This window comes from Prionailurus viverrinus, chromosome D4, assembly GCF_022837055.1.
Source record: "Prionailurus viverrinus isolate Anna chromosome D4, UM_Priviv_1.0, whole genome shotgun sequence".
Lineage (NCBI taxonomy): Eukaryota > Metazoa > Chordata > Mammalia > Carnivora > Felidae > Prionailurus > Prionailurus viverrinus.
In genome coordinates, this window is record NC_062573.1 from 28,031,376 (window position 1) to 28,608,091 (window position 576,716).

At 45.9% G+C, this 576,716-nt stretch overlaps 5 protein-coding genes, 1 long non-coding RNA gene and 1 pseudogene across 19 annotated transcripts; 5 read left to right on the top strand and 2 right to left on the bottom strand.

Annotated features, from left to right (window-relative positions):
• Nucleotides 1-9,368: 9,368 nt before the first annotated feature.
• ALDH1B1 (aldehyde dehydrogenase 1 family member B1) lies at nucleotides 9,369-340,904 on the bottom strand. Of its 8 annotated transcripts, XM_047831281.1 has the most exons (21): nucleotides 340,169-340,904; nucleotides 245,302-245,564; nucleotides 65,928-66,088; nucleotides 60,208-60,344; nucleotides 48,570-48,645; nucleotides 46,786-46,886; nucleotides 43,969-44,099; nucleotides 39,172-39,292; nucleotides 37,561-37,606; nucleotides 34,002-34,130; nucleotides 33,593-33,663; nucleotides 32,067-32,178; nucleotides 26,820-26,973; nucleotides 19,696-19,771; nucleotides 16,087-16,168; nucleotides 15,704-15,752; nucleotides 15,133-15,250; nucleotides 14,057-14,176; nucleotides 12,625-12,788; nucleotides 11,491-11,637; nucleotides 9,369-10,779 (listed from the first exon to the last, which is right to left on the bottom strand). In XM_047831281.1, exons 5-21 carry the CDS (start codon nucleotides 48,603-48,605, stop codon nucleotides 10,631-10,633), a joined length of 1,806 nt encoding a protein of 601 aa, XP_047687237.1. In that variant the 5' UTR covers nucleotides 48,606-48,645; nucleotides 60,208-60,344; nucleotides 65,928-66,088; nucleotides 245,302-245,564; nucleotides 340,169-340,904; the 3' UTR covers nucleotides 9,369-10,630. The 8 variants fall into 8 exon arrangements, with proteins under 8 accessions (XP_047687237.1, XP_047687235.1, XP_047687236.1 ...); XM_047831279.1 differs by lacking the exon at nucleotides 60,208-60,344; XM_047831280.1 differs by lacking the exons at nucleotides 60,208-60,344; nucleotides 245,302-245,564; nucleotides 340,169-340,904 and adding an exon at nucleotides 82,222-82,268.
• IGFBPL1 (insulin like growth factor binding protein like 1) lies at nucleotides 76,190-91,767 on the top strand. The gene is made up of 5 exons (XM_047831288.1): nucleotides 76,190-76,637; nucleotides 86,032-86,141; nucleotides 86,859-86,975; nucleotides 88,793-88,951; nucleotides 90,808-91,767. Exons 1-4 carry the CDS (start codon nucleotides 76,190-76,192, stop codon nucleotides 88,940-88,942), a joined length of 825 nt encoding a protein of 274 aa, XP_047687244.1. The 3' UTR covers nucleotides 88,943-88,951; nucleotides 90,808-91,767.
• LOC125150859 (60S ribosomal protein L12-like) lies at nucleotides 252,532-253,341 on the top strand (annotated as a pseudogene).
• Nucleotides 340,905-341,109: 205 nt separating the features above from the next.
• On the top strand, nucleotides 341,110-477,222 carry SHB (SH2 domain containing adaptor protein B). The gene is made up of 6 exons (XM_047831086.1): nucleotides 341,110-342,424; nucleotides 391,733-391,853; nucleotides 429,648-429,863; nucleotides 446,225-446,396; nucleotides 451,586-451,705; nucleotides 476,767-477,222. Exons 1-6 carry the CDS (start codon nucleotides 341,711-341,713, stop codon nucleotides 476,948-476,950), a joined length of 1,527 nt encoding a protein of 508 aa, XP_047687042.1. The 5' UTR covers nucleotides 341,110-341,710; the 3' UTR covers nucleotides 476,951-477,222.
• A 14,566-nt stretch (nucleotides 477,223-491,788) lies between these two features.
• On the top strand, nucleotides 491,789-508,168 carry SLC25A51 (solute carrier family 25 member 51). Of its 6 annotated transcripts, none has more exons than XM_047830711.1 (5): nucleotides 491,789-491,910; nucleotides 495,362-495,445; nucleotides 495,990-496,110; nucleotides 499,521-499,565; nucleotides 503,925-508,168. In XM_047830711.1, exon 5 carries the CDS (start codon nucleotides 503,966-503,968, stop codon nucleotides 504,857-504,859), a length of 894 nt encoding a protein of 297 aa, XP_047686667.1. In that variant the 5' UTR covers nucleotides 491,789-491,910; nucleotides 495,362-495,445; nucleotides 495,990-496,110; nucleotides 499,521-499,565; nucleotides 503,925-503,965; the 3' UTR covers nucleotides 504,860-508,168. The 6 variants fall into 6 exon arrangements, with proteins under 6 accessions (XP_047686667.1, XP_047686663.1, XP_047686662.1 ...); XM_047830707.1 differs by having other exon boundaries at nucleotides 499,524-499,565; XM_047830706.1 differs by lacking the exon at nucleotides 499,521-499,565.
• Nucleotides 508,169-517,167: 8,999 nt separating this feature from the next.
• On the bottom strand, nucleotides 517,168-561,055 carry DCAF10 (DDB1 and CUL4 associated factor 10). Of its 2 annotated transcripts, XM_047829296.1 has the most exons (7): nucleotides 560,460-561,055; nucleotides 549,227-549,340; nucleotides 537,163-537,360; nucleotides 528,598-528,800; nucleotides 526,253-526,363; nucleotides 523,213-523,358; nucleotides 517,168-522,435 (listed from the first exon to the last, which is right to left on the bottom strand). In XM_047829296.1, the coding sequence occupies exons 1-7, from the start codon at nucleotides 560,987-560,989 to the stop codon at nucleotides 522,067-522,069; spliced, it is 1,671 nt and encodes a 556-aa protein (XP_047685252.1). In that variant the 5' UTR covers nucleotides 560,990-561,055; the 3' UTR covers nucleotides 517,168-522,066. The 2 variants fall into 2 exon arrangements, with proteins under 2 accessions (XP_047685252.1, XP_047685253.1); XM_047829297.1 differs by lacking the exon at nucleotides 526,253-526,363.
• A 131-nt stretch (nucleotides 561,056-561,186) lies between these two features.
• Nucleotides 561,187-563,748, top strand: LOC125150020 (uncharacterized). The gene is made up of 3 exons (XR_007146146.1): nucleotides 561,187-561,466; nucleotides 561,624-561,871; nucleotides 563,688-563,748. It is a non-coding gene; the product is annotated as an uncharacterized LOC125150020 (long non-coding RNA).
• Nucleotides 563,749-576,716: the final 12,968 nt, after the last annotated feature.

A 576,716-nucleotide genomic window follows, 5' to 3' on the forward strand; every position in this document is an offset into this window, starting at 1 on the left:
GAGCTAATATTTATTGAGAGGATTTAATCCCTTCATAACTATGCTCAGGGTAGCATAATAGGCCTATTTTCCACATGAAGGAACTGAAGCTCAGAGAGTTAGTAACTTGGCCAAGATCTCCAAGATAGGAAGGGGTTAGATCCAGGATATGAATCGAGTTCATGTAATTCCAAAATCTTGAACCAAACGCTATGCCATCTGGCCTTGCTACCAAATGGGAAAAAAATTCTGGATCAAACTGATTGGATCTGTGTGTTGAAGCATAGCATACATACCGAAGAGTATGGAAATCATAAGTGTATACAGCTTAATAAATGACCCAAAGGGAACACACTTGGTAACCAGTACCCCCAAGGAATAGAACATTACCAACTCTCCAGGAGCCTCCCTCATGTACTCACCCCAAGTCACTGCCCTCTTTTCCCCAAGGATAACACATATTTTAACTTCTGAATTAGTTTTGCTTGTTTTTGAACTTTATCTAAATGGAATCATACAGAATATACTCCTTTATGTCAGACTTCTTTCATTATGTTTGTAAAGTTCCAAACATTTTTTAATGTGGCTGTGAGTTCATTTTGATCTCTGTATAGCATCCCATTATTTTAAAATGCCCCATTTTATTTATCCTTTCTATTATAGATGCACATTTGGGTTGTTTCCAGTTAGAAAATTACCAAATAATGCTGCTCTGACCATTCTTTTGTATGGTGAACATATGCAGGCATTTCTACTGGGTATTTACCTAAGAGTGGAAATTTAGGGTCATATAGAGTATGCATAAGTCCGTCTTTTTTTATTAAGTTTATTTATTTTGAGAGAGAAAGAGAGAGAAAGCACAAGTGGGGGAGAGGCAGAGAGAGATGAGACAGTGAGAATCCCAAGCAGGTTCTGCACCAGCCCAATGCAGAGCCCAATGCAGCACAGAGCCCAATGCAGGGCTTGAGCCCACGAACTGTGAGATCATGACCTGAGCTGAAGGCAGGCACTTAACCAACTGAGCCACCCAGGCGTCCTTGTGTAAGTCCATCTTTAGCAGATACTACAAAAGAGTTTTTGAAAGTGGTTGTATGCGTTTACACCATGGCAACGTATGAGAGTTCCAGTTGTTCACGTCCTCATCAACATTTGGCGTTGTTAGCCTACCTGGGGGGCTCAGTCAGTCAAGCGTCCGACTTCAGCTCAGGTCATGTTCTCATGGTTCGTGGGTTTGAGCCCCACATGGGGCTCTGTGCTGACAGCTCAGAGCCTGGAGCCTGCTTCGGATTCTGTGTCTCCCTCTCTGTCTACCCCTTCCCCCCCCTCAGAAATAAATACACATTAAAGAAAACATTGGCCATTTTTTTTTTTTTTTTTTTAGAAAGTTTGTAGCCTAGGAACCACAGTTTTCTTTTTTTTTTTTTTTTTTAATTTTTTTTTCAACGTTTATTTATTTTTGGGACAGAGAGAGACAGAGCATGAACAGGGGAGGGGCAGAGAGAGAGGGAGACACAGAATCGGAAACAGGCTCCAGGCTCTGAGCCATCAGCCCAGAGCCCGACGCGGGGCTCGAACTCACGGACCGCGAGATCGTGACCTGGCTGAAGTCGGTCGCTTAACCGACTGCGCCACCCAGGCGCCCCTGGCCATTTTTTATTGTAGCCATTTTGGTGTATGTGTAGTGGTGTTTCATTGTGGTTTTTAATTTGCATTTTCCTGATGAGTAATGAGGTTGTGTAATCTTTTATATACTTTTTGGCCATTCGGTTATCTTTCTGTGAAATATCTGGTCAAATCTTTTGTCCATTTTTTTTTCCTGTGGATTGTCTCTCTTATTAATTGATGTGAGTTAGTTACATATCTTATCTGATGCTTTTTTCCAGATAAACATATGACAAGTGTTTATTCCCATTCTGTTCTTGCCTTCTTTTTTATTTTATTTTATTTTATTTTATTTTATTTTTTATTTAAAAAAAAAATTTTTTTTCAACGTTTATTTATTTTTGGGACAGAGAGAGAGCATGAACAGGGGAGGGGCAGAGAGAGAGGGAGACACAGAATCTGAAACAGGCTCCAGGCTCTGAGCCATCAGCCCAGAGCCCGACGCGGGGCTCGAACTCACTGACCGCGAGATCGTGACCTGGCTGAAGTCGGACGCTTAACCAACTGCGCCACCCAGGCGCCCCGCAAACATTTAAATTAAAAAAAAAAATAAACTTACACATTTAGATTTAAAACCCACCTGGAATTGATTTTGTTTATGATGGAAGGTAAGAATCTAGATTCATTGTGTTCCCATATGGGTAACCAGTGACCCTGGGCCATTTACTGAGAAGGCTATCTTCCGCCCATTGTTCTGTGTGCCTCTTTTGTTATATACAAAGTGTTCATATGTATGGGTCTCAGTTGGACTCTGTCTATTGCTCCTTCTGTCTGTCCTCGCACTATTATAGCTCACTGCCCTGATTACTGTTGCTTTATCCTAAGGCTTACCATCTGGTAGCATAAGCCCTCCAAGTTTGTTCTTCTTTACGATTGTCTTGACTATTCTTGGCCACTTTTATTTCTATGGAAATTTTGAAATCATGTAGTTAATGTCCACCAGATATCTGCTGACATACTTTATTGTGATTGTATGAATCCATAGATCAGTTTGGGGAGTAGCGACATCTTAACAACACATAGAAAAACAAGCAAACAAACACACCAGGCCAAAAACACCACCAAACCAACCAAAAAAAAAAAAAAAAAAATCCTAACAAAAGAAGAGAGAAATGATAAACTGGGAATAACTATCTGCAATTCGTATTACAAAGGGGCTCACATCCCTAATACCTAAAGAGTTCCTAGAAATTGATAAGAGAAATAACAGACACACAGTGGAAAATGTGGCAAAAGACATGAAGCCACAGTTTATAGAAAAAGAAACATAAATAGCCTTCACTATATGAAAATGAGCTCAGGCTCAGTCATAATGTGACAAAATTGTGAAAAAGTTGACAAATACATTCTAAAGCTGAAGGGGAAAAAATAGAAAAGGAATTCTTGCCTCTCCAGGCTCTTCAGGCCCACCAGGTCCAACACCCTGTGGACCGACCTGACTGTACTGGGATCACCCACAGGGCTCCAGAGGACTCAGGGTGCTCAGAGGTGGCAGGCAGGTGTACAAAGAACTCACCTGAGCAGAGCCGTGGGTCCAGTGAGCATGGTGTGCAGGGAGGCGGGAATGCCAGATCCTCAGGAGCTTCTGCTCACTGTATGCCATTTGCCCGCTGAAGAAGACGTGGGGAGAAGTTTCCAGGCGGGTAGTCCTCTCTCCATAGGAGCAGGGTGGGTGAGGAATCTCCCAGAGGACTGGCATTGCCCCCTCTTTCAGCTGGGACCTTTTGGGAGGCAGCAAACCTCAGGGACAGGGATTGAGCTGGGGGTGGGGCCTCTAAGCCTCCCTAGAACTTAGGCCACCAGTTCTGCTTTGGGTCTCTTCAATGTCAGAGATTGGGTTGAGCCAAATTGGAGATTTTTGAGTGCTTACTTTGTAGCAACAAATTGTATGTCCAGTTGGAACCCAAACTGGTCAAAATAATGCTGCTTAGAAGAACTGAGAATGGAGACCCCAGGTGACCACCATGAAGGCTCCCCTCCCCAGGCCCATGGAGCCCTTTGAGCTCAGAGGAGCCCAGTGGAAATGCTCATGCAGACAGTTTTGATCTTCTGGGTTCTCAAATAAAAAGTATTTATGCTCACACCCTTCCCATCAATCCCTCAAATTTTCCTTCCTTCTTTTCCTTCTCCTCCCCTCAGGAAGAGCTCCTGAAAATTTCAAAAACTTTGTAGCAAGACAACTCATTGAGCAGGGAGGCTACTTATCAAGGTAGAGTGGAGGCTGGAAGTCTGGAAAGAAGGAAGGGGTGAGTGGGGGGAGGGCTACCGGACAGGGTGTGGTTTTATTTCTCACTTAAAATCTTTGAAAAATTCCAGTCTTGTTTACATTAACAGAAAGAAGGATCTGTTTGGTCCATGAGCAGGTGAGGAACACTTTGCAGGGCAGATGGCCCTGGTCATAGGATACAGTGGTGGCAGCTGGGCTGTTCCACGAGGGGGTGCTGAGCTGGCAGAATTAGCAGGTGTCTGGCTTCCATGGGGTCCATCCTGCTGGCACTTGGCTTCCTCCAGGCTGTTGGGGATCAGTGGGGGTTTCTTTCTTCCCTAAATAAGCCCGGCCTGTCCTCAGGAAGCCAGGGCCCTGCTGCTCCTCCAGTACTCACTCCATCTCCAAGAGGAGGGCACCCTGCCTGCACCAGGGTGGGTGCTGCAGGGGAATCCCATGGGCCAGGTGGACAAATAGACGCCTAGCCTTGGGTGCAAACGGCTGGGCCAGGGACAGATATGTGTGCCTTCTGTGACTTCCTACTTTGCCCCTCAGGCATCAGTGCTAATCAGTCACAGTCAGGAGACTCATCTGGGTGTCGAGTTGGCCGTGACATATGTCCCAGATACCTTGTAAGAGTTTGGGGGAACTAATGGATTCTTAGAGGATCCTTCCTGAATGGAAGTCAGAAGCTTCAAAAAGAGGAAACAAGGTGTTACCACCCCGTGCCCCGATTGCTCCCTACTCTGTCAGTCAGAGATGGTACCTCAGCAGTCCCCTTCTGAGTGGATGAAGAACACTGCTGTGGAGAGGAATGTCCTGAGGGGTAACTTGGGGGAGGTGAAGCCTTTGGCCTGGCCTTGGGCCCAGCCTGGGTGGTAGAGACTCCAGTGGGCTGGAGCAGGCAGGGGCTACTCAGCCAAGTCCCCAAGACCCCTGTCCTTCTTCATCCATGGCTTGGCTGGGCTGGGGGCCTGGACACACATTGAGAGCCCAGAGGACAGGACTTGGTCAGCAGTGGGGCTGGGTTGGGGTAAAGGCAGCTCTAGGGCAGGACCTCTGGCTGGAAATGGGAGCTGCCTCTCTGTAGGCCTCTGAGAAAATCACTGCCCCTCTTCGGGCCTCTGTCTCCTCATCTGGAAAATGGAGGGTGATGATCCCGTGGTGCAGGCCTCACAGGGTGGTGATAAGGTTGAAGGGAGGAAAGGAATGTGTTGGAGGTGTGAGAGGAGAATAATAATGATGATAGTAACATGATATTGAGTCCTCTGGAGACCCTGTGAGGTAGGTGGAGTTCTCGCATTCTTCAGATGAGGAAACAGACTCAGGGAGGCCAGGCCACAGGCCCAAGGCCACATATCGGGCGAGTACTGGAGCTAGGATTGTTCTACAATCAGAACACACTAGAGGACAGAGTAGCACTGGTAGCCATTGACTTAGGTCAGTTGTCCAGGGTGTGAGGTTAGGGGATCTTGGAAGAAATGGGGTGAGGAGACAATGGCCTCATTGACCTTGTCCTTGACCCTGGCAGGAGGCATCTCCAAGTTTGCCACCCTGGAGATGATCCCCCAGAGAGTCAAGAACAGACAGCAGCAGAAGGCAAGTATGCCTGTGGAGAAGGGGCTCTAAGGTCAGAGGAGAGGGGGCTCTTCCCTCCCAAACAGAGCTCTCCACACCCAGAGGAGGGGCCTTCCCCCTCCAGCTTTGCCTCCTGTGGTCAGTGCCAAAAATCCCCCATTAGAAGTGACCAGGACCCAGGACCACACACCGTGTGATTGCGAAAAGCAGACCCTGAGAGGTGATTAGTAGGAGTCTGGTGTTCTTGGAGGGCGGGGGGAGGAGAACTGAGGAACCCTGGGGTGGAAGCTTGAAGGTGAGGAGTTTTCAGAGTAGGGTTCCAGGGGACCCTGAGAGCCAATGCTCATCCCCACTCCCACCCTGATGGCACAGGGTGTGTTCCCCTTCCTTGGCACGTTTCTCGCTGACCTGGGAATGCTGGACACTGCGATGCAGGATTGTCTGGAGGTGAGAGAACCCGGGGCGGGGCAGCATGGCCAGGAGGCCAGGATCCGGGTGGGGGTGGGGCGTGGGTGGGTGTTGGGGGGAGAGAGCCCCCTGCTGAGTCCAGAGGTCACAGCGCCTGGCAAACCTCTCTGGCACTGGAGCATCCTGCTGCTCTTAGGGATGACCAGGCCGAAGAAGTTGCCTGTCCCGGTCACCCAGGCTGGAGGAGCAGCAGAGCTTCCCCACTGCAAAGCTGAGGGAGGTTTCGTGGGAGTGGGACCTCTCCTTCACGAGGTGCCCACAGAGGGGAGGGAGATGTAGGGTTCCTCCAAGTCACTTCCTGCCTGAGGCCTTAGTCTGCCTGTCTGTCGTCAGAGTGGGTTGGGCTAGAGGGTCCCTGAGCTTCAGCTCTCTTGCGCCCCTTTCTCCCAGCCCAGAGCCTGGCCTAGGTCCCACGCCTGTTTTCTGTGCATGCCCTGCCCTCTGGAGGACCTCAGCGGTAGTGCAGCGTGAGATGGGGCGGGGAAGGGAGGCTAGTTGTGGGCTTGAGGGCCCCCTTTTTTAAATTAAATTTATTTTTTATTTATATTTATATTTATTTTATTTATTATTTTTCTTTTTCTTTATTATTTATTATTTTGTTTATTTTTTAAATTAAATTTAAATTAAATTTATTGTCAAATTGGTTTCCATACAATGCCCAGTGCTCATCCCATTGAGGGCTCTTTCTGATGGCTCCTGGCTGTCTGCCTCTCAGAGGAATCTGATCAACTTCCATAAAAACAATGAGGTGAGCAGCTGTGGGAAGGGGGGAGGGAGGGGCATCAGAGCTCCTCCCCCCGCAGGAGGGAGAGTTTGATAACAGACCAGTGGGAGACCCATTAAATTGGTGAGTGGGGTAAGTCCAACTTTGTGAGGAGGGGCTACTTATGCCCATCTCAGAGAATAGATAGGACCTGGATGGAATTGGAGGGTTTCCCTGTGTACAAAGACCCGGGAACCAGCCTCCTGCCTCTCTCCTCGACCACGCATTGTCCAGGAAGCACCGCCCTGCCCTGGCCCTGTCTGCATCTGTCCTTCCCTCTGGCCCCAGGAATGCAAAGTAATGCAGCTGCTCCCTGTGGCTGCAAATCATTACAGCCTTGAGCCTGAGGGGCAGTTTGAGGTGAGACCAGGCAGGAGTGAGCAAGAGCAGGTACAGACTCTCCCTGGTCTCTCTCTTGTGGCTGGCTCTAGAGAGCCTTTGGCCGTGACTCCCTTGCTGACCACAGGCCCTGTTGCCTGGGGACTAATGGGGCGCCTGGACTACACCTGCCGGGTGGGCACTGGAAGGGACATCTGACCGTGGCTCCTGGTAGGCTCACGGGTGAGCCTGTCCTGTAGCTACAACTTGTCCTGCTGGGGGAGCTCCTGTCCTATTTGGCCAGCAGAAAATTCAAGGCCAAAAAGAACTGGTCATCAATATGCTCAAGGATGAGTGAGCACCCAGGCTTGGCAGTAACTTAATCCTGGGGGCTTAAGGCCAAACTTCAGACTAAGCGTGGTCTTGGGGAGTGAAATTCCAGCTCCACTATTGACCAGCCCTGTGCCTGGGACAATTCACCTTAGGTTTCCGAGACTTAGTTTCCTCATCTGTGAGATGGGTGATGCTGATTGATCACTCGCGTGGCAGGGACAAATAGGGTACTGTTGACTAAGCATTTTGCGCAGTGCCCAGAGCACAGTGCAGTGAGGGCAGGGTGGGGAGGGTGGGCCATGACCATGGGGGACGTCCCTCTCTTCCAGTCAGCCACCAAGCCCCCAACAGAGCCCAGTACCAGCAGCAGATCACACCCCAGAGGCCAGCTCAAGTGAGACCTCTTCCTCAACACCTGGGACCCTCGGAGTGCATTAGGTCAGCTATCCCATCTGAGGTGCAGAACATTGTGAGCCCTTTCTGGGGCTCCCCGGAGGACCAGAATAAGAAGAGGTGACCCTGCTTCATCTCCCTCTTTGTTCTTCCCCAAAGCCTATTTCCCTGTTATGGAGGGGTGTATCTATTTGTAGCAAACAGTAAATGCTGGATTTGAATATTATCTTAAAATCCTCTTTTTTTTACAGCCTGAGAATTAAGGTTTGGGTCTTTCACTTCCCATGCTAATATAAATGAGATACTGACTTTCACATTCCTCCATGAACTAAGAAATCCTGCAGGGTCACCAGCTTATTGTATGCAGGAGAAGGGAGATGGGCCAGGCCCCTTCCCTCACTACTGAAGGAGGCCCCAAATCCCACTTCTGCAGAGGACATGTCATTTCAGTATCCCTAACCTGGGCCAGGAGCAGAGACAGCCCCTCAGAACTCTTGGGAGTCCAGCGGTTGAAGGTACCTCCATAGGCATTAGCAACAACCACGGAAGCTGGGTGTCTAGAAATAACACTTACCAGGCCCCTTTCTGCCCCAGAACAGTGGCTGCCTTCCTACAGCTTTGAAGGAAGAGGAAACATTCTCTGCTTTTCCTGTTGACGTTTCTTTTGGCCACATATTAGGAACTGTCGTTTTCTAGTTCCGTCTCTGGAACTAGAGTGTGGAAAGGACAAGACCAGAGAAAGAAAATTTGCCAGTGGATGAGGTCCCAGGACTTTCCATCCTCTGTCTCCCTCTAGGGGCTCTGTGTTTCCTCTTTACCTACATGAGAATCCTCCTGGGATCCTTGTCCGTGACCTCCACACTCTTCCTGCTTGCTTCGTGTCCAGGGGCAAGATTTGTGAGGCACCTTTCAAGGCCACAGCTGGGCCTCATTCCATCAACATTTATGCTACCTATAAAGTAGGATTTCCAGCGTTCCTGTACCTCTTTATACAATTCTTTTAAAGACATACATTCCCTAGAGGCCCCAGCCTGTCAGGTACATTGTGGCCACTCCTCCCTGGTGGGGACCTGATGGGTCATGGATGACTTCTGACTTTCCAGGCGTAGGGTCCATATATGTGGCCACGGGACGATCCCCACACTCTCCCTTGCTAGCCAAGATGCCTTCTGAGGCCAAGTCTACTAGTAGGTCTAGAAGCAAACAGGGCCGATGAGTGTAGATCCTGGGGAAAATCAGCACTAATTTGCAAGGCAACTACCTCAGGGGAGACCATCACAGGCTCCTTTCTTCATGCAGCTGAGAGCATAGTGAGGTGAACAGACATTAATCACATCATCACGAAGTGAAACAATGAAAATGACAATAACTGATATTTATTCAGTTTAGGATGTATCAGGCACTAACTTAGGAGTGTTTGCATGTATTAACTCATTTTATCCTCAAAATAATTTTGGGTGTTGCAGGCATTGGTTGTTTTTTTTGTTTTGTTTTGTTTTGTTTTGTTTTGTTTTTTGTTTTTTTTGAGAGAGAGAGAGCAAGCAGGGGAGGGGGGCAAAGGGAGAGGGAGAGAGAATCCCAGGCAGGCTCCATGCTCAGTGCAGAGTCTGATGCAGGGCTCCATCCCACGACCCTGGGACCATGACCTCAGCCGACGCTCAGGTTGGACGCACAACCAACTGACCCACCCAGGTGCCCAGGTATTGCCCTTTTTATTTGTAAGGAAAAAGCAGCACAGAAAGGCAAAGGAGTTTAGCTGGTGTTACACAGCTGGAAGTGGACATGTGGGGATCCTGACACGCCAGTCACAGTTTTCTCAGTTTCTGAAAGCAGAGTGACAAAGTCTAGTGGCAAAGGTTAAATTAAAAGAGATGAGTCTGGCAGACACGTCTAGTAACAGGACTAGGTTTACAGTAGATGCTTAATGTGATTACTGAACTTCAATGGCTCTGGGACTCATGAGGTAGATGGGGGACTTCCCTCACCCTGTTGGTATGTCCTCCTGGCACTTGCACAAGCTGCATGACTTTGGTCACTTTGTACAAGCCCTGAACCATCAGAGACCTTACACGAGGGTATGAAGACTCAGGGTAAGGACTGGGCCCTCTGCACACAGAGAAATGTCCAGGCCTCCCAGCCTGGCGTCTGAGCCTCCCTAGGTGGTCTAACCCACCCCTGATTCCCTGTACTGCAAACACCAGAGGCCTCCCCTCCTCCAACATGCCTGGGGCTCTCCTGCTCCCACTCCTTTGCTCTGTTGTCCTCCAAGGAGAATGCCTGCACACCCCCATCTCTGCCTCCGCAGATAGGCAGCTTTCCTGGGGGATCCCCTCCTCGTCAGATGTGCATATCTTCTTTGTGCCCAAGACCCAGGCCAGTTCTGATCTGTTCCTCATCCCAGTGGCCATGGCAGGAAGAGCCCAATGTGTGCCTGCTCACACTACCAGATTAGAGGCTGGGGTCTCTCCCACCACCAGGAGGCCTGGAAAGTGGGGGAGCAATGAGGATCCTATTGGATTAAGGCCACATTGTCTCCCAGAGAACAACTGTGTCCAATAGTTAAACTCTCCTGGTATAGATAGCCATTTTACCACATTCTTCATTGACACAAAGTTCTGCCCTGTGGTCAAACTGTTTGTCCATATGGAACTCCCCAAGGCTGCCTCCTAACCATCTATAGTGGAAATCATTGAGAAAAGATTGTTCAACAGAAATTCTCTTTAGTTCTTGAGCTTTTTACCAGGGGAGTGAATTATTGGGGCTGAGACTTCATGGTTCAGCCCAGGTGCCATCCACGAGTATCTGGTGCTGTATGCAGTGGACAGTGACTGTGCATCCTGTCACAATGCAGGGGACAGCAGCTGGGTAGCCCGGGTCCTCTCTGGAGCAGTCATCCTGGAATGGCCTTATAGCAAGGTCGGAGGTCACTGTCAGCTCTCTGAGCCCATCAAAAGAATCTGGGTAAACTCCCGGCAGCTATGACCTGGTCTTGATTTTCTGAGCATGACTAGTTTGGGATTGTTGACCAGGGTCTGCAGCAGAAGCCACCGCGTCCTGGACCTGGCTGAGACTCGGGGACCTGGGAGAGAATCAGAGCAGACAGACCTGGAGGACAGGGCTTGTCTCTGTCCTTCTCAGAGGCTATTGGAGAAGCTGACTGGTAGGTGTGAGGTGTGGGAGAAGGAGCTGGACCAGGACCCCTGGGGACACGAGGGTGGCAGAAGGGACATGAGTTTGTCCCAGAGCCGGATATCCGTTGGATATAGCTGGATATAGTTGGGAACAGTGATGAACTTGATCCAGACTGGTGCCCACAAAACATGACTAATTGGTGGGCTTCCCAGCAGAAGGTAGAGCAGAGTAGTAGGGGTGGAGGGGTGGAGTAGATGGTTATAGAGCCTTGAGGAGGCAGGTGTTGGGGGCCAGAAGCACTTGTGGTAAGCAAAACTGAGCCCCATCTTGGAGAGCATCTGTTCTGAACTCTGGGATATGGGCGGGGTCTCAAACAAATGGAATAGTGAACTCAGACAGTGGAACTAGAGCTCATTTCTGGGAACAAGGGAGGAGCCCACTTAGAAGGACAAGGACACCAGACCTCAGGGGTCCCATGGCCAGGCTGGCTGAAGACTAAGCCTCCTGTTCTCTCAGGTCAAAGGTCTCCCAGGGCAGGGAGTATGGAGGAAGGGGGGCAGGGAAAGGGGAAGCTGGAACATCTCAGGGACCCCAGAGAAGCCTTACGGTACTCGTTCCCTATTGTCCAACCCCAGCATGGGTTCAGACAGAGCCTTACCTGCTGACTGATTTAGGCACCAGTATTTGATGGCCTGCTGCAGCCTCCGCTCCCTGTGCCCTGTGATCAGGATGTTACAAAAGCTGACGAGCACAGGGTTGGTATGATAATGATCCACATAGAGCATGCCAATCCAGGCGCTGAACCCTGAAACCCAGAAGGCAAGTCAGGCCATGCAGTATGCCCTGTGTCCCAGGATGCCCGAGCTTGTGCTCTTGATGATGTGGCTGCAATGCCACTTTGTTCCTATATGGTGCCCATGTTCTCACTGAGAACCTAGAAAACTAGGTCAGAAGAGCAGGAAGGGTTCTTAAGATAGCATTCTAATCCAACCATGTTATGGAGAATGTGAAGCTCAAAGCAGAAGGAGAGCTGTGGCTGATACGGAGAGGCTGTCAGTCCTACAATGAACGGACGAGTGAATGACTGGACACAGGTCAGAAATAAGACAAAAGCTACTTTCGCTCTATAGAAATGGCTCGATTTTAGACTATTTCAACTGAACAGACCGTTTTCTTAACTAAGTTAGGTTTCCAACTAATGACACACCAGTCATTCCGAGAGGTGTTCTTTCTCAAAATTTTCAGAGCTGTGCATTCATATTTACATTCTGACTGTTCAGATGGAATTTCTAGTACTTCTTACTGCTCTCCATGATATCTTGAAGGTCTGTCAAATATGCAGCAATTTACTTGCCTGAATTCTCTTCTGACCATTAGGCTGAATGTGTTTTTCTTTTTCTTTTTTTTTTTAAGTTTATTTATTTATTTTGAGAGAGAGAGAGAGAGAGAGAGAGAGAGAGAGAGAGAGAGAGAGGAAGCTAGGGAGAGGGGTAGAGAATCCCAAGCAGGCCCCGCACTGTCAGCATGGAGCCCGATGCAAGGCTCAATCTTATGAACCATGAGATCATGACCTGAGCCGAAATCAAGAGTTGGATGCTTAACCGACTGAGCCACCCTGGAGCCCCCTGAATGTTTTTTGCTACTCAGCTTTATAGCCTCCATGAGAAGCTGAGCTCTGAGGCAAAGAGTGTGAAGTCCAGGCCTCTGGTACCCAGCCTGCAGGCACCACAAAGGTACAAGACTAGTCCCCTCCACCTGACTCAATGCGTGGCCTCAGGGACCGGCCACTTACCCATGTCTGCACCCTCATAGCCATTCTGCATGATGGTCCTGTCGATGCGGGCAATCAGCCACGTGCCCAGGATGCAGCTGATGAGCAGCCTGGAGAGGCAGGCGCCCAGGCCCAGGAGCACGTTGTAGAAGAACAGAAAGTAGTTGAAGTTGTGGAAGGCTTTCCTGCAAACGGAAGCAGGCAGACAGGCAGCACCGTTTCAGCATGAGGAAGTGGCTAGCAGGCTGGTTCAGCGCCCCATGCCTGTGATCAAATCCTGCTGCTCCCATCTCCCAGCTGTGTGACCTTGTGCTGTAACTGGGAGCTGACTGTCCCCACCACACAGCACTGCTGTGGGGACTGGCTCAGACACCACATAGAAGGCGCTGAGCCCAGTGCAGGACAAGGGGAGACTGTGATGTTTCATGGGATCCTTGGGTTTTGAGGTTTCCTGTATGGGAAGGAATCTCATGTGGCTACAGCTGGCTTTGTGGTTACAGCAGAGGTTGTGGCTTTCCCAGTGTCTGTTGTAACAGTGACCTGCCCCCAGCTGGAACTGTTACAAGTCCTCCAGAGGAAACTTTTCAAGTGACCACTTGACCATGCAGTTTCCTGTTGCCTATGGGATAAAGCCCCAACTCTGCATGCTGGATTTCTGGGCCATCTCTGAGAAGGGCCTTTCCGGGATCATCACTTTGTGCCTCCTCTCTGCCCCTCACCACCTATGGTGACCACTGCATGGTCACCATATTGGATTCTCATGGTTCTCTCAGCACATCTTGCCCTTTTATGGCTTCCTACCTTCATCTGTGCAGTGAGGGCTGCTGGCCATGCCCTCTCCTCAGCTCTCCCCATAGGAATCCCACCACCCTACTGACCTCAGCTCAAACTCCCCACCTGCAGCTGAATGAACCACCCCATCTCTCTTTCTCCATTCCCTGTGCTGCTCTTATGAGCCTTTCACACCGTCTGGAGTGTACTGGGGCCACGTGACTGTGTCTGCTGGCTCCTGTGGACCGTGAGCTTCTGCAGGCAGGTCACGTAGGAATATCTCTTTATCTCCAGTGGCCCTGTTGTTTCCTCCCCGAGTGAATGGCTTCAAATGAATGAGTTCCAAAGGATCACCATGGGCCAGGTACTGTTGTTCTAAGTTCATATTTTAACACATCTCATTCTCAGAATACCTCTGTGAGGAGTGTGCAATTATTTGTAAAATGACGAAACTGAGGTTCGTAGGTATTCAGTAAGGTCACATAAGGTCACACAGTTCATAAGGGGTGGAGCCAGGATTTGGACCCAGGCGGTTTGGTTCCAGAGCCCACTCCTGAGCCACGGCCCCTCACCCTCTCAGAGAGGGCACTGTCCCCCCAGGAACCTGCCATGGGTGAAGAGGAAGGAAGGAGAGACTGCTGAAGCCAAGGCCCCCAAGCCCCATTTCCTTCTTTGCCCTCACCTGTTGTTGAGAGCCAAGGGCTTCTGCTTGTCAGCCGTGCTCATCTTTGGCTGCAGGAAGAAGCTGGTGGCGATCCATACCTGCAGGCTCATGAGACCCAGGACGATGGATATGGTGAGGCTGAAACACAGGGCGAGACTGTTGCGGCACCTGCTCTGTGCTTGATGCACACCCGCTGTCCGTTGAGAAAACGGAGGCTCACAAAGGGGAGGTGACTTTCTCAAAGTCACACAGTCAGGTCGTTTGGCTCCATACTAGAACTCCAGGATTTAATTACATCCCTTTGTCCACGAGTGGCAGCTGGGATGCGTGTTTAACAGCATGGGAATCAAAGAAAAGCATGAAGTTTTTAAAGCGCTCATGAAGGTCCTGAAAGTGGACGGGCAGGCTCTGCCCAGCCTCCCACATAGCTCTGGGGGAGTGTGGAACCAAGGAGCTCAGAGCAGGGAGGTCCCCGGAGAGTGCCACACCCTGTGTTTGCATCGCCTGAGCAGCAGTGTGGGTGGCAGTTAAATGGGGCCTCAGCTTCAGATCACTAGCTCCCAACCCTGCCTCTTCCCCTCCTTGGACAAATCGCTTAGCCTTCTGTGCCTCTGTTTCCTTGTCTGACAAATGGGTGTTAATATGAGGCCCAGCCTTTAAAGGGTTCTTAAGAGAAAAGATGCACAGTGAATTATCAATTACGTCAGCCTTCACTCTTATCTTCCATATGGGATAAACTGAGGCTCAGAGAAGTAATTCACCCAAGGTCACACAGCTGATCTCAAACCTGAACTCAGATTCCCTCTATAGTGTCTGAACTCCCTTGTCACCTCCCTGAACTTTAACCTTCCCAGCTATACAATGGATATGTGTGTGTCCCCTCCAGACACAACTGTGAGCACCCCACTGAACAGTGAGAATGGAAATGTCTTATGAACTGTAAGGATCCCATTGTGATGAGTTGCTATTGTGGCCCATCCTTGGGTCTGAGCTGAGAGTGTCGGTCCAGGAATGGGTGAGAGCCCAACAGCAGCTTCGAGGCTACACCAGTGCCTAGGCCCTGGGCAATGACAGAGAGCCCACCCTGCACTTACATCCCGATGCCCAGTCCTTGGAGCATCTCCAGGCCCTGGTTGTGGACGACAGGCAACACCAGGCTGTACATGATCATCAGGCCACACAGGCTCTGTACCACGTGGATGATGAGGTAGCCTGTGGACCAAGGGAACCCACGGTCACTCAAGGCCCTTCGCGACCCAGTCATGACTTCCTGCAGAGCCCCTCTATCTTCCTCCCACCAAAGGTCCTGGCATTTTTGCTTATGCAGCTTCTGTTGCCTGGCACGACCTCCCTTTTCCTCCCGCTCACCTGTGGCTCACCCTGCAGTTCAAATGTCAACTCCACTAGAAAGCATTTGTGTCCTGCCTGGGAGAGTCACTTGCTCCTCTAAGTCACCACCACCTTTATCATTTCTGCCCCATGGGCTTCGGGCAGGTAGTAATGATAGCTTTGTGAGTGTGGGATTCTCCCTCCTTCCTGAAGGAAGGTGGATGATTCCCTTTACCCATACCTACCGCCCACCTCCTTCTTCCTCACCTCTCTTCTCTCTCCTCACAGCCAGGACCCCATAGGTGCCCAGGGAATGGGTCACATGATGACACTTACCCCACAGAATATAGGCTATTTGCCAGCCAGAGTACCTTGCAATGGCCACCTGAGATTTAAAAAGGAAAAGGGGTCTCATAGGGGTGAAAACACTGATTACCTCCAATATACGGGTCCAGAATCTCTGCCTCATTTGAGGTTCACCCACCAACATACCAGGGCAGATGCCATGACTGTCATTATTTTACAGATGAAGAAACCAAGGGCCAGATGGGGATAGTGACTACCCTGGGTCACCCAGCAGCAGAGTATACCAGAATTGAGGACTCTGGATGCCCAGTGCAGGGCTGTCCCTCCCCCCAGATGCTGCCCCTGCCTAAGAGGCAGGAGAGCAGGACTTGGCCACTTAGTCTCAGAGCAGAGACAGGCCTCTATAGACTTACCACACTCTTCGACGAGGAAGGATGATGGAACTTCAAAGGGAGAAAGTGTTTATTTCCTGCCCACAGCCTCTTCATGTGCTTTCTAGAGAAAAAGTGGGGAATCAGTGATGCTCACAACCACAGCTCCTTATGTCCTTAGGGCTCAACAGATGTCAACAGAAAAGCCTGCAGAGGGAGATAGAAGCCAGCTCAGCTTCCTTGTATTGACCGCGGCTCGTGGGACAGTTCTCACTAGCCTTAAAAATATTTTTAAAATCTGTTTTGGGCACCTGGGTGGCTCAGTTGGTTGAGAGTCCGACTCTTGAATTTGGCTCAGGTCATGATCCCACGGTTCTGGGATCGAGCCCTATGTCAGGCTCTGCACTGAACGTGGAGCCCGTTCAAGATTCTTTCCCTCCCTCTGCTCCTCCCGTTTGTGTGCGTGTGTGCGCTTTCTCTCTTAAAGTATACAAAAATAAAATAAAATAAAATACATTTTAAACTGAGATATAACTGACATATAACACTCCATTAGTTTCAGGTGTACAACATAATGATCCCATATTTGTGCATGTTGAAAAATGGTCACCACAGGAGTCTAGTTAACATCCATCACCTCACATAGTTACAAGTTTTTTTCTTGTGATTAGAACTTTTAAGATCTACTCTTAGCAACTATCAAATATGCAATATGGTGCTGTTAACTATAGTCATCATGCTGTAGAGTACCTCCCCGTGACATTTATTTTATAACCGGAAGCTTGTACCTTTTGATTCCCTTCACCCACACCCACCCCCTATCCCCACCTCTGAAAACCTCAAATCTGTTCTTTGTATCTATAGCTTAGGTTTTTGTTTTGTTTTGTTTCAGATTCCACATATAAGTGAGATCATACCGCATTTATCTTTCTCTGACTTCACTAAGCATAATGCTTTCAAGTTCCAACCGTGTTACTGCAAATGGCAAGATTGCACTCATTTTTCTGGCTGAATAGTATACCAGTGTGTGTGTGTGTGTGTGTGTGTGTGTGTGTGTGTGTGTGTGTGAGATACGTCTTCTTTGTCCATTCATCCATCAAAGGACACTTAGGTTGTTTCTATATCTTGAATATTGAAAATAATGTTGCAATAAACGTGGGTGCAAATATCTTTTCTAAATACTGTTTTTGTTTTCTTCAGATAAATACCCAGAAATGGAGTTGCTAGATCATATGTAGTTCTATTTTTACTTTTTTGAAGAACTTCATACTGTTTTCCACAGTGGCTGCACCAACTTCCATTCCTACCAATAGTGCACGAGAGTTCCTTTTTTTCCACATCCTCGCCAACACTTGTTATTTCTTGTCTTTTAGGTACTATCCATTCCAACAGGTGTGAAGTGATACCTCACCATGGTCTTGACATGATTTCCCTGACGATTTAAAAATCTTAATATTAGGGGCGCCTGGGTGGCGCAGTCGGTTAAGCGTCCGACTTCAGCCAGGTCACGATCTCGCGGTCCGTGAGTTCGAGCCCCGCGTCGGGCTCTGGGCTGATGGCTCAGAGCCTGGAGCCTGTTTCGGATTCTGTGTCTCCCTCTCTCTCTGACCCTCCCCCGTTCATGCTCTGTCTCTCTCTGTCCCAAAAATAAATAAACGTTGAAAAAAAAATTTAAAAAAAATAAATAAAAATAAAAATCTTAATATTATATAGTTCCCAGATCTCAATGGTGACTGAATGTGATAGTTGAGTCTCTGTGTGGCTTTTATTTTCTTCAATTTGCTCTATTACTTTTTCTGTGATGTGTATGTACTACTCATGTAATAATATTTCAAAATAGGTAAAAATGGAAAACTGTTTTTAATGATAGACCCACCTTATAGCAACATCAAGGAAACGGAGAAGCCCAGCCCCCCAGCAAACCTCTGCATGCTTTCCCCACGTGCTGGTCTCAGCCTGGCCCTCGGCACGAAGATTAGGTTGGCAGTGGTTATGTTCACAACCCCCATTTACATCTGTGTCCCACTTTTCCTCTAACATTCTATATCCAGGGTTTTCCAGGAGGTTTTGCAACATTATAATCACTAAATTGGCAAGACTTAGTATGAAATAAAGAATGTAAATATCTCATTAATAGTTTGTATATTTATTACACAATGAAATGATGGCTGGGGGCTATGTTGGGTTAAATAAAATATGTTATTAAATTATTTTCATCTCCTTTTTTACTTTTTACTCATGTCTATTAGAAAATTCAAAATTGCATCTGTGGTTTTTATTATGTTTCGGCTCGGCAACACTGGAGTAGAGTATGCCATCAGGAATACAAACACACAGATATATTTGCATGGTGCATAGGCAATTTCTGGGGGGAAACAGAAAATGAATAACGTTTAGCTCTGGGGCAACAAACTTGAGTCTGAATGACTTCAGACTTCCTTTACACTAAATATTTTTTATAACATTTTTTAAAAGAGGCTGTATATAGGTTGTAATAATTCTAAGAAAAATAAAAATACTGGCACAGTGCTAGTGCTGTCCACTTGAAGGACTTTCTTATCCACTATCTCCTTTGCCCCATGGTCCTGTAAAGCAGACAGGGCAGGGATCATCATTCCTCTGTGACAGGTGTGGGAAAGAGGGGCCAGCCTGGACACCAGAGAAGCCTCCCCACCACAGAAGCCATCTCTTCCCTGGGCCCTCTACCATGTCAGTGCATCCAGCTCTAAAAGGTGTCTGTGACTGGCTGTGGTCCAATGTCTCACTAATCATCTCCTAGGCACTTGCAGGTCAATGAAGGGAGGAGCAGACATATCCTTGCATCAGGCAGGGAAGGGGAGAGCAGCAGTGTCCAGCCCACCCATGGGGTCTGGGGAGAAGAAAGCAGAGAGAGGGAGCAAGCTAGGGCTGTGATGGAGAGCTGGGGCCTCTTTGTGCCAAGATGCAATCTGCCAGAGACCCACCCTTGGTGCAGCAAGATGGGGAGGATGTAAAGGCAGGATGCTTTGGAGGGGTAGGAGTTGGCCCTGGGCCTCCTGTGACTGCATATGAGTTACAGCCTGAGGTGGAGGGAAGAAGGAACTGAGAGACAGAGAGGAGGGATGGCAGATACTGCTGTCTGCAGCGGAGTGCTCACTACATACTGAAGGCCATCCCCTCCTCCTGCTCTGCTCTTCTAGAGACTGATGCACCTGGTGCCCTTGACCCGATCTCCTTTGATGTATCCTTGAGCCAGATGCACCTGCTGGGAACCCAGTGTGTTTAGTCCTGGAGAGCGGGGCAGGCCTGACACCCAATAGGGATGCTGAGTGTAGCAGAAGTGACAAGACCTCTCAGGACATGGCCAGCTGCTAACGGCTTGGGTGAGTTATTTTGTTGAGTCTCAGCCTTCTCAGCTGTAAAAACAGAGCTGAAACTACCTCTCACGGTTGTAGTGAAAATCAAAAGATTCTAAGCACAATATCAAGCTTATGGTAGAAGCTCAAATCAATAGTGTTTTCGTTTTGGGTTTTGTTTTATTACCGATCAATGAGGCTGTTCCTGGACCATGTACACCTTCCTGGTTCCAATTTGGGTACTGCTGTCACTGCTCCGGAATTTTTAGAAAAGTACTGGCTGAAGACACACAAATGACTCCCAGAGCCCTCTTACCTGTAACAGGCCAGTATGTGGAACAGATAGCTCACACACGTGAGGGAGGCGGGCAAGATGGTCACCAGCCAGACTCCTGAAGTAGAAAAAGAGACAAGAGAGGCCTGAGAAGATGAACCAGAAACAGTATTTTCAAAATGCGGAAGCTCACACAGAAAGGGTTGTGTAAATAAAGTTTGTTTATATTTCTGGTTCATTTCAGACACACACACCCTTGATATCCTTTACTTCCCGCACAAGCCTCTCCTTGGGTATTAGTATTTTCCATCTACAGTGAGTACGGGGAAGAGAAAATTAGGGAGTATACACATCGTAGTTCCCTTCCATTCTTGTAAAACCATTGATAGTTGATTTCGATTGGCCACCTCTAGTAAAGAGCAACCATGTACAAGGATAACTGGAATCAAGAGGTCTTGAATGTTCTTTCATCCCATCCATCCTGTGGAGAATCTCCACGGACATTACTCACAGTTTTTAATAGGTTGTATCTAATGTGCTTTCATTGTGATCCTGTGTGCTTATGAGAAAGGGATGGAGAAACAGGAAAGAGAGATGATTTGAAGGTATGAAAGCTTCTGGACAAGCTGTTTCTCAGTCAGTCCAATCAAAGCATTTTAAAAAATCCAACACCCCTTTTATCCTTAACCTGATAAAAAGCATCTGCAAAAAAACCCACAGCTAACATCATACTTAACAGCGAAAGACTGACTGCTTTCCCCCTAAGTTCAGGAATAAGAAAATCAACGTCCACTTTTGCCAATTCTATCTACATTATACTGGAGGGTCTAGCCGAGGCAATTAGGCAAGAAAATGCAGCCAGACTGCAAAGGAAGAAATAAAACTATCTCTATTTACCGGTGACTTTTTCTTATATTTAAGAATCCTAAGCAGTAAACAAACAACCAAAAATATTCAAACCCATTAATAAATGAGTTCAGTAAGGCTTCAGGACGCAAGACAAATATATAAAAATCAATTGTATTTCTGTACCCTAACAATGCACAATGTGAAAATGAAGAAAACAACTGCATTTGCACTAGTATCAGAGGATAAAATACTTAAGAATAAGTTTAGCAGAAGTATATAACTCATACACTGAAAGCTACAAAAGACTGTTGAAAGAAATTAAAGAAGACTTAGATTAATGGAAAGACACACCACTTTCATGTATTGGATCTTCTTTGGTAACATGGCAATGCTCCCTAAATCGATCTGAAGATTCAACCCAACCCCTGTTAAAATTCCAATGAAATTTTTGCAAAAATTGATAAGCTAATCCTATAATTCATATAAAAATGAAGGGACCGAGAATAGGCAATACCATCTTGAAAAAGAAGAAGGAAATTTCGAGACTCACACTTCTTGATTTCAAACTCACTACAAAGCTACAGTAATGAAGTGTGGTATTGCCATACAGATAGACAAACAGATCAATGTAATACACTGATAATCCAGAAGTAAACCTTCATTGTCAATGCATTTTCAAGAAGGATGAAGAGGCAATTCAGTGGGGGAAAAGAATATGCTTTTCAACAAATGGCACAGGGGTAACTGATATTCACATGCAAAACAATGAAGCTAGAACCTTACCTCACAGCATAGACAAAAATTAACTCAAAATAGATCACAGGCTTAAACGTAAAAGCTAAAATTATACAAGTCTCAGAAGAAAATATGAGAATAAATCTTTGTAGACTTCAAGTTAGGTAATGTTGTCTTAGATACATACAAGTGATAAAAGAAAAATGAATATGTTGGACTCCATCAAAGTTAAAAACCTTTGTGTTTCAAAAGACACCGTCAAGAAAATGAAAAAGCAACTCGCAGAATGGGAAAAAATATTTTCAAATTGTATCTCTCTTATGGGATTTATGTATAATATAAAGAACCCTTACAGATCAATAATCAATAAATAATTCAATTTAAAAGTAGGCAATGGGGGTGCCCGGGTGGCTCAGTCAACTGAGTGTTCAACTTCGGCTCAGGTCATGATCTCATGGTTTGTGAGTTCGAGCCCCACGTCAGGTTCTGTGCTGACAGCTCAGAGCCTGCAGCCTACTTCCAATTCTGTGCCTTCTCTCTCTCTGCCCTTCCCATGCTCATGCTTTATCTCTCTGTCTTTCTCTGTTTCTGTCTCTCTCAAAAATAAATAAACATTAAAAAAATTAAAAGTAGGCAACAAATCTCCATGGACATTACTCACAGAAGATGTATAAATGGCCAATAAATACATGAAAGGATTCTCAATATCATTAGCTATCAGGGAAATGAAAACCTAAACCACAAAAAGATGCCATTTCAGACTTATTAGATGGCTGTAATAAAAAAGACATATAGCTTAGCGCCTGGATGGCTCAATCGGTTAAGCACCCAACTCTTGATTTTGACTCAGGTCATGATTTCACTGTTTATGAGATTGAGTCCTGCATAGGACTCTGTGCTGACAGTGAGGAGCCTGCTTGGGATTCTCTCTCTCTCTCTCTCTCTCTCTCTCTCTCGCTCGCTCTCTGCCCCACCCCTGCTTGTGCTCTCTCTCTCTCTCAAAATAAATAAAAACTTAAAAAGAAAGACACATACCAACAAGTGTTGGTGAAGATATGGAGGGAATTGGATCCCTGATGGTGGTGGGAATACACAGTGATGCAGCTGCTTTTGAAAACAGTCTGGCAATTCCTTGATAGGTTAAACATAGTTACCATATAACCCAGAATTCCACTCTTAGGTACACACCCAAGATATATGAAAATATATGAAAAACTTGGAGATGAATGTTCATAGCAATATTACTCATGATAACCAGAAAGTTGAAACAACCCAAATTTCCATCAACTAATGAATGAATAAGTACAATGTGGTATATTCATACAACAGAATAAAATTCAGCAATAAAGAATAGGGGCACCTAGGTGGCTCAGTCAGTTGAGCATCTGACTTTTGATTTCGGCTCAGTTATGATCTTGCCATTCGTGAGTTAGAGCCCTACATCAGGCTCTGGGCTGACAGCACAGAGCCTGCTTAGGATTCTCTTTCCCCCTCTCTCTCTCTGCCCTCCTCTCTCTCTCTCTCTTTCTCAAAATAAATAAATAAACTTAAATATTATTTTTAAAGTCCAGCAAGAAAGAATAATGAAATTGGGACACATGCTATGACATAGATAAACTTTATAAACATTGGCTATGTGAGAGAAATCAATGAAGAAAGACCACATATTATATGATTCCATTTATATAAGAAGTCCAGAATAGCCAAATCCACAGAACCAGAGAACAGTGGTAATCTAGGGCTGGGAGAGTTAAAGGGAAATGGGGAGTGATTACAAATGGTCATGATTTCTTTTTAGGGTGATGGAAATATTCTAAATTTGATGTGGTGATGGTTGTGCAATGGTGATGGCTGAGAATATACTAAACCCACTGAATTGTACTTTCTTTTCTTTTTGTTTTTTTAATGCTTATTTTGTTTTTGAGAAAGAGGGAGAAAGAGAGACCGAGCGTGAGTGGGGAGGGGCAGAGAGAGAAGAGACACAGAATGAGAAGCAGGCTCCAGACCCTGAACTGTCAGCAGAGTCCCGAATTCACAGACTGCAAGGTCATGACCTGAGCCAAAGTCAGATGCTTAACTGACTGAGCCATCCAGGTGCCTTAAAAAAATTTTTTTTAATGTTTATTTTATTTTATTTTATTTTATTTTTTTAACGTTTATTTATTTATTTTTTTTATTTTTGGGACAGAGAGACACAGAGCATGAACGGGGGAGGGGCAGAGAGAGAGGGAGACACAGAACTGGAAACAGGCTCCAGGCTCTGAGCCATCAGCCCAGAGCCTGACGCGGGGCTCGAACTCCCGGACCGCGAGATCGTGACCTGGCTGAAGTCGGACGCTTAACCGACTGCGCCACCCAGGCGCCCCAATGTTTATTTTATTTTTGAGAGAGAGAGAGACAGACAGACAGAGCATGAGCAGGGGAGGGGCAGAGAGAGAGGGAGACACAGAATCTGAAGCAGGCTCCAGGTTCTGAGCTGTCAGCACAGAGCCTGACACAGTGCTCGAACTCGAGAACTGTGAGACCATGACCTGAGCTGAAGTCGGACACTTAACCAACTGAGTCACCTAGATTTCCCTGAATTGTATTTTAAATGGATGAATTGTACGGTGTGTTAACTGAATCTTCAAAAAGTTATCTTAAAAAGAAGGAAAAGAAACTGATTTTCATTCCTTTCAAGTTTCAAATATGTCTCCGTCCCAGAAATCACTAGGATTAGGCACAGCTATATCCCAAACCTCAAGCAATACAAAGGAAGCTGGTAAACCACCAAGTGCCACCCCTGGGGGGTGCAGGGATCCTTGAAGGAAAGGATTAGAGGAGTGTGGCCACAAGCAGAGTGAGTGCAGACTCCCTCCAGCCAGCAGCAAGAACATGACTGCACACCTTTAATTTAATGCCTTTATCTTCCCAAAGATAAAGCATGTTCAGCTTGAAGTCTCTCTTGGCCAGAGGGCAGCTGTTTTAAAGCTGGAAAAAATCAAGACAGAGTGATTTTTATATTTTGATTCTCAAAGTATCTAAACATGTCAGCAAATCCATGAAAGAGCGGGTAAACCATGAATGAATAAGATGATACAGTTACTACAGTTCACCCAGAGCAAGTAACTGAAGTTGGCATTAGAAACTTGCTCAGGGGTGCCTGGATGGCTCAGTCAGCGGAGTGTGAGACTCCTCATCTCGGGGTCGTGAGTTCAAGCTTCACACTGGGTGTAGAGATGACTTAAAAATAAAATCTTTTAAAAAATAAAAAATAAATAAAAACTTGCCCAGAAGAGGGGTGGAAATGTAAACTTAAAAAAAGTATGACTTAAAATTAGTATCGCTGAATTTAAAGATTAGAGTATGTTTGCTGAGTGCTGTACTCAGGGACTCATAAGGCGGAGCATAAATCAACATTAAAGGTGAATACAGATGTTTAAGGGCAACAATAAAATGTGGTGATAGGGAAGAAGCAGTATCTGCCCCAGTGTTCACATAAAAGGTAACTTTCCAACTACCCTATGACACAGCAATTACACTACTCAGTATATATCCAAAGGATACAAAAATGCAGATTTGAAGGGGCATATGCACCCCAATGTTTATAGCGGTACTACCAATAATAGCCAAATTATGGAAAGAGCCCAAGTGTCCATAGACTGATGAATGGATTAAGAAGATGTGGTGTGTGTGTGTGTATATATATATATATATATATATATATATATATATATATGTGTGTGTGTGTGTGTGTGTGTATGTGTGTGTGTGTATACACACACACACACACACATATATACACATATATATACATATATATATACACATATATATACATATATATATACACACACACATACGCATATACATACAATGGAATACTACTCAGCAATAAAAAAGAATGAAATCTTGCCATTTGCAACAATGTGCATGGAACTAAAGGGTATTATGCTAAGTGAAATAAGTCAGAGAAAAACAGATATGATTTCACTCATATGTGGTATTTAAGAAACACAACAGATGAACATAGGGGAAGGGAAGGAAAAATAAGATAAAAACAGAGAGGAAGGCAAACCATAAGAGACTTTTAAATAGAACAAACTGAGGGTTGCTGGAGGGTTGGTAGGTGGGCGGATGGATTAAATAGGTAATGGGCATTAAGAAGGGTACTTTTTGGGAGGAGCACTGAGTGTCATATGTAAGAGATGAATCACCGGGTTCTACTCCTGAAGCCAAGACTAGACTGTATGTTAACTAACTTGAATTTTTAAAAAAAGGTAACTTCCCATGTCACATGTATGAAAGGGAATTTTCTTCAAATAATCCACACTAGATCTATTTCTACTAGTTTACGAGTCTTAAGTAAATGCATCATTGGCAACGCCTATTTCATGGCTTAAGGAGCATTTTGTATTTTATGGCCACTAAAAGTCAGTGCCACAAAGGCTTCTGGAAACCTTAGCACCCGTATCCAAGCCCCATTAAATTTTTTTTTTAACATTTATTCATTTTTTTTGAAAGTGAGAGAGGCCGAGCATAAGTGGGGGAGGGGCAGAGAGAGTGGGCAACACAGAATCTGAAGCAGGCTCCAGGATCCGAGCTGTCAGCACAGGGCCCGACACGGGGCTCGAACTCACAGACTGTGAGATCATGACCTGAGCCGAAGTTGGACGCTCAACCAACTGAGCCACCCAGGTGCCCCTCCAAGCCCCATTTTAAAGATGAGGAAACCAAGGTGCAAGAGAGAGGACCCAACTTGTCTGATGACACAGAGTTTACCTGACATCTTATCCAGGGCCTTTCTCAGCAGGCAAGAGGGAAGAACTCTCCTCCCTCTGTGGGCAATGGGCACAGAATTAGAATGTTTTCAAAGAAAGCTGCTTTTTTAAGGTAAAGTGGCTGCTATGGGCAGATTCACATGTTGAAGCCCTAACCCTCAGTATGATGGTGTTTAGAGATGTGGCTTTTGGGATTAGTGCCCTTATAAGAGACAGGAGAGGGCCTGCTTCCTCTCCCTGCTCTCCAGCATCTGAGGATGCAAAGAGACGGCCGTCTGGAAATCAGGAAGCAAGGCTTCATGAGACACCAGATCTTCTGGCACCTTGAACTTCCCAGACCCCCGAACGGGGGAACAAGTGTGTGTTGTCTCTGCTACCCAGTCTACAGTAACTTGGTATAGCAGCCTGAACTAAGCAGAAATTAAATCTGAACAACATAAATACGTTTTTCATATAATCCTAAAGAAAAGCCAAGGCTTGCTGTTTTCTTTTTTCCAAAGTGAAAAATATATGATGATTTTAGTTGTTCCCACTGGCACCAGAACAAAACAGGCTATTTAAAATGAGAAAATTCTCAGGGATGTTCAACTCAGCCCCAAAGAGTTTTTAACAAAGTGGCCTGGGTCCTGACCCCACTGGCCTTCTAGTCATCCAAGGAGGTACAGATCCGTTGTAACCCACTTTTCCTCCCAAACCAGTCACCTCATGCAGGTAGTAGCAATACTACAGCGATCATTATTCCAGGTGTGCACCCGCCGCCGGTTGTAAGTCTTTTTCTCTGTTTCCCACACTTTCCCAACAAAGGGAGCGGGATGGTTTTACCTTTGCTGACGTTCATCAGCTCTTTCACCTGCAGGATGACAGGGGTCAGGGTCCCCGTCTGGTTCATGGAGGCGATGTAGTTCTCCAGCTCCCCTTCAAACACATCCAGCTCGTCTCTCACATACATGAACACGCAGAACTCAATGACAATGAACTGGTGCAAAGAGCAAACATTTCAAAGTCTCACCTGAGTCCAGCCTACTATGTAAATAACATATGGACCTCTCTTTGGTTTTGAGGTCAAACTCTTTGAAGTTCAAAACGCATATGAAATAGATTCTGACCACTGGCTATACCAAGATGAGTTGGATTGTGACTTCTCCGAAGACATCTTTGGAGCCACCCCAAACTCTTTTCTGCACCCCATAGCATATAAGACTAAGTCCTACAACGGCTCAAGTCACTCCTCAAACATTAACTACCTCAAAGTGAAATGAATGTCTAACTCTGAATAAGAAGTGACCTTGGCGACAATTCCAGCCATATCTCTCCCCACTCTTCTTCTTGCATCTTGGTGGTAACCACGTTGGAGAAAGTACTGTTTGCTGTATACACGCCACATTTTCTCACTCCCATAATCCTGTCATCATGCCTTTATACCATCTACCACCATGCCAAAGCTTCTACAGTTCCTACTGCCATTTTACTTCATTAACCAAATTTTGTTTGTCTTTGTGCAGCTCAAATGCCACCATCTTCAGGCAGCTTCTCAATCTCGAATAATGCCCTAAACTTTCAGAGCACTTTCACCTCATCTTTGTCTCTCTTTACATGGCACATACTTCATACCACGTCATATCCCCTTCTCTTAGACCATGGGTCTCTCCCAGGCCAAGACTCTGCTGAATCAGCTCTCTTCTCTCTTCCAGGTCTTAGCATGGTGCTTGGCATACAGTAGATAACCACTAAAGACTAAAGGAACACAATGATTCCAAGTCAATTACTCACGTTGCAGAGAACTCCACTTGTCAGTTAAAATCCATTCTCCCCTTCTTTGGGCACAAAGCTGGACTACATTTCCCAGCCTCCCTTGAGGGATGTGGCCATGTGACAAGGTTCTTGCCCATGGAAGATGAGTGGAAGGAATGTGTGCTATTCTACAAGGGCACTTTGAAAACCTCCCACATGCATTTCTCCATGCACTTTCCCCTTCTGTTGACTGGATACAGAGGGTGAAGGTTCTCGGGATAATGAAGCACATGATGGAAGAATCTCAGTTACAGAATAACACATGGAGGACTGTTGCCCCCCAAACCTGAACACTTACTCAACATTGTTACATAGGCAAACGTATTTATAGTGTTAAGTTACTAAAATTTAGGGGTTTATGTGGTACTCCAGCATTACCTAACTCATATATTCATTTAAAACTTAATCATAGGAGGGGCGCCTGGATGGCTCAGTCAGTTAAGTGTCTGACTTCAGCTCAGGTCATGATCTCAAGGTTTGTGGGTTCAAGCTCCACATCAGGCCCTGTGCTGACAGCTCAGAACCTGGAGCCTGCTTCGGATTTTGTGTCTCCCTCTCTCTTTGCCCCTCCCCTGTTCATGCTCTGTCTCTCTCTCTCAAAAATAAACAAACATTAAAAACTTTTTAAAACTTAATCACAGGATTAATTTATATAGGTATCATCCAGAAGACAATATGGTCTTCCACTTCTATCTCTCCATTTTGACTCTCCTTTTGACTCAGACGTTTTACCTCAGATAACTTTGACCAATGTGAAATGTTTTGGCTCTGTGCTTAATAAAATATGAAAGTCAGAATTATGGCAACATTAAAAATTTTTTTGTTGAGAAAGCAAACTTAAATAACGCACCTATACAAAAAAACATGATGATCACCCAAAGTCCATAGTTTACGTTAGGGTTCGCTCTTGGTGTTGCACATTCTGTGGGTTTGGACAAATGTCTAATGACATGTATCTACCATATAGTATCATACAAAGTCTTTTCACTGTTCTAAAATCCTCTGTGTTCTGTCTATTCATCCCTCCCTCTCCCCAATCCTTGGCAACCACTGATCTTTTATTGTCTACATAATTTTGCCTTTCAAAATGTCAACATGTGATCTTTTCAAATAGGAATCTTTCACTTATTAATATGTATCTAAGTTTCTTCCAGGTCTTTTCATGGCTTGGTAGTTCCTTTCATTTTAGTGCTGAATTGTAGCCCATTGTCTGGATGTATTTTAAAAAAAAATTTTTTTTCAACGTTTTTTATTTATTTTTGGGACAGAGAGAGACAGAGCATGAACAGGGGAGGGGCAGAGAGAGAGGGAGACACAGCATCGGAAACAGGCTCCAGGCTCCGAGCCATCAGCCCAGAGCCTGACGCCCATCAGCCCAGAGCCTGACGCGGGGCTCGAACTCACGGACCGCGAGATCGTGACCTGGCTGAAGTCGGACGCTTAACTGACTGCGCCACCCAGGCGCCCCTGTCTGGATGTATTAAAGATTATTTATCCATTCACCTACTGAAGAGCTCTTGGTCACTTCTATATTTTGGCAATTATGTATAAAGCTGCTATAAACATCCATGTGCACGTTTTTGTGTGCACATAAGTTTTCAGTGCATGTGGGTAAATACCAAGCAGGGTGACTGCTGGATCATATGGTAAGAGTACCATTTGTATTCCCACCAGCAGTGAATGAGAGTTCCTGCCAGTTCACACCCTTGTCGGCATTTGGTATTGTCAGCATTCTGAATTTTGGCCATTCTAATATTTTAACGTACAGTAGTTGTTTTGATCGTTGTTTTAATGTGCATTTTCCTGATGACATATACTATAGAGCATGTTTTCATTTGCTTATTTGCCATTTGTATATCTTCTCTGTGAGATGCCTATTAAGGTCTTTGGTTCATTTTTAAATCGGATTATTTGTTTTCTCATTGTTGAATTTTAAGAGTTCTTTGTATACTTTGAATAACAGTCTGTTTCAGATGTGTCTTTTGCAAATATTTTCTCCTAGTGTGTGGCTTGTCTTTTCACTCTCTTGACAGAGTCTTTTGCAGATTAAAACGTTTTAATTTTAATGAAGTCCAGCTTATCAATCTTTCCTTCATGGTTCGTGTCTTTGGTGTCATGTCTAAAAAAATCTTCACCACTTAACTATAGAAAACCAACTAGTGGTTATCAGAGGGGAAGTGGGTAGGGGGATGGGTGAAACAGATGAAGGAGATTAAGAGTACACTTTTCATGATGAGCACTGAGTAATGTATAGAATTGTTCAATCACTATACTGTATACTTGAAATAATATAACACTATGTTGCCCACACTGAAATTAAAATAAATATATATACATACCTACATACAAACATACATTCATGCATAAATTCACTGCCAGTCTCAAATAATTGGTAATGCCAAATAATAACAATAACTAATTTAATTCAAAAAATAAAAAGTCATCACCAAACCCAAGTTAATCTAAATTTTCTCTGATTTCACCTTCTAGGAATTTCATAGTTTTGCATTTGACATTTAGGTCTGTGATTCATTTTAAGTTAATATTTAGGAAAGTCTGTGTCTAGACTCATTTTTTTTTTTTTGCATGTGGATGTCCAGTTGTTCCAGCACCATTTGTTAAAAAGAAAGTATTTGCTCCATTGTATTGCCTTTGCCCCTCTGTCAAAGATAAGCTGACTCTATTTATGTTGGTCTATTTCTTAGCTCTCTATCCTGTCCATTGATTCACTTGTCTATATTGGCAACATCACACCATCATGATTAGGGTAGCTTTGTAGTAAGTTGAAATCGAGTAGTGTCAGTCCTCCAACTTTCTTCTTTTCCTTTAATATATTGTTGGCTATTATGAGTCTTTTGCTCTCCCTATAAACTCTAGAATCAGTTTGTCAGTATCCACAAAATAACCCCCTAGTTTTGATTGAGATGCACTGAATTCCAATATAGATCAATCCCAATATATGTAGATCAAGTTGGGAAGTACTGATATCTTGACAATACTGAATCTTTCCATCCACACATATGGAATATCTCTCCACGTATTTAGTTCTTCTTTGATTTCTTTTAACACAGGTTTGTAGTTTTCCTCATATAGATCTTTGTGCATATTTTATTAGATTTACATTTAAGTATTCCTTTTGGGGGGTTGCTATTGTAAATGATAGTTTCTTTAATTTCAAATTCCTCTTGTTCAATGCTGATACATAGAAAAGCAATTGACTTTTGTAGGTTAACCTTGTACCTTGCAAACTTGCTATAACTGCTTATTAGTTCCAGGAGTTGGGTTATTTTCAAGATTTTATTTTTAAGTAATCTCTGCACCCAACATGGGCCTCGAACTTAAAACTTTGACATTAAGAGTCACACACGCTATCAACTGAACCAGCCAGATGCCCCTTCAGGAGTTTTCTGCTGATTCTTTTGGATTTCCCACATACGCAATCATGTCATCTGTGAACAAAGACATTTTTACTTCTTCTTTCCCTATCAGTATACCTTTTATTTGCTTTTCTTGTCTTATTACCTAGCTAGGATTTCCTAAGTAAATGCTGAGTGATGAGGGGAAACAGTCTTGCCTTTTTCCTGAATTTAGTAGGAAAGTTTCTAATATCTCACCATAAAGTATGATGCTAGCTGTAGATTTTTTTGTTCATATTTTTTTATCAGATTGAGAAAGTTCCCCTGTATGCCTAGGTTATTGAAAAAAATTATCATGAACTGGTGTTGAATTTTGTTAAATGTTTTTCCTGCATCTCTTGATACGATCATGGGATTTTTCTTCTTTCGGCTGTTGATGTGATTGATTACGTTAATTGCTTTTTTAATATTGTACCAGGTTTGCATACCTGAGATAAATCCAACTCAGTTGTGGTGTATAATTCTTTTTATACATTGCTGGATTTGATTTGCTCCATTCCATTGTAATTCTTTAGATCCACCTGTCTCCAATTTCAGGGACAATGGTTTGTGCCATGACTTCTCTTATGGATCTAAGAACTGTTGAGTTTCAGTTTGTTCAGATTTTTACTTGTTAGGATGGACTGGCATCTTGCAAGCTCTTTACATGGAACTGACAACCGGAAGTCTCCATAAATAATTCAATTATATTTATTAGTCATTCACCATGTGGGTAAAAGTGTCCTTGGAGTAAAAATGGTGGTCAAAAAAATGTACTTCTTTTATTTACAGACTCAATTTTGACCCAGCTTTTAAAGAATAAGCCCTGCCCTAACCCCATCCCACTTATAAAATAGGAAAGGGTTTGCTTGGCTCTACTTACAAGGTACAGGCATATGAAAGCCAACACAGTGGTTCCAATCATTCTGCTTGGGAACTGAAAGCAGGGGTCCCACTCATACACCCTGGTTTGGAACCAGGACTTTTTAGTCTCCCTGTGAATGAATAAATAACAGAAAAGAGAGGCTGTGGTTGGTAAACAAATGCCAGATTCTTCTGAAAATAACCTCTGCTTCATCTTAGAATTTAGTGAAGAAAAAGAACATCCTGGTAGATTCCAGTTTTCATTCTCCCTTTATTCTTAAGAACAGAGACTCAGTTTTATTCAGTACAGCAATTCACCAAACTAAAGGGCTATGGTTCCTGATCTCTCTTACAGCTAGAGTGACTAAGATTAAGCACAGGCCAATCAGATGTCACCAGATGTGGCAGTTTGGGGGAGGGTGCTGAGGTATAATTCACGCAGCTGGGAGGGACCCCGCTGCCCTCTTTCTTTTCTCCTGCCTGCTGTCTGAAACGCAGACATGGTGGCTGATCCAAGCTGGAGCCCACCCCAGCATCCATCTTGGACCGTGGACAGCCTTCATGATGACAGTTACTAAGAGCTGGAGCAGAAAGACAGATGACCAGTAAGTTCCCGTGGTGGGCAGTTCAGGGTCAGTATGAACTACCTGCCTCCAGAATTCTTTTATATGAGAAAGAAGTAAATCTCCCTCTTTGTGTCCCACTGTTATTTTGCATTTTCTGCTACATGTAACTCAATCTACTTCTAACCAAAGTACTAGCTTTGCCACTGTATGACCCTGGATTAGACACATCCCTTTTGTGGGGCTTATCCCCTTGTACACAGTGGCAGTGGCAGGGATAGGGTTGATCACTGCTTTTGCTTGGCCACGAGCTATGTCCCCTGGTATTGGTAACAGCCCCTGCACTGTTTCTCTGGGAACCTGCTCCCTCCCCTCAGTCCTACTGCTTGAGGCTGAACAACTTCCTAGTTCCAAAGATGAACATATGACAGGCTTAATGATCCATTTACTCTAATCACCTAGCCACAGTAATTGGTTCTGGGAATGCATGTGGTCTGATGCGACTCCATGAAACCCACTCATAGGAGTTTGGTTTGAATTACTAGAAAGGAAAGTTTCTCTTTCCTGTGATCTTAAACCAGGAGGGTACAAGCTTAGAGATTCTGAGGGCCACCACGGGGAGGAAGCCCACCTAACTACGGGTCTAACACAGATCAAAGCAGAGCTAAGAGAAAATGAGGAAACCAGCCCTGGTTCTGATATCAGTGAAGCCACTGGATCCGTCTGCATCGGAACCGACCACTTCTAGAGTTTTTAATTATGAAAGGCCACACGTTTGCTTTTTCTCTTTAATCTAGTTTGAGTTGAGTTTCTGTCATCAGCAAACAAGAGTCCTGACTAATGTGCCCATCCAGTCATCTCAGGGTCTCCCGCACTGTCCGGGCTCATCAACACTGGCACAAATACCTGGGGGGGGGGGGGGGGGGGAGGAGGAAGGAGGGAGGGGGCCGGGGAGGGGGGAATGAAGCACACGGGGGCTTACTGCAGGGGGGCCTTCCTCAGGAGCCGCTTGACATGCTCTGCCTGGTGAACTTCCAGGAAAGGCTTTTCTTCCTGTGAGAAAACAGAGAGGTGTATGCTGGGGCTCACAGATCCTTGTTAGGGTTTCGGTCACTTTGACGGGTTATCGTCACAGAGGGCAGGAATCTGGGTAAAGCTGCTTTTTTAGATTGAGCACAGTGGTTAAGAGAGAGCCTCGACAACCAAACTCTCTGGCTCCAGGTCTGGCTCTGCTCCAGACTGGCGACATGACCTCAGGCGACACAACTCACCTTTCTCGGTCCACGTCTCTTTATGCAGAATGGGAGAAGTAAAAATAGCGCCTGCCTCACGCGGCTGCTGTGAAGACTAGACCTGCCAGTGCACATACGGTGCTCATACTCAGTACTCACCATCTGCAGCTCCCAGCCCAGGTGGACCCTCAGCGACTTGACAAACATGTGAAGGAAGCGGCCCAGCAGGAAGGCCAGGCACAGCAGTGAGGGCCAGTAGAACATGACGGTCTCGTACTTCCCCAAAAACTGCAACAGAAGCAGAGCATGGAGCCCGGGCTCTAGGCGGGGCAGGGCCAGGCTGCCCGGGAAGCTGTGGACAGGAATCTGCCTGCTGGGCCCGCTCTCACCAAGCCCACCTTCCCAGGGCTTGGCGGTCAATGATCGATGTTCTGCTCCCCCAGCCCCACACCCCCGCCTGAGCAGTGGGCCTAGAGTCCAGCAGCCTTGGGTGTGAATCCCAGTGCCCCCATTTTTTAAAAATTTATTTATTGTTTAATTTACATCCAAGTTAGCATATGGTGCAAGAATGATTTCAGGAGTAGATTCCGTAATGCCCCTTACCCATTTAGACGATCACCCCGCCCACAACCCCTCTAGCAACCCATTTTGTTTTATAAGAAGGGCTTTCACAGCTTTTTCTGATTAGTTATTAAATGATGCTTTTGGAAAATATATACGACAGAGAGAAGGAGAGAAAGAGGGGTGAGGAGGGGAGACAGAGCAGAGGGTTGCAGATGAGAGAGAGGGAGAGACACGTGGAGAGAAGGAGAAACAGAGAGGAAGGAAGGGAGGAAGGAAGGAAGGAAGGGAGGAAGGAAGGGAGGGAGGGAGGAAAGAAGGAAGGGAGGAAGGAAGGGAGGGAGGAAGGGAGGAAAGAAGGGAGGAAGGAAGGGAGGGAGGGAGGGAAGAAAGAAGGGAGGGAGGGAGGAAAGAAGGGAGGAAGGAAGGAAGGAAGGGAGGGAGGAAGGGAAGGAGGGAGGAAAGAAGGGAGGAAGGAAGGGAGGAAGGAAGGGAGGGAGGGAGGAAATAAGGGAGGAAGGAAGGGAGGGAGGAAGGGAGGAAAGAAGGGAGGAAGGAAGGAAGGAAGGAAGGAAGGGAGGGAGGGAAGGAGGAAAGAAGGGAGGAAGGAAGGGAGGGAGGAAAGAAGGGATGAAGGAAGGGAGGGAGGAAGGGAGGGAGGGAGGAAAGAAGGGAGGAAGGAAGGGAGGAAGGAAGGAAGGAAGGAAGGGAGGGAGGAAAGAAGGGAGGAAGGAAGGGAGGAAGGAAGGAAGGAAGGGAGGGAGGAAAGAAGGGAGGAAGGAAGGGAGGGAGGAAAGAAGGAAGGAAGGAAGGAAGGAAGGAAGGAAGGAAGGAAGGAAAGAAGGAAGGAAGGAAGGAAGGAAGGAAGGAAGGGAGGGAGGAAGGAAGGGAGGGAGGAAGGAAGGAAGGGAGGGAGGAAAGAGGGGAGGGAGGAAGGAAGGAAGGAAAGAAGGAAGGGAGGAAAGAAGGGAGGAAGGAAGGGAGGGAGGGAGGAAAGAAGTGGGAAGGTGGTCCCATAACTGCCATCATGTTGGCAGCAACACAAGTTCCTGGGAATACAGGTCTCTCAAAATGGTGCTCATAGTTTTTCTACAATTTTAGTTCCATTTTAATGAAAAAAAAAAGTGGGTTTTTCACTGTTTTAAGACAAACAATATTGTAACTTATTTTTCACAATTTACTAGTTGGGTTCATGTTTTTTATGTTTCCAGAGTACTTGCCCCCATGGGGTGTAGGGTTTTGATGTTGTGATGTTTGGGTGTGGGACACAGACATGCTGAGATGTGGGGGCTCATATCTCCCCTTCATCTTCCTCTCCAATATATGTTCACCACTTAAACATCAGATATCGCCACTGCCAATATTCCATTGTCTTTCCTCTGTATCTACCCTTACATCTCTATCTGTTATAAATTGATATTATACCAAATACATAGGTCTGTCTAGATCATAATCATCTCCCCATGTGGTTATGAATTATTCGCAAACATCACTTTTAATGCTGCATAACAGTACACTCTTTAGATGAATCAACTTTAAAGTCTCTGCTAATATTAGGACATTTTACCCTGTTCAACATCTCATTTTTATATCTAATGTTTCCATGAACATTCTTCATTTGAGAACATGAAGTGAAATCTTTATCATTACCTTAGTCTGGGTTCCAGTTCCATGATTTTTAATTAGTAAGTCCCGTTAGCCCCTGAGTCTCACTTTCTTACCAGTGAACTGTGGAGGTACTAACACCCTTCAAAGTGCCTTGAAGCACCTTGAACTATGCAGTAGTTAATTTGGGGGACTGAGCCTAGAACACCCAGCACACTGCGGTTCTTAACATTAGTGATTCTGAGCACAGAAGCGAGGCCCTGCCCTCTCTTTCAATTAACCATGAATGTTCTGAAGTTCAAAAGAACCCCAGGAAGATTGGAAGCTCTCCAAGACACCAAAGAAAATGCCTGTGATCTGGAATTTCGGGCACTGTGAGCAAAGTGAAGGAGGGCATCTTTTTGGGCAGAGGTATGCCAGAATGTTCTTAATCCCAGCCCAGAGATGCAGAGAGAAGTCCCAGCCCCCAAGTTCATTTTCCAGTCCAGCTCCCCCACTCTCCATCACGCCCTGTAATCCTCCAAGGTTACTCAAGTCTGGGAGAGGTTTTGGCAAGACTCCTGGCCCAGGTGACCTCCTGGTGCTCCCCCTACCTGCCAAGTAACCCTTATAGATGCAGTGTGACTCAGTCTTTCATCTTTTTCCTTTTTCTGGTGTACAAGGTTAAACGGATGAAATAGTTTCCCCTAATTCTGAGGACAATGCATGATAAAGCTGGAATGTTCATCCAGTCTGAGACTTCCATTTTATAGACAGAGAAACTTAAGCTACATGAAGGAGTAGAAAGAAATGAGCTTTGGAGGGGTGTCTGGGTGCCTCAGTTGGTTAAGTGTCCAACTTCAGTTAGGTCACGATCTCATGGTTTGTGAGTTCAAGCCCCGTGTTGGGCTCTGTGCTGACAGCTGGCAGCCTGGAACCTGCTTCAGATTCTGTGTCTCCCTCTCTCTATGCCCCTCATTAAACATTAAAGAAAACATTAAAGAAAATTAGGGGTGCCTGCATGGCTCAGTCAGCTAGACATGTGACTCTTGATTTCGGCTCAGGTCATGATCTCACAGTTCATGAGTTCAAGCCCGACATAGCACTCTGCACTGACAGTGTGGAGCCTGCTTGGGATTCTCTCTCTGCCCCTCCCTCCCTCTCTCTCTCTCTCAAAATAAATGAACAAACTTAAAAAAATTAAAAAAAAAAAAAGAAATGAACTTTGTAGTCAACCAGACCTGGTATCAACTCTCAAATCTATTATTTCTTAAGAGTTACTTAATAAACTTGGGCCTCAGTTTCCTCACCTGTAGAATAGGTCTGCTGAGAGGTTCCCTACCTCGAGGGGCTGCTGTGAACATCAACTGAGAGAACATCTGTCTGTGAATGAGCATCCTGATGAACATAAGATGCTATGCAAATGGAAGCATCATGAATGGCTCCAGCTCTCCTTTCGATCATACGAAGGAGCTGAGGCCCAGAGAGTGGCAGAGGCTTGTCCAATGTCACACAGCAAACTGGCCGTGGTGATAGGACTGAATGCTCTAAACATAGTTCAGCAGGGACTCACCTGCCCATGGGGACACTGTATGATGTAAAGGATGGTGACAGCAAACCTGTAGGACAAAAACAAGGCTTGGAGCACTGTGGTCCCTCCCAGCACAACCCCTGGGAAGAAGCCCAGATCCCATCAGCCTGCAGCTACCTCCTCTTTCCTTACTCCTTGGGAGGGCTGGTTGCCAGGCCTCTGTGTACACTCCACCCAGACTGAGCACCCTATTTGTGCCGAAGTGCACGCACCAAATACACTTAACATGTCCTTGTATAGGACACAATGCTGGAATCCATACAGCGGAGCACAAAGACCCTGAGTGATCTCCTCCTCCCTGCCCTCATGGGACCCCAGAGAGGGAAAGGAATTTGTCCAGAGTCACACCCAGAGCCAGGACCAAGGCTCAGGTCTCCTGACTGGTGTTGACGCTCCTTCTGGTGGGACTGGCCTTGTCTGGAAACACTGCCCTGAGGAATGAGCCTCAAGGCTTTAGTCCCGTGAGACACACACTCCTGGCCATAGTCAAGCTTGATTCATCTCCCAAGATGCACAAGCTGCTGAGTGATTCCCACCACCCATTCCTCCCCAGGTCAAAGGTTTGTCAGAGGCCGGAAGATGGTATTACCCCAGGTCTAACCCCGGATACCCTCTCTTTTAATTTTATAAAGCAAGCTGTTTACAAACTTAAGAATGGTAGCCATGGTGTGTCAGGTGCTGGTGAGCCCCCTCCAGTGGCCCACACACTGGGCAGGAGGACCCCTGCCTCACACAAAGTGCTGTAGCAGGAGAACCAGCTCAGTAAGGGGGACAGGGGCTAGAAAGCAGAGTGCTCGTGGGAGGGCTCAGTCAGCAAGGATTCCTGGGACCGGCTCCATGCTGGATCTGGGGCCAGTGCTGAGAGCACAGAAATCAACAGGAGGGTCAAGAAGTTCTCCATCTGTGGGGTTGGTGATCCATGAAGGATGAGCATGGATCTATCAATGGACCAAGTCAGGGAAGATAACCCACAGGGGAGAATAACAACATATAGGCAAAGAGGCCAGAATGCATGATCCACAAGAGTCCATCTTGTTCTCCAGTGTACTCCCTGGCCCATAGCAGGGATATAACAGCATGTTTGCTGAGTGAATAAGCAGGTGGATGAAGGAACGCAGGAGTCTGGTGTGACTGGAGGTGTGTGCTAGAGACTGTTAGGGATGGACAGACAGGGGAGGCCAGACTGCAGTGGCCCCAAATGCCAAGTTAAGGCACATGGACTTTCTCCTGGGCTCCCAGGGGAGACATGACAGCACAGAGAAGAAGCGTCCACATGGGTCTCCTACATTCCCCAGTGGGACCATTGGCAGTTGACAGAAAAGAAGTTTTCTACATCCCCGACTTCTGGAATATTCTAACCGCGAGTGGCCTGTGAAGCAGAAAGAATGCCTGACCTCCTGCAGCCTTACATGCAGTCCCAGGGAGAGGCCACTGTGGGACCTGGGACCAGTCACTCCACCTGCCCATCCTGGGCCTCAGTTCTGGGCAAAGTCGCCCTCCAAGGGAAGCTCTCGGGTCACCTCCAGCCCTTTGTCCAGAGTGCAGCCACGGCAAAGGAGTCACAGGAGGGCAGACACGCAGGGTCCGTCTTACCAGATCAGAGAGTAGCTGAAGCCAAGGATGGAGCTGACCAGCCGGAACTCCGACGAGAGGCAGGCAAAGAAGGGGAAGTGAGACAGGCCGACTTCCATGCCTCCAATCAGAAGCACAAAGGCTGGGGGAGACAGGGCCAGAGATCCTGTGAGCTCTCTTCTCACAGGCTCGGGGGTGTTGCAACAAAGATACAGGGCTTTACGCCCACTTCCTGTCACAGGTCTCAGGTCCCAAGGAGGTGAGTGGACAAGCCCCAGCTCGGTAAAGAGGAATGGACGAATGTCTTTCATTCTTGCAACAGACCCTTCCTGGGACCTGTTCCACACCAGGCCCTGGCTAACTATTGAGATGAAGAAGATTTGGTCCCTGCCCTTGGCTAGCTCATACTGTGATGTGCAGAGACAGGCCCCATAAGTGGACAAACAGCAATCACTGAGACTAAGGCCACCATAGCAACATGAAGAGTGGTGATGTGTGTGTGTGTGTGTGTGTGTGTGTGTGTGTGTGTGTACAAAACTTATAACTATCACATACTCTCTAAACAAGGCAGTGATAAGATTCATTCTGCCACTGACTAGCTCTCAGAGGATCTAATAAGATCCAGGAAAACCTACTCATGCAAGAGGATCTTTACAAAGTGCCTGCTTTGAGCTGGGTCTGGGGCCAGGCACTAAGGCTGCAGTTGGAATGAAGAAGTCTCTTGCTTTCTGAGGTGTTTACCGTCCAGTAGAGAAGACAGGGAGGAAGGTGAGTGCTGTGTTAACAGAGGCCTATTCAATCTGCTGTGGGGACAAGGAGAGGAAGCCACTGACTTCACCTGGGGCCTGGGTCAGGGAAGGGAAGTGGTGACATACAACAAGGCCAGGAAGTATAAGCAGGAGTTTGTAAGATGGAGAGAAGAAGGGAAGGGAGGGCGTTCCTCACTCAGAGGATGGGAAATGGCTGGTTGGGGCTGGTGAGTATTTATGTGACCGTGAGGGGTGGGAGGCTGGCAGGGAAGGACGACATGGAAGGAATACTTTCTGTGAGGATGGAAGCCATGACAGTATCATTTTGTAATCTGCCAGAAGCGCCTCTGCCCTAGAAGCAGACAGCAACTAGAATGGCACAACCCACACCTGCAGACAGCATCTACAACAAAGTCAGGTCTCGAGGCCATTTGGTATCAACACCTGAAGTAGGAGGAAGCGGAGGAAGGCCCAAGAACAGAAGAACCCCAAACTGCCAGGAGATACAAGAGACCAAAGCTGCAATACCGGGACAGAGCCCCCCGTGGAGGCAGACAGGAAGACTCCAAGATGACAAGGACAGGAACACTAGGAGCTAGGAAACAGGGGTCCAGACAAAAAGCAGAGGCAAGAGGCAGACACGGAAAGTATGAGGATGTTAGGAGGATACATCTATATAATCCCTTCGTGAAAACGAAAGAGAGGAATCTAGAGCCACGAACCAAGAAATGATATTCTGACCCAGCCAGATGCTCAATAGCATCAGTCTTTAGGGAAATGCAAATCAAGACAGTAATTAGATACTACTTCACCTGTACTAAGATGGCTATAACTGTTTTCAAAATAGAAAATAGTGTGTGAGGATGTGCAGAAATTAGAACCCTCACACACTGCAGATCAGGGTCCAGAACAGAGTCCAGAAACAGACTCATACTTATGGAGCCAATCGACGCTGACAAGGGTCCAAAGGCAATGTTGTGGGCAAAGGACAAGTTTCTGAAATAACCAGTGCTAGAAAAAATGGAAAACCAAAGGTAAAAAACAAACAAACAAACAAAAAAACACTTCAATCGATACCTCACACTATATGCAAAAAATTAACTCAAAATGTATCACAGACTTAAAAGCAAAATATCGTTAAGACTATAAAACTTCTAGAAAAAACATAGGAGAAAATCTAAGTGATCTTGTATTAGGCAAAGATTTCTTCTATGACACCATAAGCATGAGCCATAAAATAAAATGAATAAATTAGATTTCATCAAAATTTTAAGGCAACTTTTCAAAAGAAATTGTTGGTAGAATGAAAAAACAAGCTACAGACTAGGAGCAAATGCAATTCTCACGTCTGATAAAGGACTCGTGTACAGATTAAAGAACTATCAAAACTCAGAAGAAAATAAAAAACCCAATTTTTATAAATAAGGAAAGTGATTTGGACATGTCACCAAAGAGCTATAGGGATAGCAAAAAGCACATCAAAATATGATCAGCATTACCAGTCATGAAAATGCAAATTAAAACCACGATAAGACATCACTACATACCTCTTAAAATGGCTAAGATTAAAAAGACTTTGTCTACTCATTTGGTATTTAGATTCTACATATGGGTGAAATGATATGGTGTTTGTCTTCCTCTGACCTATTTCGCTTAACATAATAAATACCCTCTAGATCCATCCATGTTGTTGCAAATGGCAAGATTTCATTCTTTTTATGGCTGAGTAATATTCCAGTGTGTGTGTGTGTGTGTGTGTGTGTGTGTGTGTGTGTGTATATAACATCTTCTTTATCCATTCCTCTATCAATGAACACTTAGGTTGCTTATATTTTTGGCTACTGTAAATAATATTGCAATAAACATAGAGTGCTTACATTTTTTCAAATTAGTGTTTAGATTTTTTTGTTTTATTTTAGAGAGAGAAAATGTGAGCAGGGAAGAGGGGCTGAGGGGGGTGAGAGAGACTCTCAAGCAGGCTCCACGCTCCATGCAGAGCCTGATGCAGGGCTTGATATCACAACTCTGGGGTCACAACCTGGGCCAAAATCAAGAGTCAGATGCTCAACTCACCAACCCAGGCGCCCCAACGTTTTCATTTTCTTTGGGTAAATACCTAGTAATGGGATTACTGGGTCATATGGTAGTTCTATTTTTAATTTTTTAGGAACCTCTATACCGTTTTCCACAGTTGCTATACCAGTTTGTATTCCTATCAACAGTGAATGAGAGTCCTTTTTTCTCTACATCCTCACCAACATGTATTATTTCTTCAACAAACAGCATCAGACCTATATTTACAGAGAACAAACTGATGGCTGCCAGAGGGGGGTGGGGTAGAGGGATGGACAAAATGGGTAAAGGGGACTTCCAGGCTGTCAGTTTGGGAATGAATATGTCATAGGAACAAAAAGGCACAGCATAGCGAATATAGTCAGTGATATTATAATAGTGTTGTACAGTGACAAATTACGCCTCCACATTTGCGGTGAGCAGAGCATAACAGAGAGATGTTGAATCACTGTCTTGAACACCTCAAGCTAATTTAACATTGCATGTTAACTCTACTCAAACTAAAAAAAATGTTAGAGAGACTGACAACAACAAAAATGTAAGTAAAAAATAAAAAGACTGACCACGTGTTGCTAAGGAGAGAGAAAAACGGGAAGTCTCACATAAGTGATGGTGGTAATCTAAAATGGAACCATTACTTTGGAAAACAGTTTGACAATTTCTTTAAAAAGTATGATCTAGGGGGCGCCTGGGTGGCTTAGTCGGTTAAGTGTCCAACTTCCGTTCAGGTTGTGATCTCACAGTTCTGAGTTTGAGCCCCGCATAGGGCTCTGTGCTGACAGCTCAGAGCCTGGAGCCTGCTTTGGGTTCTGTGTCTCCCTCTCTCTCTGCCCTTCTCCCGCTCGTGCTCTGTCTCTGTCTCTCTCTCAAAATATAAATAAACATTAAAAAAATTTTTTTAAGTATGATCTACTACATGATGTGTACGATCCAGCCATTCCACTCATAGGCACTTACCCAGGAAAAATGGAAGCACAGCTACATACAAAGATTTGTACACAAATGTTCATAGCAGCTTTATTTGCAGTAGCCAAAATCTGCAAATAAATCAAATGTCCATCAAGAGATGAATGCGTACACAAATTCTGATTTCTCCATATAGTGGAGTGCCATGCAGAAGCAAAAAAGAATGAATTTCTGGCACACATTAAATGTGTATGAATCTCAAAATAACTACGCTGTGTGAAAGAAGGTCACACCCATACACACACACACACACACACACACACACACACACACACAAGTACATTCTGTATGATCCCATTTATATAAAATTCTGGAAAAAGATCAGTGATGAGGGTAGCGAGGGTAGTGGGAAGGAGAGATTACAAAAGGGGACAAGGAGACTTAAGGGGCTCCTTATCTTGATTGTGGTAATGATTTCATGGATATAAACATTTGTCAAAATTTATCAAATTGTATACATTAAAGAGGTATGTGGTGGTATATCATTTCAGTTTTAATTTGCATTTCCCTAAAGACTAATGAGGCATTGGTAGGTATTTGATTATATAGCTCTGGAGGCCCTGAGAGAGAGCTGGGCTGGACTCATTTGGAGTCATTGTATTAGGATGGCTGAATCTGTAAATTAGAGTTGATCCTTCAGGGAGAACATGAGTCATGGGGAATGACGAGACCTCAGGCCAAGGGACAAAGAAGTAAGCATTGTTCTGCGAGGAGGAATCCTAGGGCTTGTTGATATCAAGAAGGCAGCAATGGCTAAGACTTAGGAGAGATTTTTGGGGTAGGTGATGGTGAACCTACTTTCTGAGCCTTTGTTCTAAGTCTAAAGGAGCTCTGAATCTCACTGGGGGAAAGCCCCATAAATAAGCTTTGAGACCTGGTGGGCTAGGCATTTTCCTGGGGCAAGTAACAGGTGGGGAACACTGACTGCTCACAAAGTTTATTTCCTGATCCCAGGGAACCCCGGCCAGGCAGTCTCTGAAAGCAAGACTTGCCATGACAAAATTCCTAGCAGGGATGAGGCAGCCCTTACCTTGTGCCCACTGAGGGATATGTAAGGGCTGGTACCCTTCTGAGAACAAGAACATGACTTTATTGGCTGTGGCCCCAAAGGCGATTCCATAAGACCATCGGTTACTAAAGGTGCCCACAAAGTCCAGAGGTCTGTGAACAAGAGAAACAGCTTATGAGGCCAGAGAGTGGCTCATTCCCACCAATAGCCTCCAAAATAGCAACCCCACCCTGAGGTGGGATTATCGGGTAGCAAATTGTTCATTTCAGCTGACATTGTCTGAGGCCCTCGGTGCCAATTCTAGGGGTAGGCATGGATTCAGGGTACTGAGGTGAGGAAGACAAAAAATATTTGCCCTTGAGGAGCCTTGGGGGAAAGGGTTTGGGGAGGGGGACACAAGCAAGGACACCAATAGCCATGACAACAAACAAAATGGGATGGGGTTTCATTTATGAGAGACACAAGCAGTATGTCTCGAGAGATCAAAATGAGGAGTATGTCCTAGACAGGCTTGGGGAGCTTGCCCCATACCCAGCCCCTGTGAGAGTTCCAGTATCCCTGGGAAGGTCTGGGACTCATTGGCTGTGCTGGTTCCAAGCAAGCATCCCTTCCTGGCCACAGCTGATTGGACCAGGGGTGACCACCTGACTTTGGATGGGCCAATCAGATGCCCAGTCTTGTATAAGAGGACATGAGCCAGTTAGCTGTTAAAATTCTGTTCTGGAAAATCATGGCAAGTTGGAATCAGAGTCAGCGCTAGAGGCAAGTGGAGATTTTAGGGAAGCAGAAATCCTAAGTCATATTATAAAGTCAGACAGCAGAGAGGACAATAGTAAAGTGGTGCTGAGGGGCTCCTGTGACACAAGGAGGCACAAATAAAATCAGTCTCCCAGAGATGCCCATCTCAAAGTTCCAGTTACCATGAGGCTGGCCTTGCCAGTTTCTGTGAAATCTCTGTAACTTTACAAAAATCCTTTCTTTTCCTTTTACATAAACAAACTTTACAGGATAGCTGTTTCTTCTTCTGACCAAAATACTTTGTCTACATCAAAGTAAGCAATCACATTTGGAAAGAAGAGAATACTTTCCCATTGAAATGCCATCTGATGTGGCTTTGACGAAAACTCAGGATGGCACTGGGGAGCTACACGTGGAGGTAGGGATCTGGAGGCAGGATCTGGATCTCACCTCATACCCCCTTAGTCTTGCTCATCTTCACTTTCAAGGCTCAGCTTAAGGAGCACCTCTTCCAGGAAGTCCCCGCCCCTGCCATTACTCTGACCACTTCCAGCAGGCCCACCTAGCTCCTGCCTTGCTGTGTCCCCCAAGCACTAAGTGGGCATGTCCGTGTTTTAGCATGCCCCTCTGCATTGTTGCTTGTCTAGGAAACTACAAGCTTCAAGGGGTGGGGACCTAGCACAGAGCCTTGAAAAGAGTAGGTGCTCACTGCATGTTCATGGACACCCATTTTGTTGAAGTGACCTGCATTCAATCAGTCCTCCCTGTAGTGCCTCAGCAATAAGTGAGACTGTTTACGTATCTTTAAACAGATGGCAAGCCCTGCTCTGCACATGTCACAGAGACACCATGGGCGGCAAATGAAGGGCTGCTTGACAAACGGTGGTATGCCACACACATGTGAGGGGCTTTTAATGAGTGAGGGGGGTGGGCTGGAACTACTCAGAAAAGCAGGGGTTTTGATGGGAAGGTGGCCAGGGAGCAAGCGAGTGGTGCCATTGTCAACTGAATTCAAAGCAGTTTGACATGACCCATACAGAGCTCCCACTTCTTAAGAAGCCCTGCACCAGGCCCTGCAAGTCAAATGCCCAGGGCAGAGTCTGCCTCTGTGTCCCAACCAGTGTGGCTCAGACCTGGCAGTTTGGGAGAGGCTGACCCCTCCAACAGGTAATATCCAGGATGAGTCTGCTACTCAGAACTGGTACAGGCAGTCCCTGGACATTGCAGGTGGATTTGTCACCCTGAAGCCCTAGGTCACTGCTAGCCTTGGTCCTGACACCGTGGTTTCCTCTCCCTTCTCCAGAGCCCAAGGCTGAGACTTGAACAGGTTTACACACATGAGCCTGCTTAGGCTATTGTGCAGGGGAAATGAGAGTAAATAGGAACCAGACCTCAGTTAAAGCTCTTGTCACCTATTAGCTGTGTGGACTTGGGCACGTCACTCAACCTCTCTGGGCCTGAGTTTGTTCATCCATTACATGAGGATAACAACCTCCAGCATTCTACGCTGGCAAGAGTGTTCATCCAAGTAATGCAGGCAAAGCAAATGGTCCAGTGCCTGGGTCACAGTCACCATGTGATAACTGCTATATGCGTTATGACCATGATTATCATCAATCATTGAAAGTGAGGGGGCAGAGATACAAGCAATTAGAGCTTAAGAAAAAATGTGAGAAGGGGTGCAGAGACTCAGAATGGCAGAGCCAGAAACCAGCCCTGAAGGCACCTGGTCCAGCGGGACCTCCTGGTGCCACGCCAGCATGAACATTTGCTGCTGCCAGTGGCTGACCGAGAACTCTCTTCCTCCTGCTTCCTAAGGCAGCCATAGTGCTGCCTTTGGGAAGGCCTTTTCCATAGTGAGCTGAACCTCCTTGAGACGTTTTAATCATATTTGGGCAGCCGTGGGTGCTGAGGCTGCAATGGCTTGGATGTCAATTCTGAACCCCCAGAGCTTGGTTGGGGTGAGGCAGGGAGGGGAAGGAGCGGTGGAGATGAGGCAAGGCTGGGGAGGTAATGGGGTGTTATCCTGGCCTTATAATAGGTGTTGGCCCCAAATACAGGGTGCCCCAAGCTGTAGAGATCAGCCTTAGCTCAACTCACATGATGATTCCAAAGCGGTTCCCCAGGAGGTGAGAAGTATCATCTCTCTGCTTACGGTGCTCTCGTCTTTGGAGAAAGGACAAGACCAAAATGATGAAAAGCTACAGGAAGAGAAGATGAGAACGTCAGTGGGCCCTCCCTGAAGGAGGATGTGTGGGTTAGCAGAGGGCTCAGAGTGTCTGTGGCTCCTCAGAGCCCAGAGTCAGGGAGCTAGCTGCACATGCCCTTGAGCTTCTAGAATGCTTTGTACTGAGCTTTTCTCTGTGTTGCCCTGAACAGGTTCAAATTTAGTCTCTCTCACATATTGACTAGAAGAGAGACCCAGCTTCTCCAAGCCTCAGTTTCCTCACCTGTGAAAAGGAGATAACTGTCACACTGCGAATCCTTCTTTCCTTTTTGCTTTTTGAGAATTCAATCATATTCTCAGTCACTTGATGCCCTTTTTCTCTTCCTTTTACTAGAAACTTCCTGAGAACTGTCTACACTTGCTGCCTCTATTTCCTCACCTCTCATTGCTCTTCAACCCCCTAACCTGGCTTCTCCTTCCCATCCATGGAAAGAGCTATGGCCAAAGTCAAAAACTACCATGAATCCACTGGAAACTTCAAGCCCAAATCTGGCTTGATCTCTCAGCCACATTCCAGTGTTGACCACTTCCTCCTCTGAGAAACACCCTGTTCCCTAGGCTTCCATCAACAGTGCTTTTCTGGGTTTTCTCTATTACCTCTCAGTCTCCTCTGCTGGATTATTCTTTATTCCACCACTAAAGTCAGGATTTCCTCATCATTCAGTCCAAGGATCACTCCTCTTATTAGCAGATCCTCTCACCCATGTCCATGCTTTCAATGGCCACCAATGCCCACAAGACTCACCTTGACTCTTCAGCCCAGACCTTGTCCATGAGCTCCCCAACTATTCATCTAACTATAGAGTTGGCACTTCTTAAATTCAGTATGTCTTAAATGGAACGCATGATTTGCCTCCCTGCCCTGTCTTCATCCACCCCAAACCCAGATCTCTTCTGATTCTCCTTAACTAGTGAATGACAGACACCGCCATCCTTCTGGCCATGCAAGTTAGAAACCCACATTGTCCTCAACCCCTCCTCTCCCTAACGACTCTATCCAATGCATTAGCTAGTCCTACTGTCTTACTCCCAAACATCTTGAGCTGACCACCACCCATCCAGGATGAGCTAAAATCTGAACCATCTCCTCTCTGGCCCACCTCCACCTTGATCCCCACAATGCAACAAGAGTGATCATTTCAAAACAGAATACTGATCACATAAGCTCCACGCTGGAAAACTCCAGTTACTTCCCACTGCACTTAGAATGCAGACACCACTCCTTCACACAGAGCCCCAGAGGGCTCCACCTGGCCCAGGCCCACTCTCCTCCCAGAAAACTCTACCTCAGCTTTCCACTCCAGCCATGCCAGCCCTCTCGGCTCCTCACACTCTCTGTTCCCCTCCTCCACAGGGCCTTTGCACATGCTCTCCTCTCTGCTTGAAAGGCTCTTGACTACATCTTCCAACAGACCTCAGCTGTCATTGCTTCCTTAGAAGAGCCTTTTTTGAATCCCTAAAAAACCAGTGTCCTTGACTCTTCAGCCATTAAAAGCCTTCCTCTGCCTGTTTTTTGGTGCATAATATAAGAAAGCAAGTCAAGGAAATTCAGTTGATGTCTCTCTGCTGACCTATTCAGGCCCTTTGGGGAGCCTGTGTATGGGAGGGACCCAATTCCCCTCCTCTCTGCTCCTTGCTCTCCTCTGCCTTTACTTACTGATGGGATGAGGGAGTAATGGAGGAAGAGCTCCATGTCCACTGAGCTGACACAGGTGCCATTTAGCTGCCTGGTTCTGAAAAACAGCCAAAAAACACATTCACATCATCAGTCACTGCTGCAGGCATTGACCCATCAGCACTGAGCATCACTGTCAGGAGTTCAGCTTATTCACCACTAAGATCATCTTATCTTGTTTTTTGAAAGAGAGAGAGACAGAGACAGAGAGAGAGAGAGGCGAAGGGAGAAGGGGGAGGGCCAGACAGAGAGGGAGAGAGAGAATCCTGACACAGGGCTCGATCTCACAACCCTGGGATCACAACCTGAGCTGAAATCAAGAGTCAGATGCTCAACTGACTGAGCTACCCAGGCACCCCAATCATCTAATCTTTTTATTTGTTATTTTATTTTTTAATTTTTATTTATTTTCGAGAGACAGAGAGAGAGAGGAGACAACAAGTGGGTGAGGGGCAGGGAGAGAGGGAGACACAGAATCCGAAGCAGGCTTCAAAGTTGGACACTCAACTGACTGAGCCACCCAGGCACCAGGAACAAAAAGGCTTCTATTTTATTCAGAAGTACTTTGATCAATTACATGACCATGCACTATGCAACCAGTATCAGTTTGAGAAGAACATTGACTCAGTGCCTAGTAAACTCTGTTCTTGCTGCTCAGACTCCAATACACCCTGTCTACATGCTCACCGGGACCTGCAGACCTGTGCTGACTCTGTCTCCCACCCCTGCAGCACATCGGCCATCTCCCAGGCCCCATTCCCCTGCCAGCTCCTGCCTTTCCCTCAGAAGTCTCAGGGAAGACCACTCCTCTGGGGAACCCGTGAGCAGGGCACACCCCCACGCCGGAGTTCTTTTAAAACCCCAGTATTCCCCAGTTATGTCTAACCATAGGTCTGAAAGACCCTAGAAGCGGTGGAGAAGGTGCAGGAACTCAGGCCATCAGAAATGTGATAGAACTGTAAAGCTCACACTTCTGCTTTTAGGAAGGTACACTGAGAACATGCATCAGTCTCCCCATCCTATATGAAACCCTCAAAATGATAAAGATGTTATTTTTTAATTTTTTTAAGTTTATTTTGAGAGAGAGAGAGAGAAAACACATGAGTGGGGAGAGGCAGAGAGAGAGGGAGAGAGAGAATCCCAAGCAGGCTCCATACTGCCAGCACAGAGCCTGATGCAGGGCTCGAACCCATGAACCATGAGATCATGATCTCAGCTGAAATCGATAGTCAGAAGCCCAAATGACTGGACCACCCAGGTGCCCCAAGATGTTATTTTTTTTAAAAAAGAAAGAAAACAGAGATTTTGAAAGCAAGAAGGGTATCTATTGGGGACACAGAAACTATGGGAAGACCCCGAATGATGGAGAGCAACTGGGACTAAAACAAAGAGAAAAAGAGTGAGTCAATGAGGCCACAGACTGTGGGGCCACACAACGAAAGGTTCTACACTCACAGTGTAACAGGACAGGGTTGTCAGCAGCCCACGGAATGATGAACTGGGGTCTCACAGAGACCCAACTGTCTTCCCACCCCTGCTGACCAGTCAGAGGCAATGGGTGTTGTCCCCAAGAGTAGTGTATATGGGTCAGAGGTGGGGGGGCAGTGCTCTGGATCACAGATGGTCCTGCAAGGGACCAGAAGCTTCAGCTTCCAGACAGCCCCTGAGGCACCCCACCTAGCTGTACCACCTCCATCCCACTGCCCTGACAGCAGCCTTAGGACTAGCCACCCTCCACAAAGTGGGTACCCCAGTGGCCAGCTCAGTCACAAAGATGAGCACACAATCAAGAGCCATCAGACATTTGAGGAAAGATAACACCACAAAAGGGAGTCAAAAATTCAAGAAAGAGGAACTTATCCCTGAGGAGATGAAGTTAATATGGAACCTCTCTGAGGTAATTGCTACAGGAAATCCTGTAGAAGCATAAATCTAGGAGTGCCTGGGTGGCTCAGTTGGTTAAGATGGGACCCTTGATTTCGGCTCAGGTCATGATTCCAATATCATGGGATCGAGCCCTGTATTGGGCTCTGCGTTGAGTGTGGAGCCTGCTTGAGATTCTCTCTCTCTCTCTCTCTCTCTCTCTCTCTCTCTCTCTCTCTCTCTCCGTTTGCCCCTCTCTCCCACTTGCGCTCTCTCTCTCTCTCTCTCTCTCAAAATTAATTAAAATTAAAAAAAATTTTTAAAAGAAGCATAAATCTAGGAGGAAATAGAGGGGTGCAAAAAGCAATAGCAGGCAAAAAAAAAAAAATCCCTGAGCACAGGATTCTAAGTAAATATACATTTAAATAAATATATATCTTTACACATAGATAACATTCTTAGACACACAAGGACTCAAAAGACCTTCCCTGGAAAAAAACAATGGAGGAAATTCTCAAGAAATAAGAAAGAGGACTCTACAACCGAAGCTGGAGTCATCGCAATCCCAGACTTCAAGATGTATTACAAAGCTGTAATCATCAAGACAGTATGGTACTGGCACAAAAAGAGACACTTAGATCAATGGAACAGAATAGAGATCCCAGAATGGACCCACAAACGTATGGCCAACTAATCTTTAACAAAGCAGGAAAGAATATACAATGGAACAAAGACAGTCTCTTCAGCAAATGGTGCTGGAAAAACTGGACAGCGACATGCATAAGAATGAATCTGAACCACTTTCTTACACCATACACAAAAATAAACTCAAAATGGATGAAAGACCTCAATGTAAGACAGGAAGCCATCAAAATCCTCAAAGAGAAAGCAGGCAAAAAACCTCTTTGACCTCAGCCAAAGCAACTTCTTACTCAACACGTCTCTGGAGGCAAGGGAAAAAAAAGCAAAAATGAACTACTGGGACCTCATCAAAATAAAAACCTTCTGATGGGCAGAAAACATGAATAGACACTTCTCTAAAGAAGACATCCGGGGGCGCCTGGGTGGCACAGTCGGTTAAGCGTCCGACTTCAGCCAGGTCACGATCTTGCGCTCCGTGAGTTCGAGCCCCGCGTCAGGCTCTGGGCTGATGGCTCAGAGCCTGGAGCCTGTTTCCGATTCTGTGTCTCCCTCTCTCTCTGCCCATCCCCTGTTCATGCTCTGTCTCTCTCTGTCCCAAAAATAAATAAACGTTGAAAAAAAAAATTAAAAAATAAATAAATAAATAAATAAAGAAGACATCCGGATGGCCAACAGGCACATGAAAAGATGTTCAACATCGCTCCTTATCAGGGAAATACAAATCAAAACCACACTCAGGTATCACCTCACGCCAGTCAGAGTGGCCAAAATGAACAAATCAGGAGACTATAGATGCTGGAGAGGATGTGGAGAAACGGGAACCCTCTTGCACTGTTGGTGGGAATGCAAATTGGTGCAGCCGCTCTGGAAAGCAGTGTGGAGGTTCCTCAGAAAATTAAAAATAGACCTACCCTATGACCCAGCAATAGCACTGCTAGGAATTTATCCAAGGGATACAGGAGTACTGATGCATAGGGCCACTTGTACCCCAATGTTCATAGCAGCACTCTCAACAATAGCCAAATTATGGAAAGAGCCTAAATGTCCATCAACTGATGAATGGATAAAGAAATTGTGGTTTATATACACAATGGAATATTACGTGGCAATGAGAAAAAATGAAATATGGCCTTTTGTAGCAACGTGGATGGAACTGGAGAGTGTGATGCTAAGTGAAATAAGCCATACAGAGAAAGACAGATACCATATGTTTTCACTCTTATGTGGATCCTGAGAAACTTAACAGGAACCCATGGGGGAGGGGAAGGAAAAAAAAAAAAGAGGTTAGAGTGGGAGAGAGCCAAAGCATAAGAGACTGTTAAAAACTGAGAACAAACTGAGGGTTGATGGGGGGTGGGAGGGAGGAGAGGGTGGGTGATGGGTATTGAGGAGGGCACCTTTTGGGATGAGCACTGGGTGTTGTATGGAAACCAATTTGTCAATAAATTTCATTAAAAAAAATTAAAAAATAAATAATAAATAAAAAAATAAAAATAAAATAAAATAAATAAAAATTAAAAAAAAAAACCTTCTGCACAGCAAAGAAAACAATCAGCAAAACTAAAAGGCAACTGACAGAATGGGAGAAGATATTTGCAAATGACATATAAGATAACGGGCTAGTATCCAAAAGCTATAAAGAACTTACCAAACTCAACACCCAAAAAAAAATAATCCAGTGAAGAAATGGGCAAAAGACATGAATAGACACTTTTGCAAAGAAGACATTCAGATGGCAAGCCAACACATGAAAAAATGCTCAACATCACTCATCATCACGGAAATACAGATCAAAACCACAATGAGATACCACCTCACACCTGTCAGAATGGCTAACATTAACAACTCAGGCAACAACAGATGTTGGTGAGGATGAGGAGAAAGAGGATCTCTTTTGCATTGCTGGTGGGAATGCAAACTGGTACAGCCACTCTGGAAAACAGTATGGCAGTTCATCAAAAAACTAAAAATAGAACTACCCTATGACCCAGCAATTGCACTATGAGGTATTTATCCAAGAGATACAGGTGTGCTGTATCGAAGGGACACATGCACCCCATGTTTATAGCAGCACTATCAACAATAGCCAAATTATGGAAAGAGCCCAAATGTCCATCGACAGATGAATGAATAAAGAAGATGTGGTATATATTACTCAGCAATCAAAAAGAATGAAATCTTACCATTTGCAACTATGTGGATGGAACTGGAGGGTATTATGCTAAATAAAATTAGTCAGAAAAAGACAAATGTCATACGACCTCACTCATATGAGGAATTTAAGATACAAAACAGATGAACATAAGGGAAGGGAAGCAAATATAATATAAAAACGGGGGGGGGGACAAAACATAAGAGACTCTTAAATATAGAGAACAAACAGAGGGTTGCTAGAGGGGCTGTGGGAGGGGGGGATGGACTAAATGGGTAAGGGGCTTAAGGAATCTACTCCTGAAATCACTGTTGCACCATATGCTAACTAACTTGGATGTAAGTTTAAAAAATTAATTAATTAATTAATTAATTTTTTAAAAAGAAAGAAAGAAAGGAGTCTAGGAAGAAGAAGGATGTAAAGGCAACAGCCAACACAGAAATGAGTAAAATATCTTGTTAAATATCTAGGTAAGTAGTTATTGTGAAACAAAACGTGTGAATTGCCAATTTGGAGGTAAAATCCCATGGGGGAAGGGGCGAGCTGAGGCCAGGTGTGGATGCAGAGAGAACAGCAGGATCACATTCTCCTGTTTAGCAGGATGATGGAGAAACCTGTTTTCTCTTTCTGGGCTTTATAAGAAAAATGCAGTTCTAGGTAAGTATGTTAAAAGTACACAGGGAATTGCCGGAGGAATACAAATACATTGTAAAACGTACATTAAAGAGTATCTATGAAAAAAAGAAAATTCAATCGCTCCAACAAACTACAGGAAGAGAAAAAAATAAAATTGAGACTAGAAGAGAAACACCACAAGAACAAAAATGTCCAAAGAATAGTAAGCCACTAACAAAGAAGAGATACAAATGCGTGATAAGTTCTTGGGGCGCCAGGGAGTGCTTAATCAGTCAGTTAAGCAGCCGACTTCAGCTCAGGTCACGATCTCGCGGTCCGTGGGTTCAAGCCCCGAGTCGGGCTCTGGGCTGATGGCTCAGAGCCTGGAGCCTGTTTCCGATTCTGTGTCTCCCTCTCTCTCTGCCCCTCCCCCGTTCATGCTCTGTCTCTCTCTGTCTCAAAAATAAATAAAACGTTAAAAAAATTTAAAAAAAAAGAACAAATGCGTGGTAAGTTCTTAAAATTGCAACTAGTAATAACAGTAGAAATTAAGATAAAGTGTTGTCTTATCTATTAAATTGAGAATTATTGAAAATACTACCTAGCATTACTGAAGATTAAAACAAGTTAGTATCCATTTCCTGGTAGTAAGAGTATAAACTGGTATAAACATTCTGAGGATTAATTTTGCAACATATACATGAAGAACTTTTCAAAATATGGCAATTCCACATTAAGGAATCCTACTTCTGAAAAATATAAGCTAGGGAAATACTCAGAGAGGTGCCTAAAGATATGTACTAGAATGCCCAGATTCTTGCTCTCTTTCTCTCTCTCTATCCCTCACTCTGTCAATCTCTCTCTCGTGTGTGTATAATGTTTGAAATGTACTATACGCTCATTGTAAAACACTCAAAATGTCTACCAATGTATAAAGTAGTAAATAAAAGTCCCTTCTCCTTCCATAACTATGCGTGTTTATAACCTCTATAATTTTAAGCAAAAATGGGATCTGACTAAACTTGATTTCTTCATTCAATCAAGGAAAGAAAATGCGTTTACTAAAGAAAGGAAATCTCTGTGTGGGTATAACAGGTCCGTCAGACTCCTCTGGATGGGTGACTGCCTGTACAGAGTCACCGCCTGGTCTGCGTCCTGCTGGCAGGGGTAGAGAGTGGGCAGCAGCTGGGAACAGGTGAGCTCCAGGAGGGTGGACAGTGCTGCCCTCTAAGGGGCCCCAGCTGCATAGTCTGAAACCCCTGGGCTGCACTTCCTCTCCAGCAGCCACTGCAGTGAGCATATGAAACATACTGCAATCAACCCAAGTTCAAAAGCCACTGAGGCCCCTTCCCTGGCCTTTACTACTCATGCTGCTTGCTGGTGGGTCCAGGGCTGGTGGGGCAGGAATGCTGAAGGGTGGACAACACCTACAGGGCAGCCCCGAGACAAAACCCCCAAACGCAGAAGATCTGCTTTCCACGGATGATGCCTTGGAAATGTGTTTATGATATACCGTAAAGTGAAAGAAAATTCTTTCTTGATCCCAAGTTGTGAAGAGTGGTCATCTCTGGGTAGTGGCATTTGAGGTCATTCGACTGACTTTTTATGATTTTTTCTGAATTGCAGTACACAGAGATATGCGGCTTGACAGCTGTGTCCGTCTATTGGGAGAGCTTAGAACAGTGCCTGGCGCAAAGTAGAGGCAATAAACACGTGCTGAATGAATGAACAGGTCGCTCTGTAATCAGGGAAAGACTAAAGGTAGTTCCTAAGCCATAAAACACCATTCTGAGGTAAAGAAGGGTGTGAAACCAGCATAAAGTGAAAACATGTATGGTTTGGGGTGGTACAAATTATAAATCTTTCATTAGTTAAAACATTCCTTTTTTTTTTTAAATTTTTTTTTCAACGTTTATTTATTTTTGGGACAGAGAGAGACAGAGCATGAACGGGGGAGGGGCAGAGAGAGAGGGAGACACAGAATCGGAAACAGGCTCCAGGCTCTGAGCCATCAGCCCAGAGCCTGACACGGGGCTCGAACTCACGAACCGCGAGATCGTGACCTGGCTGAAGTCGGACGCTTAACCGACTGCGCCACCCAGGCGCCCCAAAACATTCCTTTTTGAAAAATGTGTATTTTTGAGAGAGAGAGAGAGGGCGCACAAGCTAGTGGGGGAGGGGCAGAGAGAGAAGAAGACAGAGAATCCGAAGCAGGCTCTGTCTGTGCTGATAGCAGAGAGCCTGACATGAGGCTCCAACTCACGAGCTGCGAGATTATGACCTGAGCCAAAGTCAGACGTTTAACCAACTGAGACACCCAGATGCCCTTCATTAATTAAAATACTACTTAATTAATAAAATGCCGTGATGGCCAATCTGAGGTGTGCTATACAGCTGGTGCATCTAGATGACGGGTCGTCTGAATTCCCAGCTCCTGTCTCCAACACCCCCTTACTGATCCCCTGCCTGTGGCGGGGGGGTCTCTGCCCCACAATCCTTTTGCTTCCTTTGGCCCCAATATTATCCTTCCATAGTAGTAAGTTAAACATATGATAACAGCTTTCCTTAATGGATGTCACTTTAATATGTGTCACTATGGCCTAGGAATTCTGCCATTTTAGATTATCTAATTCTTGCACGAATCTCGTGAGGCAGGTTGTGTTATCTCCTTTGTAAAACAAGGAACTGAAGCCAGGAGAGGTTTCACACCCCACAGACTCATCTCTGATTCCTAAGGTCAGCCCAGCGCCTGGCACGGAGAGGCTCAGGAATGTCTGCTGAGAGGCAGGCAAACCCTAAGAGACTCTTAAATACAGGGAACAAACTGAGGGTTGATGGAGGGAGGTGGGTGGGGGATGGGCTAACTGGGTGACGGGCATTAAGGAAGACACTTACTGGGATGAGCACTGGGTGTTATATGTAAGTGTTGAATCACTAAATTCTACTTCTGAAGCCAATACTACACTATAAGTTAACTAACTTGAACTTAAATTTAAAAAAAAAACCACACATTCAGGGGCACCTGGGTGGCTCAGTCAGTTGAGTGCCCGACTTCAGCTCAGGTCATGATCTCACTATTCGTGAGTTCGAGCCCCACATTGGGCTCTGTGCTGACAGCTCAGAGCCTGGAGCCTGCTTCAGATTCTGTGTCTCCCTCTCTCTCGGCCCCTCCCCAGCTCATGCTCTATCTCTCTCTGTCTCTCAATAATAAATAAACATTAAAAAAAATTAAAAAAAAAAAAACATTCCAAGGGAACTTCCCTGAGGAAACTGAGGCCCAGAGAGGGCCAGTGAGCGGAAAAAGTCAGGACGCCCAGGACTATTTCAGGTGAAACTCAGTGAGTTCAGGCACCTTGTGGGCAGGCAGCTGCAGGACCTTGGTGCTCAGCACAGAGAAGGATTAGGGAAGGAGGAAGAGGTGTGTGTGCATGTATGTTGCATGTGTTTATGTGTGTGTGGGTGCCTGCCTGTCCTTGTGACACCTCCAGCAATGCAGTAGTCTGTGTGTTGGGCTGTCCGCTCCTGGGCCACCCTGACCCACCTCTGGGAATCCCATCAATCCCCTCGTGCATAGCCTCCTTGCCATCCTGCCTGAGAGTTCCAGGCAGATGTAATAGTGTGCTCAGGCTGGCTTGAATCACCTTATCAGGAATTTTGCAGGCCCATTGTGAAACACCAGCATTGTTAAAAACTAAATTATATAAACTTATAATTAAATAAGTTATACTAAAAAGAAAGGTAGCAAAGATTCAAAACCCATCACTTTCTTTTTTTTTTATTTTGGTGATGTCATTATTTTTTTTCAATATATGAAATTTATTGTCAAATTGGTTTCCATACAACACCCAGTGCTCATCCCAAAAGGTGCCCTCCTCAATACCCATCACCCACCCTCCCCTCCCTCCCACCCCCCATCAACCCTCACTTCGTTCTCAATTTTTAAGAGTCTCTTATGCTTTGGCTCTCTCCCACTCTAACCTCTTTTTTTTTTTTCCTTCCCCTCCCCCATGGGTTTCTGTTAAGTTTCTCAGGATCCACATAAGAATGAAAACATATGCTATCTGTCTTTCTCTGTATGGCTTATTTCACTTAGCATCACACTCTCCAGTTCCATCCACGTTGCTACAAAGGGCCATATTTCGTTCTTTCTCATTGCCCGGTAGTACTCCATTGTGTATATAAACCACAATTTCTTTATCCATTCATCAGTTGATGGACATTTAGGCTCTTTCCATAATCTGGATATTGTTGAGAGTGCTGCTATAAACATTGGGGTACAAGTGCCCCTATGCATCAGTACTCCTGTATCCCTTGAAAACCCATCACTTTCTAATCATTATACTATTATCTATGCTCCTGAAGTTATTTACATCTCTTGCATGTGTGTGATGGAAACTATGTTATGGCGTGCTACGGAGTTATCTCTTTCCACACCCATATTCAGCGACTTCATGTATGCACCTTGAAACTGGCCACAGCGGGAATATTTACACCATGCAAATAGGCCAGACACTACAAATCAGGGCTTGCTTTATTGTTTTGTAGATTGTCTATAAAGTGACAGAGAAGGGGCACCTGAGTGGCTCAGTCGGTTAAGCGTCTGACTCTTGGTTTCCACACAGGTCGTGATCTCACAGTTCGTGAATTCGAGCCCCGCATCAGGCTCCACGCTGACAGTGCAGATCTTGCTTGGGATTCTCTCTCTCCCTCTCTGTCTCTGCCCCCCACCCTGCGTGCACTCTCCCTCTCTCTCAAAAATAAATAAACATTTTAAAAAAGTGACAGAGAAAATGTTAATAATGCAGATTACATTTAAACCTATGTTTGTAGCTATTACACTGTGAATAACAGGGAAAAAAAATTGAAGAAGTATTCTCCCAGAATTCAAAAACTCTTATCCTATCTAGGAAATAGTTTCTGTCGATTGATGAATGAGGGAAGTTTTGACCTAACCCTTGCCTTCATTGTTTCACATTTGTCTTACTCATTAGTGTAAATAAAAATATCAAATAACGTTCATGTTGAAACTATGCTCATTCATCAACTACAGGTTGGCTATAGATAAAAGAGTTGAGTAAAAATCGATGAAAGCATTCCGCAAGAATTAATTGATTCTATGGAACCTGTAATAAAGAGCATTGTATATTTCATTACCTGTGAGCTGTGTGATACATCCATTATATCAGTATAATTTATATTAAATATATGTATGTATTTTTCTCAGCCAGTTGTTACACATTCCCTGGCACACCGCTGGGGAGATGTGGCCCTGGCTCTGGGCACAGACAAAAATACGGAGGCTGTTCAAGTTTGTAAACTGGTCTGAATATAAACTAAGCTTTGGGAGAAAGGTAAGTTTAGAGGAAAAAACACAGGACAGAGCCAGTGCTCCAACCAACCCTCTTCTCCCATGCTCTGCAAAATGAGGAGTTTGGCCCCGTTCAGTGTTTTTAAGTTTTCTGACTACGAGTCATAGCTGTGGTCAAGTACACACTATAGCCATGACCCAGTTCATGTGTGTGCGTGTACACACAGCCGTGCACAAACATGCAGAACAAATTTTCGTAACACAATATCCTTCATATCCTCTACTATTTTTAATCTGATTCAATTCTATTCATGTTGTTCTGGTCCATTCCATTTTGTAAAGTGCTGGTCATAACCGTTAAATTAATTTTACAGCCCACTAATGGTTGTCCATCAGCCGTTTGAAACCCTGACCATGAGGTGATTGCTCTGACTCACTGCACCTTCTGCAAGTATTTGTCCTTGTACGGAGGGGTTCCCAAACACTAGGCCTTGCTCTGACGTGTAACAGCAGGTGAGGTCATCTGGAAACTCTTTAGCCCTTATCACCTGCCCTTCGGGGTGTTGCACCAGCCTCCTGCCCTGGCTGGTCTCCCTGGTGCCAGAGTCCGTCCCTCCAGCCTCTTTGGGAAGGACCCCCCACCCCCACTCCTTAGCCTCATCGCTCTCTGGCACTCATCACTTCCTGCTGCGGGGGCCTTCTTCAGGCCTCGGCTTTCACTTTTAGCCTGGGCTGTTCCAAAGCAAGGAGCATTTCACTCAGCTTTAAACTCCAACCATCTTCCACTCCAGCCCTACCCCCAGCTTCTGACTTGGGACAGGTACATACATAGCAAATCCAAGTAGGTGCCGAATGAATGAATGAATGAATGAAAAGAAGGAAAGAAGGAAGGAAGGAAGGAAGGAAGGAAGGGGGAGGAGGGGAGGGAGACTGAGAAACCAGCAGTGCTGGGTGCGGTGGACATGCGTATGGCACAGCTGCCTCCTGTCCACCCCTGAGATAGAACATTCATCCACTCAGTCAGGATCACAGACACCCACCTGGTCACCTAGAAGCTCTGGAATCCAGCCCCTTCAGATGCTTGAATGCCTTTTAGGACGTTCCCCAGCCCCACACCCACACTCGGCCAGCACTTCCAGGGGTAGGAATCCTCTCCAACCCTTTCATCTCACAGGGCCTAGAGGAAAAGCACAGGGAGCCAGGCAGACCTGAGAGCGAGCCCAGCCCCCTCCCCCCACCCCCCAGCAGCCGTGTGATGGTGGGTGAGCCATGCCTTCTCCGGGCCTTACTCTCCTCCTCCTGAAAGTGGATCTAATGCCTCCTTTCCAGGCTGCCTGATGATCAGACACAGTGAGAGTCAAATGCTCGCCTCATGCTCAATGAGAACTGATCTTCTTTTCCATCCCCTTCCCACTTCTGCACAGCTCTGACCAAAGATAAGGGATTTGCCTTATGTTGGGCTGAAAAGGAACTCTCCCAGGCTCCATTTCTACCTCCTCAGACCCCAGACCCTGTCTGCTCCTCTGTCCCTGGAGAGTCTGCTGCCAGCCCTTCCCAATCCAGTGCATGGCACGGACAGCCAGCCTGGCCCCCCGCGAGTTGGGGACTCTTCTGCCCTTGGCCCCTGACCCTGCAGTCAGCTGAATCAAAGTCCTTCACCTGGTTAACCAGTAGCCATGGCAGCTGCCCACGCCTGACCCCATGACCCGTCTCCCATTTCCATGCTGCTGGCAGGGTGACCCAAAGCACAGCACCTTTGCCCAGAATAGCCCCGCCGCCCTCTAGACCCACCCGCTTCTGAGACCCTCATGTAAGAGGGCTGGCCGCGAACAACTGCCTCCAGGCCACCTGGCTCTGCTGCTGAGCGCCTTGGCTCCTTAGGCTCAGAGGGCCTGTGGGTCTCAGTCTGGCCACTTGTGAATGGAGAAGGCTGAACTGCTTGGGACACAGCCCACTGTCATAGCAGCCAGGCCACTGCTTAGAAGTGTCTTTTCCTGGGTCTGTGTCCCCACTGGATGGGGGGCTCCCTGGGGATGGACACCCTTCTCATGCATCTCCGCATGCCCAGCTCCTGGCCCAGCATGTGGCACCAGTAGGTGCTCACTAACGTTCCCTAAGTGGGTAGAGGGACAGATAACGTTTCTCAAGGGCCCACTGTGCCCCAAGCTATGCTTTAGGGGCTACACATTTATTAACTAACTTCATCCTCCTGACAGTCCTGTGACAGAGGTACTATTATCAGCCCATTTCACAGATAAGAAAAATGAGGCACTGAATGATCAGGAAGCTCATCCAAGCCTACTCAGCTAATAAGTGGAGGAGCCAGCAGGACTTGAACCCTAGCAATGTGGACCCTCACATAGGTACTTTCTGACTCACATTCTAGGACCTTTCAATGTAATTTTCCACTCCTGTGGCCAGGGTAATGTGGATTCTGTCAGATGAAGACAAGAGGCTCATGGGGGCTTGTGAAGAGTTGACTTTGTGTGCGGGTCATTTGTGCACAGCTTCTAGAATTCCATGGGGGAAAGCAAACTTCCTTTCAAAACTGAAATCCATGATGAGATGCTGGGTTGCCTGGAAGAGGGGGTGCCCCTGAAACAAGACTGGCCATGGAATTTGGCAATGGGAATACGTACATGGGTTTAATATACTAGTCCCTCTTCTTTTGTATAAATATACATACTTCCAATTTTAAAACTTTAAATTGTTTAAATAAGATAAAATTAAGCCCATGACTATCATAAAACCCACAGAGGCAGCCACCTTGCCGACAGATCTCTTGTTTTCTTCCCAGCCCCACAACCCCACTTCAGGCCTGCCTCTGACAGCCTTTCCAGAAAGTCCTATGTGTCTTCTGTGTGATTCCCTCTTACTCCTTGATGCTTTGCCTCTGTCAATTTCTGTGGCTCTCTGGGAATCAGGAGAAATACATACACATCCTGTTTTTATTCCATTTTTTTCCCCAGAGCTATCTCCTCTGTGTGTCCAAATCCATTTCCTTCTCTTTGGCCTTGACTGTGCCCATTCATTTTGACCTTGTTGTACCACTAGATGTGGTCAGCCCTAGGTCAGTAACCTCCTTTTGAGGGCATGTATGGGGTGTTTTCATGCTCAAGTGAGACCTCAGATCTGTCTGGAAGGAAGAGCCTGGGATTTGGAATCAAAGACCTTGCAACCTGGGGTGAATCATTTGTCCTTCTGAAGCCTCAGTTGCTTGTCTGTGGAATGGGTGGAATTCCATCACTTCCCTGTATTATTTAAAGAATGGGTATGGGGGTGCCTGGGTGGCTCAGTCAGTTAAGCGTCCGACTCTTGATTTCGGCTCAGGTCATGATCTCATGGTTCATGGGATCGAGCCCTGCCATAGGGTTCTCACTGACAGTGCAGAGCCTGCTTGGGATTTTCTCTCCTTCTATCTCTCTCTGCCCCTCTCCCACTCATGTGCACACACAAGCACTCCCTCTCTCTCTCTCAAGATAAATAAACTTTAAAGAAAAATTTTTTAAAAGAATGGGTATGAAAGGTGCCTTGTTAACTGAGGCCTGCATTCCCCTTCCCTGCAGCTGCTTCTCCCAGATGCTGTTCCACAAGCTAGAGGTAGATTTCAAGCAGCAGCCTGGCCCCCAGGGGAGCCCGGGGGCACTCTCCTAGGGTAGCACCAGCATTATTGAGAGACACAGAAGCCATTGTACAAAAAAGCTGGACACCCTGGCTGGGTGCCCCGGGTCCACCAGTGTTTCAGAGAGACAGAATCAGCTTGGCCAGGTTGGGAACAGAGCTCTCTACTGGGGCATGAGCCATGGGATGGTCCCCTGTGCCAAGCTACGGGCACCATGGAGAAGATTGGGGCTTTACGGTCCACACAGCGTTCTCATCCCCGAGGTCTTGCTGGATCCTTAGAGAGCGAGGTTCAGAAACAGGCTGTCACTTGTCCATAGGGGGACTCAAACACAGATACTAACGTGAAGCTGTGAGGATCAGAGATGAGGTATTAATTGGCCTTTTGGGTCTTTATTCCACTTTCTCCCATGACCCCCCTGTTTGTCCCTCTGTGTCCAGGTCTCTGCTTCCTCTCCTCTGCTTTCACCTCGCCCGTTCATTTTGAGCTTACTGCAAAGCTAGGAATGGTCAGCCTGGCTGGGCACCCTGCTTCAGACGGTGAGTATGGAGGGGGGGGGTGTTGCACCCATGTCTGAGAAGTTCAGAGAGAGTTGCCACAAAAAAATGTATGACTGAGGAAGATAAAAGCCCCTTTTTGTACTCCCTACTCTATTAAACGTCCAATAAAGCAACGTTCATTTTCATTTCTTCTCCCTTAATAAAATAACAGTAATATTAGGTACCGTTTATTGAAGGTTCATCCCATGCTAGGCATGGGGCTACGGTTTTATAGTTATTATCTCACTTAATCCTTTCACAGCCTGTGCAGCAAGGACTATTATTCCCACTTCATGGATGGGAAAACTGAGGCTTTGGAGAGGTGAAGTAAATACCCATAGTCACTCAGCTTGCAAGTGGCAGAGCTGGAATTTGAAACCTTCGTATATTTTCTAAACAGGAAACAGACTCACACATTAAAATTACATGAAGACATTGATAAAGGTTCTGTGTCTGGGGTCCTCAGAGAAGACAGTGACCCCCTACTCTTTACTGGGCAGACAAATCTGGACGATGTGCTCAGGCCTGAGCCCTGCCCTATAAGAAGAGCCGGACAAGCCAGCCTGGGATCCGGGGAGATGACCATGATAAAGAGGCGGTCCTGGGAGGAGTGCATGGAGGCTGTGGAGGGCATGGGGCTGATTTTGAAAGAATGTCCGGGGCCCAGAGGGTACCAGGCCCATGGGGTGGGCCACATTCTCGGGGTCCAGCTCAGACTTTTATTCTGAGTCCAGACCATATAGCCAATTGCCTGCCTCCTGGTCATCTTGTTTGGGATGTCCCGTGGCACTCCAGTCTAACATGTCCCAACTGAACAGTCCTGCCAATCTGTTCCTCCTTGGGGAACCTCATGTCAGGAATGGCACCACTGTCCATCCATTAGGCCAAGCCAGAGATGCAGAGGCACGCTCTCCAACACGCCCCCAGATCAAGCCCTGTCAGGTAGACCCTCCAGTCCCTGCTGAATCCAGACATGTCTCCGTCCCCAAAGCCACCACCACAGTCTAGGCTCCCCTCACCCTCACCTGGACTTCAGGGTCAAATCCCTGCCACGTCCCATACCTCCCGCACTGCCCCCTCATCCCTCCTCCACCCCGTGACCAGAGGGACCTTCCTGAAGTCCACATCCAGCCACACACCCCTGCTCCCTCTTAGCCCTTCCCTCCCAGCCCAAGGAACCCAGCTGGAATGAGGGGAGAAAAAGACCAGTGCCCTCAGGCTTCCTAATTCGTGTCCCCCAGCACCTAGCTGACTCTCCTTTCCGTCCACCTGTCCTTCAGGCCACCCTCTGGTCTATTTCCTGTCCCATGTCCTTCTCCACCCACTGCCCTCACGCTTCGTCCCTCCTTCCCTGTGCCCAGGACTCCAGGTACAGGTATGCCCCACTTTTCAAAAGTTTACATTATGCCACTTTGCTTTTATAAATGACCTACACTACTACTTGTTTTCACTAACCGAAAGAAATCCAAAGAGGATTTTCCCCTTTATGAGAAAAGGCCAAAAGCAAAAATAGTGTTCGGTGTTTGTTTTACAACGAGCCATTATAGAAGCAGCAGGCACCCCAGTAGGGAGATGGGTCCCACCAAGCTCCTTCCCCAGGGAGCACACTCAGCATCTCCATCAAGCCGCCAGAGCTTTGAACTGTCTGTGAGCATTGGTACTTCATCTCCATCTATTTTTGTGCACCTGTTGGCAAGATGTGTCCGAAGGCAACAGAAAAGCCTAAGAGAGGTTATTTTGGGGGTCTGGGAATGCTCAAAAATGTTTCCACGTAATGGCTTGATAGCATTCTGGCTCATGAAAGGTTTCATAGGAAGGAAGCTCTACCCGCAGACAGTGGGGAAACCCTCATCTGCTTTCCCAAGGGACTCCCATTAGACAGTCTAGACTCCGTCTGTCTTTCCACGATGCCTCTTCTGTCTCTCACCCTCCATGGCATCCCTAGACGATCTAACCAGACACACGACGACACCAGAAAGTGACAGTTCTACTTTCTGTCATATTTTGGGCTAGTCTTTTCAGGTCTTTTAAGACTTAAGTAAGATTAAAAAAATTTTTTTTAATTAAATATTTAAGTTTCAATGTTTGGCTGGAGACAAGTTTCAATGTGAGAATTCTTAATTCCTGGCATTTGTACAGGACTTCACAGACCTCAAATCCTTTCACATTCTTTTTTCACATGATCTTCACAAAGCTGGGGATATTACACTTGACTTATAGGTGAGGAAACTGAGGTTTTCAGATTTCCCAGAAACTACAGAGCCAGGATTCCAACTCAGGTCTTTCAACACCATATCTGGGCTCTTCCCATTCTACTCTGGCTCCAAACTGAAGATAAACAGAAACCTGTTCATTGACCCAGGAACCCATCCATGGTTTCTTCCCGCATATATAAACCTAACTAAACCTATAAACCAACAATAACCACATACATATAACCCACATATATAAACCTAACTAAACCTATAAACCAACTAAACCTATGCCTTTCTCCCAGCTTCCATGAATCACCGACATCAAAGAAGACAGTTGCCATGAACATGTGGTTGCCCTGTGTGACTTGTGTGTCCTGTGTGTCCTGTGTGACCTGATAACTCACCTGGAGTTTGCAGAAATCATCTTGGTGGGAAAGCACTGCCTGTGGTCCCAGTGAGCGATCTCCTTCTCTGGATTGTTCTTTGAGCTTCTCTGGCCTCTGGGTTATTGACTGCTTCTGATATTCTGGTGTTCTGCCCAGTTCTCTTCACAGCACCCAAAAACCTCAGAGAAAAGGCAAACATCCAGTCAAATATTTACCAGAGAAATGGAAGCAGGCAGGCAGCCTTCTTCCTTGTTTCAGAACATAACTGGTTATTTTTCTGCCCTTCCTCCTCTTCTCCTGCAAAGCAGGAACATCCCTCCTATTTCCTCTCTCCTGGACACTTGCTATCTCTTTTAGCCCCCTCGTGTGGGCAGTGGGCCCCCTGAGCTATCAGAACTTTGCCCAGCAGCAAAGGCCTCTTTGGCTAGCTATAAAAATTATGACAGGTAATAAAGTAGGACTCTGCCTCAAGGCAATAAAGTGGGAAACTAGGACCACGGGCTTCAAGATTCTCCTTGGAAACAAGGTCACCCATTGCTGGGAGAAGAGGCTGGAGACAAGTTCAAAACTGAACCCCATCCATGCAACAGAACCAGCTAGCTGTCCACCAGGATTCCTGTTCCCTTTTCATAAAGTGAGGCTGCTGCTTGGAAGCATCTGTCCAGCCAGGGCCACACTCCCCAGGCCCCGGCATCTAGGAACAGACATGGACTAAGGCTCACCAATGGAATGTGAGCAGAGATGACAGGAGTTACTTCTGGGCCAAAGCAAGTGTGTCTTTACTACCTTCTTCTCCATCTGCTGGTTTTGGACTCAAACACCCTAAAGCAATGGGATGGAAGGAGCCTGGGTTCCTGAGTCACTATGTAGAGGAATCTGTCCTCTGCACCAACTGTCCTCTCACACACTGGTCCGTGAGCAAGAAATGAAGTTCTACTGCAATAAGCCAGCAAGCGTGGGCTTATTCATTATAGCAAATGTTGCCCTAGCTGATGCGGCACAGAATATGGAAGGCTTGTAAGCATCATGGGGTCCAAGTCCTTTATTTGAAGGGCAAGCAAACTAAGGCTTAGGAGGGGAAGTGTACTCACGGGATTGGCCAAGCCTCGGAAAGCCTGCCATGCCCGCAGAGCTGTGCCAAGGGCATGAGCAGACGCCCTGGTGTCACAGGACTCTGCCCCAGGGCACTGCCCACCGGACCAGGTGCCGGGCCCAAGAGCAGCCTGTCATAAACTATGTCAACCTATTATCTGTGATGGACACTCTGCCCAGCAGACCATCTGTCTTGGGAGGCTGACCTTGAGACACAGAGCAAGAGTTAAGCACTTGTCAGCGGGACCAAGAACCAAATAACACACACAGAGATGCAGGAATATAAGGCGTGGCTGCATCCTGATCGGGGCACAGCATGCCTCTTGCTGCTGAGGATGAATTAAGATTTCCCAGTTACCACAATGGCCATGGATTCTCAATGGCCACACTGTTCCCAAATGGTCTTCCAGGCCAAATGGGAACTAGACCCCAGATGTCCCCGTCTGTCAGTTCACCACATCCATCAGCTCCTAGGCCAGGTAATGGCCCCACCACGCTCTCATCCCCCATAAGTTTTCTGTGGCTCCTCCCCTGGTCTCGCTCCATTCATTCTGCCTCCCAGTGGTTCTCACCCATCCCTTCACCTCTGTGTGGGAGGGCTGGCTTCCTCCTTTCCCTTCCGCCTGCTCGGAGGAGGTGGTGTTCGGAATGGTGCAGCCACAATGCAGAAGGAGCCTGGGGCCCTGCATCAACACTAGGAGACAAGGACCTTCCTCACCCTTGCCAAGCGCCCTCCCATGGCCTGCACTCCTGCCCCTGGCATTCCAAACCTTCCAAGGAGTTGCTTCAACCTGCTTTTCCAGCCTGATCTCCACTAGTTTCCTGCACACATTACACTTTTTGTGAGTTGCCAATCTGTCACTAAACACAGCCTTTCACACTTCTCTGGATCTTTCAGAAGGAACAGAGTCCACTCAAGTTGCCTTTAGCCAGCTGGGTTTCCTAATACTCCCCCACAGGGGTTTGGGACCCAACCTGGGAATGAGCTAGAAACTGAAGCCACTCGTGGGAACGGTCCCTCCACGCCCATGGCTGAGGGGTCTTTCTCGTCTCTCTCTCTCTCTTCCTTTTGGCATTTTTGCTTCAATCTCTTTTATGGTTCAGCACATTGGCTTTTTTATGGTTTCTGCTCTCTTGTGGCTTCACCTCACCACTGCTGACTACCCCCCTCCTTTGCAGGGTACCCCAGTTCTAACCAATAACAGAAAAGCTCTGCCCCAGTTTCTCTTTATCCCCAAGTAGGTCACAGGCCAGTCTATGTTCTTCTGTCTTTGGTTCAGTCTTACAGCCCTTTCTTACTTTGCTAAGGGCTGCCATAAAAAATACCACCACACAGTGGGGCTTACCCAATATAAATTTATTCTTTCACAATTCTGGAAGCTAGGTGTCCAAGATCAAGGTATCAGCAAGTTTGGTTTCTGTTGAGGCCTCTCAGTTTGGCTTGCAGAGTGCTGCCTTCTCACTGTCCTCACGTGGCCTCTCCCCTGTACCTGTGTGTCCCTGGTGTCTTAATTTCCTCTTCTTAGGAGGACACAAATCAGATTGGATTTGGCCCATCCTAATGGCCTCATTTTAATTTTAACTACTTCTTTAGAAGTTCCAATCTTCAAACACACCCTAAAATACTGGGGTTAGGGCTTCAACATGTGAATTGGAGGGGCGGACATAATTCAGTCCATAACACCCCTGGTCTGATCACCTATGGTAGAGTGGGAGAGGATCATGCAGGGAGCAAACAGACACCACAACTGACAAGTTCAGGCCATATGTGTTTGATCTCTTCACTCCTACGTGGACCACCTTCTCCCCCTCCTGCTTATCACCAGCGTTTTTGTTCAGTAAGTCCTAGTTCAAGCATAATATCTATCACCAAGTGTCTCCTGGTCACTATGGTGTAATCTTCCTTTTCTTGATGTGGTCCACATCTCTTTTATGGCACATACGGAGGCCTTCTTTATTTGCTATGTAACACATATTTATGGAGAAGCACTCAGCTGCAGGGATTTTGAGTGCAAACTTTGGGGCCAGCTCCGTTGTGTCCTAGCTGGATAATTCTGACCAAGTTACTGTTAACCTCTCTGATTTTCAGTTTAATCTGAGATAAGGTATTCATGCTGCATGGTCATATGAAGTTGAAATGGGTTAATTCACATAAAGCATTTAGGAGGGTGCGTGACACATATTAAGCACTCAATGAACCTCAGCCACCTGGGGACACCTACTCTCTGCTGGGTACTGACTGGGACACAGAGTATACAGTCACATCACAGGTCACTGTGTCTGAGTCTCAGCTCCCCTCATAGATCATAGTGGCTTTAAAGCCATGACTAGATCTGGTTCAATGCATCTGGGATACAGGGGAGGCCTTGTAAATGCTTATTCTCAAAATTGAAAAAAATGAAAGGAAAATGAAAAAGTCAGAGACATATGAGGATCGGGTCCAATATAACTCTGTTATTGGATGTCCAGAAACAAAGAAACACTGGAAATGTGTTTCCTCGAAAACAAGGCCCTCTCCTTCCCTGGAAGAAGCAGTTCTTGGTGCATTCATGCCACATGGTTCAGAGAAAAGAATTGCAAAGTGAGCTCCTTCCAGACACAAGGAGATGCTATCTCTTCCGGGAGAGCCCATCTTCCAGGTGCTTTCTCACTCCAGTGTCTGGGCTTCAAATGAGTATTTTAAATTCTTGGATTATAATAGTGGTTTCCCTCAATTCTACAATCCTCTCTTTACACTATTAAGGAAGGGTCATTACTGAATTGCCACCAACTGCCCTGGGGAGGCTGGGAAGGCAGCCACTTTAAAGTGGGAGAAAGACTAAAACAGTTGTTTTAAAATGCTCAAGTTCAGCAAAATTTCATCCATAATAATAGGGACCTGTTTCTAAGGAATTACGATGCTCCAGACATGACCCCTTTGAACCTGGACACAACCCTGTATGATAGATTTAATTTACCCTCCCTCACGTTTTTTCATTTTAGTGTTGAATCTAAATAAAGAACTTGACGTCTATTTGTACAACATTTCAACATCTGATTTCCCTCTACCGTTCTAACTTACGCAACCTTTCTGAATATTGCTTCTTCTATCCAATGCACATCAACACACATCTATCCCTTTTGAAGTTTGAGGGCATTTGGATACTTCTGCTGAGTTCATCCAAGTTATCGATAAAAACCCTGAATAGAATAGAGCCCTATAGCACTCCACTAGAGACCTCTTCCCGGGAGCTACGTAATGGTGCTGCGGTTGGCAGAGAGAGAGGAAAGAACCCAGGTTAGACAGACTTACTATCTTGCAACCATGTATTTAGCAGGGTTCAGAGTTCTGGTGACATTACAGAAGGGAATCCAGCAGCACCTCACAAAGGCCATGCTTATTTCCTGAGCATTGGGAGCTTATCACAGAACAGCCTCTATTTATTCCAAAGACATATGGCCAACTTAATTATTAAATTTAGAAACAGAAGAACCCAGATGATCTAGGATCAGATGATCTAGTGCAATTTCTTCATTAAGTAACAATGATGACTTTGGGGAGCGGGTATGACCCCCGACTAGGGACAATTTTTCTCACTTTGAAAAAGAATGAAATGAAATTTATAGTCTGATCCTGTCTCTTCTCTGTCACAAATAAGCCTGGCTCCCCCTGCTGGTAGAATAAAGACAAACTCCTTAACTGGGCATTCAGTGACCTTTGTGACTTTGGCCTGTATCTTCCTGGACTAGACTCAACTCTCGATAAGTCCACAGGATATCTGGACTGACCACACAGGTACCATCCGCCAACCCTGCCCTCACCCATTCATTCATGTCACAATATTTACGAAGTACCTGTGTGCCAAGAAGTGTGCCAGTCTCTGAGGATAGGTGCTCTAGGGACATACCTTGGGCCCTCTTCCCATGTTGGCCAAGATCTGGGCTCAAGAACAGTGTCCTCCCTGAGGAAGGTTTTGGTGCTTTGCAACTGATCACAGATGGAATGCAGACAATGAAATTATTGCACAAGAAGGCAGACTGGGTCAAGGTGCTGGGCTGGAGCTGTGCAGGAACAGCCCGGAGCAGCAGACCGACCCTGCAAAGGCTATTTCCATAGCACCAGGAGAGGGACCCATTTAAACTGAAGGCAAACCACGTACTGGAAAAGGAGTTCTGGGCCAGGACACCCAAAGACCTGGGTCCTCGCCCCAGCTCTGCTCTGGTTCTGCAGGGTTCTGTAACTTTGAGTAAGTTTCTTCCCATCCTGTGCTTCAGTAACACCCCTCTGTAAAGTGAGGATGTCAGAGGTGGTCTCTAAAGACCCTTTCTCCCTACTTGACCCAGCTCAGATATCACCTCTGTGAAGCCTTCCCTGATCTCCCTCAAGAACCCCATTGCTTCAGGGAGGGAGACTCATACCTCTGAGCACACAGTGATTATCTGCATCCATTTCTGGTCTCTCCTCCTAACCGAGAGTGCTTTATCTCAGCACGTTGGTTCATTTGACTTATTAGGAAGTATAGAGGGGGAACTAATGAATGAGGAATGTTATTGCTAGGTCTGTAATCCCTGCATTGTCCACCAGGTGGCAATGTGCACAGGTGGCCACAACACAAACCTTGCGTTTGGTAGAAGCTCTGGGAAAAGATGCTGAAGAGAACAGAGAACCAGGAAGGACTCTCCTCAAAGACTTATCCTCTGATTGTTCAGTGCGTATTTCCTATCCCTTTTCACCCCACACCTTTAAAGTGTCAGTCTGTCAGACAGCCACACAGGCCTGAGCTACTGGCCTGGATTCCATGTTTCCAAGCTTCTCAGCTGGCTGAGACAGGACAGTGATCTGGCCCTCACTGACCTTCCTGGCCTCTGCACTCTCCACAGCACCGCAGCTGGGCTGAGACTTCTCCTCGTTCCTGGCTGTGCCATGTTCTCTCTGGTCTTCATGCTTTCAGCCACACAGCTTTCCCTCTCTCTAGACAACGTTTTACTGGCTCCTCAAGGACCAGTTTAGGGAACATGTTTTTCAGAAAGTGGACTCTTTTCCCCAAGCACTTTTCTGAACTAGCGTTTATTTATTGCCTCCAATCTGCCTTCCTGAGGCCACCTTCTTGAGCACACAGCACCTGGCTTACTCATCTTCCCCGCCCCCCACCCCGGTACCCCGCACAGGCCTGGCAAGCAGTAGCAGGCCCTCTGAGAGATTGTTGAATGAAAATGAATCAGTGAATCTACAAATTAGGGATGTGATGCAGCAGGATGAACAGAGAACCATCTCCCCTGCAACCGGGAGACATCTGAGAAGAGAATAAGAAAAAAACAACTACAGTTGACCCTTGAACAGCGTGGAGGGGTTAGGGGCACTGACCATCTGCAGAGTTGAAAACCTGCATAGTTTGGGAGTTTGACTCCCTGAAACTTAACTGCTAATAGCCTACTGTTGATCAGAAGCCTTACCAATAACATGGTCAACTAACACATATTCTATATGCCATGAATTGACATAAAAATTATATGTCATTGAATACTGTATTCTTACAATAAAGTAAGCTAGAGAAAAGAAAATGTTATTAAGAAAACCACAAGGAAAACACATTTACAGCACTATACTATAAAAAATCTGCATACAAGTGGATCTGCACAGTTCAAATCCATGTTGCTCAAGGGTCAACTGTACATTTCTATATTGACACTGGCTCCAGAAGAGACCAAATGCTCCTTAGCACAATAATGACATACTATTACTTTGAAAGGAGCAGAGCTAAGGGCATGTTAAAAGGAGACAAATGCTTTCCTCAAGTGAGACTAGACTGTGCTGTCTTCTAAGAAAATGAATCCTCCCCGTGGCAAGGTGACTCCTCCTTCAATTATTTATGAGGAAGCTGATGGCAGCTGCTAACTCTCCAGGTGAAAAGGTAAAGTTCAAGCGGCTTTCACCCGGCCCTGCCTCTTATAATAGCCCTGACTCCACGTGTCACAGAACTCATGTGGAGATTCTGCCAGTTGCCAATGCGTCTCTTCTATGCAGGACCTGGGAAGTAACCACAGGGGGGTTCACTGTGATTTGAATGTGGGCCCTGAGTGAGGCAATGCCCCTTCCTTTCACTACGGGCTACAGGGAGCCACTCTAGTAAATGGACAGATATCCTTCTAGTTAGGCCTTAGGGAGGATTTATAGAATTTGAATAGCATCCTTCTGCAAGGGGACCTGACCTCTTCTACATTAGGTCTGAAAACTGGATAAGACACCCTGGTGATTCAAATCAGCTTTTGGACACCAGTTTTCCTATTGTGTGCAGCAAGTAACATTTTAGGAGGATGTCCACTCTTTCTTTCCTAGGGACACTGTGACAACCAGACACTGCCAAAGATCCCTGTGAGTCAAAACAAGGATGTCACCTCATCCTACTGGCCATCATGGTAGCTGCACCCTGCTATGTCTTTGGCAGTTAAGTGCTGCCACTTGGCTTCTGCTCCTCTGCAATCCCACCATCCCTAGGGGACATCTCAAGGGTGGCATCTCTCAATCATATATGCCAACAGAGGAGAGAGCACACACCGAGCTTTTCAAGGATACCAGAACTCCCCTTGTTAATGAACTTCCCAATGTCATAGGGGAGATGTCCTCTGGAGTCCCTTGGGGAATGTAGTGGGTGGTTGTGCAGGGTGTCCGTAATTCATTTATTTCAAGATCTTCCCTAAGCCTTTTTTATTTCTTCCTTTACAACACACTAGGGAAGTACTGGTATCTCAACTTAACTGATTACAGATCATCATTAAGCCTGAGTTTCATTTAAGCAGCTAAGTAAACTATACAGTCACCCCCAGCTACACCAACCAAAACACTGAACCCAGAACACCTGCATCAACTCAATCAAGAGTTATACTCTGTCCTCTTTGGTCTTTCACCCTTAGAATCCATTCCTGCACATACTCCCCAACTTGCTGCAATGTAATTTAGCAAAATCCTGACATTTTTGTGGTATAAACGCTCTATCTTTTCAGATTAGACTTTGTATTTGCCCTGCTCAAGCATGTGGAACTCCGATGCCAGTTGAGAGTCTAGTGGCCACAAGAGGCAGGTGGGGTAAGTCTTTTGTGTGTGTGTGTGTGTGTGTGTGTGTGTGTGTGTGTGTGTGTTTATTTTTGAGACAGAGAGAGAGAGAGAGAGAAAGAGAGTGCATGAGTGGGGAAGGGACAGAGAGAGAAGACACAGAACTAGAAGCAGGTTCCAGGTTCCGCACTGTCAGCACAGAGCCCAATGCAGGGCTAGAACTCACAAACTGTGAGATCCTGACCTGAGCTAAAGTCGACGCTTAACCAACTGAGCCACCCGAGCACCCCAGGTGGGGTAGGCCTTGAAGAGAAAGGGTATGCCTTGCAAGGTAACAGCCCTGGGTAACTTCATCACAGGGTCCTTAACCAAGAGAAAGTGAATCTTCTCAGACACAATTGGCAAACTGCTTCCACTGGCAGAAAAAAAAAAGGGGGGGGTGCTTAGAATAACTCAAAGGCTCAAGATTCTCAACTTCATCTGCTTCATTTGAATCCACCCAGCTATCCCCATTCAAGGCCAGTACCTGCAAACAGTTGTTGTATTAATTTTTCTAGGTGTTATAGTTATGTACAGCAGGAGGGCAAATCCTCTATCATATCTTGGCTGCTCAGCGTGTAAATTTCCATCTTTAAAGAGCTCCACATCTGGCTATGCTCCCTCTTACACAGTATCAAATTGAAATCTGTCCCTCTATAACCCCCTCTTCCAGCATGAAAACCCACCCCTCTCTCTGCTCTGGAATGGCCCACCAGGGGCTTGGAGGCAGGGATTTTGTTTTCTCTCAGCCTGGAAGAGGGCCTTCTATGAATGGCTTGACTGTTACACTTGAGATTCAAGTCTATGGCCCATTTATGGAGAAATCTCTGCTGACCCTAACTCCTCTCCTTAGCTCCTCAGACTGGGACATTCACACCCACTTCAGCAGCTTCTGAGGATGCGTGCATCCCCCCTAAGTGCAGTATGAGCTAGCCTCCCCTGTGTGCCAGCTGTGAGCAGAGAAGGTAGAAATTCACACCACAGGAACTCACTACCTGCCAGACAACAGAGGGGCCTCAACCCCCTTCCCTGCCAGGAGAACTCATCTCTTCTTTTTCCCATAATCTCATGGGGCCCACAGATGTTGCCCACAGTGTTAATTGGCACTCTGGGACCCAGAGTTCACTGGGCTATGGGCTTGCAGACAGTTTTATAGGAAAATGGACAACAATCCAAAAGGCCCCTCCATCTCTAAGAGTTCAGAAAAAGGAAAAACTGCACAGGGCAAATGAGGATTAAGGTGTAAAGACAGGAAGAGCCATCCATACAGCTTGGTCAGCAAGTCCCTCCCTCCATCCAATGTCTTCACTTGGCCACACATCAAACTCCAGCAATCAGGACTCCCTAGGGTGTCCTGTTTGGGTCCCCTGCCAGAACTGGGCCAGGGATAGAATACACAGAGCCTGGCTTCAAGCAGAGGCCACATGAATAAATATCTGACTACAAAAACCTGGGCTACCATATCTTTCCAACATGCACTGCCCACGAACCACAGATATGCTGACGCTTGTGAGCCAGGACATTCATCATAGCATCATTTGTAGTAACAAAAGGATTGAAAACTGGCTAAATAACTGCAGGTTTTGTGCAGTTAAACGCTGTGCAAAGTTTGAAAGTCCGAGGTCAACCCAAAATAGATGACCATATCTCATCACAACCAAAGTCATTTTTAACTGTGAAGTATACCGTGACTTTAGTAGCATGCGGGGGGGTGGGGGTGGGGGACAATTAAACAATGCTCCATTGTCTGTACAAGCCTGATCCTCTTAGGAGGATTAAGGGTCATGATAGTTGGAGCTAGCTTTGGATCTGGAGACCGTACATCCAATCCGGGCGCTACCACAGCGTGCTCGGGCAAGTTCCCGCCTGGAGTGGTCTGTTTCCCCCAAGAACCCACCAGGTCTGGGAGAGTAGGTCTCAGGACATCACTCCAGCTCGGAATTGGGGCGGCCGGGAGCCCATCCCTCCGCTCCGGTCCCAGGCCCGGCAGCCGGCTGAGGCGCCCCGCGGTGGAGCCCCGGCCAATCAGCGGCCGCGGGGCGGGCCGGGTGGCGGCGCGGCGCGCACGAAGCCCAGCGCAGCGCGAAGAAGAGGCGCCAGTGCCGTCCCGAAGCAGACCATGCCGCGCTCCACCTCGCTCTTCCTGCTGCTGCTTCTGCTGCTGCCGCCGCTGGCCTCGGGCCTCGGACTCCGCGCCGCCGGCGGCCGGCGCCCCGAGTGCGGTCCGTGCCGGCCCGAGCACTGTCCGGCGCCCGCGCGCTGCCCCGCGCCCGCGATTGCGGCGCGCGACGAGTGCGGATGCTGCGCGCGCTGCCTGGGCGCGGAGGGCGCAAGCTGCGGGGGGCGGGCCGGCGCGCGCTGTGCCCCGGGCCTGGTGTGCGCCAGCCGCGCCGCGGGGGCGGCGCCCGAGGGCACCGGGGTCTGCGTGTGCGCGCAGCGCGGCGCCGTCTGCGGCTCCGACGGCCGCTCCTACCCCAGCGTATGCGCGCTGCGCCTGCGCGCCCGGTACACGCCCCGCGCGCACCCGGGCCACCTGCACAAGGCGCGCGATGGCCCCTGCGAATTTGGTGAGTATGGCTTTTGCCCCGCGGTGCTGGGGTATGAAGAGAAAGAGGGACCCCTCCCCCCAACCCTCAGGAGTGTGGGGCTAAGGATCCCTCAAAGCACAGTGATTGACAGCCTAAGGTTTCCCTTCGTAAGCAGTTTTTATTACCTGGCCAGGTACTCAAGAAGACTGGGACAGGAATGCACATCCTGCACCCTTGCTTACCAAGCTCATGGAGATACAAGTCCCTGAGCTGGTCAGAATTTTGGTGAGCCTGTTGTCCCTTTTGGTATAGTACCAAAAAGGCCTGCAGTTATGGGCAGGCCTGACATGTTTACCTCCACGAGCCTGGGAGTTAGGGGAGGAGGTGTCTTACTGGGTGCAAGTCCCCCTGGGTCCGGCACCGAGCCAGGCCAGGGTGGGGTTTTTGAAGGGAGAGGCAGAGAAAGTGAAGATTCTGGATGAGGAGGAGCTGAAGACAGGGGACTCAGGAATCACTGGGCCAGAACACCAGGGTTGGGGCCCTGCTGGGAGGACCTGAGGGCTCTCCCACCCAGGACAGGTAAGACCTTTGGAGACCTAAGCTCTGAAAAGATGGTGCCATCAGGGAGAGAGCTGGGTTTTGTGGGTGTAAGGCTTATATGATTCGGAGGGTGAAGAAATAGAAATTTATTCATTGCTGAGTACCTAGAAACTTAAAGTTCATTAACTTCACAGTAAAGTCATCTAAAGTTGCCCACCTCTATATGTAATTTTTAAAACCCAAACAAAAATAAATGAAAAACATCAGTATAGGTATGCCCAGTGAAGCACCCTCCTGCCCCATTAGGTTTTGGAGAACTGCCCCTGTCTACACTGCCTGGAGGGGGCAGTGAAGAGTTGAGGTGAGTGAGCTTGTGGCCAGGATGTTCCAAGGAGCCTGGCTTGGAGCTCTGGCCTGGGCCTGGAGACCCAAGTCTGGACCTAAATGCCTAAGTTGGGGTGATGAGTTTAGCTCCAACAGGGAAACCTTGGCAGTGGGGGATGACCTTTTCCAGACCTTGGGAAATTTCTAGTATTATTTCCCTCCAAGCATTCCTGGTAGATGCACTCAAGTGCAGGAGACCCAGGGGGTTGTTCGGGATGAGACAGGAGGGCTTCTGTCCCAGAAAACAAAAACAATGTGCTGCCCTTTGAGGGGTCTGAGGCAGCCCTGGAGCACAATAAAGTCATGGGTAGCTGTTCCTGGTTGGGGCACCCAGTGGAGGAAAGAGCTGGCTGGCGCTTCTGTGATGCTGCTGGTTCCCTGAGTGACCTTGGGCTGTTACCTACCCCTCTCTGGGCCGAGTCAGCCCTGTGGAACCACTGTTGAGGCCCCCTTCCACTTTGAACCTTTGTTTCTGCTGTGTGGCATTAAACAGTCCTGTCTCCTCCCTTCTAGTTCCTATTCCTCCTTTTTACAATCTGCTTTCCTTAGCAGTTAATTCACAGGCAGTTCTCTTTGTCTCCAGACAAGTAACTCCACATGCAGGAGACACAAGAAATGCTGACCAGGTCCCCAGAATCCAACCGGTGCTGATAGTCTCAGATAATTTCTCCTTGGAGTGATAGTCTGTTCCTAAGAGAGAGCCACCTTGAAGACACATAAACCAATTCTGCTATTATGCAGAGGAGACTGAGACCCAGGGGGGCAGGGGACACATCCAGAGTGACCAGTAAAGCCTGACCAGCATCCAGGACCCCGACACCTTGTGCAGTTGCTCTTTCAGGACAGGAGTTGATAGTGTTAAGTCAGGCAGGTGGTGGTTGCCATGGTTACCAGAGTGCGGCCAGATGGCAGATGGAAACCCCATACCCCTAATTCATTGAAAATTACCAAATGACAAGTAAATGTGACAGCCCCTCCAGTCTGATCTAGGGGGCTCTGAGGCCCACCCCAGGCACAAGCCCCAGGAGTAAAGATGTTCAAGGGGCCAAAAGGAAGGGAATTCAGAAGCTGCTTTTAATGATCCCATTAGTGACAGGCATCAGGCCTCCCCGGAATTTAGCTCTCCTTCCCCACCAGCAGTTGTATCATTTGCCACAGACCTGGGCACTGTTCCCTATCTCTTTTTGTCCTGAAGTGTTTGTGACACTGAAGTGTTTGTGACCCCTGCCCATGTGAAGCATGAAGGTGTAGACAGGGGGATCTTTCCTGGCCAGTGAAGGTGGCACCTCATGCTGTGCTGCCCTAAAGCCATCCTTTATTCAGAGGACATAGCAGGGGCACTTTTTAACAATGCCCCTAGGGACCCTGGTGGAAGGGAAACAGGCTAAGTCACAACAGCAGCTGTTCTCCTTCAATACTGTTAATAAAATCACCCTCCTTGGCCCTCACCTATCCTTCAATAAACTGACACCTGACTTTCACTGAATGATACCAACGTAAATATTTATTAGGTTCCGCCCAGTGTGGGAAGTGTTCTTACACATAACTCTGAGGGGCATTTGGAAACCATGTACAGGCTTAAACTCTGACCTTTCCTCCCATGCTCTGAAACTCCCCCAAAAGCCTAAGAGCGAGAGCAATCCTTTGATTAACACATTTAATGAAGATTCCTCCTGTTCCCACATATGAATAGTTCTTTACTGTTCAAAATTGTTCTTGCATTCCATCTTCTTACTCAATTCTCACAGCTACCCTGGCCAGATCTCACTCCTATTTAATAGAAAGGAAAACTGAGGCTCACGGAGGGGAGCTCCCTGGCTAGCTCCTAGCTGATGTAGGGCTCCAGCCTGGGGTTTCCTGGCTTTTTTTTTTCTTTAATGTTTATTTACTTAAGTGGGGGGGGGGGGGAAGGGCAGAGAGAGAGGGAGACACAGAATCGGAAGCAGGTTCCAGGCTCTGAGCTGTCAACACAGAACCCTACACGGGGCTCGAACTCACGAACTGTGAGATCATGACCTGAGCTAAAGTCAGACGCTCAACAGACCGAGCCACCCAGGCACCCCTCCTGGCTCTTTTCAGACGGAGCCATGCACCTCTAACCTGCTGGCCACCTGATTAGAAAGCGGCTACAAAGCAGCTACAGTTGAATCTTGAGGGTTTCTCAGTCTGGATCCACTGTCCTGTTTTCCCTCCAAGGCTTGCTGCTGGTTCCTCTATTGAGCACTGGGTGATGGCTCCAGAGAAGAACAGGGGTAGCTTTATAGAAGCGAAAATACCTGAGAGGAACCCTGAAGGACTGGCAGAAAATTCTTGGGCAGAGAAAAGGGGATAGGAAGGCTCAGCATGAACTAGGCATGGAGGTAAGAGCAGGTAGGAGGAGGTAGGGGGCCCATGAAGGGTGTGAACAGTGACCTGCTGACAGGTACCCAGGGGGATAATGGGGGAAGGGGGTGAGACCCAGAGAGGTTGGGAGGGGGGGCATTGCCAGCCTTGAGTGCCGGACTGAGGGATGAAGCTTTGTTCTGTACGAAGTTACTGTTTTCGCTCCTCTGTTGTAAGGTGCTGTGGCATTGTTTTTGTTGTTAAAAGGCTGTGTTGTTCCATGTGTGCTCCCTGACCATTTGCTAACATTGGGAGGGGGTGGGGATCCTGCAGACAGCAGGTTGATAGCATGTTTTGAATGCTAAATTAGATAGGAACAGGGCCCCGTGCCAATACCCAACAGGGCACCGAGCCCCTGAGCTTCAGTGAGCTCTTGAGATCCTGAATCTTAGAAAATTCACCTCAGCTGAAATTCCAGTCCACTTAGAAATCTCAGTCTGTGCGAGGTGCGTGTTACCAGGTAACCAGGAGAGGCTGCGAATGCCACTTTGTGAGAGGGACAAAGAAGGGGGGCCTCGTGCTCAAAAGCCTTTCATGCCGAGGGAGGGGGTCTGAGGCACAGGCTGCAGGGAGCCGGATTAAGCTGTTTCTCCTTCCACATCCTAACATGACTATTAGCATAAATTATCAGGGCTGTTCAGTGCGTTGATGATTAAACTCTTTGGCTGTGCACTTCTTTGTACAAGCAGATGGGGTCCTGGGGGATGACTCTTGATACTCCTTCTTTCCTTGGCACTGTTAACTTTAAATAAACCTGGGAGGCATTTGAGAAGATCGTCCATTCTAGCCATCCAGGACATATTTAGTTGACCAGGTGGGGGGACAGATCAGCACACACTATAACAATAATATCGATCCTTTTCATTTGTACAGATCCACATGGTTAATAATTCATTAACATCCATTCTGTCCCTTCACCCCAGAGGATGTGGGGTAGCAGTCATTGTCTTTGTTTGCAGACAAGGAGGAAATGGTTAGCAACTTGCCCAAGCTCCATTGGTTGGCACCTGGACCCCCAGGCATTTGAGTTTCCCTTGGTGCTATTTTGCCCACCCCCAGTGGGTGTACAGGTGGGTGACTATTCTGTTACCTGATGGATGCATCTGTGTGTGCCATCCCAGCATTTCTAGGGCTGTTGTTGGCACAGACAGAAAGAAACAAGTATTGAGCAAGAAAGATCTAGAGAAATGAAGCTGGCACATTCAGACTGGACCCACGAGGCACCATCCTCCCTCTTGAAACCCACATTACTCTTGTCAAATTCAGGTAGAAAGCCCTGGCTCTTCCAGGAGTGTGGCAACTCTGGCAACAGTGAGGTGAGAGGCTATGCCCCAGGTTTGCCAGGATGAGGGCTATGGGCATGGCCTCTGGATCAAGGTAGATAGAGCCCACCCATAGGCCTGCTCCCCCAGAGGCCAATAGGGGCTTTGGAGCAGGCAAGGCACTTTGAGATTACCCTTGGGGTAGCACAGTCTGCCAGATCCTTGGGTCTCTCTGTGGAAGCCTTTTAGTTTGCAAGGGGTCTTGTAACTGTTCCTCCCAATAGCTGAGGGGGAGGTGTTGGGGTGGGGAACAGACTCCTGTGCCCATTTGAAAGAAGACACTGAGACCAAGTCACAGCATTGGGGTGTAGCAGAGACAGGATTTGAACCTGGGTTCATCCTGCCTGTGGTCATGACGTTGAGCACCCCAGCACGGCACTCGAATGAGCCCTTGGGGACAGTAGGATTGGGAATGTCCTGCTAGTGTAAAGGACGTACCAGCCATTTAATAGTATCTCTACATCAATCCCAGGGGTGATGTTTGGAGGGTTTTATTCCTGTGCAGAAGAGAGTAAATGGAGCAGCCCAGAGACCGTATCCTTAGAAAGACCTGCTGGTGAGATTGACCCTTGGCTAGTGTCTGGGAACTTGGATTTCAGGAGGGTTCCTGCCATTTTCGGAACTGCTGAGGGTGGCTTACTGTGCCTAAACTATACCAACACTGTGGTTCGTGGTGCACACCTGCTTTCCTTCTGGGACCCTGGAATTTTGGTACATAATAAGCAGAGGGTGCCCAGGTGACCTACCGCCAATAAAAATCCTAGGCAAGGGGTGAGCCTCCCTGGGAGATGGCATTTCACACATGTTCTCACCATTCATTGCTGGGGTATTAAGCGTGTCCTGTGTGATCCACTGGGAGAGGTTCTTGAAAACTTGTGCCTGGTTTCCCGTGTCTTCACCCCGTGAACCTCTTTTCCCTTTGCTGTTTTGCTTTGTCTCCTTTCACTGTAATAAATCATAGCTGTGTGTAAAACTGTGCTGGGTTCTGGGGGCACCTTGGTGGCTCAGTCGGTTAAGCATCCTACTTGAGCTCAGGTCATGATCTCATGGTTGGTGGGTTTGAACCCTGCATCAGGCTCTCTGCTGTCAGTGTGGAGCCTGCTTTGGATCCTCTGTCCCATCTCTGCCCATCCTCCACTTGCATGTGCATGCGCTTTCTCTCTCTCTCAAAAATAAATAAACATTAAAAAAACAAACAAACAAACAAAACACCTGTGCTGAGTTCTGTGTGTCCTCCCAGCAAACACTGAACCTGGGGATTGTCTTGAGGATCCTCAACACAATCCCTAAGGAACCCTTTCTTATTCTGGAATGGAAACAGGCAACAAATGTTTTACTTTAAAAATGAGTGTGGTGGGGCGGCTGAGTGGCTCAGTCAGGTAAGCATCCGACTTCAGCTCAGGTCATGATCTCATGGTTTGTGGGTTCCAGCCCTGCACCAGGCTCTGTGCTAATAACTCAATAACTCAGAGCTTTTAGCCGGCTTCCGATTCTGTGTCTCCCTCTCTCTCTGCCCCTCCTTACTCATGCTTTCTCTCTCCAAAATAAAATAAACATTAAAAAATTTAAAAAGTAAAAATCAGCGTGGAGTTGATGGAATCAGGGTGAGTTTGAGTCTCCACTCCTCCAGGCACTTCATCTTTCTGAGGTTTGGTTTTCTGATCTGTAAAATGGGGGTAAAAGCACGTGCTTAGCAGGGTAGGTATAAGGATGAAAGGAGTAGTGTATGTGGAAGTGTCATCTAAGTAGAAGGCAAGACACTGTGGGACAGAGCTCAGAGCCCAAGTCCTGGGCTCAAAGCCTTGCCTATCATTTAAGCCTGGGTAACTCTGGCTAGCTCTGCAGCTGGTGAAATTGCTGGAAAGATCGAACGGGTTAATCCTCTGTAAACAGAATAGAGTGCCTAGCACACTGCAAGCTATCAGAGTCAGATGGTGGCATTATTACCATTGTTACTATTATGACGTCGATAGCTGATTAGAAAGAGCTATTATGGATAAAAATGTTTTAAATTTACAATCAGATATGTTAATATTAAAATGAGATTACTATGACAAAAGGCAGCATGAGGAAATTTTTTGAGATAACTGGACTCTTCTATATCTTGGTTATGGTGGTGGTTATGTGACCGTAGGCATTTGTCAAAACTTACAGCTGCACTCTGCAAGGAATAACATGCTGTACGTAAACTTAAAAATAAACAAAAATTTGAATGTCACTTTATCAATGAAAGCTGGGACTCTTTTGTAAAAGAGGTGGTATTTTCTGCCACAAGATCAGTAGCCAAGACAGTATTTCCAAGACAGTCTTTCTTAATTGCAGTTACTCAAAAGAGGGAGAGGGAAATTCGAGGAGAGAGAACGTTGAAATGTGATTTACCAGTTTATTCATTTAGGACTGAAAGGGATTGATGAAACCTCATTTAAAATTGATGACTTTACATGAATGAAAGTAAAACATGTTGATTGAGTGTCCCTCTGGAATCCATTGAGGGCTCTGGAATAAGATGCGGTTGTGATTGTTCCCCCAGCGAGCCATTTGAGGACGGCTGGGCTCCGGGGAGGTGGTGTTGGCAGGAGGGGGTGGATAAATTAGACTCTCTTTGTCATGTTGCAGATGGGGCCCCTGCTGGAGAGGCGGGGGTGGGGGTGTCCTTTGTAGCAGTTTGCAGGTGGCTGGGATGCATAGGGCAATGTTAGAAGCCTAAGACCTTGGTTTACTGGGGGGCCTTTGGTTATACTCAGTGTTGTGGCTAGAGGTGTGGTGCTTGGGGGGCAATCATACAGGCACAACTGAAGGAGTGGGCTGATCAGGCTGAGAGGGAAGAAAGCAGCCTGGGCCTGGGGAGGAGGACAGTGTGGCACTTCAGCTAGGAACTTCTCAGATACCTGCATGGTCTCCACCCCAGCCAGCCTACCCACACCCTCCCTCCCCTTTCCGGGGTGGAGAAGGTAGTGTCTGTATTCATTGGAGACCATTGGGGCACTCTCTGGGGGCTGTAGGACTCCAGGAGGCATCAACGTGTGGGAGTTATAGGGAGGTGGGTTTTAGCTCCAAGTGAAAACAAGCTTTCTTAGGAACAGAGCCTTCCAAAGATGGAGAGGCCTGGCTCCATAGGTAGTGAGCTCTCTATCACTGGAGGCATGTAAGTAGATGCTAGATGAGCATACCACAGATGATCAGGCACAGGAACTTGGGGAGTTGGGCCCCTCTGGTCTGAGACTCTGGTTCTAAGACAACTTTCCAGAGACTTTTTTTTTCTTTGGTACCAGCTTGACAAAGTCTGTCTGGAGAGGCCAGAGCAGTCTCATTTCTGTGCCCTTTCACTCCTGAACTTCCCTGCTCTTCCTGTGGCCTTCCGTCTCCCTCCTTTGCTCTCCTTTTTATTGCAGCCTCACCCAGGCAGGCGAGGGCCCTTTCCTTCATGCTTCAGCAGAGCCCTAGGAGCATAGACCCTGCAGTTTGATGGCCAGACAATGAATGTGTTTGCTCTTTATTTGCCATTTCCTTCTTCATCCAGTCACCTGCTTACCAAACCTGCTCCTGACCTCCACTTACGTGTCTTGTTAACTTAAACCATTACTCTAGCACTCATCACCTAGTAAGATGAGCTCAACAGCCCTGTGAGCAGGGGGTATTATCCCCATCTTAAAGATGAGCAGACCCAAGCAGAGAGCATTTTCCTCCCCATGCCTCCCCATTGCATCTTGCCCAAGAAACCGAGGGCCAGATGCAGGGATGGGCCCAGCTGCCGTCTAGTTCAAGTGAGGCGGGATGGAAGCACCTGGACGCCAGCAGGCTGTGCTCCAGCAGGTCAGAGAGGTACAGACACCTGGTCCTGGACTAGGACACATACCTTCTAGGCCCTGTGGAGTTGAGGGCTATATTCCATGCAGAGTGGGGGAGGCAGTGTGGGCAGGTCCATTGAGAGGCTGGGTGGAAGGCCAGAGCCGAGGTGGCTGCACTTGATTCTTTTAGCACCAGTGTGAGCAGAGGAGGCAGTGGGCCCAGGGAGGAGGACAGTGTGGCACGTCAGCTAGGAACTTCTCAGATGCCTGCATGGTCTCTATCCCAGCCAGCCTGCCCACACCCTCCCTCCCCTTTCGGTAATGTTCTGGCAGCCTTGAGCTGCACTGTCTGGGTACCGTGATCCCGGCAGCTCTCTCTCTCTGGGCGTCCTCTGTCCCAGTGCCGGCTTCCGTGCCTGCAGCTCTGCCCACCGGGAGGGGGCTGTCGGGGCAGGGAGGCCTCCTGTGGAGTCTGAGAGTCTGAGATATGCAAACGAGCGTCTGGACCGGCCCCGCAGGGGGTCTCAGCTCGGTGTGTGCAGCTGTTCCGCAAGGCCTGTTCTTTGAACCGCCCTCCACGTGGAAGGAGAAAAGCCCATCTGTTAGAAGACTTGGCATTAGTGAGGTGGCACCAGCCCCTCCTCACGCACGCTCAGTGTCTCACAGAGTTGAGCTGTAAGCAGATGGCAGCCGGAGTCCTGGAAGGGGCCCTGGGTGGGAGTGTGATGAGACCAAGCCCTGCCACAGACAAGGCGGGCGATTTGGGAAGTCGCCTCTCCTCCCCAGATCCCTGTTTTCCTGTTGATAGAACAAAGGCAAGGATGAGGAAACATGTAGGCATGCCTCCAAGTCTGAGGGAAACACAAGTGCGTTCTTTATGTGTGTAGAGCTTTCTTCTGCTGCTGCCCCCTCACGTCGGACTATCCCAGCTGGCTCTCTGCAGGTAGGGAGTTCTAGTGGTGGGGTGCTGGGAACCTGGCAGGGTAAAGCTTGTGATCCCTTGTGTTCTTCCTCCAGCCCCCATGGTTGTCATTCCACCCCGGAGTGTCCACAACGTCACTGGTGCACAGGTGTACCTGTCCTGTGAGGTGAGGGCTGTGCCCACCCCTGTCATCACGTGGAGGAAGGTACTTATGTCCAAGAATTGTGTGTGTGTGTGTGTGTGTGTGTGTGTGTGTGTGTGTGTGTGAGAGAGAGAGAGAGAGAGAGAGAGAATATGAGAGAAAGAGAGGTGTTTCTCATGTGTATGTCTTTATATGTGAAGCCGACTATTTAAAAAAGATATCTTACATATTCACTCCTCTACCTCCAGGTTTATGCCTCAAAACTTTCACCCCAAAGCTGCCCCCAGAGAAGGAGAGTGCCATCCTTCCTTGTGCCATTTGCTTCTTTGGCCACTTAGTGGTCGGAAAGTTCATCTACTTATCTAGCCTAGTTCCACTGGAATGAAGTTAGAGCCTGCTTCACTGGATCTGGGTTTTAGAAAGACTATCCAAGTCTTATTCAAAAACTAGATCTTCCTGCAGATCAATTTTTGAGAGACTGGTGTGGATCACAGCATTTCTTGTCCCCCTATCTCGACCGACAGCCCAGAGAAGGGCCATGAAATTCTGAGCTGCTTCTGTGAGATAGTGATGGCGTCCGCATCGTTGCTGTCCAGCAGGGGGTGCTGTCTGCACATACATTTAGGTTTAAAAAGCCACTGACCTTTGAATAGGAGTAAGAGGTGCTAGGGTTTGGCCTTTGAGTCAGTAGGAAGATGTAGACAGCAAGGATGTCTGTGGTGCAGTTCTTAGCCAGAAATGCTCTTTCTAAATCACTCCTGGCTTTCCTGTCCTCTGTAGGTCACACAGTCTCCTGAGGGCACTCAGGTGCTAGAGGACCTTCCTGGGGACCACGTCAATATAGCTGTCCAGGTGCGAGGGGGCCCTTCTGACCACGAGGCCACAGCCTGGATTTTGGTGGGTATCTCATTTGTTTAGGATTACTTGGCTATTGTTCACTGGCCCTTATAAAGCACCCTTTATATTTCTATACCACATTACACATTTCAAAGCTGTTCTTATCCCTTTCTTGTGGGACCCTACCATAACTGTGAGGAAAGCTTAACCCCGGAGAGCGTAAGTGGTCTTCACTGGTGGTCACAATTGTGGCCCCAAAAAGATGTCCATGTCCTAATCCCTGGAATCTGTGGGTATGTTATATGCGTGAGGGGATTAAGGTTGCAGGTGGAATAAAGTCAGCTAATCAGCTGACTTTGAAGATGGAGGAAGAGAGCCACAAGCCAAGGAACACAGGCAGCCTATCTAGAATGGGTTTTCCCCTAGAATTCCTAGGAAGAAGGCAGCTCTGCTAATACCTTCTTCTTAGCCCCCTTTCTCATTCAAGAACTAATAAATACAGGCACGCCTGGCTGGCTCTGTCGGGAGAGCATGCAACTCTTGATCTCAGAGTTGTGAGTTTGAGCCCCACGTTGGACACAGAGGTTGCTTAAAAATAAAATCTTTTTTTATATAATTTTAATTTTTTTATCTTTTAAATAAAGTCTATTTATTTTGAGAGAGAGAGAGCAGGGGAGGGGCAGAGAGAGAGAGAGAGAGAGAGAGAGAGAAACCCAAGCAGGCTCTGCACTGTCAGCACAGCCCAACACGGGGCTCAAACTCATGAACCATGAGATGAAGACCTGAGCCAGAGTCAGACACTTAACTGACTGAGCCACCCAAGCACCCCAAAAATAAAGTCTTTAATGAAAAATTTTAAAAACCTAAATATAATAAATTTGTGTTGTTTTAAGCCATTAAGTGTGTGGAAATTAGTTCCAGCAGCCACAGGAAACTAATACACTTGCCCAAGACCATGTGGCCAGTAGAGGGAAGACCGCACATTGGCGCCCCCTCCAGGGCTCCTCTAGGCCACTTGGAGTAGTTTAAGTTGCTAGAACAGTGTGGTCTGAAAGAGTGAGGGAGTGGGAATGGGGGTCCGTGTTGGGCTAGTCAGTCTACCTCTTGAGCTTCAGTGTCCACAACTGTAAGAGGAGGGCCCTGTGACCCAACAGTCTGTGACTTACCTGCCAGCCTCCTGTAATGTCAGGATAACAATGCTCCCCCTTTCCCTCACAATCAGCATGAGTTTAAAATGAGATGGTGTACGTAACTCCCCCGCCAGTCTGCCGAGTGACTCACGATTGACAGAGACAGCAAGAGAGGAGAGAGCCAGTGTGGGTCTGCTCTGCAGGGGCATGAGAACGGGCTGCTCTCTGAGGGTGTCTGTTTCCTTTCACTCCCATCTCTGCAAGGTTTGGTGACTTCTCCATCCAGCTCAGGGACTCAGAATGCAGCTGGGTCCGTGGCTTTTTCAAATCAAGCACATCCCCGTCTTTGTTACAAGAAAGGGTAGGGGGAGATGTTCTCTCTTGTGTTACTTTGTAAAGGCTGCCTCCGTTGGGAGCACTTGTGGGCCATTCCCCAGTCAGTAAACTTTCATTTTTTTAATTTGCAGTATTTTCTTGTGATGTATACTTATCACCTTCAATAAGAGGACCAGGTAAGCTCACAGTAAAAGGCAGGGATGCAGAGGAAGCCTTAAAATGAGAGCTGCAATAGAGAGGGTACAGAGTATAAAATTTAACTTTCTTGGCAGCTAAGGCAAGAAGAGAAATAATGTGCTCTATCTTATTTTGAAAAAGAATAAGTGCTCAGACATATCATTAGGGACTAAATAAGGAAGTGATTTTGCTGTGCCATATATGACCATATAAACTTGCCTGTTTTATTTCTAGATCAACCCTCTGAGAAAGGAAGATGAGGGAGTGTACCTGTGCCATTCAGCAAATGCGGTTGGGGAGGCCGAGTCCCACGGCACGGTGACAGTTATGGATCTGAGTAAATACAAAGTCCCCCGCTTCCCAGCTCCAGACGACCGCATGTGATGGAGCAATGTACATGTTCTAAGTCATTTTCGGTATTTATACACCTGTGTCACAAGAGATTGAGATGCCTTATAAGATGTATGATAAGAAAGAAGAAAAATACATAAATCGAGGAAAGCAGAGGAATACCCAACAGTGGGAACATATTACAGTAGCAGGTAGAATCTCTAGGATGGTCAACACCCATACCGCTCTGGGCTTCCCACCTAGCATGCAAAGTCGGGAACTGTGAACGTTGTGGGTGTCAGTAGGTGGGAAAGACCAGTTGCTTGTTTTCTGTTTCTGAAGTGGAACAGAATATTTCCTTCAAGTCCTGGAGAGGGCACAGAGAGAGCAGACATTGTCATTGTGACAGCACCCGTAGGAAAATGTGCCCACAGAGGAGGCCGTCTGTCTGTCCCCGGGTTCTTCCTGGGGAAGAACAGCAGGTCGTGCTTAGCAGTGTGTCTCCAGGAGAATCTGCGTCTCCCCTGGCCCCGTGGCTTTGTCCTCATAGTCAGCCGGGTGAGAGCTGGGGTTGCTTTAGTCCCTAGGAAACAAGCCCCCTAATTAGCCAGCTTTTGCTGCTAAACAGCCCCAGGGCCTGCTGGTGCACAGCCATCAACGTTTATGTCTTGCTCACGTTCCTTGTTGTGGCTGTGGGTTGGTTGGCTGTGGCTCTGCTCCGAACGTCATATGGGGACCCAGCTGGAGGAGCAGCCCCAGCATGGACTGGGTCCATTCTTTGTGGCAGAGGGGATGAACAAGAGATTGAGCCAGGTACACAGTCCCTTTTAAAGCTTCTGTTCAGATGTGGCAGATGTCACATCTGCTTAAGTGCAGCCATGCCTGGCATCAGTGGGGTAGGGGACGTCTGCTGCCATCACAGGAGGCCAGGGGCCGGGATGCAGGATTTTGCTGTGGCTGTAATCCATAGTCTTTCCTATTGAGCCACTACTGTTGTGTAGCTTCTGTGTACAAGGCCTTACGTCAGGTCTGTACGGATGCACAGAAAACCAAAACAGAGAACGCCATTAAGCGAGAATGGGGTACAGTGTTAAGGAAGTGAGGGGCGTGCATGAGTTTGAGGAGAGGGAAGCTGCTTAGAACTGGGGAAAAACGAAGATGTTGCTGAGAAAATGGCATTGGGGTTGAAGGATGGTGGATGAAGTAGTTTGAGCTCTTGGAAACAGGGAGGAAGACAGAAGGTAGGAAATGGTCAGATAGGAATTCAGGTAGGAGATGGCTCTTAAAGTTGCCCTCCTGATACTCTGGTTTTTCTGTGTATGTATTGTTCTATGTTGTCATATACATATCACGTATCAGGACTTTTTTCCTGTACACGTGTACACATATACATGTATATACATATGTATGTGTGTGTGTGTATATATATATTTCATGTTTCAAATGTGTACGCAATTTTTAAGTATATACGTATTTAAAAAATACAATGAACTCAGGCTATGAACGCAGTCTATTATAGATGAGTTTTCAAAAGAGAGCCACAAAGAACCATGGAATTTTAAGAACATGCCACCACCCAGTTCTTCAGTCCCCCCTACAACATGCAGTACTGTCCAGCTCTTGTTTGCATACCTTCAGTGGTGTGGAGCTCACTACCATCAGACATCTATCTTTGGATTTCCCAGTATTTGAAAGTCCTTCCTTGTATTAAGCTGCATTCTGCCTCCCTGAAATGTCCACCCAGTGGTCCCACTTGTACTTCTTGGACACCCACAAGGCCCCTCTGCTCTCCACCAGCACCACTCCTTGCCAGGAAGATTTAAGATTAAGGATCGTTGCCCCCATCTTCCATTTACCACATAGTTGATTGTGACAGAGTAGATTTCTTTTCTCTTATCCTTTTCTCTTTTTCCTTTTAGGGTCTTAGAAACCTGATGACAAGATGTTGGAAAAGTCAAGTCATGGATCATTTTTTTTTTTTTGTGAAGAGTTGGAGAAACTGTTTGTAGATGACCCCTTTTGTATGTTTTTACAGATTAGATGCAAACTAGATTCGTATGCAGATGTAGTTTTTAGCAGGGCAAGCATTGGGAAACCAGACTGCATGTGGCTTTTTTATACTTTTGAAATGAACTGCTCCGTAAGAATTCTTTTTTAACTACTCCCTCCCAGGGAAGGTCACCTGGTGGTATATTTGTAATTCTAAAGGGCTGGAACAAGGCCTGTTTCAGCCTTGTGTCTTTACCTCATCTGTCTGTGACTGATTAGCAAAGCTCTGTGACTTAGCGTGTGTTGTAGAAGGAGGGAGAGAGTCCCACCTTCATCCTCTGCCCGCTCTCTGACTCGCTGTGTGACCTGGATAGGCCCCTCCCCATTCTGGACCTTTGTCTCTAGCTGTTTGGACTAGCTGTTACCCGGGTCCCTTGGAGCCCTGCCATCCCAGGTTAAGATGGCCCTGTGGAAAAAATACAGGAAGTGTAGTCTTAGCATTCGTTTTCAAGACTGCTCAAAACAGCTGCCACCGCTTCATACCAGAGTGGGTGTGGAGCTGGCCAAAGCTCTTCTGTTCCTGCCATTTTCCCACCTTAAAGAGATGGAGTTCTAGATGGGACACTTTACCAGACTCCGGAGCCCCTTGGCTGGGTGCTTGGGGACCAAGGTGTCCCTTTGTCAACAAGCCCAGCATCCTCTAACCAGGTAAGCAGTAGACACCTGGCTTCTGGACATCAAACTGAAGAAATGGGGTCAGATGCTTCTTCCTCTGAGCTGTGGGATTAGAGTATTAGTAGAATACATTTTACTTAGAGACGTTTTGACCTCACCCAGAAATTAGGCTTGCTTTCTTTCTGTTCTTTCTTTTCTTTCTTTCTTGTTTCTTTCCTTTTCTTCTTTTCTTTTCTCTCTTTTTTAAAAATATTTTTAATGTTTATTTACTTTTGAGAGAGAGAGAGAGAGAACAAGCGCATGTGCGCAAGTTGGGGAGGGGCAGAGAGAGAGGGGGAGACACAGAATCCAAAGCTGTCAGCACACAGCCCGACACCAGGCTCAAATAAATTCACGAACCGTGAGATCATGACCTGAGCTGAAGTCAGAAGCTAAACCGACTGAGCCACCTAGGTGCCCCTCTTTTCTTTTCTTTCTTTCAGTGAGACGAGTATTTACTATCTGACTGAAAAAATAGACTCCCTTGGGTGATTAAAAATTTTTTTAAGTCAGAATTGGGATCTCACTTGTGTCTTGTCCTTAAAGTTCATGAAGTGCTTTTCTGTCTGTGGCCTCTTCACAACTCCAGCACGGCAGGCAGGGTGAACACGGATGTCCCAACCCCCTTTGCAGATGAAGAAACCAGGCTCCGAGAGGGAGGCGCTTGCCCAAGGTCCGAGGGCCTCCGAGAAGGACCAGAACTTGGGGCACCCTTTCCATGCCATGGTGCTGCTTCTCGGGATAATCTCATGGCTATGGAAAGGAAGGGGCTTCGGGGACTCTCCTCCTGGTCCCTCTCAGCTTTTACAGCATACTCCCATGCCCCTCCCCCCTAGGTATCACATTCTGGTATCCTTTTTGGAATTGCATTTTCTCCCTTTGAGCCTGGCCATTCCGTATCTGAAATATTGGGGTGGCATCACCCTGATGTACTACATGGCAGGAGCAGAGCCTGAAAATCCAGAAACATGAGGTCCATTTGGGGATTCATCCCTGGCTTGCTGCCTGACTCCAAGCAAGTCCCCTCACCTTCTGGACCTCCGTTTCCTCATTTGAGTAAGAAGGCAACGAAACTAGATGGGTAGTTTGCAAACTTTAAAACACTGGAACCCCTTTCTTTGAATAAAATCAGAGTTGAAACTGATTAACTGGAAGCTGTGCCTGTGTGTTGGAAGTTGGGGCTGCGGAGGGTCCGCTCACATCCCTCCCTACTCAGCGCCCCTACCCCCCTCCCCGTACTGCAGGGTTTTTGTACCCAAGGTCTGTGGCTGAGTCTCTGTGTGATTTGCATAGTTGGGAAAAGACTTGGTAAGGCACAGTGAAACTGTCAGAAGTAGGGATGCTGTGGCCCTGGAGAAGGTACTAGAACAACATCATGCATGTGCTGATAAGCACATCCAGCAGAATCCATTGACTCACCTTACATTTGCCCAAAACAGTTGGAGAGCTGGGTCTAGATGCAGAGAGCAGGGCAGATGGAGCGCTTGGGTGACAGAGCTGAACATCAAAACCACAGGGGGCTGGGTTAGCATCGTAATGATGTGCAAAATAATAATATTGCACTCTCTGAAATTTTCACCAAAACCAAAAAGGCAGATTAAGAGGATTGTTCCAACCTAACGACTTTTTCACACTAGGAGAGCCCCCAGCCCCTCCCAGGGCTGAAAGAAAGGGTGCTGTTGCCATTTAGAAACATGGTGCCCCGAGGAACTGGGTTTTCTGCCCTATTTTCATAGATGTGCTGATGTCACATGACCCATGCACCTGAAAATAAATGTTTTTAAGGACAGTCTTTGTGGTCTGTTTGTCCTGGGAACACTGCTGTGGGTGGGCACAGGTCCCACTGATAGATCTCCACTACCGCTGACCATCTTGTCCTTTCCTCATCCACATCAGCTACTTTAGTCCTAATCCTCCTTCCTCTCACACCTGAGTTCTCGTCACAGCTCCACCTGGACAGCTTGTGCGAAATTTTTAACCAGTCCTAATCACCTCCTACCAGCCTGATCCTTCTAACTCCCCTGGAACTCATGTCTCCTACTGGATACGCATCCCAGTATTTCATTCATTCAGCTTAGCTGTGCCCTCTGTCATCTCCCGCATGCACACGGAGTGGCGTTTTCCAGAGGCCAGAAGGGTGCAGACACCGGCAGGATGAAGGTGGGTGGGAACTGGGCCGTCAGGCGAGACTCCAGTGGGGAAGATGAGGTTGCTGTCCTGCCAGGCAGCACAACGTGTCTGCTTGGTGATCAGAGCAGGGGGAGATCAGAGAAGACTTCCCGGAAGAGGAGGCATCTATGCTGCGGACTGGAGTGGGTATGGGGGATTCTGAGCCAGGGAAACAGCATGAGAAAGGAGCGGGGACGCAGAAGTGCAGGGTGGCTTGTGAAGGCGAGTAGTGAGCTGTGACCGGTTGCCTGGAGCTGTGGTGGCAGGTGGGGGGAGCAGTCTTAGGCCACACCCCTAAATGCCACCTGGCATTTGGGAGGAGGAGGTTGGACCTGATGCTCCAAGCGGTGGGCAGCCTGACTCACAGTCTCCTGTTTATAACTGGGCTTAAGGGAGACCGTTCAAAAGCCAATGTTCAATCCCAAAACCTAACCACTTCCCACCATACACAAAAAAGTCCAATTTTTAGTCAAAATGGACTTTTTCTTCAGATTTTATGGTAAAAATTAATCCTATGTCTTTAAAAAAACATTGCCCTCCCCACTCCCCCAGGATGGATGACACAAGAAAAATTAATAAGAACGAGCAAATCAATCGACGGTGAACAGTCCCCTCTAATGAATTTCCTCATTCCCAGCCTTTGCCAGGGCCTCCTGAACGTTAAATCAGAGAATGATTATTATATGATATTTTAATTAATTAAAGGAAGTGAAAGTGGTCTGGCGTCTGTAGCTGAATAACGGATTCAGAACGTGGGAGCCTGTCACCCAGGACAGAGCAGATAGCAGTGATTGCCCATGCTTGGCTTGGTGGGACTGACTTGTCTCCTGGAGTGTGGACTTTACAGTCAGGGCTCCCTCTGAGTCCAGGTGCAAGTACATCAGGGGCAGCCAGGAGGCAGAGCAATCTGTCTTCTTTCACTATGGCTGTCTTCCTCATGCCTAAATCTCCCTCAGGGCAGTGGCTGGTTGTCGAGGGAAGAGGAAAAATCACTGGGGGGGGGGGGGGGGGGGGGATGGTGTGCAGAAGCTTCTCTTCCCTCCACTCATAAACCCACCCACCACACACATTTGCAGACCACCAACCTTGCTCGGTGCTGAGGGTGTGCTGCCACTCACAGCCCCCCCGAGTCGCTGGTGGCACCAAGCCACCAGCTGCTGGAGGTGCCATAGTTGTCCCTCAGGCAGAATGGGCATTAGCTTTGGAGTTGAAGACTCAGAAGCAAGGTCAAGCTGCACCACAGTCTGTAGGTCTGGGTCACTTCCTCCGCTTTCAGAGCCTGTAATTCCTGGTCGGTCCTGCTGCCCCAAGCCTGTGTGAGTGAGTGGACATGCTCGGTCCACTCTGGAGGGGATGCTGAGGGCTGGGTGCCAGGTGGCAGGGGCTCAGGGAGACAGGTCAGACATGCTGGGGGGGGGGGGGGCTTGTGGAAGACACCATCCAGTGGGACAAAAAGTGAGACCCATTTCATTATATGCTGACAAAAAAGAGCTGGCACAGAACAAAACTAAATGAAGGGTGGGCCTTATGAGCTCAAAGGGGCCAGAGATGGCTGATTAAGATGGTCAGAGAAAGCATCCTGGAGGAGATGGGCCCTCAGTAGGGGTCTGAGAAAATGGGCTGGGTTTGGATAGGAAAGAAGAAAGGAGGAAGGAATAACATAAGCAAAGCTGGAAGGTGGGGCGCAAATGGCCCATGAGAGGGTTAAACTCTAAAAATATCTCTGTGAGGAACATCACGCACACCCGCATGGAGGTGTCATGTGTGTTAGAGCTGGGATGAGCTATCTGCTGAAAACTGGGGACCTCTCCCCAGTGTCAAAATGTCCTTGTAACTACATTTCCCAGCCTCCTCCAGCACCTTGGTTGGGTCAGGTCATTTGGGCCAGTGGACTGAATGGAAGCGATGTGTTCCATGCCGAGTCCAGGGCTTTAAAGAAATAGGTGGGCCCTCTCCACACTTTTGTCCCCATTTACCAGCTGACACGGAGGTCTCTGAGGCCCCACGCGGGGGTTTTCATTTGGGTCTGTAGACCCCTAGGGATTCTGTAGATGGATTCATGGGCCTGTGAGCCCCGTGAAAGTGTGCAGAAGTTTAAAAACAATGTTTTTAATGTTTATTTATTTTTGAGAGAGAGGGAGGGACAGAGAGAGAGAGAGAGAGAGCGTGAGTACGGGAGGGGCAGAGAGAGAGGGAGACAGAGAATCCAAAGCAGGCTTGGCGTGTCAGCACAAAGCCTGACGTGGGGCTCAAACTCATGAATCGGGAGATTGTGACCTGAGTCGAAGTTAGGCACTCAACTGACTGAGCCACCCAGGCGCCCCAAAAGTGTTCAGAATTTTATGTGGATGGGCATGGGTGCAGTTTTTTCTAGTAGCTTTCATTGTCTTTTCAGAAGAATACATAACATAAATGGTTAAGAACCATTGCTGACAGTGGAGCCACAAGATGGAAGGAATCTGTGCCTCTGAATCTCCATGTGGGAGATAAGTGCCAATTAACTGGACACCTGCATTAGATTATTACAAGAAATTAACCATCGTTATTCATTAACCACTCGTTAACCACTGGTTAATTGCTTAACCAAGATTAAGTAAGAAATAAACGGTTGTTGCGTTGACCCCCTCAAACTTGGCGTTTATTGTGGTACTAAAGTTAGGCTGGGACACGTGGGAAGAGTATGTGGCTGGGGGCCAGGAATCTGTACTTCAGGCCACGCTCTGGCACCACGGAGCCCCATGGCCTTGGACGGGTTACTTGGTCCACCCCTCTACCTAAGTGAGTGGGGAATCCGGGGCCTCTCCAAGGCCCTCATAATGTGCCTCCTTGCTTTCCTCCCAAGGTCCTCCAATTCTAGGATTAATGTATAGATCCCGGGGGTTTGAGGGGATTAAGTGGTGCTCCCAATCTACAGTAGTCTGGCTTTGACCCCTACCCTTCTGCACAAACTGCTCTTACCAAGTCTCGAGGGAACCCTGAGGCTTCAGCCAGGGCACACTTCTCTGTCCTCTTAACTGACCTCTTGGAAGCACTTGACTCTGCCGAGGGCTCCCTCCCTTTGCAAACTGGCTCCTTCCTTGGCTTCTTGACTCCTGCCTCTCAGGTCTTTTCCTCATGGTTCTCAGCTGCTTCTCCTTAGTGCCCTTTATGGAATTCTCATTCTTCACTCACCGATGTTGGCATTATCAGGATCAAGCTATCCTTCTTCTCCCAGCAATCTGTTGTCAACATGGCAGCTCCCATGATCCTTTTAAAACATGTCAGATCATGTCCCTGCTCTGTTCAAAAACCTCTGATGGCTCCTTCATCATGCAGAGTAAAGGCCCCAATTGGCACAGTGACCTTCAAGGCTCTAATTGCCCTTACCCCAAGACCCTCTACTTCTCTATCTCCATCTCTAGCCTTTGCTTGCTCCACTCTGGCTCCTTGCTTCCAGCCTTTGTGTTCTCTGACCCCCAAGATGTGCTCCATCCAGGCTCAGGGCCTTTGCACCTGCCATTTCCATAACTCTTGTAGTCCTTTGTCATCTCTTCAGTGAAACCATCTCTGAGCACCTTATTGAAAACTATAATTCCAACCCCACCCTACCCACGTTCCCTATTCTCCTTCCCAGCTAGACTTTTCTCTTATCCATCTGACAGAGTGTTTCACTTATTTTACTTGTGGTCAGCCTCCCCCATCAGGGAAAAGGTCCAGGACTGGTATTTAGCTCCCTACTGTATCCCCAGCACCTGGAATAATAGTTCCTAGCACATGGTCAGCACTGAATACAATGTGTTGAATAAACGAGCAAATAAATGAACTCAGCACCTTGTCCCCAAATCTGCTCCTCCAGCTAGGTTCCCTTTCATAATGCTAGCACTACTGCCACTTGGTCCCCAGCCGGGAGAATGGGTCACCGTAACTTCACTCTCCTTTTGCCGCAATCTGTCACCACACCTGGAAGCCCACCTGTGGGCTGCCAGGATCTGCCACCCGTCCTCACACCTGGCTCAGGTCAGCATCACTTTGGCAGTGGCATCAGCTCAAGGCCGACCCCACAACCCATCCTCCCACTGAAGCATAACCAGCTTTAGAAACTATAATATGATCCTATCACTTTCCTTGGGAAGCCCTCGTGGGTTCTCACTGCTGGACAGCATGTGAACTTCCTTGTCGGGCCTATAGCCCTTCATAATCCAGCCCCTGCCTCCTCTCAGGCCTTTCTTCCCAGGCTTGTCCTTTCCACACACCATTCTTCACACCCTCCATACTGTCTCACAAACCCCAGGCCCTTCTCCCAGAAACATGCTTCCTGTGTCTGCCTGGTTACCTCCTTTTCATCCAACAGATCCCCTGCCCCTCCCTTGGGCCTCTCCCCTGGGCTGAGTGGGGTGCAGTAGAGTCAGGACACCTGAGTTTGAATCCTGGCTCCACTTAATAGCTGAACACAGGGGCGCCTGGGTGGCTCAGTCGGTTGAGCGGCCAACTTCGGCCCAGGTCATGATCTCACAGTCTGTGAGTTCGAGCCCCGCATCGGGCTCTGTGCTGACAGCTCAGAGCCTGAAGCCTGTTTCAGATTCTGTGTCTCCCTCTCTCTGACCCTCCCCCGTTCATGCTTTGTCTCTGTCTCAAAAATAAATAAACATTAAAAAAAAAATTTAAAAAAAATAGCTGAACACCTCTGGGCCTCCACATTTATTTAGCAAGTGGAATGCTAATAATAAGTACCTTGTGGGTGGTTAGAAGCATTCCATGAGTCCATGTATGTTACTATAGGTGCCTTATAAATATTGTGTCGGCCTAATGTTCTTTCTTTCCGTGACCTCATGGCCTCTGTGCTTCTACTTACCACAGAACTTTCATCTCATTTGGGAATAGTCTCCCTGCCACACTGTGAGCTCCTGCAGGGTCAGGACTGCCTCATTCAACTCTCTTTCCCCACAACCTGCCTAGAACTGGCACCTGAGCCTGTTCCCCCCCCCCCCCCCCCCCCACCAATGAATGAATGATCCAAGCAAATTAACTAACAAGGTGACCACCAGAGGTCAGCCTCACACCCAGAATAGAGTCAACTCAAACTATACTTCTTTAAAAGGCCTGGGATCTGGGATCCGGGATCTGATCAAGGGTAGCCTTGGTGGATCCAGCAGAGAAGCAGGGTGTTTGATCTTGTTCAACAGCATTGCTATGGGCTCTTGAGGTTTCAAGGTATGGTTAGACACTGGCCCCCTTTCTGGCCCCTAGTGTATGCCTGAGAAAATGAGTCCAAATGAGCTTCAGGCTAAACCTCTCAGTTCCCACTTCCTCATCTAAAAGGGATCAGCCCACTGCCTACTTTACGAGATTGTGAGGCTTTGCTGGCATGTGAAGACGACTGGCAGAGATCGTGCTCCACAGAGGAGGTGCTTGGTGCAAATTTGTTGAATGGGTGGTGGCCCAGAATTGCAACATCTAGGACCAAGTGAAATCCTGCCCTTAACGCTGTCCAGGTCAGGCTCCTGCTCACACCTCCCACAACCAGAGCAATGACAGAGGACAGAGGGGCCTTGGTGGCTCGGCTGACTAGGAATCTGACCTGACGCCTCAGTCTCAGAATTTCAGGGATCGGAAGTGAGACCTATTAGATTGTCTTTCCGCAGTCCCACCCACACTGGGACACCTTCTGACAGTCCCTCTTGGTTTAGAAGTAGAGAACAAATGAGGAACCAGGCTGAAAACATTAGGATGCTACTTGTTAGTCAGTAGAGACCCCCACCCACCCAGCCACCCGCTCCCTCCCACCTCCCCCCACCAATGGCCTCCAGGAGAAATAGGTAAAAGGTGAGCATTGCAAGGGCAGTCAGGGTCACCCCAGCCTTAGACAAATGGTGCAGAAAGTAGGCCCTAGGAAGGGGAGAAGAGGGGTCTGTTTGGGCCTCAGGAAGCAGTTTCTGGCCCACTCCCGAAGACACGTGACAAAATCACCTCGATGCCTCGGTGAGATAACAGGACATTAGAGATGACAACCAACGCTGTGCATTTCCAAGACTGAGTGGACCGGGAAGTATGGGGACTCGTGAGGTCTAGAAAGATGGAAGACGAGGAGAGAGAGGATCAGCATTGTTTCTGTACCGTGGTCTGGCTGACTTGGAATTTCTCCCTTCAGATGAGGAATGAGGTCAGAAGACTAACAATAAATACATTGAACTCTGAGGTGTGAAAGTCTGGAAACCCCTAGTATGTCAGAATGGCCCTGATGCTGGGCTTTGCTGGAGGGGCAGTGTGTTTGGGTAGAGGCTGGGTGACAATGTGGAAGCCCTGAAATGGGAACCTAAATGAACTTGCTCTAGGCAGGAGGCAGGGCTTTTCTCTATGGGCCTTCAAGTTGCACTTTGTCACTCAGCCAAGAGAAAACAAAAATGCAACTAGAAATATTGGGGAGGGGACTTTTGTACCTGGCTGGGGGTTGACTGGATGCCCACCTGGGTCCCTTCCATCCCCACGACTCTAAAATTTTCAGTTGTAACAGAATATTGACCCAAAGTTCATTTGCAAATGGAATTATGAGTATTTTTTTATTTAATTTTTAATTGAAATTAATTCACATATCATAAAATTCACCCTTTTATGTGAATCGCTGTGCAATTCAGCACTTTTTAGTATGTTCACAAAGCTGTACAACTCTCACTACTATCCAACTTCAGAACCCTTCAAAACTTCCCAAAAAGAAATCCTATACCCATTGGCAGTTACTCCCCCTTCTCTCCTCCCCCAATACCTGGCAACCACGGATGTACTTTGGGTCTCTGGATTTGCCTATTCTGGACATCTCCTATAAATGGAATCATACAATATGTGGCCTTGTATGTCTGGCTTCTTCCACTCAGCCTAATGTTTTCAAGGTCCATCCATGTAGAATGTGTCAGTACTTCATTCCTTTTATGGCTGAGTAGTGCAAGGAATATTCCATGGAAACATTTCACTTATCCACTCACTCACTAACTGATGGACACTTGGGTTGTTTACTTTAAAGGAATGGTTATATAAATGCATTCTTTGCCCACTCCTTCCCTCAAATGAAGGAAAATCAGTAACAAAATGTAGGGTAAACAAGCGAAACAGCCTGATAACTGGTAATTTAAAAAGGAAAAGCATCCTTAATTTTTAGGTTAAGTCACTGAAAAATGGGGCCAAGATTTGGCATCCACCCAGTTCGAAATTCCTAACGCCTTCCCATCCTATGTCTAAGCCATCAGGTTAATCCACTGGGAAGTTCTTGGATCAGAAGGAAGAACTGAAAGCCACTGTCCAGGTGGTTTTCAATGTATTTTCTAGACTCCCAAGATTTCATGGAAGTAACTCAGGGCCACCAAGGGGGCTGGGACCAAAGGGCAGGTGGGTAGAACTTTGAGCCCAGTCCCCAACCCTGCTTTAACTAGAGCTGCTCTCATTTCAATTGCTTTATTTGGTGAGCTTCCCTCAAAGAGTTCATTTGGGACAAATAAAGTGGGGGCTGGGGCTAAAAAATGATTTGGCAACCGCTGGTCTAGGTGATTATGGAATTCCTGGACTGGAGGAGGGTCTCTGTGGTGGCCATTCTTATGAGTTCTTCTGAGGAATCTTGATAGTAACTGTCTTCACCTCGGTGTAGGCCTTTAGCCCATCCTCCCCCAGCTCCCTCCCATTGCCAGATTCCTTAAACCCTCCAAATGGCGTGTGGCAGGTGACAATGTTGTAGGTGTTTACCCACACTGTGCCAGCCTGGAGTGCCTGTGTGAAGTACATGGCTTTGTCCAGGTCCCGAGTGAACACGGCGGCAGCCAAGCCATATCTGGTATTGTTGGCCCTCTCAATCACCTCCTCCATCTTCTTGAATTTAAACAGGGGCTGCACAGGCCCAAAGATCTCCTCTCTGGCGATCCTCATGTCATCCTGCACACCACCAAAGACCGTGGGCTTGATGAAGAAACCACGCTCCCCCAAACGCTCCCCACCGCAGAGAAGTTTTGCCCCCTCCTTCTGGCCAAGCCGGATATAGCTCAAGATTCGTTCGAATTGCTCCTTGTCCACCTGGGGCCCCTGCTGAGTGTCCAGCTCAAAGGGGTTCCCGACTCTTCTCTGCTTAGCCTTCTCCACGGTTCTCTCGAGAAACTCATCGTAGATGGATTCTTCGACGAAGGTCCGGGAGCCTGCACAGCAGCACTGGCCCATGTTGAAGAATAGGGCTTCATGGCACTGCTCCACAGCATGGCCCAGGTCAGCGTCGGCCAACACTATGCTGGGGCTCTTCCCGCCCAGCTCCAGGGTGACTCTCTTCAGGTTGGAATCACCAGCCGCCTTCTGGATCAGGTGGCCCACCTCAGTGGAGCCGGTGAAGGCAACTTTGTCAATATCCATGTGCTGGGCGATGGCCGCTCCTGCCGTCGGGCCATAGCCAGTGATGATGTTCACCACCCCAGGGGGAAAGCCCGCCTCTTTAATGAGGGAGGCCAAGTACAGGGCAGAAAGGGGGGTCTGCTCTGCCACCTTCATGACCACAGTGTTGCCTGTGGCAAGTGCTGGGGCGAGCTTCCAGCCCTGCATGACCAAGGGGAAGTTCCATGGGATTATCTGGCCACAGACACCAACAGGCTCGTGCCGGGTGAAGCAGAAATGCTCGCCATCCATAGGGATGGTCTTGCCGTGCCACTTGTCGGCCCAGCCGGCAAAGTACCGGTATACTTTGATGACCTCATCCAGGTCCAAGACATAAGACTCCTGGAAAGGCTTCCCGTTGTCCAAGGTCTCCAGTGAGGCCAGGTAGACACGATCCCTCTCCACAAGGTCAGCCAGGCGGTTCAGCAGCCGGCCCCGCTCTGAAGCATCCATCCGACGCCACGGAGACCCCAGGCGGAAGGCCTCACGGGCTGCTTTCACAGCCCGATCCACATCAGCTCGGTCCCCTTCAGCCACGTGGCCAATGACCTCTCCCGTGGTGGGGTTCACTGTTGGGAAGGTCTTCTTGCTGGCTGCATCTTGCCACTCATTGTTGATGAACAGCTGGTTGTAGCGGATGTCTGGATTCAGGATGGGGCTGGGGAGGGCAGCTGCCGAAGAGTATGGGGCAGTCCTGCCATAGAGGCAGAGCAGTCGGGGCACAGGCACCAGGAAGCGTAGCATGCTCACGACTCTGGAGGGGGACAGGGGGAACCAGAGTGAACGGGTGACAGGGGACAAAGTGGTCCCCCAAAGGCCCACCAGCTAAGATGTTCCAAGATGCTAGCATAAAGGGGTGTCACTTCTAAAAACATGGATTGTAAGGGGTACAAAGGCCCTAAAGAACTCTGGCCCATCTCCTTCATGTCCCATCTTTCCCCCAGCTCACTCCCTCACCTCTTCTGGGTCTTGGGTCAAATGTCACCTGCTCAGCAAAGCCTCCCCTGACTGCCCTTTGTAAAATTTACAAAAGTGCAACTTTTCTCACCTCCAGCACTCTGTCCCCTACCCCGTGCCTTATTTCTCCCCATCTGACACACCAAATAGTATATTTACACACTCACATGTTTATTGTCTGCCTCTCCCCAATAAAACATCAGCTCCGAGAGGGCCGACATTTTTTTCCCCTGCTTTGCTGTGTCCCTGATACCTCGAAGAATGCCTGCTACAGAGTAGCTGCCCAACAGCTAGTTATTCAGTGATATACATCAAAATTTCCACAAAGACTGTTCGCGATTTGACCTAATAATGGGTAGAAACCAAGGGACTGACAGACAGAGTTACCTCTGAAACAGGGGCTTGCTTCACTTTACCTCTGTGCCTCAGTTTCCTCTTATGTGAAAGGCCTCACGGGGCTACACTGAACAGAGCTGTGCACATAAAAAGCATGGTAAGCCTCCACCCCAGTATATCAGAGCTGGCCTCAGACACTGGCCCAGCCGGACCCAGGGCAAAGGTCTCAATTTCCCAGGAGTGCAGCAAGTCTGGTAGCAGCTGGGAAGAAGGGCCTGTTTATTCTTGCCTACAACTCTGAAAACAGGGCAGACTTTATTAAAACAACTAAAGGGGCACTTGGGTGGCTCCATCGGTTAAGCATCGACTCTTGATTTCGGTTCAGGCCATGATCTCACAGTTCGTGAGTTCGAGCCCCTCATGGGGCTCTGCACTGACAGCACGGAGCCTGCTTGGGATTCCCTCTCTGCCCCTCCCTCTTCCAGCTTGCTCTCACTCTCTCTCTCTCTCTCTCAAAATAAATAAATAAATGTAAAAAAAACACTTTTTAAACCAACTATAAAATTAAGACAGTATATAAAATTTATTCAATGACATTTAAATGGGGTATAAAACTTACAGATTCATTGAAACAGTTACTCTTTAGCCAGGACATCAATCCCTTCACCTTCTCTGTTTCACTTGAGCCTTGACCCACCCAGCAGCCAAAAGGAATTGCACCTGCCTTCTCCACCCCCACTCCCCACCGCTGTATGGCTCACCCTCTGCCACTGGGAATCCTGGAAAGCAAAGCCCCAGCCAGGTCCCCCAGCTTCATATAAATCATATAAAGGAATTGCACCTGCCTTCTCCACCCCCACTCCCCACCGCTGTATGGCTCACCCTCTGCCACTGGGAATCCTGGAAAGCAAAGCCCCAGCCAGGTCCCCCAGCTTCATATAAATCAGAGCCCTCCCTTGGAGGGTGGTAGAGCCAGCAGACCTATAAGGGATACACTCAGGTTCCAACCTGTTCAGAGCTCTGTGCCGTGTTGAGACACAAGAAACTTTGGGTCCAAAGACCTGGGTCTGAGAAGGGAGGGATCCCAGGGGAGGGGTAACAACCCAGGAGTGGGGGAGTGGAGGGGCTAACCAGGTGAGAGAGATAGTCATAGGCCAAGGCTGGCAAGTCTTTCATGCTAAGCCAAGGCTGTTCCTCCTCTAGGGGCTTAAATAAATAGGGTCTGTGCTTAGAGCTTCCACTTGCATATAGTAAGATCACTGCTCACAGCACAGCACACTTTACAGTTTGCAGGTCATTTTCTTAGCAGTAAGTCACTGAGACTCCCAGCAACCCCCGGAGTGATCTGGGCAGATGATGACCCCCGTTCTGGAAGACGGCTGGGGATCAGAGAGGCTAAGGGACTCACCAAGGGCACACAGCAAGTAAGAGTAGGAGTCTCAGCCAGGATTCCCATAGTCTCAGCTTTGTGTTTCCTCCGACTGTGGGCAATTTCTTACAGTTCCTGGTATTAGTGCCCACTGTGCCAAGGGCCAGCCGCCCTTCTGGATCACCCAGCACGTGGCACCAACTTCACCTTCTGCGGGCAGGGGTGGCGCGTGTCACAGCCTCTTGGCTCCGGTCAGGGGCTCTAGGCTGGAGTGCGCTGGATGGGCGTGAGCTATGATTTCTAGCTAAGGTGGGCAAGGTTTGCTGGGATCTAAGTCCTCCGGGCCCCAATAGGAATCACTCCGTGCCCCGGGTGCAGGCACAAGCTTGGAAGCTGCAGCCTGCCCTCGGGATCGAGGGAGAAGGGCGCTAATTACCTGCGGCAGGCTCGGGTCCAGGTGCAGCTTCAAGCTCTCCCAGGTCTAGCCCAGCCTCCCGCCGCTAGCTCAACGCCGGTCCCGCTTCTGCGCAGCGGCTCAGCCTCTACTCCAAGCCGCGAGGCTCCGCCTGCGTCCCAGGGGGCGCCTATCTGCGGCCCGGGGCCAAGGCCGTTCCTCCCTCTAGGCGTGGGCGGGTCGGGGCTGGAAAGGCCGGGGATAGGGGAGGGCAGCGCTCCCCACTTCCGGGGTAACCCAGTCACCGCCTTCCCCCCCCCCCCCCCCCCCCCGAGTCTCGCGGCAAGCAAGAACGCCTTCGTCGCTTAGCGGCTCAATACTGCGGTCCTAAAGGCTCCTTTAGAAGCGGAAACAAAGACCCAGAATGGGGCAGGCCTTTCCCAAATCACAGTGATCACTCCGGTTACATTTTGCATATTCTCCCGCAAGGTGCACCTAGTTAGGTCCTCATCCTCGAGCCTCTGCTTAACCTCTTCTGTGCCTCCCTTGTCTTCCACCTTCGCCGCTCTTCTTCCCTGTACCTTTAAGATTTTATTTGGGTGCACTTTAAAAATGCATCTTTTTTTGTTTGTTTGTTTGTTTGTGTTTTTTGCCCTAGGACAAAAAGAATATAGGCACAATGTAGAAAAGCTTGGAAAACACAGAAAAGGATGAAAGAATTTTTAAAATACCTTCAATGCAGTTTTTCTATCAATTTCTGAGAAAAATGTTAAAATCTGTGACGATTGTGGATCTATTTCTTCTTTTAATTCCATCAGTCTCTGCTTCATATATTAGGTACATATATATTTATGATTATTTTGACTTATGTATTGAGCTTACATCATTATGAAGTTCTAGTTTTGATCTCTAGGAAAAAAAAATACCTTCAATCCTTTCACCCAGAAGTTGCCATTTATCTTGTCCATATTTTTTCCTCCGTATTTTTCAAAAATCCACTTAATAAAAAGGAAATCTTATGGTGACCTCTATTTTGCTGCCTGCTTTTTTCTCTTTTTCTTTCTTTTCTTTTTTTTTTTTCACTTAGTGATTTATTATGAACCTTTTCCATGTCACATTAATTAAAAAGCAACATCACCCTGTCCAAAGTGGGCATCTAATTCCATGGTAGGGTAGACTGCTGATGGACACTTAGATTGTGTCCATTTTGTTGTTGTCTTAAAGCGTGCTAAGCACACATCTCTGACTCGCTCCACCTCCACTGTGCCTTCCTTCTGGTTGGAGAGAGTGGGAAGCTACAAGCTCTTGTAGCCTTGTTTGCAGCTAGAGTTCTGGAGTGAACTGGCTGCTTCCAAATAGCAGTACCCCTGCCAGCTGTGGAAGGTGGAGGTTATTTTCCTGCCCCTTTGGAGGCAGGAGATTGTGAAGGCAGGTTGTGAAGATTCTGCATTGGTGTTCCTCCTGGGTATGGGGTGGGGGCTGTGGCTGTGGCTTCTAGACTCCTACTACCTGCTCTTTGAATCAGGGCTGCAGGGGTGTGTCTGGACCTAATAGCACCCGAGGTGGCCTCAGACAGTAAAGAGACTGGTGAGCCATGTCTTTCTTTGTTCTGGGAATCTGTCCTGAAGGACTAGTTCTCCCTGCTTCTCCCTCCAGCCCTTCCAACAATTCTATCAGCACCTGATTCTCCATATTAAATCCCTACCTCTGCACATATTTAGCACTCACATTTTCCTGTTCGACCCTGACTGATTCATATAATTTTTTCTTAAGCTACATCTCTATGGAATCTTCGGTTACCATGTCATTCTTAGGATGTTTACAGCCCTTGCTGCAAAATGTAGTTCTTCACTAAAGCAGTGAATCTTGTGTCTTGCCACAGCTCTGTTCATGTCCTGCTTTGGTTCTCCCCAGAAGTGTGGAGCCCCTGCCTAAGCCCCTTCTGCTCTCCCACAGCACATGGCCAACCTAGCACGTCTTGGGTGCTTGGCACTCCATGATGGGCTGATTCAATGATTATTTGGTCAGTTAACAGCCTCATTGGTAGAGGTAGAGAGTCCATAACAAAGGGAGTATCAGTTTTCATGACAGTTTGGAAAGCTGTGGCCAGAGGCCAGCTGGCAGATAGGAAGTGGCCCCACAGAGACAGGTTGAAGTCTGTGTCCTGTGAGGAACAGCTAAAAAACTGGGGTATCCACCCCTTGGAACTCACAGGACAAGTTTTTGCCCTCCAAATTTCCAAAGGACACAAGCAGACATCTGCAGGGTCCTAGAAGGCAGAGCCAGATCAGTGAGGGGAAGTTATAGGGGGCAGAGGAAGTACTTCCTCACAAATCAGTGCTGGCTAAGGAGGGATAGGAGGGTCTGCTTTGAAAGCCAGTGAACCCCCCCGCCCCATCACTGGAGGAGTACAAGGAGGGATAGACAACCATTTGGCAAAATCCTGTGGAGAGGAGTACCAAATAAGGACTAAATAAGACAACTGGCTTCCAAACTTAGCTGTGCATCAGAATTGCCTGAAAAGTGTCAAAAACAAAACAAAACAAAACACCACAATCTCCTGGATTTTACCTTCAGAGATTCTAAATTATTAGATGTTGACTGAGACCTAGGAATTTTTTTTTTAAGTTCTCCATATGCTCCTGATATGCAACTCTATCTGGGAAGCACCGATCTAAGTGGTCTTTGGGGATTCTACGACTCTACCATGGATGGTTTTCAGAAAGGGACTAATCCAGTGAATGCTTTGTTTGGATCTAGATTCCATTCAGCTTGCCCCCCGCCCCCCTTGACATTTCATAAGCTGTGGCTTTCACCAGAACTCACAAAAGTAGTCCTATTGCAAGTTATTTGTAAATGCAGCCAAAAAATTAAAAAATAAAAACCTTCCACAATGTCTGACATTTACAGTTTGGAGAAAAGGATAAATGTGTCATGGCTCAGGGTAAAGTGCATAAATTATTCTTGCAGAGAGTTGACTATTGTTCAAGAATGTTTTGGATTCAGCTTTTTAATTGGCAAAAAAGATCTAGGCCTCTATAACGGATGTTGGGCCTGGAGCCACTGTGAGTGTTTGTACTAAAAGGATTGAAGGAGAAATAGTGAGATAACACAAGCCACAGCCAGGTCATTGTCAGCAAGGAATGTCACTCAGGGATGTGTTTACACTGGCCTGGTGGGGGAAGAGAAGCTATTTCTATCCTTTGGTGTTTTGGAGCCTTATATGTCTAGGAAGTTACTAGAGAAGATTCCTGGCTCTGAGACAGTGAACAGATCAGATAGATTCCAAACAAAAGGACATGCGAGCTGCACTGGGCATTTATTCTGCACCGAGCATAACAGGTGCCTCCATTCTCTTCATTTGAACCGGAGATGGAAGACTGGGTCAAGACAGTGAGGGAGTTGTAGGGAATGAAAATTTAAAAATAAAAATGCATGTAAAAGCAAACCAGAATAGGGGCGCATGGGTGGCTCAGTCGGTTAAGCGGCCGATTTCGGCTCAGGTCATGATCTCGCAGTCCGTGAGTTCGAGCCCCGCGTCGGGCTCTGTGCTGACAGCTCAGAGCCTGGAGCCTGTTTCGGATTCTGTGTCTCCTCTCTCTGACCCTCCCCCATTCATGCTCTGTCTCTCTCTGTCTCAAAAATAAACAAAAACGTTAAAAAAAATTTTAAAAAAAGCAAACCAAAATATACCCTTCCCCCCCCCTTTTCCCCTGAGTAAATCTCTACACTCTGTGAAGTTTACTCTGTGTGAACATGACCGAAGTCTCAATGTTGTCAAACCAAACGTGCCCTGAGTATTGACCATAAACTCTGTTTCCCTTCCACCTGCCTGACTTCCTTCCTCTTTCCCTCCCTCTGCACCTCAGTTTATAGTTGAGCAAACTGAGACCCAGAAAGGGAAAGGGACTTGCCCAAGGACACACAGGAGATGCGTGACCTGAGTTCGCGCTAAATGCCGGCTCTCACACAAGCACACAAATAATACTGACAGGGAAGCAAAGCACGCCGCAGCGCATGGCACCTGCAGTTAAGGGTCTTGACGGAGAGAGATTATCCCAGATGAGATGGGTGGGTGCAATGTCATCACAAGGGTCCTTATCAGTGGGGTATGGGAATGTCAACAACACCACAGGAGATGTGATGACAGAGGCAGAGGAAGGAGTCAGGCAGCCATAAGCCAAAGAACGCAAGTAGCTGGAAAAGGCAAGGGAACAATTTTCCCCCAGTGTCTCCAGAAGGAACACAGCTCTGCCGACACCTCAATTTTAGCCCAGTGGCACCCATTTCTGACTTCTGAGCTCCCAGAACTGTAAGATAGTAAGTTTCTGTTGTTTTAAGACACGAGGTTTGTGAGGGAAACGAATATGTTGACTCACTCATTTATAGCCCTTGTAGGCATTTGAGCTCATGGCCTCTGACCCGAGCATGAGCAGGCCTGGTGGTCAACATCTTCCACTATGCAGATGCCATAATTACGAGCAAGGGACATTGTTTCTTTCATTCACCCAGCATTCCTTTGTTCCAAAAAGGGACCCTCTCCTGCCTCCACCCCAATCATGTTTTGGAGTCAGAACCGCCCATCAATGCATTCTCCGTAATTCTCTGTATTCTGGGGACCTTGCTAATCCTGTTAACTATAAATGCCTTATATTTTGCATTTCTAACAAGTTGCCTGGTGATACCAATGCTGCTAGTGCCAAGACCGGGCTTCAAATAGAGGGTGGAAGGTGAGATCTGAAGGACAAGCAGGGGCAGACTAAATGAAGAGGCAGGTGAAAGGGGCAGGCTTATGCACGGGCCTTGAGATGGGAGGGGTCAAGTGCACTTAAGGAACTGGGAGAAGACAAGCGGGAGGAGGGAAGGAGTAAATAGCTCTGGAAGAGGCTGGAGGTGTGGGCAGGGGCCAGACCCCACAGGGTTCTGGAGGCCCAGGTAAGAACTCTAACCCCTGGGCCAGGCACTGTGGATAAATCTAACGTGGTCCCACCCTGGAGGAGCTCAGAGGACAGTGGGAGGAGCCTGACCCAACAACACTAATGCAATACACTACCACCTGCCTCCAGCAGAGAGTAGCACCTAGCTCTGTGAAAGCAGAAGAGGGAGCCCTGAGATCCCCCTGCCTGGGACTTCTCGGGAGATGACTTCTGAGCTGAGCCCCATGTTAGTTAGAACTAGTTCAGACACGTATCATTAAACAAGTGGTTCTCAACCTGTGGCTGCGTGGTAGCATCACGGACAGCTTTTTACAACACCGATGCCTGAGCAACACTTCTGATTCCCAGTCAGAATCCCTTGGTGTGGTACCGGGTTGTCTGATTTTCATTGTTGCTTTGGTCTGTTTTGTTTTTAAGCTCCTCTACTGATTCCAATATGAAGTTACATTTGTGAACTCCTGATGTAAGAGAAAACCCAAAATAAAAGTGGCTTTGGGGCACCTGCGTGGCTCAGTCGGTTAAGCGGCTGACTCTTGATTTCAACTCAGGTCATGATCTCATGGTTCGTAGGTTTGAGACCTGCATCAGGCTCTGAGCTGACAGTGTGGAGCCTGCTTGGGATTCTCTCTATCTCTCTCTCTCTCTCTCTCTCTCTCTCTCTCTGCCCCTCCCCTGCTCTCCCTTTCTCTCTCTCAAAATAAATAAATAAACTTAAAATAAAGTGCAGAGATAGGGTGTCCATGGTGGAGTGGAGCTTGGTTTTGTTTTCATTTCTAGGGCAGAGAATTCTATTAGAGTTTGGAGGAAGAAGGAGGCGAGTAGACACGATCCAGTTTGCAATTTGAGAAGATTATTCTGGTTGTAGTGTGTGCCTCCTCCAGTTTCCTAGGGGGAGAGATAATTCCAAGTTATGTTACCCCAAACAGCAGGTGTTGATAACTCCTTAAGCTAGCTGCTAGTGGACACAGGGGGGTCATTATACTCTATTTCTGTGTAGACTTAAACTGGTTCATAATAAAAAGTAAAAAAAAGTACCAAAAGATTATGTTACCAAGTCAACAGAAGGTGTTCTCTTGGTTCAAAGGCTCTGTAATATATCTGTCCCTTTGTGACCCTCATAATTGGGCTCAGTGGGTCCATATCTTTATCTCAATGCACAATTACGGGACAGCAATCACAGGATGGGGCATGAGTGGCACAAAGGGCATGGGTCTGAGTGTCAGAGCTTGCGCCCCAGTCTCTGCTCCAGCCTCTGTGTGACCTTGAGCAACTTCTTTCTCTTGGCCTCAGTTTTCCCCGTTGTTGAAGGAGGAACCATGAGATACACGAAATGGCCATTACAGGATCAGGCCCCCAGAAAGTTACGATAAGGCTGTTAAATAATGTTCATTGTTAGCAGAGTCCTTGGACCACAAACTTTGGCCCCGCACACGTTATTTGTGCAACTGTCAGTTGCCTTTCCCGTTCTGTTATCGTTACTGGTTATGGGCAGTGATGAGGCAATGACTGAAGTACAAAGTCTTGGCAGAGGCCAAGTGTATCTTTACACATGTGCTGACTGAGAAAGCCTGAGATACTGCCCCACCGTTTGACACTGGTGCGGATTTGCCGATGAATGCATGAGGGCCGCTTGGATCCAGGAATATCTGACTACAGCAGGGGAGCAGGGATGAGCCTCTGCTCAGTATGACCTTGCCTTTCACTTCTGTCTCCAGTCATCAGTTCTTCCTGCTTCTAAGACTATTTCCACACTAATAAGCATCTGCCTTCCATCTTTCCTCCCTTCACCCAGCTCCTATTATGGATGACCCTGTTGCAGAGGCCCTGGCGTGCACAGATGAACCAGGCACTATCCCTGTCTTGAGGCCTCAGACTGGGGAGGCAGACAGACATGGACACTGGTGTGTTTCTCTCACACAGTATGAGGAAGTTCCATGGTGCCAACACAGCAAAAAGAAATGAAATGGAACACCATAAATCCTGTGAAGGACCTGGGAGTCTTCCTGGAGGAAATAATACCTGATCTGAATACTGAAAGCTGAAAAGGGCCAGGGAAGAGATGGCATTTCTGGAGAACAGAGTTGCATGTGCAAAAGACCAGAAATGAGAGGTGCCTGGGTGGCATGGGGAATTATGAGTAGCTTCTGCTGGCTAGCGCCTGGGCTGTGATGGGTAAAGTGGGGTACAGTGAGAGAGCCAAGGCTGGAGTGGTAAGGGGGACATATCATGAAGGGCCTTAAGTGCCATGCTAAGGAGTTTCAATGTCATCCTGAACAGTCACAGAAGGGCCTTAAAGCAGGAGGGTGACTTGGTTAGATGAGAACCATTCAATTTCATCAGATCCCATGGCAGTGAGTAAGGGTTAGGTTTAACTCTGAGAAACAGAGACTCTAATACCAGTGGCTTACACAAAATGGGAGTTGATTTCTCTAAATAAGTAAAATAAGCCTGGAGGTGAGCAGTGCAGGGAGGTGACAAATGATCCTCAAGGACACACATCCCTTCCAATTCACCATTTGGTCATCCTTAGCAGCAAGCATTATCTTTGTGGTTCAAAATAGCAGCTTCCACATCCATATTTCAGGTGGCATGATGGAGGGAGGGATGTGGACAAAAAGGCAAATCATGTGTGTCCGCTGCTTTTGAAGCAGGGTCCCCAAAGCTACCCCAAACCGTTCCTCTTGCATCCCATTGGCCAGAACGTAGTCACATGGTACAACCAGGTAGGCTGGGAAATGTAGTCTTTATATTGGGTGGTCATTTGGGGAGATTCCATTTCTGTGATTCTGTGGGAAGACAGACACTGGAGAATAACTGAGGCTCTGCCACAGACCCTCCTAACTCTGTGAAGACAAGCGTTATCAGCTTCGGTTGACAGATAAGGACCCTGAATCGGTGCACCTGAATTGCAAAGCTTGACTTTGAATGCTGCCCTCTTAAGCACTAGGCAAGCTACTGGAGGTGACTGACCTGGGTTGAACCTCCCCTCTCTGGTTCCAAAGATCCTGCCATGACTGCCTCAGTGGGTCATCTGGGAGGAGAAGCTCCCCACCTGGAGGATTCCCATGATGGCTGATCTGGCCCCTGGCCTTACAGAATCAGGGACAGAGCAGGGAGCAAGGGGCGCCCTTAGAGCTTCTCTAATGTTGCCATTGCACAGATGGGGAGTCTGAAGCCCAGAGAGGCAAAAGGACTTCTCCAGATCCTTCAGGGAGTCCATGGAGGTTGGAGGGGAGAGGGGCTTGGACTATCACCTGTAACAAGAACCCACACATGTCACAGTCTTATTTACTATTCACCTGGTATCTAGAGTGGTTTTTAAACAACCTTCTCATATAGGCTGCATCCTGGTTAAGGTGGCAGCTACAGGTTGATGAAATTGCCCCAGGATTTGAATAAGAAGGGTGTTTCCCATAGCACATCCATTCCATAAGGACTATGGACCATGGGACATTCCTTCCCCAGGACAGAATAATGTGTCTGCAGTGATGGGAAGGATGGAATCACAGAGGAGAGAGGACATGAGATGTAGTGGGTAGAGCCCCAGGCTGGGGGCCAGAGGCCTGGATCCCAGGCTGCCTGCCTCATTGTGTGCCCTCTGGGCCTCGTTGTCCATACAGTGAGGGGACTGGGCTAGATCACACACCCAAATGAAATCTCACACAGAAGGCCAATGTCAATCCATGTGAAAATGAGCTGTTTGCTGGACACCCCCACCCTCCAGGACCCCCGAGGCAGCTCTAGGGGTCTCTGTGGCTCAGTCGTCTTTCCCAGCTTTGCCTCTGGGCTGAGGTGTCTAGGAATGCACATGAGAAGGGGCATGAAGTGACTCAGGGACAGGAACCAGGGAGTGTGGCCCCCACCTGGTCTGGTGAGAGTCCTTCACAGGGTCTGGAGGGCAGCTGGCCAGGTCTGTCCTCCCAGGGCCAACTTTTTGGACCAAATGACCTCCTAAGAAAGGAGGGTGGATGGACAGATCAGGGGTCCTTCGCTGGGCAATGGCTTCCCAGCAGTCTGAGTTTGTCCACAAGCTAGACCCCACTCTGGTGTGTAAAGGTGGGTAGAGGCTCCTCAGAGAGACAGTATCAAGACTGAAGAGTTCTGAGCCAATGGAGGAGCCTAGGCGTGATATTCAAGGCCTTGAATGCCAGAAAGTTGCACTGACGAGTGAACATAGAGCCTGCTATAATTCTTCTATGCCTGGTCCTTGTGTCCCCCTCCCTGGGCCAGGCATGTCTCCTTTGGATGCTGAGTCACGAGAAGGTTTTGGGGGTCCTCGAGCAACAGCTAGGAGGCCAGAGTAGACACAGGTGGGCACCTGAGGGCTCAGACATTGGCCGCTTACAAACTGGTAGGTGATCATTTCATATTCAAGCACCTAGATGGCAGTACTAACGCTTTTCAACTGAAAATGAGTCCTGCACTGTCATTTAGGACTTGAGCCAAAGGGGTTTATCACCATGATGAGACGAATATGAACTAAGAGCATCGTTACCCTGATTGTACAGGACAGGAGACTGAATTCTGAGCAGGGACAGCAACTTGCCCTAGACCAGGCAGAGAGACCCTGGCAGGGCAGGGCATGGTGAAATAGACCTGAAGTCTCTGCCTCACACCCTGAAGCCACTACATTGGTGGCCTTGGAAGTACAATTACTGCCTGCTGGGGACAGATCCATGCCTTTAATAGGCGTGTTTATTTAAAGGGCTTCCCAACTCTCAACACCCAGAAGGAAAGAAGAGAAGATTCAATCTTGTTTTCAAACAAAAAGAAAACCAAAGAGGAAGGGTAATGAGGGGGCAGAATCATCCTCTAGTTCATGAGCCCTGAATCTCAGATTGTATTCCACCAAAGCCATCTCTTTTGCTGGGGACAAAGGAGCTGCTGTACTGAGTGGGGTTGTTTGTTCACCGAGCCACGTTTGCAAATTTGTTTAATCATTCTCTTCTAGTGTGTGTCACCATTTCTCTGCTTCACAGAGCAGCAAGGTGTGGCTAAGAGTGCCCTCCTGCCCTAGATGTATGGACTTCAGGCCCCACCCAACCTGGGTGTGCCACTGCTTGTGGCCTTGATTCCAGCTCCCAGGGCTTGTTGCCTTGAGTTCCATTCCAAAGCTCTCTTGGGCTAGGAAACTGTTTCTGCCTCCATCTGAAGAGCACTGAGGAGCACAGAAGAGGAAAAGCGATTATTTTTGAAAACTCAAGGTCACCCCTTCAGGGAGCCCTCGAGTCCATAGTGAACCAAACTCCTGGTCTTAAAACTTGAAGGATTTAAAAAATCCTGGTCTGTTGGTCAGGCTCTTCCCTTCCTGAATATGTGTAAATGGGTAATTGCTTGCAACCTTAAGGTATGCTGGAGCAAGACACTCACCTAGGTGACACTGAACCAGGTGCTTACCCTCTGCTTTGAGAGGCACAGGAATCCCATGAAGCTGGAGAGATGTCTGATTAGACCCTGTCTTGTGTCTCCCTGGAGTTTCAAATGCTTGATTTAAGTGTACCTGAAAATGTCACCATGTTAGTGATCTACTGAACCTTCCTATTTACCCTGAACATTTTAAAAGTGGATAGAGTAGGGGCACTGAAAGATGACTTCTCTGCCTGGATTGCAGTATAATACTCATTAATAGTCCTTGAGGGCTTACTCTGTGCTGAGCACTTTACATGGATTACCTCGCTCAAGCTTTATCACACCCATGTGATAGATAGGTGACCAAACTCTGATTTCTATCTCCAAGGAGGAACAGATTTAGAGACATGCTGATCAGCCTGGCTGCACATCAGAATCACCAGGGAGCTTAATAAAAACACTGATGCCCAAGCCCCCTCCCAAAGGAACTAGGTAGGGTTCCCTCCCAAAGGAACTAGGTAGGACTTAGGTGTGAAGTTCCTTCTCCCCTTAACAAAGGCATGTGTGAGCCGGAAACCTCTAGCACTTGCAGCTCTGGAACCAGAGGTGTTTATTTCCTGCTCTGCATTTTCCTGATTGTACCACATGGATGTGACACAGTGTATTTGTTTGCTATTGCCCCAGTAAAAATGACCACAAACATATGGTTTGAACTCATGCATGCTTATTCTCTTACAGATCTGGAAGTCAGAAGTCCAAAGTCAGTTTCAGTGTGTCAGGGCCGGCACAACTCCCTCTGTTCTCCCTCTAAGGGAGAATCTACTTCCTTGCCATTTTCAGTTTCTGAAACTGTGTTTCTTGCATTTCTTATCTCATGGCCCCTTCCTCCATCTCCAAAGCCAAAGCCAGTAGCATGGTATCTGCGTCTCTTCAATAAGGACCCTTGTGATGGCATTTAGGGTGTAACTGGATAATCCAAAAAATCTCCCCATTTTAGGATCTTTAACTTCATCACATCTGCAAAGACCCTTGTCCACATTTCAGTCAGCCCCAGGGGCATGGTGTAGGACTTTAGTATCTGTCCTCCCCCCATGGTTAATCAGCCCATTGCTTGAGAAAGAATGAAATCTGGCCATCTGCAGCAACATGGATGGAACCGGAGGGTATTATGCTAAGTGAACTAAGTCAGTCAAAGAAAGACAGAAGCCATATGTTTTCACTCATATGTGGATCTTGAGAAACTTAACAGAAGACCATGGGGAGGGAAAGGGGAAAAAAGTTACAAACAGAGGGGGAGGGAGGCAAACCGTAAGAGACTCTTAAATACAGAGAACAAACTGAGGTTTTACTGGGGGTGAGGGAAAGGGGAAAGTGGGTGATGGGCATTGAGGAGGGCACTTGTTGGGATGAGCACTGGGTGTTGTATGGAAGCCAATTTGACAATAAATTATATTTTAAAAAATCAGCCCATTGCTACAGTAGCCACTCTAGTGGCTTTACTTAAGTGAAATGGAAAGAATCTATTTTAAGGGAAAGAGGTGGGTTGAAAAGCAGGAAAAAACAAAGCATCCTGCTGACAATAAAAAGGCAGAAAGGGGGCCCATCAAAGTCTCTCACAAACAACTGTGGCAAGATCTCATATTATCTGGGACCTTGAGAGAAAACATACACAAGCTCCAGAGTTGGGTCTTGCTAAGCCTAATGAAGGTGCTGCCTTTACTCCCATGAAGGAAGGCTCAGAAAAGCCCAGTGTGTTGGCAAGTGCCCTTCTGCTAACAGAGGAACTTCAGGGGTGGATTGCCCCCCATCCCTAGAGACCAGGGGTTAGGCTAACGTTGCCCTCTAGAGTGTATGATAGGGGGTGACCAGAGGCCCTATGTTGAACGAATCATTTTTGGTCTCTCACTAACAAACAGACTATATGAGCTCTAACAGACACTGGAGAGGAATGCACACTTATCTATAGAAACCTCTTGAGATTTTGGAGAGAAATAAAGGCTATTAATGGCAAATTTCAGGCAAAGACCCTTTTCCATCTAAGGTAATCCTTATCGGTTTCAGGGGTTAGGACCTGAATCTCTCTGGGAACCATTACTCAGTTTACTACAAACAGGAAACAGGGAGATACCCTCATTTGTACTTCCATTCAGGTTCAAGGGAGCCATCGGTGATCTGGCCGAAGGCAACTGGAGTGGAATCGTGTTGGTGGATATTAGTGTGGTCCAAGTGAAAATTTGGTTAAGAAAAAAAAAAAAATGCTAAAGCTAGCATCCAAGATAGCCTCCAAGGACCCCTGACTTCTGGCACTCACACCCTGCCTGCATTGTGCAGACTCCTCCCACACTGCCCTTGGAGGGCTGGTATACGTGACCAATAGTGTATGATAGAAGTTGACGGTGGTATGTTACATCCAAGATTAGATCATGAAAGACTGAGGCCCCCATCTTGGGCTTTTTCTTTCTGATCTCTCACTCTGAGGAAGCAAGCTGCCATGTGAGTTTGGAGACACCCACCTCAGAGGAACTGTGGCCTCCTTTCAGGCGGCCAACAACCCATAAGTGCACTTGGAAGTGGACCCACCAGGCAGGTCATCAGGGAGCTGCCCATGGCTTACTCACAACCCCATGAAAGACCTGGAGCCAGAACCAGCCAGCCAAACCATTCTTGGATTCCTGCCCCTCAGAAAGCTGCCCCTCAGTGCTAAGATTGGGGGCAATCTGTTTTGCAGCAATAGATAACAACTACAGCGACTGTTCTGTCTCTGTTCCAGTACTGGTAACTTTTAGTTTCTCCAATGGGGCATTTTGCAAACTTTCAGGTAACCTGAAGCACTTTTGTCCATTTTCCAGGAGTGTGCAGTAATTGAATTTTCTATTTTGGAAATGTTCAGCCATTGATCTCTGTGTTCTCATGTTTTAATATGAAAAAAAGGCAAAGAGAAGATGACTTAGAATGATCTAATATCCAAAAATGGAGATTGGCTGGGACAAGGCACACAGTTCATCACTGGAGCTTCCCTGACACAGGCTGTGGGAAGTGGCTGGGACCTCCTTTATCAGGACCGACCATTATATCCCAGGGGGCCCATGGCCCCTTTCAAAACCACCGTCTGGTTCTTAAAACCTCCATCTTCCCCTCTACCCGCTCCCTCCCCCCTAACCTCCCCTTCCCCTTTCCCTTCACCAGGGAACTTTAGTGAGAAAAACTTCCTGCAGTGTTGGGAATCACCTTTTCCGTTCCTGAACTGGGTCTCGCTTTATCTGCTTTCCTAATCTGGCTTCTGGGAATTTCTCTTCCCTACTCTTGACCTTGTTTTTCTCAACCTGCACACTTACTATAGTGAAATGACCCTGACTCTCTTTCCTTAACAACATTTCCACCTGCTCCATGCAAGGGAGCCCCAGCTGAAGGTCAGAATCAGAAGGAAAGCATGGGGTGCCTGGGTGGCCTCTGACTTCGGCTCAGGTCATGATCTCACGGTTCGTGAGTTTGAGCCCCGCGTTGGGCTCTCTGCTGACAGCTCAGAGCCTGGAGGCTGCTTCAGACTCTGTGTCTCCCTCTCTGTCTCTCTCCCCTTCTCTCTCTCAAAAATAAATACACATTAAAAAAAACTGAGAAAAAAAATCAGAAGGAAAGCAAAGGGATTGGAATAATTTACACCAGGGGATGAATGGCTGATAGCTCCAAAACTATACCCACGCCTATTACTTATATCAGCCTTAAAAACAAAAACAAACAAACAAATGAGTAAGAGTGAATTATCCTGGTGGTGTTTCAGGGGGACTGAAGAAGAACAGGGAACCACTCTGGTAGGTGAGAAAGATACAGAGAATGGAAACCTCCACAGCCTGAGGCCAGGCTTCAGGCTCTGGGATCACAAAGCTGAGGCTGAATCAGCTCTGCCACTGAGGGCTTTGTGGCCTTGGCAAGTTAGCAACCTCTCTGAGCCTCAGTTTCCACATCTGTAAAAGGCTGTCATGACCTCTGCCTCTGACTTGTGAATAAGCTACAAGCAAGTTAAGCACAGGTGAAGTGCCCAGCACCTAGCAGAGAGCCAAGAGGGTGTCCCGGTGCGGGATTTCCTTTCTTCTTTCTCTCTTTCCACAGCTGAATGTGAACCTCCTGCCCGCAGCCCCAGGATCTGGTTGTGTTGGCCTTGAGCAGGGTAGACTGGGGGAAGGGAGCCAGGTCTGCCCTGGCCATCCAGGATGGGAGGATGGTGGGTGACCTCCCTCCCAGAAGCCCCTAGTCCCACATTCGCTGACTGGGTGCAGATGGTGGAAGCTGAGGGTTGGCTGTAGGACAGGCCTGGAAGCAGGCTCCCAGGTGCCAGGTGGGGTGGAGCTGGAAACAGCTTTCCTTCAAGGCAAGTTGGCTCAGCCCATTGCTTTGTTTAGCTTCAAACATTCAGCTTCGCTTCTGTTTGAAAACCTGCATCTGATGTGATGGCCTGGCAGCTGGTGAGAAATGTGCGGAGCTGCATCTGTGTGTATCTGACAGCCCAGGCTTCTCTGTGTCTGGGATCTCATTCATTCATTCATTCATTCATTCATTCATCAAATATCCAGTAGGTGCTTACAATCTGTGCTAAATACTGGGATCCAACTGTGAGCAAGACAGACATGGTCCTTGCCGTCAGAGTGTAGTTTCATGTAGAGGATGGGCTGTCAAACAAGGCACACAGATTGGTGTAAAGTTAAGGCCCATAAGTGTTCTCAGGGGCCGGAATATGCTACCATCAAGGTGGGTAATGGGCCTTAACCAAGTAGAAGGGGCTGGTGAATTTAAGTGTTTCTGCTAATCCATTCATCCAACAATTATTTACATCTACTCTGCCCTGGGCATGTATTAATCATCCCTCAATGGAACTGTCAGAACTGTCAACTGTCGCCTTGCCTGCCAGGAGCTTCTTGAGGGACATGCAGATATGTGTTCATTCTCCTCTGGGCCCTCCATGCTAGACCCAGGCTTGATTATGCAATAGAGACTCAGATTCTGACACTGGAATGGAAAACCATGCAGAAAAGCAGAGAATCTTTCCTGGCTGAACAGGGATTTGAGGAACCAGGGTGTGTGTGTGTGTGTGTGTGGGTGTGGGTGTGGGTGTGGGTGTGGGTGGGTGTCCCAGATTATCACTAGCATTACTGTGAACACCGGGGACCAGACAGACTCAGGTTCTGGCCCTGGTTCTCTTACTCAAGAACTGTGTGCCTTCAGGCAAGCCCTCTCCCTCTCTGGTCTTCAGTTTCTCCTACTGTAGAAGAAAGGAATTGGAACAGAGCAATGCCAGGGTCCAAGCCCCAGAACAACATCTGGAACAGAGCAGGAACAACTGTGTCATTTGTCAGAGGAACCAGATGCAGTCAGGGTTGGAGACACGAGTCGTGGTAATGACAAGCAGTCCTAAGTAGTGCCATAATACTCTCCTTCTCTCTGTTCATAAGCAGGGTTGTTTTGTAAGCTGAGGAACGCAGCATAGTATGTTTATTGTAATTCTCAGATCACTGGGTCTGACAGGTAAATTTCCTTTTAAAGCTGGATGTTAAATGTATTTTAAAATGATCATAGTTCATCAACTTTTTTTAAAGAACAGTTATAATACGGTGATAGATTCTGGGATCCATAAAATAGGATTCTAGATCCTAGCTTTGCTTCCAAAGAAGAGAACATGGAAAGGAAAAAATAGTAACTTTCCAGCAGAGACACCTGGCAGACAGCACCTCAACTGAGTGATGAAGGACAACCTCACGAGTGATGTCAGGTGTCACCGAGTATGACGTGATGAGAAGAACATTTCACCTCTGTGGTATCCTTTCCATAAATCTATAACCTCAGTCTAAGCATGAGAGTAACACGAGCCAAGCCCAGAGTAGAGGACACTATCTAGGATATGGAACCAGAACTTCCTGAGACTGTCAGGCTCATGAAAAACAAAGGAAGACAGAGGAACTGTCATAGCCCAGCGGGGACCATAGGAGGCATGACAGCTAAGTGTAACACGGTGCCCCATGTTGGGTCATGTTGCAGAAAGAGGACATTCACGGGAAAACTGGTGAAATCCAAATAAAGTCTGGAGTTTACTTCCTAGTACTGTACCAATGCCAAATTTCCTTGTTTTGACACATGTACCTTGGTAACCTGAGATGTTCGCAATGGGGAAAACTAGACGAGGGATATTTATGAACTCTCTGTACCGTTTACACAATTTATTTTTTCTGTGGAACTAAATTTATTCCTAAATAAAAAGTTTATTTTAAAAAAAGGAAGTAGAAACATTTTAAGACTAAAATAAAAGCATTTGGCAAAAAAAAAAAAAAAAGGAGGAAAGGATGATTAAGAGACAAAATAGTTTCCTTCTTAGAAAATGGCATAGAATAATTTGTTTTGTCCTGGTTGATGGGGTTAAGATTTTTGATAGTTAACAAAATTCCTAAGGAAACTAAACCAAACTATGAGGATTTAGGTAAGGTGCTGCCTTATAACCTCATGCTTCAGCTTGGTGCTAACATCGAGGGCTGCACAAGATATACTAAAAGCACAGGAGGAATCACTAACTCTGGAAGGGTTGCAGAAGACTTCCTGGAGGAGGGGGCATTTTGAAGAGGAGCTGAAAGGGTGTATAGGAGTTACGGAGCTAATGAGAAAGAGTAAGGGTAGGAATCTCTATAACTATATTTAATAAACATTTGGCAGCCACTAGGCTAGGCTCTGGGGATGTAGCTGTAAAGAAACCAAGAAGTGTTCTCTGTTCTCATGGTGTTTTGTTTCCTGTTACCTTCCAGAACCTATGTAACTACATAGCTATAATTATGGAGTGGCTGTGGATATTCAGGTGTGTGTATTCTAGAAATATCAACTACAGGTCTGCCCTGTCACCACCCCGACTGCTCAGGGACACCCTCCATGCTAGGCTTCTGCTGTCCAGGCCACCATGTGTTTATCAGACTGGTGTGACAGATAGGTGGTCTGCACAATTGTACAGGACTCTTGGTTTTTTGTGTGTTTTTTTTTTAAATGTTTATTTTTGAGAGACAGAGACAGAGACAGAGTGTAAGCAGGGGAGGGGCACAGAGAGAGGGAGACAGAATCTGAAGCAGGCTCCAGGCTCTGAACTGTCAACACAGAAACCAACGTGGGGCTCAAATTCACAAATCGTGATGTCATGACCTGAGCTGAAGTCAGACGGTCGGTCAACCAACTGCCTGAGCCACCCAGGCACCCCAGGACTCTTAGGTTTTATTTTCTGCTTTCATCATCTTGAAATGCTGAATAACTTTACCTTTGAACTTGAGTTTGGTAAGTGAAGTCTGATGAGACAGTGGAGCACGCAGTGAGCAGAAGAGATATGCTGGTGGCAGGGCCCGGCCCCAAGGGGACTGTGGGTGGTGCACAGCAAACAGCCTGGACACTGGGTGTGCATACACAATACACCTGGGGGCAGTTTTGGGTGCTGTGGGACCCCAAGGGGGCAGCCAGGGCTGGGACGTGAGCTCAGATCGATGGCAGTGATGGCAGCAACAGCCAAAGTAGCAGCGCTGGTGACAGCCAAGGCCTCAGGAGAGAGATGCCTTCAAATCTGAGATATTGGTCCTTTACTTGATTGGTCCTTGCAGTTATGAAGGGGTTACTAAGTGTCAGGTCCTGTGTTTGATAGGAACTCTAGTTATGCCCCGCGAGAGGTGGGAGGAAATGCCAGGTTTTTCCTTAAGTTTTTTGTCCGCCTAAAAAAATATTATATAGCAAATTTGGAAGAAATAAAAAAGAATGGAAAAAAACTCCAGAGACTCAAAACCTTGACAAACAACTATTACCATTTTGGTCCGATGTTTTCTAGACTTTGCTATGAACATTTTTACAGTGTTTAAATGATATATATAATATATATTTTATCAAGTGAATACACCACATTAATTTTCTTTGACACTTACGTGGTTTCCAATTTTTTGATAAGACTTTGCTTTACATCTTTGTACATAATTGTACTTTTCAATAAACTCACTCGGTTAAAAAAAGCATGAAGTTCTTCATGAATTTCAGATTATTTCCTAGCCCAGAATTTCTGTTCTTTGTTGGCTATGGGCTTTTTAGGTGAGTCATTCACTTGTGTGTTTGGTTATTTCAGCACTGATTTATCCCTAGCTTTATAACAATACATTTCATAACTCAAATGAAATGGACAAATCCCTTGGAAGACACAACTACCAAAGCTTCGCTCAGGAAGAAATAGGGAACAAGAATTGAATTGAATTCATAATTGAAAACCTTCCAACAAAGGAAACTCCAGACTCAGATGGCTTCGCTGGTGAACTCAAATACCAACTTATTTAAGGAAGGAAGAATACCAATTCTACACAAATTCTTACAGAAACTAGAAGAGGAGGAAACACTTCCCAATAATTTTATAAGGCCAACATCTCCCTGTTACCAAAAGCAGACAAAAGATATCCCCCTCCCCTGCTGCAAAAAAAAAAAAAAAAAAAAAAAAGAAGAAAAAGAAAAAACCATAGTCCGATATTCCTTATGAATATAAATGCAAACAGCTTCAACAAAATGTTATCAAAGCAAATTCAGCAGAACATACAAAGAATAATTCATAATCACCACATTGGGAAATAACCTAAATGTCTTTCAACTGGTGAATGGGTAAACACACTGTGTTTATCGTACATTCATATGATAGAATTCTGCTTGGCAATTAAAGAAATGAACTATGGATACACACAACATGGATAAATCTCAAATGCATTACAGTTAGTGAGAGAAGATGCACTCAGAAGCCATATACAGTAGGATTCTATTTATATGACTTTCTGGAAAAGACAAAATTATAGGAACAGAAAACAGATCATTAATTGCCAGGATGGGGAGAAAGGGTGACCACAGAAGGACAGCACAGGGGAATTTTGGGGGTGAGAGAATAACTCTGTGTCTTGATTGTGGTGGTGGTTACAGAACCATGTGGGTTTTATCAAAACTCATGGAATTCTATGCCGAAAAGCATACGTTTTACTCCATGGAAATAATACCTCATTTATAGAAGAAGAAAAAAAAAGCCCCTCTATGCTTCCATTTATCACATTCTGGAAAAGGTAAACTACAGGAACATGAAATAGATCAGTGGTTGCAAGGCTGGGATGGAAGGAGGGATTTGAGTACACAGGGGCATATGTGTACGTTAAAATATCTCTATGCCCTGGTGCCCGTGATTGCTTGGTTCATATGGTAGCAGTCGTTAAAAGGACATGTGTATATATTTTCCTTTTAAAAAGTGTCTCTAAAATGTTTGTTTATTTTCAAGAGAGAGACAGACAGACAGACAGACAGACCGCGAGTGGGGGAGGGACAGAGAGAGAGGGAGAGACAGAATCCAAAGCAGGCTCCAGGCTGTGAGCTGTCAGCCCAGAGCCCGATGCGGGGCTTGAACCCATGAACTGTGAGATCATGACCTGAGCCAAAGTTGGATGCTTAACCAACTGAGCCACCCAGGCACCCCTATATATTTTTCTTAAGGCATTGATTTAAGTCAAATTATCAAATACCCTGCTTCCAGATTTCAGCTGTCTCATCTGTAACATGGCATTTCGACCCTTGTCATGTCTTAGAATGGTAAAGAATGTGGTTTTGAAGTTGAATAATTCTGGGAACAAAATCTGTCTCCACTTCCCAGCTGTGTGACTTTGGGCAAGTTGTTTTAGCCTTGCTAGGCCTCAGTTATAGTTACAATAACAGCACTTGCCTCATAGGAATCTTGGAAGGATCAAATGAGATGGTCCATCAAGAGCATATATAGTGCAATGTCAGACACAGGGCAAACATTCCACAAATGGTACCTGTACGCTCCAGTCCTACCTGTCCTGACCTGTGCAGAAATGTAGAGGGAGATGAAGGGTTTTGGGGTGGGCATCTGTAGCAGGCCGAATAATGGGCCCCCAAAGATGTCCACATCCTAATACCCAGAACCTGTGTTTGTTACCTTCTATGGCCAAATGGACCTTGCATATGTGATGGGATCTTGAGATGGAAAGATTATCCTGGAATATCTGGGTGGGCCCAAAGTATTCACCGGAGTCCAGAAAAGAGGGAGGCAGGAAAGTCAGAGTGAGAGACAGAGATGTGACAACAGATGCAGACGTTGGAGAGACGTGGGGCTGCGAGCCAAGGAATGCAGGCAGCCTCAAGAAGCTAGAAAATGCAAGGACACAGATTCTCCCCTAGAGCCTCCAGAAGGAAGGTAGTCCTGCCCTCCCATTTAGATGTCTGATTTCCTGAGCTCTAAGAATAAATTTTTGTTTTTTTAAGCCACTAAGTTTGAAGTAATTTGTTACAACAGCAAGAGGAAACTCATATAGCGTCTCAGGGAAAGGGGTCCTCTTTCCCAGACTATTGGGATTTAGCATAGTACATGAAGGGCATGTTGCTGAACATGTTCTTATAATTGGGCCTGGCAGAGCAACAGAGAATGCAGAACCCCAGCAAATGTGGAAGCTTGGAGAAAGGTCTCTCCCCACCATAATCTGATTATGCACAGCCTGCCTCTGTCCTGGCCCATGAAGCCACCAAGTAGAAGCTCAGTGACCTTGCCTCCATACCAGAGGATGAGTCCTTTCACCCGACACTATGAAGTCGCTGCCTGTGGGCTGGACCCTGCACAGAGTACCCTGCTAAGTGGGTGCCTGACCCCTCCCGCCCCCTCAAAGACCAGCCTGGAAACTTTGCTATGTGTGTCGTCATGGGACCAGTCTGGAAATTGGAGGTGATCCAGATCCTGCTTTCTCTGAGGGAGTCTTAGGGTGCTTTCTTTTGATGTCCACCAGAGGGCACTGTGTACATGTGTATAGGAGGCTCTGAACACAAATTTGGGCGTTCTTCCCTGCAAACATTCAAGTAGAGAAACTCGGACAAAGACATCCCCACACATGTGCCTACAATCAGACACATGGACACATACAAATCCACAAATCATCACACCCACAGCACCCACTCACTCACACTGATAGATATGTATATACACACCAGCATATGTGCACGAAAATCTATCCTTATGAACAGAGCCACGTGGCCATTCAACACAGAGACACACAACGTACACATCTACTTACATTCAGATTCATACAGATTCCTCGATACACACACACACACCATCAACCTAGACATCCACGTAGCCAAGTATACACTTGGAGACAACGCACAGTCAACACACAGTACATGGTGTCATAAACACATATTCAGACACACAGACATAAGCACAAAAACACAGGCATGCACACACATCTCAACACCAACACATGTGTACCTATGTGCACACCTGGTCTGGGGCTTTGTTATCCTACTTTTGTGGAAAATCAAGTCCCTTGAGGGATGATTAATGTTGTGGTGTTTTCTAAGGAAAACAGTGAAAATGTCAACTTCATAGTCCCCCCCGGAACTGTTTTATTTGTTAAATGTTAATGAAAGGCAGTTCAGACAATACACTCAGTTTTTAAACTGAGACATCCTAAAACAGATACTGATTTTTTAAAATGCCAAAGAAATTCCAATAGACAAATCAAGATAAACCAAAATATCATGTTAAGATAAATAATAAGTCGAAGCAAGTCCTTCCTTCCCAGAAAGGGTACTAAAGAGGCATGGAGCCTTTGCAAATGATTATCAGATGGCCAGGCCTGGAAATTTGCCTTCAATAAAACAAAGGCATTAAAATAAAGGAAAACATAAAAGAAGGAGAAAGGGAAAAAAGCCTATAAAAATAGCTGATTCGATAACAACATTGTATAGTTGAAAGAAGTCAGCTGTCAGAAATGCAGGCGGCTCTGGCCGCCAAGCCTTGGCATGAAACAGGTGAATGTTCTCCGGGCAATGGGCAGAGGATCAAGCAGAGGCATGAACGGCTTTGCACAGACATACATTGTCCATTGCTGTGTCTTTTTCCACAGAAGCCTTAGAGGCAGGGGAGAGAGGCTCAGCTTCTAGGCCGGGACACCTAGGGCCAAGTCCTGTTCTGCCCCTTCCCTCCCTGTTGTATGACACTGGCAGGTCCGGCCTATGCCTCGGCCTTGGTCTCCCCAGGTATACAGGGAAGTTCCTAATCTCTGAAGTTCCTTCCTTCTCCGACGCCTTATCATTACAAGTCCCCAACGCTATCTTTCTGAGACCCCACTGCAGCCCATGGCAAGAACCTTTGCGAGTAGCTCGATTTGTGCATTTAACAAAGTGCCCGTTCCAGCCCATCAGTGTGATCCCAGTGAACAATAGCTCAGGAATAGATAAAAGGCATTCATCAGGCAGCCAGGCCCAATTATCATGTCACATTGAATGAATGTATTTTAAAATCTTTTCTGACAAGAAAATGTTCCAAGTAGATACCTTCAAATTAGCTGGAAAATCCAGAAAATTTGCTATTAGGCCTTCTTTGAAGAATCTTTATTCCCCCCTACTGTTCCAGAGGAATTCCTTGGATATTATTAATTCCCTCTAAGAGTATGACCTTGTGCCCCCTGCTGGGACTGAAACACTTTGTCTGTCTGCCCTACTCCCCCGGAGCCATGGCAGAGATGATACACGCCACAGTCCTAACAGGGGATCACCTGTCCATCAATCTCAAGTGTCAGGTGGTCTCTAGTACAAATTCAGTTCCACTCAATTCAATTCCACCAACATTTACCAAGCATCTTTTCTGTGTCTGCGAACACCGTGATAAGAGCTGAGTCCACCCAGCTCTTGTCCTTGAAGGGACACTCCACTAACAGAGACATGCTTATAAACAGACCGGTGTCAGGAAGAGGGAGGTCCTGTAGCACAGGGGAAAGCCAGACAGACTACATTTTGAAGCTTGATTTGGCTACTGACTGTGATCCTGGGCACAAGGTGTGACCTCACCTCTCTGAGCCTTGCTTTCCTCACCTCTAAAAATGGTGGAAATGGTATCTCCGGTGAGGAGGGTCAGTTTCATGGAACATAGATTGTCCCTCCCTCTGACCTAACTGTGGTCAAGACCCGGTGTTCCAATGTCATCTCTGCCTCCCAGGGTTGAGGGGTCCCCTGACCTCTCCTCCACCCACAACAACACAGCAATCTTCCTGCTGCTTTATTTTCCACTTCCTTTTGTAGATGGCTCCGTTTGGCTGTGGGCTGGGAGAAGAGAGTTCTCTAGTCTAATGAGAAATTGCATCAAATGCAGCAATGCCTGGAACTTATGGCTCTGATGTGGAGCTCTGGAAACGCAACAGCAGCATTTAGAGAAGAGACTGATTCAGGGAATTCATTTCCAAACAAATATAGAACAATATGCTTTAGCTTCTTCATATCATGGGTTTGTGCAGGAGCAGATTGTTAACGAGGAGAGATTTCTTATTGACCTTCACAATTTTAGGACTAGAGGGAGACTAAAGACCACCTAGTTCTTATTTTACAAGTGAAGAAACTGAGGCCGAGAGAGGGGAAGGGACTTGCCCAAAAGCACACAGTAAGCCTAGATCCCAGATGCCCTATGTCTTGGCTGCTGTCTTTCCTTCATCTCACTGTGTCAGATTGCTACCCAGAGGACTGGGAATGGGCCCCTCTCTCCAGCTTCCCTTCCTTGCTTCCTTGCTTCTAGAGCCCCAGGCCCTGTCCCCCAACCCCCGCCTTGCCTCAAGCCTACAGACCTGGGGGGCGTCCCAGTATCCTGAGTGCATTAGATCCTGCCTCCAGCAGACCTGTGGACCTCAAGGCTGAGGGAGGAGTTCAACTGCCCTCTCTTCAGTGGGATTATGCCTGATGACTACAAGTAAGGCCTAGTGGGGTGAGAAGTCTCACTGTGGAAGCCTATTCAGGTGATAATTTTTGTCTAGGGGAATAGAACTCAGATGCCACCAGATACCTGGGAACTTCTACTCGGCTTAATTAACTTCACAGTCTACAAAGCACTTCCACATCCATGAACAGGGTGGGTTCATCCATCCCATTTTATAGATGAGGCTTCTAGAGTGCAAGGGTGTCCCCCTAAGGCCACACAATGACAGAACAGTGGAGTTAAGATTTGACCCCAAGTAAGCCCTCTAGGGAAGAGAGGAGCTTAGCGTCAACAGCAGAGAGGTTGTTTGTATTGACTTCTATATTCTCCCTAGTCTGAGGCTTGATGCAGCTGTTGTGCCTCAGGAAAACAAGACACCTACCTACATTCTTGCTAGTTACTTACTGGACAGTATGTTGCCTGATACTTTCCCCGAATACCTCTGGTTCATTTTACTTTGACCAGGGATGTGCAGAAGAAACTTTCAAACATGCTGCCTCCAGGACTGCCTCAACTTGACCCAGAAAAGTGGAGAATGCTCTAAGAGGTGATGTGCATCCATTCCTCTGGCAGGGAGGAGGAGGAAACTTCAAAGACAGGCAGCAAAGGGGTGGGAAAGGGAATGCCAGCCAGAGAGGACACACAGGCAAAGGCCTGGAGGAAAGAAGGCACATGTTTGGGAACAAGAACTTTGATCTGGGTTCAGTGTGGAATGTGTGAGGGTCTGGGGAAGAGAGACGAGGTCAGCACAGGGGACTGTAGTGAGGGGTCTTGATCATGAGCATAAGGAACTTAATAAGATCTAGGAGACAGGGAGCAGCAGGATTAAGAAATGTTCTGATCTCTACGTGAGCGGACGGATGGATGGACAAGGGCAGAGATGAGATAAAATCCACCCATCAAATGACCACTCAGTGGGCAGCAAGTCCGGACCTGGTCCCGTGCTAGGGTCTGCCAAATCGGCCCAGATGGAAGGCCTTATGGAAGAAACCCACACCCATAGCTCCAGGCCAGGCTCAGGTTGCCCACCTCTGGATGCATCCACCTCAGACTATATCTTTTGAGGCAACACCTTCATAAGGCAGCCTCAGAGGCCCACAGCTGCCAGATTCCTCCTTATCTCTCTTGTAAACACAGATGTTTTACTACCTTGTCAAAGGACTGCTCTTACAGCCTGCCTTGGGGAAAACAGAAATTTCAACCCCTTCAGCTTCCTGGAAAAAAAAAAAAAAAAAAGCCATTGTGAGGTCTCTGGCTCACATGCAAAATTGTGCAAATCTCTTCTTTCAAAGCAGTGGAGGGCCTCCCCCTCTCCAGGTCTCAGCTCCTTCATGTGGTAAAGGAGTTGGCAGAGAAAGCCTCCTCTTTATATTTGCTGGTCTATCTCCCCCTAGCTTGAAGCCCCTGAGGGGGAGGGCATGGCTCACCCAAGTGGGAATGCCTGGCACCTGCCTGCTGTGGCGTAGCTGCTCAAGGAATGTTTGTGGAGTGAATGAATGAATGAACGAGCAGATAACAGAGGGTGCCTTCTTGATGTGTGGTCCTTGGATATCCAGGAGGTCTGTGGAACACAACTTGCCCCGCAGCACCCCGCAGCCAGTCTGCCTCGGGCAAGCCCTCAACTCCACTAGAGCTAGAATCTGCTGGCTGCTCCAGGGTTTAAGGCTCATCTCTTTGCCACCAGGCTCAGAGTTGGACATGGATTTCCCATTAGTCACCTCAGATCATGGGACTGAAAGGCTGGGAGTCACTCCCAGAGGACTCTCATTTCTCAAGGACAATTGAGTCACTCAATTCACATGACAGCCATTGCCTGGTTAAATGCCCACTTCCCATCACATTCCAGATAATGATCCAAAAGACCCTGTTCCCGGGACCCCACAATGAATGACTGTCAAGGTCAGAGGGTAACTTCCACTTTGCCTCTTTACAGCCGCCTCAGAAAGGCAGTGGGGGTGTGGGAGAGAGAATTGGACATCGTGCCAGATGCATTTGGGTCTCTCAAGCCCCACCACTCTGTAGCTTTGTGATACAGGCAAGTTCCTTGATCCCCTGTGCCTCAGCTTCCTCTTTTGTACGAAAGGAGAAATAATATCTGGGATCTTGGGAACTGTGGGCCCAGGTGGCAAGACATGCTCAGGTAAGTTGGTTCCTGTCCTGGGTTCCAGCTTTGCCTCCAGCTTCTGAGTTCCTTCAGTTGAGCCTCCCACACTCGTCACCTGTAGAACAGGCATTATAGCCACCTCAGGAAGCCGGCGAGGGTTAAATGAGATAATTTACAGGAAAAGATTTCTAAACAGAGAAGGGGTGGGCACTGCAATGGAGCTAGGATTCTATTGTTTCAAACTGCTTAAACCAGATGCTCTGCCAAACGTGAAGCATGTGGACCTCAGTGCTGGGGTTCGAGCCCAGCCATGGCTTGTGTCACCTTCTCTGAGCAGGTCAATGGCCGCACATTGAGGGTGTGTGACAGTGGTAGAAATCTCACGTGGTGACGATTATGGGTGTGGCAATAGGAGCTGATGCTAGAAAAACGATGCATGAAAATGACTGATTTGAGGCTTTACCCAGTAGGCAATGGGAAGCACAGAAGGTCTTTAAGCAGGAATAAGGCAGGATCATATCTGTAAATGAGAAAGAACATTCTGACAGCCTGTGTGGCTTGGGGAGGCTGAACTTGGAGCAGGGAAACTAGCTAGGCCTCAGCTAGCAATGCACAGTTGTCCTGAGACCCAGGTGAGGGATGGCAAGGCCAGACAAGGGCTGTGTGACTCCAAGGTCGAGGTCCACCGCCATAGCACTTTGGTGGCTCACTCATTAATTAGAAATATGAGGGAGGACCTTTTGCTAAGAGCACGGCTGAAGATAAGAGCATTAACCTTTCATAGGAGGGGTTAAACATCACAAGCAGGAGGCAAGAAGTGGTTGAGCACAGCCTCACCCCCAGCCTCCCAAATGGCCCATCTTTGGCTTGGTAACGATTTCTTTGAAGTCATTGAACAGACGGGGGGGGAAAAAAAGTCCCATGAACAAATGTGTACTTTGCTATACTTGTGTGAGTGGAGGCTTACGGAGGCTTTTATTTTTAAGGCCACTGTCTTCCATTTAAGGGAAACAACTATCCAGGTAACCGAGTGGTACTTGCCCACACAAAAATCCTGCAGCCCCCTGGCGTATGGCCGGGTCTCCCCCTGGGATGGTTTGGGTAAAGCAGCAGCAAGATGACGCCCATGGAGGCCAAGATTGACCCCAGCCTCACTTCCGTCAATATATTCCCCCTGGCGTCCTCAGCCTTGGTGCTACGACTGGAGTCGATATCTGCTATAATGTGTTTTGGTCTCATTAACATGGACTGGATTAAGCAGCCGCAAGGGCTTTTCAATTAGGAAGACAAGTTTCTGACAGTGTTTACAAAGGGATTAGATCCCTGCTTAGCAGGTGGCAATCCTTGCCTCTCCTTCCCCCTTTCCTTCCTTCCTTCCTTCCTTCCTTCCTTCCTTCCTTCCTTCCTTCCTTCCTTCTCTCCCTTGCTCCTTCCCTCCCAACCTCCTCTTCTTGCTTTCTCTTCCTGTTTCCTTCCCTGTGTTCCTTGAACAAATGGGTTTGCCCTGTTTCTGTTTTGGGGATATTTAGCCAGATGTGCTTGTAAGAGTGGGCGTATGATTAGTATCACTTAACCATCCTAGGTGACATCTAATCCAGCTGCCCACCCACACTTGGCTCTATTCCCGCCTTGGCTTACATACCTCCCACCCCTGGGAGCTCACTACCTCAGGAGCCAGCCCAAGTCACTGTTAGAAGGCTCTGACCATAAGAAGAGTCTTCCCAGAGCTGAGCTGTCAGCAGCCCCCAGAAACAGTTTCCCCTCACACTCCAGGCCTGCTTTTCAGGTCCATGAAATCCCTGCAGCTCCTGCTGCTAATCCGGAGTGACCTTTTGTGACTGAGATTCAGAAATCTCATGTAGCAGGGTAGTGTTCCTCTGTGCAAACACCCCACTTCTCTCAATGGCTCCTCCTTTGCCTGAAGGCAGTCCCTGTCTCACACAGGCACATGTGCATATAGTTTCAATCATACTGTAAATAGCCTTTTGTTCTCTTTTTTAAAATTAAAAATATACCATAAACATCATTCCACATGGTAGGCTCACTCTTCAAAACGTAACTACCCTTTTAGGCATTTCAGAGTATTTCATGTGGAAACGTTATGGCTTGATTCACCATCTACCATTAATGGATGCGTACTCTCTGTTTTAACATTTTTTCACAGCATCTTTGTTCATTTGTCTTTTTCCTTCTGCTGAATGATTTCCTCAGGAGAAATATTAGTGAGATTCCTGGATCATTTGTCTTGATTTGATTTTTGGTACATGTGGTTAGATTGCCTTATAAAACATCCATGCCAGTGCAGGTTGCCACCCCAGCGGCTGGTGGGGTTTTGTTTTGCTTTTGCTAGAAACTTCACCTGGATCAGGTATCCTCTTTTTAATATTTTTCCTATTTTATGGAAATAAAGCCATCCTGGGGTTGTTTTAACTTGATGTCTTTTACTACCGATTAAAGAAGAAAAGAGAGGAAAAGACCTTTTTTCCTTGGGTTTGATTGCTATTTGTCTGTCTCTGGAGAGACCGGTCTATTTGTACCCTTTGCTCATTTACATATTGGGGTATTGATATTTTTCTTAGAAATTCTAATGAGCGCTTAGATTGTAAGGATATTAACCCTTAGTCTGTCCTCCTTAGACTTCCCCACAGCATGTTCACGTTCATTTTAATAACGCTAGTCTTGTTTTCTGCCTGGAGGAGCTCACTGCTGGGGACTGGGCACTGACTGCCCAATCCCCACAAACAGCACCTTTGAGACCAAAAAGATAATATTAACCAAAGCACCATACTAGGTGTTCTGAATGTATCTTCTCTGATCCTCAAAGTGATGCTGGCAGACATTATGCCTCTTTTACAGGTGAGGCAACTGAGGCTCAGAGAGGTAAAGTGCCCCACTCCAGGTCACACAGCATGGACACACGTCAGAGCTAGTGAAGGTAAGCTTTGTCTCCGGGTCTGCCTGCCCTTTTCTATAATACCAGCAGCCTGCAAGAGAAGTAAGAAAACATCTGCTGCCAACATCTCCAGGTTTGTGACTTCAAACTCCCCTGGCAGAGGAGAGAATTACCATATTTGGGGGCAATTTACATCAAATTACCATGCACCAGCCAACAGCTGCCGCCTGGAGCAGGAGGCTGGCTGCACGGATACGATCACATTTGTACACACGATAATGAAAACCCACGCTTGGGCCTCCACATTCTCCCATAAATATGGTCATTATGATCTTGTTGGCATTGCTTGTTGAATTCCATCTTGCAAATTGTTTCCTGGTTGCCTGGGGGAGCTGACTCGGGCTCTTCTCATTCTCCTTTTCTCTAAGATGTGACAGTGCTTGGGCTCACCCGCTCTCCTCAAACTGTCCTCTGCCACAAGCCTGACGATTCTCAGGATGGCTTCTACCCAGTCCTATGAACGTTCATCAAGTGCCTGCCGTGTGCATGGTATGTGTGTGTGCGCGGGTGACAGTGCTTTGGGGGCTGGCCGTCTCTTTCGCTGCACTTGCAGATAAGGGCTGCCCAGAGAGGGTGAGAGGCAGGAGTGGGGTTAAATCCAAGATAAAAAGGATGCTTTGTGTTCCCTGCACTGGATCTCCCCATAGCAGCTGAATAGGGACAGGTGGGCTATGGGGCTGCGTGCTGGTGCGCCCTATTTTCAATAGTTAGGGCTTCCTAATTGCAGATAATAGAAATCTTCTGAGCTGAAGGATAAGAAGGATAAGAAGAATCCTCTAGCTGAAGGATAGGGGGTAGGAGGGAGAAGATTCTGTACAAGGACACAGGAATCTCATAAAATCCAAGGGCTAAATCAGGTCATGCCCCAGGGGGACTAGAAACAGGAAATGGAGAGCTAATAGGAACCCAGGCTGCCCTTTTTCCTCAGCTCTTGTCTGCTTTTCTCTGCAGAGGATCTGATCTTCTCAGCCTGCAAATGCTCACCCTCTGCTCCTCCATCCATGGGGTGGAACATGACACCCAAAGTGCACTGTTGAAATGTTACAAGTCCAGCCATCCGACGGGTAACTCTCTCTGGTGTCTCAGTTCTAAACTGTCCCAAAGAACTGAGGAGTGCCTGTGATTTTCTCAGCGTGGATCAGATGCCCACTCCTGGCTCAGTTACATGCAGCTAGGAGGGTGAGCTCACTTCATAATACATGACTCCTGAGAGCCCACTCTGTGGGCAGAGTTGGGAGTTTCTGGGGAAGAGGCACTGAGAAGAAAACCACACTGGCTCTGCCCTACCCTCAGTCTAGCACTTTGTAGTTAACTAAAATTTGTATTTGGGGTGCCTGTGTGGCTTAGTCGGTTAAGCATCCAACTTCAGCTCGGGTCATGATCTCGCGGTTCGTGGGTTCGAGCTCCATGTTGGGCTCTGTGCTGACAGCTTGGAGCCTGCAGCCTGCTGCAGATTCTGTGTCTCCCTCTCTCTCTGCCCCTCCCCCACTCGCACTCTGTCTCTTAAAAATAAATGTTAAAAAATTTTTTTAAAAAAAGAAAGAATTGTAGATTCACATGCAGTTGTAAGAAATAATGCAGAAGGAGCTCTTGTGCACTTTACCCTGTTTGAAAACTATAGTATATTAGCACTACCAGAATATTGACATTGATTCAACCTACCAATCTTATTCAGACTTCACCAGTTTATGCTTCTACTCAATTGTGTTTGCATGTGTTAGGTTCTATACAATTTTATCCCACGTAGGTCCACATATCCAACACCACCAGGATCCCTTGTGTTGTCCTTTGAGGTAGGCTAACTAATGTCATCACCACCTCTCTCCTGCAAAGACACCTACACCTAATTCCTGGAAACTGTGAATGTCACCTTCTATGGCAAAAGGGACTTTGCAGGCATGATTAAGATCTCGAGATGGGGCATTATCTTGGATTATCCAGGTGGGCCCTAAATGTGATCACAAGAGTTCTTGTAAGACACAGGCAAGAAGGTCAAAGGAAGAAGCAGAAAACATGACGATGGATATGAGAATTTGGAGTGATGCTTGGGAGGGGTCACATGTCAAAGCATGACCTCCTGAAGCCTAAGAGAAGGGAAGGAATGCAGTGTTCTCTCAAGCCTCCAGAAGGAATAATAGCCCTGTCACCACCATGACTTTAGCTCAGTGAGGCTGATTTTGGACTTCTGGTCTCTAGAACTGTGGGACAATAAACTTGTGTTGTTTTAAGCCACTACATTTCGGGCAATGTATTACAGCAGCAATAGGAAACTAATATACTCTTTTACAACTACACCCACCTCTGTGCCAGCACCTGGTGTCCACCAGCAGCCACTCATCTGTCCTCCACTTCTAAACTTCTGTCATTTCAATAACATTATATAAATTGAATCATACAGTATTTTGGAATCGGTTCCCCTACCCCCATCCCCTCTGCTCAGCGGAATTCCTTGGAGATGCATCCAAGTTGTTGAATGTGTCAACAAAAAAGTTCACTCTTTTTTATTGCTGACTGGTATTCCACGGTATGGATGTAAGTCTAGCCCTCTTTAATGCCTGTATATCTTATCTTTATCAGAAGGTCTAATTAGGGATATGTAACAATTTTTTTTCAATGTTTATTTATTTTTGAGACACAGAGACAAGCCTGAGCACGAGTTGGGGAGGGGCAGAGAGAGAGAGGGAGACACAGAATCTGAAGCAGGCTGCAGGCTCCGAGTTGTCAGCACAGAGCCCAACGTGGGGCTCGAACCCATGAACCGTGAGATCATGACCTGAGCTGAAGTTGGATGCTTAACTGACTAAGCCACCCAGGGGCCCCAGTCTAACTAGGGATATTTTTAGAATAGCCTCTTGAAGCAGGATGTAGGAAGGAAAGTTAAAAATCATTCCATCTTCGGGCACCTGGGTGGCTCAGTTGGTCAAACATCTGAATTTGGCTTAGGTCATGATCTGGCGGTTTGTGAGTTCGAGCCCGTATCAGGCTCTGTGTTGTTGGCTCAGAGCCTGCTTCAGATCCTCCGTACCCCCTTCTCTCTGCCCCTCTCCAGCTCACACTCATGTGCACTCTCTGAAAAATAAACGTTAAAAAAAATAATAAAATCATTCCACCCTCCCCATTATCATATCAGGCACCCGAGTCCCCTCTAGAGCCTGCCTAGTGCCACCAGCTTCTGCTTGCATACCTTCTCTGACCTGGATGAAGTGACCTTCTCACTACCTGGATGACAATACCTATTACATAGTTGTACAGCCGTACCAGAAGTTCTGGTCTTGAGTTCAGCCAAGTACCTCTCTTAAGAGGGGTATGGGGTCAGACCCAGAGAACCTCTTCGAAGGAGAGCAACTTCAGCTGGAAAGGGAGCTGAAAGGGAGTCATCTGGGCACTGACGTGAGCCCTATTCACAAATCCTGGACACCTCCACATCCCGTTCCAGCTCTTCCCTAGGAGCCTCGTGCCTAGTGGCCCACAGCCAGGATCCCTACTCCGTGAATCCTCCTCCTCCCCATTTGGCTGCATATTCCTCTGTCTTCTTTCCCCTCCTCCATGAGGAAAGAAACACCATCCTGCCAGCTACTTGAAGAAAAGGAGCCAGCCCAAGTGGGAAAGTCCAAAGACTCAGGACAGAAAGACTGGGCAGATCTGGAGGAGCAGGAATCAGAACCTGCCCTGCGCTCCAGGCGGTGCACTTTAACAAAAGGGCTCTTTCTAGGCTCCTCCCTTCTCTCCCCTGGAAGAAGGGAAGCTGGCTCCTCCCAGGCCCATGCTTCCACCCTGAACTCTCCCCACCCCCACCCCCTTGCCTGGAGAGAAGCACCCTGGGGATTCTGAACAAAGACATCAGGGAACTAGAACAAGAGCAGGTCGTAAACCACCCTTTGCCTGCCAAGCCCCCCCTCCCATCCACACACCCCTGGGCTCCCGCAAACACTCTCTGGCTCAGGCCCAGCTCTGGGCCTTCTGGCGAGAACCCCTCCCTGGGAGTGCCGCCTTCTGGGCAGCTTTTCTCCGGGACTGAGCTGTCAGGAGCCTCCGAGAGATTTCAAGACAGCTCCCCTCCCCCAAGGGATGCCTTTGTCTTTGTCTCCACAGAGGAGGCAGAAGCAGGGGTTTGGAAGAAAGGGGAATATGAGGCTGGTCTTTCTTTTACCCTAAGGTGCTCAGGATTGGGTGTGAGGGGTGGCAAGGCAAGGATGCCTTTTATCCTTTAAATTTTGGGGAGCTCAGAGGACTGAGAGTTCACTGACTTCTGAAAGGTGGTCAGGGAAGGCTTCATGGAGGAGGCAGACTTTCAGCTGTCCTGGAAGGACAGTGGGTTCGATGGGCAGAGATGAAGAGGAAGAGTGTTCCAAGAAGAGCTGTGAAAGCACCAGGAGTACTGGGGAACAGGAAGTGGTCCAGGGTGCAGGCCCTCAAGGGGGAGTGTGCTGGCACATGAGGCTGGAGAAGCCCCTTGGGCAGCCAGATTGTGGAGTGCCTGGATGCTGGAGAGGTGAGGGCTATTGCTCAGGCAATGGGGAGCCACTGAAGTTTTTTGAGTAAGGGAGCGACTTGACAGGAATGATGGCTTTGGTCACCTGAGTGAAAGATAGGTGAGGTGGAGGCAGGGAGAGCTTCCTTGGTGGCCTGGGCAGGGCAGAGGCAGTTGAGGTGAAGAGAAAGGTGCACATGTGATGAACATTTTGAACAGAAGGTAGAACTTATGGAACATGAGACTGATTGAACGAAGGCTGAGGAAGAAGAAGCAGTCAGGGCTGACTCCCTTGTAGAAGCAACAGGTTGAGTCAAGAATGGGAGGGGGTGGAGTGGCATCCTCTGAGCACAAATGTCTGCGCCCCTCAGGATGTCTGTGGCCCCATTTTTGTGTGTTTGCCCTGGGCAAGACTTTGTTGCCTTGGGCTCCCAGCTGTGGAAGCTAGAATAGGTGCTTGGAGCATATGGCAAGAGGCAGGGCTGGTGTGCTGTACCCAGGCAGGCCTGAGTACCCAGCAGAGGCTTGGGAAAAAGGGAAGGAGCAGGTGGCTGGCCAGCCATTAGACCACACATGGAATGTGTGAGCGAGAACACTATTTTTCTCTCCACTTAAAGTTGATGCCGACTTCGACTTTTCCATCATTCTAACATTGACTGAGCACCTTTGTGTGCTAGATAGTGGTAGGACCATGGTGGGTTCCAGCCCAGGCCCCTACCCTCAAGGAAGTCTCAGTCAAAGCAGGGAGGCTGGTGTGGACATAACGGACTCCATTACTAAGGCCTACAGTGCTCAGTGCCATTAGCAAGAGACAGAGAGTGACAGGTCAGGGAAGGAGTCCTTAAGGGGGCTTTATCGCAGGGGTGTGGGGCAAAGGGCAATTCCAGGAGAGGACATAGCTTGAACAAAGACATGGAGATAGGAGTCTGCCAGCATGTACTGGAACCCAGAAGGATTTGAGTGGGAGACCAGAGACAGGAGGACAGTGGAAGCCATTCTGGAAAGGCATGTTGAGGCAGATGCAGGGGACCTGGGTGCTGGCTGGGGGTTGGAGGCTGCAGTGCAGGCAGTGGAAAGGGGCAGTGGGGGTAGGCAACGGGAAGGATGATGGAAGAGTTTCATAAAGGCGGAGGCCGTGATGGTTGCCGGGCCTGAGAGGCCACTGAGCCCTGGCCACCCCCGCCTGCCTCTCCAGGACCTCTCAGTTTACATTACTGTCTGGGTCCTGACTCCTTTATGTTACATTTTTGGATCACCCACTCATAAATCCTCATCTTGCCTGGGGCTGGGAGCCCTTGAACAGAGAGCAGCTTTGATTTAGAGACAGAAATGGCAGTAAAGGGGGAGCAAAACTATCTAGAGAAGAGCACAGGCTTCCCCTGGGGGCAACAATGTAATTAAAATGGGGCCAGCTCTCTTTCTGGGGTGGGGAAGTCTGGCCCAAGCTCTGTGTGGCCCTGAGAACCTCCCTAGAGCGCTGATAAGGGAAGATCTCCATGTGCCACCTCTGTCCATTGTGCCAGTAGACTTCCAGATCCAGGAAGAAGGGCCAAACTCAGAGCAGCCCAGCTCCCTGCTGTGGTAAGCAGACTTACAGCCCTCTATACTCGCCCCATGCTAGTAGTCATGTTTTTGTGTATTTCCCTCCCCTAGGGTGGGAGTCTGGAGTGACCTAATGACTTTTTCTGATGGATGGAATGCAGCAAAGGTGTGGGTTGTCACTTCTATGATCAGGGTACAAGACCATGACTGTATTGCCTTCTTGCACACTTCAGTAAAGCGAGTTGCCACATTGAAGAGGCTCTCATAACAAAGAACTGAAGGTTGTCCTCTATCCATAGCTAGTGAGAAAATTAAGTCCTCCGTCCAAAAGCACACAAAGAATTGAAGCCTGCCAACAACTATGTAAATGAGATTGAAAGAAGATCCTTCTTCCCCAGTTTAGGGGCTCCTGGGTGGCTCAGTTGGTTAAGCGTCTGACTCTTGATTTCAGCTCAGGTCATGATCTCATGGTTTGTGAGATCAAGTCCCGCATCGGGCTCTGTGCTAACAGTGCTGAGCTTGCTTGGGATTCTCTCTTTTCCTCTCTCTCTGCTCCTCTCTCTCTCTCAAAAATAAATAAATAAACTTTGAAAAAGAAAAAGATCCTTCTTCCCCAGTTGAGCCTCAGATGAGACCACAGATTCTGGGATGACATCTTGATTATAGCCTCTTGAGGGACCATGAAGCAAAAGATACAGCTAAGTTGTGCCTGGATACCTGACCCACAGAAACTATGAGATAATACTGTGTACTCTTTCAAGCTGACAAATTCATTCATAGCAGTAGGTAAATTATATACCCACTGATTTAAGCCAGTCAATTCCTTACTCTAAATCTCAATGTTCTATCTGAATAAATGGGTTGATGATACTCAAGCCAATGTGTTGTTGTAGAGATCAGAGACATTGGCAGATGGGAAACAGGTCTGTAGACTGTGAAATGCTGTGTACATGGAATGCATTTTTGTGAATTTGATTATCTCAGTGAAGGGTTAGGGAGAGCATGTTCTTGTCTCAGCTTCTCAACTTACATGCCAGGTGACCTTGTATAAGCCAGCTAACCTCTCTGTCCTCAGTGTCCTCATCTGTAAAATGGACTTGCTGGGAGGATGTTGCTGTCCCAAGGATGCAGGATACTAATGGGAGATAAAGGGGAGGGGGGAGTCCTGGGGACAACATGCATCTTGGTTAATCTTTTCTTATCTCTATTGGGTATTGGATTCTCACTGGCTGGTCCTTGCCCTTCTCATGACCCACAAGTAAGGGGTTCTCTATACCCTCCTGGGTCATAATCAGCTGGGCAAAGCCATTGGCCCAGAGAGACAGTGACTTACTTGCTCAGGACCATGAAGCCAGTTGATGGAGGAGTAGGGAGCAGGAAATGTGTCTTCTTGACCTCAAAGCCCATGAAAAAAAATTAGCTTGCCAAAGTTGAGGTTCTAAGTTTAGACTCATTACTGTTCCTTGCAAAGAGAGGATAAAATTTCAGAGTTTAGATTAAAATCTAGATTTTAGTCCAAAGGATGACCTTCCTGCAACGTCAGAGCCTGAGTATATTCTGTCCTATATGATCACAGAGATGATGACATAGTTGCTAAAGAAAAGAGTTAGCTTCTGAGAGAGACAATGATATGGGAGGCCTCATTGGGATAGGTGAGAGGTATAAAGAGAAGACTTTTCTGAAAGCAGCTGAGATCTAAAGGAGAGTAGGAATCACCCAGGGAAGAGTGAAAAAAGAGAGTCACAGGAGGAGGAAATAGCATGTGCGAAGGCCCTGAGGCAGGAAGGCACATAGTGTGTTCAGGTGATGGAAAGGACACCAGTCTTCTTGGAGCTTAGTGAACAATGGGATAGTAACTTGAGGCCAAAGTGTATAGTATCTTAGAAGACTTGATAAGAAGTTTGGACTTTATTCTGAGTGATCCAATTGTCATTATAAACAGGCAAGACCTCTGGGCATGAGGTGGTGGGGTGGTGAGGCGTGGTAGGTGGCAGGAGTTTGGTTGGAGGTGGTGCTGTGTCCTGAGATTAGATGAGCAGTAGGTCTGGAAAGCAGATGAAGAGATGAGTAAGATGAGGAAGCACCAAATCCCTTTGAACAAATAGCCTTGGATTTCCTGGGCAGCCTGGCACTGGGGAGCTTTGCACCAGCCTTGGATTTCCTGGGCAGCCTGATGCCAGGAGCTTGCTCTGGGTTGTCAGGCTGAACTGTCAGAAGCCGTGGCCCCATCCATGAGCTCTCCAAGGTCCTGTGGGACTGTGTCCCAAGACAGAGACTGCTGAAGCCTTGGCACATCTGGTCCAGGCCTGACACACCTACTGCCAAGTGACTGGCTGATGGTTTCTGGGGGCAGGAATCTTCTTTTTGTCCCTGTAACAGGCAAAATAACGTCCCTCTAAGAGGTCTGTGTCCTAATCTCTGTAGCCTATGAATATGTTAGCTTACATGGCAAAGGGGAATTAAGATTGCCGATGGAATTCAGGTTGATAATCAGCTGCTCTTAAAAGATGGTGAGGATTCTGGACTACTAAACTGGGCCAATGAAGTCACAAGGGTCCTTAAGAATGGAAGGGGGGTGGGCAGGAGACAGGTCAGAGAGATGCGATGTGAGAAGAACTTGACTGGCCTTCTTTGCTGGTGTTAAAGATGTAGGAAGAACTCATGAGCCAAGGAACACAGGTGGCCTTTAGAAGCTGGAAAAGACAAAGAATGGACTGTGCCCTAGAGCCTCTAGACAGGAGCGTAGCCCTGCTGATAGCTTGCTTTAGCCTGGTGATACCTGTGTCACAACTTTATCCTACAGGACTGTGTGGTAATTTTACATTTGTGTTGTTTGAACCACTAAGTGTGTAGTAATTTGTTATGCCAGCAATAGGAAACTAATACAGTCCCCTTTCTCCCCAAGGGCAACTCTGAGGCATGCGGGCACCACCTCTGTGCCGATGGCCAGCTTATTCTCAAACAAATAAACACTATCCCCTGAATGGGGCACAATGGTAAAAGCACTAGGTCTGGAGTCTGGGAGCTTGGGCTGTCACTGTGGCTTTGCCAACTAGGTGTGAGAACATAGGCCGGTCCCTTTCCTTCTCTGGCCTCAGTCTGGACTGGGGCTAAACCCTGGCTGGCCCCTTCTGTCACCTTGCAGGGGGGACAGCACTCTGTGAACCATAAGGTGGTACACTTGTGCAAAGGATGCAGGGGGTGAGAGCTGAGGAGAGGGAATTCATAGTCCTAGAAGAGCAGACATTTCAGCAAAGAGAGAAAAGACATGGGCACAAGTCAAGATAAAGTAGTAAAGCCGCAGGGACCTGTGACTGGAAGGCACCAAAGCCAGTACTGGAGGCCAGGCAGCCCTGAGTGTGTTCAGGGAATGGTGAGTTGCCTGATTGCACTCAAGTCTGGGGCATGTAGGGGAGGGATGGACACAAGGCTAGAGCCTGGCCTTACAGCGCCTTGAATGCCAGGAAGAGCAGCCCAGACTTCAACTTAAAGACTGACCCTGGAGAGCCCTTGTGGGGACCCGGTAACTTACTGGAAGGCCACACAGGGGCTGAATCACAAGACCACCTAGGAGACTGATACCAGAATCCTGGCTTTGGGTGCCCCTAGATGTGTAGATGCCCTAGTTTGCTTTTTCTCGCTCATGACTCTGCTCTCACCAGCTGGGAGACCTTGACAAATCTTTGCCCTCTATAATCTCAGTCTTCCCTCTTGTAAAATGGGGCTGACAATGCTAACCCCGTTAAAGCATTGTGAGGATCACATAAGAAAACATGTAAAATACTGGTGGTGAACTCCCTAAATGCTACCCAAACCACCAGGATCCCTTCTCACAATACAGCGACTTCCACCTTGCTCAAATGGACATTTTATACCTTTTCCTTCCCCCAACAAAAGCAACTTTTCTTTTCTGTTATCTGTATACTCTTTCCCAGCAAGAATTGTGGATATCTGCACGGAGCATCCCCACATTCTTCAAAAGACGTGTTTGGAAACAAGAAATTGCTAGAGAGATGATTCAGTCTTTGGCCTCAGATTGTGTGTGGACATAAGCAGGCCCATCTGCAGAGCCTACACTGCCAAATTCTGTCACTCTTGCTCCATATGGTCTGTGCCCCCCCACCCCCCCATCTTGCCTCCCAGAAGCTGCAGCCTGTGCCTGTCTCTCACTCCACTTTGGTTGCTACACAGAAAATTCAGTGAAGGGTGTCTTGACTCCAGTGGGTGGGGCATTTCTGCTCCTCTGCCGTTATGCCTACGGCTGTTAAGGGACCAAAAGCCAGTCGACAGTGGGGGTGGGTATTGCTGGACTTCTTTGGGCCCCCTCACTTTTTGTCCGTGTAGGGCCACAGTGTGGAGTCCGAGAGCTGAGAGGGACCAAGGGGGGCTGTTGGTTCCTGCTTCAGAGGCAGAGATCTCTCCTGTAATGAAGTAAACTCCTAAAATGTTGTTCACCAGTCCAATCGCCTTGTCCCAAAGCAGAGTGATGTTCCACGGCCTCTTTCAACCACATCCTTGCCTCGCAGGCAGCTTGACATGGCATTGGAAGACCCCAGTTCAAGTCAAGCTGTGTGACCTTAGTCATTGGCTAGCCTTTTTGAGTCCTCCTTTCCTCATTTGAGACCTGTGAGTAGTGATTCCTGCCCTGTTCATATGGTAGGTTGGTTGTGGGGGTCTAATAAGATAACAGTTGGGAAAGAGCTTTGTAAATTGTAGAGCAGCGGACTCAAAGTGTAGCCCCAGGGCCATCAGCCGCAACATACAAATTCTTGGCCCCTCGGCCAAGCTACTGACCCAGAAGCTCTGGAGGTGAGCCCAGCAGTGTGGGCTTCCACAAGCTCTCCCAGTGACAAGTTTGGGGATCACCACCGTGGGAAGATGGGCACAGGGATGAGGCTGTCTCCACCCCATTGTCAGTTTAGCTCAGGGAGTCGCCTCAAGTGTACCAGAGCCTGTCCCACGTTGGGCTGTATAGATCTTTCATCACAAATGGTTTAAGGTTTCAAGATCTGCATGAGAAATCATGCAGGCAAATCCATTTCAAAATAAATTCATGATGTTCACGGTCAGATTGAAAAGCAACTTCCCAGGGAGATTTAAACCTTGGATGGAAAACTCAAAGCCTTCAGGAGCTAAGCAGGGGATGTGAATGAGGCAGAAGCTGGGTGGGATAGGAAGGGGGAGAACCGAGCTGTGATGCAGAGTTGAGACCCTACCTAAAGCCATTAAAAAAGTAAACCCGTATACTGGGCCAAACAAAACACATATGTTAGACAGATCTGGTTCAATGCCTGCCAGTTTGTATGTAACTGGTGCAAATGTTGAAAAAAAGAAAAAAAAAAAAAGATTTGTTCTTCACCAAGCTATGCATTGGCCACAGGCTTGATTGCCCCGGAAAAGAGTGTTTGGCACACAGTTATAATTTCCAGGTTCAGCCTGGACTAAACATGGTATGATTTCATTAATTCACTCATGTATTCATTATCAAAACACTATCTTCTAGGTCCTGTGCTGAGGTTTGTCAACCCAAAGCTGAATCAGACACTGTCTCTATCCTCCAGGGAAGCAGGGCATGGCTGTGAATGGCACCATGGCATTGTTTTCCAGCATTCTGTGGTATGCTGCTCAGTGAGATAATGAGTGTTCCATGAGAAAAGTGGTGCAGGGTTAAACATGGAAAGCACCAAGTTAAACAAAATTGAACCTATTACTTCACTACAGGACTTCTCAGAGCCTTTACTATGCCCATGTGCTTCACCTATTACATGACCTCCAGGTATCTGGGCCTGTTTGGGGGGTCCATGATGGGCCTAGATGTCCTGACCTCTATTGGGGGCTGGAGAGTGAGCAGATGTGGGGCTCCCTTCCCCAAGATGTGGCTGAGTCAGGGACCTGGTTGCACTTAAGCCTGGGCCTCCTGATGAGTGGGCTGAGGCCCTCCCTTCAGGGTTCTGCAGTGCAATGCTGAGGGGCAGTCCTCAGGGGTAGATTTCACTTTCTGTGGCAGCAGGAAAACCTCAAAGGGTTGAATCTCAGGGCCCCTGGTCCCGCTGCATTTGAGAAATATGACTGCCCTATGCTGGGGAGGAGGCATCCACACCCGGGAATGGAGAGCAGTCAGTGTCCCATGCAACAGAAATGTTAAAGCCTGCTCCCATAGCAGTTTCCAGGTGTTATTACCAAGAAAGGGGGACAAAGCAATTCCGTGTGTACAAACAGGGTTTGATCTCCCTCCCATAGCATAGGCTGCTGCTCTGCCCAGGACAATAAGGAATCCTCTGACAGAGCCTACAGTTACATTAACTGCTGCTTTCCCACCAAGGCTGGCTCTGACTTTTATGAATAAAATTGCAAGGTTCAGGACAGATCTGAAAACCAATCTGCCCCTTTCTCTTCTTAACCCTCCCCACTCATTGTCTGCAGTGCTCACTCTCACTTGCTCTCTCTCTCTCTCTTTCTCTCTCTCTCTCTCCCTCTCTCTGCAATATATGAAGTCATTCCAGTTTGGGACTCAATACCACTTTTGTTCTGAAAATCCCCACAGTGAAGGCAGAATTGCGACTTGGTCAGGAATAATCTTTCACAGAATTGGGATGGAAACACATTCATTGAAAAACACAAAACACAACAACAAAAACCCCAGACTCCCTTGAAAACATAATTCATGGAGATCTCCAAGACGTAACTTCTCAAACCAAGAGAGACTGATTCTAAAAGTGTCTGTTGTGACTCCCTTTATGTTCAGTTTCAGGTACCCAAAGTACTTGTGCCTAAAGTAGAAAGGGTAGGAAAATCCCACTTTCTTGATAAGTCCTATTTAAGGATCAGGGTAGGAAAGTTTACTCTGGCAGAATCAGAAAAAGCTGGAAGCCAGGAAAAGGAGACATTTAAATCAATCAATCAATTAATTTAGTTACTTAATTATCTGTTTATTTATTTAGTTATATCGCCCAGGGTGTGCTCAACGCTCTTCTGAGACATTTCTATGTATTTCTCCCACTCACACTATCTTCTAAATGCCCCATGTTCTTTGTGCTCAAGAGAGTTGAAGGGACTTCCCGAGGCCAGATGAGCAATAAAGGGCAGCTTTCAGAGTTCAGTCTATTGGTTTTAAGGCCTGTCTGTTCTGTGTCTGGGATGGACCTCAAAAGATCTAGATATTTGGGGGGGGGGGTGGCAAGAGAGAGAAGTTTCCACTTGAAGAAACAGCAGGAAGTGCCTGAAGCTGCTTGTCTTTGTGACAGAAGGGAGATGGATTCTCCCCACAGACGAGCCTGGGGATTTCTTTCCCTCACTTTGTCCTCAGTCCCTCTTGTTGGCAGCCTCTGGTCTGTCAGTTTGTGGGGGATACACCAGCCAGCAATCCAGAGTTCTGCTCCCAGACCAAGAAAAACTGAACTAGAACCTTCCTCCCAAACAGTGTGCAGGACACATAGCCCAGACTTCATGGGAATCTGCTTATGTGCAGCCCCTCATCAGCCGGGAAAGACTGCTCAGCGGCATGATTTAAGAGCAGGTCTCACATTTCTCACACAGTTGGAGGAGGTTATAACCCACAGAGGGCTCTGGCTTCAATCTGGCCAAGACTACAGAGAACATCTCTTTCCCAGCTAACGTGGACGTTTCTTGCTTTAATTCTTGTCCTGTCATTGGTCTGTGTGCTGAAAGCAGGTCTGAACTTGTGGGAGCATCCAACAGGCAGACAAAGGAAATGAATTATTTCTGTAGACACCAGAACATTGGGTCTAGAATGAGGGAGGTCACAGTCCCACCTTGGCCGCAGCTAGGACATCAGGATCCAAGTACAAACAGCACCAAGCAAGTCCTCATGGCTGGTGGGTGACTGTTTGTATAAATAGGAGTGATGCTGCCAAAATACCTGTCCACCTGAGCAGTTTCCAAGATCACAGCTTCTATTTTTGCCATTGTGAAGCTAATCAAACACTTCCCAAAGCATCTTTCCTTATGGCATGTTAACAGGTGCTATATGGGGGTGGTCAAATAAGTTTGGAGGGAAAGCCGAAGTCAAGAAGATTAATTCAATTTATTTAACTGAAAGACTTCTCAGAGGTGTTAGCATGCTAACATGCTTTATGAATCTCTGAGAGGGAAGTAGTTGGTAGCATTCCCCAAATTTATTGATCATAGATTCATTTTTCCCTCCAGAGCACCTCAGGGGATGAATGTTCCATGGAGCACATTGTTGGAAAGGTGGGTTTCATGTTACACTTTTCTTACTTTTGTAAGGATTGACATTAACCAAGGCATGGAAAAGGAGGATGTCACAGAAGGAGATGAAAGGGAGCATGGAGTGTGGCTACCCCCAGCTGTTGAGAGATTCCTAATGGCCAAGGCAAAAAGAGAGACACTCGGCTACTCTAACAACTATTGTTTCATGTTCCCTGGGATGTTTTCTTTCCAGCCCCTTCTGTCCATTAATGTTTTCCCTCCAACCTGAGTTATGCGTCATTTAGGATTAGATTTGGTTACAAATAATAAAGACTCCACAATAGTGGCTTAAGCAAGACAGAAGTACACCTTTCTCTCACATAAAAACAAAGAGAGGAGGCAATTCAAGGCTGGTAGGGCACAGACATGGCATCAGGGATCCAAGCTCCCTTCTTCTTGCTCCTCTGCCACATGTAGCTTCCATTCCATTCCTCATGATGCACAATGGCTGCTGGAGCTCTAGCCATTGCACCTACATTCCAGGCAATAGAAAGGAGAAAAGGGAGGAGAAAAGGACAGCCTTTCCCTTTTAAGAACTTCCAGAAATACCTCAGAGCACTTCTGCTTATATCTCACTGATCAGAAGTTGGACACATGGCCATACCTAATAGCAAGGGAGCCTGGGAAATGTCTTAACTGGACAGCAATATGCCCAGCTCAGAAATGGAGGTTCCAGCACAAGGGGGGAATGGATATTGGGAGAAAGCACTCTACCACACATCAAATATCACTCCCCTGACTAGAAAATTTTGGTCAAGCTGACCAGTCTGAGTTTTGCCCCTTTAGTTTGAAGCTAAAGGGGAAGAGTCTTTTTCTTCTATGGCTACTGAGCTGAAGAGAGTCTGAAGGTTTGAAGCGCTTCTCCCCAGTGGAGAAAGCAGGTTTAGATGGAGAGGACAAAGCCAACATGCAGAGAGACTGGGCAGGAGACTGGAAGAGGTGTGAGCTGACTGATGGATCCCCAGGTCCAGCCATCCCAGAGGCCAGCCGCTCCCCCAGCCCCTTCCTAGTTACATGATCCAATAAATCCCCCTTTTGACTTAAAGTGTTTCAATTTGGGTTTCCATCATTTGCAATAAAAGAGCGCTGGCTGTTCCTTTCATTGCTGAGAGCAGATACCACATGGATCACTCTTTTGACAGGGAAAGCTTTTTCCTGGAACTAAATCACAGAAGGACTTTATTGCCTGATTTCGTATTGAAGGACACTGGGTAATATAATTACACTCTCACACATCTGTGCAGCTCTTCACAGTTTACAAATTCCTTTTACGTCCATTGGCTCACCCGGGTTTCACAGTCTCTCTGAGATGCAGGTTTTATTTCCCCCTATACGCAAGATGAGGACCCTGAAGCTCAGTGAGATAACCTAGTTCATCTACATGGCTGGTCAGCAGTGGCACCACTTGCCGTTCAAGTAGTGCTTTGTGGGCAGCCTCTGTAAAGATGAGGATGCTATGACTCTGTCACAACATGGAGAGGAACACAGTGTGTAGGGTGGACGAGCTGAGAAAACCCGGCCCACATATCTTAGTTCAGGGCCAGACCTCAGCGAACGATTGGAGAGAGGGCATGACCACGGGACTGTCTCAAGTACTGGTTGAGATAAAATCGTTTTCAGATAAATACTGAGGTTTGCCACCAACAGACCCTTTCTGAGAGAATTATGCTAGGATATATACTTTAGGAAGAAGAAATTCAAACTCAGACAGGAGAAGTAGAATGTAAGAAGGTATGTGGAGGAAAGACATAGTTAACATGGGGTTAAATCTAAATGTGCATGGAATGTATAAAATACTTACAATCTGGAAGATATGAAAATAAAGTGCGAGTAAAATACTGTACAACAATAAGACATAAGGGGTATGGTGAAATTCAGGGTGTGCTAAGGTCCTTGTATTGTCTGGGAAGAAGGTATAGACAGTGATTAACATGCATGTACTATGCATATTAAAAAATCAAGGGCAACCAATAAAAGAAGAAATCATATATATCGTCTCTTAAAGATTGAAGGGGAAGCATGTGATAAAAGAAGATTCAATCATACTGACAGAAGGCAAATAAAAAAGCATGGTAAATCTAAAACATTAAATAAGATGGTAGAAATAAATTTAAGAAAATTGATAGTAACCACATATGTAAATAGACCGAAGTCTCTGATGAAAGAATAGAAATTCTCAGATCAAAATTCTTTTAAAAAAAAATTTGTTAATGTTTATTTATTTTTGAGAGAGAGAGAGAAAGAGAGGCAGAGTGCGAGTGGGGGAGGGGCAGAGAGAGAGACACACACAGAATCCGAAGCAGGCTCCAGGCTCTGAGCTGTCAGCACAGAGCCTGACGTGGGGCTCGAACTGTGAGATCATGACCCGAGCCAAAGTCGGTTGCTTAACTGACTGAGCTACCCAGGTGCCCCCCAATCAAAATTCTTATAAAAAGCCATATGCTATGTATTCTGGGCAAATATTGACCAAAGTAAAGGTGGCACAGATATTTGGATAAAATAGACATTAGCGTCAAGAGTATTATTAGGGATAAAGATGGTTATTACAAAATAATAAAAGGAACAATTGATAAGAAACATATAAATTTTCAAATCACATAAAAATTCTAAGGCAGGGACAAGTTTGGTGAATTGAAGGGACAGAAAGATGACCAAGGTGGCTCTAAACTGTCCCCATCTTCTCTCTATATCCTTTCTCAGTGTCATCTATCCAGTTTGACCTCTGTAATCACCTATAAAGAAGTAGTTCCCAGAGCTCTTCCCCAGGATTTCCGACTGTCTGCTGGCCATTTCCATCAGTGTCCCCAGGCAGCTCACACCCAACATGCCCAAAGCCACACTCCTCACCCACACGTCTTCCACAAATATACTTTTCTTCCCCTAGTCCCCCATCTTTGTGAGGCCTTCATAACCAACTCATCACCCAAGCTAGAAAACCAGGAGTCTTCAAGTGGCCCGTAGTCCAATGTCCACAGGCCTTTGCGTGGTAAATCAACATGGCAAGACAAGTGGAATTTGGGAAAAGGTTTGGAGGACAGGAACCAGCAGAAGACTTAGATCATATTCCTTTCCATTTTTGTTAACTGTTTCTAGTAACAAGTAATCCAAACAAAAAGAAGTAGATATTAAAAGTCATTCAACATTCCAGTTCCTCAGTCATTCTAATAGCATACATCCTGTCAGATCTTTAAAATCCATATATATTTATAGGTGTATGTATATTTTAGATTGTTGCACAATTGTGAATACATTAACAGTCCAGTTTCTTGCTTCTTTCATTTAATATACTTCGATGTCTTTTTATATCAGTTCTTTTATTTATTTATTTATTTATTTATTTATTTATTTATTTATTTATTTTGAGAGAGAGAGCACGAGCAGGGGAGGAGGAGCAGAGAGACAGGGGGAGAGGAGATCCCAAGTAGGCTTCCTGCTGTCAGCGCAGAGCCAGGTGCCCCTCAAATCTTTTAAAACATTTTTAATGTTTATTTTATTTATTTTGAGAGGAAGAGAGGTGGGGGAGGGGCAGAGAGAGAATCCCAAGCAGGTTCTGGGCTGTCAGCACGGAGCCTGACACGGGCGATCTCACAAACCATGAGGTCATGACCTGAGCCAAAATCAAGAGTTGGATACTTAACGGACTGAGCCCCCCCAGGCACCTCTCATATCACTTCTTTTTTTTAACATGTGCATAATAATGCATTATATGACTATGTCCTAGTTCACTTAACAAATCTCCTAATGGACATAAAAATGTTTCAAACTTGCCACTTGTACAAGCAGATGCAGCGAACCACCTTGGGTGTGTATATGTGCATTTGAGTGAGGAAATGTGCAGAATAAATTTGTGGAAATGGAATGTCTGGGTCAATAGATATCCACATTTTAATCTTTGATGGATTCTGCCAAATTGCCTTTAAGATGTTCTTTCAATTTACCCCCTTCCCAACTGGGAACATATTTCCCTACCATCTCACTAATGCCAAGCATTATCCATCTTTAAAAGTGTTTTGCCAATCTGATAGGTGAAAATATATTTTTGTTGTTTTAGTCCATATTTCTTTGTTAGTTTAAGCACTGTGTATTTCTATTTCTTTTCAAGAGACTTTCTAATTCAAATCTTCTGCATATTTATTACTCAGTTGTTTTTCTTTTTTTTTTTTTTTACTGAGTTGTAGAAAGTTCTTTATATATTAACACTATTAACCTTTAGTGTGTAATAAATGTTGAACATGTTTTTCCTCAACTTGCCATCTGTACTTTTGTTTCCTTTATGGTATCAGTTGCCTTACAGAAATTTTAAATATTTATGTAGTTAAATGTTTTCTGTCACGATTTCTGGCCTTATTTTCATTTTACCTCCTTGTTTTCAATGATCTGTTAATGATTTTACTCTCTAGTTAATCATGAGGTCTTTGAAGGCAGAGGCTACCTCTTACTCATGTTGGTAGATCCTACTATAGAAATCACTCACCCCTCAGCCTTGGCTCTGATATATGCTCAATAAATAAACACATTTTAAATTTTTATTGAATTGACAGAGTTCTGTGTGCTATAAAATAAGCAAGCATGGAAAATTTAATTCCGAGATTGAAGTTGAGGGAAAAGCCAAAATGCACGGTGAGGTAGAAAGTGTAATTTCTATCAATATGTGGAATAAGATCTGGGTTAAATTCAGCTGGTAACAGAAAATTATTAAAAGGATCACAAGAAGTGTGTTCTATGTTTCATTTTAAAAGCTTGTTTTTGTCACTGAATTATCTGCTTTTAGAATCAGAATTTAATAGGAGTCATAGTTTAATATAAAAATAGTCACAGCTTAATACAAAAAGCCAAAATTTAACATAAAAATCATAAAGCGGGGAGTTCAAATGCTAATCTGGACCTCAAGCAAATCTTGTGCTTGATGCACCACTTTAACCATGCAAACGACCCTATGTCTACCCCCAGCTGGTGGCAGCGTGCACCAACCCCAGGGTATGTAGGGAAGAGAGCAAAAGGCAGAGTTTTAAGTGCAAGGACTGCAAATCTCAAGCTATAAAATGCTGTGACTTACATTCTTAATGCTGCTTCATCAAAACTTGGGAAAGCCATACAACTTTGGGGAAATCCCTTGGCCTCAGTTTGGCTATTTTAAAAACAAAGAGGTCACTGGGTGATCTTGGCAGCTCTTTCCAAAGCTGAGGTCCCAGGAGCCTATGAACATCGTTCTGTAAAATGGTTTCCAGGGCCCTGCCTTCGTGGGGATTCCCTTGCGATTTAATCAGAGGTGTGAAGGCAAACCCATCGCAGCTGTTACCAGCTGTTCTGTGAGGCTGCTCCGGGAGCTCCCGAGAGTGTCAACACTGATGTCTGTACGAGTTAAATTAAATTCCAGGGTCTGGTGTGAAGCTGGAACAGGCCTTGATGTTTTTATCTATCTGCTGGTGGGTCCCTGCAGGGCCCATTGCTTCAGCTGAGATAGCATGAGGGAAGGGGAATGGAGTGGAATGGGCAGTCTTCTCTCTTTTTCATTTGTGCATGGTTCATAAGCATTTTATTATATAAATTATACCCCGGTCACTTCCTAAAAAGACTCAAGATGATTCATTAATTCACTTGAATAGCAGGGAGTCTATGCCTGCTCTATGCCAGGTGCAATGCTAGGGGCTGGAGGAGACAGAAACATATGAAAAAAACTAATACTGTCTCCTCCATGGTATTACAGAGGCACTGGATATACAAAGGCTGTGAGGACACAGGAAGTAGTAAACAATTTTGATAGTCTAGGCGTGAACATGGTGAGGAACAGAGAGGGGAAAGGGGATGACAATTTCTTGAGTACCTTCTAGGAGGCAATATGGCATAATAATCAAGAGCCTGAGCTCTGGAGTCAGGGTTCAACCTCTCTAACCTCAGTTTCCTTATCTGCAAAAGAAAATAGTAGAACTTCCTTTACTGAGTTGTTAGGAGATTAAATGAAAAATGCACGTAAAGCACTTAGCGCTGCATCCCGCACATGGCAACCCTGAGATACATAATCGCTATTCTATTATTATTCTGTGATTAGTCACCAAGATAGGCTTTATCATTAAATATTGCATTGTAGGGGCGCCTGGGTGGCTCAGTCGGTTAAGTGGCCGACTTCGGCTCAGGTCATGATCTCGCGGTCCGTGAGTTCGAGCCCCGCGCCAGGCTCTGTGCTGACAGCTCAGAGCCTGGAGCCTGTTTTGGATTCTGTGTCTCCCTCTCTCTGACCCTCCCCTGTTCATGCTCTATCTCTCCCTGCCTCAAAAATAAATAAAACGTTAAAAAAAATTTAAAAAAATAAACATTGCATTATACTCATTTTACAGGTGAGACAGGGGTTCAGAGAGCTTATGTAACTTTCCCAAGCCCACGCAGCTTGGAAGCAAAATTCTAACTAATTTCCAGGCCCATTTTCTTTGCACTGCTGTGATGCCTCGAGGTTTCCCAGAAGACTTGATATTTGAGTTGAATGTTAAAGAACAAAAAGAAGTCCTTTTGTGGAGGTTAGGAAGGAGGAAGCACAGGCAAAGTGTGTGCCTCTAGAGCCCAGAGGCCAAGATGGAATGGGCTGTCTGGGAGTGGGGTGGCGGGGAGGAGCTGGTGGAGCTCTGGGTTTCTGAAGTTTCCTTCAGTAGAGGAGGATGGGGTGCAGGACACGGAGACAGACCAGATGGAACACTCAGTGATTCTGTCTAGTTCTCTGCCTGCCTTGAAGTTGAACCTTCCCAGCAAATGGGAATCAGAACCACTCCCGACCCATCTTCTGACCCTCAGGATACATGTCTGATGGCCCTTGTGAGTCCCTGGTTCCCATTTAACCAACACTATGGTCATTGCTGGAGTCTCTAGGCATCCCTTTCTCCACTGTACTTTATCCCAGGCCCAAGAAGTGTTTGTATGTTAGTGGGTGTTCTGTTTTTAAACCAGCAAACGGGAGAATCAAGATAGGGAGGAAAACCTCTTATACTCTGACACCAAATCACTCACTAGGACTTACTTTATGGGCAGCAGATTAGGTAAGACCTGAGTAGGACTAGGTTCTGGTTTTGGAGGAGTTCCTGGTCTGGTTGGGGAGACAGATAGCCAAACTCAACATTACTGACGCGCTGGCTTCAAAGTGGGTCAGGGCTTAGGTCAGTGGCAATACCAAACAATGGTCTGTAGAGGAGAGTTTTGGCATCCTCATAATCTTTAACCAGCCCCTTCCCATTCTTTGATGGTCTCTCAGTTTTCGTAAGTTATGTTAAAGCATTTTTTTGTTAGGTAAAATCATCTGTGACAGCCAGAATTCCAAGATGACCCTCAGTCACCCTCACTCTTGTATAATCCCCTCCCCTTTGAGTGTGGGTGGAAACTTTACATATGATATCACTCCTGTGATCACGTAATGTTATGCGGCAAAAGGGAGCTCATTCTGGGTGGTCCTGACTTCCATCAGGAGATCTCTTTAAAAGCAGAGCATTTTCTCTGGGTGGTCGTAGAGAAACAACCCAGAGAGACACGCTCCTGCCGGCCCGGAAGAAAGCACACTGCTATGTTGTGAATTGCCAGTAAGAGACGTGGTCTCCAGTTGCTGACAGCAGTCCCCAGGTGATAGCTAGAGAGAAAACAGGGAGGTGAAGTTGGCCAACAACCTGAATGAGCTCGGAAGTGATTCGTTTCCCAGAGCCTCCAGAAAGGAATGCAGCCTGTCTGATACCTTGATTCCAGGAGACCCAGAGCAGAGAGTCTAGCCCTTCTCTGTACAGAAGTCCGACCTACAGAACTGTGAGCCCAATAGCTGTGGGAATTTGTTACACAGCAACAGGAAACTAATACAATGATTCTCATACAGATATGAAAGGAACATGTGTCAAATACTGTATTTCACTCACTAGTTCATGAAGTACTCTGTACACTGTTACAACCCGTTCAAAGGAAGAGTCACAGAATTGCACGTGTGGAATGTTAAAATAGCTACAAAAGTAGTCAATATCCACAGAGCAATAATCATTGTAACTCCAATGGACAAAATTCATTTGCATTTCTATGGGCAGGAATCACCACATTGCTATCCATTTTCTACAATTTATAAAGTCGCAAAACAGCTTGAAAACAATGACAGGAGCAGATTAACTGAAAGAAAAGGTCATCTAGAAGGACTGGATAAGAATTATCTAGAAGTTTCTACAAGGACATCCAGTATTCTTTATTGCCCAGTTTAAAAGACTTTCACGATGCTTCCTAATAAGTGGTATGCAAATGCAGCTTCGAGATAGGCTACCACTGCCACACACACCCCTCCCCAAGTATTGCCACCATGGAATCTTGTCACAGAGATTGTGGCCTGGCCTTGGACTGGATTCAGTGAGGCCAAGGGCTGGATGAGTCTTTTCATATCTATTATCTGGCTCATGATTCTGTCTTCTCATAAGACTTCAGTGGGTAAGGTAGAACTGGTAACAGTTACCCCATCACATTTCTTTGGAGAGTGGGGCCCAGAGAGGAGGGGTCACTCAGGGAGTCAGTGGCAGGTGTGACCCTTGATCCTCTCCCTTCCCATTCAGGGCTTGTCTTCTCCATGCATCACCCTCCTTGTCCTCAGGTGGGTGAGCTTTCTGTCTCCCATCCCCTCCCCTCCTTTGTGCTGGGCCAGCCTCCCCTCCACACTACAGGGCTCGGCACCTGACTTGGGGATTGGCTAAGGCCTCGGACGCTCCGTGTCCAGTCTGCAGGCAGCAATCCCAGGCCTCTGCAGAGCCTGTCTGATCCAACATCCCCAGACCCCCAACTACCCTTTGTGCACTGAGCACATCCATGCCTGTGTTCCCCTCTTTTGCTCTAGCAGCCTGACAGTCCCCAGTCAGGCATGACTTGCCCAAACCTGCTGTGCCAGGGCCACCTGCTCTGCCTTTTGGGCTGCCCACCCCAGCCACCCGCCTCTGTTGGCTTCCCACTGGGACTCGGGCTGGGAAGTCATCTGGGAGGCCAGGCATGCCAGTCTGCCGGAGCCTCTTCCCAAACCCTCCTGACCGGTGCCAAGCACTAGTGCGGGACAAGCCACTCACTGATGCCAGGTCGGGCAGCTGGCTGGCAAACCGGCCACCTGCTCAGCCCACAGAGCATAAAGTTTTTGTTTTGCTTGCCTTTTGAATCCTGGAGCCGAGACTCAGAGCTGAGAGGGTTTGGAGAGAGGCTAGTCCAGCCCTACACCATTCAGACATGATCACTGCAGCCCAGAGAGGAGATGGGCTCTGTGAAGGCTGTTCTCACCAGCTGGGAGCTGGGGGTGGGGGAGGGGGGGGGTTAATACTGCTGCCCTAACTTTCTGCTTCTTGGGGACCCCTGTGGGTGCAGATCACAGGGGAGAGGGGTGTAGCTTGATCAGGACTTTTGGATTTTTAAAGAGGCAGACAAGCTGGAGAGTCTGAGTTCTGGACTCCAGTATCGGCTAAGTTGTGCAACAATAGTGTCTCAGTTTCCTTGCTCCTCATTCCTCGTCCCCTTCCCTGCCTCTCTCTCTCTGCCTCATGCTCCAGTCCCGTGAAGGAACCACATGCTGTTTCCCAGACATACGGCATTCTTCAACACCACTAGGCCTTCCATCGTGCTCCTGCTGCCCAAGCTGCCCTCTCCTGACTCCTGTCTGTTTCAAGATTCAGGCCAAGCTCCATGTGGATCTCTGCCCCTTTCTTCCTGCTGCACTCCTGCTCCCTGCCAGAGGAATTCACCTGCCTGTTTGCTCCCCTGTGCCCTCTTTGCAGCACCTGCCATACCTGGTTCCTCCTTTTTTTTTCACCTGTCTGTACCCCCTTTAGCTAGTGAGCCTCTCAGAGGTGTCATCCAAGCTTTATTTGCCTCCATAAATGTACACACAGTCTTTGCCAGATGTTTGCTGGATATACGCTACACTTAGAAAACAAAAAGGGGCAAGTATCTTCAGAGATATTTACTAAGGCTTTCGAAAGCATCAAGTGTATTTAATTATGGAGAATCATATGGAAATGATTACAACTAAACTTAGAAATTTACCTTGGCTAAAAATATCATAATATAGAAATGATCTTAAAGACGACTTAATGAATTACTGATCTTAAAATGGAATCTCATTTTAAATATTTTAAATACATCCCATTTATTGAAATGGTAATAACTTTTTAAAAGGTCCAGATGTCTTGGGCAATTCTTGAGAACGAATATTTTTGAAATGTGTTTTTAAACTTTTTTTTTTTTAATGAGAGAGAAAGAAGGAAAGAAACAGAACAAAGAAGGAGGGGAAGAAGAAAGAAAAAGTTGTCAGAAAGAGCCCTTTGGTTTCCTTTACGAGGCTCATCATATTCATGACATCGTCGGGACAAATGATGCTACCTTCCTGGGTTTTACCTCCTTTATCAAAAGCCAGAGCTGGGTGCTGTAATGAGAGAGGTGCTGGCTGTTGGCAGAGGGCCACTGCATTGTCTTTCGATGACCCTGGACCTGGCAGTGTGAGAGAGAGTTTTCTCTTTTAGGGAGGAGCACAAAGTTACTACCAAGGAGAGAAATGTAGGACAAGGAGCATGTTCTAGGAGGGCTTTGGTGTCAAGCTGGTCTGAAGTTGGGAAGCCTTTGCATACTGACACTCGAAGCCAAGTTTCTTTCTTCTCTGCACCTCAGTTTCTAAAATGAGTAAGTTGGACCCAATGACTCTAAGCTCATTCCCCATTCCCACAGTATGTGAACCCGCCTCTGGCAGGCTGATCATGAAAAAGCAAAATGATCCTGTCAGGGCTGGAGAAATTTCCAATGCCCAGGCTTTATAGGAGACACCTCCCTTTTTCTTACAATGTCCCCCAAACTACAGAGCCAGATGACATGGCCAGCTTCTGGGGACCTCTGATCACCCCCTCCACATTTTGCATCCTTTTTGTCCTCTGTGCTTGAAAACCTTTCAGCTTAGCTTTGACCTGCCGGAAAGTTCCTCATACATCAAAGCAGCTGTTGGAAAGTAAAATGGTTGCATCAAAGCAACAGGGAAAGAGTTGTTTGTTTTAAGGCTGGAGACCCACGAAATGCACATGGCTCCTTTTGTGGGTTACATTACAGTGCCTCTATAGGTCTTTGTTATTTCTAATTATAAAGTAATTTCATAGCTTAATAGTGTCTCTTGAGCTAATAAGGTAGGTAGGGACGGTCAGAAGTCCTGAATTCACATTGTAGCATGGCTGGAAAAGGCAGGATGGTTCTGCATGAGCATGTAAATGTCCACACTGATGGCCAGGGGAGCCAGGATTTAGAGACCCGAGCTTTGAGGATGTTGTGAGTGGCACCACTCTCACTGAACCCACACCCATAGTCAAGTCACATACCTCAGTCTTTTCACATGGGTTTCTGCTCCACTACACCTCCTTGTCCTGGGAATTAGGTTTTCATGAGGCAGTTTGGACCAAGCATGCTAAGTGGGACTGTGACAAATGGAGGGACAGTGAAGCAAAGGCCATGCTAACAGGAGCTGTCACAAGACTGATATTTCGATAACTTTGGTGTATAAATATAAGCAGGACTCCTGAGGACCCAGGTGAGTTTTCTCTATTTGTGTCCAGGAGGCAAGGGGGCCAAATACCCCATAGGCTGGTATTTGAGACCTATAACTTTTCCAGTGGCAGACGGGAAACTGAGGCATGAGCTGTGACTTGCCTCAGGTCCCACATCTGGTCAGAGGCAAAGTGAGACAGCAGCTTTGGGTCTGGCCTGACCTGCTCCTCTCCTTGCCCCACCATGTGGCCTCTTGGGGCTTCCTCGTCAAGCCTCAAGGCAGAGCAGGACTGTCAGGAGCACAGAGCTCAGGAAGCACAGGGAATGTACTATTATCTGCAGAGGCCTCGAATCCAGGCCATTTAGGAGGAGCTAAGGAATAAGGAGACTCCGTGGGCCAAGAAACAGACCAAGAAGATGCTTGCCCATGGGTGGGTGGGGAATATCTTGGATCAGCACACATTTGATGTGATGTCTGCTGTCTACCATTTGGTAAATGATGCTGACATTGGCAAGGCACACAGGGCCAGGCAGAGGAATGAGCTCTGGCCTGGGCATGGGGGACCTGGGTGCCTGGTGTGGTTCTCTCTGCCTCACAGCCTTTTCCGACTTACTACATGCCAAGTGGTTGCTATATGCGTTGTCTCATTACATCTGGTGCTGTGTGCTTCTGTGGGTCCAGGGTGTGGACATGTACAATGGAGTCCTCCTTTTTTTTTTTTAAATGTTTATTTATTTTTGAGAGAGAGAAAGAGAGCATGAGTGGGGTAGGGACAGAGAGAGAGGGGAACAGAGGATCCGAAGCAGGCCCCATGCTGACAGCAGAGAGCCAGACGAGGGGCTCGATCTCACAAACTGAAATCATGACCTGAGCCGAAGTGGGACGCTTAACTGACCGAGCCACCTGGGCGCCCCACAATGGAGTCTTCCTTAAAGCCCCTCCCATTATATCCACAAAACTGCCCTATCATGTGGGAGTTGGCTACCTACTTTGAGATCAGGCAGCTGAGGCCCAGGCAGAAGAGTGTAACCACACGATTCCAAGTGCTGCAGCCAGGATTCAAACCCAGGTCTGCTGGACTCTCGACCTGTGCCCTTTCACCCCAGCACTCTGCCTCTCAAGGAGAAAGTACCAGAAGGCCAGTCCTCTTCTTACCATCCATTCTGTCTCTGAGAGCACTCAACATTTATGGCTTTGATGGTCAGAGGCTGAGTGAAGTCAGACATCAGATAGGAGTTGGTCCCTGTGGACTATAAGACAGATGGTGGGGGTGGGGGGGTGGTGTCAGTAGCAGGAGGACACTTAGAGAAACCCCCCGAGGTGCTGGGGGTAACAGCGGGGTCCTTCCTACTTTGAGGGTGCCTGTGTCGAGGACACTGCACGAAGTGCAGCAGGCGTGGGCAAGGTCAGACTCCACTGCGCACATCCACCGGCAGTGTCGGCTACTGAACCCCAATTGTAAGTCAACATACTACCATGACAGCTGTCAGGACTGGAATGCTGAGATGCAAGAAGAGAGTGTGTACAGGATGTCAGAGAGTGGAGTGGAGTGCACAGAGCAGCGCTCTGCCTGCTCGCCACTCTGCTGGCACAACCTGCTGGCACTCTGGCCCTCCGCCCCACAGGACCTCCCCTGGAGTTGCGTCCTACAGACAACTCAACTACCTGATTACTCCCTCGCTCCCAGCCGGGACATGAGCCACCCACATTCCTGCCCAGCCCTGCAAAGGAGGAAGAAACTTGGGCAGATGGGAGCCGGAGGGGGCCTGCCAGGGGGCCGTCCTGAGGGTGGTGGAGCAGAGGCTGCTGGTCGGGCTGCCCAGAGTGGGGGCTGCTGGAGCCCCCCAAAAAGCTCAGGCTGTATGTAGGAGCAAGGGGCTCTCACAGGACACTGGCGGGGGGAGGGAGGCAGGGAGGTGTTAGAGGACTTTAGAGGACTCCAGAATGAGCAGTGGGAGCCCAGGTGGCATGTGTTGGAAGGCTTTGGGGGATAGGATTCCCCATCTTGAAGTCAGTCTCTGGCATTCAAGGTTCCAGAGCCTGGAGAGCAACAAAGTCCTGTGTCAGGTTCCCCTGAAAGGCCCCAGGGTCCACTGAATACACCCAGTATTCTGCTGCAGGAGCAGGGGTGGCAGAAGCACAGAGGACAGCTGTGACTCATTAGGAGCCCTCAGCTCAAAGAAACCCCATGCAACCAGGACTCGTGTCTCTGGACAGCATGAGCCATGGTGTGGATGCTGCCAGCCAGGGAAAGCAGGGCCCAAAGTGGGCAACAGTGCTCATGGGGAAGCTGGTGGAGTAGGAGGAGAGGGAAAGGAAAAGAAAGAGAGCGGGAAGGGAGGGTAGCTGACTCAAGGGTTTGTGGTTGTGGGTAGGAAGGTTCCTTGGCAGACCTTGGTGGTGGAGAAGCTGTGATAAGACGGGAGAGAGAGGTAGAAATGAGCAGTTCTGGGGCAGGAAAACTCAGCCAGCTTTGGCATTCCCTCCTCCGGAGGGAGAGAGGAGAGAGGCCAGGAAGGCTCCAGAGGGCGGGTCAGTGCTGCCCATGCTTTGTACCCACCCAGTGTGCTCTGGACAGGCTTTAGGAGGACTCCTCTGTGCATATCCATGCCCTGGACCCCAGACAGGACTGGGGGTGGGGCAGGCGGAAGGGTGGGCCAATAGCAGCAGCAGAGGTCACCCTCTCTCACTGGGCTAGACCCAGGAAGGACTTAGATCAGAGATGAACCAGAGGCAGCGAGGAGCACAGGCAAGGACCCCATTCTTCTTGTTGGGTCACAAAAGCCCCAGCACAGGGCTACTCTTCAGCCACAGAGGACCTGACGGAGATGCCCAGATTATCTGGGCTGAGCTCAGCCCGACACAGGATCCCTCTCCCGATGAGCCAGACAAGGTGAAGGGGACCCAAACTTGTGCCCCTGTGTCACTGATACCTTATAAGTCCCCTAGTGTGTCAGGGAGTCTGTGCTAGGTAGCTAGGTATCACTTGGTGTGTATATTTATAACCAGCTGGAGCAGGATCCAATATCAGAACTATATATTGTGCTTTTGCTTCCTCCTAACCACACTTTAAGAAAGAGATTGTGAACAAAAACTTTTCTAGAGATTTTGGAAAGAAAACAGAAAAAAAAAAAAGCACAAATATAAGAGAATAAATCCCAGTGTTGGCTTTGGCCAAAATGAGCAGAGACAGTCTAAAACATTGCTTTCTGCTTCTTGAGGCTGTAGGTAGTGGAGGGAAGCATAGGTATTCTGAGCTTGGGCATGCCTGAGATGGTGGAATTATGAAGGAAACTGGTAATTACAGAGATTATGTCCATTTTTGTATTCCTAAATTGTTACTAGGTGTCCTACTAAGTAGATTCCTCTTGCCTAGGGGACATGGTACTAAGTTTTTGGCTTATGAAAAGTAAAGCCCAGAGCATTATCCAAAATGAAAAAGTTGAGACTAAGGGAACAAAATTTCTCTATACTAGAAAGCAATAGGAATTTCTAATTTATTGAGGGTGTGGAGAGGAGGGAAGGACTAAGTCGGGAGAAGTGGGTCTCATCAATAAGACAGTGGGTACAAGTCAAGGAGAGAGATGGCTTGAAAGGGCCTCTCTGTGGCAAGGATGGTCAATGAACTTGAGCATCAGTAACATCTGGCAGGTAATTTTAAGTTGTTTCTTGTTCTGTGATGGCATTTCAATTTTTATGTTAGTGGTACTTTGGGGAATGATAGAGATGGGGTACAGGAGACTGGAGTTGTCCAAAGAGTGCTGGAAAGACATGGTGTGATGGTTGACTTTATGTGTCAACTTGGGTGAGCCACAGTACTTAGATCAAACATGTTGCCATGAAGTATTTTGTAGATGAGGCTAACATTTAAATCACTAGACTTTGAGTGGAACAGATTACCTTCCATAATATGGGTGGGCCTCATCCAATCAGTTGAAGATCTTAAGAAGAAAACTGACTTCCCCTGAGAGAAGAGGGAATTCTGCCAGCAGACTACCTCCAGATTCAAATTACAACTCATCCCTGGATCTTCAGCCTGCCAGTTTACGTTACAGATTTTGAAATCTCTCTCTCTCTCTCTCCCTCTCTCTCTCTCTGTCTCTACACACACACACACACACACACACACACACACACACACACACACACCCTGATGGTTCTAACATAGTGAAGAAGTAACCAGAGGTGGGCAAGTGAAAGCTATTATCTAAGTTTGGAACCAGAGATGGCAGGCAAAAGCACGGACATGTGAATTCCCCATCCCTCACATAAAAATCTTGAGAAATATTCAGGAGGGGACCAAATTTCCTATCAAAACCAGGTTAGAGGTATGTGAAACAGGTTCAGTGCAGGAGACATGACCACTCCAGGCACTCCTGAAGGGAAGGGATTTGCCCCAGAGCACAGGGTGGTTACCGCGTCATTGGCATGACTGCAGGAGTAGGCTCCAAGCTGGTCTCCAGGAAGAACCCTCAGGACAACACAGAAGACAACACAGAACTGAATCCCAGGGGTTATAAATGCCTCTGAGAACACCAGTGGGGCTCTGCTTGCATAAAAAAGCTAAAACTACCACTGTTCCTGCAAAGGCTCTAGAGACCAGACAACAGGAGAATAATAGACAGGGAACATGGCTGCAGGGAGACTGTGTGTTTCCAGCAAGCAGCAGGTAGCAAAATGGATCTTCCTCCCTCTGGCTTCCAAACCTCACATGAGTGCACCGAAAGGATGGCACCTACTTCACATCCACAAGTCTCACCATGACAGGTGTAGGAAATGCGGCCTTGAGCTGTCCAAGCTCTTCAGGTAGGAGGGTGGAATAGAGGTTGAGCGATCCCCTCCACAGAATGTTCCCGGGAGATGTTCTGGGGCAGGTGGGAGGCTCTGGAAGCACACGCATGGAGGAGTAAGGCCCACACTGACAAGTGTCTTATCGACAAGCACATGGCAATCAGAGACAGGGTGATAAGCCATGACTCAACTATGCCTGCCTTCCTAGGTGCAGGGCATGAAAAAGCACAGCTGCTGGCAGCTAGAAAATATTTTTTGCTCTCCTGCGGAAGACGGAGAGCATTAGTGGGAGATGGGGCATTGCACTCCAAATGCAGTTGAGATCATATCTTGGCTTTGTTCCCTGAATCCGCACAGTTATTTGTATTTCAGCATAAAATTCCAACTCCCAGGACCTGGTTAACAAAGGCAACGCGCGACGCATGCCCCCAGAGGCCAGCCAGATGGAAAGCCCAACGGAATTTCACTTTGAAGTGTTCTGTGTTATCGGACTCATTTGCAAAAGAAATGAGCTTTATGGGGTGTTCAAATGTTTCCAGACATAACCAGTTGCCCCCAAGCGAGAATAAAGTTATAATCTCTCCTTCACCTTGTGCACATGCAGACGGACGTGGGCACGAATGTACACAGGCTGTTAGAATCGAATTTTGTCTCCTCCCCAGGCTCTGCAGGGGGTGAGCAGGAGGGGGAATCAAAATAAAAACACCTCACATCAAGAAATGATGGATTTGTTTTTCCCCCACTTTGACAGTAGAATCAGAATGACTGTAAGGCTGGTCTAATGAATTACATACTCATTTGTCATCAGGATAATGCAAAATAGGTGACTAAATATGCTCAGTCATACGGCCTCAAAGGCTCTGTGGTTTTGGGTTTAAATCTCAGCCCTGCTGATTTCCAGCTGTGTGACCCTAGAGAAGTAGCTTCTGCCCTTTCAGCCTCAGTTTCCTTTCCTGTAAAATAAGCATAAAATGTTGATCTCACACCATGGTTAAGAGGAGGGTGTGAAAAGGCTTCAGAAACCTCAAAGTACTGCTCACACATTAAGATCTCTCCCTCTACATACCTAATGATCCTATTACCCCAAACCATCTTGCCTTGCCTGAATATAAGGAGTAATTTCCCCCATTATGTCTTTGTTCCTGCTCTTCCCTCTGCTTAAAAAGCCTTCTCCTGCCTATTTCTCCACATCCTTGCCAACATCCACTGTTATCTGTTTTTTTTTTGGGGTGGGGGGGCTGCCCATTGCTGATCTGGTAGGTGGGAAATGGTGTGAGGCATGGTTCTCCTCACTTCTCAGTGACTTGGCATCCCGGAGCCCCCAGAATGTTAGAATCAAAGAGCCTCACGGATCATCCAGTCCAACTCCTCATTGATGACATAGGGAAATAGAGGCCCTGAGAGGCCAAGATGGATACTCCTCCCGTGCCAGGCACCTCAAGGAGCCCTGTAGCATCTAGGTCACTTGGCAGTGCCTACATTGGCAAGCTCTTGGGTCTCTTCTATTCTCCTCTTTGTAGTAGTTAGGGTTCCCCAGAGAAACAGAACCAGTAGGATGGATATGATGGAGACTGCCAAGTCTAAAATCTGCAGAGCTGATGTCCCGGTTTGAATTCCAAGGCCAGCTCACTGCTCTAGAACCAGGATGAGCTGACGTTCCAGTTCAAAGGCCCTATGGCAGGAAAATTCTCTCTTGTGCAGGGGAAGGTCAACTTTTTATTCTATCCAGGCCTTCAACTGATTGGATGAGGCCCACCACAATAGGGAGAGCAATTTGCTTTACTCAGTCCAGTGATTTATTTATTTATTTTTCTGCATCTTTATTTATTTACTTTTCAGCAAGTTTAAATCCTTGAGAAGTACAGCGTCATATGGATTCTGTGGCCAATGGATTTAGCAGGAAAGTTGCTTTTGAATTTGGCATGAACCATGACACTGTTTCCATGAGCAGGAGTTATTTTTCCCCAGCTTACTCTGGTTTTGTTCAGTCTGCCACCAGGAGTCACTGTGTTGTTTTTTGCTTTGTACCCATAAGCACATCTCTTGCCTAGACAGAGTTCAATGTCATCTCAAGTATAAACACCTTCAATTTTAAGAAAAGTTATGTGCTCCCTCTGGTTCCAGAGACCCTGCTTATAGCCAGAAAAAATGGTCTCAGACTACAGCCTTCCAGACATATTTGTTGTTTTAAGAGTCCTGTTCCCAGGAGGCCTCCACAGGCTCCAAGATGGCAGAAGGAAAAAGGCCAGTATAGTGATTTAAATGTTAATTTCATCCAAAAACACCATCTCAGAAACACCCAGAATAACGTTTGACCAAATACCTGGGCACCTCATGGCCCAGTCATGTTGATACATAAAATTAACGATCATACTCATGAAAGTCAAAAACCTCTCAGGAGTTAAGCAAGCAGGGGTGGGTCTATGAGGTGGATACTTGGAACACAAAGGAATTTGGAGAGAGGTGATTTGAACTTTTTAAAAAAATTTAAATATTTCTGGGGTGCCTGGGTGGTACAGTCGGTTGAGCTTCTGACTCTTGATTTTAGTGCAGGTCATGATCCCAGGGTCATGGGATCAAGCCCCTCATGGGCTCTGCACTGAGCAGGGAGCCTGCTTGGATTCTCTTTCTCCCTCTCTCTGCCCCTCCTCTACTGCATGCATGCATGCTCTCTCTCTCTTTCAAAATAAATAAACTTAATAAAATAATAAAAATAAATATTTCTAAGTGAGATTTTCCATTTAAAATGGAACTTGGTTAGTACTTCCCTTTCCCACCCACCTCCAAATTGTTGATAATACAATGATGAAAACAAACACACAAAGACTAAGGTAGGCAGAAACTTATTCTCCAAATCTGAGAGGGCACTCAATGAATGATAAGACAAGTAAAGTAAAAAAAAACCTTCTCAGGTTCATCTCAGGAAACACAGAGTTACTGAAAACAGACAAGAAGTTCCTTCAAACTTCCCCCATCATCCGATCCTTGAAAAACCTATAGTCACATGAGAATAGTGAGGGTTGCTTTTGGGGGTGGCCACAATTTCAGCATCAACCCTACAGGATACCATCTTCCTACTTAATTCATGCCTGGAGTCTCAAAGAAAACAGCCTTGTAAATCTCAAGGGAGAGTAAAGCAAAGTGAGATATGATTTACACCCACCAGATTATGGGAAAAAGCTTGACAGTACTAGGTACTGGGGGAGGATACGACCTCACTAATAACTTCCACACCTCAAAGGTTAATAGTGAATTCTCTGTCATCTTCCAGACTTACCAATAGCTTTTGGATGTTTCCTCCTCTTGGAAAGACTTTCTTCATCTGACTTCTAGGAAACCACACACCCAGGTTTCCCCTGCTGGAGGCTGCTTCTCAGTCTTCTTTTCTGACTCATCTCCCCTGACTTATTACCACCGACATGCCCCAGGGTCCACTCCTTGGACCTTTTTCCCTCACTCTCCACACTGAGTTGATCTCTTTGGTCTCAATTTAGAGTTAACACCGTCTAGCTGCTAATAGCTCCCAAGTTTATATCCACACCCAAACTTATCCCTAGACCCTCCAGCTTGGATTTCCAATGGCCAACTCAACATCTCTACCTGGATATCTAAGAGTAGTCTCCAACTTCTAAAGTCCAAAACGGACATGCCAATCATCCCCCAGACTGTGCTACCCTCCCTTTCTCAGTAAATGGCAACTCCATCTTCTGGTGACTTGGGCCAGAGACCTCAGACTCAATTTGGACTTCTTATAACAGATCATGTTGGCTCTCCTTCCCACAATATTCCAGATCTGATTTCTTCTCTCCACCTTCATTGAGACCACCCAGGTCCAAGCTGCCATCTTCTCTTGCTTGGAACATAGACACAACCTATGATTTAGCCTCCTTCCTTCTACCCTGGTCTCCCTAGAACCTGTCAGCCACACACTCCTTGAGTGGTCCTCCTAAAACGGAAGTCAGATCATGGCACTGTTTTGCTCAAAGCCCACCATGCTTGTCATTTTTCACTCAAAGCAAAAGTCAAGGTCTTTATAATCACTTACAAGGTCACTGCAACTGGCTCTCTTACCTCTTTAACCTTACCTCCTACTTCTCCCCCTCACTCACTCACTTATCACATGGGTGCCTCTGCTGTACTCTGAAGCCTCCAGGCACTCCTATCCTAGGATCTTTACTCTTGCAGGCCCCCAGATACCCATGTGGGTACACTATCTCACCTCCTTCAAGTCTTTGCTCAGTATCACCTTCTCAATGGGGCCCTGACCACCCTACCTCACCTCCTCACCCCCCCTACTCTGCCTTGTTTCTCTTTACAGCATTTGTCACTTTCAAATGTAATATGTAATGTCTTTATTTATCATGTTGATTGTCTCTCTCCCCCACTCACATTGTCAGGAAGAATTTCAGTTAGGACTGGAACATAGGCATGGAAAAGGAAGACAAAGCAGAAGCCAGGATTTCAGCTGTAAGACCAGCCCTGTGAAGTCCCCACAGCTACCACCACTGAGTCCCGAATGTGCCATTTGTGCAGCTGGCAATAGGCCTTGGCCACTGCTGCTGGCCCTACTCAGCCTGGAAACTCAGTATGGCCACCATCAATGGCCAGAAGTAGATTTTTTAAGGTTCTTCCTTCTTTACCTCAATAGACCCTATCCAAGGCAGCTCTGTTGACTTGGCTGAATCTAGGCCCTAGCAGCAAGGGAGGTCAGGAAAGCAAGCATTAGCACACTCAATGCCAAACATGGAAAGGGGGTTCAGACACTGAGCAGCCAAGAAAAATGTCTACCACATGGGGGTATACCAGGCCATGAAGGAAGCCCAAAGGTTTCCAGAAAGTTGGAATTGTACAATCTTCTCTTATCATAATCTAATAAACCATAGCTGTCTGGTTGAACAGACCAAATTCAAGAGTATGGAATTGTTTTCTGAAAAGAAGTTGATTCTTTCTCCCTGCTGTCCCTTCAAATTGGTTCTGTATAGATTATTTCTTCTCCAATCCTTGGATGAAATCTCTGGTGTTCCCACAATGTTTCCAGTCATCCTCGGATAAAACAAACAAGCCAAGAAAAGCCTCACCTTTAGTCACAAAAACTGTCTTATCTTTTTCAGTAAGGAAAATGTGCCCTATCTTCAGTTAAAGCTTCTCCCCTTCCTTGCTCTGGCCAGTCATGGCTGGGACACCTCTGGTAGGGGAGGTGGCATAGAGCACCTCTGTCATATTTCCCCTCCTCTAGCCTCCCCCAGCCCCAGCCTCTCGGCCCAGGGCTACTGACCCCTTCAGGTGGGTCCCGGAGGCAGCCAGTGTCAGGGGCAATTGCACAATCTGATGTGGCTGATGCTGCTAGGGTCAGTGTTGGTGTTCCCTGGCACTTTTGTGGGTTTCACAGAAATCTCCCCACCTGGGACCCTGCAGTTACAATCTCCAGGACAGATAAAATTTGTCTCTGTCTGGTAACTTAGATCTCCAACTAATTCCAACTGACCCCAACCCCGATCCCTGGGCTGTCTAGAGGTCCCTTTCCCTCACATTATCTTTGTTGGGTTCATCAACCCTCCAAGTGGACTTCTGGGGCAAAGTCCTTATCAAGAGGGCCCAGGTCCAGCCTCCCCGTGTGACCCACTGTAGGTCCATGAGAAAATGTATTCATCTTTGATCCCTTGGCAGAAGTGTGACTCATTCTCTATGCAGTCTTCTTTCTTTCTGCCCCCTCAAATGGATGGCCTTGGCCTCAGGCCTTTGAATTTTCCAGTAGTCAGTCATTCCTAGACCACTGTTCCCAGACTCTACGAGACACATATGGAGATGAGAGGGAAGCATTCCCAGCCTCTCCCAGGTGAGGGAAGGGTAAAGGCCTCCAACAACTTTCTCAGAAAAATGTTCTCCCACAGACTCTTCACTGTCAACCCTTTTATAAACTTGAGGTGGATATGGGGTTAAGATGGTAAAACTCGGTTTCCAGATTCTTCCTTAGCAAGACCTATAGAGATGGTCTGGCTTTTCACTTCAGAATGTGGGGTTTCATTCCCAGGTTTGGGGGCTTCAGCCAAATTGATAGGGAGTCCCTATTACTATTTATTTATTTATTTATTTATTTATTTATTTAAGAGAGAAGAAGAGAGAAAGAGAATCTTAAGCAGGCTCCATGCCCAGTGTGGAGCCCAGTGCAGGGCTCGATTTCAAGACCATGAGATTATGACCTGAGCCGAAATCAAGAGTCTGACATTCAACTAACTGAGGCACCCAGGCACCCCGCAAAGGATTTAATAATTTCAAATTAGAAATTTTGAATAGCAAAAAAATTAGAAATAAGGTATATTCCATATAAGGAAATAAGAAAAATGAAAATATATATTAAAAATTACAGTTAATTATGTTGTCCTCAGAGAAAATTTAATTATATATTTTAAAAAGAAACAATAAAAATTAGCCATCTAAGCATTTAACTCAAGAAGTCAGGGAAAAAAAGCAGCAAAATAAATGTGAAAAATAAGAAGAAGAAAGCAATAAAGATTAAAATAAAACTGAACACATTCAGGAACAAGAACCCAATAGAGGGATTAATAAAACCAAGAGCGGTTTCTTCTAAAAGTCCAGTAAATTATACATACTTCAGGAAAAAGTAATCAAGATAAAAAAGGGAAAACAGAAAATGTGGCATTAAAGTTTGGAAGGGTGACAGAACCAGATACTTACGAGATTTTGCAGTTATAAGAGGACATTATGCTATGCTATGTATGTGTGATATGTATTTATCTATGCTAAATATCTTTAAAACTGGGAGAAATTGATAATTTTGTAAGAAAATATAAGTTCACAAAGTTAACTGAAGAAAGAAAATAAAAAACTATGGAAAGAGACAACACAATTATTAAGGAACCATTACCAAATAAGGTCAAGAGCTCACACTGTTTTATGAGCAAATTTCTTTAAACCTTTGAGAAACAAATAATTCCCATGCTATTTAAACAGTTCCAGACCAAAGATAAATATGGAAATCTTCCCAACCCTTTGTACAAACCCAGCATATCCCTGAGTCCCAAGCCTAATGGAAGTGTCACAATACAGCATGCTTGCCCACAGATTTTTTAAAATCCTAAATAAGGCTATAGCAAATAAAATTCAGAAGTATATTAAAATGATAATGGGGCACCTGGGTGGCTCAGTTGGTTAGGCGTCCTACTTCGGCTCAGGTCATGATCTCGCGGTTTGTGAGTTTGAGCCCCTCGTTGGGCTCTGTGCTGACAGCTCAGAGCCTGGAGCCTCCTTCAGATTCTGTGTCTCCTTCTCTCTCTCTGCCCGTCTCCTGCTCACACTCTGTCTCTCTCTCCTTCAAAAATAAATGAACATTAAAAAAATGATAATACACCTTATCAAATAAGGTTTATTTCAAGAAGTTAAGAATGGTTCGATATAAATCTATTTATATGATTCCTTACATTAATAGGCCAAATGAGACATATCATATGATTATCTTGAAAATGAAACAACAACAACAACAAAAAACCACAATCCAACCTTAATTCCAAATTCTGAATAAACTTGGAATAGAAAGACATTGCCTTAACTGAGTATCTCCTATCAAAAGCCAGTAACACACCCAAAGTGAAAGACAAATACCCGTTGTGGGCAGGAACAAGACATGAATGCCTGTGATTACCACTCTCATTTGACAGAGAATAGCTGAGTGATTCTTAAACAAAGGGTATGAATAGCACAAAAAAGGAATCAAAGATAATATTTGCACGTGATATAATTTTCTAGCTTGAAAATCCAAAGGCATCAACTAGAATATTCAGTAAGGTGATCAGTTACAAAATAAAAAAACAAGAATCAGTCACTCAATACATTAGCAATAAAATGGGAGAAAACCCAGAGGATAAAAAGAGTCCATTCACAATAGTAGCAAAAATATAAATGACCTAGAAATTAATGTAACAAGAAATTTATGTGACAAAGACGACAATGCTTTACTGAGACATGTAAAGACAACCTGAATAAATGGAAGGGTAAATCTACAGCCCTTTGTCTACGGCCACACAGGCTGAACATTCACAACTCCAACGTTAATGGTGCCCTGTGGGGTTGTGCAGTTTGGTGGCCTTGGACATCTCATATTCCTGAGTGGAAGGATTCAGTAATGTGAAGTTATCAGTTTTCCCCAAATGGATTTGTAAATTTAATAAGATGCCAGTTAAAATCCAGCAGGACATTTGAAAACTTGGCAAAATGATTTTGAAGTTCATAAAAATGCAAGGATAGTTACGAATGTTTTGAAGAAATAGTAAATGAGGAGACTTTTACTACCAGGCATTAAAACATATTCCAAAGTCACAATAAAGAAAACAGGGAGGTACTGGTAAAGAAATTTGATACGTTCACCTCAATAGAATGGAGTAGAGAGTGTACAAACATGTCAATTTTAGGTGACAATTTAGTATATGATAAAGGTAACCATTTAAACACGTATGTTGGGAGTTGGAGAAAATGGATCACACTAAAGTGGTGTGAGGACTACCAGCTAACCATTTAGAAAAATAGAGACTTTTTTTGTAATAACAGAGACCAAAATAAATTTCATCGGTAGACTAAATCTAAAGGGAAAACATGAAATGACAAGAAAATATAGGTGGGCATTTACATTTTCCTAGCAGTAGTTTAGGATTCTTATTCAAGACAATATCTTTATTAGTTTAGCGATGAATAAATCATCAATTATTTTTGTGGTGTGTTAGGAAAAAACATACAGAACTCCTAAATATTCCTAATTTATAGTTTTCTATACAAATAGAGCAAAAGTCCTGTTGAAGCTCTCATGAAAGAGCAGGTTATAAAGAGAAATGTAATTTTATTTTATTTATTTATAAATGTTTATTTATTTATTTTCAGAAAGAAAGTGAGGGAGAGAGGGTCAGAGAGAGAGGGAGAGAGAATCTTAAGCAGGCTCCACGCTGTAAGCACAGAGCCCAACATGGGGTTCAGTCCCATGAACCATGAGATCATGACCTGAGCCCAAATCAAGAGTCAGACACTTAACAGACTGAGCCACCCAGGTTCCCAGTGTAACTTTATTTTAGAGAACCATACAGAACTTTTAAAATATCAGCTTCACTGAGGAATAATTTACACATGATCAAATTTAGCAATTTTATTTGTATGAGTTTTTAATTGAAATTTTTATTGAGATAATTGTACATTCACATGTAGTTGTAACAAACATTACAGAGAGATCCCATGTAAACTTTACCCAGCTCCCCCCAATGATAACACTGCATACAGTATCACAACCTAGATATTTACATTGATAACATCCACTGATCTTATTTATATCTCCCATTTTAGTTGTACTCATTTGTAGGTGTGTATTTAGTTCTATATAATGTTATCCCATGAGTAGGGTGGTGTATCCACCACCACAGTCAAGATACCGAACAGTTGCATTACCACAAAGACCCCCCCCATGGTGCTCTTGTATAACTACACCCTATCTCCCCCCACACATACAATTTAATAAGTTTTGACAAACACATGCAGTTGTGCGATCATCTCCACAATTAGAACAGAAAACATTTCCATCACCCCAAAATGTTCTCCCTTGACTTTTTTCAGTCAATTCCTTCCCCTCATACCTCACCCTAGTCAAACATTGATCTGTTTTCTATTCCTGTAGTTTTACCTTTTCTAGAATTTCATAGAAATTCAATCAGCATAAGGTTTTTGAGAGCTATCCATGTTGTTGAAACTATCAGTAGTTCATTCCTTTTATTGCTGCATAGTATCCCATCGTAGGGATACGTCACATTTTGTTTATCCCTTCATCCGTCTATAGACATTTGGATTGTTTCCAGTTCTTTATTATTATGGACAAAGCTGTGAATATTCAAGTCTTCATCTGAGTGTTTTCATTTCTCCTGGGTGGATACCTAAGAGTGGGATTGCCGGATCATATGGCAAGCATATGTTTTATTTTGGATAGTTGCTAAAGTTTTAGTTTCTCTTCTTCAAAGTTCAATCTGGTATTAATACCATCACATGTGTTTTTTTCATTTCAGATACTATATTTCACATTTCCAGAAATTCCACTTGCGTCTAAAATTTTTTAAACTTCCATTTCTTTCCTCATCATGGTCACATTTTCCTCTACCTTCTGAACCCTGTGGATTGTGATAGCTATTTAGTGTTCTTTGCTAAATATACCATTCTCTATCATTTCTCGGTTTGTTTCTAGTGATTAGTTTTCCATCTGGTAATGAGTCACATTTTCCTACTTCTTTGCCTATTTGGTAATTTTTTATTGGATGTTGGACATTATAAATTTTACATTGTTGATTGCTGGATTTTGTTGTATTCCTTTAAATACCATTGGATTTTGTTCTGTAGCACACATTGGTTAGATCCTTTTGAGATTTACAGAGCACCCCCTGATCTAGGGTTAATTTTGCTTCACTGTTAAATCATTACCTTTCTGAAGACCCTATTCAATGCCTCATGTTTTAAGAATGTCTATCCACTCTGGCTGGTGGGAACATGAAGAACGCCCAGCCCCATGTGAGCTCCAGGAAGTATTCTGGAACCATTCCCTTGCCTGGAAACAGCCATCTTTGCTTAGGACTTTAAAGCATAACATGAAAGGCAGAAACTGTTAAGGAAAAGAGTTATAGATCTGATAACATAAAAATTTGAAGCCTCTCTCTTTGGTTTCCTCTTGAATTCACTTCAATTCAGCTGTGTTTCTCATTAATTTGAATGCCAGTTGGTAGAGGGAGAATATCGATGGGCTCTGGGTCTGGAGCCAGCCCTGCCGCTCACCATGCAACCAGAGGGGAAATTCTCCTTCCTGGGCATCAGCCTTCTGATCTGGAGAAAGGAGGGGTGCTCCCTGAGGCACTTTCAGCCTCAATACAATGCCCTCTAGGCAGGCAGTACCAGTTTTCTTGCTCACCTCTCTGCCTCCAGCTCAGGGACTCCAGCTCCACCTCAAAGCAGCCTTCTTATTCCTATTTCCCTTTTTAAATATAATTTAGTTTTTATTTGATTTATGGACTTGGTCCCAGTCACTGAACTTCATTTGGCTTAGACGGCTTATTGATTTTCAATAACAGTGGAGCAGAAGAATAAAGAGATGACAGCAGCACTTGGCTGCAGACCCAGGGCTGGCCGAGAGAGGCAGGAATTAATCATCTCCAGGGTGATCACTCAGGCTGTCCCTGGCAGGACAGCGACCTAGGAAGCTCGGCCAGCCTAGGACAGCCCAGCAAGCCACACAGTGATTGTCTGCCTCTGATAACATGAGCTCACCAGACTTCTCTGCCTGAGTTCTAATTCTAGCACCCCCTGATGTAAATCAGTTACACATCCAGCGTCCTCATCTCCACTGAGCGGATGCTGAAAGAGTTCCTGAGGCTAGCTAGAGAAAGGCTGTATCATTTGGATCAACAGGGAGGAGAAGATGATTATGTACAAACGTGCCAACATGAAACAAATGGATGGAAAGATAAATAGATGATGAAAGGTGAGGGGATGCAGATGTGCTGGGTATGCTTGTTGATTTTGGCGTGGCTTCTCTTGGCTGCCTGCAGCAGCTGAAAACAGCAAGTCTGATCTATTTCTACCTCCCTAAAGAAATGAAAAAAAAAAAAAGCTTTCTTTTGTCTCTGTCTCTGGTCCTTTGCATAGGCTGTTTTCTGCACCATGTTCCAGCCCTCTCTTTGTGTGGCCAACTCCTGCTTCTTCCTCATGTCTCAGCTTAGTTGCTACCTCCTCCAGGAAGTCTTTCCTGATTCCCCCCACCCCTATGCTACCCAGGTTCTGTGTTGACCCTGCTAGGACATTCATCACACTGTACTACAACAGTTATTTGGACAATGTCAGAGTTCATTGTTATAGCAATAGCAATGGTCTGTTTTCTTGATCTCCTACTTAATTCCCAGCTCCATGAGGGCAGTTACTGCGCCTATTTACTCATCAAATGTCCTGGTATATAAAGGATAATAAAGATTTGCTGAATTGATGAAAGCTAAAAAGAATGATTTTCAAAGTTACACAGTGATTCACAGAATACTTATTGACAATTAATTACATATTAACATTGTGGGTAGGTGTTGAAGTCTGTTAATTCCTTTATTTAATCCTCTCTACAACTCTTTATTTTTGTAATGTTTATTTATGTATTTTGAGAGAGAGAGAAGGGGACAGTGGCGGAGAAAGAAGGAGAGAGAGAATCCCAAGCAGGCTCCATGCTGTCAGCACAGAACCTGATGAGGGGCTCAATCTAACGAATTGTGAGATCATGACCTGAGTGGAAATCAAGAGATGCCCAACCAACTGAGCCATCCAGGTGCCCCTCTACAACTCTTTAACTGTATGCATAATAAAACAGATGACTAAAATTAACATCTCAGGATACTACAGATGCTGGCAAGGATGTGGAGAAACGGGAACCCTCTTGCACTGTTGGTGGGAATGCAAACTGGAGCAGCCGCTCTGGAAAACAGTGTGGAGGTTCTCAAAAAATTAAAAATAGATCTACCCTATTACCCAGCAATAGCACTGCTAGGAATTTACCCAAGGGATACAGGAGTGCTTATGCATAGGGGCACTTGTACCCCAATGTTTATAGCAACACTTTCAACAATAGCCAAATTATGGAAAGAGCCTAAATGTCCATCAACTGATGAATGGATAAAGATGTGGTTTATATATACAATGGAATACTACTTGGCAAAGAGAAAGAATGAAATCATGCCATTTGCAGCAATGTGGATGGAACTGGAAGGTATTATACTGAGTGAAATAAGTCAGTCAGACAAAGACAGGTATCATATGTTTTCAATCACATATGGATTTTGAGAAACTTAACAGAAGACCATGGGGGAAGGTAAGGGGAAAAAAATAGTTACAAACAGAGAGGGAGGGAGGCAAAACATAAGACTCTTAAATACAGAGAACAAACTGAGGGTTGATGGGGGGAGGGGGGAGGGGAGAGAGGGGAAAATGGGTGATGGGCATTGAGGAGGGCACTTGTTGGGGTGAGCACTGGCTGTTGTATGTAAGCGATGAACCATGGGAATCTACCCTCAAAACCAAGAGCACACTTTACACACTGTATGTTAGCCAATTTGACAATAAATTAAATGAAAAAAAAAATAAAAATAAAAAAAATAATAAAACACTCAGAGAGGTAAGGTGACCAGCCCAAGGTCACACAGCCAGAATCTGGCTAGGCCAGTTTAGAACCTGGGTCTCTTGATTCTTAATTCCAGTTCTGCCCCTTTCCCACTAAGGGAACTCAACTGGTCCCTTCTCTTCCAAGGACCCCATAGTATGCTCCTCTGTGTGATGAGTGGATTGAACCAGACCAGTAGTTCTTAACCTTTGAGAACTGACGAAAGCTATGAATTGTAACCCCAGGGAAGGCACATATGCCCTGAAAAAATTACACGCAATTTCATGGGTTCATAGACCCCCATAAAACCTAGCTTCATCTTCAGATTAAGAACCCGGAGCTCACCGATCACGAAGACCTTGCCAGCCCTTTCAGCCTGCACTGCCGATGGTTCACCCACTGACATTGGTTTTATGAAGTGGCAAAATTCTTTCATTCGTTTTTCAATGAAAAACCCCACCTCTCCTCCCAAGCCGGCTGGCAGCAGTTCCTCCCTGCCGTGAGACCCCATTAGCCCCCAAACCCCAGGGTCCTGCCAGACTGCAGCTGTCACACTGAGTTCTAGTCCTGATTTATTCTCCATGGTGTCTCTCTGGATGAGAAGTTGTGCATAACAGTAGGACTCAGCCCCCGGTAGAAGAAATGGCCAAGTTCAACCCTTAACAAATAAAACCACTGCTGTTCAGTAATTCCCATGGTTCATGAAAAATGTGATTTCCTTGCTGCAGCAAATGTGGAGGGCGGGAGATGTAAAGACGCTCCCACTTCGGTCTAAGGAAGGAACCAGAACCGTAACAGTATAAATCAGTGAGATAGATAACCTTCTCCTCTATTCATTATCTGGGCAGGCCAGAGCTAATGTGTTTGTTTTTTAAATCCCCTGTTATCAGCCCTTCCCCCTCAAGGATGGCTGTACTATCTTTGTCTGAAATCCACCAGGAACACTACAGCAGAGAAACAACTTTCAGTTTCTGAAGATTATACCAATTCTCCAGGATCTCACATGTCAAGCCAAGAATTTTGCCTACAGGCCAGTGAGTCTGTAGGGGCATCCAGGGTGGGGCAGACCCCTGCTGAAGGCGCTGGTGAGGGTAATGGCACCAGTCTTTCGTGTTAGAAACATCATTTTGGGTGTGCATGGGGATCCTTTGGAGGGGCTGGTACAGATGAGGGGTTGTGGGGAGAAGCCTGGTGCAGTCAGGAGAGAGGTCTCCTGTTATTCCTTTTCCTCCTCTTCTTCCCACATGGGGATGACACAATGTCCATTAAAACTATATGCAGATAGGATGGTCTGCCACCCTGAAGAGGGAGTGTCCAGGAGATGTAAATGGAAGCTGTTGGGTGGGGCTTATTGGAAGACTCTTCTTGGGGCCCTTTGGCCCTTCTTCACATCTTTCTTTCTGTCTAGAATGCAGATGGATGGCTGGCACTACAGCTGCCTTCATGCAAGCATGAGGGAAAGGCCAAGAGAAGCACAGAGACGTCAGCTCTGACATGCTGGAGCTGCTGAGTCAAGTCAGATGCTGCCTGCTCCTGGACTCATCATGTGAGAAAAATCCCTGCAGGGCATCAAATGGAGAAGTTAAATAGGTAGATGGATAAGTCTGGAGCTGAAGTGTCAAGGGTGCATTACATGGGAGTGGGTGAGATAGTTCAGGGAGTAGATAGATAAATGCTTGCTTGCTTGCTTGCTTGCTTGATTGATTGACTGATAAGAAAGATGGTCCCGGAGAACACCAACCTTCAAGGAAGAGGCTGGAGAAAAGGAACAGCCAGAGAGAGAAGGCACTTGGAACCTGTAGAGTCTTGGGAACCAAGGGAGGTCAGAGACGTTGGAAGTGATGAGTGGTCAACAGTACATGTGACAGAGAGGGCCAGTGGCCGACAGCAGAGAAGGGGACGTGGTGGCCATTGTGACAAGAGCTGAAGAGACAACATTGATTACTCCATCCTGAAAATTCCATCTGGCATCCAGAATGCCCATCTGCCCAAGAGGTCCTACAGACCCTCGCTGTAGGACTGTTGGCACCTTGCAGGCTTGCAGCTCCCAGGAGTCCACACAGACAACAAGACAATGGACAGAGAATACTCCCTTCCCTGACACGGTGGCCAGGAGATACTGTGGACATGATTACTGTACATGTGGTTTCTCCCTGTTCCCAGCCTGTGCTCAGATGCGCTTGATCTTGTTAGATTTGATTTTTCTTTGCTCAAAGGGCATGCAGATAGGTGTTCAATACCAGCTCTGCCTCGTGCCCTGTAGGCCCCAGGCAATTCACTCGACAAGTTGAAGGCAGAACAGAGGCTAGAGCTCAGGTCTTCCGATTACAAATCCATCAGGCCTCTAAACCCACGCGTGGAACATTTCCTAGGTGTGGCTTTTAACAAATGTATTGGAGGGTTGGCATGCTGCCAATGTTTTGCTGGCTAGGGGTAGGTACTGGGATATTTTTTGCAAATTGGGTACTCCGTCATGTAGAAAAACATCTTTTTAGGGGGTAAAACATCTGGAGTTATATTGCATGAAAAGAAACTGAAGGCCAGGTTACACACTTAGTACACAGCTCTCTGGGTTTTAATGATGCTCAAAGATTCAGAATGTTCAGCAAATCTGTTTGTTGTTGCTCTGACTTTCAATGTTTCCCTGGGGAGGTGCTGCTAGTTTTTTCTGTCTTGTTTAACCCAGTAGGATTCTTAGGGAAGGATGTGTCTCCCCGAGCTTGAACAATATCCCCATGAAAGTTCCAGATCTCAGAAATTCTAAGTCACAAAAATAAGCTTCTAAAAATAGAGATTCCCTGGCAAGAACACAGGTCTTGTCATACTCAACCCAGCCCCACAGGCAGATACCAGGCTTGAAGGTGTTAGTATATGGGGCTTCTGCTCAAGGGCATAACTGTAATCAGAAAATCTAGCAATGAGTAGAAGACTGGACACAGAATAAGGATGTGATAAAAGGTGGAGCTTTGTAAGGCTATGAAAGATTGGGCAGAGTGCCCAGAGACTTACAAAGTGCTGGTCTTGGAGTTGGAAACCCAAATTCTAGTTCTGACTTGCCACTGATTGTCTGTATGCGTTTAGTGAGCCCTTTCCCCTCTCTGGGCTTTAGTTTATGCATCTATAAAATAAGGATGGTAAATTCCAAAGCCTAACTACTTCAGAGTTGCTGTTGAAAACCGTATAGATGTGAAGCATCAGCCCATATAAAAGGACTGTCCTCTGGTGATGGGGCTCTGCTTAAGCACGTCCAGACAGCCTGGCGTGCTCTATGAGCAGCTGTGGAAGATTCTTCCAAGCAGAAGCATGTGTTTTCCTCTGAAAAGGGCTCTTATTGAGGCCATTTATGTGAGTGCTTACAAGGATTGTATGGGTCACTCACTAGCACCTGAAGTTAAGCTGGGAACCAGCCCCTTCCCTTGTCTCATCGACATAAGACTGAATCTCAGAAACCCAAGTGTGCAAGACAGATACTTTAGCTGCAAGTGCTACAACTGATGGCCTCTGTTTGGTGGGATTAAATCTACCAAAGCAAGACAACAGATCTGGTGGTGGGCTTGTGTCCAGAGAAATTGACCTCATCTTCACTATCACCCAGTCAGTGATTGCAGATGCTTCTGTGAGCAGGGGGACAAGCCAGTCTCCTGTGTTTAGAAAACATCTTGCCCCTTGGGAACTTCTGAATCTTGTGTGTGCATGTATATGTATGTGCATGTGCATGAGTGTGCATCTGTGGGGTGTGCATTTTGTGTCTATGTGCATGTTCATGAAGGCATGTGTGCGTGCTTATATGGGTGTGTATGTGTAAATGTTTGCATCCATGTGTATTTATGTCCATGCACATACATGAACTTGTGTTTGCGTGTATATGCATGTGAGTGTGTGTTTGCCCAAGTGTATGTACTTACTGTCAAAAGGAGGGAGGTTTGTTCAATTGCACCAGGACCAGGGGGATGATTTAATAAGCCCTGGGTCTCCTTGTCCAACATGCTGAGCTATGGAAATGGCAAAGCCTTTCCAAACCTGAAAGACAGATTAGTTCATTTTCAGGTTTTGCCGTGAATTGGTGGTTCCTGGGATGGCTAATGGCTCAGAGCGGCAGCATTTGCATCCAGCAGTGTCAGAGTGGCTGTGGGATTAGTGGCTAGGGGGTGATTTAGGATAGCTATTTGGAAACATCTACCATTTTCCAATAATGCTTGAGAAATTGCCTCTCCTGAGAAATTTCACGAGGGCCTCGAACAGTGATGAAGGAGGCCAGGGAAAATGCAGATTCCTCTTGTCTGAGCAGCACAGCTGCAGGCATCGAGAAAGCCTGATATCCCAGATACCTCTAGGCAGATCGGCTGCATCGATTGCACTGTTGCCCGTCTGGGCCTGCACACGTGCTCGTCTCCCTGCACCTCCCCGGGGTCACCCCCCGACATCTATCTGATGAAATTAGTATTTGAAATACAATAAAGTGATTAGTTCACTTGACTGTGACAAACATATTTAATCTTCGCCGATCGATAGTGTCAGAAAACCAGCACCATTAGTTAAATTATCCCCTGGACTCAGAGAAGCAAACAGCCTAATTGAAGAAGGCAAACACCCAAGGCCTCCTTTTAGCCCAGGCACTTCCCACCTTGCGAGTATGGAGGGCTCTGATTTGAACCATAGCCATAACCTGATTTCTCTTCAGTATCACTGTCTGGACCCATCTGGGCCTCAGTTTCCCCATCTGTCAGCATAGTGCAGAGATGGGGAAAGGAGAGACTCTGGAGCAATGATCTGTTCAAATCAGCACCACTAACTAGCTGACCATGGACAAGTGCCTTAACTTCTCTGTGCCTCAGTTTCTTCACTGTAAAATGGGGATGTTGATACTAGCATCTGGGTCTTGGGGAGGGGCAGGTGAAAGAGGCCTGGCCTGTGTCCTACCCATGGTGCTACACTGCCACAGTTTGACCACGTTGGCTCCTTCCCTCTCTCAGCCTCAGTCTCTCCATCTGTAAATGATAGGAAGTGAGATTGCAGAGGTTCCTGTAGTCCTAATGTTCCATAAACCTTGGAGCCTAACTTTCTTGTGGATGTACATTGGAGTTACTAGAAGTTAGCCAGGGCTGGAAGGCTAAGTGATCTCATAGCCAAGGGAGGATGCCTTTGAAGCAACATAATTGTTTTTGGATGTGGCAGGATAGAGGTTAGGGTTAGTAACACAAGGAACTATGCTTTCTGGGTGTGAAATGCAATCAATTCCATTTCATTTCAGCCCAAGAAGTCTCAAAGGCCTGGTGTCCACAGTGGGTCTGCTGGTGCCAGGGGGAGGAAATGTTTTACTTACTCACTCACTCATCCAGTATTTGTGAAGCATCATCTTTATGGAAGACCTTGTATTGGGAGCTAGAGACATAGGGGAGGACCAGTCCCAGCCTTTGTGCTTTGTCTCCAGGGACTCAGACACATGAATAACCACCTCCAATATGATGTTGTATTAATTTCCAATGGCTGCTGTAACAAATGACCACAAACTTAGTGACTTAGAGCAATACAAATGTATTATGTTGCGGTTCTGGAGGTCAAAAGTCTAACACCAGTCTCATTGGGCTAAAATCATGGTCTTAGGAGGACTATGTTCCTTTCTGGAGGTTGTAGGGGAAAATTCAATTATTTGCCTTTTCCAGATTCTAGAGGCTGCCTGCATTCTTAGCCCCATCATCACTTGACCTCTGCATCCACTGTCACATACCTTTTCTGTACCTCACACTCCTGTCCCCTTCTTATATGGATATATAATGAATATATGGATATATATGGATATATACCTTATATGGCTATATAATGGTCTTAATTGGACCCACCTGGATAATCCAGGCTATTCTCCCCATCTCAATATCCTTAATCACATCTGCAAAGTCCCTTTTGCCATGTAAGGTAATATATTCAAAGGTTTCAGGTTTATTCTACCTACCACAGACATAAAAGTTCCAAAGCTGGAATAAGAAGACTAGGGGTCACTCTTCCCCAGAAGGCTTAAAGGTACCATCAAAAGTGGTCCTTGAAGCATAAGTAGGATCTGGGTTTCTGGAGCAGGAGGAAGAATGTTCTAGGCAATAGGAACAATAGTAGCAAATGCTTGGAGGTGGGAAATGATGTAGTATGTTTACAGAAAACCATGGCTGGAAATGAGCAGTGAGGCAGGAGAGAGAGGCAGAGGCCAGCATTTGGAAGGCCTTGCATGCCATGCTTTGATGATGCAGAACCACAGAAAGGTTTTAGATAAGGGAGCAGTCAGATCAGACTTGAATTTCATGAAGATTATTCTGGCTAGAAAGGGACTATTGATAGGAGGGGGGAAACTGAGGTCAGAAACACCAGCAAGAAGGCTGCTATGGAGATCTGAAATGATTAAGATATTGATGGGGACAAGAACTCTCAGAGGCCGCAGGTGGGGTGCTGGTACCTGGCACTGATTGGGAAGAGGATGTGAAGGAAAGAAGGCTTAGACGACCCCAGGACTCTGGCTTTGGTGATGGTGGAGAGCAGAGCCAGAGCCCCTAACTAAGAGAAGCCTCTTGTGTCTAAGTCCTTCCTTCAGGATGGCCACAGCCTCGGGCCACTGTGAGCTGCGCATACACAGGCATATTTGTATACCCACCTATTGCAGGCCCCGGGGTGACTGAAGCAGGGCCCGCTGCCCCACTCCAGACCTGGCTGGTGCTCCCCCTGCAGAATGGAACACCAACGCTCAGCTGCTGCTGGAACACTGCCTGGGCATTTTCACATGCTGCAGACCCAGGCCGCCGCACCCTCTGACGGGTATATAATCTATTTTCTCTAGCACTGATTGTTGGAGAGAAATCCTCCTGTTTCCAATTACTCTGTGGGTCAGGCTGATAAAATGTTGGACTGAAGGTAATTTTCAATGAATAAAATGTGTTGGGTGTGGAGTATCATTAAGAGAGAACAATGCCCTGAACAAACACTTCCTGCAAGAAAGCCCACTGTGAAAGAGACTCAGCCCCCAGTCCTGCTCCAGTTCCCCAGGCTGGCAGATTTGTAGACCTCAACTGGAAAGGACTGTGAGAGTCACCTGAGCTACATCCCTCCCTTCGATCCACTCAGCAAGAAACAGGACAGCAGGGTGGTCAAGCCACAAGCTGTGGAGTCTCACAGCCCTGGCTTCTCTCTCCCTCTCACCAGCTCTCCCTCTCACCAGCTAGAGACCTCAGCAAGTTCTTCAGGAATGCCTGTCAGCCTTATTCGATTTATGGTGTCCTGGGGAGCACTAAACCTTTGCCCTTGGCATCCCTGGGGCCTCTCCTGGACATCACTTTGACTTAAGGCTCCCTCCTTAGTAGGGATGCACCTGAGGAAGGGGAAGAGCAATTAACACCTTTCCAATCCCTGGGGGACGGGCCCTGCCCCCTGCCAATTACTGCATCTGGACCCACCTGCTCTTGAAAGGGGTGACCAATTATCAGAAATAAGTGTGAAGGCGAGGCTGCTTCCCAGAGTCTCATTACCTGCCTCTTCAACAGCCTGTAGAGGAGGGAGAGCCCTATCTCTGCTCCCCCTAGAACAGGAGGATCAAGGAAAGATGAGGATTTTCTGAGTATTAACCCACCTGCAAGAAGGAAGAAAGCTCTCTCTGCACTGTCAATGGAATTGAGTCAGAGGCTTCTGGGTGTTTATATATATATATATATATATATATATATATATATATATATATATATAAATTATATGTGCATGTTTCTGGAAGATAATGCATTTAGATATTTGCCTGTGTTTCTTCTGTCTTTTCCCTCCTGGTTCCAAGAAGGAATCTGGCCTTTGCTCTCCATTGACTCTGGAGGAGCTGCTTACGGGCATCAGTTCCCACTTGGCCTTTGTTTTCCAAAACCCTGAGCTACTGGAGGGCTTCACCAAGGGAGGCAGGGAGAGAGGAGCTGGCTGTGAGAGGGGAGATGCTCCAGCAGGGTTGTGAGGGGCTGAGGCCCAGACCCACTTTCCTGAAGTGCCATAGGAGGTGGCAGTCCTCAGAGGGAAATGGCTGAGTGCCCTCAAGGAGGCTGGACTCTGCCTGCACAGTGCCCAGGCTCAGAGACCACAGGGCAGCTGGCAGTGACCACATGCAGGCCAGGAAGGGAGCCATTATCCCCTTCTCCCTGCAGGGAGGGTGAGGTGATCACTCAATTTCCTAAGTGCCTGAGTCCGAATGTCCCCTGCATCCTGGCAGGGGTAGGGAAGAGGTGGAGGCTGGGAGTGTGAGCTAGAAAAAGTGAAGCAACATGATTTGTCATACTGATTCAGGAGTTTGAAAGAAGATACAGGTTATGAGGGATAGTAAATGGATAAGCCATACTAGGCTCCAGCTTGTGGGATTGGGTGCCTATATGTAAATAACTAGAAGGAAATTCACTAAATGTTCACAGTTTTCCCTGGGTGAAAGAGATAAGAGGGATTGGTATTCTGTTCTTTTGGTAATGGATCTCTCAAAAATGCTCTCTAGTAGGATGTTTTACTTCAATAGTAAGAAAAATAACTAGAAATGATGTACCACGCCTTTAGTGGCCTCTCATTACCTGCAAGCTAAAAGTGAAAAACTACGTGGCATAGTTTTCAAGTGTTTCCTGCTTCCCAAATCTCCCCTCCCTCTACACCATTGTGTCTTCCTGTGCTCTGCCTCCCATCCTGGCCATTCATCCTTCAAGATTCAAACTCAGAAATGCCCACTGTGGGAGAGCCAACTCCTCCTCACCTACTTCTGCTATGGCCCTCATGATCCTGCACTGCAGTGCTCATGTCCATGTTCTCTCTCCCCAGCCAGCCTAAGATTGCCACAATCCAGGGACCAGGTCTAATTAATTCCTACCCCCAGCCTCTGGCTCAGGCCTGGGCACATAGTCAGTGCTGATTAAATGCTTGCTGAGTGAGCTGTGGAGAACTGGGGTCATTTCCTCTTCGTACACAGTGCTCCTTCTCTCTCTGAGGGGGATGAGGTAGGCAGTGCTCCTCCTCCAACACATGCCTACAGATGGTAAGACCGGAGTGGGGACACATGACAGGCCTGCTTATCTCTGGGGTATTATCATCCCTGTTGCTCCCTGTGCTGATGGGCAGATAACAATGGGGACTTTCATGAATCAGGCTGCAATGGCCTTCAAGCAGATTCTTCAGGTTCCTCCGAGATGGCCACTGCCATGCACCAACCCCTTAGCAGGCAATTTGGTTCCAAAGCACTCTGCTTCCCATCCCAGCTTTCCTTCCATTTGAACCCTCCTGCACCTAGCAATCCAGAAGGTGTGTTTACCCAAGGAGGGTGAGGTGGGGAGTGAGGAGGCCTGCAATGTATGCCATACAGGCTCACTCAAAACAACATGGAAAGAACTAGAAATGCAAGAGCCTCTGCTACCCAGTGTACATCTCTTCTCCACAACTGCCCACTCCCGTAGATCTCTTCTGTATATGGCCTTACTGGAGACAATTTTCCACAGTTCTCATGTTTCTGCATGTCTTACAAACAGAAACACTGTCAGCTTTCACTCCAATCTCTCTTTTCATGGATATTTGTATAGGGAACAGCCTTGGAAAATAGAGATCATTTCTCCCTCTAAGGCAGAGGACAGGTATTATTTGCTGTCCAGTGAAATAAAGGTAATATCTTTCTCTGGGGTGAAGTAGATTTGTGTATGAGCTATTGTAAAATATTTGGGCTATCTACACTTGGGCATCCTCGGATTTGGCACACATCCATTATGCATGTAATAACTACTGAGGCTGCTCTGATCCCCCTGTAGGACTTGGGGAGGAAGAGAACTGGTGTGAGCAAGAAATGCATGCTGGTTGCTCTCCAAGGGGTAATAAAGTCGTTTGTCTCTGACCCAGGAGTCTCATGTCTTCTGCCACCCTCCATGTAACTGTGGCAGGCTTGTTTGCTGGCTTTCAGGGAGGAGAAAATTTCAGACCTTCACAGTCCTTGAGAGGTTTACATTCAAAGGAAATATTGAATTTTATAAAATCAGCTTCCAGTTTTCCTGTAGTTTTATAAAACCAGGAGTGGGTCTGGAATTTGTTGAACTGGGTGCTAGTCCTTTATATACATCATCTCACTGAAGTGTGTATGATAAACCCCATCTTACAGATGAAGAAACTGAGGCTCAGGCAGGTGAGGGGACTCACCTAGAATGGACTGAATTAGAGGACCAATCTATTCTCAGTCAGCCCTGGTGCATCTATCTCAGATCCCAGCAGTGCAGAGAGCTCAGAGCAGACTTGGAGCCCACTTTGTGGCAAGAATCTTGGAAACAATAGGTGTTTCTATAGCAACCAGCTTCCCAAGGTCCACATCAATGCAGCAAGCCTCAACACTGAACCTGACCTGAGGGTCCCTGGGCTGCATCCTTAGGGGTTATTCCCAGGGAAATATTCTTTTGGCCTCTCCTTGGTAGAATCAATTCAGAGAGAGGGGAGACCTCAACCCTGGTAACCACTGGAGTTGAGAAGTGCTGGAATGTGTATATCCTCCTGAAGTGGCTAGACATTGCCATGATGGGAGTCAAGCAGTAAATACAAACTGAAGACCTAGCATGTGCCAGACATTGTTCTAGGTAGTAGGCATAGAGCAGTAAAGGGGACAGAAAACCTCTCTGCTTTCATTTTAAAAGGTAAACATATGATTAAGTAGGGGGTAGTCATAAAAGTGTTACCAGCAATAACAAACAAAAACAAAAATAACAATAAAAACAAAACAGGATGAGGGCATAGATGGCGAATGAAGAAGGGCTGATGGTGGAGGTCAAGAAAAGTTTCTCTGACCAGAAGAGGTTTGAACTGACATCTGATGGAAAGAGGAAGTGAGCCAGATAAATACATAGGGGGAGAGCACCTCAGTGAGGACAGCAAGTGCAAAGGCCCTGGGGAGCAGTGAGCTGGCTAAGTGGTTGAAAAGGAGTGATCAAAGGTGAGCCCAGTAGGAGATGGGGTTGGACCTGAGGAAATGAGGATGGCCACCCACTGAGGCCAGGCAGAGTGGTGTTTATATCCTGAGGGCTTTCATTTTCCATTTTTGAGCTTGAATTTCCTTACCTGCTCCATGAAGCCAGTGACATCTTCCCTGATGAGATAATGTATCTAAAGCATGATGTCCTGGCTACTGTAATTATCATGGGTTTATTATTGCTTAACTTCAGTGTCTTCTCCTCACTGTGTTCCTATTCTTGCACCACTAGAATTGGATGCTGTCACTGCAGTGACTTTGGGCCCGTGAGCTGGGGCACCGGTGGGGTGGAGGGTTGAGCCTTTACCAGTAATTACTGCTCCTGGGAAGCCCTCTTGGCTCAGCTCCACACTCAGCATGGCGAGGAAGACAGCCACTTGTCAGAAGCCTCCCAGAGAGACCACCTGGAAATGAGAGCAGCCCTGACCGGGGGAGCCTAGCTGAGGTGGGGGGAAGGGCGTGTGGGCCCCTTTGTCATTAGGCAGCCAGAGCTGGAGGGATCGCTCCGGTTTAAATTAAGGATTTAATGAGATGAGGCCAAATTAGATGCAATTAAAAAGACACTTTAGAGCTGGCAGACGACCAAGAGAGGCAGTAATGACTTTCCTAGAAGGGAATCCCACAGGCTGGGGGTGGGGAGGACCAGGAGGGCTTGGTTTTCTACTCCTGGAAACATTGGAGGTTGGGGGATGGGAGGATAAAATAGTGCTTAGTGAGGCCCTGCGCCTCAGAGTGCTCACAGTGCTGGACGGCGCTCGATGTTGGCCCAGGAAGGGCCTTTGAGAGACTGCCAAGGCTTATGGTTTCCAAACTGGGATTTTTAATGCCTGCAAGGATCCAAAGAAGACCATTACTAACTTTACCAAGCACTCTCTAAATATATATCTTAAACTATTTTAAATCTTGAAACAAAAATGCCGTGCATGCTTTCAAATTTTAGTCCATGGGGGCTAGCCAACATGCGCAGTGAGATTCTCTGTTACCCTCAGGATAAAGCTTGCATGGTGAGCCTGGGCTTCTGGTGGATTCTAAGCAGATGGCACCATGGCTTGGGAAGGTTGCTCACCTCCCTCACTGTACTGCACCCCTTGGGTAATTCAGGCCTGGACCTAAGTTCACATGGCACATTGTCATGTGAGTCCACTCCTAGGTGATTAATGTCCAGCACAGTTAGAGGTCTGCTCTGGGCACCACAGATGGGCTGAGGAGTCCCAGGGGAGTGGGTAAAAGTGCCAGAAGTCTTGATACTATCATACTGGACTATTGCTTGGTGTCAGTTTGGGCACTTCTTGTTTAATCTGTTAACTCCAATGAGCTCAGTATGGTCCCATGGTTCCTCTGCTTACTATTCTAGATAATGTGTTTTAGATAAAACTGAATCCTAAAGCATGGATTTAACATGCAAAACAAAATCAATTTGACTGTCAGGAAAGTTTGGGTGAAGAGCTGTCAGAGATGGGCACTGAGGCATGAGATTTTCTTAAATGACAACCCTGAACATCCTTCAAACTGCATTTGAAAAGTATTTTTCTACCAAACAATGAATATTTAAACTAAGAAACCTATTCATCATCTCTCTCCAAATTTAACACTTACTGTTTAAGGAATGAGAGCAGGGCTTAGGTATTATTAATAATTCAACCCTGAAACAAAATAATTGCCTATTATTCCTCTTGAAGTTCCTGGATCAATTTAATTGGAGAATATTCTGGGATTGGAAGGTAGAGTGTTTTGAAAATCTGTTACCATTTGCAACTACTTTTCTGGGTGGAACAGGATTTTAATAATACAGTGAAACCAAATCTAAATACTGAAATAAATTGGATATCGATACGGATACTGGATTGCAACTATTATTTATAATGCCTGATTTCAAATTATTTGGGTTATTATTGAAATAGCCTTATTATTCTCATTGGTTGACTTTATAATAAGTAGTGCTTATACATTTGAAATGAAACATAAATTTATAATAATGTCACTCTTGTCAGTTTATCTAATGGACTTCCACTGACAAACGTGTTTGACTATCACTGCTGAAATGGTTGGAAACTGTTGACTTAGTCCAACCCCGTGGTGGTACAATCAAGAAACAGACCCCAGAGAGAAGCAGAGGCTTGTTCGTTCAGGACCACAGAGTCTGCAGCAGGGCTAGGCTTAGAAGTGAGATCCCCTGACTTCCAGCTATAAAGAGACCCAGCTCTGCCTCCTGCCTCCACCTGGTCCACACTCTCTGCTCTCAGTGAGACCCTCTCCCTTCTTCTCCCATCCATCCCTTTCCACGCAGTGCTAAGCTGTGACTAAGTTCCCTCTTTCAAACTCTGGGGTGGATTAGAACGGCAGTTTCAAACCCTTCTCCCTGGAGCCGCCATGTCATATGGGGGAGTCTGGTGGCCCACTATCCGAGAAAGGGGAGACTGAGCAAGCAAAGTGCTAGCCTCCAACCCCACTGCAAACAAAGACGGTGAGTGGGACATAGCACAGTGCTTGAGCATAGAGATGCCTGGTTCAAAGCCCACCTGCCCCCTTTTACCAAAGTAAACTGGGTATGGTAAATACTGCCTGCCGAGTAGGGATGTTATGAGAACTTAGGGAATTAATCCACGTAAGTCACATATAAACTAGTTGATAACTCTTAGCCATTATTACGATTTTTTTTTTAATGTTTATTTATTTCAAGAGAGAGAATGAGCAGGAGAAGAGCAGAGAGAGAGGAAGAGAGAGAAAATTCCAAGCGTGGGACTCGGGGCTCCATCTCACGAGCATAAGATCATGATGAACCGAAATCAAGAGTCAGACACTTAACCGACTGAGCCACCCAGGTGCCCTCAATATCTGTTTTATAATAAGGGATTGAAATAAGATGTTCTGTTTTCTAAAGGATTTGGCTGCTAAGGAATGTAGGGCAAAAAACTGGCTTAGAACATAAATCTAAAATATTTCACCCTGGCATCTGAAGTCTTCAGCCTTTTCCATCCCTCTACACCTGCCTTCCTATGTCTTCTCACTGCCCACAAGCTGTACCCCGCCCACCGAGGCCTCCATGCCTTTGCACATGCCACTCCTTTTGCTCATGCCTCATCTTACAAGGCCTCCCTTTTACACCACCTCTTCCCAGAAGCCATCTGTGGTAGTGCACCTCGATAGTGGCAACTCCAGAATTTCTATAGGAAAGGTCAACGGCAGCACTGTATTCAGGCATGGGGACTGATTTCTATGCCACAGAGAGGAGCTTGGACCTGATCCTACAGGGTGCTCTGGAATGTAAGTCACGCCACTGGGTTGTCCTGTCCCAAGACCAAGGAGCTGGGCACCTGCCAGTCATTAGCTAAGGGAAAGCTAAATTCCCAGACACTTCAGTCTGTCTGAACTTTTGGGAAGGATTTCCAGTAGCCTGGGGCAGGCTACTGAAGGGGAGTCACAGGTGTAGACACTGGAAGCAAAAGCACATGTAGGGCAGGGGAGGACAGCAGTGCACAGACCGGTAAAAGGCCTTTGAGGGGCACTGGGTGGAGTCCCTCCAGCCTCCACCTCAGAGACTACAACATCCCTGTGTTCAAGGAGTTCACAGAGGGAAAAATATATATGCCAACAGGTGATCTGGGGTGATTAATTGTCTCCACTTCTCCGCAGATCACCTGCAAAGTGGGGAGTTACAAGCTGGGAACTGAAGTGTGCTTTGTACTGGGAGGGAGTGAGCTTGCCTTATCAAGCCTGATTTGCATCTCTCACTCCCCACCCCCGAGTTGGGGTGGCTGTAAGACAAGGCAGGAATCACAGGGCTCTGGCTCCCCACAGACTAATTGCAAGCCCAGGATATCAAAATGGACTGATTTCCCCATGGACACGGACATGTTTTCATGATTCTAACATCCTCCTTTCATCCTACATCTCTGACAGAGCCAGGATGTTAATCAAGTCATTTCCTGTGCAAATCCACACCCCCACCTTTGGTTTTCAGGGCAATGAAGATGGGCAAAGGGGAGGAATGGGGCTAGGAATGTGAGAGGGCTGCCTCTAAGTGATAAAACTGAGGATCTCTGGGGCGCCTGGGTGGCTCAGTCGGTTAAGCGTCCGACTTCAGCTCAGGTCACGATCTCACTGTCCGTGAATTCAAGCCCCGCGTCGGGCTCTGTGCTGACTGCTCAGAGCCTGGAGCCTGTTTCACATTCTGTGTCTCCCTCTCTCTCTCTGACCCTCCCCCGTTCATGCTCTGTCTCTCTCTGTCTCAAAAATAAATAAACGTTAAAAAACAAACAAACAAACAAACAAACAAACAAACAAACAAACAAAAAAACTGAGGATCTCTGAAGACGGGGTTCTGTCTTCCCACTTGATTCTCGAACCCAATGCTAATCCTATTAAAAACTCATGGACTTCCAGAGCTGAAGGGCCCTTGGTCTCCAAGCCATGGCTTCCAAACAGTGTTCCTCCAACCCAACATTGCAAGAAGGGACCACCAAGGTCCCCAGGAGGGAAAGGGCAAGTAACTCTGCCCCAGTCATGAGTATGGCCTTCCACATTACAGGCCACCTGCAAAGGCATCTGCAACTGGAAAGGAGTCCCAGATGCCCTGGCCCAGCAAAGCCACTCCTCTTAGGCTGCAAAACCCAGTGGGGAAGGGGGACAGAGGGCAGGGAAGGGTCCAGCAAGCTGGGGAAGAGCCTGGCCTGGACCCAGAGCTCCTGGTTCCTGGTTTAACTTCCTCTCCTTCACTGCCCCCACTCTCCCCACCTCCAACTACTTCTGACCAAATCTGAAATTCAGAGCATGAGGCCTTAGAAGGGACCCTGTAGGTGATTCACTGCATAGCTTCTCCTGCCATCAGATGCCTCAGTGCTCTCAGAGCAAATGCTCAGCCAACCTTAGCTTGGACCTTCGTAGTCACAGAGGAGCCATTGCCTTTTGTGCTGGTCCTTCCTGTCTTTGCATAGCTCTGTTACCAAAGTCTTCCTCCTGTTGTTCTCCAAACTGCCTGCCACTCAACTTCCTCAGTCTGCCTCTGGGGCCCCATGAGGCACAACTGTTCCCCTCTCCTGGAAAAGAGCCCTTTAGATGGCAATAATAGCAACACAACCTTACTCCTCAAGAAAGATTTCTACTAGCCCTCCCCACTCAACTGCCACCTTATGGGCCCTTCGTAGTAAGAGCCAAAATTCTTCACTGGTTTCCTATTCACATGATATTTTCACCTTCATTATGGCTCTTGTTTCTCATGAGAACACAGTCCAGTATGCACGGTAAGGAGCCTATAAGTCCATTGAATGGCAGCAGCCAACACAAGGGCCGGGATTTGCTTGAGATCCCAATTCACAGCTGGACTCCAAAGTTTCCCATTTTCCTTAGAACACTTGGGTGCTGGGTCTCTGTGACTGTGGGGCTTTCATTCTCTCATCTAGCAGGCGTCCCTAGTGCTTCCCTTAAGGGCCCATCCAACCTTGCAAGCCCCCTAATTGGGGTGACATTGAAAAGTGTGTCTGGTTCCTGTGGCTGTGATATTTAAATCATCAGAGCCCTATGTGGGAGGGTAGGGAGATGGCTACATGGCTCTGATCGCCTGGGAACAAGAGTCTGTGAATATCCATTCCCTTCCTTAATCATGTGGGCCCCAGTGGTTAAATTCCACGTGGAGAGCTGGGCCTCTGATGTCTGACCTTCAAATATAGGGCAGTTCTGGCTGGCGGGAGGCAGCTGGAGCCGCTTACTCATAATGCCAGCTGACTCACTTTTTTTGGTGGGTGAATTAATTAAGTGATGCAGCCAGAATGAACAGCTACAGGCTTCACTCTGCTACCCTTAGCATCCTCTTGTTTCAAACTTCTTTAGATGGATGCGAGGAATGGGGGAGTACTGGGTTGGGACTTAGGAAGAACTGAGTTTGAATCCCAGTCCTGCTATGACAGCTTGGTTGTATTGCTCTGGATAAGTTCCTTCCCTGACACGAGCTTCAGTTTGCTGGTCTTTACAGTGAAAGGACTGGATTCAGGGAGTATAAGGGGGCACTTTTCAGGATGTTGCTTTTCACAGCCTTGTGCACGAATGAGCTAGATAAATGATAAACACAGATGCATCTGTTGCAAGCTGATGGCCTGAGAGGTGCATCTGCCTCATGGATGGCTTTTATTTAACAAGCATACTACTATGTAGGGATATATTTATGCTTTGAATGTGCTGAAATGGAAGTACATGTTTCAGTTTGGCCCAGTCCCCATCATTCCCTATTTTCTTATACCTAGTCTCTTTTAGGACCAGTCTGGCCTCTGAAGACAACTGAGTGTGCAGCTCATTTTCTACAGACAGGATAGTGACAGTGAAGACAGTAATAGCCACACTTGTGGGGCACCTGGGTGACTCAGTCAGTTAAGCATCTCTTGATTTTGGCTCAGGTCATGATCTCACAGTTTGTGGGATCAAGCCATGCTTTGGGGTCTGTGCTGACAGTGTGGACCCTGCTTGGGATTCTATCCCTCCCTGTCTTTCTACCCCTCCCCCTCTCATGCGCATGCACTCTCTCTCTCTCTCTCAAAAATAAACATTTAAAAAAATAATAGTCACACTTGTTTTATGCTTCTGTTTTTTTCCATTCATTGAAGTGTTTAGCGTGATGCTAGAGTTCCTAAGCAATTTTACAAAGTCTCAAGTTCCTTATTCTCCATCCACATAGAATTGTGATGAGGCTCAAGTTGGCCATGTGTGGTAGGGATTAAATATATTATTCTAAAAGCTGCTTGCCAGAATGATTGCATTTTAGAGATGAAAGCTAAATTCACCTTAGTGGATGATTGCTTTGTTTGGGGAAACACACTATTGGATCTTTGTTATCAAAAGCAAGGCCCAGGGCTTAGTTTTGGGGAGTGGGGGACGGTGGTAAAGGTTGTGATGGATGAATGGAAACAAAGCTGCTCCATGTAATAAAGTAAAATTAGGTCATACTTTGGTAGAGAGTTTATAAAGTTAACTGGTTCCAGGTTTCTTGAAAGCTCAAAAACAAGATTGGGTGGGTGGGGGTGGGGGGGCGAATTTAAGACATGGGAGAGAAGACATAAGAAAATATTTTTGTCTCCAAAGAAGAACAAACCTGAGCAGCATGGGCCAAGGGAGATATAGTCAGCTGGAGACTCTTAAAGATGTCAAGTGGACAAATGTTAACACACTAGATCAGGAGTCATCAATTTATGGGCTGTGGGTCACTGCTCATTTTAGTACCGGCTGCAAGGTTTTTATGTTTTTAAGTGCTTGGAAAAAAATCAGAATAATATTTTGTGGCATGTGAAAATGATATAAAATTTGATTTTCAGTGTCCATAAAGTTTTCTTGGAACCCAGCCACACTTATTTGTTTGCGTATTGCTTACGGCTGATTTTGCACTACAATCACAGACTCAAGTAACATCGACAAAGACTGTGCGGTACTGCCCCAGGGTACAGTCACCTCGGTAAATGTGCTTAGACCCCTTGGAAGAGGAATGGGGACTCATCACCCTATAAACTTGCTGTGGTGTTTTGGGATCATTCCTCCTAAGGATTAGCCTCCTCTTCCGTCAATGGGTTCAAGGTATGAGAACTGGCTCAGGTCTATGAACTGAGAAATACGAATGCCTTTTTATTGGGGCAGCCATCCACCCTCAGCCTTGTCTTCCCTTTAGACTTGTCTTCCAATTGTAGATGTCAAGAGTGCCCTGGCTGGCTGACTCTATTTTGCCCCTAGGAATGCCAACTTAGCTCAAGCTGCTATAACAAGATGCTGTAGACTGGGAGGCTTAAACAATAGACATTTATTTCTCACAGTTCTGGGGTGTAAAGTCCAAAATCAAGGTGCCAGCTGCTTGGTTCCTGATGAGAACCCCCTTCCTGTCTCACAGATAGCTGTATTCTTATTATATTGCCACACAGTTGGGGGCCAGGGGTGGGGGAGGAAGTCTGTTCTACTCTCTTCCTCTTCTCATGAGGATACAGATCCCACCATGGGGGCTTCACCCTCTTGACCTTATCTAAACCTCATTACCTCCCAAAGGTCCCACCTCCTAGTACCATCCCATTGGGAGTTCAGATTTCAACATTTGAATTTGGGGAGCAAACATACAGCCCATAAGAGATGCACTGCTCTATTTACATCTCCAGAGGGTCAATACCACTTAGCTGCTACTTCAACTTGACCAATTGTTACCATATTGGATCCCCTTCTCCTGCAGGGGAATAGTGCTGCCACCTGGCCTCTATTACTTCAGGGCCCATGCTCCCCATGGCTGTTTACAAACCCAGCCCTGTGACCATCTTTTGTACTGCCAGCTCTGGCTGGCAGAGGAGAGCCACCACCTAGGGATGCAGGGGCCCTGCTTACCAGCACAAACCTCATGGTTGGTAAATGGCAAGTCGTCAGGGCCTCCCATGGAATGTAATCCTTTAGTGGGTCTTCCAGTCTCACATGAGATATCCATTCCAGCATCCCCACCTCCCTGACCCCTTCTATCCCTCTTCTACCATCTCCCAGGGAGGTATAGGCATGTCCACCCTGCTCAGAGTGGCCATCACTATTGCCAGGCTTTTAAGAGCTGTCCCAAACTCTGGAGTCCTTGCCAGAGTGTGAAATGTTAGTGTCCTGAAAAAGTGCCCCCAAGTCAATAAATTCCCTCTTATTCAGTCTCCTGTTCCAGCCTCCTTGTCAAGCATGCTCAAAATCCAATCCTAGGGCTACTCCCATGGCTTCCCCTGGAATGTGCTGGCTAATTTTTCACCTCATCCTTGGGACTCACCATGGTTATGCTGGGATTTAACTCCAGTTATCAACCTGGTGGCCCGCTGAGGAAGAGGGGGCAGCTCCTGAGGACAGGGTTCCCGTTTCTTTAGGGGCCGGGGGTAGAGAGTGAAAGGTTTCCTGAAAGGAAAAAGAGCTAGCTTCTACTACCAGAGGAGTCAGCTACCTCTGTAAGCTCTGGCAGTTCAGGTATGTCAACAGTCAGAATTCTCAGGGACAGCACCCAGAAGTCTCCACCCATGTTTCAAAGTCTGAGGTTTTCCTAGCCAGGATCTTTAGCACAACAGATCAAGCTTAACTAAGCATGTAAACATCCATGGCCCTCCACAACTCTAGCAAGTCCTGACTCTGCTTTCATTGCAATGATACCAATTTCTTTGTAATTTACCAAGGAGAACTCTGGCTTTCACACTTAACCTTTTTTTCTTTTTAAATATTTATTTATTTTTGAGAGAGAGAGAGACAGAGCGTGAGTGGGGCAGGGGCAGAGAGAGACACACACACACAGAATCCAAAGTAGGCTCTGGGCTCCGAGCCGTCAGCACAGAGCCTGATGCAGGGCTCGAACTCACAGACAGTGAGATCATGACTTGAGCCAAAATCGGACGCCTAACCGACTAAGCCACTCAGGCACCCTAATCTCACACTTAACCTTTAACTGTTTGATAACTGCCCTCAGTTTCTTATTATCCCTATGCAGGCCCCCACATCACCTCTTGTGAAATCTTTAGAGGTTGGGTTACCACCATGTGGGACTATCGGTGTCCCACATGCCATTTGGGATGGGTCCTCCTTGACATAGCCAGCCAGTGAGTAAGCCAGGCCCCCATATCCCACCATCGTACTACCTGTTTTCTCATATCATACCTCTGTTAGAGGCCTCTGAGAAATAGACACCAACAAAGGGTTCAATGTGCAAGGGAATTATTAGGAGAAATACCTGAGAAGGGCAAAAGGGGATGGAGTAGAGAATAGGCAATGGTGTAGGTCTGCCATCTGTGGAAGGAGAGAGAGAGGGAGGATTGTCAGGAAGGAAAAGTGTCAGCCTCCAATGCAGTACTAAAATGGTTTTGGCCAGCACCATGGGGAGTTCCCAAGCAAAGGTTTGAGGTGTTGCATGATTGGGAAAAAAGGGGCCAATACCAGTATCCCAGCTGTGTTCGATCTGTGGCTAGAAGGAGCCCTGGGGCAGTGTGGCCTCAGAATGATTGCCATGATGGATTCAAAGGTGGGCAATGGAGACTGACAGCCAACTGTGCCCTCCCGAAAAGTTCTCTTAAAGGAACCTCCATTGCCACCATTACATCTCCATTGGTTTGTCCCACCTTCAATACAATGCTCCCAAAATTAATTTAGTTTACTAACCATAGAGTCAGGCAAAGGCATGAAGTCACACAGAATCCAGTTGGGCATTATTTTAAATTTTAATATAAATGGTATTGCTGTCAGAAAGGAAAAATAGAAAAAATAGGGAATTCAATTAGGTATTGAACAAAGTAATTCACTGGATGCAAGTAGATGCAATAGGCTTGGGGTGGGGTAGGGTGGGTGTTGCAGACTCAAATCAGATAAATCATTTAGGTAATGGTATAACTTGCACCTAGGGGAGCTGGGTTATAAGTATAACTCAATTTGGACACTATAGACTTGGAATCCTTTGGTGTCACATTAAAAAGTACATGAGAGGTATCACCCAGGATGATTATGGTTCTAAGTCTCCAGGGACAGCCACAACCTCTGGACAACAAGCAATGGCTTCCCTTTTAGGTAATAACCAGAGCATGGCCATGAATGAGTGGCCCGAGACCTCAGCTCAACTGAAATAAGTGTTCCTGGAGAGGAGACTTCCAATTCTCTTGGGACGAGAAAGCAGTCCCCTTTGCGAAGAGGAATCTTTTTAACCTCTGGAAGGTATAAATTAAATACAGAAATAATGAAGTCCATTAAACAAAAGTATGAATACTTTTGTATTTAAATTTAGGAATGATCTGCACATGTTTGGTGTTTGCAGAGTTTGTGATTTCTTAAGAGAATTTGGCATATCTGAGATTACTCTGTAATATGTAACTGAGTAATTGATTTTAGACTTGTGATTTTAAATTAAAAGTTGTAAGAGAATTTGATTAGTTTTGTAAACAGTATTGAATGTTTATGAGAAGTTGAGATTTGCCATATTTATGATTTTGATTTATTAAATTCATAAGAGTAATTTAGGTGCTTGGAAAGGTTTTGCTTGTTAGATCAAGCACACAAAGTGCTCTGAGCCAAAATAGGATGCATCAAATTTATAAACACACTTAAAATTTTTTTTAATGTTTATTTACTTTTGAGACAGAGACAGAGTGTGAGCAAGGGAGGGGCAGAGAGAGAGGGAGACACAGAATCTGAAACAGGCTCCAGGCTCTGAGCTGTCAGCACAGAGCCCCATGCGGGCCTTGAACCCACAAACTGTGAGATCATGACCTGAGCCGAAGTCAGACACTTAATCAACTGAGCCACCCAAGTGCCCCTAAACACACTTTAAAAAGCTTAAGGGAATCAAATAAAATAAATTATAAATAAGACTGTTTAAGGGAATTTGGATTTACAATGAGGATAACAAAATTTGAAATTAAACATTTAGGTTTTAAAATTTGTTATTTTTCTGCATCAAAAAAAAATTTATCCTAGTCATCAGGAACTCCCTCTGACACTGTCTAAAAAGGACTCCTTCATTGTTCTCCACCCCAAACTGGTTCTTGAGTGGTGAACAGCACTCAGATGTCCAGATGAGGGTCCTGGGGGCACTTTGCCCTCCCTTCCTTCCTCTGCACATCTAAATAGCTCCCTGTTACTTAGATCCCCTTCATGGCATGGGATCTGCCCTCCTCCTGTCTACCCCTAACCCCCGGGCCTCACTCCCCCAGGTTACTCATCCACCTCATGGGGGCCTCCTTGCCTCAGGTCTCTGCTCCTCTTTCTTTTCATTTATTATAAGAATTACAAAGACATTGCTAAGAGCGGTGGGGAGCCCCAGCCTGCCTGCCCCTGGCTGCCTTTACAAATGCTGCCCCCCTGGCAGCCCCAGAAGTCTGTGGAGAGTCTCTGAGCACCTTGCCTCTGGATAGCAGATGGCCCTTCCAGGTCTGAGTCATAGCTTCCTATCTAAAATGGCAATATATTTCCATGAGCCCAGTTATTGAAGACTTACTCTTGGTGGTTACTGGCAAGAATGTGTGTTAGGAGACGTGCAGCCTCCTCTATGCTCTTCTGCTTCTGCTGTACCTCTGAGTTGGGGTAGAAGCCCTGGAGAGGTTGAGGGTGACAGCAGCCACCTTCTCTGTGGGTCTTCCCCCTGCTGATCACTTTCCTCTAAGGACCCTATCACTGACCTAACTCTGAACTCTTGGAGGACAGACCCCTATTCCTATCTCCCTTAAGGCAGAGATGGGCATCGACTGGAGGCCAAAGAAGCAAGGAGAGGACTCTACCTTTTGTAGCAAAAACATGGGAGCAGGAGCCCAGATCCAGCTCCACTGTGGGCTTCCTATGTGAACCTGAATAAACTATCTCCCTCTCCAGACCCAGTTTCCCCTGCCCCCCTCTATAAAGTGTAGGAGAGCCTTTTACCCAGCAAAGCCACTTTTTGGTGCTTGTCTGAGAAAACACTCTCACATGTGCACAGAGAGATCCAAATAATGGCAACCTTGCTAGCAACAGTGAACAATGTCCGTCTCAATGTCAATCAACAGAAGCATCCTTGAATAAATCATAGTACCTGAGTAGACTGTGCCTGTCAGGGTACAGTCAAAAAAGAGAATTTGCACCAGTTATTTTCCCCCCACAACATTCTGCTGTGAACATTTTCAAACATACAGGAAAATTGAAAAAAAAATGTAAAATGAATACCCATAAACCCACTAAAGTGAACATTTGGCCTTCTTTGCTTTCTCATGCATCTATCCCTCTATCCATCTGTCTATCTATCTTATTTTTTGATGTATTTCAAAATAAGGTGCAGACAGCAATATGCTTCACCCAGACACGTTTCAACATGTATATCATTAACTAAAGTTCCATATTTGTTTACAGACTTTTTTTGAAAGGTAAATTTTCATGTAATCAAATACACAAACCTTAAGTCTACTATTCAACGACTTTTGCCAAATTCGTCCACCTGTGTAATCCAAACCACCATCAAGATATAGAACATTAACATAATGGATAAACTTTGCTCCACAAACTTCCTTTTCCAGTCAGTCTACACTGCCTTCACCTCCCCCTGGAAAACATTGTACTGATTTTTTTCCAGTAGAACATAGTGTTTCTGTTCTAAAACATTATATAAATTGAGTCCTGCTATGCAGGTCTCTTTCAGTCTGATGTTTTCAAGACCCACCCATATTATGCATTGTGGTTTGTTTCTTCTTTTTGCTGAGTAGCATTCTATTCATGATATGGATATTCCACCGTTTGTCCATTCTCCTGTTGATGGATATTTGGGATATTTCTAGTTTTTGTCCATTTGTGAATAAAGCTGCTATGAATTTTTTTAAACAAGTCTTTTTGAAGTCATGTTTTCATTTGTCTTGGGTAAATACCTAAGACTGGACTTGATAGTTTATAGGGTAGGTTAATGGTCAGATTTATAAGAAAGACCCAGCAGTGCTCATTCCCAGACCCTACCATGATCAGGTCTATGTCCCCTCCCATCCTTTGTCCCAGTGTAGATACCAGCCTGCTGATGTCATCACCCTCCCTTCATGGTGAATTTTCTCTTGGGAGACCTCCTCCCCATTCATCCTTACCATGTGGCCTTGGTCTGGATCCCTCCAAGTATGCTTCAGTGATTGTAAGTAACACTCAAGGGGAAGGGCTAGTCTCTATCCCTTTTGTTCCAGGAGCCCCTGCCTCCTTATAAATGTCCCTATCACTCTTCCAGGGACCTCCAGGCTCCTCATGCAAACTGACAGGACCAAAATCAAGCACTAACATTGGTCTCTAAGCTGTAGGCCCTGAATGAACCCAAATGTTCCACCAGCAGGGCTGACCACCCATGGCCACCAGATTGCATTCTTCTCAGACCCACTCAGCTTAGCAGGGGCAAGGGTAAAAAACTGAACTTCCTGGGGCCTGGCCCAGAACCAACCCCCTGGCCTATCCAGGCTTTACACCCCTGTCTCCCCATGATGACTGTGAGGCATCACCAAGAGATCACCAGCACTCTCCGGCTTGATGAGGGTCAGCCTTCACCTGAGCATATTATCGCATAGGAGTTTAGAGTGCAGACATCAAACATGGACACCCAGACTCCAGTCCTGACTAAGTCCTCTAGGCATTTCTTATTGCATCTATAATTATTCTACTATTGAGAAATTTCAAGCATATTGTAAAACAGAGAGAGGAGTCTCTGCTGAGCTCTTTCTCTTCCAGACAACCTGAGCTTGGTGCCCTGGATGAGATACTTAACATCTGAGCATTAGGTTTCTTATCTGCAAAGAGCTGCAGGCAAGCTACTGGGAGTGGGGGAGCCCAGGTGAAAAGAAGCCCCTCCTGTCACCTAGGGCCACCCCCTCACCCTTGAATTTGGATTAAATTCAGTCATCATCTATAATCCTCCCCTTGGCTTTGGGAGGAGGGTGGCTACTTAGGAATTATTAACCTTTACAGAGGAGGAAACTGAGACTGAAAGCAGGGGATCTATCTGTCACATCCCTAGGCAGGGACCCTTTATGTGCTTGTCCAGCTGTTGAACATAGTAATTCATGGTGAACTCTCACCTGTGGAGGGGGGTGAGGCCTGATGGCTAAAAGCCTGGGTTCAGGAGCCAGACTGCCCGGGTTCCCATCCTGATTCCATACCTAATATTAGGCAAGTTACCTAACCTCTTTGTGCTTTGGTTTCTTCATCTATAAATGAATATTCTGAGAGGTCTTATATTGTTAATAATGAAGCATTAGTACTATAAGGCACTGTGAGAATTAAAGGTACACGGGTAAACACAGGTAAAACACAATACCTGCTGACATATGTTCCATAAACATTGGCTATCATGAGGTCTCCCTCTTAGTCTAGGGCACAGGGCCTGTGTCCCTGTGTCCAGCTTCTGTCTGTACTTCCCCCTTTCCCCTCCCCACCCCTCACACACAGCTGGTCCAAGGATGCAAGGTGCCCAGGGACTGTTTGCTGAATGACTGAATGCATTCAGATCACTGGAAGCCTTGCCTTCTATGGATGCAAAACTTGAGAAGAGGGGAGCCTGGCTGGTCTAGGTGAAGCATTCTGGAGTTACCCTGCCTGCGGCCACATAAACATGTATTTCCCAAACCCCTTCCCGGTTGCCCTGACCCTGGCAGGGTGAGCTGCAGGCATCTGTGGAGCTGTTCCTCCATAGCTCACGGCGCCTCTCTTGCTGCCAGCCACAGGAATCCCTCTCTTTGTTAAGACTCTGTTTCCCAAGTCAGACCTTCTCGGCCAGGACACTTTTCAGGTAATGATGTCCATGGAGACAGTGGAGGCTGTAATGCACAGCCTCGCCCCAGGAGTTGTTCCGGGGAGAGCAGTTTGCCAGGGGCACTGCATCATGGAGTGGAGCAAGGTTGGCAAGCACATCCCAAATCCTGAGTCAGGGCTGGAGGAGCCTTTGCAAATGTCTCCCTCATCGACCTCCTTATCTGGAGAGGGGGACACTGGCCCAGAGGCCCTGGTCATGGGGAATAAGGACTCAGCCAATCCCAGAATCTGTTGACAACCCCCCCCCCCAACACACACACAGTGGGTCTCACACTTGAGGGGGCATTACAGTTACCTGGAGTGCTTGTTTAATCAGCAATTGACAGACCCCACTCCAAGTCTGGAGTAAGGCCTGAGCATTTACATTTGAACAAGTTCCCAGACATACTAATGATGCTCCTTAGGGACCACACTTTGAAAACCATTGTTTTAGGAAACAGCCTTGTGCTTAGGAAGGGGGAGTGGAGCCTAAGAATATGGTGTTGAGGAGACAGAGAGCAACTGCCTTCTGGAAGGAAACAGAACAGAATGTAAACAACTTGAAGGTTCTATGATGGCAAGCCTCAGGGGAGGGCAGCATGGGGGAGGGGAAAGAAGACAGGGTCCTGGGCAGGTTCAGAGTGGAGCAAGGCAAGACTAGGGAGCAAAACTTAAAGAGACACTCTCTCTCAGGTTCGTGCAGGTGCAGGATCGGCAGTTTGCGAGGGAGTCTCTTTAAATGCGCCCTAGGGCCTGGCTTGCTTCTTCCCAGTCCCAGCCCTGCTCCTGTGGTCCTAACAACAGCCCAACAGTGCCATTGTTAGCTAGCCTTCTGAGAAGCAGGGCATTTAAAACCCTAGGCCAGGAAGCTGTGTGTGTGTGTGTGTGTGTGTGTGTGTGTGTGTGTGTGTGTGTGTTGAGAGAGAAATAAGACAGAAAGGTGGCAGAGAAAGGGCTCTGTAGGAGTACACAGCGCTGCACAGACCCCTTGCTAATTAAAGGATGACTTCTGGACCAGCAGCATTACCTTTAAAAATTTCTGAAGTTCAGGCCACAGTCTAGAAACTGCATTTTAACAAGATCCCCAAATGACACAGCATAGGAACACTGGGCTCACTTGGGTTTTTTTTTTTTTTAATACTGATGGTGGGTCCTGCTACCAGAGACTTGGATATAATTCTCCTGGGTTCTGTATGGGCAATGGATTCTTGAAACCGACCCAGGTGGTTTTAATAGGCTGCAAAGTCTGAGGGCTGCTGGTGGAGACAGCTTCAGAGGTCTTTATGACGTGTGTTGAAGGCAACATACGTAGTAGAACTCACATGGCATTTTAGTATCTGGGGCATGAATTCTAATCCTGCCTCCACCACTAACTAGCTATAGGGCATTGGTCCAGTCACTTGTTCTTTCAATTCCCTCAAAGTAAATGGGAATATGAACAACCTCTTGGGACCAAAATACTTGTGATTATTAGAGTTCAAAGGGTCTTGGTTAATATTTAGGTCACGTAACATCAATTTTACCATTGAGAATGCTTAAGACCTCTTCGGGCCTCAGTTTCTCTGCTTATTACATTGGAGATTGGTAGGGGCGCCTGGATGGCTCAGTTGGTTAAGCATCCCACTTCAGCTTAGGTCATGATCTCACAGTTCATGAGTTCAAGCCCTGCATCAGGTTCTGTGTTGACAGCTCAGAGCCTGGAGCCTGCTTCTGATTCTGTGTCTCCCTCTATCTCTGCCTCTCCCCCGCTCATGCTTTCTCTCTTTCTCAATCTCTCTCTCTCTCCGTCCCTCCCTCTCAAAAATAAATAAATATTTAAAAAATTTAATGGGAGATTGGTCACATTCTCCAATTCACATTGGAGATTGTATTGTCTAATACACATACATGTTTTTACCTTTGCACAATAGTTCCTTTGGGCAGCAATACCTGCTCTTCCTTTCTCAGTTCAGCACTTCCAGCTCCTCCTCCAAGCATGGCTCATGGTGGTCTCTCCCCCTGCACCCTTCACTCTCACCTACTCAGAGTTTAAGCTTCAACTCAGAGTTTACTTCCTATAGGGAGCCTTCCCCGACCACCCCCTCCCAAGCCCAGGTTAAGAGCCCGACAGTACCTGACTGTCCCCACCGCCTCCTGCCCTTCATCATGGGATATTCTAATTGTCTAAATAATTGTCTGATTCCCAACTAGACTGTGATGGTCCTATAGGCACCCTCCACATCCACCTTGTATCCCCAGTAGGTGTCCACCAAATATGTGCAGAATATTGAATGAGTGACAGCAGGAGATTGTGCTCAACAGACCTATAGCTAATTCTTGCTCCAAACTTGTGGCCTTTACCAATTTAATTCAAACTCAAGTTTAGAAGGGAACTGAAGCATGAGGAAGAACCTCATTAATTTAGGTCTCTTCCCTCCTGACATTATCCTCAATTATCTAACTGCTGGAGGAACATAGTTTTCTGGATGGCTAGAGACCAACTGAGTTACGGGCCCAGGCAGAGCTCAACCACAGCCTCTCACAGGTGCCCCACAGTTTACAAAGCTTTCCCATCTGCCGTCTCCTCACTGAGAGGATGGTGGGGCAGGAATTATGGCCATCACATTTGAACCTGAACTGACTAAGGGCAGGCATCCCATGTATTTTATTTACTGAGGTTTCCTCAGCACATGGTAGTTGCTCAATAAGTATTTGTTCCATGAAGGAATCTCTTGTCTCACAGAGAAAGGAAAGGGAGACTCAGGAAGGCCACATAGTTTCTCTCATGTTTACAAAGCTGGGGCTTCAGAACTGAGGGATCCCTTCAGCATGCAATGTCTGACCTTGTGCAGAATTTATGCCCCAAAATATGCCAACCACTTTTATGCTCCTCTGCTTACTTACTACATCTTGTCAAGGGCTGGGGTGATGGTGTCCAGCATCCAAGGCTTGCATAAGTCCTGGGGGCACATTTCCGGCCACCCAGCATCTTCTCTGTCTTTGGCTCCTGTGGGTTTGCTGGTTTACAGGCCTGACTGAGTGTGTCTGGTGCCAGTTTACTCTCCTCTACCTCTGAACAGAGTCCTCATTGCCCATCCCACTATAGTCACAAGGCAAAAGGATCTCCCCTCACTCTATCCCTCAGCTCAGGACCTGACAGGGTTACTTAGGACTCAAAGAAAAGAGGCTAAACCAGACATTTCACACCTGCTTCTAAGTTGGGCAGGGAAGATGATGGCTGCAATGTGGCAATGGCTGGGGGGGAAGCTCAGTCAGAGTGAGAACCATGCCTCTCTTATCCCCCAGCAGCAAATGAACCACAACATCTGCACAGAGAAGTCAATGATGATCTCCTGACTGCAATTTCTAGTTTCTTTCAACACATTGTAACAGGGCAGTGAAAGGCCTATAAATACAGAAGGATTAGATTTCAGTCTTAGCTCCACCACTGACTCAGAATGTGACCTTAACTGAATCAGTCCACACCACCCAGAACATTTAGAAAGAACTGCCTTAAAGGAATGGACATGAGTGACAGCAGAATTATCATTTATTTAGCACTTCACAGTTTCCAAAGAACTTCCACACACATCATCTTGCTTCCACACACATCAGAGCAGGTCTGTGTGCCCATTTTATAGATGGATAAGTAGACAAATGGGTTTAAGACTTGTCCACAGTTGGTCACACTGGCATTATGAGGCAGGGCAGGGACATGAATCCATATTTTCCGACTATAGCCCTCATTTTTTCTCTTCCTTTCCTGCCAGTTGATTCCAACAAGCATTTTTCTGACCCTATAATATACACAGGGCTCAATGGACAAGCCAACAAATGAATATGCCATGCTGTCCACCCTCTAGAAGCCCAGAATCCAGTGGCAGAGTCAGACACATACTTTATAAACAACCCCTTTGGAAGAAGAGGTGGGAGGGCTTTGTGAAGGAGTTAGCATTGTCTCACCCTAGAAGGATGAGTAGGAGCTTAGTAGGAAAGGGAAATGGGAGAAGAGGCAGACATATGTCACCACCAAACATCCAGAAAGTGCAGAGGGGACAGAGGTTCCCAAGTGCCCTGACAGAGATGAAGAGAAAACGAGGCTGGAGAGTTGTGACCCAGGGCAGAAAGGGCCGGGCCAGCAGACTGAGAGCCAATGCCTCTTCTCATATGTGGCTGGGAAACTTTGTCTTTAAACACCATCGACTAGCTCAGACCTACTTTAAAAATAAATTCAGAAAATAATTATCTTCATATATATTTTTTTTCTTTGTAAAAAATGGAGACAAACAAAGGAAAGAAAATTAACCATTTAAATTTAATCACCTTTAATCACATTACCCAGAAGTAACTAAGGTTTCTATGAATATATATGTTTTTCTAAAATGTCTTCATATAATTATTCCTTTGTACCTTTTTCCCTACTCATTCTTTTGTTTATAATTTCCATGTCATTCAATATTCTTCCTCAACTGTGGCTCTAATTTTTGGAGGGACCATGGACCCCCTCAGAGATCCAATGGAAACACAGACCCTGTCCCCAGAAAATGCACATTCCCCAATACACACCAGTCATACTACCAGGCAGGACAGGCCTAAGGTTGCCAGTTCTTTGGATGTTTCTAGCAAGTTGGAAACCCATTTCTCATGTGAAAGTTGCTGGTTTACAAAGTTGGTCACATATATGAAATATTAAAAATAAAAACAAAACAAAAATACAAACAAGCTCATCAGAGGCCTCGGTCTGTTCTGAGGCAGCTTGTTTATAACCTCTGGGCAAGGCCAAGGTCACAGATACTTAGGGCTTATGGTCAGACCCAATTCGTGTTTCCAGCCTTGGCTTGCCTTCTTACACAGCCAAATCCCTCTCTTCAATTCCCACTTCCACACCTCACCTTGTGCCACTTTGTACATGAAAACACCCGCCCCAAGCCCCACCCCTGCCACCAGCATTGTCCACATGCCACTGGAGTCTACATAGGGCTTTAAGGGTCTGCACCTCAACACCTGCCATACCCCCTCTGCTCCTAGCTACTCGTGGTGCCATCTCCAGTCCTCTGCTGTGCTGGGAACTACTAGGGATGGCATTGTTTGAGTCCTCTCTGTGCCCCACAATGCAGGGCCCCCAAAAAGACAGGCCAGAGCACATGCTCAAGAAACACTAGCATGGGTGAGGGCTCAGGCAGCATTCATCCCTGTGCAAGTAAATTCCTCCTTTGGAGCAGAAGGATGGATAATTACAGCCTGGCTTTAGCAATCTGCTATGCATTCATCCCTCAGGGTGTGTGAATTGCTGTGAAATTCTTATCAAGGGGAAAGTGGAAAGTGACTCTTAAAGGGAAAGTTAAAGGAAGGACCAGAAAGGAAGAAAAGCCCTCATAACTCTGGAGCCAGACCTTTGTTGACCTTTGAGTCATAGAAAAAAGGAGACAGAGCCAGGCTGGTCCAGGATTGCCCTGATGTGACGTGGGGTAGGTGCCTTTTCCCTCTCTGAACAGTAAGGGGCAGAACCAGATCACTTCCTAGGGCCCTTCCTTCTGCATTAGCTCAGATAATAAGATCTGTGTTGGCAGTCAAGGGGATTTATAGTGTTAATGAAATCTGCAGGTTTCAGGGACTGACTTTTCTGGTGGTCTCTCTCTGATGGGGCTCCAGCAGGGAAAGGGTAAGGCCAGGAGCTGTTGCCCAGAGCCCACTAACACAGCTGCCCCCACTTTCCCTGGAGGTGATCTCTTGGTGAAGTTCTCTGAGCCTCAAAATGCGTCTGGGCCAATAGAAATCAGGCACTGTGCAGACCCTGAGACTCTTCTTGGGGCCATGAGAAGCAGGGCTGAGATAGTACCTGCAGGACCTTTAACTTTCCACCAAAACTCCTTGAGCCTCAGTTTCTTCATGAGCAAGATGTGAATAATAAATCTAATTCTGGGTAGCTGAAATGATGACATTTAAAAATCCAGCACAAACTCTGACACATGGCAGGTCCCTAATAACTGAGGTCTTTGTCTCATGAGCCTCACTTTGATATAAATAGGTCAACCTTTGTACACAGGCCCAGGCAGTTCTGCAGACTCCAGGAACCTGGTTTGAACTTCAACAGAAAGACCTCAGCCCCATTCTGATACAGCCTTAGGGGAAATCATCCTAGCAGGACAAGTGGGCATAGGATGGTGAATGCAGGAGGGAGAATTTAAGAGAAGTTGGGTCAGGTGCTGGAGAACCTGAAATCCCTCACTGAATGTGAGATTGTGAGTCCCAGTGGGCTCTCTTCCAAGGAACTGTCTCAATTATCTGGATCCATCCCTAAGTGGGCAGGTCCTAGGTTACAGGGGTCAAAGATGAATGGGCAGAGCCCCAGACTGAGCAGGGTCAAGCTGACACTTCCCAATGGCAAGGACTAGTGACCCCATGAGGAGGGGCACTGGATAGAGTGAAACTACAAATGGAGAAACTGAGGGTCACAGCCAGTGGGAGGAAAGCACTCAGGGGCAGGGTCAGAACCAGAGCTTCCTGAGTCCTACCACTGCCTTCCAGGGGAGGAAACCAAGAGGAAGGATGGAATAACAGCTCCAGGCACACAGACCCAAGAGCTGAGAAAGAATAAACGATTGCAAGTATGGGGTCAAACATCACCTCACCAGGCACTCTGCTCACCTGTGGCAGGTGCTCCTTGCCTTCCAAACAAGCCCTTAGTGTAGCAGCACTGGCTTCAGTCTTAAAAATTAATTACTAAATTCCCGCCTACTTTCTGGGTTTGTATGTTCAACATGCTTGTTTCCTTTTAGCCTCTCCTCATTCTCCCCCTGCACTGCTTGCTCAGCAGCTGCACCCTCAGGTTGTAACGTGGTGCCTGGGTCGTAGTAAAGTTTCAATAAATGCTTGTTAACAAGAGGATAGGTCCCTTTGTTTATGAGTATGTTTTCTGGCCAGGCCCTGTGTTGGGGGTACAGAGACACATCTGAGGGGCTCCCTCACCCTGGATCACTACCTCCATTGCCCAGCACCCTCAGCCTCCATGCCTGGCTCCCTTGAGGGCAGACCCCCTGTATTACTCCACTCCCCATGGCACAGGGTCCAGCTCAGAGCAGGATCTCAGAGACCATGGGATTAGGTGAGCAGAGAAGATGTTTTGACCCCGATGAAAAGTCAAAAGCAGACAGCCAATAGCTAGAAGTGCTACAACCTCTTGGTGTCTGTCTCCATTTCTCTGTGTCTCCCTCTCTGGGTCTATCACTCTCCTTCCTCCACTTTTCTCTTCTCCCCTCTCCCCCAATGTCTGCCTCTAGGTCACAAACATGCTCATGTTTTCCCCCCTATTGGTTAGCTTAAAATAAAGATAAGTCCTCAGTCATTCATCTAATGTATGACTAAGATGATTTGTAACAATAATCAGCATGAAATACATTTGACAAGGGCTAAAACCCCACATAGTGGAAATTCTCATTGACTAAAAATTGACTGAAAAATCAAATCTTCTTGACATTGACTTGCTAAATATGGCCCAGGAAACTCATGCTTGGTCTAAATAGTGGCCAATATAAGAAAAACCACAATGGCAGATGTTATCATGAGTCAAGTTAAAAAAAAAAAAAAAAAACAAAACCTGATTGACACACAAGTCTTGGTGAACAACAGCCTTGATTGAAATAATGTCAGTAAGAGTGAGATCAACTATATTGAAGAGAAAAATGACCAAAGGAATCAATGAACTTTATGGTGTTTGTCTTGAAAAATATTCTTTTCTATAAAAATGAATCATGTTGATATAATTATTATGAAAATATTGGTAACAGCAGAGTCACATGTACAGGCCTGGGGTGCAGTGGGGATATGGGTGAGTGTGCTTGGTTCACCTGTCTGCTTTCTCTTACCACTCACTCTGCACCCCCCGCTGCCTGCCCTGAGCTGACCCTCTTCTTCCTGATTTGTAATCAACGTGGTCTTACCAGTGGTTTTTGTACTTCCAAAGGAGTTGAGTTTTTACACTAATCGCTGCCTCCTTAATCAATTAATGAGACTTAAAAGGCCATTTATCATTGGAAATTGCAACTGGAATCACCGGAACACTACATTGGTCCACAGATGCTAAGGAATTGCACCGTACATTGATAATTGTACTCTGGTTTTAATGAGATTCTTATTAACATATACATTATTAATTAGACCATTAATGCAGATGTCATTTTGAGTCACACCAGGATTCCCGATGGCTCACATGGTTATAAACCTCACTAATTTGCAGGAGGAATTAATATTATATTAAAGGTTCTCTCCACTGTGTATTTTAAATTAAACGCTTGCTTTTGAATCTTACCCACAGCATCCACCTCCTACTTGTTAAAGAGAGGAATAAGAGGGAAGCATTTAATTCTAAGACCTGAGAGCTTCCTATTTTGCAAATAACTTTGGTGTCTCTAAGTATATAGGGAAGGAAAGGCAGAGAGAATGAGGAGGAGAGAGGAAGGCCCTCCCTCACCTTGGGAGGAGCGTACTGTTCTCTAATTTCCATTATTTAATTTGTAAATAATTCAGGAAATACACAAAGCAAAAAGGAGAATATTCTCAGCACCCATTCTCTCTGCACTCGGTAATTACCACTCTGAACATTCTCATATGCTATTTTAGTCTATTTTCTCTATGCTTAAATAGACATCTTCTACACAAAGAGAATAATGCTCTGTATATTGTTTTAAAACCTTCCTTTTCAACCTAATACTTTGTGAACACTCTTCTGTATCAATAAATGTTCTTCTACAGCATCATTATCACATTATACATATCAATCTACTTCATTCTTTTGTTTTAAGTTTATTTACTGAGAGAGAGAGAGAGAGAGAGAGAGAGAGAGAGAGAGAGAGAGAGAGAATCCCAAGCAGGCTCCACACTGTCAGAGTGGAGCCTGATATGGGGCTTGAACTCAGAAGTGTGAGATCATGACTTGGGCCAAAATCTAACATCAGGCACTTAACCAACTGAGCCATCCAGGCTCCCCAGCTACTTCATTCTTTTAAACACCATGGAATGGTCAGCTTGATGCATCAGCGTGGTTGGGTTATAGCCCCCAGTTATTCAGGCAAACTTCCATCTAACTATTGCCGTGAAGGTATTCTGTAGATATAATTAAAGTCCATAATCAGTTGACTGTAAGGGAGATCATCCTAGATAATCTACGTGGGCCTGATTCAGCCAATTGGAAACCTGAAGGGCAGAGTTGAAGCTTCCCTGGAGAAGAAACTCCCTGTGGACATGCCCCAGTTCCAGCCTGCCTTTCCGGACAGCCTGCCCTACGAATTTCACTTACCTAACCAGCCCCCATAGTTATGTAAACCAATTCCTCGGATTAATCTCCTAATACGTGTATCTCTTACTGGTGCTATTTCTCTGGCAGAACCCTGATACAGGCTACATAGGATTTTTTCATATGGCTACACCATAATTTATGTAACCAATCCTCTACTCTTGGACAGTGCTGGATTGTCTTGCTGTCAACTTGGCACTATCCCTCCTGTTTCAAGCTGGAGCTATACTTCCCAGTATACAGTTTCTGGAATGGTTCCAGAATAGTGGAAACTGCTGATGAGTGGGACCCATGCAAATTTTGAAAAGAAGAAGCTAAAGGGAAGCCATTGTTCCTGGGAAGGCATGGCTGTCAGCCATGGTGATGGCGTCACCAGGCAGTTTGGACACATGCAGATCTTCCCATGGGCTCCTACTCCACGGCCTCACTTTGCTAGCCAGATGCATGCAGCTTCTCGGACTTTCCCACAAGCTCATCTTTCCCACCTGTGCCACCTGCACCACCTGTACCATCTGTGCTTCAGGTGTAATGGTTAGCAACTGCTTCTTGAACCCTTCAACTTCTCCCTCTAGAACCTGGCTCCCACTGCTACCCCCAGATATGCATAAGCCCTAACTCCTATATTAAACCCTTCATTCCTGTAATACTTGTAAACACTCTGTGTTCCTGACTAAAGTCACTAGTAGTTCATGGGAACATATCCTTAAATGGGAATGTGAAATTCTTTCACTAATATTAGAATTAAGAATGTTAAGGACTGGGGCACCTGGGTGGCTCAGTCAGTTGAGCGTCCGACTTCGGCTCAGGTCATGATCTCGTGGTTTGTGAGTTCGGGCCCGGCGACTGGCTCTGTGCTGACAGCTCAGAGCCTGCAGCCTGCTTCGAATTCTGTGTCTCCCTCTCTCTCTGCCCCTCCCTTGCTCATACTCTGCCTCTCTCTGTCTCTCAAAAATAAATAAATGTTAAAAAAAATTTTAAAAAAAGAATGTTAATTATACCACTGCTGAATCATGATAGTCCATGGCAAAACATCTAAATTATGTTAAATTATTATTACTTGTAGTAATCTGAAGTTAGGTATCTGTAAAAAGAAAGGTCATCAAATAGCTGCAATAGAACATTATATTGGAAGTAAAGATCATAAGGACAGTGGGAGTTAGGAAGTAAAGATCATAAGGACTACTTCTAATTGTGCTAAAGAATCTGAAAAAAGAAATAAAGAAAATGGTGAGGCCAGGCTTTAAGCTCCCAATTCATGGTCTGAGTAAGAAAAGGTAAAGCTTTGGTGACTGCCCTGGAAATTCTCCAAGCTCACAGAATTTGCTGATCTGACCATGTTCCAATCAGTCTGAAATAGTGGACCTGACAGAACAGTGGAGTGGCCTTGTGAATACTAATTTTTGGCACCAGCTGGATAACAAACCTTTTCAGGACTGGGGTAATGTCCTACAGAATGGGGTATTGGGATATATTCTCTAACTCAGTAACCAATGTGTGGTACTGTTTCTCCCACGGCTAGGATTCCAGGGTCCAAGAATCAAAGGGAGGAAATAGAAGTGGCTCATATCACTATTACCCTTAATGCTATACTAGCAACATTTTTGTTTCCGTCCCCGTGGCTTCAGGCTTTCTGACATAGAAGTCTTTGTTGCTGAGGGAAAACTACTTCCATCAATGGACACACAGTGCTCCATTCAGTACTCACCGGAGTGATTACTATACAGTGGGGGCTGCTATAGATTAAGTGTTTGTGTCCCCCCCTTCTCTGAATTCATATGTTGAAAGTAATCATCCAAAGTGATGGTATTAGGAGATGGGACTGTTGGGAGGTGATTAGGTCCTAAGGGCAGAGCCCTCATGAATGGGATTAGTGCCCTTATAAAAGAGACTCCACAGAGTTCCCTGGGCTTTTCCACTATCAATGTGTAAGCAAGCTCTCACCAGACACCAATCTGCTGATAGTGTGATCTTGAACTTCCCAGCCTTTAGAATTGTGAGATGTACATGTTGTTTATAAGCCACCCACCCAGTTTCTGAAATTTTGTTACAACAACCTCAACGGACTAAGGGGCAAAAAGGAGTCTTTCTAGGACCCAGGAGACTTTCCGGATGTTTCCTAATGCTCCCATGTCCCATGGTAAAAGTTCATGAAAAATATCAGCACAATCTAATGACATAGACTCTTCAAGAATGAAGTTGTGAGTTATTCCACCAGACAGGGAAACATAACTAGCCAAGTGCATGCTAAAAGCAAAGAAGATTAAGGAATGGGTAGTAGAAGAAAGAAGTCAAAATTCCAGCTACAACCACACCACCAGTTGCCAAAATGAGAGCCATTTGTTTTCTTGTTTCCTTGCTTTTTCAACATGTGTTAACTTTTCTGTTCCCCCCACTCCCATTCTTTTGCTGGTTAATATGAAGTACATATATTAATAGTGGTTAATCCTACATATCTGTATTTAAGATACAGGGTGCAAAAAGGGAAAGTGACCCAGCCAGATGAGTTAATATTCAGAGACAGATAAAGTGACCTATGAGATGTCATGTTTCCTCTTTTGGGGGGGCAGTGGGGAGTGGGGAGTTAACACGTTTTTAGATGTACTAAGAAGAGTTGCATTATTTTAGGTGAGAGTGTGTCATTATTATTATCTTCATTCAGAATTCAGTCTTAGTGGAAGGGGTTTGCATGAATGCCAAGTTAACAAAGGGGTGGACTCTTCTGGGATCTTGGCACCACTGCTCCTGTATAAGGCTGAGAACTGCATTTCCCAGAATCCCCTTCCCTATTTGGTTTGCAGGATTAGAGTTTGTCAGAGGAGAAGTCACATAAGATCTGGAAGGCAGAAGTGAAGCAGAAGCCATTTTTCTCAGGACATCATGGAAGTGGCTATGGTGGCAGTTAGATGTGGTAGCTTCACAGAGGGTCCCCACGAACGCTGACATCATGGCTGCCCTCTGATGTCGACACACTGGGCACCACAGACCTCCCCTTTACCATCTTCAGGGTGAAGTTGCCAGTCACTGAATCTCCTGACTCCCCTCCCAGACCTCCACTCACCAGCTCTCAGACACTGGCATGGCTGCCTTGTCACACAGGCTCCTGAGTTGTGATTTTCACTGAATCCTCCCTACTGGGGAAGTATTATACCATCTGATTTTTTTTTTTTTAAAGAAAAGTATTGGAAACACGCAGAGATTATGGAAAGAAATATTGGAGAGAAGTAATTAGTTGTGCAAATGGATCCTTCACCCTCTAAAGTAGTGGTTTTCAAATGGGGGCTATTTTGCCCCCTAGGAACATCTGGCAATGTTTGGAGACATTTTTGGTCGTTATATAGGGTGGGCGTTGGGGTGAGCCAGTTGCTATTGGCATTTAGTGGGTAGAGGCAAGTAAAGCTGCTAAACTTTTTGCAATGCACAGGACAGCTCTCCTAACCACCCCCCAACAAAGGATTATTTGGCCTCAAATTTCAATCATATCTAGGTTGAGAAGCCCTGCTTTTCCATGCTTTGGTATTAGTCTAGATTATCCGATTCCAAATGTTCTCTAGTGGGAACACCTTCAAGGTGGTCAAGGAGGAAGGAAGGAATTTGTTCCCAAAACTAAACATGCAGCCTTTCCTGCTCTAAAGGGGTCTCCTTCATTGTTGCTTTTTAAATTTTTTAATGTTTATTTATTTTTGAGAGAGAGGGAGAGCACACAGGGGAAGGGCAGAGAAAGAAAGGGAGACACAGAATCCGAAGCAGGCTCCAGGCTCTGAGCTGTCAGTCCACAGCCTGACACGGGGCTCGAACCCCCAATCCATGAAATCATGATCAGAGCCAAAGTCGGAAGCCTCACTGACTGAGCCACCCAGGCGCCCCTAAAGAGGTCCCCTTCTTATTGTAAGGACCTTTAAAATGGCACATTCTCCTAGGTAAGGTTTGAAAACAATATTCAGGTTACATACAGTCAGTTTAGCTACAACTTTTCCAAGCCTCACCCAACTAGGTAAAGCAGTGCCTGACTCTGCCCTGCAAGGACACACCGCACTATTGTTCCGAGGCGCAAGTGCTAGTCCACAGGGCATCTTAATACAAATTAGAACAAACCTCCCCCTACCAAGTAAAGTTTTAAAGTTCTTAATAATAATAATTACAACGAAGTCACTTTGTATAAAATAAATCAACTGTAGAATATAAAAGAACACTTGAAATGAGCTGTACAAGTAAGATGTGTGTACCATACGTTCATTAAAACCAAAATAAAATGTTTGCAATAAAATAGAAATTCTGAGCTTTTACTCACTAGAATTAGCACTGGAATATAATTATTTGTTTTTAAGTCGTTGTATGTTGTATCAGATACCTCTTGTGTGTCCCCCTCATATTCTCTTGGCCACCGTTTTACTCCAGCTGTTTCTAAAGCAACCAGCTGTGGTGCAAGGGTAACCTGAGAACATCTCACCTCAGCTGCCTCCCGTATCTCCTGCTCTCTTCCCTGGGGCTTTTCTACTGTGGTCCCATAGCACATTCTGACAAATGTGCAAACTTGGAAGTACAAGGGGGTTAATTCCTCAGAGAACAGCAACCCCTGAGCCATGGGGGATGGGCTCCAGTGGAGAAATGCTCCATTCTTCTGCCCCATAGGGTGCATTCCACATGGCTCCTCAGTGTCCCAGCCAGATGGAGCCCAGGTGCTCACAGCACAGCCAGCTGCACGACAGGGACATGGATTGACTTTCCTCCCTGTTGCATTTTTCCCAGTTCCTTGGCGCTAGTTTCCCAAAATGAACCACCTTCACAAAAACCCTTGTCTCAGCCTTTACCTTTTAGGGGAACCTAGACTAAGACATGCCTCTTGCTTTCATGGAAACAAAATGTTGATGATCATTTTAACGCTTACTTGCTCCAATATCTTGTTTTCTCTAGAAAAGATCGCTAGATTTGACAGGTTATAAATCTTAAGCAATTTTAAATACATTTTAATTTCAAGAAGCTATGTTCTCCATTGGCAACCAATGTTGTCAAAGTTAAATATATTCTGAGAGCTACAGAAATATTCAGAAAGGCGTCCAGTAAATTATTGAGGCAAGTGTATTGCTAAATGTCAAGAGGAGAGTTTAGAAAACAGTTTAAGGTTTTATTTGCTCACAGATCAATGCCTTGTCAATAGCACAGAGGTCAATTTCAGTTGTAAATTTTCACATAGTTACAGTTGTTCAAGTTCATCCCAATTCTTCAAATTATGTATGTCAGTTAGAAGAGTGAAAGACCAGGACAGTTTTCAGCACTACAAACCTTTCTTATAAAAATAATATTGTTGTATCCAATATTTTTAAATAGAAATTGATTTTGAAATTTTATGTACGTCACAAATGGGCTAATCACAGAGTCACAGAAGTAAAATGACTTTTCTTCTGAATTTTTGTCTTACATTTCCTTCTTAAGAGAAGCTGGCATCAGGGCGCTTGGGTGGCTCAGTTGGTTAAGCGTCTGATTTTGGCTCGGGCCATAATCTCATGGTTTGCCAGTTTGAGCCCTGAATCGGGCTCTGCACTGACAGCGTGAAGCCTGTTTGGGATTCTCTCTGTCTCTGCCCCTCCCCCAGAACGTGTGTTTGCAAGCACTCTTTCTGTCTCTCTCAAAAATAAAGAAATAAATAAAACTTAAAAAGAGAGAGAGAGAAGCTAGTATCAATGATTTCCAATTTGTTTAGCATTAAGAATAATTATTTGTAAACACTAGCATTTAATTTCTCTTTAGAGAACGTTTTAATTCCTTTGATGCTTTCAAAGCATTTTGTATACTGGTTTTGTTTCCTGCTTATACTTACATTACTAATTCTGCATAAAACATTGTATCAAATTGGTACTAAGGAAATTAATTTAAAAGTGAATTATTTTTGAGAGTATGTCTCAGATTGCATTCTAGAGTCTACTTTTTCACTAGGTCTTTCAGTTATAAAACATATTCCTTCTTCAAAAGTAGAAATAGGATAATAGGTACCACTCTGGTGATATATATTACTTCCATCCACCAGAAAATTGTCATGATAAATGTGTATGTTACCCATCTTTAGAGTGAAAACATTTACAATAAAAATATTTTCTAATTTTCTTTTTAAAAAAACCACATTGACTTACTTTTTAAAATTTATTTGTTTGTTTGTTTGTTTATTTTGAGAGAGAGCACAAGTGAGGGAGAGGGGCAGAGGGAGAGAGAATCCAAGCAGGTTCCATGCTCAGTGCAGAGCCCAACATGGGGCTTGATCCCACAACCCTGGGATCTTGACCTGAGCCAAAATCAAGATTTGGACATTCAACCGACTGAGCCATCCAGGCAGCCTTTTTTTTTTTTTTTTTAATTCATTTATTTATTTTGAGAGACAGGGAGAGAGGGAGAGGCAGAGACAGAGAGGAAGAGAGAGAATTCCAAGCAGGCTCCACGCTGTTGGTGCAGACCCCAACATAGGCAGGGCTCAATCTCACAAACTGTGAGATCATGACCTCAGCCAAAATAAAGAGTCAGATGCTTAACCAACTGAGCTACCCAGGCACCCAATATTTTCTAATTTTCAAAACAATGAGGTTGCTTGCAAAACAAATGGTATTCTGAGACATGAAAACTTTGGGCAGTGCACAACATGAACAGCCACACATGGGAGGCCTGTGAGCAATGTTATCTTCTTAGCATTTTAGACCCCTCCTCCTGTAACCTGGCCGCAACCTACCTTAGCAGCCTCCCGCTTCACATGCCTCTGCTTTAGCCAATAACCACTCCCTATACCACGTCTTTGCTTTTGTTGTTCTCTCTGCTTTGGATGCCATCCTTGCCCTGCCCCTGCCTAGTGACATCCTACCCAGTGGGGGCACTCCCTCCCACAAACCTCCAGAGCACTGTTTGGAAGTCATTTGGGCCTGACTCCTGACCAAACCATATACTCTCCAAGATACAGAATAGATCTGTTCCATCTCAGCTTCCCAGGAGTCAAGCCCAGCCCACAATGGGCTCAGAAAAGTGGAACGAATTGAGATAGGCCTAAGATCCAGGAAACTCTCTGAGGACCATGGCATTTCTTGGTGGTGGCACTGACTGCTCTTTAACTTAGCAGTGTTGGAATGATAAGGGGCTCATTCTCTGAGGACCTTCATGGACAGAGAGGGCCCCCGTGCTGGGAAGCAGGGAGGCAAATAACCATGAGGCATAAACTTTCTACATAAGCCTTCCCTTCCACCTGGGCTCTCCTGTGGACATTGGGGCTTTTGTGAACTGCCTCAGCAATTTAGCCTTTATTGAGCACCAACTGTGTGCTAGGCCCTGAGATACACCAGACACAGACTCTGCCCCAAGAAAACCACAGTCTGGTGAGGAGGACACATGTGGATGAGTGATAATAGCTAGTGTATTTGTAGGAAGTGCTTACTAGAGGGAAGGGCCAGATCTGATGCAGGCACAAATCAGGCAGCAACTAGAGGAAGTAATACTGAGGCTGAGATGAAGGCTGAGGAGAAGCTTCTGAGGTGGGAAGTCTAGGGACGGAATTTCAGGCAGAGGAAACCGTATATAGAAAGGTATGGAGGTGTGAAACAGTGTGGCCTTTCTAGGGAAATACGGGTCAGCTGGTGTGACTGGGCATTCAGTTATGAGTAGGGCAGTAGACTCTAGAGACTGGTACAAGCCAGATTATGAGGCCTGAGAAGTTAGACTTTGTCCTGAAGGCAACAGGGATCCTTTGAAAGGAGTAAGCAGCACAGTGACATGGCCAGATTGGAGTTTTAGGAAGGTCATCCTGGCATGATCCAAGGGTCTTGGAGGCTGAGCCAAGCAACTTGAGTAAGGGTTCATAAAAGGCAAATAAAGGACACATGGGTCCAAAGCTCTTTTTAAAACACAGCTTCAGATTCAGTAGGTCTGGAATGGGGCCTGTGACTGTGCACATCCCCAAAAGCTCCCACTTAATGCTGACACTGCAGGTCCATGGACCATACCTTGAGTAGCAAGGGAATGAAGCTGATTTTCTAGCCCAGTCACTAATGAGTGCTATGAATTCATAGAACACCTTCTTTATTCTCAGGTTTTCACTTACAAAGGATTAAAACCATTTGCCCTGGGCCCCACTGATCGTACCACAGCCTCACGTACACAGATGAATCAAAAGGTGCCTATGTCTTTAAGTGGAAGCAAGGGGTCACTGGTAGATGGACAGTGGGTCACAAGGTCATGTGTCTCAGGTTGATATACATGCAGCTCCTGGTCCTGCAATAAGCATTCAAAGGACACATTCATCACAGGATATGTCCAGCCCACACTTCTGGAGTGCTGCGCTCAGCTCTGTGAGAGGGCAATGGTCAGCCACAGTATGTCAGGAGTAAGAGGAACAGATGCGGAGAGGACCCAGTGGCTGAGGGATCTGGGGCACTCAACCTGGAGAAGACAGGCTCAATGGGATATGGTCACCTCCAAGTCTCTAAGGGGCTGTCACAGGACAAAGGGAGCAGACATGATCTGTGGTACCCAGGAATTGAGCTACAACTAATCAATGGATTGGAACCATAGCAAGAGAGATCTCCTTTCACTATAAACAGACACATTTCCAACGATCAGAGCTGTCTGAATAAGGGAAGAGCTATCTTGGATGGCAGTGAACTCCTCATCACTGGAGATGTGCAAGACTGTTTTAAATAGTACAAGATCCAGTGGGATGACCCCTAAGTCCTGAGATTCTCTTCACCCACTTAGCCAGCTCAAGAGACAGTAATCACTGCAGTGATCCCAGAAACTGTGCTGCTGCCTTCAACAGGATTCAACTTAGTTGTCCATACACTGTGCAAATAATAAAATACTGGGGCGCCTGCGTGGCTCAGTTGGTTAAGCATCTGACTCTTGATCTTGCCTCAGGTCATGATCTCACAGTTCATGGAATTGAGCCCCACATCAGACTCTGTGCTGACAACACGGAATCTGTTTAGGATTCTCTCTCTCCCTCTCTCTCTGCTCCTCCCCAGCTCACTCCCTCTATCCCCCTCTAAATAAATAAATTTTTAAAAATAAATTAAATGCTAATCACATTTTCACACTGTCCTTTCATACCCTACCACCTTTTCCTGACTATACCATGCCTCAAAGAAATCCCTCGTTCTGCTGGAAGTCAGGAATTGTGGTTTGGGCCCCTCTGACCATCTTGCTCTATGGCCTTGGGAATGTTTTCCCCTCTCTGTGGAATTCAGTCCTGACCTTTAAACATCACACCCTGACTCACTGCCAAATATGACAAGTGGGAAGTCCACTCCAGATGAGGACCATCTGAGGGTTTACTGGTGGGCCCCAGGCCCTAAACATAGTAGGTGTTCAAAAAATAGTTGATTAATTGAATTGTGCTCAGTACAGTGACTGGGACAGTTGAATGGAACTGAATTGAGTTGAGATAAATTGAATTGAATTCACAAATGTTTATCGCACAGAGCAACAGAATGTTGTGCTAGACTTATAAACAGTTTAGCTCCAGCCCCCCTCGTCACTCACTCTTCCTTCCATACCCTACCCCCATTTTCTACTGAAGGACAAAGGGGTTGATGTGGTCTGTTACTCCTCACAGAAAACACTATCCCTCAACTACCTTATTTGTGCTAAAATGTTCTAATTTTTTGCTTGCAAACTAGACCTTTCCTCTAAGCTCCCGATCTGTTTGGCCTTTGCTCACCAATATTCCTATGATGATTCCACATGCACCACAAATCAATATGTCCTACTTCTCCCAAACCTGCCCCTCTGCTGAGTTCCCACCTCATCCCCACAGTCCCTTAGTCAAGAAACCCAGGGTCATCCTGGACTTCTCTGATTTTTTTTTTTTAAACTCAGCTGACTCCTGAGGGAGGAAAATAATGAATGATTCCTGAGTTTATTATTTTTACATCAGTAATAAACTCAATTTTGCAAGCTTAGAATAATAATTTGAAAAAGACGCAGTGCAGAATTGATCTGAAAGTGCACCTTTCAGCAAAGCACGCAAATATTTGCTGAAATAGCCGGATTATAAATTCCATACTCATCACGGTTTTTTTCCAGAAGCAACATCCCCTCCCCATCAGGTTGGCCTTGTTGGCAGTCAACCTGGATCATGCTCTCTTTCCTAGAAGGAGAACATCTACTTGAAGTGCTACCAAGGGGCTATTAAGTGCCTGAGGGTCAGGAAACCTGGGGTCTTCTTTCCCCATCTGTGTAATGGGGCCAGGGAGTCAGGCAGAGCATCAAAATGCAGCCCCTTGGACCTCACTGATTTAGTAGGTGGGTCCCTGGAGCATGCACTTTCAACAAACTTCCAATCCTGAAGCAGTTGGTTTGCCAGCACCATTTTGAAAAGTACCCAACGAGAACATCTCAAGATGTCCTTCTGGGAGAGACACCTATGAAATGACAGACACCCGCTCCTCTCCAATGCTCGGATTGGAGCTGGTTCTTCTCTGTGACTGGGACCACAACTATGCGGTGCCCTGAAATGCCTTCCTCCTGAGGATGGGGTCAGCTGTGCTTGGAACCAGCTTAAGGGACAGACCAGCAGGACTGCTCTCTGGAGTGGTGATTTATAAGGAGAACTAAAATATTCCAGGAGATAAGACAAAACGCATTTCCCAGAACACTCCTCAGAGATGGAACCACGCATGCCTGGAAAACATCCCTTAACATCCTGCTTTGTCCAGGACCAAGATGCTAACTTGCCTTCTCAGGAGGGAGGGTGTGGTATTAGCTTCAGGGCTCCTGCTGGGAAGCAACAGAAAAAGGCTCTAGCTGATAATAAGCAGAAAGTCAATTTAGCGAAAGCACAGGGAGCAACTCCCAGAACGGCTGGGACAGATACAGAACTAGTAGTAGAAAATGGGCTGGGGCCAGGACCGCAGCCACTGCACAAGCAGAGTATCAAGGAACCCACGCCCGGCCCCAGATCCCATGGGCAACGACTCACATGGCAGTTGGTACTGGGCACTAGGTGCCACCACCTGCCCCACTGCTGCTGTGGCCCCTGCAGGCTGGGTAGTACTGCTGCATCCGGATGGAGTCCCCACTGTCTCTCTGTGTCACTGGAGCAGGTGGGTCTGAGTAACTGCAGCCTACTATTGCAAGGGAGGCCTAGAAAGGGAGATTCCAGCTTTTTCTGCTTCTCCGAGAGTCCGGCCCCAACGTAGGAAGGATGTTCAGATGCTAAGATACTTCCCAACAGACAAATGGCCACTCCAGGAAGACCTGGCTGCCTCCAGGGCTCTGGTCTTTAGAATGGAATAGAATGGAAAAGAACAGAATAGCCATGTTTGGGGCCAGAAGTAAATATCGCAGGAGAATAGAAATAGGATTTGGGTTGCCGTTGCTACTTCCTCTCTCTAAATAAACGTCAAGGATTTCATTTTGAAGCTGAATTAAAGTACCCACCTGCCTGGGGCTTCTCCATGACTCAGTTAGAGCCTGGTCATTCCCTGATCATGAGTTCTGTTGTGTTAGGCCAGGAAGGAGCAACTTAGACTCTCATATGTGGGGAGGTCTAAGCTCAAATCCTCCGAATGAGTCGTAGAGGTCTCTCTCAAATTGTGTGGTCCCAGCATGGGAGGAGGTGGGCCTGCACCCACCCCACCCCAGTCACGGCTGTGTAATCTGGAAGAAGATAGGAAAGCCGTGTGGCTGACAGCGGGAACAGGGTGTGACAACTGTGCCACACACCTGCCTACCTTCTCATGGTGCCCCACCTGGGTCCTAGGGTTGAGGATGCCATGGTTGTATGGTCCCCACCCTCCTCCTCCTTACTGACTTTCATGTGTCCACAACCCAATCATTCTGCAGACAAAATTACTAAGGCCCAGAGAGGGTCATAGAAGGCACCTTGTCTGGCAAAACCCAGAAATTGCAGGGGTCCGGGAAGGAAGGAGCAGCTGCATCCCTTTTCCGAGATTCAGGTGGGAACCAGCTTGGAGTCGAAGGGGCCTGAATCAGCCAGCGTTTGCTAACAGCCCTAAAACGTCAATGACTCAAAATGAACACTTATTCCTGGCTCACACCCATATCCACCATGGGTCAGCTTTGGCTCTGTTCCACTTCATCTTCATTTCAAGACCCAGACTAGATGAGAACACTGTATTTCAGTCCCTTGGAAGAAGGGAAAGAGCAATCATGGAAGTGTGGGCTGGCTCTTAATGCCTCTGTTCAGAATAGGCTCATGGCACTTTCTTGCACTTTCATGGGCTGAAACAGGTTATGTGGCTAAATCTGACATCAGTAAGGTGGGGCAATTATAATCTTCTCACAAGGAGGGCAGAAAACAAGGGAAACTAACACAATGCAGCATGGAGCAACCCCACAGGGAAGCCACAGAGGCAGCTCCCTTCTGGGTCTCCTGCTCCCGTGACCTACACACCTCCAGGCTCACCCGCCATCTGGTTCATCCCATTCCTTCTGCTCCTTCCACAATGTCCCTAGGGTTTCCACAGTTCTAGTCCCATTTTAGAGATGCAGAGACTGAGGCTCACCAAGGAGACCCAGGTCGCAAACTCCTTCCTGACGGCCTTCCCTGGACAAGGGGCTCCCTGCCCACCCCATCTTCTTCCTTCTCTACTCTGACTGCCTCATAAATAACTGTTGTCTACATTGCCCCTGCTGCACATCTGTTATCAGTCTATATGTTCCTCACATAGTCGCTCAACCACTCTGTGAGGTCAGTAACACTGCTTATGCATATCCTTTCACAGATGAGGAAACCAACGCTTACAGAGTCAATGACTTGTCCAAGGTCACACACAGAGAAGGCAGCAAACCAGCTCTGCCCAACTCCCAAGCTGCCACTGCCACTCATGCTGGCTCAAATCCCTTCCTCCTCAGCCCCGGCCCACATTCACTACCACCTGTGCTAATGTCCAGTGTCAGGATGCCACAGCTATGGGACTGTTCACCCTCTCACCAGCACTAACTAATCTTTAATTCAGACCCACGAAGCCAACCCTTCAGCTCCTGTTGCCAGCCACAGAAATGAGGATAAATGCGGCTGTCAGCGGCTTCCTGCCTCTTTGTTTTTTAATTTACTTAGAGTGGGGCAGCAGAGATGGCAGGAGAGGAAGCAGATGGCTCAGCGTGACAGATGGGCTCCTATCCAGTGACACAAGGACAAGGTGAGAGAAAGCGTGATCAGGAGAAAATGCAGGCTCTGTGTGAGAGCGTGTGCACATAGGCTCCTGTGTTAGGGTCTCTGGGCTCCAGCCAGCTAGCCAGGCCCCTGGGCGCTGGGCTGGAAACTCTCAGGGCCGGGGCTCTAGTTTGCTCAGCCCCACACTTTCACCTGACAGTGAGGACACCAAGGCTCAGACTGGGGCTGCAGCCTGCCCAGGGTCACCCGGTCAGCCACTCAAAGGATGCCTGACTCCACAAGGTCCCGGCTACACTCTGTTGTCAGTGTGGGGTGTGATGTCTGTGGATGGGCTCCCTGGGGAATGTCCCACCCTCACGATCCCCACCATACGTTTTTACAGAATTCTACCTTCAGCCTCGCATACCTGTGCTAAAAACTCAAGGCAGGCTTTCAGGCCTGTTCCAGGCCTAGAACATCCCAAGGTCTCTAGCACGTAAGTGGCAGCATCAGGGCTCTGACCCAACTCTGGAGACTTGGAGAGGGCAGCTCCCATTCCACCTCTGCTCTGAGTCCATGAGAAGGAACATGGGCGGAGGAAAGAAATAGGACACTGGCGGCAGAGCTCTGGGACTTCCTATGGCGCCCACCCTGGCTGTGTCATGGAGAGAAAACAGTTCTGTTTACATGGACGTGGGCGGCTGCCTTCAAAGGGGCGAGGAGTGGGCGAGGAAAGGCCCTTTCATCTCCAGGCACACTTGAGGGATTCAGGCCAGCACAGGTGTCCTGCAGCAGAACTGGGGAGCAGGGTGGGACCAGGCTGCAGCGCTCAGCACAGCAGAGCAAGAGAATCTGGAGTTTGGAGGGCAATCAGCAGGAGGGAGTGAGAGAGGGGATGGAATGGGGAGAGGAAGCCTAGAGCCTGCAGTGGCAAAGTGTTCAGTTTTGTTCTAATCTGGGGAGGTTTGTTTTGTTTTCATAAAATGGGCTGCATTTATATGTCTTTTTAATTTAGGAAAGAAACAACATTAGTGAGATAAAAAGATGATTCAGAACTAGAATGAACTTGGAGGCAAAGGTGACCATGGGAAAAGACCTCCCCTCGGAAGTTACAGAAATCTTGGGGAGCACTGCATTTTTCTCAGACGGGGATTGGGGGTTTAAGTCTATTGTAACATAAGAGACTGCATTTGGGATACTGTATTATGAAGGTGATTTCATAGGAGAGAGAGAGAAAGGTGAGGATGGGGGACCTGCCATCTCCACAAGCACCCTCCTCAGGAGTGGGGAGCGTCAGAGGATGAGCACAGGGGTGGCCATATCCAGCTCTTCCCGCCCATACCACAGGCACTCCTCAGAGACCATCATCACTCCTGTGTTAGATGTAGGAACAGGGACTCAGAGATTAAGTGACTTGCCGTGGCCCCTTGTCTGGGGCACTTGGGTGGCTCAGTCAGTTAAGTGTACAACTTCAGCTCAGGTCATGATCTCACAGTTTGTGAGTTCGAGCCCCACATCAGGCTCTGTGCTGACAGCTCAGAGCCTGGAGCCTACTTCAGATTCTGTGTCTCCCTCTCTCTCTTTCTCTGCCCCTCCTCCACTCATTCATTCTCTCTCTCTCTCTCAAAAATGAATAAACATTAAAAAAAATAAAAGTGCCACTTGCACATGCTGTTTTTTTTTAATTTTAAATATGAAATTTATTGTCAAATTGGTTTCCATACAACACCCAGTGCTCATCCCAACAGGTTGCACATGCTAAGTTTGAAGGGAAGGGAAGGTCTTTCTCCTCCCTGACCATAGCTTTCTTCACCTGCCCCCACATGAGCCACGCAGTATACTTGTCATTTCTAGAAACTCTAGGGCTGGGCTCCTGGCGGGGAAATACAGAGGCACAGCATCCTCAGACCAGCAACCAAGACCATGGATGTGTGAGCATTTCATATCCTGAGGGGCCCAGGCTCCCTGTGACAGAGAAGCCCAGGAGGAGAGCCATCCTAACAGGCTGAGAGATGAGTGAGAAGGGGGAGTGGGGAGGATTCCCTCAAACTGTGTGGATTCCTGGAGGATGAGACTTCTGTACCTGTTTACTGAGGGTTCTAAAGCCAGGCTTTGCAATCAGACCAGGGGTGTCCAGAGGTGAACAAGGCAGGAACCTGATTCCAGCCTCAAATCTCTCTGTCAGCATCTTGGCAGACCCACTCAATGAAGTGCAAACACACTCAATGAAGGGACCACTTGCAGAGATGTGAGCAGGATGACGAGGCACCCAGAGACTAGCCACAGTGGGACTCATTCCACTTGCAGGCCTGAGAGGGCAAGGGGAAGACATCACGTTCTAAGAGCTTCGTGAGGGCTGAAGCTGTGGCGTGAGCTGCCTCGCTCACTGTGGTCACAGACGATGCAGGCCCTGCCATAAACACGATGCCAGAGCGGAAGGGGAGCCTGGAAGAAGTACCCTGGCCTCTCCCTCCTACCGCCCTCCAGTCTCCAGTGGTGCCTCCCCGGGGCTGAACTTAACCAGATGTCCAAGGGCAAAGGAGGCAGTGCAATCCCTGAGGCGCAGGGCAGTGCAGCGAAAGTCAAAGACTGGAATGGAAGTGAATCACGATGGAGAAGAACCAGCCAGCTCTGGAATGTGACCATCCAATTTCTCCAATAAACTCCTCCTGACCAGGGCTTAACACATCCAGTTATTTTTAGGTCACATGTTGGAAATGAGAATTCTACTGTTAGGGACAGGCAGATTTTCTTCACTGTTTCCACCCTTTTATGAAATTACTGACTTTCACCTTGACCCTGATCAGACCCAGGCCACTGTCTGAGACCTCAATATTTGAAGATTACAGTTCAAGCTGGAGGTGAAGCCATGTTCCAGCTCAGGGAGGGTGGCTGAGAGGACTCTTCCCAGATAGAGCCAGACAGTCTGCTGTGACACTAGACCTTCCCTTCAGACTGGAACCTTCCTAAAAGTGTTTCTGGGGACTCAAAGCAGAGTCAGCATGAAGAGCCATCTTCATAGATTTTCACTGCACACTGAAAATTACACGAGTCTCCAGTTAAACACAGACCTTGACCTTCCCCACTGAATTTTCTCATCTCCCCTGAGTCCTGCTCCAATCTGGGACTGGCCACTAGAATTCAAATATCATTCTTGGGAGAGAAACTAACTCAGAACCTCTAAGTTGCTGGAAGAAGCACATACGGTCCTCAAAGCAATGCTCCTGGTGACTTTGAGAGAAAAGAGATGTGCATGAAGGAGAGACCTGTTACCCTCCATGAGATAATGCTGCAAAGATTTGTTGGATTTTAATAGATTAGCAAAACCACATTGTTAACATCAGCCAGAGCTGCAATTTTGATATCTTACGATTTGCATGTTCTATTCTCCTGGTCAATATATTCCTGACACACTTGCTTTCCCCCAAATTCCCAAAACACTTTACATCCTTCAAGGTCTATCTCATCATTCATTTATTTATTCAACAGATATTTTTGAAACATGCTTTTCGCAGAGTATATTGCTGGGCACTGGAGCTACAACAGTGATGAAGACAGACTTGACCCCTGTCCCTGGAGGCTTTCTTCATTATGCAGTCTCTTCCATCTTTGACCTCGCCCTGAGCACCCTCTCTGATGATCTGATCACATTTGACCTTCAGTGACAATCTTTCCTGTGTCTAGTCCTGCACACCAGAACACGAGCTCCTAAAAGCCTATGCCTTCCTCTACATTAGCCAGGGTACCGCCAAACACATGAAATCAGAATCCAACAACAATCTTTCAAACAGATGAGGCTGATCACTTAACCTCAGCATCTTTATCTGTGTAATGGGAGACATTATCTCAGGGTTTCCTGAGTCCAGTTTTCTGACTTGATGCTTGTGAACATACTTTGCAAACTGCACACCTCTAAGCATCAGTGGGGAATGTGGCTTTATTTACCACGATGACCACCCAAAGCAGTTTACCAAAAAGGAACTCCATTCAGCTCTTCTGCAGATCAGGGGTTACTGTGTGCTCCTGGGTGAACCTCAGCCGAATGGGAGAGACAATGCATGTACTGATCAATCTGCCACCAACCACTCCCCGCCCCCCACCTCCCCTTGCATCTGTCCCTACAGTTAAAAGGCGGATCAATTACCATAGGCTCATTTATAATCATTACAGTTGTTGTCTCGAGTTTTCTCTGCTGATTGCCTGGGTTAAGAAGCCCCTAACCCATGGAAGGGGTACAGGGGCTTGAGAACACCTTTTGTCTCTGAGCCCCAGCCAGTCCTGCTCAAAGCTGGAGGAAAGGGTATCAGGAATGGGGTGCCAGTGTCTTCTACCTTCCATATCCAGAGGCTTTATGGAGCCTCAGAGGCTTTTCTGGGCTGACCTCTGATGGAGGCGCTCAGGAGGTAATCCCATTATGGAAAGGCACCCCTGGAAAGTTTCATTACACTGATGCATACTGTCCATATTTCATCGTCATCAAGGCAGGTTTTCTCACTCTTCTGACAAGAAAACAGACAGGTGGAGGCATTTTGATTTGGGCTGCCTAGTTTCTTCCTCAGGGAAGCTGCTTCCTCTGGCTTGCATGATAATTGAATTTCACGGATGGAATCTTCCACATACTTCTCAATTAGGGCTGTGTACAGGCAGCGAGATTTTTCAGGTGTTGATCTATGATTGTCACTCTTTTTTTAGCTTTAAATTAATCTTCTTAATTTCTGCCAGCTCCAAATCCGGCTTTGCTAAATAGCATTATTCTGACTTAAATGGTCTAATCTGTTTGTCGTAAACTGGGTACAGCTGAAAATCGTGTATGCAGGAGCCTTCCTCATTAATCACAGCTGACAAGAAGTCAGAAATCAAGAAGCAAAATTGTCTCTGAAGGCAAAGTGGGGAAGGATTGAAAAAATTAGCCAACTAGGTGTGATGGTAGAGCTGGGAGTAAGTCCCTGCCCTCTCTGGGCTTGTTCCTGTGTGCATGTGCGTGTGTGTTTGTGTGTGTGTCTGGGTGCTCGGTCGGTTAAGCATCTGACTTCTGCTCAGGTCATGATCTCATGGTTCGTGAGTTCAAGCCCTGCATCAGGCTCTCAGGGCAGAGCCTGCTTGGGATTCTCTCTCTCTCCCCTCTCTCTCTCTGGCCCTCCCCCACTTGCTTGCACACACACTCTCTCTCTATCTCTCAAAATAAATTAATAAACTTAAAAAAAGTGAAGGAAGCAGGAAGGATGGGGGATTAGATCAGAGGTCCTCAGGGACCTTTTCAGCTGTAAGGTTCCCTGAGCCTATATATGACATCTCAGAAAAATGCCACAAAAATGACATATTGGTATTTAAATGCACACTGTTATTGACTCTTGAGAACACTGAGAGCCTACAGTCTTAATACTTTACTGCAGCATTTCCAAAATGAGGAAGGCAAAGTGATTTTAGGTAGTAAAGGAACACAGAATTAGTGACACGGGAAAGCTGTGTCCGCTTTCCAGTCTCCATCCCCCTGAGCAGCTGCACAAGGACTGTTTGGTGGCACACATTTTAAGTGCCTCTCTAACTCTGGCCCCTCTCCCAGGTTAACAAAGAAGGAGCAGCCTCAGTCTCGGCTCCTTTGTCAGGCAGCATACCCAGTTAAAATCCAGTATCTGGTGCGGGTGTGTGTGGTTTCTTTGTTTTTCTCCATATAGGGTAGAGACTGTTTCCTTTTAAGCCATCTTTATTAAGGAGCTGATTTGAAAGAACATTAAGTTAATGCAGAAGCTGTATGGCTATGGCAAAAATTAAAAGTGGCATGTAAATGTCCAGTTACTCAGGCTCCGGAGAAATATTTAGTGCCTCAGTAGACGGCCATCCATTATTCAGGCACTGGGGAGATAGGTGTGTAACACCTTGAGGTCCTTACCACTACCCCTCAACTCCTTTACTCCCATATCCTGAGTGTCCAGGCCACCCTCATGCCCTTTGCATGCTGCCCCCATCTTGTCGCCGCTCATGGGAACCAGCATTCTCATAGCCCTTGGATCCCCATGTTGTTACTACTGTTGGGTGGGTAACTGACGGTCCTGAGGGAATAGGTAGACATGGGACTTTCGGCTTTAAAATCAGGACAGTCCCAGGCAAACAGAGACAAATTGGTTCTAATGGCGAGCTGGCCCAATCCTGAAGCAATGCTACCCTTCACTTACTTGCACGACCTCTGTGGCTGCAGGTACAGGTGAATCAACCCCCACCCCGGCAGACTGGCACACTTCCAAATTCTAATCTCTTTTAGCACAGCCTGCAGTCTTTCATAGCTTCCCCCCACTCCCTGGCAAGAGCTATTTCACACTTCTCCACCCTCCCTAACACTCCTCTTCCACACATCACCCTCTCTCCCCAAAGAAGGGCTTGCTCCACTGAGAGCCTAGAGGGCAGTGATGATGAAGCTGCTCCCTCCCTGGTGGACCACTCCCCACTGTACCTGCCTGCATGCATCCCTCTCCCTCCCTCTGGACTTCCATCCTCCTGGCTCTCTCCCTTATCTGCAGTCACTCCCACCCTACAGGCACCTTCCTGTAACACAGGTCTCTTAGAACCCCTGAACACCTCCACTTGGAGCAGTCACCCTGTTCTCACCCAAATAGCTCCGAGGCGCTGTCTCCACTTCCCTTTCTCAGCTTTCCTGGACACTCACTCCTCTATCCCTGCACTATGGCATCTGCCTCCTCTAAAGCAGTTCTCGCTACATCTCTGATAGCCCGCTAATTGCCAAATCCAGTGGATAGTCAGTGTCCTTTGTTTTGACTGTTTCACGGATATCAGCTCATTTGAACAAAACTATGTATGTGTTGTTAAAGTAAAATAAAATGATACATCAGCCTACTAAGATAGGTATTCTATTATCCCCATTTTAAGCTTGAGGAAACTGAGGAACAGAGAGGTTAAGTAAATTGCCCAAGGTCACACAGCTGTATATGATAGAGCAGATGGCTCAGAAGTCTGTGCTCTTCACACTCCCCTCTGGTACCTCTCTGTTGCTCTCATCTCTGATATCCATTCCCTTCCTCTTAATCTTTCTGTTCCCAGCCCCTGGGATAGGAGCTGATACCCAAAGGGTACTCAACAACTGTTTGTGGCTGAACTAACTGAATTTCTGTGGCACGCTCAGGGAAACCAATCTAGGGGAAGATCAAACAGTAGCCACCAGTGTGTTAGATGGTATGCCAGATGCTCACAGGGCTCTGAAGACAGTGATGAGAAATAATAACAATAACAGCCACAACAGTGGCCACCATTTGTTGAATTCTAATATGCACTAAGAACTGTACTACATTATCTTGTTATCTCACTGAGTCTTCAAAACATTCCTCTGAGGTATCATTCTTAACTTCATTTTACAGGTCAGGAAACCAAAGTCCAGGGAGCTTTTGTTCCAGGGAACAAAAGCATATGCAGGGGAGCCTCGGAGAGCAGGGAACCTGGAAGGCTTCCCAGAGGAGGTGCCACCTAAGCAGGGTTTTGAAGAACCAGTATATTTAGTCAACTGAAGGAGAGCACAAAGGTGTTCCAGGGAAAAGGCACAATGCCTACAAAGGCTCAGGGTCAAAAGAGCATGTACCATTAGGGACCTTCAGATGGCCTGGGCTGGCTAGAGGTCAGAGAATGAAATGGGGAGTGGGTAAGGAGAATTTCAAGGGAAGTGAGAACAGGAGTCTCACAGGCCACAGGAAGGAATTTCAACATCACTGGGGCCATGGGACCATGGCTCTCAAGCTGAGCGCATAAGAATTACAAAACTGATCCTAGACTTCCTTACATAATCTGAATCAGTAGATTTATGATAGGGCTCAGGAATGGTGTGTGTGTGTGTGTGTGTGTGTGTGTGTGTGTGTGTGTGTACCTTATTAAAGCTCAAATACACTCAGATTTATGAAATATAATTGATACACAATAAATTATACATATTTAAAGTATACAACTTTATAAGGTTTGGTTATATGTATATAGTCACAAAACCATCACCACAATCAGGAGAGTGAGCGTATCCATCACCCCACAAAGGTTTCCTCTGTTCTTCGTAATCTTTCCCTCCCACCCCCATCCCCACTAATCTGCTATTATTATAAATCAGCTTACGTTTTCTAGAACTTTATAAATAGAATCATACTATATATACTCTTTTTTTGTTTGGCTTCTTTCACTTATTTTAAGATTCATTTTGAGATAGACATGTAGTTTGTATTAGCAATCTGTTCCTTTTTATTATAGAATAGTATTCCATTGTCTGGATATACAGTATTTTGTTTATTCACCTGTTGATGGACAAATAATGCTGCTGTGAACATTTGTGTGCCAGTCTTATAATGGGCATATGCCTTCATTTGTCTTGGGTAAGTACCTAGGAGTAGGATGGCTGGATCATATGATACACCTTTTAAAGAAATGCCAAATTATTTTCCAAAATACCATTTTATATTCAAACCAGCAGGTATTATATTCAATAGCAACTAGTGGTATATCTTACTGTGGTTTTTAATTTGCATTCCTCTGATAACTAATGATGATGAACATCTTTTTATATTCATATTTGCCATTCTTATTCCTTCTTGGATGAAGTATCTGTTCAACTCATCAATTTTTCAATTGGATTCTTTATTTTCCTATTGTTGAATTTTGAGAGTTCTCTATATATTCTGGATACAAGTCCTCTACCAAATGTATGAATTGCAAATATTTTTCCCTAGTCTGTTACATATCTTTCTGTTCTCTTAATAATGTCTTTTGAAGAGAAGTTTTTAACTTGATTAAGTCCAATTTATCAAATTTGCTTTTGTGAATTGTGCTTTTGGTGACATATCTAAGAAACCTTTGGATAATCCAAGGTCACAAAGATTTTCTCTTATGCTTCCTTGTAAAAAAGTTATAGTTTTAGGTTTTACATTTATGTCTATGATCCAATTGAGTTAATTTTTATACATAGTGCAAGGTATGGGTCCAAGTTTTTGGTGCTTTCAGTTTTTTGGCTTTTCTTTTTCTTCTTTTTCATTTCTTTATCTTCTTCCTTTCTTTCTTTCTTTTTTCTTCCTTTTTTTTTTTTTTGCATTTCTATTGTTCCATCCCTTCCTAAAAAGTTATCTTTTCTCCAGTGCATTGCCTTTGCACTTCTGTAAAACGTCAGTTGTTCATATATGTGTGGGTATATTTCTGGACTCTATTCTGTTTATTTGTCCTTATGCCAATATTACACTTTTTATGACTACATCTCTTATTACTATATTTTGTTACTTTATGTCTTGCAATCAGGTAGTGTAAGTCCTTTAATTTTGTTCTGCCTTTTCAAAATTGTTTTGGCTTATCTAGACTCTGTACATTTTAGTATGAATATCAGAATTAACATATCAATTTCTACCAAAAAGTCCTATTGGGAATTTGATTGGGATTGGGTTGCACCTATAGATCAATCTGGCAAGAACTGACCTCTTACAATGTTGATTCTTGCAACTTCATTTCTTTTTAGGGTTTTCTCTAATTTCCCTCAGCAGTACTTTACAGTTATAGGGTACTGGTCTCTCACAACTTTCCTCAGATTTATCCCCAAGTATTTTATATCTTTTGATACTATAATAAGTGGTAATTTTTATTTTTTTCAACGTTTATTTATTTTTGGGACAGAGAGAGACAGAGCATGAACGGGGGAGGGGCAGAGAGAGAGGGAGACACAGAATCGGAAACAGGCTCCAGGCTCTGAGCCATCGGCCCAGAGCCCGACGCGGGGCTCGAACTCCCGGACCGCGAGATCGTGACCTGGCTGAAGTTGGACGCGTAACCGACTGCGCCACCCAGGCGCCCCAATAAGTGGTAATTTTTAAATTTCTGTTTGTGTTTGTTGCCAGTATGTGAAATATATTGAGTTTTTATAAATGGATCTTGTATCCTGCAACTTGGTAAAACTTATTTATTCTGGTAGCTTTTTTGTAGATTCTATTAGATTCTCTATGCAGATGATCATGTTGAATGTGAACAAAAACAGTTTGACTTTTTACTTACCAATATGCGTGTCTCATTTATTTTTCTTCCCTGATTGCACTGGCTAAGACCTCCAGTACAGTATTGAATAGAAATGGCAAGAATGGATATCTCTGTCTCATTCTTGATCTCAGTAGGAAAGCATTTAGTCTTTCATAATTAAATATGATGCTAGCTATCAAGATTTTGTAGATGTCCTTAATCAGGATGAGTAATTTCCTTTCATTACTGGTTTGCTGACAGTTTTTATCAGGAATGATTGTTGAATTTTGTCAAATATGTTTTCTATTTAATTGAGATGATCATGTTTGTTTCTTTTTTAGTTTGCTAATATGGTGAATCACATTAATTGATTTTTGAATGTTAAACCAACCCTGCATTTCTGGAGAAAGTCTACCAGTCATGATGTATTATCATTGTAGTCCATTGTTGAACTCAATCTGTTCTCTTAAAGACTTATTGAACTATAGTTCTCTTTTTTTGTAATGACTTTGTCTGCTTTGAGTATCAAGTTAATGCTGACCTCCTAGAATGAAAGGAAATATTCCCTCCCCTGTCCCCTACTCCTTAAAACTTTTTGGAGGAATTTGTGTTGAACTGGTATTATGTCTTACCTAAACGTTTTGTAGAATTCATCAGTATGGGAAGGTTTACATATTATATACATATATATCTTACAAATTCAATTTCTTTAACAGATAAAGGGCTATTCAGGTTATTCAGCTTAACTCTTTCTCCTTGAGTAAGCTTTGGTAATTCGTGTCCTTCAAAAGACTTGTCTAATTCATCTAAGTTGTTGGATTTATGGGCATAAAGTTGTTCACAATGTTCTCTTATTATCCACTTATTATCTGGAGAATCTATAATGATACTACTTCTGTTATTCCTGATATCAAAACTGTGTCTTCAGAGGTGCCTGGGTGGCTCAGTTGGTTAAGCATCCGACTTTGGCTCAGGTCATGATCTCACACTCCACGAGTTCGAGCCCCGCGTTGGGCTCTGTGCTGACAGCTCGGAGCCTGGAGCCTGCTTCAGATTCTGTGTCTCCCTCTCTCTGACCCTCCCCCGTTCACACTGTCTTTCTCTGTCTCAAAAATAAATAAACATTAAAAAAAAAATTTTTTTAACTGTGTCTTCTCTTTTCTATCCCTGGTCAGTCTAACTAAAGGCTTATCATTCTTATTGATCTTCTTTAAAAAAAACAGCTTTTGGGGCGCCTGGGTGGCTCGGTCGGTTAAGCGTCCGACTTCGGCTCAGGTCATGATCTCGCGGTCCGTGAGTTCGAGCCCCGTGTCGGGCTCTGTGCTGACAGCTCAGAGCCTGGAGCCTGTTTCAGATTCTGTGTCTCCCTCTCTCTGACCCTCCCCCGTTCATGCTCTGTCTCTCTCTGTCTCAAAAATAAAACGTTAAAAAAAAAATTAAAAAAAAAAAAAAACAGCTTTTGGTTTCATTGATTATCTCTACTGTTTTCTATATTCTATTTCATTGATCTTCATCTTGATCTTTACTATCTCCTTTCTTCAATTTACTTGGGCTTCATTTGCTCTCCCCTTTCTACATTCTTAAGGTAAGAGTTGAGGTCATTGATTTGAGACTTTTCTTTTTCTCTAATATAGCCATTTAGTACTATAAATTTCCCCATAAGTACTGCTTTAGTAGCATCCCACAAAATCTGATGTTGCATTTTCATTTCATTCTATTCTAAATATTTTCTAATTTCATTTTTCAATTTTTCTTTAATCCATGGGTTCCTTAGAAGTGCTATTTAGTTCCCAATCATTTGAGGATTTTACAGAGAACTTTCTGTCATTGATTCAGAATTTAAGTCCAATGTGAGCTAAGAAAAAACTTTCTATGAAGTGAATTGTTTGAAATTTTGGAGACTCATTTGTAGCCCCAAATATAATCTATCTTGGTAAATGTGCCATATCCACTTGTTAAGAATGCATATTTTGCTTAGGCGTCTGACTCTTGATTTTGGCTCAGGTCATGATCTCACGGTTCGTGAGTTCAAGCCCCACATTGGACTCTGTGCTGACAGCATGGAGCCTGCTTGGAATTCTCTGTCTCCCTCTCTCTCTGCCCCTCCCCTGCTCACACACAGACACACATACACACTCTCTCTCAAAAATAAATAAACATTAATTTAAAAAGAATGCATATCTTGCCAGTGTTAGGAAGAGTATTCAATAAATGCCAATTGGGACAAGTCACTTGATAGTATTGTTCAAGTCTCCTATATTTTTCACCAGTTTTCTGTCTACTTATTCTATCATTTTTTTGAGAGATGGTTACTAAAGTCCCTAATGATAATTGTGTATTTTTCTATTTCTCCTTTTAGTTCTATGATTTCTGCTTCATGTATTTTCAAGCTTTATTATTAGGCACATAACATTTAGGATTATGTTATCTTGACTACTCAACCCTGCCCCCTTATCACATCATGAAATGACCTTCTTTATCCCTGGTATTCTTTTTTTTAATGTTTATTTATTTTTGAGAGACAGAGACAGAACACAAGATGGGGAGGAGCAGAGAGAGATGGAGACAGAATCCTAAGCAGGCTCCATGCTCTGAGCTGTCAGCACAGAGCTCAACACAGGGCTCAAACTCATGAACTGCAAGATCATAACCTCCGCCGAAGTTGGACACCTAACCAACTGAGCCATCCAGGTGCCCCTCTGGTAATATTCTTCACTATGAAATATACTTTGATATTAATATAGCATTCCACCTTTTGACTAGTGTTTGCATGGTATATTTCTTCCCATCCATCCACTATAACCTATCTATGTCTTTATATTTAAAATGTGTTGTTTTTTTTTTATAGGCAGCATATAGTTGGGACTTGCTTTTTTATACAATCTGGCAATCTCTGCCTTGTAATTTGGGCATTTAGACTCTGTACACTTATTGTGCTTGTAGATGTGATTAGGTTTAAATCTATCATCTAGATACCTGTTTTCTATACTTTGTTCCCCTTTTCCTTTGTCCTTTATTTCTTTATTATTATTATTATTTTAAATAAACCCTGTGTCCAACATGGGGCTCAAACTTATGATCCTGAGATCAAGAGTCGCATACTCTACTGACTGAACCAGCCAGGCACCCCTCCCTTACTTCTTTTGATTATGATTCTATTTCTTACCTTTGTTGATTTATTAGTTATCACTGCTTTCCCTTTGTTTTGTTATTTCAGTAGTTAGAGTTTATAGAATACATATTTAATTTATCATAGTCTACCTTCAAGTGATATTGTGCCATTACATGGGGCGCCTGGGTGGCTCAGTCAATTAGGTGTTCGACTGCAGCTCAGGTCATGGTCTCACACTTCATAAGTTTGAGCTCCACATTGGGCTCTGTGCTGACAGCTCAGAGCCTGGAGCCTGCTTTGGATTTTGCATCTTCTTCTCTGCCCCTACCCTGCTCATGCTTGCTTTCTCTCTCAAAAATAAATAAACATTAAAAAAAAAAAGAACTTTACAATAGTACATACCCATTTTTCCACTGTCAACATTTGTGATGTTGTTGTTACACATTTTTATTGAGCCTTGTGTTGGGCTCCATCTTGTATGTGGAGCTCGCTTGGGATTCTCTCTCTCCCTCTCTGTGTCTCTTCCCAGGTCATGCGTTCTCTCTCTCTCAAAATAAACAAACATTAAATATATATGTAAATATATTTACCATTTCTAATACTTTTCATTATTTCCTGTGGAATTAAAATTTCATTTGGTGGCATTTTCCTTTTGTCTGATCAACTTCCTTTAGCATTTCTTTTTGTATGGATGTGTTAACAATGAATTCCTTCTGTTTTTATATCTAAAAAAGTCTCTTTTGTCTTTGGTCTTAAACAATATTTTTGCTGAATATACAATTCTAGGTTGACAGATTTTTTTTATTTTTCAGTACATCAAAGGTATGGCTTCACAATCTTCTTGCTTGCAGTGTTTCTTTTTTTGTTTATTTATTTATTTTGGGAGAGAGAGAGAGAGAGAGAGAGAGAGAGTGCGCACGCACATGCACAAATGCAAACAGGGCAGGGGCAGAGAGAGAATGAGAGAATCCCAAGCAGGCTCCACACTCAGTGCAGAGCCTAATGCAGGGCTCAATCTCCTCACTGTGAGATCATGACCTGACCTGAAATCAAGAGTCAGACGTTAAACCAACTGAGCCACCCAGGTGCCCCTTGCTTGCACTGTTTCTGATGAGAAACCTGCTATTATCTTCATCCTTCTTCCTCTATATGTGTGTGTGTGTGTGTGTGCGCTTGCTTCTTGCAGCTTCTTGAAGTTTCTCTTTATCAATGCTTTTGAGCAATTACATTACCATATGCCTTGATATCCTTTCCTTCAGGTTTCTTGTTCTTGGGACTCATTGAACTTAAATCTATAGCTTTATATTCATCATTAATTGTCATCAAAGGACATACTCTGCATGTTTTCAACTTTTAAACTTCATTAACATTTGTTTTATTTTCTACCCAGCATATAGTCTATCCTGGTGAACTTGAAAAACCTAAGTATTCTGTAGTTACTCAGTGTCAAAGTGCACGATAATGTTGTTGAGCTCTTTAATGTCCTTACTATTTTTGTGAGAATAATTTTACCAACTACCAAGAGAGTAAAGATATGGTTATAAATTTATCTATGTCCTCATTTAGTGCTGTCAGTTTTCACTTCATGTATTTTGAAACTCTGCTTTTGTACACATTCACATTTATAACTGTTTTGTCCTCTTGAAGAATGGACCCAGTTTTCATTATGGAGCTTACTTCTTTGCCTCTGATAATACTTCTTGTCTTAAAGTATGATATCTGATATTAATATAGCCAGCCACTTTAGCTTTCTTATAATTAGTGCTTCTGCATAGTGTATACAGCAGTGTCTACAGAAAATAGACAGTTGTAGACAGAAGGTAATTAGCTCTTGCTGTTTTAACCAGCCCAAAAGTTTCTGTCTTTAACTGAAATGTTTAGTTCATTTACATTTGATATTACTCTTGATATGGCTGCCTTTAGGATGGTCATTTGGTTATTTGTTTTCTATTCATCCTGTTTTCCTTTTCTCTTTCTTCTTTTGTCTTCTTTGGAGTTAACAAAAATTTTTTAGTATTCCATTTTAATTACTCTATTGGGTTTTTTCCTCTTTCCAACATTTTTATTATGAAACATTTCAAACATACCAAATTTTTCAAAATGTTTTTCAGTGAACACCCATATACCCACTATCAACAGTTTCTGTAGAAAAGGAAAGACTTCATTTGTTCTAACCACCTTCCACATTGGATATGTGCCAAGTCTCTTAATTTAGAGTAGCGGTAAGTGCATTGAAAGAATTGTATTAATACAAACGTAAGTCCCAAAACGTGGGGAATGAGAGTCCCATCTTCACATATATAGCAGGCCTTTACTGTGAGAGGGAACTAGACAATCTGGACTATTCCACAGAGGGTGACCAGGATCAGGCAGTGACTGGATGCTAGGTCATTATGAGGAAGGATCTGGATGTGCTGTACCCAGGAAAATATAGAGGGAGTTAAGAAGAGACATTTATAGGTCATAGCCTTCCAGCCTCTGGGGAGGAGGAGAAGTTGTCTTTGGGAGAGACCAGTAGTCAGGACTAGATGAACACTCCATGGAAACAAATGTAGCATCAACAGAAGGAACAGCTAACAGGAAAAGGTGCTAAAAATGAGCAAGACTTCCTCATGAGATAGTGAGCTCCCCATCACTGAAGGTATGCAAGCATTCACTCATTCAACAAGTATTTATCAAGCCTTTATATACCAGACACTGAGCTAGGCACTGTGGATAGTACAGTGATTAAAACAGATTTCTTATCCTCATATGGTGGTCAATATTAAATAATCCCACAAATAAATCTATAACTATCAGTAATGATTCATACAGGACATCTGCTCTGGCAGGAATTGGAGAAGAGGATTACATGTTTTCTAACGTTAAGACCAAACAGCATAGAATCACAGGAAGCCCTATATAAGTGATGACTTCTGTAATTATATTATTAACATTATTATTATTACTACTTGTTCTATTACTCCTTTGTTTCACATTTCCTGGGTGCTCACTTTGAGCTCTGCAAGAAGGCCAAGCTGCATGAGATGGGTCCTTGTCCTCCAAGTAGAAGGGCAGCCCAGTTAACAGACCATCCAATGCAGTGTGGGAAGTGCCGTAATTAGAAACCAGGATCCCAGGGAGGCACTAGCTTTCCAGGAAGCAGTTAGAGAGATCCTGGGATGGGAGTGGGGCTGAGGGAAGCTTTAGAATAAGAGGAGATGAGCTGGATCTTGAAGGGCTCATGGGAGGACACTGGGTAAAGTCGGCAAAACTGCTCTTGATCTCCTCTTGCCCTCTGCAGACCTACAGGAAACTGACCACGGGAAGTACCCCCTCCTCTCTAAACACCTTCCCCATCTCCCAGCCCCATCCCCACCCCCTACCCACTTGGAGATGGCGGGTAAGCTCAGCTGGGCCCCTTAGCCAATTAACACTCTTTGCATCTGAAAAGCTCAAATCAGCTCCTCAGAGGTGTTAGAGATCAGAGTAATTAAGGTCTCTTTCTCATGCAAATCTAAACCAAAAATTGAGTGTTTGTCTCCTTGGAAAATTAGGGCCCTAAATTCTTGGAGGTGGTATTGAAATTCAGCATGGGGAGTTGATGGCTTCAAGAACTAGAAGGCAGTTTGTTGGGACGCTCTCCAGAAATATTTGATTCAATTAAATAAAAATGGCGGCGGAAGTGATATTCTTTAAGCGCCGATCAGATCCCATCTCTCCCTGGTCTCCAATGCACTCACGATAAGATCCAAAGCACTTACAACAGCCTCAAGGCCCCTGCCTTCCTCCCAATTTCATCTCAGGTCCCTTCATAATGTGCTTGTCACACTTTGTAATTATTTATTTACTGGTTGGCCTCCCCCATATCATTAATTAAATACATTTCTGTTACTGCTCACCCTGGAGCACGATATATAAAGTTGCCCAACTGAAAAATAGCTCAATTGCAAATCAGTGCTTGCGATTTGGGATGTGCCCTAGAGCTAGTGGGAATAGGGCTCATTTAAAATGCTCCTGCCTACCCACAGAGTACCCCTGGCTGGTGTCAGGTGTAGGGTCTGCTGTCACTAACTTCTAGTTGTGTCTCAGCATTCACTCTTCTGGAGAACAACTAACTGCTCTCTTTGAGATCCCCTACCTTCCTGAACACCCTTCACAAATGGCTAATTTTTAATTTGGGCACTCATAGACATAACTTCCAGTGCAAAGAGAATTCCTCCAGCCGTGGGAAGAAACAGGAATGACATTTTCCTTAACGGAGTTGTTTACTGTCTTTCCTGTCTCCCCAGCTGGAGTGCATGTTTTGGGAGGGCAGGGACCCATGTCTATCTGGTCACCACCTATTCGCAGCACCTAGAACAGTGCCTGGCACTTGATGGATGTTCCAGAAATATAAATATTTTGAATTTTATGGATTTTCTGAGACTGCTCATGTACAGGCTTGGTGCCAGCCCCAGGGGCATAGAGGTGAAGAAACCCAGATTCAGCCTTGGAGGGGCTCATAGCCCAGTGGGGGCATGCATAGGACCCAGGATTCATTTTTTCACAAAGCTCTGAGTGTCCCCTACAGTGGAATCAGACCATAAGTGCAAGGATACAAAGTAAGCAAATCTACTACATGAGCTTAGGAGGAAGAAAGGGAGCAAGAAATGACCATCTTCCCATTGTGGACAATTTCCCCAGCAAGAAAGGATCCCAACATTCCACTTAGTCATCAAACATTGTTGGAACCAGGCACTAAGAATACATTGATGAATTAAAGCTGTCCTTGTCCTCAAGCAAAGATGGGAAAAAACCAAAATAAAAAGAACGCACGCCATAATACCATGTCACATGGTAACAATAGATATATACATGAATCCAGAGCTTTCACAGAAATGAGAATGATTTACACAAGGGAGAGGAGAATACAGTGAATTTTCTTGAAAGAGACAATGCCTGAGCTGGGTTTAGACAGATGAATAGGAGTTTTCTGGACAAAGGAGAAGAGAATGGCATTCTAGGCAGAGGGCACAACCAGTGCAGAGGCATAGAAATGTGAGCCAGGATGATGCATTTGAGGAACTGCAAGTCATTTGGGGTCATTGCTGAAGTGTAAAGTGAAAAGGGAAATCTGGAGGCACCAAGACAGGAAAAGTAGCTGGGCCCAGATGCTGGAAGGTTTTGTCTGGATGTTATGCCTCAAGGCACAGGAGACCAGCACTGGGATTACACACAAGCATGATGAATCAGCTTTTGCCACATAATAAACCACTCCAAATCTCAATGGTTTAAAACAACAGTGTTGGGGTGCTTGGCTGGCTCAGTCAGTGGAGGAAGTAACTCTTGATTATTAAGTTCGAGTCCCACATTGGGTGTAGAGATTACCTAAAAATAAAATCTTTATTTTTTTATTTTTTTAATGTTTATTTATTTTTGAGAGAGAGAGAGAGCACACAAGTTGGGGGGAGGGGCACAGAGAGAGAGATACACACACACACACAGAATCCGAAGCAGGCTACAGGCTCTGAGCTGTCTACACAGAGCCTGACATGGGGATTGAACTCATGAACTGTGAGATCGTGACCTGAGCTGAAGTCAGACACTTAACTGACTGAGCGACCCAGGCACCCCTAAAAATAAAATCCTTAAAAAGTAATAAAAAATAAAATAATAGTGTTAATGACTTACCCATCTGAGTTCAGCTGCGGGATGGTTTTGGTGGACCTTTGCTGAGGCAATCTGGCTCTTCATGAGTCTCTTTTCTTCCTCCTGGGACCACTGGGCCAACATGGGTGGTGTCTTGATCATGGCAATGGCAGAAGCACGGGGTACAAAAGGAGACATGCAAGGTGTCAGGAAGCCTGAGCTTGGAAATGGCACATGGTCGCTTCCACCTCATTCTGTTGGTAAAGGGAAGTCACATGGCCTGGTCCAGATTCAAAGGCATGCACCTGCAAAGTCATATGACACAGATCATGGGTAAAAAGAGAACTGGAGAACTGGGTCCATCAATGCACTCTAACCCAAGTAATGTGATCAGATCTCTGCATTAGGTCTCTTGGCCGCAATGCGGAGGGTGGATTCAAGGGGATAAGGCAGTTTCCAAGATTCAGGCATGAACTAAACGAATGCCCCTAGGACCCCACAATTTGTTCTTTCTTCTATTCCACGTGCTGGGCTTTAGCCAGATGGGGCAAAGGGGGGCTTATCTTTAGTCTTTTGTTCGATTCTAAGAGCTCAGCCTGAGCACTTTGGTGCTTTCAGCAGTGAATGAGACTTTGAAATAAGCAGATAAAGGCTAATATTCAATAAACTAGTGAACAAGGGTTTTCTTTAACTCTCTTGGAAAAGACATCTCTGAGACAAAAACAGAACTGAGCTGCAATATTGGATAAGCCCCACTGATCACAAGAAAACCTAACATAGGTAATTGACTATTGGCAAACGCAACAGAACCAAATAAAGCAAGTAATTAACAATTATTGTGCTCGGAGGTAATGGAACTACAAATCTAGGCCGCCTAGGTGTTTGTCCCAGGCATTGATAAGAACAGAGTGTTTGTTAGTGGGTGAGTAACCCAGGTGTGAAATTCATTTTATTAGACTACATCTAAAAATAGACTTGAACCAGACAGTGGAAAAGAACAGAATTCATCCCCACTTGCTCACTGGGGCACATAGGTAATAAACTCAAGGCTCTGATTTTTGTTTAAAACAAGGTAATTGTGGTAGATTGTTTGCAAAAATGGCCCCGATTTTTTCCCTTCCTGTATCTATGCTGTTTTGCATATGTGCTTTTGCAGCTCTTCCTAAGATGGGGGGCCTATTTTCCCACCTCTGGAGACTGTGGCTAATTCTGACCAATAGACTATAGTAAAGGTGATATTATGTTACTTCTGAGTGTAAGCCTCAAGAGGCCTTGTACCCTGCCACATGCTCTCTTGGGACCCTTGTCCCCACCATGTGGACAAGGGCAGGCAAGGCTATTGGAGGGTGAGGTAATGAGTCAGCCCAGTTGTCCCAGCAAAGGCCCCAAGCATGTGACAGCTTAGCCAAAATCAGCAAAGAGGAATGATTGAGGAGACCTAGAATGGCTGGTGTGACCTTCAGTCTTGGCATCTAGAGCCATCAGGGCCCCTCAAGACCACCTAGAGCAGGATGACAAATACATAATACGTAAGCCCCCTCCTCCTGTCTGGTGCCCAGGGCAGACATTGCTAATCTATTACCATACACTCTTCAACTTAGCCCAGAAGCAACTTCTGAATCCTTCTGGACATAGCACTGTAGGAAGCTCTACCCATCAGCTGTTCATTCCTGATGACTTCCATTACTCCCATTTCACAGAAGATAACACAGAGGCACAGGGAGAATAAGGGACTTGTCCATGGAGAGCTTTCCCTATGCCACATGGCCTCCACATGGTTATAGAGAACAAACACTTTTATGCCTCAACTGTAATTCAGGGAATGATTCCAGCATGTGGGAGCGGGTTTTATAAGCAACATCTTTTTTTTTTTTTTTTTTTCTGCTTCAGCTCAAGTTGTTATTTGGCCATGTTTTAAAAAGTAGATTTGGGACGCCTGTGTGGCTCAGTTGGTTAGGCATACAACTCTTGATTTCAGCTTAGGTCATGATCTCACAGTTTGTGGGATCGAGCCCTGTATCAGGTTCTGCACTGACAGCATGGAGCCTGCTTGGGATTCTCTCTCTCACCCTGTCTCTCTGCCCCTCCCCTGCTCATGCTTCTCTCTCTCTCTCTTTCTCAAAAATAAATAAATAAACTTTTTTTAAAAGTAGGTTTTTTATTATCATAATAAAAGAATACAAACAATAGATTGTACCCACTGCACTTAATAAAACCCTAAGGAATTCATTCATTCATACATGGGCCAGGCAAGATGCTAGGTAGTGAGTTTATGGGGACACAATGGACATCCCAGGTGCCCAGGGAGCTAAAATGCCCAACTCTGACATTCCATTTAGTTGGGGGATGGTGAGACGGGCTCACAAGCAGGTTCAGTTCAACTCCTCCATCCCAGGGCCAGGAGGGACCCAGAGATTCCACACTACCACCCCTCACTCCATCTTTTGTGCAGTTCTCTCTAGAGCCCTCTGACAGGCCCCCTTCACACACCTCCAGCGACAGAGAGATCATTACATCCCAAGGCGGCCACAATTGCATCTTCAGATGGTTCTGCCTGCTACAGATTCTTCCTTTTGCCAAAAGTAAATGAGATTCTCCAGAACTCCTTGCCCTTGTACTGTGGGAAACTAATTTGGGGGAACCTAGGAGAAAACATTGAGGGGGAGATGTGTTCAGGGAAAGAGAGACAAGAAAAGGAGAGGAAAGACACTAAAACTGTCCTTCCATATTTACAGTGTGGTGAGACCATTACATATCCTTGCTCATAATTCTTACTCCTATTAGTTGAACATCATCTTGCCCATTGTGCCCTGGTATACTCTGAGATCCTTACAAATCCAGTGCCTTCAGAAGACCCCAAATGCATTTTCTGTGGTATTCTGTGCAAGAGAGCTGGTTGCTATGGTAACAATTGGATATAAATTTCCCAGAACCCCCAAATAACTATTAATCAGAAAGATGAGGAAAGGGCCAGGGAAGTAAGTAAATCAATTAAGAAATCGGCTCCTACCAGGAAGGGCAAGACCACCCAACCCTGCTGAGGCAATAACTCATCCCTCCCTTTGATATTTTGATGGGGAAGGAGGGGCAGTTGTAGCCTGAGGGGGGCACTACTCACTCCCCTTTCCAGCTGTTTTATCCCTCATTCTTGCAGTCACAGAAGCTTGATGGTAGAAGCCAGGCATCTCATCTATGGAGAGTGAGGAGAAGGGCCCTGTCAGCAGGAATATCAAGGGTAAAATGCTGGACCCTGAAAACAGTGTTTTGGCCAGCTTGAAAGAAGCGTTCTACTGAAGTGTGGTGATAAGAGCAGGAGTAGAGTCAGCACAGATGGATACTAGATGGATTAGAGTGATGGGAGCAACATTTTAACTAGAAGTTTATAGGATTTGTTTGGTTCGGTTTTTTCCAAAGATTTTATCATACTTGGTTTAATGTTTGCATTTGGGTTTTAATTTAATAAGGAGTGACATGGGAAGGCTTGCTAGGCCTCCTTGAAGTAAAGTAGACCCACCTGGAAACTGGTGGGTCCCACCACAATGCCTCCTGATGCTGGGGGGTGGGAGTGGGTGTTTGCTTTGATTATAGGAAACAAGGGAGGAAAGTTTCTTTCCTGGAAGGGAAGAAACAGAGGATGCTCTCCTGGTACATACAGAATCCCGCAAAAAGAACATCCACGTGACCAAAAAGGGATCTGAGGCCTCAGCCTGGGAATGTGGGCACCACTTCAGACCAGACTGTGTCCCCTGCTGACCAGGCCTGGTGGCAGCCCCACCCCTGGCTTAGGCTGGCAGGGCTAAGGCAAGTGAGCCAAGGGGAGGAGTGACTGAAGAAGACCAGCCCTGGCTTTGCTGTAAACTCATATTGGGATCTTGGGCAAAGCTCTTGCCATGTGTGGACCTCAGTTTTACAAACTGTACAAGGAAGAGCCTGGGCCAACTAAGGTCAAAGTCACTGTGTAACTAGCAGTAACGGGACTTGATGCAAAGTCTAACACAGGACCCTTCCCTTTAACCCTTGTTTCTCCTTAAGGGGAAAAGTGGAATACATCAAGGATGTAGAAATAGGGGCAAGGGAGAGGAATCCCACCTCAAAAGCCACCCTGTAAGAGATCTTACCAGAGAATACAGAGGGATGCCTCCAAGACTCCAACAGAGGGGTCCCCAATGCCTTTTTGGTGCTCTCTGACTCTAAATTTAAGACTCTAAAATGAGAAAAAAGGTTGAGAGAATGGAAGGGGCTTTCCAACCCGAAGGCAGAGGTTGCATTAAAACCTCAAAGAGAAAATGGAATGGCACCCACCTCTCTCCCCCACGGAGTAAGTCCTTCCTCCAGGGAAAGCACTGGCTATACAAGCCTCTTTGCCCACTGCCTCCTGTAAGCATCCTCAAAAGCTAACTTAGGCTTGTCAGGGTGGAAAGGCCTTGAAGGGAGCACTGAGACCCAGAGTGGGGAATGACAGACCTGAGGCCTCACAGTTAGAGGTGGGAGAAGCAGGGATTGCAGACAGGTCCCCTGCCCTCAGACCTATGCAGTTTCCACTGCCCTGGCTGAGTATCCTTACATTGTCTTCCTTGGACTCTTGCTATAATGCATGCACATTCTGCAGTGAAAATGGCAGGGAGAGATCCTGCAGGGATTGGTAATTTTTCACCATGGGTGGCACTGAGGCTTCCCTGTTCCCTGGAGGAGGGAAATGAAGGGTTGATTAAGTACTCGAAACATCCCTGCTTGTGGACTGTTTAATAAGTGCCTCGTCCATCTCTCAGGCATTAAAACCGACATTTGGTTTGCTAATCCAATTTGGCAATCCTCTCCAAGGCTGCGATCGCTGGGCGCCATTTTGTTTGATGTGTTAGGAATCAATGCAAGCTGCCTGTACTTGTTCTCACTACTGCTTGATTAATTACAAATGAGACCTTTCCCTTTGCATTAATGTTCCAATAGAGAGAGAGCAACCCCCAATGGTCCAAGCAGCTTTGAGAATCCGATGATGACCCAGCCATTCACCTGATTCTCTCAGCCTAAATTCCTGGATCTAAATAAATCAGCAGAAAGCAGGTATGGGGTCTGCAAAACCCCCCTGATCTTTGGCCTATGCTATGCTGTCCACTTAGCAAGAGGAAATGTATAAGGGGAGCCACAGAAGAACATTCAGCATCTTACATAAAAATTAACAAGGTATGGGTGCACCTGGGTGGCTCAGTCATTTAAACATCCGACTTCAGCTCAGATCATGATCTCATGGTTTGTGAGTTCGAGCCCTGCATTGGGCTCTCTGCTGTCAGCACAAAGCCTGCTTCGGATACTCTGTCTCCCTCTCTCTCTCTGCCCCTCCCCTGCTTGCTCTCTCTCAAAAATAAATAAACATTAAATAAATTAACAAGGTATGCTGTGATTTTGTTATGTAACGTCCCTTATTTGGGTGCAGCATTAGTGCTCAGTGCATCTATTTCTCTCAGCCAAAAAGATCTCTGTGAGTTATTGGGGTTTCTTTTGCTTTGCCACCAGGAAGCTCAAAGCTAAATACAGTTCTGTGGTTCTAGATGCAGGTGTTTTCCTGCACACTCTCGCCTCCTTTTATATAAATATTTTTAACTATTATATCATGTCTGTTCCTTATTTAAAAAAATAACTATGAAACTATCATTTTGCCCTGCAAACTTGCTTATGCTGCTGGAAATTTTCCTTCTTTCTTTCTTATAGGAGAACTCTCTTGGGAAAGGAAGATGGAGTGGACATTTATTTTTGCTTCCACAATATTCTTTCTTCATAAGGTACAACCCATGAGCCCCCACTCTTAGTCCAGGTTGTCTGGGTAGACCTCTACCCTCTGGCCAGTGATGGGCATCACATTCCTTGGACCACAGTGATTGGGTTGGAGTGCTGTTAACCTAAGGCGGTCCAATTAGAATGAACATCATAACTTCTGCTAGGGATGCTGAGCAAAGATTCTTGTCCCTTTCTGCTTTGCTTGTGAGAGGTTATAGGCCCAAGCATTGCAAAAAGTCATCTTGAGAACCAAAGGGCAAAGCCTGTTTGAAAACGAGTCAATCTTGAAGAGGAAGAAATGAGAGAGAGAGAGAGAGAGAGAGGGAGAGAGAGAGAAGAGAAAGAAAGAGAGAAAGAGAAAGAGAGAGAGGAAGGAAGGAAGGAAGGAAGGAAGGAAGGAAGGAAGGAAGGAAGGAAGATACGCATCCTGACAACATTATTTGAGCCCTATATCCAGCTACAGGAGCCAATACATTCACTTTGGGTGGGTTTTCAGTGGCTTGTAGCCAAAAGAGCCCTGATGGTTTCTGGGGCAGGGGGAGGCTATTAACTGCACCTGTGCCTCCAAGTCACCCTCTCTCAAGCCCCCTCAAGAGATCACAAGTGCCCCTCTGTGACCAGTCTGGTATCCTCCCCAGGGAGGTGAGGGTTGTCTTTGTGGCACTAGAGGCCTCTTTAGTGCCCTAATACAAGAGAGGTCAGGTTTTGCTGATGACCTCCCAGGCCCTCATTTCTGAGCACCTGTCTGTGCAGACTAAAGGACGGTCTTCTCCTTTGCTCTCTCAGGGTCTTCCTCACCCTCTCTCCTTTCATGTTATCATCCCTCCTTTGGTCATCTACCTGCTGATGGCTTCCAAATATATCCCCCAACTGGGCCACTCTGGGGCTCCTCACCTGGGTGCCTCCCAACCCCTATTCTGGGCACCTCAGCCTCAACATCTCCTACCTTTGTGAGGGCACCTTCCTTGGTCATGGCGGCTTAAAGACTTAGGGCATCTCTTGCTCACTCACACTGTGCCTCCATGCAATTGCTCACCAAGTCCTGGCAGACATCTGCCTAATATCCCTGGAATCCACTTCTACATCCAGTTCCACTGTTTCTGCTTCAAATCAGGTCAAACACAGGTCTCCATGCTGATATTCTCCCCTTCTCCAACTTACTCCCCATACTTCCATCTGAAGTTCCTCCTAAAATACTGCTCTTACTTGCAGCTTCCCTTCTCATTACCTTCGAGGACTTCCTGTCACCAAAGTCTCACCTGAATGATCTGGCACTACACTGAAGATACTCCAGCATAAAGTACAACTTTCCCCACAAATGCCTCACACTTATCTTCCTCTACATCTTTGCTCATATGTCCTATCCCCCTCAGTCTCTACCTGCTGAACTCCTACTCATCCATCAAAGCCCAGCTCCAATTCTACTTTCCTCTAAGAAACCTTTTACCTACGCCCACCTTAAGAGTGGAATCATACTTTTGGCTTTTGGCTTGGAGGAGGCAAAGGTGCAACTGTCTTCAGTCATCCCAAATCTGGGTTCATCTGACACCAGTTGCCTCCACCATTCTGCCTAAGTTTAACACCAAGGAGATCAAAGTCATGTACCCGAGGTGCACTGGTGGGGAAGTCGGTGCCATGTCTGCCTTGCCCCTGAAGATTGGCCCCCTGGGTCTGTCTCCAAAAACAGCTGGTGATGACATTGCCGAGGCAACCAGTGATTATAAGGGTCTGAGGATTACAGTGAAACTGACAATTCAGGACAGGCCCAATTGAAGTGGTATTTTCTGCATCTGCCCTGATTATCAAAGCCCTCAAGGAACTGCCAGGAGACAGAAAGAAGCAGAAAAACATTAATAACAGTGGAAATATCACTTTTTAAAAAAATGTTTTATGTATGTATGTATGTATGTATGTATGTATGTATGTATTTAGAAAGAGAGAGGGAGTGTGTGTGTGCATGAGTTGGGGAGGGGCAGAGAGAGAGGAAGACAGAACTCCAAGCAGGCACCATGTTGTCAGCACAGAGCCCCACACAGGGCTCAATTCCAAACTGTGAGATCATGACCTGAGCTCAAATCAAAAGTCAGATGCTTAACTGACTGAGCCACCCAGGAGCTCCAGAAATATCACTTTTGATAAGGTTGTCAACATGGCCTGACAGATGCAGCACCTATCTTTAGCCAGAGAACTCTCTGGAACCATTAAGGAAATCCTGAGATCTGCCCAATCTGCTGTGTTGATGGCCACCACCCTTATGACATCATAGATGATGACATCAACAGTGGTGCAATGGAATTCCCAACTAGTTAAAAATTACAGAGAAAGGATGCCTGAATGGCTCAGTTGGTTGAGTGTCCAAACTCTTGGTTTTGGCTCAGGTCATAATCTCATGGTGATGGGATCGAGCCCTGTGTTGGGCTCTGTGTTGGGCATGGAGCTTCCTTGGAATTCTCTCTCACCCTCTCTCTCTGCCCTTCCCCCGTTCATAATAAATAAATAAATAAATAAATAAATAAATAAATAAATAGATGTTTTTTTAAAAAATCTACAAAGGAAAATATTTCTTTTTTTTTTTTTTTTAATTTTTTTTTTCAACGTTTATTTATTTTTGGGACAGAGAGAGACAGAGCATGAACGGGGGAGGGGCAGAGAGAGAGGGAGACACAGAATCGGAAACAGGCTCCAGGCTCTGAGCCATCAGCCCAGAGCCTGATGCAGGGCTCGAACTCGCGGACCGTGAGATCGTGACCTGGCTGAAGTCGGACGCTTAACCGACTGCGCCACCCAGGCGCCCCCAAAGGAAAATATTTCAATAAAGGATCATTTAATAACAAAAAAAAAGGGGGCGATGGAATCATAGACTGCCATAGATATCTACCCAACCTATAATTAGAAACATTATTTCATAAAAATCACACAGGCCTATCTCTGACAACTGAAGGACCCAGGACAAGTAAAAGGGGAGTCTTGTAGCCCACAGCACCTGCTCCCTTTCCTTCCACCTCTCCTGCCCTGACTCCATCCTGCACCGTGAGGGTCTTGTGCACTCAAGTGTAGACTTTCAAGCCCCCATGCCCAAGGCCTACTTCACTCCAGTAGCTCCTTGGCAACTCTTACAGTCACTCTTTGATCACTCCTTTTGGCCAGAGGTGCAACAGCCTTGCAGAAGAGGCCAATACAGGTTCTGGAAGTAGGCTTGGTCCATTTGGGCAGGAAATCTCCAAATGGCAAATGCCAGAGGGAAATCCAGAAGTAGTCAGACTCTAGGTGGGTCCTCAGCCCTGTGGGGAGGAACTATGGGCTCTGCAGTGGAACTTCTCACACTTGAGTGTGCACATGAATCAGCAGACTCTACACTTATAATGAGCTCCCAGGGGATGCCGAGACTACCAGGCCACAGACCACAGTAGGGGTAGCAAGGGACTAAAGCACGAGGCTCAGGTCTGGGTACATGGAAGCTACAGTAGCCATTGGGAGTCTTCTTTGCCACTTGAGTAAAATACAATAGGACCTTCGATTTTCCCAGAAGCCCAGAGAGGCAGTGACTAGGCAGTTTGGTAGATTTGGAACTCCTGACATTAAGTTCAGGCCTTTTGTCTGCCTACTGCTGTGAGGAACCCACCAGCCCACTGGGAGTAGGTATTAGAAGGAAATCAGGTTGTTTCCTGGGTACATATGACTACCAGTGAAAACCAACCTTGCCATCAAAATTTCACAGCTAGAACAATCCCAGGTGGCATCTCAGGGATGTTGGAAGTGGGAAGACACTTACCCCGGGGGTCTTCCCTTCCCCTGCACTCTCTCATGCTCTAATTTCACATCCTAGCTAACTACTAGACTCTCTTCTCCCCTCAGCATTGCTGACAAAGTTGGGCCTCCCTCCAGCCTGTTTGGCCCCAGGCAAAATGTAGACTTAAAGGCGGGAAGTAGGGGCAAGGGGTGGGGAAGAGTGGTGCCTCCTGCCTTCTTGATTGTTCCTGAAGTCTTAGTAAACCACTGAGCTTAAACTCTGGTTTGCCAGCATAATTTGTTCCTGAAACATGCTTGTAATCCAAAGCACTCGTATATCAAAGCAAATTTCAAGAACCATTGGCTCAGTTGTGATCATGTGACATTCAGTGTCACCTATTACTTGTATTGCAAGACATCGCTCATTTATCAAGTTAAAATTTATTAGAAATGTTTGCTCATCTTGCGGAACACTCACAGAACAAGTTACTCACAGTCCAGGGTTTTACTGTGTGTGTGTGTACATATATATATACACACATATATATGTACATACATGTGTGTGTGTGTATACACACACACACACACACACACACACACACACACACTTGCCTGGAGTCATGGAACATCAGGACTGAAAATACTCTCCTACAATTCTTTCATGTAACTATGTGGAAACTGAGGCCCAGAGAGGTGTGGTGACTTGCCTGAAGTCTTACAACAAGTTTGTATGGAACCATGGCTAAACACAGGTCTCCCCATACCCAGTGCAATTCTGTCCCCTGCTCCACACCGGCTCTTTGCTAAATCCATCTCTCACCCATCTTGAACATATAAAGGGCCTCTCCCACTTAACATCTGAATGAGTTCCAGCAAACCATTTCATCCATCTGAGCCCTGGTTTCCTTACTGCTTAGAGCAGAGGAGCATGTCCTACCTCCGGAGTCATGGTAAGGACTAGGGGAGCACAGGCCTGGAAGCCTGAGGTAACACATGAGTGAGTCCTTGCATCAGTAATCAGGAAGGACTGAATGGCAGAAGAGCTCAGGTGATATAAAAAGCAAGTTACCTTGTTAATTCCTTCCCAGCACATAGAATGAATGTTAGATTCTTACACAACAAAATATCATTTCCCTGTTGAGCCAAGCATCCATTTTCTTGCTTCTCTCCCAGCTCCAGTCCCCTTCCTGGAAGTACTCACTATTAGCAGGGCATTCACAACGGTTGTACATGGTAGCTGAAGAACATGTTGCCATCCTCAACACTTCACATTACTCTCAAATCTGCATACATGCAGGTCTAGACAGAATGTGCACAAAGCATGATATAAAGCATGTGCCTTGGCAATCATGTGGATGATGTTGAATGATAGCATGCCAAGTTTTATTTTCAGAGAAACATTTAATAGGATTTAATTAAATTTTCCAAAATAAATGTATTTAAATGGTGTTACTTTTCATGAGTTATAATTTGTACTTTATCTTTCAATTTGTTAGATAATTATGGCTTCTTTAGAAGACAAATAACTTTTCTAGAAAATGTATATGAAAAATGGTTGGTTTTCACGTTCACTTTAACTTATGCTAATTTTTAACTTACACTTATAGATGGAAATATGCTCAAATCCTGTATACTTTCACTATAATTACATTTCATGTTTTAATCCCTTAGATCAGTGTTGGTAAACTTTTACTTAAAGAGACAGAGAGTAAATATTTTAGTCTTGTGGGCCATTCAGTTTCTGTCACAACTTCTCAGCCCTGGTGCTCTAACATGAAAACAGCCATGGACAATATGTAAAAGAATGTGCATAGCTGTGTGCCAATAAAACTTTATTTACAAAAACAGGCAGTGGGCCTGCAGTTTGCCAAACTCTGCTTTAGACCTTTATTGTCAATAGAATCCAAATTTGTGAAACTCTTGATAATATAATTATTGAATTTTGTTGAGATGAAAGAAAAATAAATTTTATGAAATAAATATATAATAACTTATGAATTATGTGTACCTTGATTTTATTATTCATTCAGACTTTTTCAGCTCATCAGCAGTATACCCAGATATGTTCAGTCATAATTAAATGCAATTGTCTTTGGTGATTTGTTGAGTTTCAGCCATATAAAAATTATAGCTTGACATATATTCTTGATTTTTGTCATTTTGAATGTGTATTTGTCAAGGCAGGAAGACGAATATATGTTATTTAATAGTACGTTGGGTTGAATTACAGCTTTTAAATAGATAAACACATGGCAGCTGGGTCTCCTTTTGTACTCTTGTCCTGGGGCCCTGCAATTATTGGGAGCAGCCTGAGCCCTTTAGGAGGGCACAAGCTTGGCTGGCTTTCCCTTTCACCATTTTGACCTTCCTGCTTCCCTGAAACATGGATATGATAGTTCGAGTTTGGCTACCATCTTGTGACCAAGAGAAAGAGGCTAAGTAATGGTAGAAACTTAGGTCTGACACCACTGAACCCCCAAACCCAGTTCAGAAACCACCTACCCCCAGACCTTCACCACATGAAGAAAACCAATCACTATGTTGTTACTTAGGTTTTCTGTGAACACAACAAATTCCCAAGACATAAATCCAAACTGGGAGGCAGCTCTCCCTCCATAGCTCTTCTGATCCATGTATCACAGCTCCCACCACAGGCTGGTTTACATCACAGCACATTCATTCATTCATTCACTCATACAATAAATATTCACAAGCACCAATTCTGTGTCAGGGCCCAGGGTAGTGGTGGGGTTACCGTGAGGAACTGGAGGGAAACACAGGGAGAGATCATCAGAAGGAACTCACAGCCTGGTGATGGAGCTGAGCATGGAAAGAGTTACAATGAATCCTTGACTTACCTACAGTATTAGTTAAGACATAGATCCACATCCATGCGTTAGAAGTTCAGACTAACAATGGCTTAAACAAAAGAAAAGTTTATTTCTCTTGTGTATAAAAGTCCAGGCTGGGGATGCCTGAGTGGCTCAGTTGGTTAAGTGTCCGACTCATGATCTCAGTTCAGGTCACGATCTCATGAGGTGGTGATCTCACAGTTTGTGAGTTCAAGCCCCATATCAGGCGCTGTGCTGATGGTGTGGCGCCTACTTGGGATTCTGTCTCTCCCTCTCTCTGAACCTCCATCCCCCCACCTGGCTCACATTCTCTCTCTCTCTTTCTCTCTCTCTCTCTCTCTCTCTCTCTCTCAAAATAAATGAACTTAAGAAACAAAAAGTCTGGGCTGGTATGGCAGCTCTGGCTGTCACATTATCAGAGGCACAGTCTTCTTTCTTATTGCTCTGCCATCGTGGGGCTCCCTTGTACGCCTGGCCCAAGATGCCTAACCACATGTCCATATCCTAGCCCAGGTGGAAGGGGCAGGGGAGAACATGCCCTTTCCCTTTTAGGGTACAACCTCCAAGTTGCACACATCGCTTATACCCCATTGGGAAAAACTTTATTACACAGCCATAACTAGTTGCAAGGAAGTCTGGGAAATAAAGTCTTTCTTCTGGACAGCCATGTGCTCAGAAAAAACTCAGGAAAGAAGAAAGGGAAATCAGCTATTCTTGCCATACTTTCCCAAACATTGCTGAACCACCAAAATAATGAACTCAAACAGGTAGGCTTGTGACTTCTGGAATCACATTCCCAACAGGACACTAGTATTTCCTCTGCTCACTCCCACCACTACAATTTAACTGTCTTTTGAAGATTTCCTTAAAGTTTTGTTAATCTCTATTTATTGCACCAAGAGTGCACACACATACACCCACAACAAACAAAACATAAAAACAGTTTTAATCACTTAGGCAGAGTCATTCCCTAAGTGATGAATTGAGAACCCCCAACCTCAGTGAGAGCTGGATGCCAGGCAGACTGCTAGGTTCACTCACTAGCTCAGGATCTTGGCTCAGCATGTTGGCCTCACAACTCAGGATTCTAATCCATGGCTTTTAGGGTCTTCAGAAGAAGCCAACACAGGCAGAATTATGCCTGTGAGTGCTACAAATCCTGTGAACTGAAGTGAATGTTGTGATAAGTGTATGGGTGAAGCAGTCCGTTTTGGTGCCGCTATTTTCATTCAAAGGACCTTTTAATGTGGTATTTTCACAGCTCATTCTGAGCTGTATCAAAATAGAAGAGCTATTTGTTTTCTGTGCAAGCCCACCTTTAATCTCACCCTGTTTCTCAGGCTCCAGCCACTTCTTGCTTCACTCCTTCCTTACTCATCATTCAACCACAAAATTTATGACCATAGCAAATGGCCCGTAATAAATGGGCCGTAGTAAAATATCTGTAAATCCACCATTCCTCTCCCAAGAGAGATTTAATAAAAAGAAACTCAGATAAAAATACTCATTAAGAATTGAAACAGACTGATAGACAGTGCTTAATTTATAATTAATACATGAGAAAATTATGGTCTTTCTCAGGGGTATTTGAAAATATTTTAGTCTCATAATTTTTGGCCAGTATCAAAATTGTTTCATTAGTTCTCATATTTTAATAATGCCTGTGGTAGGTTTTTTCTTTATACACAGAGATCATATTCTAGGTCTCTTTGGGGTTGGGCCTTGCACTGGCAAATTTTCAGATGGCTTTGACTGGGTTGACATTTTTAGTCATTACTTTTCATTTTCCTTTCATGACCTGAACTAAGATGGGTAGAAATAATGAGGTTTAGTGGAGTGTATTTTTGACAACTTTGGTGGCTTTAAATAAGTGTCTTTGACCCAATTTAAAATGGTTGGAGATTTTAAGGTGCATTATCTACTAAAGCATCAGATGGAACCTCTGGGTCATTAGTTGCCACAAACAGAATTAAAAAAAAAAAATCCAAACCACTTTTGTTGACTGCCTTTAACTCTTCCTTGGCTAATGTCTTTTACAGGTTTTTATTTTTTATTTTTTATATTTTTCAGTAACTGTAAAAGATTTTAAGTATTCAAGAAGGTGGATCTGAATAGGTGGGTCTAATGTGTCCTGCTCCAAAACTATTACCACAAATACTGTTTCCTCGTCTGTAAAAGGGAATAATTAATGGTACCTAATGCATAGCATTTGAAAATTATGTTAAGATATGTAAAATGCTTAGCATGTGCCTGGCATGTAAATGCTCATTAGCTATTATTATATTGTTGTTATTCTTTAGGGCAAAGGGCCTGAATCTGGACACAAGTAGAATCAGACCATCCCAGATTAAGGAACCCACCCCAGAATGAAAGGCCTGTCCCCTCTAAAACTGTCAGAGAATTGCATGAATAGGAAAGACGGGGGGCATTGGGGGGGGGGGTGGGAACTGCTCTAGATTGAAGGAGACTAAAGAACCATGTTGGCCTGGATTGGTCCTGGACCAGAGACAGAACAGAGACTTTGCTGGGGCAGTTAACAACAATGGGAGCTCTTTGTACAACTGGTCTTGTAACTTTTCACTGAATCTGAAATTATTTCAAACTGAATTACTATCATTAAAAGGTGTTCATATATTTCTTCATGCCTTGAGAAAGCAATGGGTTACTGTACATGTCCCTCAAGGGAGTGGCCACCAGCCTCCATGTACCTGAAGCGTTTTCTTCTGGGGACTCCAGGTAACATGAGATCATCAGGCAAATAGCAAACATGAGTGAGAACACTTCCATTTCTGTTCATAAGGGTTAACTTCCATAGAGGTTCCTGGGTGGCTCAGTTGGCTGAGTATCTGACTCTTGATTTCAGCTTAGGTCATGATCCGAGGGTCATGGGAACAAGCCCTGAGTTGGCTCCACGCTGAACATGGAGCCTGCCTAAGATTCTCTCTCTCCCTCTCCCTCTGCCCCTCCACCTCTCTCTCTCTCTCTCTCTCTCTCTCTCTCTCTCTCTCTTTCTTTCTCTCTCAAAAAAAGGATTAACTGCTACAGAAACTGCCCTCCTAGCCTAAGCAAATAAAAACCACCAAAATGAATAAAGCATCATTTACAGATATTGAACTCAGGAAAATCAGAACTGTGATTACAGGAAAAACCAGAAGTGATCTATGGCTGTCCTACCTGACTGCCTAGAGGGAGTTCCCAGGCCACATCACAGGGAGAAGGACCCACACTGAGCGCAGCAGACCTATTGAGTTGAGGGACAGATTAGAGTTCAAGGAGGCAAAGCCAACTAGAATCTGTAGTATTAGAAAGCCAAAGATGAGGGAGCCACACAGAGGGAGCTCCAGAGACCCACAGTAAACACATCTAGAAGACAAATCAGCAGCTGCCTATGACAGAGTGTGTGTAAAGGGAACTGGCTGCAAAGAAACACAAGGAAACTTCTAGGCAATGGAAAAGTTCTATTATCTTGATTGTGGTGGTGGTGGTTGCACAGCTGAAGACATTTGTCAAACCCATTAAATTGTATGCTTCAAATTGGTGATATTATATATAAATTCTATCTCAATAGGACTGTTTAAAAAAAATACATGACTGAGAGCCATCTTGAAGAATCAAACAGCAAAATCACTTGTGGTCCTGAGATGTTTAGAAGCCGAGCCCAATGTTTGCCCTGATGCCCTGAGAATGTCTGGTCTTATTTTCATTGAACTACATTTTTTTGCTGCTCCAATTTTTAGCGATTTCCCTTTCCAGGTGTTAGCAGCACCTTGATAGACCCCATTGAGAATTACAGATGGAGCCTGAAGAGTTTCTTAAATGGAAGTCTTGTTACCTTGAACTTCAGCACTCTCTGACACACTCAAGAAATTTTTCCCTCAGGGCTGAACTTCCTCTGCTGTTACAGAATGAAGCAATGTGGCTTTTTAGTTCCATGAAGCACACTTGTCACCATCCCAAAACCAAATGTCTTCTTTGAGCATAATTCTCTCAAAGTAGCATCAATAGCCATCCCAAACAGACATTGCCCTTGTCCTATCGACTTCTGTTTGGCACCTGGGTTAGGGGAGTAAAAATGCCTTGTGTGAATGGGTACCTGAACTCTTGCCAAAATCTTTATTTTGACCTGTTGCTGTGATATATTATATTAATGAATTTACTAATCTGAGCCATTTTTACATTCCTGAAATAAAACCAACTTGGTCATAATGTATTGCTCTTTTAACATACTACTGGATTGAACACTATTTTATGTGGGAATTTGCCTCTATGTTCTTCCCTTTTTTTTTTTTTTTTGATGTTTATTTTTGACAGAGAGAGAGAGAGAGAACGTGTACACACATGAACACAAGTGGGGGAGGGGCAGGGAGAGAGGGGGACAAAGGATCCAAAGCAGGCTCCACACTGACAGCAGAGAGCCCGATGCAGGACTCAGACTCACAGCCTGTGAGATCATGACCTGAGCCAAAGTCAAGTGCTTAACCAACTGAGCTACCCAGGTGCCCTGCCTCTACGTTCTTAAGTGTGTAACCAGTTTACTGAACAGTCTAATGTCAGCAGGGTATAAACATAAAATGGTTTTATGTTTTGGTCCAGTTGCTTACCTTCAAATAAATTCTATTAAATCTTTCCTTCCCACCCCATAATGACATTGGAACACACTACAAAGCTTTCCAGTCACTTTCAGTTACTAAAAAGTCCAGGCCAATCTATCACTGGTTTAAAACTCCAGTTACAGCATGGACACATGTGCAGGTTCAAGCATGTCTAGAACATTTCCTTACCTAAGAGTGCTAAAGAAAAATGTAGAACTCAGATAGAACCTCACAGAAAAGCTTCTGAAATGTGCAGACACTACAAATAGCTTTAGATCCTCTCCACAGGCAGCATGAATGACAGCAGGCTAAGGGCATCCAGAAAGCCTGGAAACAGCCGATGTCCCATGTCAAGAACAAAGTGGTAACTGTGGCCTTGAGCAGGTGCTTATCTACATAATACAAAGACAATCCACAACAGGCCAGCAAGAATTTACCAGAAATTACAGGTCTCTAGTCCACCCACCACTTAAAGAGGAAACAAGTGAAATGCTCTGGAATAAGCCATGCCCTAGCTGGAAACAAAGCAACAACATTCACCAGGAGCCTGAACTTGGAGGTCTCCACTCCATGGAGCCACATGTGGTCTGCTCACCGTGCTCCAGAGAAGTAACAAAGAAAGGAAGTACTGCTACATGCTTGCAACAAGGACAATCCTTGAAAACATTATACTAAGTGAAAGAAACCAGTCACAAAAGACCACATACTATATAATTCCATTCATATGAAAGTCCAGAATAGGGAAATCTATAGCACCAATTGTAGGTTAGTGGTAGTTTAGGGCTAGAGGACAGACCGATGGGGGAAAAAGGAATGATAGCTAAAGGATACAGAGTCTCTTCTTTTGAGGTGATAAAAATATTCTAATATTGCCTATCGTGATGGTTACACATAAAACCATTGGATTGTACACACTTTAAGTGGATAACTTGGATGATATGTGGATTATATGTCAATAAACCTATTGAGAGAAAGAGGGAAAGAGAGAGAGAGAGAGAGAGAGAGAGAGAGAGAGAGAGAGACTGCCAACTACATAATATGCAAGAAAGGCAATGCATTAAGGTGCAATAGGTCCCTATCTGCAGTTCCTTAGGTGAGATGTCTGAATTCAAAATGGCCATCGGATCCATGCAGCAGGCACAGATGGGAAAGTTTGAATCAATGGTGTATCAGCTCCTCAGAAGTATGGGAGAAGGAGATAACTACCAGAGTACTCAGGCATGAAGACAGACCTCTCCCCCAGGTCACAGCCTTCCTCTTCCTGTCCTCCTCTCTCTGGGAAGAACTTACTTTGTTCTGGTCTGGGGACAAGGAAGGGAGACAAAGGACAGACTGTTTCTTTAAAAAAACAATAACATTGTCTGCAGGTAAATCCCTATGGTAGCAAAAGGGCCCTTTCTTAGAAAAGTTATGCTTCTTTTGGAATTTTCAATACAGAGCTTCTTCCAGGTCCTGGTTGTGCTGTAGGCCCCCAGATCCCAACAGCTTCCCTGAAATGGGAATGAGCACCAGAAACCTCAGAGCTGGAATTTCTTTCTTTTCTTTGTTCCTGGTTGGAATGGACACTTGCTGAGGAACATGAGCTCCCTGATGGGAGCACCCTTGCCTTTGCCCCACTTCCCTATGCCCACTGGGAGGAAGCCTGCCATCCTTTAGTCCTATGAATGGCAACTACAAGAGAAAAGAGTTTATCTAACACAAGATATTCGGCCACTGCTGGATGAGTAAATAAGGTGAGTAGAATTAGTCAAATGGCATTTTTAATAGCCAGTGGTGACCTAGGAGGTTTTTGTCTTCTCCTTAGTGGTGACTCAAATGGAGGTTTCTGTCTAAATTGTTCCATTCATAGGGTAAAAAGGGACTGAGAAAAAAGCTCCTTCAGTGCATGTTCTTCCATTTCTATCACATTCAGCCCCATTGCAGACCCTACTGTTGAGAGGCCAGGCTAATTCCCTAATTCCTGAAAGGGCCTGGGAACAGCAATACCCCAATAGCAATGAGGACACTTAATGCCCAGATCTTGGTTTCTAAATACCATTCTCTACTGAAAGAAATAAGAGTCCTTAAAGAAATAGCTGACTACAGTTTTATAAAGGGAAAGTACGGGACCGCCTGGGTGGCTCAGTCGGTTGAGCATCCAACTCTGGATTTTGCCTCAGGTCTTGATCCCTGTAGGATTGAGCCCTGCATTGGGCTTTATGCTGAGTATGGAGCCTGCTTAAGGTTCTCTCTCTCTCTCTCTCTCTCTCTCTCTCTCTCTCTCTGCTCCTCTCCCCTGCTCATGCTCTTTCTCTCTAAAATAAAATTAAAAAGAGAACGTGCAAGATGAGCCTAGAACACGTTGTCATGCTAGAAAGCAAGGAAGTACCCAAAGAATTATGGAGACATGTCAAAAAGGACACAGGAACCGGCATAAAAGGGCTACTGAACACCAAATCTGAGACAATTTAGGCACCAAAATAAACAGTAGTAAACTATAACTTACTGAATAAAACAGGAAAGCATGAGTCTGACATAAATTAAGAAATGAATAAATTGAAAGTTTAATGAGGAATGAGATATTTACACACTCTCAAAATATTTCCCCACAAAATACTTATTAATCACAAATTACAATGAAAAACCTTGGCAAACACCACCTTAATCACGTGATCAACATGAACCTCATGAACAATGGGTCAGATCAGAATCCCAAGCCACCTGAAAGATAGCAATGAGAAGATCATCACAGCATTGTTCCTGTGAATCGCTACCTAAAAGGCATAACCTGAATCTAAATATGAGGAAACATCAGACGGCCCCCAAGATATTCTACAAAATAACTGACCCATAATCATCAAAAATGTCAGTTATAAAAGTCAAGGAAAGACTAAGAAACTGTTCCAAAATGAAGGAGACTAAAAGACAAGAAACTCATCACTAAAAGTAACACATGATGCTGAACTGATTCTTTTTGCTAAAAGGGACATTCTGTGAAATGTGAGTAGGATCTGATGATTAGATGGTAATAATGTACTGATGCTAATATCCTGATTTTGGTAAATGTGGAGGGATGGTAGTAAGGGTTTGCTCCTCACATACCCCATTCTTCTATTCTGTTTTCTCTCTTGGGTTGGGGCAAAGACAGGGGAGATGGGAAAAGGCAGCTGTTTCTTAATTAGGAAACCCTATTATCTTTTCCCTGGTTAATAATAACTAATGTGTGTGTGTGTGTGTGTGTGTGTGTGTGTGTGTGTGCACATTTGCTTTATATATTTTGATGCTGTGTTTTTTATTACACAAAGATTTATGATAGCTATATATTCAAGGAAACTGTACCTTTTATCAAAGTTAAACCTCTTTGTCACATTTAACCTGTTTGGCCTGGAATCCTGTTTAGCCTGAAATTAGTATTTGGGATCCTACTTTCTTATATTTGTGTGTGCTTGATATGATCTTGCCCATCCATTTGCTTTCTTGTATTTTTTATTGTAAAATATGCCATTTTCACCATTAAAAAAAAACTTTTAATGTTTATTTTTGAAAGAAAGAGAGAGACAGAGCATGAGTGGGGGAGGGGCAGAGAGAGAGAGGAAGACATAGAATCTGAAGCAGGCTCCAAGGTCTGAGCTGTCAGCACAGAGCCCAACATGGGGCTCAAACTCATGAACTGTGAGATCATGACCTGAGCCGAAGTCGTATGCTTAAACGACTGAGCCAGCCAGGTGCCCCAATTTTCACCATTTTTAAGCATATAATTCAATGGCATTAATTACATTCATAGGGTTGTGCAACCAGTATCATTATTTCCAAAATGTTTAAAAAAAATTTTTTTTAATGTTTATTCATTCTTGAGAAACAGAGCACAAGTCAGGGAGGGGCAGAGAGGGAGGGAGACACAGAATCTGAAGCAGGCTCCAGGCTCTGAACTGTCAACACAGAGCCTGATGTGAGGCTCGAACCCATGAATTGTGAGATGATGACCTGAGCTGAAGTCCAACACTTAACCAACTGAGTCACCCAGTTTCCAAAGCGTTTTAATTATCCCAAACAGAAACTCTGTTTACCTCCAGCCCCTGATAACCTCTAACTGACTTTTTATTTCTATGAATTTGCTTATTCTAGGTACCTCATATAAGTAGAATCATAGAATATTTATTCTTTTGTGTCTGGCTTCTTTCACTTAGCATAAGGTCTTCAAGGTTCATCCATGTTGTAGCATGTGCTAGAACTTCATTTCTTTTTATGACTAAATAATATTCCATCATATGTATATCCTACATTTTGTTTATTCATTCATGTGTTGATGGACACTGGTATTTTTTTCCACCTTCTGACTCTTATGAATAATGCAGCTATGAACATTGGTGTATAAATATCTGCGTTAGTCCCTGCTTTCAATTCCTTTAGGTAAAAACTAGAAATAGAATTGCTGGATCTTATTTTACATTCCCTTTTTACTTTGTTTTGAAAGTTTCTCTTGTAGACAGCACACAATCTAAGAATTTTTGTCTTAAAGAAATGTAACCCATTTGCAGGGCACCTGGGTGGCTCAGTCGGTTAAGCATCCTACTTTGGCCCCAGTCATGATCTCACAGTTTGTGAGTCTGAGCCCCACGTCGGGCTCTGTGCTGACAGCTCAGACCTTGGAGCCTACTTTAGATTCTGTGTCTCCCTCTCTCTCTGACCCTCCCTAGCTCACACTCGCACTCTCTCTCTAAAATAAATAAACTAAAAAAAAAAAAAGAAATGTAACCCATTTACAATAATTGTTACAATATATATTTAGCATTCTATCACCTACAGATAATTTTAATTCTTTCTTGCTCTTTTTAGGGTTTGCTGTATGATGTGTTGACCATGTTTTCTTTGCTTTTTATCTTATCTAGAGAGAGAATATATGTTTGTGTATATATACATACATATTACGTTACATACAATGTAACTATGTATTATATATTATAATGTACTTGTATTACATATATTAGTATATATGTTCTGCCTATAATTCAACAAATAGCTATATTTCATTTTTTTAAAGTATGTTTTAACTCACATTTTTTCCTACTAGTCAAGAGTAAATCAGTACTTCCTGAGTTCTCTTTGCCTCTTCTTTGAGAATATTTTTAAACTTTTCATTATTTTGGACCAGTTCTACAACTTCTAAGATTCTTCTCCGTTTAACAGGCATGTGCCCCCTGTCCTTTGGTACCAGGGCTTCCTCACTCAGTTCCTAAATTTGCTTCATCTTGTGACGATCTTGAATACTTCTCCAAGTTCCTTATTTAGAAAGGTACATGGTGGTATGTTTTTAAACTCTTGCATATTTGAAGGGATCTTTCTTGAGACTTCAAACATTAAATGTACCTTTGTGGGGCATCGAGTTATTGGCTCACAATCTTTTTCTTTATTCTTCTGAAAACTCTGTAGACATTCTCCGTTGAAATCAAGGGCAACAAGAGTTTGAAGCCGGTCTGATTTCTCTTCCTTTGTAGATTTCCTGTGTAGTCTGCATGCATACTTGCAAAATTTTAAGACTCCCAATTCTTCAAACATTTTTGTGAGGTGTCAGGTATAGGTCTGATTTTTGCCTGGCACATAATGATCTCTTCCAAGTGGCACTCCCTGGACTGTGTGGTGTTCTCTCATCTATTGGACGACGGCTGTATCTGGTGTCACCCTCAGACTCAAGGAGTGTCTGCACAACGTTGCTTTACTCTCTGGTACTTACATACTTTCCTCTTGTCATTTTAATTTCCCCTTCTCCCTGAATTTTTGATGAGATGTTTTGACCTTGACCTCTACAGCACTGATTTAATATTTTACAGCACTGATTCTATTCTTTAATCTCACCAAGGGATTAATGGTGAGTTTTAATTCTGTGATTACATTTTTAGTTTCTCTTACCGTGTTGCCTGTTCTCATTAATTCTTTTTTCATTTAATCTTTTTTTTTTTTAAGTCTCATTCTGTGGCTTTTTAAACAATGTCTGTCCCTCTACTCCTTATGGCTTTCTGCCTTTATTTCATAGGGGCTGTATATTCTGACATATGTAATACAATGTTGAGTAGGATTTCCCCTGTTGATCCAGAGTTCATGTGAAGACCCATATTAGGACAAAGGGCTCGGTGCCCACCTTCTAGCTCAAGGGATGCAGCCCACATAGACCCAACGACTTGATCCTGTGAATTCAACAATTTGGGGGCTGCAGGCCACCCTTAGGATTCCTGAGCAGACATGAGAGTGCTCCCACAGAGCAAGAGGAATCCCACAGAGGAATGACAAAGCCCCAACTCCCAGCTTCCCCTCTCTTCCCTTGAAGCTGGCAAAGGCAGATCTTCCAGAGCCCAGAAGGCTCCGTTTTACAGGAAAAAGCTCCAGGGCTTCACCTAGTCAACATTGTCCCTGGAGGAGAACTCAGCCTGTTCCCCAGCTTTAAACTCCTCCCGTTTCCTCTTCCTCCCCAGCAGGTCCTCCTAGCCTCAGCCTAGGAACAAAGACATTTGAACAAATCCACAGGAACATGCTAATTGACAGACAGGCCGGGATCCTGTTGCCCTGAGGGGGTCATAAGCTTGTTGAGCACTGCCAGGGGAAGAGGAGAAATGAACAACTTAGCAATAGCACCAGCTCCTGTATTTTAATGTATTCAAATATGTCCCCTCAAGGAGTTTGCAGGCCCTCCGGGGTACAGGGAGTCTGAGCTGAAACAATTTCTCCTAATTGCTGAAGCAGACACCCAAACAGAATCCTGGATTTGAGACTCCCATATGGAGATTGGCTCACTCTGGTTACAGGGTTGACGAAGACCCCATCGTAAATCAGGGGCTGCCAAAGTGGGTTTCTCAGAACACTATTTCTGCAGAATGTTAATAGGTATTTCTGAAAATAGGGTTCCAGTGAAAATAAATTTGAGATATGAATAGTAAACAGTAGCAGTTTCCTTTCTGCAGGACTTCTTGGCATCTTGCATACTAAATGATTATTATTCAGTCACTCAGCCTGCATACACTGAGCATCTATTGTGTACAAAGTGTTTTGGAAACAGGTGAAATTTCCACATGGTCCATGCCTGCAAGAAGCTCACAGCTGAGCATTTCAACACCTTAGTACTCAAATCATGGTTTAGGCCAGTCGCTGCAATACCAACCGAAAACTGTTAGACATGCAGACTCTCCAGCCCCATTGCCAGACCTACAGAATCAGACTCTGCATTTTCACAAGCTCCCCAGTGATGTGTATGTAAATTAAAGTATGAGAAGCCCTGGAATAATTCATTGTTAGAAGAGAAAAAAAAAAAAACACAAGGAGAAAGAAAGCTGGAGACCTTTTGCTGTGGATCCCAAGCAAAATAGTGGCAGCAGAATTAGAGAGGAGCACATTGTCCTCACTTCAGAATAGACACAGCAAGGCTCTGGACAGGAAAACTGAGGAGGACACAATTCTATTTTGGCATCACTATTGGTTGAGGTAGGGTTCACTTTGAGGAAAAGAAAAACCCTAAGTAATAGGGACTTAAATAAGATAAAAATTTATTCTCTTACTTTAGACAAGTCCAACAATAGGAAATACTGGGCTGGTATGGCATACCACAAAATCACAGACCCATGTTCCCTCTATCTTACTACTCTACCATCCATTCCAACAGTCAACTTATGGCCCAACATGGCTGCAAGGCCTCCAGCCATTACAGCTGCTTTCCAGCAAGCAGGATGTGAGGAAAAGGGGCATTTTTTCCTACTTACAAAGTCACTTCCTTAAGGTTTATACACCATCTCTATTTACATCCCATTGTGTGAACACATGTGGGACACTCTCGAGGAACAACCTGGAGAGAATATGAAAGGGGGCTGAAGACCTAGCAGAATTTAAGCTATTATTGTTAATATAGCCTCCTTTGCACCAGCAATGAGTGAGAACCAGGAAATTTGGGTCACATTTGTTGCTAGAATCAGAGAGAATGAGACAGTTGGAGAATTCTCCAACCCTAGTGCTTGCAACTACTTTTCTACTTTTTCAAAATAAGTGAATAAATGGCAAATGGTGAAATGAATATTAATAAGAAAGAGAATAAAACTGCAAGTTCAACAACTTTTCCACAAGCATATGGTTTTCACTATATTTTGCACACAGAAAAGAGCCATGTTTCCCTCAGGTAAATTATTTCTGGTTCTCATTTGCATGATGAACTTGAATGTATTGAGATTTCCCAGAGAACTACAAAAGGTACAATGACGTCCAGACACTCCATCCCTGAATGAAGCTAAAGTCCAGTGCTCCAGGAGAAGGCCAAAGATAATCTGTGAAACCTGAAAGGCCAAATCAAATGACCCCACTGTCATCTGTGGCTCAAATCCGACCCTTGAATTCATATCAGAGTTGCCTTTGGTTCCTACCCTAGACATGCTGAATCAGAATCTGCATTTTAGCGAGGTTCCCACATGGTTCTTATGGACACTAAAATTTGAGAAGCACCGTCCAAGGAAAGGGGTTTAGGAAAGGGAATGTTTCTTAAAGCTGACTCCTTGAAGCTCTTGTGTGTGTGTGTGTGTGTGTGTGTGTGTGTGTGTGTGTGTGTGTGTTAGTGCACTTATGTGTGCCTGCACACAGGCATGTGAATATAAACAAAGAAACAAGGTCCTGGTTTGCCTGAAATAGCCAAGCTAAACAAAATGCTTTGTCTTCAATACACATGTGTATACTTTCTCATTCATTCATCCACCCATTCACATATCCCATACACTCTCACATGCACGCAGTGACATGCATTCATATGCAGTCACACATTCATAGGCACACCTGCCCACTCACCTGCATGTACATCTTCACACGTATTCATGCACACATGCAGGCCTGGGGTGACAATGACGGTGCCCTCTTAGCAGCACACAAAGGTCCATTTCCCTGGGGTGGTGATGTGCCATGTGTTGCTATCCTGGCCAGTATGTGGCAACCTCCAGATCCTTCTGTCCAGATTGCTGGAATTATGCTGAACTCTGCCCCTATCTGTGACAACCCATTTCCAGAACAGCTGCAGAATGAGTGAATCACCACAGTGTTTGTAATTTTGCCATGGGATGGTTTCTGTCTCTACCCCATCTCCCTACATGTGAGTCATAGGACCTCCTTTTTCAGTTGAAAAGTGTTTTAAAGATCATCCCTTCTGACTTCCTTAATGTACAGGGGACTGAGGCCCAGAGAGGAACAGGGATTTGCTCAAGACCATCCAACAAATCAGAGGCAGAGATGAACTTGAACCAGAATCTAGGGCCAGGGCCCCTTCTACCCTATGTCCCTCCAAAAGAAGCCTCCCTCTCCTCAAGCCCTGATCCTACTGCTAGGCCTTCCTGGCAAAGCAAGGGTGGGAACGGCACAAGATAGTGGCAACAAGTGGCCAGGAGTACCCAGTGACACATTGGCCACATAGTTAAGCAGGGCAAGATGTGCTGCTGTCCAGCCTGTGATATATGACCCCACCCCACTGCCCCCACTCCTTCATGAAGGCCCTTCGAATGACTCAACATTCCTAGACCTCCTGGAGCTCAGGGAAACAGAACCAAGAGAAGTAAGGGAACAGGGAGAGGGGCAGGCAGGGGAGGCAGTCAGAGTCCCAGCACCTCCTTTTTCCAGAAAACAAAATATGGCTCCATCATTCCATAAAAGTCTTCTTCTCTACCCGTGCCTGCTCTGCTTCCTGCCAGTCCTGCTCATTTTCTTTGCCTAGTGTTCAGATCCATGACAGGTACAGGGGTACCAAGAGGAATCAGAGCTAAGGCAACCATGTCCCTCCTCAAATCCACCACTGCAACCCAGCATGGGAAAAGCAGAGGGAACGCATTGGAGGGGCACTTTCTGGAGTAGTGGATACTCAAGCAAGGGTGGCAGACTTAGCTGCATGAAGTGGGGAGGAGGGGCATCTTAGATAGAGGGAGGGTAGGCATGAAGGCTTGGAGGGGAGAGTGCTTTGATTGATCATTTAGTGTAAATGGGGAAGAAATGCAGAGAGGAGTCAGAAGAAAAGACCAGAGGGACCTTCCAGGCAGGACGAGGGCAGCACAGGTCCCAGGAACACTCTGAAGGTACTCAGGCTGCCAGAAACAAAACACACTAAGGAACATGTATGACCAGTCCTCTCTTAGTACCAAAGGGAAAACTGAGGCCCAAAGAGAGGTGGAATACCCAAGATCACATCGTATGCAGAAGCAGTATGAACGCCAGAAACTCAGCCCCATAACTATCTGATTATCAAGTCAAATCATTCCTTGTTCCTTGCAAGTCCTACCCATGCCAAGCTTGAGTATCAAAACATTCCTGGAGAGAATAGTAAAAACACAAGGTTAGAGGGGGAACTTTTCTTGCTGGAACAGCCTGACAAAAGCAGAGATGGGGGACCCAGAGGTCCCCACAGCTGAGCAGATGTTGCATAATCAAGTGGGGGCTGGATGCCTTGAATGCCCAGGCATCAACAAGGAGCCCTGTGGCCGTGGGGTAACATGTCACCAGGGGCAGCTTCAGTAGGACAATCTCTGGCCTGCCTCCCTTTGCACAGTAAGAGGAGGACAGGGGATAACCCCACAGCCCCTCCAGCTCTGAGGCTGGGTGAAACCCTGAGCTACAGGAAGCCTCTGGAGACAGAACAAGCAGCTTCAGGTCCTGCTGAGTGTGTACTTGTCAGGAGAGTTATTTCGAGAGAGAGAAGAAGCAATTATATTTAGTATTTTCTGCCCCATACGTGACTCAGTTGAATAAAGAATGTCACCTTTGCTGTAAAAATCAATTCTAATAAGGAAAACACTTCTACACTCAACAAAATCCTGGGGATGCACAAGCATTAATTAATAATGTCGCTGCTCCATCTTTTCTATCACCACTAATCCCTATTCAACAGGACATAGGTTTAAAGAATTCCCAAGGTAGGAGAAACAGGAAATACCCCTTAGAGAGGAAGCCTTGTGATCTGGTTTCAGACCCAGCAGTAGCAAAAGCAGGAGGAAGACAGCAGATTATCCTAGAACACAGGCAGAAGGGACCATGTGTCAAGGTCCAGGCGAAGCCCTCAGCTGCCCAGCTCAGCACAGGTGTCAGGAAGGGGATCCAACACACAGCTCTGCCCTTTGGGACTCAGTTCCTCCATCTGTATAATAATGAGGGAGTTGGTCCTTCCAGCTAACATGTTCTGTGACTCCAGGGTTGACAAACTACAGTCTATACACCGAATCAGGCCCACAGCTGTTTCTGCATAGCCAGTGAGCTGAGAATTGGTTTTACATTATTAAAAGGCTGTAGGAAGAATAGAAAATTGCAAGGAAGCTCTGTGACAAACTGCATATGGCCCAAAAGGCCTAAAATACTTATTATCTAGCCTATTCTAGAAAGTATGCCAATTCCTGATCTAGATAATTTTGGATCTATGCTTCTGCCCCATTAGAGTTCATAGAGCTGTCTGGAACTCTTTGGGATAAGCGGGATTTCTCACTGGCTATGCAATCATTGTTTGTTTCTCTTTCCTCCACTGTCCTGTTGCTTCAGGAAGGCTTGTTCTGGGGTACTCCTAGACCCTAGCATGTAACAGATCTTCAGTCGGAATGAAGTTTGTGCTTCTCACATCCCTGATGCCTGTACCCAGCACTATTTGGGCTGCACAATTACTTCTGCATAATGTAGACTGTAACCATATGCTTATTTTATCCAATTAACCATCACTGAGGGCTTTATTAGGACAAGGTTCCATGCTAGGCTGGTAGCCAGGCCTGGCTCCTTCCACCTGGAGCTTACAATATAATAAGAAAAATCAGAGGTGGACTCAAATAACTTTAATACAAGCTAGACCATGATTCATGCCCCAAAAGAAACTCAAAGAAAGTGAAATGCACACACAAAAGGGAAAGGCAATTATAGCTGAACAGGAATTAGCACTCCACTAGATAAATTGGCAAAACCAGGAAAAGACAATTCACAAAAGGGAATAAATTCTAATAAAACAAATATATGGGAAAATCTTAGCTTCACTAGTAACCAGAAAAATACTAATAAAAAGTACAATGAGATATCTTTTTATGATTATTAAAATAGTAAAATATCTATTTCAAGTCATAATACCCAGTGCTCTCAATGGTACAATGAAATGACTCTCATACACTGATATTAGGTGAGAGGGTAAAATTGAACAACTCTTTGAAATCAATTTGGTAATAATATAAAATATAAAAATGTATAAACTTTATGATCCAGACATCCCACTTCTAACAATTGGACCAAAGAAAATAATTCAAAATAGGGAAAAGTTTATATGCTAATATACAAGACTACTACCTTAGCAGTTATTTGGAAGCAATATAAAATCTCACTGTGGAATTTTCTTCTCTGGATCCCTTTTCTACACCAGCTACCTGACTATTTAAGGATGACTCACATTAGTAGAATAGAACCCTGTCCCTAGAAACACAAGAGGAGTTTCCTCCTGAGAAAGAGTCTCTGTTGGGTGGCTGAATTGTCACATGTAAAGTTTGGCCATGGTCAGTGGGTGTTTTCTGCCACATGGACAGGAAAAGCAGAGGAAGTTGTTCACCTGAGGGAGGAAGGAAAGAATGAAGTTTACACAGACATAAGATACACCTCATGGCATTTGCATCCCTGTTCCAGGGGTCCCCAAAGCCCTGCCACATGCCTATACTTGGCTACTATGAGATGCCCTGATATCCTCTGTACAAAGATCCTTTTTCTGCTTCAGCTGATTTAAGTTTCTGTGTGTAACTATTAAAAATTGCGAAGAAGACTGTAGACGCAACATGGGGAAAAGGCCTTTTGACCCAATAAGGGTTGAAAAATAAACCATTTACAACATTACAAATGTACTACAAATTCAAAATTTGTGGACAGAAAAGGTAGAAAAGAGTACATTAACATGTTAAAAGTTTGCCAGCAGTGGGATAGAAGTAATTATTTTCTCTATTCTCGTACTGCTGTGTTGCTTTTCCTGAACTTAAAAAAAATTCTGAGTGAGGAGATGAATCATAGACCAACACAACTGTGATGTGGAGTGAACAGTGACTGTTGCCCAAACAGAGGGCAGATATGGGGCCATGGAACCCAAGGGAAGGATATTTTTATTACCTCCACCTGAGAGATCAGAGTAAACACCACGAGGGAAGCAGAATCTGAAATGGGCTTTTAGATAAGGAGGGATATTGTGATGGAGAGAAAGGAGAAATGAAAACTTGGGGGTGGAAGAGAATCTAGTTTGGGCCATTCACCGTGGTAAGAGCAAATCAAAGGAAGATCAGTAGGAAATCAAGCTACACTGTAGACGTTTTAAACGGTTGATGGGTGGCTCAGTCGGTTGAGCCTCCAACTTGGATTCAGGTCAAGGTCTAACAGTTCGTGAGTTCAAGACCCCATTGTTCTCACTGTTGTCAGCACAGAGCCCACTTCTGATCCTCTGCCCCCTCTCTTTCTGCCCCTCCCCCACTCTCTCTCTCAAAAATGAATAAACATTTAAAAATAAAAAATAAACAGATGACCTTCAGCCCACACTAGCCCAGTTGCTTTTTATTTGGTCAACACAGTGATCACATATTTCTAAATTAGTTGATAGGCCTCTCATCTCTAACCCTACTCCTCTAAATTCTGTTTTTTGATTCGGGACCTGGGACTCTGTCCACTTGATGCCTTCTTAGCCTGTGCCGATAGGGGGCGCTAGAGGGAGACCACAAGATCAAGGAGTAAGGGAAGCACCACAGGTGGAGCAGTCACTGATTTGGCTTTAACTTACAAGGTTGACTGTTCACACACCATGTGATCCACCACTCCCACTCCGAGGTATGTCTGAGAAACCCTGTGCACTGGGAGACATGCCTGAGAATGTTGGTAGCAGCATTATTCATGATAGCAAAATGTCCTTCCCATAGTAGAGGACAGGGAAGGGGGAACAGGACAGACAATGTGACCTGGGGTTGAACACTCCCTTCTTCAACCCCCAGAGCACAAAGCCTCATGCCCTCCCCTCTGGCCACCCAGGATAACCATCTCTGCTTAAAGTGGGCCTCAGTTTACCAGCCAGAGGATGCCAGAAAATCTGCTTACTTTCCTTAATGAAAAATTAAACAAAACAAAAGACCCAAACCTTTAGAAACACAGGCAGTTTCCTCCCTGGGTAGGGAGCTATGGTGAAGCCTGGGGAGAAAGTATTTTTGTTCCTTCTGGAAAGCCCACAGGAGCCAACAAAACAAGATACCAGTTAATGTTTCAATAATATAGTCTGTTAGCTAATCAGTGTTGGCCAAAATCCAATCTAGCCTGCTTTAAAAGAATAAGTCTTATCTCCCCATTGCTTAAATGCAAACTAAAAGGATAGAAATCTGTACGCAGTGGGTAACTAATGATCTTCAGGGTGGTAGGAAGAAGTCTGTCTCATCAGGAAAAGGAGAGCTGTTGAAATGTGTCGTGGGGTTTTGTTTAGTTTTGAGCCCTATGGTTGGCTCAGGAATGGCCCCAATGATATCCAGGTCCTAAGCCCTGGAACCTGAGACATAACTGATACCTGTGACATACCTGTGACATACCTGTGACATACCTGATAGGGCAAAAGGGGCTTTACAGATATGATGAAGTCAAGGGCATGGAGATGAGGAGGCTATCCTGGATTATCTGCATGGGCCCTCAAAGTGATCACAAGTGTCCTTATAAGAGGGAGGCAGAGGGAGACATTATGCAGAAGAGGGGAAGGCAATGTGACTGGGGAGGAAGAGGTTGCAGAGATGGAGCCGCAAGCCAACAGATGCCCACAGCCACCGCAAGTTAAAAGAGGCAGGGAGCTGGGGCCTCCCCCAAACCATTCCGGGGAATGTGACTTAGCCCTCTAAGACTCAGCTTGAATTTCTGACTTCCAGAGCTGTAAGAGAGTAAATTTGTTGTCTTAAGCTGCTAAGTTTGAGGCGATTTGTTAGAGCAGCCATAGGAAACTAATACGAGCCCTGACCACCAGGACCCTGTGACTTCAATGGCACCAACCTTCTTTTCCTAAGAGACTTGAATAATTGGGTTCCCCCTGATTTCTCTGTAGGGTATAAATAATTTGCACCTTGGAAGAAGGAAGGAAGTGAAACTGCATAGGTAAACTGAGGTCAGATCATGAAAGACCTTTTTTTTTTTTTAAAGATTTTTATTTTTAAGTAATCTCTATACCCAACTTAGGGTTCAAACTCACAACCCTGAGATCAAGAGTCACATGCTCTACTACTGACTGAGCCATCCAGGTGCTCCTGAAAGATCTTAAATGACAAGCTAAGGACCTTGACTCTTACCCCTAAATTCTGGGAATTCAGAGACGGTCTGGAGTAGGGAAAAGGTGTGAGCAGATTTTTTTTTAATACACCTTAGCTCTGTAAAGAAAGAAATGGGAAGAAGCAAAATTATAAGCCGAGACACAGAGAAGAGGTTGTTTCTATCATACAGGAAAGAGATGAGGACAGGTCAGGTGAAAGGACACTCATGAAGGCCTTGGATCCTGGCAGAGAAGGGAAGAGTGGCTTTTTAAGAAGGGAAGTGGAGGAGATGAGATAATTTTCAAAAAGGACAATCCAGGTTCTGTCTTGTTTGGATACATATACAAGAAAAGGAAGGCATTTGTTCAAACCTCCCTGCATATATTTCTAAATGGGGAAAAAAACAGACAAATTATTCACTTAAAAAGAAATAGCCTTTTAAATTCTAAAAAGACCAGTGCAACTCTCATTGGTGCCATGATCAGTGAAAGCCGGCTTGCACACTCCCTTTGAGCCAAATTTTGTAAAGCATTTCACATGGGGCCTTTGAGTGATCAATGCAAGAGGGATGCAGAAGTGGGGCTTTTACAAGGCAGGTGGCCTGGTAAGGACAAAGATGCTTCAGGCTGGGAGGCAGGAGCTCTTGGGTTCAGTCCTGGCTTTTCCACTAGTTGTGTGGCCTCAGATAAGTTCTTGCCCCTCCCTCTCTCTGAGTGTGTCTCCCCCTAGATCAGCAGTGTTCAAACTGGGTAGCAGAGCTCTGGAATTCTGAAGAGGTGCCCAGGGGCCACAAAGACCTGAGAGTGAGTAGAGGGTTCCTCTCCTGCCTCCTGGAGGGGCTGGTAAAACATGAAAATTGTTCATTTTCTTCCTTCAGCTGACATTTACAGACTCCTCACTATCTGCCAGACACTGTTCTAAGTTCCTACCTGCATTACTTATTTTACAGACGAGGGAACTGAGTCACAAAGAGATAAAATGGCTTGTTTGAGGTTGCAGAGCTCATAGAGGACAGAGCTGGGATTTGAACATGACACAATGTGGCTCCAGGGCCTGTGGTTTCAGAAGCTTGCTTCATGTCCCTAGGTGTTCTCTCCCTCTTCTGTGCTCCCACAGCCCCCCAGTTTCTCCTCCACTGCCTCTGTAGTACACTGTCCACTCTAGCTCTAGGCTGACCTGTCAGACTCTTCCAGGTTGCACTGGGAGCAAGCTGAGGTTGAGGACTGAGTCAGGTTTATCTCTGTCCCTGGATAGCACACCCTGGCCCCATAGACGTGGCTCTAGGTGACCATTACTGAGGGGCTGTCCAAATGAAGGTTTAAATGGGGGAGGAGGGAGCCCAGCAATGAGGTGACTCTTCTCTCCATTCACTGGGCACAGACACTGTGCCAGACCCTACACTGGCACTGTGACCACAGAGAGGAATCTAACTAGGCCCCTGACTTCCGGAAACCTAGCCTGGCCAAGCAGACAGATCCAGAAGCTGATAACAGAAGCCCTGTATACTATTGTCTACATCATCCAGACAAACCCTGCATTACACTGGCGAAAATAATAACGAGATCACAGGAAACCTGCCTCTGCCCCTGGCAGCCAGCCTTCTCCCCAGACTTGGAGCCTGGCTAGTTGTGGGGGAGGAGGGCAGGCAGATGGAGACCCTGGCTAGCCAACCCCCACCCAGAAGGCCCTTCATTCCCTCATTCAGCTGAGCAGTGCCAGGGCTGGCCCTGGAGGGTGCAGATGAGATAGATCAGACACGGTCCCTGACCTTGAGGATTTCATGGGCCAGTGGGCATGGTGAGCTGCAGACACAAAACCATCCCGCTAACACACAGGACTCAGACATGAGCAAAGCATCTCCAGGTGCCAGGTGGGGGGGGCACGGATTCACAGATCACAACTGCTAAGCATGCACTGAACCAAACTTTGATTTTACAGATAGAAACTGAAGGCCAAAACTGGGCTAGGGGCTTGCCCACAGCCACAAAGTGGTCAGTAACAGAAGCAGGACAGGAGCCCATGCATTCTCTCTCTCTTCACACCCCACCCTTTCCCCAAGTTTGGAAGGTAGAATTCTCCATAACTGAATACCAGCTTTCCCCAGCAGTTGCTAACATTTGGGGAACAATAGACAAAAGAATTCAATGCTCCCGTTCCCCATGCCCAACCCCTCGGCCTACAGGGACAGTGGACACACTTCTGGTGTATTGCTGCTCTCATACCCAGCTTAGACCAGGGTCTGCCTAGAGATCAGATCCCTGATCTTCACACCTGCTTCCAAAGCCCCAAGGCCTTGCCATCTGCTTGGGTGCTGGCTGGCCTCAACAAGCACTGCTTGCCCAAGCCTCTGAGCTGCAGTTCAAATCTCTGAGGTGGACCCAGAGAGGCTGGAATTGTGAGGCACTTTTGTCCAGAGCAGGAGGGGAGAGGGGAGGAGGATGGAGAGGGGAGGAGAGGGGAGGAAGAGGAGAAGGGGACTCCTACTTGCTGAGTACCTACAGGGTACCAGAGGTAGCACTAACACCTTCATCCTTACAACCCCTGTCTGGGAGGGTAGGATGACTTATCTTTCTGACAAGGAAATTTAGGTCAAAAAGGGCTGCAAGAGTCACTGCTGGACAATCACCAAGCTCTGGAAGCCAGAAGGGCATTTGGTGTCACCAGTAGGGCCTGAAGGACTCACAGTCCATTTGTGAATACCATTTCCTGTAGCTATGTTCCATAAATCACAGCCAGGCTTCCTTCTCCAAGTAAATGACAGCTGCTGGTAGTAGTAATAGCAGCATGAGCATGTAAACAATGGAATGGACAGAGGCTTCAGGTTTCAGACTGAATCTGAAAGCCCTGGGGCTCTGAGGAGCTACCTCAGGGCTCAGGAACTACTAAACATGATAAATCAGGCAGGGAGGAAGCAAAGCCTAAAGCAATTCCACTAATGCAGGGACCACCCTATCAAGTATATACTCAGAGGTGTCATAAAAAGGTGGGCCCTTGATTGTGTCAATATCAATTCAGTCAGCAGTCCCCCATGGTATCCCATGCAAGGGGCCCAAAGGGTCTGCATGTAGGGAAGTGCCAAATATGTTTGCTCATACTCTATACCCAGTACCTAGCACAGAGCCAGACATATAATAGGCCATCAATAATTTTGTTGGATGGAAAAAGTTCAATCAGGCAGGGCTCAAACCCCCAAGGGAGCTCCTCTCTTTTTCTGTTCTACATAACTGACTTCTATGTAGTTTTTCCTTTGAACAAAAGTTTTTTTAAAGACAGAATTGAAATCCAGTGACCTAGTTCATGCTCCTTCCTTTACAGAAGGGGAAATTGAGGCACAGAAAGGGAGAGGGCCTTGCCCAAAGGCAGAGAGCTCAGCAGTACAGTCAGTGAGTTTCCACAGACTTGGGCTTTTTACTCCACCCTGTTAGATCATCTTCCAGGACGCCGAGACGGTAGAGCCAAGAGGGGGGCTGGGCTGGGCACTGCTGGAGCTGCAGCTTCCAGGCGCCTGGTGCCAGAAATGCAGGGAGGGTGAGGCTTCTCCTATCGCTCCCACTGCTGGGAACAGACCTCAGACACAGTCAGAGGGGTCGCCCAAGATTTATGCACCAAGATGTTTATCATTGTGTTATTTATAATATTGAAAAATTGGAAATGACCTAGAAACGGGTTAATAAATTATGCCACAGCCTTTTAATGAAATATAATGCAGCTAAATTCATCTCTTTGAAGTCTGTTGAATGGCAAGTTAGAATCCGGGCAAGTACAATCCTCTAAATAGAACCGACACCAATTTTTAAAAATATTTAAATTTAGGGGGGAAAAAGGGCTTGTCAGTATATATCCTGATATTAAGAATGGTTATTTCTAGGAAAGTTGAAGGGGTAGTTAAAGGGTGATTTTTTTTCCTTCTCCATATTTTCTGTACTTTCCAAATTTTCTACAATAAACACATATTACCCTTAAAATCTGAAAGGAAAAAAAAAAATTAAGATTCCCTGACCAGGGACACGTCCCTCTGATAGGGCCAGACTCATTCATCCTTTGTCCAGCAAACATTCATTCAACATTTTGTTTCAGACCCTTGTGTTTCCAGTCACTGGAAATGTCTCAGCTTAAAAGCACACAGATACTATTTTTAATCCATTTCATGAGGCAGTCACCATGTATTAATAGGATCCCTCTTAATTGATGAACGAATCATTAGAGATTCTGAAAATGTTGTAATACATATCGTGTATTTAGAAAAGCAATTTAACATTCAAGTTTTAAAACCCCAAAAGATACTGTGGCACCTGGGTAGCTTAGCCAATTAAGCATCTGACTCTTGATCTTGATGAAGGTCATGATCTCATGGTTCATGAGTTTGAGCCCCACGTTGGGCTCTGTGCTGACAATATGAGGCCTGTTTGGGATGCTCTGTCTCCTCTCTCTGTTCCTCCCCTGCTCTCTCTTTCTCTCTCAAAAGTGAATAAAAACAAAACAAAACATTTTTTTAAAGCCCAAAAGATACTATTTATGTCTGTTGCACCCTGTGAATTGCCCATTGCCTTCTAAGAAGAAATCATGCCAGTTCTGACGCTTGCATAGACTTAATGGTTCTTTTTTTCTCCCAGCTGACCTTATCATTGGTGCTAATGGTCCCTGGTACACTGTGTGACTTTGAACAAGTCACTTGACCTCTCTGGGCTTCAGCTTCTCCCTCTGTGAGAGCTTTTCCAGCTTGAGATTCTTAGCTTCTTTCAGTTCCTTGGCAGTAGTTAGGGGACTGTCTCAAGATAAAGAGTTCTTCAGCCTCCAGACGGACTCCTTGGCCAGGTCCTTACATGGTATCTTTCAAATGAAGAGTCATTGATTTCTGTATCCAGACTTCCAAGCATTTCAGAGAAGCGGCATCCTTCGGGGCGGTGCTAAGATAGATTAGGCATCCTAAATGGGCAAATCATTCTGATCTAAATCTTTATGGGCTCCCAGTGCCTCATTAAACGTCCAAGCCCTGGAGGCTCTGAACCACAGCTCCTCCTTCCTCAAAGCCCTTCAGGAGGAGTTCTGATTACCCCATAAATTACATGGTGTCGGAGGGTATCTGCAGGCCCTTCATCTTGCAATCTAGCCACTGTTTTTATGGGATATGGATCCTGCCAGGCTTGGGCTCTCCATCCCCATGGTTACGAGGGAGGGCCCAATGGAACGTCTTCCTTCGAGCACTAGCTCAATCTCCACTGATGTTTCTTCCCTCCCAGGAACACATTAAATTCTCCTGAATGGAGAGTTCTTTCTACCAGAAGCCTTTGTTGTCAGTTCTGCTGCCAAAATGAAGTCTAGGTGGCTTGCGGATTCTGTTGCCTCAATGAAACTGAACAAGCCACTTTCCAGACACATGAAGAACCGCACTTTTGATCCTCTCAGGATCTCAAAGGGGCTTGCCCAGTGGGCAGAATCACTATTAGGACCCCAGTTTCAGAGCCAGACCCCAACCAGCCAAGCACCATACTAGTGGAGCCATAAACATATAAAGTAGAAAGAAGGCCAAAATCTTCTCAGCCCATGGCCCAATCAGGCTCAGAAATCTTTGTCTTTCAGCTCAGCAGGGCCTGCTGTTGATCTCCATGCCTGGAATGCCTCCATCTCACACTTCTGGACATTCAGGTCCATTGCCTGCTGTCTTATTTGGGTTTTTCCAGATGTTGACGATGAGGCAAGGATTCAAGCATAAATATATATTTGGGAGGTAACCCCAGAAAACACCTGTTGATGAGCAGGAGGTGAGGCAGGGAAGGAAGGCAGCCAATAAGCATATGTGGTCAGGGGTGCCTGGGTAGCTCAGTCAGTTAAGAGTCTGACTTCGGCTCCAGTCATGATCTCGTGGTTTGTGAGTTCGAGTCCCATGCCTGGAGCCTGCTTCGAATTCTCTGTCTCCTGCTCTCTCTCTCTGCCTCTCCCCTGCTAGAACTCTGTCTTTCTGTTTCTCTCTCTCTCTCTCTCTCAAAAATAAACATTTAATAAATAAATATTTAAAAAGTTTTTTTTAAAAAGGGTGTGTGGTCAAGCTTCAACCCACTGGGGAATTCTAGCGATAACAGTTGTCCATCCTCCTCCCAGGGCAAGGTTGCTGGGGTATGCACACACTACTGGTCATGGGTTGGAGGCTGCTGGGGAAGACACTTTTAGCTCTGTGGCAGCTCTGATCTGCATGGGCACTGGCCAACAGGATAAACCTTTGGGCAAAGAGATGCAGGTGCTGACACTTGGAAACCAGGTGTTCATCACAATGGGAAGGGTGAAGAGACCATCTGCTATAGCTACTCGGACACTTGGCAGGCAGCTCACCTCCTCTAGGAAGCTGTTCTGAACACCACATCCTATGCAGAGTTAGGCCAGCTGTGTCCCCTTTTGTAATCTTGCCTTCCTGTGAAGAGGCAGGGAGAGTGTGGACATTGGGCCCCAGGGAGGGAAGGCTGTAGACACAGGATATGCCTGCTGATGACACCAGGTCTGATGGCCTTTCTCCACCCGGATGCCCCTTCATTCCCAATGCTGATGTGATACATTTGCTCCCTCAAGAAGATTTGGGGGAACCCAGGAGTGCATGCTTGTTGATACCTTCCCTTCCCTGTCTCAATTTCTCACTCTGCTATATATGTTTCCCGGGGTCACCTTCCAAATAAACTACTTGCAATCAAACCCTTGCCTCAGGTCTATCTCTGGAGACCCCAAACTAAGCAGGCAATGGGCAGAAATGGTCGGAGAGGTGAGGGGGGCGTTTTTCTGGAGCAGTCTAGATCGCAAGACTGAATAGTATAAAAATGCCAGTTCTTCCCAAATTAAATGCTCTGCTTAATACAATCCAATAAAAAACACAGTGGGACAACATTTAGAACTCAGTTTTAAAAAGGAATTTTTAAGTCAGTATATCAGTTTCCTATTGATGCTGTAACAAATTACCACAAACTTAGTGGCTTAAAACAGCACAAATGAATTCTCCTCCAGTTCTAGAAGGTCAGAAACTGGAGCTCAATCTTGATTGAGCTAAAATCAAGGTACTGACAGGGCCTGTCCCTTCTGAAAGCTCTAGGAGATAATTTGCTCTTTGCCTCTTCCAGCTTCTAGACATTGCCTATATTCCTTGACTTGTGGCCCCATGAGACCAACCTCTGCCCCCCCACCATCTTCTCTGTTACTCCTGCATCCCTCTAATAGGGATCTTTGTAATTACATTGGGCCCATCTGGATAATCCAGGATAATCTGCCCATCTCAAAATCCTTCACCTAATCACATCTGCAAAATTGTTTTGCCAGGCAAGGTAACATTCATGGGTTCCAGGGACTAGGACATGGACTTCGTGGGAGGTGGGGCAGGGGGGCATTATTCAGCCTACTACTGTTATATTAGACAAACAGATGAATCAGAATTGCTAAGAAACTTTTGAAGAAATAACAAGTAATGAAGGTTACTTGCTTACTTGATAAACTCTAAAACTCTAATAATCAAAACAATATACTATTAGTAGAAAAATCAATAGTAACACAGTCATATAGAAATAGATCCAAATATGTTAAAGATTGGTTTAAGATAAATATGGTAAATCAAATAAATGGAAAAAGAAAGAAGTGATTATTAACTATATAGTTCAACTGGTTAATTTCATGAGGACAAATAGTTTCCTTACAACTTCAAACAAAATAAACTGTGGGTAGATTAAAGATATAATGTTTAAGAGTTCAACCAATAAAGTAGTAGAAGGAAATATAAATAAAAGATATTTACTAGCTTTTGGCATTAAGAAGGATTTCTCGGGGCACCTGGGTGGCTCAGTCGGTTAAGCATCTGACTCTTGATTTCGGCTCAGGTCATGATCTCATTGTAAGATTGAGCTTTGTGCTGTGTGTGGAGCTTGCTTAAGAGTTTCTCTCTCCCTCTCCCTTTGCTCTTCCTGCAAGAGCTCTCGCTCTCTCTCTCAAAAATAAAAAATAAAAAAGCAGTAAAATTCCTAAAAGAAAAAATTTATGAATTTGACTACATAAAATTTATTTATTTTATTTATTTATTTTGAGACAGAGAGAAAGCATCAGTGAGGAAGGGGCAGAGAGAGAGAGCGCGGGAGAAAGAGAATCTCAAGCAGGCTCTACACTGTCAGAGCAGAGCCTGATGCAGGGCTTGAACCCATGAACCTTGGGATCATGACCTGAGCTGAAGTCAAATGCTTAACCGACTGAGCCACCCAGGCGCCCCTGACTACATAAAATTTAAAGTCTCTAAGTCAAATATACTATTCTATGAATAGCCAATAAACACATGAAAAAGTGTTGGATATCCTAAGTCATCAAGGAAATGAAAATCATTATTATAATGATATACCACTGCAAGCCCCTAGAATGACTAACATTTGTAAAATTTACAACAGCACATGTTGGCAAGGATATGGGGAAACTGGAACCTCATATACTGCTGGTGGGAACGTAAAATTATATAATCCCTTTAAAAAATTGTTTGACCGTTTCTAAAATAATTAAACATATACTTACTATATAATCTAGCAATTCCATTCTTAGATATTTATCCAAGAAAAATAAAAACATATCTACAAAAAGACTCATACAAGAATATTCATCAGAGCATTATTCACAATAGCTAAATACTAGATAGATACAACCCCAATGTCAATGGACAGGAGAATAAATCAACAAACTGTGCTATATTCATACAAAAGAATACTACTAGATAATAAAAAGGAACAAAGTGTATCAAAAGTAACAACATGGCTAAATCTCAAACACAATAGGTTGAGTGAAAGAAGCCAGACACAGAAAAGTGTGTAGATCGTAATTCCATTTGCATAACACGCTAGAACAAGCAAGACTGATCTGTGATGAGAGAAATCAGAGCGGTGGTTGCCTGTGGCAGAGCAGGTGGGGGCTGAGGATTGACTAAGGACACAAGAAAACCTTATCAGGTAATAGAAATATTCTATATTTTGATAGAAATGTGGGTCACATAGGAATATGCATTTGTCAAAATTCATCAAACTTAACACACTTGGTGCATCTCAGTAACAAAAAGTGAAAAGATAAGCAACAAATTAGAAATAATATTTTGGGGGGGGGGGGCACCTGGCTGGCTCAGTCAGTCGATCTTGCAACTCTCGAACTCGGGGTTGTGAGTTTAAGTCCCACATTGGTTGTAGAGACTACTTAAAAAATAAAATCTTAAAAGCAAAAAAATAATACTTGTGAAAAATATGTATGACAAAGTCTTATAACTTTAACATATAAAGTTATTTGTTAATAAATGAAAATGAACATCCCAAAGGAAAAAAAAGTGATCACAACAGTCAATTCCTTCCAAAAGAGGAAACACACACACACAGATATAAGTAGTAATAAAATGGTATAGGTATATACCATACACGTACACATATGTATATAAATACATACCTATATATAAAATATAATAGTAGAACTCTCTCTATATGAAAAATAGTAATAAAGGAAGTACTAATTAAAACAATAATTCTAGATAACAACTTGATTAATAAAAATTGTTCATTACAATGCTGAAACTAAGTGACTATCTGGATAAAGAAAGGGGAGAGTGCTCAATAACTGATAACAGTGAAAATAATCCTCCCTCATCCCAACCTTTTTTCTACTCTGCAGCACTGGCCTTGGAAGAGGGCCTCCGCAAGGAGCAGTGTCTACACCCGGGTTGGAATTCTGAAATGCAGCCATGATTGCACAGGTCACCCAGAGTTCCTTTGGAAGCTCAGAGACGGAGAACTCTGAGCCCAGCATGTCTTCTGTACTACCATGAATTTTTATCCTGACACAATTTCCTTTTCACCTCTCTCATCTCTGCCACCAACCGTCATTACCTAGAGTCCTATTGATTCAGTTCTCCCATCTCCACTACTCTCTCACTGCCACCCCCACGTTCTCATGTAAGAGACTCACTTGATAATCTGGTACCAGTCAGTAACCTCCCTGATGTTCCCAGTGCCTTAGAAAATAGGGTTTTTTCTGATAAAGCACATCTTATTTTCTTTGTATAAGAATGTGCTGTCAAATGAGCAGAGAAGAGGAACAGGCAGTTCAGAAAGGCAGAAATGCAGTTAATTAACAAACATATATTAAAACACTCAACCTCACTGCTAATAACAAATACAAATAAATTAAGGCCCTATTTTTTTAACCTATAAAATTAGCAAAAATTAATTTTTATTAACAATACCCAGTGTAGATCAGAGTATAATGAAATTGAGGATACTATATATTGTACTGTCCTTTGAGAAAGCAATTTGACAGTATGTATTGAGTCATAAAAATGTCCACACTATTGACCTAGCAATTCATCTTCTGAAATGGTACATTAAAAAAAAAAGTCTAAAAGAAGAAGAGAAAAAGCCTTACGTACAAAGATGTTCACAGTCATTTAGAAACAGCATGAATAATCCACAAGAATAAAGTTAAGTAAATTAAGGCACATACATAAAATGAAATATCCTGTAGGCTTTAAAGAAATGTGACTCAGGGGCGCCTGGGTGGCTTGGTCGGTTAAGCGTCCGACTTCGGCTCAGGTCATGATCTCGCGGTCTGTGAGTTCGAGCCCCGTGTCGGGCTCTGTGCTGACAGCTCAGAGCCTGGAGCCTGTTTCAGACTCTGTGTCTCCCTCTCTCTCTGCCCCTCCCCTGTTCATGCTCTGTTTCTCTCTGTCTCAAAAATAAATAAACGTTAAAAAAATTTTTTTAAAAAAATGTGACTCAATCAAAATGAAAAAGCAATTTACCAAAAAAAAAAAAAAATCAGCTACCCTCATGATTAAATAAATGCAATTAAAGCAATAGAGATACACAGTTTTTACCATCTGGATTGACAAAGATTTAAAATTGGGTTAATGTCCTGTTGGAATGGGGCATGCTATTTACTGTTCATGGGAGTATAAACATTGTAACTTCTTGTGCATGTGTGTTAAATATCCAAGCATACAGAAAAATATGGGCAAAAAATGATCCTATCCAAGTTTTGAAATATTAACATTTATGGGACTTCTTTGAAGAGCAACTTGTCTTTATCACATTTTATAATGCACATACTCTTATATTCTGCAACAATTTGATTTAATACTATGTATCCTCTTTAAATGTATATGCTATGATATACTCCAAGAATTCCACTGCTAGGAATTGAATGTACAAAAATAGTTCCACCTATGCACAAAGATGAATGTGCTAAAAGGCACAATGAAGTATTGTTTCTATTGACAATAAATTGGAAGTAAGTAGTAAGTCCATGCCACAGGAAACTGGTTGAACAAGCCTCACTCCAGCTCCCCTATAGAACACCATCCCACTCTTGAAACAGAATGAGCAATCTCTATATATTAATAAAAAAGTATCTCCACGATACAGCATCAAGTGAAAAAAGCAAGGTACAGAACAATATGCATTGTACCATCCCACTTGTCTATTTAAAAATATATGCATATACACAATTATATATGCATTAAAAGTTTTTGGAAGAATTCCCAAGAAAACTGTAAAAAGCAGTTACCTTGAAGAAGGCAGCCTGGGGGAAGATGGAGACTCACTTTTCATCTTTTATTCCTTTTTGAATTGTTTGCATTTTGTTTAAACATATATATGTGTCACTTTTATAATTTAAAATCTAATTTTTTTAATTTATTTTTTGAGAGACAGAGAAAGATGGATTGTGAGTGGGGGAGAAGCAGAGAAAGAAGGAGACACAGAATCTGAAGCAAGCTCCAGGCTCTGAGCTGTCAGCACAGAGCTCAACATGGGGCTCAACTGATGAACCGGGAGATCATGACATGAATCGAAGTCTGATGCTTAACCAACTGAGCCACCCAGGTACCCCTAAAAACTACTTTTAAAAGACAAATATAAATATTATAGCAAATGAGAAATGTATATAATATGATGTGACCAAAACAAAAAACCAGGATACAATGTGCCCTCTGAGACTCCAGAACCTTGTTCTTATGGCTTACCACCTGCTACTTGCCTCATGTACTAGATGTTCACACACAGTTCCCTCTAAGCTTTTGTGCATTCTGTTCTCTCCAGCTGATCATTAAACAAGTCACATCCCAGAGCACCATCTCTCTCTTTTAGGCCTAGAACTCTTCTGCCTTGTGCTTTGTTCTCCTGTTCAACCGTGATTGCCCCAAGTCCCAGGCTGCTCACAGCTCAGCCCCGACAGGACAGGGCATGCAGGAGACATCAATGAGCATTCTAAAAAAGTCCCTGGCTCACTGTTTTCTGGAGATAGTTCCTGACCCTGTAATCTGGGCTATGGATGGGCACCTGACCCAACTCAGGTTGGGTGGAATCCTTTTAGGGATTTCTCCAACTGAACCTGGAGAAAAGGGAACCATCCATCTCTTGGGGCAAAGCTCTGAACTGTGGGACACTGGGCAGTGGTCAGCACTGTGTCCCCTAAGATGAAAGAAGCCATTAGAAAGTGGGGCTGACACACAGATGAGCAGAGAATGAAAGATGGGAGAAGGGTCTTGGCTGCATGCAAATTCCCATGTCCCTGAAGTCAGTAGGTACATGATTTGTTAACGTGAGAAAAGCTTCTCCACAATTCAGTGACAGGGAAGGCCCAGTGTCTTTCCAATAACCTCCTTTCTCTCTTGGCCTTGTGGGAAGTAAGGGAGATATTCATTTTTAGAAATACCAAATAAAAGCTGTGTTGTCTAACATTAGGTTTACAACCTGTTAGAAATATATACAACACCCCCCCCCCCACACACACACACACACAAACACACACAATGGCATCTCAAACCCTTAGACACTTCACTTCCTGGTTCTTCTCCTCTCCATTTCGAGGGCTTATTTTCTTGGGCTTTGCAATGAGCATGAGCCAAAGAACAAACTGAGGATGGACTGAAAGTCTCTGCATCACCTCAGGGGATGTATATTTGTTCCAATCTGACTACTTTTGCCTTACATGGGCATAAGCAACTTCCAGGTAAGGCTATAACCTCTGGATTCAGCCAATGAGGAACCAGGGGAGGGACTTGCACGCTAGGAGATAAATTGTCTGCTGTAACTGCCTCAAGTGTGCTTGTCCATCAGATATCCACTCTTCCAAGAACATTGATTAAAGCCTCGCCTCACTGTGCTCCTAGTGTCTGCGTCCCTCCTTTGATGGGGTCAATGGGCATATTACTAACTGCCTAAGCTTGTTTGAGTTGAGTTTCTATGACAAACAAAAGCATTCTTATTGAATGAACCAAATGCAATCTGAGAATTGCCTCGGCTGTAAGGAATCCAAGCTTGGAAGACTCCCTGTAGGATGAGGCCCCATTATACTCCCTCATCCCCCTGGGGCAACAAGAGGCCTCAGCCATTGCCCTTGTTCCAATCTCCCTCCACCTTCCCTTCTAGAGAATTCCATGAAATCCCAAAGGACCCATCCTGTCCATCTTCTTTGGTTCCAGGAACACAAGCTCAGAGGAGTACAGCTCAGCTGTACCCACTATTACTCACTCCTTCCCTGCCCAGACTTTGTCTGAGGACCCCACACAGGCAGCCTGACCAGCAGAGGGGTACCTGGGAGGGAGGCAGGCCTGGGGTGGTTTCCACACCTGGGCTTGGGTGAGGGTCATGGGAATAGGGAAGGGTCTATTTCAGAAGATATACTGTACAAGTCAAGAACTTCTCTAAAGTTGATTTGAAGATCCCATCTCAGGACTGCCTCTTCAGTCCCTTATTCTTAATGAGATGAGACAAGATAAGACAAGATAAGATAATGGCCAGGAGATAACCTGAAGCCCTGGAAAACCCCTGGCTGTTTCAGAAGCCTCAGCCTCTAGTCCCAGTTCTGCACTGACTGGCTGACTGGCTGTGTGGCCAGGCTCCTTCCCTTCCCTGGGCCTCTCTCTCCAGGCTGTAAAATGAGGGGGTTGGGCAATTTCTAAGGACACTTCCAACTCTGATGTTGGTGGACCCCCCTGTTAGATGGAAAGGGAGAGTGTACAGAGAATCCCCAGGGATGGCAGAAGAGAGTGCAGTACGTACATCAGGCGTGTGTAGACTAATGGCACCCAGAGACCCCCATCCTAGGCACAGCCTGAGACCAACACCTGCCACCCTGCCCAAGCCCCTTAGCTCAGACCGCAGAGTGACATGGGATGAGATCACACCAGAGATGAGGACCTCATGGACAAGTTGTCTAGCTCCAGCCCCAAAATGCAGGTCCCTGCAGCCTAAAAAGGCATCTCTTCACATCCCACCATCTGACCTCCTTCCACTTCACCTTGGCACTTTTGATGGTAGAGAAAAGGGCAGGAGGACCGGGAACAAGTCCAAAGAACCAGCACTTTCAAGGGAGGTTTGGGAATGGGGGGTTCCAGGGGCTCAAGGGGGTTCAAGGCCAAGTTCTGCTACTGTTTTCTGTGCCCCAGGCAGTCCCTTCATCTCCAAGCCCAGGTCTGTACTCTGCACAACTAGTGGTGAGACCATGTGACTGCTGAAAATCCTTAGTAACTGACATTTTGTCTTTCTGGGAGATACTACCCTAGTAATGACCCTGGGTCCTCATCCTCCCAAGGATGGTGTGCCTCAAAAACCTAATAATCTCATTTACTGAGAGCATTCGATGACCAGCCTGAGGAGAGACAGAAACAGTCCTTTTTGCTCAACTTATAATCTTCAGCCATCCATGGGCAGCCAAGAAGCCTTACAGATGAAACCCTGGCCTCTTCCCAATGCCAGCCCTGCCACCATTTCCATCCTTAGGAGACAGGTCACATCTTTTATGTGTCCTAGAAAAGTGGGGTCAGAGGCCTTTGGGCAGAAATACCTACCTCCCTGCCCCAGGGAAGTTGTGGGCCAAAAGAATAGGCACCTGTGCTGTGGAAAGATGCTGGGAACTAGAGTCAGCCAGGTGGCCCCCAAGGATAAAGAAATGCATGGGGTCAGGAATGGGGAGGCAGTAGGAAGGGGAGTCTGGCCTTGGGGTCTCATAGTTTCTTTGTACCCAGAGCATCAGAGCTTCTGGTAGACCCCATGTAAATTATGAGTAAACGCCCCCACATTTAAACATAGGCCCCAAAGCAGACCAAATACAGAAGAAAATGGTTTGTGAGTTGCCTCCATTGCACCTTCACTCTATACAAATAGATGAAGAGGTGGTTTTACCTCCACTAGGCCCTGTCCTCTAAGGCTGGGGCCCTGCCTGGGAACCTACCATATTCAACGACCAAGATCACAGGACTATTTTTACTACAAGTTGTCTACCCTAGTACACTAGCACAAGTAGATCCACCTTTCTTTAACTTTGGGGTGCCTGAGGTCCTCCCTGGTCCTTTTCCTCTAGGGAAAGTATTCCTCTAGGTATTTTGAGGTCCTATTCCTCTAGGGAGTCCTCTGTCTACTCTGGTCATTCATGTCTGCACCCAGCACAATCCTCCCTTGCTGCCAGCATTTCATCACCATCCTCCAGGCCCAGCATTCTCCCTTGCCCCCACCTTGCCCCCTTGACTCTTCACCTTACCCCCACCGCAGAACCATTAACCAGAGCCACATATGTTCACTGAAAATCTGAGGGTCACAGCAAGGAATTACCTTACAGAATAAGAAAACTACGTACTTACTTACTTACTTACTTACTTAATTTATTTATTTATTTATTTATTTATTTATTTATTTATTTATTTATTTATTTATTTATTTATGACAGCAAGTGCAAGCGGGGGAGGGACAGAGAGAAAAGGGTGAAGGGGAAGAGAGAGAGACTCTTAAGCAGGCTCTATGCCCAATGCGGAAGATCCTGATGATCTCACAACACTGGGATCATTACCTGAGCCGAAATCAAGAGTCGGACACTCAAACGACTGAGTGATCCAGGTGCCCTAAGAAAACCATTTAAAATGAAATATCAGGTTTCACTCCAGTTAAAGTTCATCAGCCAAAATTAATCATGGGGAGAGCCTTATTGCTTTGGTGTTTGGTAAGACTCCAGCCTCCCTATGTTTATTTATTCATTCAACAGTTACTGATTGTGCACCTGCCATGCCCCAGGCACCCCTTCTAAGTGCTGGGGAGATGCAGAAAACAACACTAAGTCCCTGCCATTACAAAGATGCCTTTCTAGTAGGGACAAAAGACAACAAGCAACACAAGTAAACATATAATATGACTTTAGAATTAAGGAAAATTATTCCAAACATGAAAGTAAGTCCTGAGCTACAGTATTTTTTTTTTTTTTTTGAGAGAGAGAGAGAGTTGGAGAGGAAGCAGGAAAGAGGCAGCGAGAGGGGGAGACAGAATCCCAAGCAGGCTCTGCATTGTCAGCACAAAGCCTGATGTGGGACTCGAGTTCACAAACCGTGAGATCATGACCTGAGCTGAAATCAAGAGTGGATGCTCAGCCAAATGAACCACTCAGGTACCCCAGCTATAGCATTTTCTAATAAGCTACCTAATATCATCTGACTTCCTAGGGCTTTGTTGTCCAAAAGGGTAGCTGCTAAAATTTATATTAAAATTCATATTAACTTTATATGAATTAATAAAATATATATAATAAAGAAATTATGTTTATAAATAATTTATATTTATATTATATTAAGTTACTTTATATTCTATGCCTATATTACATTCCATATTATATTAACATATACATAAATATAGTATGTATGTAATATTTCAATTACATTTATTGAACTTTAAACAAATATTAACATTTTGTTTCCCCGTTACACCAACCACAAGAGATGACTAGTCACATGAGGCTAGGGGTATCATCCTGGATAGCCCAGCTATAGAACATTTCTTTCATTGTAGAAAGTTCTTTCGGACAGTGCTGTTCTAGAAAAGTAACTTTTGTTTGGCTATTTGCTATTGATTAGGGTCCAGACTCTAAGAAGTGAAATGTTGATTTAAAGAAGATGGATAAGCTGCAAATGATTTTTGTCCAGCAGAGATGCAAATGATTTCTGTCTGGAAGAAAAGATAACCCCAAAGACTGTAGTTTTATTTTGCTATGGGACATTAACCAATTTGGCATCTAACTCTGCAATCTTATTCCAGCACTCTTTTTCAATCGATTATATGTATCAGTTTCTCATACCCCCTTTGAACTAGCTTTGGCATCCTGCTGATGCCCTCACTAATGAGTTAAATAAATCACTGACACGTCCCACTGGATGCTTGCTTGTGTGAGAGCCAGATTTTTTTGACTCTTTGTAAATTATGCTTTGTTTGATACCAGGTAATGATCGGGGTTTGAAGAAAATTCAGAGTGAGGAGATAGAGAGTGACAGGGTGCAATTTTACCCAGGCAGGTCAGGGGAAGCCTTCTGGAGAGATGACATTTGACCAAAGACTGAATGAAATGAAGGAGCAGACTGCTTGGAGATCTAGAGGTGTGTGTTGCAGCAGGGAGAATATAGGTGCAAAGGCAGGTATTGAGGCCGACTGTACCTGGTGTTTGAGGTGAACTGGGAAGCTAGTATGTGTGTAGAAGTGTGATCCTCATGGGTGAAGAGCTATAGGAGAGTCCAAGTTAAGGACTCTGGATTGCATTTTACAGGTGGGTGAGGATTTTAAGATAGGAGTATAACTACTCCCTCTCATACTCCATGGGGAGTATTGAACAAAATCCTTCATGATTCGCCCTACTGTGGCCCTTCCTGAGTGGGAGGGAATGGAAAGCCTTCACAACATGGTAAGTAAACCACAGAAGGCTCACTAGAACCAATGTGGGGAGTAACTCCCTTGACCACTCCTGCTCTTCTGATTTAGCCCCGCCCACCTCTGTGTCTCACCTAAAGGCTCTAGAAGGGGGGCGCCTGGGTGGCGCAGTCGGTTAAGCATCCGACTTCAACCAGGTCACGATCTCGCGGTCCGTGAGTTCGAGCCCCGCGTCAGGCTCTGGGCTGATGGCTCAGAGCCTGGAGCCTGTTTCCGATTCTGTGTCTCCCTCTCTCTCTGCCCCTCCCCCGTTCATGCTCTGTCTCTCTCTGTCCCAAAAATAAATAAGCGTTAAAAAAAAAAAAAAAAAAGGCTCTACAAGGAACTTCTCTAAACAAAGGAGCAACTTTCTCTAGAAGACTTTGACAGACTTCCAGAAGGTTCCAAAGCAGCCAGCTTTCAAAAGAGCCATTTTTCTTTTCATTCCAGATAGGTGAAGCTGGGTTTTCACCAGACATGGTTGCAGGTCTAGGGCTTCAGAGAGCTGGTGAGTTTGTTAGTACTAGCTCAAGGATTTGGGATGATAAGGAAGTAAAGACAGGAGGGTCTAAGGGACTGAGTGCAAATGGGAAGTTACAAAAAAGGCCTAGAGGTCTCTGTAAGATGGAAGAGCAGGGGTAGAGGGAAGCTGTGGCTGGGGAGTGAGATGTCACAGCTGAGATGTCATGGGTGAGGAAAGCACTGGTGAGTGCAGGTCCTGACACATAGGTGCCTGCATCAAATCCTAGCTCTGCAATTAGGACCTGCCTCACCTTGGGCAAATAATCTACCCTCTCTATGCTAGTTTCCCCAAATGTAAATGGTAGAATAATAGTGTTCCCTTTGAAGGGCTGTTGGGGCATAAAATGAGATAACATGTGTGGAGACCTTAGAACAGTGCCTGGCATGAAGCAAGGTGCCATAAACACTAGTCACTCCTACTGTTATAAAAGATGATCCCAGGGGAGTCTGGCTGGTTCAATCGGAAGAGCATGCGACCCTTGATCTCAGGGTTGTGAGTTAGAGCCCCATGATGGGTATAGAGATTACTTAAATAAATTGATTAATTAAAGAAAGAAAGAAAAGATCTTGGGATTGTCGGGCTGAGGAGTGTAAATCCAGGGACACTGAGGTCACCTAAGATGGTGGTGGGACTTGGGTAGAGAGGAAGAGTATGTTGAATTGAGTGCTGCCTGCCAGAGGCAGGAGTTGGCTAGGACTGTCACCAGCCAAACTCCAAGACCTGACCTTTGCTGCTCACCTGCTTGTACCCACTGACATTGGTCCCACAGTTTTTCTTAAAGCTCTTTCCTCTTAAAAGAAGGGCATAACATGCTGTGATGAAAACAGAAACCATCCCTCAAGCAATAACTGCCTGAAGGAAGAGCTCTTATGGCCCAGACCACCCAGTCCAGTTTGAGCTAAACCCCCAACTCACACCTGCATAGATGGACCATGGAGTGACCTCTGGAATGACCAGCAATTACATTTATCTCACTACAATACTACAATTTCTGCCCAAGGAGGAACACAAACCTCATTTACATAACATACAATGTATATATAGCCATGCTTCCTTAAGGTGAGTGAGCGACCTTATGCCCACCTCTACATACAATGACAAGGCTTCCATATCTAAATATTCACCCTAATCCTAAATAAAAGGAACCAATCACCCTTGCTCAGGGGTCATAGCCTTGGAAGTTATTCCCCATGACCTCCTTATTTGCTGCAAATAAAGTTTACTTTGTGCAACAACTCTACCTGGTGTAGTTTCTCTCTGTGACTCACCAAGGAGTGAACTCACGTTCGGTTACAGGACAAAGTGTCAGAATGACAACCTGCCTGCCTGGATACCCTCCAGGGTCATCTTCCAAGCCCCATCTCCAGCTCTCCTCATCCCCAGCAGAGCCCAGAGCGAACCCCAAGCCTGTCGGAAGTCCTCAGCGCCTCCCGGCATTATGAAATCCTGAGAGCTTTACATACATCACCACATTTGGTCCTAACAGTCCTGAAAGGCAAGTATGATAATCCCCATTTAACTTCAATCCCAGGCATAAGGGTAAATTGACCAAGGGCTCAACTGGCAGAATCTTCTTTCTTCGCTTCAATTAGGGCAGCCTCTTTTTTGTTGGTGTCCATATTGGGCTTTCAGTGAAAATGCTGCTCAACAAAAAGATGCCCAGCTTAAAAAGTAAACAAAGAAGGATGCACTGAAAACACTTGGGCTTGATTATCTTAAAGGGACTCTTAACATTCAAACATTGTTGTCCCCCAAATTCTGCTGAAATATTCTAAGTAACCCTTAGTTTCAGTTGGACCCAAAGAGGTCTTTTCCCCCAATGTCACTGCTAACTATGCTCCTTCTGCCTCACATAAATCTACAAATAGGCAGAAATGTTGGGTTTCTGGGAGAAGGGGAGGGGTGAGACCAGAGGGGGAAGAGAAAAGGAACCTGATCTTCCTCTCCAGATCTCTCTTGCTCATTAAGATTCCACAGCAGGCTGCCTGATACGCTTCAATACGCTCTGTGCTCAGGAGTGACACACAGAACACAAAGATCCAGCAAAGCTTATCTGCTCACCCAGGCGGGTCACAGGACAAAGGGCAGGCAGAGGCAGAGCCCATTCTGCTCCACCCCACTCCACCCCACCCCTGTCCCACTCTGCAAGCAGTGTGTCTGTTTTCACTGCCCCAGGTGACACTTCCCTTTCTCCCAGGGAGGGCAGGGCCCTCATCTCTGCTGATGGAACATCTCCAACCTAAAGGCACCTTCACTCCATCCTCACACAGCTTCCTCCATCTGGAAGGGAATGTCCTGAGTTGGGATCCTCTCAACTTCCATTTCTTTCTTTCTTTTTTTTTTTTTTTAATGTTTATTTTTTGAGAGAGAGAGAGACATACACACACACACACACACACACACACACACACACACACACACAGGGTGTGAGCAGGTGAGAGGCAAACAGAGAAGGAGACACAGAATTTGAAGCAGGCTCCAGGCTCCAAGGGGTCAGCACAGAGCCCATTGCGGGGCTCCAACTCATGAACCGTGAGAGCATGACCTGAACCGAAGTTGGATGCCTAACCACCTGAGCCACCCAATCTCTATTTCTAATGTAAAGATAAACTTCCTCTCCAATGTTTATGTCTAGAAAGTGAGATTTGGTGTACTTTAAATTTTTTTCTTTTTTGTACTTTTCTATACTTCTTGGTTCTGTTTAATTAGCAGTTATTACAAATATAAAAGCACTAAAACTATTAATTTTATGTAGATTTCATTTCTTACCACTATCTACTCTTCACGGTCCAGAAAGGACTTGCTAATCCCCAACCAAGGAGAAGTTCTATCTCTTCCTCAGATCTCTTTACTTTCCTTCTTCCACATCCCTGAGTATGCCCATCTATAGTTTTAGTGTTGATTCCAGGTCATACCTCCTTCCCAACCAGACAATCACTAGGTAACTTGTTTCCAATGCCCAGCTCTCCACCTCCAACATCTCCATCAACACCACACCATTCCCCCTCTGAACAATACAACTGTCACCACCCACCAACATTATCACCACTACTTCCACCACCATCACTACACTCACAATCACTAACAAAGCCACCACCACCAATCACCAATCATCACCACCACAACCATCAACATTGCCATCACCACCACCATCAATACTACCACCATCACAACTACACCATCACCATCACCACCATTACTCTATCAACATCACAATCACCACTGCCTAACAATACCACCCAACAAAAACAAAAACCCCATTACCACCACCACCACCCATCATCACCAAATTTCCAACCTATCACCACCACCCACGACCACCATTATAGCATCAACACTACCATAATCACCAGCACTCATCATTACCTCCCACCATGAACAAAAGTATCCCCAACCACTACCACCACCACCACCAATGCCACCCACCTCCACTAATATGACCACTCTTGAGCATGTGCACCATGAATGATTGGTTGGTTGGTTACATGAGTGAATCAACAAGTGTGTGTATAAATGATTAAGTAAAGGGATAAAGAAAAAGACAACCTCAGAATGTTCATGAAAGGAAATCAGCTCCACCACTGGTGATTTGTGGTATGTAATGTAGGTAGATTTATATGTCTAAGCTTTATCTAGTTAACGGCCCTTTCATCTCCCTGATTTGCCCCTATCTGCTGCCTTCTTCAGCCACTATCCTGTACCTTCTAAAGCCTAGTCATGGAGCAACCTCTTCTAAGATCATTCTCAGGTGTCTGTCAAGGCTTTGAGACAAAGGAGCTTAATGTCTGAGTTCCTGGTGAATGAAGGTGAAGTGTGCAATGAGGTGGGGCTGTCCACAGAGCTCTGGATAACAGCCTAATTCAAAGTGGGGGAGAAGAAGAGAGAAGCAGTACCACTCAACCACTCAACCTCAATTTGGGGGGGGTGTTTCTGGGGCATTAGTTATTCTCACTGGCTAAGAAACCCCTGTCTTTTTTTAAATTTTTTTTGCATTTTAAAATAATTTTTAATGTTATTTTTGAGAGACAGAGTGTGAGTGGGGAAGGGGCAGAGGGAGAGGGAGACACAGAAACCAAAGCAGGCTCCAGGCTCTGAGCTGTCAGCACAGAGCCCAACACAGGGCTCGAACCCACAAACCATGAGATCATGACCTGAGCCAAAGTTGGATGCTTAACCAACTGAGCCACCCAGGCACCCCAGAAAACCCTAGTCCTGTCTTCCCAACTTCCCTTCATGACACTTGGCATGTAGTCTGAGGCCCTGGAACATTGCCAGGAGCCAGCAGATTCAAGTTCTAGCCTCTAGCTCCTGTTCTAATAATGACTTTCTGGGTCTCTGTCTTCCCATCTGAGCAATGAGAAACTTAAGAAAATGTGTCTGGTGTCCCTCCTGCTCTGATAGTCTGTGATTTAACATTTCCTCCAAGAAGATTTCTTTGCTGGACAAATCAATAGGTGAAGTTAGTCTCCTTGGATGGATAATCCCTTTCAGTTCACATCCTTGACAGCAGACATGATCCCAAAGTAACAACTGGGGGTGAGAATCCAAGAAGAAGTGACGAAACCCTTTGTCTTTAGGTCCAATGGCTCCATCAGTCATGAAGTTCAAAGCTAGAAGGGCCTCAGGGATCAGTTGATCCAAACCCTAGTGTGAAAACCTTCTCAAGCCCCCCAGCCAGACAGTGCCAGACCAAACCCCCAAACCAGGGCCAGAGTTCCCAATGAGCCTTCCCTCCTGAGCTCTTTCTGCAGCCACAGAAAACCTGGAAGAAGCTACCAGATCAACCTCAACACTTTCTCAAAATCCCTCCTCATACACACAAAGCTGCTGTAGCCCATGCACCACCTGAAAAGCTGAAGCCCCAGCTCCCAGAAAGAAGTCTTGGGACAAAGGCCTCTAGGGCCACGTCATCCTAAAAGCCCCAGAGAACTCAAAGGGAGCAACAGCTGTCCATCCTTACCTTTGAAGTATTTCCCAGGGTAGGGTAGACGAAGGAGATGGGCAGTATAGAGACAGGGATCTGTTATTGTAGTCTTTCTTTACTTCTGCCTCCTGTCTCTCTCACACTGTTTATCTCTCTCTGACTCTTTCTTGGTTTGTCTACTGGACTTTGGTCATTTTGCTTCTCTTTTTCTGTCCCTCTGTCTCCTTCTCTGTTCCTATCTCATTCTTTTTTTCTCCATCTCCATCTTTTCTCATCTCTCTCTCTTTCTCACTTTTGCTCTATCCTATCAGTGAATTTTCTCTTAGATTTAAAAGGTAGATGCCAATTTCAAGGTCTTATTAATCCAGCCCTACAAAAATCCCTGTTTATGAACTAAGATATCCAAGAATTACAAAAATTCTTATAAAACTCCACAGCCTGGTAGAGAGGGAAGGGCCCAGGGCCCTCTTGGGGCTTCAGCTTCTGTATCTGTAGAATGAAGGGGTTGGGACACATTGATCTTGAGCATCAGCTCCATCCCTGACAACCCAGACTTGGAAGGATCCAGAAGCTCAGATTCCCTAGTTCCACCAGTATGAATCCTAGCTGTGGGTATCACTGACCACTTGCTTTTGTGGACATTGGCTGGGGATTCCACCAGAGCTCCTTGTGCCAGTAGTTGGGTTTGGCAGCAGATGAACTCAGCCACCCTTCAGAAAGATCTCTGATATATGAATTGGAGGGATCTCTCAAGTAGCCTGGTAGAGGAGAGAGTCTAAAGCCAGAGACCAAGAGAAAAATGATTCCCCATTTCAATAAATGTGTTTTTTTAATGTTTATCTTTAAGAGAGAGAGAGAGAACACAAGCAGGGGAAGGGCAGAGAGAGAGGAAGACACAGAATCTGAGGCAGGCTCCAGACTCTGAGCTGTCAGCACAGAGCCCCATGTGGGGCTCAAACCCATGAGCTATGAGATCATGACCTCAGCTGAAGTTGGATGCTTAACTGACTGAGCCCCGCAATACATGTTTCTGAGGGCTGCCTATGTGCTAAGCATCTGACCTAAATCAGACACTGTCTTTGCTTTTATTAGAATATGAAGAAGAAAGAAAATGATTCTTCTCTGTTGAATGAATAACATTCTGTGGGAATTTGGAAGCAACAGGGTTTTACTTTGAATAAGGAGATCAAGAAAGGCTTCCCAAGAAGGTGACAGTTGATCTGAGGCTTCGTGGGTGAGTAGGATTTTAATGAACAGAGAAGTATGGGGGAAAGTGCATCCCAAACAGAGAGAATAAGCAAGAGAATAGAGGGACCATCCCTTCAGAAACAGCTGAGTAGGGAAAATGAGTTGAGATTCAACGACTGAGGGTATGGGAGACTAAGGAAGTAACCTTTAACCTGGGGATCTAGAGAGCCACTGAAGGTTTTTCAGCAGGGGAGTGACAAGCTCTGATTTGTGCTTTAGAAAGATTCTACTGGTCTTCAGTGTAGGGGCTGGAATGGAACAGAAGAGACAGAAGGCAGAGTCTCTCTGAATAGATCAAAAGAACACAGAAGTAGAAGTTGTGCCAATAATCAGAATAAATGTGTACATCAGCACAAACATCCTAGGTTGCAGAGCAGGGGACAAAGCCAAGTGGAGTGAGTCAGGGACACGAGATGAAGTCTGCGGAGGACCTGGAAAAGGAGAACTTTCCTTAAAAGACAAGTCTGTCAAGGTAGGGTGAGAGGGAAGGAAGAACAACAACATTTCAGAAGTCCCATGAATGAGCCTTGTATTTGAAAAAACCACAGTGATAAATCATCATATGTCAGAGCTGGCAGGGGCCTTCAAGATTACTAAATTCTTCATCCCCACTGCATGGATGGGGAAACCAAAGTCCAAAAAATACAAAGGGCTTGCTTGGGTTCTCTGGCAAGCCATGGCAGAGCCTAGTCTAGAATCAAGAACTTCTGCCTTCAAATCCCACAGTTTACCCCTCTCCCACATTTGCCTGACTGGTGTGGGGCTCCACCTTGCTAGAAAAAATAACAAAGAGAACAGAGATGGCACAGGAAGGTGCCTGGAATCCTAGCTCCAGTGAGGTAGGCAGGCAGCTCTTACATCAGAGGCTGTTACTGCACTCAGAATTCACTGAGGGCAGAGCTAGAATAGAGTCAGTGAGGATCAAAAGAAAAAGTAGGGAAAAGGATATTTTGAAAGAAAAGTTAGCAGGATCAAGCAAAGGATACTCCACAATGGAAGAAAACAGGAACCTGGGCATGAAAAAGCTCTGGTGATGTTGGATCCATGTTGGATGTTATCATCATTAGTGAACACCACCAGGTCAGAGGTGACCCCCAAAGTGAGGAGGCTGGAGGGCTGGAGAAGGCAGAAGATAGAAAGGCCTTGTTTGGAGTGAAATTATGAGCTTGATTTGGATAGGTTGGATTTAAAGTGATGGTGGAACCCCAATAGCTAATATTTTTGAGCATTTACTCTACCACGAGAACAGAGCATTGGTGCTATCTCATTTAAGCCTCATGAGAACTCCTTGAAATGGCACTATCATTATCCTTCTTGGACAGATGAGAAACTGAAGAATGGAGTTGTGAATCAATTTGCCCCAGGCTCCTCAGCTTGTAAATGAATAAGTCAGATGGCAAACCCAGGCCACCAAACTCTGAAGCCCACTCCTATTATTACAGTGCTCCAGTTCCATCACCAAGGAGCTACAGAGGAGACATCTCTACAGTTGGAGAAGTAAGAGTAGATAAACACTTGAAAGTAGAGAGAAGAGAGAGAGGGAGAAGGGAGAGTACGGCAAACCCTGAGCCCAGTAAGGAGTCAGAGAGGAGAAGACAGAGCCCAAGGGAGAATAGAGTTTTTGTCACAGAAGTCAAAGTTGGAAAAAGTTTCAAGTCCAATGTCAAGATGAGCCTTGAAGTCAATCCAGAATGTCTTGTGTGGTGAAGATGTGCTGATCTCAGTAAACATAGGAAAAGCCTTGGGTAACAGTAACCCCAGTGTTTGCAGTGCCTGGGCTGCCTGGAGGACTTAGAAGGGAGAATCAGAGTGCAGATGAGAGCTTTAGGTGGGGGCAGGGCTAGAACAGCCAAACCTGTGAGGGCATATCAGGTAACATGTGCTGACACGGAACGACAACAACAAATTCCGCGGTTGGGGAGAAACTCTGATTTCCAAGCTGCATATTATATTACTAAATATATCCAATTTTCAAAAACAACAGAAACAAAATAGAAGACATGCAAAGAAAAAAGAAGGTATGTATCATACGCAGGAAAGAAAGCAATCAATAGAAACGGTACCTAAGGAAACCTAGGCACTTAATATCAGCTATAAAAAGCTATCTTAAATATGTTCAAAGAATTCAAGAAAACTATGTTGAAAAAAACTAACAAGGAGTATGAAAGGGGTGCCTGGCTGGCTCAGTCAGTACAATATGCAACTCTCGATCTTGGGGTTGTGAGTTCAAGCAGCACAGTGGGTGTAGAGATTGTTTAAAAATAAAATCTTTAAAAATGAAGTGTGAGAATGATATCTCAGCAAATAGAGAAAAACAACAAAGAGATAGAAATTATAAAGACAAACCAAGTAGAAATTATGGATTTGAAAACTACTATAACTGAAATGGGAAATTCACTAGAGAGGTTCAACATCAGAGCTGAGCAATCAGAAGAAAGAATCAGCAAACTTGTGGGTAGGTCAACTGAGATTATCCAACTGAGGAACAGAAATTTTAAAAGAATGAAGAAAGGGGTGCCTGGGTGGATCAGTCAATTAAGCATCCAACTCTTGATTTCAGCTCAGGTCACAATCTCATGGATGTGATATTGAGACCCACATGGGGCTCCATGCTGAGTGTGGAGCCTGCTTGGGATTCTCTCTCTCTCTCTCTCTCTCTCTCTCTCTCTCTCTCTCTCTCCCTCCCTCCCTCCCTCCCTCTCTCTGCCCCTCCCCTGCTAGCACACACATGCATGCTCTCTCTCTGTCTCAAAAAACAAAAAAACAAAAAAACAAAAAACAAAAAACAGAGAGAGAAAAAGAATGAAGAGAAACAAAAAGAGCCTCAGTCATTAGGGAAATGCTACTTTACATGTACTGGGACAGCTATAACAAAAAAGACAGTAACAAGTGTTATTGAGGATGTGGAGGAAGTAGAACCCTCATAAACTGCTGGTGGGAATGTAAAATGGTGCAGCTGCCTTGGAAAATAGTTTGGCAGTTCCTCAAAAGTTAAGCATATGACCCATATATTCTATTCCTGGGTATATAACCCAGAGTTACCATATGACCCATATATTCTATTCCTGGGTATATAACCCAAGAGAAGGGAAGACATATATTCAAATGAAAACTTTTACATGAATATTCATGGAAGCATTATTCATAATAGCTAAAAAGTAAAAACAACCCAAATGTTCATCAGTTGATGAATGGATAGAGTGGTATATCCATACAATGTGATATTATTCAGCCACAAAAAGGAATGAAATACTGACATATGCTACAACATGACAAACCTTGAAAACATTGTGCTAAGTAAAAGACGACAGACACAAAAGGCACATGTTAGGGGTCCCTGGATGGCACAGTTGGTTAAGCATCCAATTCTTGATTTCGACTCAGGTCATAATCTCATGGTTCATGAGATTGAGCCCCACGTTGGGCTCTGTGCTGACAGCATGGAGTCTGCTTGGGATTCTCTTCCTCTCCCTCTTTCTCTCTCTGCCCTTCTCCTGCTCACTCTATCTCAAAATGAATAAACTTTTTTTTTTAAGGCACATGTTATATGATTCCATGTATGTGAAATGTCCAAAACAGACAACTTCATAGAGACAGAAAGTGGATTAGTAGGAGAGGAAAAGAAGGGGAAAGAAGAATGGAGAGTATCTGCCTAATGGCTATGGAATTTCTTTGGGGGTGATGAAAATGCCCTGGAATTAGACATTGGTGGTAGTTGCACAATCTGTGAGTATACTAAAAACTACAGAACTGCACACCTTAAAAGTATTTTAGAAGGGTAAATTTTATGGTATGTAAATTATATCTCAATAAGAGAAAGAGAGAGAGAGCAGATATAACTTTTTAAGTAAATATTGAATGATTGTTTAATCCTTCAGAGAACATCCAGAATTCATTCAGATTATATAGAAAAAAAGCAGATTTTATTCAGCTGTTTAATTCTTTTGGACTTACTATTTTGAAGGCTAGCTTATGCTGCATTTAGTACTACCTTCTGATAAAGTTATATGTTAATTATAGCTGGGTTTATAGTGAAATGTCTCCAAGGTTGTTACCTGAAATGGTAACAGCGGTTGCCTCTTGGGGATGGTGTCTTGTGTTGTTTTAAATTTATTCTTATGCTTTTATGTATCATTTACATTTTCTATATGCATATTTATCAACTTTATAATCAGTAAAATTCACAAAGCTCTTTTTGTTTTGGCAAAAAATAAAATAAAACAAAAAAAAACTGGCCATGCTGAGAAAATGTTGATAAATAATTTCTCAAATTCCTTCTGCTTACATGAAACCAATATCATTTTGCCAGTTGCTCCCAAGAGGCAAAGAATGTCCAATTAGCCCAAGTGTTCACGATTCAACAATTATTTTTTGAACACTGAACATGGCCCTGTGCTAAGCCATGCTGTGTGAGAGAGAAGGACGTTTAGGGCACAGCTCCTGCATTCAAGGGTCTTTTGATGTAGTAAGGGACCTCAGATGTGTAAATAAATAACTGAAAGCAAGGTAGAACAGAAGCCTAGCATAGAGCGCCTGCAAGATGCTGCACAATCCCTGAGGAAGCTGTGATTTGCCACTGAGGGATTCAAAAAGACAGGGCAGCTTTGGAGTTTGGTCTTGAAGCTGAGTTGGATTTCACTGTGTGGAAGACAGGAGGGAGGGACAAGTGAGAAGGCAAAGAATGAGGCACTTCTGAGCCCTGGCCGCCTTTTCTGCCCCTCTCCACCTCACATTCGATCCCCTAGCCTTCCTGGGCTGCTACTTCTAGGCACAGGCCTGCAGTTTCACACCATCATGCTGTTGTTCACCTGCAATGCCTCCCCTCTCCCTCACTCCTGCTATTCTGAGACTCCCAGTCCTGTCACTCTTCCAAGAATTCTCCTAGACTGAGCAGGTTGAGTTCAAGGCCTCCTGCCTGTGCTTGGACAGCATTCTGAGTCTGTCTCTATTGTCACACTCTGTACCCTGCATTGTAATGATCTGTTGGCTATTTGTTTCCTTCACCAGACTGTCAGTTCAGGTGAAGGAGGGGCCAGGAGCCTGGCACACAGCACTGATGCTCAGTAAGCGCTCAGAACACACGCTGGGGCTAGTCTGGGGAGCAGGGATGATAGCCATGGCTCTGTGTACTCCCCTACGCCCTTCTTCTAGGAGCCTACCCTGCCCTCTTGGCTGGGGCAGCAATGCCAGCTGGGCCGTTTAGCGTTCACCAGACACTAGATTCCAAGGATGCAGGTGGCCCAAGCCAGGTCAATCAGAGCCCCTCCCCCAGTGCAGCTGGGAGGAGGTATGCTTTCCCGATTAAGGAGTTAAGCTGACAGTGCCCATATTCCTTGCCATGGAGGGAAAACCTGTCTGCAGGAGAGAATGAAGCCTCATACCACACAAGCAGGAATGGGTGGAAAACAGAAATGGTGTGATGAAAATTACTGATGGTTTTGGAGACCCTGGTTCCAGTCCTTGAGATCCTCATAGCCGGGCTGGTCCAGGCAGATCTTTCTTCATTATGTGTCCTATCCTGGGACCTTTCAATAAATACCTTTGTGGGTATAAGCAAAATTAGGTTGGGTTTCTGTCACAAGAGTATCTCTGTTCAGTGCTGAGGTCCTCAGTAATACGTACAGCTAGAAAGATCAGCTAAGGCCAGATTAAGGAAGATTCAAGTATTACACGAGGGGGTTTAGAGTTTATACTGTAGGTGCAGTAATGGGTAATAAAAGACTCATGAGAAAACACCAGCAACATGTAAGTTTTGAATTAGAGGGAGAAGCAAGACAGGAAGCCAGTTGGAAATGCAAAACAAAACCACCCCCATATATCACAGAGGTCAAAGAGAGAGGAGACTGAACAGAACCCTGGTTTTGTTATGTAGGGAAGAGCAGCAAGGCTTGTGATAAATGGGGAAGTAAAGGAGAAAGGTGGTCATGTCGAATAAATAGTCATTTCTAAAACACTGCAAATAGCCTCATGTGCAAACATTAGTCACTGATACAAATGGGATCTCAGGGGTTTTATAAACAAGTAAGCCATTGCCAACACTCACATCTGGCAGATGATACATCCATCATGTGTAAATACTTCACGTAGCATCGATTACCCTGATCAATTTTAGGCATCTATCATTTTCCAGGCCTGCAACCCAGCACAGAGAAATTACAAAGAAATAGAATGTTCTGATCATTCTATGGCTACAGCTGGCTCATAGGAAAATAGTGAATAAATCCGTAGCAATACTCAGGTGGTTTTGAGGCATAAAGAAAAAAACTGCTATTTTGTTTTTCCAGAGAATTATTTCTTAAACTAGATCAAGAAACCATCATTTTCAAGATTCACTAGGAAAATCATCCTTATCTTGGGAGGGAGAAAGATCAATAATAATATACAAGAAATATAGACAACAAATGCTTAAAACTGGGAGCTGTAGTCATCAAATCTGATACTCCAGACTTCTTAAAGAAAGTGAGCGGTGCCTGGGTGGCTTGGTCGGCTGAGCGTCCGACTTCAGCTCAGGTCATGATCTCATGGTCTGTGAGTTCGAGCCTCACCTCTGGCTCTGTGCACTGACAGTGAGGAGCCTGTTTGGGATTCTCTCTCTTTATCCCTCTCTGCCCCTCCCACATTTGTGTGTGTATCCACACATGTGCTCTTCTCTCTCTCTCTCTCTCTCTCAAAATAAATAAATAAAAACTTTAAAAAAAGAGAGAGAAAGTAAGACGGGAAAGGTGGAAGGTGATAAGGAGTTTAGGTTTGATCTTGTAGGCAAAGAGTAGTCATAAAAGCTTTTTGAAGCAGGAAAATGACATGGTCAATATGGTTCCAAAAAGCCTTTTCTAGGTGGGCATGGAAGGCAGTTAAGTTCCCCGCAAGCAGAAGAAGTCTGCGAACTCATGATAGTCAGTCAAGAGAGATGATGGGGGTTGCAGTGGGATGTGAGTGAGATCCATCAAGACAGAGGTGGAGGCTAAGGTCCTACAAGGGGGCAGGAAAGAGTGACTGGCATGTACTAAGGAGTTAGGAAGGAGCCCGTGATCACTGAGTCCTTACTGGGTGCCAGGTACTACTCTGGGCACTTTCTGCACATTCTCTCATTTAGTTCTTCAAACAATCCTGCAGCGTAGCTGTTGTTATTTCCAAATTTCCAAATGACAGAAAGAGACTCAGAGAGGCCACACAGGTCTTTTCCACACAAAAGGCTGTGTTATTTTCAACTGGAGATACCACCTCCTGGTGGACAGAATTTATTTCTCTCAAACTCATCAGGTAGGAGCCAACTTTGAGATTTGAAAATCTAGTAACACTCCCAGCTGGTGAGTGCCCAGTTTTGGAAATGAACCCAAGCCTGACCTGTTCCCATTCTCCCTCACCTCCTTGCCCAGCTGATCTGTTAAATGAGTCTTTGTTCTGTCACTTTGTGTAGCTCTTATCCTGTTCAGTGTTAAACCACAAAGTCTTATTGGTTGTGTTTTATTTTTATTTTTAATTAAAAATTTTATTTATTTATTTATTCTGAGAGAGACAAAGAAAGCTCAAGGGGGGAGGGGCAGAAAGAGAGGAAGAGAAGGAGAATCCCAAGCATGCTCCGCAGTCAGTGAGCAGAACCAGATGTGAGGCTCAGACTTATGAAACTGTGAGATCGTGACCTGAGCTGAAATCAAGAGTCGAATGCTTAACCAACTGAGTCACCCAGGCATCCCATTTGTTGTGCTTTAAAAACAACCCCATGGGGTACCTGGGTGGCTCAATCAGTTAAGCCTCTGACTTTGGCTCAGGTCATTATCTTGTAGTTTGTGAGTTCCAGCCCCACACTGGGCTCTGTGCTGACAGCTCAGAGCCTGGAGCCTGCTTCGGATTCTGTGTCTCCCTCTCTCACTGCTCCTACCCCGCTCTCTCTCTGACTTTCTCTCTCTCAAAAATAAATAAACATTTTTTTATTATAAATAAATAAATAAATAGGAACCTAGGAAGGGCTGGGGGTGGAGATGGTGGGGAAGGGATGGCTCTTCCTCCTGCCAGGAGGAGCCTCAGCGCCTTTGAAAACAATTCCCCCAAAGTCTCCCAAAACCCCAAGTCTCTACCTATCGGCCCCAGCCTGCTGAGGTAATTTCCAAAGCCCCAGCCTTGAAGGCTCACAAATCCTCTGTTCATGCTCAGACATATAAATTGCATTAGTGGAGAGGCGAACTATGCGTCTGGTGGTGTGATCTCCAACGAAGAGAAGGCTCTGGAGTTCAAGTGCGCACACGTGAGCACACTTGGGGCCTGGCCCATCTCCAACTGAGCCCAACAGGAAGGCTGGGCCTCTCCAACCCTCTCCATGCTGAGATAAAAAAGGAGCCCATTTCCCTCTAGAGCGTCCTAGGTGTGGGGGAGAAGGATTTCCCATACCAGCAGGCACACGCACACACACTCCAGGTCATTGTCACTGGAATTAACAAGTTTGCTCAAGAGGCCTGGCTCAGAGGGTCTGCTGGAGCGTATGGGGCAAATATCTTTTCCTGCAGACAGCCCAAAAACTCCTGTTTTTCCTCAGCACTTCCGGCTAGTAGCTTATTAGAATTCCAAAGAACAAAACATTTTTCAATCCATTCACATTCATCTTGAACTCCTGATCTGTTTTAGGTCCTGTGTTGGGTTCTAAAGATCCAGAGATGGATTGAAAATGGTCCCTATCTCAGTTTCTCAGTCTAGAGGGGAAAGCAGACACTGAAAGAAGTCAAGCACTTAACAAAAGGGCTCTGGGAAGGTTTGGAGGCAGACAGAGCTGAGTTCACATCTCAGTCTTCAAGCTTGCCAGTTGTGTGGGCTTTGGCAAGTCATTTGAATAAATGAGCCTCTGTTTTTCATCTGTGAGTTAAAATCTATCTATCAGAGGGGCACCTGGGTGGCTCGGTCAGCTAACCATCCAACTTCAGCTCAGGTCATGATCTTGCAGTTCCTGGGTTCAAGCCCCACATCAGGCTCTGTGCTGACAGTTCAGAGCCTAGAATCTGCTTTCACATTCTGTGTCTCCCTCTCTCTCTGTTCCTCCCCCACTTGCTCTCTCTCTCTCTCAAAAATAAATAAACATTTAAAAAATTAAAAGAAAATCTATCTAGCCGAATTGGTGTATGGAAGAGGAGATTGACATAGTACCCAGGGCAGAATAGGTGTGCCATATATGCTACTGATTACTTAGAGAAGAGAGCAAATATTTTCAACTACAGGAATCAGTGAGAGTTTCATGGAGGAGGTAGCATCTACATAAGGCCCAAAAGGATGGGTAGATTTTGACATAAAACGCCAGAAAAAGTGGTTGTGAGGGGTTAAAGGGAGGGATAAACAGGTGGAATGCAGGCTTTTTAGGGCACTGAAATTCTTCTGTATGATACACTAATAGTGGATACATGTCATTATGCATTTGTCAAAATCCACAGGATGTACAACACAAAAGAGTAAACCCTCAGGTAAACTATGCACCTAATAATAATATATCAATATTGGTTCATCACTTGTTTCTTGATAAAGTTTATTCATTTGTTATTTCTGAGAGAGAGACAGAGACAGAGAGACAGAGTGTGAGTGGGGGAGGGGCAGAGAGAGAGGGAGACACAGAATCTGAAGCAGGCTCCAGGCTCTAACCTGTCAGCACAGAGTCTGACGCAGGGCTCGAACTCATGAACCATGAGATCATGACCTGAGCCAAAGTCAGATGCTTAACCAATGGAGCCACCCAGGCACCCCATCAGTTGTTGCTGTTTTTTAAAATTTTTATTTATTTATTTGGAGAGAGAAGAAGAGAGAGAGAATGAATGTCAGGCAGGCTCCATGCTCAGCATAGAGCCCAATGTGAGACTCAATCCCACAACCCAGGGATCATGACCTGAGCCAAAATCAAGAGCCAAACACCTAACCGACTAAGCCACCCAGGCACCCCTGGTTCATCGGTTGTAACAAACATAACACGCTAATACAAGATACAAGCACTGGGGGAGACAGGGGAGAGAGGGAATATATGTAGGAACTCTGTACTTTCTGATTCATTTTTCTGTAAACCTAAAAACCTGTAAACTTAGAAAAAAACCCAAAAAACAAAAAGACAAGCCAGAAAAGACAGCATTAAACAAAGGACCAAGATAAACAAAGGCCAGGGGGCAGTGACGTGTGGCTGGAACATGGAGAACCCGGTAGAAGAGGTGGTTGAATATCATGTTAAGGTGTCTATGCTTTATCCTGAGACTATGGAGAGATGGCAACTATTCCAAACAAGGTGCTAACATGATCAGTCTGCATTTAAGGATGGTCAGTTAAGATTGCCACTGGACAGACATGAAGCTGTAACAAAGGCCAGGACAAGAAATGATGAAGATTGGAATTAAGCCAGCAGCAGTGGGTGGACTAATTGATTGATTGATTGACTTGACAGGAGAAGGGGAGGAGACTAGGAGAATGCCTGGGTTCTGATTTATGCTAGATTGGGGCAGGGCTTTCCATGCAGAAGTTAGAATGAAGGAGGGGTACATTTGAACACATGATGACCTGGCCAACATATTGTTGAGGAACATCATTTTGGATGTTGTGCAAAACACTTTGGAATTCTCCCTACCTAACCCCTTACGACTGACCAGGGAATCACTACCTATAGACATGGGCTCAGGCTTGCTGATGTGGACACTCAGTCTATTATAAAGGTCTTGCCAATGCTGAGCTGAAGCCTACCTCCCTGTAGCTTCCCCCACTGGGCCCAGCTCTGCCCTTGAAGGACTCACAGACCTGATCTCTCTGCCTCCAGATACCCCAGTAGAGATCTTCAGACAAGGCACATGTCCCTTGAATCTGGCCTTCTTCAGCTGAACAGCCCCCAAATCTTTCACTTGTTCAAACCAAGTTTCCAGGCTGCCCTTCCACCCCAGACATACTCCAGGACACAAAACCCCAAGAGTGTCCAGTGGGGTCCAGGATGCATGGAACACTCACCTCCCTCCATCTAGACATTGTTCCACCATTAGTGCAGGCTGAGATCCTCTTAGTCCCTGAAGGTGGCCACCTCATGCTTCTCACCCATAACCATCAATTCAATCCCCTGAGCCCTCCTCTCATTTAGCTCTGTTGAGCCAGGGTTCTGTACTAGGGTTTTTAGCTCTAAGAACAGGACTTGAAATTGAACCTGGATAAACCCTACACTGCTGTGGGGCCATCTATAGGACAAACCAGTTGGAAACTGGAATGCAAAGAGCTCCAGTCAAATCCTTTTGAGAACTCAGAGGCAGGTAAAGTGGAGGTGAGATGGTTCTGGCCCTGCTCTGGCCTCAGCTCCTCAATCTTCTATATGGGCATGAGTAATGCCTGCTGCTCACCAACCCAGAAGAAGGTATCATACCTCATCTCCCAAGAGCAACAGACTCAGAGGTCAACTCATACATCCCTCTCTTGTTGGACAACAGTGTCTCCAATCTATCTGAACAGAAAATTCTGCAGAAGCCATGATGTGGAAGCAAGTGTCTCTAATGGCTCCATGGCCTTCTCATGGCAGAGCACCATGGTGGCTGCTGGGGAACCCTGGCCATGATAAATTATAAACCTGGGTATTCAAGGCCAGGAAGAAGAGCCAGTCAGGGACACAAGCTGGCCACCTCCCACCAGCCAAGGGCTCTTAATACCTCAAAGTCATCCCTCATCTCAGCAGCTTGCTCCGTGGGAACCCTGCCATCTCTCCAAGAAATACAACTGTGCTGTTCTCAGCCCTGAAGCCCTATCCAGAGGCTGATTCATGGTCTAACTTGCAAAGCTGGGCCTTTATTTTATGCAACAAATAATTTAAAAAACAGAGGCAGGTGATGTTGCTGACCACAGCAGTGATCTAGAAGACAAACCTCAGGGTTACTTACTTTTAAAATTCAATTCATTTTGGTTCATCAAATACTAATACAGGGTTTAAAATAAAGTGTTCCAGGGTGGCTGGGTGGTTCAGTTGGTTAACCATCAGACTTCAGCTCAGGTCATGATCTCATGATCTCATGGTTCGTGGGTTCAAGCCCCACATCAGGCTCTGCACTGACAGCTCAGAACCTGGAGCCTGCTTTAGATTCTGTGTCTCCCTCTCTCTCTGCCCCTGACCCACTTGTGTGCTCTCTCTCTCTCAAAAATAAATAAACATTTAACTAATTAATTAATTAATTAATTAAAATAAAAGTGATCCAGAGTGACATCAGCAAAATGGTACAGTAAGGATCTCCAAAAACCCTCTCCATACAAGCAATGAAAATACTGGCAAAAGTTGTCAGAATCAATTTTTTTCTGTACTCTGGAAATTAGCTAAAGGCTTGCTGCAATTCAGGGAGCATTTATTCATGAAAGCATATATCCATTCAAAGACTTGTACCTGAGTGCTCATAGTATTCTTCATAATACCACAAATGTGGAAACAAACCAAATGTCTATCAGCTGAGGAAAGGATGAATAAAATGTTCTAAATTCATACAACAGAATATTATTTGGCCTTAAAGAGAAATGATACGTGCCACAAGTGGATGAAGTTGAAAACATGTTAAGTGGAAGAAGCCAGTCACAAAGGCCACATGGAATATGATTCCATTTCTATGAAATATCCAGAATAGGCAAGTTCATAGGGACAAAAAGTGGATTTGTGGTTGCTACGGGCTGAGGAGTGTGGGAAATGGGGGGTGATGCAAATGGGTATGGAGTTTCTTTTCAGGGTGATAAAGATTGCTAAAAATAGATCACAGTGATAGTTTCACAACCTTTTGAATTTAATAAAAACCACTGACTTGTATAAAGGGTGAATTTTACGGTATATCAATAATATCTCCATCTTTAAAAATATCCTGTAAACTAGAAATACAAACAAACAAGAAAAATAAATCAACAATAGTAGAAAACATAAACTATATACATTACTCTCCTGTTTAAAATTCTTCAGTAGGGACACCTGGCTGGCTAAGTTGGTAGAGTGTGCAACTCCTGAACTTGAGATCATGAATTTGAGCCCCAAGCTGAGCCTACAGATGACTCAAAACTCTTCAATAATTCCCAACTGCTCTTACATTGAACCAGACCCTGATGACCCTCAGCCTATGTCAGTCTCCCTGTTATGCTCTGAAGCCACCTCTGTTCTGTTCTGGTACTTGTGCCCTCTACCCAGAGCACCCTTCCCTCAGGGATGCTCATTTCTCAGTCATCAGGACTCAGCTCACAATCCCCTCGGCCTAGAGACCTTCCCTCCCTCATCACTGTCTCACCAGCCTGTTTACTTACTCCAGAGCACTTGGCTCAATCCATACCCACTGCTTATGCCTTGCTTCCTTGTTTGTGATCTTTCTACCCACCCTAGAAGAATTCCTTCATGAGGACAGGAACTTTGCCTGCCTCATTCACTGTACCACAGGGTGGACATTCACTACATGCTTTTTATAATACATAAGTGACATAGCCTCTCAAAGCTCATTGTCATTTGGAAATAAATATTTTCTAATATTTTCTTTTATTCTTTGCCATAGGTTTCTTTATGAGAGAGAAACTTAGTCTGACTGGTCCCCTGATTAGGATTTTTTTTCTTTGAAGTATAATTAACATACAGTGTTAATTTCAGGTGTACAATATAATGATTCAACAATTCTGTACATTACTCACAGTGTTCATCAAGATAAGTGTACCCTTGATCCCCTTTATCTATTTTTTTGAATCACGTGAAAGATTTATGATGATGTTGGGGGTTGGGGTTTGGTACCCATCTAATAATGGGATATTCTGATTCTCTATTGGAATGGCTCAGACCCAGACGAAATACTGCTGTCCTACTGGCCATAATATCAGTAGCTTGAGAGCCACCAGAAGGGACTGCTGCCTGACAGGGCCCTTACCTTTCTGGAGGAATGACTTATTTTTCATAAGTGTGGCACAAATTGAAGTACGTGGGCCTGGTACCCTTCCCACATTGTCGGACCACCCGAGTTAGGCACAAGCCATGCTTTGCCTTGCAAGCTGTCGATGCCGAACATGGGCTGGGAGGAAGAGCTCCTCCTGGGTGTTGGTCAGGGGAATTCTCTCAGATATTCTCCAGTTTTTTCTAGCTGGTATCGGCCCCTTCCTCAACCTAGAATGCCATGAAATTTCTCACGCAAATGTCTCTATTTCTCAAGCAGGTAGAAGATACCCACTTAGATTGTTTTCATATTTTTTCCACTAATACCAAAAATACTTCTTTCTATATACATCCTGAGGCACACATTTTTACATTCTTGTTTGTTTACTCAGATACAGTTTTTAAAATACTGAGAGAGTATTTATACTTTACAATTTAATATTATGCGGTTGCCCTCCCAGAAGGTTGAACCAATTCATGCTCCTTCTAGTAGTATATAAAGTCTTGTTTTTGAAGGCATTTCTCAAGAATTATTTCCAATTCCTACCTCCCCATATCTCACTTTTCACAGAGATTGAAAGTAAACTCCCTCTCTCATTAGGGAAATTTAATGGAGAAGGATCTGTCCTGGAGAGTAGCACAGTGGGTGAGGCTAAGGGTTCTTCCCTCCCAGGCACATCCTGGGGTATATGGAACTGTATCTCAGAGGTCCTCCCCAGGGGTAGGAGTATCCTGAGTCACGGCTACTCCAAGTGCCCACGAGAGCCGGGAGGAGTTACCAATATCATAAGGTAACCTTTGTGCGATCCCCTTAAACATTCCAGACACCTCCATAGCGCCGCCTGCAGAGGAATCATGCCAGGTTTTTCCTCCAACTGTTCTCTTGGTGTCCTTCCCCACCTCCCCCTGCCCCCAGCTCTGCTGGTTAAAATTGGGCTCATCCTTAATCAAAGAAAGGCAGACTCAAGCAACAAGAGAGTATGGCTCTCCCCCATCAAAATGGCCAAGATTTAAAAAAGAAAACTGTGGGGCGCCTGGGTGGCGCAGTCGGTTAAGCGTCCGACTTTAGCCAGGTCACGATCTCGCGGTCCGTGAGTTCGAGCCCCGCGTCAGGCTCTGGGCTGATGGCTCGGAGCCTGGAGCCTGTTTCCGATTCTGTGTCTCCCTCTCTCTCTGCCCCTCCCCCGTTCATGCTCTGTCTCTTTCTGTCCCAAAAATAAAAAGAAACGTTGGAAAAAAAAAATTTTTAAAAAGAAAAAAAAAAAAAAAGAAAACTGTGTTGGCAAAAGTATGGTGAGATAGGAGAGCTGCTCTGGTGCTGGCGGGAGTGTGAGGAGTCAATAGGTGTCCAAAGCCACAGCAATGTTCACACTCTTTCCCCAGGAATTATACTCAGAATCTGCCCTCAGGGAAGACATAGATGCCATTTTAGGTAAACAGGCTCACCCTAGCAGGATTCATACTAGCAAGAAATTTGCAAACTACCAAGACAACCAATGATAGTGAAGTGGTTACACAAATCTGAAGAACAGAATACTGAACAGCCATTCAATATTATGCTTTTGAAGAATATTTAATGATATGGGAAAGAACTCTTGACATATGAAATGAAAAAAAGAGAGTGCTGCCAAATTGTATCTACACAACGATTTCAATGTTGTTAAACTTAGGTAAGAAGCTGGGAAGGTTACTCACTAAAATGTCCACAGTGGTTTCTCTGGATTAAGTGTGACTGTAATTATCTTCCTTACCTTTTTATGTATTTATGAACTTTTCTTTTAGGAGCATATATTGTTTTTAAATTGGAAAAAAATATTAAAAATAAAAAGTCGTATCGTGGTCTAAGGCTCAGCTTAAATTATACTTCTTTTCCGGAAACACTCCCAATGGATGTGACAAGTGTTTCAAAGATGTGGCCATTAACATGACAAGTTCCTGTAACTGTCAGATATGGTCACTGAACCTTGGCCCTTGAGTTTCTTTTGCAGACTCATCTCAGTCTGTCTTGCTTTAGTTACTTAATAAAGTGCTCACCTGCTGCCCTCTCCCCAGTTGTCTTCCAGATGGGGAACAGAGGGACAGGGACAGTCTCTCTTTCGGTCCTGTTTTTCTAGGGCCGGGTACAGCGAATGTTTATTGTATTTGCTGAATGTGATCAATCAGACTGCCCATAAAGTAAGAAATTCTAATTGAATTCAGAAGATCAAAGCCAACGAAGTTCATATTTAAGACAAACAGATGCCAAGATTAGGATAAGACCTCTGCTTCTCACCATGGCCTACAACAGAGGGCTCGGTCAGCCTCTGGGCATCTGCACCAGCAGCGAGCCAGCCCTTGCTCACCACTCCTTGCACACTCTTGCTGTCTTCCTCAGTCTCCAGGCTGTGCCCTCCCCCTTCCAACTTCAGGGCCTTCAGACCTATTCCCTTTACATGAAAGTTTTGTCCCCTTCTAGCTGGCCACCTCCTTGTTATCTGGCAAGTTTCTAGTCTATAATAGGCTGGTTTGGCCCCTCCCAACAGCACTTTCTTCTTTTCCTTCTTGCCCTTTTCCACAATTGTCATTCCTTATTTGTGTGAGCATTTGCTTCATGTTCATCTTCCTGCTACCCTGGCATTTCCAGAAAGCCAGGTCTGTCTTGATTATGGCTGGTTCCAGTATCTGGCACAGAGCTTGGCACAATCATAGCCTGAAATAGACGACATGGGATGGGCCTGGCACTTAGTAGGCATATTTCCTATTTCCCTCCTTTTTCAGATTCCAGAACTTATCCAGTTCCGTGCATTTAAGCTCCTGATGTAGCATCAGCATCAGAGCCAGCAACAGTGCAGAGAGGCAAGAGGCACAAAGGGCACACAGTTTGTTGGTGGGACGGTGGGCTCCAGAGCCCAGGCTCCTGATTCCTGGCACAGAGCTCCAAAGAGCTAACACATGGGGTTGCAAGCAACTCCAGGCTGGGATCTATTTTCCCATCACCCAAATCCCTTCCAAGAACGTGTCTTGATATGGTAGAAGGAAGCAAATAAAGTCATTCACACCACCATGTATCATCAAAGCAGGGAAACCAGAGCTGCTGTCTGTTTGGATCTAGCTCAGTGCAACAACAGTAATCCCTTGTATCTTTACCCTACATTATCATTTCCAAAGCACATTCACATTCACTTTTGTTCTCTTTTTTTAGCCTCATAGAAATCCTGTGAAGATAGGAAAGCAGCTGATCAATCCATTTAATACATGAGATACAAGAGGCCCAGAGAGGTGTGTCAGTTTGCCTAAGGCCACACAGCTGGTCAGTGGAAGAGCCAAAGCTGGAAGCCAGGCCTCCAGATTCCTAGTCCAGAGCTCTTTCAGCATTTCTAATATTCAACCATGACACTTAAATCTTTGTTTGCTTCGTATAGCACTTTTTAAATCAATGGCATTTCAGCATTGTTGGGGATTTGTTAAATGACTGAGGAAGGAGCTGATGGGGTGATGGGTGTGGCCCCCACAACTGGCTGTTACCAGACCCCAGTTTCCATCACCCCAATCATGTGGTCTGGATCTCTGGTTCAACATTCCTTTCCTAGTCCCTCTGCTCTGATTAAGAGCAAAACAAATCCTGTATTCTGCCTCCATGCACAGCCCCAGCAAAGAAGGAAAGACAGGGATGGGAAAGTCCAAGGAGGTTTTTTTTTTTTTAAGTTTATTTATTTATTTTTGAGAGAGGTGGGGAGAAAGAGAGTGCACATGTGTGCACGAGTCAGGAAGGGCAAAGAGAGCATCCCAAGCAGGCTCTGGCGGGGTCAGCGCAGAGCCCTACAACACAGGGCTTGGTCTCAGGAACCATGAGATCGTGACCAGAGCTGAAATCAAGAGTTGGATGCTTAACCCACTGAGCCACCCAGGCGCCCCACAGGGAGTATTTTTTATGGAATCAGGACCAAGGATTATGCATATCAGAGAGGAAAGCACAAACCCTTTGTAGTTGAGAAGAATTTGAGCTGTGAAACAGAGAGAAAGGGGGTGGGGGTGGGGATTCAGAACTCTAAGAGCCCGATACAGACAGAGTTCATTAAGAACAAAGAATGATACATTGAGAAAAGCCCAGTGTGGACATTAAGTTCTGACTCTAGTTAGGTTTTCATGCTGTAACCTTTGAGAAGTCATTAGACTTCTCTGGGCTTTAATTTTTCTCATTTGTAATATTGCATGGGGAGTGGGGACAGTCAAGAAGATGTCGAGCTTCCAGTCTTTCCAATTTGTCCTGACTGTCCCCCAAACTCTCACCATGACAGTTCTTACAAATACCTTACATGAATGAATGATCACTTAGCAAAACACCCACAGAAAGTAAGTTCTCATTATCTGGAACACCTTAGAACACAGTGCTTAAGAGCACAGGCTCAGAAGCCAGACAGACTCCCTGGGTTCAAACCTAAGTTTCCCCTTATTAGCTGTGTGACCTTGGATAAGTTACTATACTCCTCTGTGTTTCAGTTTTCCCATATTTAAAGCAAAAATATTTGTACCATTGTATAAGGTTGTTATGTGGAACAAAGGAGTTACTACAAGTAAAGCACTTAGACTAGGGCCTAAAACACAGAAAACATTCATTAAGGGTGACTCTTATCATTAGCCAGCAAAACCTGGTAATTCCACTTAAGTAAGATGTACTGATAACTGAAGCTTTCTCTGGGCCAAAATGTTAAAAACTATAATTATTTTGGATATAAATTAAGAACTACAATAATTTTGAATGTAAGTCTTTCTAACATACACTATAAAATATCTTGCTTTCTGGAACAGTATCTGTTAACTATGTTTTATCTCTTCTCTTGACTCAGGCTCAACAAGAATAGATCATCTGTGGACTAGGTTGCTTCTAGAAACCTTTCCAGTCTAAGTTTGAAGATATCCCATGTAAGATACCTGAAGACAGCTCACCTCCATCCTGGGATAACTTGTGACATGCCCTGTCCCAGCCCAGGCCCCTAAGATTAGATGGTGCTCTGCAGTCCCCCTGGAGGACCACATGCCCAGGAACCCAGTGCCCATGCCTGTCCCCTTTTAGTTGTGGCCCTGCCAGACTCTCTAGGGTCTTCTTTGGCCCAGCCCCAGGGCTGATAGCAAAGTTATGATCCCAGACTCCTGTGCTTTCTCAACGTGTTGAAACCCAAGCCCGTTTTGCAAGAAATTTGGCCCCAGTGGTGCCAAGGATGGCAGCCTGCCCACTGCCCCACTGTGTGCCAGGCTTGGCTTGCAGGTTGGAGCTTGCTTCCTTTCTACCTAGTGCTTGTGTCAGACCAGGCAGGGACCAGGAGGCCTCCCGGCTTCCATTGTGGCCTTGGAGAAAGTTTCTGGCAACCCCATGCCAGCACCCTTAGCCCCTTGAGGAGAGGCCTGACTGCTGACTGGCAGCCAGTGATAGTGTGGTTCCTATCACTGGCAAAAAAAACCCTTTAACACCCCAAAAGGGAGAGTCTCTGATTTTTCTCAAATTGGGGAAACTTTGCCTCTTGAAACCTTACCAAAAGCAAGGTTAGTCTTGAACTCTTGAATTGATGAAGGAAATCTCTCTACAGGTCCACAGAAAATGAAAGGGATGTCCCTGCTCAGGCTTTTGGGTCAGTCAGACAAACATGGTCAAGTTATCTAACCTCTCTTGCATGATTTGTTTTGTTTTGCTTTTTATTTTTTTTTTTTAATTTTTTTTTTTAGCATTTACTTATTTTTTTGGGACAGAGAGAGACAGAGCATGAACAGGGGAGGGGCAGAGAGAGAGGGAGACACAGAATCGGAAACAGGCTCCAGGCTCCGAGCCATCAGCCCAGAGCCCGACGCAGGGCTCGAACTCCCGGACCGCGAGATCGTTACCTAGCTGAAGTTGGACGCTTAACCGACTGCGCCACCCAGGTGCCCCTTGTTTTGCTTTTTAAATGCTCAGCATGGTATCTGGTATATAGCAGGGGCTTAATAAATATTAGTTGATTCTTCCTGCTTCCTGAGCCTTTCCCACCCTATATGCCCAACATACACACACACATACACACACACGCATGCACTCATGCAAGCATGCATGCTCGTGCCTTTCCCGACCAAGGTTCTGAAGCCTAGATTAGGAAGGATTTAGAAGTAGATAAAGGGACCAATCCGCTCCCCATCATTGCCTCCATTCCAAGTGGGACTCCCAACCTCTACCTCACTACCAAGACGTTCTAGGAGCCAGCTCCCTCCTCCACCCCATATAATAGCAATTACTCCAAACAATTGTTAAGCACTTCCTCTGTACCAGGTGCTGTGCTAAACACCTTTCATGCATTGTTCTACCAGCACAGAAGCCAGGTCACACCATCCTCAGGGGTCCAGGTCAGGCAGACCAAACTGGGTCTCCACAGCCCCCAAACCCAATTCCTTTAGACAAGACCAGCGCCAAAGATCCCCAGGCCTCTCTTCCTGAGGCTGGAAATTCCTGAGAGGATGCCTTTACATTCACAACTCTCCCACACTCCACCTTTCTTTAATCTTCAGATTATCATTTAGATTTTTTTCCTGAGCTCATATAACAGTGATTTTTTTTAAATTACATGACATTTACCAAAGTCATTCTTTTGTTGCCTTTTTGCTGGTTTATCAACTTTGCTTTGCAGTTGAGTTTTACTGATTTTGACAAATTGGAACTACAATAATAGCTTTCTAGTCCTTTCATAAATAAGAGACCCTCAACTAGGAAACTTGAAAGGAAAGGAAATTATCCATTTAAATAGACCAGTTGTTTCGCCCATCAGCTCCCTTTCCCCTTCCTTTTTGTCTCTCTATACATATTAACATAATTTCATAAGACGTCTCCAAGCAGCGTTTCCATTGTAATTAACAGCTTTTCACTCAAAGTGACACATCTGAGAAGTGAACTAACACAAAGAAGGATATATTTAAGAAATTGAGAGCTCAGTTAACTTTGCTACTGATTGCTGTGGAAATGAATAGCTCTTCTTCAGAAAAAGAGGGACTCTCAAAGATTAAAGTCTACCTCACTTATGGGGAAAACTACAAGAAACAGAACAAAATGTTACCAGTGGTTGCCTCTGGGTGATGGAATGAGGGATAAATACATCCTTGTTTCTTCTTTTTCTTTTTCTTTTTTTTTTTAATGTTTACATATTTATTTGAGAGAGAGAGAGAGAGAGAGAGAGAACAACACAAAGCAGGGGAGGGGTAGAGAGGGAGGGAGAGAAAGATCCCAAGCAGACGCTGCACCTTCAGGGCAGAGTCCAATGTGGAGCTCCATCTCATGGTTCACGAGATCATGACCTGAGCTGAAATCAAGAATTGGACGCTTAAGCAACTGAGCCACCCAGGTGCCCCCATACTTCCTTGCTTCTAATGTTTTTCTGAGCTTTCTAATTTTTTTAAAAGCATGATTCATTTTAGTAACAAAAAGAAGAAAAAGCACACTCGGGGCGAGGGCTGCTGAGGTGCAGGCATATCTAACAAGTCATTCCTTGGCTCTCCTTTGCTATCTTTTCCTGGAGGAAACGTCAGGGTGGAGCAGGGAGGGAGGAGAAGGCCTTGTCCCTAGTGAGCAGATGGAAATTCAGAGGTTGTACAACTTGGCCACAGTGACAAAATCATTGACAAAATTAGAAGAGCTCTCTGTCTCTAGGCTATCGGGGCAGAAGGAAAGGAGAGTTGTTCAGTATGCACAGAGTTTCAATTTTACTGTTTGTTTGTTTGTTTGTTTGTTTGTTTGTTTGTTTGTTTGTTTGTTTTGAGAGAGAGAGAGCTCGCAAGCAGGGGAGGGACAGAGAGAGAGAGGGAGACACTGAATCTGAAGCTGACTCCAGGCTCTGTCAGCACAGAGCCCGATACGGAGCTCGAGCTCATGAACCATGAGATCATGACCTGAGCCAAAACTGAAGGCTTAAGCGACTGAGCCACCCAGGTACCCCCAGAGTTCCAGTTTTACAAGATGAAAAAGTTCTGGAGATCTGTTTCGCAACAATGTGAATATAGTCAACACCATTGAACTGTACACTTAAAAGCAATTTTGATGGTAAATTTTATGTTCTGTGTTTTCTACCACAATTAAAAAAGAAAAGACTAGGTTGATGGTATGAGTAGGCTACTGTCTGCTATTTCCACAGACTTGAAGAGGAAGTATTATGTTACTATAATAACCTTGGCAGTGCTCCGACTTGGGTCCATAATCACCCTCCCATGGATCACATTGGTTCCTTTGTGTAACACACGTGTCACACCCATGGCAAGAGCCAGGCAGAAGTGCACCAGACACAGAGGGAGGGGAGCCCAGGAGCAAAGAGGGTGTTGGCACCAAGCCCGTTGACTCTTAGCTGAGAGCCCTGGGAAAAGACTGGATGGGCCTTAGAATCCCACTGGTCTGAGTCTCTTAAGAGAGCAGAGGTAGGTTCTGCCCCTGGAGGAAGAAGGTTGGGGCAGGAAGCTGGGAAGAGAGTTACAGTGAGGCCCCTGCAGAGTTGCAGAGGGTTTGCAAACCGTCTACAAGGATTGGTTTCCAAAGCAGAAACCTGGAAAGATCAGCCTCTTCTACTGCTGAGCTGCCTTTTAACTCACTGATGTGCCTAGGTACATCCCTCAGCTTGCCTTCTTAATAGTCTCCCTGACTCCTCCAGCTTCTGCTCTAACACCTACTTTGGGTTCCCCTTCTTGTGTCTTCCTATCATAATACCTGCTTGCTGTCTCTGCTTGTGCATTCTTCCATTTGTTCTTTCTTCTGTTCACCTATTGTTTCAATGTATTACAGAGGTGAAGAGCCATACTGCCTGGGTTCAAATCCCAGCTTTGCCCCTTATTTGCTGTGTGATTATGGGTATTTACTTAGCTTCTCTGTGCCTCCATTTCTGCATTGTTATGATGGACATAAAAATGGTGCCTACCTCAGAGGGTTATTCAAACATTAAATCCATGACAAGTGCTGAGAACCATGCCTGGCATATAGTCAGTCAGCACTCAATGTATGTTAGCCATGATCATTCATTCACTCATTCATTCAGCATTCAGAGTATGGACTACACATGAGGTGCTAACGAAGCTATATTGTGGGCCATGGGAGAAAGAATCTATATGTTGCCCATGCCCCTGAGTTGCTCCCAGTCTGGAGGGGGAAATAAGCTTATAAGCAACTAAATATAAACCAAAATCGTAAATAAAATGCTATGGGGCAAGAGGACAGAAAGGAAGGAGGAACTGATTTAGGGGGAATATCTTCCAAAAACGTGGCATTTGAATTGGACCTGTAAGACAGTGTAGGATTCAAAAGCTGGGACTGGAGGGAGTCTCTTTCTGGTGGAACTTGAACCTAGAAATGTGTTTAGTACTTAGAAAATGATGAGAAGTACTGGTGTCTCTGGGGTAGGGCTGTCAGAGAAAATACAGGAAGCCTAGTTAAATTTGAATTTCAAATAAACAATATATCTGAATTTTTAGTACATGTCCCAAATATACTAAAAATTTATTTGTTACCTAAAATTCAAATATAACTGGGGGTCCTATGTTTTTATTTGCTCAACCTGGCATCCCTACCCTGAGGTAGGAATAAACCTTTTATGGAGCCTATGCCCTAGGCCTGAGCTCTGTGTCACCATCCTGTCCCCCATCCTGTCACTCCTGTGCGGTCTGCCACCTTCATGACTCATTTGGCATTGTTGATTCCGGGCTTTAGAGGGACCCTGATGAACTGTCAGCAAGTCATTCGGTGCCACTTTGTTATTAACAATCACCCTCCCCATCCCCCAGACAGAGATGAACGGAAAAATCCCACATTTGTTCATTTTGTTGAAGGTCACTGTGTCTGCTGTTTTTATGTTATCTTCTTTATTTTTCTGAGATCCCATCTCTTTTTTTTTTCCTTTGAGATTCATTAACACCATGATGGAAAGGAATTCATTCCCTTCATAGTTGTATAAAGGGAGAGAAGGAGAGACAGAAATTAAAAAAAAATAATAATAATAATGCCAGCATAATAAAGTATCTGAAGACTGTAGTACTGGCTGTGAAATGCACCTGGGGGGCCTACATCTTCATAGAGGACCCAGAGTGTTACAGGCTGGTGGTATTTTGTGCCAACTGTTTGATAGTCTCTGTAGCTTCTGCCCAAGGTGGGGCTTTAAAGATTCAGGTGAGGGGCGCCTGGGTGGCTCAGTCAATTAAGCGTCCAACTCTTGATTTCAGCTCAGGTCATGATCTCATGGTTGTGGGATCACGACCATGATTGGGCTCTGTGCTGAGCACGGACCTTGCTTGAGATTCTCTATCTCTCCCTCTGCCCCTCCCCACTGTTTGCACTCTCTTTCTCTCTATAGTTAAAAATTAAAACAACAACAAAAAAAGCTTCAGTTGAGCAGCAGTGAAGTGGATGGTCACTTGCAGAACAGGAACCTGATCAGCAGCCAGGTCAGAGGCTGGGGAAATCAAAGGCGGCCCTTGGGCCCCTCCTCTCATCCATAAAACATGCCTCACAAAGTCATTTCACGCCCCAGCATCTGCCTGCTGTTCCAGAAAGGTACACCTATTCATCTGTCTCAAAAATGTTTATGGAGAGAAATTATCAGCAGGAGAAAACAAAGTCTCTGGTGAGATATCGCCCTTTGTGAGATAACGATTTCTGAGGAAACACTGACAATGGGGATGGTGTCCAGCTTGAATGTGGTATGCCTGAGAGGGCTGGGAGGAACCCAGCCTTACAAAACCTCTGGAGCAGGGAAATTCTGCCACCTTCGTGCCTGCCTGTGTGACTTGGCTGTAAGATATGGCTACGATGAAGTTTCAGAGATTAAAGGGAAGTAGGAGGAGGCATCCTTTTCTTGTTGATGCACTCACAGCTCACTCAGGCTTCCAGACCAGGGGACATGAAATAAAATGTAACAACTGAAAGAAATGATCCCCGCCCCCCCCCCCCACCAACTCTGTCTCAGCTGCCTCAGGTAGGGGGGTTTTATTCATCAGGTGTCATATACACAGGACTGAAGATATACAAGCTTTTCAAGAGCCTAGAAAAATATTTGCACACCACATACATTCTTGTTGACTCCAAGATGCAAAATGAAAATCCAAAATCAAAAATTAACTAAATGTCTGGGCACCTGAGTGGCTCAGTTGGTTAAGTGTCAACTCTTGATTTTGGCTCAGGTCATGATCTCAGGTTTGTGAGGTTGAGCCCCACATAGGGCTCTGTGCTGACAACACAGAGCCTACTTGGGATTCTCTCTCTCTCTCCCTCTCTGCCCCTCCCTCAATCATGCTCACGCATGTGCACACACGCTCGCTCTCTCGCTCTCTCTCTCTCTCAAAAGAAACTTAAAAAATAAAACCTAAATGTCCACAAAATACATGTCAACTCCCTAACTTGCTCAATCTGGTAGGCATAAAAAGCTTATTATATCTAAAAACAATTAGTGGGTTCTTTCACTTCAAGGAATTCCTAACTATGCACTATGATTTCAAGAAATCATAGCCACTGGAAATTAAATTAGCAAAATAATCTTGAAATTATAAAAGCACCTTCAAGATTATTTTAAAGCACAAATAACTGCATTTACTATGGGATGTGGGGACACTTTGCTGTGTGCTGTGACACGGGGTGGTACATCTAAAAGTTAGACTGCTTAACTTCTCTAAAGGTCTTTGAATAGCCCTGATTCCATGGGTCAGGGCCCATCAACAGTTTTAAAGAGAGCAGGTGTACACACACAGGGGTAATGAAGATATGTCTTTATGTCCAACTGAACTGCTTTATTCACATAACCCCAGAGACCAGTCAAGCAAGAAGGATCCCTGGCCACCATGGGGGCCCAGGGCAAAGATAGGACTGGTCTCTGAGTCTCCAGACACTAATCTTCTTTGTATAAGATCAGACACCTGAGGCTCAGAGAGGAGAAAGTCATTGCTTAAGTCATACGGCACAAGCATTTATGAGGGCTGAGGACCTATAAGCTTAGAGATGAAACTCTAAGTCTCCTGCTTTCCAGTCTTTGCCCTTACCACTATACCACGTTTGGACTTCCTGCTTCCTTTGCCAAGGCATTGAGGCACCCCTTTGTCCTTAAGAAAATATCTAGATCTCTTAAAGTTCACTCACTTTGATTTTGGAGGGTTCTGATCATCCTTAGATGCCTATTGATGTCCACCATCCATCTGTTCATCCTTTGGCTTTCCTAACCTTGGTCCAGGTACCCTGCTTTCCAGGCTTTCTGCTAGGAGGCCCACCTCATGCTGTGGAAGTTTCTTAGACCAAGATCTTTCCAATTCGGCTCAGCTAGCTGACTGGTTGGCTCATCCAGCTGCCATATCTATACCTTACACCTGGGCCATACCCTCTGCCGCCCCCCTGTGGCCACTAGGATAGGGATTGCTTGGGACTCCATGTCCACCTCTTTTTGCCAAGCATATTTGGAAAGGCTTCCTTATTCCTGGATGGCTAGTACCTGGACAGCATTGCTCTCCTCCACTCCTACCCCTCCAGTTAATTGCCCATGGCAACTTCAGCCTCTCCACTGAGCTTATCAATCTGCCAACTCCCAAGTATCAACTAGGCACCATCAATGGTGATAAACCTGGGGATGGGCGATGCAGAGAGGAAGTAAGATGTAGTCCATAGCCTTGAGGAGTTAGTTTACATTTAATAAGAGAAGTCAAAACACACAAAAATTAAAAATAATTTTATGTTCAACTGTTCTGTGCCAAGAACTTCAAGAATTTAGAATTGGGGTGAACTGGGCAGGGAGGCCCCCGGAGAGAGCAGATTTGAACTGGTATTTGGAAGACAGGAAGTATCTTAAAAATAGAAGAGTATAGAAAAAACATTTCTATGTGTTTCCTTTACTCTCACAATGCTACCACACTACTGCTGATACCAGGTGTGTGGGTTTTCCACATATCAAGCAATTGTACAACATCAGCTGAGTATCCCCCAATTTAACTCAATTCTCACACTATCTACCTGGAGATAGCGTCAGATCTCATAGGTTAAGTGCTCCATCCCACAAGACTGCCCACCCCTGCCCCACTTTGGATGCCAACTGCAATTGCAAGTCCAAGTTACCTGTGTTTCTGACCAGCCAGTTGTAACTGGGAGGTTCCCACAACCCCCTCCTCGGGTTTGATTAATTTGCTAAAGCATCTCACAGAACTCAGGAAAAGTTAACTCACTAGATCACAGGTTCATTACAAAAGGCTACAACTCAGGAACAGCTAAATAAAAGATGGTGGTTAGGGCAAGTTATGTGAGAAGGGGTGAGAAGCTTTCATGCCTCTCTCCCTACATCTCTGTGTTGTCCAACCTGGAAGCTCTCTGAACTCCATCTTTTTGGGCTTTTGTCGAGGCTTCATTACTTAGGCACGATTGATCAAATCATTGGTTATTGGTGATTAATTCAGCTCCTTCCTGGAGAGGAGGGTGGATCCTGACACTTTCAAGGCTCTAATCACTAGGTTGGTTCCCCTGGCAACCAGCCCCCATTTTTAGGGGCTTTCCAAAAGTCACTTCATTAACATAAACAGGTGTGGTTGAAAAGGGCTTGCTATGAATAACAAAAGACAACACTTCACTTTTATGCTGTTAACACATAATAAATTCCAAGGGTCTTGGGAACTCTGTGCTAGGAACAGGATACAGACCAAATATATATTTATTATAAATCACAATACCACAAGAAGAAAAGGAAGAGGAGTATTCTGAAAGGAAGCAAAGGCCATGAGAAGTAACAACTAATATAAAAGCTACAGCTAAAATAACATTTCCCAGATAAAATGGAGATGAGCTCCCTTCTTACATGGTCTCTGGGTGCTCATACCACTTTGTTACTCCTCTTTATATAGCACATACCACACTCTGACTGTGTAATGTTTACATGTATCCCTCCCACTATTCATTAGGACCCTTTTGGTCATAACAGAAATCCAACTTAAATTAGCTTAGGCAAAAAAAGAAATTTATGGATTGCAATAACTGAGAATGACATGGATAGTACTGGCAAAGGTCATATGACCAAATCCAGTGCTGACACAATCTTATCAGCTTGCTCTCTCTCTCTCTCTCTCTCTCTCTCTCTCTCTCTCTCTGTCTCCTTCTTGATCTCCAGCTCTGTTTTTCACTCTGTCATCTTTTGAGGGCCCCATTCTCTCCTGCCACATCTGAGCTTCCTCCAAAAGACAGGAAAGATGGCTTCCACAGAAAGCAGTTTCATATGCTTCCAGCTGTAATCGCAGAAAACAGAGAAAGTTTTTCTCACTAGCTCCATCAGCAGAGTCCCAGCGAAAGACATTTATTGACCCAGCATTCCTTCTATGCTCTTCCCTATACCACGGTGTCTAGATGCTTGGGAAGGACATGTCCCAGAGTCCCTATCTACATACCCTAGAGTAGAACATATGAGTGAGAAACACTTGCCAAGATGTGGAAGGCAGAATAAGGCAGAAGCCAGATTTTTGTTCTTCTGGCAACGTCAAACTTGAGGCTTAAGGAGACATGACATTTTGCAGTGGCCTTTAAGTATATTCCTGAAAAACTTGGGCCTCAAGATTGAAGGCAGCTGTGATCATCTCTCTTGGTTTCCCAAGTTCCTTCCAATTCCTATCTACGAGAGCTAGTGACAAAACTGGTGGCCTTCCTTGACCTTTGTGCAGACTTTTCAATGATTTTGTAAGCACTTAATTCCCTTTATTAAATATCTTCCTACTTTATTTTTTTAATGTTTATTTTTGAGAGAGAGCAAAAGACAGAGTGTAAGAGATGGAAGGGCAGAGAGGGAGAGAGGGAGACACAGAATCTGCAGCAGGCTCCAGGCTCTGAACTGTCAGGACAGACAGAGTCTGATGTGGGACTCAAACTCATGAGCTGTGAGATCATGACCTGAGCCAAAGTCAGGTGCTCAACCGACTGAGCCACCCAGGAGCCCCAATACTGTCCTACTTTAAATTCCAGCAGCTCCTGTTTGTGACCATACTCTAACCAATACATGTATATATACCCAACAGTGGAAGGGAAGGGTCATCACTCTAATGAGGGAAGAGAAAAGATGTGCTAGCAGCCAAATCAAGAGCAATCACATTTCCCCATGGGAAACACGGGGAGGTAAGTTCAGGTGGGGTGGGATGAGGTCCAACAATGGAAGGTGTTGACTACCAGACATTCAGACTTGATGTACCGAGGAAGAAGGAAGTCAGGTGAATATGATAGCAAAGGACACATTTTAGGGCAACTAATGGTAGTACATGTGGGACAGATTGGGGCATGGGTGACAGAAAGGAGGCCGTAAGGACAGAAGTGCCCTAGAATGGGAAAAAATGTGGAAGCATAGAAAAAGGTGCAGCTGGGAGATGTGTTAGAAGAAGAAACAGGATATTTTGAGTTGTACTTAAGGTATTTTGGTAGGTTGTATCTAAGAGATCAGAGCCAGGACTTGAACTTGCTTCTGTTGCTCTTCAAAACCTGCCTTGATTCCTCAAACCTATGCTGCTTTTCTTCCTACCACTAGTCTTTTTAACTGTATCCTCACCTGGCAAGAGACTGTGGAGGACAAACCAAAAGGGCATATCTTTTGTCCCTCTGACATGAAGCCCTGAGAAGAATACGTCATGAGGAAACAATCCAACAAATCCAAATTGAGGGATATTCTGTAAAACAACAGGCCTGGTCTCTTAAAAAATGTCAGGGTTACAAAAGATAAAAAACAAAAACTGGAATACCATTCTAGATGAAAAGGCACTAAGGAGATGTGACAAGTAAATGCAGCTAGTGATCCTAGATTGAATGCTGAATCAAAAAAAAAAAAAGCTATAATGGACATTTTACAAACAATTGGTAAAGTAATTACCAGTTATTAAATAGTAATGTATATTATGTCTCTCTCAATGGGATGGAGACCCCTAAAATGTGGGGTGACGATCAGGTAGAAGCTGGAGGAAGGTTGGGGTCAGTGCCAGGGCAGGGGCAGAGGTGCCTGGCTGGCTCAGTTGGTAGAGCATGAGACTCTTAAACTCAGGGTCAAGAATTCAAGCCCCACATTGGGTGCAAAGCATGCTTTAAAAAAAAATGGGAAGGAAGGAAGTATGGGGACATGCAGAATTTTCCTTTTTTTGATAACTGTCCCTGGTTGTAAATAGCCCATTGGTTAGTTAGGTTCTATGGATATTTTGAGGTGGGTGGCCTGATGAACCTGTCTGTATTCAGCCAGGGGGTTGCTGTGGGACCTTTTGCCTTGATCAAGTTTTCATTGCTCAAACCTGTTGTCTAAAAGCAGCCTCTACATTGTACTAATGTTAAACTTCCCAAGTATGATCATTTCATTGTGGTTTTGTGGAGGAATGCCCTTTTTCTTCGGAGATGGGCTGAACTATTTAGGAGTAATTCAACACAATGCTTCAAAATTCTCAAATGGATTAGCACAATTAGATAAGAGTGCAGATGTGGCAAAATGCTAACAATTAAAGAGTCTGGGGTTGATTGTATTATTCTTGCAATTTTTCGGTAGTGTGAAATTTTTCAAAATAAAAAGGGAAAAATTATAAATGCATCCATTCCTCCCCAGCCTCCAAGAAAAAGACCAGAAAAGAGGAAGTCCTTTAAGTTGAACATATCTGAGTCTACCACAACTAGCTGTGTGACCTCAGAGCCCTCGTCTCCTCAGCTGGAAAATGGCAGTGTTAAGGCCCGACGTGAGTGTTTCTACAGGACGTTGGCAGATACCATTGGTGTGAAGCCTGGAGCACAGTGGCCAGTACACTGTTCTCTGTGTTCTCAGTGTTCACATCTGTTCTCTCCTCTTCCTCCAGCCTAATCTACACTTCTCAGAATCCAATTAACTGGCCACAGAGGGAGATTTGCTCAGGATAAATAGGAGTGCACAACTGGAGGCTACATGGTGCCCTGCAGGGACACTTACCACAGGCAGCCTGCCTGCCTGCCTGAGATGCAGGCAGCCTGACCCTCTGAAGATCAGACCACAAGAACAAAAAGTCAAAACTGCCTTCACACACAACTTGTTGGCTCATGTCATGGATTGGAGCTCAGAGATGAGCTGGAGCTTCTCAAAGTGGGGTCCCTGTCCCATCTGAGGAGAATCAGCTGTGGTTCATGTAAAAATGCAAATTCCTGGGCCCCACCCACTAGGATCTGAGTCAGCTTCTCTGCAGTGGTTTGGGAGTATACATTCTGACTGTTTTCTAGGTGATTCTCAAGCCTGAGCTCCCGGACCCACACTGCGGCCATGGTGGATGTGCCACTTTATAGCAAAAGTGGTCTATTGGAGAAGTGAATTCCTATGGTGAAAGCCTAACAATAACATAAAAAGGTTATCCACTACAAAGATGTCCACAAATGGGAACAAATGGAAATACGAATAGAGCTATAAAAATAAAAGCTGGAAATTCATGAAGAAAGCAATACTTTTCTCTGGGTTTGCTAGCTCCAGATCCAAAGTATATGAATGAAATGCTGCTCCAGTCTTGGGGGTGAAGTGAGCCCACAGTCTAGAGTCCCCAAGTTCATCACTCTCTGAACATTAGGACCAAATGAATCAGAGTGGGCACTGAGGACTGGGCAGAAGGATCCTTTTCACTCACCATGACTCTGGGAAGCTGAAAACCAACAGCTCCCTCCTCTGAACATGTGCAATAAGCAGTGATTCTACAGCACCTTGTAAACTCCAAGAGCTCCAGAAATTCCAGTGACCTAGAGGCTCACTGAGATTCTGCCCCCATCTGTCAGTGCTCTCCAAGCTGTACCCATTGGCCTTAAGGGACTCCATCTGAGTATGATCATTCTCTTGGATGCCAGCTTGGTGAAAGAAGCTGATACCTGGTTTCCTGGTGACTTGGTAAGGACTGGTTAGTGGTTGTTCGATGTAAAGTGGCTGAGCTCTTCTCTAAGCCCAGATCAGATCTTTTGGCCTTGAAAGTTCCCTCTGATCTACAGAATCCCCTATTCCCAGCAGGCATTTACCCCTAGGGTCTGAGTTATTTGGGGAGATTCAATATCCTACACTCAGCCCTAGGGAAGGAAAGAGAAGGACACACAATTGGGCAGTCTCCACCACCCTACCCCCAAACTGAGACAGAAGACAGACTGCCGTTTGCAACTTTAACTCCTTCCTGGCTTTGGCTAATACCAATGTATCCCACTTAGGAAAGCCTCAGATGGCATCATGGTAACCATTTTAATTCAAGGAAAAACATAAAGTGTAGTGGGAGAAAACTATGCATGAAAAGTGACTTTTAAAAACTGTCTTTAGGGGCACCTGGGTGGCTCAGTTGGTTGAGCATCCTACTTTGGCTCAGGTCATGATCTCGTGGTTCTTGAGTTCAAGCCCCACAGCGGGCTTGCTGCTGTCACCCTGTCAGAGTAGAGCCCACTTGGGATCCTCTTTCCTCCCCCGCTCTGCCCCTTTTCCGCTCACGTTCTCTCAAAAAATAAATAAAACATTAAAAAACTTGTCTTTAAATGTTACAGCCAAAGTGAGAGGATGGAAACTGCATCAAAAGAACATTTTTTTGTGCAGGATATAAATCACTTTCCCAACTGTGGGGCTTAAAGTAATAAATTTCACCTTTTCAGGAACTCCGAAGTTTACTTTGGAGATGAGGAGAAGCAGATTAAACTCTTCAGATTTACAGTTGTACACACTAGCACAAAGCGATTCACATCAGAACCCATGTAAGTGTGATCATGGAGGTTTCAATGTTTGCTGCCTCTTGCCTTCTTTTTTCAGTTGTTCCCTACAAAGCGAAAAGCCCTCACGGCAAAGCTGGTCAGTAACATCTGGCCTTGCACAGGAGTGGTGCTCAGTGGAAGGAAGGGAGAAAGGAAGGCAGCAAGGAGGAAAGTCTGCAATGATTCTCCAAGGGTGACAAGTGCCCTTTTGCATGTGGAATGTCTGGGCTCTCTCAGTGGTGTGGTTTATTAGGGCCTGAGGTGATAACTCATACATAAGAACGATGATTTGTTGGATCTCTATTGGATTCGATTCCACACACAGTCACTCAGGGCCTAGCTTTTGGCAGGCACTGAGCAAAGCCTGGGGGTGGACAGAAATGAATAATGCACAGTCCCTGCTACCTGCCCTCCAGATGTCTCTCAAGGACAAGAGAGTCACATATTCTGGGCACCTGGCATCCCAGAAGCAAAGAAACCTGAATGTGAGACCCCCAGAGAAAACCTGGTATGCTAGTGGGCTTGTATTTAAGCCCTCCTCCACTGCAGCAAAAATGCTGCTCTGTTCTTGAACACCACTTGCCTCTTAACACAGAACAAAGCAAAACAAAGCAAGGATAGCCTCCCTTCTCCACCTCTGCTACCCACCTGCTCTAGTCTGCATCAACTTTGGCCTGCCCTGGTGCTGGTTCCTCACAGAAGCAGTGTGACTTGGCCTAACCAGCCCTGGAGACACCCCTGATATTCACTGCCCCAGTATCCTTGGGACCTGGGCTGACCTAATGTACCCCTCACCTGTGGTTTCTTTCTGCCACACTTTCCACTTCTTCCTTGCCCACGGGCTCCACAGCCCCTTTCTGCTGGGCCTTCAGGTTGCCTGACCCAGAACTTTATGCCCTCAGACACTTGTAGTCCATTTCTGGCTCTTCCCAGACTACCTTGTCCTATTGGCAATAAGCTTCAGGTGCCAATGGTAGCCTTCAAGACTGCTATCAGACTGATGGTTGGGACTGAAAAAGCTATTGTACCCAGTGGGTTTGCAACCTCTATAATTTATGCTATAATTGCCAGATGTTTGACCATTAGGATGCATCACTGAAAAGCAATTCAACTAATTTGCTTTCCTAGCACCCACATATATATCAGGCCCCAAAAGACAGGTCATTGTTGTTATCTAAGGAACTTTAAAACTGGTTCTCAGACTTTAGCTCCAGCAGAATTACCTGGAAGGCTTGCTGGGCTATAACCCCTAGCTTCTAATTCTGAAAGTCTGGAAGTCAGAATGACAATTTATACTTCCTTTTATTTTTTCCTTCCTTCCTTTCTTCTTCCCTCCCTCCCTTCTTCTTCCTTCTTCTCTTTTTTTCCTTCTTTCTTTCTTCTCCCCTTCCCTGCCAATAATTTGTATTACTAACAAGTTCTCAGGTGAAGCTGATGCTCTGGCCCAGGGACCTCACTTTGAGAACCCCTGCTCTAGTCCAGTGGTTTTCAAACTTGGCTGCACATTGGACTCACTGAAGGGGTTTTTTAATTAAAAAAAAAAAAAATACAATGCCTGAATCCACTACCAGAAATTCTGACTTAACTGGTCTTGAATACAGACTGGTCACTGGTACTATATAAGCTGTGTAGGTGATTATAATGTTCAGCCAGAGTTAAGAACATCTGCTCTTGTCCATTTCATTAGCAGAGGCTAGGCTAGGGGTTGGGAGCCTTTTTTATCTCCCACATGGACAGACAAATATAGGACACCCAGTTAAATTTGAATTCAGATAAACAATGAATAGTATTTCACTGAAAATATGTCCCAAATATTGCATGGATGTCTTTTTTTGCCATTATTGTTTTGTTTTTTCTAAATTTGGCAACCCTACTCTTAGACACTTCCATAACACAGAATGAGAAACAATGATCTGCCAGCTCCTATTTTATAAATAGTAAGAGCAAGGCCTCACAGGTCGCATAGGAAGTCAGAAGACAGCCAGGATAAGAACTCAGGAGTCTTGACCTCAGTCCAGAGCTCTTTTCCTTCCATCACACTTAACTGTGCTAAAGACACTTGTACCTTTTCTAGTTAGGAGGTCATTGTCATTTGCCTGGAGGTGACTTCAAAGGAATCAGTATGATTTATGTTCTCTCTGCTCCCATGCCAATCCTCACCTCCACCCCCTTTCTGCTGCTGCAGGTATCACAGAGGCTGTCCTAGGATGTGGCCATTCTCAGAGCCATATCTTTAATGGCCACCTCAGGGAGGAAGTGGACTGGAAGTGGTACCAGCAGAGACAGTCATGAGCAAGAGTGCATAATTGGGTAACACAAGGACAAGTGGGATTTGGCACAGGCAAACTTCAGGCAAAGCATGTTGGGAGAGGCCCACTTAATTCGCAGAGACACTCAGAATTAGTTGTAAATTCTCTGGGAAGAGATCAAGGCAGCGGCATAAACAGTTCAATTAAACTGTCGGCTCAGTGCTCAATGTGTGGTAATGGTCAAAACACAGCCTTTAATCTAGATATAGAGGATTATCTTTCGACCCATAATGAGATTCCTAAGATTAGTTGTACCCGAGGTGGAGAGAATAGAGCTGGCTCAGTGACACAAGGACAGGCTTGCATTCCAGCATGACTGGGACTCTTGTGGAAGGGGGCTACCTGGATGCCACAACCTTCTTGGAACTCCCTTCAGATGCTGGGAAGACAGGTATAAATCTCATTCTGCTTCCTCTGCTTTAGAGACCTAGCATGGGAACAGAACACCAGAACACACTTGCTTCAAAAACTTTCAAAAAAAGTCTGATATGCTCCCACCTCCAGATCAAAGTTAATAGCCACTAGCACCGGGTCCACGGCAGAGATGTCAAGCTTTAGCTCTCTGCCTTTCTACCCTTCGTGATCGCCCACTCACATTTACTTGTTCACCTGAACAAATATTCATCATGTGACTACTACGTGTCAGGCAGTGTCCTAGACACTGGAGATATGCAGTGAACAAAAGCAAAGATCCCTTTCCCATTGTGGGGCAAGACAAGGAATAAACAGACAAACAAAAAATAAGTAAAATATGCTGTGCATGAGATGGAGTTGAGTGATACTCAGAAAAATAAACCAGGGAAGGATACGAAGTGTTGAGTGGGGAAACAATTCTAGAAATGGTACCCAGGGGAGGCCTCACTGCGTGTGTGATGTTTAAATACAGACCTGAAGGGAAGGAAGGATGACCCATGGGGACAGCTGGGAGAAAGCATTCTAGGTAGAGGAGATGTAGTAGGAAGGTTCCAAGGTGAGAGTGTTCAACAAACACCAGGAAGAGGCAGCCTGATTGGAGCAGGAGAGAGGACGTACAAAATGAAGTCAGGAATTTGAGGGGACTAGGTCATGTAAGGCCTTATGGGCTACTATAAGAATTTTGGCATTTACTTTTAGGGACACGGGGATTTAATGAGAGATTTGAGCAGAGGAGGGACATAATCAGATTCAGTTTTAATAGGATCACTGGCTGCTGTGTTGAGACAGAAGCAGGGAAATGGGTAACAGATGCCTCTGATGATCCAGGCAAGAGATGGAGTGTTGGACTGGGGTGGAAGCAGTGGAGTTGGTGAGAAGTGGTAGGATTCTGAATACTCCTTCCTGAAGGGTTGGATGGAGCAGGAATGAAAGAAGGTGTCTAGGAGGACAGAAGGTTTTGCCTCAGGTCTTCTCAGAGCACTATTGGCTCCCAAATTTATGCTTCCAGGCCAGACTCCTGCCCTGGGGCCTGGCTCACAGCAGGAGACTGACATTAACATTTGTTGGCCTGAACTGAAAGAAGTAGATGAGTCTGTTGGGTTGGTGGCATCATTTTTTCCAGGCCTCTATCAATAACATAGCTACCTCCAGATACTGAAAGAAGGATGAAAAGAGCTGCCATGTCCCCAGCTTGGTCTGAAGTGAGAAATAGAGACAGGGCAGAAACAGACACAGGATCATACTCAACCCTTCCGTTAAGAAAATCAGAGATGAGTGTTGGTGGGGAGGGGAGAGCTAAGAGTAAAAAATGCCAACAATGGGCATAGTGTTGGGTTTGTGATATCAAGAGACTGGGTACAAACCCCAGGTGTGTCTCTGGATTCTATCTCTTCCCTTCAGTCATTTGTTTTTCCTCTGTGAAATGGGGTGGCTGTTTCTCTGAAAGGAAAGCCTGTTTAGCTCTAACCCCCTATAGTGCCCTGAGTCCTTTCCCTGTGAGTTCCTGTCTCCTTAACCATTTGACATACTACTTCTCCAACATCGTCTTTAGGAAACTTTTCTGTTTCCTTTCAGAATGATTATTTCTGACTCTGCCCTTTAAGTTGTGTCTACACTAGTTCCCAAAGGAAAACACCCATATGTTTTTGACTGCTTGAGGTAAATACTACCTTCGTCCAGTTACCCCATCTGTAAACTGGGAATAACACCAACTCGCAGGGCTGATGAGTTAGGGTTAATTATATACAGAATGTGTTGGGGTTGAGCAGATACACAAGTGCTCTGGAAGTTTTTGGCATAATACTATAGCATTACAATAATTTTTGGCTTGCAAATTATACCCCAGCAGAGGCATCACATGGAAAAGTGGGTCTAACCCCATGGTCTGCTGAAAGTGAAATGGAAAAAATAAGTTGTGAAATATAACTTTTCTTCCTAAACCTAAACCTAAAGGCAGAGATAATTTTTCCATGTGCAACCCACATGCAGGCAACAAGTTTCCAGATCCTGAAGAAGACTTTCTTGTCCTGAGTGGCCTGGCCTGTTGCCAGGATCTGGCCGCTCCTCTTTTCTGAGCCTACAAACCATTTAAATGAGAGGGGAGGGAGCCAGAGAGGGTCTGTGGTTGGTTGAAAGGAGGGGCTTACAATGAAGATGTCCTTGCCTTTTGGGTTTTCTATTTGGGCCTCTCTTGCTTACAGAATAATTGTTTACACAGCAGATACAGCAGAGGAGTGATTTGAAGGATAATTTGAGATACTTCAGTTTAGGGTTACCCAAAATAAACACCTTGGCCCAAGTCAATTTCTGGGTCTTCCAGTATCCCCTAGACACATTTCTCTCCCTCTCTCCCCCCACCCTCTCTCTCTCTCTCTCTCTCTCTCTCTCTCTCTCTCTCTCTCACACACACACACACACACACACACACACACACACAGATTATTTCCTGAGAAATGTTAAGTAGGTACATCTCAGGCAAAGAAGGGGCTGCGTAGATGGGGTTTGTGACTGTAGGAGTTATAATGGTGGGTTTAAAAAAATTAACTGGCTCATAGAGGATGACAGTCCTGTCTGACCAAAGAGGGAAAGAGCAAATGGCTTGATCCTGAAGGGACAAGCTGCAGTCAATTCCATCACATCACTGTGTGCGGCTGAGTGGCCAGAGCACAGCCTTCAGAGTAAGATCCAAGTTGGAGTCCTGGTTCTGCCACTTCCCCACTGTGGCCTCAGGCAGCAAAGAGGCGACAGCTCTCAGACTGTGAATGGGACCTCCACATCCAGCATGGCCAGGGAGCCAGGGCTGTGTCCTGACCGAAAGAGGCTCTGGCCTTCCACCTGCCCTAACAGGTCCCACTTTTCCTACAGGATACGAGAAAAGAATAGACTCCCCCCAAAGCCCATCTATTCGAACATAGGTAGCAAGTGGAGACGATTAGTGATTAGGGCCACTGTCCTAATAAGTCAGCCTTCTGAGGGAATTCCTCTGACTTGGGGGGGGGTCTCAGTCCTCACACCTCAGGGTTAATAATACCCTGGGGTTTGGCGGTCAAACTCAAAGGAGCACCGGCTCTCGTGGCAGTTACCTCGTTTCCAGGCAGCTCCTCTGGCGCCTCTCAGGAGAAACTTCACTGGGTAAGCGGGCCCCCTCCCTCGGCCTCAGTTTCCTCAGTTTTGGTCAATAATCAAAGGACGATCTTAACTTGCGAAGTAGAGACTAGTGGAGATGACATCATTTCGGCGCCACCAGACCGGGAAGTGGCAGCCAGGCCCACCTGGGTGGCCCTCCTTTGGTCCTTGGGTTGGCAGTGCACGGGGTTAAAGCCCCGACTTCCTCAGGGGTGAAAAGGGAAGCCAACGTCCGGCCTCCCCTCGGCCTGGCGCCGCGAAGGGTGCCGGGCCCCGGCTGCATCAGTCATCCCGACTGCTAACACGCTCGTCAGCATAGAGACTCCTCCGAAGATCTGGCATGCGGGGGCTGACCGGAGTCTCTGTCCCTTCAAGAAGGGGATTAGGCACCCTGTCCCCGAGGGATCCCGGGCCGCACTTCCCTCGAGCGGATCATGCTGTACACTAGGAATGTCCGGGGATAATTAACCCCCGTGTCCCCCCTCCAACAGTGGGGGTCCCGGAGGTGCACGGCGCGCGGGCACCCGGAGATGCGCACAATTCTGGCCTCTGAGCGCGGTGGGCTCTTACTGGCAACCTCACGCGGCAGGCGGCGGCGGGCCGCGAGCGAGGCGGAGCCGGCAGCGCCGCGGGACCCCAGTGCCCTCAGGCGCCACCCCAGGGCTGGCGCCGAGGCGGCCGCGGGTGGCGGCGCGTGCTGAGGTGGAGAGTTGCGCCTGCTGAAGACCAGGGCACGAGGAGGGCGGGGCTTGGGCCCGCGGTCCGGCGGCCAGGCTCGTGGGGGTGGGCGGGGCGGAGCCTGCGGGGCGGGCTGGGGGGCGGGGCGCGCGCAGGCCCGGGGAGGGCGGGGCCGCGGCGCGGGGCGGGCTCTGGCGGCCTGGGTGTCACACACGCGGCGGTTCGGGAGGCGGCGGCGGCAGCAGCGGCAGGCGCCGCCGGGACGGGCACGGGCGCGCGGCTCGGGCGGGCGCTGGCTGCCTTCCCCCGTCGCTCGTTCGCTCTCCCTCCTGCTTGCTCTCCGACTGGGGGCCGGGCTGCCCCCAGCGTTCTTGGGAAGGAAGAAGGGGGGGCTGAGGACGCCGACAAGTTCCCGTAGCAGCCGCAGATTCCGGCCCAGGCGAAGGCTGCGGTTCCGACGGGGCAGGAGCGCGCTCCGCCGCGGAGCGCACGGCCAGAGTGTACCAGACGGGGGGCGCCCGGGCCTTTCGCTCTCCTTGGGGCCGCGGGCCGGGATCCCATGAGACGCGCCCGTGAGGGGCGAGAGATCCGAAGCCGGGGAGGCGCGCGGCAGAGGCGGAGGGCGGTGCTGCAGCTGCTGGAGGCCAGGATCCGCCGGCAGGAGGCGGCGGAGAGAACTTGAACTTGGCGTCGGGAGCGGGCGCCCCGGACGCCCCCCGCCGGGGCCGGGGCGCCGAGGGACCTGGGCCGCAGCGCTGCTCTCCGAATGGCCGCGGCGGCGGACCGGGCTCCCGCGCCGCGGCCCTAGGCGGCCTCTCGCCATGGCCAAGTGGCTGAACAAGTACTTCAGCTTGGGCAACAGCAAGACCAAGAGCCCCCCGCAGCCGCCGAGGCCGGACTACCGCGAGCAGCGGCGCCGGGGCGAGCGGCCCTCGCAGCTCCCCCAGGCCGTGCCGCCAGCCCCCGCGGGCGCCTCGGCGTCCTGCGGTCCGGCCGCCGCCTCCTGCTTCTCGACCTCGTCGGGATCGCTGCCCGACGACAGCGGCAGCACGAGCGACCTCATCCGCGCCTACCGCGCACAGAAGGAGCGCGACTTTGAGGACCCCTACAACGGGCCTGGCTCTTCGCTGCGCAAACTGCGCGCCATGTGCCGCCTGGACTACTGCGGCGGCGGCGGGGAGCCGGGCGGGGGCCAGCGCGCCTTCTCAGCCTCGTCCGCGTCGGGCGCCGCAGGCTGCTGCTGTGCCTCCTCCGGCGCAGGCGCCGCCGCGTCCTCGTCTTCGTCCTCCGGCTCCCCGCACCTCTACCGCAGCAGCAGCGAGCGGCGGCCCGCCACCCCGGCCGAGGTGCGCTACATCTCACCGAAGCACCGCCTCATCAAGGTGGAGAGCGCCGCGGGCGGTGCCGGAGACCTCCCGGGGGGTGCCTGCTCTGGCGGCCGCACCTGGAGTCCGACGGCCTGCGGTGGCAAGAAACTGCTCAACAAGTGTGCCGCCTCAGCCGCGGAGGAGAGCGGGGCGGGTAAAAAGGAAAAGGTAAGGCGTCCCTTGGTCTCACCCCTGGTTCCTGAGACACGGTGCGCGTGGGGAAACTGAGGCAACGCTCTGGTTCCTACATCCGCTTGGGGCTAGGACCCTGAGGTCAGGGATCCCACGCTGCTTCCCAGTTCTGCCCCCTCGCACGCGCTTAATCCTGGATCCTCGGCCTCCTGACACAGTCTCTTTAGCTGCTGTTCCTAGAACGTCCCCTCTCTGGGCCCACAGCCAGGTGCCCCCTTCGGAAGTAGTCTGACGGGAGCATCCTACCAACCTAGACCAAGAAAGACAGCCAGCCCTTCCATCCCCCGAGGACTGAAGTCTGAAAGTCAGAGCTGGCACGGATTTAGAAGAGCATTTATTCTTCTTTACCCCGTCCCCGCATTCTGTGGATGGGAAACTGAGGTCCAGAGCTGGGAAGGGACTCGCCCGATATTACACAGCACTGTTGGTGGCAGATCCGGACCGGCTGTCTTTAAACGTGCATCTGTAAATTCCTCTAAAAGCCCTGCCCTGCCCCACCCCTCGCGCCAGGTTGCCAAATCCGAGCGGCCTTTTGTACTGGAGCTGCACCGGGAACCCCCACGCGTGCTTTTCCGGTTGAAATGTGCTGCCTCCAGGATCTCTCCACTTCGACCAGTCAGTTGCTCCCGCCGTGCACAGAAGGGGGTCCGGTCAGTCAATCCGTCCGGCTGGAAGGAGACTCACCCCTCCACTCCTCACCTCTTCCTTATCCCACCCCCACCCCCTACTGTACCGGGAATGTAGGGGATGAGTTTATGACAACTCCCCTCCCACCACACACACACATATTAGGCCATTTTGATCCCTCTCTTTGAAGCAGACCAGTTACAGCCAAACTGGGCCCCCACTCCTCCTCCTTCACACTCCTGTGACACCCTCCCTTCCCCATAAAATAATACTTGTTCTGCCTACTTATGGTGGAAGGCAGTGTTTTGATTATATCTGAGGCCCAGTGCCCTGCGATGTCTGTCAGGCTGACGTCCCTCTTGTTCTCATCACTCCCACATTTTCCCAAAGGTAAACTTTTGCCCAGGCGTGGGCTGAGGAAGACTGATAGAGAGTCTGAGTTCCTTTTAGGACTGGATGTCCAGACAGAAGGGAGACAGGCTCCTACCTGCCAGCTGGTGCTTGGAAAGGGATCTTTTTGTTTTCCAAGAGGGAGGACTAAAGGGATCCCCCTCTTTTAATTTCTCTGCTTGGCTTCTCTCTGAGGCCCCAGGTCCTGAGAGTCTCCCTTTTCATCTGGGTCTGCTAAAGGGTGGGCAGTCAGTGGAGGATCCCACATACCTCTGGGACCAGTTAGGGGGCACACTTCTGAAGCATGAACTCTGGGCTTCCTACAAGAAGCTGGGAGCCAGGTGGTTCCCCCAGGTGCTGCCTTGGAGGGGGAGGTTTCTCTGGGAGCCTCCAGGATCAAAGGCTTACGGCTGATCTGTGAGGGAAACACCAAAGAGGCTCTCTGCTGCCTTATGTATGGTGCAGGCTTGGCTAGGTGCTGGCTTGGGAGACTCTGAAGTTCCCGGGTATTATGGTTGGTTTCACCAAGGCCCCACCAGTGAAGGTAGAGAGATTCCCAGTTAATGGTGCTGACCTTCTGTGTCCCCTGTGTTATTCCATGACCACCTCCCAGGCGGGCAAATCCTTCTCTCTCACTGCTTGTGGTTCTGCTGCTTGCTAAAGTTTTCTTTAATGTCTTTCAAAACTTTAGTAGGCATTTTTTTTTCCTAATTACAATTAAGACTATTTCAAATACTGAGGGAGGGATAATGTGTTTTATAGCTGGAATGTCAAATGTGTTTAAGAGTTGGCTTCGTTCACCATCATGTTATTTTATGGGTCTTTTCTGTGCCCTCTATTGGGTGCTGGAGCAGCCCCCCTTGAATTTTATGGCCCAGGCTGCAGTGCTAATGATGAGTTCTGTGATGGGAGTGCTGTTACAGCAGGGGGTGAAGTGGAGGTGGTCAGGGAGGGCCATTGTGGGGGAGGGGTGGTGACGATGGCTGGCTGCCGAGAGCTTGGCACTTTAGGGGATGCCTTTGTGGCTGGTATCAAGAGGTTAGAGTTGTGCAGGACCCCAGAGGGGCATCAGGGTCCAGGTTAGGAAGGACCTTGTAAGCTAAGCACAGTGAGGACCAGTGAAGGGATTTAGCTGCTAAGGGAGGTTAGCAGATTATTTTTTTTTATCTCTCTTCACTGCATTTCACCTACTAGGTTGTGACTTTGAGACCTTTGATCTTTTAAGAAATTGTTCTGATCCAGAGACAGGAATCACAGCTACCAGATGTTCTTTTTAACCAGGAAGAGGGGAGGCAACCACGGAGGGCCACACTACACAGTGGTTCTCAAACCAGAACTTGCAGTGCTCTCTAAAACACTGATTCATCAAGCCTGCTGTGGGTCCTGAGAATATGCATTTCTAGCAGGTTCCCAGGTGATCTTTGCTGCTGATCCTGGTATCACACTTTTGAGGACCACTGATGTAAAGTGGCTTCTCCTTAATGCTCCCCCTGGGTCTTCTGATTGGAACTGCTTTGGGATGCAGAGACTCTAGATCCCCTCATCTCTGCCCTCTGTGTGGGGCTGTCTCCTCATCTGGGGCCACCACCCATTCCTGGTCAGGCAGTCAGATCGCAGCCTGGTTTTGGCATTATTTTCAGCCAGACAGCTTTTGGAAGCCCGGGCGTACTATAGATCACCCCTGAACACCTCGGAGCCTTCCTTCTGCCTCTCACACATGGATCCAGGAAAACCCACTTCTGGTACCCCATTTAATCTCAGGCCCAGCTTCCTTCTATCAGTTGTTGGGGATAGGACAAGAACCCATAAGGCTGTTGAATGCCTCCCCACCCCCCACCCTGTCTGCCAGGCCCTATGTTTGTTTTTAACATCAGGCCTCAGTTGGGAGTTACTGTGGTGTGAAGTAGAAGCTGTTGGTCCACAGATCCTCCTTTTCGGTGCCTCCTGTGCCACCTCCCACCATAGGGGTTCCACCTCTTGCCTCCCTCAGTACCAGAGCCTCTCTGTATCACACACTTAGGCGTCGTTTTATTCTCCCAGTGAGTTCTGTAGTGCACGCGCGCGCACACACACACACACACACACACACACACACACCCCAAGCATCCAGTCTTGGGTGTTTTCCCTTTTAGAATCATGTGGAAGAGGGGAAGGAGTGACAGCTACAGAAGACTTGTCAGTAATTTCTAGCATAATTCTCTGGAGGAGATTGTCATACACTGTCTTCATCATTTGTTTCCCCGGGGTTTGTCTTGGGGAATTTCTTGAGGTCTTTACCTAGGAGGCAGCTTTGAGCTGGATCTAGAGATGGAACTGGGATTTTCTGTGCAGGAGAAGAGGTGACTGCATCCTGCATCACTTCTGTGTCAGTGCTGTGTATACGTGTGTGTGTAAGTTTGCATATGTAAATGTGTGTGAGTATATATGTGTGTACCTGTTCATACAGAATCTCAGCATGGAGTATGTTCCTGAAAACCAAAGCTTTCTTGCAGTGGGCCTCCCTTAGTGAATGGGAGATGACGTCAAGTAGGCGGGAAGCTGAGTTTGGACCCCGCAGGGAGTCCTTGAAACTAGTGAGCCAGGAAAGGGACAGACTCAGAACTATGATTGAGCTGTCACAGTGGGGGGTGGGGGTGGGGTGGGAGAGAATGGGATCAGAGTTAAGGGACAGTTATAGTCCAGGTAAGAGGCTGAGAGAACCTGAGCTCCCCGGAAAAGAAAATGAAACTTTAATAGATAGAAATATTATTCCTTCAGGTTGTCTTTATTAAAAACTAACAATGACAAAAGAAGCCAGTAACTTGGTAGATCTCCCTTTGTGCAGCCAAACAGGTCTCATCCCGTATGTTTTCTGCTGAAGTCTTGTTTCTTTTATCGTAATTAAGTAAATGTTTCCACCACAACTGAGAAACTCAAGATGCATGATGACATCAGTTTCCCAAGTTTTAAATACATGCTAATGTGTACCAACACTTTATATTTTGTCAGCATCCACAGGGTTGAGTTAAATAACACGTTTTCTAAAGAATAATATCATGTCTAACCATTTTTTTGTTTGTTTGTTTTTTGTTTCTAAGATTCAGCAAACAGTTTCTGAATGGCCTTCTAGACAAGGAATATTCAGAGAATAAATGGTGGTCAGCTTTCCAAGAAGGAAGCTTCTCAGTTTGCAGTTGAATACCAGCTTTGCAAAGGTCTAGTCTGGGAGACAAATACAGCTAGAGAGACCTGAGGAATGCCAAAACAGAAGTGTGTGCAAGGGGCTTGTAGGGCCTCGAGTTATGGGAAGTCAAAGAGAGCTTTCAGGAGGAGGAGGAGGTGATATTTGAGCTGACTCTGGAAGGATGAGTGGGAATTTCCTAGGCCAGGAACTGGGGAGGAGGGCTGTCCATGCAGAAGGGACAGGACAGCTTGTGCCAGGGCCTGAAGGCTTGGGAAAGAATGGTTAGAGGCTCAGCAGGGCAGGTATTATGGGGGATTGCAGAGGGGGTTAGAGCCACAAAGGGAAGAGGGTCTCTCATGTGCCTTGCTGGGGAGTTGCAACTTGTTTTTTGGGGCTTTTTTCACACGAAATCATTGATGTGTGGCTTGACTGAAGCCAGAGTCAAACATAAGTTGTCAGTTTCCATTTTGGTTAACAAAAGGTAAGAGCCAAAGTTAGTGTCTGTGGTTTGGCTTGGGATATTCTTTTCTTTTTCTTTTTAATTTTTTTTAATGTTTATTTTTTATTTTATTTTTGAGAGAGAGAGATTGAGCGTGAGCAGAGGAGTGCAGAGAGAGGGAGACACAGAATCTGAAGCAGGCTCCAGGCTTTGAATTGTCAGCCCAGAGCCCGACGTGGGGTTCAAACTTGAGAACCTGCAAGATCATGACCTGAGCCCAAGTTGGTCGCTTAACCGACTGAGCCACCCACGTGTCCTGAGATACTCTTTTCTTTGAAGTCCTGTCCCTTGAAAGTAGTGTGAGAGAGATGTTGCATATCAAACCCATTTTTCTCCATTGAGTCCCCAGAAGAGAAATCTGTTCTCTAGGCTTTGTGCTGACCACTTAATTGGTCATTTAATCCTCACAATCACACTAGAAGAGGTTTAGATACTGTATCAGTTAGCTATTGCTGCATAACATATAACCCCAAACTCCGTGATTTTAAAAACTAGGGGTTAACAAACTTTTCTTAAAGGGCCAGAGGGTGGGTAATTTTAGGCTTGAAAGCCAGTCTCCATCACAACTGTTCAACTCTGCCCTTAGAGCTGGAAAGCAGCCATAGATGATATATAAATTAAAGGGCATAACTGTGTTTCAGTAAAATTTTGTTTACAAAAACAGGCAGCTGACCTATGGTCTGTAGTTTCCAACCCCTCCTTTAAATGATAAGCCTTTATTATTGTCCATAAGCCCACATGTCAACTGAATAGTTTTTCTGGTCTCAGCTGGGCTCATGTAGGCATCTGTAGTCCATTTGGGGTGGATGTGCAACCCTACTGATCCTTGCTGGTCTCTCTTACATGTTTGGGGTAGCTGGTTTAGGATGGTCTTGACTGAGACAGTCAGGCTCTGTTCCATGTGGTCTCTCATCCTCCAGCAGGCCAGCCTTGTTCCTATGATTGTGGCAGGGTTCTAAAAGAACAGAAGCCCATGAGGTTTCTTGAGGTTGGAAACTGGCACACTGTTCCTTCTACTACATTCAGTTGACCAAAGCAAGTTACAATGCCAGCCAGGATTCAAGGAGAGAGGAGGAGGGTCACCTGGGTGGCTCAGTCAGTTAAACGTCCCACTTGGGCTCAAGTTGTGATCTCACGGTTCCTGGTTTTGAGCCCTGTGTCGGGCTCTGTTCTGACAGCTCAGAGCCTGTAGCTGCTCCGGATTCTGTGTCTCCTTCTTTCTGTGCTCCTCTCCTGCTCATGCTCTTTCTCTGTCTCTCAAAAATAAATAAATGTTAAAAAAAATTTTTTTAAAACAGAGGAGAGAGGAGGATCTGCATAATCTCATGGCAAAGGGCAGGGATACAGGCAGTCCATTAACCAAGGCCTTCAATACTATCCATCTACCACAGGTAGTATTACCCTTATTTTATAGATAAAGAAACCGATGCCTCAAGGTTAATGACTTGCTTAATGTTACACAGCTACCAAGTGACAGAATCAGGATCACATCTGTGCAGTCTGAATTCCAAGTTTATATGCTATTTATCAATTTGTTGTACTATTTTCTGTGATTTAAACGGAGATAGTAGGGCTCTGATATTTACTGAAATGTGCGTTGTGTGTCTCCTCCTCCCTTCACTTAATGTTCCTCTTTCTCCCCTCTGCCCTAATTTCCACCCCATTCAGTCTGGGCTTTGGTGGTCCCCAGAAGAGACCTCAGAGCTGGCTTTTCTCTCTGCCTCCCGCATCTACCTCCGAGGTCCATAAATGAGATGTTAATGAAGCCCTTGAATTATTGTATAGAGAAATTCTGTGCGCAGAGTTGGTGCTTCTCAAGGGACAGCTGCACAAAACATGTGTCTTGTAACTGTCATGTCTTCTCAAATGAGAAACACCAAGCATTCCCTGCCTCCAAGGATTGGTGAGGCTGTATGTGCTGTTTGGGGGCGGGGGGGGGGGGGAATAAATAAATAAAAATAACCAAAAATCTAATGGTACCTTGAACTTCTCAAAAAGGAACCTAAGTTTCCTTAAAGGAGATCAGGTGACCATCCTCTAATCTGACAATCTCGGAACAGGACTGATTTCCCCCGACTTAACCCCCTAAGACTTGACCTCATCGCCCCCAAAACATTCTGACCCATAAAATAGATGTTAAAGGGCAAATGTGAAACAGGTGTGGCTTCCTCTGGTCATTTAGCAAAGCTCAACTCGCCTGTGTCAAGCGCTCCCCTGGGCAGTTTATCTTGGGCTGACTTCTAGATCTTGTGCTGAGACAGCCAAGAGGTAGTGGCCTGTGGGAGAAGGAGGAGGTCAGGCTTGGCCCTAGAAAATAAATTGGGATGTATAACTTTGAAGCAGAGAGCTGGGATGCTGGCTGGCCGATGGCAGCACCTGTTGGCATTCTGAGCAGTGGTGGTGGGTTTCCTGCTGGATGGAGACAGGATGCAGTGGTCTCTGCCATCCTGACTTCATGACTTCTGTTTGGCCTGTGTTGACGAAGGAATTGCCATATGCAGGCCACTGTCAGGAGCTGTGTGGATACAGGGATGAACCGGGGGGTATGTGGTGCCTACCCATAAGGAGTTTATTGGTGAGGACACAGGAACCAGGTGAGAATACAGATTTATGTGGTGGAATTTATCAATAAAGTGGTATGGGTGAGCTGAGAGCCATTCTGGCACAGAGGCTATTCTGGGCAGAACCTTGATTCCTTGGAGGTGAAGGAGAAGCAGGGTGAGGACGAGAGAAGCGGAGGAGTCTTGGAAGAGGAGGCATTCGAGTAAAGAAAGAGTAGTCACTTCAACTGAGGGAGCTTTCCACAATAGTATTATTAGCCAGTGCGTGTACTCTGAGCCAGACAGTGTTCAGTGTGCTTTATAGGCATTAACTCTTACTGTACACCAAGTCTTCTGAGGTAGGTGCTACTGTCACTCCCATTTTACCTATGAGAAAACTGAGGGACAGAGCTGTTAAATAACTTGTCTGAGGTCCTACCACCAGTGCGTGGCAGAGATGAGATTTGAAACTGGATCCAGAGTCTTTGTCTTTGGCCACTGTGCCATACCCCCTCAGGCTGCGCAGTCTCATGCCTGAATTTCCTCTGCCTTATTTGTGGCTAGACTTTATAAAAAGCCCCTCTGTTAGCCTTGTAGGAGCAATTGATTTCTACATTTATGTAAGTATTCCATAACTTAAGAGCACTTTCATACCTGTAGTTAATTTGCTTCGTAGAGTCAGTCTTTAAGGAAAATGCTATAACCCCCATTTTACAGATGGAGAAACTGAGGCTCTGGGGAGGTGTGGAGGTACTTCACAGCAGGTACTGGCTTGAGTCAGTGGCCAGGCTATGGACCTTCTGTTCTGAGCCCAGTGCCCTTTGTGCTGTGGGTGTGGAAGTGGTTTGGCCAAAGCTCCAGTCCACAGGAAGGGTGACAGCCTGATTGATTTCCGGTTCTTTCCATGTTTTGATTCTGAAATACTTTACTGAGACCATTAAGGAGCATCGACAGAGGACCTTGCTTCCACAATGGAATTTTCCTTCTCTTCCTGTTTGGTATTTTCCAGTAATATTTCTATTAATGTTTCACTTTCAGAGGCACTAGCTTCCTGAGAGTTTTTCGCTTTCTCAACTGCTGAGCCAGGAAGAATTGAATTTTCCTCTAAGTCATTCAGTTCCTTTCCATTTTCTCCAAGGGGAGTGCTCTCTGGATTTCCCATTATGCTGTAGAGGAAGGATCTTGGAGGTGGGTCCAAGGGATGGAGAGAGAATTAGTCAAGGCCTTGGGGAATGACTCACACCCTGTGTTTTCCAAGCAGGACTTAAGAGTAATCATCAAAAAGGGGCTCCCCAAGGTCCACAAGGGGAGAAGTAACTTGACAGGTGGGTGGGGGGAAGTGGATATCACTGGCCCACTGCTGGGCCTTCACTTACAGGCTGGACCTCCAGTCCTCAGCTGGACCATGAGAGCTTATATCAAGACTTTTCTCCCCATTCGTTCATTCAACGGATATTGTTGACCACTGCTTATGTGCTGGGGATTGTTCTATTGAGGTACTGGGGATAAAGCGGTGAACAATACAGATAAAAATGTGTGCTCCCTGGGGTACCTGTCTGGCTCAGTCAGTAGAGCACGTCTCTTGATCCGGGATTGTAAGTTTGAGCTCTACATTGTACAAAGTGTTTACTGGAAAATGAATGAATGAATGAATGAATAATAAAATCTAAAAAAAAAGTTTGTGCTCCCCTGAGTTTGCTCCCTCATGAGAGGAGTCAAGCAAATACAGTGTGTTGGGTGGAGAGTGTGAAAGGTAAAGCATGTTAAAGAGGCTAGGGTGGGCCAGAGTTTGAGATATGGTGCAGTTTTAGATGAGTTCTCAGCTGTGCTGAGGATGTGAAGGCAGGATTCCTATGGTTTCAAGGGCAGGGCATTCCGCACAGAAAGAGCAGTCAGGGCAGAAGCCCAAGGCAGGAGCAGGACGGGGGGCATTCAGGGAAATGAGCATGACTGGGTGGGAGAGGTGGGCTGGGGAGGTGGGGAAAGGTGGGCCAGGGAGACTGAGTATGGTGCGCCTTGGGGGCACTGGAAGGGTCTCTCACTTTAAGTCTGAATGAGACCATGAGACAGGGAGTGGAGGGTTCTGAGCAGAGGAATGATGGGCTCTGACTTGGGTTTTGAGAGGATCACTCTGGCTGCCTAGTGGGGAACAGCCTGGAGCGGGGTGAGCAGGAGGCCAGCTGGGGCACCTGCGAATGTTGGATCAGGGGTGCTAGTGGTGGGTGAGGAGAAGACACCGAGCTCAGGACACATCCATAAGGTAGAGCTGCAGGATTTCCTGACAGATGAATGCCACGTGAGGTATGAGGGGCAGGAGAGTCAAGGGTGACCCTGAAGTTCTGGCCTGAGCAATAGGGAGGATACCAGAGGACAGTCATAGTTAAGCCTTGATGGGCTTGACCCAGCGGCTCAGTCCTGGGGCTTAAAGCAGGACACATTCTGCCTCCCAGGGTTCCTGAGAACCTGGAGGAGGCACGGATGACTTCCGGTCCATCCCGGCTGGGGAAAAGCACCCTATATGGGAGGTGGGTTTGGAGGAAGGTGTAGATGGGACAATCCCAGACAGAAGGCATCCTGTCCACAGTGTTTGAGATCAGAAGGGGAGTGCTGCTGGGTGCATACAGGTGTGGCCAGAGCCTGGGACTCGCCTTGGTGTGACTGCCGGTGATGGAGGAAGGTGGCAGGAGTTGTGTGTAAAGGGCCTCACCTGCCACTGGTCTGAAATGGCCCCAATTCTCCAAATTCAAAAGAAGCAACTTACTGTGTTGCATGCCTGAGCCGGACACTACAGAAGGGCAAAGATGAGTGCCATGGTTATGTCTCCAGGGACAGGGCTGGAGCCTGCCTGCTTTGCTGATCAGAGCATTTCATTGCTGAGCATTTGTGATTGTTGGGAAAATTCCCCCTTCTATGGGGCCCAGCAGTACGTGGGCCACAGGGAGGAGGCAAACAGAAGTCGGAGGAATGGGGCTTTCCTGGTTTCTCCAGGCCATGACTAAATTCTGAAAATGAAAGTGACTAGAAAGTTCTTTACAGTGAAGCTTCACTTTTTTTGGGATGTGCACTCCCAGAAAGCCAGACAGCCCCATAATCCGTCTGGTGCATTCCAAAGCCACGCATGTGATTTGGAGCCTGCGTGGCATTTGTGGAATGGTGCAGCCTCTACCTGCTCTCTGTGGGGGCGGTTGTGAGTTGGCAGTGTGCTGAGGCAGTTCCTTAGAACCACAAGCTTGGATTCTTAAATATGTTTCAAGGTTTATATCTGTGAACTTTTTCTCCCCCTTTTAACAAAACTAAGGCAACTTTGGTGTAGAAAATGCAGATAAGCAAAACTAAAATAGAAACCAACTCAAATTCTATAATTCAAAGAAATCATCATTAGCATTTCACTATTTTTCAATTAGCCATTTTTTCAATGCATCTATCTATACATTTTTCCCAGCACAAAAATTAAGTATTATTGTACATATGTATTTTCTTTTTGTTTAGAGACATGGAAAGATGTCTCCATTATCTTAAACATTCAACAACAGTAATTGAATATCTGTATTGTATTCAATTAGGCTTTCCATAGTCTTCCCTAATTTTTTTTTTTAACTTTTTTTTTTCAACGTTTATTTATTTTTGGGACAGAGAGAGACAGAGCATGAATGGGGGAGGGGCAGAGAGAGAGGGAGACACAGAATCGGAAACAGGCTCCAGGCTCTGAGCCATCAGCCCAGAGCCTGACACGGGGCTCGAACTCCCGGACCGCGAGATCGTGACCTGGCTGAAGTTGGACGCTTAACCGACTGCGCCACCCAGGCGCCCCAGTCTTCCCTAATTTAACAGTGCTCTAACGACCATCTTTGTAACAGAATTCTTAGCTTAAGTCTCTGATGGTTCCCCTGGGACTGAGTCCCAGAAGGAGGATTGTTGGGTAAGAAGGGGAAAATTTTGATACGTGCTTTCAAATTGTATCCTAGAAAGATTTCACACATTTGCGCCTGTTTTACTCTAATCCAATTTAGTTTCATTTGTAATTTCTTGGGTTACTGGTGTCCATGTGCTTTGACCATTTATGTTTCTTTTCTAAAAGTGTAGACTTATATCTTCTGTCTGTCCTTTCTACAGTAGGGTTTATAGGTTTGTTTTGTTTTGTTTTGTTTTGGTTTTTGGTTTTTTTGAGAGAGAGAGAGGGAGGGCAGAGAGAGAAGGAGATAGAATCCCAAGCAGGCTCTGGTGGTGTCAGCGTAGAGCCCAACCCAGGTCTTGGACCCACAAACTGTGAGATCATGACCTGAGTCGAAATCAAGAGTAAGTCGCTTAACCAACTGAGCCACCCAGATGTCCCTGTGGGGTTTAGGTTTAGGTTTATCTTTTTATTGATTTGTAAGAGCTCTTTGTGGATTAAGGATGGCAGCCCCTTACCTGCCATTTGAGTTGCGGAATAGTTTTTATTTACAGATTTATAATAGATTGCTGTTGCTTACACCGAATCGTTTTCTGTTATTAAATAACTCCCAGTGGTCTTCATGGTTTCTGGAGTATGCTGCTTAGAAAAGTCTTCCTTACTCCAATGTTAATCTGTATTTTCTTCTAATAGTTTGATTTTTTTTTTTTTTTTTTTTTTTTAACATTGAAATCTTAATCCATCTGGAGTTTGATTTCAGGGTATGAGGTAGGGTTTTAATTTTGTTTTTCTGAATGACCAGTCTGTATCGGGGCATCTTCTCATTTCTTGCTCAGTGATCTGTATTTCTTCAGGTGCCTTTTTAGGCTTCAATATTTTGACTGTCTTGCCGTGACTGAGTTTAGGTCTTATCAGCCTATTATGATAATGATGATTTCACCTTGTCTTCATAAAAATGACACCTTGCGTCTGCAGGTACCCATGTGCTTATTACACATTCAATTTCTGACACCTGAGGGAAGTAACTGGGTATTAGCGCTTCGTCTTTGGATGCCAGGTGTGACACTGTGGGCGGGATGAAGCCAAGAAGGTCTCAACCCACCTCTGGTGGAGTCGGCATCCCCATCCAGGATCAGGGGACTGGATGTTTGTATATATTTGGGGTGACCACATTCTGTGTTCTGCCCTACCTGTGGGGCCTTATCTGGGTGTGTCTGCTTCAGCTTTCATATGATGACTTGTGGAGAAAGGGATGCAACATTCAGTCATCAGTGCAGCGAACATTTTTTAGATACCTACCATGTTCCAGCACTAAGCTAAGCCCTGTGGACATTCAGAGATGAGTAAGCCCCGTGCTCATCCTCAAAGCCCAGGAGGGATATTGGAAAGGCCCAGGGCTGTCTCCAATGCAAGACAGAGTTCAGTGTCAGGATAGAGAGACAGGTGTAATGACTGAGTGGGGAGGAGAAGCATTGGAGCCCAAGGTGGGCACAGGCAGTAGTGGAGCTCTCTGTGGGTAAAAGAGCTCAGACTTGGGGCATGGCTAAGACTTGAAGGTGTGGCATATGAAGACTACAGTATTTTGGTCACTTGGATGTTTTTCACACCCACCAAAGTCCAGCTCAGGTGATACGACTTCACAGAGTTCTCGCCTCATCCCCAACCTTTCCTGTCCTCCTTAGCCCAGGTGTCCTGTGTCTTTAATCAGCAAGAGACCCTTTCTGAACCCCTGCTGCATGTTCCTCTTTCTCTGGCTCAGGCTGTGTCAGGATAATCCGTCTTGTAGTGTCCGCTGTGAGGTTTGTGACATTAATGAATTGGTGTTGATGGCACAAATTAAGTCCGGGAGTATTCACCGGGAATAAACCAAGAAAAAAAATGCAGATTTTTGAACACTGAAGAACATTTTTATGGTCCTAAGAGGCTGAGGGTATCTACCTAGTTCATTGTGTGTTATATCGCATCACTGAACCCTAGACCAGCCCTCATAACACATTAGAATCACCTGGAGAGCATTTTTGAAAATTTTTAGTTCCCCACACTAACTCCCATCATGGCTCCCTGGGCATCAGTATTTTGGGAAGCTCCCCAGATATTCTGATGCATGGCCAAGGTTGAAAGCTGCAGTCCTGGACCTTAGTTTAGAATTCCAGGGGAGCCTGGGGATCACTCAGTCCAACCCTTCGGCATCCATGCCTAAAAACCTCCAGTGATGAAGGGATTCATCACTTCCCAGGCCACATAACTTACCCACTCCTTTGCACAGCTGGGCTTGCAAGGTTTTCATTTTTTTGTTTTTGTTTTTTTTTTGTTTTTTTTTTTTCTGTTCCCTCCAGCTTAGCACAGATTTGTTGAGTACTTGGTGTTACAGGAGCTCTGCTGGCTGACTTCTTTCTCTCTGTAGACTCTACTGTTTTAGTTGGACTCCTTGAGGTCAAGTAGAACCAGTCTAACCTTACTTCTTCTACATGATGACCCTCAGATGTGTGAGACCCTCAGATGTGTGATCATATCTTCAAAGGCAGAGGGAAGCTGCAAGTTGTAACAGTTCCCCATAGAGCCAGTTTCCCAACCAGGACACCCACTGCTAAGGGCAAGTACCTTCCAGTATTACAAGTGTGAAGGGCACTGATGGACCCCAAGTCCAGGACATTCCTGGGCAGGAAGTGGCAGGCTAGACCAGGTTCTGAGTGGGTGGCCTGAGGTTAGCGCTGAGGAGTGAACAGTGCCGGTGCATGACCCAATGGGGAGCAAGGTTGGATTATCAGGAGGATTTGGGGGGTCCAAAGCAAAGAGTAGAGGAGCAGTTAGGAGTAGCTTCCAGGGGAGCAGGTGGGATCTTGCCACCCAGGACCTCAGTCCCAAACAGGTAGAAGTAGAGCAGAAGTTGCCCAGATGAGAGCGGCATTGTGTAGGAGACTAGGCATTCTCTATCCTGGTTCTTCGTCCTTTGTGGGGGGTAGCCAGCAAGGCCACGAACCACAGGTGCCCAGAGCTATTGATTTAAACACTGTGAAACCCTAATGGTGTCCAACCGTGGTGGTGTGAAATGAGCACCAGCTTTGGGGTCAGAAGTCTGGATTCAAGTCCTGGCCCTGATGCTTGAAAGCTTAGTAACTTGGGGCAAGTGATTAACTTCCAGGCCTGGAATGCTGCATCTGTCCTAATGTGGGTTTAACAGTAATAGATGGCGTTTCCTGACTGCTCACTCCATGCCTTGCAGCTATGTAACACTTTCCATGTATGATCCTCACGGCAGGTCTTTGATGTGGTCCTATTAGAATCCCCTTTTTTAATGTGAAACATTTTGGAGATGAGGTCCAGGAGCAGTACACAGGTCATTGTGAGGCTTTAATAAAATCATTTGTTTAAATGGCTGTGCACAATGTCTGGCATGTAGGAAGAGCTTTATGAATGTTTTCATATTCTTTTGGCCACAGTCTATCCTAGGCCTCAGCCTGGAACTCTGAGCTTCCTGTAGTCACAGTCAAGCCAGTGGGGCTGCCAGTGGGGTAAGGGCATCCTCAAAAAGTAGGCCTGTCCTTATTTTGATGGTCAGTTTGTATTGATCCATGATACCTTGCAGTGGGAGAGTAAAAGTAAAAACTATTCCTGGGTCATCATCCTGTTCCAAGTTCTTTATATAGATTAATTCACTGAAGTCCACAACACTCCCTAGGAGGTAAATTCTATTAAAAGTCCCATTTTACAAATGGGGAAACTGAGGCAAACAGGGCTTTGTTGTTTGTTTTGTTTTTAGGACCTTGTCATAGATGATGCAGCTACTAAGAGCTGCAGATGGGGGGCCCCACGCAGTTAGTCTAGCTTCTGTCTACCCTTAATCTCTGTGCTAATAGCTATAGGGCACATTGACAGAGGTCATAGTTCTGTATCACCTGGTGGTCTCAAAACCATGATGCCAAAGTCATTTACAAACCAGAGAGTTGATAAAGCTTCTGGTTTGGACCAGGTACTCTCTATTGTGTTCTCAGGATAATGCTGCTGAAGGAGAATTCAGAAGCCTTCATGGAGGACATGGCACGGAACTGGGCCTTCTTGGAAAGGGAGCATTTGGGTATTTGGACACTGGTGGGTGTGAGGAGGGCATCAGGGGTGGGGGGCACTGTGAGCAGTCTCAAGTGACGGAGGGAGAGGCAGTGAGAAGGTGCAAGGGGAAAGACGCCAGAATGGGAGCCAAGGCCAGGTGTCGGAAGTCCTGAGGGCCAGACCACAGAGTGTACTCTTTATTCTATAATGGGAAGTGGTAGAGCCAGGGGGTAACAAGGTCAGATCTGTGCTTTAGGAAAACCGGTCTGTGTGCCACTTAAGAGGACTGGTTACAGAGGGTGGGAAGGGGGAGACCTAAGGGGAGCTAAGAGGTGGGGACCCCAGTTAGGAGACCTCAGATGCCTCAGGCAGAGGGAGAAGGGCCTAACCCCAGTCTGGATCCTCAGGCTGCAAAATACCGTGACTGACTACTCAGGCAGCTTGTGATGACACCGGTCAATGGAGGAAAATTGAGCACTTGTCAAGCACAGGTTTGCCTGGATCACCTTGTCAGTAGCCGAGATGCCTTGTGTGTGAGAGTTTGTGAGTTACCCTGTCCACCGGGGCCTTTGTCCGCGTTCTGTCCATCAGACACATCTTGTGCCAGGGGTTCCCCCTGGGCCTGGGCTGGGAATGGAGGTACATCTCCACGTGTGGTCCTGCCGGTGGGAGAGTCGGACCAGAGGTCTTGTGTGAGTCCGGCGGCACCTCACCTGGTTGTTGCTGCAGAAACGCAGAGCAGGCAAGGGCAGAGCCACCACATGGGCAGCCTATCCCTGAGGGAAGCTGTGCAGGTGGCGGAGATGGGGGAGGGGGCAGTGTTTGTTCTTGGGGGCCGCAGAGCTAGTCCCCCGGTCTTGGACCGAGGCTCGCTCTGCCATCGGATGGCGGCACCTCACAGAGTTGGACGTTGGGGCTGTCCATAGAAGGTAGAAGGAAGTCATGGTAAAGCTGCGAGTGGTGTAGCTGGAGCCTTCAGAAGAAGGGAATGCAAAAGGGAGAGGAGAACGCTGGGGCTCTGGCCAGTGCCAGGATGCTGACCTTTAGAGGACGTCCTCTGCAGGGAGAAGCTCTTTGAGAAGCAGTGAGTGCTCAGGAGCCATCAGGTCCCCAGAGGGGAAGAAACATTAGCCTTGATGAAGATGTTTGCTGGGCTCCATCCAAGGATCCCCTGAGGATCACCAACAAATTCCTTCCGCATTCAATACTGAATCAGAGAGGCCCCTCTGGCCAGCAGAACATTCTTTCTGAGCCCAGAAGAGATACTTTGTAAATAAATATCCAGGAATAATGTGCCATCAGTCCAGCTCAGGGGGCTCCTGCTGCATGCATGGGGCACACATTTGGGGAATTCAACTGTCAGTCAACTCCTGCTTGCTGAGCTTCTGTGGGGCTCGGGATCCATCTGAAAGCCATCTGTGGTGTGACTGCCAAGTGACAAGATGGTGGGAATTGGTGTCATCACTTCCTAGTCCCCCACAGGATGGCTGAGAACATTGTTGAGGCTCAGATCACACACACACACACACACACACACACACACACACAGACACACACACACACACACACACACACACACACACGCGCGCGCGCGCGCGCGCGCGCCTTGGGCCTGAATGTTGTCAAAGTGCAGACACCAAACCCAAACTTGCTACTGGGGTCTTGCCTTCCTTCCCTTTGTCCCACGCCATCCTGATTTCTGTCTGCACTCTTGTTCTGATTCTTTATCACCCACACACTAGGACAGAAGTGGGCCTCATCTTGAAAAAGCTGAGGAACTTATCTCTATCCTTTATTTTGAGAAGGCCTTAAAGATTATTAGACATGAAGCCTCCAGAGGAAGCAGAAATTGCTGAATGTGACAGCTCACAGAGGGATGCTGATTAAGCAGCTTGGAAGTAAGAAGCTGTAGTCAATGGATAGGGGTGAGGGCTCATTCTTGATTTTTTTTTTTTTTTTTTTTTGTACGATTCAATTCCTCTCTTCTTAAATTAGAAATGCCCTTTTTACACCTGTCTGATCCTTTGGGGAATGGTAATCCCAGAAAATCTCGTAACCCTTTGCTTTTGATGGTTTCTTCTGGTTTTACCTATTTCTCCACAACCTCATAAGCACTTCACAGTATTGGATTCCGTCAAGTTCAGTGGCTCAAGGTTTTGTTTGCACTCAAACATTTCTTACTCTGAGAGTAAATTTCAGTTTTACACTTACAATTCAGAGTCATTTTATTTTGGACATTTCTGATGGCCACCTTATAGTTATGGATGGGAAAGGGACTTTAGCTCTGTAAAGGGTACTGAAACAAAACAAGAAGTTTATATGTTCTTATCTTCCCCCAAACTTTTTGTTTAAAAAATTCAAAAAGGGAAATCAGGACTTCCCTTGAAGGAAGAAGCCAGGCTTCCTTAGATCTGTGTATTTGAATTTCAAAGGCTTGTTTGAATGTGAAAACTAAGGACATCTTGCCTTCACAGTCTAAAAATCAGAGACTACTGAGTTAGATTATCATTATAAAGTTTATTCCTATAGTCATTAGGGGCATGACCTGTTCTACTCTTTAGTTCTTTAGTGGTAAACGAGAATTGTCCCCATTGCTGCATTGGTCCATGACTGGATGGTCAAAACATTGACAAACATTCACAAGTGGATCCAAAATCACAGGGTATGTCTTGGGGATTTGTACCAAGCCGTGTGTGTTGCAGGTTCATGCATTGATTTTAGAATAGCCACATAGTACCTGTTCAAACGCTGGCCTAGGGGCCTGTGAGAGAAGCAGTATAGGACAGTGAAGGACACTGCTCAGGCTTAGTCTGGATTTGGAATTGAGGGTCTGTGACTTTGGGCAAGTTGCTTGACCTCTCTGAGCCTGTCTTCCCATCTTTAAAATGAGAGTGCTCATCCCTATCATGAGGTCAGCCGTTGAGGCTGCTGTGAAAAGACTTAATAAATTAAAGTTACCCTAGAAGCGTTGTACACTTGGTTCCAGGTCAGAAAGAGTAACAGCAGACAGTGAGGGAACAAGACAGAGAAGCTGAAAAGTTGCTGCTCCATGACCCAGTGTGTGCCCTGATAGGAATTTATCCTGAGGATAGAGTGAAGAGAGTCACAGTGACTTAGTTACCGGTAACCGACAGCAATTGGGAAAATGAAAAACTGGAAATCCCCTAAATACCCAAGCATGAGAAATGTCTAGCATGTGCCACATGCTAGGGGAGAGAGCCACAGCCAGCCAAAGTGGAGTTGAGTGACTCAACTGCAGAATAGTCAAGAGGGGAAGGGGTTAGATATAAAAAGCTAAATATTTGTATTCTCCCCCCTACCCCATTCCTACATACCTATGTAGGAAAAAAGCTGTGAGTAAATAGATCCAAATGTGAACATGGTTGTCACTGGAAGATTGGGTATTTTTTCAGATTTTAAAAACAAACATTATTTAATGGCAGAGATACTTTTTGTTTGTTTGTTTTTTTGGTTTTTTTTTACAAGCTAATGATATCTCAAGTGCAGAGGAGAATGAGAAGGTAAGCCAATGCAGGCTCTCTGCCTCTCAGCCCTGCCATCTGAATGAGTTGTTGAACTTCAAAGCCAGGGCTGAGAGTGTCTCATTGTGTTGGAATGTGGGCAATGAGGATCACAGGAAGTGGTGACAAGCCTTTTGTTATATAAGCTCACCAGGCTTGCTAGGTGCCAGCGCTGGCCCTTGGTGCTCCATCAGGGCATCATCTGTCTGTGTCCGTGGTCACAGCCTGAGCCTGGGCAGGGACCTATATTATCGGAACTGTGCTGCCAGGCACAGGAAGCCACAACTGCACACCCCCTCTCCTTTAACTGCCGCTGGTGCATTGGGCTATTATTCCACGAAAGGAGAAGGGCCATTGTGGAGGGATTTACTGGCTTTATTCCCGACCTGGAAAGGTATGGGGATTTTCCCTTGCCCCTTTGGAAGGAATATATCCTGGCTGCCTCTAAAAGCCCAAACAACCTGCTTTTCATCTGCTTCTGTTTCTCTGTTCGTATTTGTGTGTGCTGTGTTTACAACTGTGGTCGGCTGAAGGAGTTAGCTGGGAGAGGGGACTGTTCCCTTGGGCTGGGAATGTTGCTGCTCCAAAGGCAGATTGCAGTTTTTCCCCTCTGTTAACTTCCCTGTAGGAGGCAGGCAGAAGCGGACCTTGCACATGACAGGTGCCCAGTGAAGCCTTGCAGTATTGAGGAGTTTCCTGTATGGAAGGGTGTCTGTGTGTATGTGCTTGTGGGTAAGAATCGTAGAATATTGCAACGAGAAAATATCTTGCTCTCATCCCTGAGATTATAAGCTGCTTTTTTTTTTTTTAAGATTTTATTTTTTATTTTTTAAGTAATCTCTACACCCTACGTGAGGCTCGAATTTACAACCCCGAGATCAAGAGTCGCATGTTCTACAAACTGGAGCCTGCCAGTCACCCCAAGCTGCTTTTTATTGAACACCCATTGTATGCTGTACTCTGTTGGGTGCTTTAGGTACATCAAATCACTAATCCTCCCAGGAGCTCTATAAGGAGGATATTATCCACTTTTCACATAAGGAAACAGATTTAGGTCAGGGGGACATGGCCAAGGCCTATCTTCCTTATTTTTGTTGACATTCCCATCTTATTGGATACCAGGGACTCCATTCCTGGAGAACATGTACTCATTTTTTTTTTTTTTTTAATGTTTATTTATTTTCGAGAAAGAGCATGCAAGCAGGAGAGAGGCAGGGGCAGGTGAGGGACCGAGGATCCAAAGCAGGCTCTGTGCTGACAGCAGACAACCTGATGAGAGACTCGAACTCACAAACCATGAGATCACGACCTGAGCTGAAGTTGGACGCTTAACCGGCTGAGCCCCTGTATTCATTTTTGATGTACCCCTGAAGCTCCTGGCTTATAACCTGGAACACTATATCCACTCTGGATAAAAGCCACCATGGCTGGGTGACTTTTGACAAGTCCTAGCCCCTCTCTGGGCCACAGTGTCTCCATGTATAAAATAACCAGCTGTTCTTCTCTATCACGAGGCCCTGTCGTTTTCAAAAAAAACTTTCCGGGACAGCAATCCCCCCTGTAGGTTCCTGTGGAATGTGGTTGGTCTTGTAAGAAGTAGTCACAAGCAACTGAGGCTTTTTTACTGTCAGGCTCGGGCCCAAACATCAGATGACTGTTGTCCCCAATTAATAAGACACAAGGAATAAAGTTGCGTAACTTTATAATGAAACCTCATTTCTCACTGCGGTTTCAATTCATCCAGCGTCTAAGGCACGCGTCCTGCCCCTGGCAAGCTCGCATGTTTCATTCCTTGGCGCAAACACCCACCTTTTCACCTGAATTAGTTTGGAAAAGCCTTGGGCAGTTTCCAGAAATTAAATCTAGAGGATAGAAGGTTTACCACCCCAAGATGTTCAAAGAAATGTGTGGCCTCCTGTGGGGACCCGACTCAGAGGGGAGCCCAGAAGGGCTTTGGGAAAAGTATGTTGCCTCCCAGGGTGGTCACTTTTTCTGGTTGGGTAAGTTCCCATGTGTGTCACATAGGAGCCACTGAACTTTCTGTAGAGGGCCAGCCATTAAGTGTTTCAGGCTTTGGGGCAACTACTCATTTCTGTTTCTGTTGCAGTTATTCATTTCTGGCCTTGCAGGGCACAAGTGGCCAGAGACAATAGATAAATGATCAGTTGGGACTGAGTTCCAATAAAACTTGACTACAAAAATAAAACTTTGCAGACCTCTGGTCCAGAACCTTAGGCATGGGGCTCCTGGCTGGCTCTTCAGCAGAGCATGCATGTGATTCTTGATCTTGGGGTTGTGAGTTCAAGCTCCATGTTGGGTATAGAGATTACTTAAAAATAAAATCTTTAGGGGCACCTGAGTGGCTCAGTTGGTTAAGTGTCCAACTCTTGATTTTGGCTCAGGTCATGATCTCCCGAGTTTGTGAGATTGAGCCCCGTGTTGGGCTCTGTGCTGACAGCACAGAGGCTACTTGGGATTCTCTCTCTCCCCCTCTCTCTGCACCTCTCCCACTCATGTGCACGTGCGTGCTCTCTCTCTCTCTCTCTCAAAATAAATAAATAAACTTAAAAAAAAAATCTTTTAAAAATTAAAAAAAAAACTTAGGCACATATCTTCATAATCATAGCCTATGTTCACTTGTTCCTTCTGTGTTTTATACAAACCTGTTTTGACCTCCTGATTGTATGGAAGTCTTCTCCCACCGCCTTGCTCTTACAAGCCTTCTCTGACCTAGACATGCCATGAGATCTTTGATCATTACTTAGTTGCACAAAAGTTGGCCATGTTCTCATGTCAAAAAGTTTGTCCTTTTTTTTTTTTTAATTTTTTTTTTTTCACGTTTAGGTATTTTTCAGAGAGAGATAGACAGAGTCGAGTGGGGGAGACACAGAATCCAAAGCAGACTGCAGGCTCTGAGCTGTCAGCACAGAGCATGATGTGGGGCTCGAATCCACGAACTGTGAGATCATGACCTGAGACGAAGTCAGATGCTCAACCGACTGAGCCACCCAGGCACCCCCCAAAAGTTTGTCTTTAAAGATGCATCATATTTTCATACAACTGTGTGATCCTGTATAGGATCTCTTTTTGTATAGTCTGGTTCATTATAAATGTTTAGGAAATCGATGTATTATCAGATGGCTCACTATTATAGCCTTTTCAAATGCTGTCAGAAGAAAAACCTCACACCTGATGTCCTATAGTGCTTAAGTCTTGACTCTTGTGGTTGGTCCTTCATCTTCTGTCTTTCAAAAGTGACTCTGGACGTGTCATTTCTTAAACACTCTTCATTGGCTTCTATCATGTCTAGACTCATAGCATGAAGTTCAAGCTGACCCTTATCTCTCTGAAAGGCTTCCCACTGTTTCATGTTTCCTGGCCCACCAGCTGGAAACCTCTTGCCTTCTGCCAGGATTTTACCTACATGCCCCTCTATCTTTACATGTATTGTACCTTTTTCCTCTTCATCCTCCCCAGTCCAGCTCAGCTGTCAAGCATTCAGGAAGCTTCCCGGTCTCCCACCCTTCCTTTCTCTGTGTACCCACGTCCATGCCACTGGCAGGAGCTGTCACACATGTCGTGGCTCCAGGACAGCAGCAGTGAGAACACCCCACGCAGCCTGGAGTGGGCCCAGGAATGCTCATCAGATGAGCGGCCTCATAGAGGTTGATTGAGGGTCCAATGTTCTGTGACACCCCAGGTCCCCAGATCTCCAGTAACTCCAGCATAGGGCAGCTCCCCAAACCCCAGGGCCCTCCTCCAGAGCAGCCAGCACACTCTAATGATAGGCACCTGGTAGGCCTCCAGCAGGCAGAATGGCTTTGGTGCCCACCTTTCTAGTGTGGTAGTGAGCTTTATAGGTGAGTGGGTAGGTGGGCATCTGAGAAGAGCATCTTCCTCCTTCCACAGGGGTGGGTGGGAGCAATAATAGCTACCAAGTATTGAACACCTCCTGTATGCAGAGCTCTAAGCTAGGGGCTTGTGTGTGATCTGCACAGGCTTTGGGATGATGGAACCCAGGGATCCTTCAGCTCCTTGAGCATCATTCCCAGCACATAGTAGGTGCTCAACAAAGATTTTTTTGTTTTTATATTTTATTTATTTAATTTTTTTTTTTTTTTTTAGAGCAAGAACGCAAGCAGGGGAGGGGCAGAGAGTGAGGGAGACAGAAGATCTGAAGCAGGCTCTGGGCTAACAGCAGAGAGCCCGATCCGGGGCTTGAACTCACGAACCTTGAGAGCATGACCCAAGCTGAAATCAGACACTCAACCAACTGAGCCACCCAGGCGCCCCACAACAAAGATTTTTTGCATGAATACATGCATTAGACCAGAAGGAGGTTTTTCTGGAAAGATTTGTGGCCAGATTGAAGGGCCACAAATGCCCTACTAAGGAGTTAGTTGAGACTTCAGCCCACAAGGAGTGGGGACCCAAGGACAGGTTTGTGTAGGGAGGGACATCTGCATAACATGTGTCGCGCTTACCCCATTATTTGCCCTTTCCGGTGTGGCTGAGATGCCAGATAATGAGGTGTTGAGCTGCACAAAGCTTCCTTGTGCCGGAGAGAGGCAGGGCTGGCCTTGAAGCCAGTTGGCCACTGGCCTCCTCCCTATAATTTATGTGCAGTGGCAGGTTGGAGTGGGCTGCCAGGCAGAGCCAGGGCTTGCCTGCCTCTCCAGGTCGCCGCCTCAGCTTGCTGGCTGCAGCACAGGGGCCATGGCCCTGACGCGAGGCCTGCCCCTCTGAGCCTTCCCTGTTGCCAGCGTGTTCTGAGAGGATTAAAGGCGCCTGCCCAGCTCTCCCCAGGACTTGCTGACTCAGCTGATGGTTCCTGTGGCAGGGGACGGTAGGGGGGAGTACTATTGACCTTCAGTTTCTATCCCCACCACATTCTTACTACACATTCCCAGGCTCGGTCACCTTGGGCTTCCCTTGCCTAAAGGCAGCTGGCCCCACAGCTAAGTGGTTTTGCCTGTCTGCCCTCAGAGACCACTTTTCCAGGGAGGATGCAGCTCACTGTTTTCAGACTGGGAAATACACAGTTAAGATGTCAGTCCCTGGAGTCTAAGTATGTAGAACCGTTAAGTCGTTCACGGGGGTGGGGGGGGTGCAGTTAGCAGTTCAGTTCCCTGCACAGGTACTGGGGGAGCCCACTGGCCTGGGCAGTGGAGAATGTAGAACAGGGCATTATGGAGTAGGTAGGGAGAAGGAAGCCGGGGGGCAGGGCAGCAGACACCAGGTTTTCCACTGCATGGCAAAATGGTCACCATTACAACAGAATTTGATTGATTGATTCTGGGAAGGGGATCGGGGCAGGGTTCTTGGAAGAGGTGGGAGTAGGTTTCAGTCTGGCCCCGAAAAGTGGCTGCAGATAGAATGAGTACTCCAGGCAGAGGGCACAGTTAGGCCCAAATCATGGAAGTGCAGGTGGGTCTGGTGGGAAAAGTGTGGGGTTGGAACTCATAAGGAAAACAGGTGGGACTCTGGGTGATTTCGCAGAGAGAGGCATTTGAGTGGCTCCAAGGACCTGGCCAAAGAGTGATGTGGTTCTGTGACATTAGTAATGGGTCTGAGGGGCCCCTGTTTGGACCTCCATTACCATAGGGATGCAGGGAAAACCTAGGGCCCGGCTCATAAAGGGAATTAAGAGGAATTTGATTTCTAGACTGGGCTATGTGTCACCCCAGGAAAGCCCATGCTTGGCCAGGCTGGACATGAGCCCCTGCTGTTCTGGCTGTGGCATCTGTTTCCTTGGGCTGGCCTTCGAAGAGCCTGTCACGGAGATTTCTGAGGGAAGCCAACAGATGGGCAAGTTGGAAATGCCTCTCCCGCTGAGGCAGATCCTTTCTTACGCTCCCAGCTGAAGTCGGAGGCAGGGGAGCACTGGCCCCTCACATGGGTACTTGATAGTTTGCCCTGGGCCCTCACATTTGTGTTGTCTCGGCCACTCCAGGAGGCAGAGCGAGCGGGCCTCCTGGGGTAGAGAAGTGAATGGCTGGAAATCACCCGAAATCAGGGAGCCCCTTGAGCAAGGCTGGGCCTCCCCACTCCCAGCCCAGTACATTAGTCATCACACAGCACAGTCCCTTAGTAATTAAAGGGCATATGCACAGTTTGGAGTTGAGGTTTGCAGTTAAATGACAACTGGAGATAATGGGTGATTTCACTAATACATACTAAGCTCCTACTTTGTGCCAGGTGCTGTGCTAAGCTCTTCTTTGCTTCCTTTTGCAACAACCCTTGTCATAGGTATTTTTATTATCCCCAGTGAGGAGACTCAGGCACAGGAGTTTATTGAGTAACACGTGCAGCACCCCAGCACAAGACAGACATGGCATTTGATCCCATGTGGTCCCACCATGGGCCTGTTTAACCCAATGCCCCAGTGCGTTTGTGAGGCCAGACATGGGCACGGTCCCCTCGTCTGCCTTGGCACTCCGAGCATGCTTTATAATTAGAACAGACTGCAGCTCCTGTTAATGACTTCCTCAGGGGATCCATACTCACAAACTCGGGAGAAAATTGAAGAATGAGAAAGGAAATAGGTAGAGAATGAGGTTGTTTCCACCGAGGCCCAAAGCACTATTCATAAAAAGTGTATTTGAAAGCCGACTGCGGCTGGCTACATTTTGGTGATCCACAGGCGTCTGCCGTGACTCTTCTCCGCTGTGCTTCGTGGGTTCAGTACCGGCCCACCTACGACCCTGTCCTGGAGGACAGCTGACATTACATGCCTCCAGTGAAAGCACAACTCTTCTCTGGTTACTTGGCTTCTCAGAATCTCTGAGGGCTTCCCACTGCCTTCTGGAATAATGTTGAGTTGCTATAACCTGACATTCAAGGCCCCCTACAAGGTGGTCCCTGTCTCCTTTTCCTGCTATGCCAGAGAACGTCCTTCCCTAAACTCACTGGATTGCTTTCTTTTTTGTTGTTGTTGTTCAAGATTTTATTTTTAAGTAATCTGTACCCCCAACGTGGGGCCCAAACTCACAGCCCCAAGATCAGCTAGGCATGGGACAGGTGTCTTCTAGATCAACCTGGTCACCTTTCTCCAGTGTGGCTACTTTCCATCCCACCCCTCCACTCCCCCCACCCCCCATACTTCATCCCCCTTCACCCTGCCGAGCACACGGTTCCCCTCCACTTCCAGACATTGACATGCTCTCCATTTCCAATAAAGCCCCAAAGCAGAGCCCTCAGAATCCACCCCAAACTCCGTTTCTGTGTGTCTTTGCTGTGCATCCACCACCCAATCTCTCTAGCATTATTGCCTGGTCTCTTTACTGCTCTGTCCCTCACTTCCACACCTGCCTCCAGATGCCTTACGCTGTTGCTCCCACCTGAGCCCGGGGGAGAGCTGCCCACCTGCCCACTCTCACTGGTGTGGAGCACAGTGGCCAGGACAGCTTTTCAGGAGATTGTGTCTCATCCCCTCCAGCAGAGTGGTCAGAACCTGTGGACTTGTCCCCTCTCTGCATCTCCTCCTCTGTCTCACACGGTGTAGGTGCTAATGCATGTCCGAGGAGGCACCCTTCTGCAGCCGGCTTCAGTGATAATGGCCTCCTTGACCTTTGTGTGGCTTCACACACATGGTCTCATTACCCCCTGACAGCCCTCAGGTGACTGTCTGTCTTCCCCATGAGGCTGCTGAGATTTGCCCAGGGTCAGACGGGTTGCCAGCCAGTGGCCTAGGCAGGACCACAACCTAGCCTTTCCTGGCTCTCTGCCTCTCTGAAGCTGGGAGTTTGCCCATTGTTTGCATTTCTCTGAAGGAACTGAGGCTCTGGGGAGGAACTGTAGGGGTGGTTTGTGAATTTCTGAGGACGAATAACAAGTCTTGCCCTCTGGGAACAATTGCGCTGCAAGAGCCAGGCTGCTACCATCACTGCTTTCTGTGGTGCAGCTCTAGAGCGTGGCCCCGGAACCCGGACCAACGATTCTGGCTTAAAACTGTGGCCCAGGGATTTGTGGAGGGCAGGGCACAGGCTGCCAAACTCCTGTTAGGAGCCCCCTGGCAGAATTCCTCCTGCTCTTCCCCAGCCTATCATGTCACCGTGCATGGCCCCTGCCAGGGCTGGCCATCAATCGATGGCAGGCCCCAGGCTAGGGGTGTCTTGGACTTACAAGGTAGTTGAACTTCCCCGAACTGTTTCTTACATCAGAGTTGTTTCCGGACAACTGCGGGTTGTGTGGTCAGATTAAAGAGGTTGTTCAGAAAGCCAGACTGGCATCTACAGGAAGTAGGATTACAAGGGGACCTTGTGGCTTTGTGACCTCTGCTCTGTAGATGGGGGAGGGCGCGGGTAGGGAAGGGCAGAGGGTTGTAAAATCAGAGTGCCTGAGCCAAGAAGCATGGAATCCATTCATTCACACACTCCTTTGCCACAAAATAGGATGCAGTCCTTGGCCCCAGGCCATGGCCCCCTTTCTTTGGATCTTGCAACCTTGAAATCTGCTGTAGCACAAACAGGCTAATGACAGTCATTCCCCTCAGCTTTCTCTTGGGATTATCATTCAAAGTACACTTTTTGGTAAAAGAGTCTGTCACTTTTCTCCTGATTTAATTGCAATGACAAATCAGAATTGAGTTTTGAAATTTGTTTTTTAAGATGCCAGTCCCTGGGTTTGGGACTAAGTATTGGAGGCGTAAAGGCCCAATAGCAGCATATGACAGAACACTTTATCTTTTTTTTTTTAATTTTTTTTTTAACATTTATTTATTTTTGAGACAGAGAGAGACAGAGCATGAGCAGGGGAGGGGCAGAGAGAGAGGGAGACACAGAATCTGAAACAGGCTCCAGGCTCTGAGCTGTCAGCACAGAGCCCGACGCAGGGCTCGAACTCACGGACCGTGAGATCATGACCTGAGCCGAAGTTGGACGCTTAACCGACTGAGCCACCCAGGCGCCCCCAGAACACTTTATCTTAAGGATGGTTTTCATCATTCTAACAACAAATTATCTACATTTTTCAGGGAAAGAAAACTGGCAAACCCTTTACTGCGTTCCATTGTCCCGGGCTGTCACACCCTCCTGTCAGCCCTGCCTGATAAGCTTCAGGAGTTTAGAAACCTGTTCTTCACAGCTGCCAATCTGTCTCAAAACCTTCTATCTTCTCACTCCCTCTGGCCTTCTCCAGCCAGCTGAACCCCCGACCCCTCCCCCCCTCCCCACCTGTCTTCGTTCTCTCTTGGTCAGATGAAACCTCCCTGGGGTTTCATCTGCCTTCCCCCCCACTTCTTTTCACCTTCCAGTCACCACTGCCAATGGCCCCTGCCCACTGTCACTCTCTACACCTAGCTTCTCCTTGTCCCCAAGCAGACCTGCTGTTTCTCCTCACTGTGTGACCTTGGGCAAGTTTCTTAATCTCTCTGAGCCAGTTTTCTCACCTGCAAAATTTATTTTTTTCGCTTACTGAACACCTTATTGTGTGCCAGGCCCTGCATTAGACACAGATACCAGAAATATGCATGGATGTAGGCCCTGCCCTGGAGCCCCAGTTTAGGAAGACTCACTAATCATGGCATGATGACTTCAGGGGTTGTTGAGAAGAATAAGAGACACTCTGACCTGGAAAGAGTGTTGGTTACTGGGGCTCCTGGGTCCATTGCTTTCATGATAGAATAAGGCCTGCCTTGTGGCGCTTTTAAGTCTGGAGGTCCCTTCCAGCCTGGTGCCTGTGTACCCACCCTATTCTGTGGCTGCTGAGCTCTGGTGTGCTTGGAATACATGGGATGGGGCACATGTCTTATGGGGGCACAGGGTGGGAGAGAGTGGGAGCGGGACAGCCAAACCCAGACTGCAATGTAAGGGAGGGAGAAAATTCTGGGAGCCTTTTGGAGCTTTCCAAATGTGGTTTGACCTGATTTTTTAAAACTCTTATACAACTTGTCAGGAGTTACTGAAACTGACTTTAGTCAGTGGGAAAAGAGCCAGATTTTTAAAAAATCTTGTGAGTGTGACAGGATGTGAAATGTCACTTCTTAGCCCCTCACAGCTATTTGTGAACTTGTGTCTGTCCCCCTGACTAGCCTGGAACTCCTGCAGGACCCCAGTAGTATCTGGTTCTGCTTCATGTCCTGGAGCCCAGCACGGAGTCTGCCCCAAGGGCGGCCCAGAGAGGCTGAGTGGAGGTGCAGACAGAACTAAGATAATACAGCTGAGCCCCTACCATTGCCAGGCACTGAGTCGGGCTCTGTCACTATCCTTACTTTATAGATGAAGACACTGAAGCCCAGAGGGGTTGAGCAAGCTTCCCAAGGTGGCACAGCCAGAATTTGAATTCAGATCTAACTCCAGAGCTCATGTTCTCGAGCACTGTCCCTTGCAGACTGGGTGGAACTTGAATGTGCGGTGATTAGAGAAGGGAGTACCCTAGGAGGGCGAGGCTGGGCAAAGACCCATGGTGGGAAAGCTGAGGGCAGGCAGCTCTGTATGTGAGCTGCATGACTCTGGAAACAAGCATACAGCCCTCCCCACCCTGGAGGTGGGATGAGAAGTTCCTGAATGACAGGGGGTCTCCTGGACAGGCTGGTGGACAAAGCCAACCCACTCTCCAGTTGAGCAGGCCCTCAGCATCTTGTGTGAACCCATTGCTCTGTATCATTGGAGATGGCAGGCCCCTTCTCGGTGAAGAGAGAGGGCTCTCTGAGGGGGTGGTACCTAGAACTGGTTTTTCCCAGCCCCTTACTTTCCCTGAGCCAGTTTCACCATCCCTGCAGGGAGGCTGTGCATTGGTAGATTCGCTTTGAAGTCCTTTGAGCCTGAATCTGGGACAGAGCAGCTGAGCTTGAATCCTGACTAACTCACTGACTCCCCTGCCAACCTTTGCATCGGTTTGTTCATCTGTAAAACGGGGACAATATGAGAACCTACTCCATAGGGTTGTTGTATTAAAAGAACGGAACACAGCCCCTGGTAGCTGCTTATTGTATTAGGCCAAATGCTTGCTGTCTTGAGCCCCTGACTGTCCCCGTGGCTCCAAGGACAGGAGGGAGGGTCTGGGGCTCAGAGGCTCCCTGGCCACCCGCAGAGCTCCTGCAAGGCCAGGGATGCCTGGGTTTGCCCTGTCTGCCTGAGTGCGTTTGCTCTGTAGACGTTGAGATCATCACTGCCAGTGGCTGCCCAGCCTCAGCCAAGCTCTTGCAACATTCCCCAGGGTTCTGGGGGTTCCTTGTGCCCAAGTCCTGTGTGGGCAGAGCTCTGGGCAGGCGGCACGTTTTGGCAGGTCCTTAGTGGTGTCATTGGTAAAGAGTTTCCTGTGGCTGCACTTCTTAGGACTGAGGAAATACAGTTTTTACAGTCCTCTTTTGTTCCTCCCAGATGCCAATAAACTGTTTAAACTTTGGTTAAAATGGTGTTTCTCAAAGGAAAGGGAGATGTTTTGGGAATTCTGTTCCTGTGTTAGTATGAAGTCACTGAGGTTCAGCCTAGGGAGAGGTTAGGTCCCTTGCATTAGAGTGGGTTGGGTGAATGTGGTTGGTATTTCTCCCGGGTCTTCATGCTCCTGGAACAAGGGGCACTTGCATCCCAAGCTCTGGGAGGGAGTATGAGCCCATCTGTGTGTCTGCTGTGGTGCAGGGGAATGCTCATGGGCTGGGAATCCTTGCCTCTTGACTCACTGTATGACCTTGAGCGAGTCACTTCCCCCGGGCTGGGTTTGTGAAATACTGTGGATTATTGTGAGATAATAGTTGGATTACAAGTGCCTGTCTTCTGCTAGAGATCAGTGATTCTCAGTCTTGGTTCCATGGTACAATCACTTGGGGGAGCTTTTAGAAAATGCAAATCTCAGGCCCCTATCTCTGACCACTTAAATTGGAATTTGGGGTGGAGTTCAGGCATTGCTGTTTGTGAAAAGCCCCAAAGGTAATTCTAATGTGCAGCCTGTTGAGAGCCATTAGACTAGACCAAAGGTGGGCAAACTGTGGCCCTTGGGCCAAATCCAGCTGCTGCCTGTTTCTGAAAATAAAGTTTTATTGCCACAGAGCCACACCCATTTCTTTCTTCCTCGTGTGTATGGCTGCTTTTACATTACAGTAGCAGTTGAGTGGTTGCCATAGAGACTGCAAACCAAACTGTTTACTATTTGGCTCTTTATAGAAGAAATTTGCTGACCTCTCTTACTAGACTCTCCCCTTCTTGAGGGCAGACACTGAGCTATATGTATTCTTCTGTCCCCAGTACCTTACCCACCATGAGCATTGCTGAATTCCAGTACAGATGTGTTGTGAGTATGATTCTGTGCCTCCCCCGTAGTACCCAGCCTATGTGATGTGGCTAGAGTAAGAAGCCCTGTCTTGGCTTAGGCTGAGACCCTCCTTCCACTGAGTGGCCCAGGGCCCCCCACCTTGGAGATACCTAGAGATGCTGAGCTCATGCTCACCTCCTGTGTCTCATCTTCACCTAGACAATGATGGTGCCTCTCTGAAGGCAGGCTTATCTAGCCTCCCACCCTCACATGTTTTGGGGGAAATGAACCAGTACAACTGGTACTGCAGAGCTGGAATGCTTGGGGACTTTTTGTGGAAGTGAGAGAGATGCACTTTTATAAGGTTGGGCCGACCCCTTCAACACTGTCTCCCATGCCCTCAGTCTCATGCTTTGGGGTACTGTGAAAATTCTAGGCGACACACAGTTTCCAATGGCGAAGAATCTTAATCTAGGTCCTTCTCCTGGCTCAACCAGGTTCTGCCTAGAGATTCCTGTGGCTGGAAGCTCACTATGTCTCAAAATATCCTGTTCCATTTTGATCAGCTCTGTCTGATCAAACATTCTTCCTAAAACTGAGTTGAAATCTTTTCCATAACCTCTGCTGTTTGTGCCTCATTCTGTCCTCTTTAACCCAACAGAACACACCTACATCCTGTTCTAGGGATTAACCACCCATCCTGCACCGTGCACACATATCCCTGAATATTCTCTAAAACGTGCATGCTCCTTGGTCTTGTCCACCATGCTCATGACACATGGAGGCCAGGCTCTTTGTCCTCCCAGTGGCAGCTCTAGATCTGAAGTGAAGGACCCAGAGCTGCATGTGGTGATGGGTGACCCTCGGTTTGTTCAGATTGAGGAAGACCATCTTCCTCCCCAGTAGCACAAGTCATACTGTCACACACACTACTGTCAACACAGCCTGTGGGCAGGTTTGCCTTTGGGAAGCTACGTTAGACCATGTGAGCAAAACATCACTTTAATAAAGGTCCCAGGCAGCCAAGACCCCTGGGTTCTTGCACACCTGTGGAAAGTTAAGGCCTTATTTCTCCCTCCTGCCCACCTGCGGTTGGCTCTGTGGTGTGTCAGTGGCCTTTCCAAAGGACTCTGTCCCTTTCCTGGCCTACCCCCAGGGTGTACCCACCCCCTCACCTGGCAGATGGTAAGTGTGGTCATGAGAGAGCTTTGTGGGCCCTGGGTTTATGGGTTTATCACTGGGCCAGGAACAAGGTTAATATTTTTAATGACGAAGGGTGAGCCCCATTATTACCCCAGCTCATTAATCAATGGCAGAACCCGTTTTACCTGTTAGGTGCTTTTGGTATGGGGAGTTCATGAATGGGAATCCAGTTTCTCTTTAAACCCAAGCCACCTCTCTCCTTCTTAAATCTGGGAGGCTGTTCTGGGGAGGGTGTTGGCATTTTATAGCAAATTTTTCTTGGGTGGAAAAGGTTGGGGGCAGCCTTTGAGGACCCTTCCTGCCTTACTTACCACACCAACTCTCCCAGGCAAGGGTGTGGGGAAGGTGGTAGGAACTGTACAGCCTGCCCAAGCCAGTCCATAAGCCCATGACACTCCAGTTATGGGGTCCAGGATGGATGGGCCAGGACCATCTGTTTTGACCTGTTGTCCACAAATCAGAGGATGGGCCTGACATTAATGTGAGGAGACAGGGAGTGTATACAGACCACTTAGGTGGGCCCAGTCCTGGCCCTTTCAAAACAGCTGGTCAGCGGGGGCATTGGTTTAAATGTCTCCAGGAAGTGCATTCTTCTTGTGGGAGGGAGGTGGGTGTTGAAAGGACACCTCCTCCGAGTCAGGTTGCCCACATCACCTGTGTTATCCCCAAGAAATGGGCATGATGGAACCCCCATAAAGATGATGGGGTGCTCACTTTTATCCCAGGAGACTGCCACTTTGAGTTATTCCTAGACCCCATCTCAGGAACCATCACAGCCAACACCACCTCTGGGCTGCGAGGGCCCGTAGGGATTTCAGGCCGGCCACCTTGACCCCAGGCCTCCTCTTCTACAGATGGAACACCTCCAGTTCCTCTGGTCCTCACAGTATGTGTGGACACTTGTTTTTTTTTTTTCAAATCCAGCTGGGCTTACCCTAACAAGATGAAAAATGAACCAACTCTACCATAAAATTCCCTCCCACTTTACCAGGAGAACAATGAGGCTTACTTTACAGGCCTCTTTGAAAATAACAATAACTTAGTGCATGCTGGGCACTGTCCAAGTAGTAACTCTTACTAATGAAACAAGAGGTGAGGTCACGTTCACCTTCTAGCTCTCCTTCCCCTCCTATGCTGCATGGGGCTTCCATGTTTGGGGTTTGGGGACGTGAGGAGGGAGGCCCCGGGGCCTCATTCCCTCTAATGTAAGGATTCCTCCTATGCTATACTGTGCTATTTTTGGTGGTGGTTGTGGGGAGGTGGAGGAGGTGGGATCTTTCTGGCAGGAAGGACGAGGCAGTAGGGGATGGAGGGAGGAAATTGCTGGAAGCGGAACGCAGAGCTCCAGGCTGCAGGCGGAAGCGGCTGCTTCCCCAGGTGTGGCCCAGGCAGGTTGCAGGTGTGCTCCAGTCATAGGGCGGCTGAGGAAGAGGAAGGGAGACTCCCAGCACCCAGCTGACTGAGGGAGTGTCAGGGGTGGCCCTTGCCCGAGGTTGGCACATCAGAGCCAAATTGGCAGAGCTTCCTCCTCTTCCTTTCAAACCTCCCTTCAGAGATTTCCTCCTGCTGTCGAGAAGGAATCCAGGGTATTAGAAACTCATGCAACAGGCCGTGGGTGGCATAGGAGAGCCAAAGATTTGGAGTGAAGCCTGCACCACCTTATGTGCTCTATGGCCTTGGGGAAACTACTAAACCTCTCTGAGCTTTGATTTTGTCATCTGGAAATGGTGTAATTAGCAAGAAGAAATAAGACCCTGTGTGTAAAAGCACATAGGCAAGTGCCTGGCACATAGGAGGTACTTACTTCATCATCAGCATCACCTCAGTAAGCCTCTTGCTGGTTCTAATGCTCTAAGAATGCTCTGGCTCTTGGAGGGTCTAGTCTGAGGTTCTTAGGTCCTGGCACCAAAGGACCCTCATTCCCAGGAGTCAGTCCCTGTGAGTTATGGATGACTTCAGCATGACTCTACAGAGAGATGTGTAAAGAGAAAGTAGAGGGTTGGGGAGGTCTTGAGATAGGTGTGTTATCAGCAAGGGGCCAGGCCTCCCCAATCACTTGATTAGCACAGCAGCAGTGGATTAAAGTTTCCTCTTTTGAAATTGATAAGTCTGGGATTCAGTTCAAGATACCTTTGCCCCCCTTTAAGGATAGAACGTTTCCGGCAGTGGGTGATTTATGACATTCCATTTGGAAGGTAATTTTACCATGTGCACCAATAAATTAGGGCCAGTTTGTGCCTGATACATGAGGCTACTGTCAAGCACTGTGTTGGTGTTTCATAGAGGCCAGTCCTCAGTGGTGGTCTCGAATATGCTGTTGGAATGAGCGGGAGGGGAGGGGAACTGAGCAGGAAAAGCCAGTGCCCTTAGGCCATAGATATACACCAGAACTTTGTGTCCTAAAGGAGGGCTTGACTTTCAAAATAATGTTGGAAGGACTGAAATGCCCATGTGGTCCAGTGCTTTCCCTGAAAGTAATTAGAAAAGTGAAAAGTTAGGGAGTCTTTTTATGAAGTTAAATTCATTCTTTAAAGAATTGTACTTTATTCTCAATTTCCTTTTTACTGTTTATTGTTCTTTCCTTTAGAAAATGTCAATAGGGACATATGGTAGTTGGGTTTTAGTGTTGTGATCCTGTGTCTTTTCTCCTCCCTCTTTTGGTAATTAGAGTGGTCTGTGAAATCCAGAATTCTGGCCCTGACGTTTGCTGTCTCCTTCCCATTTTACAGATGGGGAAACTAAGGTCCCAACAGGGAGTGTGACTTAGCCAGTGGTGCCCAGTTGGAGAGAGGAAGGGATTAGAGTTTGGGTCCCAAGTTCCCCATGGGAACTTCTGGATGTGGAAGACCATCAGGATGAGCAACGTAATTTGTAGGGCTCATTCCACTGAAAAATAAGAATCCATGTGGGCCCTCACTCAAAAATTATTGACGGTTTCAAGATGGCAACAGAGCGTGAAACCACGTACAGAGCCCCATGTGACTGCAGAGGCCACAGGCTTATGTAGCTGGCCCTGGGCACATATATGTCAAACTCCTGAAGTACTGGCATGTAAAAATAAGAACCTGTCATACTAAGCCCAACAAATAGAATGCTTTGGACTGGGCCTTTGAAACTCCCTGAAATCCCCACTTAGACATCTCCTCTGCTCTCCCCAGCCCTCTGCACAGAAGCTTGAGGTCAGATAAAGAAGCCTGTGGAGAGGATTATAGAGGTGAGGCCTCTTACAAACCTACAGGAAGGAGGCAAGACAGGCAGAGTTTATCTGGGCTCTCTGTGTGCTCTTGGCCACCGTTGTTTGCTCTGGTAGCTCCGTATCTCCAGGCAGAGGTGTCGTGCATCGCTGAGGTCCAGTGGGTCCGGAGTCACCTGTCACAGGGTTGGGTGGGGCAGGGTGCTCTCTGACTGGAGCAGCATACTGGTGTAGAAAAGCCTGATGGATAACTGGATTGGTACAAATGACCAGGGTTCTCAGTCATGGCTATTGGTCAGTACACTGGCTAGACTTTACTCAGTGGGTTATTATTGTTTAGGTCAGACTGTAGCCCTTCTCTCTTTGCCCATTGGCTGTGGTAGAGTACACATATTTGACCTCAAAACCCGTCTGGAAAAAGCAAATCAAGGTCATGCTCTGCTGGAGCACATGGGAATGTGAGCATGTGTGTTTCTGTGGACATTCATGTGCACACATGTCTAGGTGCAGGTGCATGTGCTAGACATGTATGTATATATTTACTTATTTTATTTACTAAATACTTCAGTGATGCTTACCTTTGCTGTGTGCATGGTTCTAAACATTTGGCAAATATTTTTTTAATGTTTTTATTTTTGAGAGGCAGAGACAGCATGAGCTGGGGAGGGGCAGATGGAGAGGGAGACACAGAATTGGAAGCAGACTCCAGGTTCTAAGCTGTCAGCACAGAGCCCGACATGGGGCTCAAACTTAAGAAGCGCAAGATCATGAGCCAAAGTTGGACGCTTAAGCGAATGAGCCACCCAGGCGCCCTAGCATTTGACAGATATGAAAACAATTCTCACAGTGAACTTGTAAGGGAAAGTATTATTTATCCTTTATCAGTGAGGGAAACTAAGGACAGACAGTTCAAGTAAGTCATATGGCTTGCCTAACGTCATGCAAGCTAGTAAGCAGCCAAGCCAGGAAGTTTACAAATGTTTGAGTAAAAGTGTGCTTGTTTATAATGCCCTACTGTGAGAGGCCCCTTATGCCCTTATGGGCATGGACATTGGGCTTCCCTGCAGAGAGAAATGGCCCAGTAGACCCTCCCTGGATTCATTAACTCACTGACTCATCTAGCATTTGCTCGTGCCCCTTTATGCTGTGACTAGACAAGGGTGTGGTGGGGATGGACAGAGCAAATCAGACTGCCCCGGTGTTGAAAACTTCTGGCACAGTGGCAGCACTCGAGGATTTTCAGGGCAAAGGCCAGAGTGGTCTGAAATCATCACATGTTTACAAAGTAGACATCTCTGGGTAGGATACAGCAAGGGATCCAGGTCCATGAGGGGAGGCTCTGAGACCATGGAGTGGGTGTGGAACAATGTGTTCCCTGAGCGTGGAAAGCTCAGTGGTCCTATTGTCTTCTAATCCATTGCCCAGGTGCTGGAGGTCTTGATCAGAGAGAAGGCTTGTGAACCAGCAGGTGACAAGTGCTGTGTTTTACTGTATTTCCTTCTAGTCCTTTTTCTATGCACATAAGCACATTTTTCTTTCTCCATCTTTTTTTTTTTTTTTTTTTGGTGTTATACTTTAGAAAAATGGAATCCTCCTGAAAGTACTCTTGAAGTCTGATTTTTGTCACTTGCTGAGATGCCAAAAAGCATTTTTTTTATGAAATTTATTGACAAATTGGCTTCCATACAACACCCAGTGCTCATCCCAAAAGGTGCCCTCCTCAATACCCATCACCCACCCTCTCCTCCCTCCCACCCCCCATCAACCCTCAGTTTGTTCTCAGTTTTTAACAGTCTCTTATGAAAAAGCATTTTCTTTTAATCCATAAAGATTCCATAACTTCTTTGCTTGCTGCATTGTGGGTGTCCTCAGGTAACTCACCCTATCCTAGGATGGGCATTACCAGGTCAGAGTTTTTGCCCTTCTGTACTTCTGGTTGTGCCCTGACCTATATATGTGTGGAAAAGGAGGAGATTCATTTTTCCATTATCTCACTGGAGGCCACTACTTCTCTGTCTAGGGGGTGGGAAGCCAGCACCCCTGGCTGCAGGGTAAGAGACGTGGGGTCGTTGTAGTGCTTTGATGTACCACTAGCCAGTCGTAAAGAGCTGCGGCCTGTCCACACACAGGCTCACTGTGGTGCCATCTGCCCGGCGTGGCCTTCCCAGGTACTCACATGGTACACAAGCCCCACCCGTTGGACAACAGCTCTTCACAGGCAACAGCTGCCATGCTGGCATTTGGTCCCCCAAAATTGGTTTTGTCCGGGTGTTTCCTTAGGGGGCTGCCTACTTGATCTTTGGCCCAGGAGAAAATGACCCATGGGACTTCGTGTAGGGAAGCTTACCTGTACTGAGAAGGGTGGCTTGTGGGGATAGCCTGATTCCTAGATTCAGTAACAGTCCCCATTGCGTTTGCAAAATGATTATCTGCGCTAAATCCCCAGAGGGAGATGGGACAGGGAGATCTTTCTTCCCATTTCACAGATGAGGAAACTGGAACTCAGAGGAAAGCAGTGAACTGGGCAGGTGAGGGGTCAAGTGGCATAGGAGCCCAGGTCAATCTGACTGGCCCTCCTATGGCTTCAACTGGGTGAACTTAACCCGGTGGACCTCTCCTCTCACCTCACTCCTTCTCCATGAGGCTTCCTCTGTCCTAGGCAGCTATCTGATGCTGTCAGGCCGCACCAAGTCCCTCCCACCCCTGCGGTCTGACCTTCTTCAGTGGGCTTGAACCCATATCTGCCCCAGGGCTTCATGCAGAAGCTGGGATGCGGATAGCCACCTTTCCCACAAACACCAGAGTGGCCAAGGGCAGGGACCCAAGAGCAACCTCCAGTGGTGACTCCGGGAGTTAGTTGGTGTTTGCCCCCCCCTCCCCACCGCCCCAGTTTTCCTGTGGGATGAAGTTCTAGTTGCCCACCTTGGTAGTTGGCTTGATTAGCCAGCTTTTCTGCTGCCTTCCCTGGCCCATTTCCACATCCCTCATAAGTTTCAGGTCACAAATAAAGGGCTTTCACCTGAGTCCTGGCTTCAAGGTCTGTGTCTGGGGGAACCCAAACTAAGATATGTGGCCTGTGGCATCTCAAAGGTGAGAACAGCATCCTTTCCATGTTCTCCAGTGCCTCCTACCTTGCCGACACAATGTGCCAGCCATTGTGTTACCCGTAGGTCCATTGATTCAATCTCCTCCTGCTCCAGAAGGAAGATGTTCTCCCAGTGAAGGTGGGTGAACTCAGTCTCGGAAAAGGTAGACACCCTCCCAGAGCCCTACAGCTGGTGAGAAGCCAGGAAGCACTGAAGCTCGAACCTCTGAATCCAGTACCGCCCTCAGCATCCCTGCCTGCCCTGGCTCCCGCCTGGCACACCTTGTAGGGGCCCTAGTGCACGCCAGGGCTGTCCGTGGTAAAGAGGGAACCGGCTCCAGAACCTGCCTCCCAGGTTTGGCGAAGCAGACAGGTGTCCACATAGCTGCAATTCAGGAAAGGGTACGAAGGGGCCTCACCTGTGCACATACTCGTCTGCCTCAAACAAGCCTGCTGAGTATCTCCTGCCCTCTGCGGGGAGGTAAACTGATTAATACTGCTCTCCCTGGAGACTGGATGCTCCATGAGGCAGGGGTACAGGCCTCCCTCTGCTCCTTGCCGCATCCCAGCTCAGAGCTCATTGCCTGGCAGGTTGTGAGGATGGGGTAAATGTGATTGAACAAGGCTTTGACACCGTTACAGACAGGTTTGTTGTCGCAAAGCTCTGTCAGCAATAACTTTCCTGTACTTACATTGGAAAGTGCTGAGTACATATGAGAAGTGCTTTGGGGTTCAGGGGCAGTTTCTTAGCCTAGAGGTCTGCATGTGAGAAAGAGTTAATTGAAGCTTGATGGCATCATTTTAAAAAGTGAATCACCATTTATTACTGAGCACCCACTATTAAGCGGAATATAATTGGGAACCCTCAAATCTGGTGGTGGTAATTATGGCCGATGCTGCATGTCTTCAATAAAAAGGTGGTGGCTTTGGGGGGAGGGCAGCTGTTTAGTGCTGCTTGTGTTTTAAGATGCTCTGGCCTGCCTTGCGGCTCTTGTGTTAGAAATGTGCATGCATCATCCTAATGGGATCCATTCAGAGAGAAGTGCCCCTTCATTTAGTACGGATCCCGGGGCCGGGGTTGCCAGTCACTTGGGCTGCACCTGGCCTGAGCCCTTTCTCCCCTTAATCTCAGCTCTGGGCACGGAGCTCACATGGGCTAGAGAGACCCCGCCTCACCCAGCCCACTGCAGCTCATCTCCACAGCCTGCACGGAGGCCTGGCTTTTAAAGGTACTGTAGCTCTCAGAAAGGCCTTTGGCTTCTAGGCTCTGTTTTGCTTCACATACTTTTCCTGTGAGAACACTGGAGAAGTTGTTCTTACTGTACAGAGTCTTCTGTTACCGTGAGAAAGCCTCACGGGCATTCCTGATCCTTTCTCAGGAAGAAAGCAGCAGAAGGGCCGGGCCTACCAGGCACAGAACGATCACTTAAATTCAGTTGTCCAAAACTCATTTTGGAAGCAGGCAGGCTATACATACATACAAATAACAGGTTCTCCTGTGGTTACGATTTGGTGGGAGTTTGGTTTTGTCACTCCAGTAATGAGCATTCTCTTCCTGGATATCCAGGTGACCTCCATAAGCCCCTTTCCCTCTCCGGGCCTCAGTTTCTTCCCCCATAAGACGAGGGGATCCATCAGGCTAGATGACGGTTGAGATGATGATAATCACACCTGACATTTCTTGAGCACTTGCTGTGTGCTGGACCCATTCTAAGTCCATCACTTAATCCTGGTCCGTTTAGTCCGTATCCTCTTGTCACCTTATAAACAAGGCAGCTGAGGCATGGAGCAGTAAAGGACTTTGAGAGCCATCCCACGTCCCTGCTCCAGATGATATGTTCTCCAACCCTAAGTGTTCTGCAAAGGAAAGAAGAAAATCCCACTCTTACCCTTCTTGATCCAGGGCTGGTCTGAGGCATTTTCTAGGCAGTGACCCCAAACCCCAGGAGGAGCACTTGTCCCACTTGAGCAAGAAACTTGCAAGAAAGGACTGTCTGGGAAGCTAGGTGGAAGTTGATGGGGTTTGTCGGAGGGCTGGGCAGTGCTGAGCCAGAGCCTAGGGGAGGACAAAGGGAGGCTCAGTGGATGCTGCTGCCTGGGGCCCACCTCCCACAGGGAGCTGTCTTGGGGGAAGGGGGAGGAGATGATAGATGGATGTTAAGAGTGGTGGTCCTTGCAAGAGGCGCTAAGCTTTTCCTAGGGGTGGGGAGAGTGCTTGTGCAAATTGACAATGTTAGGAAGGATTTCTTTAAACTTTATTTATTTATTTATTTATTTATTTATTTAGTCATCTCTACACCCAACGTGGGGCACAAACTCAGGACCCTGAGATCAAGATTCGTATGCCTTCCTGACTGAGCCAGCCAGCTTCCCCACGTTAGGAATGATTTTAGAAGAAACATTAGATAGCCATATAGGTACTACAGAAACAACAAGGACCTGTGTATTAGGAAACGTTGGGTTACCTGTTTTAGGTATTGACCTTTACCACCCCTCCTCCTCGGGGCCTCCTGCTCCCCAGTAAATTCAATGTTTTCAGATTGGGTACTGGTACATATTGGGGTTCCATGTGAGGTTTCCTTTACACAATTCCACACATAAAAATTTGAAACCCATTGGACTTAGATTATCTCCCAGGACTCTTCCACTCTGACCTCACATGTAATGCCACTGCGGACCCCTGTGTGCTTCTGTCCTCAGGAGGGATGCAGTGAATTCTGTCTCTGGTCCTAGCTGAAGGCAATTAAATTCTAGGATTGAGCTATTTCTGAGTTCAAAATAGAACCTTCCACTGCTGAGAGATGCTGAGAAGCCAGTCCCTACGACCTATTCAACAAGCTTCTGAGGTAAACAGAGGGCTGAGCTGGGCTCCACTCCAGCAGCCTCCCACCCAGGACGCAGAGCCTTCTCCACGGGGTTAAACTGAGGGAGGGTGAGGAGTGTGTGTGTGTGACTGTGTGTGAGAGAGAGAGAGAGGGGCTGAGCAAGCAGGGCCTGAGAGGAGCTGACAGAGGCTGTAATTTGAAATGCGTTTTTCCTAACAAGTTGGAGCCTGCAGGTGTCTAGGCAAGCAGCTGTGGCCGTGGGAGGGGCAGGACTGGAAAGACCAGTGGAGACCACTTGAAACACCCCTGGCCTCCTGACATGCGGGGCAAGATAACTGGCTGGTCTGTAAAGAAGCGTGTGCAATAGAGCCCCCAAGGTCTGCACAAAGCAATGGGTGGCGCCTGCCAGAGGAAGATTGCCCACATGACTGAATTATGAAGTCATGAACTCCTGGCCACTGGAAGCACTTGACCTCCAAGCATGAAAAGAGGGGCTTAGAACTTTGGGCAGAATTCTGAATTCTGCATGGCTGAATCAGACCTCAGAGGAAAGAAAGGGAACCAGTCCTAGGTCAGTGTGAAAAAGTGCTCCCCTCCATCTGATTTCCAGGAGTTGCCGCTGAATGCGAGAATGTAGCTAATTAATCTTCCCCAGATTAATTTCCTTGCCATGTCAGAAATGATTTATTGGTTCACCTGTAAGGAGAGTTGTCTTATGATGGTTAAAGCCAGGGACCGGGAGAAATGAGCAAGGGGGTGCTTGCTTGCATCTCCACTTGGGGCATCTCCGCAGCCCCATGTGTGTCCCAGCCTAGTTCTCTGGACCGCTCGGAGCCCTGGACGCAGTCTAGAGACCAGGAGCATGCTGCTGCCTCCCAGCACACAGGTGGGGTGGCCCCGGGGGTCCCACGAGGTTCTCTTCTTCTTAGCCAAGTGCCCCCGAGTAGGAGGTACATCTTACCCAAAGCATAAAAGGAAAAAAAGGATTGTTCACAAACATTTTTCTTTTTGTGGTTGAGAACTCTGACAGCTATTGTCATGCCTAATTGCAGCTAGTTTTCTCTGTCACCACTGGAGCCTTGATGGGTTCTTCTTAGGTCTCTGTTTTGTCTTCTTCACTAAATCTCCACCGCTTGTGAGCAGAGACTCTGCCCAGCATTTAGCTCCATCCTGGGCCCCCAGAAGTTGCCACCATCGCCTTTTCTTTGTAAACTGCTGACGCGTCCCCAAATCATCTCAGTGTTTTCTCCTCATAACATTCATGTGAAGCTGAGAAGCCAAGCCATCTTCTTGTTCAGTTCCACAGGTGAATTGATGAAACTCAGAGATAAAGCAGGCTGTCCAGAGTTACTCTGCAGGGCCATCCCTGCTTGGTGATGTCCTTCCTTTCTGCGGTGCCATTTTCTGTGTATTTTCACGGCCCCAGGCAGCTGCTGCTGGTCAGCTTTGAGCTTTGGAAATATCTCCTACCTTGGTCATAGTGGGGGTTCTGCAAACAGCCACCCATCTAGGTGGTTCTGGAAGCTGAACTGCTGCAGGGCGGCTGAATCTGTGCTAAGAAAACAGAGCACAGACAGGTGATAGCCGGTGAGCTGAGCTCTACCCAAAGCAGACACCCACCTTGGCACCTCTGTTTGGACACTGAAGTGGTAGGAACTCTGGTTTCCAGGCAGCATGTCCCTTTATGGCCATTAGGTGTCCTTTCTGACTCCCCGAGCTTGCTTCTATATAGTTTCTGGGTATGTGCAGAACATTTGTCCACTGTCTTTTTCTTAGACAGCCTGCTGGTCATTTGAAGCTGTCTCCACACCCCAACATTTCAGTTTCTTTAATGTCATCTCTTAGTTGGCATGGCAACAGAGCCTCCATCATGGGGACATCATGCCTGCCAGGGTTTGTGTCATGGTGGATCTCAAAGGAGGACCAGGACTCCGGTCTGCCCAGTCCCCTACTGGGGGACAGAGGCAGGGAGCCTTCTGGCTGCTGCTGCCACCTCATGCCCTGCATGCTGTTCGGTCACCTTCAGGGATCCCTCCTGACCTCCACAGTGAGAGAAGGAGCCAGGTTGCCTTGGGTGCTGTGTGGCTGTAAGCCAAGATAAGTGGACTCATGCTGTCCTTTCCTGTGCCCCCCACTCCCCACCTCCAAATGAATGGGAGGCCAGTCACACATCACACTGTATTTTCAGCAGGTGAATGATGTGTGTTGAATTATGATAGAGTCTGCACCCACTGCCTATATAAGGCACAGAGAGTATGTCCCATCTTAGCTGTTCTTTAAAGTGGCTCAATGCACAGGGACTTGGTCTTAACACAGTACTCTTGACCTTTCTGACGTGAGCCCTGCGGCTTTGCAGACATATATAAACTGGAGGGAGCCACATCTTCAGCTGTCACATTTCCAAAGAGGTCTGTGACCCACAAACTGTTAGGAAAACTTGTATAGTTTTTTAAAAATTTTTTTTTCAGCGTTTTTATTTATTTTTGGGACAGAGAGAGACAGAGCATGAACGGGGGAGGGGCAGAGAGAAAGGGAGACACAGAATCGGAAACAGGCTCCAGGCTCCGAGCCATCAGCCCAGAGCCTGACGTGGGGCTCGAACTCACGGACCGCGAGATCTTGACCTGGCTGAAGTCGGACGCTCAACCGACTGCGCCACCCAGGCGCCCCAAAAAACTTGTATAGTTTTAATGGCAAACTGGTGAGGAAACGGTCTGACTGGGACCATGTAGAACATTGCCAGGTGTGTTCAGATGCAATTTGCTCTGGGGTAGATGTCATGGGCCTGGAAAGGACCCAGGACCTCATGGGGTGCTGCCCCCTCACTTCCCAGGGAAAGAAAAGCAGCACAGAATGAGGGAGAATTCTCTTGCCTCATCCAACAAGTGGTTGAGCTGGGGCAGCCCAATGCCACCAGTTCCCATAGGCAGCAGAGCTCGTAGAAGTGACCACATGGCTCAGAGGAGGTGCCCGTGGAGCAGAAGGGACAGCGTGGGTCACCCATTCCCAGAAGGTGGTGCTTTTCTGCCTCTCTTATCACGCCTTTTTTTTTTTTTTTTTTTTTTAAAGCAGGGATGCCTCACGCATTTCAGCAGTGGCTACTGTCCACAGTCCTGTCAGCTTTCCTGGGGCTGTGTGATCTCCCTGCAGAGTTTGCTGAGAGCCATGTTGACATAGCCTAAACGGGTCTATGCTCCAGGACAGAGAACCTTGCACATCCTCATGGCTCAGTCTCCCCTCATGGGGCGGGGCAGGGCAGGGTCTTGCCTGGTAACCCTCTCCCCCCTGCCCAGGCTGTGTTGCTTCATCTGGGGCCAGCCCTCAGAATTACACAGGGAATGCCATTACCTCTACGTCTTAGATTCTGGAGATGGACCAAGGCATGTTGGGTCATCTCTTACTCTACTTAATCCCCAGGGAAGAAGCAAGAGAGAGCTGAGTTTAACATTGACTTCTTACTTCAGTTTAATGAACAGGGCTGAGAAATACCTGGGGAAAGTGAAATTCCAGAGTAATATCTGGAGGTTTAGCTTTAGATTGGTGGGGGAGGGGGCTGGCTGTAGCTTAAAGCTTCTCAAACTTTCCTGGTAAGAATCACCTGGGTTACTTATTAAATATACAGATTATTGGGGCTAGGGATCTGTTTTTTTAACAAGCATTCCAGGCCATTCCTATCTCCAGGCAAGTTTGGGAAACAGTTTATCTACTGTACCAAAAATAGCCTATGAAAAGAGTGCTTTTTTAAGAAGTTTAATTTTGCATGTAACACATTAATAAGTTTTCCTTATTTGAAAAATACATTAACATTACAGGCAAATCTCCTTTGATTTCCTCTAACCACTCAATCTCAGGCCTTCGCTGCCCCAGAGGAGATATCTGTTTAAAGTTTATATCTCCCTAGAGATGCCCAACTGGCTCAGTCCATAGAGCATGTGACTCTTGATCTCAGGATTGTGAGTTCATGCTCCATGTTGGGTGTAGAGATTACTTAAAAAATATATAAAATCTCTTTTTAAAAAAAGTTTATTTCTCCCTAGGTCTTTTCTTTACATTAATAGAGCTTTCTGTTTCATTTTTCATAAGTAGGTATCATGTTGTATTTTATTATTCTACAACCTGCTTTCTTTCCATTCAAAGCTATGCTGTAGAGAACTATGTTAGTGCATATAGAGCAACTGCTTTTTTTTTTTTAAACCTGCTGCATAATATTTCATAGTATGGAACTAGCACGGTTTATTTAGCAATTCCCCTATTGATGGGTATAGCAGGCGGTTACAGTTTCTCATTATTATGTGCTCCCGTGAGCATCCTTACCTGGCTCCTTGTGCACATTTGGGAATAAATATCAAGAAATGATATTGCTGGGTCAATCCATGTGCATTTTTGGATTTTCATGGGCTTTGCCAATAGCTGTCCCTTCAAAGAGGCTTTGCCAATTTACCTTTCCATTGAGAGCATGGGAAGAAGACCCGGCTCTCCCCACAGGTGTGGCTGTCTCAGAAAAGCATGTGGCCAAGTGTGGTCAAGTGGCAACACCCATCTTCCTCTAGTGCTTCCCTTTGGGCGTGAACAGGAAGACTACTTCCTATCACAAAGCAAAATTCCCAAGATAAAAACACCCAGGCCTCAGACTACTGGAAGGGAGGGACCAGTTTCACATAGCAGTGTGTGCAGACCAGAAAAGAGGCATGTGGAGCCGACTGCAGTCTGCAGCCAGCTCACAGAGCCTATTCAGAAAGGCAGCAAGCATGGTGGAATTCTGAAACCCTCTGGGTTGCAGTGGGCTATTACAAAATGAGAATTTAAAGCAGGTCTCTCAAGGACCCCCATGAACCCACTGCTTTATAAGCCTGTGAAAGTCCTCTGGAGCACTGGGCTGACCTGAGGTCTCTAGTTTTGTTTGAAAGCAAGAAAAGCCTTGCCTAGGGTTTAGCCATAACCCTCTTCCTTTTTCGGAGATGGACCAGTGCACTCATCCCAGGAGGCCAAGAAGGCGATTGTGACCCGCTGGTTGGACAGGCTCCAACAGCCCACCTTTCTGCTGCTGCTCAGCTGCATAGTGGAGTTGTGAGACCAGTAGGCTGGCCCCCTCTAAGCTCTGTGCCTGTGGGACCATGAGCAGGCCCGTGAAGGGGTCCAATGCCCAATGCCAGTCAGGTCTTCACCAATCCAAGATGGAAATCAAGGAAAAGTTCTCACAAGCGCAGGTAGCCTGACCTGCAGAGAAGTCCCGACTGGCTCCCTTTGGGTTGAATTGTTCTATTAGATTCAAGGACATTTTAAAGCAAAGCAGTGTCAGCCCCAGTAGGAATCCAAACCCACATCTGGGGAAACTGCTTCCCTTTCTTTTAACTCAGAAAATCAGCAACGTTCACTCAAGCCCCCTGCCAGCCCTCCTGACTTGCAGTGCGAGAGCTGGGCAATTGGGACAGCAGTTACACTGCTCAGTGCTTGTGGCCCAGGGCTTGTGGCAAGTTGCTCGGGCACTCTGGTTAACTGCCTGCTCAACTCTCCCAGCACCTGGTTAAACTTTTACTCCAAAAACCAGGACATGATTTTGCAAAAGGTCAGACAGCTCAGTTAAGTGTTTGCCAAGTTTCAGGTTGCTCAAACCTCAGATTCCCTCCCCTCCACCAACCTCACTTTGAAGTTGGAAAGCAAATTGATTAAATATACATTTTAGGAACCTTCCGATTTGCTTCTTAAACTAACAATTCTAAACTTTTTTTTTTTTTTCTAATGGAAGGATTTTCAACTGTCAGCAGGTATAACTGGAACCATATGTCAGCAGAGACCAGGGGCTTTTCCTGGTTTTAGGATTTGTAAATTCTTATTGAAACGGAAGTAAGCAGGGCAGGCAGCTGGGGGCCCCTTGACAACCTGAGCTCAGATCTCGTTTTAATTAGAAAATACAGATAGTGTCTGCTGAACTGAAGGCCTCCCAGAGCTCCTGTCCCAGGGCGAACAAAGATTTGGTTTATATCCTGCAAGCCTTCCCTGTTTGCAAATTACAGAGCACTTCCGAAAGGAGCTGGAATGTTGATTTCCAGATTACGGAGACTGCAGCCCACTCCCTCCCCTGTCTTCCCCCTTCCTCAGCTAATCCCCCCAAAATAATTTGGTTTTCTTGGGGAAATATTTGCTCCCTTCCTGAAATAGATGGAGGATGTTCATGTTGAAAAGAGATGGTAAGGCTGTGTGGAATAGATGTCATCCACATCAGGCTCATGGTTTTCTCCATTTGGACTTCTAGTCACTTGAACTCTGAGACACAAAACCCTACACCAGATCAGCCTCTGAGCTGTTCTATTTGACAGTGGTTCACGTGTATAATTTTCTCCCTAATGTATTCTGCAAATGGTAGAGTAGAAATATCAAGTGAAAGACATTGCCAGACCCAGCGCTCCCCCCATCCCCATTTTCCCCCTGCCTGGTGTCATTTGAGCTCAGTGAGTCTCAAGAAAGGCCACGATTACAATGTCAGCATCTGGAAGTGTCCCCGCTGGGACTCTAAGCCTGTCCCACAGCCACAATGAAGCAGTGGCAGAGCAGTGGCAGTGGGGTCACACATACTCAGATTTCGGGCGCTCCCGCCCTGGGTCATTCCCTGATAAGCTTGCTCTTGTTCAGGGAGCAGTGACTGCTATGTGCCATGCCTCCCATCAGCTCCCCCCCGCCCCCACCGGCCGCATGCCAGTGACAGGGCTGCTGCACGCTGTCCCTCCGCGGGCATCACATTCCTGGCAGCTGAAGGTCACTTGCTCCCTCTGCCAGGGCTGCTGCCACAAGCTGCCATTTACCAGGCAGACAAAGGGGGATTTTCCCTTCCCCTGGGTTTATAGGCCCCTCAAATGCTTTACATTCCAGGAGCTGGGAGAGAGAAGAGGCTCCTGTGGTTTCTAATTAAACCCACAATTTAAATAACAATTCATGTAACCCCAAGGGTTGAAAGAAATGCTAACCTATCCCCTCTCCAGAGAGGCAGCTGGGTGGCCCTGGCTGGGAGGCTGAGTACTTGCCCTTTGCCAGATGTGACCAAAGGGGCAAAGAACTCCACGGAGGTCACAGCAACTTTGCTGTGGGGCTAGGGTGCTGTGACAGGGAGTGGGTTTCCCCACTAGTAAGTGTGCCCCTTTATGAAGCTTAGAAAGTCAGAAATGGGAGGAGAAACTGCCATGTTTACTCTTAGCCCAAGAATTTTTACTCTCCTCCGGGGAAAATGTGGAACTTTGTCTCCAAAGTGTTCACATCCCAGATTCTCACGTGCTCCTAGGACTCCCCTCCCTGCCCCCGCTGCCTACCCCGAGGTGACTCTGTATTCGGTGGAACTTTGCTGTTTTCTGAAATGCTGACAAGTGAGGAGGCTGAGAGAACAGCCCTGAGAGGCAGAGGATATGGCTGAGGGTCTTAGTCAAGCCCCTTCCCTCTCTGGACCTCAGTTTCCCCATCTGTTACAGAAGAGTCTTCCAGTTTATTGCTTCTGAGCCCCTTTCTGACCATGGCAGTCTATGGGTCCCTGAGCTGCTTTTGTATTTTCTTTGGGTCTGCCTGGGGCCACGGTCATGTTTGCAGTGTGTTGATCTCGCCAAATTGTTGTCTGATTACCCAAGGCATGCTTGTGTTCCAGATTGGGGGAAGATGGAACGCTGAACATAATTATCTCTAGGCAGGCTCTTCTAGGCCTCAGCCAGCACCAGGAGCATGTCAGCATCTCTAGGCTTTGCTATCTCATTTCCAACTTTCCTCCATTTCCATTCCATTAAATTGAGCAACTCACATTCCCCAAAGACGCCCTCCAGGTCCTTGCCTTTGTGCTTCCCTACCCAGATGCCCTTCTTGTTCTCATGGCTGTGCCCGGAACAGCCAGGCTGCCTGCTCAGAGGCCCCTCCCTTGTAAGGAGCACTGCCAGTGTGGGTCTCTTTGTTAGGGGTACGAGAAGTGGAGCTCCCTAAGGGCAGGCACCAGCTCTTTCCTGTCTCCACCTCCCCCTCCTTGCTGGTATGAGGCAGGCTCCATTTATGTCTGTTGGAACAAAGCCTGGTTGTGAACAGAAGTGAAGCAGAAAGCCAGAGGTGGATTCACACACTCCTGCCATCTTGCTCCCTGCAGGTGACCATTGCTGATGACTATTCTGATCCCTTCGATGCCAAGAATGATCTCAAGAACAAAGCAGGAAAGGGAGAGAGTGCTGGCTACATGGAGCCCTACGAGGCCCAGAGGATCATGACAGGTAAGCAGAGCTGCTGGCACAGGGACTCAGCAGGGAGGCAGAGGGGCCGCTCCTGGCAGGTGCCCAGCCAGCCTCAGCAGGGGAAGGTTTGCACTTGCACCACGGTGGTTGGAGGATAGTGCTGTGTTGAATCTTCACTACAGTTCACCAGTTCATGTCTCACCTACATCAGGAAGAACCTGGCAGGGCACACTGAAAGTCCAGAAAAAGTACAGGGCACCAAGTAACAGTTACCCAAGGTAAGAACTAAAAAAATACAAAAGGAATTTCTGCTGAAGAAAAATACAGCTTTTGAGATCGAAAACTTAGCCTGGAGCTTCCTAGCAGCCAGGGCAATCAAAGAATCATGCTGGGTCATCTTACTTTCAGTACCTAGTAGAAGGCGGGGGAGGGGGGGGGGTGGTGTTCAATCGTTGGGGACAAAATTATCCCTGGCCCCACACCAGGAAATCTTTGGCATGTAGCTGGAAGCAGCATTAAGTCCTCTGGTCTACATGGCAGGTTTATAGAAAATACAGAGACTTTCCCCACTGTGGCTGTTTTCCTGTTGGCCCCAGATGACAAAACCTTGTCCAAATAGTCATGTGGGACCCAGAAGAAAGTGGCTATGTGTGCAGTACCCTGCTTAGGGCATCTTTAAGGAGTGAATGGTTATGAGGTGTCTGCCATCTCAGACCCTTGGGATGAGCAGGCAGTAGGGAGAAACCATACACGTGGGTCCTCCTGGCTCAGGAGGATGGTCCAGAGACAAAAGAATAGTCCTATGGATTGGCCCCCTGTGACCCCACACCGGGCAGGAACATGAACAGGGGTACCACATGAGACTAGAGTGCAGGAGTGTGGCCAGTAGCAGGTTGGGAGCCGCTTTGACTTTTGAGGCCTAGTGAATTGGTGCCCTGTGTGTCTTGGGATTTGGGTTACAGATGCCACTTTCTAAAGTGGCCCTCTTATGGTTTGCTCGGTGTTCATGTCTTTGGGTACATTCTCTTGATTCCTCTCAAATTAGAAGAAGAAAGGGAAAGGAAGCAACACTGAGCACTTAGTGTATGCTGCGCCCATGCCGAGTGTAGCTCATAGGGTTGAGGAGACCGCATGCAACAATTGCTGAAAAATACGGATACAAATCCAGACCCTGCCTCTAAGACTCTGCCTCATGCTCTCCCGTTCCTGGGTACTGATTCTCTGGCCACCAGTGTGGCCTCCAGAATGCTTAGCCACTTTGCAAAAGGCTGAGGCAGGGAGTGATTAGACCAGACTTCTGTAGGGCCTCCTGCTCTCTCCTGATCTCTCCTGGGAGAGTGGCCTCTGTGGGCAGCAAGAGGCAGAGAGCTGGGGCTGGCGCCTGGCGAAGGGGTAGCCTGCTCTCCTCCAGCGACTTAGGGAAACAGGTCTGCTGGTGGAATCTTGTTCACCTCAGGATTGTAGTGATACCCACTCCCGCTGCTACATGCCATCATCTCCACCAGGTTTGGTGAACTGTCAGCTCTGTGGGAGCACTGGGGGCATGTCAGCCCAGGTTTAAAGGAGTGGTGGTTACAGGAGTGACTTTGGGACCCTCTGCCACATTCAGATGTCAGGCAGCAAGGGATATTCAAGGCCACTTGAACCCAACAGCCTCATTTTATAGATGGGAAAACTGAGGCTACAGAGGGAGAGATACTTGCCTGAAGATACATAGTAAGTTGGTGGCAGAATGGCAAGTGTGGCCTGTGCTTGGCAGGGCCGTCTGTGGGGTGGAGTCCTGGAGGAAGTGTATGTTTGTGCTTGATGCTGGGGTATCCGGGACACAAGGAAACGGCGGGAGCCATCTGAGGCTGGAACCCCCGCCAAGCTCCAGGCTCTGTACTGGGCCCTTTGACATATATACTTTTAAGCCTCACCATGTCCCTGCAAAAGGAAGTAGTGTCTCACTTTACACATGAGGGAAACAGGACAAATCGCTTCCCTGGGGTCACACAGGTACAAGTGAGGGGCTCATCTGCAGAACATAGGACTGGGGTGGAAGGGCACATCTGGGAATCCAGACATTGTAGACACGGCTGTCTTTGGAATGGAGCTGGTTCCTCCTTGGTGCATCCGTGGACCTCAGTGTCAAGTAGCTGCTTAGCTGGACAGAACTGTTCTGTGGGACTTTGGCTTTTTAATAAGACACACCCACGGCAGTTAGGTCCAAGGCAGGGCGGTTTGATTTAATTAGAGATCTGTTAAGATCTTATGCATTCTGTCTCCAAAGAGTCATCCTTGTGTTTGCTGCTTTGCACTCTCTTCCTAGCTTACAGGCTATGCCCAAATTTACCCACATTTTCGGTTTCTAAGGAAATAGGTGATTAAACAGGACGTTTTCTAGCTGTAACGACCTTACTGCAGCTCCCTTTGACTCAGAATTCTTTGTGTGTAACGTCATCGCTCTGACTGATGGCAGGGAGAGGGGGCTGGGGTGAGCCAGTGCTGTGTAAATGTTCTAGGAAGCAGCTCGTCAGGGGAGGGGGGGGCAGTGGATCACGGGGTGCATGCTATAACATTTACGTGTGCATGCAACTTCTAGGAACAAGGCAAGCGTCTTTGGTAGATAGGAATAACCCTGTTGGGAAGAACATCCCCTCTCTGCCTGAGATGGCATACCTCTCTGTACTACTGCAGAAGGAGCCCAGGTGGAATCAAGCAGATCTGAGATGGCCACTTGCCACCTGAATGACCTTGGGCCTCAGTTTCCGCGTGCAAAGCAGTAGTCTTAGAGCAGGCAGTTGGTCATACTTCTAGCTGTTTGGTTTGCAAACTGGCTGTTTGAGCTTTGGCAACACATTTTGTGCCTCTGTTTTTACCTATTTGTGGAGGTAGCTGCTAGGCTCTTGTACTTGTTTACAGCATTTGATGTGAATTCTTGTTGGATACTCACCATCACTTTCTTTCTTTCTTTCTTTCTTTCTTTCTTTCTTTCTTTCTTTCTTTCTTTTTTCTTTCTTTCTTTCTTTCTTTCTTTCTTTCTTTCTTTCTTTAATGTTTACTTACTTATTTTTGAGAGAGAGAGAGCAAGCGCGCACAAGTTGGGGAGGGAGAGAGACAGACAGAAAGACAGAATCTAAAGCAGGCTCCAGGCTCCAAGCTGTCAGCTCAGAGACCAACACGGGGCTTAAACCCACGAACAGTGAGATCATGACCTGAGCCAAAGTCGGACGCTTAATCTATTGAGCCATCCAGGCTCCCCTCACCATCACCTTTTAAAGTGTAGCTTCCCGTTTTACTGATGCAGAAACTGAGGCACAGAGAGGTTAAGTAAGTAGCCAGATAGTGAGTTGTGAGGCTGTTGAGGCCCTATTTCAGCCACTGTGCAGGACGTTTTGTCCAGGGCCTGTGCAGCCCTGGGGTGCTGCAGCTTGATTTTCAGAACCCCCCTCCTACCCCGGGTGGCTCACACAGCCTGTGATTAGCTGATGGGGTTTTGTTCTTGCCTTCTTGACTCCATGCAGCGGGTGGATGGGGGGGGGGGGGGCTTTGGGGAGGTGTGCTTTTGTGAACAGAGAACTCAGCCCAGCCCCACAGGCTGTGGTTGCAAAAGAGGGTGAGGAGAAGTGCACCTGTTTCCTCAGGGGCTCCTCTCACCTCTTCCCTCTGTCTGCCTCAGTTTCCCTCTCCATAGATTCCCCTTTGTATCACCCACAGGAATTAGGTTCTGGTTCAAGATGGAGGTGAAGCTCTCCACAGAACCTCACAACCCAAATGCCCATGAATTGCCTGGGCTTCACTCTCTGCCCCCATTGCCTCTCTCATCCCGAAAGCAGCTTCAGAGGTAGCTACTGAAAACCCAAGGGCTCTGTGGAACCCAGTAGGGAAGCTTGTGACCCAGTTCAAGCTTTCCTTTTTATAGGTAGAGAAACGGGCTCAAAAAAAGTCATAATCCTTTTGAGATGTTTTTGAACTTACCAATTAAATATGAAGCTGTCCTGTGAGGCAATGTGTTGCCCATCCCTAGAGGTATCCAGGCAGAGGCAAAACAGCCCACATTGAGAGATGACATAAAGATAGTCAAGTAACAGATGGGTGGTTGGCTCAAGCCACCCCTGAAGTCTGTGTCAACCGTGAGTTCCGAGATGTCATGATTCACTGTGCATTGCATCATCATTAGACACCTAAGACCAGGCCCGTGAAGGGAGTACCGGAGACCAGCTCTGAATAGGAAAGGATCTGGCAGCTTCCTTTGACAGTGCCAGCCTGGCTTGTGCTAACTATACAGCCCTAATTCCCCTTTTCATCTTGCACAACCCTTCTCTCAAGGTCAGATTCTGGCCTTGGCCTTTTCCATGCCATCTGGGCCTCAGTTTCCTTCCTGCCCCAATGTCTTTGGTGTCCCCAGGCCAACCCTCTGTCCAAAGCCCTACCTCACAGCCCATTCTTACCCTCTTCCCTGTGTCTTAACCCCAGGCTTGAGGGCCCCAGGCACATGGAGCCTGCTGGTTTGGTGAGAAGGGCGCTGGGCTCCCAGTCAGGCTGACTCAGGTGCCTGGTGGGCCAAGATGCTTAGCCTCTTGATAGCCACAGTGTCCTCATTGTAAAATAGGGCACACAACACTGATGTGAGTCTCGGGTGGAAGAACATGCTGCTCTGCACATGTGTATGAGAGTATTGTTATTGGGGAGCAAAGGGCCTATTTGGGCCTTCACTTGGTATTACGTACTATTGAGTTCTCTGGCCATTCCCTGTTGGGGTCCCTGCCCACCTGGAGGTAGGTGGCCAAATCAGCAGGATAGTGGAGCAGGTGGTCCTCAGGCCCTCTGCAGTGCATTTGGTCAGCCGAACCTGGAGCCCTTGCCCTGCCCTGTTGTGTTGAGACTTGACCATGTAAACTAGGCACATACTGTCACTGCCTTTAGGAATATCTATGAAGAAGGGAGACAGGCATGGACCCAGGTGGTCAGTGGTGGGTGCATGGAGATGAGTGGGTCAATCTCCAGGAGCTCAGAGGAGGGGTGAAGGCTTCCGGTTTGGGCAATCCAAGTGAGATGGGAGGGGAGAGGTGGTAGGAGGTAGTGATAAGAGCTGGGTCTGGCAACCCAGGCAGAGGGAAGGGCTTGAGCAAAGGCTTGGAGGCAGGCGTGGGATCTTTCTGCTGGAGAGGAGTGGCAGGAAATGAGGCTTTTGATAGGATAATGATAGGAAAAGCACATGGGGCAGGAGCTTAGTATAAAGACTGATTGGGTCATGAAACTCTAGTTGACCTAAAGGTGCAGAATATTTCTCAACTGGGACCCTTTCTCCCCAGGCTTTCAGCCCAGAAGTTCTCAGAGGTACCCAAGGTAGTGGTGGTGATTGGGATGGATGGTAGCCATTCACTTTTACAGAAAGGCTTCTGTGTGTGCCAGGCACTTCCCCAAGGACTTAACCATGATTAGCTCATTTATTTATTTTTTTTAATGTTTACTTATTTTTGAGAGAGAGAGAAAGAGGGAGTGTGCCAGGGAGGGCAGAGAGAGGGGGATACAGAGGATCCAAAGTGGCCTTTGTACTGACAGCAGAGGACCCGATATGGGGCTCGAACTCACAAGCCATGAGATCATGACCTGAGCCGAAGTCGGATGCTTAACTGACGGAGCCACCCAGGTGCCCCATAACCATGATTAGCTCATTTAATCCTCACAAGGAGCCTGTAAGGTAGAGGTACTTCCAGCATCCCCATTTTACAGACAAATCTCCTGAGTCTCAGAAAGGTTAAATAAGCAGCAAAAGTAGTGCTCTTAGCTGCAGCTAAAGCACTTACGTCTGTCCTGTACTCCCAAAGCGCCTACAGAAATAACTGGGAATTGTACCATTACTTAGGCCCCTTTTTTAGGTCTGATTCCCCCCACCCTAACATTCTTTAAAAAATTGTTCAAAGTATCATTTTGCAGGATGAATCACATAAACATTACTTGAAAGCATTTTCCCATAATTTTTATTATTATAAGCAATTACACATTAAAAAGTCTTTAGCATGTTTTTATTGTTAAATCAACTTTATAGCATAATAAGAGGAATTTAAAAGTAAACCGTTTCACACAGAACCCCGCTGCCTAGATGTGGCTGTTTTCCTTGCTCACAACTTGCCTTCTGCCCATTTTTCTCCTATATGCTAGTAGGTACCGTCAGATAAAGCCAGTCACAAATTTTTTTTTAATTTTTTTTTTAATGTTTTTATTTATTTTTGAGACAGAGACAGAGCATGAGCAGGGGAGGGACAGAGAAAGAGGGAGACACAGAATCTGAAACAGGCTCCAGGCTCTGAGCCGTCAGCACAGAGCCCGACGTGGGGCTCGAACTCACGGACGGTGAGATCATGACCTGAGCCGAAGTCGGACGCTTAACCGACTGAGCCACCCAGGCACCCCAAGCCAGTCACAAATTTTAAAGGCAAGGGGGTGGGGGGAGGGACATCCTTTTGTATCTTCTCATCCTCTGGTACAGCGTCTTCTAGTGGCAGTGCGCTTTCTGAATGATGGTATGTACCAAGTTCAAGTGTCTGTGTTCCAGCTGTGGCATGTTTCAGGAGGAAGGAGGCAGACAATGTGAGTCTGGCTCTGCCCTGGTCTACTGTGTGACCTGAGGCAGGTTGCTTTTCCTCTCTGGGCCTTCATTCCTTCATCTGGGAAATCAGATTTTGCCTTCTTCCCTGGGCACCATGAGGGCCTTTATAAATTCTTAGGTTCCCTGCTCCTGTGGTCACACTGGGCTTCTCCATCCTGGTCAGGACTGTACGTCCTTTCACCCACCCCCATTACTTCCACATGGCACCAGCCCAGATCTTGCCTGACACCCTCCCAGGAGCATGCATACTGCGCTCTCTGCTCTCAGGACAGACAGAGCTGAGAGCTACAGGTCTGCACCTTGAAAGACCAGCAAACGCTTCTCCAAGTCTTGACTAGGTGTCCAGGAGGTCATTTCTGGCCACCCCACCTGAGATTTCCACCTTCCTCGTGTGTTTGACGCCATCTCTGCCCCCTGATTCCAGGCAGTGCTGTTCTCCTTCCCTGTTCTTCCAGTGGCTAAGAAAGTAAAGGGCCTTTCTGTCTGGGCCCCTGAGTCCAGGCCCTTCCCAGCTCTGCAGTTCCTGTGGACTCTGCTCCCAGAATGTCCACGTATTGTGTCTTCCTCACCTCACCTGCTCTGCGCAGCTCTGCTCCACAAACCATCATTTTCACTCCCCTCCCACCCACCTGCCTCGCCCCCTGCAGGCCCTGTGCTTCACACCCTTCCCCCTCCCTGCTGCCCTCTCTCCATGCCGCTCCAGGCTTCAGCCAGCCCTGGTGGTCACAGCCCTCCCTGAGCTTGGGAGCTGTCAGGATAGAACTTTCCTTGAAGACCAGTCCTTTTCACCCAGCATCCTCTTTCTGCTTGAGGCGCAGAGAGGAGCACGAGCTGGCCAAGGTCACACAGCAGCGGGCTGCGGAGTGGGTCTCCTGACTTCCAACCTAGGGCTCCTGGGCCTTGTTTTGAAACCTGCCCTTCCACCCTCTTGCCTGGCTTGTCATGGACTGTGCAGAGTTCCCTGGCTGGTCTGTCATTTACCAGAATGACCTACCTACTGGACGGGAAGGAGATAATCAAGTGTAAATAGATTTTGTATTAGTCACCCAGTGGCTTTCCTGTTGTTGAGAAACAGCCGGCTCACACACCCAGCCCAGTGGTGCTCACCTGAGGAGCTCTAGGCCCGGGAAGCAGTGAGCTGGGGGAGTAGAATGCTGGGCAGGACTGAGAGCAGAGAGCGGGGTAGCCTGGGTTTCCATGGTGACCACTGGGCCCACTCCAGCAGCCACTTTCCTATTCTCTCACTCCACCTGGCACCTATCCCTTTTGGCACTACCCACCCCCTCCAACCCCGACATCCTAATCCCCTCACCCCCCTACCCCCCTGCCCAAAGCTTGCCCACCTTTTCAGGAAAGTTGCAACAGGACCGGGACAGGCCTCAGAAAGCTGACATTTATTGGCAGCACACCTGCTGTGTGCCAGACATTTGTCCCTGGTGCCCCCCATCACAGGGGGGAGGTTGACAAGGATTGATATCTGTTGTATAAAACAGGCAGAGAAGAATGTCACTGGCAAGAGACAGAGGAAGGGGTAGTACTGTCCCCTGAAGACCAGTACAGACCGCATGGAAAGGGTGGCATTGAGCAAGGCCACACTTAAGGTCTTGACTCAAAATGGCCTTTCCTGTAAGGCCTTCCCTGGCCACTTATCTTAAATTTCAACCCACTCTCAACACTTCCCACCCTGTTTCTCTGTTTTATTGTGTTCCTTAATACTGGTTACCATTTAGCATACTACATATTTCACTTATCCTTCATCTTGTGTTTATAGTCTGTCTACCACTAAGACGTGGGCTTAACTAGGGGAGAACTTTGTTCCCTGCTGGAACCTCAGGACTAAAGCAGTACCTGGCACAAAGTTGGTGCTCAGTAAATAGTTGTTGAATGGATGAGCATGTTAATTAATTCTAGGGACCCAGGGCTGATGCACAGACATGCTGGGTCCCCCTCAGGATCCCAGAGACCTCCCATCCTCCTCTGAAGATTGCCATATCTGGAAAGTCTGAGTGTAACCAGACTGCTAAATGGGTGGGGAGTTGGGGAAGGAGCTGGTTTGGCCTTTGGGTGGGAGTCAGGCCGGTGACTCTTGTGCCTTGCTCTGTCTCAGAGACCAGTGCTGTGTCCATGCTGGAGGACTGCATGGGGGTGTCTCGCCGTGCCTCTCTTCCCTGCCTCCCTCTCTGGGCTGAGAGCTCCTTGAAAGAAAGGACTGGGTCTCACCCATCTTCATTTCTCTTCTGGGCCCAGTAAATATTCACCAATGCAATGACTGAGAGAATAAAAGTCTATATGGAGAATAAATGAAAGAAAAGGAAGCAAACAGTAAACAGTTACCTGCTGTAAACAGCCTTTCCCATTTTGCCAAGAACTGCTTGCCTAAAGTCACGGCGCCTTAGGGAAGAAAGTGTGATGCATTCAGTCACTGCATGGCTGTTTGTGAGTACCTGCTATGTGCTGCTGTGTACACGTTCTGTGTTCTGGGAGCTGTGCAGTGGACAGAACAAATTCCCTGTTCTCATGAAGCTTATATACTTCAGCATCAAGGGGAAAGTGTTATTGAACTGTGATTCCTATAAACTCATTTCTGGGAGTGCTGGGACAGGAAGGTCTGTATCCAAGACACTGCTGCCTCCCCTGATCACGGCAGCTCTAGGTTACCGAGGCCTAGAAGTTAGAATCTTGCTCAAAGTCAAGAGCAGAGTGGAGACTTGTCCCCAGGGCCCTGGCCACCCTCAGGAGGCAGGATGGTCTGCATGCTGTCTTTGGGGGATGAGGGGCACAGCCTTGACCCAATGGCTGGCAGCTGTATTCCTCTCTTTTCCTAACGTTGGTGCAGGCCAAGACTCTGGGGGTCGCCATGGAATTTTCTAGAGCAGTGAGTATCATCCTGTGCTGTGGCACCCAGCCTCATAGGTATGAGGGCCCACAATGCTAATTGCAGTATCCTGCTGGACACTTGTCAGTGAGGGCCCAGACCCCCAGCAAATCAGCCCCTAAAGCCTTTTCTTTCCTGGCAGCTATGAAAGAAGTCAGCATTCTCCTAAAGGTAGAAATAAAGGAACAGGAACTGGAAATAGAGGAGCTCACCTCCCCACCTTTGCCCTTTGCCTTTCAGAATCCCAGAGACACATTAAAAGATCTGAAGGCACAGAAACTGTTGATAATGCCCATCCAGAAATAGACTAGGGAGACTTGTGTGGATCAGCAGCCTAGCTCCTGGCATCCTTCAGCCACCATACAGCACCCTGTGCAGGGGGCAGACCTAGGAGGCTGTGGGGAAGCACTGCCTGTTCCTGAGCAGAGGTGTGAAGGTGTTAGAAGTTGTTCAGGAAGTTATGCCTGCCTGGGTGCGTAGGATGGATTAGAGCTGAGAGAAGCCAGAGGCAGGGGGACTGGTTCTGTGGCTGTGTGGCTACAACAGTCATCTAGGCCAAGGGGTGGGGTGAAAGAGCCTGTCAGCCATTGAGGTGCAGTGGATGAGAGAGAGGGAGGAGCTGGGATTCTGGTGAGTGATGAGAGTGTCAGTTACCCCAGAAGGGGAAGGACAGTTCTTGGGCAGAAGTCAGTGGGTTCAGATGTGGGCACTTTTACATTCAGATGTTCAAGAGGGTCCTGGAGTCAGGTCAGAGGGGAGCCCTGAAGTGCTCCCAGTGCCCTGGGGAGAGGAGCTGGTTTGCAAGGGCTGTCCAAGGAGACCACAGGCCACAGTTCCTGCCCCTTCAGAAGTCTGAAGAAGGAGATTCAGTGATTTGCCCCACACCCTATTATTTGACTAATTAATTAGTACTCTCCTCTAACTCGGGCTCAGGCTGGCTTTCTGGAAGCTTATAGGGATGACAGAGGGCTGTATTTAAGGGCGCCTTTTGTAGATTATGCCAGGAATCTCCCTAAGGCTCTAGGAGGGAGCAGTATGATTATTTCCATTTTGCAGGTCAGAAAGCTGAGTCATGGAGGCTGACTGGAACCGTGCCCCATTCTGGACCCCCCTCTCCCTGCAGGGCCTCTGCCTGGGTGTATGAGGGAGGGGTGCTGAGCAACAACAGGTTTGCTGGGGGTTTTTTATGCAGTCCTTCCACCTCCGGGGTAACTTGGCAGGTGTCTGAGGTTCAGTTCCCGCCGTCACCTCCTCCCCCTCCTCCCCCTCCTCCCCCTCCTCCCCCTCCTCTCCCTCCTCTCCCTCCTCTCCCTCCTCTCCCTCCTCCTCTTTCTGCCTTTCAGCTCTCTCTCACCTGGCTTGGTCCAGGTGTTTTAATGTGGTACACTGCCTCAGGTCCTTTCCCCTAACAGGCAGCATGAGCATAAATAAGGAAAAGGCCGCTTCTGTCCCTTCCAGAGCACAGGCTTGTAATTATACCTGGCAGCCTAAAAAATGATGCATTGGGAGAAGGTCATCTCCCAGGGCCTGAGCTTCATTGTGGGTCCTCCCTGTTGTAGCTACCACGATCACTCTCTGCATAATCACGCTGATACAGCACTCAGTGCACAACATCGTAATTCATCTGCCAGCCTGGGGGCCCCCTGGAGGGTAACGACCACAGGGCTTAGAACTCTTCCCCCAGACTGTCGGCGCCCAGTGTTTGAGATATTGGCCCGGACCTTTCCAGCAAAGAATGTCCCCAGGTCAGAACTTGCTGGTTCTGGTAGAGTGTTGTGCAAATGATCGTAAACTCTTCCCTGAAGATTAAAGGCTATCTGGGACTTGAACTGGGTGTCATTGCCTCCCTAGCCAGCTTACCTCTCAGTCCTTGCCAGCAGGTCCACATGCTCCTCCCTTGGGTCCTGGGCTCACCTGTGCCTCTGTAGGCTCACACCTGTCACCAGGCCTTGAGTCCCTATGAGGGGACTGGCACATACACACATGTCCCTGAGCCCCAACCGCTGAGCCCTCCGTGAAGCCACCTTATCTAGCATCCCATTACCAGATTGGGGGTCCTTTCCAGTCGGCGTGATCCTTGTTGCCCTCCTGTGGCCCCCGTGTCACCACCTTCCCCTCCTTCTCCACCCCCCCACCCCCCCACCCCCGCCCTGCCCCAGCTGAGTGTCTGATCCCTACTCGTCTTCAGCTGTCACACTTTTCTTCAGACTAGCATCTTGCCTGTGAAAGCTGGGACAACCTCTGACCTGACCCCACATGACCTTTCCAGCCAATAGTCCTGGCACATAGTGGGAGTGGGAGAGTTTCTCCTGTTGATTTCTTCCTTACTTGGCTCCATCTTGGTATCTTTGCTCACATTCTGCCCTTCCCTTCTAAAACCCACCTGGCCTGCCAGCTTTGGATAACCTTCCCTTGAAGCCCTTCTGCATGCTTCTGCCCTGCTTCTTGCCCCCACAGATGCAACCAGAACTGGACCGGTTAGCATTCAGTCATGAACCTGGCCTCGAGAGCACCCATCCTCAGCCTCCCCAAGGCCCAGGCAAGGCCGTTGCTGGGATTGTTTCCATTTCACTGATGAGAAAGCAGGATTAGAGGCCTGAGCAACTGTTCTGGTCACAAGGGAGGATTTCTGGCATCCTGGGAGCTGTGTTCCAAAAGCCAGGTTAGGTGGGGTAGGGGTAGGATCCCTGGCTGAGGGAACTCCATGGGTCTGAGCATGGTGGAGACAAGGACAGGCAGCTGTGGGGTCAGACAGGCTGGCTCCATGGGGGCCAGATCCTGCCCTCCTGAGTAACAAAGAGCAGAAGCCTAAAGCGGGACAGGGGCCATAGCGGCAATAACTTTACAACCTAGCTGAACTGAAAAATAGTCAAGGTAGCTTTGCCCAGCATCTTTTGAGCCCCTGCTGTGCCAGGAGGCAGAGCCCACCTGGGCCTTGCCCCTAGGAGGGTCATTCTCATAGAAGAAGGTGGCCATGTGATGTGTAGTGGTAGTCGGTTTTTGAGGTAAGTCAGGTGTGGGCATAGGAGCCTGTACCTGGGAGCTGCGGGGGCGGGCATTGTCTGCCCTGCTTGGGTCAGGGGATGTGGGTCAGAAGAGAACTTCACCTGGACACTGGGCTGGCGAGGATGGTAGGAACAGAGGCAGCGAGGGGTGTGGCCCAGCCCCATGTTCTCAAGGTAGACCTGGAAGGAAGAGCTACTGGACCGGCCTCAACAGGACCCCAGGGGGCCCCTGTGTTGTACCAAGGAGACCTTATCATTGAGAAAATCTCCCACCCGGGACAGGTGCTTATGAGGCTGTTGGCTCGCCCACCTCTGCCCCATCCCCAGCTCTACCCAGGCTGCCATGGAAAGGAGCCTGGTCGAATTGAGCCTCAAAGGAAACTAGGCAATGTTTCCATTATTTTCATAATTTACACCCAGAGATTTGGAGGAAAGGTTTGTTATTAATGTACTCAGCCTGGTTATCCCCTAGACTTGAAACCAATTTTTTTATGTGGACCAAGATTTGCTGTAAATTCCCGAGGCTCCCGGTGCTAATGAAAAGCTCTGGGCTGCCCTTTGGGCCCCCGCCCCATGCTCCACGCTCAGTCCCAAACATCGGCAGAGGTGGGGAGTCTCTGGGGCTGAGGCTGAGGTGGGATTGCCTGTGGTTCCGTCAAACTTTCGGGCCTCACAGCCTCCGCGGGGACTTGATGCCATGTTCTAGAGTCCCTAGAGCACTAGCTGCTGACTAGTGCTGCTGACTCTGGCCTGAACTGTGTGTGGTGCTGTTGGGAAAGCTTACACTCAGGTGGTAAAACCTTTCCACTCTCCGGAAATCTTCCTTCATAGAGAGAGGAGTTTGGAGCCAGGACTATGTGGCTGCCCCCTTGTTTTATCGCTGAAGAAACAGAAGGCATGGGGGCGTGGTGGGGGCTTTCTGGGCAGGGCTGGAGAGGGCAAGTCCTTGCCCAGGCCTGCCTTTGGTCCCCACCATGTGGTTCCGTAACTGTTCAAAGCTTCCCGCAGCCAGTGTCCCCTTGCTTCTGGGGAGTTAATTACCTAGAAACGACCTGTCTTCTCTCCTTTGTGAACTCCTGGGGCTTTGCAGTGGCTCACACCCTTGGGAGTTGTCACCCCTGTCCAGTCATGGGGGAGTGTGAAGCAGACCCTCCGCCCGCCTCCCCTCCATGGATGCCCCATCTTGGTGGGTCCATCTCTCTGCTGCCAGGGCCTCATCTGCGGGGAGTGATGTATTTTCCCTTCCAAGGCTTAAGAGTCCAAGGGAGGCATTTTAGTTTCGGGAAATCTGTTGGCCTGCGTATATTTCTTTTTTTTTTTTTTAATATGAAATTTATTGTCAAATTGGTTTCCATACAACACCCAGTGCTCATCCCAACAGGTGCCCTGCTCAATATTTCGAATTAATACTGTCAGATTAGTTGCCCTTCCTTTAATTTTTCTAGGACCTCAGCTATCAGTTATATGTGTGGGGTTATTGTCATATCAGCTAATGTTTACTTTTCCTTTTACTGAGTGCTTTCTCAGACATTATCTCATTTCATCCTCAGAACAGCCCTGGAGGCAGCCCTGTTCTCCTTGTTTGTAAGACAGCTGAGAAACTAAAACCAGAACATCAGGGCAGCCCACACAGGGTCACCCAGTAGCGGGCCCAAGGTGTGAACTCCAGTCTCAGGACTCCCAAGTCCAGTGCTCCTTTTGCTGTATCCCCTCAGTCTCTGAGCCAGATCTTGCAGGGAGGGGTCGAGAGATTAAAGACAGTCACAGAAGCTCCTGCCCTCCAGAGCTCATAGAATGGAAGGGAAGGGAACCTCTTATCTACAGAGGTTTTGGTGGCTACATGTGGGAAACTGCCAAAGTGCTTAAGTCCTTGGTGGACACTGGGCGAGAAAGCCCTGTGTGCCAGCCAGTCCTGCTCTCAGGTCAGGGACTGCCTGTTGCCTCTGTGTCCCCAGCAAGGGAGGACTGCAGAAGACCCAGCTCAGAGAGTATCCAGCCCAACTCTCCTGGACCAAGCTTCCAGGTAAAGCATCCAAAGAGCTAGGCCCACACAAGCCACCCTCAGCAACAGGATAGAGCTGTGCAGGCTCTTCCCGTCCACAAAGAGCCTTGTGTGTTTTCGCACACAGGGCAAGAAAGCCGCAGTCGTGTCTGGAAAGAGCCCCAGGTTTGACACTAGACACGGAGCTATAATTATCATCTTTAATTACACGACAGAGCCTCTGCCAGGGAAACGTGCTTGACGATTATCTCCTCTCCTGACAAGGGTGGTTCCGTCTGCCTTTATAAGTACTGACATAAACATACACGCTCACTTGAGATTTCAAAATTATAAAGGGCCATTTCAGAGTTGCCTGCCGAGGACCTCAGGTTTCTTTTCCAGGAGAATTGGGTGAGCCAGGAATAAGCCATGCAAATGCTTTCCTGCCTACTGCTGAAAAAATAGTGCCTGTTTACCTCTGAGTTGACTTGATCTCTAAAACTTCAAGAAAAGAACAAGCCTTTTCCTGAAGACTTAAAAAAAAAAAAAAACGAGAAAAAAATCTATGTAATAGTAATGCTGTGTTCACGTTGACACACTGAGTCAATCTGTGCTCCTTTGATTTTCACACACCCCCCCACCCCCCCACCCCGGGAGGTAGACCAGGCCTGTGGTGCCATCCCTGTTCTGTAGGGGGGATAGGAAGGCTCAGAGAGGGTAAGGGACACCCCTTTAGCCCCCGCAAGCTAGGCTTCCATGCTCACAGGGCAGTTTTTGTGGTTCATTTTGTAAGCTCCCCCTACCCTCGACTTACTCTGGGGCCCAAGTCTGGTGAGTAAAGTTTGGAAGGCAAATGGCACTTGAGTCCCCAGGTGGACTGTACAGGTTAGCTGTGAGCTTTGGGCAGAATTGGTCTGCTGGGCTTCAAAGCAGGCCCACCAGGGCAGGGGACACAGTGTAGGAGGCTCAGTGGGACACCTGCTATGCCATCTGTCCCCAACTGCTCTCCCAGAGGTTCCTCACCATAGCCACTCTCTTAAGACTTAAAGAGTGTCACCTGCCCACCACCCTGGGCCAAGGTGAAAGACAAGCTGCCCTCAAGACCCATGAGTACAGGGCCTCCCGACATCCATTTGTACCATAGTCACATGGGAAGTGAGGGTGAGGTGGGTGGGCAGTGTTGAGAATGCAGGTCCCTAGGCCCTGCCCCTTACAGGCTCTCAGTGGAGTCTAGGGACCTGCGTTTTAATACAGGGCTCCATGATTATGGAACAGACGGTCCCATGGTTTGAGAGGCCCTGCTTTAGCCTGGGGTCTCCTCAAATTCTTGAAGCCCTGGTCCCTTCCGCCGGCTGCATCATTCTCCCTGACTTCTTGGCTCATTCTCTTTTTTCCTCCATTGCGAGGGCATGGACATCCATTCTGTTGTCTCCTTGACATTCCACATACACATCCTGAGCACCTGGGGCTACAGAGAGGCGCAGAAATCCTCACCCTGCGAGTATGGGCCGAGAGTGTGGGAGTGAGGGCCCAGCTTTGCAAGACCATCTTGTTAGCTTCGCAGAACTGCGATCTTACAGCTAGAACCGTGTAAATCTTTGAATGACCAAATAGAGCAGGGCTGGGTGCAGGGTGTGGTGTGGTTAGGGGTAAGAATCTCACCTTCTCAGCAGCTCATCCCAACTCATCCACTGATTCCTGGTTTGAGTGTGGGTAAGGCGCTGCCTATGCCTCTCTTGGGCCTTAGTATCCCTGTCTTTAAAGTCAGAGTTCCAACCTGATCCTGAGGTGACTTTAGTGCTGACCTATTCCAGTGGTGTCAGTAGTAGCAGTAAGACACCTGGAGCCCTCAGTTCCTACTAAGCTCAGGGACAGGAACTCCTGCAAACAAAAAGCCTTTAGTGTGCTGACTGTTGCGTTTGGCTAAGTCTATGGGTGTCTTTCTGACCAGGTGACAGTATTGGCAGATTCCACCCAGCACCCTGGAAACTTGTTTCTGAGCTAAAGTCACGCTTGACTCCCTAGGGGATCTTTTCACAGAAGCCTGCTTCCAAATGGAGCATAATTTCACTGTGCCCACTTAAAAAAAATTTTTTTCTTATGTATTTTAAAGAGCTGTCATTTTGTACATGCATCATCCTAGTAAACAGGAGCAGCCCTTCAGCTTCTGGATACCCCATTAAGTGCAGCAGTGTCTTTCTTCCTCACAGGACAGCTCTCAAAGAGGGAAGCCAGATAGGGAAGGTTCAAGGACCAAGTAAGGGGCTCCCCTTCACTGTCACCAGATGATTTTCCCAGGCATGGTCTTTATTATTTTCCTGCTCAGAGACCTTCAGTGGGTCCCACAGATCCAAGTGCAGACTTTCTAGGCCTTGCTCAAGCCTCACCTTCCTCTGCATCCAGGGTTCCAGGCAGCACCCCCAACGGCTTCCTGCTCCCCTGGGTCAATTCTCAATGTCAGCTCCTCCCAGGAGCCTTCCCCAGATTCCTCACTCCCACCGCTTGCTGAATACTTCTCTTCCCTCTCTCTCATTCTTTCTCTTGCTTCTGAGTCCCAGGCCAGCCTCTTGTCTCCACCAGCAGCATGGGCAAGGCCTGAGTGACTCAGTCGGCTCCTCAGAGCCCAGCATGAGGCTTGGCACTTGGGCAGAGCTCGTTGAAACGGGATGAAAATGAGCTTCTCCTCTGCATCCGTTTTAGCCTTGTCTTTGAAGTTGATTTAATGGCTGCAAACATAATAATCATTTGGACTGTTGGATCTCCTATTTGTCCCTGAAAAATGAGCCCCCCCACCCCCCCACTTCTAACACACACAAAAATGAATGATTTTGAGGCTATCAGAGCACGTGCTGTCCTGAATTTAAAAACAGGCAATGCTTAGGTGGCTGGCTTGTCTTGTTCTGGGGGGAAATGTTGTGAGTCTCTAGGGCGCCTGTGGTTCTGGGAAGTTTACAGTTTATGGAGCTATTCGTGGTCGGGAAGCTCAGGCCAGCAGGGTAATGGTCTGGTCTGGCCCTGTCCCTAGTGCCTCCCTTCCCTCCTTCCCCCTCCCTCCTTTTCTCCTCCCTCCTGCCCTCCTTCCTTCTTTCCTTCCTCCCTCCTCCCCTTCTTCCCTCCTCCCTCTTTTCTCCTCCCTCCTTCCCTCCTCCCTCCAAGCTGGTCACTGGCCTTGGAATTATTCTGAGATCTCAGAGCGATAGAAATGCTGTAATTCCCCATCACCTTTCCCTTTACAAGAATGCAGGTGAGCAGGGTACTGCTTTACAAGGGAGAGAAGCTCTACCACAGCAAAATGCAAAATGCCTGTCACACAGCTTTCCTGCCTTCTGTTTCCCTTTGCTTTGTTGTATTCAATGGGTACCATAAGCCAGGAAGAAACATAGCTCATATTTGTCCCCACCCTTGTTTCAGGGCCCTCTGTTCCTCAGCAGGGTCTCCAAGGCCCTGTTGTGCAATCTCCCTCTTGCCCTTGTCCCAGTGAGAAACTTCTGTCCACCGTGGACAAATTGACCAGCAGCCTTGGGGTAAAGGAGCAGATATGCATCTATCTGTCTGTGTGAAGTGAAAGGCATAGGACTCCAGGTATTAGACAGAGGAGGATGGAGCTGGACATCACCTCTGGGCTTCTCAGGGCAGCCACAAAGATAGACAATTTGGGGGTATCATGGCGGTACTCCAGGAGAGCTTTGTCCATTCGGTGGTCATTTTGCAGCCTCCCATGTGCCAGGCACCAAGGACACTAAGATAAATGAGACCCCGGGAGGTAGCCGTGGACTGGGTCAGGCATCAAAGTGTCTTAGACCTTGCTTCGTGGGGTGAAGGTCTCCACAGAGATGGCACAATCACACAGATTCCAAGGGAAGAGGCAGGAAAGGCTTCCTAGGAGTCGAAGCTTGACCTAAGTCTTAAAAGACCAGCGGTCCAGGAGGAGGGTATCAGCATGATGGTCCTGGGGACCCACCAGCAGGTCTCATGGGTCCCCATGAGCTGGGTCCTAAGGAAGCTCAGAGGTGGGTGCTGTGTGGCGAGGAGGGAAGGGATGACCTTGCAGGGGAGAGAGAGAGACAGCCTGTGCCATGCCCAGAAGTGAAGAGAGCAACCCAGTAGCCAGTGTGGCTTCAGCATCAAGGTATGTGCAGCTGCCAGGTTGTTTGGGGGCCAGTTCCTGGAGGGCTTTCTGAGTCCCTGGAAGGAGTTTGGGCCCGAGGTCAAGTTGGAAAGTTAGTCCAGGATATGAAGTTGAAGAAACGAAGTCACATAGCAGTTAAAGCCAGCACTGAAAGAAATGTCTTAAGGCTTTGCGTGATTAATTGACATGTGAATTGGACAACTAATCAATGCAAGAGTGTGCAGCAATGGGGGCAAAACGCCTCCCCAGGGAGGCTGGGGTCATTACTTGAAGGAGGTAAGATCTAAGCCTGGCCCTGAAGGCCTTTGGTGTCAAAAGGAGGAGCTGAAAAGAAAGGTCATTGCTGGTCAGGGGGGTAGGGAACGGGCTCTGACCTTGGCCGAGGGCCCGGCACAGAGTGGCGTGCTAATGTTTGTGATTCTGAACCTGTATAGCATTCAAAGTTTGGGGAGTTAGCCAGTGTTAGAGAGATGAGGGTTTTAGACTCTCACCTAAGTGTTAGTTGAGTTATTTAAGAACTATTTAAGTACTTAAAATAAGTCTGTGCGGTCAGGACACCATGTGTGTTAATTCTGCACAGAGATTCTGCACACAACCCAGGCCTTGGGATCTGGTTTAGGGACCCTCCATCCAGGATCTGCATCCAATGGCTTCAAGGCCATTGTCCTAATATGCTGCTCCTGCTTCCTGAGCAGTCTTCCCCTAGGCGTCCCAGCTGGGCTCAAAGGTTGTGGTGAGAGCCTGGGACAGAGGTGGGCTTCAGATCTTCCTGCAAATTGAGATGCTCACCCAAGCCTATGGATGGGAGGCCACCCCACATCTGCTCCAGCGCATCTGTAGACCATGGTTGGCTGTGGGCTTACCTAATGGCTACAGCCATGGTAGCTTGGACGCTTTTCAAAACAGCCATTTTGTGTTGTCCACCACACACACACACACACACACACACACACACACACACACACACACACAAATCTTCATAAAGCACCCCGGTATGTATTTAAAACAGCAGGAGCTTTCTGGTGAACCCTGTAAGAAGAATTAGTTGCAAATTAAACCCCCAGGAAACAGAATGATTTGACCTATCGTATAGAACTGTTGGATGTGAGCCAATTAGATGTTGAAAGACATCTGCCTAAGATGATGATTTGGCTCTTGGAGTAATTGGTCTTAAGCCATTCCTTCTGGTAGATGTAAGGGAGTGCAATTGAGGGTCCTAACAACAGCGACCTTCTCCACAGAGTAGATAGGAATGACCGGAAATTAGCCAGCTCCCTTTTGGTGCATAACTAGGGCCCCTGCAGGTGCTGGTGGGTTTTCTTAGTACATTTGTTCTCCTCCTAGTTTTGAACACCCCTCTTCTCTCTACTACTCCTGCCCTGTCCCCCACAAGATTACTCCTGCTATTAATTGTACTCGATGTTGTCCCTGAGGAAGGCAAGAGAGCCAGAGGGAGCCTTCTTTCAAGTGGAGATGGATGAGATTTTAATGGACTTCGGTGACAGGAGGCTCCTCAGCAGGACCCCTGAGGTCCTGTCCTGCCTCAGGCTTGGAGCACACTGTGACCATTGCCTTTGGAGGGGCATTTTTACAGACCGCAGCCAATGGCCAGCCCTGCTGAGTTGGTCGTGAGGCTCAGCACAGCAGAGACTTCTCCCAGGCGGCAGTGGGGCAGATGGCTGACACATCAGGCCCAGAGTCCAGCAGGTTTAAACACCAGAGGAGACCTTGCATTAAAGGGGAATTGAGAGATTCCGTGGGTGGGTGGGATATCTCTGGGGAGGCACAGCCTCTTTGTCTCACCAGGAGGACGAGTGTGGAGTCCCCAGTCATGTGGCCTGTGCCTGGTGCCTCGTCAGGGGGACGTGAGTGAAATCTGAAGTGTGTGTCTGCGTGGCGCGGCTGTAACGTGACAGCTGCCACCCTCCCCCCACTCCTCCTTCTTCCCAGCTCTTGCCGCCCCCGCCCCGTTTCCGAGTGAGGAAGCCTGTCTGGCAGCACCGACTCAGCTGTCATACCACATCAGTTTTTGTAGGTTCTCAGCTAGTGGAAAAGTGCCAAATGCAAGCAGATGATCTACTTAATGAAACGCTCAGGAAGAAAGCTTCAGTTCCAGTTATTAGGGGGTTCACATATGACATAAAGGCAGGCCTTTTCCAGAGCCTTACCGAAATGTTCGTGCTAGATGCCATACAAAACCTGTGATGTTTCTGAACCCTGGAATCCGACCGTGGCTTCCCAGAACCTTGTTGCACATTGCAGGGTCCTTCACTTTGGGGGCAAACATCGAAAATATTGAACAGTGAGAAGTTGATTCTATTTGTTCAGCATCAGTGAAAGGCACTGTACCCGACTGATACCACAAAAGAAAAATGAAATGAGACATCTCCTTGTGGACATAAACCAATTGAACAACGAGTCATTTATACCAGATGTCAGCTCGAAATCAGGTTGTATATCTATCTGTGCACATGTATGCGTATGCCGCCCTAATCTGTAACATCTGCATAGGGTTTTATGGTTTACAAGGCTTTTTTATATCCTTTGTCTGGTTTTATTTCATAACAGCTCCATGGAGTTGATATTAGTATTCTCCCCACCGCACAGCAGAGGCTGCCGAGGCTCTGCTGGGGCAAGTAACTCCCCACAGGGTGTGAGCCAGTAAATGGCAGGACCTGAGCTTGAAGTGAAATCTCCCAAGTCCAGTTCCAAAATGTGCACACCAGTATACAGATTTGCCAGTGTGTTCGGTGCTTGGGATCAAAGTGCTGTGTTATCGGGGAAGGTAGGAAGTTAATCACATGCATTACATTTGCATTTATTACAAGGTAGTCAAGATCTGAAAACTACTGGAGTAAGGGATGGGGCAGAGGACAGTATTCATGTGCACAGTGCCTTTCATTGTTACTCATTGAGGTCCAGTGACGTCATTTGGCTGTTGAGGACCTGGAGGCCCAGAGAGGTTGGAGGACTCACTGAGGTCACCCAGGTGGGAAGTAGCCATCTGGGGCGCCTGGGTGGCTGAGTTGGTTGAGTGTCCGACTTCGGCTCAGGTCATCATCTTGCAGTTCTTGGGTTCGAGCCCTGCGTCGAACCCTTGCATTCGAGCCCTTCGTCGGGCTTTGTGCTGACAGCTCAGAACCTAGTGCCTGCTTTGGATTCTGTATCTCCCTCCCTCTCTGCTCCTCGCCTGCTCGTGGTCTGTCTCTCACTCTCAAAAATAAATAAAAAACAAACATAAAATAATAATAATAAATGCTCTCTTTCCTAACTTTCCTGTTTAAAAAAAAAAAAAAAAGTAGTCATCTGATCCTGTGGACACCTTTTCTCCCCTCCGGTGCTACTGGGTTATGACAACCACATAGAAGTATAGAATGTAAATACATTTTATATGAAGAAATAAATGAAAAAAGGGATTCAGTAAATAAATGAACAGCTAAGATCAGTTGGCCACCTAACCTGGAGCCACTTTGCAGATGAGGAAGCAGCAAGGAGAGGCCTGCTAGGGGTCTGCTAGCAGCAAGCTCGAGCCAGGCTCCTGACTCCCAACCCGAGTTCCGCCCTTTGACCCACCCCCCGCAACCTGGGTCTCAGCTTGAGACAAGCCGTTGGGTGCTGAGTTTTCCGTAGGTCTTTGAGCCGGCAGGTAGGAATGTTCCTGGGGTTCATCCAGTTCTGTATCGCCAGCTCCACTGCTGGAAGAGAACCCTACATTCCACGCTGCAGCAACTCCCCCTAATAAGTGAGACGGTAATCTCAGGCTCCCATCAAAAATTCCGTATTTCTCAATGGTGAGTCCACACTAGGAGTCACAGTTATTTTTAGATGGGAATTTGATATTTTCTGTTCCATCCCACTTTGTTTTCCCGCCTAGCTGGGGTGATATTTTCTGTCTAGCAATAATTTGGAACTGCCTTATTTTTAGCTTCGTTTTCCATCCTGTGATTTCCTTTCTCTTCCAGTTTAATCCACACTCAAGTAGGCTCCCTTTCCCACCCCACCTTCCCCCAGTTCTTGTTCACTGTGTCACAGAACTGGATACAAATGGCAGGTGCTCAGCCTCATCTTGCCCTAGGCACAAGCAAGAGGGAGAGTCTTCTGCAAGCCCTGAGTAGCTGCTTGTAACCTGGGCTGCTGCTTGTCACTTTATGAAAGCTTCTTCACCTGTCACTCGCCCTGGGTGCACCTGACTCCCTGCACAAGTACACACCTGAGGAAAAAATGCTTCCAACCCATGCACCCCACCCACCTCCAACCCACCTCCACAGAAAAACCGACAGACCAGGGGGCCTGAGGGGCTCAGGCATTGGGTACTAGAGTGCCTAACACATGAGCATATAACTGTGTATGTGTGTACGTATATAAATGCACATACTCCCATAGACTCTGGTGCTCCACATGGAGCAACGACCCATGGTCGTTACAGCGCATTGCCTGTGTTTATTTCATTTACACTGCCCCATGTGCAGTGGCAAAGCAGCAGTGAAAATCTAGTTTAAAACTTGAGGAAACAGGTCCCAGGGGACCTGACCAGACCAGCAGCCCAGCCTCAGGCACAAGCTAAGGACCGGGGGGGGGGGGGGGGGGGGGGGGGGGCCTGAACACCAGTTGGCGTCCTCAGAAGCCTTTGATGGCTCCCTATTGCCTCACCACTAAAATGTGAGCCTCTTAGGCTAGCAGTACTTGAGCAGATGACACACTTAAGTAAATAGCCCTAGAAAAGATTATGTTTTAGGCTGTGAGCTCCTCCTTTAGGGAAGGGACCAGGTTTGATTGATCAACATGTTCAACCATCGGCACAAGTGCTCACTAGGGTGAGTGAGTAAAAGAACAAACTAGTTAAACTAGTTGCCATATATGGTCCTCCTTCCTCATTCCCTCTTGCCGCAGGGATTTCCAGAGTCTGGGCTCTCAGTCCATTTCCCAAAGTACATTTCTTATGTTGGAACCTAGAATCCTGTGGATAAGAACTTTTGTACTGCTTGTAATCCCTCTGATCCCCCTCAGCAAGGAGCCACCTTTCAGGAGGCAGCCACTTCTATAACTGGGCATCAAGGTGTAAACCCCACTCATCCCTGAGCACACCTCCTCTCCAAAGGGCCACCTGTTTGCTTATCGCCCATCTTAGGTTGATTTTGGTTCACAGCTTGCTGATCAACATTGGTTGATGGGAATTAGCTTGACTTGTGACTTAGAAGAACAGATCTCGAGCTCCTGGGAGAGTGGGGACACTTTGTGGTGAAACCATGGGCCTCCAAAAGTGATCAGACTCACCCCTGCAACTGTGTGTCTTGGGAAAGCTTTCATCATTTGTGGTGCCCAGACTGTAACTGCAGATCTTTCACATGTCTTTAAAACTGGAGTGACTCCTTGGATGACCAGGGCCATGTTTGGGGGTCACATTATAATTAACATGCACATCTTAGAGCTAAAAATCAAGACAGAATTTCTTCTGAACTCTATTTCCTAAACTACAAGTGTGTAAACATGACATGAAATGGAAATTGTTTAGAAACAGCCACAAAAGCAGAAGCTGTCGATCTAAAGCCTGTTCCACCGGAATGTTAAGTAAAAGATGAGGGAGTTCCACGGCAGCGGCCGGTGCCTCCCCAAAGCAGCAGGGAGCGAGTGAATGATAAGTACGGAGCGCTTTGGCTCTGATGAAAGCAGTTGAAAGCAGGTGTGGCAAATCCCAGCTCCCCAAGCAGCCTTAGTTCCCTCCCCGTCCTGACGAAGCCTCCGTTTCCTCATCTATCCAGGGTACTAAAATTCCTGGCACAGTGCCTGGTGCAAAGCAGACCCTCAACAAGTGCAGTCACCACCACCAGTAATAATAATAATAACAATAATAATAATAATAATAATAATAATAAGTGCCATCACCACCACCACCAATAATAATGACAACAGTAATAATGAGAACGGTTTCATGTGCCACATCTGCACATGAAACTTTTTAAATTTTTTTTTTTAACATTTACTCATTTTTGAAAGAGAGAGACACAGAGTGCGAACAGGGGAGGGGCAGAGAGAGAGGGAGACACAGAATCCGAAGCAGACTTCAGGCTCTGAGCTGTCAGCACAGAGCCCGATGTGGGGCTTGAACTCACGGACTGTAAGATCATGACCTGAGCTGAAGTTGGACGGACGCTTAATCGACTAAGCCACCCAGGCGCCCTGAAACTTCTTTTTGAAGTTTTTTTCTATTTTTTTTAATGTTCATTTTTTTAAGAGAGGGAGAGAGAGCACACATGCAGGTAGGGGAAGTGCAGAAAGAGAAAGAGGGGGACAGAGGATCCTAAGTGGGCTCTGTGCAGACAGCAGCAAGCCCAATGGGGGGCTTGAACTCACACACTATGAAACCATGACCTGAGCCAAAGTTGGACACTCAACCAACTGAGCCACCCTGGCACCCCCAATCTTTAAAAAATTTTAAATTTAAAATGTTTTATTACATTAAAAAAATACATGCTCTGTGCAAGAAGATTCAACATGCAGCAGCTTAGAGGAAGTGAAAGGTGAAATCTCTCTCCAGAGATAAGGATTGTTAATAATTTGTTGTGTAGTCATTTGGCCTTTGCCCATTTGCTTTACAGAACTACACATCTCCACATATTACAAGCTTGTTTTCTACATAAACCCTCTCCTACTAAACATCCTTCTGCGTCACAGACCTTATCCAAGGTTGTCCGTTCTTTTGAATGCTTCTATACTGTGACTCTGGCACACTGTATTCGTCATTTCCCCTATTTGTAGACTTGTAACTTGTTTTCAGTTTTTCTTTCTTACATTCGGAAGCAACCATCCATGTGCATATACTTCTTTGCGCGAGGTTCTGGGCATTTCTATAGGATCGATATACAGAAGTGGAACTTGAAGCCGTAATATTTAATTTTTGTTAGGTCCACCAATTGTATCTCCATTCCAGGGCCATTTCAAGTTCTGCTCCTTCCACCAGTCTATGAATAACGTTCCCTTCCTCGGGTAGACAAATATTTTTTTCTGTGCTAATTTCTGCATTCACAAAAGGCTCTTTGTTTCTGTTCCTTCGACCAGTATTTACAGAGCATCTGCAGAGCCAGGTTCTGTGCTAGGAGCAGGGGATGTGTCTGGATGGATTGGAGTTGAACTTGGCCCTCAGAAGCTGTGGTGATGGGGCAGCTGGGTGGCTCAGTCAGCTGAGCATCTGACTTCGGCTCAGGTCATGATCTCAAAATTTGTGAGTTCAAGCCCCACATGAGTCTTGCTGCTCTCAGCTCAGAACCTGGAGCCTGCTTCAGATTCTATGTCTCGCCCTTTCTCTGCCTACCCCCCCCCCGCACCCCCCAACTTGTGCTCTTTCTCAAAAATAAATTAATAAACATTAAAAAGAAGCAGCAGCAGCAGCTGGAGTGAGCCTGGGAGCTGAGCGTGCAAATGGCTAGAGGCATGGTAGAGAGGCCCAGGTCCCTGGGCTGACTGCGAACATTGAAGAGGCGGGCAGCAGGGGGTGGTAAGAGATGTCAGGACACCTTCCCTGCTTCTTGAAGGGAAGTTCTAGTGAGGGTGTTGGCTTCATGCTTTAGCTGTTGCACCACCACTGGCATGCACTGGCACCCACTGACAGGGTTCGGTACACGGTGTCCCAAACTGAACAGAAACCTGGGACTTGGGGCCTGCGTACCATGGAGGGAGCCAGGTAGAAGAGGCAGCAGTGGTGAGGTGGCTGTCTCCACCAAGAATCTCGAGGTGCCTTTGCTTTCGTGTTCTAGATGTTGATGACACCTTTCGCATGGTATGGAGTCTCTCTAGGACACCTTTTTAGGGTCCTGAGGAGCGGCTGTTCTTGTGTTTCCCAGCACAAAAACATATATTGTCCAGATGTTTCTTTCCAAATACTTCTTGAGATGGTTGTGCGGATGGTGTTATCTGTAATAGCTGCTGATGGGAAATTGCTGCTTGAAGGTAATTCTGAACAGTGGCAGTTTTCAGGTTCCTAATTCTTGTGCGTAGCACCACCCACACATCTTCCCCTTCCCCACTCTTCCTTCAAATTAAACAAAAACAACTTCATTGGGTTTTTGTGCTGTGACGCCAAGAAATACAAGATGTGACAGTAAAGTTGGAAAAACCAGTCAGGTGGGAATTGTGCCGATTTCTCACTCTGACTTTGGCAAAAACCTTTCCATTCTGGGTTTACCATTTGCTCTGTTACGCGGGGGCCCTGTTACATGCTGGCTCCGCCTATAGGATCTGTCTGCAGTCCAATGATTATAAGAATCAGATAACACAGAGGGCTCTGATGACCAGAAAGTACTGTATGGAAGGAGGGAGTCTTGCTGTTGTTGGTCTTTGTATTAAGTTTGGGTTGGTCCTTGGCAGATGGTCACTCCTGAATCAGGTAGGGACACCTGCCAAAACTCCCGGTCTTGTGGTCCAGGGTTCTCATTGTATATTGTAGTTGAATTGTTGAGGAATTTGTTGTAAGTTAGTTAGGATGCCAAGTCAGGGACCCCACACACTGGTAGGATGGGTACTCTTGTATATGTCCCCTTCTCCTTCACATGCAGAAGCCACAGCACTGGAACAGGACGCATGTGTGAACATCCACTCTTATAGAAGCAGATTGAGAGACTATGGAGCCAAAAAGTCATCCAAAGCCTCTGCTTCACCCCCTCCTGCCTTACCTGGAGGAATCTTAGCCCCCATGGATCAGGCAGCCAGCCAGGGTCACACAGCTGGTGAGCGGAGGGCGAGGCTGGTCCCAGGCCGGCCGCCTCATCATCACCATCCAGAAGGCTTTGGTTGTCTACAAGTCCCCAGGGGGATTAGTCCCTCTTGAAGCAGTTCCAGATTGAGGAGGGCCGGGGCAGAGAGCTTGCCAGATCTCAGCAAGTTGCTTCCGGCCAAGCAGCTGCACTAGGCACAAGGCACAATGCCAGCAACACCCCTCAGCATGAGGCAGTGACCCGACAATTGGCTTCAGGGCTGCCATCACCACCAGATGGGTCTGGGTGAGATTTGCCCAATTTAGCTGCAAACCTGGCATGGGGCAAGGGTGCTATCAGGTAGAGCTGGAGGGAAGAGTGGTGCCTGGAAGAAGTCCCTGGCTCTGCCCTGGGAGGCTGGCACCCTGTACCTGATGCCAGTTTGTAATCCCTTGTTTAGGGCCAGCCAGACCGGAACCAGCAGCATGTGTTGATCAACCCACTAAAGATTAGAATGCACTGGAACAACTCTCTAATGGGCATTTCTCTTCCTCATGACACCTCCCTGTGCTTTCTTCCCAAAGTGCCTGACCACAATGATTACTTTGGGGACCTATGTGTAGTCCTAGTCAGATAAACCCTGAGATAACCTGAGTCACCCTTCCTAATGAGCAAACCGGCGACCAGGAGGCAGTGACCCACTGGCATCACTTGACACAGTGGAGCCAGGACTCTGCTCTTCTGCTCCTTGCTTCCTTTGCTGACCTGAACTCATTCATGCAATTGTGGTACAGGGAGCATTGACCTGGGTTGGAAAAGCAGTGTAGACATCTGCACGGTTAAGAACATGGGCTTTGGAGCCAGGCTGCCTCCATCACTGGCTTGCTGTGTGAGTGCATTTAAGGTGGTGATGCCATCAGCAACCCCTAGTAGAGCTGTTGCGGGAATTAAGTGGGGAGCCAGATGCAGAGCACTTAGCGTAGCCCCCGCACACAGCGTGCACCCATCACTCAACCATTCTTAGAGTGCATTATTAAGAGTGGAGCCTTTGTGACCATGGCTGAACCACTCAGTTTGTCTGACCTGCAGATTTTTTTTATCAGTCAGGTGAGGAGGGGGCTTGGGTTTGGTCATGGCCCTTCCAAAGCTTGCTCTGTGAGGTTCCGTGAGAATGGGCCGGTGATGCTGCTCAGTGAGGGCTATAACCATGACTGGTCTGTCATGAAAGTCTGTCCCCTGTGGCTTTATCACATTAGTGTGTGGCCAGAGGCCTCTGTGGAAGCCGGGACCACACCGCGCCCAGCAGACTGGAAGATTGCACCAGGGGGGCAACTGGCCCTTTGTACAGTCCATCAGTGCTGGGAGGACACAAGATAGGACTTGCATCTGCCTCTATTTGCTAAGGCCCCAGGTGTTCCCTACAGCACAGGGGTCAGGGGATGCCTGCCCCTCTCAGGATTGACTTGAGGATGCTGGTGCCACCCTGCCCCTTATCCTGATAGAAACACTCACGTTTGGGTTGCTTGCTGGAGTGTGTCTGTCTTTCTGGAACATTGGGCACCTTCTTTCCACTTCTTGAAAGGGTGAAGCCCTAATTGTTTGGAGGGTCAGACCCTCAGATCATCAGCAGCTGATTGCCACACCCTGGTGGTTCCTGTCAGCTTCTGAAAAAGGCATTTTGGGTGAAAGCATAAACCTGATCAGAGCTCCTGATCCACTTTTCCCAGTTTCCTCCCCTTTCAAGTCTGCACCCCTCCTCCCAACCTTCAGGGCCAGCTCCAGTCTCCTTATCCAGCTACTCCGTGTCCCCTCTTCTTCATGAGCACCTAGCCCAAGGCAGCTCACGGTATTTGGTTTTACCTCAGAACCCCTCAGGCTTTCCTCTCTCCATGACTTTGCTGCTGCTTGACTTGTCTGGGTTGCCCTTCTCCTGGTGCCCCTCATCTTTACCTGTCTGTCCTTTCCTTGACTATATTCTACCCAGGGCCCTCCATTCACTGTGTGTGACACAAGGCAGGTCCCTCAGCCTGGAGGGGCCTCCTTGCACTAAGACTTGAGATTCTGTGAAGTGCCACCTCCCCAAAGTTTTTCAAAATCCCTGGGACAGCATTTGCTTTCTGCCTCCACTGAGCTGCCACTGTGTGTACCAGTTTAGGGTACTCGGGGCCAGTCAGAACTGGGTTAGCCCCAGTTAGGCCTCTGAATCTGTCTGAGCCTCAGTTGCTGCACCGTAAAATACAGTAGCACTTGCCTGTCTGTGCCATGGGGATGAGGAATGAAATACAGCCAATACCCAGGTCAGTGCCTGGCATAGGCAGGTGCCCACTAACTTGCAGCTGTTATTAACTCATTGCTTATGGATGTTGGCATCCCGATTCTCCTGCTAAACCATGAGGTCTCTTGGGGGTGGGAGCGTTGTCTAACACCATGTGAGTGCTCAGCGTTTGGCCTGGGGCCCACCTTAGCACACAGTGAGGACTCTGTGGATGCTTGAGAAAGAAAAGCAGGCAGGCTCCTTGATTGCCTGTGAATTGGGGTCTTGCAGTTGACGTGGAATCAGAAAGCTGTCTCTTGAGAAAGTTGCTGCTCTAAATGGAGACTTGTTTATGCACTGCACTGAGTCCAAGGGCAGCCAAGATCCTGGAGCGCAAGTTCGCCTCAGTGAGTCTCCACAGGGGATGGCGACAGAACTCTGGCCTGCAGCCTCTCAGAGGCCTCAGCACACCAGAGCAGTCCCTGGAAGAGTGCAGAGTGACAGGCAGGGCTGATGGACTCGGCCGTAATTGCAGAGAGGGCCTAAGAGCTCTGTAAAGAGACCCACATGGCTTTTTAAATCCTGAGGAGAGCATAATTGGTGTCATCGAGTGTGCGTTCCCATCTCCCCTCTGGTGCCACAGAACAGGGGGGCTCAAGGGAAGACCCCATCACCGCAGATGACGGAGGGAAGGGAGAGCACACTGGGCTCCCTGACTCAGATGTGGGCCTTTCCCTCGCCCTTGGGCTGAGCACAAAATAGCAAGTGGTACAGGTTCTGCCGGGCAGTGACAGGCCCTCTCTGCTCCCTCCAACGTGACCATTGTTCTTGTTCCACACCCCCTGCTTCCGCAGAGCTCACCACCCGCTTCTTGGGTGTTTCTGTGCACGCCTGGAAAAGATGGTAAGAGAACTCCAATTAGTCAGTCTCCTGGCTTCTAGACAGCTCCGGAAACCAGACTAGATAGAGGAGGAGGAGGTGGGGCCTCATCCTTGTGTTGCATTGGGTTTATCTCCAGGCTTTATCTCCGAACCTCCCTGCCCTGCCCTTGCTGGCCCGCAGCGTCCACCCAAGAAGACCCCTGCGGCCTTGGCCTCTGCCTCGGCCTCTAAGGGATACCTGAATTCAGATGTCCGTTGAAGCACCTCAGTCAGGAGTTGGGCCTTTTTCCAGCAAACGTTTTAACAGTTCAGATGGGGATGAATGTCCCCTGTCTTTCCTTTGATGTGGTGCCCTGGAAGTTGGCTGATTTTCAGCTGCATGCCTAATTAGGAACAGCCACCCGCCACTCCTGTGCAGTTCCTCACTCACTCTGTGGTGCTGGGTGTGATTTTAACACCTCAGACCTGACTGAAATAGATGCCCCAGCCTCCAGAAGATTAAGAACTAGACAGTCTGATAAAAGAGATGTCAGGAAGCATCGGGGAAAGGCAGGAGGAGGAGTCCAGCCCAGAAGTGAGAGGACCTCCAGCCTCATCCCTGCTACTTTCTCCCCATCCCCAGCTCTCAGTTTCCCGGATCTGTAAAATGTAGTGACTAGCCTGCTGATCGCTGAGACCTTCGCGTTGCACACAGGAGTTGATCCAGAGCAGGGCTCCCACATGGAGGCATGAGACTGCCAAAGCAGCAGCGAGAATTGGAAGTTTGGGATCCAGAAATGAAAGTAGGTTTAGAGGTTGGTGTTGAAACCCTCCATTGCGAATGCAGGGTTGGCCCGTCAGATTTCCGTGAGCAGACCTTCTGTGGCTCTGGGAGATGAAGGGTCATCTCAGGGCAGGAGGGGGTCTTAGGATGGGGTTCCCAGGAAGCCCAGCAGTGGCAACCAAAACAACAACAACGTCCACAGAGTACTTTCTGTGCATCTGGCACTGTTCTAAACATGGAAGGTATATGAATTCACTTAACTCTCCTAAACGTCCTTCCAAGGTATGTACTGTTGATCCCCCATCCAGAGATTTGGAAACAGTGGCAACTTGCCCTTTTCCTCCGCTGGAGCCAGGCCTTGGGCCCAAGCAGTCTGTCGGAATCCGTGTTTGCAGCCACCACACCGTGCTGCTGAACCTGTCACTCACCTGGACAGGTTTTGCCTCCCTCCAGGTGGATGGTGCAGGGCAGCCCCAGTCAGTGGAAGGTGCATCAATCTCGTAAGGCAGCCCTAAGCTTCCAAGTCTAGTCTGCGCCCATCCTTGGCATCTCAGGCATCGGTCCTGGTGACTTCCAACCCATGTGAGAGAGGTCTGGCAGCACACCCAGGCACGTCCACACTGGCTGAGTAGAGGTTTCTTGGCCTGGGAATGGAGGCCTCTGTGGGCCACATCCCTACTGAGCTCTGCCACCCTGTGATTTGGCATCTGGTGTGGATTCCCAGACAAGCCCAGCTGGGAAAATTAGAGGTGAGGGGCCTGCAGGCCAGCGTCTATCATTTCCAGCTAGGCTTCTGCACGTCTGTGCCAGCCTTTCTCTGCCCAGCTCCACCCTGCCCAGAGGTTCTAAGACACCTCTCCTTAGACACTCTTGGGGGTGCCATCCTGTGGCATTCAAGATCATCCAGAGCCCACTTTCGCCTACCTCCAGCTTCCTCTCCCACCAGGCCCTCTGGACAGCCCACCTTCCCCATGTATTACCTTGTGCGTCCAGCCCCTGTGCCTTTGCTTCACTCCTTCCTCCATCAAATGTCCATTTTCCTCGCCACACCATTGTGCAATGACCTCATGTCTAAATTCCTTAAGCTTTCCCACGTTTCCCCCAACTGCACTGTAGTATTATGTCTGCTCCCTGGTGAGGATCCTGAGCCATCTCTGTGCTGGAAGCTCTGGCCCTCCCTCACCCAGGGCGTCTTGAAGACCAGGATCATGTCTCCATCTGGCTCTTGTGCCAGGCATTCAGTAGATGCCTGGCTGGGTGCACGGAGTGGTGGATGCCAGTGCTGCCAGAGGAGGCTGGGTGCTCCAGGGATGCACACGGATTTCCTCCCCTCCCATCTCCCAGAGACCTCCTTTTCCTGTTCCCGAAGGGAAGGTAAAGAGGTATAGAATAGGTTTCTTTTCTTCTAGTCTTTTGGCTGGTAAAAGGTATTGACCGTAAAGTATGTTGCACATTTGTTTTTCATTTATATGTGTATTTATATGTGTTTTTATTTATATGTGTATCCACCTGCTTTCAAAATATAGATTTGGGGACGCCTAGGTGGCTCAGTCGGTTGAGTGTCCAACTCTTGATTTCAGCTCAGGTCATGATCTCACAGTTTCATGAGCTTGAGCCCTGCATTGGGCTCTGTGCTGACAGCACGGAGACTGCTTGAGAGTCGCTCCCTCTCTCTCTGCTGCTCCCCTGTTTGTGCTCCCTCAGTCTCTCTCAAAATAAATAACTAAACTTGAAAATACAGATTTGAAGTTGTCCATAACTTTCTTAAATGTATATAATGAGGCCATTATAATGAAATCAAAATCCACATTGAAGGAAGGGCGAATGAATGGATACAATATCTAAGATAATGTACTTATTGAAGTCAAGCATCAGAATTAACCCTGAGCTTCCTGGCAGCCAAAACAAAGAAAAGTGGGGGTGGGGGGCTGGGAGGGGGCGGGTGGTGAGAGGGAAGCAGCACAGAACTGGTGAACCCTGGAGCAAAGTGTAGCTTGTTGCTCATGGACTTGGGGAACTCTAAACCCTCATCAGACCCACTCAGGAGATTCTTGGTTTGCACCAAGCTCTGTCCTGGGCCCCTTACTCAAGATAATCCCCTCACCCTTGCTTCTCCGTAGCCACAATCCTTGTGCAGCACGCCCGCCTCCCTCTCCTGGCTCTGTGCCTTTGGTGAGTGTTCCCAGGGTGCCTTCCAGGTCTTAAGTCTCTTAATTCCAGAGAAAGTACTGTTTTATTTGTTTGTTTGTTCTCGTTCTCTTTCTCTTTATGTAGTTCCACTTGAAAACCTTTCTATTCCAGAGATTAACAGAAATCCCCACCTGTCAATTTAATGTTTCTGCTCCCTGCCTAAGAGGCATGAAATCACAGCCTGCCACCAATATTAAAGGTCATTTTCCATGAACTTATAGATGGTGAGGTCCAGATAACTTGTGACTTAAAACATATGGTCCCCTATTAGATCAGTCTCTGGACTATCAGAGGTCGGTCTGGGTAATAAGGAGGATGGGCCTGGTCATTAGGCGGGAGACAGTGACGTCTGGTAAGCTAACCTGATGCAGTGGCCCTTGACTTCTGGAGCCCCTGGCAAGCCTTTCCTGGGAGAGAAGATGCTCTCTAAATGAGCATCTTCTCAGGAAAAGGCAGCTGCTTCCGAAATGCACATAGCTCCTGTAAGCCCATCTTGCTTAAAACTGTATTTACTTTCATGTTCTCCTGTCTTAATTACCTTTTTTCTTTACTGGCATCCTTATTCATTATTTAAAACAACTTTCAAAAATAATTATGCAATAATTCCTTCCTCCATGCACCGTAGCTCTTTACTTTCCTGTATCAGGTTTTCGGCCCTTTATTCATTTGTATCTGTAGTGACAACATTGCTGTCATCAGAGTCTAGATATTGTGGGCAAAGTGTGTGATGACAGTATTCAGCAGTTCCTAAGCAAGGGCTAGAATTCCCTTTGGGGCATTGTTCACAGTGGCCAGGACTTGTTTAGAAAGCCCACATTATACGGTTTGCTCAACATATAAACAATCTTGTATTTTACTTTTTAACTTAGCATAATTTCATGCATGCTTTTCCATGTAGCTACATAATCTTCAGATTTATCATTTTAATGGCTGCTTAATATTCCATCCAGTTAGCGTGCCATAATTTACTTAACTGTTCCCAATTGTTGCAGCCTTAATGAAAATTTGAATTCACCATGTACTACAGGGGGAAGCTGGTTTTAATGATTACCATTATAACATCCCCTGCCCTAACTGCATGCCATTAGTAACCCAGCTTTAGGAAGGCGCAGATGCTTTTGGAACAATAAATTCTGTAGGAGAGGTGTATGCACAAGTCCCTCTGATTTAATAGCTAATCTGTTCACTGCACATGTTTTCCTTTTATGCTGGTGTTTATGTAGAATATCTACCTCTTCTGCATATTGTGTAACACTAAACTACATGCATTTGGCATATTGCTCCCGATACTTTATCACTGCTGTCAGGAACTTCCATAAATTAACAAGAATTTGGGAGTAAGGAGTGGTTTCTGGCTGTCGATTGTCGTTCATTTATCCCACCCACACTCTTTGAAGATCTGTTTGCAGCCAGGCTCTGTCAGGGAGAGAGCAAAGGCACTTCCGATTATTGGAAGCCCACAAATGTGCCTCTGTGAATTGCTTTGTGGTGCCCAAGAGTAAATGGTGATTCTCATGCAAAGTGCTTTGTAAACCGTACAGTGCATTAAATGGTTGCTGGTCTTGCTGATAAAGTAGGGTGAAGAGGAAGGTGGTTTTCCTGGGTCAGTGTCCATCAGCTGTATCCCCAGTGTCCTCAGACCTTGGAAATTTCCAAGGACAGGAGGCTAGACTGCACTTCTCAGAACCAGCGAGAGTGATGATGATGACCCCACAGAACAGATTAGATAGCTTGGTAGGTTCAGTGAGTTTCAGAGTTGTCTATAGTGCCTTACATACAGTTGGTGTTCACTTTAAAGTGACCAAGTCCTACCTTTCTTTCCTTTTTTTTTTTTTTTTAAGTTTATTTATTTTGAGAGAGAGCATGAGCAAGGGAGGGGCAGAGAGAAAGGGAGAGAGAGAATCCCAAGCAGGCTCCATGCTGTCAGCACAGAGCCCAACCCAGGGCTCAAGCTCATGAACTGTGAGATCATGACCTGAGCTGAAATAAAGAGTTGGATGCTTAACCAGCTAAGCCACCTAGGTGCCCCTGAGTCCTACCTTTTATAGCTCTTCTCTTTTCCTCTTCCTCCCCCATAAAAAGAAAAACATCATCCCTAAAACTAATAAACGATCCCAGTTTACTCATGGGACCCAGTAAAGCCATATTTTGCCAAAGTGCAGGACATCTTTTCAGAGAGGACAGGATTTTCAGGGCCCTGAGAAGGTGAGAAGGTTTTTCCATTTTCTTCCTCTCTCCTTGTAAAAAGAGAAAGTGTTTTCCAAAGAAAGTATCTCTGCGCACTGCCTACACCCCCACCAGCTCTCCAGCTCAGGTCCCTTTCCAGCAGAGAGAAAGCAAGCCTTGGGCCAGTACCTACCTACTTGGTTTTGTTCTCATTCATTCTTTTTATGTGTATCAACTATTTCTAGTAAAGGATAATGACTTAAGGATAGTGATGTAAAATTTTTGTAATGAATTTACTAACTCTAAAAAGTGAGGCAGCATAAATAAAAATGGAAAGTAAGAACCCAGGCGGTACCTGCAAACAACAGAATCAACAGCAGTTGGTGTGTGTGTGACTTAATGAAGTCTGGGAAACACTACCGTAATGTTATTTAACGTCAACGCTAACGGCACTGGCGCGGCATCAGCTGGCTTCTGTCGTATCAGGGCATGTGCACACGGAGTTTTGCCATCCCCACGAGCTGGCCCTGGACCATGAAGCCCAGTCTAAAAACAAGCTTTTGCTTAGAAAGGCTGACATCACCATGTGTTTTGTCCACTGCTCTTCAAGGCACATAAGTCCCGTGGGTTTCTACTGTGTCTTTATGCCATCAGAACTCCGATTTGGAGAATGCCTCCAGAGTCCTTTTCAACAGCTCACTCTCAACGATCCTCACCCCTTTTATATCAAGCCTTACCTCTCCCCTCTCATCTCCTTGGACCCAGTGCTCCAGCAAAAGTAGACAGTGAATAGACCAATTCAGCCTTAAATGGAAAGGAAATTCTAACACACACACTACCACGTGGAAGAACCTTATAAACATTATGCTAAGTGAAATAAGCCCGTCACAGATGGGGACAAGTACCATATGACTCCTCTTGTAGTGAAGTATGTAGGGTAGGAGAGTGGTGTCTCCCAGGGGACAGGGAAGGGGAAGTGGGGAGTTCGTGTTTAACTGGGACAGAGTTTCAGTTTGGGAAGATGAAAAGTTCTGGAGATAGATGGCGGTGATGGTCGCACAATGGTGTGGACGTACTTAATGCCACTGAACTGTACCATAAAAATGGTTAAAATGGCAAAGTTATGTTATGTGTGTCTTTTACCACATGAAACAGAAAGGCAGTGAGCGGTCTTCTCCAGCCACACTGCCTTGCCTCAACATGGTCCGACCGCAGGGAACGCTGACCCTCCTGTTTTCACTTCCCTTGTCATTCTCCCCCCCTGCCTCGCCCCTCACAGGCCCTGCACTGAGCCCTTCGCTACAGAGAATTATGGTGATTTAGATGCGTATGTCTACCTCTTCTGGAAGCAATGGGCTTCCTGAGAACAGCCTCTCGAGCAAACCCTCCCTTCCCTGTGTCCCATGCAGGCCCTTCACACAGGGGGGTCTAGGATCAAAGCAGGTGAAGTGTCACTGTTTGGCTCAGAAGCACCTGATTCTGGCATCCTAGCATCCATCTTCGAGCCACCACCGGCCTCTCAGAAATGAGCAGCTGACATGGATGCCCCTGTCTGGGGCCTGATCTAGACAGGCAGTCACCCCTCAGCCCACAGAGGGCCAGGCCTTGGCCTCCCTTCCAGAAGATTTGGAGCACCCCCGCCGCCCCACTTATTCAGAAGTGAAGCTGGGGGTGCTTGGGTGGCTCAGTCAATTAAGCGTCCAGCTCTTGATTTCAGCTCAGATCATGATCTTGTGGTCCCTGAGTTCGAACCCCACGTGAGGGCTTGTGATTCTCTCCCTCTCCCTCTCTCTCTCTCTCTGCCTTTGCCTCACTCGCACACACTCGCCTGCTCTTTCTCTCTCTCTTTCAAAAATAAAGGAGTGAAGCTAGATGTCTGCTCTCAAGTCCCTCGGATGTGCTAGTGTGTTAGACTAGTCCTAGTGGGGAGGCCTTCTACTCATCTGTAAAGTGAGGGGGTGAGGGCTCTTTGTGATATCAGAACACACCTGGAACATCATGTGCACATCTGGGCCTGTCCTCACAGACTACAGTGCACAACCAGATGGCCACAGTGAGCCTTCTGGTTCCGTCATTAGGTCCAAGAGCCTGAGATCTTTGTAAGGAAACTTTGCCCTGTCAGAGCAGAGACACTGCGTTCAAGGGGTGGGGAGGAACAGGTAAGCGCAGTAACAGGCCTGTTGCTGTGCAGTCCTCACCTCCTTGGCTGGGACTGAATTCCCGTGGGTGTCGCCTGACAGATCCCAGATGAGGAAGTAAGTTTCCGCACATCCATTACATCCCTGCCTCCTTCCTTGTTGCTTGCAGAATTTCAGAGGCAAGAAAGTGTCCGGTCCCAGCACAAAGGCATCCAGTTATATGACACCCCTTATGAACCTGAGGGCCAAAGTGTCGACTCGGACTCAGAGAGCACGGTCAGCCCCCGACTACGGGAGAGCAAGCTGCCCCAGGACGACGACAGGCCTGCCGACGAGTACGACCAGCCATGGGAGTGGAACCGGGTCACCATCCCAGCTCTGGCAGGTAAGGAGCCGGTGGCCCCGCTCAGAGGGCGCTGCTGACCCATGCTCAGTAGTCACCTTTGGTAAAGAGCGTACATGCACTAGTCCCTTTTGCTCAGGTAAACCCACAGGGCTTCGTTTGATGGTCCGGCTGGGCCCCTCAAAGATGATGAGGGTCCTAGAGAGAAGGGAGGCCAGGTCAGGCCAAAGGGAAATCCTAAGTCTGGCCTCCAGGCCCTCCGTTCCAGTCTTTCCTAGTCTTCACAGACGGCTCTGATGATTTCATTGTCTGACTGTGTTGGTAGTGCTCTAGTTCACTGAAGCCAAGATTTCAGAAGGAATTTTCTTATAAACTAAAAGAAAACCAACTGCAAAGCGGTTCCCACTGAGCCTGAGGGAGCCCAGTGCTTCTGTCTATTTGTGTGGATGTGATAGGCCTGGTATACCTAGGGCCACCACGTTTCCTGTTCCAGCTTTGGCATGAAACCATTCATAGAGCATAGGCATGGGCACATCCTGACCTCAAGCTGGCTCTCGCCCTGGCCGAGAATGTCAGGTGCCCCCCATCTGCCTCACTCTGAGACTGGTTCTCTAGAATCTGGGTATCTGTCACAGCACTAAAACTCCTCTCCCACAGCCTTTTGGAAAGCTGCCTGCTACATGTGTCACAGGTCTTAAGTTTATGTGCTCACCCTCTGATTCTAATCCCAGCCTATTGGATCCATGCCAGGGTTATGATATAAAATTCAGAAAAGGCATTGTTTATGATCATGAAAGGTGGGAAACAACCTGAATGTCCAGCAAACAGGGATTGATTCAGTGGAATACTGTACAGGCGCTAGCAAGTGATATTGACAAAGAGTTTATAACAACACAGGAAAAATGCTTATGTTTAATGTTAAGAGGTGGAAAGCCAGATGCAAAAAATTTCTTATGCATCTTAGAGTTTAGGCATGTGAAAAAAGGGACATTGAATGACTCATTTAATTCTTGCCACACTGAAGGTCAAAAGGGGGGGGGAGGGTGGTTTTAATTTTTAATTTAAGATTCATTTTTGCCTGAAATCTCTCTTTTTCATAACCAGCTGGACACTTCTTTTCTAGTCCCCAGCAGCGAGGCCTCGGCCCTACCCCTATCCTGAACAACAATTGATGTTCTAGCTGCTCAAGCACATACTACTCACAGTTCCCCGGATGTAGTGTGCATCGTGCAAATTCTATTCCTTCTGCCTAAGTGCCCTTTACTGCCATGGAAAAAATCTTGTGCCTCCTTCCAGGCCCAGCTCACACATTGCCATCTCTGTGAGCCCTTCCTGGGACATAGCTGTGCATCCCAAGGGCTTTCTTACTGTGTCTCTGGGCCTGTTGAGCTTCTTGCACTCAACCCTGGCATGACGTTTCTCTCATTGTACGGTTAGCCCTGTCAGTACCAGTCTCCCCCTGTCAGACTTTGAGCACCTGGCCGAGAGCCAGACATAGGAGTAGTCGTGAGGTTGAAGGTCAGGTTGCTCCCATGCATTTCACAGCCCCCTGTCTTCCTTTGGCACAAGGGAATCCAAGGACTGTCTCTGTCCCCTGGCATCGCCAATAAGGGGCTGTGCTCTTCTCCTGGCCGTGAGGGGAGCTGAAATGGGGCCATTGCTACCCAAGAGCTTACTTTCTGCAAACACCAGTTTGATTAAAGGGCTCGTGTGGCAGCTCTCCCAGACACCCAGGGCCTGTGGCATGAGATAGCATGAGATGGCATGAGACAGGTGGAGGGTCTCACACTCTCCTAGACTGACCACCTGTAGGTCCCTCGAGGGTAGGGTTACCTTTGATGCTGTAGTCTGGTCTGGCACTGTGCTGCTCACAGCACGGTCCCTAGACCAGCAGCATTGCATCCCCTAGGAGCTGGTGAGAAATACAGGGTCTTGGGCCCTACCCCAGACCTACGGAGTCAGAATCTGTTTTAACAAGACCCCCGGGTGATTTGCATGCATATTAAAAGCACTTAACCTATTGGACCTCAAATGTTCTAAAGGCTCTCAGACCAGAACTTGCCCACTTCTGCTCAAAGGTGTTTTTAGAACTCCTGTACATTCTATACAAAGGATCACAAGGTCTCAGCTAGAACCGTCTCCTTCTAAGTTTCTGGGCCGCAGGTGTCCATTCTGGACGTGGCTTTATGTCACTGAGTTGCTATCACAAGTGTCATTATAGGTCTACTTCTTAGGCTGCTGAGAGAAGACAGACTCAGAATCAGGTCCCTGTCTGTGTCTCATCAAGTCACTTATCTGTGCATGGCCTGCTCCAGAGTATAAACCAGCTGTTCTCTTTCCAAGAAGCTTTTGGCTTCATTCTGATTTCTGGGGCCTAGAAGGAAGCTGTTTCACTCGGGCTGAAGGGACGCTATGAGCACCTGTCATTAGTCATGACCGGATGCCTCCCCATGTCTGAATAGCCCATCGGTGCAGTGTTCGTAGGTAAGGAGCACCTGGTATCCTAGCCCAGAGTGAAGGTGGAGTGAGAGGTGGATGGGCCACTTTCCAGGTAATGAGGATGAGTTGAAGTGGCTTGAGTGGATAACTCAAGTGCTGCCATGGTCCCATTTGTAAACCCAGAAGTGTGGCTGCCCAGGATTGAAGGACGGTGTCCTGTGTGAGTCAGTAATGCACGTACATGAGTATGTCCGGACGTACACACTTTAGCAAGTCATTGGTGTCACTGGGGAGCAAGGCAGTGCTTGGCTAGGCCCTGTCCTCCTTACAACACCCGTTTGAAATGGTTTCTCTAGACTCTCAGGAAGCTCTCTGATGCTCACTGAGACAATGGAGTACAGGAGCTGGGAAGTGTCTGCGTATGGGATAAAGTTGGCTGGGCAAAATCGTTACCATCTCTTTCCTCCCTTTGTGTTCTCTGGTTCTGCATGTTTAGCCTGGATGAGGGAATCTGGGCAGTGTTTTCAAATTTCCAAAGGGTATGGATTGTGAGGGAGCCCCAAAGGGCAGAGCTGGACCCACCAAGAAGGAGTCACCAGCATTTAGGGTGCAAGTGAGTGGTGAGAATCTCATTTACACCTGGAAGTATAATGAGCTTCCCCTCACTGGGAATTTGCAACCAGCAGCTCATTTGAGGCAGGAATGATGATAGAGGCTTTGCCCAGCAGTGGGGGGTTGGTCTGTCACTTTGAGGGTTGTGTCCATCCTTCAGCACCCCACCATGCTGATCAGAGACAGGGAGAAGGGAAGGCCTCTGAATTATCTCCATGATTCAATCTATGAAGCAAAAGCGCTTCCTGCCTTTCAAAGTGCTGTCCTATACTGCATTCATGGAAAGAGGCACTCTCAAAAGAGTTCTTTGGCATTCTCCATAGAAGTAACCCTTCCCAGCCAGCAGCTCCAGACCAGCCTTTATGGAAGTCAGGCCCTTCCCAGCTCAGCCACACTCTGGCAATCTGGGGGCCGCTGCCTCTAGAAGGCTCAATTACCACTCCCCGGTTGTGGTGAAGACAGATGTTGCAGGGTATGAAGTGGTCTTAGCTTCTTGGGTATGAAAGTCTTCCCTCCTAGAATTCTCTGGCCAGGTGAGTGAGAAATACCACAAGCTCTCCAAAAAACCTCGGGCCTTCACTGCCTGCTTTTCCTCCAGGAAGCTGACTGTGGCCTCAGCCAGAACCTCCACCTGCCCTGCACTGGAGTTCCTTCCCACACGCGTGGCCTTTGTTGATCCCAGCCCGCAGAACAGATGCCTGGTCAGGTTTCTTGCACCGCCAACTGCAGGAAACAGACAGGCTGCAGCTCCACTGTGCACAGAGAGGTGGCGTGGCTTCTATCAAGCTGTCAGCCCCCTTCCTTCCCCATGGCAGAGACACCTACCCTTAGAGCTGGCTACGTTCGGTTCCCAGCCTGCTTTGACTCACCCCTTGGGAGTCTTTACAGCGACAAATTGCAAGGTAGCAGGTGGGTCTAGAAATGGCCTGTGGCACTCCCTGCCCAGTGTGGGGCAGGAAAAGCAGCCTAGGGTGATTCCACACTGTCTTGGGGCAGCATGGATTGGTACAGAGGGTCTAACCAGCCCTGGGCCTTGTGGCAGGGATTGTGACATGGACAAATGGAGCCTGCACAGGAAGTGTCCACACAGGGAAGGGCAGAAGAGCTGAGAGGATAACCTAGAGAAGCAGACATGGGCTCAGGGTGGCATGGATTAGGTGTCTTCACATCTCTGAGTGGCCACTGGGAGGATGAGGATTGAACCTGTCTTAGGAGCCTCCCATTTTCTCACCCAGGAAATGTGTCCGCTGCAAAGGGTCCTAGTGAGGCTTAAAGGACACGGCATCAGGAAAGTGCTGGCATCTACTGAAGCACTTTCTGCCTGCATTATCTCCTCTAATCCTCTCAGCCACGCTCTGGGGGATTAGTTTCCTCATTTTACTGAGAAAAAAGACTGAGGCCCAAAGAGAAGGGGCCCATAGCTAGTCAGCCACAGAGCTGGGATGTGAAGTCCAATTCCAGAGCCCAAGCCCTAACCCAGCGGCTGTCTGGGCTCCCTGCTGCCGTCAAAGATGCTGCATAAGATATGGTTGGAGCCCATGGGAAATGTCATCTGCCTTTTGTTGCCCTTGTACAGATTCCTCCCTATGTCTGCATCTGGGAGGATACTCTCCTGGGGTGTGCGATCCCACCTGGAGTGGTTCCAGCTGAGGATTCTGCAGAGCCCAAGTTCTGGAAGTTCATGCCTGTGGGGGGCGGCTAAGCAGAGCCATCCCACGGGCTAGTCATGCTCTGCCACCACTCAGCTCCCACACCATGGCATCCCACTCCCTCTTGTCCAGCTGGGGAAACTGAGGCCTGGAGAGGAGAAGAGAACCCCCAGAGACTTCATAGCAGAGCCAGTCAGGCCATACACAGAGGATAGATCAATATTTTCCTTTTAATCCAATGAGTACTGTTAACAGCTATATCCTTAATGGTTTGTAATTGCTTCTGAGAAGCAAATGATCAGAGTGCTTGGTCAAAGAGCCAGGTGGCAGGGAGTGTGTGAAGGGTGCCCTTGAGATCTTTTAAAGGAACAAAGTCATTTCTTTTTTTCATTTTCGACTCACTGTCTGAAGATTCATTTCTGTTGAAGCTACTTTTTGGGCGATGCCCTGGGTTCAGCCGGCAACAGGTCTGCTTCCCAGCAAAGATAGAAGACAGACAAATGACTCAGTGCTGAACATAGTTATTTGGGTATTTATCTGTCTTCGCCACTAGCTTCTCAGCGAGTTTCTCTGCCCTCAAAAGCTCAGGACAGGGGTGCCTCGGTGGCTTGGTCGGTTAAGCGTCCGACTTTGGCTCAGGTCATGATCTCACGGCCCGTGAGTTCGAGCCCCGCGTTGGGCTCTGTGCTGACTGCTCAGAGCCTGCAGCCTGTTTCAGATTCTGTGTCTCCCTCTCTCTCTGCCCCTCCCCTGTTCATGCTCTGTCTCTCTCTGTCTCAAAAATAAATAAACGTTAAAAAAAATTAAAAAAAAAAAAGCTCAGGACAGTGTTTTGCATGTCAGGAGTCAGTGGGGCAGTTGAAGGAGTCAGACAATCCCAAGTTCATATGCCAGCTCCACCACTCACCAGCTGTGGGACCTCAGGCTGTTCAGTCTCCGAGTCTTAGCTTTCCCATCTACAAAACGGGGATGCTCACAACGCTTTTCACACTGGATCCCTGTAATGATTAAGGGAAAAGATCTGGATGAAAAGACTTTGTTAGCCCTAAAGGGTCTCACTTGAGAGCATGGTTGTCAGTGTTCAAGGAAGGCCTATTGTACTAAATAAAATTCAATTTAATGTTAAAATAGTACCCCATGGGGAGGTACTTTGAAGGCTCAGAGGCCCCACTTACAAAGTCCATTCCTCATTACGCCTGGCAATGAGAAACATGGATGGTGTGGAAAGCAGTACTTCTATAGGAAACCGTAATCTCTATTCCTATAGTAGTTCCAATGGTGAGCCACCCAGTTTTTCTTCAGTCCTTCCCAAGGATTGGACCACTGGTCCCTGGGTGTGAGAGGGCCCCCATTGCCTTTCTCCCTTCTGTCCCCCTCCCCATTCTAGCCATGACACACTTGTGAATTGGTTGGCTTGCCCCAGAGCAAGCAGGGGACTCACCCAGAGGAAGCATTAAATAGATTGCTGGGTCACACTCCTCAGAGTTCCTGATGCAATAGGTTTCAGGGACAAGGCATGAGAATTTACATTTTTAACAGCGTCCCAAGTATTACTGATGCCATTGACCTGAGGGCTTCACTTTGAGAACCTACAGTGTACCCTGTATATGTTACATGTTAGGTACCAGGATCAGGGGGAGTTAGAAAGGGGATATCACAGCTCAGCTCAGTGGTAGCAATGCCACCTTCTCCAGAGAGCCCTTCCTGGGTATCTCCAGTCCCTTGCCCCCCCTCATCCCAGGTTGGGCTGGGACCTCTGTGCTTCTACCACAGCCTGTACATGGTGCATTGGTTTATTCTGGAAGAGCCAGATACACACTTGCAGGGGAAGTGCTAATGATGTGTTGGTCACCCCACCCCAAAACTCAAGAGACACCCTGTTGAGTTTTGACACCTGCCCAACCTCATCAAATAAGGCTGAAAGGGCAGAGAGAGGGCAAGTAAAGTCCTGGATATGTCTATTTCCTCCACAATTCTGAGTCATCTCTGAACCAGCTCAATTGACCAATTTAAAATAAACCTATTAAGGTAAAGGGACAAATGTGGGAAGGACAGGAAATTCACATTTAGAGAACACCACTTACGAAGCCCTGCAAGGTGGGTGTGGTTTCATTGTCCTCACACAGGTGACAGGGCTCAAGCTCAGAGAGGATGAGCAGCTTGCCCACAGTCGGACAGCAAATGAACCCAGGTCAGTCTGACTGCAAAACCTTTGCTCTTTCTACCGCTGCATTGACATCTCAAGTGTGGAGAAGGCAGGTCTGAACATTCCCTTTACCTTGTGCTGATGCGATGTGCCTTTGGTTGCTGTGGAGCAGTTGCACCCACTCCATGCTGACCTCGTGACTTGTCACTGGCAAGCGCAAGTGCTCTGAGTCTGGTAACTCTGATATTATGTGCATCAGACACTTCCTCTGGGCTTGCTGCTCCCACCAAGCCCCGTGACTCATCGTCATGCACTCAGAATAAACAGGCTCAGCCCCTGGAGAAGGTTCCTCGGGGAGTCTTAGACCTGCCACTGTCACCTGGCACACCGAGACACATGCCACCTCCTGCTCACCATGGGCCCCAGTGGGGCTTTTGTGATGCTTCCTGTCCCTTGCACAGCTCCCAGAATACCTTGGGCCTGCAAGGAAATTAACAATTTTGTTTGTATGGGGAGCTTTTTGCAATGTAATGAGTAACAGTTGTAATTAATGTTTAACACGTATGAACAGCAGGTCTGCAGAGAAAAGGGGGGTTTAAATGACTACGAAGAGAACTGGGATCACTCACTTCCTTTGGCTAATATCTTACTGAGGGACAGGTTTTTCCAGTTGGCTTTTCTACTTGACATATGAATGAATTAATTCATTCACTAAGCCCCCCCCAGAAAGAAAAGAAGAAAGAAAGAAAGAAAGAAAGAAAGAAAGAAAGAAAGAAAGAAAGAAAGAAAAAGAAAGAGAGAGAGAAAGAGAGAAAAAAAGGAAAACACTATTGTTTAATAGCTTTGGTTTGTCTACTAATTACATTGATAGATAGAAATGTTCCTTCGAGTGCCTTTGTCTCCTGTGTAACAAAAAGCACAAAGATTTGATAGAATCTTTGCTCTTCTGTTTGGCAGGGCAGACATCTTCATGTCAATAGAGATTTTTGTAAGCTCTGTGAGCTCAGAGACTCTGCCTGGCTTGTTCACCCCTCCAGAGTCCCCACCTAGATCCATGCCTGGCACATAGTGAACATACAGATATTTGTTAAGTTATTGAATAAATCATAGCTCAGGAAAACCAACCCCATGACTGCTTCAGCTCGCTGGAATACCTAGGTAATTGTGCAGCCTGCTCACACAGAGATGGTTTATTTTCATATCATTCTTTCATGCTATATATGCCTGTCTTCCCTCCAAATGTGGCTGAGGGATCTGCACCTGGACAGGCATTTTTGCCTGGCTGTTAACTGCCGCAGTTGCTACCTCTGTTCTGAATTCCTAGGAAGAAGCCAAGAGTGTGTCCCTGGCTGTCTGAGGATTGACCCAGGAGTCCGGATACCACATTGCGGGTGGAGAGAGTGGTGTGCTAGTGGGTGGCATGCAGCCCCCTGAGAGCCATGCACCTGGCTTGTCCCCTCCTGTCACTCTTCCTTTTCCTCACTGCCATCTCCAGAGCGATGGCAGCAGAGACATATAAACAGCTTGGTGGGGGCTTTTGGGCTCCTGGATGGGGGGACTTGTTTCCATAGATGCCCACCATGCAGGTCCTCTGAGGCTTGTGGATGGGGGGAGAGTCTCTTTGCCTAGCCCTAGGATTCTAAGTGAGCGTCTGTGGGTGTCTGTAGGTATAAACATCAGGAAACCTGCATCAGACACAAGCAGGCGTTCTCCATCTGACAGGTGAGCCCGACTCAGAACTAGTAGAGTACATATGAACTCAGGTGCCAGAGCCACGGGGTCTGGATTTAAAGCCCCGTGCTGCCACTTGCTAAGAGTGGGGCAAATTGCCTCTCTTTCCTCATCTTAAAATGGGTGGTAATTGGTGCCGAGAGTTAGGACACAGTCAGTGCTCGGTGGATGCAGGCTTTGGTATCACTGTCATTGTTAACTATGTTTTTGAGAATGTGTTACACTGTAGACAGGATTTGTGCTGACCTTGTTAGAAGCCTCTGGGATTTAGAAGACCTGGGTTGGAGTCAAGTTCAAATCTAGCTGTTGACTTGGGGCAAATCAGTCTCATTTCCAGCCCTCCAATTCTCATGTATAACATGAGTTATGACAAAAAAGATGGCTTGCTTCGGCAGCCATCAAGGCCTCTGCATTTGGATCATCCCATCATTTTCATCAGGATTTATCTTATTTCCCATAGCCGAGCAGCAGCCCTTGGGGTGGGGTCTTTGCACCAGACAGTGGTGCCTGTTTCCTATGGGGGGTGCAGAGTAAGAGGACGAGGACACACCCACCCCTTGTTCCAGGCCCTCCTTCCCCAGCCCAGACTTGAGTGTACATGCATGGACAGAATTCCTGGAACCCAAGCAGCATCCCGGTGCCTGCTTCAAAACCCATCCAATGCCCTGCTTCTCAGGGAGTCACCATTGCCTCCCTTCACAATGGAGACCTCTGTTCTCAGACACTGCCCAAAAGATGTGGCAGCGTGGTGCCCTGGGGCTTGCATGTGTCTGCCGAGGTGAACACAGAGGCCTCTTGTCGGCAGTCCTGGAACACAAACCAAACATTTGCTGAGCTGCCTGTTGTCTCCCAGTACCTGGAGGTGCTGCTCTCACGCACAGGGCAGGTGGGGTGGGGGGAGGTGGGGAGTGAAGCCTGCTCTTGAACTGGAAGGAAAGGGGGGGGGCTCACCTCTCTGGGCTTCGATTTCTCCATCAGTAAAATGGGAATTCTAATACTGATCTTGCCGTGAGAAGCACATGAGGTAACCTAGAACATATGTTTAGAAAGTTGAAGCAGCAAAGACCGTTGTCGTGGGAACAGATTTTCAGTCAATTGCAAGTGTTTGCACATTGTCGTGAAAGTCTGTGGTGTTTCCAGAGGCTCCAGGTGTCATGTGGTCCGCCCCAGCTCCCCAGACCACTGCACTGTCTCCCTCCTTGCCCCGTCTTGGGGGCTCACTACTGCCTGGGCAGCAGCCCCTTGTATGCTTCTCCACCCCTCCCCTCACACTCCCTTCCCCCCTCACACACACAGATAGACTAGACTAGAGTTGAGGCCTAGCTGTTGGCAGAATGGAAGCGTCAGCGCCAAGGACTGTGTGAAAGGGGTGCTTTGGACACCTTCATTCTAGTCCCTGTGGCCTTGTGTTTTCAGAGTATAGGGCAGGCCCCTCCTGTGAGCCCCATGTGATTTACAAGGTTTTCATTTCTGCTTCATCCACAGAAGGCCTAAAAAAACCTCTTCAGTGGGCTGAGAACTCCTTGCAAGGCCTTGTTTTCAGTTGTCTAATCCTTGTTGCCTTTGCTTAACAGACTCTGTCCTGCATAGGTTACTGGGAGGGTCAGAGTCTATTACTAACTACCTCCATATGGTATATGGTATAGGTATATGGCATATAGGCATAGGTATTGTCAACCCTGTTTTACAGAAGCGATAGCTAATGTTCAGAGAGGCCTAGAAACTTGCCCAAAGTCACACAGTAATGGCAGAGGCAAGAATCAAACATGGGTCTTTCTAATTCCATATCCACACCCTTTCCATGATGCCGAGCCACTATGGTTCCTCCATTCCCTGGCCTTGGTGTAGCCCATAGGCGGTTCTTTAAAGTCGGCTGCATGCTGGCTGTGCAGAAGTTCAGAGGAGGCTGAGGTATGAATGAGGCGCAATCTCCATTTGGTTCTGAAAAGACACCTACCTATACTAGAGACTGGGGTGGGATTAGACAATGGCATATACTGGGGATATAGGGCACAGAAGAGGAGAAGGGAATACTACCTGGAGGGTCTAGGTCAAAACCTCCCCTAGGAGGAGGTAGCACTGGAGCTGAACTTTAAAGAATAGCTAGGATCGTGCACCAAGAGATAGTGAAGAAAGGGATTCCAAGAGGGCAGGCAAGGCAAGGCAAAGGCCTAGAGGTAGTTGGTGGATTTGGGAAGTGGGTGGGGTTTTTTTTGGTTTTTTGGGGTTTTTTTTTTTTTGTTTTTTTTAAGTTTAGTTATTTATTTTGAGGGAGGGAGGGAGGGAGGGAGAGAGAGAGAGAGAAAGTGAGAGAGAGAGAGAGAGAGAGAGAGAGAGAGAATCCCAGGCAGGCTCTGCACTATCAGCACAGAGCCCAACACGGGGCTCAATCTCACAAACTGTGAGATCATGCATGACCTGAGCCAAAACCAAGAGCCAGTCACTTAACTGACTGAGCCACGCAGGCACCCCTAGGGGACTGGCCATTCTTTGTGACCGGAGCCAAGGGCTGGATGTGGATCCCAGAGGGGTTTTGTAGGGAAAGGTGGGTCCAGAAGGTTGGACTAAAGTCCAAGTCACTGAGGATCTTGAGCACTAGAGTGAAAAGTTTGCCCTCCATCCAGGGATACTGGGAGCCAGCAAGGGTTCATGAGCCCAGCAGAGCTGTGCTTTAGAAACCTATTGGCTTTTTGGAACTTGTTTTCTCTGACCAGCCCTGAACGATAAACAAGAAAGGAGCTAGACCCTGAAGGAACACATTTATTTCATCTAAGCAAACGTTTACTAAATACCATCTCCATAACAAGCACTACTTTAGGTTTAGGAGCAAACAAGAGATTGGAGAGGAAAAAGAGAAAGAAAATAAATCCCAGGCACCGTGTCCCCACAGAACACCCAGGCTGACTGGGGAGGAGTGGGAGGGGTGTCCGTGGAGCTGTGCCAAGTGTTTCTGGGGAGGAAGGGGCTCCCAGCAGGCAGTATCCGGGGAAGCATTGTGGAGGGGTGGCCTTTTGCCAGGTCTTGGAAGCTTCTAGATGTCATAGAGATGGAGTAGGAGGGTGGTCATCCCAGGCCTAGAGGTGGGAAGCAAACCACAGACTGAATGAGGGAGGCACAGCCCCTACCTGACCATAGGGAAGGAGGACCTGAGGGGACAGAGGGGGAGCTGGCAGTGGTGACTCAGAGGCCTGGGCTCCAGCCTTGCCTTCCCTACCCCCATCCCACCCTTTAGCTTTGAGACCCTTTGAGGTGAGTTCTTCCTCACCTCTGAGTCCCGATCCCTCACCCATCACACACGGGGTGGTGGGGCTATTGTGAGAGTCAGAGCCAATGGGGGTGCCGGGCACACCGTCTCCATTATTGGCAGTGACTAAACACAAGACCAGTTGGTATAAAGTCTGTAATACAAGTAGGAGAGGACCACCAGAGTTGGAGACTAATGCAGATGGAGGAAAGGCCTCCTGGAAGGGCAGTGCTGGGGGGCACCTGAGCTGGGTCTTTAAAGGCTGAGACCTGTTGTTAGACGGGAATTTTTGGAAGGACATTTGAGGCCTCTCACGTCTCCCACTGCCTCCCAGGGCCTGGTCCTGCCCACCTGAGCCTCCTCTCCCTCCTGCACAACTCTGACTTCCATTTGTAATTGCCTATAGGTGCAATTAATTAGGTTCTGTCGTTCTAATGACTCACAGGGGTGGCATATTTTTTCTCTAAATGCAGATATTCTTTTGAGGGTTTGTGTCTTTATCTTTTGCAGAAAATCACTAAATTAAAAGAATTGCCATTTTAAATTGCAGATTAAAGAGAAACTTAATTAGAAGGAATGAAAGCAGTTGTGTTTGGAGCTTTTGTTCTTAACATTTTTTTTTCTTTTGCTGCTGAATCACTGTACTTGCAGTTGGTGTATTTTATTTTAGGTGAAATGATTTGCCTAATTAAGCCTGTCATTCATCACCACCTGTTCCCTCTAAATATATGGCTATATTATTAAGCTTGCAGGCGAATGTATAAATTAATTCAGTGGGGAATTACAGTGTTGACTGGGATATTATTAGGTTTTATCCAGTTTATCTGGTATGAAAACCGATATTTTCTTCCAATAAAGTGAAACAACAGCTCATTAAGCTTCTTCATTCATTCATTGGGCACCGGTTATGTTGCAGGCATGTGCGAGGCATAGGGCACAAGGGTAAGTGTGGTACAGCCCCTGCCCCTGAGGGTCTCATGGGGCACCAGACCATGAAACTGGCCATTAGGATGCCATTAGGAGCAAGGTGAGTCTGGAGAGAGGGTGAGGTCAGGGAAGGCTTCCTGGAAGAGGTGGCCCCTGAAGGGCAAGTGGAGTCAGTTAGGTGGAGAGGCTGGCAGAAGCTTGTGGGGTTGTGGCCATTCAGGCAGAAGAATGGCCTTGAAGTGTTCATGGTACAGACTAGGCTGGACAGACAGCCAGGTCAGTGGCTGTGCTGCAGAGCTGGGGTTCCTTCTGCGATCAGTGCTCCATGCTCCATGCCTGTCCTCACCTTCCGTGCCAGGGGGTATGTGGTAGGATTTTATATTGACAGAAATCTCCAAATTCCAATTTTAGTCCCGAGGTGAACATGTCTTAAAGTTCCTCTGGTCTCTCCTCCTCTTTAGCCTGTGGCAAAACTATACCTAGAGCCTCATCTTCCCCCCACTTCCCAACCTCTTCCCACATCATGCCACTTCCCTGCCCACCTCAGCACTCTTAGCCCCCGGGCCAGAGGTCTGCTGAGCAGCCCCCTCTCCATTCCTAACAGTCTCAAAGTTAGCAGAGGGAGGGACCGTGGAAAAGTGCACACTGGTCCATGATCCCTGGCCCCCCTCTCCCTCTGTGCCCCAGATCTCCTGTCAGTGGAGCATCACAAAGAGTCTTGGCTGGCTCAGCCCATGAGTAGTCAAGTCCTGTTGGAGTCATCTCTTAACATCCCTCCCATCACTGAGGTATTCACCTCCATTACTTTCCCTAACTGGTCTCCCTGCCTCCCTGTTTGCCCCCCCACATACCCTCTCCATCAACAGAGTCAATCTGAGGATGGCATTCCCTGACTAACCCATCCATAAGATCAAGACCCAGCTCTTTAGAAAAGGGCTGTGTGACCAGGTGCTCACCTCTGCCCAAGGTCACCCATCCAGAGCTCTGCAAGGCAGGCGATTCACCTCTTCCCAAGAGGTGACCACCCACCCACCCAAGAACATACACCATTTGACTGGTTGCCATGAGGGCTGGTGTGGTTCAGCAGGAGCCCTGGTGGGAGAGCCAGGTTGCTGGGAAGCCAGGCAAGGGCTCATGGTGACATGTGCCAGGGCCGCAGCTCTGGGCTTCACCCCCTCACTACCATGGTGAAAGCCCAGGTTATCAGCCAGATGGAAGAGGGCTCTCTCAGACACCCAGCCCCAGGATGTGTACCTTAGAAGGGCCTTGTCATTGCTGTCTGTCCCTGTGGTTGGGACAGAACCGTAGCCTGAGAGGAGGGCAGAGCCCCCAGCAAGCCCTCACTCTCTCCCCTCCCCACACTTCCAGTCCTGGTCTCCCAGCCTGTCAGTGTCTCTAGGTTAGAGTTTGGCCTCTGTCCTCTTTCCTCACGAATTTTAATTATGATTTTCTGAGTCCTCACCTCCTGGAGAATGCCAGCCCTGTCCCTCTGGTGCTCAGGCCAAAAGCCTGTAGCCCATCGATCCTCTTTCCCGCACACTCCACTGGGAATGCACAGACAAGCCCTGTCGGCCGGTCCAGCAGTGGCATCCTCACTGCTCTCCTTGTGCACCTCTCTCTCTCTTTCATTTATAAACTTTTTAAAGAGCAGTTTTAGGTTCACAGCTGAATTGAGCAGAAAGTGCGGGGAGTTCTGATAAACCCCCATCCTCCACCCTTTTTGGCAGAGCCATCCTGTTCAAAAGTGCCAGGTGAGACCCTCCCCATCAAAACATCAGAATGACTCTCCCTTTCTCTCAGAATAAAACCAAAGTCCTTCACAAGACACAATGCCTGATGATCTGGCATGGTTTCCTCCCACCAACCCTCCATTCCCGCTGGACTGTATTGTGTCTGTCGCCCGAGGCATGTTCACACCTCTGGGCCCTTGAACTTGCTCTTCTCTCTGCCTGGAATATCCTTCCTCTGGGTTTTCTTCATGGCAGTTAGAGCAGCTGGTAGGTATGCTGTAGCTCAGACCTATCCCCCTTACTGTGTCTATCCCTGCCCGGACTCTAAACTCCTCCGGCAGGATTTCTGTCTGATTTGCTCACTGCTCTTTCTCCAGCCCTGACCTTGCCTGGCACATGGGAGTGAGTGTTGAGGAGCGGAGCAGGTTGATGGACAGGCTGCCAGCCTCCCCTGCAGTCATGAGAGTGAGCATGCACACGTGGGTCCAGCATGTCTAGAGCCTTCCATTAGCAGGAATCTCCTTTCCCATTGTTTCCCATCGTGGTTAATGCAGAGTGTGTTTTGGAGGGATGGAAATGCTTTGCAGTCCTGATGGATGATCTTGCTCAGCAGCAGAGACCTAGAACAAGTTCACCCACATTCCACTCTCCCCACAGTCAGAGCTGGGTTTTCCCACCACCTCTCCTGAATGTGAGGTTGACGGCTCGCCACTTCTGTGCTTGCTCTTTGGAGATCGTGTGTCCGTGGGCCTGCAGCTGGACCTGGCTTTGGGAGCTTGTTCCGCAGGCCCTGGCCCGTCTCACTCTGTGTGCTAGGCCCTTAGGAAGTTATTCTGTCATCTGATCTTCACAGTACTGTGGTGAGATGGGAAATGGGGCCTCAGAGAAGTTGAGTAACTTGGCCAAGTCACACAGCTAGCCACTGACAGTCTTGGGAGAGGAACTCGGTTCAATTTGGAAGCTTGTGTGAAGTACCTGGCACGGTGTCCACACTGAGCAGACATGATAATAATAAAAGTAAATATTTATTATAACGTTAATTGAATAGAACTACATGCCAGGCACTGTGCTAAACTCTCGGTGATGTCACCTGCCTGAATCCTCGCAACAACCCCATGAGGTAGCGACAGTTATCATCCCTTACAGAGAAGGAAACCAAAGTCCAGAGAGATAACTTGCAAGGTGGACTAACTGGTCTTCAGGAATGCTTCTAGCAACTCTGGTTCAACTCCATGTTTTCTTCCCTTTGTGGGATATCTCCAGGGTCCTGCCCTTGAGAAACATCCTCCCCAAGTCTGTGGGGGTGAACGATGCTCCCACAGGCCCAGAGCCGGGAGGAAACGTATGGCGGGGCCTGCCCCCGTGCTGTGAACTGCTTCAGCCTCACCTGGGTGCTGGGTCTGGGACAGGGCTCTCTGCGTGTGGGGCGCCCATGCAGAGGGCACTGAATGAAGAAGAGCAGACATGGGGGGTGCACCATGACCCTTGACTGGAACTCTGTGGGCTTATCCCAGAAGAAAGGGAGCAGATGTGGCTGGTGTGCCCTGCAGGGGATGGGAGTATGGGAGGAGAGGAGCCACTTGGAGGCAGAAATGGGAAACACCTGCCCGCCTCAGAACTGTCCAGGGAACTGAGCCCTCATGGGAGTGCCATGCCCCCCTTGCTGGAGATTGCAGGGGGTGTCCTTCGGGGATAAGGCTGAGCTCAGTGGCCTCTGGAGCCCCTTGAAGGCACCATCTGGTTCTGACAGCACCTGTTGTGGGAAATTTAAGTCTCTTGAGCCATGTTCGTTCATTGCCTGGAGTTCTTCCCCCTGTGAATCGTAAAGCCCCAGTAAAAGCAGTCGACTATTACCCCACTGTGCACCACCCAGTAACCTCTTGGGTAACACTCTGGTGACCATGCACTTTCTTTCTCCCCCACAGCTCAGTTTAATGGCAATGAGAAACGGCAATCATCCCCCTCACCTTCCCGGGACCGGCGGCGCCAGCTTCGAGCTCCTGGAGGGGGCTTCAAGCCCATCAAGCATGGGAGCCCTGAGTTTTGTGGGATCTTGGGAGAAAGAGTGGATCCTGCTGTCCCCCTGGAAAAGCAAATGTAAGTTCTAAGGGAGCAAGGCACAGCCTCAGCTGCAGTTCATACAGTCACTGCTAAGGCTGAGAGAAGATCAAAGCCACCATCAAGTCAGTGGCTGATGAGATTAGGATACATGTCTCCTGATTCTTAGCCCCATGCTTTTTCTCTTCATATTGTATCACCACCTTTACTTTGGACTATTATAAATTGGATTCATTTTCTAGCTACATTGATAGTTTTGCCTTACATCTGCTTGGCATTTGTTGGGCAAGGATTTAAGGCTCTAGATTTGGGTTTTCTCAGCCCGTTTCCCCTGAGATTTCCCACCTCGTGACCCAGTCCCATCCCTGCTGCCGCCTTCCCTCCCTATTCTTCCCTAACACTGTCACCCCTCCCCTTGACCATGGTGGTCACCTCCCTTCTCACTGTGTGCATGCCCCTGCTCTGCTCTGAAACATTCAGTGGCTCCCCATCACCTCCAGGATAGTCTCATCTCCCTAGCCTGCCGCTCAGTCTGTGAATTGCCCCCAGACTGCTTTTTCGGTGTCTCGTCATTCCATATACCTGGACTAAAGTGAGCTTCTCCAGGTACTTGATAAATCGGGTCCTGCATCTTGTGCTGATACCTTTAGCTGTATCATCCTCTTAACAAGCAAATGTGCGATAAATGGGGTTATCATCCCCGTCACGTAGCTGGGAAATCAGGACTCCAAGAGGTGCACAGCCTTGGGATGTCACAGCCCACAGTGCAGAGGCAGGATTGGAACTCCAGCCCTGTGCCTTGACCTCACTCTCCCCTCACTCACCTCTCCTCGTACACACTCTTATCCCTCACCCTTCGCACAAGACTGGCACAGAGGAAGCACCATAAGGACAGGAGATGTGCTGACAGCTCGCCGATCCCTCATCAGACTGTCCCACATGTGTGTCATGTACTATATTAATCTCCAGCGGGGGATTCTGGCCTCAGCACAGCCGGCAGTGCATCCCTCACAGGAAATGCTCACTTGGCGAACAGATGCAGGGTTTTCCAAATGACATCATGTGCCATGGGCCCCTTTTTCAGCTATCATCTGATAGATATGCTATCATCTGGTGGGGGGTTGCGCAGCCTCCTCTGTGACCCCCCATGCCTGCTGTACCGAGCACATGGGGGAGCACTCCCAGTGGGCGTCTTTGCTAACTGTCTGTCACAGCCACCCAGATTGGGTGGTAGGTTTTGCTTATTTCTGATCACTGTGTGCTTTTTAATTAACAAACAAAACATGATCCAGAGATAGCTGGGTGCTGTTCAGCCTGCATCCTAACCATTTCCACCCAATATCCCTCTCTAGCTCCTGCCCCTGTTGGAACATAAGCTCTGTGAGGGCAGGAACTGATCTGGGTCACCACTGCATCCTCAGTGCCTTGGAACGATGCCTGGCACATAATAGGTGCTCAAAAAACAGTTGTCCAGGAAATGGATGAAGTCCTCAAAGAGCTGTCAGTGCTGTCTCTTTCCCTTCCATCACCTCCCATTCTCTCTCACTCAGCACAGTAGACGACTCCCTCCTTTGAAGATACACTCTGCTCCTGGTTTTTCTCCTGCCTCCCTGGCCACCTCTTCTGTCTCCCCAACTGGCTCCTCACCTCACTCAGCTTGACCTGAGGGTGGGACGGTCTGGGGCTGGGTTTCCAGCTACGTGTTCTCCCTGGGTAGTCTCAGCATCCCACACACCACCTGGAACTCCCAGCTCCTACATCCAGCTGCCATCTTGGCATCTCTACTTGGCTGATGAATGGGCTATCTCAAATTTAGTATGTTTAAAACTGGGCTCCTGATCTTCTCCGGACACTTGCTCCTCCCCCAGCTTCCCCACCTCCATAAATGGCATCACATCTACCTACTTATTCAAGCCACCAATCTGGAGTCTTCTTGGATTCCTTTTTTTTTTTGCCTTACACTAGCATCTAATACATTACTAAGTTCTGCTAGTTCTCCACGCAGAATAACAGGCTGAATCCATCTGTTCCTCTTTGGCTCAGAGCCACCTCCCGTGTGGACCACCGCAGAAGCCCCCTACCTCATCTGCCACTCTACTGCCCCTCTGGCCCCTCTTCAGGGTAACCTGGTTGGTCTTTAGTAAGACCATCCAGAGCAAGTATCATCCTCTTTTTAACATTCATTGCCCTCTGCTGTGCTTAGATGAAATCAGACTTCTTCCATTGCTCACAAGGGAAATTGGGCTCTGCCTCCCTTTCCACTCTCGTCCTGTACCACTCCCCATGCTCACAGTGCTGGGCAGGGCCATTCTTTCTGTCTTTCTGTTTTATGAACACCCCAAGCACATTCCTACTTTAGGACCTTTGCTGGTTCCTCTGCAGAGAACATGTTTTCTTTGGCTCCTTACATGATTGGCTCCCTCTCACGATACAGATTCTCAGGTCAGATTTCATCTCCTTGGGAGCCTCCCCATTCTGTTCATTCTAACTTAGGCCCTTCCTGTGCCCCAGTCAATGCCTATCACAAACTCAGGATTCCTACATAGCAGTTGTCACTTTCTGATATTGTGTCCTTAATCTATTTGTTGACTCTCTGTCTTCCCTGAATCAGCCCCATGAGATCAAGGATGTAGTCAGTGGTGAGTAAATATTGGATGAGCTAATGGGTAATGCATAGGCTGAATGGCAGTGGTTGAGTCTTCTTAATCCCCAGGATTCGGGCATGACAGGCCAGCCCCACAAAGTCCAACACATCCCCAGACAGCCTCCTGCCTAGAGCCTGTTTGCAGTCCAAGCAGAGCCTGCTTGGGCCCAGCAGTTGGCCCTCAGCCCCCCATGGGACCACCCAGGCCCACCCTGTTTCCTGGTGGCCAACTTCATGCTGACAGGCTGGCCAGTGGCTGGCCCTGGCCCCCTGAGTGTGTCCTTTGGCCCGTCTCTCCCAAACTGCCTGGGTCTCCTTTGAATCTCGACCCAAGTCCCTGCCTTTCTCTCAGTGTGCAGTAGCTGGGGCAGCAGGGAAGGAGCCAGCAGCTCATCCTGTTTACCCACCAGGGATTACCTTTAACCAAGATCCCGAGCCCCCGGAGGCCCATCTGCTACCAGCTCAGCCCCTGTGCTCAGGGAGGGGCGGAGGGTGGGCGGCACTTCCCTAGAGACTTCTTCTAGGCCTTTCCCTGAGGATGGCTCTGCTTCAGATGGCTGGAACTTGTTTTCCTACTAAAACATGTTTGTCAGCTCACTGGGGGTGTGTTAACACAGGTGAAATTTCCCAGAAAACGACCTTGCCAAATCTGTTAACTCTTAGTTCTAAAGTCCATTCCATCCTTGTCTGGCTGTTTCCCCAAACTACAGTCATGGATCCCTTCCAGCCCTCATATCTCTGGAAGTGTTTTAATTACAGGAGCCTATATTCCTCTTCATTTCTCTGTACATCTAGAAAAGAAGGCAGTCTACACTTCCCCTGCCCCTTCCCCTGCAGAGATCCAGCCCCAGAGCTGACCTGCTATGGGTGGTCACCTCCTGGGCGGTCAGTGACTCACATGTTCACTGGGCAGGGACACTTGTATCTGCTCTTCCCGCCCTTGCTTTCCTGAAGCAGTTGGGTTTTGAGGTTATAATTATGTCATCACCACCACTGCAGCTAACTGTTCAGAACGCTGCTTTGTAAATGGCAGAAAGTGTGCACTGAAAGGCAGTGCCATGCTTTTCCCTAAGCAGAATGCCTGTAGCAGAATGCTCAGAGGCACTGTTTGCAGGGCACCCCTGGGCCGGGACCAGGAGGCAGCAGCATCCCTGCTTACACCTGGGAATTTGAAATGCGACCTCCGGTGGGCAGCAGCCTGAATAATGATAGTTGGGGGAGTTACCCATGGCCATCTGCAAGTTCAGTCTCTTTCTATGGATGCTGGGAGCTGCCATTTGTTGAAATTCACCCCACCCCAGGCTCTGCATATGCCTTTCTGTGCGTCATCTCATTTAATCCTCACATCCCAAGGTGGGAGTGGAGTGACCCTAACCCAATAGAGAGCCGAAGTGCAGCCAGGTTCCGCCACTTGTCCCTGACTGCCCAGCTGGCAAGTGGCAGAGCGGTCTGTGCCTCTGTGGCCATCCAGCACCTGTGGTTCTCTTCCTGGCCTAACTCGACGCCCTCCCACCACCCCTGCCCCTTAGAGACTGTGATGTAAGCAGAAATGCATTCTGGGTAGACCCACTGACTACCCCCATCTTGTGATCTTCACTCTTCCTCTGAAATTTCACCTTCAACTCTCCCAATCTTGAAAATCAGTTGTTCGTCTTTTGTCCTACAGCGGGGGGGCCTTAGTCATGTCGTCTGCCATTATACCCCTACCTTCTGATTCTGCTGCTCACCACCTAGTGTCCAGAAGCAGTGATGCTGGGCTTCCCACATGCCCGACCGATGCCAGATTTGCTTGACAGGAGCACTGGTGTGGCTTTCCCACCCAACCGTCTGCTGTCCTGAGTGACAAGCACCACCCACTTGTCCCGCAGATGCCACGGAGAGTCAGCACACGTCCCTCCTGTTAGCACCCTCTGATGGCCTCCATGTCACTCAGATGGAGAAAGCCAGGGTCCTCTCATTGCACACCGGCTCCCTGAATGGCCCTGCCTGGTGGCCTCGTGGGTTGCACTGCCCACCCCTCCCCTTTGGCTCCCTGCAGCCATGCTGGCCTCCTTGCTGTTTACCAAGCACATCGGGCACTCCTGCCTCGGGCCTTTGCCACCCCTCCCTCTGCCAGAAGCACTCTTTGCCAGTTACCTTCCTTTGTGGCTTCCTCCCTCAACTCCTTCAGGTCCACATTGAAAATGTCACTCTTTCCAGAAGGTTTCCCTGGCTCCTGCTTAAAATAGCAATCCCTACCACACTCTCCAAACCACACTACCCTGCTTCATTTCCTGCATAGCACCAAATTGTAGTGCAAGCCCTGTGAGGGAGGAGGCTGCAGGCTTGTTCACTGCTCTCTCCCCAGGATCAGGCATGCGGCACACGCTCGGCAGTTCCATACTGAATGACTGAATGCATGCACACACACACACACACACACACACACACACACACACACACACACACCTGCCTTATAACGAGGAGGCTGGGACATGCCAGCTGCCCCCAGACGGGTCTGAGCCTCCCCAAGGAGGAGTTTGCAAGGGTGTCAGCTCTGAGGGTCCTGTCCTCTTTGGGTTCTGACCCTCTCTCTCCTCTCCAGCTGGTATCACGGAGCCATCAGCAGAGGAGATGCCGAGAACCTTCTGCGGCTCTGCAAAGAGTGTAGCTACCTTGTCCGGAACAGCCAGACCAGCAAGCACGACTATTCCCTCTCCCTGAAGTGAGTACAGCCTCGCTCACCCCTCTCAGCCCTCCTCGGCAGCCTCGAGTGAAGCGCTGCCTGGCCCTTGTGTCTGTGGCAGAAAGACCCGCCAGTGTTCCCCAGGAAATGTGCCAGTGTGAGATATTTCAAGCCTTGGTTTTTCAATTTGATCCTATTCTCCTGGAAGGCAGAGGAGTTCTTAATTTCCTCCGCCCCAGAAGAGGAGGGGCATTTTCCTAGGATTCAATATTAAATACCCAAAGAAAGCTTTCATATCTGCTGTGAACCAAGAACCTAATGAAGCTCCGAGTATACCTCATCCCTCCCTCAAAGCTCACAAGAGTCCTTTGATGAGAAACATATGGTCCCCATCTTGCAGATGAGGAAACTGAGGCTCAGAGAGGGACTTGGAAGGCCCAAAGGGCAGAGCCAGGACTCCAGACCAGCTGTTTGACTCTCCACAGCACCGCACTGCCACTGTGAGAACAGCCCTTTCCCTATGTTTCAGGTTGCTGTTTGGGTGGGTCTGATTTTTATGTGTGTCACAAAGGTTGTGAGAAGTGCTGGGAAGAGCCAGGGAGAATCCTGCTGGTGTTCTCCTCTGTGGCTGCTTTGTAAACTGTTGGGCCTTTCTGACCTATGAAGCATCACTGTTGAGATAGGCAGCCTCAAAACGAGAAAAGGGTTTTTTGCTTGAGTGCTTCATCATTCAGTGCTATTGCTAAAGGGGACCCAACAGATTATCTAAACCCCATTTTACAGATAGGAAAACCGAGGCCTAGAGAGAGGAGGGATTTCCCAAGGAAATATAGAGAGCTAGTGGCAGAATTGGAGTTTAAGAAACCCAGGCCCTTTAGCCAGCACAGACCCCCGGGAACATTGAAGCCTTCTGCCTGGCTTCCTCTCTGCACTGCTCTCCGTTCTTAGAGCCTGTGACAGAGAGAGGGCTTGCTGTGATGTGACTATCAGCTGTGTAGACATTGGCAACAGTGCAGCCAAAGAATGAGAGATTGGCCTGCACTCTGTGCTCAGGACTGAGCCCACCCTGTCTGCTGGGCTCTGCCCTGAGAAGAACCATGACAAGTTGCAGAGCATGGTCAGCAAGCAGAGGCAATGGATATCTGCCTGGGGAAGAAAGGACGTGTGGGCACATGGTGAGAACCACAAATCTCTCAAGGATTATCAGGACAGAAGGAGCAGATGTGGTCAGGGGTCCCCAGATGGGACTTATGGGCAGGCAGATTCCAGCTCAGTGAGAGGAAAAGTTTTCTAACAGTCAGAACTGATCAAGAATTAGATCCATCCAAAACTGCCTCGATAGGTAGTGAGTGTCTCATCACTGGGGGTGTGCAAGTGGGGCTGGATGGCCCTTGTCAGGGAGAACATGGAGAGGATTTCTAACAGCAAAGAAGGCACTCAGGACATACAGCACCTTCATACTTCACTGTCCACCATCAGACCTGTTGGCATAAAGGATCTGTTTGGTTATCTCAGCCGAGAAGATCTCAGTACTAAACTGCAGCAGGGCTGGGAGGCTGGACTGGCAATGAGCACAGTCGGAGATCCCTCAATGGATTGAGGAGCGGGCGGCAGGGGAGCAGGTGCACATCACCAGCCATGCTGACAGGGACCAGGGGGTCCTCATCTGCCCGCTGCTGCATGCAGCCTCGCTCCCTCCCTCACTGTCCAAGGTAACTGAGCAACCCAGGTGCTCTTAAGTGATTCTTCCAGGTCTCCAACCCCACCCCCACCCCGCCTCAAGGTGAACTGTGTTGTTCTGGGTTTCGAGAGGTGAAGGAGGCAGGTGACAGCAGAGATGGGATTCCCACGTTACTGCCCTTCCACGATGACTGAGGCAGCCCACCCACCCCCTGGGCTTCCTCAGTGCAACACTCAGTACACTGCCAATCTGCATTCCTCTGTGACTCTCTTCTCTCCTGGAATCTAGGACCTGGCCAGAAGACTGTTCCCAAAACCACTGATTGAGTGCAGCAAGGAAGGGGGGGGGTGGAGCACCCCATACCAGTCCCGTCTGACCTTCCATGACCCTCCATGAGCTGGGCAAGGGCTGAGCCTCTGCACTAGGCGGACCGGGCCCCATGGGGACCCCGGCACAGCTCTGCCTGCATGGGAACAGTAGCCTCCCCAGTACCCAGCAGTGTCACAGTTGAGGCGCCAACATGGAGCCATATAAGGAATCTCAAGCCAGTTGCAGAAGTGATCATACCAACAATACCTTCAGGATCCATTTCTCAGTCTCCTGTGAAATGTGCCCTGTTATGCAAACAGGCCTAAAATCTACCTCCTGGATGGGTCTCTAGAAGAATATTTCTATCACAGCCCCAAGAGTGCAATTCCTTTTCACCCTGGGTGTGCACCATTCCCTAAACAGTAGTACCACTCCAGAGGGATGGACAGCACGTTGGTTCTGTTTTCACAGTACAGGCTTATAGTCCTGTGTGCAGGGCTGCATGCGGTGGAGAAAGCAGGGGATAGGCTTCCCCACTCCATGGCCTTATGGCCTGGGCAGCCGTGTCACTTTTTTGAGCTTTCTCTGTGCACAGGGGATGGCAATGCTCTTCGTACAGAGGGAAAACATCTCTAACCCAACCAGTGCAGTGTAAACATTATCTTGTATTATTCCCACTCTTCCCCTGCTTTCCCAGGTTGGCCTCATGGTTTCATTGAAAGCTGTTTTTAAGGGCAGCAGAGAGAACCTATTGCCCAGAGTTCTGGACAGGAGTCCTGACCTACCACTCACTGCTCACTGTGTGACCTTGGGCAAATTCCTTCCTTCTGGGGCTCAGCATCCACATCTTTACATTGGGACTTTGATGGTTGCTAAGGACACCTCTGACATCAAAGGGTCTCTGACTCCCTGGATTTCCCGTGTCCATGGGCTCAGCCTTCCTTTGTGTTTGGAGCACTCTGGTCAGATCCCCTGCACCTCTCAAGCCAGGGAGGAAGTGGAAGAGACTGAAAGCTGGGCCCAACAGCCTGTGGCAGAACCCCCGATAAGAACACTCTGCCATCAGGCCTGAGTTTGGGTGTCTAGTCTCTGCCCACGGGTGCTGGAAGTTTAGTTTTGCATGCTTGTCTAGAGCCATAAGATCCCAAAGGCCAGATGAGCAGTCTCACACGGCCAGATTTCCCTTGAAGAAGCCCAAAATTGAGGAGGCGAGCTGGGCCATCCTGTGGCTGGGCAGGGCAGCCTGCTAAGGGGAGGTGAGCTTGCTTTCCAGTGTGGCCCTAGTTCACGATAACCAGCTCAGGAGCCAGCCAGGGGGTGATACCTGGCATTAATCACCTTAACCACAAATGGAACGACGCTGGTACTGAATGTCATGGCTGCTTGGGACAAGTGCCAGCTTTGCCAGCCACCACATGACGGGTGAAGTCTCTCAGATCCCCAAGGCCTGCCTGGTAGAGGCAGGGTATGATCAGCCTTCCCCGTGCATGGTGTTGTCAGGAGCATGGTGTAAATTGACATTGGGATTCCAGCTGTGTTTTTATGTGTGGATCCTTTGTGAGGATGTTCTAGGGTGGAGGAAGGATTTGGGGGAATCCACCCTCAGATGACAGCCCTCCACCTCTTCCATCCTTCTCTCAGCAGATATTTACCAGAACCCACGATACCAGGCACTGGACAGGGCAGCATAGAGAGCTGAAATGAGAACAGCTCAGCTTAGGCCACAGGAGCTCACAGCCTGGCCCATCCATCCTGGGCCTTGCTACAGCCAGGTTTGCATGAAGGTCCTTGGGGACCTGGAGTTGGCACAGGAGTGGGCAGTCCCTGACATGGAGGGTTAGGAGAAGCTGCAGGTGCACTTGAGCCTTAAAGAGAGGGTAAGTGGTCCCCAAGCAGGGACAGCTGGGGGGGATCTCAGGTGGCAGGGACAGCTCAGGCAAAGCCCTAGAGATGCAGAAGAGCTGTTGGCAGGCCTTGTGCCTGCCTCACAAAGGAGTTGAGACTTAATATTTAGTGATGGAGCCACTAAAGTGTAGGGCCACTCTCAAGGATCTGCCTTTATGCTTTAACCCCACTTCTTGACCCTGTCTCCCTGCGTATCTGCACGACCTTACATCTTAGAAGGCCTGAGCTTTTGCCCTAGGACAGCCCCACCAGGTGGCGAGGGCAGAGAGCACCATCTTTTTCATTTTAGGGTAAAGGCAGCTGAATGAACTTCCAAAACTGGAATGGAGGCCACGGACTCCCAGCCCAGTCTCTTCCCACCCCTCTCAAGCACTTCTTATACCAGGTCAGAGACCACCTGGAATGACCTTAGAGGCCTATCTGGTCCTGCCTTTCCTTCATGGGTGGGGAGACCCAGACCCAGAGGGGAATCGTGATTGACCTCAAGGCTACCTAGGTGGCAGCTGACGACACTGACAATAGAGATGGCGACTGCTCTCCACTGTGGGGACTGGCCCAAGCTGCCACCCATCTGCCCCTCCACCAAATGCTCCCTGCTCTCATGGTGATCCAAAATGATGCCTGAGCTCCTCACCTCACTGCTGGTAGATCCCCTCCCTGGCAGATACCCCCCACCTGTGGAGCAGCCTTACCGAGACCTTGCCCAGCTGCTTTGGAACACTGCCCTTATCCCCTTCTCCCAGTGGAACTCTCCCTCTTCCCAGTCTCCAACCTGACTTGGGGGCAGCGGGCCCTTAGGCTTCTTCTCAGCTACTAGCAGACACATTGGCCTTTCAGAACACTCACTCCACCCTCAGGGAAGCAAGGAGTTGAACCTTTAGATATTGGCAAGAAAACACCACACTCTAACAACTTCCTGTCTGGAAAGGCAAGCAGTGGGGGAAAGGGATGAAAAGTTGAAAAATCTCATTAAAAAGGTTCTTCAGGCACTTTGGACTATGAATGACTTTTTGCAAGTTCCAGTTTCATGATTTTTTGCAAAGGAATCTGGACAAGATGTGGGAAATAGGACTTCAAAGACTGGAGGGCTTGCAGCTGGTGGGGGCAGGGAGGCAGGGTGAGTACCGGGGCTCCCCTCCGCATGTGCTGGGCAGGCTCTGCCTGCACTGGGCCCATCCCTGGGAGCAGGCAGAGTGGCATTTCAAGGCCTTGCAAGGATATCGCTACTCCTTTGACAAGGTCCCCACCCTGGCTTTCTTTAGGCAGTGAGAGTCCCAACCCCAGTGGGGGACATGGCCCCAAGGAACCCCCATAAGTAGATCATCAGCTTTCGAATCCCTAGAAGCAAACTGCACGGCACCCTAGTAAAAGTGGCCCAGATTCTGACCTCAGGAGACACTTCTGGGGTCTGGCCTATTTGCATCAGGATGCAACTCAGTCTTGATCATTCAGGAGCCTTCCTCAGCCCCCATAAGCTCTGCCTCACTGAGCATCAGTTATGTACTGGACTCCAGCCCTCCAGGAGTTCGTAGCCAGAGGGGAGAGGATATTTACACCTGTTGACTCATACACTCACAGGACTGCTTGAGGGCCACCCAAGGCAGAAGGTGCTCAGCACTGTGAAAGAGGGAAGGCACCCAAAGAACAGGGTATTTGTAGGATGATCGGGTCATCCTATAGACAGGGCAGAGGGGGCAGCCCACGCAAAGGCAGGTAAGTGCAGACTTGAGTCAGAATGACAAATAACACTTCAGTGGGAGCTGGGGAGAGGTACAGCCCTAGTCGCCAAGCTGAGGAATTTGGGTTCTATTCTCTAAGGTAGGGGGCATCCCTGAAGGTTTTGAGCAAGGTGCAGTCATGTCCTCAGCTTTATTCTAGAACCATTAGTGAACCGGGATGCACCATGAGTATTGTCCAGGAAGGAGCCCCGCTTCTGCCTCCCTCGGTCCTCCCAAGCCCTCCTTTCCCCCCACGTACCCACAAACATGCCACTCGAGCTAGCACAGTCCAAGGGGCTAAGAGGCAGGCATCCCAAGGAGAGATCCAGGCAGCCCTTTCCAAGATGTAGAGGGACAACATGGGCTCTGCAGTCAAAGATATTGAAGACTTTGGAGATTCAAAGAGTTTGAATCCTGTCTCCATCTTTTACTTGCTGTGTGATGCTAGGCAAGTGACTTTTACTTGCCTGATCATTGCTCAGAAAACCGCATGGGCCACTCTTATAAAGCTGTTGCAGGAAGTAATGTGGCTCTGCAGGTTCACCCTATGCATTTGCTTCCAGGTTAAGGGCTCCACAGTTAGGGTGAAATACCTTTCCCCTAGGTTCCAAGGATGGTGGGAAGACTCAGCCCCATCTCCTTCTCCAAGGAGGAGGTAGGACAATTTATCAAGAACATGCCTCTTGCTCTGATTGCTTAAGGACACCCGCCTGGTTCCTGCTTGGAGCTGCACGTTTGTGCTGATGGCTGGGCAGCCAGTCTTCACCAACAAACGCTTCCTGGGGCTCCAGTGTGGGGTGGTGGGTGTAGCAGGGCCAGGAGGAGCAGATGGGTTGCATTCCAGGGGAGCTGGGGGCACATTGCTGTTAGAGTTGTTTTTCTTTCTTCTCTCCCTTCATTGATTTATATAGTAAAGGAGAGAGTTTTCAAACAGTAGGCATGTCTGGGTCTGGGCAGGCAGGCTAGTGATTAATCTTCGTTTGTTGCTGCTGACAGCTAGGAGCAAGAAATAATAAAGGTTTGCAGGGTGAGGAGGGGTGGGGAGTGCAGAAAGGCTGCTCACTCTTTGGCCTTCGGTAGGGAGCACAGACTTCACTTCCCTCTACCATCAAAGCACCCCTTGTTGGTCAACATTTGAGGCTCCAGATACTTCAGGGTGGCTGCCTGCTCCCGAGGGTGAGCCCCAGGATGGTCAGGGCCTCCCCAGTTGCTGTTAAGCTCTCCGCACTGTGTCACCTCCAGCCCCAGAATGCCTGGACTTCCTTCATCAGTGGCCCTTTTCCCAGCCCTGCTCCTGAGGGCGAGGCCTAAAGAAAGGCAGGGTTGTGCACCCAGAGGACTGTCTGTCTCTGATGTGAGGGGCCCTCTGACTCCACGCCTCTCTGAGCTGCCAAGTGGGTGTGAGGGCTGCAGGAAGGGCACACGGAAGGGAGTTGAGGGGGGGGGGGCAGACCATGACAGCAGGGGCTACTGGGGACCTTGAGGCTTAGAAGGAGGAGGGGCTCTGATATGGTCCGAGGAGGACTGAGGCAGCTGTGAGTGGGCAGGGTAAGAAGCTGCCCATGCTGGGGAAAGAGCAGCACAGTAGTAGAAGCTTCCTACTTTCCAGCCCACAGTTACCAATATATCGCATCGTGAACATCTTCTCCGCCCCCAAGGGAGGCAGCTCTGTGCAGCTAAGCCACGGGCCTTTAAACCCAGCTCTGCCTCTTAATAGCAGGGTGGTCTTGGGCAGAAGATGGTCTTAACATCTGTGAGCCTCAGTTTCCTCATCTATAAAATGGGTTTTACAGCTCTATTAATGAAGAGACGTTGTGTGAGGTGTTTAGCATGTGCCCAGCATACAGTAAGTGCCCGTTCAGTAAATGAGTGGTAGTTCACAGTCTTTGTTATAGACTTTGGAGAGCTGCAGGTGGTTGGAAAGAGCTCAGCATGGTCCAAAGCCTTGTGGATTATCTGAGTCTGGCTTAGAAGTCTCTGTCTATACCCACAGCTGCTCCCCTCTATTAGGGTGGGATTTTAGAGTTTATGCAACTCAAAACCCTGCATTGACTTCGAATTGCACAGAGCTGGAGTCAAATCCAGGCTGCCCTCTTCCTGGTTGTGTGACCTTGGGTAAGTCACTTAGCCTCTGTGATCTCCCAGCTGAAGATGATGAGCACCTCAACAGGCTTTTCCTCATGTTCTCATGGTGAAGCATTTTTGTGGCAAGCCAGAGCAGCTGCTCTGGGACATAGAGTACGCTAAGCAGAAATCTTGGGATTTAGGGAACAGAAGGAGATCTTTTAGATCACCTGGCCCAATGCCCTGTACAGGTGCAGAAACTGGGGCCCAGAGACAGCAGGAAGCTTGCCCATCTCCTGGCTTCCCAGCCAGACCCTGTTTTCTGGCAGCATTTGAGTCGGGCTGAGACAGAGGGCAGGAGGGACAGGGCTGGAGTGGGGGCAGGTCCGTGTCTTTGTTCCCACTATGTGGAGGATTTCACATCCTTTCAGGGCTGGTGGAGGAAAAATGAACTCTTAGCTCAATTAGTGTGCACTGTACTTCCTCCTAAAAGGTTTAAAGGAAATGCCACAATTAGCTGCTACTGTAGGCAAAAGAGGCTCCTCAAACACTCTTCACAGGAGGCCAAATAGCAGTGAACGTTAGAATGTGCAGACGCCTCACAGGATGAAGGGACATGCCATCAAGAGCTATCATGAGGAATAATAGATGTTTCCCTGTACTCAGAATTACTGAGAAAATATGCCCTGCCAGTGGTAAAACATTTCCATGGATGCTATCCTCACCACTAAAACAGGCACCTCTCCTACATTCCATATATGGTGCTTTGGTGATTCTGGCTTGGGCCCAGGAGACCCGGGTTCAAATCCTGGCCCCACCTCTGTCTAGCAGTGGGGTTGTATACCAGTCAGAAGCCCGTTCTTTTCTTGAGGGGCACCATGATTTGGGGGGATTCCCTGTTGCAGTTGACATTTTCAGCGCTGTGGGGCCTTGGTTTGGGTTACAGAAATGGCTATAGTGAGGTGGTATGTGACAGGGCATCTGGCGTGGTTGCTGATACTTACAAATACTGGGTTTTCCTGCCCTGGTAGTTAGTGTATGGGGAAAAGGGTAGGAAAGATTACCTTTATCTTAACACATGCAGAAGCTGGGGCTCATTCTGTCCTGCAAATGAGTGAAGAGCTGGGCTTAAATGCAGCCCAGTGCCCTCTTTCTTCCCTCTGGAGCCTCTCTGAGCAAAAACACCCCAACACTTCCCCTCCAGCCAGGCCCAAGAAGCCCAGGGAGGGCCCAGGCAGGTGTCTGGATAGTGTAGCCTCAGGACCACTGGATAGTGTAGCCAGATTTTCTGAGCAGGACCTGGGCCACAAGCCCTTTGCCAGGCATTGCCTGGCATCTTCCCTGAGGTGACATCTAGAAGGCCAGAGACCCTAAAGCTCCTTCCCTCAGCTTGTGGGAGCCTGAAAACATTGGGATTTTTCTGGCTCTGAGGTGACAGTGTCAGGATACAGACCCAACTATAGAGTCCACTTTTCTTCTCTGGGTCTGGCTCTCAAGCAGCAGAAGCTGGGAGCATCTAGGGATCTGGTGGCAGAGAGGGAGGTTGAGGCCAGCTCAAAAGGGACAGTGGTGGTCTCCATAGCTGGTGAGACAGGTTTTCAGAAGCCACCCAACCGTGGATGTGTCTGGAAGGTGGATCAGGAGTGCAGGCTGGCTGCTGGGGAGGCAGAAGTAAAAGGGAGTACATGGAACTGATGAGGGCAAGAAGGGTGGAGGAGCCAGGACCTCATCCAGATTCCTGAATGACTGGTGAGCTATGGCATCACCAGCTGGAATGGACCTAGAATGGTCAGATGGACCTGGGATGGTCAGTTTTGTAAAGACTCAGGAAAACACACTCTCCCTAACTCAACTGCCCTCTTTCCACTGGTGCCCAAACCCGGAGGTGACAGGCACCTGCACTCACACTGCCAGCCCATTCTCCAGAGCACCCACTGGCCTGGCAGGGCCAACCGTGCCCATTGACAGGCTGGGGTTTCCCTCTCCGACCTGCTGCGTCTCCCCTCCCAGCCAAGCATTCAGGTTTTGCTCCCCTGAGAGCTCCCCAGTCCCCTCCAGCATCTGAGCCACCCCGATTACATTTCCAGCTGGTTTTTAATTATCTCCTATCTGCCCGCATAAATCTGCCTGTGTGGCACACCCACCAGGGGAGGCGTTCCAACTGCCCATGCGTCGCCTGGAAACCTCTCATGCCCCGGGACAGCTTCTCTTTGGAGGCCCTGGGTGGTCTCTCCAAATGAGAAAAACATTTCCAATCACATTTCTAACATCTTGTTAATAGGACTTATTTAATAATATTTTTGCAAAAGCCATCTGGGAATGGCTTGGTTGGGGACTTGGGGAGGGCATATGGGTGCTGCAGGGACGGTCATGGTGACAGATACAGACTTTGGATCTGCCATCAGGGAAGGGGCAGGAACATGGAGAAGGATGCAGCCCTCTGCCAGAGGACCAGGGCCTGACTCCCACTGCTTCCACCTGTGTGAGGATCACCCAGCAGGTAGCTTCGTCAGGTCTCTGAGCCTCTTAGCCCGGAGGCTCAGGAACACAGTGAAAGGAAGGAAAGCCCTTTGTAAACTTTGAGAGGCTGTGCTAGTGCAGGTGGCATTATTTGCTTGCCCCAGGAAAGTATCATGGTCTTCCTCTGCTTCTAGCTAGGCAAATAACGCAGAGGTCCCCAGAGGAAATATGTTGAGCCCCCCAGAAGCATTTGGCAGGGCTTGAAGCAAACAGCTTCATACACTAAAACCCTAAGATGCAGGATTGCTATTCCCCAGACCTTCAGGCCCTTAAAATCAGAAATAGGGTCTTGAATCGTCCCAGTCAAGACCCTGGCTTTGGGATGGGAGAAGCAGGCACAGGAAGGGGAAAAAGACCTTCCCAAGGTCCTGGGCAAGTTGGTGACAGAGCCCCACAGCACTATATTTTCTTCTCCCATTTTCCACATAAACCCTCTTGGTATTTGAGGCAGATTTATAAAATCAGATGTCAGATTTTATAGCTGTCATCTTTGCTCCCACAGTTCAAATGCTGTAACTATAAAAATAATGTTTTGCCACATATGAGTGTGTGTGTGCATGTGTGGTGTCACACTCGCACACATGCACACCCTTCCACTTTGCTGGCTGAGGCGCCCCTGCTCCTGGTTCTTGGTACCTCACACCTGCTTTTTCCTGGGCAGGTCCCCTAGTGAGCAACCACTGTCTTGTTTCCAGCCAGGGGTGATTTCTGCCATTTTTAATGCCTTTTTTTTCTTTCTTTCTTTTTTTTTTTTAAGATTACTTCACCCGAGAGGAATATCAGAAACAATTGCCTTGGCAAAGCTGGCTTATTAGAAATGCTTTAATTAGAACTTTTTTTTTTTTTTTTTTGCTATTTTCCCTTTGAACATCCACATGCTGCTCATGGTCCCAGCCAGCATGGGAACCAGCCTGCCACATTCTCAGCAGACCTTCAAGGCAGGGCCGACAAACAAGTCAACAGTGTAGCTATCACTGCTGTGTTCCTACTGTGCACCAGGCCTCTAACTGGGCAGGGAGACAAAGACATATCAAACTCTAAGCTGGTAGTCCTGGCAAGGGGACAAGCAGGTAGGTGAGTGCTGTGATATAGGGAGGTATGGCAGAAAATAAGCGAGGGGGGGGAGCAAATTAAGTGAAGGCTTCCTGGAGGAGCTGGCATTTGAGCAGGGCTGAGGAAGATGACAGTTTATCGAGAATAGCAAGGTAGAAGGAGAGTTAGGTTTGGGATTGGAGGAGAGGTCTCTGCAGGATCCATCCTTCCTCTAGTCCCAACTAGTTTTTTCAGTTGTCCCTACCACAGAACCTCCCCCCTTGGCCCAGGTGACCAATAATATTATGGACAGAGACATGCCTTAAAAACTCTGAAGTCCTAGTCAGCCCTCTCCAGCTCTTCATAACATCCCCATTTCTCCCACAAGGAAAGGGGTTCAGCAAGACTTGGGCCTTACCTGTGGCCATGACAGCTCTCCGCATTCCCAGCTCTTCATTCTTTTGACCTCCTGCTTTGCCAAAGAGCAGACCACGTGCCCATCATTTCTACTTGACACTCAAAGCGTATACCCCGCCCAGACTGGACAGAGCCTCCCAGGGAGAAATGCATTTACACAGTGCCCAGCAGGGCTCTTTGTGGTCCCAGGTACCTGGGAGACGTTGATTGGAACAGGCCTCTGCAGAGTGTCCTGTGAGGTGGGTAGAATTATACCAATAACAATGATTAAAAATATGGGACGTTGTACAAGTGAGGATAAAACCACTGGGGAGGCAAATGTATAAGATCGAGTGATCTGGGCAAGCCCAGATTTCAAATCCACAATCTCCAAACGTTAGCATAATCCCACTTGGAGTTCATATTTTCAGGCCAGAAAAATACCTTTTCTGTCTTGAGTTATTCTCATCTTAACCAAAAATGTATTCTATGAAGAATCTAGGGCTGTTTTACTTTTTTGCGGGAGTTGTGCTTTTAAAAAGCAATCAGTTCCGATAGTAAGTTAACTTTTTGAAACTCAATTACTTGCAGCCATGCTGAAAAAAACTATAATTAATGTGGTCAAATCCTAGCCAAATAATAAAATGAAAGCTTTGTTGTGTATCAAGGCAGAAATCAATTTCATTAGGGAGCAAAGAGCCGGAGATTTAATTTTGAGGAAATTCTCCACCCTGTGGACAGAGGTTGTCAAGAAGCTGCCAGAATGAATGCCCAACACAAGAGGACTCACCCTCCAGAGCCCAAATTACTGAGGACTGATTGACCTTTCAAAATTGCATTTGCATACCTTCCAAGTGTGGCCTAAGCCAGTGGGCTTTTGCTCTTTAATGTTCTTGGACCTGGTACCCCTTTTGGTTTGGGTCAAGAGGTGAATGTTATCTGCACCCAATGACACTGGCATGTCAAGAAGATCCTGTCCTTTGGAACTCGGGATGAGGTGGCCTCAGAAGGTCAGTAGACATGAGAAAGGAGTTTAGCAAGGACTTGGGGTGTGCACGTTGATGGTGGGGTCATTTCCAGACAGCAGGGCTGAGGGCAAAGCCAGACAGACCCACTAGGGACAATGCCCAGTTGCACGACCCCAAATGCAAGGGGGATAGTGAACAGCAAGTGTGACCAGAATGGGAAAGGACAGGAAATTCTGCCCTGTGAGGACATCTGGAGAGAGAGCAGCCTAAGGTCTGCTCCTGCTTCTGTCTTCTGGTATCTAAGAGGCCTTCCCAGGGCAGAAGGAATGGGCTGTGACCCGCAGGAACCAGAGCTCGGAGCTGAGGCTACTATCAGTGAGATGCACTAAATTCAAGATGGACTTTCCTGTGGTCAGAGCCATCAGAGCTTGGAAGGGATTTTCCTGGCTGGGGAGTAAACTCCCCAATGCTGGGGTTAGGCAACAAAAGCTGGACACCAAGTATTGTGAATATTGCAAAGGCATTTCCATCGTGGGACCGCACTAGAATGGGGGTGCTTAGACCTGCATGTGCATCAGAATCTCTTGGAGAGCATCTTAAAAGCAGATCTGAGGGGCGCCTGGGTGGCGCAGTCGGTTAAGCGTCCGACTTCAGCCAGGTCACGATCTCGCGGTCCAAGAGTTCGAGCCCCGCGTCAGGCTCTGGGCTGGTGGCTCAGAGCCTGGAGCCTGTTTCCGATTCTGTGTCTCCCTCTCTCTCTGCCCCTCCCCCGTTCATGCTCTGTCACTCTCTGTCACAAAAATAAATAAACGTTGAAAAAAATTTAATAAAAAAAAAAAAAAAAGCAGATCTGGTTCCAAAGAGGCCCAGGGAGCCCCAGGTTTGACAAGTCTTGAGGGACTCTGATGTGGGCATTCTGAGGCACATTGGAAGAAACTATTTTTGAGAAACATCCACTCTTCTCCCAGCCCTGGGATGCTGGAACTTCTGTAATGCAGATTGAATCCTTTTGTTTAATAGCCAAGTTGTCATTCCTTCCTTGTCATGTGATGTGAGCATCTCCTGTGTGCCAAGTTTCAAAGGTTTACAGGTTTGGGGAGCCTGGGTGGCTCAGTCATTTGAGCATCCAACTTCAGCTCAGGGCATGATCTTGTGGTTCATGGGTTTGAGTCCCACATCAGGTTCTATGCTGACAGCTCAGAGCCTGCAGCCTGTTTCAGATTCTGTGTCTCCCTCTATCTCTCTGCCCCTCCCTCTCTCACGCTCTGTCTCTGTCTCAAAAATAAATAAACATTAAAAAAAAAAATTTTTTTTTAAAGGTTTACAGGTTTGCAGGACCTCAGGGGTCATCTAGTCCTGTCCCTTCATTGTATTGATAGGGAAATTGAGGGCTGAGAGGGCAGGAGCCAGGGCTGGGATCAGGTTCCTGATGTCCAGTTCAGAGATCTTTTCACTTGCTTTCAGTGGACTTCCGGGAGCATTGAAAACTACTCCCATTTCACACATGAAGAAATTGAAGCCCAAATTCCAAGGACTGTTGGGAGTTCTTCCACTGAGAACCACTGTCATTCACATGATTTGCAAAGGTCCTTAGCCAGGGTGTTTGGGTGGCTTACAGTCAGCAGTGTTTGAAATTCCAGAGAGGAGAAAACTACACTCGGGTTAGATACAAGGTCACTGAGCAGATAGATCTGTTTTGGGTTTTTTTTTAATTTTTTAGGTTTTTATTTTATTTTTGATAGAGAGTGCAAGTGGGGGAGGGGCAGAGAGAGAGGGAGACACAATCTGAAGCAGGCTGTAGGCTCTGAGCTGTAGGCATAGCGCCTGATGTGGGGCTCGAACTCACGGACCATGAGATCGTGACCTGAGTTGAAGTCAGATACTTAACTGACTGAGACACCCAGGTGGCCCAGATCTGTTTTAATTTGAAGTCTTTAAAGACCCCTGTGCATTTTCTTTTCTCTCTTTACTTTTTTTTTTCTTTTTTGAAGCAAAACTGTAAGCTGGATCAGGTGCTTTGTGAGCAAGTCCCTTCCTTGCCATGCTAATGGACTCCCTCTTTCAGTTAGCAGAGGAAGCCCCCACCAGGACAGGAGTTGGGTGGGAGGATAGTGGGGGCAAGCCCTGTGATTTAAGGATGAGATTCGGGGTGTGGGAGATTGCTGCTTCCCCCCTGTCTGCACCCCCACCCCACTCTCCCTCTCCACTTTGTCATACCCCATCTCTGCTGACAAGACGTTATAAAGACTATTGGTAGTGGCCAAGACTCCCCTACAACTGATAACATGGGGGTGCGGCATTCTGGCCCCTGATTCGCTGGGAAATTAGAGCAAACCTCCACCACTCTCTGGGTCTCAATGTCATCTGTAAAATAAGCAGGGAACCAAATAGTCTCAAAAGCCACTGCTTGGTACTTTACCTGCCTCAGAATACATGGGTGCCTGGGTGGCTCAGTCGGTTAAGTGTCTGACTCTTGGTTTCGGCTCAGGTCATGATCTCACGGTTTTGTGGGTTTGAACACTGCATCGGGCTCTGCACACTGCTTGGAGCCTGCTTGGGATTCTCCCTCTCTCTCTGCCCTTCCTCCACTCGTGCTCTTTCTGTCTCTCTCAAAATAAATAAAGAAACTTAAAAAAATAATAAAGAGGGGCGCCTGGATGGCTCAGTCGTTTAAGTATCTGACTTCGGCTCAAGTCATGATCTCGTGGTTTGTGGGTTCGAACCTAGCATTGGGCTCTGTGCTGACAGCTGGGAGCCTGGAGCCTGCTTCAGATTCTGTGTCTCCTTCTCTCTCTGCCCCTCCCCTGTTCATACTCTGCCTCTCTCTCAAAAATAAACAAACATTAAAAAACAATTTTTTTTAAGAGCACCTGGGCACCTCAGTTGGTCAGGCATCCAATTTCAGCTCAGGTCATGATCTCACAGTTGGTGAGTTCAAGCCCCGCATTGGGCTCTGTGCTGACAGCTCAGAGCCTGGAGCCTGCTTCCGATTCTGTCTCTCTCTATCTGCCCTTCCTCTCCTCATGCTCTGTCTCTCTCTCTCAAAAATAAACATTAAAAAAAATTTTTTTTTAATTTTTTAAAAAAGAAATGGTGAATACAGAGCAATATGCACAGTAGTACTTAATAAATACAGTACAATCATGTATGACCAGTAGTTTTTAAGCAGAGAAACTTCTTTCCTCATCTTTCCTATTCTGTTTTCAAGTAGAGCCCTGTGTGTGACAATGTACTTTTGAGAGGGTCATGAAATACCGCTTGATGTTTGGGGAAATTGATGCCAGGGAAGTAAACACGCTTCCCATTGTCACCCAGTGGCAGAGCTAGGGCCAGAACCTAGGCCTCACCACCAGCCACGGGGGCTGCCCAGCTGGAGGAGATGGTCCTACAGCCAGGAGTCTGCCTGGCCATCCATGGCTTCTAGGCTGCCAGCATGGCCATGAATGACAGACCGGAAGACAGGAAGACACATTCACTGCTCAGCCCAGACCACATGGAGCCAGCAAGACAGACCAGATGGGCAGCAACTTGTATGTGGGCTCCTGCAGAGCAGGTGGAAACAAAGCCATGTCAGAACCCCAAACCTCGGCACCCGCCAGACTTGCTCACACACTGCCCAGCTCAGACCTCAGACAGCCCCTGTTGGGGGGGAGAGGTGTGTGTGAAAGCTCCATTCCATAGATGAGGAAACTGAGGCTGAGGAAGCCACAGCTCAATGTAGCAGGGCAAGGACTCAGACCCAGGTGGCGGTTCCACAGGCGGCAGTTCCTTTGAGAATGGTTCTGCTTTCCTTGCCAGGCACGTCCCCCCTTGTCTCAGCCTTTCCTGGGTCAATCCCAGGTTTCCAGCTCCCCTGTGCCTTTAAAAGCCATTGTGCGCCTCCAAGTCCTCTCAGTCACTGGTGCTTACTGCCACAGCTGCTTTTGCCCACCCTCTGCTGGGTCCCTGTTCTGGAGCTTCCTTCAGGTGTGGCCTGCCCCCCACCCCCATCTGCTATTTGTGGGGAGCGTAGGAGGTTGGTCCTTGAAAACAGCCTGGAGCCCTTTGCAGTCAAGCAGTTTGGCAAACTCTTTGTGTGTCAAGCCCTTAAATGTGGAGCGGGATGACCTAACCTTTATCAAGCGTTCACACTGCATTCATTCACAGCTAAGTTCTCACTTACCCTGATAACTACTGTGAGGGTGGACTCTTGTTATTCCCATTTCACAGATGCAGACTTTTAGGCACTGGAGAATGTGGGTGTGTGGCTTTAACCTCAGTGCCACCAGAAGTTGAGACTGGGTTGTTCTTTGTTGTGGAGGCTGTCCTATGCATTGTAGGTTTGTCAGCACCCTTGGCTTCTACCCAGATGCTAGCAACACCTGAGTTCCCAGGCACTGCTGAATACCCCCCAGAAGGGATGAACTCACTCCCACGGAGAACCCCTGCTCCAAGGAGCGTATGGGCTGGGAAAGGCTTGTCCCAGTACATGGAGACCACTCTGAGCTGAATGCATTCTGTCCATCTGTTGGCACAAGTGTTAGGACTGCTCTTATCATCGTGCTGTCCCTAAGCCTGGGCGTCTGCTGTGCCCACTGCTCTACTTGTCTTTCTTCCTGCACTGAGGATAGCCATCCTGCCCTGCCTTAGTGCTCCTGGCTGGTGCTGGGGTGACCGCTACCCTCCTTGGGACGTCCCTCATTGGCTTGAGAACTTTAGTGCTGGAGGGACCCCCTCCACCTTTTCCAAATGAAAGAAACTGAGACCCAGGGAGAAGGTACTTGCCCGGCGCATGACATCATCAGTGGGATCAGAGTTTGAACTCAGGCATCTGACCAGTCTGGCCACCACCGCCAGCCCCCACCTGTGCTAAACACAAAAACTCATTCGTGTTCCCAGAAGAGTCCCGATTAGAAGTAAAGGGGAAAACAAAACAAAACACGCTAGACCCTCTTGCCTCTTCCCAAAGCTCTGACAGCATTTCACATGTCACCCCCACCCCACCTCCTCCCCTCCCCTTGCAGTTTTCGTGTGCACTTGGCTGAGCCTGAGGACTGATGGGAATCCTAAACAAGGGGACTGCAAAAGTTATCCAGCCTACCCCGAAGCATCATTACCCTTTTCACGCCTCCAGTAATGGGAGGCTTACTCTGCTGTCAGCCTTGATCATTAAAATCCTCCTGTCTAAAAGTTTGTTAGTCTTCTCCTGAGAAAATTGCCTAAAATGGATTCATGTTGACCTACCCGCTGCTCTGTGTGGCACAAAACAAACCTATGCCTTTCCATGTTTGCGGGGAGAGGCTTCTGCCAGCTCCCCTTCTGCCTGGAGATGGCTTTTTGTCATGATTTACTGAAGGCTCTCACCCCGAGCCGCCAACTTAGAGCTTGAGAAATGCCCGCGCGTCTCAGGAAGGCTAATCGCTGCTGATGCGTTTATTGAAAGTCCAATTATTTGGTTGTAAATCAAGTCGTTTGGCTCAGCAGCATTTACATGTAGACATTTGTTCACAATAACTTGACATATGCATCTTTGGTTTATCGTTGTGAAGGCTGTTTCAGAAGGCCCTGGGCAGCACGCAGGTATTTGCCATGTGGACTTCTAAGCCCCTTCCCCCAGCTCCCTGGACTCCTAGACTATGTCAGCCAGAGGGGCCTCCGTACCTCCAGCTCCTTGCATTGCAGTTGAGAACCCCAGCACACAGCTAGAACAAGTTGCTGCTCCCTCCAGTCCCTGGTCCTCTCACCTGTGCCATGGGCATCTTGCAGATAATGATGCCAGCCCTCCCAGCATCCTGTGAAGCCACAGGCTGGTCTGGTCATGGGCCAAGGGTGGCGGCTATCGCTGCTGTACATCTTTGTGTCCCAGATTCCTGGACCCTTTTCGGGAAGTTCACAGCATATACAGGTGCTAGCCTGCATGCAAGTAGGGCCTTGGGAGCTGTCAACCAGGTTGACAGGGACCTGTCCCTGAAGGCTCCCGGCACTTGAGTTCTGGATATTTCTCTCCCAATGCAGGCCCAGGGCTCTCACATCATGCTTCTCTGCAGGCACTTGTGAATGTTTCTGGGGTTTCTACGCATTGCTCACAGGTATGGTGAGGAGAATTTCTCTGTAGACACACACACCCAGCCAAATATCCCATCTCACTAGAGGTCAAAGAGAAGGGAGGAGGAAAGCAGACATTGTGAATCACAGAGCCATCTGCTTGCACGGGCAGTGTTGCCAACTGCAGGGCGGAGTTAGCCGGGAACAACCATTTTTGTGGGAACCTAGGTGGCCATGAATATAGGAGGTGCCTTGCCATGGACACCCTCCCGGCTGGCTCCCAGGGGATGCCAGGTCCCAGGGTCATGACAGATCAGGGTAAGGGCCAGGCCTAGGACCACACCTACCCCCGCACGGACAGCACAAACGTCTGTGTCCATCTCTACTGCCACAGAGGGCTGGGCTTTGAGCGGGAACACTGGCTGGCATTCTCATGCTCATGGAGGATGTGGGAACTGTGACACTTCGTCCCTGAGAATCATCCTGCAGCCAGTTGCTGAGGGCACTTCAAATGCCCAGGAAGTCCATGGCTCTAAGAGGGAACTTGTCTCATATTTGTGCTTCGTTTCTCTAGGCCTGGGCAGGGGGCATTGGCTGCCTCAGTCACCCCAGCAAGGATTTCTTCTAGAAATCTGAGGAAAGAGGGGCTTGACCCATTCTTCCTTGTGACCTCCCTCAGGCAAGACTTGTCTTTTGACTTGAGAGGTGCAAGACTTTGTACCCCCTAAAGGGGTGACCCTCTGGGTGCTCCTCATGACTCTGCCCCTCACTAAGCTTGCTCAGCTGGTCCTCACTGGCTGTCCTAGGACCAGGGCTATCCAGACAGAGCAGCTACTGTATCTGACCTTGGAGGAAGTGGCTTCTACCCTGGCTGGGCCACACTAAGGGACAGGGTACAACAGCCACCAACCTGCCCTTGGGAGCTTATAAACCAGAGAGGAGGTTGTATGGGGCCTCATTGCTGGCTCAGGGCAGACCCTCACCAGATAGCTGATGGTTAGATGGATGGATGGTGGACAGATGGACCAAGTGCCCAGCTGTGGGCCAGGCTTATGCTGAGAGCCCAGAGAAAGTAAGGCTTGGCCTACTGAGAAACATCACAGTGAACAGACAGGATTCTTTTTTTTTTTTTTTTTTTTTTTTTAAGTTTATTTATTCTGACAGAGAGAGAGCATGAGCAGGGGAGGGACAGAGAGAGAGAATCCTGAGCAGGCTCCACACTGACATCGTGTAGCCTGATGCAGGGCTCGAACTCAAGAAGCCATGAGATCATGACCAGAGCTAAGACCAAGAGTCGGACGCTTAACTGACTGAGCCACCCAGGCTCCCCTGAACAGACAGGATCCTTGACCTCAGGAACTCACAGAGCTACAAGGAAGCCATGTCTCAGGACAGAAAGAGTCCAAAGGCCCACCTAGACACCTGGATCCATCTGGTTAGGTGGCTGAGCAGGAGAAAATGAGGCTGCAGAATCAGACAGCTATAGTGAAACCCTAGCCCCGCCATGTGCGATGGGACTTGGCACTCAACCTCTCTAGCATCAGTTTCCCGTCCGTAAACAGTGGTAGTTCTACCAGCTTAGCAGCATTGCTGTGGGCTTCCATGTGATAATATGTAGCAACAGCTAAGCTCCCTGCCTGGTGCACAGTGGGGTTTGAATAGTGCAGGTGGCATTCGTTGTGCAGTGGCCATGGGGAGCCATGGATGGTTTTGAGCCGAGAGACAGTGTTCTGGGGCATCTCCGTCAAGAGAGCAGTTCCCCAACCACCTTTTAGTAGAGGTGGACCAGAGATCCTTGCTGTGTGTGGATTCCCGTAACCAGGTTCTACGCGATAGTCCCCAAAGGCAATTTCCTTGCCTTCTTCTGCATAAATATTATATGCAAGTATTTTTAAGTCATTTCATCATGAAAAGAAGCGATTTAACATAACTATTACTCAGGATTCTTCATGAAATATGCATCAAGCAATTAGGTCTAAAAGCGAGAGGTGAGGCCTTGTACCCTGCTTGGGCCGGCAGCTGCGGGCTGAGTGATGTTTTATTAAAGCCCATGATTATGAGACGAGGTAGGGCCTGTTATTAGGCCCGGCACACCAGGCACGTTTGATAATCCTGGTGATGAGGAGGTGCTTTTTGTGATGATAATGAGGGATCTAAACGCAGTGACAGCCCCAGCACCCCCAGCCTCCGCCAGCCTTACATGACTCATTAGACAGGTCACCCACCGGAGACACCCTTAATTGTGACTTTGCTCTCGCAAGATGTCCTATCAAAGGAGACAGGCCTGACACAGGAGCCTCGCGGGCGGCCGCAGCCTGTCCAAGCTCCCTGGGGACCAAGGCCCTCCCAGAAGTGATGATGGCGAGGTGGCGTGGCTGGGGACCTGGCCCACCTGGCCCTGGAGGCAAAGAGCTCCGGGTTCTGGCTTCAGCCAAAGCCCGCCTTGCCGTGTGCCTTGGCCCAGAGTGTTATTCTCTCCCACCTCAGTCCTCCAAGGCACCCCAAGAGAAGCTCTGTCCAGAGCATCCACAGCACCCCTGGGCATGCTGGTTATCTGATGCACCCTCTTTTCTTGCTAGAAATTCTAATTTTTTTCTCTTCTTAAGCTAGTTGTCTTCTGAATTGAGTTGGGAGTCATTAAAGCCATCCCTTCACAGTTGTTTTTATTTTTTTTATATTTTTTATTTTAAAAAATTTTTTTAATGTTTATTTGTTTTTGAGAGAAAGGGAGAGCCAGAGCATGAGCAGGGGAGGGGCAGAGGGAGAGGGAGACACAGAATCAGAAGCAGGCTCCAGGCCCTGAGCTGTCAGCACAGAGCCCGACGCAGGGCTTGAACCCACAAACCGTGAGATCATGACCTGAGCTGAAGTCAGATGCTTAACCAACCGAGCCACCCAGGCGCCCCTTCACAGTTGTTTTTAAATCTTCAGCTGTTGTAAAGTAGCATCTCATTCATTGGGACCTTGTGACCCATCAGGATATATTACACATCTCTTGGGTGTGTGTTGACAAGGTTTTACCTGACCTATTCGTGAGTCAGAGTTTGACAGATTGTTTCAAAAAGCAAGCTCACCTCTCAGGGCCTGCCAACCCCATGTGACGGGTCTCCATTGCTGGGGCCTTTAGCAGTCAGGACAAGCCATCCCCAGTGCCTGAGATGACCTTTCCATGCCAGCCCTGTGCTGTCTCTGGCCCACCATCAGCCCTGTAGGGTAAGTACCTAGGGACTGAGGCCAGAGTCAAAGAGTCCCTTGCACAGGGTCTAACGTCTCTCCCCTGCCACCTTACCTGGCCTCATACGGAGTGTTGAGGGCTAAGTGGGATTCTCTCCTGGAGCTGGATGGTACTAAGTCAGGAGCATGGACCCTGGGAAAGGCCCACCAGGGAGGGAAGCAGCACCACCGCTGATTGCTGTGTGACCTTGGGTCAGCCACCTGACTGAGCCTCAGGACTTGGCACACAGCCTGAATCACAGGAAGTGCCTAGGAAACATTGGCCGTGAAGACCATTATGATCAGTGCCCCGTGAGAATAAAGACTGGGGGCTGTGGGCAGCAGTGGAATGGGGCATGAGGCTGCCTCCAGGCCCCTTCCTGCGAGAAGTCCTCACAAGGGGGCAAGAGCTTATGCTTACACACATGGAATCCAGGACCTTAGGCCCAGAAGCACCCTCAAAGGTCATCCGGTTAGCCTCCCCACAGATCCAGTGGTGCCAAGGACAGAACCCACCACCGCCAAAGGACCGCCTCAGGTCCAGAGAACCACGGGGTGCAGTGCTTGAGCCCAAGGGGAAGGGCCGCTCCTGCTGGGGGCTCCTGATGTGGGAGCCAGCTCGTGGGCCGCCTTTATCCCTCTACCAGGGGATGGTCATGCCTTGGACTGGGCGGTCATAGGGCCTGAGTCCTCTGCCATGGTCTGAGTTTTGTGACTGGCCTGCCCCACTCGGCACAGCCTAGCTCAGTTACAAACCTGTGTCTACTGAAATACATGTGCCAGAGGCACTTCAGGGAGGTGCTAACAGCTGCCCTGCCTCACCTGTGTCTGTTGAGGAGGAGGCATCATTGTGGAGTTTCTGATAACCTGGTGGCCATTCCGAACCTGTGGCCTGGGAACAGAGGGGCCTTCTCTCCCTCTGGTCCCGTCAGCTGTTCTCACCATCCCTGCCACTTCCCTTGCTGGGTGTTTTAAGAACAACCACTATAAAAACGTCCCATTAAACCATATGAGTTACTTCTCTTCACCTCCTTAAAAAGTAAATCAGCTCCTCCTGCCACTTCCTTTCTGTGTTGCCAGCACAGCTTTGGCATTCTGGCCTGGCTCACAGCTATAGCTGCTGTGATCCAGTCTTCCACATCGTATGCTCTGCACGCCAGCCACAGATCTGTGGTCTGGTACCCAAAACATCACCCCACTCCACTCACAAAGAGGAGCATGACTGTCCGAGGCTACACGCCCTCTGCTCCCTCACACACCTGCAGCTCCAGCCGGTGCTCCGCTCCCCCCCGCCCCGCCCGCCCCCACCCTTTGTCCAGGCAGAGCTGAGCTCATGGCCTCAGTGCGCAGAGCTTTTTAACTAGTCCTAGTTTCCTTAGCCACACAATCTCAGCACTTCATTCAAGCAGTTACCACCCTATCCAGGCCGGCACAGATTCGTGATCTCTCCTGTGTGGTGGGTAGCTAGTCTTCGCTTAAATGGGGTTGTACGTTTTCTCACTTACTGCACACGCCGTTCCCTTTCTAACAGCTTAAGCAAGTGCGCCTCCTGCTTCTCAGATGTGTCGAGGCAATTCTCCAATGAAATGACCCTTCGCTGAGGAGCAGAACTTGCCACAGGCTCTGTAATTAGAACATTGTCAGCCTTAAAAAATCTTGATTTAAATTTTAGTTCTTTACAGGAATTATTCTCTCTAGAAACATAATTGCTCTCCGAACGATTTCCTTTAAGCTGAGGGTGACATCTCTAAATACATTATTATGAGCAGATGTATTGCTCAGTGCCCGCACTTCATTAAGCATTTGCTCTGCCATTTGAAAATGGTGCTGGAGTCCAAATTGATGCATTAACAGAGCGGGCGTCCGTGAACGCGGGGAGCCCAGTCCTGACTGGAAGAGACGTGGTAAGCCCTCCAGTGCCCCTGTGGGAACAGTCGGAGCAAGAAGAACTGAAGCTCAGAAGGTTGCAAATTTGTGTTCACTTGGAGCTCAGCCTCGCCAGGGGCTGGGCCTTGGTCTCCCAGAAGCAAGGCCCCTGGGGCTGGTCACAAGTTATCAGTGCCAAGGGACAGACTCTAGAGAAGGCAGCAAGAGGTCAGAGTGCCAGCTTTCTCACTAAGTGACAAATGTGAGATAAATTGGACTGTGCTTTGGAAACCAAGCATCTACAGGTTTGGCAGCAAAATCATAAAAGGCCAGGCTTAGAGCTGAGTGGGCAGGGAAAAGGCAGCTTGGGCAAAGGCAGATTCGACAGAGGAGTGAGTGATCTGATATGGCCAGAGACCTGGGTGGAAGGTGGGAGGACCAGGGCCAGGTACTAGGGCCAGGTGGAAGCAGCATGGCCATTGCCATCTGAGATCTGTGCCCCAGCCAGTGTATGCTGGTGTAGGGGCACGGGGCTGCAAGGGGCACGGGGTCCAGGGTTCTACTCTGATCTCCAAGGGACCCACCCACTGCCCTTTTCAGCAGATGCCATGCATGGTGTGTCCAGGGACCAGGCCCTGATCTGTGGAGCTCTGAGGGGGAGTTGGGAAGATGGAGAAGTAATTGCAATTCAAGGAAGCAAGTGATGGAGGCACGAGTATGCTCGGTGCTGTCAGAGGAAGGAAGGAGCTCTGCTTGTGGTAGCCTGGAAGACTTCCCAGCAGAAGAAACACTCAGGTTGGGCCTTGGAGGAGGAGGCAGAGTTCACTGAACAGAGGGAAGATGCACAGAGAAGGGAGTGCCTGCAAGGGGGCAGAGCTGGGGAAGAACACACATACCCCCGACATTCCCTTGGCTAAAACTAGTCACATGTTTACAGAGGCTGCAAGGGAGGCTGGGAAATGTAGTCCCTGGCTGGGCAGCCCCTTCCTAGTGGCAATAAAGTAGTATGGAAGGGAGAGCATCAATTTTTGGAAAACAGCTCACCTGTCATCCCTGCTACACTGTTTTCTCACCTGTAGACTGGGGGTGATGAGACCTGCCCCGCACACTTGCCAGGGCACTGGGGACTTAATCATACTTTTCGCCTGGCACACACAGCCTAAAAACTTGTCTGTGTCAACAATAAGAGGAGCCAAGTCTGGGGGCTTGTTTTCCTGAGGAAGCCTTTCAAAAGCTCTCAAGATCCTAAAGACTCTCCAGCAGTGTTTGCTGCTGGTTCCTGGTCTATGCTGGGCTTGGGGGAGCTCTGGGGTGCAGCTGCGTTTCAGTTGGGCCTGAGCAGCATGGCTGTTTCAGCCTTTGTCACTGCAGATCCTAATAATAACCTCCGTGTTTTGTTCACAGGAGCAACCAGGGCTTTATGCACATGAAACTGGCCAAAACCAAAGAGAAGTACGTTCTGGGTCAGAACAGTCCCCCATTCGACAGTGTCCCGGAAGTCATCCACTACTATACCACCAGAAAGCTGCCCATCAAAGGGGCTGAGCACTTGTCCCTCCTCTACCCTGTGGCTGTGCGGACCCTCTGAGCGGACAAGCCCCACCCTGCTCTGTGACGGGGCCCAGACTTGGAGGAGCTGGAGGCCCCCGCCCACCAGCCCGGCCGCTGTTGCAGGCGGGGTCCAATTTGTGTCGTGTGTATGGTACTAGCACACCACTGCATGTCTCTAGAATGCTGTTGCCACTTACGGGGGCTGGAGAAAGCCTGGACAAAGACAGAAGGACAGCCAACACGCCACCCCAGCCCCCACCCCCGCCCCCTCCTTGAGTTTCTGTGAATTAAAATATTTGCAAATCCAAAGAGATGCCTTCCAGGATGAACAAAGGAGAGCAGCTCCGGAGGGGCGAGGGGCGGGGCGGGAGCTCCCCGGGTTGCAGCTCTTTGTTCTCCAGCTGTCACGAATTCACACCTGTGGGGGTGGGGGGGGGCACTACGGTTTTCCCATCAGGGCCCCCGCTGGTGCTGGGAGACAAATGCGGGTGCTCTGAGAGCCCAGAAAGCCCCAGGAGTCTGGCTTCCCCTGTGGTGTGTGTGTATGTGTGAGTGTGAACACATACACGAGAGAGCATGGTCACACACAGATGTGAGTAAGCCCGCTAAATCCACTGTTAGTCACTCAGTGTAATCACTAGGAGATCTTTAAGGAATCATTGTGCGGTCACAAAGAGGATTCAATTATTTATGAATAGGGTGTGTAAATAAAATAGTCATTTAATACATATTCTTATCCCTTTTTTTATATGTACGTATATATACCACAGAGGGTCTCTGAGGAGGGCAGTGTTTACCTGCTGGTTTCGTTCCCAGAGCAAGGTGTGACTCTGGGCGTGTGTGGTACGACAGGCCCCAGGGAGGGAAGGAAGCAGAGAGGGGTTTTCTTTGCCCGCCTGAGAGCCAACCTCAGGACGGTGCAGCAAGGCCCTGCGTTCCGGCTCCAGCAATGGTAGCCTCAAGTGTTGACCCACCACCCAAGCTCTCCCTTCCGCCTATAGCAGCCCAGTGATGGCAAATCTGTGCAGAGCACCCAGCAGTCTACAAAGGGCTCTCCCATTATCTGGTCAGCGCCACCCCGTGAGGCATTTAATGTGGGGAAAGGGCGGCACAGAGAGGGAAAGTAATCTGCGCTATGTCACACAGCTTGTAAGCAAAAGAGGCTTCTTGAGTCCAGATTGGCAGCCTCCATGGCCAGTGCTTTGGCTGTCCATGGCCTCACTGTTAACCCTGCTCCTGAGGGAAAACAAATCCTAACCTCTCAGGGGGACGTGGAGTTCTCTTGGTCACCCATCCACACTGCTTCCCCGCAGATAACACACACATTCCCACGGTTCACCTCCATCTTGCCTCTGCCCTTGACTGGAGCAGGGATGCTCACTACACCTTCAGGTCAGGCTCCTAAGGTTGTGAGGTTGCTTTTACTTGGTTCCTCCTCCTTTCCCTCCCACTCACCCACCACCACGCTATGGTTAAATGCTGGTGGAAGACATAGAAGAATCCCACCCAGCAGCATGACAGATAACGGCTTCCATCTGCTGAAGGACATGCAAGGATCCAAATACGGCCCGAGTTTGAGTTTCAGTGCCTTCACCAAGCACACGTCTTCCTGCCTGCCCAGCTTGTCTGAATGGAGTGGAAGCTTGGTGACCGTCATCCCCAGCACAAGGGGCTGAGTTCGAACATCACCAGCAGTTCTAGACATTCAGCACTGCCCAGGCTTCAGAGATGCTTCAGGCTCACTGTTCAGATGTGGTCTCAGAGGCCCAGCAAAGAAAAAGGACTTGCGGCTGCTGCCTGTCACACCAGGCAGAGCAGGACTAAAAGCTGTGCCTCTTTAGGGGGCTGCTGTGGATTTCCCAGGTTTGTGGCCAAAGCTGTTTCCTTAGCAACCGGTCTTTCTGCTCAGTCCACCTCGGGTCATCCTTCCAGCCACCACAATCCCCCCCCCCCCCCCAAAAAAAAAAAACCTCTCCCACCTGCAGATCCCACAGCCTGAGCTGCCTCATGATTACCACTTAGGCCATGGCCTGACTCTGTCCTGACCTTTTGCCTGTTGTGCATTTTCCCAAACGTCCTTTGAGGCAAAAGAGTACCTGGAGTGATTCACATTCCCCCCACCCCCCTTTCTCTCTCTTTCTCTTTTTTTTTTGTGAATGAGAAAATGAGTGAGGAATTGGCACTTGTCCAAACAGAAGTGCCAAAGGAGACTGGACCCCAAGGATCCACTTAGAGGTTGGGGCTGTGGGAGCAGCCCCTCAAGCTGGGTGGGGTGAGACCGCATTAGCTTTCTCCCCCCTGAGCAAGCCCAGATGCCCACGGGGCACTTCCACTTCCGAGGCTGCAGGCTGGGACCGTCCAGAAGCTGTGTGAGCCTTCCCAGTAGACAATCTTCCACAACAAATTCCTCCTCAGGAAAGGCTCTGTGCCTGTCTGAGGAGGAACTAGGTTGTTTTGCTGTTGCCTTTGCTCTTTTAAGGGATTCCTGGGCCCTCCCTCCGTCTTCCTGAAGTTTCCCCAGGAGGCCCAACCCCCAGCTGCCCTTAGGGACAGAGGCCGGCAGAGGAGCCAGCTTACAGGATGGGAGCTGCTAAAAGGAATTTTTGCCTTAATTTTACGAACCTCTCCCTCTTCTTCCTCTAATTGTGACCATTTCCTCTGTCGGTGTGTATTCATGTTTTCTTGGATATCTAACAATTGAAACGGCTTTTCCCTTTCAGAAACACTCACATTCAGGTTACTGGCATTGGTTTGGTTTTTGTTTTGGCTTTTTTTTTTTTTTTCATCTGCTGCCAATTAATGGAAAAAATGAGCTGGGTTTCTTTGAGGGGGGAAAAAAAAAGCTCCCTGCTACACAATATCTTGCCCTCAGCATTTTGTCTCAGAACACTACCTCCAGCCACTAACAGGCCCCATTGCTCAGAGCCACTGGACTGTTTTGTTGTGTGGTGTTTTTTTTTTCTTCCTTTCTTTCCCTTCTTTGCTGGCCTCATTATTGACCATAATGCCCCAACCACTTCAGCAGCTCTGTCCTTGAGCACTGAGGAGTCAAGGACCTTTTTGGCAAACCCCCCTCCCCAACAAGATGGTGGCCACAGAAAGAAAGAAGCTTTGTGGGGAGAGAGAGCCCACCTGCCTGTCAGGAGAAAGGCTCAGGGAGCAGCCTTTCTAAGGACAATGCTGAAAGAGTCTGGGTCTCCAGGAAGGCTGGGCCAATTCAAGCAAAGCTGTGCAACCCCTCGCAGAGCAGCTCAGGGCTGGTGCCCCTCTGTGGCTAGTGATTGAGCAGAGGGGATCCTGACCTAGCTTTCGGCAAGGGCCTCATGCCAATGAGTAGAGCTCTTGGCAGGCATTCTGCTTCTACTACAGTCACAGGGACCTGGAGATTCCCCTTTTAAGATTTTAAAAATAATTTTTTTAATGTTTATTCTTGAGATAGAGCAGGGGAGGGGCAAAGAGAGAGGGAGAGAGAGAATACCAAGCAGGCTCCATGCTGTCAGCACAGAGCCCAACGTGGGGCTCCAACTCAGGAACTGCAGGATCGTGACCTGAGCAGAAACCAAGAGTTGGCCACTTAGCCAACTAAGCCCCCTAGGTTGTCCCCTGCCCTTTAAGATTTTAACCCCAAGCTCTGGCCAGCTCTCCAGGACACTCAAAGGTGGTTAATGTCACTTGACCAAGGGCCTCACAGGGACAACGATCAGGCTTACCATTCGCTCTCACAGACTCTAGGGACGGTGCGTGCAGAAATCCAGCAGACGGGGCAGGTTGGCATTTGGAGTTGGCCCGTGGGTGCCCATGAAGCATCCTGGATGGATCAGGCAGCCATCCAGCAAGCTGCCACGTCTGTCTCTTCACCCTTCCAGAATCAGTTACCAGCAAAGACCAAATGGACCAAGTTGTCCGGAGGGAGCCAGCACAGTCCAGAACCTTAGCTGCAGGAGCATCTTCCAGAACCCCACAGAGACCCACTCAGGTGCCTCCTGGGCACGGGCAGCAGCCCTCAGCCTATCCTTCCCCTCGCTTCAGAGATGTGTGTTACTGCCAAGAGCCCATGCCAGCCGCCTACTGCTAACAAAGTGTCCTGTAAAGCTCTAATTCTGTGTGATAAGCTGTATGATAATGTATATTTAATGTGAAGCTTTTAACATAAGGTTGTCTTGTGGAAATGTACCTCACTGAGCACACCTGTGTTATTTCTTTAAAACGCAACAGTGAAATCTAGTTTGATTGCCTTTTGTTTACAGAGGCTGAGGTTCTGCCATCATCTCCCAAAGGTGGATTGTTACAGGAACCTCCTGCTTCCCAATTAAGAGGAAGATAGACCCCTAATGAGTTCGTTAAATGAAAACAAATTAATTTGTTCAGCAGACATTTGTTGAGAGCCTCCTGGTCCTCGGACCTGTTGGATACACAGGAGAATGAGACCCAGCCCCTGCCCTCAGGAAGTTTCCAGTGTGGGAAGAAACAAACAGGTAGCTACACTTGGTGTAATGGGGGGGCTGGGGGGATGGGGGTGGGGACCGGGCAGGGAGGGAGCCAGCAGCTGAGGGGGCCCAGATGGGGGAATTGAATCTGCCTGCTGTGTTCAGGAAAATGACCTTGAAGGATGAGGGCTGGGTGTTCCAGGCAGAGTAACAGGTGCTGGGTTCATCAGGAAGAGTGGAACAGGTGTGGTATGGTGGAAATGGCAAGGCTGCTGGGTCTCTAAGGGCTTCATCCTGTGGAGGAAAAAGAACAGAGCAGGGCAAGAGGAGAGGTGTTCACCTTCTCCAGCCAGAAAGCAATTCCCTGAAGATTTGGGGAGGTGCTGGCCCCCTGTTTCCTGGAGGGGTGATTACCAAAGGAGAGGCTCAGGGTCTCTATCATTTGCCCTCACGCTATCATCATGAATGACGTCATCGCACGGCCTGAGGTAGGAAGGGTGGGGGAAGATCTGCAGCCCAAGTCCACCCTCACACACAGATCAGCATCTGAGTTTGCACTAGGTCCCCTGCAGCACTCCAGGAAGCCTGCTATGAAGTGACCCCTGACCCCCACCTCACCATGGAGGAACTCACTGTGTCTCCTCCTCCTCTCTCCCAAGAGCGTGGCCTTTTGCCCCCAGCAGGCTCCTTCCTCCCCCACGGCCCCAAGGATTCAAGCTTTGGTTCTCCTCTCCCCTTCCATACTGCAATGACCCCAAATCCACTCCTCCATCTCCCAATCCCAATCCCCTCAGAGCACACTCCATGACCACACCACACACACACACACGCACACGCACACGCACACGCGCACGCACGCCCAGGACCAGGACAAGGGCAATGCCAGTGCTCTGCAAACAGGAGTTTCCTGAAGGGCAAGGAGGAAATGTCTCTGGTGGTCGTCTCTATGTTATGTTCTAGGGAGGGTTTCATTTCTGTTTCAGTTCAATTTAACAAACATTGAGTGTATAAAAGCGTCCATGACAAGCTGGTGAACTGAAGCAGGAAGCTGGGCACAGGAAACATCTTCAACCATAGTCGACAGGAAGCAGTGAGCAGCCAGACGCCTACCCCCACGGCATCCCTGCACAGAAACCCAACAGTGCAGGGTGGAAACTGAGGCCCAGAGAGGGACAGAGACTTGCTCAAAGTTATACAGCAATTCCATCTTAATATACCTCAGGTGCTTGAGGGGGACTGGTTCAGAGGGTCACCTTGGCCAGTGTAGCTCTGGGAAGACTGGGGTGGAGGAGGGGATTCTTCTTGGACAGAGTTTATAATCCAACTCTTTCTCGCTGGCTCCCTCCTGAGTGGGAGCATCCCAGACATGCAGTGATTGGTGTCCTCTCTAACTAGGAGACAATTTTGAAGGGGCCTTGGTCTGACTGGGCGGCAGGATGTCACCAGTGTGGTTCTGGCGCCCTCATGTGGTTACCTTCAGCATTGCAGCCAGGCCCAGAGGGAGAGTAAGACAGCTCCAAGTCCCCGCGCTTGTTATAGAAAGAGAACACAGGCCCAGAAAAGGAATAGGCAGGCATGTAAATAAATAGCGTGCCAGCAGAGTGGTGGGTGATGGGTGTTGTAGCAGAGGTATGGCTAGCAGAGGAAGTGACAATTGAGCTGTGCATTATATGCAGGGAGTAAGCACATCCCAAGGAGAGGAACCAGGAGTAATCAAGAGCAGGGAAGGAGGCTTCCTCTGATTCTCAATGCAGTGCTCTCTCAACTACCTCCCACTCTAACGCCCCACTAATTCATGCCAACTGAGAAAGAAGGTCAGGCAGAGTTAGAACAGCTCAGTACAGAACAATTTTATGCAGTATTTTTTTTTTTTTTTTACATTACTGACTTTCTGATAACATTTACTCACTGAACTAGATTTGTATTTCAGGAAAGTGTAAAGAAGAAAATTAAAATCACCCTAAAGGCAAAGAAAAGCACTGTGAACATTCTGAAGTATCATCTTAGTGTTTTTTCTGTGCATACGTATCATTCTTTTCCAGCTTTATTGATGTACAGTTGACATAAAACACTGTAATTTTAAAGTGTGATGATTTGACACATGTATATATTGGGAAGTGATTACCACAATTAGATTAGTTAACACATCCATCACTTCATATAATGGCAAATTTTATCATTTGTGATCAGAAATATCACATACGTGTACAATAAGAACATTTAAGATCTACTCTCTTAGCTATTTTCAAGTATATTATACAGTATTGTTAATGATAGTCACAATGCTGACCATTATATCCCCAGAAGTTACTCATTTTACAGCTGGAAATTTGTACCCTTTGACCAACACCTCCACATTTGGCTTCATCCCTCAGCCCCTGGCAACCACCATCTCCTCTCTGTTCCTAGGAGTTGGCTTATTTTAGTTTCCAAATATAAGTGAGGTCATGCAGTATTTGTCTTTCTCTGCCTGACATTTCACTTAGCATAATGCCTTTACGGTCCATCCATGTTGTCAAAATGGCAGAATATATTTTCTTTTTATGGCTGAATAATGTTCCATTGCATTTATATACCACATTTTCTTTAATCATCCATCAAAGCATAAATCTAAACTTAGATTGCATACATTGTATTATTTTTTCTTTTTGTTTTTTTGATTCATTAAGTATTCTCTACACCCAACGTAGGGCTCCAACTCATGACCTAGAGATCAAGAGTTGCCTGCTTTTCCAACTGAGCCAGCCACGCGCCTCATAAATAAAATTGGGTTCATGCTGTGCTTATATAGTTTTATGCTTCATTTTCTATTTAAAATAATGTCTTCATGGGGCGCCTGGGTGGCTCAGTCGGTTAAGCATCTGACTTCAGCTCAGGTCATGATCTTGCGAGGTCTGTGGGTTCGAGCCCCACATCCAGCTCTGTGCTGACAGCTCGGAGCCTGGAGCCTGCTTCAGATTCTGTGTCTTCCTCTCTCTCTGCCCCTCCTCCACTGGCACTCTGTCTCTCTCTCTCAAAAATAAATAAACATTAATAAATTTTTATAAAAAAAGAATAGTGTCTTCATGTTATTAAATCTGTGATATGATTTTGTTTTCTTAGCTGCATGAGATTCTATTTTAACTCAATCGTGTTTTTGTATAACCAGCTCTGCTGGGAATATCTTTGTTCCAAAATCACTGTCAAAAGAACAATCACTGTCCATATTTCTTTTTCTTAGGAGAAACTCGTAGAAGTGGCATTCCTGGTCAGAGGCTAGGTACATCTTTAAGGCTTCTCGTCTTCTAGAGAGACAGGTGTATCTTCCAGTGTTGTATCTGGGAGTGTCCCTAAACCCTTCCAGTTACATTAGAGAACTTTAAGCAACTTAGACTTGCCTAAAATGTGAGGCATGAGCTAAGCCATTTCCTTTCATGAAACACAGCCTGAGTTCTGGCATGGGGCCACCGGGGGGCAGGACAGGAGGCTGCCTGGGGTCTGCTTATAGGTGACCAATGGTCCCCATCTGCCCAGGACTGTGGAGCTCTCCAGGATGCCCAAACTGGGGTGATCCCAGGCAGACTGAAACCGTTGGTCACGCTAACTGCCGGCTCCTGACATAACTCCCAGCAAGCTCCTCACCCTCTGCCCCTGTGAAGGTGACTTCCTGGGCTGGGGGCCAGAGATGGGAGACCCTGAGAGGCTGAGAAGGGGTCCTGCCCTCCTGGAGTTTGGGAGGCAGACAACAAGAGGAATAGCTGTCACCCCTACAGAAGCACTGAGGGGCCCAGGCTCACATCCTAATTCCATCCTCTCTGGCTGTGTGACCTGGGCAACGGGTAAAAAGCTTCCACTTCTTCTGTAAAATGGCATGAGGGGGCACCTGGGGGGGCTCAGTAGGTCGAGTGTCTGACTTCAGGTCAGGTCATGAGCTCTTGGTTTGTGAGTTGGAGCCTGCCACCGTCAGCACAGAGCCCATTTCAGATTCTCTCTCTCTCTCTCTCTCTCTCTGCTCCTCCCCCGCTTGTGCTTTCTCTCCAAAATAAACAAACATTTGGAAAAAAAGATGGTGTGAGAAGTGACCTCCCCGGGGTTACTGCAGGGATGACAGTGTGAAATGAATACCCTAAGCATGCCTTACCTTCATCAACCTTCAGATCATGTCAGCCAGATCAGGTGAGTTTTCAGAGGAAAGGCAGGGGCCGTTACAGCCACAGAATTTCAAAGGAAAGAGGGTCTGGGGTTCTGGGAAGGCCTCCTTTAGGAGGTGAGAACGGAGTACATTTTACAAAGTAAAAATGCCCTAGCTCTACATCTGCGAAGTAAGGGGCAGAACTCAAGATCGTTTTCCTCTTCAGACTGAAGTCCAGGGTGGTTCTTGCCATTCCCCTATCCAGGCACCTTTTTTTTTTTTTTTTAATTTGAGAGAGAGAGGGAGAGGGGTGGAAGGGAGGGAGGAAGAGAGAGAGAGAGAATCCCAAGCAGGGGCTCAATTCCATGACCCTGGGATCATGACCTGAGTGGAAATCAAGAGTGGGATGTTCAATCAATGAGCCACTACCACATTTGTTGTTTACTTCAATACTGAAATCTGTTTATTGTCTTTGTTATTTATTTGTTTGTTTGTTTTTAATTAAGCAGGCTCCATGCCCAACATGGGGCTCGAACTCATGACTCTGAGGTCAAGAGTTCTCTACCAACTGAGCCAGTCAGGCACCCCCTGTCTTTGTTATTCAAATATCAAATCTATGCAGTGTTTTTACTGTTTAAATATTAAACGTGTATCATGTTCATTATCTGTCTGTCTCCACCCACTAGATTGTAACTAGAATGTAGACTCCACACAAGCAGGGATCTAGGAGAGTCTCTGGCACATAGTGGGTGCTCAATAAGTGTTAAATGATATAATAATTATAAAGTCCCCATGGATGGTGGGCTTACTCTGTGTGCCCATGTTGTGCACACGCTGGTTTCCCCTGATGAGATCCCCACTGTACAGATGAGAAACAGGATCAGAAGGTGAAGGGAATATTACGAAACACAGAAATTAGATTTAGTGGTGGCTGCCCAGAGCTCATGCTCTGTACCTCTCACCCCACAGGAGGGTCATGACCCACAGTGAGTAGGATACAAAGGGGACTATGTAGTCCCTTCTCAGGAGCAAGAAAAAAGGGTGGCATTTCGAGCTTTGGGTGACCCAGTCCCTAAACTCCATTGTTCCTTTCCCCCCACCCCACTCCATGAAGGAGAATGAGCCATCCTGGGGAGCCTCTCTCAGGGACTCAGAAGGTGGGCACCAGCCAGGACTGTCCTTTTGAAGGGGGATAGTGAGGCTCAGAGATGGGGAGAACTTTGCCCCGGGTACACAACCAGGAAGTGATGGGTCTAGGATTGAAACCCAGGTATGCTGACCTTGCAACATGTTGTGTCTCCGGTAAAGTACAATTCCTAAGTCCTTCCTCTTGGAAATCTTGATTCAGTGGGTCTTGAGTGGGTGCTGGAAACCTGTATTTGTAACAAGTTCCTCAGGGAAATCATATGATCAAAGAGTCCTGGGTAAAGGGCCAGTCTGCCATTCACCATCCACAGATCTTTTTCCCAAAGGCTAAGCACCAACTACTCAACTGTGCTTGTTCTCAAAAATGGTGGATGGTAGGGTCCCAGCCATACCTTTCACTAGGTACTAAACTCAACCAGGTCACGGGGCTTCTCTGAGCACAAAAATTACGTGAAAATCCGAAGAAATAACTATCATGTAACTGCTTGGAAAACCCACAGAGTATTGTGCAAATGTTTGATGTTATTTTATTGACTCAGTCCTTGCTAGATAAAAATGTGTTTGTATTGCACAAGTATGTGTCACTTAAATACCAAGTAAGGTGTCCCATGATGCCACGCAGAGGTCAGCAACCGTTCTGAGCCCTGAGAGCTACCAGGGGGCATAAGCTCTGCCTGTAGGTATGCTTAGGACAAAGGCAAAGTTGGGGGGATAGGAGCGAGGTCAGGGAGAGTCAGAAACCTAGTGCCTCCTTCCTTACACATTCCCTCCCATCCTATGCTTATTCTGGAGCCTACCTTGTTTAAATCCTAATCATGATTTGTGGGTCACCTTTTCCAGGTAGCTTTCCCTGATTGCAGCTAGTGCATTTTTGCTCTCCTACGGACACTCTTAGCACTTGGTATGTGCCGGTCTCAAGCACTGATGGTTTCTTCTTAGGGCTGGATCCTAGTTTTCCCCCTGGGCTGCATGCTCTTTCACCCATACATTCTTGAGCCCTGCAAGCCCCGGTGTTTCAAACTTTAGGTCACTATCATGGGTCAGGATATCCATTTAGGGCTATTGTTTCCCAAAATTGCCTGAGAAGAATCACCTGGGTCTTGTGTTAAATGTACACAGGCCAACTGGCCTCTCCCCTGGAGATTCTGATTTTGCAGTAGGTCTGACTTGGGACTGGGGATCTATTTACCAACCTTCCAGGATGTAGAATCTAGCTTTTCGATCTGTAAAGTGCATACAAGTCACTTGATCTCAATAATACAGATCCTAGTTTACTAGGCCTGGGGCAGGCCAGGCAGAATAACTTCTGGGGCACCTGGGTGTCTCAGTGGGTTAAGCATCTGACTTCAGCTCAGGTCATGATCTCGTGGTTCATGAGTTCAAGCCCTGCTTTGGGCTCTGTGCTGACAGCTCAGAGGCTGGAGCCTGCTTCAGATTTTGTGTCTCTCTCTCTCTGCACCTCCCCTGCTCATGCTCTCTCTCCCTCAAAAAAATAAACATTAATTTTTTTTAAAAAAAGGAAGGATAATTTGTAACAACCCCCAGATGATGCCAATGCTGCAGGTCCAGGATCATAGGCTGTTTGGCCCAAGTTCAGGTGATTCTTACTTTTAGGCCCCACTGGAGAAGTCAGGATTTGGTGCTGGTCTCAACATCAGCACACCTGGGGAGATTTTAAAACATACTAAGGTCCAAAAGCCAAACAAACAAACATACTAAGGTCCAGATCCCGCTACGGGCCATTTTAAAGCAGAATCACTCAGGTTTTTTGGTTTGGTTTTTAAAGCTACTCAGATAATTCTGATATAATTACATAAGAATTATCAGAGGTTGAGACTCACTGACTTAGTGGGTCCCCACCAGCATGAAAATAAATTAATGAATAAATGGAATAGAATAGACCATCTCATGGACTTGTGGGATAAAGCCTTTGACTCCATTATGTGCATGGTATATGCAGATCATGTGAGTTGCTAGATCGATGTAGGTTTGAAAATGAGTGAAGGAGAAATGAGCATGTCCAGGAGTTCACAGACAAGCTGTGGGGACAGACAGACTGAATGAACTCAAGGGCACCCAGGCTTCCCACCACTACCACCCGGGGGCTAACAGCACAGACGGAGAACTCCACAGCCTCAGGCAGTGAAGTCATAGTCAGAGAAAGCTTCAAGAAGCCTCTGTGTAAGCTAAGTGGTGCAGGGTGAACAGGGCTGTCATGAAGCAGGCAGGGCCTTCAAAGCACAGAGGACAAAATGTATGCAGTTTGGAGGTATGTAAAAGAACACAGCAGGTTCGGGGAAGGGAACTAGCAGTGGCTGGCCATGTGTCTGGAGCCTGGGGGGTGTGAAGGGGAGTGGCCGAGATAGGCCCAGACGATTGCAGGGGCCTGGGGAATGTGAGCTGAAGAGAAAGGAAGGTCACTGGCCCTTTGCTAGGGAATGACCACAGGTGACTTTTCTTGGCTCGTAGTAGCCAAGACTCCACTGGCAGATTGTGTAAAGCTGTTTTTGTGGATATAAGGGTCCATGGAGACTGAGGGCCCTAGACAACTTTCTAGAAAGCATTTGGCAGGGGTGGGGGAGTCGGAGGGTGCTTAAGCAATCGTCTATCAGCAACATTCCCATGTCCCTTTTCGCAAGACCCCAGACCCTCTTGGGCAAACACCCTTTTTGCCAAGCACTGAATTGGAGGGCCAGAAACAAGGCAGACAGCCCTGTCCCGGTGAGCCGGCAGTGGGAAAGTGATTCACACTCATGAATTATTATAACATACAGCAGGGGCTTGGAACTGCCCCCAAACTTTGTGCTATGGGAAAGCAACGGCAAGAGCCATCAGTTTTGCCTGGGTTGGTCAGAGAAGGCTCTTCTGAGGAGGCAAAGAGCCTTGAAGGGTTAACATGTTTAATTGGAGAAGAGTCAATGGTGAAAGGGGGGAAGAGGCTTAAGGAACCAAGGATTTGCAAGACACTGAGAGACTGCACAGGGCTGGAGTACAGAATGTCATCGGGTGTGAGGTGGGCAGTAAGGCAGAGCGGCCAGAACACAGTCCTCACGCCAAGTTAAGAAGTTTGTACGGATTGGGGAGGCAAGAGAGAACCATTGGAGGTTTTTAACCTGATTATCGAAGGTGGGTTCTAATACCTTCTAGGATATTATCTGGCAGCTGATATGGAGGCTGGAGGTGTGGATAACAGTTTAAGAGGCTAAAGAATGAATGAAAAAATGGGTAGATGAGGACCGAGAAACGAAACGCTAACTCTATTTATTTACTTTTTTAATGTTTATTTTTGAGAGAGAGTGAGCGAGCGAGCATGAATCGGGGAGGGGCGGGGGGGGGGGGGGGAGACACAGAATCTGAAGCAGGCTCCAGGCTCCGAGCTGTCAGCAGAGAGCTGTACGCGGGGCTCGAACTCACGGACCGTGAGATCATGACCTGAGCTGAAGTTGGACGCCTGATCGACTGAGCCACCCAGGCACCCCCAAAACATTAACTTTGTGATGACTCCTGAGAAAACAAAGGGTTTTCAGTTCCAACCTTAATATGCCCCAAAAGAGCCAGTCAAGGGCCTAGGGGTTTCAGACCAGGAACTAAGACCTGGAGGGGTAGAGGCTTGCCCTGTGACCTGCAGCATGACAGAAACACACTGGCACAGTTCGAGACACGGGTGTTCCTGTTGGCCTGGGATTTCCTCTCTTTGGAGTCTGTTGTGCCCCAATTGTCTATTTAATTTCAATCTTTTCCTCCTCTTTAGGTTTTACCACAGGAGACTAACTCCATCCTAATCTGAAATGAATTATTTTTGCTTCTGAAAATGCTAGATGCCTGCCTGATTTATTTTTCAAATAATACATCTGAACAGAAATTCACACAAGACGGGGCAAACAGAATTTTGAGTTGAATGCCCTGCCCCAACTGTTGCCCGACTTATCATTTCAAACTAGTGTGGGGCCTTGTCATCATCCCGTGGAGCCCCAAATATAACCCCGCGCACTAATTAGATGCCAAATGCCTGTGTCTGACAGTCAAGATTTGCCTATCAGACCCTGCCACCTGACCTTTACCGTCTTCTGCTACTGTGACTTTCTCCACTAGTCCAAATTCCAGGCATTCAACCCAGGCCCACCTCCAACACCTCCTACCGTCTGAAGCCATCCCTGGTTCTCTCTCAAGGGGAAAAGGCCCTCTGCTTCAGAATTTCCAGAGTCCTTTGTTTTTACACCCTTCATTAGATTTTAAGTTCCCCCAGGGGGCTTGGGCATGAACAATGGCACACAGCAGGTATCTCAGAAGAGTTTGCTGAAATTAGGTGGCACGGTCTCCTACATCCCAAGCAGCAGTTAAACAGCCAGCTCAAGCAGACCAGACAAAATTTTGGAGTTGATAGTTACAAAGCGCACTCTGGACAAGTGGGCAGGGAAAGCCACCCACCGAGAGCTAATCCCTGACTGACGCTTCCACCCAGTGGACTAACCCACATCCTTCCTTCGTATTTCAGCAGCCTCCCGAAGCGCTTCTCCTCTCCTGGCTGACTTTTCACATTTCCTCCAACCCCTCACACCTGTTGTGTTGCCTTCCAGTTTACAAGTCAGAGTCAGGTCATAATTCGTAGTGATTCTTCCAAGAGCCAAAAGATGCACACAAAGCAGGCATTACTTTTCGGACAGGGATTTGGCGCTTAGGAACCAGTGACTTGTCCAAGGTCACTCCCAGAAGTGACAAGCCTCCTATCTCCAGGTGCAGTAGAATCCGAGACCTGCAGTTGTCTGAGGGAACAGTTTAAGCGTGATCTGTTAAGCACACACAGGTGTTCCTCTGTGGCCTGAGGCATCGGTAGCTGACAAAAGGCCCCTGGGACGGTGTCATGAAATCTAACCGAGGCTACAGAGGGGAGCCAGGCGGGGCACTTTCAGCGCTTGCCACCCACAACTGTCAATGCCCACCGGCCCTCCCCCAGACTGGACGCGGGAGAACGCGCTGGCTGCTCATGGCACGGCAAGGCCACCGAGTGGCGCCAAGGCAACGGTGTTCGCGCTAGTAGAGACCCAGTGCCTTACGACAGGTGTGGTGGATGACCCTACACCTGCCTGGCCGGTGCCAAGAGTACTTGTGCGGTGTCACCTGACTCTCCGCGGCTTTAGGGAGGGGCCGCGCGGCTGCCTCACGTGATCGGGCTCCGGCGGCGTCGAGCGCGTCAGGCCACGCCCCGCGCGCCGGGTCGGTCAAGGTCTGCGCCTGCGCGGCCGCTGGCTCGCCGGCTAGCCGTCCTGCGGGCTGGCGGCTACCGTGCGCGGAGCCGGACGCCCGCTGCAATGGGTGAGTGCAGGAGGCCGGCGAGTGGGCAGCACGGGCCTTCCCCCGGCCTGTGGGTTGAAAGGGCGGAAGCACGAAGGACGGTCTGAGGAGGTCGCCCTGCGCGGGCCCTCTGGCGCAGCCCCTGGGGCCCACCCCTCTCTGCGCGCCCAGTCGCTCCCGCGCGCCCTCCCGGGTGGGGCCCGAAGCCGCAGGAGCCGGAGGAGGCGCCGCGCGCGCAGGGTCGGTTCCGCGCCCACGCGGCTCCCGGCTCTCCCGCTGGCCCTCCGACTTCGCAGGGCTTCGCGGGGCGGGGGGTGCCATCTGGCTGCCGGAGCGAGCCTTTCTGGCCAGGGAGACCGCGTTCTTTCGGACGCGCCTCTGCCGGGGAGGTGCCTCACGCCGCGCACAAACCGTAGGGCGGGGAGGGGCCCGCTGCGCCCGGGGAGAGCAGCGCTGGCGGCGCTGGGACGCCGGAAGGGCCCCTGCCCCTCGGGGTTTGGGATTCCGGGCCTCCCGAGCCTGTTGACTGTCAGAGACGGAAGGGCCTTCGGTGATCCTGCCCTATTTCCACCCCTGCCCCTTACGCCAGACTGGGGATATGGACGCTCAGAGGGCGGTAAATTCAGCCACAGTTAGGCAGTGCTTATTCTGCGACACCATGTTGCATTGCGTTGTGGGAAACTCAACTGTACAAGGCTTGGGGGCGGGGGGGAAGCTGGCAGGCGGGCGATGTTCATTCTGAATCTCTGTAGTGATTATTTAGCACTGAGCTTAGGTAGGAAGAACACGTCGGTGCCTCAGCTGTATTTACCCTTTACACTTAACCCTTATTTTGCCCCGTCAGCTATACACAGCTGGTCTTAATTCCCACCCTTGGTTTCTCTTGTCAGCAGTGAAACAGAAGCCCTGAAGGTATATGCGTAGTGACCTTGCGGGTTCGAGCCTCCTCCGCCTTTGCTTGGAAAGGGATTCAGTAAAATCAAAAGGTGCCAGAACTGGTCAGGTCCCCTAGTGGTTCCAGAGCACAGGTTAGGCACTTTGGATCTGGAGTCACGCTTAGGATTTTTTCTTTAAATGCACTAAGCTGTTACTGCTGACCGGAGGTATTTGGTTTCTCCTTTGATAAAGTAAGCTTAGAGAATTGGATTTTTAAATTAGGGACGTTGCTATGTGTATTCTAGCAAGATACTTTCATAACTACGACTGGAACCCAGACCGATCTGGTTCTGAATGCTGACTCAGACCTGCTGACTTGTGGGAGTTCACATCCTTTGAGAATTACGCTTGCCTTCCCCCCACTTTTTGCACAAAGACCTTTGTGCTGGGATCATATCTGGATCTTGTTTATCCGTGTGGGCTGTAAATTACAGTGAGTAGACTTTACACTGTTGGGTTGTGCAGCAAAAGTTTCACACTTGAGGTTGCTTGAAAGTCAGCTTGTTAACTGTGCTTCCTATTGATCAGATAGGTTGAGTGTTTTAGGTAGCAAATAGGATAAAATTTTGTTAAATAAGTTTTGCAGTAAATTGCACAGAATTACCCATGTTAAGGAATTGAAGTATAGAGGTTAGTTTAGTAAAGAAATTGAGCCATGTTTGCAATATAGATAAACATTGTAAAATTCTAAACTCCATTTTCACAGAATACTGTGCACCCCATCCTTCTGTTGCTAAATTAGGAACCTATTCATACCATTCTGGTGTGTAGAATGAAACTAGAGGGAAAGCTTTAGTTTTATTTCTTTTCCCATGTGCATCTGGTTTCTTTGAAGACCTCAGTCTCAGGAGGTTATAATTTAGAGGGAAATTTTTAAATCTATGAAGTCTAGGAGGGTTTCATTACCTTCCTTTTTCTATATCCAGTCCTGTTAACTTGATACTCTAAATGTAGAGTGATGTTCTTAAAATATCTTAAAATAGTTAAATACAGTGGTCAGTAAACGACTAACTTCTGTGAGCCACAGTTTACGGTTTGTTTAGTAACAGTCTCCATTATTACAAAGAGCTGTGACAAACTAGATGAAGTAACTTTAATTTGCAAAATTTTAGAACGTAAATCATTCCAGGGGTCCCTGGGTGGCTTAGGAGGTTAAGCATCTGACTTCGGCTCAGGTCCTGATCTCACGGGCTTAGGGTTCGAGCCCCGTGTGGGCTCTGTGCTGACAGCTCAGAGCCTATTTCAGATTCTGTGTCTCCCTCCCTCTCTCTGCCCCTCCCCCGTGCAAACTTGCAATCTCTCTCTCTCTCTCTCTCTCTCTCTCTCTCTCTCTCTCTCTCTCTCAAAATATTAAAAAAAGAAAAAATCATTCCAGTAAAAACTAAAAGTGAACATGGACAAAATTTGGTTAGTCAGGTGTACAAATAACTTGGTTTGTATTATCAAGGAACAATAGATTGTTAAACAGCTTGTAGGTGGTGACTGTAGAATTTCAAGTCGGTTATGTATTTATTTAAATGAAATTTTTTACATTCATAAGTTTTCAGTGTATTATATAATATATACATTAATCTGGGTATTCTTAGTCCTGAGACTGAAGAAGAGCAAAGTTTTACATAGATATAAAGCATTTGTATGCCAAGTTTTTAAAATGTTGGTTGATCCTAGATTGGCGAGTGTAGTACTTACAAGTTTTTAAATTCACATCTGTCAGCTAAAACAGTAAGAAGTAATGATGGAGAAGACTAAGTGATTAATAATTATCAAACTCTGTATCCTGACAAACTTCTCAACCATCTTTAGACTTTTTTTTAACTAAAAATGCTATTGGTGATAAATAAAAATGAACTAAAATGCCATTGGCTTCTTTAACTGGTTAAAAGCACAAAATGTATGAGGCAGAAGGTGTGTTTTAAACAAATTAAAAAGCTGTGGGTTTTCTTTTTTCAGTTCTCCCCAAGTCATATAAAATACCCACAAAAATAATGCATGATGGAAAGCTGTCCTATACAAGCACTTGTATCCTGAATTCAGGGAAACAGCTATTGAAACAGGAATTAGCATAATAAAGTCAGCAACAGGTTAATGGTTTTAAAAATTGAGTCCTTGAGGCACCAGTCAGGCTCAGTGAGTGGAGCATGAGACCCTTGATCTCAGAATTATGGGTTCGAGCCCCACATGGGATGTAGAGATTACTTAAAAAATAAAATAAAATCTTAAAAAAAAATTGAGTCTTCGAATGCTGCATGGCATGATGCTATACTATATAAAGACTGAAGTACTGCTACGTAGGAAGGAGGAAGAGTCTGTATGGCTTTTAGCAAAAATGCTTTAACAAAAGCAAATCATAACAATGTAGTCATCAAATCAAGGAGGCTGTAGCTAGATATCAGAGCTATGGCTTCTCATATCTGTGCTAGAAGATCCTGTTTCCCCAGGATGGACCAAAATTTCAGGACAGAACAGGGACTTTTAAAAAACATTTCTTTACCCATTTTAAGTTCTCTGTTTCTTTCCCCTTCCCCCTGCATTTCAGCATGATCTAGCAGAAAGATGGCTGCCAATGGCTATTTTATTTTTCTTTCTGTGGCAAGATTGTCATGGAGCCTGGATATTTCAGGTTTGTATACATCTCTTCCCTTTGTCCTGCTGTGGTCAAAAAACTTAGTAATGGACTTCATATACTCAGCTTGCTTTGCCACTGCCGCCGCAGCTGCTGCTGCTGCTTTGTTCTCCCACTAATCAAGGTCAGCTTCAGGGTGTATTTATCATCAAATCTTTTGTGACTGGAGGACGACTGCCAGATACTGAGATCTGTCCTTGTCTTTACTGTAGGCCACAAGAAAGATGCATAAATAGAGGATGTAAGATGGGCAAAGCTAAAACAGGCTTGGATTCTGTAGCTGGGTGTGAATAATCCCATCTAACTTGAGAAATTAGAATACAATATGCCTAGATAAAACAAGAGAAAAGAGATAAAGAGGAAAAACATTTAAAAACTGAAAAATAGTAAAACTGGTAAATCTGAGAGCTTGTTTTTTTTTGCTGAGATGGGGGAATGTAAATTTGATAAACTGCCTGCCCTGCTCAAGACTAGAAGTATTTTTTAAAAACAGCAAGTACTATATAAGACTATATAAATAAACCAGATTTTTTTTTTTAAGGGAATCCAGTTACCAAAATGACTCCAGAAGAAAGAACCTAACAGACCAGTAACAATGGAAGAAATCGAGAAAGTTACCAAAAAGCTACCATCCCCCAAAACACCAGGCTCAGCTGTTACAGGTGAATTGTTTTAACTTTCAAGGAACAGATAATTTTGATAAGATTTAAATTGTTCACCAGCATAAGGAAGGAAAAGTGACAGATTCTTTTTACAAAGCCAGTGGAACATTGATGCCTGAACTTGGCCTGAAGAAGGTACTAAAATTGAAAACTTGGTATGTTCTCATGATGTGAAATTTTAAAATATTAGCAAATGGTATCTAGTGATACATTTAGTGATACATCTAGTGATACATTAGCAAATGTATCTAGTGATACATTTAAAAAAACATTTCATCATTTCCAAAGAGGATTCATTCCCATATTACAAGGGCAAGTAATTAACAAGAAATATGCTAACATTAACCCATCAGAGAGGAACAGTAATAATAGTTCATCTATGTTGAGCACCTCTGGTGCTCTGGACTACTCTCCTGGATACTTTACATGCAGTAACACAATTAATTGAGCCAACCTATAAAGTAGGTAACATCCCTGTTTTATAAATGAGGAAATTAAGCCATAGAGACCTTGAGGAACTTGCTGAAGGTCACACAGTGGGTATGTGGTAGAGCCAGTATCTGACCCCAGGCTGTAAGCTCTAGCTCTTAAATGTTATACTGGCTCTGTCTCTTGTATTCATATGATCATCTCAGTAGCTCCCTGAAAGCGTTTGACCAAAGTTCCTGATTGAGTGGTCGTGGGAAGGGTTGAGGGTGGTTGAATTTCAGTAAAACAGGAATAAATATTTATATTCCTTTCCCATGTTTGAAAATCCTCTAAGCCCTTACCAGTTGATAATTAGTACTAGAAAAGTGGAATCCAGTTTTAATGGGAAACATAATTTCCTAGTAAATAGTGAGGTAAAGGGGCTTAAGTTATAATTAAAGATACAGTTCTTAGGATGAATGCAGGATGAAGTGTTGGGGTTTTTAATGTAATTTGATGAAATGTGGTAGTGTTGGAAAGGCATGCTTCACTCCATGTTTGCAGCACAATCCTAAAGCTGGGTAGGGAGAGATGACAAACAGAGAAGTTTACTTGAGTGGGTACAGATGTTATAGGGGCCAGTTAAACATTTTTGTGTCATGATGATCTATTTCCCTGTAAACTGCTAGGACTTAGATTATGAATACTCCGATGACAACTTCTTATCTCTCACACCAAAAAACCAGTGTCATACTTAACATTAATTCCTAGCAAAGTTCCCAGAAATGTCAAGAAAAATATAAAGAGGAGTGCCTGGGTAGCTCAGCTGGTTTAGCATCCAACTCTTGATTTCGGTTCAGGTCATGATCTCACGGTTCGTGAGATAGACCTCCTTGTTGGGCTCTGCACTGGCAGCACAACTGCTTGGGATTCCCTCCCTCCCCCTCAAATAAACATTAAAAAAAATATATGGGGCGCCTGGGTAGCTCAGTAAGTTAAGTGTCCAACTTCGGCTCAGGTCATGATCTTGCGGTTCGCGAGCGTGAGCCCCATGTCAGACTCTGTGCTGACAGCTTGGAGCCTGGAGCCTGCTTCAGATTCTGTGTCTCCCTCTCTCTCTGCCCCTCCCCTGCTCATGCTTTATCTGTCAGTCTGTCTCTCAAAACTAAACACTAAATAATAAGGACATTCACTATTACCATAATTTTGTTCAGGAAGTATTTGTGAGTCTAATAAGATAGAAAAAAGACATATAGAGGAGAAATAAAAATAATTTGTGGCATTTTATATGGTGGAAGCTGAATCAAATCCAGTCCAGAAAACTGAGAAGTTGCGAGAGGATTCAGTAAATTGGCTGGTTCTGACCTTAATACACAAAAATTGGTAGCTTTTTTTGTAATGCAGACAAAAAGCAGTCTGAAAATTAATTGGAGGGAATCAGCACATTCATAATAGCAACCACAAAGATAAACTATCTAGACACAAATTTCAGTATCTATATGAAAAAAAAAGTCTACCAGGAAAAGCGTGAAAGCCAGAAAGCTGAGAATTCTTAGAGTATGGGGAAGCCCTACCAGATGGTGACACGTGTCCTGCCGCCATAGTGGGTCAGAGCAGGTTGGCGCGAGAGAAGTGCTTGTGCCGCTCCCGGGGCAGAGCAAGTGCGGAGGGACCGTGCACATGCCTGTGGGCATTTAGTTTATGCTCACCAGTCCCTTCCAGAGGCATCTCTTCTCTGCCTCAGGCCTTACTGTGTCGTTCGACAGATCACAGTATGGATGGATGATAAATAAAGCTATAGAGGAGAGCAGCTGTGGGTTACTTGTTCATAATTTTAGAGTAATGATGGCCTTCTGAGGACATTACAAAACCTAGAAGCCAAGATGAATAGATTTAATATCCAAATTGAGAACTTCAGCACCACAAAAATGATAAAACAAAGTATTTGCTGCAATTTGATAAATTTAACTAGGATGGACTTGTTTATATATAAAAGGATTTCACAAATCAAAAATTTTTTCTGTGTACAGGAAAATGGGTATCGTGAAAATTTATAGTAAATCCAAATGGTCAAAAATAAAAAGTGCTGTATTTTAATCAGAAATTTTAAATGACAGGCACCTGGGTGGCTCAGTCGGTTAAGCGTCTCACTTTGGCTCAGGTCACGATCTCGAGGTTTGTGAGTTCAAGCCTCGCATCAAGCTTCCAGCTGTCAGCACAGGGCCTGCTTTGCATCCTCTGTTTCCCTCTCTGCCCCTCCCCTCCTCACACGCTCTCTCCTCTCTCTCTCCCAAAAATAAATAAAACGTTAAAAAATTTTTAATGACAAAATGAAGGGTTTTTGTTTACCCATCAGATAAGCAGAAATTACAATTAATACCTGCTGCTGGAAATGGTATCAGAACTGGTACTGGCATACACGTAATTTAAGGTGTAAATCATAGTTTTTCTGGGGCAATTTGGAGTAGCTATCAAGTAGTATTTGAGCCAGCAATCCCATTCTAAACATTTACCCTACAGACAACCTTGTGAGAGTTCACCCAAGCAAGGTGTATGTACAAGGCGGCCCAATGAATCAATTTTTAAAAAAAAAAAAAGCAAACCTAAACAAAAAAACAGGGACTAAAATAGGAGATAGAATAAATGATATGTAATACATCCAATTGTTAGAATGCTATGCAATTATCCAAAATACTGGGGTATCTCTGCTGTTGTTAGAAAATTCCAGAATGCATTGTATCACTAGTGGCAGGCTGACAAGTAAAGAGGCTCTGGTGTGAGTTAGGCAAGCCTGAAGAGCCCTGAGCCAGGGCAGCGAGCCTGGAGCAGAAAGACATCTGTCTATTTAGTTTATTTACAACTTTATTTTCTCTTAAAAAAAAAAAAGTTTTTTTTAAATGTTGAATTTCTAATGTGTACTTTTTTTCCTAAAAATTAGTACGTGTTTCTTTTGTGAATTTCCGTTTAAATGATTTCATTTGTTGTTTTATTGGATCTACAAGCAGCCCAACTCCAAGGAATGTGGCCTCTCTCTGTCGAACATACAGGTGACTTCATAGTTTAACTGTTTTCATACTTGCCAAAATTAGAAATAATTCCTCTCTCTGAACCAGGCCTTACTCTATTTACATTGCAGTGGAATAGATTTTACTGCCCCTTTAAACGGATAGACCATGTAGCTAAGCAGCATTCAGATGCATTTCCGCTCCTTCCAGTGCCCCTGCCTGAGGGGGATGGTGTGGCTCCCCTGTGGGTGGGCAGTGAGAGATTGTGCCCCTGGCACTGTCATTTTCTGTCAGTGTAACCAGGGGATTTAGTGGCAAGAAAAGTTTCCTGACCCCTTTTAGGACCCTCCTTAATGGCAGAGTTTGGGCCTGCAGTGGTGTCACAGTTTTTCTCAGCTGAGGGCAAGTTTATCTTTTCTAATAGAAGCATGGAGCAAGCCAACTGGAACTCCAAAACAAAGAGACTTTGGGCCAAAGGTTCAGTGTTACATTTTCTTTTTAGTGTAGTCTATCTCGTGGGAAGACACAGACGCTGGTGAAGGAAAATAGCTTGTTTTCCATTTGCTTCGCATGAGAAAGGGAAAAATCGTACTCCGTAGTGTTAGAGGGTCTTGGAATCTTCCTGAGGGTCTCTGATAATACCAGTCCAAGCCTGCTTCTTTTTCCACTGCCACCCACCCATCTTCTACCCACACGGTGCTCTAGCAGAACATACTGGAATAATTCCTCCAGAATGTGATACTGCTGCTCCTTTGACACAGGACCTACACCTTAGCCTGTGCTGCCTTCTTTGGCTGAAGGTGCTTCACCCTATTTGCCCACATGTCCTGTCCTGCCCTGTCAGACTGCTAGTTAATGATGACCCCTTCCTCTGTGGGGCCTTTATGTACCTTGTGTCTATTTCTGCACTTGGCATTCATCACACTGCTGTCTAATTGTCTGCATGTCTTATCTGCCCTGAGGCCAGGGTTCTTGCTTATTTCTAGTCTCTGACACGTAGGGCAGTGCCTGAACATGGAAGGAATTGAATAAGTTGGTTGAATTTAATTTTCATGGTATGCTAAGAGGCCAGTTTAAAATCAGTAAAGAAGAACTTCCCAACAAAAGTAAATTAAAGTCATCTTGACAGTGTTCTCCTAGAAGTCTGAATGAAACAAACACAAAAAACATTGTTATTAAAAATTTAGGGAGGAAACCAGTGGGAAGGCTGACATTTGTTGACTAGACCCTCAGTGCATTATTCACTGTGTCCCCAGCATTGGGGTTAAGACTCTTTAGTTGACTTTCACTTGGATTGTGCATGGTGGATGACATTGGCTTCAGTTGTAAGTGTGGAAACTGATCCTCAGAGAGAGATAGTAATTTGGTTACTTTGAAACTTTGTCTCATTGGTCTGTCACTGTTGGCCTTTTGTTATTCTAATTAGAGCTTCATTATTGTCATCTCATCTTTTGAAAACAGTTGAATAGATTGACACAAATTTAACTTGAAAAAATATAGAAAAGAGGGTCACCTGGGTGGCTCAGTTGGTTAGGTGTCTGACTTCAGCTCAGGTCATGATGTCACAGTTGATGGGTTCGAGCCCCACACGGGGCTCTGTGCTGACAGCTCAGAGCCTGGAGCCTGCCTTGGATTCTGTGTCTCCCTCTCTCTGCCCCGCCCCTGCTCGCTCTCTTTTTCTCAAGAATGAATAAACATAAAAAAAAAAAAAAACAAAAAACCCTAGATGGTTTATCTAGCCAGTTTGTTTTTTTATTTATTTACCATTAAAATCCTTACATGTAGTGTTTTTATGTGTGTGGTAAAAAAACACATTATGAAATTTACTATCCTAAGCAATTTTAAGTGTACAGTTCAATAATGTTAAGTATATTTATACTGTTACAGAACAAATCTCCAGAACTTTATCGTCTAACAGAACGGCATCTATACCCATTAAGTAGTAACTCCGTGTTCCCCCTTCCCCAAGCCCCTGCTGACCAACGTTCTGCTTTGTCTCTCTGACTTTGACTACTTTATATAAGTGGAATCACTTATATAAGTATATATATTTGTCCTTTCCTGACTTTTTTTTTTTTTTTTTTACTTAATATGTAGTAGCATGTGACAAGATTTCCTTCCTTTTTAATGCCGCATAGTATTCCATCGTATGTATGCACCACGTCTTGTTTACCATTCATCAGTGGACATTGTGCTGCTTCGTCTGTTGTGAATAGCCCTGCTGTGGGTGTGGATATGTGCATACCTCTTGGAACTGGCTTTCAGTTCTTAGGGATACATACCTAGAAGTGGGACTGCTGACTCCTATGTTCTGTTTTTACTTTTTGGAGAAATGCCATACTGGTTTAGTGGCTACAGCATATTGCATTCCCACCAGCAGTGCATGGGGGTTCGCAGCTCTACCAACACTTACTTTCTGAGGTTTTTTGAAGAGTAGCCATCCTAATGGGTGAGATGATCTCATTGTGGTTTTGATTTGCATTTCTCTGATGATTTAGATGTCAAGCATCTTTTCACATGCCTGCTGGCATCTGAGTATGTTTCACAGTTTTGTAAGTATCTCTCACGCCTGGCTTGAAAGATGGGTGGAGTCTCCTGTATCTTTTTTTATATCTCCTTTGGAGAAATCGCTGGTTTAAGTCCTTTGCTTATTTTTTAATTGGGTTATTTAATGGTTTGTTGACTAGCCTCATAAATGTGGTCTCATACTGTTGAGGAATTAAAACCAATTGAAAAGTATTTTGCCTGTGGAGGTGCCTGGCTGACTCAGTCGGTGGAACATGCAACTTTTGATCTTGGGGTTATGAGTTTCAGCCCCATGTTGGGTACAGAGATCGCTTAAAAAAAATAAAGTATTTAAAAAAATTTTTTTTTTAGCCTATTAATGTAAAATATAAAATTGCCATCTAGTTCCCCAGTGAAGATTATTTCTAGGCTGTGGGTTTGTTCTGGATGGTCCAACTATCTGGATCCTTTTGGGAAAATCAGACTTAAATGACTGGCAAGGGATGGTCTTGCCACTTTAAGGAAGCAGGTGCGTTCTTGAGGGAGGGCCTTACCTTAGTTTTACTCAGTGGGCTAAGCCTTTATATTTAGGCTTCACATCTTCTTCAGCGGTCATATATAGCCACTTTTTGTCCAGGGCAGCCTCCCAAAGTCCTTGTTATCCTGTGGTATGATAGCAGGAGCATGAACTCTGGAATCAGACTTAGGATGCCAGCTTCACCAGTTACTTTCCGTACCTCGGACAAAGAATATTGGTTATTTCATTGGTAAAACCTGGAAAATAATGTTTACTTGATGGAATTGTTTTGAGAATTAAATACATGAAAATGCAGTGTATAGTACATACCTGCAGGCCTTCCGTGACCCTGTTCTTCCAGCCTCTACCCCCCAAAGTGCATGCTCAGTGTCCCTTATCTATAGCAAGGTATTTATGCTCTGGTGTATTTGTTTTCCTTGGCAGTCTCCTGTTAAATTGTGAGCTCCTTGCTTTGTTTGTTTGGTTATGGTTTTGTTCGTTTTTTTAAGTTAGGCTCCATGCCCGCTGTGGGGCTTGAACTTCCCACCCTGAGATCAGGAGTCAGATGCTCTACTGACTGAGCCAGCCAGGCAACCCATGAGTTCCTTGCTTTTGAATCTCTAGCAATTTGTAGAGGGCCTAGTTCAGATTAGACACCAATAAGTAAGTGTTAGTGAACAGAATGAATGCGTGTTTTGATATTTTATTTCTCAATGGAGGACTTTGAATTTTTTTCAGAAGGATAATGGTATGTACCATTACGTAGTTTATGGCACATGTGAACTAGTCCAGGAGTTCTCAAACTTTTTGGTGTCTCAGGACCCCTTTATGCTTAAAAATTATTGTGGGCCCTATTTATGTGGATTATTTATGTGAGTGCTTGTTTATGTGGATTAGTTATTTATGGTCTTAGAAACAAAAACAAAATTTTTAAATATTCACTTTAAAATATCAATGATAAACCCATTGCACGTTAATATGGATAACATGTTTTCATGAAAAATAACTGTTTCCAAAACAACTTAATGAGGAGAGAGTGTTTGACAGTATTGCAGGTCTGTGTAAAAGAGAGGGCATAAAAGGTGGGTGTAGTCTCATCTCTGCGTCTACTTTGTGTCTTTTGTGAGAAGTTGTTCTAGTTGAAGTATAAGCAGAAAATCCCACTTCCCATAGATAAGTGGCTGGAAAAGGAAAGACCTTGTGGACCCTTGCAAGGGTGTCCGGGACCTCCAGGGGCCCTCGGCAAGTACTGTACCAACTACTCATCCAGTCTAAAACGGAAATGTAATAGTGTTACAGAAGTTAAAAGGGTCAAGGAAAAGTTGCACATGTTTAGCCCTATATATAATGGTTACCTATTGTCATTTTGTTATTTGTAGGTTAAAAATATCCTTCATGAAGAAGAAAGATCTTAAGCAACATGGTGGATTCAGAAGCTCATGAAAAGAGGCCGCCCATCCTGACATCTTCCAAACAAGACCTGTCACCTCACATTGCAAATGTAGGTGAAATGAAGCATTATCTGTGCGGCTGCTGTGCAGCTTTCAACAATGTAGCAATCACATTTCCCATTCAGAAGGTGCTCTTTCGGCAGCAGCTGTACGGAATCAAAACCCGGGACGCAGTGCTTCAGCTGAGGAGGGATGGCTTTCGAAACTTATACCGCGGAATCCTTCCCCCACTGTTGCAGAAGACCACCACGCTGGCGCTTATGTTCGGTCTGTATGAGGACTTATCCTGTCTTCTCCGGAAGCACATCAGTCCCCCTGAGTTTGCAACCCGTAGTGTGGCAGCGGTACTTGCAGGGACAACAGAAGCAATTTTTACTCCCTTGGAAAGAGTTCAGACATTGCTTCAAGACCACAGGCATCATGACAAATTTACAAACACTTACCAGGCTTTCAAGGCACTCAGATGCCATGGAATAAGAGAATATTATCGAGGCTTGGTACCTGTTCTTTTCCGTAATGGATTCAGCAATGTCCTTTTCTTTGGCCTTCGTGGCCCCATTAAGGAGCATCTGCCTACCGCAACCACCCACAGCGCTCATTTGGTCAATGATTTTATCTGTGGAGGTCTGTTGGGTGCCATGTTGGGAATCTTGTTTTTTCCAGTTAATGTTGTAAAAACTCGCATGCAGTCTCAGATTGGTGGAGAGTTTCAGTCTTCTCCCAAGGTGTTCCAAAAAATCTGGCTAGAACGAGACAGAAAGCTGACAAATCTTTTCAGAGGTGCTCACCTGAATTACCATCGGTCCCTCATCTCTTGGGGTATAATCAATGCGACTTATGAGTTCTTGTTAAAGATGATTTGAAAGAAACCAGTTAAGTGCCATTTATTAACTGCATAGACCTAAGAAGAATGTAGTTTGGCTTTGTTCCTAATTGACCAAATACAGGTTGTTGTCGTAAGTTCAGGGCACAATGAATTATGGGGCAGAGCTGTTTTCCTTCAGCACCAACAAATTCAGAATAAAAGGTTCTAATAGGAAAATTTAAGGGGTTTTTGGTTTTGTTTTGTAATCATTATCTAAGAACTTTAGGCTAATTGCCTGGTTAATAGCTATCTATCTGATGGCTTTTGACAAGGAAAGCTAATAGCCAAGATATGGTTCTTTTCTCCAAAAGTCTTTAAACCTTCTGTATTGAAACATCAGTGGCCATGACCAGCCAGAGAAAAGGCTCTTAGAGCCCTGTGAATTCTCAGGCTTTCTTCTCTGCTTTTAGGAGTTGCAAAGGGTAGTATTCGTTAAACATAAGCATATAACATGGTAGGACAGAGAAGAGAAAAACAGCTTATTAGATGCAGGCTTTTCATGATAAATCGCTTGTGTTAGTTTTGAAACTAAGTACATGTTGGGATGGTCATCATCCAGACTATTCAGACACAGTAGGGCAGACCCAAGCAGCAGGTGAAAGCTCCCGTTTTGCTTTCTGAGTTGGAAAGTGTTGTTTAGTTCTGAATGTGACCTTAAACCCTTCGAATGCCCTTATGTTAATTTCACTTATTTCATTGCCAAAAGATGGGGAGACTTACATTTCGTCACAGCTGTTTGATCCTGTGAAGAAATTTCACATGAATTGCGTATGGATCAAACTCTGGTTAGTTTAGTTCTTTGATTAATTGTTGCCAACTTAGTGAAGAGCTGTGGGAGTTTGGGGAATATTTTCACTTTGAGTCCTAGTTTCTCATATTCAAGTATCCTGTTCTCTTGAACTCTCCTTAAAAAAAAAAAAAAAAAAAAAGATAAATACTTGCATAATATTGAATTTTGGAAGTCTGTTAATGGGACTCTAGATTTTTCCCTCCTGGTTTCTAAGTGTTACAGAAGAGAAAGAAAAAAAACCCTCAGGATAGCTTTCACCCCAGAGTGTTAGTTGTCTTTTTTATTTTACTCTTGGAAATGGAGACTTCTATTAGGATTTTTACATTTTGGGAACCCAGTTTTACCATTTTATCATTAAAGCCATTTGAGGTGATAAAATCTAAATCAAGATATTTAGAAGGTTCATTTTAAATGCTAGAAGTTGGTAATAGCTGGGTAGCATACTCATCCCCTACATAACAGAGAAAAACTTGTTGAAGGAATCAGATTTTAAAATCTTATGCCCTGATCAGTAAGGCAAAATGCCTCCTATTTACCAATTGAATAACTAGTAAAACCTGAAACATCCTAGAAAAGTGGTTTATCAATCTTTTAAAAATCCCCATCTGTAAATATGTAGTTAAGATTGCTTGCCAGCATCTGACATGGCAGAGTAGTTAAGTTTCTTATTACCAGTTTTTCCTCATTCTGGGTAACTGCATATGAATATGTGCATACACTGACCAAAACAAAATCAGGGTCTCAGCTGGTAGTTTACTCAGTTTCTGGGCAGATAGTCCAAAAGAGATGTTTACCTCTAAATGCAATATGGCTGGTCACATAAGCATCCTTCCAACCTTAAAGGATTGGGAAGCATTATCAAGCATTTGCCAGGCAGTAATGAGGCCCAGTAGCTTTCCAACAGCCCTGTTTGGAAATGTTGTGTTGGAAATGGCAGTTTACTTTGAAAACCAAGATGCAGATGTGAGGATTTCAGAAAACAAGGATTTGACACCGAATAAACGTGAGTAGCATCTTTGGCTTATTGAATGGAGTCTGGCTTTGTAGCGGGTTGGATTTGGGGGCATGAATGACAAAGACACTGGTGCTGGAGCACTGATGGGTGTGTGTAGGTGCTCAGCATGTGGCAGGTGAGTCAGCCTGGGGCCATGCTCTGGGAATGGGCTTCTTTTTGTCTATACACTCCAGTAAGGTGATGGATAACCAAGTTCTGAAGCACTTTTGTGAAATAGAAGTGAAGTGAGAATTTGAAAGGGGATGCTTTGGTTTCTGCAGTCTCAAACTTGTGGCATTTAAAAACAATAAATATTTTTAATGGTTTTAACTCCTAATATATTTGGATTTCTTTGTCACTTTTTACAGCTTCTGAAGACCAAACTGCAAATACATTACCAGGGATGGTTTCGTGTTGTCCTATAGACCTTTTAAATTTGACAAAATTCAGCAGAACTTGCTTGTGGTAGCCAACAGCTTTGTCTGAACTTTAAAAGAAGTCAAAGTGTTATTAATAAGAGATTCTAACTATTGCTTTTTTATCTTCAGTATGAACTAGTAATAATTTTGAAAAGGCAAACATGATTGAATAACTATCTGAAGAGCTTTAAAAGTGGCCTTTTTGTTACATAGGTGGCACAGATGCCTTATGAGCACAGGGCCCTTCCGGTCCTGCCTCCCATACTTCAGCTCTGATGCCACCAGGAATATGTTACGGATTCTGTATTTAACACACTTAGGAGTGGTATGAGCCCTTAGGACTGCATCACAGAGGAAACGCCACCTTTATATGGTGACAGGTTTGTGTGTCTTTGTTTCATTTGTGGTTGGAGACAGTTGATGTTTTTGTCTCAATAATCAATATTCTTCTTACCTTATGGTTGGTTATGTAATTACCTGCTGTATATTGTAAACTGTGCAATAAAACAGAATTGTGTATATAGAATCATCTTTGGAGACCTGAACTTTCCTAGCTCGATGACAGGGGTAATACTCCTCTAGTGCTGTGCAAACATGTAAGGGAATCGTGGGTGGCACACAGGATGTGTGGAGCGGGTCAGCCGATCACACTGCTGGAAATGGCAGGTCAGTGCAGATGAAACTGTGTAGTGAGGGGTATGCAGTCAAAATGAAGGCGAGACAGGCCATCACATGTGAAGAAAGGGTGAGCCCTGAGACTTGATTTCCTTTAAATTAAGATACTGTTTTCTCATGTGCATATAAATGCATATTAAAGACTTGAACAGGCATTCTCTTTAAACTTGAGGACTTTTCATTTTTAATACTGTCATTTTTGCTTAATAGTAAATATTTGCTTGCCTAAGTGACTCCCAAATTGTGGGGGACTCTCCACGTGTCCCTTTTTTTAAAGTTTCATGATGAAAAGTGGTTAAGCACACAAAGCTGTTTTTGTTTGATATTTTGAGTTTTGTGACTGAGTTTAAATGAAATCTGTTAAACGTGTTAGAGTTAACATTCTTCTTTTGGTAATTCTGTTTGGAATAAAGTTGTTTGTTTTTTTAAGTCCATTCTATTTGGTCTTCTGCTGTGGTTGGGTTAGGGTTATTGGCACAACTTTTCTGTGGTTCAGGCTTGTCACTGTTGCTAACCATTGAGCACTCTGCTTTGACTGTAGCACCTTCACCTGTTAACTTTGTAGGTCCTTCATTTATCCGTCTTTGGTCAAGAAGAGTTCCAGATAAGTTAATTTTCCAGATAGCTTAATTGCAAAATATTTTTTAAAATGGTTTTTCTCAAATAAACTTTTCCCTACTAAGTATAAGCTCAGTAAATGCATCTTATCAGTAATTTCTGTGGTATAATGTGCCTTCAGGTCACACCTACCCCCACGCTAAGTGGTCTGGACCTTTGTGCTGTTTTGAGTTTTTTTTTTTTTTTATCTACGTTTGACTTCCCAGCTACGCCTTTCTGTTAGGAGATTGTGAAATTATTTTAGCTACATTGTTTACACATTAAATTTTCAGGTGTTCCCTGTCTCTAGGGACAGTCGCGGCTGCCTGGTGAGGACCACTAGGAAGGGGAACAATTGCCATAATGTTTCTAAAACTCCAGTTTAGGGTTGGAATTCATTATATATATATTCTGAACTTCTGAACTGGTAAAAGGGGTGTTGTGCATGGCATGTGATGCGATGCTGTTTCAGCCCAGCCGCTGGGGTGCTATTATAGACTACTGAGCGCATTTCTCCGTGTGACCTGGTGTGGGCAGGGTGCTTCGGATCTCTAAGAGATGGGCACCCAACCTCATTTAGCATCTGAAATTTCCAATGGGGACATTTTTTCCAGTGAGCATATCTGATTTTGAAGTAGAAACTGAAGATAAAATAAGATTTTTTCTAAATTCTGTCCCTTCAATCCATTCTGCATATTGCTTTAAGACTAATTCTTTAGATGCACGGATCCAGGCCTCCCCCCCCCCCCCCCCCCCACCACCTCCCTTCCTGTCATCACTGGCTAACATGGTCCTGCTCAGTCCCCGCCTTCTTCCACAGGAACTTGGGTGCTCTCGCAGCCTCCCCGGCCTCTGCCCAGCCCACGTTCCCCTGCCCTGAGCACAGCACCCTTCCCTGATGCCTCAGTAACTCCTGCTGAGGCCTTCAGATCTCTGCTCCAGCGTCACTTCCCCAGGGAAGCCAGCTCCCACTTTCAGGACTAAGTCAGGTTTCCCTTCTCTGTGTTCTTGTGCCACCATGTTCCTGTTTTTCATAGCACTTAATTGTTTTAATTGGACTGTGCTGATTTGATGTTTCCTGCCCCTTTTGAATGGCAGCCACATGAGGCGGGGGCTCTGCCGTAGCTTCCTGTTTCAAGTGTCCTGCCCAGTGCCTGACACCTGGTGGAGCTCTGATTAACAGTAAAGAATCAGTCAAGAGAGTAAAAGGACATGTGGATATTCAGGATCATGGCGTTCCGGAATAGCCTTTTTTTTTTTTTTTTTTTTAAATTTTGAGACAGAGCCAAGTGGGAGAGGGGCAGAGAGAGAGAGAGAGAGAGAGGGAGACACAGAATCTGAAGCAGGCTCCAGGCTCTGAGCTGTCAGCACAGTGCCCAACATGGGGTTGGAACTCACAAACCGTGAGATCATGACCTGAGCCAAAGTCGGACGCTCAACTGACTGAACTACCCAGGTGCCCTAGCATTGTGGAATATCCTGTCTGACTTACCTTCCTTGATGGGTCATGGAGGTTGCGTAAGGACGAAACTTTTACACTGCTTGGGCTGCCATAGTGAAATACCACAGACTAAGTGGCTTAAACAACAGACATTTATCTCTCTTCAGTTCTCGAAACTAGGAAGTCCAAGCTCAAGGTTCCGGCAGATTTGGTTCCTGGTGAGAGGCCTCTTCTTGATGTGCAGACTTCTCACTGTGTCCTCATGTGGCCGAAGGAACCTCAATGAGCTCATCTAAACCTAATCACCTCCTGAGAGCCCCACCTCCAGGTACTGTTACATTGGGGGTTAGGCCTTCAACATACAATTTTGGGAGGGCGGGGGGCACAAACATTCAGTCTGTAACATGTATAAGCCTGAATGATGAGCCTAATGATTATTTCCTTAAAATAGTGTTGTTGACTGCTTGCTGCTTTGTTGCTGTTGAAGTGCCACGAAGGCAGTGACTTGTTTTAATTGAGAGCAAATCACAAAGCGTTTCTATAGTTTCATGGCCAACAGAAATAAAAGTTTCGGGGCACCCAGGTGGCTCAGTCAGTTAAGCGTCCGACTTTGGCTCAGGTCATGATCTGGTGGTTCCTGGGTTTGAGCCCCGCATCAGGGTCTGTGCTGACAGCTCAGAGCCTGGAGCCTGCTTCTGATTCTGTGTCTCCCTCTCACTGCCCCTCCCCTACTCGCCATCTGTCTCTGTCTCTTAAACATTAAAAAAAAAAAAAAGTTTCAGTTCAGATACTCTTTGGGAAACCAGTCATTATTAGCAGTTCCTTGTGGTTATGTAAGGCGGAGGACTTGCTCCTGATCTGAAGCACACACTAAAAAATGGGGAATACATTTAGTTACATGGAGATGCTACCTTTTTGTTTCATACGACACTAGGGGAGAACTTCTTTCTCTTTCAAGGGTCATCATAGCTACAGTTGATAGGTGGCTCCTGGTATGTAGCTTCCTCCTTTCCCTTGGGCTAAAAGCAGCTTTGGAACTTTTCCTACTCTTCTAGAACAATTGAACAAGAAATTTCCAGGTTTTCTTGGGCTCCTCACTCCCCACTAGAAAATAGCCATAGAATTTTGGGGACAGATGGTAGGGAGTAGTGCGTATGTATGGGAACCAAATGCTTTTCATTTGTAATGTCTGCATAAACTGTGGAGGTAAAGGGTAAAAAGAAGCTAGGAGGCGAGGGCCTGAGTTTGGAGGTGTCCTAGGTTTCATAGGCCTTGAGAAAGCATGGGTGAAGTCCAAGACCAGAGATTTGCTGGATGTGTGGAGCTCTTCAAAGCTTCTGCTACTTGTGGTCCAGGAACAGAAAAGCATGTTGTTTTTGTGATTGAGGGCAATACTACACATATTCGAGTTCGTGTCAACTCAAACTAGAGAAAAACAGAATCCTTATTATTGGCAGTTTGTGCCTTTTATAGTTTTTCCCTTGTTTATTTTGTTTAGCAAATTTGCCATGCATCCATCTGCTCAGTACTGGAGAGCTGCCCTTTGAAGGACAATCATTTTGAGTTAGAAGATTCTAGACTTGTGGGAAATACAGAGCATTGGCTGCCCAAGACCAATTCCGAAGTAAAAATGTAAACCTCCCTTGATTTTTTACTGACTCCCACACTAGATTAGGTCTCTTTCTGTGGCATATGATGACTGTTTCACCCCTGGCTCTCTCTCCATGGTGTTTGTGCTGTATCCTTCATGTATCCTTCAAGACCATGTGAAAACTCACTGAGGGCAGGGACTCTGATCTTTTTATCCACGGACTAGAGGTTCTCATAATAAATATCTACTCAGTGAATGAATCCTCTGATCCCAGATGTTGTCTTTATCACGGTTATTCTCCCTGTTTCGGAGACACTTTGAATTCCTTAGCAATGTCTTTTAAAATCATCAAGGAAGAATGCATATTGTATGATTCCATTTATGTGAATTTCTAGAAGAGGCAAAAAAATTTGTGCCGGAAAAAAGAAAACAGTGGTTGCATCTGGGAGGGAGGGAGGGGAAGTAGACTGGAAGGGGCATGAGGGAACTTTCTGGGTTGACGGTAGTAATCTATATCTTGATAGGGGTTTGGATTACACAGGTGTGTACATTTGCCTAAACTTCAGAAATATACCATTAATACTTGGGCACTTCATCACGTGGAAAATTTAAAACAAAAGAAAAAGATACTAAACGTTAATGACCTGTATTGCTGAGGATTTTTAGGGTACAGATATCTGCAATTTATTCAAAATACCCCCAAAATTAAGATCAATTGATGGGTGGGAGTATTAGACAAGCGATAGAACAATTCGGAAAATATTAAGGATAGAATTGTGGTAAACATGTTCACTGTAAAATTCAGCTTTGCTGTATGCTGAACATTTTCATAAAAAAATGCTGAGACACATTAGGGGCTTTATCACAGAATGTGCCATCCACATTTACAGACTGTGTAGTTTCAGTGTGTGTGTGCTCAGACTTGCACAAAGCCGCAGGATGCAAAGCCCTCCTTGCTAGAGGGGAACTGTGGCAGTTCCCACTGATCAGAGAGTATGGTGGCCACCTCCTCGTCCACTGTGCACAGATTGTGACAGGGCTAATAAACTTACTTTTTTCTTAGACTGCCCCAGAGGTGAGGGGTCTGCCCATCCCTTGAAGGGACAAGCGGAGGGATCATGATTTACCTGCCAATACTGTAACTTTCCATAAATGCCAGGAAATCCTTTTAATTACACACATTTTTTTTAAATGTTTTTTTCATTTTTTTAAGAATCTTAATTTTTGAGAGAGAGAGAGAGAGCGCACACATAAGCAGGGGAGAGACAGAGAGAGGAGGAGACGGAGGATCCAAGCGGTCTCTGTGCTGACAGCAGAGAGCCTGATGCAGGGCTTGAACTCACAAACTGGGAGATCATGATCTGAGCCAAAGTTGGATGCCTAATCAACTGAGCCATCCAGGCGCCCCATACATACACTTATTACGTGTGCACACACACAAGATGAGGTAATAACTGCTTAAACATAAATACAACATTTTCAGAACAGATCTGATACTTTGTATTTAACTTTTAAAAAAAAATTTTAATGTTTCTTCTTGAGAGAGAGAGATACAGAGCGTGAATGAGAGGGAGGGTGGGAGAGAGAGAGGGAGGGAGACACAGAATCTGAAGCAGGCTTCAGGCTCCGAGCTGTCGGCACAGAGCCCGACACGGGGCTCGAACTCAACGAACCGGGAGATCATGGCCTGAGCTGAAGTCGGACACTTAACCGCTGACCCACCCAGGCGCCCCATGTGTTTAACTTTTAAGAAGTAATCCTTGAACAATGAAATTTGGATCCTTCATTTTACCCCAAAATGAATCTTTTGTATAGTGAAGGGCTTTTTGCAAATTAATGTCAGTGTGGCAGTCTAGTGTACCCGTAATTTAAATGGCTTTCTTAGAGAAAGACAAATATCCTATGACTTCATTCATATGTGGAATTTAACATACAAAACAGATGAACATAAAGGAAGGGAAGCAAAAATAATACAAAAACAAGGAGGGGGACAAAACATAAGAGACTCTTAAAGACAGAGAACAAACAGGATTGCTGCAAGGATTGTTGGGGGGGGATGGGCTAAATGGTAAGGGGCATTAAGGATTAGACACCTGTTGGAATGAGCACTGGGTGTTATACACACAGGATGAATTACTGGAATCTCCTGAAATCATTATTGCACTATATGCTAACTTGGGTGTAAATTAAAAGATAAATAAAATTTTAAAAAATGGCTTTCAACAGAGGTGATTTCCAAAAAAAAAAAAAAAAAAAAAAAAAGGGCTTAAAAAAATGTTTTGAGTTGTCTGTGCCCTGGTTAGAGTTTCAGTTGTTCCTTTTCTGGATTGACTGTTAGCAACAGTTGCAGCCATCTATAGCTCACACCAGAGAGTGTATTCCTGTGGCAGGGCTCCTCTTCTTGAGTTAGAAGATAAGCCACACAGCACCAAGTCTGTTCCTCAGAAGGTAAGACAATTATTTAACTTCGTGCCCAGTAACAAATATCGTGTTAAATTAGGGAAGTCGAAGCTCTCAGTGGTGGAGTGCCAACCTGACAGTGTCCTCAGAATGGCCTAGCTGATGGGACGAACTGGTGTTCATAATATATAACCAGCCTCCAAAGTTACGATATTCTCTTTAAAAAAGGCAGGGGGGGGGGTGGGACGCGGGGGGCTGGGGGGCTGAGTCAGTTAAGCTTCCGACCTCAGTTCCGGTCATGATCTGGCCAGTCCGTGGGTTCGAGCCCTGTGTCAGGCTCTGTGCTGACAGCTGGGAGCCTGTAGCTGCTTTGGATTCTGTGTCTCCCTCTCTGCCTTTCCCCCACTCACACACTGTCTCTCAAAAATTAATAAATGTTAAAAAATATATTATTAAAAGTTCTTTTAAATTGGCTTCCTTTATCTATATAGAGCTTCCCGAGATCTGTCATCCATGAAAAATTAAACCCTAACTACATTTTCTATATTTGTAGTTCTCAAGTTGTGGTGTCCAGATATACAGCATCAGCTGGGAATCGGTTAGAAATGCAAATGGCGACTCCAACCCTAGACCTATGAAATCAGAAACTCTGGGTGTGGACCCGGCAGTCTGTTTTCACAAGCCCTGCAGGTGACTCCATGCTTGCTAGAGATAGAGCACCACTTTTCATGTCCTCTGCCAGAAGGGAGGGCTTTGGAGGAAAAATCAGTGGACGCCAATTTGTGTTTTATTTGATTTTTTAAGTAAGCTCTATGCCCAACGTGGGGCTTTAACTCATGACCCGGAGATCAAGAGTTGCATGCTCTACCCACCGATGAGCCACTCAGGTGCCCCAAAATGTGTTGTTTTAAATTTGTGTTAATTTGTGTTAATTTGTTACATCAGTAATAGGAAACTAATATGAATCATTAATTCATTAACATTAAAACATGCCAAATGTTTCCTTAAAAAAAAAAAAAAAAAAAACTTTTAAAATAGCCCAAACCATGTCTGTCAGAGGAATCACTGAAATAGTGGTAATTAATGCTGTGTTTAGTTGCAAATCAGTTTACCTAAACAATTTCACAAAATAATCTAAATTGAAAGGGATTCACTTTTTCTCCTCAATGACTTATTTTATTTTTTTAATTTTTTTTTAACGTTTTATTTATTTTTGAGAGAGGGAGAGACAGAGCATGAATGGGGGAGGGTCAGAGAGAGAGGGAGACACAGAATCTGAAACAGGATCCAGGTTCTGAGCAGTCAGCACAGAGCCCCATGCGGGGCTCGAACTCACAGACAGTGAGATCGTGACCTGAGCCCGAGTCACACGCTTAACCGACTGAGCCACTCAGGCGCCCCTCAATGACTTATTTTAAAATGAGTGTTCCAAATGACTCATTTTTCTAGTAAATTAAAATAGTGTGGTAAAATGACCCATCACACTATTAAACAGTGAAACAAAAGGTCATTCAAGGGGAAAACGACATGTTCTAAGTGTATCTATATGAAAACAAAAAAATCTATCAACTATGCTTCTTATTGATAACACTGTTTCACGGAATAAAGAATTAATTTACAAGGCTCTATAAAACTTGATTCATGTTGAATAAACATGTAAACATCCAGCACATTAGTCAACAAATGTGAATCAGCTCCTAGTAAATGTGTTTTCAGTGTAAAATGCGAATTCTGTGTTTTAGAATGGTGGCCTTCACAAAATGAAAGGTGCATATGCCAGTGGAAGCATAAGATGATCCAGGAAGTATAGGAGGTAATGTAGAACTTTGACTTTTAAAAGTCCTATCCTTTTAAAATACCCCTTTTCTCTTTGCATGTTTTATAATGTACATAATCAGTACAATATTTTATATATAATATACACATGTATAACGTATACACATATATAAACATAACCAAATTTTGGAGTGTATTTAACTTTTCAGGTAAGGGTTTTATTATTGAAAAAGTATAGAATACCCACTACAAGAATCATTAAGCCGCTGCCCCGTCACAGCCTTATGCTTGATTCTGGTCTAAAACACCTAAGCAATTTAAACAAAATTTTCAAACGGCTGAATCCAAGTTTGCCATCCACTTTTTGAGGTTAACCACACAAAAAGTGTGTCACATGTTTCAAAGCATCATTTATTTTGGAGAAGCACATTATGAGGTAGACTCATATCAACTATGAACACCAGAACACTCAGTGCATATATTAATAAACGGTTTATTGAAACCTTAAAATTGCTTGTAGGTAAGTATGTATGTAGATAAAATCACCCACAACTCTACGGTCATCAGTGAAAACCTCAAAACAGTTCAGCCAAAATGGTAAAAAGCCAATAGACTTTTAGAAAGCCTTCCTAATTCTGAAATGAAGATTTGTTAAGATGTTTGTGGGAGGGAGGTAGTTTTAATTTTAGATTTTAGAAATCATTGAACTCAATCATTCACTTTCTGGCTAGCTTTTAATGGATGGGAGTATCTTTAGTAGACAGTATGTAGAAGATACTATAAATCTTATAGTTCCCACCGTGTCACAATGATGGTATTGAAGCTGGACCAGCTATAGAATTTGGAAGCCCAGTGCAAAAATGGGCTGCTTGTTCAAAAAGAGTTTTAAGATGCCTCCGGGAGCATTTAAGATGACGCCGGCCTGGGGCTTTTCTCAGTGCAGGGCTCTGTAGGACTGCACTGGTTACACACCATGGCATGAAGCCAGTGCTGCAGCTGTGGGAGACCACCACCTTAGTTATCTTTGTCCCTTGAGACCCTAGTGTTGGACAAGGCGTGTAGTGTGGATTTGAATGTTTGTTGAATGAAAAATTTGAGTTTCGCGGTTTTCCAAATCAGTGAGAAATGCTTAGTTTTCCTGACCCCGGGTCAGGAAAAGTCTTACTCTGATGAATAAGGTCTGTTCATCATCATAATAAGCGATAGATTTCTCTAACTGCACATCACATTCTGGCTTCATGAGAATTTGAGGCCACATATGGCTAAGGTTCATTTGATTCAAACAACAAATTATTGAACAACTACTCTGTCAGATCCTGTATTGGGTACTGGGGATACAAGAAAAGTAAGACAGTCCCTGCCCTCAAGGAGCTTACAGTCTAGTGTAAGAACTTAACAGTACCTCAGAGCCTAGTGAGAAGCTTTCTGGTGTCTAGGTTATTATCTGGAATATTTCCAACTTTCCTAAAAATATGAATCCAAAGTTAACAGCACATTTTGGAAATGAAAGATGAAATTCAGAAGAAAATTCAAATATTCAACCATTAATGTAAAACCATGAAATTAAAATGAGGAAGAAACTTAGGAAAGGTGAAAATTCTATTTTAAATACTATGAACAAGATTTAAATTTTAAAATTATTTTATTGTCTCTGGGTGACATTTTCATTTATAGTGACATTCATATACACATACATATACGAGGTGTGCATATGTGAGATGTGTTCCTTGGAGCCTTAGATAAATCCCATATTTCCATTATTAATTCATTTACAACTAAAGCAGCATACAGGTAAATTTGAAACGTTCCTTTTGATAATTTGTTATTTGGGAGAAATCCTTGGGAATCATCCTAAATATGTATAAATTTTGGTATGATCTTACTCTGCAATGAGACTAAAACTATCACAATGTGTGATAATTTAAACATGTATTTTTAATGGTTATTGACAAAGTTTAATGGCATCAAAAATACTCAAGTCTATGTGGATTTTATTTTCATTGTTCCCCCACCCCGGATTCTTTTTTTCCTTAAAAGCACGAAGGATCCCTGTGCAAATACAGAGCCTTTGTTGTTAATTGGCTATACTTTGGTACGTTGCTTAATCTATTATTCCTTAATCTAGCAGCATCCTTAGTTTATAGTATTTTACTTAGCGGCAACTGAGAAAATAACTAGCCTAGGCTTTAACTGGGAACTTCTGTAATCCAGAAGGTTATTGTGAATCTGTCAGAAAGCTGGTAAGCAACCAAAAGAGCTGTCTCAAAGACTGCACAACCCGGGCTGATGCAGCTCTTTAGACACCAAGCAAGCTTGGTCATCTCGTGTCCCAGCTCATAACAGATGAACACAGCACAACAGACAGAGCCTGTGAGAGGCGGGCATATGGATACTGTGGTAGGAGACAGAACAAACTACTTAGCAGATAGAAAAAATTTTTAATGAAAAAAACACCAGCAACCGGAGGCAAATGATTATATATACCTCGGGGCTGAGGGAATCACCTTATAATAATTGATACTAACTCATAATTTTATAGCCCTTTACATTTTATGAAGTATTTTACATACATCAGAGCTAATTGGATATCTGTAATAACACATGAATATAACTTTTACTTTTCATCATGAAAAAGTGAATTATGCTGAGCATGCTGTTTAAGAAGGCAGGAAGGTATACTAACATTTGAAAGACTTACATCAAAAATAATTATAGGTTTAAAATTTTGGCACTTAAGAGATATGCATTAGTTATCCAAAAATTCATATACTGTATATGCTTTCTTTTATGACCAACACAGGCTATTACTGAGTGAATTTTCATAACTCTCCATGGCTGCTGGTCATTAAATGGGGATGATTGTCATCAGTGTTATCAGACTAACACTTATTCTCCTGCTAAACACAAGCTTTAACAGATACTTACGGATGCCAATACCATATAGTCTGACTAATGGCAGAAACATAGGCTTCTAAAAGGTTCTCAGGGTGTTTTTCCTATATTGCACTTTCTAGAAAACAAAACTCTAACCATGATATAATGTGATCTTGGTTCTAGACACAGGCGTGGGGAACCTTTTCCTTGCTTGTCTTCCTAAAATTTTTGGTATAGCCTCATCTCGGATGTAACAAGGAAAAAGAAAATACACATGTTCTTTGGGCTTCTGTGAAAAAAGATCACATGTTTTCAAAAGATTAAGATAGGGGTCTCGTCTGCTTTAGCCACTTCATTTTCATAATTAAAGATAAGAAACTACTAAATATTTGATGTTCCCAAACTTATTCAACAACACTGCCATTAACATACTGTTGTGTAGAAAACTTTTTCAAGATTTTTTTTTTTAAGTGCAATCAACCCCCACCAAGGTGGGGCTCAAACTCATGACCCTAAGATCACAAATCGCATGCTCCACCAACTGAGCCAGTCAGGTGCCCCTGTAGAAAGCTTTTTAAAACAAGTATAATTTATACTGTTTACCAACAATTATACCACATTACCAATTATAATACACTCACCAATTATCATGAATAAAAATGACTAAATTTAGAGTGAAAAACACCAGATTGGATTTTATACTCTGAAGTGAAATGAGATCTTGAAATTGTAAGCCGCAGTTTCCTCCAAGAGTCTAGCATTCCTGATGCCCTGTAATTCCCAGATTAATATCCCCCTCATGACTTGTTGATCACGACTGTTCCTCAAAGAGGACAAAGATTGTTTTGTTGAGTTTGCTGGCTAATTTTTAGTTCTCATCCGTGGCTCTATTTTTATACAAGGCTGTTTACATTTTCCTTTACTTCACAGCTACTTAACGTGCTTGCAGTTTTCCAGTTAGGAATGGACTGTATGTATGTACGCCCTGCGTTTTATGGTATTAATTCTAATGGAAATTTCCAGTCTTGCAAATGTTCTCTTACATGGTGCAGAAGGTAAGCCAGCTCTGTAGTTTACCAGCCAGCTCAGGCTAGTTGCCCATCCTTTACAAACAAAAGGGCAAAATGGCAGAATAGTAAGCAGGCTTTGGATTAAAACAGACCCGGGTTTGAATCCTAGCACTGCCACCCGATGCCAGCTCTGTGACTTAAGGGAAATCACGTAACCTTTCTGACCCTCCATTTCCTCCCAAGTCAATTGGTGATCATGTCACCCACCTTGCAAGGTATTTTGGGGGGGTTGGTAGTAGAGTGTGGGCATTATTTGACACAACAGAAACTCTATAATGGTTGAAGAATCCTGGACTGAAATTCAGAGCTGGGTGACATGTGAGTCCATGACTTGTAACTCTCTCCAAAAGAGATTCAATTTATGGAACCTTTTTAAAAAATTAATGTAATTGTATTTAGTAGCTGATTCTTAATGTTAACATTGGGTGCTTTTGCCTCCAAAATTTTATTTTCCTTTAAATATGTAGGTGTGTTTTTTTGGTTTTGTTTTGTTTTGTTTTTAAAGTTTATGGCAAACCTATGTTTTCATTGTACTTTGCGGTACTTTTCTTGCTGGCTAAAAAATTCCAATTAGTTTAACATCCATGGTGAAATGATGTAATTTTACAATCTATCTTAGAGACAACATTGTTCCAAGTGAGATGTAAGCTCCGTCCACTTGTGTACATGGCTGTCTGGTGGGTCCTACAAAGAAATGTCAGTTTTATTCATGTATTTGGGTTGGTTTAGCATTTCTATAAGATTTAAGATACTTTTCTTCTTACGGCTGGAATTCTCAGCATCTACTTCCACACCTTTTTCAATCTATTGACCAGTTTAAGGGTAGTCACAGAAATACAACTTAAAGACAAAGTGTTCATAAATCATTGACTTAACAGCCAGCAGAATACAGTAGAAATTGCCCTGAGCAAGGAGTTAGGAGACTTGAATTCAAGTTCTGGCTCTGCCACTGATTTTATCAGATGACTTTAGGCAAGTCACTTAACTTTTCTCATTCATCCAATGAGATCAAATAATGAGACTGACTGCATTTTCTACCTCTAAAATTGGTTTCATCTACCTACAATTTTAATCAAAACACCTTTTGGGAGTCAAGCACCTGAGAGGTACAGAAATACTAATGTTTAAGGTAGTGCTTTGCAAACTCTGGCCCAGGGACCACCTAAAGATTACTTGAGGTGCCTGTTAAAAATATAGACTCCTGTCCTCTCCCTGGCTGAATCAGAACCTCCTACGATAAGGGCCAGGTTTTTATGTTCTGCACAAGCTCCTCAGTGATTGTAATGCACCCTGATGTTTGAGAACCACTGGCCTAAGAGAATGTGATCTGAGAGGGAAAGAGCTAGCATGTGGCTTCAATTGATCCGGCCTCTGGCAGATCCCTTCTAAACAGAATACCACCCAAAGTGGAGACTAGAAGAAAGCTGCTTACTTCAGCAGAGCAGTCAGCCCTGTGACTGTCCCCTGCTTGATCCTTTTTACTTGCTGTGTTCCATAACCAAACACAGGAGGTCTTCGTGTCGGCTCTTTGCTTTGACATCCAAGTTACTGACTACTGTAGTTAGGACAAGGCTTGAGAGGACTGCAGCTCCCCGCTCCCCGACGCTAAGGGGGCTGAGCTTGTGCCACCGGGTTCAAGGAATAAAGAGTAAAACACAACCTCTTTACTCTCAATCCCCCCCACCCCGATACTATAACTTGTCACCCTGTGTGAGTCCAATTGTCTGGCAGAGAAAACAGAAACTCTGAGCCACACTGTTCTCATCGCTCTGTGACCAGGTAGTGTACTAACCTAATGAATCCTCTTTTATGTAACAGAAATGACCAAAGCCCATTCCTTCTCTTTTCCTTTCTAAATGTTTTTGACAGGAACAAAGTACCAAGTAAGGACACATGCTAGAGATTTTTAAATTCGTACAAGTAAATTACAAAGAGAGGTGGTAATTATTTTTTCCAGAATTTCACAACAAAATTCCCCTACGGTGAAAAAATATGTATAATTTAACAGGAAACTTAAAAGACAGTTTGTTGTAAGACTAACAGTTATGAGAATAATGCCATTATCTGTGCTCATTATAGATTATAGAGAAACATAACAGCAACTTTAAAAGGCCAAAGTATACTCAAGTGAAGATGGAATTTCTTTTTCAATGACCAGGATGCTGACATCAAACTTCTGGGTTTTATTCAACACTAGTGCCACGGGTTTCTCCTAACCCAGCCCAAACTCCTGCCAGACGTCCACGAAACTCACACCAAAATCCAAAAAAAACAAGGAAAGAAAGAGAAACCTGACAAGAGCTACCATGCAAAAGAAGCAGAACGGAAGTTCAGGCGGCACAGGTGAGCAGGAGCAGAGGAATGCGGCAAAAGATGCTGCTGCAGGGAGTCTACCTTGGCGAGGACCCTGCGATGCTGGACGACCAAGTACCCAGGTCACAGGTGTGTTCATGGACCCATAAGAACTGGGATCTTGACCCAAACTTTCAAGATCTTCTAAAAAGAAAATACTTCACCTGAATTGAAGTAATTCATAAGTCAAACACCAGAAGAGTTCCTTATTTGATGTAAGTTGTGCCTAAAACTTTGGCTGATACAAAGAAACCCGTCCACTAAGGCACCCTGAGGCAATCTGACAATGTGTTGGAGAGAACTTTGTTGTCAGTACCACATCATTATGAGAGTACAGAGAACGGATCACCCGCAGGGGACTGGCTTCTTTGGGCAAACAGTCAATAAGTTCACTGCACTGTTTGTCAAATCCCAACAAGCGAATCCCATAGCCGTGTGGGGAAGAAATCATCCGCCCATCAGGGCTGAAGCAAAGTTCTTTGATATAACCCCTGCCTACGTTGGCTTCTTCAATGTAATGAGTTAGTCGTAGAGAACAGCGAGGGGAGACGGGTCGCACGGGAGCTCCTTCTTGGAATTCATAGACACAAGTCCACTGGGGGAGAGAAGAGAAACAAACCAAAGTTACAGAGCCCCAAATAATGCTAGATATTTCTTTTTGTAAAAAGCTCAAAAGACTGCCGAATTCACAAAATCTTTGCAAGAAATCATTCAGATGAGTGTACTGCTCTCCCAGTTAAAAAATGTGCAGGCCCGATTCCTTCTTATCGTCATAAGCGAAGTCATATGGCATGTTAAAGCCTGTTATTCCCTCAGGCTGCTGGGACTTCTGTGGTAATCCCTTTTGTGAGAGTAACAACAATCTCTTGATATTTAAAAAATTACACAGTTTAGCCACCTAAGCCCTGAAATATAAAATACATCTCGTCCTACACACTTCGAAGGCTCTTATCCTTTCATTCAGTTGTGACTTCCTCAAAAGACTCCTGCTTTCCAGAGAGTCATGAGGTCCTAGAAGGTCTTTTCCCTTAGTCATCGCTTTAGTCCTTTCCCAGTTTCCCCTGGTTTTTAAAAAGAGCAAATTATAATACTCAATTGACTTAGCAAAACCTTCTATTTAGCTAGCTTGGCTACCTTAGTAGTCTCCTTCTAAGGTTTCCTATGTAAGAGGATCTGTGACGAGATGAAGGGGGCAAGGATTCAGAAGCTGGGCACAGTCTGAGCTGATACTGCTTTAAAGTATTTCCCAGTCTGCCACAGACACTGGAGAGGAGGAGGGAGGGGTTCAAGGTACAAACACACCATGAGCACACACGGCCGTGACTGTTCGCTCAGGCAGCCCCACTGGAAGGTGGCATGCTGCCGCTCCTACCTCCTGGTCGTCAGTGTTGCTTGAGCACCGAAGGAGTGTGGCCCAGCCTTTCGGGTGCAGCTGTAAGGATGTGATGCAGTTTCCACGGTCTCTCTCACCAGGAACTTCTGGGGTTAAGACTTCAAGACTATTTCGTGGTGAAACTCCTGATAAGAAAATTAGGATGTGAGATTTGTATTATCAAAGGACTGAGGCAGCCCATCAAAGCTTTGATTTCTGGCTGCCACCCCTGCCCCGGCCTTCATTCCTTTGTCAGTCCCTTGTGCCACCACATGTAAAAGAAAACAAAAACAAAACAAAACAAAACCATGGTGCCCCTCAGTGTATGGGGAAAAGGTACGAGTTGAACTAAAGAATCCAAGTTCCCGCAGCAGGAATCAGTGACCTAAGACTAAGGCCTTAAAGCTGACTAGAGGTCCTTTTGATTAGAATCTACATCTCAGAAAACTCTTTAAGAATCAAAGTTATGTCGGGGCGCTTGGGTGGCTCAGTCGGTTGAGCATCCGACTTCGGCTCAGGCCATGATCTCACGGTTTCTGAGTTCAAGCCCTGCGTCGGGCCCTGTGCTGACAGCTCAGAGCCTGGAGCCTGCTTCGGATTCTGTGTCTCCCTCTCTCTGCCCTTCCCCCACTCACACTCTGTCTCTCTCAAAGGTGAATAAACGTTAAAAGAGATAAAAAAAAAAAAAAAAAGAAATGTCATATGAAAGGAATCTGGAAAAGTAAAAGGTAATTCTCATCCTCAGAGGAAGTGCTCTCTAGTCCAGAGAAGGAAATAATTGGAAGCTATGAAGGCTGCCTTTAATATAAATAAAAGGCTATTATGTGTGCAAGGAGCAGGACTTCCGGTCCCCAAGGACAATACTCTAAACGACAAACAGACCTATAATTTTGGAGGTGAGGAAGGATATTTCACATACAAGGGGCGGGGAGACCTCGCAGTCATACATATGCCCCGCACTGTTATGGCCCCTCACGTCCTTCTGCCCAGCGCCCAATAAAAGTGACTGGTGCAGTCAGTCATTACTAACGGGAGTTCTGTCCTCTCCCTCAGGTATGTGGAGAACCACTTTCATATATACATTATAAAGAAAGCAGTTTAGAAATTTAATATCAAGAGAAATATTTCCACACTTCTCTACCTGTGGAAGGAGTTGCTTCGAGGATTATGAGCTCCCTCTGTCAGACCCTTTGTAAATTGTTTTTCAAATGCGTTATCTTCTTTAAAAGATTCCCTCTAGATTACTACAGCATTGATGGAAACCTGTGAAGCTCTAAATTACATTGTTACAACCAAACTATACCCAAATAATGATTTCACATGTGACTGAACTTTAATAACAATTTTAGAGAAAAATAGCTATTCAAGAATCAATTTTGAAAATCTAACAAATGCAGAAAAGAAACCCATCTAAATAGGTAAGTAGTGGTTTTTGAGCTGTGCTCTTTGGAGGTTCCTCCAGAGCTGGCAAAAGGAGGGAACCACGTGGGGAAGGGGTAGGGAAGACTGGTCAAGGACCTCCTTAATTTCACCAGAGTGTCTGCACTTTGTGCTACAATCTACAGCAGATCTCACGTCAAAAATAGAGTTCTAGAGGTGCCTGGCTGGCTCGGTTGGTTACCATCTGACTCTTGACCTCGGGCTCCTGAGTTCAAGCCCAATGCTGGGTACAGAGATCACTTTAAAAAAAAGAAAAGTTCTAATCCTGAAATGAGTTTGAGAGCCTCCGTTCCATATAGCTACTGTGTCTTGCCAAAGCATGGTGCTAACATATCCTGACGCCCTGAAGACGCAGGATTGCCAACATTCAGAGCACCCTTATGTATGAGCCCCACCTTCTTCTCTGTACTGTGTCTAGGCTCTCTGTACACCATCTCTTCTCCAGTTGCCAACTTTATATCATGAAACTGCTGTGTGGTTTGGTTTTTGGGGTTACCACTTCAACAAACAACCATGTTAACTATTAAGTTTCTTTTTCTCATGGATGGTTCAATCAATAAAGATTTTTCTCAATGATTATTAAGAGCCTTAGCTTGTTTTCCATAGCCACAGTAGAAGAACAGGTAGAACTGATACAGTAAGTTTCAAATCAAAGGAAAAATATTTCACATCTGGGCATAAATCTCTAAATTTAACAGGAATTTTTAACCTTAAACATCACAGTCTTGAATATGTGGAGAAAAGTAGATAGGCTCTAGGTTTAGGAAGGGCTCTCAAACCATTCTACAAACAAGTAGTCATGCAAAATAATCAAGTATGCAATTATCAAGCATTACCAGGGAGGCTGCCCAGGGAAAACACAAAATAGAGGTCTAATGGATAGTCCCTCCCCTAAAGGTCTAGAAAGAAGCCATGCTCTTCTCCAAAAGGTGACCCAAAATTACAAAAACAAAACCCCCACCTCACATTTGGCCATCGGTCCACAAGGAGGAGGACAAACAAAAAGTGCTGTAACAGCTTAGACGTGAACTGGGATGGAGAAGTAGGTGAAGTCTGCATAGGTAGTAGAAAGCACTTTCCATAGGGGGTGGAAAGAATAGGCTATATAGCTAGTTTTGCCAGAGCGGTGGGAGAAAACTGGCAAAAGCAGAGTGGGGACAGATTGTATCCCACAATCCCTCTAGGGCTATCAGGTGCTGCTCAGATAAAGAAATGGCAGAGCAAAAAGCCTACTGGGCTGGAACCAAGCAATTTTCACAAGCACCTGACAAGTCACTACTTCATATTTATACAGGACCATAACATGCATTATCTCATTTAATTGCCATAAAAACTTTGATTGCAATCTACATGTCCTACCTACTTTTTCTCCAATTTAGACCAAACTAAGTCCAGTAAATAAAACCAAAGCTCAAATTCCAACAAAGATTTAAGCCCAAGATACTCAACCCTAGAGACTCTGGTTATACTTTTGAAAATGACTGAGGGACAGAGAATAACCTCTTCTTTATTGGCTTTTGTTTGTATGGATTAAAACTAAACTAAAGAAAGCTATTTGGTAGAATCTGTTGTAAATTATAAAATCCAACTGGTAACCTACCTTCTCTTTGTGAGGCTCGTGACATGTGTTTCTCAGAAGATGAATTAGAATCACTATGATGACAAGGTGAACCAGAAACTCTAGGACCAGATGAACCTGAAGTGGTCAGATCTTGAAAATACAAAAAGCTGACAATAAACTTAGCAAAACTTAATGTCTCTTAACTTTTTAATCATTTAGTTGAAGCATACTGTTAAAGTCCATCTGAAACCTGGCAAGTACATGCCCACTTACAGCTGGCCTATAAGACTGAGGTAGGGAGGGCAGCTCCCTCTAAGTTCTAAGGCCTGGCCCCTTTCTAAAATCTCTTCTACCGGGGCAGCTGGGGGGCTCAAGTCAGTCGAGCATCCAACTCTTGATTTCAGCTCAGGTCATATTTCACGAACTGTGAGCATGGAACCTGCTTGGGATTCTCTCCCTTGTTCTGACCCTCCCCTGCTCATGCACGCTTTCTCTCTCAAAATAATTAAACATTAAAAAATAAAATCTCAGGGGCACCTGGGTGGCTCAGTTGGTTAAGTGTCCGACTTTGGCTCAGGTCATGATCTCACGGCTTGAGTTCGATCCCTGCATCAGGTTCTGTGCTGACAGCTTGGAGCCTGGAGCCTGCTTCGGATCCTCTGTCCCTCTCTCTCTGCCCCTACCCTGCTCGCTCGCTCTCAAAAATAAAAACATTAGAAAATAATAAAAAATAAAATCTCTTCTACCAATGACTTAAGTGGAATAAAAATGACACACCAAACAAACATAGGAGCATCTTTGGGTTGCCCATCATTTCTGTAGTAAAATAGAACAAGAAAATTCAATAAACATGAGAACAGAGGAGTTCAACCTGTTTATTTAATCTTAGAATAGAGTCCAAACACCAAGTCCATTACTGAGAACATTAAATGATCCTTCTTAAGCATGCCAAAAAATTCGAAAATCATTCTGGAAATTATGTGAATACTATCTTTGAAATGCAATACAAACTCTATACTGAAATCTGTAGAAAAATCATCAGATGGTTGGGTTTGATGTATTCCTCCAAATAGCAATCTATTTCATCACACTCTTCTAGTGGCCCCACACTTTCATGAAGACTTCTTAATCTAATTCCCTTTGAGGTTATTATCAGAATTAACCTTAGAAGACAAAACATTCTTGGTTTTTGAATTAAAAAAAATACCAACGAGACCTTCTAAAATCACTACTTCTCACTAAGCTGATTACTAATGTTTAGCCTAAAAATAAATTTCTGAATGTAAAAGGACTCTACTCACATATTTAGGAAATGCCTTGCTTTGCAAATACGTTGGTAAAACTTAAATTTCTACTTTTAGCAGTAAATTGGGCAAATGCAGTATAATGAGCCCTGCATTATCCCAAAGGAATCTTCAAAAGTGGCCCTATATAGACAAGAGAAAGAGTCCAACCATCTGAAGCCAATTTTAAATAGCAATTTATAAATAAACATTATGTGTTCCAAATGCTTACGTCTGGGTAAACACAAAATTATGTTCCTGGAACAGCCCTCTTCTTCCCAAAGGTGATGAAATATAGTGTCTATCATATAAAATGTAGATGAATTATGGTGCATAAGTTTTTCTGAGCCCCAATTTCACTGAAGTCTAATGTAATCAGCAACAGGAAAAATAGGGCTTTAGCAAGAGGGTATTTAGGGGCTGTGAAATAGGATGGCACCATACCTGGGTATGGACATCTTATAGTCTAGGATATAATAGAGACTTAAAATTCTATATTGAATATATCTTTTTCTTAAGGTTTATTTATTTTTGAGAAAGACAGAGTGCAAGCATGGGAGAAGTAGAGAGAGAAGGAGACTCAGGATCCGAAGCAAGCTCCAGGCTCTGAGCTGTCAGCACAGAGCCTGATACAGGGCTGGAACCCATGAACCGCGAGACCATGACCTGAGCCAAAGTCAGATGCTTACCCAACTGAGCCACCCAGGTGCCCCATATATTGAATATATCTTAAAAGCTCTGCTGGGTTCCAGAAGGACTTAAAAAGATTGATACTACCTTGGGCTACCACTAATTTTTGAGGTAGTGATGATTTAGAAATTGATGAAAGATTTCTGGATAGCATAGCTAAAAGGAAGTATTTTTAGAGTTAGCAGTTCTTTGCCCTAGATCATTTGTGATACAGAAGCATTGATTTATGCTATGTCAGAGATTTATATAGGTCATACTTCCTTGGGAAAAAAGCTCTCACTGGGCTTTCCAAAAAATATCTTCTAATTTTCTTCCCTTTCTCCTGCTATCATTCTCAGAATGGAAACATATGCCATCCCTTTGTGTGAGATTCTTTGGAAAACTTTCTTTGATCAAAAAAGAAAAGCTTACCTGAACTTGATGTAGTTCTTCTTGCTCTCAAAATAGGATAGCTGCCTACTTCTAAAGACTTGGTTAAGTCAAGATCATGCAAAATCAAGAGATATCCAGAGGACGTTGAGATCAACATTTTCGAACAATCTGGTGTTAATCTCATTCTCATGAGAAAACGTGTGTGAAAGAATTTCTTATGTGGACACCCATCTTCTGTACACCTACAGAAGAAATCAAACCAACAAAACCTAGAATTATCATAAATATAAGGATTTGGTTGATAGTCATAATTCTGAACGTCAAACTAGAATTTATAGTCAATTTTTACTTAGCTTTATGGACATTAACAATTAACAAATTTGGTTGTTTTGCTCATCATTCCTTCTTTCATCTCTAACTTTCCATTTTATTCTTTCTTTCTGAAGTGTGTGTGTGTGTGTATATATATATATATATATATATTTTTTTTTAATTTTAATTTTTTTCTGAGTGAGTGAGCAGAGAAGGGGAGAGGGGGAGGGGGAGAGAGAGAATCTTAAGCAGATTCCACACCCAGTATGGAGCCTGATGTGGGAGTTGAGCTCACGACTGTGAGATCATGACCTGAGCTGAAATCAAGAGTTGGACACTTAACTGAGCCACCCAGGCAACCCCTGAAGTATCTATTTTTAGGTTAAGACTTTGTTGAGGTAAACTCTCACTTTATGTTGTTCTGAAAATCTGTATTTCCCTCTTTTTGGAGGGTGGGAAGGAGTGGAAGAGACAGGCAGAGGGAGAGAGAGAATCTCAAGCAGGTTCCATGCTCAGTACAGAGTCTGACACAGGGCTTGATCCCACAACCCTGGGATTGTGACCTGAGCCAAAATCAAGAGCTGGACACTCAACCGAACTGAACCACTCAGGCACCCCTACTCTTCTTTTATGATTAAAGATTTAGCTGAGTACACAACTTCAGTTATGTACTCAGTTATTTATGTACTTCAATTCTTTCTGACTACTGGGGATAATATTCCACTGAATTCCGGCTTCCTAACCCTAACCCTGTTGTTATTTGTAGGTGCTATTAGTCAATTGTTTATTTGGATCATATTTCCCCCTTTGGGCTTACCTTCTCTTTGTCTTTGGAGTACTGCAGCTTCACTCTGACATGTCTAAATTTGGATTTCTACTGTATTGGGATTCATTTGACCTTCTAAATTGTAAGATTAATATCCATATATTCTGGGAAATTATCCGTTATTATTCCAGTATTGCCTCTTACCTATTTTCTCTATTCTTTTGGGGCTCCAAATAGATGTTTGAAACATTCACATTTGACTCTCCTGGTCTCATAACTGCTCTTTCATGTATTCTACCTCATTTCTGTTGCATTCTGGATGATTTTTCAGTATCTATCTTCCAATCTGTTTTTTAAAGTTGTGTCTAATCTGTGACCTGACCCATCCTGGTTTTTAAAAAGTTTTTCAATTACCGGGGCGCCTGGGTGGGTTAGTCAGTTGTCTGACTTCAGCTCAGGTCATGATCTCACAGTTCTTGAGTTGAAGCTCCCCTTGGGCTCTCTGCTGTCGGCGCAGGGCCCGCTTTGGATCCTGTCTCCCTTTCTCTCTCTCTGCCCCTCCCCTGCTTGAGCACTTGGCTCTTTCTCTCAAAAATAAGCAAACATTAAAATTTTTTTTCTTAATTACTAAAAACTATATGCTTAAAATTTTTTAAAATGTTTGTTGTAATGATTAGGAACACTACTGATTTTTACATTTTGATCTTAACTCTTGCAATCTTGGTTGGTTAACTCTTACTAATTCTGATAATTTGTCAGAATTTCTAAGGTTTTCTATATAGACCAGGGGTCAGAAAACTGGTCTATGGGCCAAGTCTGGATTATTGCTTGTTTTTGTATAGAAAGTTTGTTCGAACACAGCAATATTCATTTATGTATTGTCTATGGCTGCTCAGAAACCACATAGCACACAAAGCCTAAAATATTTATTGCACAATCCTTTACAGAAAGCCTACCAACCCTTCATACAGACAAATATCATCTGTGAATGCTGTTTTTTCAATTGTTCCTTTCCAATCCTTATATATTTATTATACTGCACCAAGCAGGACTCTGCCTACAACCACCCCAAAACAATGGTAAACAATAGCAGTAACAGCAGGCATGTTCTTCTTTAAAGCAAGCTCTACATTCAATGTCAGGCTTGAACTCTTGACCCCAAGATCAAGAGTTGCATGCTATACCGACTAAGCCAGCCAGGTTCCCCTACCGAGAAAACCTCTACAAGTTTCACCATTTAAAAATGTCAGGTAGGTTTTAGTGTATACTTTTGAAGAGTTTCCTACTATTTCTAGTTAAGTTTTTAACAGCTTTATTAAGACATAATTTACATGTCATAAAATTCACTCATTTTAAGCTTACAATTAAGTGATTTTTTAGTGGAGTTGTGCAATCATCAAAACAATCCAATTTTAGAACATTTTCTTCATTCTAAAAACCCTACCCTGTCCATTAGCAGTCACTTCCTATTCCTACTCCAAGTTGCAGGGAACCACTAGCCTACTTCTGTCTCTGTAGATCTGCTAATTGTGGACATTTAATAGTAACAGAATGATATAATAAGTGGTCTTTTGGTTTGGCTTTTCTTACTTAGCATAATTTTTTTGAGGTTCATCCATGATGTAGCACATCAGTACTCTGTTCCTTTTCATTACCAAATAGTATTCTACTATATAGATATACTACATTTTGTTTACTCACTTACCAGTTGATAGATATTTGTATTTGTTCCATATGGGGGATATTATGAATAATACTGTTGTAAGCATTCATGGACAAATCTTTGTGCTGTGATATGTGTTCGTTTCCCTTGGGTACATACTTAGGAGTGCAATGGCTGGTCAGATGATAACTCTATGTTTAACATTTTAAGAAACTACCAAACTGCTTTATAAAGTGGTTGAACCATTTTACATCCCTACCAGCAATCTACGAGGATCCAGTTTCTCCACATTCTTACCAATACTTGTTATTGTCTTTTTCAATTAAAGCCATCTTAGTGGATGTGAAATGATTTCTCATTTTGGTTGACTTGCATTTTCCTTACGACTAATGATGCTGAACATCTTTTCACATACTTATTAATCATCTGTATATCTTCCTTGGTGAAATGTCTACGTAGATATTTTGCCGATTTTTAAATTGGGTTATTGTGTACATAGAAGTTACAAGAGTTTTTTATATATTCTGGGCACACATCCTTTATCAGATATATATTCTCTCCCATACTATAGTCTTTCTTTTCACTTTCTTAATGGTGTCATTTGATACACAAAAGTTTTTAATTTTAATGAAGTCCATTTTATCAATTTGTTAAATCACTCATACTTTGGTTTGCAAGAAGATTTGCTCCCAAGTTTTCTCCTCTGAGATACATGATCGTAGCTCTTATATTCAGGTTGAAATCCATTTTGAATTGCTTTTTTTTAATGTAAGATAAGGGTCTAAATTCATCTCTTTGCATCTGGATATCCAGTTGCACAGACATCATTTTTTGAAAAGTCTATCCTTTCCTGAACCACTGAAGTACCTTGATACCTTTGTTGAAAATCAGCTCATCATAAATGCAATGGTTTATTTCTGGATTCTCAATTCTGTTCCTCATTTATATGCCTGCCCCATGCCAGTAAACACCTTGTCTTGATTACTATGGCTTTGTAGTAAGTTCTGAAATTGAGAAATGTGAGAGTCTTCCAATTTTGTTCTTTTCAAGGTTGTTTTGGCTATTCTGGGTCATTTGTATTTCCATATAAATTTTAGAATCAGTTTGACAATCTGTCCAAAAAAGGCAGCTGGAATCTTGATAGGGATTGCATTGAATATGATATATTACATTAATTGATTTTTGGATATTAAACCAACCCTGTTTTCCTGGGATAAATTCTACTCAGTTGTGACATATAATCCTTTATACATGATACTATGTTTGATTTGCTAATATTTTGTTGAGGATTTTTCTATTTTCTTCTTTTTGTTTTTGAGGAATATTGGTCTGTAGTTTATTATTCTCATGATGTTTGTGTGGTTTGGTATCAGAGTAATAATACCAGCCTCATAAAATGAGTTGGGAAGTATTCTCTCCTCCTCTATTTTCTCCAAGTTTGTGAAAGACTGGTATTATTTATTCTATAAATGTTTGGTAAAATTCACCAGTGGAGACTTTTGGGACTGGGCTTTCCATTGTGGAAAGATTTTTAAATTACCACTTCAATTTTTAGCTTGCTTTAGGTCTGTAGGTCTATAGATTTTCTATTTGTTTTTGAGTCAATTTAAATAATTTGGGACTCTCTAGGTATTTAAGTTGTCTAATTTGTTGCCATAAAGTTGTTCATTGTATCACTTTATAATCCTTTCAATCTCTGTAAGACTGGTAATAATGGGGGCTCTTGGGTGGCTCAGTTGATTAAGCGTCAGACTTTGGCTTAGGTCACAGTCTCACGGCTTGTGAGTTCAAGCCCCCCTTTAGGCTCTGTGCTGACAGCTCAGAGCCTGGAGCCTGCTTCAGATTCTGTGTCTCCTTCTCTCTCTGCCCCTCCCCTGCTCGCTCACTCTTGCTCTCACTCTCTCTCTCTCTCAAAAATAAACATTAAAAAAAATTATTTTTTAAAGACTGGTAATAATGTCCCCTCTTTGTTTTTAATTATGAACGAATGTTGAATTTGATTCCTTGATGAAAACAATCATATGGACTTTTGGTTTAACCTGTTAATGTGATAAATTAATAGAATTTTAATATAACTTCTATTGATAGATTTAAGATTGTAAGTAATCTACACCCAACGTGGGGCTCGAACTCATGACCCCAAGATCAAGAGTCACATGCTCTATTAAGTCAGCCAGGCACCCTGGATATATCTTTTGATGCCTTGAATAAACCAAACTTGGCCATGATATTTTGATTAATAACTTACAGGATTCAGTTTCCTTTGTTTAGAATATTTGCATCTACATTCACATTGCAGACTGACCTTTCAATTTTTTTCTCCTAATATTATCTTTGTTGGGTTTAGGTATTAAGGTCACTCTAACTTCATACATGAGGTAAGGAGAATTCCCCCTTTTTCTGGAATTTGAACAACTTAATAAAATTGAAGTGTTCTGTTTCCTATATAATCTGGTAGAAGTCACCTGTAAAACTGACAGGCCTGCTGTTTTATTAGATAAATTTTAATTGATACTTTCTATTTCTTTAATGGCTATAGCAGAGGCAATATTCAGAATATTTAAATAACCAGCAATGCAAAAAACTAGCCAGTCAGAATTGATGTGGTTGGCAGTGTTGGAACTGGGTCTGGGAATTACTTTACTGTAATATCCTAAAACTCCCATCAGCAAAGGGTACCTCTCAGCAGTCTGTAAACCAGGGTTTGACTCTTGGCTTATATTTTACTGTCTTAATGACAGTCATGTGGGCAAGTTACCCAACGTCACTGACTTTGTGGTTTCCTTAGCTTTAAAATGGGATAGTAATAGTTATCTAACTCATGAGGCTGTTCTCAGAATTAAATGAGATGCTGAACAACCCCCACCCCAAAGGGGGAGAGGTGTTTTAAGGGGGACTTTAGCTACTAGATCATAGAGAGATCTTGAGGGAAGTGTCCCCAAAAGGGCCTGGGTAACCAGAAGGTGACAGGATTTGACCACCTGGGGATGATTCAGGATAGTGGCTATTTATCATTTAATACAGAAGAAGTTTAATATTTTAACAACTACTTCAGATAAATCAGTACATATTGGTTAAATAATCAGTCCAGGTGATAGGTCTATTTCAGGTTTTCTATTTCTCTTGATAAGTTTTGCTAAGGATTTTGAGTAAACTGTTTACTTCATCAAAGTTTTCAAGTATACTGGCATAAAGGTGAACTTATTATCTTATTGTATATTTTTTATTGTCTCCTTTTTTTATGGTTAAGATTATCTTTTGTCTGATTTCTCTTAACGAATCTTACCAGAGAATTGCAATTTCAATTGGCTTTTTCAAAACACAGGCTTTAATTTCTTTTATCATTTCCATAATCTACTTTAATTGGGTTTACTCTTTTTAATCTTTTCCCAGTTGTTTTTAAAATTTTTTTTAATGTTTATTTATTTTTGAGACAGACAGAGCATGAAGGGGGAGGGTCAGAGAGAGAGGGAGACACAGAATCCAAAGCAGGCTCCAGGCTCTGAGCTGTCAGCACAGAGCCCAACGCAGGGCTTGAACTCACAAAACGTGAGATCGTGACCTGAGCCGAAGTCAGAGGCTCAATCGACTGAGCCACCCAGGTGCCCTTCAGTTTTTTTGATAAAATGCTTAGTTCACTAATTTTTAGTTTACTGATTTCACTAATAATTTCTTCTTCAATCCATGAATTATTTAGGAAATGAGTTTATAAACCCAAATATGGGAATTTATAGTTACCTCTGTTAATTAAACTATACTGAGGTCAGGGAAAATCATTTGTGTGATAACAAATCTCTGATATTGGTTGAAACTTACTTTGTAGTCCGGTACATGCTCTCCTTTTGTACATGTTCTGAGTTTGCTTCAGAGGATGTATTCACTATGTGTTGGGAGAATTCTAAATATGCCTAATAAATCAAGTTTATTAACAGTAAAATCTCCTATGGTCTTTTTAACTTTTTGGCCTATTTTATCTATTAGTAAATGAGAGAATGGCTTAATATTTTCCACTGATACAGAAAATATTTTTTTTTATAATCTGTCCATTTTTGCTTTTTATGGTTTGAAGCTATGTTTATTAGATACATATAAGAATTTTATATTCCAGTGAAATAAACCTTTTAATTAATATAGTACCTTTTTTATCACTAATTATGCTTTATGCCCTAAACTCTCTTTTGTCTGCTATCAATGGAGATGTAACTGGTTTTCTTTGATTTGAATTTGCCTGTTATTTTTTCCCCATCCTTTTACTTTCAGATTTTTTCATTGGTATGTTTTAGGTGTGTCCCTTACAAAGAACATATAGTTTGGTTTTCTTTTTTAATCCAATCTAACCCCATCTGTCTTTTAAATGGCTACTTTAGTCCATATATATTTATTGCAATTATTGATATTTGGATTATCTGCCTACCATATTTTTGTGCTTCATGATTTACCTGTATTTTTTCAATGATTTCCCCTCCCTTCTCTGCCTCTATTGGATTGATCATGTTTTAATAGCTTTTGTCCACTAATTTAGAAGTTACCATTCATATTCCTATTCAAGTTTTATTTCTAAATTTAAAAAATAAATTTTAACAGTTATGTGTGTCTAAAAGATAATCTATATATCCTTTGCTGAAACAGTATGCATAGTTACAAATCTTTAAAAATATCCCATCTTGGGGCACCTGGGTGGCTCAGTCAGTTATGCGTCCAACTTCAACTTAGGTCATGATCTCGCTGTTTCTGAGTTGGAGCCCCATGTCAGGCTCTGTGCTGACAGCTCAGAGCCGGGAGCCTGTTTCAGATTCTGTGTCTCCCTCTCTCTCTGCCCCTCCCCTTCTTGTGCACTCTCGCTCGCTCTCTCTCAAAAATAAACATTAAAAAAAATATATCCCCTGTCTTTTTACATATGACCTCTGAAAAGAATATTTCAGAAATAGTCCTGTATATCACTGTATTGTCATTTCACCACAGCTAGCAACAGGTATATTTAAAAAATTTTTTTTAATGTTTATTTTTTGAGAGACAGACAGAGCATGAGCAGGGGAGGAGCAGAAAGAGAGGGAGACACAGAATCAGAAGCAGGCTCCAGGCTCCGAGCTGTCAGCACAGAGCTGGATGTGGGGCCTGAATTCATGAACTGTGAGATCATGACCCAAGCCGAAGTCGGGCGCTTAACCAAATGAGCCACCCAGGTGCCCCAGCAATAGGTATATTCTAATCATTTCTCAAATTTCAACTCTTTAAATGGTCAATTTCTCTATAAGGAGACATTGAAGTATTTCACAACAGAGGCATTACTGACACTGTAGATTATTAGTTGACTGTGTAAACTGTCCCATGCAGGATGTTTAGAAACTCAGATCCCTGCTGATTAAACGCCAGTAGAAATCCTCTCTTCTCCCATATTAACAACTAAAACTGCATGATACATTTACTTCCAAACATCCCCCTATGGATCGGTACCACTCCAAATGAGAAAGTACTCTTTGATGCATGAAAAACAAGTACAAAAGTTACAAAATAAATAGATTTAGAATCAAAGGACCAAAGAATGAAAAACATTTCTGTTCCATAAAGAAAATAATATTTTTCCTTAAAGTCCTTAAATTTAGGAAACTCAACTTGTAAACCAGTTTTCATCATTAACTATACTACTTGGTCTCCTTTCCATATAATTTTCTCCAAATTTTTTACTTGCAATATATGACTAAGTGCAAGTAACAAAAGATGGAATCATTTTTTGATTGTTTTTCCCAAAGGCAGGTTCTTCCTCCTTAAAGATATAGAAAAGCTAAGACAAATCTCTGAATTTAGTTACCATCTTAAACAAATTTTTTGTTCACAATCCTAACATGGTCTCCCATTCACAAACCTGTTGGTGTCCCAAATAATGACATTTCCATCAAATCCTGATGTTACTAAGAGTCTTGTATTAGTATCATATTCGATGTTCTTCACCCAGCTAGTGTGACCATGTAAAGTGCATACTTTGGTGTTCAATTTTCTCAGATCCCACAGTGCTATTGTAGTGTCATCAGAGCAGGTAGCAAACAGCCGGTTATCAAGAAATCTACAAAGCAGAAAAGAAAAACTGGTTTATTTAATCTCTTGTTAAAGAAAATTTGAGAAATAGTCTCTATATTACCTAATCAAGAAAACAAACAAAAAAGGACTACAAACTTACTGTATAAACCCAGTGATTCTGATATACAATAAACAGTAAGTAGAATTCATATAATCACAAGGAAAGATACTATGACTTAATGAGGACCACAATGCAACTTTATCCATTTGCTTTGTATTATTGATTTTTATTTGGAAATGGAAATAGGGGTGGGTGTTTGGAGAACAGTGCTAAAGAGCAAGAACTTTAGAATCTGTATAATAGGAAACACAAATGGTGAGAGACAACAGGAGACAGAGATTTTAAAGACTTGATTGCAGAGCGAGATATGTTAAGCTGTAAAGGTTCATAATTGTAACAAATATTTACTCTGCTACAAGTAATGTCTTCCTGTTTAGAAGACATTTACATACAAAAATTTCTGTTAAAATGCCATGTTTTTACTCTATTAATTCAAAGAAAGGCATTCCCCAAATAATCATACTTAGCAACATTAGAACCAGTTAAGATTACAGGGTAGATAATTAAAATACAAAGTGCCAGGTACATAACAAGCACTTACAAATATTTATTATTAGTGATTGAGATAGGAGGTCACTTTCAAGTTCATAATTCAAACTTTTTATTTTACACTGATTTCTCAATCCTTAGAATATATTTTATACAAATACTTAAAAAATAACAAATCTACCAATCACCCTTGAATTTCTGCCTAATTCAACATTAGGATGCCCTAGCTATGCTGTTACATAAAATTCCCTAATGTCTTACAGAAATAAGAAATGAATTCTGGAGCTTCTTTCAAGATAAAATTATACGTAATTATTTTTTATCAGAAATCAACCCCAGTAACCACAAATATCATAACAACCTTCCTAAAATTTAACATGGTTTTAAAATTCCAGAATTTTGTACAAGCTGTGTCTACTACTTGAAACCACCTTCCTCCTACCCCTTGACCTGGCTAACGCTTGCTTTCTTTTTATTCGGCTAATTCCTCCAGGAAGACTTATCTCACTATCCAGCCTGGGGTAGATTCACCAATCTTCTAATCTCCCAAAGTACTCTATAAGTCTATCATAACATTTAATATTACAGTGTAAGGAATACTTTCATAAGGCTATAAATTCCTTGAAGGCAGGGGAACTGTTTGCACAGTTCATTGTTAGATCTGCAGTACCCAACACACAAAGTGCCAGGTACATAATAAGCACTTACAAATATTTATTATTAGTGATTGAGATAGGAGTTCACTGCCTAGTGGAGAAGAAATTATAAATAATTATACAAAATAATTGTGTGGAATAAGCAAAGAAAAGGGTAGTTAGGAAAGACCTCCTGGTAGTGTCATTTGAACCAACTTTAAAAGATGAGCAGGCAGGGGCACCTGGGTGGCTCAGTCTGTTAAGTGGCTGACTCCTGATATTGGCTCAGATCAGATCTTATGGTTCCTACAATCAAGCCCCACACTGGATTCCCACCCCCCCTTTCTGCCTCTCCCTCATTCATGTTCTCTCTCTCAAAGATAAAATAAATAAATAAACAACATGAGCAGACACTCCCTAAGTGGCCAAAGGGGTAAGCAAAAGTAAAGAGGCATGTGGAGGGATGGTATACTCTGAGAGGCAACAGCAGTTAGAGTGTTGTGTGCGGCAAAGTAGATGTAAATAGAGAATATATCATGGATTTATTCTATAGCGATTCCCAATATTTTTATATTATAAATACATGCCTGTTGGAAATATCTTTTTAAATGGAAAAAATCCACCATAAAAATAACTACAGTTATTGATATGTAGCCTAATTCTTATATTGCAAGCCTAATATCATAATTATTTTGCCATGTTATTAAAGATTGACAAAATCTTTTTTTTTAATGTTTATGTATTTTGAGAGAGAGAGAGAGAGAGAGAGAGAGAGAGAGAGAGCAAGCAGAGGAGGGTCAGAGAGAGGGAGAGAGACAATTCTAAGCAGGCTCCACGCTGTCAGCACAGAGCCCAACATGGGGCCCAATCCCACAAACCACGAAATCACGACTAGAGCCGAAATCAAGAGTCCGACACTCAACCAACTGAGCCACCCAGGCAGCCCAACAAAATCATTCTTAATGGCTGAATAGATTCACTGTATGAATGAACCATAATTTTTTTTTATAAATGATACATCATCCTTGGTTTTATTTATTTTTAAATATTTATTTATTTTGAGAGAGTGAAAGGGTGAGCAGCAGAGGGGGAGACAGAGAGAAAGAGAGAGAATCCCAAAGCAGGCCCTGCACTGTTATTGCAGAGACTGCTGTGAGGCTCAATCTCATGAACCGTGAGATCATGACCTAAGCTGAACCGATGGACCCACCAGCACCCCCCCCCCCCCACCGTTTTCTTTCTTAAAAACTAATAGGGGCACCTGGGTGGTTCATCGGTTAAGCGTCCCACTTTGGCTCAGGTGATGATCTTGCAGTTCGTAGTTCAAGCCCCACATCAGGCTCTGTGCTGACAGCTCAGAGCCTGGAGCCTGCTTCTGATTCTTACTCTCTCTGCCCCTCCCCGACTTGTGCTCTTTCTCCCTCTCTCAAAAAAATAAACCTTAATTTTTTTTTTTAAAACAAGCAACTGTTGAATGTTTACATTGCTTCCAGTTTTTTCCATCTGTTCAGTGATGAACATCCCAACAGCTGAATATTAATCACATCCTTAGTTATTTTTCTAAGTACATTCCCAGAAGTTTTATTGTTAAATAAAAAAGGATTTTAAAAAATATAAGGCTTTTTTGATACACACAGCCAAACTGTCCTCTGTAGTTCCACCAGCAGTCAGGGGTATCCATTTCTCTAATTTTTTAATTCTCTTAAATGCCAGGAAAAAAAAATATCTAAATTGAAACTTTTATTTTTAGTAAAGTAGAACATTTTTCATACTAATTGGAAGATTATATTTCTCCTGTGAATTGCTATTCATGTTCCTTGCTGATTTTCCTATTGCTGTATTATTTTTATTACCAAGTTATAAATTCTCTATAGTAACGATAATATAGCTCAGTTTTTCAAAGATAGTATGTTGAATATTTTTTGCACATATACTTCTTTGAATTTCATAGCATTTTATTTTATTTTTTTAAGTAGGCTCTATGCCCAACATGACCCTGAGATCAAGAGTTGCACAGTCTACCAACTGAGTCAGCCAGGTGCCCCGCCACATATGCATCTGTCCTTCTATGTGATTTATATATTTTCTTATTATATCAAAATTTTAGTGATTATATTATCAAGTTTATTTTTCTCCTATGGTTTTATCTTTACTGATTAGGCTTTTTAAAATAAAAATATTTTAATGACTTCCTGACAGGAATTATATGATTGAAAAACATACACAATGACAAAAGGCTAATGGAGAACCAAACTTTTAAAATAAATTGATCATCAACATAGAGCATCTTCATACATTTAAAAAATTTACAGGATGGGGCACCTGGCTGGCTAAGTTGGTTGAAGCATCTGACTCTTGCTTTCAGCTGGGGTCATGATCTCACAATTCATGGGTTTGACCCCACATCGATCTCTGCACTAACAGTGAGGGGCCTGCTTTGAGATTCTCTCTCTCCTCCTCTCTGTGCCTCTCCCCCACTTGCACTCTATTTCTCTCTCAAAATAAATAAATAAAAACTTAAAAAAATAAATAAGAAATTTAGGGGAAAGATTTTATTTTATTTAGTCTACAGAAAATACTTAAAGTACATATGGATTCAAAACTCCAGTGGGATTATACTGCCCAGTGGTCCACCCTGAAGGGTTTTGGCAAGAGAATGACACGATTAGAGAAGAGTTTCAGGAAGATCTCTGAGGTGGCCAAGTTTTCAAAACTTTTGTATTTTCATAAAAAATAAAGTGGGGGATCAGCTTTAAAATTTTTATCATAAGGCCACTGAAAAATTAGGCCATTGAAAAATTACCAATGTTGCATGAAAGATATTTTAATACCAATGATGTACAAAGAATATTATCTTGGAACAAAAGCTAACAATTTGAATTGAACAAATTTACCTTGATGAAAAATTCAACACTTTGAATTTAGTTTTCTCATTTTGCCTCAAAGTTTTACCTGTTAAAAAATCTTGGTATTGAAGAATCATTGGTGAAGAGAATAAATTACAGAAAATTAAGAATGTAGATTAGGAGACCAGTTAAAGTAGCCATAATTCTTATCCTAAAGCAAGCAGATGCAGAGAATGTAAAGTAGTAGACAAACCCTTGGAAATCTGGCTCAAACTTCTCAAATTAAAACTGTCTAGCCTAATAAGTTAATAAGTATATTTTTTAACTTCATAGTCCCTAATAAGCAGGAGACACTCCACACACTGAAACCTATGAATTTATGAATTATAAAACTGCCCCATATGTCCCCATCAGACACCAACATATGACAGTAACAGTTCTGGATAAACTGACATTTGGATAAACTGAGGTTTTCATTATCAGAGGTTAATTGGTAAAGGATAAGAGCAACTGAAATAGAATTTTCTTAAAACAGGTACCAACATTTCATTGTACGCAGGAAAGAAGTATTGTCTAAAAACCAAAAATCATAAAAATGTTTAATATTTATTTAACTATGTGTAAGTTCCTAGAATAAGTTAAATGTTTGGGGTTTTTCTTGCATAATATTTCCAATGAAATTATGACAGAAAAATATGATACCCTTCCTTAATATTTGAGTTTTATACTATAAAAAGAGGATCATTTCTATATAAAAATCAATGGCTTTATCCATTTTCTCAAGGGCCTTTCCGTAGTCCCATGAGATATTCACATAATTCTCTGAAGTATCTACCAAGTCATCATTTCTGTCATTTCCTTTTCTTTAATTGATAACTAGTCTACCTCTATCAGATCCTCATTTGCTAATGATTTTATATGTAATTGATCAGTTTTCCAATATCAGTCTTAGGGTTTTGTGAAATTCCACATCCTTGGCAAGATAAGAAATTTCATGTTCCCAGTGATGAACACTGCATTTACATTATAGTATTTGAAATATACCAATCAGGAAAAGACCAACAAAGACGGTGGGAGGGAAAAAATAGATCCTGGAATATTAAATAGGTATTAATTTTTTAACTGTCATACCACTAAGTGAATAGTCTTATGATAACCTCAACTGCCCTTGTAACCTCATAACTGGGGGACCTTAATTATTAAATGGACTCTTAAATTGACACACAGAGTCCTCATGAATAATAAGTAAATCTGTATAATGGGCTTAAGAATTTAAATAACATACTTTCCCCCTTACTGTCCCTAAATATGAATAAAGACAAAATACTCTTTACAACTATCAATATTTTTAGTTTACAAGATAAGCAAACCTTAAAAAACTAAGGAATGAACTAGAAGACATTACTAAGTATATACAAAATCACTATCTAGAGCCAAACCAGGAAATGCATGCCCACATCTCTAAACAGTACTGAGGTGGTCTAACTGAACTGAGCATGAATTCCAGCTCTACCACTTGCTACATATTAAAGATATTGGACAAATCTCTTTAACTGAGTTGCAATTTCTTCATCTCTTAAAATGGATACAGTATCTGTTTCACATCAGGATAATGTAAGAATTAATATTGTATGAAAAGTGCTTCACAAAGGTTTGGCACATGGTAGACACTCAGTAAAAATGGAAGTTAGTATTATTAATAATATACACATTAAGCTCATGCCAGAGGACCCCTCAGATTCTCACACAAAACTCTTAAGTGATATGTACTTCTAAAAAAGCTTCAAAATCTGTTTTTCTAACCAACAGATAAGCAAATTCAAATTTGTAAGTGTGGAGTACTAAAGCAGAAACACTGATAGCAGCAAATGAGAGTTGACATTGATAAAGAACAAATTCTAACAGCAGATTAGCCAGAGATCATTTTGAATAGGGGCAAACAATTCAACACATCTTCTCTTTTTGAGATAAGAAAATTTTAAATTGTAAAATATTTAAAACATAGAGAAAATTATGAAGAATATAACAAAGACTGTGATACACACCACCCAGCCTTATCAAATTTTAGCAACTTGTTATCTTTCAGATTTCTTTGAACATTACAAACACAACTGAAGCACCCTGAATATCCCTCCCCAATCCCATTCCCCTCCCTCCCTCTCCAGAGGGAACCACTATCCAAAATTTGTCACTCCCCATGCAAGTTTTTAATACCATGAGTTCCTAAGTATGTATCCATAAACAATGTATCGTTTTGTTTTGCATTCAATTTACTCTGTAAATATTTAATTAGCACCATGTGCTAGGCACAGTTCTAGGTGCTTGGGATAGAGCAGAGAACCAACAAATATGCTTATGTTTGCATATTTCCAAACTTTACATAAATGGTATCACACTGTACAGCTCATTCTATAATTTGCTTTTCTGGCTCAACCTTGAATTTCTGAGATGTGTCTCAGATGCTGATGTTTCTAGTTCATTTATTTTAACTGATGTATAGTATTCCATTATATGAGTATACTAGAACTTATCTTCTTCTTAATGGAGATTTGTTTCCAACTCGTATTACTAAAGATGCTATAATGAACCTTCTTTACACATTTCCTTGTTTACATATGCTTTAATTTCTTAAAAAAAAATTTTTGCTCTTCAATTTTACCAGATACTGCTAAATTGCTCTTCAAAATAATTTTATCAATTATACTCCATCAATGATGCCTAAGAGTTTCTACTTCTCAACATCTTTGCCAATACTTAGTATTTCTTCATTGTTTATTTTTATTTATATTCTTGTAACTAGGAAGCTTGAAAATTTTTTCCATATTTACTGCTCATTTTAGCTTCTCTTATATGATTTTCTGCCTATTTTGCTCCAGGGTAATTGTTTTATATATTCTGGATGCTAATCCTTTCTTGGCTATGTGCATTGAAAATATGTTCTCCCACCAGCCTATAGGTTATCTTCTCACATTGTTGTCTTTGGTTAAAATGAAGTTTTAAATTTTAATGCAGTCAAACTTAGCAATCCTTTAATGAGTTATGCTTTTTGTATCTTAAAAAAAAATCCTTTCTCATCCTTAGAACATAAATATATTCTATATTTCTTCTAAAGCTTTAAAGGTTTGCTTTCATAATTAGGTCTTCAACTGGCAGTTATATTTAGCTATGGTATGAGATAGAAATCTAATCTTACTTTGTTTTTTCATATATATATATATATATACATATATATGTGTATATATATATATGTGTGTGTGTATATATATATATATATATATATATATATATATATATATATAAAACCAGTTCTCTCTTTTCCATTTCCCTGCCATTAATCTGTAACGTCCCTGCTGTCATATATCAAATTTCCATATATGCATGGGTCTGTTTCTGGAAGTTATACTCCATTCCACTAGGCACTTAATCCCTGTCCTAAGACTGTGTTTGATATCAGGAAGACTACCATCTTAGCATCCTTCAAAATTGTCTCAGATATTCTTGGCACCTTGCTGTTCCATATGAATTTTTAAGTTAAAAAAAAAAAAACCCTTCTGGTATTTTGATTAAAACTGAACTAAATTTATAGACTAATTTGGAAAGAATTGGCTTCTTTATGATACTGAGTTTTCTCCCTGAGAGAAGATATGCGTTTGTTTTTGCAAGTACCTGGCAGTACTATCAACTTGGATTCAATTTTAAATTGCTGGCTAGATGGTTTTGGACCATATAGTAGTGTGAATTTGGGCCCCATACATGCATGAAGGCTGACTTGTGGTTAGAAACTTACTGAGGAGATTTTCGGACATCCCTCTACCAAGGTCATACTCTACATGAACAGCGTGATATATTTCTAGATCACCTTAATGCTGTAAGTATAGCCCTTGGGAGTCCCAGCTTTATGCAGAGTTTTCCACTAGATTCCTCATCTTGAACTGGCCATAAAACTAACTCTCCTGTTCACTGTAACTCCTTATACATATCAAAACAGAAGATCAAGGTCACTCACTAGCATTTGGCAAATGCCTCCAGGGTAAAAGCCAGCTGAATACCAATTTACTTATTTGCATTCCTGCTTCTATTTCATTTTTGGCCCTACGATTCCTTTCTTTCTTATCAGCTCAATTATACATTAAAAAAATACATTTTAAATACATCTTATTCTGCATTTCTATTTTTAGTAGAAAGGTTGTAAAAGATATTTTAAAATCTTCTATAGCCTAATTTTTATCTACTTGATTTACTAGTTTGGTATGGAAGTGTATTAAAAGTCTCTCGCTATGATTATAGACTTGTAATTCCTTATCTGTTTTGTTTTGGGATTTTTTGTTTTATTTTTTTTTTAAATATACAAATTTCAAATTGTATACAAGTTCCTAATTACATGCTCTGAGTTGATTTTTCCTTTTATCAGTATGTACTGTTGTATTTTTATCCTTATTTAGGCTTTTGATCTTCCATCTGTCCAATAATGATAATCTATATTAGTTTTCTTTTCCCATTTCTGGGCAACTTTTTATCTCTATAAAAAGTATACAGATGATTTCGGTTTTTATTCAAATTGCTGTCTCTGTGTCTTTTAATAAAGAAGATCAATCCATTTATACTTACTGAGAACTACTCATATATTTGGAACTGTTTCTACTCCTTGTTTTCTACTTATCATCCCTTTGCTTGCTTTATTTGTTTATTTACTTTATAAAGCTTTCCTGTTTTCTACTAAACCAATCAAGTATTCAGTATTCCCTCTCCCCCCACTTCTGATTTGGAATCTATACATTATATGTCTACTATATTAGTTACCTTTAAGTTTCTTTTTCATTGCATGTATTTAATTACACATTGTTCTGAAAGAGTCTGAAGCTACTTAATATTTCTGCCTTCTTTCTGAACCTGACATGAACCTTACCATATTACACACAATCTATTTGTTGTTACTATCCAAAGCTACACTGTCCAGTTTGGTAGCCATTAGCCACATATGGCTTTTGAGTCCTTGATATGTGGCCAGTCTGAATTGGGATGTGCTCTAAGTGTTAAACACCGGATTTTGAAAATTCAACATTCAAAAATGAAAGTAAAATGTCTCAATAAATGTTATAATAGTTACATGTTGAAATGATAATGTTTTAGTCCTACTGAGGTAAATAAAACATTAAAAATTAATTTCACTTTTTTTCTTTTTAATATGACTAGGAGAAAATAAATCTAGACTTTTAGTTTTAACTTTGTTTTAAATACACCCCCCCAAAAAAACCCTAAATTATTATCTTCCTGCTATTAGTAACATTTATCATTTCACCTAATTAAATTCTTCATTATGGAATGACAGTTTACCTGGATATATGGCATGGAGCATTATTTTTCCTTAGGATTTAAGATACTACTTCATAATCTCCTAACATCAACTGTTGCTGTTGAGAAACTTTGTTATAACCTTGAATTATACCTCTGTAGGTATTCTGGCCTCTAACATTGGTGGTTTTTAAGATTTTGTCTTTATCTTTGATACTCTATAGGGTTTTACTACAACCTGTTTCAATGTACATATATCTTTAACCTATGTGACATTTAGAGTTTACTTTTGATTCAAGGATTCAGGACCTTCTTTAATGCTAAAAATTCTCTCCCTTTGTGCCTTCAAAAATTAGTTCTCCACCAATCTCTGCATGTTCTTTTTCTATAATTCTTATCATACATACATTGGAGTCTTTCAATCCTCTATGACTTTTAAGTACTCAGTATTTTCCAATCCATTAATTCTCTCATCAATGATGTAAAGGATAATATTTACCCCCTCTTTTGAGTTTTTTATATACTAACTACATTTTTAATTTCTAAGAGTTGTAGTTGGTTTTTTCCAGATTAACCTATTCTTGTTTCATCTCTTTAAATGGAAAGTATTCCTTATTTCTTTGAGCATCCTAAAAATGCTTTAAAGTTTCTCCCAACCAATGGAATACTATGCAGCCGTTAAAAAGAATAAGATTATCCCATGGGTACTAACATGGAATAATCTCTAAATATGTTATTAAATGGAAAAGCCAAGGTATATAATAGTGTGTGTAGTATGCTACCATTTATATAAAAGTGTATGTATGTACGTGTGTGTGTATGCTTGTACATGCATAGACTATCTCAAAAAGGATAGCAAGAAACTGGTAATAGTGGTTGCCTCTGGGGAGGGGAACTGGGTGGCTAGGGGACAGAGGTGGGAGATAGACTTACTTTTCACTGTTTACCCTTTTGTACCTTTGAATTTTGTACCACGTGCATGTATTACCTAGTCAAAAAAAAATAAATAATTTATTTTTAAAAATAAAGTCTTCGTTGGACTACTCCATAAAATTAACTTCATCCAGAAAAAAATGCTTGTTTTAGTTGCTGATTTTATGATATTAGTATGTCTTCATGAGTTTTGGCATTTTGGTTATAGGCTCATTTTGAGTAAGAAAGGTTTTAAGAAAGGTTTTTAATTACTTTTTTTCTTCTCCTATTTAATGATTTTGTAGTTGCCCCATTTGGATTTTTGAACCACTAATCCACAATTAGGCCACATAATGACATTAAGTCCTTCAGTTTCCTGATGATATTGGAGCTATCACACATATACATTCAATCACTGACTCAGTAATGGCTTCATTACTGAGTCAGGCCAGGAGGATGTGTCTTAATCAGCCAAAACCCACAGCCTCAGGTAGTGAATAGCTTTTTCCTTTTTTCAGCCTTTCACAACTGGGGCAGGCATTCAGCCTTTCACAAATGGGATAGGCACTCTAGTCAAATGCCTGGCTTTGTGTAGTAATTCTGGCTCTGGTTCTTGCCTCACATAAAGTACTTGGGTACTTCTGATTCTTGACAGGAACTAAAACTACCACACATCAATATCAGATGGAAAACTCAGTGGGCTTGCAGTTTCAGACCTATAACAGCTTCCCTGTGTTCCATTTCTGGCCCACGAAAATGTTTATGTTGTTTCAGAGCCTCACTATATCTTTTGTGCTATTTATTGTTCAGTGTGTTTAGAGCATAGAGGTTACATCAAAACTCAGTAAGTCACTGTGACTAGAAGCAATTTCCACGTTTTTTTTTGAACAGTAACAGTAATCGTTATAAAGGGAATATAATCTTATTACATAATGTTTAGAAAACAGAAAATTACTCATTATCCATTCATTCTAACCCATCCTATGTTAGCATTGAAAAATATTTCCTTATCTTCTGCATTTCATATTTTTAACAATTTTTATCATGATTTTTACCTATATTGTCCCAAGCATTTGTCCATGTTGATATGTAGTCCCTATGACCATCATTTTAATGACTGCATATTAATCCACCAAGCTGTTCAACTGTTATTTACTTCCCACATTATTAAGAATTTAAGGAGCTTCCAACATGCTTTTATAAAGAAGTTCTCTGTGCAAATGTGTTTTTCCCCCTCAATAGTTTGGAATGGGGAGGGGATAGGTGAGAGAGGCTAAGTAATGGGATTGCCATAATTCTACACAGATCATTAGCCCAAAGACATTGGAGGACTATTGTAATGCATGGCTGAGGTTCAGAATGATGACCCTAATACATGAAGAGAAAAGATAAAATCATATGGAAGTGAAAAATGCATTTCAGAAAAATTCTTTTCCAAAATGGTTAATAGTAAGTTTTATAATTAAAGGGATAAGTTTCACAAGGGATAAAATTCACAGTTCACAAATGCATATCATCTAGCACTGCTGGGCAAGATATTACCAATTTTCATTAACTTCCAAAACAGAATATTTTGGGTCACATTAATAAACTTCACTATTTCACTAAAATACTGACCTGATATTATTTACACAGTCTTCATGAGCTTCAGAAAGTGTTTTTATGTGCTTTGAAGATATAGGGTCAAAAAGCAGAACTTCAGTCTGTTCACAAGCAACAGTCAGCACTGACCTGAAAGCAAATGACACATTTCTCTTTAGTTTTCTAGCATTCTTTCATTATTGATATTTATTTATAATAATACAAACTATAATGAATAACTTTTTTTACCCATGTTAGTAGCAAATGTTTTTTATTTTTAAAGTTTTATTAATTTTTTTGAGGGGGGGGAGGGGCAGAGAGGGAAAGTATGAAAGAGAATCCCAAGCAGGCTCCATGCTCAGCACAGAACCTGACATGGGGCTCGATCTCATCATTGTGAGATCCTGACCTGAGCTGAAATCAAGACTCAAGACACTTAGCTGACTGAGCCATCCAGACACCCCAGTAGCAAGTATTTAAAAGATTGAAATTATCTGCTGTTGGCAATAGTAGGAAATGGTACTCTCCAATATGATAGTGAAGCATAAACTGGTACAGTTTAGGTTCGGAGAGTACCTGTGTCTATCAAACTTTCAGCACCACACTCTAACCAGCTGAGCTAAACGGCCAACCTTGTATCTATCAAACTTTTAAATGTGCATAACTTTTGACTCAGAAATTTTTTCTGGGAATTTAATCTAAAGAAATAATCATTTATAAATACAAAGAAACATAAAGATATGCTTCACTGTAATGAGAAATTGAAAGTAACCTAAAAGTACATGAAAGAGGAATGACTGATTCTATAAGCCATGGTACATAATAGTTTGCAATATGGTGCAACATTTAAAAAGAAAGGGGTAAGTTTTATGTGGATATGCAAGAACTCTAAAACACATTTCTAAATGAGAAAAGCTGGTTGCAGAAAAGCATGCATCGATGAGGCAACTTAGGAAAAAAAATTATATATAACAAAATTACGTATTTCTTTATCAATATCTATTAAAATGTACTGAAAAAGGTTTGGCATATATCCTACCAGTTAGATAAAATCAAACTTAATCTTTTCCTTTATAGTTTTTAGTATTGTCTCTTGTTTCAGCCCTTTCCTATTACAAAGTTATATAATTATAAACCTTTTATAAGTTGCATTTTGATTTCTGAAAAGCAACTGTGTTTTATTTAAGTCTTAGTTTTCTGTGGGCACTGCCTTCAGATTCAGATCTAGCAAATGAAATCTTAAGTCTTTGAAACTGCAGGCCTGGTCTCAATTTATAGTTCCAGTAATAAATGGAATTTGTACACTTAACATTAAAATACATAAAATAAAAATGTTTTTAATTTTTTTTTTTTTAATTTTTTTTTTCAACGTTTTTTATTTTTGGGACAGAGAGAGACAGAGCATGAACGGGGGAAGGGCAGAGAGAGAGGGAGACACAGAATCGGAAACAGGCTCCAGGCTCTGAGCCATCAGCCCAGAGCCTGACGCGGGGCTCGAACTCACGGACCGCGAGATCGTGACCTGGCTGAAGTCGGACGCTTAACCGACTGCGCCACCCAGGCGCCCCTGATTTTTTAAAGTAATCTCTACACCCAACATGGGGCTTGAACTTACAATCCTGAGATCAAGAGCCACATGTTCTACTGACTAAGCCACCAGAATGCCCCAAGACAGAATTTTAATTAAAAAAAAAAAAAAATTTATTTGAGAGAGACAGAACACACGTGTTTGAGCAGGAGAGAGGGGCATAGAGAGAGACAGAACCTCAAGCAGGCTCCATGCTCAGCATGGAGCCAGATGTGGGGCCTGATCCCATAATCCTGGGATCATGACCTGAGGCAAAATCAAGAGTCAGACACTCAACTGACTGAGCCACCCAGGTATACCCCCAAGACAATTTTAAGTAGCCAAATTTTTCTATTTATTTATTTATTTATTTATTTATTTATTTATTTATTGTTTATTTATTTTTGAGACAGAGAGACAGAGCATGAACAGGGGAGGGTCAGAGAGAGAGAGGGAGACACAGAATCTGAAACGGGCTCCAGGCTCCGAGCGGTCAGCACAGAGCCCGACGCGGGGCTTGAACTCATGAACCGCGAGATCATGACCTGAGCCGACGTCTGAAGCTTAACTGACTGAGCCACCAAGGCGCCCCCAAAATTTTCTATTTAGAACAAACTTTTTAGATAAAGTAGGAGAGGGAAAAAATCTAAATTGAAATCTTTTCCATATTTAGTAATCATGAAATTGTCCTTTAAAGGGTGTCCATAGGAACCCTTTTTAAAAAAATTTTAATGTTTGTTTATTTTGAGAGAGCCAGACAGAGCACAAGCAGGGGAGGGGCAGAGAGAGAGGGAGACATGGAATCCAAAGCAGCCCCCAGGCTCTGAGCTGTCAGCACAGAGCCTGACACAGGGCTCGAACCCACAAGCCGTGAGATCATGACCTGAGTGGAAGTTGGATGCTTAACCAACTGAGCCACCTAGGCTCCCTGGCAAAAGCTTTTTTGAAATATCTGGACTTCAGGATTTTTGTGCTGGTTGATCAACATGAGTAAAAATATTCAAATTAATATCCATAATTTTAAAGCTAGCCATTTTTTGTTGTTATTCAGAAGAGTCACAGAATGAACTTTACTCCTGTTTGTGCATAAAAGTAAATGAATTGCTGATTCTTGGAGAGTCTTTACCTTAAACACTGTAAGATATCTATAAAACTGATACTCATTGTTTTGTTTTAATAAAAATAATTTTTGTACATGGCATGATTTGTAACTTTTTAAAATGCACATCAATTGTCCCAATATCAAAGCCTACACTTTTCTCATTGGTTTGAAACGTGATCTTTATCATATATACGTTTTGTTTCTGGATTCTACACCCCATTCTATGCAATACCACCACATTATTACAATTTCTAAACGGTTTTCTATGTGGTAAAGTAAGATCTCCTCATTGCTTTTTTTTAAATTTATTTATTTATTTTGAGAGAGCAAGACAGCCTGTGCACAAGTGAAGGAGAGCCAGAGAGGGAGAGAGAGAATCAAAAGCAGGCTCCATGATGACAGCTCATGAAATGTGAGATCATGACCCGAACTGAAATCAACAGTAGGACGCTTAACCAACTGAGGAATTTTAAATATAGCATGTCAGGTCCTACTAAAAAACCTTGTTAGTATTTTTACTAGGATGCACTGACTTTCCAAATTAATTCAGTGGAATTTGTATCATTCAGTATTGAATCATCCATCAGTAACATATACACCCTCCCACATATTCAAGATTTTCTTAGCAAGAGTATCTTAGCAATTCTTGGGCCTTTAAACATCCTTATACATTTCAAATCAACTTATCAAGTTATGTACACACACACACAAGTCCAGCTATGGATTTTCAGATAATAAATCTATATAAAAGTTTACATAGAATTGAAAACTTTATAATATGGAGTCTTTCAATCCATGAACATGGTGTATTTCCATTTACCATGGAGATTTTTCTCCATATGGGTCATACCTATCTTTTCTTAGATTTATTCATGGGTACTTGACCATTTTTTTCATACTTTTGTAAATATTCTTTTTTAAATTTTGCTTTGCTGTTGGTGTACAGAAATGCAATTGATTTTAAAATAATTTATCCATTAATCTTGCTGTTTTAATACTTTACCCGTAGGTTACTTTAGGTTTTCTTTGTCGATAATCATATCATCTACAAGCAAATGCTTTGTTCTTTTTTAATACTTTTTTCCTTGCTGCACTGGCTAGAACTTTCGGTATAATGTTAAATAGAAATGTTACTATAGCAGGCATGCCTCTCATTCCTGATCTTCAAGAATACATTCACTGTTTCATCATTAAGTACAATGTTTGCTGTAGAGTTTTTTTGTTTGTTTTTTTGTGGGGGATAGATTTGTTATTGGATTAAGAAATTTTCTTCTACTTCAAATTTGCTGTTTTTTTCATTGATATATGTTCAATTGCATAAAAGTTTTCCAACACTTACTGAAATTATCCTAGGTTTTTCCTTCAATATGTTAATGTAGTGATTTACATTATTTTATTTTCTAAACCTTTGATTTCTACTGTAGAGCTTATTTAACTCATTTGGCTAAAGCTGTGGGCTCACATTTCTGGCTTCTCTTCCTTTCATAGATCTTGGCCCTGCAATTTACTTATTACCTTATTTCTCTAATTCCCTCAAACACAAATTTTTATATAATTAAATATTTATATTTTTTCTAGCTTTTCTAATTATTCTCTGTTGAAGGGTTGGGCCAAACCACCTACTCTACTTCTTCTGGAAAGCTATAATCTCTACTTCTTGCATCTGAAGTTATGTCACCCCTTTCATTCTGAATATTGTTTGCTTGGGCATTCTCTTAATCAATATGAGTGTTTTTCATTTTTGTCTTTTCAAAGATAAGATTTTCTCTGGTATTTCTACTGAATTTTAAAAAGTTCACCAGTTCCACTCTGTTACTCTATTTCCTTCCTTCTTTCTTTGCTTACTTTGCTATTATTTGCACATAATTTCACTATTCTTTCTTGAGATAGATACTTAGCTCATTTTTACTTGTCTTCCTTTCCAGTTTATTAATGACTATTATTTTCCTAGTAAGTACTGTTTTACTTGTATCTTACAAGTTTTGAGACATGTGGTACTTTCTTTATCATTCAGTGCTAAATATTTCTAATGTCCATTATCATTTCTTTTTTGGCCCATATGCTATTTATAAATGTTTCTTCACTTGAAAACACTTGAGGTTTTTCTAGTTATCTTTCTGTTATTGATTTCTAGTGATCACACTGTACTGATATACTGTAACTTCTTTGATAATCTTTTAAAATGTGGCCTTGTAAGTGAAAATTTTATAAATCTTCCTTGTGTGTTTGGGAAAAAAAAATGCAGGAGGCAGCTGTTACATATAGCTAAGTGTGATATTTAAAAATGTTAAACATTCAATAGTAATATAAACATGAATAAAAATTTTTCAACATTTTAAACATAAACCTATAAATTATAAAAACTCTTCCCAAGTGATATTTCTAATTAAGTTGTTTGTCATATTATTCTAGTAATTTCCATTATTTGTTAATTTTTGGAAATATTAGCCATAATCTTTTCTTTGACCCAGATGCTGCTGTCTGCACCATGAATTGGCAAAAAGAATTACATAAAGCCCCTCCAAAAATGTCCACATTAAATAGGTAGTCATTAAGTAACTTGTAGTCTTCATAAGTAATAAAAAAATTACTTAACATCAACAGAATTGTTTATCGGGCTACATCCTCTTTTTAGCTTTTGCTGAAGTAAGTATATTAAAAATTTTTAGCACTTATGCTTGTTGTTAATTTTGTGTATTAAATATGTATACAATTATGTTAATAACTAAGCCACAAAAAGAATCTGTTGATATATCATGTTTAATTATAATCCTTTAGTCCAGATGACAATATAGCAGTTAAAAGCATAATAAGCCAGGGTACAAATCCTTTGTTTAATGACCTTTCTGCTTCTCAGTTTCCTCAACTGAATGTTCCTGAGATTTATGTTGGTGATCAGTTTCATTAATAAAATGAGTGTTTACTGATGCCCATGGTAGGCAGGTATTCAGTGGATTTTAGCAAACTTAGCCCACTAAATAATGGTGAAATTCAGTAGGAATAAAATTAGGGATCTGCATCCCTGGAGTAATGACATCCATAAACCATCCCTAGAGGCCTCTTCATCTGCTGTGGATCCTGTTCTGTCATGGAGTGCACACTATGCCAAGAGAGTTAATATGTCTGGATGGTGCCTGCAGTAGTGCTAGTACTCTTGTCTGACTGACTTGTTCATCTCTCTGGATCTCCCCGGAGGCTGCAGTTCTCACAAATGACTATGTAAGAATGGCTGGGAAAGTGCCTGAGAAAGGCAGGCAGCCCCACACTAAGGGAAGCTAAACGGTCACTGGGCATTTGCCTATGGATTTTTTGTGTGTGGGGAAGGGTATCTGGCATGGATAAGGAGCACTTTGAACTGATGTTGCAGCTCTCCAGTGAGATGCTTGTTGGTAGCTTGCTGTGCCAGCTCTTAACTCTGTAGTTGTTATATAATGGGTTACTCTAGGAGGTCCCATGGAAGGTACTCAATGGGCTTGGGGCAGTAACTATTCAACTACTATGGACATATATGAATATTTTTACAACTGGTACACCTGAACCAATGTGTACTGATTATCAGGCCTGGACACGGCATACTGCCCTTTAAAGCAAGATTTTAAGTGGTGTTTTGATCTTACGTTTGTGTCTGCATAACTGAAGTATATACTATAATGTACATTAAAATCTTTCTTCATGATAAACTTGATACATATATTTTATTTTTTTTCTTTTCTTTTTTTTTTTTTCCAACATTTATTTATTTTTGGGACAGAGAGAGACAGAGCATGAACGGGCGAGGGGCAGAGAGAGAGGGAGACACAGAATCGGAAGCAGGCTCCAGGCTCTGAGCCATCAGCCCAGAGCCTGACGCGGGGCTCGAACTCCCGGACCGCGAGATCGTGACCTGGCTGAAGTCGGATGCTTAACCGACTGCGCCACCCAGGCACCCCGATACATATATTTTAAACCTAAAAGACTCATCCAAGTTCAGAGCTGTTTTATTTTCCACATGAATTGAGCTTTTATCAGCATGACCTCCATCTCTAGTAATTTTGCCTTAAATTCTAGTTTGTATATTAATATAGCTCACTAGCTTTTGTTTAGAATGTGTTTATTTTTGTCTATCCTTTTGAACATATTAAGTACTATTATACTTATTATAATTAGTAATATTTGGATTTATTTTCAGCCATTCTTTGTGCTTTCTTTTTTTTTTTTTTCCAGCCATTCTTTGTGCTTTCTTTTTTTAATGTTTATTTTTAAGACAGAGAGTGCTAGCAGAAGAAGGGCAGAGCGAGGGAGACACAGAATCCAGAGCAGCCTCCAGGCTATGAACTATCAGCACAGAGCCTGATACAGTGCTCGAACTCATGAACCGCGAGATTATAACCTGAGCCAAAGTTGGATGCTTAACCGACTGAGCCACCCAGGCACCCCTTCTTTTTTAAAAAAATTTTAATGTTTATTTATTTTTGAGAGAGAGAGACAGAGCATGAGTGGGGGAAGAGAAGAAAGAGGAGACACAGAATCCAAAGCAGGCTTCAGGCTCTGACCTGTCCCACACAGCCCAATGTGGGGCTCGTACTCAGACTGTGAGATCATGACCTGAGACGAAGTCGGATGCTTAACCGACTATGCCACCCAGGCATCCCTGTGCTTTCTATTTATTATACCTTTTCTACTTTTTTTTTCCCCTTTATTGTCTTTTTTTTGAAGTATTTCTTTCTCATTCCATATTTTTTCCTCTACTAGTCTGGAAATAATATATTCCTTCTTGTATTTTAGTGTTTAACTTGCAGATTTTAATATGCAAACATTAAAACCTAAAGTTATGATGTTAAATTCTCCCTCAAGGAAACAAGAAATTTAGAACATTCCTTCCTAATTTGTTACTGTTTTTTTTTTCAATTTTAGTTCCATCTTTGTTAATTCCAAAAGACAAAACTGAAGTTATATTTAGTTTCACATGCATATTTCCTTTCTTTATTCTTCATTCTTTCTACCATCTCAGATCTTCCTGTTGAAAACTCTTCTTTTTGAACTTCAAACTTCATTATTGAAGGTCTGGTGGCAAACTCACTGAGCTTTGCTTGTGTATGTATTTACTTCATCTTTGTTCTTGACAAAAATGTGTTCTTGACAAAAATGAAGATCCCCATTTTTATTGGGTATAGACATCTAGATTGGAAATTTTTTTCCCCCAGCATACTGAAAATAATCACCACTGTCCTCTGATTTACACTACTATTTAAAATTTTTTTTTTAAGTTTATTTATTTTTGACAGAGAGAGAGAGAGACAGAGCATGAACAGGGGAGGGGCAGAGAGAGAGGGAGACACAGAATCTGAAACAGGCTCCAGGCTCTCAGCTGTCAGCAGAGCCTGACACGGGGCTCGAACTCATGGACCATGAGATCGTGACCTGAGCCGAAGTCGGATGCTCAACCGACTGAGCTATCCAGGCGCCCCTGATTTACACTATTATTGATGACTAATTGACTATCACTCTCATAATTAATCCTTTGAAGGTATTTTTTCTCTAGCTTTTAAGATTTTCCGTTTGTTGTCCTGGAGTCCCTGTATGTCTAGAAAGGATTCCTATTTGGGGTCTGCTGGGCATCTTAAATCATGGTCTGGTGACTTTCTTCAGTTCTGGAAAGTTCTCAGCTATTATCTCTTCAAATGGGTGTTGTTGTTTTTTTGCCCCATTATCTGTCTCATTTTCTTCAGGAGCTTACCAAATATATACTATGCCTTTTCTCTCTATGCAACATGTCACTAACCTCCTTAATATTTTCAATCTCCGCATCTTTCCTGTCTCCATTTTAGATAATTTCTTCACTTCTGTTTTCCAATACACTAATTCTCCCTACAGCAGTCACACATATTGTTATCTACAAACATTATCAAATTTCATTTTTCAAAATGTCATCCTAGGAGGTGTTATTGTACATTTTTGGAATTCTTTAGAAATTACCTCTACTCCATGTATCCTTTACATTTCTTTTTTAGTGCCAAATTCTCTCTCATCTGATCTCTATTAAATTCATAATTTTAATTCTTACTTCCTGTGTCACCTCTCCTTGTCTGTACTGAGAAGTCCTTATAAGTGACAGTGGCAATGTACCTAGTAAGCTGATTTAACCCATCCAACTGAGGGTTATGAGAAATTATCTCCTTTAACACAGATGTCATTTTTCTATAAAATTATTTTAAGTCCTATGAAAATCTGGAGCATATTAGTAGATATAGTAAGAATACTAAAAAATTAAAACACTTAACTATTTTCACCTATTACCTTGACACAGAAAAGAACAGCAATGTGCAATGTTGGCCACAGTATGCAGAGACAGGTACTTTCAATGGAGTATTTCAGGCAACAGGAATGAGAATTAGTGAAATCTTCGCAGAGGGCAATTTGATAATAGGTATCCAAAATCTTCATAACCTTTGACTCATTCTAGGGAATTATCATGAGAACATAAATCTAAAAATTGTATTTATACAGGTTTTATTTAAATAAATGAAAAAATTTAAAGAATGCTGTAGAAATATATTTACATAAGTAATTCACAATATACTATGAAAAAAAGCAGGCAACAAAATGACTCCATGTTTATATTAAAATAAACATATACAGGGGCACCTGGATGGCTCAGTTGGAAGAGCATGTGACTCTTGATCTCGAGGTCCTGAGTTTGAGCCCCACGTTGAGATTACTTAAACAAATAAATAAAACCTTTTAAAATAGGTAGATAACCATATACAAAGAAAAAAATTCCTTGGCTAGCCATTCAATCTCTGCAATTATAACTGCTGTTTAGCTTCTTTTTGCTCATTTATTGCCTAGGTCTTCTAGAATGAGTATATGTCAACTGCAAATTAAACAGTGTTGAATTATTTTAAGTATCAGAATACCTACTTTTTAAAAAAATGTCTGTATGGGACACTATTGTCCATATTCAAACATAACTATCAGTAATATATTCCTCATTCTAATAGCACTGGCAATGGGAACTCCTTCTTCATAATTCGTTCTACCCGTCACCTGAACCTAAAATCCCACTTCCAGAGAGTAGAAACAGCTATTTCTGAAAGCCTGACAGAACAGGTAGGGGGGTGGGAAGAAAGAAGTTGGGGTATGGAGAAGAAAGGAACCAAATGTTTATGAGGAACAGATTCTTGGTATTTTAGGAGGAGCTTTAGGAATAGGGCTTGGATGGAAAGAGGAATGGGGAAAGGCAGTTCCGTGAATAAACTTCAGCAATAGTTTCTCCTCTCTTCCTTGCATTCAGGTGCGCATTCATTGCTATAGGTTCCACCCAACTGCTGTTAGTAAAAACCCCCAGAGATCCTAGCATCAAGCATAATTAGGAAGAAGCACCCACATCAGTGAAATGGAATATGGTGTGCCTCCTCACCATGAGATTTCAGAGTCTGCTACTTTTCTCCTTTGTTAGCGTATTTTAGGTTTTTCTTTAGCAAAAGATTTTGCTTTGTTAAGCTATCATCTTTCGGCTTCACTAGCATGACAAACTGATCCTCCAACCATAGGTCCTTTAACATACCATTTCCTCTATCTGAAATGCGTCTCTGCCCTCCCCCATCTTATCTTGGCTAGTTCATCTTCTACTCATTTTTCTGTTCTTGGTCAAATGTTATTTCTTCCAGAAACCTCAAACACCCTAGTATACAACAGGTTCCCTCAAGCTTTTATCCAATTTATAAATATATATTATGAATTATTTAGTATGGTCATTAATATGTAGTTGAACTAGTATGTCCCAAGCGTAATAAAAGTGGTCCCATTAGCTGCTTTTGCTCACCACCGCAACTTCTGCATCTGGAACATAGCAAGTGCTCAACAAATATTTGCTGAATGAGAGAATGAATAAATAAGCAGCTAAGCAAATGACTAGGAATCCAGAGGCCTTATCGGGTAAGAGTTAAATTAACTATGTCCTCTCAGGGTAGAACTGTGGGTCAAGTTTTTCCTTTGTTCCTTGTTGAACTCGTTTGTGTACTCACCAAAGTTTTAAAAATACCTGTTATTTTGAAAATTCCCCCAAACCCAAAGCAAACTGAGGCCAAACATGAAATATTTACTCTGCCAGGAAAAAGGCTGGATACCCTTAACAGAAGCATCCAGTCTAGCCTGGGGATTTCACAAATGCCCCACATCATAAGACACCACTCGGCCGCCTCGTCGTAGTATCCTCCCGGAGCCAAGGAACGTACCCTTGTCCCCTCAGGGCAAGTCAGGCGCAGAGTTCGTGGAACCTGCAGGCTCCCTACCCTCGTCAGAAGCTTCGAGGAGAAAAATGCAAGGCCGGATGACAGGGAAACAAGGAGCCTTTACTGCACACGTTATCTGCCAGGCACGTACTGCGTACCGGAGAACCGGGCTCTGGCCCCACCGCGCCGAGTCCCGAGGAGCACACAGGCATCCTGGGCCTGCCCACCTCCAAGGGCTGGGCGGAGACCTCCAACAGCCACAGGGCACTTCACAAAGTGCCGGGAAAAGGGGCCTGCGGGCCGGTGACCCCGAAACCCCCGGCCCCCCCAAACGGGAGGCAGAAGCAGGCGGAGGCCGGCACCCGCCCTCCGAGGGGCCTCGCTTACCCGTCGGGGGAGTACTCGAGGTTGAAGACCGCGCCGTGGGTACGGGTGCTGAGGTACACCGAGTCCGCGGGATGGATGGAACCATAGAGATTAGTCATGGTGCGGAAATTGTCCCGCGCCGGGTCCACGAACAGCCCACGGCCCAGACTGCGTTCTCTCAGCCACCCGAACAGCCGGGCACCCAGGCCGTGACGGCCCCGGCCCCCCGCCCTGCAGTCGGGCCCGGGTCGCCGGCGCGCCGGGGAGGGCGGTGACGGCTCTCCCTGGGTGGAAGCTGCAGAGGAGTCCAGAGCTGCGTGAGGCTCGAGCTCCCCGGCGTGTGCGGCCGAGGGCAGCGAGGGGACGCCGGGACGGCGAGGGCTCCGGGAGGGCGACGGGGGAGGGGCTGCGTCAGCCTCGGGCTGCGGCGGCGCGGGTGGGGAAGGGAGCGGCCCCGCTGCCGTTGCCTGCCCTGCATGGGATGCCGGCTCCTCAGTCCCGGTTCCGGCCGTCCCATCCCCTCCCGGACTACCGGGCCCGAAGGTAAACATGACCAACGCGCCCGCCCCCCTACTCCCGGGCCGCTGCCCCGCCGGCCGACACCTCACCGATCCCACCGCCACTTCCGGCGTGCGACGGCCTAACCCCGCCGGCTGGGAAACACGTGCTGCTCCTGGCCATCATCCGTTGGGGACCGCGAAAGTGGGGACACAGCCGACGGCGGGTGTTTTAGCCCCGAAGGGACGGTGGTTGGGAAGGACTAGCTGTGTTTGAGCGCAAATAAGGATGCCCAGGATCCTAGCTATATGGGGCAGTGTTAGCATCAGGGTACCGCGTGCGACAGAGTCAATCTGTAGTTGTCAATCATCGTGACCAGGGATGACTGGGCCTAAATGGCCAAAGGGGTGGACTATGATGATGTACTGTTATCCTCACTTTATGATAAGGTCACAAGGCGAATAAATTACCATATTGTGTGCAGGTCCCACATACCGAGTCGCATGGTGTACTGCCTACTTGGACTCAGAGTAAGTACTCAGGTTCACTATTGGCGCTAAAAGCCCAGGTCCTGGAAAACGGGGGCCTGGAAAAGGGGGCCTACTGGTGCCCTGAATATCTGCCTAACTCCCAGCTACTGCCCGGTAGGTCAGGAGTTTATCAAGACCAATGTCTTCCTCTCCTCAGGAAGGAGCGTATATCCAGCAAGAGTCACTGAATGGAGCTGGAGACCTGAATCAAATCAACCTGACAAGCAACAGAGCCTGTGGTCAATCCTGCTTACATGTGCCAGGGCACAGACAGCATTACAGATGCAAGACCCTTCACCATTGCTGTTAAAGATCAATATATACTACTCCTTTGTAAAAAAGAGTTAACAGGAACTGCAGTATTTCTTCAGGAGGGAAGGAGAGTTCAATAAAAGAAAGCTTGAGGTACAAGGAAAGGTAGATAAAAGAACTGACAACTCTTCTAGGTACTGACAACTCTTGATTGAGAGCTGTGTTGTAGAAAGCACACATTTGATGACTGAGGATAAACCTGGAGGATCTTTGTAGGAAGAGCTATCCTGTGAGGATAGATCTGAAGGATCTCCAGTATAAGGGAATGAGATTTGGAGAGCTGAACATTCAGCAAGTCCTCCAACCAGGAAAGTTAGTAGTTATTTGGCTCTCTGTCCATGAGGTGATTGAAAACAGGGCAAGAAGCAAGCGTCTTGAGTTCAGAGATCATAGCAGCCATTCCTCTGGAGGTACTCTCCATGTTGCCCACACAGAGCAGAAGGGGTAGGTAAAGGTCTATTTTGTGATTAATAAATTATGTCCCTTAACGACCCCCAACATTTGGCTGCAACAAATAACAGAGGCCCTCTGCTTGATCCCTAAGTTATGGTCAATGGCTAAAATTTTACGGTCTACAAAACACTGACCATTTACCAATATTATTAATTTTTTTAATAGGTAAAATAGAACAGTTTTTTTTTTTTATTTTTTTTTTTAAATTTTTTTTTTCAACGTTTATTTATTTTTTTTGGGACAGAGAGAGACAGAGCATGAACGGGCGAGGGGCAGAGAGAGAGGGAGACACAGAATCGGAAACAGGCTCCAGGCTCTGAGCCATCAGCCCAGAGCCCGACGCGGGGCTCGAACTCACAGACCGCGAGATCGTGACCTGGCTGAAGTCGGACGCTCAACCGACTGCGCCACCCAGGTGCCCCTAAAATAGAACAGTTTTAAAAGGTTACATATTCCAAGGTATTTAAGATACAGTTCCAACAGAAAAATATAAGCTCTGCAATGAAATTTTGTGCTGCCTCAAGATAATCAGATTTCACAGTTCAGGCAAATCAGAATTAACACACTATAGTCCCAAAACTGATTAAGAAATGTTCACTAACAATTTAGAGAATCTAGAGAAGCCAAATGAGAAGAAAATATTTTGTAGGTTTGCATGTTATCTCTGTTAGATAATGAAAATGATTCTTGAGAAGATAGCCAAAAAAGCCAACGGTGGCTATAACACACAGAACAAGTCATTCAGTAATGCCAGGGTTTGCTTTTTTCCTTTTCTTTCTTACGCTTCTTCTTAAAATGGGAGTCCTCACTTATCCCAAATAATTTTTACTAAAACCTAAAATTAGAATAAATTACATAAGGACTACAATTCTGTTGAGATGACCATGATTTTACAACTCATCAGTAGAAAAAAAAATTACTGGAAGTTACCTGAGAAGGTACTAAAGAAGTTAACTGAGAAGCTACTAAAGATAGATTAACTGTGCCTGTCCTGTTTACCCACTGCCTTTGAGAGCCTTTAAATACAACCATGTCATGTTAACAAGGAAAATGGCTGCAAATCAGTCTATACAGACCAATTTCTATTGGTCTAGACACTATTTTCAAGTGCTAAAAAATTTCCAACTCCAACTGCTCAACTTCACAGATACCAGTTCATCAGAAATGCCTAAAGCATCCTATGAACTTCTTTCCCCTGATGTTCCTTTTAGATCACAACACAAGGAAACAACTGGCAAAGGTTTCCAAAGGTTTCCGAAATTAACAAACGTTTCCTCTACGCCCAGGTATCACACACCCTGGACACGCCCAACACTTAGGCTCTATCTCATTAAGCAGGCCGGGAGCAAATTCATTTACTTTCTTCCCTATCCACTGACTAGATGTTTTTAAAAAATTACTTCCTAAGGGATGTGTTATAATGCAATGTGCCTGAAATACGGATCTTTCTGTTTAGGCTGTTATACTTTTGGAGCAGCAAGTTCACTCCTGATGTCTTTGACATCATTGGTTCTGCCCATCAGACAGAATTATTTGTTGGGGGCAAGACTGACAAAATTAGCAAAGCAACTGGACATGGCAAAAAAAAAAAAGCTGAAATGGAAGCTATATCCCAGGCATCTTCTCGATTGAAGCCTCGTACCTCAAGCATTTTGAAATGGTCATCTGTTATATCATCAGCTCGGGAAATAGCAAGTGCAAACTCCAGCATTGCCTTTTCCTGAGCAGGGAGATCAGACTTTCTCCAGTTCACACAGACGTGCAAGAAAATACACAGAAGCAGAATCTCTGTTCATCCCAGTATAGCCAATAAAACAAAGGGCCTAACAAAATGAAAAAAAATCCTAGGTTAGAGTAAAGGGACAAAGTCAGGCCAAAATCAACTTTCCAGTTAAACTTGATCAAGTCCATCGGAATGCAGACCTGAAACTCTGGCTCAGCACCACCTCTGCCAAGAAGTCTTCTTTGCTCACTCCAACTACAAGCACCTCCTCTTTCTCCTCTAAACACTATGGCATCAAAAATCTCAGAACCAAGACTCAGAGACTCTGAGTACATAAGGACCCCAAATCCCAACTTTTTCATATGAGTAAAGTGAAGCTCAGATAATTATCCCTTTGTCTCCAATTAATCCCAAACAAGATGCAATATTTGCAAAATTAATAGCCGACACTTAGCAATTACTATGTGCTAAGAATGTGCTCAGTGCTTCATATTATCTTATTTCTTCTTCTTTTTTAATGTTTATTTTTGAGAGAGAAAGAAAGTGTGAGCAGGGGAGGGGCAGAGAGAGAGGGAGACACAGAATCCAAAGCAGGCTCCAAGCTCTGAGCTGTCAGCAGAGCCCAATGTGGGGCCAGCAGAGCCCAACTGTGAGATCATGACCTGAGCCAAAGTTGGATACTTAACTGACTGACTCACCCAGGCATCCCAATATTATCTTACTTCTTATAAAAATCCTAGGAAGTAGTATTTTTATTATCGTCCCATTTTATTGGCAAAGAAACTAAAGTTCAGAGAGGTAAATTGACTTCCCCAAGGTCACACAGTTGGAAAGTGGCAGAACTAGGATCTGACTCCAAGTGTATTTGATTCCAAAAATTATACTTATAATCATTACCCTTTCTCAGGCAAAACACTGAAAACTACTAAACACCTAAAAATAGAAGAATAGGGGCGCCTGGGTGGCGCAGTCGGTTAAGCGTCCGACTTCAGCCAGGTCACGATCTCGCGGTCTGTGAGTTCGAGCCCCGCATCGGGCTCTGGGCTGATGGCTCGGAGCCTGGAGCCTGTTTCCGATTCTGTGTCTCCCTCTCTCTCAGACCCTCCCCCGTTCATGCTCTGTCTCTCTCTGTCCCAAAAATAAATAAACGTTGAAAAAAAAAATTAAAAAAAAAAAAAATAGAAGAATAATGCAGCAAACCATGGTGTGACAGCATACTTTATGGACACTAGGGAAGCAATGCCTAGAGAATGATCTTGAAAGAACAAGAGTCTGGCAACTAGGCAGGAGGCTCTCAGCAGGGCAAAGGGAAGAGGATGTACGTGTCCTGAAGTTATCTTCAGGATGGCAACAAAGGCCCTTCAAGAACAGTTTGCAAGGTGGGATCAGGAGGGTATGTTGGGGGGTAGGAAGACTGATGACCTTCAACCTGAGGAATAAATACAGAGAACAGATGTTTCTGTTTCCCAGCACAGAGGATCAGGAGTTTCACTATAGGGATCAGTAGCACTTTGTAAGCTTGGTTTACAAAAAACCCATGTTTGCTGTGCCTTTACCCTTGGTCCATTTCTCTGGGAAGAATTAGCATGATCTCTGATACCCAAAGGGCCTGACTTTGGATGAAAGAGATAGTAAGCTGTTGACTGGGGGATTGAGACCAATTTCACAACCAGTCTTGGTGGGAAAGAGAAGATGGAGGCAGTTCTAGAAATGAAAGGCAGACAGGCGTAGGCTTGGGCCAGAAGCAAGAAATAAATGAAAATGTAAGAAGCTGTTTTGGACCCATTAAGAATAATTAGTGGCTAGACTAAATTCACACTGGCAAATGCAAACAGTATCATGTAGCAGAAAGAGCTCAAGCTTTGAAAATGGACTCTGCCATATTCTAGTTGCATGCCCCGTATTAAGTTACAGCTCTGAACCTCAAGGATAAAATGGTTATAATAAGGCTCAACTTTGAGGGGGAGCTGTGTGCATTTGAGAGAATGTATGCCATGTATCCAGGACCAGGTCTGGCACAAAGTTGGGGCACAGCTAACCCCTAGTCCCAAACGTCATGCATACACAGGAGCAGATGGGCACAGTGATGGGACTGGAAGGGAACTCAAGCAAGGAGAAGAGCTGGGAGGCAGGGGGGGGGGGGCATTCCCTGCACCATATAGTGGCATGGACCTTTCCCTTTCCTTAGGTATGAAGAAGCCCTGAAACTGGCATAGGGGAGGTGGGCACCAACCTGGTCAGAGAGCACTGGGTTCTTTGAGGAGATCCTGTACCAGGCACTGTGGACAACCACGATGTATGGGTACCTGTTGGCCAGGCTGGTCACCACAATGATAAATTCCTTGTCAACTCTGCTGAGCTGCCCTACAGAGGGAGAGGAGAGGAGAAGAGACCAGTTCAGAAGCCCTGGATTGCAGCTTAGGATAACCTAGACAGGTTCAGCCATACTTCAGCAACAGACTTCTCCTCTACCCCTTCACTTGTGCATCCATTCCCAGTCTCTTGCTACCAGCTACCCTATTTTATTTTCTTCATAATACTTAACGCTTATGAAGTTAACCTGTTCTTTTATTTTGTGCAGTTGTTCATTCTTTTTTCCTCTCTAGAATATGTCTGAAAGTCTAGAAATTTTTCTGACTTACTCACCACCGTATTACCAGAGGAGTGCCTGTCATATAGAGGTTACTCAGAAAATATGTGTTGAATATATTACTAAAATTCCAGAAACATTTTCTGAGGCCCATCAGGTACTGGACTAACACTTTAAAAGGAGGAGAAGAAGAGACTTCCTAACCTCAGAGGACCTACTCCATGGGGACAGGGAGAGGCAAAGAAAGTGGGAATTCATTTTGGCACCAGGTACCATTCTGGTACATATGTAACCTTATTTCACCCTCATACCAGCACTGTACAGTAGGTATTAATGCCATTTTACTAGTAAGGACATCAAAGCTTTGAGACATTTAAGTACTTTGTTGAAGTTCACGTGCAACCTCTATGGCACCTCTATGGCAGAACTCAGATGTGAACACAGGGTCCGTCTCTTCCCACTAGGACAGAGAAGCTGTGTGGAAAGATAAGGCAGATAGCTCTCTGTATGCCATCGGAAAAGGACAGATGAAGAACGCTGTGGGAGTTGAACAGGAGGAAGAGTCTCTTGTAAGTAAAGGCAGATGAGATGGACTTTGAAGGAAAGATAAGCTTCACCAACATGGACAGGAGAAAAGGTATCTCAGAGGCACAGCAGAGGGTGAACAAAGGTAAAGACTGGAGAAATCATGAGATTTGAATGCTCCAGAGTAAAATGTAGCCCACTTTGATTCCGACAGATAGAACATAGAGGGGCTGAGGAAAAGGAGGCTGGGAAGGCAGGCTGCTGTCAGGCTACTGAGAGTCATTGTGACACACTGTCTCCCAGCACCTACTGTCTCCTCTTCAATAAGAGTCCCTTCATTTTAGACAGGCACATGGCCTACACAGCTTCCCTTGCAGCTGAGTGTGATGATGTGATGAAGTTCCAGCCAGTGGAATGTAAAGAGAAGTGATGTGACTTTCATGTCATGACTCTAAAGGAAAGGAATGTGTACCCACAAATGCCCCTTCTCTTTCTGATGGTAGCAGTGGTAAATCAGCATGAGGCAGGGGCAATCCCAAACAATAAACAACACTACACTGGCCCTTAGCAGCTCACATGGGGACTATTAGGTGAGAAAGAGAAAATACCTTGTTTATGTTTAAACCAACGTATCTTTGGGTCTAGATAACAGCAACCTAACTTGAATCCTAAGTAAGAAATCCATGATTGCCAAGCTCAAGTACCCGAACTTTATTCAGGGGGCTATATGGAGCCAGAGGACATTTAAGCCCAAAGTAAGAAAGATGAGCTGTGGTCATCACCTAACCTAATTCTATATCTATAATTATATAGTTACGTTCAGAACCCAGATTCAGAATCTAGAGGATAGCTCAACCAACTACAGTCTTTCTGAACCTCTTCCTAGCTCCACAGTGATCTGGAACTATATGGGAAGAACTCTAGCAAGCAGGCATCTGGATCTCATCCAAGAATGATTTAGCACTGTTTTTCTATTTACCTGTTGCCTTGTTGCAGATGGCATTGTAATAAGCAAAGAAGGCTCTGAATTCCAATGGCCAGTGAGACATTACTTTAAATACATTCTGTAAAAATCCCATCTGCAGGAAAGAAAAAAACCAAACAAACAGGGAAACATAAAGTGAAAATTAAGAGCAAAATAGGCAATCAGTAACTGGTAGTCACCATACGGTCTGCTGAATGCCAGATGCAATCACAGGAAGGCCACAGCCTTGGTGTCAAAGTACAACCCACACATACCTTCTTAGGATATTTATAACTTGCAGTGTTACCTCTAAAGTTACATGTGATTTTTTTGATAAGTGACTTTATGAAATTTAGACTGTGAATGTTATAACTAAACCAAGACACTTCTTAGAATTCACATTTTACTGATTTCCTACCTTTTCACAAGGGGCTGGTGGTGCTCATTCATTTATAAGAATAAATTAATAACAAGCCTTAATATCAATAAAGTACTTTGCAAAGTTCTTTCACACATCCTTCTCCACAACTCTGTCAGGTAGGCAAGGCAGGTATCACTATTCCCAGTTTACAGATAAGGAAACTAAGGCCCAGAGAGGTTGAGTGACTTGGCCAAGGCCATACCAAAAGAGGCAGCCTTGGAATTTTGACATTGGGTTTTCGGTATATTTCCTAATGGGATGTTACAGCAGACAACTATTGGCTGCTACCCAGCAGCCATTTCTTCCCACCTCCCTTGACAACGGAACCTGTATATTGTTCAGATACCAGATTGCCATGGTTTTCCGGTAAGGTTAAGCCCTTCCCCAACTCTAGTGGGTAAATCCTGATTTGTCTAAACCAACTGTGGTTATTCTATTCTACTTCTCAGTGACTGGTCTAGGAATGGGCATGTGACACCATCCTGCCCAGTAAGAAATAAGGGGAAATTAGCTGGGAACCTTCTTCTCCCTCCAAAAGGAATATGAGGAAGGGGGGCACCCTCCTAACCCCTTCTAGAAGTTGTGCAAGGATGTAATGTTTGCTGCTGCTATAGGCATCTTTTGACTGGGAGGGGACAAGTGTGAGCCCAGAGTCATCACACTGAGGAAGACAGAACCAAAAAATGCTAAGAGCCTCATCATGCTGTATCACTTAGCCACTGGATTAAACAACCCAGGAATCACCCTGTCTGTGGATCTGCTGTTATATGAGACACTGAACTGTCCTTATAGTTACATGAACTGAACTGGATTTTCTGTTACCTGTAGGGCAAAGAACCCTGATAACAGATGTTAACAACTCATTAATGGGCTAGAAGACATAATATAAAGAACCATATATATCAGCCAGGGGCAGGGGCTGAGGAAGAGGTGGGGAAGGGGAGAGGTTATGGACAGGTGAAGGTGGTACTGAGGGAGAAGCAAGGCCTCCAGACCTTTCCCTGCAGAGCAGGTGGGGTTTTATCTTTCTTATATAATGGATTTCCATACAAGATTTTGTTTGGAAAAAAATCCTTTAAGTTCTACCACCAAGTTTGAAAAACAAAAGCTTATAGCAAATGTCTATGCTCAAAGAAGGGTTTTATAATTTGGCAACATAGGTACCAACTTTCAAAAGTACCCTGAGAAAATAATTTGGGAATGTTAAAAAAAGATAAATTACAAGTTCTAAATGTCCAAGATTAGGAGATTGCTGAAATAAATTAAAATATGTCTAATATATAATACTATATTATGCAGCCACTAATTATAATGATGTTTTGACCTGTAAAATGTCCATGGTAACACGATTTCACTTTCAAAAGTTATATGCGGGGCACCTAGGTGACTCAGTATTTTTAAAAGTTACATGTGGGACGTCTGGTGGCTCAGTATTTTAAAAAGTTACATGTGGGGCACCTGGGTGGCTCAGGCAGTTAAGCATCCGATTCAGCTCAGGTTATGATCTCGTGGTTTGTGAGTTTGAGCCCCATGTCAGGCTCTGTGCTGACGGCTTGGAGCCTGGAGCCTGCTTTGGATTCTGTGTCTCCCTCTCTCTCTGCCCCTTTCCCACTCACACTCTGTCTCTCTCAAAAATGCATGAATGTTAAAATGTTAAAAAGTTACATGTATATTTATACAAAGAAAATAACGGGAAACAACACATCAAAATGCTAAAAGTAGCTTACCTGGGTGGAATCAGATAATTTTTATTATTTTTGAGTTTTCTGCTTAATTTTTCTTATTTTTCAACATGTAATTATAGAAGAAGCAAGGTACCTCTCACACTTTAAGCAGCTAGCATGGATGTCAGTGGTTCTATCTCCACGCCATATTACAGTGCTAAAGTAAACTATTATAAAACAAACCTCAGAAGTTTGTTTGGGCAGAGGACTGAATGACAAAGAAGAGTCCCAAAACATGAGAGCCTAAGAGGAAAAAAGTATGTCCTTCTGATTGGGATACAACTGGTCCCCAAAAGAAGGGTTTGTCCACAGTGGACACTAGGGCAGACTGGGGCAACCTGTTCCAGGGCTTCCTTTCTGGCTGACACAGTCTGTACTGGCTGACTCCCTGCATGAGGGAGGGTCTTACCTCCTTTTCTGCCTCCTACATGAGCTCTATAATGTCAAAAGGCAGGTCCTTCTTGTAAGGAATAGGGTAACGGCTAATGGGTTTGGACTTCTCTTCCTTCTGAGTCCCATAAAGGCGCAAGTTCAGGATCACCACAGGCAACTTTTCACAAAACTTGTTTGTCACAAAGGAAACAGAGACAGGTTTAGGTGGACTAATGAAGAAATGGCTTGGATAGCTAGTCTGTATATCCTGGCCTAAAGAAAAGAGATTACAAATAGGGTCTACCTCCTGGAACAACTCCCACTGACTATAAATCCCCTGTCTTGAGCAATCATGAAAAGGATTCTCAGCTCAGTAAGAAACAATATTGTAATCAGTTAGTAATGTCTCACATGGGTAGGCAATATGAGGGCATGGTGGCCCAGGTAACATTATTTGCAATAGGTTAGACAGATGTTTGAGCCTGCATTCAAATCCAGAACTGTATGATTCCAAAGTCTATGTTCTTCTCACTTTTCAGTCCTATCTGTTAAAAAAAAAAAAAAGTCTAAATAAAAAAATGTAAAAAACTAACAATATTCTAAATGAAGAGTAGAAAACAAACAAACACATAAATTTGAATGGGCTACCCCTTTGTGCCTTTTACCACACAAAGTTCTAAGAGGGGTGCTTTTCTGGAAAGTTCAGTGTGGTCAGGCTATCTATGAAAGATAGTGTAATGCAGGGCTGTCTGAAGCCAGGAGTGCCTGGATCCAAACCCTGACTTAGCAAATATGTGAGCAGAGGCAGGTCCCTCAGCTTCATCTATAAAGAATGGATAATAATATCAAATTCACAGAGCCATTATGAGGATTTAATGAGTTAATACGTATAAAGCTCTTAAAACAGAGCCTTGCTGTTTGTATATACTACATATTAAATGAGGAGCATCTGGTTGGCTCAGTCAGTTGAGCATCCAACTTCAGCTCAGGTCATGATCTCATGGCTCATGATTTCGAGCCCCACATTGGTCTCTGTGCTGACAGCTCAGAGCCTGGAGCCTGCTTCAGTTTCTGTCTGTGTCTCCTTCTGTCCCTCCCCCACTCGTGCACTGTCTCTCTCAAATATGAATAAACATTAAAAAAAATGAAATGTTACAGGTTTAAAATAAGGGTGTTATAAAAGTATATTGGGGTACACCGTGAATCTATCAATTGACATTTGCTTACATATTCAATGCTGGGCCCACAGAAAAGATTTGGCAACTCCCCTCACACCCTCTAGGAACGGTGGATGGGCCCTATCTACTGTGGCAGCCCACACACCTGGCATTCACACCTGACACCTCACCTCAGTACCTCCTACTGAAGGGGAAGGTCTAGGCTGTCAACCTTTGTAGCTTTTTAACTTCAGCTTCCCCTACCTACCAACTAGTATGGGGCAAGTAACTGAGCAACCAGGCCACAGACTAGCCACTGATCCATGAGGCTGTCAAGCCAAAAAGCTCTGTCCACACAGATTCATACTCTATGGGAGCTGAACTGGGAAATCAGAAGTGAGTTAGTTGGCAATGAGAATTTGGGCCGAAAAGTAATGAGGTAAAACAGGCCACTGGAGTCATGATGGTCATGAGCACACCAAAGGAATGAGAGAGAAATCATGAGTAAGCAGCAGTTACAAGGGAGAGGAAAAATTCAGGGTAGAGGGTAAGGAAGAAAGTTGGTGGTAGGAGGAGATGCAGATAGAGCAGCTGAGACTTGTTCATGGCAAAGTTCCTAGGATCTTGCTGCAGGGCTCCCTTAAAGTACCAGAATGAACTCTCAGTTTGTTTCCTTCTGGCATGACTGCTTGGTGTTGCCATACTTGTGATAGGTTTTACAGAGCATTGACAAGAAGAATCAATAACAACCAAGAAAGCAATTGTGTCATTTCCATCTGGGAGCCTTTGGTAACTCAAAGAAAACAATGTAGGGGCGCCTGGGTGGCGCAGTCGGTTAAGCGCCCGACTTCAGCCAGGTCACGATCTCGCGGTCCGTGAGTTCGAGCCCCGCGTCGGGCTCTGGGCTGATGGCTCAGAGCCTGGAGCCTGTTTCTGATTCTGTGTCTCCCTCTCTCTCTGCCCCTCCCCCATTCATGCTCTGTCTCTCTCTGTCTCAAAAATAAATAAACGTTGAAAAAAAAAATTTAAAGAAAACAATGTAGTCAGGAATGAAATGGTCCTACCACATAAGCTTAAAAAACATAAAATATAAAAAGCAAACACTTATATAATAATACATGCCTAATGCTATTCTGGCTGTTTTATATTAACTCAAAAGTCAAGTTATGTTGGTATGTTATTATCCCCATTTTAGAGATGAGAAAACAACAGCCACAGAAAAGATAAGTCACAGAGCCTGCAAGTGGTAGAGACAGGATTCAAATCTAGGCAGTCCAGCTCCAGAGTCCACAATCATAAAACCATGGGCTGTGCTGTGTATAGAGCTCACTGCCAAGGATGGCAATTACTTTTTTAAAACCCCTCAACTCTGAGCCACTCTACAAATCTCAGGTCTGGTCCTTCTTTTCCCCTAACCACTTGTTAACATTTTCATTGTGAACCTCTGAATAACCAGAATACTATTAAAAAGAACAACTTCCATTTGAGTAAAGTACTACACCAGGATTATCAATACGAGTTTTGTAGACATTATCTCTGAACCTTAAGTTGTTATCACCACTGTATCTCTCTCTACTGAAGCAGCCAGATTCAGCTACCACAAGGCTTAGTAATGCAATTTGCTTTATCAAAAGAAAATGAAGGTGTAAGTTCAAAATGAAGCCTGCTGTTAGCCTACTGAAGCAGCAAGAAATAAGACTATGTACTTGGCACAGCAAGGAGGTGCTTGTGTGACTCTGGGCGCCGGCTGAGTAAAGACTTAGCCACTCTGCCACCTTCCGGTGATAGAGGGCACTAAGTCCTGGCAGTCACACTTGAACTTCAGACACCCCTGAGACAGTAGGAAAGTAGCTGTATCCCTGACTCTGTGCACTCTGCCAGCTTATTTGCTGGTTTGGTAGTAAACTGAAGTAAAAGGAACCCAAAGGTGATACTATTCTTGCCAATCTTTGAACCCATACTGGGTTCTGGATTAACTCATTAAAAACGGAAAATTTCAAGTGAAATCTGATCATCAAATGTTAACTCAATTGTTTTTCCCACAGGTGTGCATGTAGCAGCATTGGTGGCCACAGAGGCTGTTTTTTGGCTACATAGAAGTTTACTATACTAGTCTGTCAACTTTTATGTGTTTGGAGCCATCTATAATAAAACATTAAAAGGGGTGCCTGGGTGGCTCTGTCAACTAAACGTCCAACTCTTGATTTCAGCTCAGGTCAGGATCTCATGGTTCGTGGGTTCAAGCCCCATGTCAGGTTCTGCACTAACTGCAGAGAGCCTGCTTGGGATTCTCTCTTCCTCTCTATCTGCCCCTCCCCTGCTTGCACGCTCTCTCTCTCAAAATAAATAAATAAACTTTTAAAACAAAATTAAAACCCACACTTAAAAATTTTTTTTAATCTGTGGAACAAATACACACAAAAGTCTGCAAGCTGTTAGCTTACAAATGTTAGCTGAAAAAGCCAGCTATGAAAGCATTTGAGTTATGAACATGGGCACAGTACTTGACATTCTTAGGTGAGTGGATAAATGAGTTATTATTGGAGAGCTATAGTTTAAAAATTTGTTTTGTAAAAAATCAGACACTTCACTATTCTAAAATACAGAGACTGGGCTCCACTACCAGTCTTCATAGTACAGCACAATCTAAAAATAAAAAATTGGTAAACTGGATGTCATCAAAATGCAAAATATGCTTCAAAAGATACTGGTTTTTTTTTTTTCAACGTTTATTTATTTTTGGGACAGAGAGAGACAGAGCATGAACGGGGGAGGGGCAGAGAGAGAGGGAGACACAGAATCGGAAACAGGCTCCAGGCTCTGAGCCATCAGCCCAGAGCCTGACGCAGGGCTCGAACTCCCGGACCGCGAGATCGTGACCTGGCTGAAGTCGGACGCTTAACCGACTGAGCCACCCAGGCGCCCCCAAAAGATACTGTTACAAAAATGAAAACAGGTCACAGACTGTGAGAAAAAAAATTGTAAATCATATATCTGATAAAGGGTTTATATCCAGAATATATTTAAGAGTATCTTATAACTCAATAAGACAGGCTACACAATTTAAAAATGGGCAGAGGTGTCTGGGTGGCTCAGTTGGTTAAGCGTCTGATTCTTGGACATGATCTCATGGTTCATGGGTTCAAGCCCCGCATCCAGCTCTGTGCTGACAGCACAGAGGCTGCTGGAGATTTTCTCTCTCTGTCTCTCTCTCCTCTCCCCTGCTCATGCTCTCTCTCTCAAAAATAAATAAACATTTCAAAAAATAAATAAATACAGGCAAAAGATCTGAATAGACATTTCATCAAGTAAGATTTACAAATGTCTATTAAGCATATTAGTCATTAGGGAAATGCAAATTAAAACCACAGTGAGATAATATTCACACCTACCGAGATGAATTTAATCAAAAGGACAATAATCAGTGAGGATGTGGAGAAACTAGAACCTTTATACATTAGTGGTGGAAATGTAAAATGGGGCAACTTAGAAAAATTTGGCAGTTTCTTGAGAGGTTAAAAATAAATTTATCAGAGGCACCTGGGTGGCTCAGTTAGTTGGTTGAGCATCTGACTTCTGCTCAGGTCATGATCTAGCAGTTCGTTAATTCGAGCCCTGCATTGGGTTTACTGCTGTCAGCACACAGAGGCCGCTTCGGATCCTGTGTCTCCTTTCTCTGCCCCTCCCCTGCTCACACTCTTTCTCAAAAATAAAAATAAAACATTAAAATTAAAAAAAATTTTTTTTAAACATTTATTCATTTTTGAGAGACAGAGTGAGTGGGGGAGGGGCAGAGAGAGAGGAAGACACAGAATTTGAAGCAGGCTCCAGGCTCTGAGCTGTCAGCACAGAGCCCAATGCGGGGCTCAAACTCACCGACTGCAAGATCATGACCTGACCTGAAGTCAGACGCTTAACTGAGCCACCTAGGCGCCCCAAACATTAAAAAATTTTAAATAAATAAATATATCATACAACCCAGCAATTCCACTCCTAGGTACCCTATCCAAGAGAAATGAAAACATACATCCACAGAAAGACTTGTATGCAAATGTTAAAAGCATTATTCATAATAGCCAAAAAGTGAAAACAACCCAAATGGTCATCAACTTGTAAATGGATAAACAAAATGTGGTGTATCCATACAACAGAATACTATTCAGAAATAAAAAAGGAATGATTTACTGCTAATATATGCTACAAACACAGATGAACCGCAAAACATGTTACATGAAAGAAATCAGACACAAAAAATCTATACATTGTATGATTCCATCCATATGAAATGTCCAGAAATGGCATACTAGAGAGACAGAATATAGATTAGTGATTCCATGGGGCTGGGGTAGAATGGGAATTGATTGCAAGTGGGCACGAAGGACCTTTTTAGGGTGACCGAAATGTTCTAAAGGATGTTCGTGATGGTTGCACAACTCATAAACCTACTTAAAAAATCACTGAATTGTATATTTAAAGTGGGTGAAATTTACAGTATGTAAATTACACCTCATTAAAGCAGTTTTTTAAATGCTGCATGTAATTGGCAGGGTCGGGGAGCAGAAATACCATATTTTGTTTTAGAGTGAGATTTGGGGAAAGTTTCACAAGCATGGAAGAAGAGCTAACCTCCGTGCCTTTCCATAGCTGTTTAAAGGCTCTGACAACTAAGTAATCCCTAGAGTCTCACCCAGGTGTACAGATTTTGAGTTTCTCAGCTTAATCATCACTAAATCCAGTACTAGCAGACTTCTGTTGATACAAAGACAAATGGCCCATAAAATGGTGAAATGGCCATACACTTAGACCATAAAGGAGGTTTTAAAAAGGTATAAACCCACTGGACAACAAGAAGAATAGATAATAGCAGATAAAAGTTTTCAACAAATGTAAGATAAACTATAAGTGGTAACTAGCAGAGGATAGTTTCCACCTGAAATAGCTGCAGGTGGCCTTCTGAACACAGGTGAGCCTATTTGCTGCCTATTTGCTGCACAGAACCCTGGGGAGAC

Excerpts from the sequence above, each read along its gene's own strand:
- IGFBPL1 (XM_047831288.1), top strand. The coding sequence starts at position 76,190 with ATGCCGCGCTCCACCTCGCTCTTCCTGCTGCTGCTTCTGCTGCTGCCG. Across the intron at positions 76,638-86,031 it reads CGATGGCCCCTGCGAATTTG|CCCCCATGGTTGTCATTCCA; the intron begins GTGAGTATGGCT and ends TTCTTCCTCCAG. Across the intron at positions 86,976-88,792 it reads AGGCCACAGCCTGGATTTTG|ATCAACCCTCTGAGAAAGGA; the intron begins GTGGGTATCTCA and ends TTTTATTTCTAG.
- ALDH1B1 (XM_047831279.1), bottom strand. The coding sequence starts at position 65,947 with ATGATTTCTGCAAACTCCAG. Across the intron at positions 33,664-34,001 it reads TGGGCTGGGAGCTGCAGATG|GAAGAAAAGCCTTTCCTGGA; the intron begins GTGAGTACTGAG and ends GTTTTCTCACAG. Across the intron at positions 12,789-14,056 it reads CCCTTGGCTCTCAACAACAG|GAAAGCCTTCCACAACTTCA; the intron begins GTGAGGGCAAAG and ends TTCCGTTTGCAG.
- SHB (XM_047831086.1), top strand. The coding sequence starts at position 341,711 with ATGGCCAAGTGGCTGAACAAGTACTTCAGCTTGGGCAACAGCAAGACC. Across the intron at positions 391,854-429,647 it reads GGCCCAGAGGATCATGACAG|AATTTCAGAGGCAAGAAAGT; the intron begins GTAAGCAGAGCT and ends TGTTGCTTGCAG. Across the intron at positions 451,706-476,766 it reads GACTATTCCCTCTCCCTGAA|GAGCAACCAGGGCTTTATGC; the intron begins GTGAGTACAGCC and ends TTTTGTTCACAG.
- SLC25A51 (XM_047830711.1), top strand. The coding sequence starts at position 503,966 with ATGGTGGATTCAGAAGCTCATGAAAAGAGGCCGCCCATCCTGACATCT.
- DCAF10 (XM_047829296.1), bottom strand. The coding sequence starts at position 560,989 with ATGTTTACCTTCGGGCCCGGTAGTCCGGGAGGGGATGGGACGGCCGGA. Across the intron at positions 528,801-537,162 it reads ATTATTTGGGACACCAACAG|GTGTACAGAAGATGGGTGTC; the intron begins GTTTGTGAATGG and ends TTTCTTCTGTAG. Across the intron at positions 523,359-526,252 it reads ACGAGCCTCACAAAGAGAAG|GAGTTTCACCACGAAATAGT; the intron begins GTAGGTTACCAG and ends TTTTCTTATCAG.